The 574,771-nt window shown below is 45.4% G+C and overlaps 11 protein-coding genes, 4 long non-coding RNA genes, 1 other non-coding gene and 1 pseudogene across 24 annotated transcripts; 12 read left to right on the forward strand and 5 right to left on the reverse strand.

The window, feature by feature from the left end:
- Window positions 1-4,488: 4,488 nt before the first annotated feature.
- Window positions 4,489-6,627, reverse strand: LOC105870225 (uncharacterized). The gene is made up of 2 exons (XR_001153500.3): window positions 6,539-6,627; window positions 4,489-4,806 (listed from the first exon to the last, which is right to left on the reverse strand). It is a non-coding gene; the product is annotated as an uncharacterized LOC105870225 (long non-coding RNA).
- Window positions 6,628-12,075: 5,448 nt separating this feature from the next.
- Window positions 12,076-89,262, forward strand: SLC4A8 (solute carrier family 4 member 8). The gene is made up of 25 exons (XM_012762581.3): window positions 12,076-12,308; window positions 28,929-29,010; window positions 38,193-38,339; window positions 38,827-38,962; window positions 40,225-40,385; window positions 44,507-44,695; window positions 45,717-45,808; window positions 46,818-46,975; window positions 47,880-47,967; window positions 49,037-49,183; window positions 49,981-50,081; window positions 55,595-55,769; window positions 56,892-57,025; window positions 57,761-58,006; window positions 60,808-60,913; window positions 61,551-61,712; window positions 69,677-69,790; window positions 72,379-72,540; window positions 73,388-73,639; window positions 76,635-76,703; window positions 78,151-78,324; window positions 79,916-80,053; window positions 85,823-85,914; window positions 87,570-87,665; window positions 88,810-89,262. The coding sequence occupies exons 1-25, from the start codon at window positions 12,264-12,266 to the stop codon at window positions 88,820-88,822; spliced, it is 3,279 nt and encodes a 1,092-aa protein (XP_012618035.2). The 5' UTR covers window positions 12,076-12,263; the 3' UTR covers window positions 88,823-89,262.
- LOC109730866 (ubiquitin-conjugating enzyme E2 D2 pseudogene) lies at window positions 61,721-68,282 on the forward strand (annotated as a pseudogene).
- A 57,495-nt stretch (window positions 89,263-146,757) lies between the features above and the next one.
- SCN8A (sodium voltage-gated channel alpha subunit 8) lies at window positions 146,758-324,174 on the forward strand. 2 transcript variants are annotated; one of them, XM_076007281.1, is made up of 27 exons: window positions 146,758-146,889; window positions 204,464-204,791; window positions 226,376-226,493; window positions 228,529-228,619; window positions 229,414-229,542; window positions 231,123-231,214; window positions 241,721-241,942; window positions 243,656-243,719; window positions 245,663-245,804; window positions 247,449-247,655; window positions 248,446-248,739; window positions 256,378-256,737; window positions 269,849-269,981; window positions 275,978-276,216; window positions 285,846-286,019; window positions 288,681-289,037; window positions 292,504-292,974; window positions 293,505-293,622; window positions 294,134-294,288; window positions 296,534-296,707; window positions 301,972-302,094; window positions 308,282-308,566; window positions 310,723-310,776; window positions 311,328-311,465; window positions 312,444-312,548; window positions 313,878-314,148; window positions 317,627-324,174. In XM_076007281.1, the coding sequence occupies exons 2-27, from the start codon at window positions 204,516-204,518 to the stop codon at window positions 318,772-318,774; spliced, it is 5,940 nt and encodes a 1,979-aa protein (XP_075863396.1). In that variant the 5' UTR covers window positions 146,758-146,889; window positions 204,464-204,515; the 3' UTR covers window positions 318,775-324,174. The 2 variants fall into 2 exon arrangements, with proteins under 2 accessions (XP_075863396.1, XP_075863395.1); XM_076007280.1 differs by lacking the exon at window positions 231,123-231,214 and adding an exon at window positions 231,371-231,462.
- Window positions 218,756-218,859, forward strand: LOC142873638 (small nucleolar RNA U13). Its single transcript, XR_012921628.1, has one exon. It is a non-coding gene; the product is annotated as a small nucleolar RNA U13 (small nucleolar RNA).
- Window positions 319,811-415,841, forward strand: ACVRL1 (activin A receptor like type 1). The gene is made up of 11 exons (XM_012762800.3): window positions 319,811-319,814; window positions 400,074-400,266; window positions 405,440-405,508; window positions 406,067-406,321; window positions 406,519-406,730; window positions 406,942-407,041; window positions 407,380-407,526; window positions 407,730-408,005; window positions 408,630-408,827; window positions 411,592-411,722; window positions 412,940-415,841. The coding sequence occupies exons 3-11, from the start codon at window positions 405,445-405,447 to the stop codon at window positions 413,072-413,074; spliced, it is 1,518 nt and encodes a 505-aa protein (XP_012618254.1). The 5' UTR covers window positions 319,811-319,814; window positions 400,074-400,266; window positions 405,440-405,444; the 3' UTR covers window positions 413,075-415,841.
- Window positions 324,862-325,940, reverse strand: TMDD1 (transmembrane and death domain 1). The gene has a single exon (XM_076007282.1). The coding sequence runs from the start codon at window positions 325,919-325,921 to the stop codon at window positions 324,959-324,961; it is 963 nt and encodes a 320-aa protein (XP_075863397.1). The 5' UTR covers window positions 325,922-325,940; the 3' UTR covers window positions 324,862-324,958.
- FIGNL2 (fidgetin like 2) lies at window positions 328,239-334,734 on the reverse strand. The gene is made up of 4 exons (XM_076007279.1): window positions 330,721-334,734; window positions 329,842-330,001; window positions 328,801-328,899; window positions 328,239-328,472 (listed from the first exon to the last, which is right to left on the reverse strand). The coding sequence occupies exon 1, from the start codon at window positions 332,807-332,809 to the stop codon at window positions 330,827-330,829; it is 1,983 nt and encodes a 660-aa protein (XP_075863394.1). The 5' UTR covers window positions 332,810-334,734; the 3' UTR covers window positions 328,239-328,472; window positions 328,801-328,899; window positions 329,842-330,001; window positions 330,721-330,826.
- LOC142873281 (uncharacterized) lies at window positions 355,582-358,868 on the forward strand. The gene is made up of 4 exons (XR_012921331.1): window positions 355,582-355,617; window positions 356,662-356,814; window positions 357,354-357,405; window positions 357,736-358,868. It is a non-coding gene; the product is annotated as an uncharacterized LOC142873281 (long non-coding RNA).
- LOC105870279 (uncharacterized) lies at window positions 365,662-400,067 on the reverse strand. 2 transcript variants are annotated; one of them, XR_012921441.1, is made up of 5 exons: window positions 374,443-374,528; window positions 373,487-373,579; window positions 373,182-373,341; window positions 366,732-366,835; window positions 365,662-366,197 (listed from the first exon to the last, which is right to left on the reverse strand). It is a non-coding gene; the product is annotated as an uncharacterized LOC105870279 (long non-coding RNA). The 2 variants fall into 2 exon arrangements; XR_012921442.1 differs by lacking the exons at window positions 373,487-373,579; window positions 374,443-374,528 and adding an exon at window positions 399,262-400,067 and having other exon boundaries at window positions 373,182-373,252.
- ANKRD33 (ankyrin repeat domain 33) lies at window positions 374,606-389,332 on the forward strand. Its single transcript, XM_076006857.1, is given in 9 exon segments — window positions 374,606-374,665; window positions 375,054-375,194; window positions 385,759-385,832; window positions 386,231-386,379; window positions 386,649-386,664; window positions 386,666-386,897; window positions 387,141-387,270; window positions 387,439-387,555; window positions 388,632-389,332. Coding segments are annotated over 9 exon segments (1,620 nt in total).
- Window positions 415,842-439,586: 23,745 nt separating the features above from the next.
- ACVR1B (activin A receptor type 1B) lies at window positions 439,587-480,888 on the forward strand. Of its 2 annotated transcripts, XM_012762859.3 has the most exons (10): window positions 439,587-439,719; window positions 461,724-461,963; window positions 462,798-463,046; window positions 466,898-467,128; window positions 468,289-468,406; window positions 469,992-470,182; window positions 472,084-472,240; window positions 474,243-474,367; window positions 476,227-476,357; window positions 477,747-478,496. In XM_012762859.3, the coding sequence occupies exons 1-10, from the start codon at window positions 439,629-439,631 to the stop codon at window positions 477,870-477,872; spliced, it is 1,659 nt and encodes a 552-aa protein (XP_012618313.1). In that variant the 5' UTR covers window positions 439,587-439,628; the 3' UTR covers window positions 477,873-478,496. The 2 variants fall into 2 exon arrangements, with proteins under 2 accessions (XP_012618313.1, XP_012618295.1); XM_012762841.2 differs by lacking the exon at window positions 468,289-468,406 and having other exon boundaries at window positions 470,015-470,182; window positions 477,747-480,888.
- Window positions 480,889-480,988: 100 nt separating this feature from the next.
- LOC105870304 (uncharacterized) lies at window positions 480,989-488,230 on the reverse strand. Of its 2 annotated transcripts, none has more exons than XR_002223969.2 (4): window positions 487,870-488,230; window positions 486,963-487,098; window positions 482,593-482,726; window positions 480,989-481,265 (listed from the first exon to the last, which is right to left on the reverse strand). It is a non-coding gene; the product is annotated as an uncharacterized LOC105870304 (long non-coding RNA). The 2 variants fall into 2 exon arrangements; XR_012921443.1 differs by having other exon boundaries at window positions 480,989-481,638.
- An 844-nt stretch (window positions 488,231-489,074) lies between these two features.
- On the forward strand, window positions 489,075-497,262 carry TAMALIN (trafficking regulator and scaffold protein tamalin). Its single transcript, XM_076007283.1, has 8 exons — window positions 489,075-489,398; window positions 491,459-491,508; window positions 493,088-493,142; window positions 493,244-493,346; window positions 495,082-495,170; window positions 495,272-495,343; window positions 495,549-495,615; window positions 496,084-497,262. Exons 1-8 carry the CDS (start codon window positions 489,147-489,149, stop codon window positions 496,569-496,571), a joined length of 1,176 nt encoding a protein of 391 aa, XP_075863398.1. The 5' UTR covers window positions 489,075-489,146; the 3' UTR covers window positions 496,572-497,262.
- Window positions 497,263-520,021: 22,759 nt separating this feature from the next.
- On the forward strand, window positions 520,022-535,136 carry NR4A1 (nuclear receptor subfamily 4 group A member 1). Of its 2 annotated transcripts, none has more exons than XM_012762899.3 (7): window positions 520,022-520,217; window positions 530,216-531,093; window positions 531,878-532,007; window positions 532,316-532,467; window positions 532,830-533,032; window positions 533,127-533,305; window positions 534,317-535,136. In XM_012762899.3, exons 2-7 carry the CDS (start codon window positions 530,218-530,220, stop codon window positions 534,571-534,573), a joined length of 1,797 nt encoding a protein of 598 aa, XP_012618353.2. In that variant the 5' UTR covers window positions 520,022-520,217; window positions 530,216-530,217; the 3' UTR covers window positions 534,574-535,136. The 2 variants fall into 2 exon arrangements, with proteins under 2 accessions (XP_012618353.2, XP_012618348.2); XM_012762894.2 differs by lacking the exon at window positions 520,022-520,217 and adding an exon at window positions 527,302-527,448.
- An 8,575-nt stretch (window positions 535,137-543,711) lies between these two features.
- On the forward strand, window positions 543,712-550,766 carry ATG101 (autophagy related 101). Of its 4 annotated transcripts, none has more exons than XM_012762914.3 (4): window positions 543,712-543,971; window positions 544,372-544,522; window positions 547,268-547,591; window positions 550,064-550,766. In XM_012762914.3, the coding sequence occupies exons 3-4, from the start codon at window positions 547,340-547,342 to the stop codon at window positions 550,466-550,468; spliced, it is 657 nt and encodes a 218-aa protein (XP_012618368.1). In that variant the 5' UTR covers window positions 543,712-543,971; window positions 544,372-544,522; window positions 547,268-547,339; the 3' UTR covers window positions 550,469-550,766. The 4 variants fall into 4 exon arrangements, with proteins under 4 accessions (XP_012618368.1, XP_075863400.1, XP_075863401.1 ...); XM_076007285.1 differs by lacking the exon at window positions 543,712-543,971 and adding an exon at window positions 544,086-544,276 and having other exon boundaries at window positions 544,372-544,517; XM_076007286.1 differs by lacking the exon at window positions 543,712-543,971 and adding an exon at window positions 544,086-544,276 and having other exon boundaries at window positions 544,372-544,470.
- Window positions 550,767-552,576: 1,810 nt separating this feature from the next.
- On the forward strand, window positions 552,577-556,144 carry SMIM41 (small integral membrane protein 41). The gene is made up of 2 exons (XM_076007287.1): window positions 552,577-552,988; window positions 555,622-556,144. Exon 1 carries the CDS (start codon window positions 552,577-552,579, stop codon window positions 552,859-552,861), a length of 285 nt encoding a protein of 94 aa, XP_075863402.1. The 3' UTR covers window positions 552,862-552,988; window positions 555,622-556,144.
- The last annotated feature ends 18,627 nt before the right edge of the window (window positions 556,145-574,771 follow it).

Consider the following 574,771-nt stretch of genomic DNA (forward strand, 5'->3'; position numbering starts at 1 on the left):
AGGCTATGTCTGTTCCAGCCCCTGTGGCACCAAGGCCTAGAACAACTGCGAGTGTTATGGCCGTGATGGGCTCTCTCTTTTCTCGGGGCATTGTGGTGGCACGCTCCCAAAATTTAAGCAGTTCGTCAGCAGGATGTACAGTGAGTCTGGGGAAAAGCATGACTAACACACAATATTCTCTATGCTCAAGAAACGTTGCAGTGACTACATACGGGGTAAGGCCGGAAGAACAAGCAAAATAAGAGGTGTTAGATGCCTGAATATACTGAAAAGTGGAGTTGACAGTAATTGACTGATTACATATTTTCTCTAAGGGTGCAGGAGGGAGCATTCTTGGGCCAAGAAGGCAAAGGCCTAGGCCTGTGACCTGGCTGAGTGTCAGGCCACCATGGGTCTCAAGACCCCATCTGAGTCTGCTGGTGTAATTAGTAAATAATGGCTCACGCCTTCATAGAAGGGAGGCCGGGGGGAGTAGCATACCCAACACTCCTGATATTCTGAATTATTGGCCTCTCGGATGGTCCTGACAGAGGCGTTGACTAAGGTGAGAATTAGTTCTGCAGAGGAGGGGGACAGACCTGAATTTTTTCAGGGGACAAGCGGAGGCCTCGAGCCTGTAAGGCCGAGACAACCTGCATGGTAACTTGAAGCAAAGCTGCCTCGTCGGCTCCGGCAAAAAGAATGTCATCCATATAATGAATTATATATAGCTGAGGATGTTGAATTCTAAAAGAATCAATTGTCTGAGCCACATATTTTTGGCAAAGGGTAGGGCTGTTGGCCATGCTTTGAGGCAATACTCGCCATTGGAAACGTGGGGAGGGCCCTATACAGTTTACTACCCGGAGACTGAAGGCGAAGCGCTTACAGTCATCTGGGTGCAACGGTATGGAGAAAAAGCAGTCTTTCATGTCAATGACTATCTTATAGTAGCCTTTGGGGATGGCTACGGGCGAAGGCAAACCAGGCTGGAGTGCCCCCATGGGAACCATTGTTTGATTAACAGCCCGTAAGTCTTGTAGCAGCCGCCATTTGCCAGTTCTTTTTGAATAACAAAAATGAGGGTGTTCCATGGTGAAGTAGAGGGCTCTATGTGTCCGGCAGCTAATTGTTCCTGCACTAACATTGTAGCTGCGGCTAGCTTGTTAAATGGGAGGGGCCACTGATCGATCCAGACAGGTGAGTCACTTTTCCAAGTGATTTTATCTGCCTGAAGTGCAGGGGGATCAATGGCCCTTACAAAAAATGTTCTTTGAACCCTAGTCCTGATCTGTCTGACTTAAGGAGGGTGGTTAAGGGTGCTCTTAGTCCCTGACCCTCTTTGCCTAAACCCTGTCCTGGGAGGAATCCCTGTTTAAGCATTTGGCTGGTTATAACCTCATTGGGGCTGCACATAATGACATTCATTTGTGCAAGGATATCACGCCCCCATAAGTTAACAGGTAGGCTCGGGACTACGAAGGGTTGAGTGGTACCTCTGTTTCCCTCAGGGTCTTCCCATGTTAAAATGTTTGAGCTCTGGAGAGTATTTTTAGACTGTCCTATACCTTGCAAGTGCGTAAGGGAAGGCTGCAGTGGCCATGAATTGGGCCAGGCGTCCTGGGTAATAACCGTGGAATTGGCGCCAGAATCAAGAAGGCCCTCAAAAAGTTTACCATCTAATTTTAGTCGCAGGGTGGGCCGTTCTTTGGTGATAGCTTGGACCCAATAGAGATCAGAAGAGCCAGGGCAGGAAGCACCTCGGTTAGAAGCGATGGCTGGGAAGGATGTATTAAGGGGCAAGGGTAATGCCTGAGCTAAGCGCTGTCCCTTAGAGACATACACAGGGCCTGTAAGCGCACTGGCTAAGATGTTAATCTCCCCGGTAAAGTCACTATCTACTATGGAGGGGTGGACTATGAGCCCCTCAAGAGTAGAGGAGGCTCAGCCCAAAATAAAAAAGAACATATTAGCCGGGGGGGGGGTCCAAAGGAGCCAGTGGGCAAAATTTGAACACCATCCTCAGGTCTTAATATTGTGTCGGAGGAGGCACACAAGTCCACTCCTGTGCTCCCTGTGGTTGCTCGGAGGAGTCTAGGGGCTGGGGATCCTCTTGTCGGCTGTTCCCCGAGGCCGACTGAAATTGAATAGGAACGGGGGGGGGGGGGCCCGGGCTGGCCCCTCAGGCCGTTTCCCGAAAGGGGGGGCAAGGGATTTCCAAGGGCATCGGTCTTAGAATGGCACTCATTAGCCCAATGGTATCCCCTCTTGCAACGAGGACAGAGGGAGGGGGGCCGAGTTGGCCTGCCCGGTGGTCCACTGAGGTTAGGGGCAGCAGAGGAGGTGGCTAAGGGGCATTGCCTCGCAAAGTGCCCTGGCTGACCGCACTTAAAACAGCCTCTCTGTGCCGCAGTGCCTTGAATGGCAGCCCCGACCGCAAGCTGCACAGCCTGGGACACCTTATGGGTGAAGGGGTCAGCATCATTACACATCCTAATCATGTCATTAAGGTCTTTGTTTTTAAGTTTGCCCCTGAGGATGGCCCTGCAAGCGCTGTTGGCATTTTTATAGGCCAATTGTTTAATGAGTTTATTATCGCCATCCTCCTGTCCGAGGGTCCTCTCAGCAGATTCTAAAAGCCTACCTACAAATTCACTAAAGCCCTCTTGAGCTCCCTGGGTGATTTTTGTCAGGGGAGTGAGAACAGATCCCGTAGAGGGAAGTGTTCGCCAGGCACCGAAAGCGGCTGCAGCGGTCTGAGATAAGAGTCCAATCGGGAGTCCCCTTTGGCGCTGTTCAGTGGCAAACTTCCCTTGTCCGCTAAGTTTTTCAAGGGTCCAAGATGCAGAATTGGGGTTTTTTAAATTATTAGCAGCCGTAGTCTGACAGCGGTCGAGAAAGTCGGCTTTCCATGAGAGGAACTCTCCGCGAGAAAGGACCGCCTGTGCTAGCTTGATCTATTCTCTGGGGAGCAGGTAGCCGCCTCCCGAGGCTGCCTCTAGGAGGGAATAGGTGAAGGGTGCATTGGGCCCATACGTCCTAACGGCAGAGTTCAGTTCTTTTAAGGTTTTGAACTTTAGTCTGCGAAATTCAGTGGGCTCTGAATCTGTCTCTTCCGGGAGGTCATCGCTCTCGCTTTCTCTTTCCCTCCCTTCCTTATCCTCATTGTCAGATTCTTGGGGTGGGGACTGGCTCCAAGAAGGGGCGGTAAGGTTTTTCTGGCCACCAGACCGGGTAACTACTGGGAATGCTAAGGCCTTATGGGAGGATTTTAAGGATTTCTTATGTAAGGTGACGTGAGACTGGGCGGTCTCATGACGTGGGTGGCTAATGAAAACCGAATCTTTAAGCGTATCTTGGAGGGAGGACAAGTCTTTGGAAAGCTGGGCAAATTCTTTTTGAAGTTGTAAAACATCTCTTAATTGCGTAACCCTTTGACTTAAGTCTTTTTTGGTACGCAAAAGTAAGGGCATTGTAAGGGGAGGCATTAACGAAGGTGCGTAAATCTGGGGCGTGTAAGGAGGCGGCCATTTGGGATCGTGATATTGGGCCGCTTCCTCTCTGAGGGTTGCCTCTTCGGCGGGGTCGAGGGACTCTTGGAGGGGTTGTTTTTTGAATACCGGGTAATTGAATGCATGAGGGGCTGTACCCTCGGGCAAGGGAGGATAGAGGGTCTTGGTGTCTGGCCTACTAATCGGGGGCTCGTCCCTAGATGTCTGGAGCTCAGCCGAGGGGTCCTGAGGGGGCATATTAATACAAACTGAGGGGCAAGGGGAAGAACATGTTGGTCTCTTGAAATTATTAGGAGAAGCTGGCCCTTCAGCCGTCTTTAAAGACGTTCTCGAAGCGGACCGGGTCGGAGGCAGAATTCTGCTACTGAGAGCAGCTGCCTTTTATTGGGGTCTGAATCTGCCCCTTCAACAATATCTCTGATTAGTCCCCAGTATGAAAAAACAGATACAGGGACGGCATCTGGGCCCTGATTTAGAAGTAAATCGTTTAAATCTCTACCTACTTTTTGCCATTTGTGTGGGTGAATCTCAGGTCCACCAATAATAAACCAAGGACAAGCACGATCAATGAACACAAAAAACTTTACTAAGTCTTTTTTCTTAACTCTAATTCCTCTCTCTCTGAGTGAGGGCTTAAGATCCTTGATAAAAATGGCCTCTTTAGACAATGAATGGCCCATCTCGATGGGATGACATTCCGGGGATAATCTGTACTTTTGATATTTGATCTGCTTGGAGCTGGAGATGGCCTGAGTAGTGTCCACTGGCCTGGTAATTTGCCTGTTTGATGGTGGTCTTTTTTTGTTTGATAGTTTGTATTTTTGAAAATATCTCTATTTCACTGTCATTACCCACCACCTTTCTTGGCCCTTTATTTCCCAGCTTGTAATTATAAAAAATTTACTCCTGAAAAGTTTTAGTTATAAAAACAAAGAGAAGATAAAAAACAAAAAACAAGGACAACGAGCATCTGTAAAACCTCCACTAGGTTCCATAATTGTTAATATTTTGTCATATTTGCTTTTATTTCTTTTTATGTATCTCGGCATATCTCTCTATTTCCATATCTGTATTGCTATATCATTTAAAAGAAGTCGTAGACATCATGATACTCAATCTTAAACATGGCAGCATGCATTCCCTCAGACAAAGAATCATCTCCTTATAACCACAATACCATTATCACACATGAAAATTAACCATGGTGGAAGTCTTTTTAAACTGTGCATTCTGTCGCTGGATGGACTTCTAGTGGCCTGGAACTATAGGAGTGCAAGTGGCTTGCTGGAGACAGGAATCCCATATCGATCATGCTCTGTTTCGGGAAGACAAGAACAAGGGTGGTTGTCATAACTGGCTACAAGGATCTGAAGGGCTGTCATGTGGAAGAGGGAGCAGACTTTCCCTTTGGAGCTACAGAGGAGAGCATTTGAAACAATGAGTGGAAGTTTCAAGGAGGCAAATTGAACCTGGAATGCGGCTGCCAGCCTCATTCAATGGTGAGTTCTCTGTCACTGGAGATACCTAGGGATGCTGTGGAGGGGAATCATATTGGATAGAAACTGGTCTATAGGACTTTGAAGTCTCTTCCAATAATTCTTAGAGGATAAGGACAAGAAGTTCCAGAGAGACTCAAAAGGATATACTGGTTATAATCCAATTGTAATGGTTCTAGTCTATTTTGTCTACCTCAAACAAACTGATTATTCCATTAAGTGTTTTAAGGCTGGAATTTTTTTTCTCTGCTATTTACTGACTGACCATCTCATAGCCCTGGTTGTTTTTGGTAAATCCAGCAAATAATCTTTCTTCTATTTTCTGTTGGCTTGTAGAAAGGACCAGAAAACTCTGCCTTCTTTAAAAAGGAGGCTGGCATTTTCAATTTGGCAAAAGATTAGAGATAGAAAAAGATAAGTAAGTGAAATAAATTCACTTTCTATGTCTACTCCCTTTTGCCCCAGTCCAAGTGTCGGAACGGGTCTCTTTTCTTTTTTATTAGCTGCAAAATAAAAGGCCTCAAGGGATATATCACTGGAAGTAAGAGTAGCTTGGATTGAATTTATATCTGTGTCAGATAATGTGTTTCTAGAGATAAGAAGCATAATAGTTATTTTCAGAACTTCATGGGAGTTTGCTCAGTAAACTAATGAATGGGTATCACTGACAAGCATACCAAAGTGGAAATTATATGAAACTCTCATCTTATGAGAAACGGTAACAGAGGAGAAACTCTGGGCTTTTGCTTGGGGGCAGTTAATGTCAGTTCTAAAGGAGATTCATATTTTCACTGTTCCATTGAAGCCAATTCAATTTCATGCAGGAAGTTGCTGAGTGGAATTATATTTCTAGGAAGCCTCGGAATGAAGTGAAAAGCATTAGTAGTTCTTGACCCAGCTCCACTATTAACTGGCCTGGGCAAGTCCCTTTACCAAGTTTCATTTCAGCTTCCTACTCTATAAAATGTTCTTTGTGCATTTATAGACCATGAAGACAAACGAGATAACAGTGATAAGAAAATTGAGTATATAGAATAATACAAATGTGAGGTATTGAATTTGCTGCCACCTTAAAGCTATCCCAGGCCTATGGGGTAAAAGTGAAGTAAGAACTTCCCTTAGTAAAACATGCCCAGAAGGTCTTATCCCCAGGTAGATAAGATGTGGAGTGAAACCACTTTAAACAGACCTGATTTCTAAGCAGGGTTAGGTTTGATCAGAAACCGATAAGATAAATATAGTTAATACAAATGTGTTCAGATCTTGTATCAAGGTCTTGGCATGTGGTCCTTGGTTAACACCTGCTTCTCTCAAATTTCTGAATGGCTTTCCATCTGGATCTGGAAGTCCCACAGCTTCTTTCCTCCAAGGCCTATTCTTGGCTTGCATATGACAAGTTTTTACAGCCTGCTTTCCTGTTCTGTTCTGCCCTGCTACCTCTGGAGGTCCTTTCCCCTACCTCTGCCTTTGTCTAAAGATCTTAATGGTGATGCCAAAGAAGGCAGAAGCTAGGTTTTTGCCATTTGACTTGCATTCCGTGTCAGACCTCACTTTTTCACAGTCGGGAGCTCAGCTCTCGGTTTTTGTGGCACCTCAGTATTCTTCCCGGGGATGTGTGGTGTTCCAGGCTGGCAGCATGCTGTGAACAATGAAAATTAAATTCTGTAGTCTCTTTAGATATGCTGTGACTTGGCAAGGGCTGAAAGCAAATCATGCACCTGCATAACCTTTTCAGCTTGACAAAGACTTGTGTCTCTCCCCACTCCCTCTCTCGCCCCTCCCTTCCACAGGAAAGGCTCCCAGACGACAGTATGAACAAGCCCTAATTAAGTCTTTCCTCGGATCCCGATGTCTTTTCCTCCAACCTTTTCTTGGGTTTAGATATGTAATTAAGAGGAAAGCAGAGAAGCAAAATCAGGTATGTGATGCAGCTGGAAATTGGGAGCTATCTGATCCGATGGCAAGTAAAGATTAGGACCTCTGCCCTGGCAGCCCTTTTGACAGTTTAAACAGAGCAAGAGTCATGATAAACTGATGGAGGAATTAACATGCTTTAGAAGGAAAAATAGGTTGCAGTTATATAACAACATTTTCTCAGACTTTTTGAGTTTCTTGCATTTTTGTCTGTCTCTGAATTAAGAGAATTTCAATGTCTTTCAGGCAATATTTAAAGATAATATATATAAGATGCTTTCCTAGGAAGTCTATGAACACATGTTTACAATTATATGCAAAATTTGGGCTTTTGTGTACTTATCTAAAAAGAGAGTCCATAGATTTTATCATGTCTCCATGGGGTTCAAGACCTACCTCTTTTCCTAAAGTTTAACAACCACTGGTATTAGAGAAGGGTAGAGACAAAATCTGGAAGGATGGCCACATTTGGAAGCCATGAAGAAAGGGTGGAGCCTATAAAAGTTAGAGAAGGATGGAGTCCCCAGGGAGCCCCGTGGGACACAGTACTCTGGAAGCAGATACATGTGGGCTCAGACCCTAGTGTCTTCATTTATTAATTATGCTGGCTGTGTGACCTGGGGCAAATTACATCTCTAAGACTCAGTTTTTTCATTTATAAAATGGGATGATAGGCTGGGCGCGGTGGCTCACGCCTGTAATCCTAGCACTCTGGGAGGCCGAGGCGGGCGGATTGCTCAAGGTCAGGAGTTCAAAACCACCCTGAGCAAGAGTGAGACCCCATCTCTACTATAAATAGAAAGAAATTAATTGGCCAACTAATATATATAGAAAAAATTAGCCGGACATGGTGGCGCATGCCTGTAGTCCCAGCTACTCGGGAGGCTGAGGCAGGAAGATTGCTTGAGCCCAGGAGTTTGAGGTTGCTGTGAGCTAGGCTGACGCCATGGCACTCACTCTAGCCTGGGCAACAAAGCGAGACTCTGTCTCAAAAAAAAAAAAAAAAAAAAGATGGATGATAGAGCCTACTTCATAGAGCTGTTGCAATGATTGAGGCTATCCATATAGGATGCCTCCCTGCTTCGACGTTGATTTCTGTGTGTGTATTTCTATGGTCTCTATCTCTACACATGTATTTTGCATTTTCATATTCACTTTTTTTTTTTTTTTTGAGACAGAGTCTTGCTTTGTTGCCCAGGCTAGAGTGAGTGCCGTAGCATCAGCCTAGCTCACAGCAACCTCAAACTCCGGGCTCAAGCAATCCTACTGCCTCAGCCTCCTGAGTAGCTGGGACTATAGGCATGTACCACCATGCCTGGCTAATTTTTTCTCTCTATATTAGTTGGTCAATTAATTTCTTTCTATTTATAGTGGAGACAGGGTCTCGCTCTTGCTCAGGCTAGTTTCGAACTCCTGACCTTGAGCAATCAGGCGTGAGCCACCGCGCCTAGCCTTCATATTCACTTTATGCCTCTTTCTAGGCCAAGTGCAGGCCCAGAAGGCTCTGAGTTCTGCTCTATTTATTTATTTATTTATTTTTGGCTTTAGGAAAATAATCAGTGTGAGCTGGTGTCCTTGGCTGAATAGGCTTCTTCTGGCTCCTCCAGGGCCTGTTTGCCGGCCAGGCTGTCAGCCACATATTTGCACTTTTCCATCCAGGGTAGGGAGCAGTAGAGGCTAGGAGCCTGGTGCTTGGAGCCAAGCGAGCCAGCCTCCTTTGGGAAGGAGACACCAAGTGAGCCCTAAGAGGGACAGTCTGTCTTCCGCAGTGGCCCAGATAGCAGAAGTCTCGGCAGCTGCCTCCGTTGTGATCTACTTCCTTTTGTAATTTGCACAATAGGCCAGAAGATGGGGCTCTTGACCCTGGAGTCAAGGGCCAGAGGCTCTGACATTTTCCCACATTGGAACTGGAGGAAAATCAGATCCACCAGAGCTCCCAGGAATCACCTCTACTTCTTCATTGCTTTCCCTGCCCTGCTTACTTCACTTCTGCCAGGGGTGGGACCCATCTTCCAGGGGAAGGGGGAATGTGGGCACATTTTTCTTTTGGCCACTACCCTTGGCTCCTCCTGAATTATCACATTGCCAGAGTCAGTCTAACTGACTGCCCCTCGCCTAAGGTTTCCCTCTTTAATCTATCCTGCACTAATGGCAGATGATTTCAGAAATGGTACTTTTCTTTTTTTTTTTTTTTTTTTGAGACAGGGTCTCTCACTCTGTTGCCTGGGCTAGCTGCAGTGGGTCATCACAGCTCACTGCAGCTTCAAACTCCTGGGCTCAAGGGATCCTGCTGCCTCAGCCTCCTGAGTGGCTGGGACTACAGGCATGAACCACCATGGCTGGATAAGTTTTCAATTTTTTCTAGAGATGGGGTTTTGTTATATTGCCCAGGCTGGTCTCGACTCCTGGTCTCAAGTGGTCTTCCCACCTTGGCCTCCCAAAATGCTAGGATTACAGGTGTGAGCCACGACACCCAGCCCTGGTACCATTTTTATAAAACCGAACTTCTCACCTCTTCAGAGAAACTCCCCCCACCCCATGCCAGTTACTGTATCACATAACCCTTTATTACTTCATAGTAACTATTATAACTTGTAATTATCTTGTTTTATGACTTACTTACTCTCTCCCCATTCCATTGTAAGACTCATGAGGCCAAGGATTCTGTTTGTTTTATTGCTGATTTCCCAATACCCAACACAGGGTTAGATACATAGGTTCTCATAAACGTGTTTTGAATTAATAAATGAATAATTGAATCCCAGCTGAATGGCTGCCTGACCTTGAGGAAGTTGCTTAACTTCTGTGAGCCTCAGTTTTCTTACCAGTGAAATGGAGAAATAACAGAGATGTTATGACTGTTAAATGACACAATACATTTATACCACTAAACCCAGGGCCTGGTCCATGGAAGTGTTCCTAACACCTTCAGCAGTGTCCTACTTTCTGTCATATAAGAAAAACAAAGCCTGAACTAATTAGCCGGCTCTATAATTTGAACGCTGCCTTTCTTTATGACAACTTTTACTCCCTACTGCTTTTCTCAATAACTTTCTGCTCTGGCCTGAATTGTGGCTACCCTGCGTGGGCCATATCCATTACTACTCTTTTTTAAAAATAACTTTAATTTTAAATGATTTTAATTAATTAATATATTTTTAGAGACAGGGTCTCACTCTGTCACTCAGGCTGGAATGCAGTGGCATGATCATAACTCACCGTAGCTTTGAACTCCTGGGCTCAAGCGATCCTTCTGCCTCAGCCTCCTGAGTAGCTAGGACTAGAGGCACACACCATTATGCCCAGCTAAGTTAAAAAAAATTTTTTTTCAGAGATGGAGTCATGCTATGTTGCCCGAGTTGGTCTTTAACTCCTGACCTCAAGCAATCCTCCTGCCTTAGATTCACAAAGTGCTGAGATTATAGGTATGAACCACCACACCAAGCCTTGCATTACTACTCTTAAATCTTTGCCCAAAGCTTGAGATGTTTCCTCTCCTTACCTTGACTCAACTAAATCTTATGCATATTTTCAGACTTAGCTCAAACTCATATCCTCTGTGTCACCTTCCTGAAGTGCCTTTAAGTCATAAAGATCATTTTCTTTTCTGAATTTTTGTAATCTTTGTTATTTATATTATTCATATGGCTCTTATTCTATGTTGTATTGTTTTGTCATTGTATTAACATATATCCTGTTTCCCACATTAGACTGTTAAGCTCCTTGGAGATACATATTTTAGATTTCTCTGTATTTTCAGTGCTACTGAGACCTATATGTTAATAGGTATTCAACATATTTTTAATTAGATTGAATTAAAAAGCATGTGTATTTTCTAACTACTTTCTATGTGCCTAGCACTCTTTGAGACTCTGGAGTATACAGATGGGCATAAGAAAAATAATCATCACCTTCAAAGACCTTATAATGTTGTACTAAGCTAAAGTCAACATATAAAGTACTTAAATAACCACAGCATGGTAACTGCTGTAAGAAAGGTCTGAAGTGCTATGAGGATTCCGAGGAGGGAGAGATGACATCTGTTAGAGATGTCAGGAAGAGTGAAATAAAGAAGGGCTTCTTCGAAGAGGTGGCCTTTGAAGGACAGTCAAGATTTTGATGGGCAAAAATGGGGGTGAGGGTTGAATGCAAATTCCAGATTCTAGGGGGAGGATTACCAAAGAGATGGACAGAGAGTGTGGCAAAGAACACTAAAACTCAGAGACTGCACATGGGGCTTATGCAGAACATCAGAAATATGGTTCTGCTTCAGGGATTATGAAGCCCAACCTTGTTTCCAATTTCAGGGCTAATGCAAGAGATGGTATTCAGGGACCAAAATTTTAACATGTACCAGACTATGTTCCCCAAGTGCAGCTTCTTTGGAGGCTGAGAACTATTTGCAACAACTCTTTCCCCCTAATAATGTGGACTCGCCTACAGCCTGTTGTGATAGTACATACAAAACAAAATGCTCCTTTCCTCCTCTTAGGGATATAGAGTTGTTAACGATTTTAGCCAGCCTCTCTTTTCTTTCAAACCCAAATCAAATTGAATGCATTATTCACGATTTTCTAACCTTGCCTTACATCATTAGTTCTGCTGTTAAATAACAACTTGCCTTACATCATTTCTTGGAAAAGTTGGAAGTGTTTTTGTAGAATGACTTCAACAATTATCCTTAGCTCAACTCTCTGCTTTTTGCTGCCAACCCGAGACTCAGGGAGAACACCTAAGTCATAGTGAGTGTGCGAAGGGGCCTGATCACTGCCTGCTTGCTTCTCTTTAATGCTATTTGATCTGGCCACTAGCTCAGGGATTAACAATTAATTTTAGAAGGCCCTCTCCCCTCGTCCTCAATTACTTCCTCCTGCAATTCTGAGGGACGTTCTCCCAAAATTTAAAAATCACCTCCTAAGGAATAAAATCAGAATAGGCAAAACCGACCCTTTCCCAGTTTTCAAGGGTCAGGTGCAGCTGCAAACAGAAGCAAGAGATTTTCAATTTCCAGCAAGCAGTTGGAAGGACCTTCAAGCCCAGAGGCCCCTGAAGGGAGGGAGGCGGTTTCCACGGCAACCGGGCCCTGGAGCTGTTGGTTCCTCCGGCTCCCTCCTCCTCCTCCTGGTAGCCCCGGGTACCGCCGGACAGCGTCCTCCCGTGCTCCGCGCCCTGATTGGCTGCAAAGGCCGCTCGCTGATTGGCTGCGGCGGATGCCTCGCGGGCCGGTGGCTATGGAGGCGGCGGCGGTTGATGGTTGACCGTTGGCTCCAGGGTAGGGGTCGCCGCTCGGGCGATCGGCTCAGACTCGACCAGACTGACGCTCGGCCTGGCCCCCGTGGGGGAGAGCTAGTTCGGCTCCGCCATGCCGGCCGGGAGCAACGAGCCGGACGGCGTCCTCAGCTATCAGGTAGGGCTCCGCCTCCCGCCCCTCCCCGGGGCTCAGCCTCCTCGTCCTCTGCCCACCCTCCTTCCTTCTGCCCCCGAGCCCGCCCGGGCTTCCCAGGCCACTCCCCGAGGGCGCGGGGAGGCCAACCTGGGACACCAGAGGGCGCTCCGGGCGCTTGGGGCTCGGCCGGGGTTGCGAGAGGGTGACCTTGGCCCGAACCGGGGAGCCGGCCCCTCGCTGCCGCATCCCTTGCGCCGCCCAGGAGCCCCGACGGCCGGCGGGCGGTGACCTCTGTTCTCCTCGGGTCTTCCCTGTTGGAAGAGGCCGGCTCTGGCCTCGCGTCGTCCTGCTGGAACGTGGGCAGAAAGGGTGCCCGGGGACCTTGCCCTGGTGGGGCAGGTCTTCTCTTTGTGTTTTTATTTCTGGGGGTTTCAGGTTCCTCAGTGGCTTGAGGAAGGGCCAGAAAGACTGGAGCCAGGGACCAGTCCCAGTTAGTGTGGCCAGCTTTGTGAATCCCTCTGTCTCATTGCATAGACGCCTGCCTATGTAATTGAGGTTCTGGGTAGCGAAGCACAAATGGGCTGGGGAAGTGTCGAGGGGTCAGGAACAGGTGCTTGTTTAAGGGAATGAGAAAACCAGGTTTAAGTAACTGGTACTGTTGGGGTTGCTAATGTTAGGGAAAGCATTGAACTGGGTGTTAGAGTCTGAAGGTTCAAATGCTACATCTGCCTCACCCAGGCTTTTGTGACCTTGAGTAAGTCACTTGCCTCTTTGAACCTGTTTCCCCGTCTATTAAAATGGGAATGGTATATCTGCCTTGTCTACCTCACAGGGTCGTTTTGAGGGTCAAACAAGGTGCTATTTGTGAAAAGGCTTTGTGAAATAATGTTTATGGTGTGACAGCCAGTTAGTGAGTGGTAGCTCATTGAATTCTCACTTCCCCTTTCCTGTGCAATCAGATGGTGTGGTTACCGTCCTGGAAAGAGGTCTTGAAGGGGAGTCAAGTCTGAAGTGGAGGGCTGTGAAGAGGATGATGGACCATCTTAGGAGGGATGACAGGTCTCGGAAACAAGTGGCATGTTGACGTCAGGGATGGTTTTCAGCAGGGAAAACATTCTGAGTTAGTAGCAAAATGGGTACCAGATGGTGACTGTCTCCTCTCCTCTTCTTCCTGGTAATAGTTTGCTACTTGAAGAGCCATACTTCAAGAAAGTATGCTGCTTGCTTACTTGCTTCTTTGCTTGCCCAGTCAAAAGAGGAACAATATCTAAAATTTTGGAATATTTTCCATATTTAATCCTCTTAAAACCTATTAAGTGCATTTAATCTCTGTTTGGGATACAATGATGAGCAAAAATAGGCAATGTTTTTGCCTTCCTGAAGCTTACCATCTAGAGGGGAGAAGTGTAACCATTTCTAATCAAATAATCACACAAATAAATATTATAAACTATGATAAGTGCTTTGAAAGAAAGATAGTGCTATGAGTGTATATAACTGTGGTTCCAGCCTTGGTCTCAGATCAGAGGAGATTTACTAAGGAAGAAAATTTGAGCAAAGAGCTAAAGACTAAATAAATGTCAACTGAAGGAAGAGGGAGCTCAAAGGGCCTTGGAGGCCAAAGAGAACAACATACACAGAGGTCCTGTGGCAGAAAGGGCCACATCTGGTTAGAAGACCTGAAAGAAGGCCAGTGTGGTGGAGCCAGGGGGAGTAATGAGGGGAATGGTATGAGACGTATTCTGGGATCATAACGTACAGAGCCTTATAGTCTATACCAAGGAAGTTGATATTTATCTGAGGAACAAGGGGAAGCCACTGGAAGGGTTTAAGCAGGAAGGGGGAAAGGGAGGGAGAGAGAGAGAGAGAGAGAGAGAGAGAGAGAGAGAGAGAGAGAGAGAGAGAGAGAGAGAGGGAGAGGGAGAGGGAGGGAGGGAGGGAGGGAGGGAGGGAGAGACAGAGAGAGAGAGAGAGAGAGAGAGAGAGAGAGAGAGAGAGAGAGAGAGAGAGAGAGAGAGAGAAACAAGGCATGAGAGAGAACATGAGATTGTGATCAGATTTTCCTATTGAAAGGTTGCTTTGGCTACAGTGGGGAGAATAGGCTGGAACGCATGTGAGGAAACAGTGTCCTTAACATCCACAGTGTGTACTGGTTGTATTATTGAGGGAATAATTATGCTTAGGTTTCTGTTAGTGTTCTGTGAAATTGGTAATTCGTGAGTGCTTCTAGGGTGGGCTGGAAGACAATTATCTCCTTTACAGCTAGTTTGTGAAAATTTTGGGTGGTGGTATGAGAAGAGGAAAAGGAATAGAGTGGGAACAATAGGACCTCATGAAGGCTGGAGTCAGGTAATGGGCAAATAAGAACCTGAGAGAGAGGGAAGAAAAAAGAATGAAGGTAGACGGAGGACAGGAAATGGGGATGACTCAGAGGAGACACAGTCAATTGATTGGCAATTACCAATAAAGCCTCCTGTGTGCCAACTAGACTGTGTGCAGGGAAGATGGGTCTTGCAAAGTGAGTAGATTGTGGAATTTCATGTAGACATCACATTTAAATATCATAAGTCTATGCTGCTTTCTTTGGTGTGGACTACTGCCTTAGCCTTCTAAAAGTTCCCTCTGCTTTCTTTCTCATCCTTCTACAGTCCACTTTCCACATGTTAGCCACAGGGAGCTTCTAAAAACACAAATCAATCAGATCTTGTCATATCCTATCTCAAAAGCATTCAGTGGCTTCCTAGTGCATTTTAGAATAAAATCCAAACTCTTTATAATGGTCTACCAAGCTTTAACATGATCAGGGCCTTGCCCACCCTCCCAGGACTGCCTCCTCTACTCTCTCACCGTGCACTACTTCTCTGGCTTCCTTTCTATTTCTTTAATTTGTCAAGCTCCTTTATACCTCAGGAGCTTTGCTCTTGTCATTCCCTCAGCCTGGGACACAGTTCTACCCAGGCCTGTTCGTGACTCAACTTGAGTGGCGCCTCTTCCGAGTGGCTTTTCCTGATCTTTACCACTAATTTTCCTCTTTCATATGTTTGTTTTATGTTCTGATTTATGTTTCTTAATAGCATATATATTCCATCAGAGTAGAGGAGGGGGAAAAAAGGCACATGTAACTTATTGGAAGTGTTCTTGTTTTGTTTTCTTGTTTATTATTTTTTCAGAGGCTTCATGAGAGCAGGAGGCAGACAAAAAAATCTTATCATCTAGCACAGTGTCTGGTATAAAATTGGTACTCAATTGCATGAGTAAATGAACAACTCTGCACACCCAAAGCCAAGGTGCCTCTCTTTGAGGAACTCATGGTCTATATAGGATGAGCACAGAGCAATGGATGGCCATTACTTGATTACACAAAGGCTCTCCCTTCTATACCGCCATACCTTTGCTCAGGTGTTGAAGCTAGAAAATCTTTCCCCTTCTCTCAACCTAGAAAGTTTCATTTTAACCATCAAGTTTTGGCTCCATATCACTGTATCACAATTCATCACTCAGTTTTCCCTGCTCACGACACCTACCAAGTGCTATCACTTCTTCCACCCACTAACTTATGAATATACATATTCATCTCTGCTACTCACCTGAGGCTCCCTTTGTTGTTACTGCCAAGTTAACTTTTTACTGAGTACTTGTCATGTGCCAGGCCCTGTGCTAAGTGTTTTCTGTGCATTATCTCATTTAATACTCTCTATACCCCTGAGAATTACCGTGTTTCCCCGAAAATAAGACCTATCCATAAAATAAGCCCTGGCAGGATTTCTAAGCATTTGCGAAGTATAAGCCCTACCCCGAAAATAAGCCCTAGTGATGAGTGTGGCTACGCGGCATATCTGCACAACCCATGCATTTCGTCGTGGAGCGGTAGAAAAGACAAGTAGCCCTTCTCATCTGCCCCATGAGAGCTCTATTGCTCAACATGAGAGATTGGGGCCAATGGTTCTAAAGGAAATAGAGTCGCAAGAAATTCAGGATGGAATTTGGGGTTTGGAGAGTTATGATGATGTTCCAGAAGAAGACGACTTAACTATATTTGAATAAATGTAGATTGTTGTACTGTACTTAAAAAAAATAACACATCCCCTGAACATAAGCCCTAGGGTGTCTTCTTGAGGAAAAATAAATATAAGACCCTGTCTTATTTTTGAGGAAACACGGTATATACCTTTATTATCGCCATTTTTCAAATGAGGAACTGAGATATAGAGAGGGTAAGTAACTCCTAATAAGTGCCAGAGCTGCCTGTGGCTCTGCCTAATCCATTTGAGCCGAGTGGTGCTAGGACTGAAAGGAAGTCCAGGGAGGGTGGAAGTGGCAAAGGGGGAAGCAAGTGAATTCGGGCAAGGCTTTTATGTGGATCAGGCCTGCTCAGAATGGAAAATTTTGCAAAAACCTTCAGAATAACACGTCCTGGTAAATGGGTGATAATTGAGAAACATGGCCGATGGGAATAGAGTCACTGGGCCCCATGTCTTGTGGTAGACCTGAAAAAGCTCCAAGACAAGATTTCCTGGAGGAGGCCTGAATTCTAGTGCCCAGTGACTATGGCATATGTCAGAGCTCAGTAAATATTTGCTGAATGAATGCTCTGTAGAAAGCAGGACAACTTTTCTGAGGGTCAAAGTCAGTTTATGGTAAGCAGTCAGTAAATATTTGCTCAATGTTATTGAACAAAAGTATCAACCATAGATAGCAATTTCTCCTCTCAGCACATTGCAACATATGATCCATACCCCTCTATCCCCTCCTCACAACATGCTAGATGTGCTTTACATATGTGAGAACTGGGGAACCTGTAGGCATTCTCTACCTGGTCTTACCAGCTCTGCTTTAGTAGGAGAAATGTGGGCTGACTTGCTAAGCAGAGACTTGAACAGAGAATTAGGGGACAATTCAGGCTGCAAATTTACTTCCTTCAAAATCTGTAGATAATCTTAGCTCATAATATGCCTTGACAGGGTAGACAGGGCTTACAGGAGTGATCAGGACACAGAAAAGCAATCATGTTTATTCTAAATCTGCTGCTAGGTAACAGCAACATATCTTAGATAATGGAAAGGTTGGTTGTTACCCATAAGGTAGTAACAAGTTTACTGGTCTTGGTAATCAGAAGGTCATAATGTATATATTAGTTTTCTGTTGCTGCCATAACAAATTACCACAAATTTAGTGGCTTAAACAACACAAATTTATCATCTTACAGTTTTGTAGTTCAGAAGTCCAACACGGGTCTCACTGGGCTAAAATCAAAGCGTTGGCAGGGCTGTGTTTCTTTCTGGAGGTTCTAGGAGAGAATCTATTTCCTCCTCTTTTCCATCTTCTAGAAACTGCCTGCTTTCCTTGGCTCATAGTTCCCCTCCTCCATTCCCTCCTGTGTCTTTAAAGCCAGAAACATAGCATTTCTCAGATGCTTTTGTTATCACATCTTTCTCTGACTCTACTCTTCTGCCTCCCTCTTCTACTTTTAAGGATCCTTGTTATTACATTGAGATTACATCATGGTTTACATACTCCAGGATGATCTCCTTATTGTAAGGGCAGCTGATTAACAATCTTACTTCTATCTGCAACCTTAATCCCTCTTTGCCATGTGAGGTAACATATTTACAAATTCTAGGGATTAGGATGCACATCTCTTTAGGGGGCCATTATTCTTCCTATTACAATGTACTAACTAGTAATCTGTACTGAACAGGAGTGACTTCGAGTGGGATTTGATAAAAGAATCACTGAGAGACCAGAGCCATTTTAGAATTTTAGGCCCCTAGCATGCTGCTGAAGAGTCAGAATGGGAAGCTCATGGATATTCAGGAATTCATGGCCACTGAGAACAGAAGGTCTGGAACAGCTGCACAAGTCCTCATGGAACCAATTTTCTTGCTGTAGGTTGTCTGCATTGAATGAGGAAATAATTGAGTGTATTAGAGAGTTGGGGATCTGTGGGTCAGATTCAATGATGGGGTCTAACAAGGGGTCAGAATTCAGAGTCTCTGCTGGATGAAGAGGAAGATGGAAATGAACAAGAAGATGGAGAACTATTAGAGGTCTAGTCAGTAAAGAGAAAGTTTAGAATATAAGGTTCTGGAGCACTAGGATTTAAGAAGGTAATAATGTGGATCTGGAACTATTCACACTGTGGGCATTAAGCTGTGATTAGGTGATCTGAGCTCTCTATAATAACCAGATTCATTGCTTTTGGCAATATTAACATATAAGGTTACTAAGGAACACAGACAGACTCGACTTAGAGTTCTTCCTATATCACTTAGCTCTTGTGAGATCTTAGCTTTGATTTAGGATTGTTCTGAGGATTCAGTGAGGCAGTCTATATAAATCACAATGTTAGCCATATAATAAGTGCTCAATAAATATTTGTTCCTAATACTAGTTGTATCAACAGTTTGTTCATTAAAAACCCTGAAAGTTGGCCAGGTACAGTAGCTCATGCCTATAATCCTAGCACTTTGGATGGCTAAGGTGGGAGCATTGCTTGGGGGCAGGAGTTCTAGATCAGCCTTAGCAAGAGCAAGAGCAAGACTCCATCTCTATAAAAAATGGAAAAATTAGCCAGGTGTAGTGGCACATACCTATAGCCCCAGCTACTTGGGAGGCTGAATCAGGAGGATCACTTGAGCTCAGGAGTAAGAGGTTGCAGTTAGCAATGATTGTGTACTTTAGCTGGGGCAGCAGGGGGAGACCCTGTCTCAAAAAAAAAAAAGAAAAGAAAAAAGAAACCCTGAAAATCATCTCTATATTTGTTGATTTCAAAATGGTTGAATTTTTTTTTTTTTTTGTCTAGGTGGGGATGGAGGTTAGGAAGGTACTATATACAATTTATGAAAACACTGAATCCTTAGGGAAAAAATGAAAGGTTTTTTTTGAGGTAAAAAGTCTGAGACCTATTGCAGGAAAGGAGGTGTGGGGTTTAGTCGGGCGGGTTGACTACTACATAGGTGCAGAGTGGAGCAGCCGGGGAAGTGTATCAGAGAGAAAGCTCCTCACCTTCCCCCACCCCTGCAGCCTCTGTGGCTGCTTGCAGGAGCTGGGACCATTATGTAAGACTCAGCTCTGCCCTGCCTTTTAATTTGTCCATTAACTGTAAGTGAGAATCTGGTCTGCTACTCAGCTATAATTCATTCGTTTTTCAAGATTTATATAACAATGCTTTCTCTCTCAAGACGTGCCTTGCAATTTCAATGTTTTAATGTGTATTTAACCCCATTAGTTCTTTTTATCTTATCTATTCCTTCAGGTAAGCAGTCAAAATCAATTCACATTTATGTGGTGGGTCACTGTCAGTGAGCTGGGAGGAAGTACAGAAAAGGGGCTACTTAGAAATAGGGCTTTTTCTCTAGTTCACCCTTCTTTTCCTCCCTCTTTTTCTTTTTCTCGTAAGCATATATAATGTGTTTCTTAGGATTCTAATTTTTTCTGAGTCACAAGCCCCTGTAAGAATCTGGCGAAAGTTATGAACCCTCTCCTAAGAAAAATGCACGTTCACGCATATTCTCACAGATCCTCGGAAGCCCATTCACCCTAGAAATCCATGCACCCAAGGTTGAAAAGTCCTTTTTTCCATAAATAATGCTAGTATCAGAGGAAATAATAGCCAACTGGTGAGGAATCTGCAGTAAGCACAGACCATACAGACCTGATGTTCCTTTCTTTTAATTTTTAATGATTTCAAGCAAACTCTGTATAAATTTCAAGCACATACCAAAGTAGATTTGCATAATGAATCATCATGTACCGATGACTTGGCTTCAACAATGAACACACCATCTTGTTTCATCTATGTCTCCATCCAGTCTCCAAGTCTCAGACATTTCATCAGTAAAAATTTCAGTGTGTATCGCTAAAGATAAAGGACTGTTTTTTAAATGAAATAGCTGCCATATCACAAGATGATTATTATGCTTAATAAGTAACAGTAATTCCTTAATATAATCAAATATTCATTTAGCTTAAATTTCTGTGCCTTGTAATTCTTTTTTTTTTAATACTTGGTTTATTTGAACCAGGATCCAAACAAGGTCTACATATTCACATTCAAGCTTGACCTTTTGAATGCTTTGGCTAATGGTTATTGACAGTGGCTCTGTTTTCTTTGGCAAGACAAAGTGGAGGAACAATTAGTCAATGAATTTAGGCTGTGGTTAACCAATCTAAATTAAGGAAACTACAAACAACAAGTCAATTTCGTAACCTGAATTTTTCAGATGATTAACCTTTCTCTTCATATTTTGCTTTTATAGTCTTGGAGTCAAGAAATCAATCTTCTCTTCCTCTTGCTCTCCCTCTCTTCTTTTAGATTTCCACTGTGTTTTGTGCTGTGTCAGGTGTCTGTGGATAGTACTAAGTACTGTTATCCTCTGGATATTAAAAACTAGTGGGGATGGCCGGGCGCTGTGGCTCACGCCTGTAATCCTAGCTCTTGGGAGGCCGAGGCGGGCGGATTGCTCAAGGTCAGGAGTTCAAAACCAGCCTGAGCAAGAGCGAGACCCCGTCTCTACTATAAATAGAAAGAAATTAATTGGCCAACTGATATATATATAAAAAAATTAGCCGGGTATGGTGGCGCATGCCTGTAGTCCCAGCTACTCGGGAGGCTGAGGCAGAAGGATCACTCGAGCCCAGGAGTTTGAGGTTGCTGTGAGCTAGGCTGACGCCACGGCACTCACTCTAGCCTGGACAACAAAGTGAGACTCTGTCTCAAAAAAAAAAAAAAAAAAAAAAAAAAAAAAAAAAAAAAAAGAAAACTAGTGGGGAAGCCAACATGAATAATTATTCATATATATAATTTTCATACATACAGTTTTATGAGAAAATATATGATCAAATATCAAATAAAAAGTTCATAAAACTAAAAAATATTTATTGACATTTATTAGGTACTTACTATGTGCTATACATTGTACTGGGTACTAGATACATAGTGGTGAACATAAGACACAGTACCCATGCTCCTGGAACTTACAGGCGCACAAGTTATAGTGGTAAGCTACTGTAATGGGCACTGGGAAACAAGGATGAAAAATACGTGGTTCTTGCTGTCAGGGAATTCATGATCTAAAAGGTAAGGTAGGTAAGCAAATACCATGAATCTAAAATACAGCTCAGTTTTTTCCACGTAAAAATTATTCCTCAGAAAGGACTCTGTGCGACTCTTAACAACTTAGCTGGAAGTGAAAACTGATATTCCTTGGGGAATTGTGTTAACTTACTCAAAGAGTCCATGGTGATGAGGAAGACACTGATGTTAAAGGTGCATTTGAAGATTTTGAATACCATTATTTCATAAAATGTGAAAAAAGTAATATTTCTAAATTAATATTTTATATGTATGTAATTTTTCGGTTTCATCTCTAAATATTTTAGTATGTATTTCTAAAAGATAAGGATTCTTGAAAAAGAAGCATAGTATCACCTAAAGAGAAAATTTCTTTAATATTATAAAAGTTCTAGTCAGTATTCAAATTTCCAATTGTCTCATATGTCATATTTTTAATTTTTTAAATACTTGATTTTTTAGGAACAGTTTTATGTTCACAGTAAAATTGAGAGGAAGATGCAGAGATTTTCGATATACTTTCTGCCCTGACACATGCCTAGCTTCCCTCATTATCAACATCTCCCACCAATTTGCTGTAAGTGATGAACTACATTCATGCATCATTATCACCCCAAATCCATATTTTATATTAGGGTTCACTCTTGGCGGTGGACAGTTTTGTGGGTTTGAACAAATGTATCATGACTTGTATCCACCACTATAGTATCATACAAGTATTTTCACTGCCCTAAAATCCTCTCTGCTCTACCTATTCATCCTTCCCTACCCACTGACCCCTGACAACCACTGATCTTTTTATTGTCTCTGTAATTTTGCCTTTTCTAGAATGTCATATAGTTCGAATTACATAGTATGTAGCCTTTTCAGATTGGCTTTTTTCACTTAGTAATATATATTTAAGTTTCCTCTATGTCTTTTCATGGCTTGATAATTCATCTCTTTTTAGCACTAAATAATATTCTATTGTCTGCATGTACCGTAGTTTAGCCATCCACCTACTGAAGCACATCTTGATTGCTTCCAAGTTTTGCCAATTAGAAATAAGGCTTCTGTAAACATCTGTGTTCAGATTTTTGTATGGACATAAGTTTTCAATTATTTTAAGTAAACACCTGAGGAGCACAACTGCTGGATCATATGATAAGAATATGTTTAGTTTTGTAAGCAGCTGCCATTTGCATTCTCATAAGCAGTGAATGAGAGTTCCTGTTGGTCCACATCCCCTCCAGTATTTGGTGGTGTTGGTGTCCTGCATTTTGGCCATCCTAATACGTATGTAGGTAATTTTTTTTAAGATTTCAGTTTGTTTGAATCAGGATCCAAATAAAGTCTACACATTGAGATTGGTTCATTGTCTCTTCTAACCCAGCTCTAATTCCTTTTAGTAGAAAATGATATTTTAAAAGACCATAATCTAAGTGCCCATGACATTCATTGCTGCTGGTTCATCATTTTATCTAGGCCTTTTGAGAGGACAGAGTCTGGATTTTGCTGACTGTATTCCCATCGTGTTGTTTTTTCATGAAACTCTATTTTACTGTATTTTCAGCAACTTAGTATTTGCATTTAGAGGTTTGATCAGATTCAGGGACAGTTTATTTGGTAAGATTACCTTATAGGGTGGTATGGTCTCCCATTAGGAGGCCTATAATGTCTGGTTGTCTCTCTTTTGTGATGTAAGCTGCTGTTGAAAATCAGTGCAATGCATTAAAGATTACAAAATAGTGATGTTCTATTGCTCCTTTTTTTTTTTATCATTCCTTTTTCATTTATTCTCTTCCATAATGAGAAACTATTTTCATCTACTCTATGGTACTGCTCTATGGTACAATTTATATAGGAAAGCTCCAAATAAATTATTTACCAGTTTTCAAAATAATGAGTTGGTTTATTAGCATTATCCTTCAATGGTGACCAATTAGTTAATTTTTAAAGTGACATTGTGAGCTCATGGATCTTCATATATTTGATATATTCAGTTTGTGGTAGGTATTACCCTTTTTGATGCTCAAATTGCCCTAGTTTTGGCAAGGGACCACTTTAAGTTGGCTTCTGAGTCCTTTTTACACAACTCTAGTTGACTTTGAGTGCTTCCTTATTGTCTGATATGACATTTAGACTCATCTAGTACATTTCCTGCTGAGACCTATGACCAGGCATTTCTCTGAGGAGCTCCAATTCCTTTTATTAGAAAACAGTATTTTTTTTTTTTGCAAATTTTATTGCAGCTTTATTATTTTTTTTTTATTTTAGCATACTATGGGGGTACAAGTGTTAAGGTTACATTTTTTTGCCCATGCCCCTCCTCCCCCATTGAGTAAGAGCTTCAAGTGTGTCCATCCCCCAAACGTTGCACATTTTACTCGTTTGGTTGTATATACCCATCCCCTCCTCCCCCCTTCCACCTTCCCGACACCGGATAAATGTTACTGCTATATGTCCACTTAGGTGTTGATCTGTTAATACCAATTTGCTGGTGAGTACATGTGGTGCTTGTTTTTCCATTCTTGAGATACTTCACTTAGTAGAATGGGTTCCAGCTCTATCCAGGAAAATACAAGAGGTGCTATATCACCATTGTTTCTTAAAACTGAGTAGTACTCCATAATATACATATACCACATTTTATTAATCCACTCATGAATTGATGGGCACTTGGGTTGTTTCCACACCTTTGCAGTTGTGAATTGTGCTGCTATAAATATTGGAGTGCAGGTGTTTTTTCCATAAAATGACTTTTGATCTTTTGGATAGATACCTAGTAGTGGAATTGTTGGATCAAATGGTAGATCTACTTGTATGGCTTTGAGGTATCTCCATATTGCTTTCCACAGAGGTTGAACTAGTTTGCAGTCCCACCGGCAGTGTAGGAGTGTTCCTCTCTCTCCGCATCCATGCCAGAATTTACTGTTTGGGGACTTTTTGATAAAGACCATTCTCACTGGAGTTAAGTGATATCTCATTGTGGTTTTGATTTGCATTTCCCTGATGATTAGAGATGTTGAACATTTTTTCATATGTTTATTGGCCATTAGAAAACGGTATTTTTAAGAGACCATAATCTAGGTGCTAATGATACTCTTTGCTACTGAATAATCATTTTTATTTAGGCATTTTGAGTGGGCAGAGCTAGAAAATATAAAATTTATAAATTTAAAAACATTTAAAAATAAAAATACATCATATAGTCTTATTGGTACTTCCAATTCAAATTCAGGACTACATGGTTTTTACTTACCTTTTTTCTTATTAATACAACTATATCTCCTTTCTCCCCTATTGAGAATCTCAGTTCTCAATCACATTGGGAGTGACAGAATAAGTTCACATAGCTACTTGTTTGTTTTATCTCACAATACACAATGGCCTCAGAATACCAGTACCAACCCTACAATCAACAATATGATAACTAAATAGCAGTTTGAGATCTTTTAAAATTTTTAAATTCTTTTTTCCTTAAGAGTATGTGCCACTAAGGATGTTTGTTTTAATGTTACCTGGAATAATTTCTCTTGGAATAGTTATCCCATCAATTTGGCCTTTGCTTTCATTTTGTTTTTGATTTTTGGAAATTGCTTTTTTTCATACATACCGTGGAATATTAAGGGAACTGCTTTTTAAATTTTTAAATAAAATTTTGTGAATTATTTATAAAATAAGGTATATTTTAAAAAGTCTAACTTCTTTCCTTGTCTCTTCTATCCTATTCTCTCCCTCTTCTATAGGTAACTATCTTTTTTGTGGCTTATTCTTCTTCTATTTTATTTATTTTTTATTTTTTTTTGGAGACAGAGTCTTGCTCTGTTGCCCACGTTAGAGTGCTGTGGCATCAGCCTAGCTCACAGCAACCTCAAACTCCTGGGCACAAGGGATCCTCCTGCCTCAGCCTCCCGAGTAGCTGTGACTACAGGTACATACCATGACACCCCGCTAATTTTTAAAATATTTTTAGTGGAGACTGGGTCTTGCTCTTGCTCAGGCTAGTCTTGAACTCATAAACTTAAGCAACCCTCCCGCCTCAGCCTCCCAGAGTGCTGGGATTACAGGCATGAGCCACCACGCCTGGCCTCTTTATTTGTTTTTAAATAGAAGCAGAGGCCCGGGGCAGTGGCTCATGCCTGTAATCCTAGCACTCTGGGAGGCTGAGGCGGGCAGATTGCTCTAGGTCAGGAGTTCGAAACCAGCCTGAGCAAGAGCGAGACCCGTCTCTACTATAAATAGAAAGAAATTAATTGACCAACTAATATATATAGAAAAAATTAGCCGGGCATGGTGGTGTGTGCCTGTAGTCCCAGCTACTTGGGAGGCTGAGGCAGCAGGATTGCTTGAGCCCAGGAGTTTGAGGTTGCTGTGAGCTAGACTGACGCCACGGCACTCACTCTAGCCTGGGCAACAAAGCGAGACTCTGTCTCAAAAATAAATAAGTAAATAAATAAGTAAGGAAAATAAATAAATATAAGCAGATACCTATATTCCAATACCTTTTCTTAGATAGATAAAAGGTAGAAAACAATAATGTTTTTTCCTCCTTGCTTTTTAAACTTAATATCTTGGAGATTTTTCCATGATAGTAATAATATGTAATTTTAAATACATCTATAAAGCTAAATTAATAACTAAAATATTCTAAGGAGATATTCAACTATTTTATTTACTTCCCTAAAAGTTTGTTTATTCAAATTGGCCTCAAAAACTTTTTTTGAATCTTCTTATTGGGAATATGGATTGCCTTATGTTCAAGATTATCCTATTTGGGGGCAAAGATAGTTACTACAAAATAATAACATTAAAATAGTAAGCTGGAAATTTGAGCAGCATCTGGAAGGAAAGTGAGGATTTAGTTTGCTAGAGAGTTTGGGGAAAGGGCATGTTAGATGGCCAGATGACCAGACAGTATGAGCAAAGGCATGAAGGTTGAAATGTATGTAGTGCCCTTGGAATCAGTCAGGCTGGCTAGAGTTGCAGGTTTTAGAAGGGAAATAGATTGGCAAGGAAATGGGCTAAGAGTTTTTTGAGATAATTCAGGGTCTTGTTTTTAAAATTTACAAATAACAATTGTGCATATTAATGAGGCACCTAGTAATGGTTCTATACATAAAATGTATATTGATCAGATCGGGGGAATTAGTATATCTATCATTTCAAACATTTATTAGTTTGTGTTGGGAACATTCAATATCCTCCTTCTAGTTATTTGAAACTATATGATATTAATATATTATTGTTAACTATAGTCATCCTAGGCAGACTAGAACTGAATCATCTTTTCTAGCTGTAATTTTGTATCCTTTCACAAATCTCTCCCTATTCCTTCCTTCCCTTTCCCTTCTTAGCCTCTAGTATCCTCTGTTCTATTTTTTTACTTCTATGAGATAAGCTTTTTTTAGCTTCCACATATGAGTGAGAACATGTGGTGTTTGCGGCTTATTTCATTTAAGGTAATGTCCTCCAGGTCCATCCATGTTGCCATGAATGACAGGATAGCATTCTTTTTTATGGCTGAATAGTATTCCATTATGTATAAACATCACACTTTCTTTATTCATTCATCTATTGGACATCTAGGTTGATTCCATATCTTGGCTATTGTGAATAGTGCTGCAATAATCGTGGGGGTGAAGATGTCTCTTTAACATATTGATTTCCTTTCCTTTGGATAAATTCCCAGTAGTGGGATTGCAGGATCATATGGTAGTTCTATTTGTAGTTTTTTGAGGAACTTCCATACTGTTCTTCATAGTGGCTGTACTAGCTTACATTCCCACTGACAGCATATAAGAGTTCCCTTTTCTCTGTATCCTTGCCAGCATTTTGTGTGTGTGTGTGTGTGTGTGTGTGTCTTTTTGATAATAGCCATGCTAACTGAGGTGAGATGACACATTATGGTGGTTTTGATTTGCATTTCCCTGATGGTTAATGATGTTGAGCATTTTTTCACATATTGTTTGGCCATTTGTATGTCTTCTGTTGAGAAATATATATTCTTTCAACAAATATTTATTGAGCACCTACTAGGTGAAAAGTCTGTACTAGTATACAGTGGTGAGGAAGACATATATTATCCTTCCCTCAAGGAGCAGAAAGAGACATTAATAAGGAGAACAGCAGTGTGCTACAAAGGTATATAAATGGCAGGGGGTGGAGGTTTGCTTAGCTTAGTTTGGAAGTGAGGGGGTAGTTAGGGAAGGATTCCAAGGAAGTGTATTTAGGCTGAGATCTAAGAGATGATGAATAAGTATTAGCTGCTGGTAGTGAGGATGGAGTATCAGGGAGAGAATGTTTCCAGGAAGAGAGAGCAGCACTTAGTAAGGAAGGTGGATATGGTTCCAGAACTGAAAAAGTGCCCAGTATGATTTAAAGCTTCAGTCCCCAACCCCCCAGGCAGCAGACCGGTATCAGTCTGTGGCCTGTTAGGGACTGGGCATAGATCTCCGGGTCCCCACCCCAGCCCCTTCCGTTGGTGGAAAATTTGTCTTCCATGAAACTGAAGGGGGGGAGGGGTGGTGCGCACAGCAGGAGGTGAGCCGTGGAGGGCGAGGTAGCAAGGGAAGCTTCATCTGTGTTTACAGCTGCTCCCCATCGCTCGCTCGCATCGCTGCTTGAACTCCACACCCTGCCCCATCATGGAAAAATTGTTTTCCATGAAACCAGTCCCTAGTGCCAAAAAGGTTGGGGACAGGGTTGGAGAGTGTGGGGTAGAGTGGATGACAAATGAGATTAATTTTTAGAGAAATCGCAAAGGAGGATTTGATAAGAAAAGGGAACTAACTCCCTTAAGGCCCTCAATACACGTGGAATGAGTAAATAAGTAAGTTTGAAATTTCAGATGTGGGCTAAGAAATGATGGTGCTATGGTAGGAATAAATAAATAAGCACAGGGTGCTAATTTTGGAAGGAAGGTTAGTTTAGTTTTAGACACATGGATTGTGAGGTATGGCATTCCAGTGGCTTATCAAGTACTGAGCCACACGCTTTCAGGCTGCTGTTGAAAGTGTAAGACTCAAGCTAAGGAAACAAAAAGGTAGAGAGCTCTTCCTTGGGAATTATGGTCAGAGGAAGAAAAGGAGCCTTAGGGTGAGACAGAGAAGACCTGCTAAGAGAAGCAGGATGGAGACTTTCAAGACAGCCTGGCAAACAGGCTCAAATGCTGCAAAGAGGTTGAGGAGGCTAATTTACACCAAACGAAACAGCCTGTTTGACAACACTTGCAAACACCAACATGTTATACAGAGGTATGGGTGGAGTAGGTAGGTGGAAAAGGCATGGGATCTGCAGTCAGAAGACCTGGGCTCAGTCCAAGCTCTGCATGTTACCACACTTGTGACCTTGGGCCATAATTACTTAATGTTCTCCAAGTCTGAGGCTGCTCATTTATAAAGTGAGAAAGAAAATGGCTGTCATACTTGCATCTAAAAGGTATTGTGAGGTTCATATGTAAAATTATATGTGAACCATTGTGTTTTCCCCCAAGTATCTCAAAAGGGTTTGGCACACACAAGGTATTTAAATGAGTGTTTGAATGAATGTATATGTATTACTATCCCTACTTATTTGTGTTTAAACAGAGACCAGACGAAGAAGCTGTGGTGGATCAGGGTGGGACCAGTACAATTCTTAACATTCACTATGAGAAAGAAGAGTTGGAAGGTAAGAACTGCCATTCTGTGTGATCAGGGAAACTGGCGAGAGGCAGCCTGGTGTGGTGTCAAGAGACCTGAGTTTGAGTCGTAACTCTTTCTCGCTAGTTGTAAGACCTTTTTAGCCTCAATTTCCTCACCTGATATATTAACAAATAACTTGTTCCTTGAGAATGTGAAGTACTCTTAGTTCAGGGCATTGGTTCTTGAAAACTGCCTGGAAATATACACAAAATTTCAAAAGAAAATAAAATACAAATAGTTTTAAAAACTCAATTTGGCTGTAAAACCCCATTTTTACCCCATTTCCTATATTTGCTCTAACTATACCCATTTCTGCCTAGTATTCCCATCTAAACAAGAAAAGGGGAAACAGGAACATGCCTGTGACATACTCCTATGAGTTCACAACACAAAGTTATACAAAAACCCAACTGGTGTGGAAGGAAGGAAGAGGCATTTTTGTTGACCTGCTCTGTCTAGTTGACTTTATTAAGGCTCCTTTTCCTCTCTTTGCTCCCCACACGACATGTGTGGTGTCCTGCTTTCCTTTTCCCTGGGGCCTAGTTGGAGCATTAGCAGTTGGACGCATACCTGGCCATGGTTTCCTGATGACTGGTGATGCTCAGTTTTGTTAGAGGAAGGCTCAAGTCCAGTATAGCTTTAATGAGAAGCCACATTTGGCTTAAAAGCCTTTGTGAAATCTCTGCAGCATCCCTTGTGATGTGGCTGTGATACAGCAACTTTCTGATCGAGACAGCATGTGAAATGTTCTCTCTGTACTGCTTGTTCCCGTGACAGTTTTTTCGTCAAAGTTGTACAACCCTCAGAGAAAACTTGTCCTTTGGATGAGGAGAACGGAAGTAGTAGAGGCTGACTCAGCCTTTGGGTCTGTTACCATGAGAACTTATATGAGTGGCTCTGTGGAGGTCAGTGGTGTTTGAGGATATCAAGGTCAAGTTTTCCAAGTTATTTTGACCAGATGGAAGAAGAGCTAATGTGAGTTTCAGCAATTGGGAAAGAGTGGGAGAAGGAAAGGGTGTGGAGTGGGAGGCTAACACTTGTTGAATGCCCCTTGTGTTTTAGGCATTAGATTAGGTACTTTATACAAGTTGTCTTTTTCATATTTATAGCACACGAGGCAGGTAGGTATCATTATCCCTATTTTACATGTGGGGAAACAGCTGAGGGTCATATAACTTGATAGCTGGTGAGGCTGGGATAGAATCCTGCTTTTTTCCAACAGATCAGAATCCAAAAAAAAAAAAAAAAAAAAGAATCCTGCTTTTATCATTCTGCCATACTGCTTGCAAGGGAGGACAGTATCCAGCATTAACCACCCAACTTAATATCATGCTCCATCATATAAACATTTTTATATGTTGCTTCTGCTTCTTCTGTCTGGATAATCCTGTGGTCTCTCTGCCCTTTCATGGCACCTCAGGCTTGTTATCAGTTTAGTTATCAGTTAAGTTATTTTCATGGCACATCATGTTGTTATCAGTTTAGTTATCCTCCAGCAAGCATCCACTTGACCTTTGCCCTCAGCAAGGAGATAACCATTTATGAACACTCTTGTCTAATTGGGAGTAGAAAAATAAATCTGGGCAAGCTCTCTTGAATCCTGAGGTCTGGTTCCATCCACAAGGTCAGCTGAGTAATTGGCAGCAAGAGCACCTTCTCCAGATGACATCATCTGTTTCTAATGCTTGCTCTACTTTGTTGTAAAAGAAAGCTGCCTATGATGATGGCATTGCTAGGGCATAGTGTGTTGGGAAATGGTGCTTTATACACAGACTTTTCTGAAAACTAGAATCTTGTCTATGTTAGCACTTTTTAAAAACGCACTACAGGCAAATGAAGGACAAATGGTGCCTACTCCTCATGCCTGTTGTGGTTCTAGAGCAATTCCGGAGAAGAGAAGAGGGAATTGAGATTTGCTGTAGAGTTGGCTGTGCTGCGGGTTCCAGCCAGACTACTCTGAAGAGCAGCCATAGCACTCAGTGAGGATATACTCAGGGTGGTGTTGCCTCCTGAAGGTGTAGAATAAAATCAGTCCTATTTTGATGGAAAACAGAAGTAAACTGTTCTAATTCAATATACATGCTATGATACAGGGTTCTGTGGCTGCAGAAAAGTCTCCATGTCTTCCTTACTCTTTATTCCATACCTTCTGCCCACATGACCTTTTTAACCGATTTCCTTACCTCATTTTTAGAACTATTTCTGAGATTTAGTCTCTGGACATTGTTAGAAGCTTTGTAAATATGAGCCTTTTTGCATAATTTAATTCTATCAGCAAGAGAAGTGGCATTGAGCCATGATGTTGCTTTTTTTGTGTGTATGGGAAGAGTCAAAAACAAACACCAGAGCAGCTTTCCAAAGATAAACTCAAGAAGAACAAGAGTTCATGATGTATTTCAATGGGACTCTCCCAGTCCCAGAGGAACATGGGCAATTGCTTTAGTTAAAGGAATGGCTCTTTTCATTTTTTCTGACAGATCATTATTCCTGATTAACTACTAGATTTATAATTCTTGGAGTAAGTTTAATGCCTTCTAATAAGTTTTTAAGAGCTAAGAGCTATTTGATCATATTTGAAACTTAAAAAAAGGCTTGCATCTGCTTCACATGTTAGATTCCCTGCTGTGGTTATTGACTTTGAGTCAACCGGTAGGCCCAGAGGAGCAGAACACCCTATTGTATGTGCTAATGAGCTCTGTGTGAGTGCCTGGCAAACAGTGTGCATGTACTGTATTGTATGCTGGTATGCCCAGTCTCCATCTGCAGGGTGGGTCACACCTATGGTTTCTGTCCTGCTCCACACTATCCAGTGACAGTTCACTAATGACTGCTCTCTGTATGTGTATACATACATATTATAAATATATACACTAAAATTATATCTTTCCTATAAGTTTTACTAAATTAAAATACTTTATTTGTACACAGATAGCCCCAAAAGATTAGGTTGGATGGCTGACTGGAAGAAAGAATGGGGAATTAGATGGGAAGAAATGGGGTTTGGTTGGTTCAGTAGGTAGGTGAGGGGGGCAAAGACTGTAGGTAGGAGAGCAGTTGAATGGCCAGCAGAGTGACCATAGGATTAGTTTAGTAAAATCACTAGACTGCCAGAATCTAGTTAGATGGACTGGATTTTATTGGTGCTAAATTCATTTCCTAGTATTTATTCATTTATCATCTTTTCTGCTAATTTCACTCAGAAAATCCCAATCCCTGCTTCAGAATCCCCAGCCTAAAAACTGATACCTAATTTTCTGACAGCTACTTCATCCTTCTTAGCTCTGACTCCCTGCTGAGCTTGTTTTCATTTCCACCTGTTTTTCTGGTATTTTCAAAAGGCAGGCACTATGATTGGCTAATGTTTGTGAGATTTGATTGGTCCAGAAAGACTTCATAGAGAAGGAAGTCATCTTTCTCTAAGATTTAAGCTTTGCCCTCCTTCCTGCAGAATCATCAAAGGCATCTGAAGGATGTCTTCCTCATTATGCCTGAGAGCTGCCTAGTGGGAATTTAGATATCAAGCAAAACCCTATGTTATTCACTCAATACACATTTACTGAACCCTTTCTATTGTTTCTTTCTGTAGCAATAGGTAAAGATAGTGAGAAAAACCGAACCATCATATGTTTTCCAAAGAATGACCTAGTCTGAGCCTTTCCTAGGTCTTGAACGTTACAACCTGGGAAGTCATTTGGTCCAACCCTCTTGTTTTACTTTAATAGTAACAGTGAGTAAGTTAACCAATAAGATGAGATCTAATAACACAGGTTTTAATACCCAATCACTGCCTCTTTAATTTCTCTCTTACAATTAAATGATACTAGTAATATACCAGTGTGACCCCAGTGGAAGTATTTGAAATGTGCTCAAGGAGAAGTAGAAGGTCTAGCCTGGCCAGTAATCCTCTGGAGGGTTTTCAAGGAAGGGGAAACCCATGGTTGGGATGGTTCTATTGAAAGACTGAAAGTCATCCTTCACTAGGGCTGTTCTTAACCTAAGTCCAGCTATACCTACATGCTCCAGATTTTACAACACCCAGGTCACTATTTAGGGGCCAATTGAAGTGGTTGTCTAGGATCTAATTATACTTTTCATAGCCTATGAATTCTGCATGATCTAACCCTGCCTATCTTTCTGCCCTCTTCTATCTCCTTTCCTTCCCTTTTCCTCCTTGCTCTGGCCCTACTGACCATACTCTTGCCTTGGAACCAGCCCCTCATATTCCCACATTAGGGCCACTTGATCTTCCCTCTCCTTGTAATACTCTTCTCCTGGGTTTTCTCATGTCTTCTTCTCTTCACTCAGATATCCTTTCTAATCATCTGAGCTCAAGTCTCCCTTCTCTACCTTACCCTTACTCCAGACACTTGAGCACTTTACCTTATTTTGTTCATAGTAATTATCAGTATTTAAAATAATATATTTTTTTGTTTTCATGATGTCTGTCTCCCCAACCAGAATATGTGTCTTGAAGACTTTATGCCAGGTGTCCTCAAACTACGGCCCATGGGCCACATGTAGGTGTTTTTGCCCGTTTGTTTTTTACTTCGAAATAAGATATGTGCAGTGTGCATAGGAATTTGTTCATAGTTTCTTTTAAACTATAGTCCAGCCCTCCAATGGTCTGAGGGACAGTGAACTGGCCCCCTGTTTAAAAAGTTTGAGGACCCCTGCTTTATGCTGTTCACTACTATATCCCAGCCCTATGGCACAATTAGGTGATCCCAGATTGCTGCTAATGCCACTGCCATGTGGGTTGATTGTAGTAGTGTACTACAGGGACTTCATTAACATACCGTAGTGGAACACAATTGGTTAACAAATGGTCTTTTATTAAAATAGTATTCAATTTGGTCTTTTCACACTTTATAGTTTATCCTGATACTGTTTGGAATTCCACATCTTAGCAGATGACCTCCTCTGGCTCTATATTTCTGTTTCTATGAAGTTTCAAGATGACTACATTATGCTCAGACATCTGCCTATTAAAAATGTCCTGAGATGTGCATGAGGCAACACAGGACCATCCTGAGACAGGATGAGGGGAAGAGGTGTGATTCCTCCAGATACTAAAATATTTTATCCTCCTGCCTCTCAACATTCTAACAAATCTCTGGCCGTCCTCTCCTCTAATCCTCACTGGTTCTTTTTTATTTTGTTTCATCACCATGGAATTTGGAAAACAGGAGAGGGCAAATAACTGGAGGGAGAAATGGAGAAAGGGGTGTTAGAGCGGCACCTGATGCACTTTAACCCCACTTGGGAGTGGAGAGTACTATTCAGGAAGTTGATGCACAGTCTTAGGAAACCCCATTGCTAGGAAAAGAAGATGAGGACATGGCAACTCTTCCTGTAAAGTCTCCTTCTCCGGAAGTCTTTTCTAATTAAGCTTTCCATTGTCATATCGGTCAGGACCTTCTTCGTGCCCCCATACCCTGGTGAGTACTTATTCACCCTAAACACATTCACTTTCGCTACATGTTCCTTTTGTGGCCTCTTTCAGCTCAGAGTCAGAGGCCTTCTTAGGTCAGATTGTGTATTCCTGCGATGCCTAAGGGGTTATGGGGGATGCATTTAGGAGAGATTCCATTGCCGAACATTTGTGAAACAATGACTGGTATAAGACATTGCACTTGGTTATGTATGGATTCTGAGAGGAAGGTCTAATCTGGGATGTTGGGGAGCTCACAGATGAAGAGTAAGTGATAAGATAGATAGCTGCTTAACTTTAATGCAAGGCAGAAAATAAGTGCATAAGAAAAGTGTTAGCCAAGAGCTCTGGGAATTTACAGGAAAGAGGTGGCACATCTGATTGGGAAAATCAGAAATAATACCACGAAGGAAGGTATGTTTGCAGTGAACCTTAAATGAGTCAAGACAGTGTCGAGAGAGCATTGGCACATTTGTGGAATAGCAGTTTGGTTGAGGTAGAGAAAAAGAGTGTGAGATGCTGGTGGGTACAGCAGCCAAGACTATAAGGAGGGGATGGAGTAAAAACCAGGTGTTGGCTGGATGCAGTGGCACATGCCTGTAATCCTAGCACTCTGGGAGGCTGAGGCGGGTGGATCACTCAAGGTCAGGAGTTCAAAACCAGCCTGAGCAAGAGTGAGACCCTATCTCTACTAAAAATAGAAAGAAAGTAATTGGCCAACTAAAAATATATAAAAAAATTAGCTGGGCATGGTGGCGCATGCCTGTAGTTCCAGCTACTCGGGAGGCTGAGGCAGTAGGATCACTTGAGCCCAGGAGTTTGAGGTTGCTGTGAGCTAGGCTGATGCCATGGCACTCACTCTAGCCTGGGCAACAGAGCGAGAGACTGTCTCAAAAACAAAACAAAACAAAGAAAAACCAGGTGTCTGTTGCTGGAGTAGATGCAGAAGTTGTATGTCTCTAGATTTTTTTCCCTAGAATATTTATTCTATGTGAGCATGTAGAGTTTCTACCTGTATTTCACTTAAGCTGATCACTCAGTTATCTTAGAGGGTTTTTCTTTTTATTTTCCCATTGAATGTATAATTTGTACTAAAGGAAGGAAAGACTAGAAAGGAATCTAGAGACTGAGCATGAAGAGGGCTGAATTTATACAGGTGAGCCATGATCAGAGCTGTGACCAGAGGGTTAGTTTGTAGGCTTAAATAGTTAAATTAGTGTGGAAGGCAGGAAAGAGGTTCCTGGTTTGTTAAAATGGGAGGGAAGGCCGGGCGCGGTGGCTCACACCTGTAATCCTAGCACTCTGGGAGGCCGAGGCGGGCGGATTGCTCGAGGTCAGGAGTTCGAAACCAGCCTGAGCAAGACCCCGTCTCTACTAAAAAAAAATAGAAAGAAATTAATTGACCAACTAAAAGTATATATACAAAAATTTAGCCGGGCATGGTGGTACATGCCTGTAGTCCCAGCTACTCGGGAGGCTGAGGCAGGAGGATCGCTTGAGCCCAGGAGTTTGAGGTTGCTGTGAGCTAGGTTGACGCCACGGCACTCACTCTAGCCTAGGCAACAAAAGTGAGACTCTGTCTCAAAAAAAAAAAAAAAAAAAAAAAAGATAAAAAAAAAAAAATGGGAGGGAAGAAAGGCTCAATACCCCTAATCTATAGGATGTACGACGAAGGGCAAGGGAATAGAGCTGCAAATTTAAGGGAACTCTGAGGTTTCAAGAAAATTGAAATTCCTTGAAAATTGAGAGAATGGCAGTGCCACAAACAGAAACATGGAAGAAATGAGTATGAGCCTGATTTGAGATGGAGTGTGTAGATAAAGATTTGGAGGTCATTGTAGAAGTGGACTTTGAAGTCAGGAGTGTGGATAGCACTAAAAGCAGAGAAAAAAAGGGCCAGGGACAGAAACCTGGGGAGCCGTCCCTTTGCGGACTGTGGAGGGACAGAGAAGCACGGTCAGAGGAGTGTGAGTGAACCAGAAGAGGGCAGTGGTGCAGGAGCCAAGGGAGCCCAGAGCACCGGGGAGGAGGACTTGGCCGAGGATACTGCCTAACATGTGGGGAGTTCTCAAGAAAGTCTTTTGTGGCTGGTCTGAATGTACTGAGTTATCTCAATTTATTTTCACAGTCAATTACAGATTGAACTCCTTATTCTACTCTCTCCCTCCTCACCACTGTACTTGACTAGTCTTAAAAAAAGAAAGTCTTTTGAACAGAATGGAGAAAGATATAAGATGATAGAGATTCGGTGATTAAGTGGTGTCTGGTGTCCCTGATGAAGGCAGCTTCAGTCGAGAGTGGAGTCAGAAGGCAATGAGCCAGGTGGTGAGGAAAGGGAGTTAGGTTGGCTACTGTTCTTGAAAGTAGTTTGACAGAGAAGGAAAGAGGGCAGGGCAGGAACTTGGGAGAATAGCACTGCGGATGGAAGGTTTCTTTTTTTTTTTTGAGACAGAGTCTCACTTTGTTGCCCAGGCTAGAGTGAGTGCCGTGGCGTCAGCCTAGCTCACAGCAACCTCAATCTCCGGGGCTCAAGCGATCCTACTGCCTCAGCCTCCCGAGTAGCTGGGACTACAGGCATGCGCCACCATGCCCGGCTAACTTTTTGTATATATATTTTTAGTTGGTCAATTAATTTATTTCTATTTTTGGTAGAGACGGGGTCTCGCTCAGACTGGTTTCGAACTCCTGACCTTGAGCAATCCGCCCGCCTCGGCCTCCCAAAGTGCTAGGATTACAGGCGTGAGCCACCACGCCCGGCGGAAGGTTTCTTTTTAAGATATGTCAGGAGAAGCCTGTGGAAGGGATGGAAAGAAGAGACTGAGGTTAACTGAAGCAGTAGGACTCCAGAGGAGTGGGTGGTGATGAGATCAAGAGCCATGCCCATTAGCTTGGCAGAGGAGAAGCTGGGGAGTAGAGCGAGCCAGGTTGAGATGGGGATATGAAGGGCCGAAGTCTTCTCAGTAAAATCTGAAGTAAGGTCACCTGCTCAGAGGGAGAGAATGTGGATAAGGTTGTGGATCTGAAGACAGTGGCTAAAGATTAGAACAGCTCTTGTGGCAGAAGATGTGGGGAATGGGCCTGAGATCTAGAGTGCTGAGCAGTAGTGACCTGGCAGAAATGGAGGAAGACCCAGGTGCTGTGTGTTGGGTTTGTAAATCACATTCACACACGTTCTTTCTTTCTTTTTTTTTTTTTTTTGAGACAGAGTCTCGCTTTGTTGCTCAGGCTAGAGTGAGTGCCGTGGCGTCAGCCTAGCTCACAGCAACCTCAAACTCCTGGGCTCAAGCAGTCCTCCTGCCTCAGGCTCCCGAGTAGCTGGGACTACAGGCACGTGCCACCATGCCCGGCTAATTTTTATATATATATATTAGTTGGCCAATTAATTTCTTTCTATTTTTTATAGTAGAGACGAGGTCTCGCTCAGGCTGGTTTTGAACTCCTGACCTTGAGCAATCTGCCCACCTCGGCCTCCCAGAGTGCTAGGATTACAAGCGTGAGCCACTGCGCCTGGCCACGTTATTTCTTTTGATCTTCATGACACACTGTGAGGTTGCAGCCAAGTGTAGGACAAAGGAAGAGACCTTCAACTCCGAGATCTCTGTATCTTTAGTCCTGGAAGTCTTTGAAGTTTTGTCATTCTAAAGTTGTGACCAGGCCAAAGAATTGCAATCTTTTTTCTTAACTATGCCAGGCTTCTTTTACAAAGTTCTCTCCATAGACCTTCTGCTTCTTTCCAGGTCACAGAACTCTATATGTGGGAGTTCGGATGCCGCTGGGCCGGCAGAGCCATCGGCACCATCGCACCCATGGCCAGAAGCACCGGAGACGAGGGCGGGGCAAAGGAGCCAGCCAGGGGGAGGAAGGCCTGGAACCCCTGGCCCATGGTAACAGCTTTGAGAAAGAGGGCGGGTGTCCATGGCCTGAGGTATGGTGAGGCTGAGGGGACGTTTGAGGGACATAAGTAGGTGGTCTTGATTCTCTAGCTTTATGGTAGGGTTTTCAGAGCTTGCTTCCAAGAAGAATGCCTCCCAGCATCAAAATTATCTTCATGACAACTTCACAGTTCAGGCCCTCCAAAATCAATACCATAGTAGGTAAGATCCTTTGCTAGAGAATTAGCCATTCCTTTTGATCAAATCTGTCAGATTTCCAGTTTCTTGTGGGTTTTCCACAAGTGGGTTAGTTCATAAATTTTTCCTCCTATGAAACTATTTCCACAGAATAACTTTTCTCTGAGAATAAAGAAATCTTTTTGATCTACATTCAGGATTGTCTTCTATATATTCCTCAAGTTGTTAGGTAAGGCAGAATGCTATTTTTATTCTAAGTTTGAGGCTAGGAGCAGACCTTTCTTTTTGGTTGATTTTCTAGACACACCATCTCAGCGTGTTCAGTTCATTCTTGGCACCGAGGAGGATGAAGAGCATGTGCCTCATGAGCTGTTCACAGAGCTGGATGAGATCTGTGTGAAAGAGGGAGAAGATGCTGAGTGGAAGGAGACAGCTAGGTGAGGCCCTAAAATACCTGCATCAAGATCTGCTTGGGAGGCAAATGTGTACCTTTCAGCAAGTGACAGGTCTGCCTGCCTTTTATTTCTTCTTGAGAGAAGTGATGCCTGATGTTCCAGAGTCTCCTGTAGGAGTCTTGGTGTTGGCCTCTTTATAATGCCTCTGGTCACACCTATGCCAGGTAACCTGGAACATGGGATTGATGACATAAACATGGGATGTTCAGGGGGTCCTCTCTCATATGCCTGGGGCTCAGAGTAAGTTTATGGGCTATTTTGATATTGTAGGTCTGGTGCAGAAGATGTGGGCAGTGCCACCTTGGTCAGGATCTTGTCCAACAGATGAAGCATAGGTCCAGACTTTTTCTGCAGATGAATCATGGGGTCACTTGGGTTTTGTCTCACTGGCAGTCCCAGAATTTTTGAGATTTTAACTTCCTCTGGCACAATTCAACCTTACAAAGACCCTTGGGATCATAGCCAGCCCACACTAGGCTTCCTGGGTTAGCTGTAGAGTGATGATGCTTGTCTGAGATTTAAATCCCAGGATAACTAGAAATCCCAGGATAACTAGAAATCCCAGGATAACTAGAAAAGCACGGCTCCAGCTCTCATTGAAACAGCTCTTCCTGAATGCTTGCTATATCGTCAACATTTTCTACAGGTAGAAAGATCTAAATAGGCCAATCAATCTGGTAACAATTGAAAAGGCAATTAGTCTTTTGTCATTCTGTCTTTGCAAATTTCTAAAGGTCACAGAGGACACTGATAAAAAGAAAAATGCTACCATTTTATTAATGTGATTTGTCAATGTGTCCAAGTGATATAGATTAGATCTGTTTTTTAATTGTGCAGGTGATGCATGGTCATTATAGAAAGCTAGAAAATAATGATAAGCAAAAAGAATAAAGTGAAAATTATCTGTAATCCTACTACCCCAGGGATAATGAGGAATATGATATTTGGTATCATATTCATGTACGTGTTTCTATTTTTAAATTTTTCTTTAAATAAAAATGAAATTAAGCTATAGTCAAACTCGCACTGTTCTATAACCTGCTTTTTTCCACTTGCCAATTAATTAATTACCAATTAGATTTTATAATGTTCAATATGACTATTCAGATATCTTTATGGCTTACATTACAGATTCTTTTGAAAATTTCTCATTTTCTTGCCAGCATCTGTTACTCTTGAAAAAAAAAAGAAAGAAAATTCCTCATCTTCTATCTTTGGCATGCAGTTATGTGTAATGCTTTCAGGTGGCTGAAGTTTGAAGAAGATGTTGAAGACGGGGGAGAACGCTGGAGCAAGCCGTACGTGGCAACCCTTTCCTTGCACAGTCTCTTTGAGCTGAGGAGCTGCCTTATTAATGGAACAGTCCTTCTGGATATGCGTGCAAATAGCATAGAGGAAATTTCAGGTAAGAGTAGTAGATAAGGGAAAACAAAGGAACTTCTGTGTAAATTTAAGAAGTGTGGGGAAAAAAAGTGTGGTGTAGCAGAAAGAATAAAGTGGACGTGTGTCCTTGGACAAGTCACAACCTTCCTGGCCTCAGTGTCCTCAGCTGTGGGATGGGTTTCAAATTAATTAACTAACTACTCTACCTATTTCACAGGCTTATTATGGGATTCAAATATCATGGTGTTTAGTCTTCCATTTGCCTGTTCATTCAGCAAACGTTTATTTTGTATCTACTATATACTTGATAATGTGCTAGGAACAGGGGAATAAAGATAAAGAAAGTTCCTACCTTCAAGGAGCTTACCTTCTAGTGGGGGAAATAGCCATGGGAATAACAATTAAAATAAGTTCAATGACACAGATATACTTGGTAATAATTAGACAGAGGGGCAACTTGATAGTTGAGTAGAAAAAAAGAAGTTAAAGAGAATTTTAAAATTTTCAATATGGCATCTAGGGCAGACATGCAGGAAATTGAGCCAAGGTATGTGGAGGAGGGATGTCTGATGGAGTTTCCTCTGATTGAGTGTTAGGTTACTATGTTTGGGGAACAAGGTTGGAGAAACACCAGGTTGGAGAAACAAGGTTGGAGAAACTGGGGGCATGTGGGGACTTTTCCCTTGGATTGGGTTTGTTTGGCTGGGTAGGTTAAATAAAAATTTCTCCAAACCTTTCTCCATTTTAAGTATCTAAGTAATTCTGCCTTTCTGGGGTCACATGAGGACCCAGGGAAGGGTTGAACACTGATGGGATCCTGTGTCCCCCTCCTTTTTTAGGAGGTGCCCCCAAAGTGCCACTCACACTGCCTGGGAAAAATGGAGTTCCGGTGTTCACCACTGGGTTGCATCTATACTTTGCTAGCTTTTGGCTGTGTGTCTGAAATCCCATGAGAGTCCCGTAAAAGGTTTGTGTAAGGTAGAAGAATCCCTGACAGCGATTGAAGCTGATTATAACTCTGTGTAAACAGGGAGCCATTGGAGAGCTGTGAGCAGGGTAGTAACCAATCAAATTTTGCATGTTAGAAATACAATAATGATAGCAATATGGAGAGTGAGTTGAAGGGAGATATGGATTAGGTTGTTGCAGTAGTTCACACAAGATGTCACCTACTCTATGGGCAGTGGCAGTAGAGGATAGAAAGGAGAGGAGGTAGTTTCCAATGAGATTCAGGAGGTAGAATTGATGAGACTAGTTTGGAAGATTAGTTGGGAGTAATGAAGGGAAGAGAGTTAAGGATTCTGGATTAGGTGGCTGAGTGTCTGGAAAATAAGCAGGCCTGGTGGGAAAGATAATGGGTTTGATTTTTTACTTATTGAATTCTAGGTGTTTGTGGATGAAGATATCTAGTGAGTAATTGGAACTTTGATCTGGTGCTTAGGGGAGATATCTGAAGAACTGGGATATAATTTCAGGGGTCCTCAGTTCATAGGAAGTTTGTATTTATAGTCTCGGAAGGTGTTGAAGTTATTAAGGGAGGGAAGATCAGAGGACTGAAGACAGAAAGCAGGGGAACTCTTTTTGTTGTTTTTTGTTTGTTTGTTTGTTTTTTGGTTTAGAGACAAGGTCTCACTTTGTTGCCCAGGCTGCTGGAGTGGTATGATCATAGCTCACTGCAACCTTGAACTCCTGGGCTCAAGTGATCCTCCCATCTTGGCCCCCCAAAGTGCTGGGATTACCATGCTTGGTGGGAACTCCACCCACCATGCCTGGTGGGAACTCCAATTTAAGGGTGGCTGTCGAAGGGTTGTGGGTGGATTAGAGGAAGAGAGGTCAGTCAAGGAGACTAAGAAGGAGTGGTCAGAGAGGTAGGATGAGAATCAGGTAATGGCCATGAAATTGGTATTCATTTCTTAAGATTGCTGTACCAAATTTCCACAAATTTGGTGGCTTAAAAGAACAGAAATTTATTCTCTCACAGTTCTGGAGGCCAGAAGTCCAAAATCAAAGTATTATCAGCTCCATACCCTCTCCAAAGTTTCTAGGGGAAAATTATTCTAGGGGAGAAGCTTGCTTCCTCTGGCTTCTAGCTTCTAGGTCTCCCTTGGCTTATGGCTGTATAACTCCAGTCTCTGCTTCTGTTTTGATGTGAATTTCTCTTCTATGTCTCTCTTCTATGTGCCTCTTATAAGGACATTTGTCATTGGATTTAGGGCCCAACCCAATGATCCAGGATGACATTGTCTTGAGATTCTTAATTACATCTGCAAAGACCCTTTTTATAAATAAGGTCACATTCACAGGTTCAGTGTGGGAAGTCATTGTTAAACCAGCTACAGAAGCCAAGAAGGGAGAGAGTTTCGATTCATCAGTGTGAAATGCTGCAGAGAAGTCAGGTGAAGTAAGGACTAGAGACATCCATTAAAGTTAGCCACTGGAAGGTTATTGATGATTTTATCAAAAGCAGTTTCATTAGTGTAGCTAAATTACAGGAGGCTGAGGAATTTTTCTTCTGAGAATTTTCAGTAATAGTAGAAGAGAGAGAGAGAAGAGGCAGTAGATAGAAGGGGACATGGGGTGGATGGGATTTTTTTCCAAAATGAAGGATCTGAAATGTGATTATATAATAATATGGGAGGAAGGAACCAATCAATATAAAGGTAAAAGATATAGAATATGGATCTTCAGCTTGAATATTAAATAGATTTTCCTCATTTATTGCTTCTGGCGCTTGGATAATCATGGATAGAGTTAGAAATTGAGAATAGGTTGAGATTTTAGGAAGGCTTTGGTAAAGGTATGTAGGATTGAAGTAAAACGGCTATGATTCTTCACATCAGGTATCTGATGTATTCATAATGTTAGTGATATGGTTAGGTAAACTGCATCAACTAAAACAGCACTCTCTCTAGATCATTTCATTTAATTTACCATAACAACCTCTAAGGTGGGTGATAATAGTAGCTCCATATTACAGATGAAGAACTGAGGTACAGAGAGATTATAACTTGCCCAAGATCTTACAGCCAGAAAGTGGCAGAACTAGGCTAGAATGTTGGTCTTTAACTCTATAACCCATGCTGTTAACTGCTGTGCTGACTGCATTCATCACCAGGTATTGAGATTTTTTGTTTTCCCTCAACTCTTTTGGGTTAGATAGGTTTAAAAGTGATGCTTGGTGACAATTATCTGGGGTGAGTGGTTAGTTAACTTAATTTTTCTTATAGATTTCACTTTTAGATAGCCATGTGTGAAGTTCAACAGTTATAGTTCCTCTTGACAATCGCAGCAATGTTAAAGTCTTGGAGGAAGGGAATATAGGGGAAATTTGGCAGATGACAGAACAAAGTGGGCTTTTGAGTTAGATAGTCCTGAAGTTGAATCCCAGCTTTGTAACTTACTAGATGTGAGACCTTGGGCGATTTTGTAACATTTGGATCTCAGTTTCCTCATCTGTAAAAATTGTTATAATAATACCTATTCCCAGGGTTGTTATTTTTTATTATTTTTGAGACAGAGTCTCACTCTGTTGCCCAGGCTAGAGTGCTGTGGTGTCAGCCTAGCTCACAGCAACCTCAAACTCCTGGGCTCAAGCAATCCTCCTGCCTCAGCCTCCCGAGTAGCTGGGACTACAGGCATGCGCCACCATGCCTGGCTAATTTTTTCTATATATATTTTAATTGTCTAGCTAATTTCTTTCTATTTTTAGTAGAAATGGGGTCTCGCTCTTGCTCAGGCTGGTCTCGAACTCCTGAGCTCAAATGATCTGCCCTCCTATGCCTCCCAGAATGCTAGGATTACAAGCATGAGCCACTGCGCCTGGCCTCAGGGTTTTTATTAATAAAAGGATTAGTTAAGATAATGTACGTAAAGTTCACAGTATAGTTCCTGGCACATATTAAATGCTCAATAGTTTCTATTCCTAATAATAATGATTTGTTACATGAATAAAGTATAACTTTTCACAGCCACTATCATCAAATAGCTCTTTCAGACACTAAAGCTAAAGTTGTACCTCAATGACCCTAGTGGAGCTGCCTCCCCCTACCCCATGTCTTACACCCCCACCGCACCTGGTGTTGGCTTCCTCCTTGGGTTCACTGACCCTCAGTTTGTATGTTCATCTGAGTGCCTACTTTTCAGACCTGATCCTGGATCAGCAAGAACTGTTCAGTGACCTGAATGACAGTATGAGGGTTAAAGTACGAGAAGCCCTTCTCAAAAAGCATCATCATCAGAATGAAAAGAAGAGAAACAACCTCATTCCTATTGTTCGTTCCTTTGCTGAGGTTGGCAAGAAGCAGTCTGATCCACATTCGATGGATAAAAATGGTAAGATTATTAGGAGTGATCATTTTTTCTCTCTATTAATAAGACATTTGGGAATTAGTTGGAGATGCTGAGTTACTAGAGGGTAGAGGCTATCTTTGTCTCAAATGTTTCCATGCCCACTTAGACACTTAGTACTTTTTGGAGACTGGTAAGTTGGGTGGCTGGAACCGGTGCCCATCTCCCTCTCATGGCACGTGGGATGTGTTCTTTGGATAGTTCTCAGTAGACCCAAGGAGAGGGACTTGTGCCCTAGGGTGGCCTCAGAACTGATGTGGCCTTTGGGAGATATCCACATTGGGGATATTTGAGACCAGAGACTGTGAACTGAGTAAACAAATGTCTTAGATTAAGGAGGCAAAATACAGTAGTGTAGGCTCTTGAGTCAGGCTTCTAGGTTTGTGATTCTGGCTTTACCACTTACAAAGTGAATGACGTTGGGCAACCTACTAAGCCTCTTTAAGCCTCACTTTCTCACCTGTAAAATAAGAACCATAATAGGACCTCCTCCATAAGTTTATTGTGAGGCTTCAATGAGTTAATCCATGTAAAGCCATTAGCTGGGTACATGGAAGGTTGTAAACCCTCAGTGAATTTCAACTGCTGATTGGTTTCTTATCCTGTGGCCAGGAAGGGCCTCATGTATATTTATCTCCTGGTATCCACATTTATTGAATCACCACATGTAGGAGATATGCCTGGGAATGTATAGTTTTGAAAAGTTCTCCATAGGGGTCTCTCATATATACTTCTGGTTATGTATTACTGCCTTAATAGAAAAATACAAAAGGGTCATGAATATGTTCGGGAAGAAGGTGTAGAATTAGTAAGACCTGTGTCCTCTCCTTACCCTTGACTAGCAGGTAAAGAGATAGGTATGGGGAGTTCCTGGCTTAGTAGCCATCTTAACCTCTTCTCCATGTCGGCTTTTCAGGAGAAGGCACAGCCAACTGCTGATGAGTGGGGTATGTCAGAGTGGAAAAGGCAGGGACTCAGAGGATTCTGTTTGGTTTTCTCCATGTAGGTCAAACTGTATCTCCTCAGTCTGTTCTAACTACAAATCTTGAAGTAAAAAATGGAGTGAATTGTGAACACAGTCCTGTGGATTTAAGCAAGGTGAGCAGAGACATGGGAAGTTGGCCTCTAGGCCTAAGATTATTTCTAGTTGAACCCAGAGTCCATTTGTTGAATCTGGGTGAGCTTTGGTGGTTTTTTTTTGTGTTTTTTTTTTTTTTTTTTTTTTTTTAATTTTTTCTTTTTTGGCTTGAGCTTCACTCTGCAAGCTTTGGTGTTTTAAGACTCTTACTCCAAGACCGGAGCCCTTTCTACATAAAAGGAGGCCCACTTGCACTTGTCTGCTCCCTTTTACCCCAGCTTGGATGAGGCTGACTCAGTAGTTTGTTCCTCCAGATTCAATATGCTGAAAACTGAGTCTTCCCTAACACAGACATCCTGATTTTTTGGTACCTGCTCGCCAGCATTTCCTTCTCACCTCGAAGGGTTTGACAAAATAATATTTTTGCTACTGTCTTTTAAAACTACCTCTTGGTTGAAACTCTTCTTGAGGAGTGTGACTTTGGTATCTGAGGCCTTTTCCAGTAGCAGTGCCTTACTGCAGCCTAGTCCAAGCCTCGGTCTCTCTGCCTCCAGCCTCTCCTTGCTCTTTCTAAAACAGACAGTGTCATGTCACTTTCTCTGCTTATCAGCCTCCCCGTTTTATTTAGAAAACCTGAAATCTCTGACAAAGTGTTCAAGTATTTAAAAAGGGAAAGAGTATGACCCAGAGCTTCAAAAATATTCCTCTTTGAGGCAGCTTGGTAGAATGGGATTGAAATCCAGAATACCTGGATTAAAATTCTGACTCTGTATCTTAAAAGCTCTGTGGTCCTGAGCAAGTCAACTTCACTTTTCTAGGACTCAGATACTTCTTTTTTTATTTTTATTTTTTAAAAGTGATACTAATATGATCTGTCTTGCCCACCTTCTGGAATGTTTATAAGGATCAGATAAAATAGCGTGAGAAAATATTTATTAGCCATAAAATGACATATGAGTGTAGGAGGAAGATGATTGATGTTTAAGGTGATGGCTCCCAAATTGTCAGAGGGTTCTTTTGGACTTTCAGGTGGACCTTCATTTCATGAAAAAAATTCCCACTGGGGCAGAGGCCTCAAATGTCCTGGTTGGAGAGGTGGATACTTTGGACCGCCCCATCGTTGCCTTTGTGAGGCTGTCTCCAGCTGTTCTTCTCTCGGGCCTGACAGAAGTGCCAATCCCAACAAGGTAAAGGCAGAGATAAAACTCCATGCATTCTGTCTAAGGTGCAAATCTGTGTAGCACTGGCGAAAGAAACCAGCTAATGCCAAAATTTAGGATTAATTAATTTTAAGAATAGTGTTTAAAATTCAGTGGTAATCTTAGAAAATCAGGGTATATTTGATTAACCACCATGCAGAGAGGAATTCTAAGACTTTTAAGGCTATGACTACACAGTACTTACAGTCTTGGAAATGGAGAATTAATGAGCACTCAAAGGGTGTAGCAAGGGCCAATCACTTGTCATAATAGGAGACCTAAGTCATACTCTCCCAGTTCTATAGAGCTATATCCCAGGGAAATGTTTCTGAGCAGAGGAATTTCTGTCTCTTTCCACAATTCTAGCTGGGTTTATGTGGCTTGCCCACATTTGTTCAAAAGTCTATTCATATGCTCTGAAGGTGATACTGCCGGTGATTCAGAGCCCCTGATTACAGAGAGTATTCAGATGCCCAGAACACAATTAGATTTCTCTACAGGGCTTGATCATTTCAATTTCTTTATCCTGCTCCTCTCGCCCATCATTTTCTTATTAGAACAATGAAAGGATTCAGATAACCTTTAATTTGCACTACAATGCCATGTTTTGATAAAATGTCCTTTCTATAATTAGGAATTGTGTCTATAGAAACCCTAAGAAATATAACCACATAATTAAATGATATCACACAAATAGCTTCCAATAACCATAGTAGAGCTATTAGGTCAAGGCAACTTGAAGTGCTCCATTATTAGCATGTTTGCTTTTTTTGAAGGTATAGTGATGATTTCTGTTTGATAGAAGAGATAAATGTTATGCTCTTTAGAGAGGAGTAAGATGCCACTTCTTTATATTTACTTACATAATTTCCTCCTCTGTGTGTTTTGCCAGGTTTTTGTTTATCTTATTGGGTCCAGTAGGGAAAGGTCAGCAGTACCATGAAATTGGCAGATCCATGGCCACCATCATGACGGATGAAGTATGTACCACTTCTGCTTCATATATTCACCTCATAAATATTTATTGAGTGTTTACTCTGTACCAGGGACTGTGCTAATTGTTGGGGATAAAATAATTATAATTGCAATGTTTGCTAGGAAGCAGTTGAGGGTACCTCCCTCAGAGACTATTGTAGGAGGACAAAACCCTCTGGGGGATTTTTCTTCCTACGTTATCTCTCCTTTTTTAAGTAATCAAGGATGCAGAGAAAGCTTTGTTTTTGGAAAATTATTATTGCCAAGTAAGGTATAGAAAGAAATATATTAAGGTTGACTTAACTTTCCAGAGAAGATGGTTAAGTAAATATGTCTAAGCTATTTACATAAAGAAACCTCACTCCTTTTCCATGTAATGAGATCAGTTTGTATAAAGTCACAGGCATGATCTCAAGCAGTATAATGTCAATGTCCTGACTTGTCTGTATCAAAGCAACCAGACGTTGGCATTGTGTTGAATCCACAATGCATACCCTGGTGAGCACTGCGCTGCTCATGTAAGCTACAAAGCAGGGCTTTCAAGGCATGTGTCTTAGAGGCTGAGGACTATGTGGGCTGTGTTTCATCAGCTCTCTTTGATTGGGAGGCTTATTTCATGGATGACCTTTATTAGTAATTCTACCCAGTGTTTCCAATCATTATGATCAAGAAAATTTCCCATGCATCTTCCCTTTTCTTTCATTCTTTGTGGAGATACTATAGTTGTATGACTTTAACGTCATGTCTTATCTCTTCTTATACCAGCAGACATATATTTAATTCTTTTTGACCTGTCTCATCTCTAGGTTCACTTTTTTAATCCTTTTATCCTTGTACTTTTCTAAGTGCTAAAGTTTTCTGCATCTGAGATCCTCATTATAGAGATAAAAATCAAAAAATCATTTTTTAAAAATCCTTTTATCCTTGTACTTCTCTAAGTGCTAAAGTTTTCTGCACCTCAGATCCTCATTACAGAGATAAAAATCAAGACGTTGTATCCATTATTCACCATACCCATTGGTGATTGTTTTAAGTTACTTTCAACTTTCCTGAGGATTTTTCTCTTCTCTGTAGATTTTTCACGATGTGGCATATAAGGCAAAAGAGCGAGACGATCTCCTGGCAGGGATTGATGAGTTCCTAGACCAGGTGACGGTGCTCCCTCCAGGGGAATGGGACCCCTCCATTAGAATTGAACCACCCAAAAACGTCCCTTCCCAGGTAATGTATGGACATTAGCCAATGGTGGCTAGTATCACTTACTGAATGCCCACCATGGACAAAGCAAAGACCATATGGATATATGCTAAATAAATCGAGATGTAGCCCTATTTCAGGGCACCTAGAATGTTGGGACAGTAATGAAAAATAGATCTGCCATAACATAGATTGGCTCAGATGTGATGGGGTTAGTCAGAATTACCTGGGGATGAATTTTAAGCCAAATTTTGAAGGATGGATGTGGAATGGCAGAGAAGAAAAGGGAAAATATTTCTTGGGAGTATATTGTGTACAAAGTCATCAGATAAAAAGAACAAGTTGTATATAGAGAGCAGCAAATAGAGCTCTCTGTGTTTTTCTGACACATTAAGGATGGAAGGGACCTCCTACTGTGCACTAGATACCAGCCAGGTGCCTCATATATGTGAATTCAATCTTCCCTGCACAATCTCCCAAAAGGTATTGTTATCCCTAGTTTTACAAATAAGGAATAAAGCTATCTTCCAAGACAAGGTTTTAAGGTAAAATAAGATTATATGGAGGCAGATTTGAAACTGGAACTTAGGTCATAAATGATGCCAAATCCCCCATTTTTCTATTTCTGGGCAAAGCATTGTTAGGAGTCAGGTACTATTGGAGAGGAAGAGAAATTGTATATTTTTTTAGGAAATGCATTCGAAAGCTACAAATATCTGGGCATTTTTGGTTGTTTTTGGGCTATCCCATTGCCATCCCCCCAAAGGCAGAAAGGACAGAGAGATGCTGACTTTACTCATTTTGTGGTCTTCTGTTAAAAGGAGAAAAGGAAAATGCCTGGAGTTCCAAATGGAAACGTGTGCCACATTGAACCAGAATCGCATGGGGGTCATAGCGGGCCAGAACTTCAGCGTACTGGGCGGTAAGTTCTGGGACATTTCACAGCTGATGCTGCTTATTGGCCAGAAGTTGCATAAAGAAATGAGGTGTCCTGTTCCTTCAGCTGCTTTCTCTGTAGTGGGAATTTATTGGCTGGGGATGACCTTTCAAATGGAAGCACTGACTAGAAGTATTATGAATATATCAAATATTGTATTCATTCATTCAAGTTTATCCAACCACCTACCATGTTCTGTGTCACCTCTACTCCTTCCTACACATTGTTCCCTCTGATTTGAACACTCTCTCCTTCCTCATCTCCCAGCTAACTCCTACTTATCCTTGTCTCAGCTTAGGCACCACTTCATTTAGAAAATCTTCCAGGACTCTCTAGAAATGAGGTTAGGTGTTCCTGCTATAATAATATCACAGCATCGAGCTCTAACTTTCCCCCTTATAGCCCTTATCATACTTTATTATTATTGCTTGATTTCTTATCTTTCCTACTGGACCGTTTGCTCTAAAAGGAGAGAGACTCCACTAGATTCCTAGCACATTATCCTGCACAGAATAGGCACCCAGTATCTGATGAATGAATGAATACTTTTAGAATGATGTCTGTTCTGTAGCATGGAATTTACTGGCTATGGATAAATGTTGAGTGATCATTTTAGGTTAAGAAACTCCCTTAGGGCAGGAAGATAGGTAGGTCCTATTTTAGGTGTGTGTGCCTCAGAATAGACAATATAGTCTTCTAGGCCAAAAATTTAAAGACAGATGTCCAAGGAGGAGATCCTTTATGGTAGTGAGGAAAGTAGGTCCCCAGACTAGGAGCTTTTACTTCCTACCCACCTTTCCCAGGTAGGAAAGTGGTAAAAGAGGATGATGATATTTTGGGTTGGTGTGACATCCATAGGTACCCCCAGATCATGGGAGAAAGTTGAAACTATGGATCTGGCTCTGTAAGTTGTGTTATATCTAAAAAGATCTGCTGGGTGGAGATTCTCAGGGCAGGACTCACATCATAGAAAGAAACTTTTATATCTGTTACTCCCTTGCCTTCACCTACTTTTCTTCCCCCTTGCTTGAAGTTGCTGTCCCTACTCTTCTATTCTCAGTACTCTATGCAATGGAAACTCAGGGTTGTTTTGGAATTATAGAGAGGAATTTATTTTTCTACTCTTGAAAATTCAGGGAAAAGTAAGAAGAGGAGACAGAGAAACAGGATGGAATGGCAGGCACTTAACTGACAGTCTCCTGGTAAAGGAGTATGTTTTCTGGTTGGAGGAATGTATGTGAGGATGAGGGAAGATAGCTATCCTCTGGGAGAGAGCACTGGTGGAAAGGAGGGGCCCTTTGATTTGAAGGGGTCACTGAAAAGAAGGAGCGACCTTTAAGAGTGAGTTAAATATTTTCTTTAAAGTTGGGAGAAGTCTGAATTGGGTGGCGAGGCCTGGTATGGAGAGGCAGTTCAAGGGAAGCATCTTAGAATGTGTTCTAGGACTACAATTATTCAAGGAGAGTTGGAGTTTTTTTAAGGAAAGTGTCTTGAGTATGGATTTGATAACAATTTAGAATTGTAATTCATATTTTAGATATAAAGAGTTTTCATATCTTAGGACTTGGAGTTTGAAAGTAGTGGAATTACAGGCAACAGAGTTCCCCCAAACAGATATCTGTGCAGAGGTGAGATTTTGAGTTTCTTTTGGTGCCAAAGAAAATAGGATAAACTTGGAGTTGTAGGCTTTTTGAGAGAATCACTTATAATCAATTGCACATGGGGGTTTGGGAGACCATTAGATTGGATCTCAACTGTTATAAGATCTCAGAAATGGTGCCTGATCTCCCCAAAGAAAATCCCATGTTTCCAGGATAATTGTGTGCTTAATCACAAATTCCAAGTATCTTAACTCACAAATTCAAATGGAGTTGGAAGGAGTTCTCCCAAAATGTTGTATCAGGAACTTCTGGAACTGACAAAACTGAAAGGAAGCTCTGGGCTCAGAACTTAATTCTGCTTGGTATTGGAGATATTTCTTTTTTCTGAACTCCTGATGTTTTCCTCAGAGACCTTAGTAAAGGACTTCAAGACACATGACCTTCCTGCCATTGTAGCCTCTTAGGCTAGGTGACATAATGCCTGCATGAGGGATCACAGTTCCAGGCCGGTTCTGGCCCTTTTCCCAGTCTCAGATTATGTGGGAGGTAAATGTGAGCCTTTCCTACAGATGGACATCCTAGAAGTTTCTATACCTTCCTGGACTGTACAAACTAAAAATACATTAGCCTGGGTTTTATAATTCTTCAAACCAATTAATTGTGTTTCTTTGAGATGCAAATCCTGCTTTATGTATGTCATGTTGCACAACCTTGGGGCAAAACATGGAGACTTAGCGGATGTTATCCTTGTTGGATGGAGAGGTATTTGAAGGTGGGCTGGAGTAGACTCTAAGAAGGTGGAAAAGGAGACAAAGTTGAAATGGCAGTCTGAGTTCTGTATGATATAACCCTTCAAGCCAGGGCTAAAACAGTGTCTTGAACCTCCCTGGTGTTTCCTCAGGCAGGGATGCCATACATGACAAAGAAGAAAGTATGACTAGAGTGTTCCTAGGCCAGAAGCTCCATAGCAAGGAGAAGAAACTCTGGAAAGGGGTTTTCCAGGATAGATTTTTGTCCCTTATTGGGGTTGCCACTTTTGGGAAGGGCTAATGAAAAAAAGAATCAGGAGCTGCTATCTCGATGATCCCCCACACTTCAAACAGGTTTCTTCCAAAGCACACCAGACAAATGGATGGCTGGCGTGTCCCTAAAGCCCTCCAGGGAAGGGCTCCCTAAGTCAGTGCTCCAGATCCTAGTGATCCTCTGCACGGGTAAGTGCTTTCTTGCATCAAGCTTAAATTTATATCCCTGTGTGCCTTCTGCCCCCTCGCCCAAACTTAACACCAAGGACAGTCTTGAAAAGGAAAGGAAGTCTCAAATATAGACAGAAGCATCGATGCCTAATTAATATCTGTTGTAGATGTGCAATTATGGTCTGATTTTATGCATGAGTGAGGTATGAAGCTGACTTCATAAACACTATTCAGAAATTATTAATTTACAGTTATACCATTGATGTGAGCCTCAGATCTTTCCCTGCCTGTTAATCGCTGCTAGGTAGACAGATGTCTTCCCTTTCTATGGCTTCTCATAAATCCATTTCAATAAATCTTTTGTCTGTTGCTCACAGACATTCCTCTCTGAAGATGTCTCTTGTGTCCAGGGCCTGACCAATCATGGCAGCATCTCAAGCAGCCTCAGTGGGATGGGACTCACTATTATAGAAGGAGATTCTTTTCCTAGAATAATGCCCTTCCAAGGAGGGTTATTGATGATGAGGAGGTGATATTCCCATGATTAAAGACGCTATGTTAGCTAAGGACTTGGAAACCCTTAAATCTTGCCCCAGGCTAATCACTGCTGCCTATAAAGTCATTGAGGGGCTATTTACTCAGAGAAGAAAGAAAGAGAAAGTGATACTTTACTACTAACCAGAGCCTTGGTCCCAAACCCTGAGATGGAACTCTTGACCCTGTAGATAATACTTTCACCTAAGCTAGGTTTACCAGATAGGCTAAAACTAGGGAAGGTCACAAATTTGGCCCTGCCTCCTCCCCTAAGCCCAGACCCAGACTGTGATGTTATAAGTTGAGGAAAGATGAATCCCAACTACACCCACTAAAAGCAGAGGAAAAAAGCAAGTGAGTAAGGTAAAACAGTGTCTGCCCTATGTCCACTTGTATTAGCTAGGTGAAAGATAGCATTTGAGTGGAGAAAGAGCTGTCTGGGCCAGCATACAGGTCCCAGGCCACCTCATACTCCTCCAGAATCCTAGGTGACAGAAGGAAAATAAGAGTTGGTCAAGACTCCTTCCATGAGAGAGTAGCTTGTTTGTTTTAGTTTTTTATTATAGAAAATTTCAAACACATGAAAAAAGAAGACAGACTAGTATCATGAACCCTCATGTACCCAACCCATCAACTATTATTGACATTTTGGCAAGCTTGTTTCATCAATTTCTTCCCACTTAATTTTATTTTTATGCTTTCCAGATTATTTTAAACCAAATCACAGACATCATATCATTTACCTATAAATACCTCAGTATGTATCTCTGTTAGATAAGGACATTAACAAATTATCATGCCATTATCAAATCTAACAAAATCAAGTCATTCTTTATCTAATGCTCAGTCCATATTAAACTTTTTATGATTGTCTTAGCAACATCTTTTTAGAGTTCTTTTGTTTGATATAGGAGTCCATCAAGGCTTGCATTTGATTATTATGTTCCCATTCTATAATAGCCCCTCTTCCTTTTTTGCTATGTCATTGATTTGTGGAAGAAGCCAGGTGATTTGTGCTGGAGATGCTGAGTGGCTCTTTTTGTTACTCACTGACAGCTTTCACCCTGGTGCAGTGACTACACTTTTGGAGAAAGTGGCCAAATCTGAGAGCACTCTTCCTCCTTAGTGTGGGATACCTTATTATTGGTCTGTCTCATTTTTGGAAAGGGGTCCTGAATCCTGCCATCAAGTCCTATTGACTCTACCTCCTCATTAGTTTGACTCCATCCACTTTTCCTCATCCCAATCCATGTTCCATTCATTACACCACCACAAGAGTGATCCTTCCAGATACATGTTTGATTATGTTGCTCCCGTTTATAGTTTTTCAGTAATTTGACGTGCAATTAGGATAAAGTTTTAATTCCTTAAAGCCATTTACAAGGCCCTTTGTGACTCAGATTCTCAAGCCTCATCTATTGGAATTTGCCCTTCATGCTGTATTATCCAGTCTCAACTCTTTTAGCACTTTGAACCTGCAATGCACTCTCACTTCTGAGTGTCACCCATGCTAGGCCCTGTGCCTCGTCTGACTTGAGTCATCACTGAAATGCCCCCCTCCCTATTCAATGCTACCATAGCACCCGCACAACACTGCCTGTCTCCTGCACTAGACCGTTGGTCTTGGAGAGCAAGGGCTGTGCTTGTCTTGCTCACTGCTGCATCTCCAGTACCTGGCACAGTGCCTGTCGCCAAGTGTCTGCTACTACTTATCAATCGCATGAATGAATCATTATGCTAATTTCTCACAAGTAAGGTGGGTAGTTGTTCTAGTAACTGCATGTGATAGGGGCTTTTTATCTAGAAAAAATTTAATAAAACTAACAATCATAATATCTTGAGTTGGTTTTATACATTTCCTAATAATAGCTCAGAATTTAAAATTTAAAGCTAATACTTGCTTTCATATTAATTTTTTTGAACTTTTTATTGAATGGGTAATATACATACACAGAATAATTCTTTTTATTCTTAGGATAATCATTCAAATTTACTGCAAGTCATGCTCTTGGTTGCAAAGAGACTCTGTGCTGACCCCAGAGAGTTCTCCTCTACTTGGAGTCAAATCGAATCCAAACTATGACCTCAATACAGAACACATTAGAAATGCTTTCAAATGCTTTTGTGGAAGAGGGATTGTGTTAGAGGCCTGTCTGCCATGTTTCCACAGGCTATTTGGGGGCTTGGTGCTGGACATCAAGCGGAAGGCCCCCTGGTATTGGAGCGACTACCGGGATGCACTCAGCTTACAGTGTTTGGCCTCCTTCCTGTTCCTGTACTGTGCCTGCATGTCACCTGTCATCACCTTTGGGGGATTGCTTGGAGAAGCCACCGAGGGACGCATAGTAAGAACTTTTAACCACTTTTTTAAAAAATTAATTTATTTTTTTGAGTCAGAGTCTCACTCTCTTGCCTGGCTAGAGTGCTGTGGCATCAGCCTAGCTCATAGCAACCTCAAACTCCTGGGCTCAAGCAATCCTTCTGCCTCAGCCTCCTGAGTAGCTGGGACTACAGGCATGCGCCGCCATGCCTGGCTAATTTTTTTCTCTATATATTTTTAGTTGGCCAATTAATTTCTTTCTATTTTTAGTAGAGACAGGGTCTCGCGTTTGCTCAGGCTGGTCTTGAACTCCTGACCTTGAGCGATCTGCACGTTTCAGCCTCCCAGAGTGCTAGGATTACAGGTGTGAGCCACCACGCCCAGCCTTAACCACTTTTAATGGTCTCAAACAAGACTTAAAATACTGTGGCAGCAGCTTAGTCCACTGCAAGGTGGGGTGGGCAGAAATTATCTAGTCTAGGACTGAGGAGATTGGATTCTTTCTCCTGAATTACCATGAACTTCTGACTGTCCTTCCAAAGAGCAGCACAGTTCTCCCTTTAGAACAGACTCTTCTGCTACAATATCAGTTTGCCCAGTTGAATTGTCTATCAATTTAAAGATGGAAAATAGTTATATTGGTGCCATTTGAAAATAAGATTTCAAGTGACTCTGTGTGACTGTTATCATCATGCTTTCTATATACTTTCAAATACTGAATTGAGTCACTAAAGAATAGGACTTAGTTGTGGAATCATATGTGAATGGATTTGGGCACCTGGATTATTAAAGTGATATCTGTATAGAAGGGTATTAGCTGGGCTGAGAATGGTGGCATGTGCCTGTAGTTCCAGATACTTGGGAGGCTGAGGCAGGAGGATTGCTTGAGCTCAGGAGTTTGAGGTTGTAGTGAGCTATGATGTTGCCATTGGCACTCTAGCTGGGGCAACCGAGTGAGACTCTGTCTAAAAAAAATAAAATAAACAGAAGTATTAGTGTGTGTACATATCACTCTAGCTAAGATGAAATATAAGCAAATGACTGTCAAGGCACACATGAGGGCTAAGTGAGGAACGTACACAAACCAACATCGTTCTTTACTGATGGCCTATGGACTCAGTGATGATTTTTTTTTTTTCCCTCTCAGAGTGCCATTGAATCCTTGTTTGGAGCTTCCATGACTGGGATTGCTTATTCCTTATTTGCGGGACAGGCTCTCACCATCCTGGGAAGTACTGGGCCAGTGCTTGTGTTTGAAAAAATTTTGTTCAAATTCTGCAAGTAAGACATTTGTTTTTTTGAAAACTCTAATTCAATGTGGTTATTGTGCTGCCAGGTTGATTGCCAGGGCCCTATGTGAGTACAAGCTGGCGATATCATTCTAGATTGTAAGAAACTTGAAAGAAGAACGTTATTTGTTCTGTTGTCCTGTCCTCAGGTAGTACCACACCTAAAATAGCAGATCTCTTATTCTTAAAGTAATGTCTCTCAGTCATTATTGAAGTCTTCACTTATCTTTTAAAAAATCCCTTTTCCTAGCTAATTTAAACTCCTTCATTTGCATTGCAAGTCATTTTTTATTTTACCCTAATATCCCCCCTTCATATTCTGATTGCTAGTGATAGTGGGACTTGACAGTACTCCAGTTGCCCTACCTTTCCTATGAAATCTTTTTCTTTTTTTCATTTTGTATTAGAAATAGGAACACATAGGACTAGGGCCAGCCCCTTTTTCTTACTGCCAGAAGAAGATCTTAATCACATTGGGTAGTAGTGGCAGAAATGTTGTGAGACACCTTCCTTCTCCACTTTTCATATCCTTGCCCATATCCCATGAGACATATCTTTATTACTGCTGGGCCAGGGCATTATTTAAAAGTGAAATGTAGCCAGAATTAGGAATAAACTGGATTCCAAGCTTGTATGGATTATATGAGATTAATTAACTGTATTTCTGACCCTTTGTCTCTTAATGCCATCCATCCATGCTTTTTGATGAACTTTGCTCTTGTTTCAGAGACTATGCTCTTTCATACCTCTCCCTTCGAGCTTGTATTGGACTGTGGACCGCCTTCCTGTGTATTGTCCTCGTGGCAACTGATGCCAGTTCCCTTGTCTGCTACATAACCCGCTTCACTGAAGAAGCGTTTGCCTCCTTGATTTGCATTATCTTCATCTATGAAGCAATAGAAAAGCTGATTCACTTGGCAGAGACCTACCCCATCCACATGCACAGCCAACTGGACCACCTTAGCCTCTATTAGTAAGTGTGTTTTTTGCTTACATTTTTTAATTGAGCAAAGCACCTGAGTTTAATTGCTGATGTAGTGTGCCAGGCAGTGCTTACAGCTTTGGTAACGAAGTGTCTTGGCCCTCTGTGAAACAGAGCTCAAAGATGGATGAGGAGACTTGGAGGAATGTCAAAGGAGAACAATCAAAAGAGATGACAAAGATAGACTAAGAGGGAAACACAGAGGGGACTTGAGAAATGTTTTTCAGAACATATCTTTCAGTTCTATGCATTGAAACAAAAATACGCTGTAAATGTATCAGGGAGAATTTGAGGTAGTTATTGGGAAGAACTTCTTTTTGCAAGAATTATAAGCCCCTGGACCATGTTACTAAGTGAGAGAATGGACTCTCTGTCTCTGAAAGTATGTACAAGCAACTCTCAGGAATCATTAGGGAGATGTATTAATAATTCCTTTCAGATCCAGGGGTTTCTCTTACCATATCATAAAGATCTAGAAACTTATTTACTTCCTAGATTTCAACCCAAGAGACTATGATTTCTTCATGTGTTCAATATAGTTTGGATTATCTGGAAAAGAAACCCAGAATGTGGCTGTGTTTTCATCCATCCAGGAAAGTCTGGTCCTATAAATCATTTCTTCTCTAGAATAGCATTCTCTAAATTATGACTAAAGATCCTTTTCCTTTAGCTCTGGACATCAAGTTTCCTCCTTCTGGCTGTACAGTTCTGCTGTGGAGGATCTGGTTGTAAAGCAAGTATTTTCAACCTGAAACTGCCTGAGAAGAGAGAGCACACTACATGGAAGCATCTGGCAACAAGCCACAAATGCACTTTTATATATTCTAGTTATCCATTCATTAACCTTTCTGAAATCAGAATTAATAAAAAAATTATTAGAATTTTAATTATTTTATTACAAAGTAACAGTGAATATAATCTTCAAAGCCTAGTGATGAGCCTAGCTTGTTAGCATTGGAATTCTTATTTCTGTAAGTAAAGTTCATTCTTTGGCCTCTTTTCATCATTTGTTTATTCATTTAACAAAATATTTATTGAGCCCCTGTTATGTTCCAGACATTGTTTTAGGCCCGGGAAGCATAGTGGTAAACATGACAAAGGATCTATCTTTATGAGGCTTATATTCTAGTGGGAGAAGACAGACAAAAGTGACCAGCCCTGGATTGGATAGACTTTGGACCTGGAAACTGTAGTTTTTTGTTAATAAGGCTCAAGATGATATTTTTCCTATATTCCACTTTGGTTCATATGGTGCTGATGTGAAACTAGAACATCCCAACTCTTTATATGATTTATGTTAATATGTGTGGAATTGATTATTTAAAAATAGACTTTATTTCTTAGAACAGTTTTAGGCTCATAACAAAGTTGAGTAGAAAGTACAGAGAATTTCATATATCCTTTGCTCCAACACATACACAGTCTCATCCATTATTCACATCCCACAACAGAGGTATATATTTGTTACAATTAATGATACTACATTGACACATCATTATCACCCAAAGTCCACAGTTTCCATTAGGGTTGACACTTGGTGTTATACAGTCTATGAATTTTGACAAATGTTTAATGACATGTGTCCACCATTATAGTATCATGCAGAATAGTTTCACTGCCCTAAAAATCCGCAGTACTCTGCCTATCATCCCTCCTTCCCCCGCCAACTCCTAACAACCACTGATTTTTTTTACTGCTTCCATAGTTTTGAATATTGCAGAATGTCATATAGTTGGAATCATACAGTATGTAGCCTTTTCAGACTGGCTTCTTTCATTTAGTAATATGTACTTAAGGTCCTTCATATATTTTCATGGCTTGATAATTCATTTCTTTTTAGTACTGAATAATATTTCATTGTCTGAATGTACTATATTTATCCTTTCATCTACTGAAGGACACCTTGGTTGCCTCCAAATTTGGCATTTTTCAAACTTAAGTGTAGGGCTTTGGAGCTTTCCCTATTAATTTTAATTTTGTCGATTTTCTCCTATTATTCTAACCTGTTAAGATCTTTTTAAATTTTAATTCTGGTCATGCTATATCTTAGAAGGCATGCTTATTAAATTCATAGATAATACAAAGTTGATAGTAATGGCTGTGTCATTTGACCATTTTTTGGAGCCAGTTCAGGTATGAAACATGCTAGAACTGGGAGTCAATATTGTGGCCAGTGGGACAGGTGTGGTCTGGTCTGGTTTGGATAGAAGAGGAGGCCTGGGAAAGTTAATGGAGCTTCCAGATGTGGCTCTAGCATGAGTAGCCCTGAAATGGCCAAGGTAGTAGAATATTATCAAGGATAATGCAGTGTCAGGAAGCGCTTGCATCACAATTCTAGGAGACAATTTTTAAAAAATGAGTGTGACGAGGGTATATAGGAAATAAGATATTCAGGCTTGGAGGAAGTTGTTGGGAACTGATTGGGGTATCAGTAGGATCTCCTTGTGATATGGATTGAATTTCATAACAAGAGCCTAAGAGATAGAAACCAAACAAGAAAACGACCAGGACTCATTCTGGGCACATCATATGCCAAGTGTGGTTGTCAGCACAATTCAATCTAACACCCTCACACTGATGTGAGTCCATCTTTAGTGACGATCAAATGAAAAATTGGGGTGTGGTGGGGCCTACGGAGGGGCCTCAACGAATAGGACCCACCTCAGGGATCTGATGTATGCAAAGGAGAAACAAAGCAGGTTCTGAGAGATCCTTAACTCAGTCATGGCCAAAAACATTTAATCGAATATTTACCCACTTTCCTTAGGAATCTTTTTTATTTTTCCCCTCAGCTGCAAGTGTACTCTCCCAGAGAATCCAAATAATCACACCCTACAGTACTGGAAGGACCACAACATCGTGACAACAGAAGTCCACTGGGCTAACCTGACTGTCAGTGTAAGTCTGGGAGCTGCTAGGTGTCTTAGCCTTGTGACCACCAGGTTTTGGAGGGACATCTAGGTGGAACAGGGGTAGGCTGTTGGCAAACTCCGGCATTTACAGAAATAGAGCTTTTTTTTTTCTAAAAAAAACCCCAAAAAACAATAACCCTATTCTTACTTACTTTGTTTTTCCTTTGCCAAAGTTCTCTTGAACATAAAGGGAGAAGATTATCCCTCTCTTTTCTCCTACACACACCTGACCAGTAACCCTGCACTAAGGATAGGTAGGGATAAAACCATGCAGGGCAAGGGGTAGATCCAGGCTTTTTGGGGCTTGAGGAATATTCAAGTTTGGAAGTCCTCTAATAAAAACAGTACAAATTGCTAGGGTCTTCCTAGAGCCTCAGAAACAATGTTTAGAGCAGTTCTGGTTTCATTTTGAAATGTCTTAGGTAGGACCATAAGTAGTCATCCTGCTTGAAAGAGGCCCGTGCAGGGGAGAGCCCCATAACTACATGGAGGTCAAGTGGATGCTGCTGGCAGCCTGAGCTCCCCCGCAACTATGGGGTGACAGTGAGTGGTGGACTCAGAAGGAAACAGGTATTTATTCCCTGTATCTGCCTTTCATTACCCAGAAATGTTTGTTCCTTTAGGAATGCCAGAAGATGCACGGAGAGTTTATGGGATCTGCGTGTGGCCATCATGGACCCTACACTCCGGATGTGCTTTTTTGGTCCTGTATTCTCTTCTTCACCACCTTCATCCTCTCGAGCACCTTAAAGACATTTAAGACAAGCCGCTATTTCCCAACCAGAGTAGGTAGCATGTTCCTGCATTTCTTTTGTGTTAGAATCTAATATAACAGACCATGGCTCTGAAGAGAATCCACAAGGAATTGAGTGACCTGGCATGGGATCCCCCAGCACAGTGTTCAGCAGGTCCTGTTGGAGATGACATGCTCCACTGGCAAGCTACAATAATGGGGCCAAATGACAGTCCATATCAGGGTGGAGTGTTTTTCTTGACAATTCATTTCCCAACAGATTACCCCTTCAAACCATCTAAGGTTGCATTTACAACAAGAATTTATCACCCAAATATTAACAGTAATGGCAGCATTTGTCTTGATATTCTACAGTCACAGTGGTCTCCAGTACTAACTATTCCAAAAGTACTCTTGTCCATCTGTTCTCTGTTGTGTGATCCCAATCCAGATGATCCTTTAGTGCCTGAGATTGCTCGGATCTACAAAACAGATTGAGAAAAGTACAACAGAATAGCTTGGGAATGGACTCAGAAGTATGCCATGTAATTAAAGAAATTATTGGATAACCTCTACAAATAAAGATAGGGAAACTCTGAAAGAGAAAGTCCTTTTGATTTCCATTTGACTGCTTTCCATTTGACTGCTTTCTATGAGCCCACGCCTCATCTTCCCCTGTGCACATGTTTATCTGATACAGCAGTGCTGCGTGTTGTACATACTTGGAACAACAAACTAGAAATACTGTACTTCTGTACCAACATTGCCTCCTAGCAGAGAAGTGTGTGTGTAACAAGCCATTTCTCCAGGCATAACCTAGGTGTGAGACTAAAAGCTTTCCTTATTGACTTAAATTTGGATAATGGCAAGGTGTGAGGGGTGGTGGGTTTGGTGTGTGCTTGGATGGGGAAGAAAAGCTCCACTGACCTGTAGGAGATTGCTTTTAAGTGGAATCCATTTAAATTCAAAACAGTTATGTAAAGCAAGGTGAAGAACATGAAGCTGTTTTTGTATTCATTTTATTCCAAAGAACCTGCGTCTTGGGTGAAAGTTATGACCAACCAGATTAATTCTACCCACATCCTGTATTTTAAGGTCTAAGTTTAACTGGCCAATATTTAAATGGATTGGAGCTATTAGTACATAAAGTGTGATGGGCTTTGTTCCCAGCTCTTTTATGTCTCCCGTCCCCTCAACCTTCAGCCTTTCAGCCTCTCTTTCTCTCTTCCATATTCTTTGGTTTGTATGTGGTTTCTCAGTTAATTCATAGCTAATAGCTCTTATTTTCTTATATTTTTAACTGCTTAGGTCTATTTGGATGTAAGGGCGAAAATTCATTTGATGAAAATACTTGTCTTTATTTAAAGACCCAATTGCTCCTCTGGAGCGTGTACGTTCAAGAATAATTAATCTGTGTAATAAACTGATTACTATAGTCATTATATATATATAAAAAAGAATCTAATATAACAGAACCTGTTCTCAGCCTCTCTGTTGCTTGTGTAGTAGATTAGCAGGGTGGAGAGCTCCAGATGTCTTGATGAGCCAAACTGGCATTAATTCTAGTGTCTGGCAGCATTTTTCATAGATCTGTGGTGTGGAATGAGGGGTTAATACTTAAAACTTTTTTGATTTAAAAATGCCAGGTATGGGGAAAGGGAGTGACTACCAATAGGTACCAGGTTTCTTTTTGGGATGATGAAAATGTTTTAAAATTGATAGTAGTGATGGTTGCATAGCTCTGAGAATATTCTAAAAACCATTAAATGATATATTGTAAATGGAAAAAAAAAGTGCCAGGTAAGTTTAAGATGGTAGTAATGTTGTCTAAAAGCTATTAGAAATAACATTTCCAGAATTCTGTTAAGTTTCATTACCAGAATTCTGGGACACCTAGCATATAATATTAATAGCTAGAGCTGGCTCCTAAAGACAGTAAATTGCTATTATCATCTCGCATACTTTAGGGGACCCCAAAGTGTCTTCCCAGGGCTGGCTGTTATGATAGCATATGAAATCACCGGCTTCATTGACTGCAGCAGCCAGCATGCTCTTGACTTGGTTTGCATGACTATTTGAAGCTCCACAACCTTTCCCTGATGCAGATAGCAGTGTTTGTATCACGAGCAGGGCTTCTGCCAGTTTTGGCAGGGCAGAATTATTTAATAGAAGCCGAGTTTAGAGTAGCTACATGGGCTGTTTCTTTGTTAAGGGGACCTAAAGAAGAAAGAGGAGAGTGGCTCCTGGGCACTCATCACGTGAGGTTAACACTAAAAATAATACATGGATGAATTACTTGCATTCATCAGTCACATGGGAACATCTACAATGAGTGGCTATTACATTTGCCATATCAAAAAGAAGAAAGATGTGTTATCTACAATGTCCACAAAGTTTGTGCCTCAGAAAGGCCTCCCTAAAGACCTGGGCTATATGTACTTTTACCACAGTATAACAAACTAAACCTAAAACATACACATCAACAAGAAGAAGCTATATACTTTTTTTTTTTTTTAAGAGACAGGGTCTTGCTATGTTGCCCATGCTGGTATTGAACTCTTGGGCTCAAGTGATTCTTCTGCTTCAGCCTCCTGACTAACTAGGACTAAGGCACATGCCACCATCCCTGGCTAAGTTTTTGTTTTTTGTAGACAAGGGATCTTGCTATGTTGCCCAGGCTGGTTGCAAACCCTTGGCTGCAAATAATCCTCCTGCCTTGGCCTCCCAAAGCACAGGAATTATAGATATAAGCCACCATGCCCTGCCATATATCTTTTTAATTAGCCACCAAAAAGAAAAAAAAAAAAAAAGAAGAAGTTGGGACAGCCAGACATGAAAGAATACATTGGGTATTTATAGTTTGTTTATTCAAAGAGCATGGTAATTTGATACCTTCAGAAATAGAACTGGGAAGAAACTTGTATTAGTAATGATAACACTATTGTAGGTAGTGTACAGTTTTTATGAATGTTCAAGAAGAGGATGATAGAAAAAAGGTATTCATATTGCTGGTGGGAGGTCTGCCTTCAGCACATCAAAAATGGGGTTGTGCTCCCTCTATTTTGCTTCAGGGGTCTGTGGTAGTTGCCTCCAGAGAAACCTATTAATGTGGCCAATGGTGTGGCCTTACCCTCAATAAATGAAAAGCCCACTTTTGTTTCATATAGAAAATCATCAATTGGGTGGGACTTTATTTGTGACATAATTTTTTTCATTGCACACAATAATTTCTGATTTATGTATATATAATGGAACATTTGCAATGAAAGATATTTTTAATTTAAATCATATCGAAATTCATAATATAATTGTGTGAATATGTGTGAGATTGTGAGACTTTTATAGTCTACTAGAAAATCTGTGATGGGTTGGTTTTTAAAGGCTAACCAGTTGGTATTAAGCATATCTAGAAAAAGCAAGTAAACATTTTAATGAAACTATAACTCAGGAAAAGTTTAAAAAATGAGCTCCACCTTTAGATATTAAGGAGTAAAAAGGGCTGAGTTACCCCTTTAAGTGCTGTCAAGAATTCACCTGAGTTTGTGACATTTGGTGGTATAATGCCAGATGCCCACAGCAGCATAATATTGTACTTTGCCAAAGGTAGATAAATTCTGTTTCTCAGCAGCCTTTTCCCCAAAAGGTATAGTGTTTACTTTAGTTAAAATAGCTAATCTCTTTTTACCATACCACATGATAACTCCCTGGTATCATGTTAAGTGCCCCAAATTTATCTGTAATTTCCTCATCTCTGAGCTCATTGCCTGCTTCCATTTCCATGTTTTTCTAGGTCCAGCATCTTATCTCTGCCCTTGTTTTGGTTTATCACCCCTGACTTGCCTTCACTGTTTATCTGATGTGACCAACAGTGTGATCTTGGACGCTTTAAAGGGTTTCAGATGCAAAGAAACTTTATATGATATTATGGAAGACCATCCTTCCCATTTTGGTTATTTCAGCATTTTAGTTGCAACCTATGACTAAATTAGAGTTTCAAATGTGATAAAGAGTTTTATAATTTTCCTACTGCTCTGGACCAAATTCCAGAGTCTCTGGAATTTCTATTTCAGTTTATCCAGTCAAATGAAAAAGGTCTTATTACATGTCTGCTTAACATGTATTTGGATGAAAAGATCTTTCTAGAAACTGCAGGAAAATAAAGCAGAACCAACTGGGTGAAATGAAAAACAAACATTGGATTAGGATGTGGTGATTTGTGAACAATCAGGAGTCTGGTTATGATTGGGGCTGCTGTCTCACAAGAGATCACTTAATGCCATATAAGTGAGGGATGTGGTGTCCAAGGCCCATGGCCTGGAGACCTGGGTGCTGGCCTCATCTGGCTGTGGGTCGGTACATCCTTCATCCTCCCTGTGCCTCATTCTTCTCATCTGCACAATGATGTGAGGACACCCGCTCTCTCTTTCCAGTCAGAGGATATGGTGAGATTTGATCTGATGAACCTATGCCATGGTGGGTCCGAGTAGAGTATACTTCCTGACTTCTCTCATCTGATCTTTTCTTCAATTTGGGAACAAATAAGGTTGGCAGAAAGTGGGAGCTCATGATGTAGCAATTCTCTACTAAAGTGTGCTCACTGGAGTCCCTTCTAATGTTGACTTGGATATCCTAAACAGTCCCACTCAAGTCACTGACGCCCATGGAAACCCCTACGATAAGCAGCCTTACCAAATTCAGTGCCCTCAGGGCTGAGGATCATAGAATAATGACTCCAAACACACAACAAAAATAGATCGGTTCCAAAGATGTCTCAAAGAAAAAGCATTTTGGGGGGATTTGGGGTGATTGGGGTTTGGATTGAAATATAGACAAAGGTGGCATGCATATTTTGAATAAAATACATATTTTACAATAAAATTTTATAAATAAAACTTTGCAAAATCAATGACGTAAAATCAGTACTTAAGATTATAGGTTATAAATTGTTTAATTTCATTAAGTAGAAAAAGAAATTTAGTAAATTAGCCCTTTTGATGCCTAAATATCATGTAAGATGGTGTACTGCGGCTGCCTTTTTTTGTTTCTGGTGGGTTTTTTTTCTTTTTTTTTTTGAGACAGGGTCTTGTTCTGTCGCCCAGATAGAGTACAGTGGTATGATCATAGCTCATTGCAACCTCATACTCCTGGGCTCAAGGGTCCTCCCGCCTCAGCCTCCCAAATAGCTATGACTACAGGCACGCCCCACCATGCCTGGCTAATTTTTAAATTTTTTATAGAGATGAGGTCTTGCTATGTTGCTCAGGCTGGTCTTGAACTCTTGGCCTCAAGCAATCTTCTTGCCTCAGCCTCCAAAAGTGCTGGGATTACAGGCATGAGCCACTGAGCCCAGCCAATGGCTGCTTTTTTTTCTCCCGTGCTGTAAGCATAAAATATATACCAGAGCTCAAATGCTTGGTACCAAAAAAAGAATATAAAATATTTCATCAATATTTTATATTGATTACAGGCTGTAACAACAATATTTTTGATGTATTAATTTAATAAAATATTAATAATTTAATAAATATTAAAATTATTTCACCTATTTGTATCTTTTAAAAATGTGGCCACTAAAGAATTTAAAATTAGACATGTGGCTAATGTTGCACTGCTATTGGACAGTGCATGGTGTAGAGTATGGCAGTGAAATCCCTTAGGTGGGAAAGATAATTCTGTGAAGCATTCAAACAAACAGAAGCAACACAAATATTTTTTCTGGAGTCAGGCGCACTGTGAGGCACAGAACACTTTCCAGAAAGCAGAAGATTTTTCGGTCTAAAAACCAATATATATGTAAGACCCCAATTGAAAAACAAACACAAATGAGCCCCAAACTACCTACCTTCAGTTTTGCCTGGGAGCTGCTACCTTTGTTCTTATTTTTCTAGTATCTTCCAAGTGCCAAGGATATTAGCTCTATGAGGATATTGGGCATATTTGTTTCATTTTAGGCAAAATTCTCTTTTGGTTTCCCCTCCCCAGGTATCGTTTAATCTGTTCACAGCTGGGTGTGTTGAAATCCTGTGTAAATCTTGCTGCACTTGATAGGCTGCTTCTCTTGGCCTTGGCAGAGCCTGAGCCCATTGCCTGTGCCCACCTGCCCAGCAGGTTTCAATGCTGGCTCCTGAAAGAATTTGCATTTATTTTATTTTGCACTAGTCATAGTTATTTAAACTATATGAAATGTTTGGGAGACCATTTGCTTGTGTTAGAAAGAGAGATAGAAGATCTATTGCATCAATTGTTTTAAATTAAAAGCTATTTTTACACACATGAAGGAAGGAAGGAAGCAAGCTAGCTCAAATCTGGAAGAAATGGTGGTTTTTCTGTAAGTGAGGCTTTAATCAGGCACATTTATAATACAGAATATGTGAATGGGTGGAGGACTCAGTTGATGAGATATATACTGTACACATGTACATGACTAAACACATTCTTAGCTTCAGTGAGCCTATGCAATAGTTAAGGGAAGCACATATTAAATAAGTTCTGGGTCTTTCTTTCCTATCTGGACAGATAGTTAACAAGTGGTGATTGGACACTGACTACTTGGTCAGGCCGGGATTAAGTGCTATGGGGGTGTAACAGAAGTTTAAAAGGTAGTGTCTGTCATCACATAAGAAGGGGAAACACATGAAACAACCAGATGCCATATGCAACAACAGTAAATAGTTGGATGCCAACTTGGATGTAAGTGCCATAGGAATTCATGGGTGAGCTTCATGGTGGGTGGTGGTGGTGGGGTGGATAGTCAGAGAATTATATAACATTCAGAGAAGAACTGAAAAAAACCATGGAAGAGGAGCTGGAAATCTTAGGCTTCAAAATGTAGTGAAGTCAGTTTAAAGTGCCAGTGATATTACATGTGGCTAAGATATATTTTGTTCTGTTTCTGTTGGAAGTTCAGATTAAAGCAGGCACAGGTCATTTGATAGGCAGTATTTTATTAAAGCCCTACACTAAACTATAAAGTGGGACAGTCCTCTTAGGGCAGGTGCTAAATTGTATGGGAATCCCCAACAATAAGTTGGGGGAGATAAGTGCTGTGGAGAAAAATAAAGCAGGAAAGGAGTGCAGGAAGTACTAGGGTGGAGAGTGGCCACTTTTGAGTAGGATCATCAAAGAAGATCTCATGGAGAAGGTAATATTTGAGTGAAGGAGGTGAGGGAGTTGTCCAAGAGGTTACCTGGAAGAAAGGCATTTCAGGTAGAGGGATGAGCAAGAATAAGGACCCCAAGGTGGGAGTGAGCCTGGCATGTTTAAGAAACAGCAAGGAGGTCTGTGTGGATGGAACAGAGTTAGCGGGCAGGAGGGCAATAGGATCGGGGCTGGGAGAGGTGATGATGCCAGTTGTGTGGGCCTCAGGCCAAGAAGGCTTTTTGGGTTTTTAAGTCAGTAAAACCTGAAGCCATTTCAGGGTTTTGGTAGAGGAGTGACATGATACAACTTGTGTTTTACATTAGAAAGCTGAAGAGGTCAAAGGCAGAAGCAAGTTGGGAGTATGCTTCAGTCACCCAAACATGAGCTGATGGTGACTGTGATCTGGATGGGAGTGGTGGTGGTGAGAAGTGCTCAGATTCTGGATATGTTCTGAAGGCAGAGCCAACAGGATTTGCAGATAGATTGGGTGTTGGGTATGGGGGAGAAGTGGAGTTGATACTGCTGCTGAGATTTTGGCTAGTGCTAAGAACCCTGGCTGGTCCCAGAAAATATAATTCCAAGTGCTCAGAACTAGAGCTCGAACCTGGCCCTAAGTGCCCCAAACAGGACTTATCAGGGGTTGGGCTGAGTTACATTAGAGTTTGTCAGAGGGTTTATTCTCTTTTATCATATTTATACTTTATGGGTATTAATTTGGGTGTGTTAATATATTCCTGTTGCTTAAATATGCTTGCATTAATTCCACTGCAAAATGAAAAAAATTCTTCTGAGGATTTTAAAACTTTTTCCAATACTGAATTATTTTCTACTATATTTAACTTTCTAAAACATTTTTCTAATTCCTTTTCATGGTAGGTACGCTCCATGGTGAGTGACTTTGCAGTTTTCCTCACTATCTTCACAATGGTGATTATTGATTTTTTGATTGGAGTCCCATCGCCAAAGCTTCAAGTTCCCAGTGTGTTCAAGGTAAACAGATCTCAGGGTTTTTGGTGTATTCATGCAGTTACATAGAATCTGGTCCCCAGTTGATTTAAAACACCTTTCCATATCCAAATCATAAGATGAGTTGTATTATGCATTCCTCTAAATCCAAACCTGCTCTTCACACCTTGCCACTCAGAAAAGCAACTCTTCAGGCTTGGCTGAGTTCAAGCCAGAAGAGTCAGAGAACAGAGAAACTAAGCTTGCTGAATGGTTGAAAAGTCTTTTGTATTGTTAATACCACTTATTGTTTTTAATATGTTAAGATTTAAAACAATAGAATGTGTACATTTACATAAATATATACCAGATACTATGGAAACATGGGTCCCGAGAACAAGTCTTGTTAATAGCACTGAGTTACTTGTTAACTCACCGAGTATCCACTGTATGGGGACACTGGGAAGGTAAAGGACTCAGCCCTCCCCTGAAGGATGCTGCTGTGTAGGAGGGAAGTGGAACCAAGGGGGACCTCAGCAGGAGTCTAGGACCCTTGCTGGGAGTAATCATGACATCTCTTCAACCCTATTGTGTTGTCTGTTTTTATAACTCTCTATAATCTATAGTGTTTTTCAAAAAACCTGTACAAAAAGTAAAACAAATGATCAATACATGGGAACTTCAAATCTGTTCAGTCTGGGGACACTGAGTAAAAAAAGATAGAAGAGCTAAGCTCAGTTCTATAGATCCCTGTAAGGTAGAAAGGAGAGAAAACATGGGCGTACTCAGGGGCTTGCAAAGAATTATGAAATAAGATGGGAGAGGTGAGGAGAAGACAGACAGGAATAAAGGTAATCCCTGACTTGTAAATGCCCCCATACAGCTGGCCTTGGTCTTCCTTTTCTCTTTTCTCTCTGTGTCCCTAAAGTAGGCCTGGTTATCTTTTTCCACATGGTCTGAAATTTTTAATTTTGTTAAATTTATTGAAATGCCACTAGTTAGAAGGTTATGAATTAACAAACACCCTCCTACAAGTATTAATATAATATTTCTGAGAATATGACATTCTCACCTTGTGTGAATGAGCACAATCAGCTTTCTCTCTAACACCTAGCTGAGGCCAGCACTGAAGGAGGAATAGATTTTGTGTAAAATAGGTAATTTGAAAGCATTAAGCAGTCCTTGTAAAGTTTCCCTGATGGGTAGGTTTAAGATAGTCAGGAGGAACTGAATTTCTGGTACATCTGGGCAGAAGGCCTCTGGGAGGTAGGAGAGAGAGAAAAAACAGAAATGGGAGAATGTCAAAGAAAATATTGCTCTTGGCAGGCTCCACTTTCAGTAGACAGAGATGAAATCTTTTTCTTTTTTCCCTTCCCTATTATATCGTATGGTTCCCAGCTCCTAAGACCCAATCTGAAGGTTAGTACTATTAGTAGGGGTTATAATGTCATTAAGGGTTTAAGAAGTTTTTGTGTTAGTCTGAGAACTACCACTTAGAACATTGTTACTAAGGAAACATAGATTCTGTAAACTTTTAGAAGCTAACCCATTCATAATTTGGGATTTGGTAGTGTTATTGTAAAGCCTTTGAGTTCTAGAGTTATGACTAATATGGAAACCAATGCTTCAGATACGACAGTCTTTGTTCATTGACTTTGGTCAATTCTGGATCAGTTTGGCCTTTTATCTTCCAGTACCACTTGCCAAAAAAGGTAAACTTGTCTTCTCCAGAGTACATTGGGTGGGGTGGGGAAAGGGTAAGTTGAGGATCTAGGAGAGTTTAGGTATGTCGTGAACATCCCAATAAGATTTATAAACAGTTGTTTTACAGGGGCATTGAAGAGGGTCCTAGGTCAAACAATTGCCCAAGTTTAGCAGTTTGGGCTCCTTCTCAAGTCTCTGGTGCCTGGGCCTCTGACTTACTGCTATTGGGAGAGGGTCCCTGGAACAATCCAATCTAAGCCTAAGAGAGTCTATGCAGCTAGCTCCACTTTGCCTTTATTTGTGCTGTAGACACACATTCCATGGCTTCTGGAGAGGGCAGCATTAATGAATATTCCACAACAAGTTGATCATTGAGGATTGACTGTTTCAAAGGGGATTTGGGCTGGGCGTGGTGGCTCACACCTGTAATCCTAGCCCTCTGGGAGGCCTAGGTGGGCGGATTGCTCAAGGTCGGGAGTTCAAAACCAGCCTGACAAGAGCAAGACCCCGTCTCTACTATAAATAGAAAGAAGTTAATTGGCCAACTAATATATATATAGAAAAAATTAGCTGGGCATGGTGGCGCATGCCTGTAGTCCCAGCTACTTGGGAGGCAGAGGCAGCAGGATTGCTTGAGCCCAGGAGTTTGAGGTTGCTGTGAGCTAGGCTGATGCCATGGCTCTCACTCTAGCCTGGGCAACAAAGTGAGACTCTGTCTCAAAACAAACAAACAAACAACAACAACAAAAAAAGGAGATTTGGAAGAAGATCATAGATTTCCTAAGGAGTTGCTGTATTTCAGGCCTTTTTTTTTTAAAGGATTCTTATACAAGAATACAAAGAAATATGAATATTGTGATTCAGTTTGATCTGCTTCTGACTATAGTTAATTTAAAATACAAAAATAATGCCTTGTTTTTTCCCCCTAGCCAACAAGGGATGATCGAGGGTGGATTATTAGTCCCATTGGTCCCAATCCCTGGTGGACTGTGATAGCTGCAATTATTCCAGCTCTTCTCTGCACTATCTTGATATTCATGGACCAGCAGATCACAGCTGTCATCATTAACAGGAAGGAACATAAGCTCAAGGTAACAAAGAGTTTCTGCCCTAGAAGACTGTTACGGCAACCTGTTACATTTTTTTATTTTAGGGTAAACCCATCGAGACCAGGAACTTTAGAACCTGGATTAAAACAGTCATAGAAAGGGCTCAGAAGGGGTTTCCATTCTCTCCATTAATAACAAAGATTGGTTTGGAGATGAGACTAAAGTGGAGCATGGTAGTGTGATGTGAAAGAAGCTTAGACTCCATTACCATCCTCTCTACCTGTGGGCAGGTGGTTGGGCAGAGTTGCTAGTGATCCCTCTATAGCTACATGCTCTGAGTCAGGCAATTGTATAGCTTGTCTTTCTGAGGTTCAAATCAGGGCCTGAGCCACTATTTCCTAGAGGCAGGTATTGTCCCATTGGTGTGTGTCCCTTACCAGGGTTTTCAGACTGAACCTTGATCCCAAGGATCCTAGGGAGGTAGCAGAGTAGGCAACATCCAAATCTGGCAACGATCTGGGGTTGTTATAGGAACTCAATAAAGACACTTATTCCCAACTCCTATAGTATCTGCCGTCTAGAATGGTCATAATGTGGATTGGTCTCTGGTTTCTCTTCCAGGGAAGAATGGATCTTTGAATATATGAGACTCGGAGTAAACTAGGGGCACTTGGATAAAGAATAGATATTGGCATATATAGGACGAGATTTTCCTTTTTCTTGTTTCTTCCAAACCTGGAGGGACTATAAGACTTCTCTGGGATCTCTGGACTCCTTCCTTCTTACCCATAAACCCCTTTCTACTTTGGACGTGAGAACCTTAGCCCACTGTTCTATGCCCCACTGCAGCCAACCTACTGATGGTGACAGAGACTCTGTTTCCCCACAGAAAGGCTGTGGCTACCACCTGGACCTACTGATGGTGGCCATCATGCTGGGTGTCTGCTCCATCATGGGCCTGCCCTGGTTTGTGGCTGCAACTGTCCTATCCATTACACATGTGAACAGCCTCAAGCTGGAATCTGAATGCTCTGCTCCTGGAGAACAGCCCAAGTTCTTGGGCATCCGAGAACAGAGAGTGACAGGCCTTATGATTTTTGTGCTGATGGGGTGCTCAGTCTTCATGACAGCTATCTTAAAGGTAATTATTCCTTTCACTTGTTAGGAAAATACTGAATGCTTGATTCGTGCCAGGAATCCTGCTAGGTGCTGGGAATACAGTGGCGCCAAACTGATATACATACAAATCCCTGCCCTGAAAGAGCTTATTCTAGGAGGGTAAGACAGATAAGGGATTAAGAAAATTAGTTAAGAAAACAAACATGATAATTGCAGAATGTGATAAGGAAATATACAATGTTCTCTGGTGTCACAGAAAATTAAGAGGGTTCCATTTTGGTTAGGGTAGTTAGAGAAGGCCTTGTTGAGGAGATGGCATTTAAGATGAAGTGGAGCCAGCATGCAGGGGGGGAGGAAAGCCGTCTAGTCAGGCCCTGAGGAGGGAAAGAGTGATAATGTGTTTTAGGAAATATCAGGGCCTTGTGGCTCAAGGATGTTGAGTCAAGGCAAGAGCACAGTGAGATGAGATGGAAGAGTGGGGAGGGGCAGATCATGTAGGGCCTTGTTGACAGTGGTGAAAGTCACCTTTGAAGGGTTTTAACAGGAGAGGGACATGATCCAGTTAGTATTCCCAAAAGATCACTTTGGTTGATGTCTAGAGAATAAGTTTTTAGAACTGGGGAAAGATAGAAGCAGAGAGGCCATTGAGGATCACAGGTGAGAGATGATGGCAGCTTGAATAAGGAAGTTGGCAGCAGGGACAGATGAAAGGGCATGGCTTCCTGGGGGGCAGATCCCAAGGTCTTGCTGTTGACTAGATGTGGAATGGGGGTGAGGAAAATACAAAAATTAAAGAAGCCTTTCAGGTTTCTGACTCTATCTAGTGGAGAGTGTTGGCATTTATAAAGATGTAGAAGACTGTATGATTTTGTGAGGCATGGGGCTGTGATCAGATTTTGAGTGAGATGTCTGGGTGAGGAGGCTAGAGGAGGGTTCTGGACTAAAATATAAATTTGAGAGTAAGCAGCATAAAGGAGATATTGAAAGCCAAGGGAGTAGATGAGATGATTCAGGGAGAAGGGTAGATATTAAAGAGAAGAGGGACCAGAGAGAAAAGCAGGGTTTAGAGGCTAGTTTGTAAAGGAGGAAACAGCAACAGAGTCTCAGAAGGAGCTGCCAGAGAGGTAGGAGGGAAAGCAGGAGGGTGTGGTGTCAGGGAAGCCAAACAAAGGGAGTGTTTCAAGAAGGAGCAATTGGTTAGAAGCTGTCCAGAAAGATGAAGACTAAACCGAGACCATTGGATTTAGCAACATGGAGGCATAATGTGACTTGGCAAGAGCAGGTTCAGTGGATTGCATTAGCTTCTCCTGCATTTCTATGATTTAGAAGTAAAAGCAAAAGCAGAAGCTAACAATGATTAAAATCATTTTGTTCTAAAATGAAATGATAACACACTTAAGTTAAATCATAGGTCTCACATCTCGCCACTGTCTGGCTCTTCTTCCTCCCTGAGGATGGGCAGGCAGACAGATAGACACACTCCCCCACACCCACACCCACACTTTTACAGAAATGATGCCTTTTAAATCTTCTGTAATCACACAATCATCTCCTGAGGGATTTGGTAAATTTTTAACATGGACTAAAAAAATTTCCAAAGACTTGAGGGCAGGAGTGGGAAGGTATCTTATGGGAGAGGGAATTCAGTGGAACTAAAGGGCAGAAGTCCACTTACAGATGGCTGAAGCGTGAGGAGATGAGGCAATAAAGAGTACGTGTGCAGACAACTCTTTCCAGAGGTTTTTCAGTGAAGCAGAACAGAAAAATGGCAGTGGCTGGTGTGAGAAGTGGGGCTAAAAGAGGGTTTTTTGTAAAGATGGAAGATACATTGAACATGAGAAATTTTTTTTTTCTGTGGGTGTAAGGCCTGCATCCAGGAAAGTGGGGTGAAAAGGAAAGCTCTATGGCTGTATTGCCAGGCCTCAGCCATGCTGGAGCACTGCGTCATTTCTCCCTCTTTTAGCAAATCTTCAACCAGCCCAGGCTGCGCTGCGGATTCTCGTCACGGATGAGAATTAAGAGGGATGGTAAAGATTTCTGAACCATCATCCTGTCCCCTCATGTTCCACTCATGCTTGCCACTCACCTCTCCTCATGCTCCTTACCTCCTTCTATGCACTGTCCCCAGCCCAACTCCCTCTCCCCCCCCCCCCGGCCTAGGTGCCATCTGGAGGGTCCCAAGAATATAACGAAGCCAGCACCTGGCCTTCCTATAAGTGTCTCAGGAGGATTCTTTTAGGACACCAGTCAATAGTGTGCAAACAAGGTTATCTGAATTAGGATGTCTAGTCACCCTACAGCTGGAACAACATAAAATCCAATGGGGATTTTCTAATTCTGAGAGGAATTATGTTTGGGAATGTTCTCTAGGCCCAGAGTGAAAGTGAGTCAAATTTAGTCTTCAGCTATGAGTCTTTCCTTGCCTTGATTCTATAAACCCCATTTCCGTACCTCAGAGTTGCTCTGAAGATTGCCTGGGATGTGAAGGGACAGTCTTATTCAAGTGCTGTGTACATATTAAAGTGCACTATAATAATATTAGTATCTCCCCCCGATCATTCCCTCTCTGATAAGATATCTCCCCACTCCTGTCCTCAAGTCTCTGCTCAGTAAAAAAGAAAGGAAACTTTTTTTAGTCCATGTTAAAATACACCAAATCCCTGAGGAGATAATTGTGTGATTATAGATTTAAAGGCATCATTTCCATAAAAGAAGTGTTTGGGTGTGTCCATCTGTCTGTCTTCCCATCCCCATGGAGAAGGAATAGCCAGACAGGGGTGATATATGAGGCTTACAATTTAGTTTACATTTCATTCCACTTCAGAACAAAATGATTTTATTGTTGTCAGGTTCTGCTTTCGCTTCTACTTGTAAATCGTGTAAAGGCAGCAGAAATTAATACAATGTTTATAGTGGCTTTATTTCATTTTTAGAGATTTAAAAGTTTATATAGTCTAGTCTTTAGTGTGCTGTGATACCAAATTTAATTTCTGGCCCTTTTGCCCTTTGCTCTCCAGTTTATTCCAATGCCAGTTCTCTATGGAGTTTTCCTCTACATGGGAGTTTCTTCACTACAAGGAATTCAGGTATGGTATGTTTCAGCTAGGGCAATGTCGTATCACTGTGAATTCACCTGTCCTGTCCAGGGAGGGGCAGCTCCCCAAGGGAAGCACAGTTTCTGAGAAATTATTTCCTAGCCTCTCCAGTTAGGCTATTTTAGACATTTCTTTGGATATGGGGCAAAATACAGTCCTGTTGGCATGAGAGTTCAGAGACTTCAGGGTGGCCTGGCATGATGTCATGGTTCCAGTCATTCATTAATTATTCAAAAGACAATTATTTGGCACATATTAAACACTGGGTGCTTGGCCAGGTGCTGGTAAACTTGGATCAGAAAGGTTGGTCAAGAACCAAACTGCCTTTCACCCATGGACACCTCAGGGTTAATGCCAGGCTAAAGAATGAGAGAGGGGAGTTTGATTCTGGGAGTACGCTGGCAGAAGAGATTGGGGAGTAGTGGGAGTTCCTCCAGGTAAACACATGTCACTTCCTGTTATACTCTGCCTTTTCCCACCCAGCAACTCATTCCTCTGAGTCCTTCAAACAGAGAAAATCAGGAGCTTGTCAACAACTTGGGTACTCCAGATAATAAAATAACTTATCAAATATTAATAAATCACTTAGGCTTATTCTTTGTACTGAATATCCAGCAGTCATTCTTATAAACTGAGTTCTAATGTGACCTTGGGCAGGGTATTTAATCTCTCGGTCTCTGTTTTCCTTTTTATAATATAAGGATGATCATATTTTTCTATATCCAGAATATTATGAGGTTTCATTTCACTATAAATAATCAATGAATAGATCCTCAAAGAACAGGTAAGAGATTTGGTTTTGCAACTGGCTTATTTTGTTTTCTTTCTTTCTTTTTTTTTTTTTTTTTTTGAGACAGAGTCTCGGTCTGTTGCCCGGGCTAGACTGCTGTGGTGTCAGCCTAGCTCACAGTAACCTCAAACTCCTGGGCTCAAGCGATCCTTCTGCCTCAGCCTCCCAAGTAGCTGTGCCACCATGCCCGGCTTATTTTTTCTATATGTATTTTTAGTTGGCCAATTAATTTCTTTCTATTTTTAGTAGAGACAGGTTCTCGCTCTTGCTCAGGTTGGTCTCGAACTCCTGACCTCAAGTGATCCTCCCACCTCTGCCTTCCAGAGTGCTAGGATTACTTACAGGCGTGAGCCTACTTATTTTGTTTTCAACACTCCCTGAGAAGGAGCTCTCTTGGGAGCCACAGTGTCAAATAGGAGAAAGGTGTTTGAACCTATAATAAGAAAAGATGGATTTGAATCTTGACTCTGCCACTTACCAACCTTGGCCAAATTACCCGTTCCTTCTGAGACTCAGTTTCCATGTATGTCTAGTGGAAACAGTGTTACCTACCCTTCAGAGTAGGTGATACAAGAGACATGAATGGGTCTGACAAGATTTCTGGTCAGAGAAGTCACCTGAAAATAAATGCCAGCTGTTTCCTTTCAGTTCTTTGATCGCCTGAAGCTCTTTGGGATGCCTGCAAAGCACCAGCCGGATTTTATCTACCTGCGGCACGTGCCGCTGCGTAAAGTGCACCTCTTCACCCTCATCCAGCTGACCTGCCTCGTCCTGCTCTGGGTCATCAAGGCATCTCCAGCTGCCATTGTTTTCCCAATGATGGTAAGGTTTTGTTTTGTCTATATATATAAATTATTTTAATTTTGTGGTAAAATAGTGTAAAATTTACCATTTTAACCATTTTTAAGAGTACAGTTCAGGGGCATTAAATATTAATACATTCACATTGTTGTAGAACCATTTATACCATCCATCTCTATAACTTTTTATAATAACTTTTTTCATCTTGCAAAACTGAAACTCTGTACCTATTAAACACTATCTTCCAATTCTCCCCTTCCCTTCACCCCTGGCAACCATCACTCTACTTTCTGTCTCTATGAATTTGATTATTCTAGGTACCTCTTGTAATTCGAATCACATGGTATTTGTTCTTTTGTGACTGGCTTATTTCATTTAGCACATTGTCTTTAAGGATAATACATCTTGTAGAATGTGTCAGAATTTCCCTCCTTGTTAAGGCTGAATAATATTCCATGGTATGTATATACCACATTTTATTTACCCATCCATCTGTCTATGGGTACTTGGGTTGCATTCACCTTTTGGCTATTGTGAATAATGCTACTGTGATTATGGGTGTACAAATATCTGTCTGCATTCCTACTTTCAGTTCTTTTGGGTATATACCAAGAGTGGAATTGCTAGACTATATGGTAATTCTATTTTTAATTTTTTAATCTCCTAGATCCATACCCTCCTGGTGAGTTTTCTCAATTTTGTCAGAATACATATAAGGCTCTGCATTTATGTGTTACTTTCAGAGACTGAGTGTTTGGTTAAAGATGTAGAAAATTCCTAGGAACTCTCCTGGAAGGAATCCTATCAATTTTGGATGTATTAGGAAAGTAGTCACTAAAATTAGATAGAAATGTGGTTAAATTTAATAAGCCAGATTTGCCTCATTCCTTGTCTAGCTGGTGAACACCAGTCAACCGAAGCAGGTACTTCTTGGTTATTATGGGTTCCCCTTTGGCTAAAATGGCCCTCATAGAAAGAAAGTGGAGCAGCAGTTGAGACACGCTGGACCTGTCTCCATTGGGCAAATTAGCTGTCAGATTTTAGCAAGTCACTTCCTCTCTCTGGGTCTCAGTTTCTTCATCTATAAAGTGAGTGTCAGACCAGGCCAGAGGGCAGAGACAAAAACCACTAGAGATGCATGATGCAGGATAAAGCAAGAATTTGGGGAAGAGGGGAAGGTACAGGAAAAGCAGCAGGGAATAAAGACCGTCCTCCAAGGTCCCATCGTCCACTTGCTGGTGAAGCAGGCTTGGGCTGGGTTTGGGTAACCCCTGCCATGGCTGGGCCCCTGCAGAGGCTGTCCACCCACTGCTGCCCTGTAGCCCTTCCTGCTGTCTGTGAGCCATCTGCAGATGAGGGGTTTCTCTTTTCAATGAGGGAATTAAATTAGTTGTTCTCTAAGTTGTAGAGTTGTTATGTTAGTTAAAATACTGTGTCTAAAACACTTACCTGGGTATCTGGCACAAAGAGCATTCAATATATGACAACTATTATGATTGTTATGAGTTTGATTTTGCTTGCAATGTCCTAGTCCGTTGTAAAATTAAGATTTTGCTTTTAACTCCAGAAAGAAAATTAGTCCCTTTAACTAACTTTCTTTATTTTTTTTCAGGTTTTAGCCCTGGTCTTTGTCAGGAAAGTCATGGATCTCTGCTTCTCTAAGCGAGAGTTGAGCTGGTTAGATGATCTCATGCCAGAAAGCAAAAAGAAGAAGTTGGATGATGCCAAAAAGAAGGCCAAGGAGGAAGAGGTCATAGTCCTTGTACTAACTGTATACTTTGGGGTCTCAAATTACAGAACATAGGGCCACATGAAAATTCAGCATGTCTAGAATCCCAAGGGTTATATTTAGGAGCTGGGAAGATTACCCCAAAGATGTTCTCAGCTGAGAATGGATTAAGGATTCTTGCTCCTGTCTGTCCTTCATTTTTGGATGATAACCAGTGTTTTTTCCTTTGTTTTATCTACAGTTTACTCATCAGATTCACACCTAAAATGTGAATATAGAATCTGCTCTTATTATCAGATCCAATGGGTCATATTCTTCCAAAAGATCTAATTTAATAAGTATATAGAACCCATTATTTCCTAAGGTATTTGTTGTGTATCTAATTGCAGATGGTGCTGTAGTTGGCACTATGCAAAGATAACTTGAGCAGAACTTTCTGTCCTTCTTTATTTCCCTTAGCACTTGGCACCTTGTCGTCTACACAGTGGACCCTCAATCAGTGGTCTATACTTGCAAAGAAAGAATGTATAACAAAATGAAAATACCAGGTCAATATATGAATAAGCTGAGAGGAGTTTCCAAATACAGTTAGTGCCCAAATCCATGTCCTTCAAAATGCATTTTAAAAAATTTTCCCCTAATATCTTGAATTTTAAAAATGTTATATTACTAAAATAAGCTTTAACAATTACAAGTATAAAAGCAATGGAAGAAAACTTTAAAGGGAACATTGATGGAATTCACTATATAAAATGTGAAGCTTTCAGACATCCAAAAGTCTATAAACAAAATTTTAAAATAACAGACGGGTTGAGATATTTGTTAATACTCTTACTATTCCAATAATTCTTACAAGTTAATAAGAACAATAATGGAATAAAAATGTGCAATGGAAATGGATAATTTATAAAAGAAGAAATACGAATGGCTAATTACCTTATGACAAAAAATTCATTCTCACTAAAAATCAAAGAAATGGAAATTTAAACAAGGACAGTACATTTTTCACTTATCAAATTGGCAAAGATTTTTAAAAAGATAAAAAGAACCAGTGTTGACAAGACTGTAATTGGAATGGTCTTCTCATGTACAAAAGATGGGTAGTATAAGTTGCATAAATCTCTTTAGAGAACAGTTTAATTATAGAGTCTTAAAAGTATATATGCCCTTTGGCCCAGCAACTCTAATTTTTAAATCATTCCAAGGACATAATCAGCAATGTGGACAAAAGATTTGAATTATGGTGTTATGCAAAACAACTGCAAAAAAATAATATATAAAAATATAATAGAAGGCTGGGCGCGGTGGCTCACACCTGTAATCCTAGCTCTCTGGGAGGCTGAGGCGGGCGGATTGCTCGAGGTCGGGAGTTCGAAAGCAGCCTGAGCAAGAGCGAGACCCTGTCTCTACTATAAATAGAAAGAAACTAATTGGCCAACTAATATATATATATAGAAAAAATTAGCTGGGCATGGTGGCTCATGCCTGTAGTCCCAGCTACTTGGGAGGCTGAGACAGAAGGATCGCTTGAGCCCAGGAGTTTGAGGTTGCTGTGAGTTAGGCTGACGCCATGGCACTCACTCTAGCCTAGGCAACAAAGCGAGACTCTGTCTCAAAAAAAAAAAAAAAATAGAATATTGTACAATTTAAAAATTAAATTTTAAAGAATACTTAATGATATATGGACATGTTTATGACATTTTATGTGAAAAATATAGAGAATATAAACTAGAACATAAAATAAGAATCTCTATTTTCATTAAAGAGTTTATTAATACATATACACATATTACATATATGTACACATACATATACACACACATTAGAAAAAGATTAGAAGAAAATAGAACAAAATGTTTGTTGTGGTTCTCTGTCTCTCTGGGTGGTAAGATTATATGTTAATTAATTAATTAACTTCCTTCCTCAATATTTATTGAATGCTTACTCTGTTCTCACAGTTCCGGACACAGTGGTATAAAGGACAGAGTCCCTGACCTCATGGAGCTTACATTCTCATGGGGAGACACTATAAACAAGCAAACAAGTATAAATTTGTTTACTTGATTATAATGCTGTAACTTTACATATATATGTATAATTTTATATATATGTAAAATTTATTTTACATATATGTAAAATTGTAGGTAGTGATATCTTTTAAGAAGGTAACAGATGAAGGAGTTACTTTATTTAGGCAATTAGAAATGACTCCTCTGAGGAGACATGTGAGCAAAGTGAGACCTGAAAAAAGTGAGGGGAAAATCAGAGAATATCTAGGAGTAAGAACATTCCAAGCCAGACGTATAGAGAATGCAAAAGTCTTAAAAAAAAGAATGAGCTTGGTGTGCTTGAGGAACACCGAGAAAGCCAGGGAGGCTGGAAGGGTCAGAGTGGAAGCCGGGAGACTAGTCAGGAGGCTGTGGCAACAGTTGAGGCAAGAGGTGCTAGTGGTTGAGGCTAAGGTAGAGGTGCTGCAAGTGGCAGAGTTAGAGCAGCCAGGTTTTTGCTAAGGGATGGTGGGCATGAGTGAAAGAGAGGAGTTAAGGACTCATAGATTTTTGGACTGAACAATGGGATGAATGGTTGAGCTATTTATTAAGATGAGGAGGCAGGTTTTGGGGAAAGTCAAGAGATTTCTTTTGGATGTTAAATTCAAGGTGGCTGGTAGACAAGAGACTCCTCAAACTCATAAATGAATTTGGTAAAGTCTCAGGATACAAAATCAATACACAGAAATCAGAGGCATTCAAATACGCCAACAACAGTGAGAACCAAATTAAAGACTCAATTCCCTTCAAAATAGCAACAAAGAAAATAAAGTACCTAGGAATATACTTAAGTAAGGAGGTAAAAGACCTCTACAGAGAGAACTATGAAACACTGAAAAAAGAAATAGCAGAGGACGTAAACAGGTGGAAGAATATACCATACTCATGGGTCATTAGAATCAACATTGTTAAAATGTCTATACTACCCAAAGTGACCTACAGAGTCAATGCAATCCCTATTAAAATACCATCATCATTTTTCACAGATATAGAAAAAATAGTTTCACACTTCATATGGAACCAGAGAAGACCCCGTATAGCAAAATCAATCCTAGACAATAAAAACAAAATAGGAGGTATCAATTTACCAGACTTCAAACTACTACAAGGCTATAGTCATTAAAACAGCTTTTTACTGGCACAAGAACAGGGACATTGACCAGTAGAACAGAACAGAGAACCCAGATATAAAACCATCCTCATATAGCCAACTAATCTTCAACAAAGCAGATAAAAACGTACACTGGGGAAAAGAATCCTTATTCAATAAATGGTGCTGGGAAAACTGGATAGCCACATGCAGAACACTGAAACAGGACCCACATCTTTCACCTCTCATAAAAATCAACTCAGTCTGGGTAACAGACTTGAACATTAGGTGTGAAACTATTAGAATCCTAGAGGAAAACGTTGGAAATACTCATCTAGACATTGGCCTATACAAAGAATTTATAAAGAAGACCTCAAAGGCAATCACAGCATCAACAAAAATAAATAAATGGGACCTGATCAAATTAAAAAGCTTCTGCACAGCCAAAGAAACTGTCAAGAGAGCAAACTGACAACCCACAGAATGGGAGAAAATTTTCGCAAGCTACACATCCCATAAAGGGCTGATAACTAGAATTTATTTAGAACTCAGGAAAATCAGCAAGGAAAAATCAAACAACCCTATCAAAAAGTGGGCAAAGGACATGAACAGAAATTTTTCAAAAGAAGACAGAATAAAGGCCAACAAACATATGAAAAAATGCTCAACATCTCTAATCATCAGGGAAATGCAAATCAAAACTGCAATGAGATATCACTTAACTCCAGTAAGAATGGCCTATATCAAAAAGTCCCCAAACAATAAATGTTGGCATGGATGCAGAGAGATAGGAACACTCCTACACTGCTGGTGGGACTGCAAACTAGTTCAACCTCTGTGGAAAGCAATATGGAGATACCTTAAAGCAATACAAGTAGATCTACCATTTGATCCAGCAATTCCACTACTGGGCATCTACCCAAAAGATCAAATGACACTCTACAAATGGGACACCTTCACTTGAATGTTTATAGCAGCACAGTTCACAATCGCAAAGGTGTGGAAACAACCCAGGTGCCCATCAATACATTAGTGGATTAATACAATGTGGTATATGTATACCATACTATTATGTATATGTATACCATACTACCATACCATACTATACACACTGAGTACTATTCAGCTTTAAGAAACAATGGTGATATAGCACCTCTTGTATTTTCCTGGATAGAGCTGGAACCCATTCTACTAAGTGAAGTATCTCAAGAATGGAAAAACAAGCACCACATGTACTCACCAGCAAATTGGTATTAACAGATCAACACCTAAGTGGACATATAGGAGTAACATTTATTGGGTGTCGGGAGGATGGGAGGGGGGAGAAGGGGATGGGCATATACAAACATAATGAGTGAGATATGCAACGTCTGGGGGATGGTCACGCTTGAAGCTCTTACTTGAGGGGGACGGGGGGGGGGCATGGGCAATATATATAACCTTAACATTTGTACCCCCATAATATGCTGAAATTTTAAAAACTAGGGAAAAAAAGGTGGCTGGTAGACATTATACTCTTTATTTTCCAAAATTTCTAAAGTAAGCATGTATTTCTTAATACATGTGTTACTTTGTAAAATTATTTTAAAAGCTAAATGAAATTAAGAAAAAGATGAAGACTTAACACAAAAAAATTTTACCACCTCAACATCCAACATTCATGTTTGTTTATGTTCCTTTCAAATCCTTAACATAGTTTTCATATAACTGTAATAATTGTATATTTGTGTGTATATATATATATCTATATAGTATTGTATATATATTCTCATTTTTCCCTCAAATTGATTTCATAAGACAATTTCATGTTTCTAGGTATCTATATAATTATATTTATTGTATTAATGGATATATAATCTCTCGTATTATTTAATTTAAATATTTAATTTAGATATTCTTTTGTTAAGAATTTTAGTTGGTTTAGGTTTTATTATTACTTATACTACTTTAAACATCTTTGTATGTATTTTTTTCTCTCTAATTATTTTCTTTAAATTAGTGGGATTTTTTAAGAAAACATTTTATTACAGATTATTTCAAACATACAAAAGTAGAAAGAAAAGTTAATATTCATATTTCCTCAATTGTCACCTTATTATTTTTAATAATCAAGGGCCACATATTACAATTTGTTGAGATCTTTCTTAAATCTCTTTAGGGCTGTTGGAGAGTGTGGCACACATTCCACACATGAGCACTGTGGGCCCGGGATGAGTTGGCTGCAGGACAGGCAGCGGCCGCAAAAACACCCTGCAGGCCAGATAAATGTCCTGGGCGGGCCGCATGTGGCCTGCGGGCTGTAATTTGAGGACCCCTGCCCAGGGTTTTCCACCATTTGGATTTTGCTAAATGTGTCCCTTGGTGTCGTTTAACATGCTCTTCTATCCCCTGTATTTTCAGTAAACTGGTCATTAGCTCTAGGTTTATTCAGATTCAGGTTCTTTTTTCTTTTCCCAGTACTATTCCCCATGTACAAATATCTGGTTGTATCTCATTTTGTGATGAGTCAAATCTATGAAAGATCCTAATTATGTTATTTTATAATAAATGTGAGAGGAAATTAGATAGAAATCATGGTGGTAGAAGAATGGGCTGGTGGAGACTCATGATCTTACTTGGTCTAAGATATAATAATGTTTCCTTTTCTTATAGGAGGCTGAAAAGATGTTAGAAATGGGGGCAGACAAGTTCCCCTTAGAGAGCAGGAAGTTACTAAGTAGTCCTGGAAAGAACAACAGTTTCAGGTAAAACTCCCAAAACACCAAGGAATTTACTGTTTGGATTATTCTATAAACGTTCTGGCTTTGTGGTAGAGGTGCTGTCATAAAGGCAGCTGCTGGTAAAAAGAGCCTCCAAGTTTTTCCCTGTGAAGACACCTTTTGCATTTCATTGTTTATTGAGTGCCTTCTGTGTGCCAGGCACTATACCAGGTGCTGGGAATCACAAGGAGAGGAGAGGAGAGGGAGCCCAAGTGCTGAATGCCTCCTCTGGGCCAGGATTGTGCTGGAAGGTTTATTTATGTGCTCTCAGTTACTCTGTACAACAGTTCTCTGATATGAGTCTCACTATCCATATTTGTACAAATGAGGAAACTGAGGCCTACAGGGTTTTAGGTAATTTACCCAAGGTTACAATGCTGCTAAATAGAAAGATTAAGATACAAACCCTAGTCTGTCTAGTCCTCAAACCAGTGCTTCTTCTGCCTTTGTTTGACACCTTCCAACAATGAGTAGGATATGGTCTTTATTTTCAGAGAGTTCTCAGCCTTGAAAATTCCCATGCTTAGGCAAGCTTTTGGGGATAGAGACAGTTTATTTTAGCTTGACTTGTGGCATCTATAGTCCTGGGAGCCAAGGGGGAACTGAACTGGGATCACAAAAATTCCTTACTTTTGCCAGTGATTTTAGCCTCTTTCTCTATCAAACCTATTCCTCACCACCAATCACAGGAAGCTAAATTTGTCCATTTGTGGTTTTGCTCCTGGTGTCTCGTTTCTGCACTGGGAGAGGTACACACAGGCTGAAAGAGCATAGAGTTTAAGATGAGGCAGCAAAGGAAGAGAGCAGGGGATCTGGGTACTCTAGATCCTGAAGAATTTACTGCTGAACCATTGAGTTGGTTGTGGTTTATTCTGCAGGGGAAATTGGGAAAGTCTTTTTCTTTGGTCCTTAATAAATTCTACAAGTTATTATAGAAGGAGCCATAGGCTTTGGATTATCTGGTGCCAAAGTAGGAGCAGGATGCTGCCACCTCTCTTGGCATTTTAGGAGACCATCTCACTTGCAGAAAACTTCACAGTACTCTGGGACTCTAGGAGACCAAGGACTAGGTTCAAGGAGTTGACTTGGAATTTGCTATTCTTTGAACTTGGATGGTCACTAAGCCTTGTAAGCTTTGGGTTCTGCACCTTCACAATGAGGATGTTAATAATCTCTGTTGCTGTGATAGTTAAGATAATCTATTATGAAAGTCATTTGTGAACTACAAATGGAAGAGATTTGGCCATATAAGTGGGAAAAATGGATGAAGAGTGCCTGGCATACCGCAAGCACTCAGTAAGTGGTAGCTCCTGATGCTACACTGTTGGCAGCATAGCCATCACATCTCCAGTGTGGCCCTTTGGAGGAGTGCACAGTTGTGGAGTGGGACTGGCTGCCACCTGGCACACCAGCCCAGCCTTCAGCACCTCCTCATGGGCTACCTTGACTCTTCCCATTCCAACCTCAGTGGCTACAGAAGAATGACCAGACTCCACTTGGTTCCCAGAGCTCCTTAGAACTGTTGGCTTTGATCCCTCAGACCCAGTCTTTTCCCTCCTGGTGGGGTGGTGGTCATTATAGACCAAGATATGTATTTTACTTGGGTGTCTGATATTCACTGTCCTAAGCATTGATTTCAGATGTGACCCCTCTGAGATTAATATATCTGATGAAATGCCTAAAACCACGGTCTGGAAAGCTCTCAGTATGAATCCTGGAAATACAAAGGAAAAGAGGTAAAGAGAATTATAACTTCTTATTTTTTTTTTTATTTCTGGCTTTTGAAAATGGCAATAATGTTGAAGGTAAAATCTATTTTAGTTGTGAAATTTAATTTATCTAATAAGTAGCATCTCTAGGACTGCCACTAACCCTACAAGAATAGCTATAAAAGTAAGAAAAGTAAAAATGTTTTCTAAATATTTGAATAGGCTGTTTTGAGTGGCCCATTTATACAGGTCCAAAGTCAGGATAGAATTATTTTGGGATGTAAATTTGCTTTATCTATTTAGTCCTCTTAATCTTCTTTCTAATTCTCATTCAAAATCTAAAGGGCATCTCTCTGGCTACTGCAACCTGGAAACTGCAAACTGGAAAATTGCTGAAACATTCAGATAGTGTTGATAGTATTGAAACATTCTTTAACTTGTTCCATAATGAAAGTAAAGATTTTGAAATATTAAATTGTAACTGTTTTCTTATTTTGTAAACTAAATTCTGTATATCATTTGCTAATGGCATAGATCAATTTTAATCAGGTTAATGAAGAAAATGGAAGGACTTGAGGCATCTTTGCCTGCATTGAGGTAGGCTATGTGCCCAAATTACTTGAATAATTTAGTCCAAACACCATCTAAGTAGTCAAATAACTGAAGGAAAAAAAAAATGTGAGAGCTCATTAAAGTCAACTTTTCTCATTATTAAGAAAAGCTAGGAATCAGGAGACCTGTCCTGCTATTAATTCCACAGATAACTTAGCAGACCACAGTTTCTGGCTCTCAGTTTGCTCGGCAGTGAGGAGGAGATAATAACAACTAACTGCCTCACTCCTGAGTCTGCTCTGAGGAGAAACTGAAGTGCTTGGAAAAGTCACAGCCACCAGTGGGTGGGAGTGATACTTTATCGCTTCATCGAATGGGTTAAAATAAATCTGTGCTGAATGTAAGTGAAATATAGAATCTTGTTTCCTTCAGAGGAAAATCCAGGCAGCTGTCGAAATGTATAACACACATGGTTATTTTTAGTTAAGAACTAGTCTACTTGTAAATGAACTTAAAATATAGCCAGATCCAAATTGTGGTGACATCTTCAAAGTATTGTGTTAAAAGCAGGAATGAATCATGTGTTCCCTTTTTGTCTAATTGTAACACTTTTATTCAGTCTCTTCAACTAAGTCTTTGCTGGGATGGAAGATTTGGGCCATGAGGTGCCTCAGGGAAGTTCTGATTACAGAGAAAATGGCGAGTCTCTCAGAGAAGAAGCAAGACCAGCCTTGTCCTTGGTCATCTCAAAGCCATGCGGAAGCATTCAGTTATTCTTGATGTGCACTGGAGGGCATCCAGCTACCCGCCTACCAGCAGCTAGTCATCAGATATGAATGTGGAAGCAGAAGACCGCCTCCTACTGGCTCTTCTCCTCCTCTTCCTTCTTTTTCTCTTCAGAGCTGCCACCATTGAAGATCTAGCTTCCCATTTTCCAGACATTTTCTGTGAACTCTCTGTTGGCCTGCTGAGCCATACGGGTCCATTCTGCCACTGAGGATTCCTTCAGTGAGGTCCCTCTTCCTAAAGGGTGGGGTGGGGAAGCAGGAGAAGAACAGAGAGAAAAGGGAAGGCTCTCCAGTCCTGTTAGTGGCTGCAGGCCCCTAGGCAGCCCTGGGCTGTGGTTTGATTGCTTACCATGGGGGATGCTGGTCACACCCAGAGGTTGTCAGGGGTCTGCTACCAGGAGGGTCAGCATTCAGGCACTGGCAGTGCCAACCACCACAGCCAGGAAGACGCCTCTAACCTGGCTGCGTCTTCATCACTCCCTAGCAGTGGCCTGCATAACTCAGTGAGAACCTTGGTTGATACAAGGGCCAAGAGGGACACTGGAGTTGTTTAAGATAGGAAAAGGCTCAAGGGAAAATCAATAATGATATAAGTGAGGATGATCAGCTTCTCCAGGTTTTCATTGAGGATAGAGTAAGAGAATGAGCTTAGATTGCTACAGAAGGAATTAGTTTAGAGACCAGGAAGGAATTCATGGCCTGAAGATTTGTCATAGTGTCTGCTTTCTATAATAGATATCTGGGAGAGATTTGATAACAGTTGTTTGTGAGTAGAAAGGGGGATATGGTGTTTTTATTGGCCATTTTGTGGGACTATGTGACATCTTGCTGCTGTCTCTTGAAGATACATTCTGATTCCATCCTGGTGAGATCCAAGTGCTTATGTACTATCTCCTTAGCTGCCTTAGTGAACCATCATCAGTTCAATGGACCAAAACCACCTTCAGCCATGTGGTTTCCTCATTACCGTGGATTTCTTTTGGTTGGCAAATGTTCTGGCTCTCAGATGTAAAAAGCCACACTGGGAAATGAACTATAAGTGGTGAAATTAATTTTGGTGTTTCATTTAAAACTACATTTATAATTTTTCTCATCTCTTCTATGATGGAATGAATGTCAAGGGTTTGGGATCCAGTGTATGTAGACCTTTCCTTTCTTTGTGCACAGAATGTGACTAGCTAGCCCGTTGGCACCCAGGGAATATAATCATACTAGTTTTCCATCCTGGAAAGTCTTTGTACAGTGGGAAGTTCCCCTGGCATATCCTCCTTTCATAGGTGAAAGAGCTGGCTACATCACTTTATTGAATTCTGCATTCCTTAAACTCTTAAAATATATTAATGTATTCTAGCCTTACTCTACAGACCTTCAATGTTGAAGGAATCCTGTGTTTTTTTCATATTTCCTTATCTCTTAGGGCCACAATTATTTTAATACAGAGATGATTTTCAAAATATTTAACAACTGGTACAGGACAGACACCAACCACTCAGAACGGATGCCAGCTGTAAACAAGCAGTATGTGTGGTTGTACCAGTGCCTATTGGCTGAACGTTACACTGCTTTCAAATATTAAAATGACATCCCTCTGAAATGTGAGTGTCGTTCCTGGTTTGTCTGATTTCTACTCACAAGGCCGTCTTAGGGAATGCCTCGGCTTCCTTTCATGTGGTGCAGACAGCATTGGTTATGCTTCTTTGAATTATGTGGGCATTAAAATCTTTGTGAGCCAAAGCTTCAAATTTTATCACTTTAGGACAAATGTAATAACTTTACTCATTTACCTACCTAATTTGGAAAAATTAGAAGGCATCCCATAAATGGGAGAAGCTTTCTTGCTGACTTCTCCCTGCCCTCTCTAGCTGCTCCCTTGAGCTTGCCTCTTTTTCATCTTCTTTGTTCCCAGAGAACATCCTCCCTTTCTTGCTCCATCTTGCCCCTCCCATCTTCTCCTGCCATCCTCTGTATAGGGAAATTGGTGACTATTTTACCTCTTACCCTACCCTCAGCACAGCTGTAAGGAGTGTAACAAAACCAGGTGACAGTGTCACTCAGAAAAAAATGCCTCTCTTACTACACTGATGTTTTGTGTTGCCTGGTATACACCAGGCTGCCTGAGGGGAGGAGACCTGCCTTTGTTAACTGTGCAGTGCAGTTACAGGACCCTGTGTGCACCTTTGGGTCCTTCCCAAGCCAGACCCTACCAGGTCACTGCACCTTAGGAACATTAGCTACTTTGGAAGGTGTTGCCAACACTTTTAGGCCATTAGGTTTTTCTCAAACAATAGCCAGCCTCATTTCTGCTACATCTCAGTGGTAGCAACCATTCCCTACTCTTAATCTCTCCTCTTTCCCAAATCCCACCAAACATTCCATCCCAGTCCTGGCTGCTTCCTTGCTTAGGTCTGTGGCTGGTGGCTGTGGTGGCAGAGTGAAGATAGGTGGTGTTTGGGGTAGGGAACTGGGAGTGAAGGTGAAGCAGCAGCAGTGCATGTGTATGTGTGTTTGCATGTATGTGTATCAACAAATGAGAGAGTAGCCATACGATTTCATTGCTATATTAGCCTTTGTGCACCTAGTTGTGGGGATATCAAAAGATATGGTCATTCTCCCATCTAGGGGGTTCCCATCTTAGACATCTCTAATAGAATAGCTTGAGGACAAATACAGGCAGATTAATCTTTAGAAAAAAAGTGTTTAAGGTCAACATGAAGGAGAAATGGATTTAGAGGTGGAAAGCAAGGTAGTTGGGTGATTTCTGTGCCCACGTTTTCTTGGGCCAGAGAAGTGGTCTACCTTTTTTATGACAAGGGGAGCTTGCAGGAACAGTTTAAGTGTTTGCAGGTCCAATGCCCTGATAGGCTGGTAGTGTAGACATAGGAAGGAAGGAAGGTTGGGGATTTAAGAAAATGATGGTGAGTGGAATCTTAGTTCTAAGGGGAAAGAACTGGAGTTTCTAAGTGGGTAGGTTACTTCCTGGCCATGACTGTTATGGAAGGGTAGGTCCGGAGAGCAGATGAAGACCAGCAGAAATAGGCTGTGAAATTGCCAAATACATTTGGTTGCATAAAACCCAGACTGGCTCTTTGTGGCTAGATATTATTTCCAGCTTTTGAAGACAGGGTTATCAAGAGATATGGTCTTTACTACATATGATTCCTAGCCCCATCTCCTTACTTGTAGGAACTTGCCTTTCAAGTAAAGGGGGAGTGAACCACATATTTCCAAAAGTATGTGCATAGTCATTATTTTATCTGAGATATGGGGTTGGCTTTTAACTTAGTCAAAAATGTCAGATATTATAAAAAGCTGGTATGTCCTAAGTCCCAGGCTTGGTTGATATTTCAGGCTGTGATAGCTGTGACCTTCAAGAAGTCTCTGGTTTGGGCAACCTGTGGTTTCTGGTCACCCAAAAAAGACAGTTCCTAGTCCTACTTTATTTTCTACTCACTCTACTCTCCAGACTTCCCTCTTCGTAGAGGAATCAGTGATTCTCCCGGCATCTTCTCTGTTGATTTCAATGTCCATGTTCTGAGTTTCAGGTTTTCCTGAAGTATAGAAGCAGCCTCGACCCAGGGCCCTGGCTTTCTTTCCTACTAGCATGAGAAACACTATCAATATATTCTCTCTGCCACTTTACCAGCTTTTCTAAATTTCTTTTGCAAGAGAGTCAGCACCTCCTCTAGGACTTTTAAACAGTCATCTTTGCCAGTTGGTTACTGCACCCTGCTCAAACTTCTCAGGTTTCCAAGCCACATCCTAGCAGGGCATCCAGAAACCCTACAGTGAAGGGTTTCTTCTGGTTGTAGCTGTTGGGCCTCCCATTAGGTAGAAATCCTTCCAACAGGCCCTGGATGGCCAAATGAGACATCACCCAAGTTCCTCTTCCCTTCACCGTCTCAGCTTTTTCAAGCATCCTGTACTCCTCTCTTTTCTGCTTTTTCCTCAGTCTTTCAAGCTCTTGGAGGGAAGAAGTTCTTGTTCAGAGGTCCTAAAACCAATGGGGGTGATGAGAGCTGTGAGGTTGGACAGTTTGGGGGCTTCTCAGAAAGGGGACTTTATGTTATTTTCCTTATTTAGGGTGAGGGACTAAGAATTCTCAAGCCCTCAGGCTAATCCATATTTCAGTGTAAGCACAAAAGGACATTTCAAAGCCAAATAGAAGTGATTTTTCTACTAAATCTGTCCTTTATGATTCTCAGTGCCCTTGGTCTCTTAACATTAATTATAGAGAATGAGTGGTTGACTCAGTTAACATTTCTTTATCAGAAGGGAGGGTAATTTTCATAACCAAGAGAGATGTAAAGTAACTGTATTATTGCTTGAAGTGTGAAAAGAGGAAAGAAGTGTTATGTGAACCTTTCCAATAGGAAAATTCAGAAAGCAGAATGATTCATCCATAGGCATAATTCTTTTAGGAGATTCTATGCTCAAAGGGGATGGAGTTGTTTCTAATCCTTCTGGAGAGAAAAGGAATAGCATTTTTTCTTAAACCTAATCCACTTTCAGCATTACAGAATAGAGAACTTTTTTTTTTTTGTAGTTGATGCCATTAATATTTCCTGACAGAGAGAACCCACCCACGGCATTTTTCTAAACCAGCAGAAATTAGCAGAGCTTGGGCTTCTCTTAGCAGGTTTGCAATTGACTTCAACATGCAGGTTTTTCACATGTGCAATGTGAAAGGTTTTTCACATGTGTTTTCTGTTGGAAACAGAAGCACCAAATTGAATGTGCAATTACTCCTTTTGTAAAAGAGGCCAAAATCTTCCTCCTCCTTCCTTTCACCCATATTCACTCCTCCAGGATCATAAACCTCTCTCTTGTTTATTTGTGTCTGTCTGTCTGATTGGTTAGATTCGGCTTCCCTTCTAAGCTAATGGTGTCAGGTGGAGAGAAGAGCACCCTTCCCACGGAAGGGGACAACTCGAGGTGCTGGTACATTTCCCTTGTTTTCTATGTTCTTTCTAGTAGATCTCATGTAGAGATAGAGATATTTTTGTTTTAGAGATTCCAAAGTATATATTTTTAGTGTAAGAAATGTACCCTCTCCATACTCCATGGTGTAGATAGAACTGAGAACAAATGTGTCATTGTGATAATCCCGTAGCAATTTGTGGTAGGAACAAGACCCCTGTCCCTCACCACCAAGTCTCATGGTCTGTGTCCATGAACCAGGGCAGGTAGTTGTGACATTGCATCTCATGGACCCCCTGCCCAGACTTGTGTGTGCTCGCCTCACCAGGTAAAAAATAAAGTCTGTATAAACTATTTGTACCTGACGTTCTTTGAGCTGAAATCAAGGCACCAAGCCAAAGCTGACCACTTTCAGAACCTGTGAGTGAGAGTTCTGAAGATGGAGAAACAAAGGTGTGGTGGCTGCTGAGAGTGACTCAGGAGCGTGTGTGTACCTCCTTGGTGCACAGTCCCCTTTCCTAGGGGATGCTTAAGCTTCTGTTAAGGGAACAGGACCGCAGGAAAACAAAGCCTGTTTTGGAGATGCAACCAAGCTGATGAGAGCAATTGTTAATATTTAAGGACTCTCTGCTGCCCAGAAATCCATATTTTAAAATCTGCTGTCACCCCAGAGTTGGTTTATTTACGAGGAAGGTGCTCTGTTTCTCTTCCTCTTATATCCCATTTTTGGAGAGTTAGAGAAAAGGGGAAGAGGGAAGCAATGGATTAAGAGTAGAGAGACCATGGCTCATGCCTGTAATCCTAGCACTCTGGGAGGCCGAGGTGGGCGGATTGCTCAAGGTCAGGAGTTGGAAACCAGCCTGAGCAAGAGCGAGACCCCGTCTCTACTATAAATAGAAAGAAATTAATTGGCCAACTAATATATATAGAAAAAATTAGCTGGGCATGGTGGCGCATGCCTGTAGTCCGAGCTACTCGGGAGGCTGAGGCAGGAGGATTGCTTGAGCCCAGGAGTTTGAGGTTGCTGTGAGCTAGGCTGACGCCATGGCACTCACTCTAGCCTGGGCAACAAAGGGAGACTCTGTCTCAAAAAAAAAAAAAAGAGCAGAGACACCAGTAAGGGGTGAAAGGAAAGGGTAAGGGAGAGCCGTCAGCAGCTCTGTTGATGACATGAAAGGCACCGCTGAAAGCACCCTCAGCATACGGCACAGCGTGAGCATTTATTGAGTGAGAGCCGGCGCAGGTCTGTAGATACAGAACTCACTAGCTAGCTATGATGCCTTTGGCTGTCTTTTTTTTTTTAATCTTTTTTTTATTTCAGCATATTACGGGGGTACAAATGTGTAGGTTACATATATTGCCTTTTCCCCATCCGGAGTCAGAGCTTCAAGCGTGCCCATCCCCCAAACAGTGCGCACCGCACACATTAGGTGTGAATACACCCATCCCCCTTCCCCTGCCTGACACTCGATAAATGTCACTTCTATATGTGCACTTAAGTGTTGGTCACTTAAGTCAGTTAATACCAATTTGACGGTGAGTGCATGTGGTGCTTGTTTTTCCATTCTTGTGGTACTTCACTTAGTAGAATAATTCACTTATTTTCCAGCTCTATCCAGGATAATACAAGAGGTGTTAGATCACCATTGTTTTTTGTCGAGAGATAGGAACACTCATACACTGCTGGTGGGATTGCAAACTAGGACAACCTCTGTTGAAAGTAATATGGAGATACCTCAAAGGGATACAAGTAGATCTACCATTTGATCCAGCAATCCCGTTACTGGGCATCTACCCAAAAGAACAAAAGACATTCTGTAAAAAAAAAATCTACACTTGAATGTTTATAGCAGCACAATTCACAATTGCAAAGATGTGGAAACAACCCAAGGGCCCATCAGTACATGAGTGGATTAATAAAATGTGTATGTATACCATGGAGTTCCACTCAGCCTTTTGCTGTCTTTTTGCTATTTTTTACCCAAAGAGTATACACTTTATGTCCTTTGTCTCACAGAGAGACATGCTTGTGTTGAGTAGTGTAGGGGGTGGCTGTTCTTGCATGAAACAGCCAGTTCTGGTGCCTTAGGCTGCAGAGGTGGGGTGTGGGTACAGGGAGAAGGCATTTATCATTCTCATATTTAGGGTTGTTAAGCCTCAGGGTTTTTAAGGATTCCACTCACTGATACACGAAAAGTGCTTAGAACAGCACCTGGCTTACCGTAAGCACCTAGTAAATAATAAAAAATTTGGAGGTAAGTGGTTCCTGGGTTAGTTAATTCAGGAATAATATCAGGACTCTGGTTAGCTTCTCTGTAGTTGTTTTAGTTTTTCACCTCATATTCACAAGATGGCTCCTGAAGCTCCAGGCATCACATCAACAGCAAAACTTCCAAATCCACTTTCCCAGCTTCTCTCTCTCTCTCTCTCTCTCTCTCTCTCTCTCTCTCTCTCTCTCTCTCTCTCTCTCTCTCTCTCTCAAATCTTTCCCACAAGGTGCCCCCATGTCATTGGTCACAACTAGATCACATACACATCTCTAAGATGGGAAAAGGGGAATGGGATTATTATGTTTGGTTCGGGCCAATTAAACTTCTTCATCTGGGATTACGCCTATCTTCCTTGACCATATTGGAGCTCTAATACCTGGATAAAATAAGGCTCTGTTAGCAAAAAATAAGGCAGGAGTTGCAAGTAATTAAATATCCAGAAGTGTCTGCCAATGAACCCAGGAGAATCTGAACCATCTGGTCTCTAGCAGAGCTGGAGCCATACTATAGAGAGTTAGAACCTCAGCAGCAGGAACTTTGGGGCCGGGAAACTTCTCTGAAGGTCAGTGGTTCTCCAACCTGGCTATACCCTAGATTCAGTGGAGGAGATTTCTAACCTATTAATGCCAGGGTCCCACTCTACACCAGTTAAATAGAATCTCTAGGGGCAAGCAAGGCAGCCATAGGTGTTAAGAAGTACTCTCTGACAATTCTTTTTTTTTTTTTTTTGAGATAGAGTCTCACTCTGTTCAGCAATGGCTAGAGTGTTATGGCATCAGCCTTGCTCACAGCAACCTCAAACTCCTGGGCTCAAGCAATCTTTTTGCCTCAGCCTCCCAAGGAGCTGGGACTACAGGCATGTGCCACAGTGCCCAACTAATGTTTTCTCTATATATTTTTAGTTGGCCAATTAATTTCTTTCTATATTTAGTAGAGCAGGGGTCTCACTCTTGCTCTGGCTGGTTTCGAACTCCTGACCTTGAGCAATCCACCCACCTCAGCCTCCCAGAGTGCTAGGATTACAGGTGTGAGCCACCGCACCCAGCCTGACGATTCTTATATAATGCTTCACCCTTGCCTTGGCTCAGCTCTCCTCTGTCTGCTTCACTTACAGCCCTCCACACTATACGCTCTTCTACAGTACAGCTCTGCTGCAATGCCAGTTTCTTTCGCCTGGACTATCACAGCCGTTTAAACACCTCCAGATTCTTTCAGCTTCAACCCCCATCGCTCACAGCTTCATTGGCTCTATATTTCCAAAGTCAGATTCCCAAGGCTGACAATGTGATTGGTCACTGCTCATCATTTCTCAGCAGGCCACACTGTAGGTCCCTGACCAGCTTACTGATCAGCGGCCTTTGGGTCTGGAGCCACCTTTGGGCCAACTGGGGAAGAGCAAGGGTCAACTGGTAAAGAATATGGCAGTTGAGGGATATTCCTTCAGTAGGAGCTGTGACTTGTCAATCTCCCCTAGATGGAGACAAGGACCAGAGACACACAGTAATGATGTAGGAAAAAAGAGACCTTGCTTGGACCTCCTGGCCTAAGCCTTGTTCCTCCAGTTCAGCTTCTACCTAAACCTTTCCGTTAGGATTAGGAAATGCTGGCCTAGTTTTAAGATCATCAGTAACTTGTTCGTCCATTGACTGTCGGTGTGTATAGAGGGGAGAGGGCAGTAGGAGGTTCCCAAGCCCCTAAAGGGTGATGACCATTCTCTATTATTACCACAGTCCCCAAAGCCCCTCTACCCTCTCAGAAATTGCACAATGAATTATCACCTGATGTCCCTAACAACCACAGTGGATAGGGAGAAAATGCCCGGGTCTTGACTACCCAGGCAATATGAGGGTAAAACAGTTTTCTAGTAACTTTGAGCTGTGTGATCCTGGCACTAATTTTGAGTCATAAGGGCTTTATGTCTTGTTATGAACATTATCATTGCTATCGTCATCGTCATAGGCCTGTCTTGGGCATTTCAGAACCTACCAGCAGGGCTGCAGCACTTCACCAGGAGAATCACTGGCAGTAGAGGCCAGTTTCTGGTGTGTGCGTGTGTGTGTGAGAGAGAGGGGCACTTCACAAATACTTCTCGGATCTAATCCCCACCACGCATGCAATTGGGTACTATTTCTCCTACAGATGGGGAAAACTGAAGCTCAAAAAGATGAAATAAGTTACGGAAGCTCACGCAGCTGGTAAGTGGCAGAGCCAAGGGTGAAGCTGTGTCTGGAATCTGTGCTCTCAGCTTCTACTACCCACCGACTCACAAGGGGTCTGACTCCAGGGTCCTGACTATGGGGTTTGCATCTAAAACACACACCTGATGCATACAGAAAAGTAAAAGGCTTAGCTGGGACCTTGCTATTATAGTGGTATAATGATTTGAATAAAGTGTCTATAAACATGAGAAGAAGAAAAGTAAAAGGATATAATGAAAAATAAAACATTATACAGAAACGTGAAATTAGTTGCATAACAGTTGCATCACTTGTAAATAGCAGAGGAAGTCAAGAAAACAATTCAAATTCTTATTCTGGAATAATCTAATAAATTCACATTCTGGAGTTTGTTTCAGAAAGCTTTCCTAAGATATGGCAGGTATGCAACAATTTTTTTAAATGAATGGACAAGGGAAGTGGTCACTACTGAGCAATCCTGGAAGAGTGTTCTCCAGAAGAACATAGGACTCCTTGTTAAGATGTGAAGAGCTCAAGCACTGATCAAATAGTTTGGAAACCTGAGTAAATAATTGTTGGTGGCTAAAATGTCACATCATAATCCATTGCATCCCTCCCCCTACCTTGTACTCAGAGCAACTATGGTATCACTGTGGTATCTTTGTAGTCAGACCCCACAGAGAGTACTGTGGGCTGTTCAGAGGCTGCTGGAGAAGCCCAAAGCATGCCCTCGGAAGGAGATAGCGAAGAAAACGAGGAAGACACTCAGGGAGTCCTGGCAGCTGAGTCTATCCCATGATTGTCTCAAAATTCATGCCTTGAGTACCTACCTATGAAGCGTGCAGGGAGGCCTTCAAAGAGAAGGCAGGACTGGAGGAAGGAGAGAAGGAGGTATAGACTGGGTCCCAGGGGCAGGAGTGCTAATGAAATGTTATGATGACAGTGAATTTAGTTTGCTAGCAGTTAAGGGTTTTGTATAAGGAAGCAATTGTACATAGAACTGGGGACAGAGGACAGAAGTCCTGGTTAAGGAGTGAGGACTATCCTATAAGTTCCAAGGCACCATCAAAGAGGAGATGTATGCTCATTGATGTTTTGGAAAAATTCATCTCGCAGCAGTGAGAAAGGAGAATTGCAAGAGGAAAAAGCCTGACACAGCTGGGCCAGGGCCAGGGCAGTGGGGAAGGAGGGGAAGGGAAAGATGGAGACGAATAGAAAAACAACAGGCCTGGAGCCAGTGAGGACTGGACGAGGGGGAAACGCAGGTGCAGTGAAATAGCACTCCAGTGTCACGCATCCGAGAGAAAAGCTGTCATGGAAAATAAAGAGTAAACTCATTTGACAGCTCCAGAAGACGGAACCAGGAGGCAGATTCTTCTGGAGGCAGATTTGGGCTCGAGATGAGGAAGTTGCACAGCTACTGCTGTCCAAGATGGAGCTGGCTGCCTCGGGACCAGTGAACGCCCAGCACTGAGGATGCCAGGAAACCGCAGGTGTGGGAGGATGGCCTTGAGGGCCCGTGACTCTGAGACAGGAACAGGGAGGGCGCTGCAGACAGACAACATTGCCTGGGAGCAGGATGAGAGATGGGAGGTGGTGATGAAGGAGTGGGTGGGGAACAGATGTCTGAGTCGAGAGCAGGGAGCAAACGGGTGCGAGGAAGAAAGAGTGAGTGGGATGAGGTTGTCTGCAGGCGGGTGAGGGCCCCGGCACTTGGAGTCCCCACCGCCCTGGGGCTGGGACTTGGGTTACATGGGACCCAGGTTTCACGGGTCTAGGCCAAAAATTAGGGTTCCATAAGAACACAGGAAGCTATTTCCCTGGTTGTCCCACCCCCACCTCTACTGTAGGACCTCCAGACCCTCTTCAAGGCCCCCAGGGCCGAATCATGTCTGCTCCTGAGCATGGCGACCTCAGTGTGCGGACGGTGTGGCTCACACGGGCCCTCGGTGCAGCAATGCTTTCCCTGATCCAGGAGTGAGAAGCCTTTTCGCCCAGCGTTGAGAGTCCCTCCCCCCTTGCATTCCCAAAGCTAAGTTGCCTTGGTTTCTCCAGTGGGCCAAAGAAAAAGAGTTCATTACAAGGTGACAGTTGCCTGGAAGGCCCAGGTCCCACAAAGAGGAGGACTGAGCATGTTGATCCCTGCTACTAATTTCCCACCCTGGTCCCATCCGCTGTGGCCAGTGTCAGGCCGTGCAGGCAGCAGAGGCTGTGGGTGGGGGCTGCTCCTAGAAGGTGTGGGCAGGACCAGCAATAGGAAGCATCTCGAGTATAAAGAGTTGCCATGTTCTGAGTGCTCAGGATGTGCCAAATGCCAGGACAATAACTTAAAATGAATAATTCATGTAACTTTCGCAACAACTCTTTGAGGTAGGCATTGGGACTGCATTTTTACAGGTGTAGAAACTGAGGTGAAGAAAGTTAAGTAATTTGCATGATGCTCTACAGCCAGCAGAGGGCAGAGCTGGGATTCAGACCTTGGTCTTTCTAGAGTCTTTTGTGAGTCCAAAGCACATTTGTGCTCTAATATACACGCTGGGTCAGCTGGGCCAGTTTTCTAGGCCCAGAACCCACTTTGAGTGCTGGGTAATTTGGCTTGGCTGTACCTACACTGACTTGTTTGCTGAATTAGCAAATAGTGATGGGGCACTTACTCTGTACTAGGCACTGTCCTTGAGGCTTAGCACACAGAGGTGAAGGACTCGTGGAGCTTCAGTCTAGGAGGGAGCGACATACACGAGTACATTACACTGAGGAGGATACTGACCTCGCCAACAGGCAGGCAGTCCACATCACCTCTGTAAGGGACCCCTAGCCTCACAGTCACATGGTCCTGGCCAGGGGGAAGTCAAGAGATAAAATTCTGGTTCTGGTCCTGACTCTGCTTGTTACTAGTTTCAGTTTCCTGCTCTGAGCTCCAGTTTCCCTGTCAGTATAAATGAGGGGTCACATTTAGACGGTTTCAAAGCTTTCTTCCAACATTTCCTGAGTCTATAATGAAGGCAGGATCAACCCTGGGCCTTAGGTGTGGTGAGCCAGGAGCCACAGAAGGGTGACAAGGATGGAAGATTGGGCAGGTATTAGTTCAGGGAATCGTAGTTAGGGGACCAGAGATGTCTAAGAGGATCTGGCAAGCTTGAGTCTGGAATCCAGCAGATGAGAGCTTGAGGCAGCCACACCAGGGAGAAGAAGTCACTCACAGGACCTAAGCCCTCAGGGACCCTGTTAGGGGCAGTCTGGTGCCCACGTCCCTGACAGGTCTCCTGGCTCCGGCATATCTTGACTTTGATGAAAGTCCCAAGTAAAGGGTCTGTGGGCTTCAATCTCTTCCCTGAGAAGGGAACACAGCTGCATTCATGTTATCACTAGGTTACAGACTCAGCTCTGCATGTCCTTTATGAGTTACTGGGAAAATCTACCCAGAGGGAACCTGCAGTATGTTACTGCAGAGATAGCCACACCCCCAGACAGCACTGCGACCTTGCAGATGAAATCCCTGGAACCAGTCTTCCAACCAGGAAGGGTGGAAACGAACACCCAGAAAGGACGGCGGGCTGTGTCTAGGCCTCCCCATCTGCCCTTCATCATCTCCATGACGAATGTCTCACTCCTGACATCTCACTACAGTTATCTCAGCTGCTGCTCTGAGGAGGTGAGAGAAGGTCACCCACTTGCCCCGGGGGCCCACCCTTCCCACTGACGACTCCTCCAACACAACCCCTCCCCACATCTTCACCCACTGGTCCCTTCTCGTCCACCTCTCCGCTGGGACAGGACAAACATACCAAGACGCGCCATGTGTCAGGGGATTCTGTGGGCCGCCTCCTCCTCTTGGAGCCCCAGCTCCAGCTCTCCTGGTCCCTGCTCTCGCTGACCCCCGCGGCGCATGCGCAGCAAGGCCGCCAGCTGCCTTCCCTTCGGTCTGCTTCCCCCGGCTCCCGAGAGCACTGGGATTGGATAAGGAATATGGATGCTGTACGGCTAGACAGAGTTTCAAGTAAAACATACCTTTCGTGGAACACTGTGTAGTAGGTATAATTATTCCCATTTTATAGATGAAGTTGAGTCTCAGAGATGCGAAGTAACTTTCCCAAGACCATACAACTACTAAGTGGCAGATCTGTCTTCAAATCTCTTTCCTCTTTCCACTACATTGATTTATCTCCCAGGGGAGGCTCCTTTATGCTTTTTAAATTCCTGCCCCACCAGCCAAGGAGATTTTGTCTAGCTTCAATTTCTGTATCTTGCATTAGGAAAACAGGTAAATTTTTTATGATCCAAATACACAATTGTTTCGTAGTATTAAATATGCTCTTTCCCACCCCCATCCTGCTCCTCCGTCACCACCCCCTCCCAGAGTCTGCTGTGCGCATTCACAGGAAGAGCTTCTCGCCACCCCCACCGAAGCTCCTGAGGGCTGTGAGCTGCTTCAGAGTGGTGTGATTCTATTTGGGGAGGGACCAAAATTCCCCTGTACTCAGCCAGAGCAGCACATCCAGAAAGAAAGTGCTTTAGGATGGGAGGTGCACGCACCTCCAAGCTGAAATCACAGTCAAAGCACAGGAGAGCTGACCTTCCAGGGACCCTAGGGTGGGACCCAGGAGCCCAGCCTTCTCTCCTCTGCCCGGGCCATCCGGGTCGGGAGTTCCTCAGAAAGCAGCTCCTCTTCCGTTGGGCCCCAGCTGGAGAGAGTGACAGGCCTGGCTCCTTTCTTCACAGCAGCCTTTTGCATTCGGCGGCGTCTTATTGGACCCTTGAAACAGAGGGCCTTTCTTGTTATTTCCTTTTTAGACAGAAGACCTCTCAGGGCCAGAGGGCCAGTTAATACTGTCACTGCTGTACCTCAATGCCTCCTGCCTAGGTTTGCACATGTTCTCAGCATTTCCTTTCAAAGTGAACATTTACCTGCAGTTTGTTTAATGGGTCAGATCTTTAAAAATTATCATAAAAATAAATTACAGAACTGTCTCGTCCAATGTTCTACTAGCGACATGTGGCTAAACTAAATTAAAATTTGGAAGCTTCAGTTCTTGAGTCTCACTAGCTGCATTGCAAGAGCTCCAGAGCCACATGTAGCCAAAGGCTGTGTATAGGACCGCACAAGCTAAAACGTTTCTGCCACTGCAGGCTCTATTTGAGCTATTCAGAAGGTACAGAAAATTATAAAGTTACATGGAAATATAAATGTATTCATTTTCCATTGCTGCGGCAACCAATTACCATAACCTTAGTGACTTAAAAAAACACGTTTATTATCTTACAATTTCCAGGGCTCAGGAATCTGGCATGGCTCAGCTGGGTCCTCTGCTCAGGGGCTTGGCATGGGGCTGCAATCAAGGTGTTGACCAGGACTCTGGGCTTGCTTGAGGCTTGAGGTCCTCTCCCAAGATCCTTCAAGTGTTGGGAGAATCCAGATGCTTATGGCTGTAGGGGGAGGCTCTCCACTCCCAGAGGCCACTGGTCTCCACAACCATGCCATGGCCATCTGCCTCCGCAAGGCCGCCTCCTACCCCTAGATCTGCTCTTAAAGGACCCATCTCATTGGGTCAGGATCTCCCTTGTGATTAACTTAGAGTCAACTGATTAGGGGCTTTAATTACACGTGACAACAATGTCTTCACCTTTGCTGCATAAGATAACGTAATCACAAGTGACATCCCATTACCTTTGCTGCAGTCTATTGGTTAGAAGCACTTGCCTCTCTTCTTACTGGTTCTATCCACACTCAAGGGAGGGGATTATAGGAAGGATGGGAATCCCAGGGCCCACCTAAGAAGTCTGCCTAACGCAATGCAGTTTAACAGTATGAAAAGAAGACAAATCATATTAAAGGGAACTATTAACATTTAACATTTTTGTATATTTCCTTCTAGTCTTTTCCTGAGCATAGTTCTTTTTACATTATTGAAATCATGTGGTATGTGCCATTTGAATATGAACTTTTTTCAGCTTTATTGAGATATAATTGACAAAAATCCTTTATGAGGTGTACAACTTGATTTTTTTTTTTTTTTTTTTGAGACAGTCTTGTTCTGTTGCCTGGGCTAATGCGACAACTTAGCTCACTGCATCCTCAAACTCCTGGGCTCAAATAATCCTTCTGCCTTAGCCTTCCAAGTGGCTGGGACTGCAGGTGCTCACCACCACACCCAGCTAACTTTTTCTATTTTTAGTAGAGACAGGGTCCCGCTCTTGCTCAGGCTGGTCTCAAACTCCTGAGCTCAAACGATCCTCCTGCCTCAGCCTCCCAGAGTGCTAAGATTGTAGGCATGAGCTGTTTTAATATGTGTATACATTGTGGAATGATCACCACATCAAGCTAATTGACATATCCATCACCTTTAAAATTTTTTTTGTGTAGTAAGAGTCTGGATTTTTTATTTTAGTTTAGTTTTTTGAGACAGAGTCTCACTCTGTTGCCTGGGCTAGAGTGCCATGGAGTCAGCCTAACTCACAGCAACCTCAAACTCCTGGGATCAAGCAATCCTGCCTCAGCCTCCCGAGTAGCTGGGACTACAGGCATGCGCCACTATGCCTGGCTAATTTTTTTCTATATATTTTTAGTTGGCCAATTAATTTCTTTCTATTTTTAGTAAAGATTGGGTCTCGCTCTTGCTCAGGCTGGTTTCAAACTCCTGCCCTTGAGCAATCCTCCCGCCTCAGCCTCCCAGAGTGCTAGGATTATAGGTGTGAGCCACCACGCCAGGCCAGAATCTGGATATTTTTTTACCTCTACGTCATAAAAAAGTTATTACAATCATTATTAATGACTGGATAACATCTAGGGATATATTATGACTTATTTAACCAATTCTCTACTGTGAGACATCAATGCTGTTTCTAATTCTTTGCCTATTATTATCAATGTCGTGACAAACATCTTTATGCATAAAGGTTTTTCTATATGTCACTTTATTTTTTTAGATTATATTTTATAATGGCAATTATTGGTTTAAAGGATATGGCAATCTGTAAAGCTCTTGATACAATTGATTGGTTGCTCTCACCAGAAGTACCCGCCGATGCTGCCCAGCAGGGTATGAGCTGCCCCTGTTGCTGCAGGAGGTCACTATTGGACACCTGTTGGGTTTTGGCTGAGTAGAGACTATCAAGCATCCCTGAGCAGACTCTCCAGATCCCCAACAGGCTGAGCAACACCCCCCCCCAAAATAACAACTAGGAGTAGCACAGATTCTTCACTAACCACCAGAACTTGAACAGAACCTTCTCCAAGAAGCACAGCTCTTTCCCAGGCCAAAGAAAGCATCAGATGCCAGGCTGGGCCAGGTCCTCCTCAGACATCCCGACGCTGAGGAAAGAAAGAGGGTTCCTACTACCAGGGTTACCTGCTGCCTGAGCATAGTACACGTGCACTTCAAGGAACTTCAAGGAATATTTTGAAATTTAGAAAACCTGTGCCTGGATTCTGGGGGATTTCTACATTTTTCAAGAAAACCCTCCCACACACCCACCCCTCCAGTTTAGTTGGGGGAAACGTCTTCTTTCCCTGTTGAGATTCGCATCACAGAGAACAGAGGGGTTTTATGTCCCAGTAGCGAACATGCTCAGGATTTTTCTTCAGGTTTCAGCCACACAGGCAAGGGACAAAGGCAAGGCCTGGCCCTTCAGCCAGTGGTGAGCCTGCCCCCAGCTTCCTGGGCCCGACTCCACTCATCTGGCTGTTATTCCAGCCCCTCATCCCAGCTTTGCTACCCACTACTGTGACCCACCCAGAGTAAGACACTTCTCTACTTTGGGTACCAGTTTCCTTCTCTGTAAAAAGAAGGAAACAAAGGTCACTTCATTTTATCCCTATCATTTTATGATGCATTTGAAATTGCTACAATGCAACGCACGTATTATGTATTTAGTGTCTATTTTACAGTGCCTAAAAATATACAAATGGAATTCACAGAGAGAATGGGTCACTGTGTTTAATCCACAAGCATTTATTTATGAGTAGAGCTGATGCTGAGCTGAGAGATACAGAAATGATGTAGAGGAACAGAATCTGAGGTTCTAGCTCTGTCGAGGGACTTGGGAGTCTCAGGGTGCATGGGGTGAAGGTGAGGACAGGACAAGGAAATCTGCTTGCTTGGCAACCTTGTTTCCAAGGTCTTTCTTTCCAGGTAGAGCCCTTCCTGGGCAACTCAGACTGCCGCAAGGCTCTGAGAACCACTGCAGCCCAAGCTCCACAGCTGTGACCCACCATGCCCCTGCGCATGGGAATGCTTAGAGCAATTAAGTTTGCTAACCCCACTTTGGACTTGGTCTGCTGGCCTCACCTGGGCAGGAGAATGGAGGCAGGGCTGCTGCTTCTGCCATGGGGTTTCCAAGGGCTGATCTGTGCATTCATGTGCAGGTTGCACCCTGAAAAGATGATTGGCTAAAGGGGAGAATGGGGGCTGGAACCCAGCTCACACTCCACTCACTAAGCTCCATGCCCTGACATGGCTGTGTTTGGCTGGAGGAAGGAGCACCTTTTCTCAATGCGCAAAAGGCATCCTGTGGGCTAATGGTGATCCTGCCTCTCCCAAGTCCATCCACCGCCCTCTCGGCCCATCCTCCATTGCCATGTCTTAGAGCTCCTTATCTCTTCTTTCCTGCTGAAATGTGACTCTGGGACCTCTTGATCTGCCCTTGGGTGTTTCCTCTTGAACTCCTGTTTTTGTCCTTGCTACTTCTCTGGCCTGCTTCCTAGACTTCAGACTGATCTGTGCCAGCTCATTGATTACCTGTACTGGGTATCAGTATATCCTGGGGAAAGGCAGGCTTTGGCAAAAGCAAAGTGCCAGAGGTGTTAGCAGGAAAGCTTCAAGAACACAGAGGAGTATGCTCATTAAAGAAAGGGGTTCCTACGGATCTAAGGAAAGGAAGGGCATGAGTCTGGGATGGGATAGGCATGTGACAGTAAGTAAGCAATAGAGCTGGAAGGGGCTCTGGGGGCAGGGCAAGTGACATCTGCTGCTCCCCCTAGAACATGCAGTCCACAGAACATCAAGAATGTGCAGGCAGGGACTTGGGGCGGCAGTGAGTTAATATCTGCAAAATGCTTGGAACAGCATCTGGCATGTGGTAGGTGCCATGTAAGTATTTGATAAGTAAATATGGATAGAGCATTGATATTTCCTGGCTCCCATTTTTCTTTGAAGGCAGCCTTGCTCCAGGTAAATCTTCAGTGCCCTGGACAAGCCCCAGAATCTCTCAGGATCTGCTTGCTGCAGGTTCAAAGGGCTCAGCTGACTGTAGGGAATGGGCCTTCTCACCCACATCTTTATCATCTTCACTCCATGGTCATCTCTCTTGCTTGCCAAGGTCCAGGAACTGGCCTGTGACTAGAATAGACTATAAACTTCTTGAAGACAGGGACCATGTTGGTCATGTCCATTTTTGTACTCCCAGTAAAGCACCACATCTAGCACATGTTTGTGAACTCTTCATTAAATATACGTATGGCTGAACCCTGAGGCAGAATTAGCCTGCAAGTATACCCTACTTAGGTACAATGATCTCTGAGACGTCAGATCAACACCACATTCGTTAATTGAGGAACAGGCTCAGGTGGGTCTGTGTAGAGAGTCTGCTTATGGGTGTCTGTGCAGGAAAGGGTTGCTCGAACCTTGCACATTCCAAAGAAAGGCCCGTCTTCAGGACTAGCCCTTGACTGGGACCTGGGAGATGACCTTTGAGCCCTTGGAATGTCCTGGCTGATAAGGCTTTTTTTCTATGCCTGAGGGCTTACATAGGCACCAGATGTCAGGCCCGTCTTCCCCTATTCTTGGTTCCCCGTACTGAAGAATGGTTATTGGTATGGAGTCGATGGAGCAAATGAGCAGACCAAGCAGATGTAAGCAGGCAGAATGTCAAAGCTAACTAAAGCATAGTGCATTCCAGAGAAGGAATGGGTCAACCCCGCCAGTGGAGGAGACTCTGGGTTTAACAAGATTTTCCCTTTTATGTTGATTCCCTAATTTTATATTAAGTGGGGGTTGGAATATTCATTGTGGTTTTTTGGGGGGGGGAAGGGGTGGAGAATTCCCATAACTGGGAACCCTCCCCATTTTTAACCTTGTAAGGCAATTTCTGGGGGTTGCCATGGTATTTGCAAATAGTCGTGGTGCTGGTAAGTGTGATTTTTACCATGTTAATGAGGGTAGGTCACTTGAGTATGTACTGTCACCTTACTTGTAAGGCACTCCAAAGACCTTCTCTTGTGGCCTTTGTCATATCTCCACTTTGTGACTTTTCTACCTCTTTTTGGTTGGTCAGTACTTGGAGACCCCCTATCGTAGACCAAACATCTGTTCAGCCCTTAGATGCCCCTTGACATGTCATCTGCACTTTCTTGGAAGCCCTCTGTGGTCAATTTGTTTCTCCTGTTGTAGACAAAGCATCCCCTAGTGTCATCTGCTTCTTAATGGACACCTCCTGGACAAAGCATCTGTTCCCCTTCCTCCTTGTCCCAACCTAACACTTAGACCATAGTTTATGCTAACAAAAGACTTATGGTGACCCCTTATTTTTGTACACCTGAGGCCCTGGACAATGCTCTATCAGTTTGACCTCTCAAAGGGTTGGGGAGCTAGAGACTGCATAGCTAAGATCAGTCACACGGGCACTGGCCCCCAGTAAAAGCCCTGGAAAACAAAGCTTGGACGCACATTGGCAGTACTTTGCATGTGTTGTCACACATAATTTCTGGGGGAATTAAGTGCATTCCTGGGAGGGGATAGCTAGAAGGTTGAGCCTGATTTCTCCTGGACTTCACCTGTATTCCTTTTCCCTTTGCTGATTTTAATCGTATCCTTTCACTGTAATAAACCATAACCGTGAGTATATTGGCTTTTCTGAGTCCTGTGAGTCCTGCAAGTCAATCATTGAAACTGAGGGTGGTCTCAAGGCACAAACAACACAGTGCCTGTGATCAAAAAAGCTTAGAAGTAGATAATTTATATTAATCTTTGTCTTCAGTTGCATTTACACCTCTCCACATTAATTCATTCACGTACACATGCATGCATTCATGCAACACGTATTTCCCCAACACCTACAACATGCGGATGCTGCATTCGAGGCACTGGAGAACACTGGTCCATGAAACAGAAATCTCTGCCCCCAGGGAACTCACATTATAATGGGGGTAGGAGACAGGCTGTCAGCAATAAACAGAATAAATAAAGTGACATGTTATGGTGGAAAGAAGAAATAGAACAGACACAGGGATCAGGAGCACGGGGTGGGGATGGGGCTTGTTGAGAAGGTGAGATGTGGCTTGATAGAGGTGAGGGAGTTGGCCATGTGGGTTCCTGCTTCAAAAGTCTCAAGAGGACCCACCTTGTCCCTTGAATGTCTGGGCCGTGGTTCTCATTCTTTAACGAGCACCAGAATCATACAGGCAGCTTGTGGAAAAAGCAGGTTTCCAAGGGTGGGGGATTCATATCGTAGCACACACCTCCAGTGAGTCTGATGCTGGAGGTCTGGGTACACTCAAGAGACGCTCGACATTCGGCAGCGTGAAGGAAGACGAGTGAGAAACGAAGAGCTCACACTACTGATAATAGAGGGGAGATCTGGGTGAAACGTAAAGGCTTCCAGAGCATTTCTCTGCCATTAACACATCAGTGGGAAATAGCAACTTCTGAATTGACAATTAGCTGAGAGTAGAGAATTCCGAAGGGATACATTTGGAGGAGATAGGGTAGAAGGGGTTAGGGCGCAGAGGTGCGGACTCTTGAATAGAAATCTAGGTTCCCAGGAGCAACAGGGGAGCTGCTGAGGGACCAGAACAGGTAAGAGCCTCTGAATCCTCCGAGGTCTCTGCCGAGGTGGCTGTGCCTAGAGTCTTTGGTCCTGGAGAGACTGGATAACTAGAAGGGGCCTGGGAGGGAGTAGCAGGCGCTGTCGGAGCTGTGGCCACACGCCCTCAGATCCCCTTCACCCGCTCTGAGTGTTCGCTCCCAACGTCTAAGATGGACAGCTGCCTTCCGAGGACAAGGCATGGGCTCCCAGAGCCACGTCACCCAGATGCACCAGGAACTGGAAGGGCTGAGAGTTTACGCCCCCCAGGCTGAGGTGGGGCAAGCTCTGGGCTGCGAGGGGTACTCCAGTGCTCTCCCCAAATCAAACCCTTGCCTGGCTTTTACTCCATCCCTATTCTGCTTTTCCCAACACCCCCTTGTAGGATTTTCCTGGGGATATTTCCTTACTAAACCACTCACACATGAATGTTGGTCTCCTATGACCTAAGACGGGGAGATACCTCAAGCACCAAAGCAATTCAGGGTACCCTGGCTTACAGTTCTTCCAGGAGAAGGGGAAATGAGCCAAACCTGTTTCCATGGCAGCCAAGAGATGCATCCTTCTCCCCCTCCCCAGCCTGAACTGCTCAAACCTGCCTGCCCTGGCTTCTCCAGCATGGATATGTTAGTGTCCAAGGAGAGGGGGCACCAGGCTTCAGACTGCCCTGAAACCTGGGAAACTGTCAGAAAATGTAAATTCACTGCCAATTCTGGGCAAAAACAGAGGGGTAAATCTGGAGTACACACTGGGGGTAAACAACTTCAAAACTCACACAGAGAAGACTCGCCCTTCTTAGTAAGCCTAGAAAGCTGTCTAGACAGTTCTGGGTGTGCAGAGACCCGCGTGAGACTTGGCTAAAGAATTGGACTTTCCTTCCCGGCTTTGCTCAGCCTGCCCTCTGCTGGAGGAACTCGTGAACAGCAGCTTGCTAGGTGGGAAGGAGCCAGAAGCAGGTGGGCTCCAAAACCCCACTCAACTCCTGTTCATCCTTTAGTGTCCAACTTAAATGTCACCTCCTCCAGGAAACCTCCTTTGATTCTTGAAACTGGAAGCAAGTTCTTTACTGCAAGCTCTTGTCACCCTTCATTTACACTTTCCTAATGTGTTGTCTACCTCGTGTTCTGGTTATGTATTACATATGTTATCTCCCCAGCTAATCTGTGAGCTCCCAGGGGAGAAGGATTTTTTTTGTGTGTTATCATTGAAATTTATTCCTAAAGGATTTTGCACCTGCCTAGAAATGTCTCCCACACCTAAGTTCTAAATTCACATCGTTAAAGAAAGTCCTTGGAATTCAAACGTTGTATCTCCAAAAAGGCTCAATTAAAATGTAACTGAGAAAATGTAAACAAGTTGCCTGGACTGTGAGTCATTAACTATTTAGGGCATTAGCACATTAGCAGATCCCAGAGCTCAGAGAGCAGAAGTGTTATGAGAAATGTTTTGGGGTGGCAAAGAAAGATGAGAAAAGGATGAAGGGTAAAGAATGAAGGAGGATAGGGTTGAGCGGGAGGAACCTCTGAAGATAGTTGACTGGGCAAGGGTGGGGAGAGCCTGAGGGCTGGAGAGAGGCAGAAGGGTACTGAAGACTCATTTACCCTGGGGTAGGTATTCTGGAAGGACAGAATGGGGGAGGACATGCATCAATAAGGACATTTGATCTTGTAGGACCCAAAAAGAAATTATTGGGTCTAGATGCAAAAAACAAAGCCCAGTAAAACAAAATTGATAAATGCTTAATTAAATGTCAGAACAGCATAACATTAATTATGTCAACTTCATTCATTGCTAAATTCAGCATTTGTGAATATTTATTTCATTTGAAAAGAATTTGTGGGCTAGATTTTTCTCACTTCCTAAGAATTCTTGGTTAGAGACAGTGACTCCTGAGTAATTGTAGCTAATTGTAAATTAAATATTACTCATGGCCAAATAATTTCCAAAGCAATTTCATATCTATGGAGCAAATTACATTAAATATAGGACATGAGTGCATTTTAATATTAATATATTTTATATAATAAAGCTAGGAGTCCCTGGGGCTTACAAAGTTCTTAAAATGGCCCTGAGTATCAAAGATCATTCTCCCGCAGCTGCTGCACAGCTTCACCCTAGAGGATATCACACCATTCACCTTCCAGATACAGACGAGGCCCCAGAGACACGCTGCTTTCCTCTCCGGAGCACAGCTTGAATGCACTTTCTTGTCCACCTGCACAGGCAAATCCCTTACGGTTAATTGGTTGAGTAAATGCTTGGAATAGGTAACCACAAAATTTTCCTTCTCTCAAGGAACCCTCCAGAGGGAAACAATGTTATTCATTTTTTGTGTATATTTTCCATGGATTTTATGGATTTACAAGCAAAAACTGAATACATATTCTCCACCGTCCCTTTTATACAAACACAATATTCTGTTTACAGACTATTAACTCCTAACAGTTGCTCACACTGCTATATTCCTTGTCTTCCCTACTTAACAATTGAATCTCCCTTTTTAAACCCATAATTGTGAGGAAATAACTTGCCTCTCAAAATGTTCAAAAGGGGACTTTTCGAAAAGCACAGGCTTTAAGAGGTAGAATCCAGTGAGAAAACACCGAGCTACAGAATGCAGTCAAAGAGAACTCTGAAGTCATTTTATGCAATTTAGATATGGGGAGAGCGTGTCAAAGCCAGGGGACATGGAATGGGTGAGACCTGTAGAGACCTGACGGCCAAGAGTGACAATTTTTTTATTGAGACGGTGGTGGGGAAGGAAAGCCAATGTGTCATCTTTCTCCTCCTCCTCCTCTCTTCTTTCCTGTCTTATTCTTGCTGGAAATAAGAATGTTGCCGAGAAGTCTGGAGGAATAGCCACCGCCGAGAGAAGAGAGGCCAGTCCATAAAAGCGGGCACACACCGGTGCGGCGGGAGGTGGTGTGGGTGGCAGAGAACACGGCACTAATGCAAGAGACGGGGAAGCTGGGTTTGAGCCTGTCGTTGAGAGGGGAAAGGGAGGCTTAGTCTTGTTTTCTCCACTTGTATCTAGAAACTTAGAGAATTCAGCCAAGTGATATGATTTAGTGGCTGCTGTGCACCGGCAGCAGGACACAGCAGCAGGCAAAACAGGTAGAGGCCCTGGTTCGTACGGCTGACTTTCCAGGCAGGGAGAAAGACAATAAGCAAACACGCGGCGCATATATGTGACATAGTATCGGCTTGTGATAGGGCTACAAAGACAGAAAGAGGGTAAGGGGACAGAGTGATGGGGTCATGCATGCAGCAGGGTTCCCTTTAGACGGGGTAGCCACGGGAGGCCTTTCTGAAGGGGTGGCGTTTGGGCAGAGACCCGAATAAAGCAAAAGACTAAACGACTCCTGTCTCTGGGTAACAAGTGTTCCAGGCCGGAGCAACATAAGGATAGAAGCCCTGGTACCGGCAGTGTGCCCGGCGTGGTGGGAGATGAGGTTGGGGAGCTGGTCGAGGGGGGCGGAGTCCCAGGGGGAAGCTCACTAGGGGGTTTGAAAAAAGGAACTGGACTAGAATAGGCAAGGAGACGCATAAGGCATTGTGAGTGGTACGGTGAGTGTGGGTCCAGACATGACCGAGTGCATGTATTAGGTCACCAGGGAAGCAGTGTTTCTCATCCTGGGTGTCCCAATCAGAGCAGCTTCGTAGTTACTGATGTGAAGGTACTTAGTCTAGACCTGGGTCAGCTTCACACACACGCACACACACAAACAGAGCTATATACACAGCATACATATATAAAGTAATAATCCTTTTATTTTGGAATAATTTTACAGAACAGTTGTAAAGGTAATACAGACAGTACCACACTTCCCCTTGCCCGGTTTCCCCTAACGTCAGCGTCAGCGTCTCACGTTACCATGGTGCATTTGTTAAAACTAAGAAAACAATGCTGGCCCCTTCCTGCTAACAAAACTCTAGACTTTATTTGGATTTCAGTGGTTTTTACAGTTTTTAGTTCCAGGATCCAATCTAGGGTAGCACTTTGCAATTGGTCATCGCTTCTTGTCTCCTTAGCCATCTCTGGTCTGCATTAGTTTCTGTCTAGCCTTGTTTTTCATGATCTTGACAATCTTGAGGAGTATTGATATTTTCTAGAATATCTCTCAGTTTAGGTTTTTCTGCTGTTTTCTTCATGATTAGAGTGGGGTTATGGGTGTTTAGGAGGAATGCCACAGAGGTGACATGCTCTCCTCATCACACCACATTAGGAGGTACACGATTTACATGACTTACACTAGTGTCGTTAACCTTGGCCGTTTGGTTACGTTAGCATTGCCAAGTGTCTCCTTGGTAAAGTTACTACTTTTTCCCTGTCCATACTGTATTCTTTGGATGTGAGTCGCTAAGTCCAGTCCACACTCAAGGGGGCCAAGAATTAACTTCCACCTCCTAAAGGGAGGATTATCTACACATATTTGGAATCCTTGTGTAAGGAAGATTTGTCCCTTGTCTACCATAGACTTATTGAATCCTTAATTTGTATCAATATGAACTTATTTCTAGCCCATACTTTGTGTTGTAATTCAATGCCACACTATTTATTTTGTTGCTCAAATTATTCCACCTTTGGCCATTGGGAGCTCTCTCAAGTTGGTTCCTGTGTCTCTTTGACATCCTTTTATTTTTTGAGCACTTACTCACTCTCTGACACTACAAGTCACTGATCTTTCTATTTTTAATGTCCTGTCCTGCAGTGATCACTATGTTGGGCCTTTTCCTAGCAAACATTTACATACTTATGCTGTTACGTTAGACATGAGCTGGAAGGGATGCAGTGAGGGGCTGGAGACTCTTGCTGTGCCCCAGAACCTGGTCTCCCCTTCCTCCCAAACTACAGAGCTTCAGCTGGGGGTGAAGGAAACCTGTTTCCAGGCCTATTTGCAGCTAGATGTCTGTTGACTGAGCTCTGGCTGATGATTTGCAAGGGGAGGTGATGTAAGCCACTCCCAAGTTCTTGCCCTTAAAAAGACTGAGCGTGCATGAGCACCGCACCGGGTCTCTCTCCTCCCTGCTGGCTGACAGATGGCGAAATCCACAACAGCTATTTCCCATTAGCTGCAGCAGCATGAGACTACACCGCTTGCTGGATAGTGCTTCTCCGGCAGCTGGACTGAGGGAGTCTCCCAACCTCTTCTCTGCCCCTAGGAGACTTCACGGTACCATACCGGCAGGACAGACAGACAACACTATCAGAGAGCGACATCCCCATTGAAACGGAGCACAGTTGGGCAGCCTGCTAAAAACAGGGCTTGGGAAAGTGTCCATGGGGGAGATGAGATGCCCAGGCATGAGCAGGCAGTGAGCCCTCTGGCCCCAGCCCCGCCCAGCCGTCTCCCAAGGTGGCAGGGCAGAGACAGTGCGACTTAGACGCTCGGCTCACACAACCAGACGGAGGTCTGAGCCTCAGCTCCTCACGGTCAGTTGCAGAAAGGGGATATGGTTCTGATTTCACTTCTCTCCCCCCTTCCCTACTCCCTTTTAATTACGGTAAATGCTAAATGATCAGAAACCGTGAAATGTTTGAAGACTAGAAAGTGCTAAATGGTATTCTGAATCTCTGAGTGAGGATCAAGGGAAACTAACATTCATTGAGTTTCTGCTGTATGCCAAACAGTGTGCCATGCAGATTATGTTACTCCTTATAGCAATATTGAAAGATAAACATTTTATCTATACCTGTTAAAAGGGAGAAGGTGGTCAGAAAGGTTAAATGACTTTCCCAAGGTTGCACAACAGGAAATTGGCAGAACTGGGATTAGATTTCAAGGCTGCCTGTGCTCAGCTCTTTCTCTTACCCTGTCACCTCTGTGTCTCCCTCAGTGCTTGGGCGCCTGCTGCACATCTTATATTTTGCTACTTGGCTTTATTCTTTCTGGAGGGGTTATTTGTTGGAACCCAGCATAGGAGCCCTGTCATCTGGACGAGGTGGCCCCCTTCCTTCTGGGCAATCAGAATGGACTGTCCCCTGCTGTGACACTGGACCTCCATTGATGGTGTGTGTCCCATCCCACAGCCTGGGAGTCCAACTGGGTTCTCCCCACGTCATCAGGGAAGAGCTGTAGGCAAGGGCTCCTGAGCAGAAGCCACAGAGTCATGGCCTGGCCGTGTAGGACAAGTTCAGGCGGTTCTATGGGAACAAGTAGAATGCTTGTGGTTCGTATTTTGCCTGGTGGTGGCTGCTAACATCCTCTGAGTAGTCTGGTGTTCACGCACGAACTTCTGAGTCACACAGCCTGGGCTCGTCTCCACACCTTGCTACTATCCCAAGTCATTGGCCGCTCTGTAAAAACGATCTCAAAACGTAGTGGCACACATTATATGTCACATGATTTTGTGGGTCGGGAATTCAGACAGGGCTGGGTAGACGATTCCTTTGTCCATCTGGCATCAAGTGAGGTCACTTGGTGGCATTCAGCTGACAGCTGAGCTGGTCTGAAGGGCCGAGGTGGCTTCACTGGTGCATCTGGTGCATGAGTGGGTGAGCTACAAGGCCGGGCTCAGTGGCCCCGCTCTCAGTCCACGTGGCCTCGGGGCCTGTGTACATGGTCTCTCCAGCCTTCTTACACAGCCCACAGCGTTCCAAGAGACCAAGCTGCCACTCCTCTTAAAGGCCAGGTCTGGACTTCACACAGCACCTGCTCCCCTTCCCTGTGGTAGGTCAGGGCAGTCAGAGTCCGGCCCAGATTCAAAAGGAGGGAGAAGAGGCCTCAGGTCTCTGTGTCATGTCAAACAGCTTGTGGCCACTTTTCATCACTTGCTGTGACTCACAAGACTGGGTCCTTGAGCATGTCCTTAGCTTCTCTGAGCTTCAGCTTCTTCATCTGTAACAACAGAGATAATGCAAACCTCATGGAATTGTTGCAATGAGGATTAAATGGGAGAGTTTATGTAACACACTCACGACGTTGCCAGGCGTATATCACGCCCTCAGTCAATGGTAGCTGTCACAGCGTGATGGCTGAGTTCTCAGGCTCTGGAGTCAGTTGTGCCACTTGGTAGCTGTGTGATCCTGAGCAAGATACCTAACCTCTCTGTCTCCATTTTCTCTTCTGTACCGGCCTCATAGGATCGTGTCAGCAGGAGTAAGTGAGGTGACCGTGCAATGCTCTGGCCCATAGGAAACACCCCGAGCTGTTCATGTGGTGGGAGTGGGTTCCAAACCAGGGAAGCGCGTCTTCTACCCCAGCATGTCAGCAACGCGACGTGAGGTTAACGCCCCGGGCACTCCTCAGGAGAGGGAGAGAAAAGTGGGGGTGCTACATGGCAGTGAATGCTGCAGGGACTTTTCCAGTCCTAACTTTGAGTCAGGTACCAGGTGAAGTGAGACGAATGCTGCCTCGCAGGGGAGTCAACGACTCCACCATAAACCAGAGCAAACGAGTGGATGTTGGCTGTGGTCCCTGTGCCAAAAGCAACACACCCCACCTCGTGACAGGGTAAGGGAAGATCCTCCTGGAAAAACTTAGAAGAAAACCTCAGAGCAAAACCAGAGCAAAGGAGCAGAACTGTCAGAGGCTTTGGGGAAGGATGGGTACAGGCAGCACCCCTCAGCCAGCATTTTGGGGTTTGGCAGCCATCAAGGAGTGGCTGGTGGCGTGGAGGCTCTAGAAACTGCCCGCTGGCTTGGCAGTTGGGTAATCCCAGCATCACAGATGCCGAGGATACATAGAAAGAGATGGCATCATGAGGTCGCAGGGCCAAGAGGAATCCCAGAGGCCCTTCCAGATGCAGAATAGCTTCCACATTCTGGAAAAGCCGTTAGTGGCGTCTGCTTGCTCACCCCGGTGGAAGGTGGCTCATCTCTCACGGTAGTTCATTCCCTTTAGGTACATCCTTAATGTAAGGGCTCTCTTAGATTAAGGAACATCTGCTTTCCTGGAATGTCCACCCACTGGTCCTAGTTCCGGCAGCACATACTTGTTTAAATCAGTTCCCCGTCCCCTCTGAGCCTGCTCGTCCCTGTCGTGTCTCAGTGATTCCTTCTGCACTCCCTTCACCATCCTCATGATTCTGCTCTTGCCTTTCGCGTTCTAGAAAAAAGAAATAAAACAATGTAGATATCCCACAGCCAGAAAAAAAAAATAACTTTTAGTTCATATGTGTTCCCTTTTCACTCTTTTTTTTTTTTCCTTTCCACTCCTTATGGCTATGCTGACATGTTCTTATGCCGTTGGCATCCTACTGTTTTAGTACGCTACTTTTTTTTTTTACTATTTTTAAAAATTATTTCAGCATATTATGGGGGTACAAATGTTGAGGTTACGTGTGTTGCCTTTCCTCCTCTTCCCTTCCCCCACCACGGGATGCTACTTTTTTCATATAATGTGGTGGATTAAAAATGGTCGCAAATTCTTTGCCTCTTTTCCCATCAAGAGGTGGCACCTATTTCTCCACCCCTTGAACCTGGGCTGGCCTTTTGATTTGCTTTGGCCCATAGAATTCGGCAGAAGTGATGCTGTAAGACTTCCAAGCAAGGCTAGGGAGACCCTGCAGTTTCCACTTTGGTCCTGTTGGGATTCTGTCCTGAGACCAGCATGTAGAGACGTGCAGGATATGAGACCCGGTGGAGGGAGAGGCCAGGCCATCCCAGACATTCCGGCCACTCTAGCCAGGGCCCCAAACACACGAGTGAGGCTGTTCTATGCCATCCAGCCTGGAAGACAGCCTCAAGAGTAGAGCCAGGAGAGACCAGCAGAACTCCTGTCTCAACCTACAGAATGGTAAGAAATAATAATATTGTTAATGTTTTAAGCTACTGAACTTTGGGTAGTTTATTATGCAAAAATAGGTAGAGGATATGTTTACAGCAGAAGTTATTTTGTCAAGTACTTTTGCTCTACACTTACCCAGTGGGTTTTTTTGGTTTTTTTGTTTTTTTTCCCTCTTGCAATAGTAAAATATTTATCTACTGACCTTGTCTTCCTAGGTGTCTCCCACTCAGGGACCCCTGCCATGGGGGAGAGAGTCCAGCTATCTCATTTGGCCAATCAGCTATGCCACTGCTAGAATGCGTGTGCCCAGCTTGGGAATGAGCTGCCCAAGCTGCAAAACTAGACCCCTGTTTAAAATGACAGTTGTCATAGAAAAACAGGATGTCTGAAACACCAAAGAATAGTGTGTTCTTCAGTGGCTGCTATCTCGCTGCCTGATGCCAGGAGGGAGGAAGTTAGCAAGCCAGAGGGAAGCACGGCGGCAGATGGGAGAGGCCAAGCTGCAGCCTCTCTGGTGGAGTCAAGAAAGGAACAGAATAACTTCCGTTTCCAACAAGGATTTTTTTTTTTTTGCTTTTGCTTTTTTTAAAATATCTTTTTTGGGTCTTTGGATTTCCAGATAGTGAGACATTAGCTGAGTCATAGAAATCAATTCATTCCAGCAAACAATTCTGAGCACCTATTAAGGGCCAACCCTGTGCACAGCAATGCAGGGAGTTTAAACAACACCGTGTCTGCCCCCCGTGGATCAGTTCAGAGTTGTTCAAATCCAGATGCCTTGGTTGCAAGTAGCATGAGTGTAAATATTTCAATTTGTCTGCAGCAGCTGTGATGGGATATGACCATTTCTGAGGGTTTTATTGGTACAAAGTCACAAGTACTGCTAATTCAATTCTACTGGGGTTTGTTGCCTACATTCATAATTGAAGAACATGTTAATTTTTCAGTTAGTAATCAGAAAAAAAAAAAGATTTTTTTCCCATTCCCACTTTGGAATTCTCTGATGACAGCCCCCTAAACTGATCCCCAGATGCTAGATTCAAACCCCATGCGTCTAGTGCAACAACAGAAGGGAGAAAACAAAGCAGTTGTTTCTATATTATCACAGCCCAGGTGCTCACCTCGCCACACAAGATGCAGAAACCATTCAAAGTAGCTGGGAGAGGCCAAGGCCTCCTGAAATAGCTCTGGGAGCTGGACTGTCAGGTGCCCAAGTCACACCCTTTCTCTTGTCCCTCGATCAGTTCACACCAATCTTTTCTCCACTGACAGAGCCTTCCTCTGGCCCTCAATTCATTCCTGTATAACTGATTTGCAGCGGCTTTGGCTTGCCATGGTATTTTATTTCTTGAATTCTTAGAAAACTTTTTATTTGAAATCATTTCAAACTTACAGAAAAGTTGCAAAAATGGTACAGAGAATTCTGTGTATACTTATATTTACCAATTTTTAATATTTTTCTGTTTGTTTTATCACTCCCTATGCCCATATATATGATATATATACATATGTTATGTTTAATATATGCTGTACATATATAGATGTATAATATTTTTCTAAACAATATGAAAGCAGATTTCATATACCATGTTCCTTTACTCCTAAATTCTTCAATGTGCATCTCCTAAATGGGGATATACTCTTACATTTCCACAGTACAGTGATCACACTCAGGAAATTTAATATTAACATATTACTTTCAGTTAATCAGTTTCTTCAACTGACCCAGTGATATTTTTCATGGCCATTTCCCCCTATATAGGATCCGATCCAGGAAGAAGCACCACACTGGGTTCTCATGCCTTTTTGGTCATCTTTCTTCTGGAAGAGCCTCAGTCTGTCTTTGTCTTTCAAGTCATTAATATTTTTGAAGAATACAGACCAGTTATTTTATAGAATGGCCTTCACTTTGGAATTCTCTGATGTGGCCTCATAATTAGATGTGCATTGTGCATATTTGGCTGGAATAATACGTAAGTTATATATTCTTCCTCGGGAAATCACATCTCGAAGTTTGTGGTATTCATTTGTACCTTATGGGTAATAGTGTGTTGCTTAGTTTCTCCACTGAACATTTACTACCTTTCCTTCTGCAATTAATAACTCATTTGTGGGCGGATGTTTTGAAACTATGTAAATATTGTGTTGTCCATCAAACTACCCCCCATAACATTTGCCTTGATTTTGCACAGATTGATGGCACATGCCTGAATCAATTTTTACTATCATGGCTGCAAAATGATTACTTTTAAAACGTCATTCCTTCCATATTTATTAGTCAGTATTTATCTATTGTTTATCTTTTTTATTATTTATGGACTCATAGATTTTTATTTTATTCAGTGGGTTATAATGTCTGACTCTCCTTAATTATTTTTATATTTAAAATTTTTATGGCACAGATTTTGTCAGTGGAAGTCCTGTCCCTTGAATCTGGGCTGGACTTTTGATTTGCTTTGGCCAGTAGAACACGGCAGAAGAGATGTTGTAAGACTTTCAAGCAAGGCTCAAGAGACCCCGCAGTTTCCACTTTGGTCCTGTTGGGATTCTGTCCTGAGATCAGCATGTAGAGAAGTGCAGGATATGAGACCCGGTGGAGGGAGAGGCCAGGCCATCCTGGCCATCCCAGACATTCTGGCCACTCTAGCCAAGGCCCCTGTGTCTTTTTGACATACTCTCATCATATTTTTCAAGCACTTCCTCACTCTCTGGCATGCTGAGGCATTCCTGGCTCATCTTCTACCTTTCCTGCTTCAGCTCTGAAATCAGCAATTTCTCCAAGGAGCTTTGGTTCACAAAAGAAGATATACTCTTGGCCAATAAGCACATAAAAAGATGTCAACATTATTAATCATCAGGAAATTCATATTAAAACCACAATGATATACCACTATACACTCACAAGAATGGCTAAAATTAAAAGAGTGACAATAAAAAATATTGACAAAGATGCTGATGACTAAAGTGCCCACCCACTGCTGTTGGAACCACTTTGTAAAAAAATTATAAAGTTTTTTATAAAGATACGCTTATAAAGTTTTAAACTTATGTGATCTAGAAACTTTAATCCTATATATTAACCTAGAGAAATGAAAATATATGTCCACCAAAGACTTGCGCCTCAATGTTCATAGCCACTTACTATTCATAATAGTAAAAAATTAGAAACAATTCAAATATCCATTAACAGGTAATTGGATCAATAAATTGTGGTGTAGCCCTACCATGCATGTATTACTGCTTTGCAGTAGATAGAGATGAACTGCTGATATACACTACAACATGGATTAAGCTCAAACACATTATGCTGAGCCGAAGAAGCCAGACCCAAAAGAATGTATATTGTACTATTCCATTCATACAAAACCCGAAAGAAGATACGTCTAACTATGGTAATAGAAGCACTTAAGCGGTTGCCAGAGCTGGTGGTACCTGTAGGGCTTGACTGGGAAGGAGCATTGTGAGGGAATCTCTTGGGGTAATGGAATTGTTCTATGTTTTGATTTGGGTGTGGGAGGAGTGATTAGAGATGTTGAGCATTTTTTCATGTTTGTTGGCCATTGTTCTGTCTTCTTTTGAAAAATGTCTGTTCATGTCCTTTGCCCACTTTTTGATAGGGTTGTTTGATTTTTCCTTGCTGATTTTCCTGAGTTCTAAGTAGATTCTAGTTATCAGCCCTTTATCAGATGTGTAGCTTGTGAAAATTTTCTCCCATTCTGTGGGTTGTCAGTTTGCTCTCTTAACAGTTTCTTTGGCTGTGCAGGAGCTTTTTAATTTGATCAGGTCCATTTATTTATTCACTATTAGTTCTTTATGGGATCCAAAATGGTCATATTTTAATTTTATCATTCCTTCTTTATTTATTAGCTGGACTATTTCCACAAAGAGAAATTTCTCATTAGCTATTTGGTTATCTATATTTATAGTTCCCATAGGAAAGACAGGATAAATGCCTTTCCCTGTTTTTACCAGTTTTCAGCACAAGAATTGGTTTCCCAGCACAGATAAGAAAAATTGAGTCAGACACAGATCCTGTCCTCAAGGAGCTTCCCGTGGAGTCAGGTAATGAGACATGAGACAGAAGTGCTGAGAGACGCAAGGACTGTGAGCACGCTCAGAGGACCACGGAAGAAGAGGAGAGCACAATTAAAATAATCCTGAAGTCTGTTAAGGGTAGGGTCACGCAGGATTTGAGACAAGACTGACTCTCCCTTTTCCCTCCTGCAGTTTCCAGCGCAAGACTCAAGCTCAGTGTGTTTCTTCCATTAATGGCTGGAAGGCTGCAGGTATCATTCATGTGCCTTTAAATAATGAAGTGTTTTCTCAAATATTTTATGTATATTTTCCTAAATATCTCATAGAAGATTTAACATTCTTTTATTCACGTCTGGTTTTGAAATTCACCCAGAATTGATTTTTATATGTAGTATAAGAACAAAGTTTCAGTTGTTTTTAGAAAATTATTTTCCTATTGCTCTACAGCTATACCTTTGTCATAAATCAAAGGCATTTGGCAGTATCTACTAAAATTGAACCTATGGGTATCCTCCGATCCACTAATTCCACTCCTAGTATACCTAACAGAAATGCATTCATGCATACACAAAAAGATAGATCAAGAATGTTTATAGCAGCACTATTCAACATAGCCCTAAAATGGAAACAGCCCAAATGTCTATCAGCAGTAGAATTGTGGTATATTCCTGAAATAAAATACAGAAATGAAAACAAGGGAGCTAAAGCTACACAATAACTTCAATAAATTTCACAAACATATTGAGTTAAAGAAGCCCAAAGTCAAATAATACGTATTATTTTATTTATATAAAGTTTTAAAATGGGCAAAACTAATCTGTGATGTTAGAAGTCAGGACAGTGGTTATCTCTGAGGATCAGAGTGGAGTTAGTGACTGGAAGGGACCCACAGAGTTTCTGAAGTGCTGTTGATGTTCTGTTTCACAACACGGATGGTGTTTACTTTGTGACAATTCATTGAATTGTACAGTTATAATGTTTGCATTTTTGTAGGTACATTTCAATCAAAAAGTAATTTTAAAAAGAATTTGAGTCTTATATTCTTAAGGAAGTAAAACTGCAGAGAGGCATGATGTAGTTCGGACAGCTCATATATGGAGGGATTGTTTTGGTTTTCCTATAGCTGTTGCACTTCTTAAGTGAAGCACCAAAACATACAAGATATATTATATACATGCAAAACAATGTATGATATTTTATGTAAAATGGTGAATGTAACTAGCAGTCAGATTTAAGCAAATCTCAAATATCGCTGACCATAAAATGCACCCTTATTTTATAAACCAGCAAGGGAGGAAAAAATTGCTGCCAACCAAATATGAAGCAATGCCTTAACCACGGTCTTGGGTGATGCATGCATTGATCCTATCAGCTTCTTATTGCTTTGAGATTTATTTGATTTATTTCAAGGGATTTGGCAGTTTTTCCTACCTCAGTTGCCATGTTTGCTTGGCTTATGACAGACATTGTTTTTGCATATATTTCAGGAATGAATTGGAGTACAACTTCATCTAATTGTGGGTCTCTTCCTTTTGTAGGTCCTGTGGAGCTTTGTTGGATCTTATAAGAGAATTTGGAATTGTAGCCATTCCTCCAAAGTGAAATGTTTGCTTTATTGCTGTCAATTTCCTCCTGCTGCTCCATTTCCCTGCTTTTCTGTGGCTACAGTAACCTTTTGTTTCAATGAGCAATCTTTTAAAAGAAATCTTAAACAGCAATCAAACTCATCGACAATGATGCCAATATAACAGCCACAGCCAAGTAAGGCAGTGACACAGCTGCTGCCTGGCCAACAGTGGCTGGAAGAGGCTTCTCAATTTCAGAGATGTGAAAATGTGAAAAAATATGCATCCTAGAATCGATGAATCAGTGTGTTGAAGGAAAAGGCAAAGTCAGAAAATTACTATTTACAGAGTTAGAGGAAGTCTTACATACTTGCATAATTTGAGCTGAAAATAAGCAGTGAAGTATTTCAAGGACCTAGAAGAAAATCAGGGAATAGGTCAAATGAAAATAACATAGCCTGCCAAAAATAAATATACTATGCTTGATGGAGGTTGGTATTAATTAACTTAATATGGAGAAGTGTGGCTGCTCTCCTTCTCCACTTGGGAGGCCGGGTGATAGGATAACTTAGAATAGTGAGTGCTGTGAATGTTTACCAAATATGCAGATAGACATATTATTTCCAGACAGCCAGTTTATTATGTTTTATTATAAGGTTTCCCCTCCCAGGAGCAAATTTAACACATGCTACTTACAAATTTTACTGATATAAAGTATGTGTAAACACAATTGACAGATAATATTAAATACAGGCATGCCTCAAAGATATTTCCAGTTCAGTTCCAGATCACCAGAATCAAGTGAATATTGCAACAAAGCAAGTCACACAAATTTTTTGGTTTCCTAGTGCATAGAAATGTTATGTTACCATTATCTTGTAGTCTATTAAGTGTGCAATAGTATATGTCTAAAAATCCAATGTATGTACCTTAATTTTAAAATAATTAATTGCTAAAAAATCCTACCAATCATCTGAGCTTTCAAAGAGTCCTAATCTTCTTGCTGGTGGAGGGTCTTGCCTCAATGTTGATGGCTGCTGAGGGATCAGGGTGGTGGTTGTTGAAGGTTCAGGTGGCTGTGGCAATTTCTAAAAATATGACAACAATGAAGTTTGCCACACCAATCAACTTCCTTTCGCAAAAGATTTCTCTGTAGCATGTGCTGCTGTTTGACAGCATTTTACTCATAGTAGAATTTCTTTCAAAATTGGAGTCAACTCCTGCCGCTGCTTTATCAACTAAGTTTATGGAAAATTCTGAATCTTTTGTTGTCATTTCAACAATCTTCACAGCATTTTCACCGGGTTTCTTTCATTCCGTCTCAAGAAACCAGTTTCTTTGCTGATTCATAAAAAGAAACTCTTCATCTGTTCAAGTTCTTTCATGAAGTTTCAGTAATTCAGTCATGTCTTCAAGCCCCGCTTCTAACTCTACTTCTCCTACTATCTCCACCACAATTGCAGTTACTTCCTCCATTGAAGTCTCGAACCCCTTAAAGTCATCCATGAGGGTTGAAATCAACTTCTTCCAAACTCCTGTTGATGTTATTATTTTGACCTCCTCCCATAAATCATGAATGTTCCTAATGGCATCTAGGTTGATAAATCTTTTTCAGAATCTTTTTCAACTTATTTTGCCCAGATCCATCAGAGGAATCACTATTTATAACAGCTATAGCCTTACAAAATATATTTCTTGAATAATAAGACTTAAAAGTCAAAATTACTCCTTGAACCAGGAGGTACAGAATCGATGTTAGCTGGCATGAAAATATTAATCTCCTTACACATCTCCACCACAGCTATTGGGTGAGCAGGTGCATTGTCAATGAGCTGTAATATTTTGAAAGGAATCTTTATTTCTGAGCAGTAGATCTCAACAGTAGGCTGAAAATATTTAGTAAACTGAGCTTTAAACAGATGTGCTGTCATCCAGGCTTTGTTTTTCCATTGATAGAGCACAGGCAGAGTAGATTTAGCAGAACTCTTAAGGGCCCTAGGATTTTCAGAATGGTCAATGAGCATTGGCTTCAACTTAAAGTCACCAGTTGTATTAGCCCCTAACAAGAGAGTCACCCTGTCCTTTGAAGCTAGGCATTGACTTCTCCTCTCTAGCTATGAAAGTCCTAGGTATGAGACATAGTAGCAGAAGTAATAAACCATGTTTGCTCATTTCTGCTTGCCAGCGTCATTTCACAAAGCCCCAGGCCTCCTCTTTGTGATGACATGCAGCTTTCCAGAAAGATGCGTTGAAGACAAAACAGGGTAGAGTACAAACCCCCCAATGTCTCTTGCTTGAGTCAGTATATTCCTTACAAATAAATGACCCCAGTCCTTGACTTTTCTAACTCATAAGATAATGTCTGATGAGGTTAGTGATTATGCTTCTGTAATCTATAACCCAATGTAGTCTTACATCCAATCTTTGATGTAATTTTGCATGTACTTAATCTTCGCCACCTATATATAAACTGTGAACTGACATACTACATTGGAGGAGTCTGACAGAACCTCTCTGAAATACTTTTCCCTGGCTACAGGCCTTAATCTATAGTTCTCAGTAATAACTTCTGAATACAACTAATTCTTTAAAACCTTGACTTTTTTTTCCCTTTAGTCGACTGTCATCTTACTCTAATGGAAGGCTGTTTCATCTACATTGGAAATCCATCATTCAGTGCAGCCACCTTCATCAATTATCTTAGGTAGATCTTCTGGAGAACTTGCTGAGGCTTCTACATCAACACTTGCTGCTTCACCTTGCACTTGTATGTTATAAAAATGGCTTCTTCCCTTAAACCTCATGAACCAACCTCTGCTAGCTTCAGTCTTGTCTTCTGCAGCTTCCTCACCTCTCTCAGCCTGCATAGAATTAAAGAAAGTTAGGGCCTTGCTCTGGATTAGGCTTTGGCTTAAGGGAATGTTATAGCTGGTTTGATCTTCTATCCAGACCACTCAAAATTTCTCCCTATCAGTAATAAGGCGATTTTGCTTTCTTATCGTTCATGTGTTTACTGGAGTAGCACTCTTAATTTCCTTCAAGAATTTTTTGGCCAGGCGCGGTGGCTCACGCCTGTAATCCTAGCACTCTGGGAGGCCGAGGTGGGCAGATTGCTTGAGGTCAGGAGTTCAAAACCAGCCTGAGCAAGAGTGAGACCCCATCTCTACTATAAATAGAAAGAAATTAATTGGCCAACTAATATATATAGAAAAATTTAGCCGGGCATGGTGGCGCATGCCTGTAGTCCCAGCTACTTGGGAGGCTGAGGCAGAAGGATTGCTTGAGCCCAGGAGTTTGAGGTTGCTGTGAGCTAGGCTGATGCCACAGCACTCACTCTAGCCTGGGCAACAAAGCGAGACTCTGTCTCAAAACACACACACACACACACACACACACACACACACACACACACACACAAAGAATTTTTCCCTTGCATTCACAACTTGGCTAACTGTTTAGCACAAGAGATCTAGCTTTTGGCCTATGTTAGCTTTCAGCATGCTTTTCTCACTAATCTTAATAGTTTTTAGCTTTTGAATTAAAGTGAGAGACGTGTGACTCTTCCTCTCACCTGTACACTTAAAGGCCAGTGTAGAATTATTTATTTATTTATTTATTTATTTATTTATTGAGACAGAGTCTCACTCTGTTGCCTGGGCTGGAGTGCCATGGTGTCAGCCTAGCTCACAGCAACCTCAAACTCCTGGGCACAAGCAATTCTTCTGCCTCAGCCTCCTGAGTAGCTGGGACTACAGGCATGCACCACCATGCCCAGCTAATTTTTTCTATGTATTTTTAGTTGTCTAATTAATTTCTTTCTATTTTTTTTTTAGTAGAGACGGGATCTCGCTCTTGCTCAGGCTGGTTTTGAACTCCTGACCTTAATAGTGATCCGCCCGCCTTGGCCTCCCAGAGTGCTAGGATTACAGGTGTGAGCCACCCCACCCGACCTAGTGTAGAGTTATTAATTGGCCAAATTTATTTATTTATTTATTTATTTTTAGTAAAAATATTTGTATTTTACACCATCATTTTTTTTTTTTTTTTTTTTTTTTTTTTTTTTTTTTTTTTTTGAGACAGAGTCTCACTTTGTTGCCCAGGCTAGAGTGAGTGCCGTGGCGTCAGCCTAGCTCACAGCAACCTCAAACTCCTGGGCTGGAGCGATCCTTCTGCCTCAGCCTCCCGAGCAGCCAGGACTACAGGCACGTGCCACCATGCCCGGCTAATTTTTTTTATATATATATATCAGTTGGTAATTGGCCAAATTTAGACGTTATTGTGTCTCAGGGAGTAGGGAGGCCTGAGGAAAGAGAGAGAGATGGGGAACAGCTAGTTGGTGGAGCAATCAGAGCATATGCAACATTTATCAATTAGGTTGCTGTCTTATATGGGTGTGCTTCGTGGTGTCCCAAAACAATTACAATAGCAACATCAAAGATCACTGACCACAGATCACCGTAACAGATATAATAATAAAGAAACATTTGAAATATTGTTATTGTGGTAATTACCAAAATGTGACACAGAGACATGAAGTGAGCACATGGTTTTGGAGAAATGGCTCCAATATACTTGCTTGAGGCAGGGTTGCCACAAACCTTCAATTTATAAAAATGCTTATCTGTGAAGTACAACAAAGTGAAGCACAATCATAGGAAGCATGCCTGTGTATATTAATAATACTCTTTGTTGTAAATGACCATATGCCAATTGATTCTCACAGAACGCTTTTGTTGATTTTTCCTGAACTCTAAATTCATAACCAACCTATGGTTGCAATTGACAAATGAGTACAGTTCTGACATGAATGTTGGTTGAATTTTCTACATTAATAAATAAAATCAAAGTGGAATAGCAAAGACATATGTTGGAACTTCACTCATTTGCCAGTGACATAAGTGACTTTGCTGAATTGCAAAACAGTTTGCTCATATTGGAAGAATATTTCCTCAATGTTTTGTGTTATGCAAAATGTAACAGCTATAGACATGACACACTTTTAAGTTTAATTTATATTATTAATATTTTCCTACCACCTTCTTAATGCTAGATAATCAACAGAAGGATAAATCAAGCCCTGAGTTGTAGCATATGCCAATTGCTGTGTTATAAATACACCAGTCGTGGCCAGTTTCGAGCTAACATTGTGATCCTCCTGAATTTGGAGTTGGGAAGAGATGTTCAGCAGCACATTGTATCATATTCCCACCCTATAGATGCAAGAGATGTAAATAACCGTTAAGAGCATAGACAATAGTAAAAGGTAGCAACAATAACTAGAAAGTGATAAATTTTGAGTATTTGTTACCTTGTTTTAAATGTAAGTTATTTAAGTGTAAGTTTACATCATCTAATTTTTAATAATGGCGATGTTTAACAAATGCTCACAAAATTCCTGGAATTTTAACTATCAGCTCTTGCAAGCCTTCGCAAGTCAGCTCCAGCATACCTCCACTTTGGAGTCAGACAACTCTGGGTTTCTATTTAGTTTTACCAGTTCCTTGTTCGTCAACTATGGACAATTTACTTAGCCTCTTCAAATCTTGTTATTTCTACAGTAGGGCTAATAACACCTATATCATAGAGTTGAGTGAAGATGAAATAAGATAAAATTTGTAAAGTACCAAAATCAACACAAAGTAGGAACACAATATTAATTCTTTTCCTTCTCTCTGGGCTTTCTCTTGGCCAATCCATCCTGAACACTACCTGTTAAAATTATCTCCCCGAACAGAGATATTGATATCTCATCTCTCTGCCTTACACTGGTGTTAAGCACAAACTTCAATTTGCTCTCAAAGTCCACATCTGACCCATCTCATGTTTTCATTACTCCTCGGGAGTATGTCTGTGTCCCAGCTACAGATCTGTTGACACCTCCCATATTGTCCTGGTGGATCCCATCTCTACATCTTTGTTCATGGCATTCGTTCCCATTGAGATCTTTGTCCCATCAATGCCACTTTCCTCCTTCCTCATCAAAACACCCCCCCACAAGGCTCCCCATTTCATAATAATATCTGACACGTATTGAGTGCTGGGGATGTGCTAGGAACTGTGCTAAGTGCTTCGTTTACATTATCCCAATTAGTCATTCCCATTTCAAGACGACAGAGAGGCACAGTGGGAGTACATAAGTTGCCCAACGTCATATATCTAGTGGACGGTAGAGCTGGGATTCCAACTCAGGTGGTCTGACTCCAGAACTTGGGCTCCTAGACATCATATCATACTTATTGCCTAAATAATTACCTTTTAAATAAATTACCTCTGTTTAATGTTAATATATTGTGCTCTTGGCTTTTTTCATGTCTATTCCATATGCTTTACCATAGTACTATTGAGGGCAGAGGTATTTATCTATAAAATATTTATAAGATGTCTTCTCTATGTATCAGGTGCTATAGTAGGCATTTGGGATACAGGACCAGTCCTTGGTTAAATAAATTACAAAACACTTATATAGCAAAATACTTTGCAGCTGTAACAAAGAACAAAAAGGCTCTTTATATATGGACATGGAAGGATTTCCAAGATATATTGTTAAATGAATAAAAGTAAGAACCAGAAGACATTGTATACTATGCCACCTTTTGTGTAAAATATGAGGGAGGGTTAAGAATTCTGTGTGTGTGTTTTTACTTGTTAAAGAAAAAAGACCCAGTCCTTATCATTATAAAGTGTGTAGTATAGGCAATGTACAATACTAAGTGCTATAATTGATGTGTAATGGAAACTTGACTTTGAAAAAACACACATACTGAAATCTTTACAAATCCCTACAATAATGCATATATCACTGTGGCAGTGAAGGCCAGCTATTTAATGAAGACTTATGCTCCTCTTCCAAAATGTAGAATATGGGAAATGGCTTATAGATAAGGACTATGTTTCCCAGCCCTCTTGCATGTGGGGCAATGTGAGCGGTTCTAGCCTATGGAACATGGGCTGCAGTGGTGTGATCACTTTAGGCCTAACATGAAAACTTCCTGTGGGATCTGTAGGCTCTCTCTTCTCCCACCTGCTAGCTGGGTGTTGACAGCCAGGATGTTCCTGAATGATTGTGGAGCAAAGCCACCTTACTCCCCCTCCCACTGCCGTCCAGTGGGCTTTGCATGGGAAATAAAATTCTATCGTGTTTCGCCACTGACAGCACCGCCACAGCAGTGCTTATCAGTTATTGCAGTTTGTGTTGCTTCACTAAGACACCACTCTAGCATGTAATTTTCATCTTAAAGGAAAATTTTAAGTTATTCCATCAGACTCTTAATGACTTACCTCACCTGATGAGCATAGTTTTGTATACCGGCTGGAGAACTTGCTGAGACAGTTTCACAAATTGCTTTTTATTTTTATTTTTATTTTTTTTTTTTTTGAGACAGAGTCTCACTTTGTTGTCCAGGCTAGAGTGAGTGCCGTGGCGTCAGCCTAGCTCACAGCAACCTCAAACTCCTGGGCTCAAGCGATCCTCCTGCCTCAGCCTCCCGAGTAGCTGGGACTACAGGCATGTGCCACCATGCCCGGCTTATTTTTTTTATATATATATATCAGTTGGCCAATTAATTTCTTTCTATTTATAGTAGAGACGGGGTCTCGCTCTTGCTCAGGCTGGTTTTGAACTCCTGACCTTGAGCAATCCGCCCGCCTCGGCCTCCCAAGAGCTAGGATTACAGGCGTGAGCCACAGCGCCCGGCCTGCTTTTTATTTTTACCTAATGGCCTATGGCAGGATCATCCACATCACAAAGCTACGCCACAGGCATATGTGACATCGGCCTGTGGCAGTGAGCCAGTGTTTCCATTTTCATGTAAGAACTATATTTTCTTAGATCTTTAATTTCTGTCTGTACTGTTCACAGGTTCCAGCTCTTCTCTTTTTTTTTTTTTTTAAATTACGTTATTATGAGATGCATCATACACACAAGAGAGTGCATAAAACATAGAATAGAGTTTTCAAGAAGAAGCACAAAAAGAAGATGCGATAATCACCATTCAAGTCAAGAAACAGCAGTTGGCCAGCCCCCAAGGAGCGTTCTAGCTGTCCCTTCCCAATTACAATTTCCTTCCTTCCCCCAGTAGGTAGCCACTATGCTGACCTTCGTGATAATCACTTACTTGCTTTTGTAGTTTTACCACCTGTGTATGGTCCTTAAATGATCTAATGTAGTCTATTTGTTTTTGAGCTTTGTATTAAGGGAGTCATGAGCTCTACCTATTTTGTATCTTGTTTCTGTATTTCACTTTTTATTTGTGAAAATCATCCATGGCATTTGTGTAGAGCTGGTTACTTCATTTTCATTGTTGTAGAGTTGTCCTTTCTGTGACTATACTGCATTTCCCGTAATTTTTCTACTCTTGAAGGGCATTTGACTATTGTAAACGATGCTTTTGTGATTCTTCTTTTACACGTGTCCTGGTGCAAGAGAGCACACATTTCCCTAAGGTGTACACGCCTAGTGAACTTCCTGGGATGTGGACTCTGCCTATCTTGGTTTCCCTGGAGTATGCCATACTGTTTTGCAAATTGTTGTACCACGTCATGTGCCCACCAGTGGCATATGAATGTTCCCCTTTTTCTTCATCTATGTTAACATTTGGTGTTGTCAGCTTTAAACCTTTTTGTCAATCTAGTAGTCACTTAATTCTGGTTTTAATTTTGATTTTTTTACTATTAATAAGGTTGAATACCTCTTTAAAGATTTATTGACCATTTGGATTTCCTCTTATGTGAAGTACCTATTTAAGTCTTTTGCCCATTTGCTAATTGTTGTTTTACTCTTGATTGTAGAAGTCCTTAATCCTAGACTTGTGCCAGTTGTGTTTCAAATATTTTCCCTACCTTATGCCTTGTCTTTTCACTCTCTTTATGATGCCTTTTGGAAAATAGACACTCTTCATTTTATCAGGTCTGAATTTGTCTTTTCCTTTACAGATAGTGCTTTTTGTGTCTTGTTCAAGAAATCTTTTTCTTTGAGGTCATAAAGTCATTTTCCAGTATTATATTCAAATGCTTTGTAGTTCTGGTTTTCACATTTAGATCTTTATTTCACCTGGAACTAGGGGTCTAATTTCATTATTTTCCATGTGGTTACCCAATCATCCCAACACCATTTATGGAAAAGTCTGTCAGTTCCCCATTGAGTGGCAATGCCACATGTGGTCATGCATCAATGGTTCACATATGTGGGAATCCATTTCTGGGGTTTCTATTCTGCCCCATTGATCTATTTGTTTAACTCTGTGCCAATAACATGTATTTTTCCCCACTCCAGTTTTCTTTTCTGCATTCATTTGACACAGTTATTATGAGTGCTTAATAGACACCATTCCAGGTTCTGAGAATAAGGCAGTAAATAAAGAGGACAAAATTCCCTGCCCTCCCAGAATTTAGGTTCTAGTGAGAGTCAGACAATAAATGAATAAAATACACAATATGTTACATAACAATACATGCTAAGGAGAAAAATAAAGCAAAGATGGGGAATAGGAAGTGTTGGGGGTGGGGCTGAAATTGTGGATAGGATGGTCAGGGAAGGCCTCATTGAGAAAGAGATATTAGTGTTAATATCTAAGGGAAGTGGGAGGACACCCCACGGCTATCTGGAGGAAGAGAGATGGAGGAGAAGGATTCACAAGTGCAAAAGCCCTGAGAGGGGACTGTGCCTGGTGTGAGAAGTGAGCTTGGCCAGTGAGCATGTGTGGTGTGAGATGCCACAAGGACATGAAGTCAGACTGTTAACAGGGGCCCATCATGGGGGCTTTGCCACTCACAGTAAGGATTTTGAGTACAGACTTGATCTGACCTATATTTAAAAGCATCCCTCTGGACGTTGAGTTGAGAAGAGACCGAGGAGGGGTCAGGGTGGAAACAGGAAGATCAGCCAGGAGGCTGTTGGAACACTTCAAGTGAAAGATGATGGTGCCTTGGCCCAGGGAGGTAGCTGTGGAAAGAGGTTGCATTCTGGATTTGCTGACAGACCCAATATGAGGTTTGAGAGCAAGATAGAAATCAAGGATGACTCCAGGATTTCTTCTCGGGGACATTTTCCACAAACAAATGAAGTCTTTATTATTTGATGAGCATTTCTATACATAGAATGCTGGCAGAGAACAGGAGCTTCACTAGGATGCAGGTGCTGGTCCAGACTTGCCCACCACTACCTCCATCTCTGAAAGTCAAGAAAGACTCCTTGGAAGAGGCTGAATTCAGGCTAGTTTTTTTTGAAGGACAGATGAGAGTATGCCAGATGAATCCTGGACATTTTGAGCTTGGGAATGGCATGGGTTAAAGCCTGGGAGAGTAAAACATCATGGGGCAGACATTTCCAAACTTTCTCAGTTTACTAAACCCTTAATGTCTTGGTGACTTTCCATGGCATGCTTAGCCAGAAGTAATGCCTAACAGTTCCATTATTGACTGATTAGGTCCAAACAACGTAATAAATATTTAGGTCTTAACAACTAAGTAGCTGTTTGAAAAAATAATACAGATAAATTGAAATAAAATATTATTTTAATTTTATTCTTAAATAACTACAATGGAATACTAATGGGATGTGTGCACATGTTGGGCACTACTCAGTTTCTAGATGTTGGAATCTGATTGGACACCACCGTAATTTCTGTTCCACATTGCTTTTCACATAGTATTTGCTTTCTATTATAGCAACTCTTGAAAACCCAGCTTTGCAAAGAGATAATGTCACTAAAAGTAATGCTTGTCTTCTAATGTTGACATTGTGAACTACCTCAAGCTAAAGGTTGTGTGGTAATTGACAGATGTTGGATATCAATGCATTTTTCTTGAAAAGTTAAAATATCTTTCAAAGCTCCTGTGAGTTAAGTGTCCTGGGATGACTTCATGCACAATTTGGGACCTGCAGGCCTTGGGCATTTGGGGGAACTAAAAGCATTTCAATGTTAGGAGATAACATGCTTTTGCAGGCAAGAGTGAGAGAAAATGAAGCTAAACTATTAGGCATAGGGCAAGTTGTGCAATACATTGTCTGTCATGTTAAGTTTTCCACAGGCCAATGGAGCACCAAAAATGCACAGTCTTAGTCTCTGGAAATGCACATTATAGCTGGGAAGACAGATATATGCAAATATGTGTGCATACACACATATGTGCAATACATTGTGATTATCCCTCTATAAAAATACATATGCAACGATTGATTTTGACTTGGGAGACAGAGAAAGCTTTATGAAGCATAGAACATATAGGCTGGTCCTTGAAGAATGAAGAAAAATTGACCAGGGGAAGACATAGTCACTGCACAAGCAAATGAACAGATGTGATAGTGCACAACATATTTGTGGACTGTGCAGGGCTGGTATGGCCAATGAATTAAAACTGCTGGAAGTGAGAATGAAAAAGTCATCCAGGACCTAATTATGGATAGCTTTAAATGCAGTACTGTAGAGTTTAGACTTTATTCTGAGAACTGTAAGGAGCCATCAAAGAATTCTAAGAGGTGACTGATTTGATTAGTTTTGTGTTTTAGAAAGACAAATCTGGCAGCATGAAGATGCACTAGAACAGGAAGAGATGAGAGGTAGGAAGATTGTCTAGAAAGATGGGTGTATCAGTCAGCTACTGCTGCAAAGTGTTTCTCACTCCAAGCATTTCTCACTCATGGGTTTTTGGGTTGGCCAGGCTGCAGAGTGGGTCCGAATCTGTTGCATGCTTCTCTACATTAGCTCTGGACCAGAGGCTACTTGGGGGCATGCTTTTCTCACGGTAGATCTTAGCACAAGAGACTAAGCCAAATGGTGCAAAGGCACGTGTAAAGCCCTTGCTTGTAGCATATCTACTAACTTTCTATTGAACTAAGCAATTCATGTGGCTAAATCCAAGTTCACTGAGGCAGAGACATATGCTCTGCATACTTCAGAACACTGCAAGGAGAGGGAACAAAGAATTAACAATACTCCTGTCACTGTAGTAGTGGCAAGAGATAATTAGGGCAGTAACAGTGGAAAGGAGGGTACAGAATAAAAGGTATTAAGGAATAAGAGCTTCCAAGACTTAGGGTTCATTAGAAGTGAGGTCTCTATCTTGAGCATATGGATAATAAACTAATATTTACAAGGTACTTAGTAAGTTAGTAGGTGCTAGGCACCATTCTAAATGTATATGTACATTGACTAATGCAGTCCTGTTATAACAACCTGATGAGATAGGAGCTATCCTAATCTCCATTTTGCAAATAAGGAATCCAAAGCTCAGTAGTTATATAAATGCCCAAGATTCAACATGGTGAAGTGTGGATTTGAACCTGTGATGGCTAGCTCCACAGTCCACATGGCCGACCACAATGAGCACTGTCTCTCAACTGTGCTTATCAAGGAGTGTACTTACTATGATACAGAGCAGTGCCATCAACGTGATTCCAGATGCTGACCTTGAGACATGAGGTATGCTCTCGTAGATGCAGTTTGACCAAATTAATTGGTAAATTATTTGTAAAGCCACAATAATCCAAAAGTAGGATAAACAAAGGAAAGTCCACAAGAGGCATATTACCATAGGGGATTTCACTCTGGCTGCAGTGGAAAGGAGGGACAGAGTGAGTGATATCTTCTGCATCGCTGATATTTCTGCAGGGCCTGCCACCGTGGGAGGAGATTAGGCGTAATCTTAGAGATAAAATCTTCAGACTGGAGTCTGCTGGCATCACAGAAAGCTAAAGGATTAAAATCTGTCTCCACGGAAGGGAACAGTAAATTTAGAGGAAGCAATAATGTCTGGAACAAGGATAGAAGATTAAGTAAACTACTGTTGGGCAAAAAGGTAGAAAGAAGTGAGGCAGAACATCCAAGGAAGGAAAGTATTTTTTCTGCAGGATGTCCATCAGGAAGCCTGACATAACCTCTAAAGTTAGTGGCGAGGATGGGGATAGAACTCTCACAGGCTCTCAGAGGTGGAAGGTGAACAGTCCTCCCCAGGCTTTAAACATCTGTATGCACCAGGCATTGTTAACCTGGGGTTCAATGATGGGTTTAGCAATTGAATACAAAATTGTAGGTTAGTGTATGTGTGAGTGTGTGTGTATGTGTGTGTGTGTGTGTGCATGCACACACAAGTATATGTGCATGGATCTGAGCACTTTTCTGGGAAGATAAAATATCCATAATTTTAATCCAATTTGCAAAGGGGTTCTTGGTTCTGCAAATGTCTGGGACAACTATTGTAGAGTTTTTCCTTGAACAGACACTGCTGGCTCCTTTCCTCAGCGAGGGCCTGTTTTGTTGCTGGTGAGCTCTATTGGAACATCCTTCCTCACACGGAGCTGGTGTCTATCCTCTAGGAACTGCCACCCTCAGTCCTGCTTTGCCCTCTGGAGCAACACTGGGTAAGTCTAATCCCTCTTTCATCCTTCTAAATGGAAACTCCTTTCTCAGTGTATTGAATTTTTTTCCTCATGTGAGCTTAGTTATTCAAGGAAACCTTTGACATTTTTGATGCTTTTAAAGATCCTCAAGGAGTCAGCAAATATTCTCATGTTTTGAAAAGTTTATAAGTTTAGTTACACGGAATTTAAAGGTAACAGATTCTATTACTACTTGAACCTCATATAATACCATAGAGTGAAGTTTCCATGTTTGTTAAAATATTGGAGAACAGATACAGAATTCTGTCCTCTCTCACTGTTTGGCAAATAATGCTTAATACTAACTCCAAAAGATCTTAGTTTCAAGAAAAGAAGCTGTAATAAGGAAAACATACATTCTGATTGTAACAATCATAGAGCTTCAGGAAATGCAAAATAAAAACTATTTATAAAAACAAATCTATTACGAAGAAAGAATTTCTCTATGTCACAGGATTGAAGTTTTTAAAAAAAATCTGTGACATCAAACTTCTCTTTTAAGCTTATTTACACATTGGCTTTCTTATAAATTCTGCTGCTGAAAGACTTTTGTAGGTCTCTTGTAACCATATTTGTGGATTTCTCTTCTTTTCCTTCTGTTACAATCTCCTTGATTTAGTTACCACACTGGAGATCAATGCTGCATCTCCTTGTTTAGTATGGGGTCTGCTCCAATTGATAACTACTAGTTCAGTTATCCAGATCACCCTTCGCAGGTAATCAGTAAATTTTTGTTGATGTAAGATGAGAAGAAACAAATACTCATTCATTCAGCGAGTATATATAGAAAATCTACTGCATGCAAAGCACATGAAGTCCAGGAGTCAAAGAATTTACAGTTTGATTTAGTGCCCAAGTTAAGGCAAATATTTAAATTAATGTAGCGGTAACATAATACAACGAAGAGTCTAGCTAATAAGCCAAAATGTAAATAAAATGGAATCATAAAATATAGTCCCATTAATTAAAATAATGCAGAAAAAGAGAAGAGAGGAAAAAAGAACAGATGGGAACAAATAGCACAATATTAGATTTAAACCCAACTATATGAATAATCACATGAACTATAACTTCTCTAACTATCCCAATGAAACAAAAAAGATATTGTCAGGTTGGAAAATAAAATAAGACTCAACCATGTGTTGCCTTAAAAAATCATGCTATTTTGGGGAGGATTTTAAAATTGACAAATAAAAATTGTGTATTTATGGCATACAACATGATGTTTTAAAATATGTGTACATTGTGGAATGGCTAAATCAAGTTAATTAACATATGCATTACTTCACATACTTATTTTTTTGTGGTGAGAACATTCAAAATCTACTCTCTTAGACATTTTCAAGTACAGGCATACCATGTTTCCCTGAAAATAAGACCTACCCATAAAATAAACCCTAGCAGGATTTCTAAGCATTTGCCCAATATAAACCCTACCCCGAAAATAAGACCTAGTGATGGGTGTGGCTACGCAGCATATCTGCAAAACCCATGCATTTCATTGCAGAGCAGTAAAGAAGATGAGCAGACCTTCTCATCTGCCCCATGAGAGCTCTATTGCTTGACATGAGAGATTGGGGCTAAAGGTTCTAAAGGAAATAGAGTCGCAAGAAATTCAGGATGGAATTCGGGGTTTGGAGAGTTATGATGATGTTCCAGAAGGAGATGACTTAACTATATTTGAATAAATGTAGATTGTTGTACTGTACTTAAAAAAAAATAACAGATCCTCTGAAAATAAGCCCTAGGGTGTCTTCTTCAGGAAAAATAAATATAAGACCCTGTCTTATTTTGGGGAAACACGGTACCTCATTTTATTGCGCTTCAAAGATATTGGATTTTTACAAACTGAAATTTTATGGCAACCCTGCGTCATGCAAAACTATCAGCACCATTTTTCCAACTCCGTGTCTTGTGTCATATTTTGGTAATTCTCACAATATTTCAGATTTTTCATTATTATTTTATCTGTTACAGTGATCTGTGAGCAGTGATCTTTGATGTTACTATTGTAATTGTTTTGGGGCACCACAAACTGCACCCATATAAGATGGAGAAGTTATCGATAAATGTTGTGTATGTTCTGAATGCTCCACCAACTGTCCATTCTTCCATCTCTCTCCTTCTGCTCAGGCCTCCCTGTTCCCTAGGAAACAATAATATTGAAATTAGGCCAATTAATAATCTAACAATGGACTCTAAATGTTCAAGTGAAAGAAAAAGTCTCACATCTCTTACTTTAAATCAAAAGCTAGGGCCGGGCGCGTGGCTCACGCCTGTAATCCTAGCTCTCTGGGAGGCCGAGGCGGGCGGATTGCTCGAGGTCAGGAGTTCAAAACCATCCTGAGCAAGAGCGAGACTCCGTCTCTACTATAAATAGAAAGAAATTAATTGGCCAACTAATATATATACAAAAAATTAGCCGGGCATGGTGGCGCATGCCTGTAGTCCCAGCTACTTGGGAGGCTGAGGCAGGAGGATTGCTTGAGCCAGGAGTTTGAGGTTGCTGTGAGCTAGGCTGACGCCATGGCACTCACTCTAGCCTGGGCAACAAAGTGAGACTCTGTCTCAAAAAAAAAAAAAAAAAAAAAAAGCTAGAAATTATTATTCTCTGTGAGGAAGACATGTAAAAGCCAAGTTAGGCTGAGATCTAGGCTCTTTGTACCAAATAGTTAGCCAAGTTGTAAAAGCAATGGAAAAGTTCTTGAAGGAAATTAAGAGTGCTATTCCAGTGAATGTTAAGAAAGCAAAGCAGCCTTCTTGCAGATATGAAGAAAGTTTTGAGGCCGGGCGCTGTGGCTCACGCCTGTAATCCTAGCTCTTGGGAGGCCGAGGCGGGCGGATTGCTCAAGGTCAGGAGTTCGAAACCAGCCTGAGCAAGAGTGAGACCCCGTCTCTACTATAAATAGAAAGAAATTAATTGGCCAACTGATATATATATAAAAAATTAGCCGGGCATGGTGGCGCATGCCTGTAGTCCCAGCTACCCGGGAGGCTGAGGCAGAAGGATCACTGGAGCCCAGGAGTTTGAGGTTGCTGTGAGCTAGGCTGACGCCATGGCACTCACTCTAGCCTGGGCAACAAAGTGAGACTCTGTCTCAAAAAAAAAAAAAAAAAAAAAAAAAAAAAAGAAAGTTTTGAGAAACTTTGAGTGGTCTAGATAGAAGATCAAACCAGCCACAACATTCCCTTAAGTCAAAACTCAATCCAAAGCAAGACCCTAACTTCCTTCAATGCTATGAAGGCTGAGAGAGGTGAGGAAATTGCAAAAGAAAAGATTGAAGCTAGCAGAGGTTGTCTCATGAGGTTTAAGGAAAGAAGCCATCTTTAGAATATAAAAGTGCAAGGTGAAGCAGCAAGTGCTGATGTAGAAGCTTCAGCAAGTTATCCAGAAGACCTTCCAAAGATAATAGATAAAGGTGGCTACACTGAATAACAGATTTTCAAACAGACTTTTAGTGGAAGAAGATCTTATCTAGGACTTTCACGGCTAGAGAGAAGTCAATGCCTGGATTCAAAGCTTCAAAGGACAGGCTAACTCTCTTGTTAGGGGCTAATGCAACTTTTAGTTGAAGCCAAAGCTCATTGTTCATTCTGAGAATCCTAGGGCCTAAGGGCCTGAAAATCCTAATCCTAAGAATTATGCTAAGTCTACTCTGTCTGTGCTATATCAATGGAACAACAGAGCCTAGTTGAGAATACATCTGTTTACAGCTAGGTTTACTGGATATTTTCAGCCTAGTGTTGAGACCTACTGCTTAGAAATAAAGATTCCTTTCAAAATATTACACTGCTCATTGACAATGCACCTGCTCACCCAAGAGCTGTGATGGAGATATACAAGGGGATTAATATTTTCATGTCTGCTAACACAACATCCATTCTGCAGCTCATGGTTCAACGAGTAATTTTGACCTTTAAGTCTTAACTATTTAAGAAATAAATTTTATAAAGCTATAACTGTTATAAATAGTGATTCCTCTGATGGATCTGGGCAAAAGAAATTGAAAACCTTCTGAAAAAGATTTCTAGATGCCATTAGGAACATTCATGATTTATGGGAAGAGGTCCAAATATCAACATCAACAGGAGTTTGGAATACGTTGATTTCAACCCTCATGGATGACTTTGAGGGGTTTAAGACTTAAGTGGAGGAAGTAACTGTAGACATGATGGAAATAGCTGGAGAATTAGCTATTCAGGGTCATTAAACAAGTCTCAAAAAATTTAAAGGCTTTCCAGTCATATAAATCATGTTTGCTGACTACATGCACTAAATTAGAAATTGACAGCAGAAGGTAATCTAGAAAATTCCCAGGTATTTGAAAATTAGATAATGTGATTCTAAATAACCCATGAGTCAAAGCAGAAATCAAAAGGGAAGTTAGAAAGTATTTTTAACTGAATTAAAATGAAAATCCAATATATAAAAATTTGGGGGATTCAGCTAAAACAGTTCCTAAAGAGACATTCATAGTACTAAATGACTATTTTGGAAAAAAGAAAGGTCTCAAATCAATGACCTCAACTTTTACCTTAAAGAACCAGAGGGAAAAAAACAAATGTAACTCAAAGTAGATGGAAGGAAATAAAAAATCAGAGTAAAAATCGATAAAATAGAATGTAGAAAATCAGTGGAGAAAAATCAATGAAACCAAAAAATATTTTTTTGAGATCAATAAAACTGATAAAACTTTAGCCAGACTATCCAGGAAAGTGAGAGTAGAGAAGACACAAATTAACAATATCAAGAATAAGAGGTGACATCACTATAAATTCTATACATAGTAAAAAAAAACTATTTTGAACAACTTTATGCCCATAAACTTAACAACTTAGATGAAATAGATAAATTCCTTGAAAGATACAACTACCAAAGTTCACTCAATAAGAAATAAAAATCCTGAAAATTCCTAAATCTATTAAAGAAATTAAATTTGTAGTTAAAAACTTTTCCTCAAAGAAAACTCCAGGCCCAGATGATTTCACTGGCCTATTCTACCAAACATTTGAGGAAGGTATGACTAGGAGGGAATGCTTTCTAACCCGGTCTATGAAACCAGGATTACTGTCATGCCAAAACTGGACAAGGTATCACAGGAAAACTATACACTTCATGAATATAGATTCACTAATTCTAAACAAAAATGTTAGCAAATCAAAGTCAACAATATATGAAAAGGTTATGTCATAAACAATACATTACCCTAGGAATGTGAGTTTAGTATACCATTTGAAAATTAATCATTGTAATTCTACATATTAACAGACTAAAAAGAAAAAAAATATGCAAAAAAGCATTGACAAAATCCAACATCTATTCCTGATAAAAATCCTCAGCCAGGAATAGAAGAGCCCTTCCTCAACATGATAAAGAGTATCTAGGAGATACTTATGGCTAATATCATACTTAATGGTGAAAGATTAAGGGTTTTCCCCACTAAGTTGAGAATAAAACAAAAATGTCTGCTCTTAACATTTCTTTTCAACATTGTACTAAAGGTTATAGCCAGTGCAATAAGGCAAGAAAAAGAAATAAAATACATCCATATTGAGAAGGAGGAAGTAAAACTGTGTTTATCTGCAGTCAACATGTTTGTCAGTAGAACATCTGATAGAATCTACAAACAACTTTGCTAAAGCTAATAAATGAATTTAGCAAAGTTGCAAGAAATGTGATCAATATATAAAAATTAATCGTATTTATATATAATACCAATGAATAATCAGGCATTGAAATACAAAAATACTACTCATGGGAGGCCAAGGCTGGAAGATTGTTTGAGCTCAGGAGTTCGAGACCAGTCTGAGCAGCAGCGAGACCCTGTCTCTACTAAAAATAGAAAGAAATTATCTGGACAACTAAAAATATATAGAAAAAATTAGCCAGGCATGGTGGCACATGCCTATAGTCCCAGCTACTTGGGAGGCTGAGGCAGAGGCTTGCTTGAGCCCAGGAGTTTCAGGTTGCTGTGAGCTAGACTGATGCCATGGCACTCTAGCCCAGGAAACAGAGTGAGACTCTGTCTAAAACAAAAAAAATACTATTCAATAACATCAAAAATATGAAATATTTAGGAAAAAAACCTCAAAAAGGTAAGCAAGACTTGTATCCTGAAAACTACAAAACATTTAGAGAAATAAAAGGGGACTGAAATAAACAAAATGTTCATGGAATGGAAGATCCAATTTTGTTGTAAGTTCTTCCCAAGTTGACCTACAGACTTAGTACGATCTTGACCAAAATCTCATGGGCTTTTTTGCTAAAATTTGACCTGATTCTAAAATTCAAAGAAGGGCAAAATTGAGGGCTTAAATTACCTGATTTCAAGATTTATTATAAAGGGATAGTAATCAAGACAATGTGGTACTAGTGTTAACATAGACAAATATATCAATGAAACAGAATAGAGTTCAGAATTAGACCCTAACATACTTGATTAAATGATTTTTGATAAAGGTGCAAGGGTAATCAGTGGAGAAAGGAAAGTCTTTTCAATAAATAATGTGGGAACAACTAGATAGCTATGCCACAAAACAACAAAGAACGTCAAACTAACTATATTTTGTACATATACAGAAATTAATTAAAAATGGATTATAATCCTAAATGTAAAGCCTAAAACTATAAAATTTCTAGAAGGAAACATAGAAAATATTTGTGGCCTTGGGTTGAACAAAAATTTCTTAGCTACGACACCAAAATCATGATCCATAGAAGAAAAAATAATAAATTGGATTTATAAAAGTTAAGAAGTCCTTTTTTTTTTAACACAGGTAGGGTCTCTCTGTTTCCCAGGTTGCAATGGAGGTGCTATTCATATGAACAGTCATAGCACACTATAGCTTCAAACTCCTATGCTCAAGTGATCCTCCCGCCTCAGCCTCCTTAGTAGCTGGGACATTAGGCATGTGCCAGAGTATGTAAACTACTCTTAAAACTCAACAATAAGAAAACAAACAACTCCATTTTAAAAATAGGGAAAAGACTTCAACAGACACTTCACCCAATTTTACTGATGAAAAGTCCATGAAAAGATGTTCAACATCTTTAATCATTACTGAAATGGAAGTCAAAAGCACAATGAAACAACACTACAAATGTTAGAATGGCAAAAATTAAAAAGACTGATCATAGCAAATGCTGGTGAGGATGTGAAGCAACTGAAACTCATATGCCACCAGTAGGAATGTAAAATGATACAACCACTTTGGAAAGCAGTTTGGCCCTTTCTTAATATGTTAAATATACACGTACAATAGGACCCAGTCATTCTCTTCCTAGACAGTTATAGTCAAAAGAAATAAAAGTATATTCCATACAAAGACTTGCACACAAATGCTCATAACAGCTTTCTTTGTAATAGGCACAAACTGGAAATAATCTAAATGTCATCAACAAACTGAGGTTCAGAAAGATTAAAGTGACCTCTACACAGTTTCAGATGACGAGATAAACAAATTGTGGTATATCCTTAGAATGAGTACTACCAAGCAATAAAAAGGAATGAACTATTGATAGGCAACAACTGAATAATCTCAAAATAATTATGTTGAGTGGAAGAAGCCATACAAAAAAAAAAAAAAAGAGAGAGAAGAGTTTGTACTGTATGATTCCATTTATTTAAAATTCTGGAAAATGCAAACTTATGTACAGTAATAGAAAGAAGATCAGTGGTTGCCTGGAGAGGGTGTGTGGGGGCGAGCTATGCAGGGAGTGATTACAAAGAAGCAAGGGGAAATTTTCGGAGGTAATGGGTATGTTCATTACCTAGGTGGTGACGGTTTCATGAATGTATACGTAAGTCAAAATCGTACACTCTAAACATGCACAGTTTATTGTATGCCAAATATACCCCCAAAAAACCATTTTAAAATGCAGAGGGCACACTGTGTGACAGGTATACTGAGTGCCAGGTTGTGTTAGAAATGTGTGAAATACATTCTTGCCTTTAGTCCTCACAAGTCTATCAGTTTGGTAATGTGATTATTTCTTCCTTTTACAGACACTGAGGTTTAGAGGGGTTGTTACATGTCCAAGGCAGCCTGACGATGCTCTTTTCACTTAATTGTGGTTGGTGGTGGAAAGAAATATGTAGAGACAAGGCACAATAAAGCGCTAAGAGTTCTTGCACTCATTGTCCAGATCTTCACAAGAAAGTGTGGAGTAAGCAGTTCAAATGCTCATGCCTACTTCACAGATGGACAAACTGAGGTTCAGAAAGATTATGATGACCTCTACACACTTTCAGACCTGGGGGCTCTCCGGAAAGCAGAGTCTCCCCACTCCTCGTACCAGGCCCCTGTTGGCTGAAACACAAGCCCCCACCTGCTGTTGGTAGACTTCTGCGTTTGTTCAGTTGGCCAAAGAGCACGTAAATTGAGTTTCTTGTGTTTAAAGATGTCAGAAACTCCGACCACGGAGCATTGCACTATTGCTGGGTGTGCTCGGAAAAAAGAGAAGACCTAGCGTTGGCAAGGGCCACGGGGCACACCAATCAAAAAAGCACCCTTTGGGTCCCAACGCCCGGGCGGGCGGGCGGCCAGCCGGCGTCTCGCGGCCAGTCCCCGCCCCCTGCGCGGCCCGGCGAGGGCGTCGTGGGGGCGGGGCGGGGACGCTCGCTGGCGCTCGGGCACGGCGCCCCCTGCCGGCGCCCTGCTCCCTCGTCCGGGATCCGGTGCCGGCTGCGCGGGGACGCGAGCCTGAGAGCCGGCGGGCGGGCGGCGCGGCGCGCTGCGGGCGAGCGGGCGCGCCCTGCAGGGGTAGGTGGGGCGCGGGGGCGCGGGGCGGGGGCGGCCGGACGGGGGGCGCGCGCTGAGGGGTCGCGCGGGGGCGGGGCGGGCGGCGCGCGCGCGGCGGCGCGCGGCGGGCGCGAGTCATCAATTATGCAAGGACTCGGGCGGCGCGGGGGGCGGGCGCGGGGAGCGCTCCAAGATGGCGCCCACCGCAGTCCCGCCCGCAGCAGCCTCCGCGCCTCTGCAGTCCGGCCGCGCCTCCTGGGCCCCGCGCTAGGGCCGCCGCTGCCTCCTTCGCCGCCGCCGCTGCCGTAAGTCGCCCCAGAGCCCCCGCTCCGGCGCAGCTCCTTGGCCGCCGCGTTCCCTGCTCACCTCGGGACCCTTGAGCGGGGCTCGCCCGTGTCCAGTCAGGGGCTTTGCCGCAGAGTGCGCGGCGGGGCTGGAGGGGCCGAGGAGCCGGGTTCTGCCCTCTCTGATTTGGACAGGTGTTTGGAAGTCTTGCTTCCTTCTACTCTGTTTACTGGGGGTCTCTTAGGAGAATTGAGAACCACCGGCCCCCACCCCGGACACCCTCGCTCCCTTCGTCCCTTGGTTACATTGAGGGACACGGGCCTGCCCTCGGCGCCCCTTCATGGTGCAGTCCCCCACTTTCCCCCCAGAACCGGGGCAGACACGGGGCCCTTCGCCGGGCTGCACTGGGAAGGACAGCGCTGTGGGGATCTTCCTACAGCAGCCCCTCAGCTCTACCCCCTCCCCCATGTCTTACTGCATCCTTCTCCCTCATCGGGCTACAGATTGCTACCAACTGCAGAAGCCTGGGGCTCCTGGGTTCTTTGGGCAGCCAAGACTAACCCTGTCCTTTACTCAGAAGCGTCCGTCTCCCACCCAGCCGTGTGCTCTGGCACTGTGTTGGGGGCTCCCGGGACCTTTTTCGGCCGACTAAGATTCCTGCATTAGGGAGCACATCACTTTCAGAATATCCCCTTCCCCCACCCCCACCCCTACGCCACCCGATGCAGAGCTTGTTCCTCTCCTCCTCTCTCCCTTCCCTCCCCCACCTTACCACCAGCGGCAGCACCCTTGGCTTCTTGTTAGCGTTGGGGTACAGGACTGCTTGCCCAGCTCCACAGGCTTGGACCCTCCTCTAGTTCTCATGGTACCTTAGGGGACCGCAAAGCCTCTGCATTTCTCCTGAGAGCTCAGCTCCATCCCCTCCATTGCCAGCAGCAACCACCGGCTGAAAGACTTGGCAGCTAACTTTCCGGGGGCTTGCCAGGGCTGTGAGACCCCTTCAGGGCCCCAGCTTTGAGTTGGGATGGAATGAGAACCATTTTTCAGCCTGATAAATAGGATTCTTCAAACCATGCATTCCTTCCGACTACTCCACCCTGTGCCCTCTTCACACTTACACTGCAGTTTTTGAAGCATGGGGGAATACATTTTATATCTGGAGATTCCAAGATTCGCATCAGTGTTCATAATAAATGGATGTCATCTGCTTGGGGGGAGGGTAGACGAAACTTTGCATCTGGCTAAATTCAGGGGGAGGGAGAAATAATTAGCATGGAGCTGGCTCTGCCACACAAGGAAAACTGCTTTTAATGTACAGTGGGCACCAAAGAGTCAGGGATGGAAGCAGGAAGTGTGGGTGACGGCCTTGGGGGCAAAGGGAGAGAGTGCTTTTTTATAAATGTTTTCTCAAGTTTGAACCTGAAGAGCCTCTGGAGAGGTAGTGGTGTGTTAGATCTGGGGGATGTTTTAGCTTTCCAAGGGAGATTTCGGGTGTGGTAGATTTTTCACTGGCTCACAATCTTTCTCTAGTTCTCTTTTCTCCACGTGCATTAGAAGATACTGGGGGAGGGGAGTTCTTTCTTTCCTCAAAAAAAATTTTTTTTTTGATGTGTAATGCAAATGGCTGGATAACATTATCACCCAGTACCACCCTGGTAGGAATCTTGGGGGAATCAGACTTAAAATGCTGAAAGCTTTGTAGCACATTGCCTGTAACCTGGTTCTTGAAATACTGCAGCGTTTTTTCTTTGGAACTCATGACCTATAAGGCCTTCAGTTCTCCCTGAAAGAGGATTTGATTGCTTGGGAGGGGGGTGGTAGTGATGGTTTGGTGTTCAGCGAGCATTCTCTGTCCTAGAAATTGAGGCCCTCCCTGGAGAGGGCTGAAAGCATGTTCCATGTTCTCTGAACATCTGATTTAGGGTATATGTAAATGTGTCATGTTTCTTAGTAGAGCTGGTGTTGCAAAGCAATAATGGTGCAAAGCCAGTTTTTGGCTTCTTGGGTTTCATTTGAGTGGCTTTGGTTTTCATTTGTGGTTTTGTCAACTTTTATAAAAATATTTGGAGGATTTTATTTTCAATTAATGAAGGGTAATGAAGTGTAATACAACATACTTAAAAACAACCATGCAGTTGCTTGTTGCTTTTCTTGTAGGACCCTGAACAAATTTTTCTCATGGTTCAGCTTTGGGTTTCCTTGTGTTTAGGCTTGTACTAGGGTTTCTTGCTGTGGTGCTGAAAGGACAGTTCCCTGGCCAGTCCTGCCGTGAAGTGCACAAACGCGGGACATGATTGGGTTTTTCTTTGCTTTTTATCATCAGTAGGCTTTCGAGGTTGAAGGCCTTGTTATTTTATTACTCCCACATAACTCTTCATTTTGGCTATCCCTCATGGAGACAGTGTTTTACAGGCTGCAACAGATCCATATGTAAGTTATACAGTGACATTTTGATGACTGCATTATTTCATCTCGTTTCAATCATTTTAAATAGCAAGAAACTTTAATATTATGGAAATTCAGTCTCCACAAGAAGTAATTTGATAGCTCACTAAGTTAAGCTGGATCACAAGGGCATCTTCTCTGGGTTGAGAAGATGAGCTGGGAAAGGGACTCGACGCAGGAGAGACCAGTATATGATCTATTGTAATACTAAAGTAGATTTGTCCCCAAAACTATTTCAAAATAGAACAGGAAAGAGGCCATTAGCTCCAGCTAGTACAACTTCCCACCCAACACAGGCATCCCCTTTATAGGACATCTCTACTTTGAATACCGCCACTGGTAGGGAATTTACTACCATATAATGTAGCTCATTCTATTCATATTCCACAGTGATTGAAGTATTTTAATCTCAGTGAAAAGGTAACATACATAAAGTTGAAAGGTGTGTAAACTGAGGCTATATCAGGGGCAAATGTTATTCTTGTGCTTGTTACCAAAAAAAGAATGAGAATCGATATTCTATAGAGATTGTACAAAAATCCTATACTTACTTGAAAAGAATATGAAGATAGAGACATGTCTATCTAAAGAAAGAAAAACTTGTGAATGGAAAGAAACATAATTATCTTTAATGTGCTGATATTACATAACAGTTCTGGAAGGCATGTGTTTGAATTAATGAATACTTAATTTGTATGGATTATGTCTAAAGACAACAAACCTACATTATATACACAGTGTCAAAAATACAAAGTTTATCCAGAGTGAGATCAGTTACCATAATTATAAAAATACTTATTGCATAAAAATTTTAATATATGTAAAAACAGAAAGAAAAAGTCATCCTTAGTCTTACCATCTTAAGCAAAATAATTGTCCAAGTTTGATTGTGTTTTTTCAGTCTTTTTTTTCCATAGAGAAGTCAGGAAGCACTTATAAAAGTTATTCAGAATGATAATATTTTAAACCAAGCTGTTTAAGCTCTTAATTTCGTCAGCTTCTACTTGGTTGTTTAGAGACTTAAACACTAGATTGTTATATTATAATTTCCTTTTTTCCTTTTTTTTTTTTTTTCCTGAGACAGGGTCTTGCTCTCCTGTCTGGGCTAGAGTGCAGTGGTGTCATCACAGTTCACTGCAACCTCTAACTCCTGGGCTCAAGCAATCCTCCTGGCTCAGCCTCTTGAATAGCTGGGACTACAGGCTTGTGCCACCATGCCTGGCTAATTTTTGTATTTTTTGTAGAGACTGAGGCTTGCTATTGCCCAGGCTGATCTCTTGAACTCCTGGGCTCAAGTGATCCTCCCAAAGTGCTAAGATTATAGGCATGAGCCACTGCACCCAGTCCTAATTTACCTTTTTCTTAATCCTTTTAAATTTTCAACAAAATCATCTTTAATGTGAAAGAATTCACTCATAGAATTGGACTCCTGTAAAGTCTCTTGATTTAAATTTAGCATATTAATTAGAGGAATAAAGAAAGCTTTTCTCAATGAATCAATAGTCTCACTCTGTACCTACTATGTGTAAGGCATTGTAGTAGGCACTAACACTCTTATTAAATGGTAAGCACCAGCTTAGAAAATAATACCATGCTCAAAAACTATTGCTGTTAAAGTGTTAAAGAAAGGAAACAGAACTTTCACCCTTTGGGTTTATTAATTGCTGAAATGTTGTATGGTAGTCTCTTAGGTCTAGCCCAGTGATTTAACCTAAAAAACAAAAAAGTATGTGGAAGAATAGGAAGTCAATGCAGGAAAAGAAAAGACAATAAAATGTGGTTTCTGGAAAAATTTTCACTGTCTCTTTGTGAAGTTATAGAGACACATAGTTAAGTACTGTGTCAGGGATTAAGGTGAAATGAGACCCAAGAAGGTTGCTGTAGTTACACCATTGCAAAGAAAAAGTCAGAAACAGTATGGGCTTTGGAGTCAGACAAAACTAAGTTCAAATCCTGACTCTGCTACTTACTAGCTTTGTGACCTTGGGCAAATTATTTAATCTGAGCTTCCGTGGTCTCATCTATAAAAATAGGAATAATAATACCTACGCTGTAGGGTGTTTGTGGGGATTAAATGAAATCTCTGTTTCCTTATGGTTTCTGACACGTAGAGCTCAAAATATATCAGTTCCTTTCCTCTAGAGATTTAGCAGCTTAGTGTGTATTTATACGTGTATTTGATACAGTCTATATGTACTGTATTAAATAAATTTCAGTAGTCTTAAAAGCAGACAGTTGCTGTATCTTCAGTGTGGCGTAGAGGATAGGATCCGTAGATACCCTAACTTGGATGGACACTGCTGGTCTAAAAAGAGGAAAGTTTTACTGTGTAATTGATGTGCTTGCCTCCACCACCGCAGTGTAAATTCAGTCACCAAAGTAACTCTTTCCTTGTTCATTCCCAAACTATGCTAGAATGAGACTCTTTACCTAAAAGGAACACTTTGGCAGTTACCAGCTGACAGGCAACTGGGCTGTTCTTAGCTATATCCTGGGAGCTGAAGGTGGAATGGATGCAAAGACTGAGGCATCCCTTAATTCTGACTTGAGTGGGATTTTTAAATTGTAGATAGGGATTATATGAGTTTGGAGTTGCTTCTGTCTTCAGCACCATTTTAGGTTTCCCTATTATATAGTCCTTGAACTGCTTTATTTGAATGGATTTCATACATTTAGGTCTCACAGGTAACCATCCACCTTTGGTAATTATTACTCTATGTTTGTTTTAAAACAAACCTCTATCTGTCGATTGTTTGAGTTAGGTAAGGCAAATCTTACTCTGCCTACCCATTTTATAGTTGAAGAAACTGAGTATTGAAGAGCTTAAGGGAATTGTCGAGGGCTAAAGGCTGTTTATGTGGTATAGTGGAGACTGGTACCCACGTTGGTTGACTCACACTTAAAGATTTTCCCCATTAAATGGTGTTATATTCTGATGTTCATATAACCAAGTAATGTGAACAATTTTGGTTTTATTTTAAGAATTTATCATTATCCTAGGTAGCTAAACATATCTTAGTGAGTGGGCATAATGAAAGATTCTGGGATAGGCAAAGGGAGGGCAAAAGTATCTTTGAAGTAGAGCATTTTAGAAGTAGGAAGGATGAGGGGAAATGAACAGAAGATATATCAATAAATAGAATATGGATGAAATAGGAGGCATTGATCCTAGCTACTTTTAAAAAGGTCATCATGTCTTGATGTCTGCCTATCTTTATCCATGTCTTCTGCATGTAAATACATACACTTGGCTGCTCATAAATGCTCTCGTATTGCCAACCTAGATTGTAACCAGGACTGTAGGGAATTATGGCCACTATCACCTGGATGTCTTTGCTTATGCAAGGCTGAAATTGATGTAGGACTCAGAGAACAGAATATACTGGGGATTAGTGCAGGGGGTGGGGCAGTGAGTTAGAGCAGAAATTGTTCTGGGAAGACTTTGGGCTAGAAGTGCAAAGAGGATAATATTTAAGATTTTCCTTAGGCATATGGAGGAGAGTAGAATGAGATAAAAGCTGAAAGCCTGAGAATCTAAGAGGTACTTTTTATTAGTTTGGGACTGAAGCTCTATTGTTGTGGAAGGAGTTGATTGGGGTGGGATGACTAAAATGTTAGGTGGAGAGGTTTGGCGCACTTTGTAATCACTATTGGTGGTAGGCATCCTGTGTTCATTGGGCTTATCCCAGGATCTGGAAATGGAAAGCACTAAAATCCCTCAAAAGACATATTAACAGGCTCCTTTCATGTTCAGCTGATTAGTGCAGTTTTTATGCTGTAAAATCTTTTGAGTTCCTGGGGAATAAGAACATTAGAGAAGTATAGTGAATGCTTATTTATCTGGGGATAGATTATCAAGCTTGTGAATTATAGAGTCATTTATTTTCCTCCTTTTCACTACATTTTGGGTATTTAATTGATCATTAGTGTTTCCACCAGAGTGAACTTAGGAAGGGAGAAAAAGTCAGAATGAAAATGTTGCTTTTAATTTTTAGATAATGATTGATAATGGAAGAGATGGCAACTACTTTATCAGTGAAAAAGCACTTCATATTTTATCTATTCTTATTCTCTCCTTATTTTAATAGTACAGACAGTAGAAAGCTAGCCTCTAAAAGCTTGATGTTCACTGCAAGCCAGTGTAAAATAACATTTTTCCTTCATTTTACTGAGCAACAGCCCTGTAAATAAATAGGGCTTAATTTATTATATGGTTAGCTCCTTATTTCAGGAGGAATTCTTCAATTAAGGATAATGCAACAGGCTTTTGTGTTACATTTAGTACTGTCTTTTTGTCTTAGCAAGAAGCTGAATGAAAGGCTTTTCAATGAAAATGAATTGATGCATTATTATTAAATTGCAGAAAAAAATTAAGCAGGTTGCAAATGAAACTGGTAGAACTTTTTCAGAGGTCAGAATACCCAGAAATCTCATTCGCTACAGAATTCTCAATTGGATTTCCTACGACTTGGTGAATACTAAAAGAGGCATAATGTGTTGTTTCTAGGAAAGATGCTTTGCAGATAGCAAGGCATTTTTAAAGATAGGTATCATGATAGGGAGGGGAGAAAGTGTTGGAAGTGTGAGGAATCATCAGAGGGAAAGAGTGAGAAAAACTGAATAAGAAAAGTGAAAATGGACAAGGACATTTCAATGTGAACATGGGGAGCTGCTCATATTTTAAGAGGAGGTGTTCACTCCCCTCTGAAGACTACTTTGGGTATTCCTGAACTAGAGTGATCCTCATCATCTGGACAGGGCACAGAACCTTAGGAAGGTGGTTTTTGTTGCTGTTTTTTAGTTTTATTTAGCTCTGCTAGAACTTTGCTGTAGATTGCTTTATTTATCTGATCTCTGCATTGAGAAAAAGAGAATGTTATCTTGGCTTTATGGCAAAAAATGTAGTGACATTCTTAAATGTTTCTTTCGTTCTCTCTTTTTTTAAAAAAGAATTTTTAGTCATTAAACACAAAAATATTTTTTTCAAAAGACTCTGTCGGTTTTTCTCCCACTCTATGTCTTGAAATATATCTTTTATATGTATTTATTTGAATAGTTAACAGAGGCACAGAGTTCAAAAATTAGAAGGTTCAAAGTTGAGTCTTCTTTTACTGTCTCCCAGTCATCTAGTGCACACTCCATAATGGCTACTACTGTTCCTAATTTCTCTTGTAAACTTTCCTGCATACATTTATGCATATATACATACACATTATCTTCCCCTGCCCCCAACACAATTATTTCCATTGTCTTTTAAGAAAGACTATTAAAATAGCTGGGGGTTTGAACTTTTTCTAGATCATCTTAGATCAATTAATCCCCCCACTTTCCTAATGATATACATACTCCCTCTATGTTTTATTTTTCTTAGTGAAACTTATATTCTAATTTCTCAGCTTATTTAATGTAAAATGTTAGTTTGAACTGAAGCAGCCTTTTCTACTAACTACATTCCTTTTTAGGATTCCATTAGAGAATTATCTATTTAAAATAAAAGTATAGAGGAAGACATGGACCTGAGAACTATTGGTCCATTGCTTTCTAAAGCAAACTATAAATCACTTGTCCTGACCACACCAGTCAACAAATACTTACTGAGTTGCAACTACTGGTGAGGCATTGTGACAGGTATTGAGAGAGAGATACATATATATATAAAGACAGACTTTATGTTCTAGGAACTTATTTATTTGGCAAAATAAGTCATAAACACAAAGTGTTTAATAAGGAAAGGTTTTCATAATGATTCATGATTAAAAAAATTAAAAAGAGCTTAGTTGCCAAATAAGTGGTATAGTTAATATGTAAACTGATTTTTTAGAGAAAATAGTGAGCTTCAACAGATATGATTGGAGACAGGTTTATGGAAAAAGTATGATTTGAGCTAGGCTTTACAGAATGGCTGGGTAGATCAGTGTGAGCCAAAATGAGAAGGTGAGAATATACAAAGTGATTTGGGAGAATAGTGAACAAACCAGTTGGGCTGTGATAGAATCTCTCTGTAGCAGATTAGCTTGCAAAGATAGGGTAGAGTTAGCCAAACATTAAGGGCTTTTTGCAGTTTTGTTCACGGTGACAGAGAATGTTGTAGAAAATTTTTGAGGGAATATAGAATGACAGATGGTCAAAGCTTTGCTGAAATGTTTTAGGAATATTGGTCAGCAGTGTCTAATAGGGTGGAATAGAGTGAGGGATAGAAATCTAGTTAGTTGGCTAAATTTGTCCTAGCTGGGTAGTGATGAAGGTGTGGACTAATGTAATGGTGATAAGGATGGGAAGCAAGGAAAGTAAATATAATTTTGTATGTGTGTCACATGGATGTGTGTGTTTAACATTTTTCTAATCTAAGAAATAGTTTATAGGAAGATTCAATAGAACTTAGGGAAAAGGGAAAGGGAGTAGTTAAAGGATTATTTTGCTGTTTTAAAGTTTAGAGACAGAGAATCTCCTATTTTGAAAATCTGAGGAAGTAGGTTCTGTAATACATATTGGCAGTCTAGAGCACAAGCTCTCTTTATTTCTAATTTTCTTTTCTTTTCTTTTCTTTTCTTTTCTTTTCTTTTCTTTTCTTTTCTTTTCTTTTCTTTTCTTTTCTTTTCTTTCCTTTTCTTTTCTTTTCTTTTTTTCTTTTCTTTTCTTTTCAAGACAGGGTCTTACTCTGTCACCCAAGCTAGAGTGCATGGCATCATCGTAGCTCACTACAACCTCAAACTCCTGGGCTCAAGCGATCCTCCTGCCTCAACCTCCCAAATAGCTGGGACTACAGGCGTGTGCCACCAGGCCCAGCTAATTTTACTATTTTTTATGGAGATGAGGTCTCATTTTTGCTCAGACTGGTCTTGAATTCCTGGCCTCAATCGATGCTGCCACCTCGGCCTCCCAAAGTGCTAGAATTATAGGTGTGAGCCCTGTTTCTAGTTTTCTAATCATTTCTCTGCAGAGGGTTTTTTCGCCCTTGAGGTTTTAATGTTATTTCTTGCAGGAAAACCTATCTTCTGAACTTTATTCTCTACGCTGTCACTTATAAAGATTATTTAATCTTTGTTTGTGGATCTTTACCCTTATTTTGGAGTCTTTCAATCCATTTATAGATACGTAACTTGTCATTCTCCCTGACATTCTCAACTAACCTTCAGTTTGGAGGGTAAAGGGGCAAGAATTATGCACCTTTTCATTGACTTGGTAGATGACTATTTTGTCCTTACTAAAACTCAGTGGATTCCAATTTTTGATCATTTGCTTATATTCCATGTGCTTCATGATAGCCATAGTATTTGAAATTGCAGGCTATGTTAAAGGTAGCAACTGAAAGAATTCTAATAGATGAAAACGGGGAAAGAAGACAAGGCCTTATCAGCCACTGCTGTTGTTTTCTATTTTGGGTACTGAATCTTGGGCTGTGGATGAAAAATGTTAGACTTGACTTGCATGAACTTCTTGGTATAGCTAGGGTACAAGACAATGGCCAGTGGGCCCTAACATACAATTTCAGCATATAGTGGTAATTTAGAGCGAAGGCTGAACTGAGGGGGTTTGGGGTCTGTTCCTGCCTTTTCTAGTCAGTAAAGATCTTTGAATAAGAAAAAATAAGGGATGATTGGAATAGCAGAACATATACATCAAAATAATAGAATACACCTAAAGAAAAGCACATCAGAAATTTAATATGGGCTGGTTGTGGTGGCTCACGCCTTTAATCCTAGCACTCTGGGAGGCCAAGGCGGGTGGATCGCTCAAGGTCAGGAGTTCAAAACCAGCCTGAGCAAGAGCGAGACCCCCGTCTCTACTAAAAATAGAAAGAAATTAATTGACCAACTAAAAACATATAGAAAAAATTATCCGGGCATGGTGGCGCATGCCTGTGGTCTCAGCCACTCAGGAGGCTGAGGCAGTAGGATTGCTTGAGCCTAGGAGTTTGAGGTTGCTGTGAGCTAAGCTGACACCACGGCACTCTAGCCTGAGCAACAGAGTGAGACTCTGTCTCAAAAAAAAAAAAAAAAAAAAAAAAAAAAAAAAAAAAGACAGAAAGAAATTTAATATACCTAAAAAAATCTTATTTAATTTGTTAAAATTATTTTCCTTCTCACCACTAAAGTTACTGAGTTCTTACAAATTCCATTACATGTACCACAGTTTGATTTCAGTTGGCAAAAGTCCCCATGCTTTGCTGTAGAACCAGTAGAGCAAACAGAGTACATGTACAAGATGTTAATAAATTTAGCACTGTTTTTAGGGATGCAAAGCACACTTACAGTAATTCCATTCAGAAGTTCTCTGTGCAGTCATTGTGTAAGTTTGTACCTGTCTCCTAGTTTGAATGCTCAAAGTAACTGATTAAGAAAGTATTAAACAATAGTCTCTTGGGGAAGCATTCTTAAGGGATGAGGAAAGTTCATAAAGACTGCTTAGCTGAATATCAGCAATCTATTTTATTAATCTGGATATTCTAGTGCAAGTGATATTTTAGTAGATCTATAGATTTTTTTATTTTTTAACTTTCCATTTGTAATATTTCTTCTTCCTTGTCTCTAGAAATGAGGGAGTGGGTTGTCTAAAATCCAAGGAGGGTTTTAGTAAATGCACAGATTGAATGATTAAGTAGTGTAGTAGGGAAACAAAGTACAATGATGTTATGAGTATTTTGCTTACCTTACAAGGCCTTTTTTTTTCTGACTCACACAGGAAACTTTAGCCATAGGTGCCCAAGGGTGGAAGGTTTCTTTTATTTTAGGATCTTAATGTAGACTCCTGACATTTAGAAATTATGTAAAAGCCTTATAGGTCAAAGAAAATAAGTCCATCTTTGTGTGATGTGTAGATACCAAAGACTTGCTATTAATTAAATGAGTGTTTTCCATCTTTAATTTTAATTAGATTATATCCAGTGGAACCGGGGCTGATATGCTTTGTTCTTGGCATATGCACCTTCCTGGTCATTAGTAAGTCTTTGGTTTATGTTGTCCCTTGTAGATTGTAGTAGTTGCCAGTCTTCCACCTCCCATGCCTCCACAGGCTGCGTTGCTGGTTTCCAATGGGGAGGCATGGCAGTCATGCAGGGAGTGTGACGTATGTGCCCCACTTGGGCTCTACTCTGGAGCCATACCTTTAGCCCAGGCTGGTGCTCAGAGGAGGGTGTTTTCTCTGTTTACTAATTTTTAATATTTATTTATTTATTTTTAGAGCAGTGCATTTATCACTCAGTGCAATCTGTTGTAAAATCTTAAGGAAAAAAAAATCATCCCCAGAGAGCAAGGAGTGTTTGTGTCACATTTCCAGCCAGGATTCCAGAGCCATTAGCTTATAGGTACTGCTTCTGTTTGCATAGAGGTTGAGTTGTCAGGCCTTTCCAGTTGCTTTTTTCTTTTATGGTTTAACTGCAGAACCAGTTAAGAACTCTTATTTGTGAGAAGTGAATGCTGACTTTTGTGAGTATTGTAAAAATCTAGTATAAATCTGTAGAATTTAAAGTATGGATCAACATAAAGAAGTGGTAAATATTTGAGGTAATGGATATGCTGATTACCTTGATCTGATCACTATACATTGTATGTATGGAAACAGTACTATGTGCCCTATAAGTATGTACAATTATTATGTGTCAATTAAAAAAAAATAAAGATAAAAATCTCCCCCAAAATTTATAATACTAAAAGACAAATATTGTGTGACTCCACTTATGTGAGATACCTAGAATAGTCAAATTCATAGACAGAAAGTAGAGTGATGGTTATTAAGGGTTTGGAGGGTAGGTCTATAAGGTCTATAGTGATATCCCTTCTTTCATTCCTGATATAGATAATGAGTATATTCATTCTTTTTTTTCTTTGTTTGGCTAGAGGCTTATCAATGTTGTTTATCTTTAGAAAGAACCAGCTTTTGACTATATTGATTTTCCTCTATTGTTTTCCTGTTTCAATGTAGTTGATTTCTGTTCTTATCTTTATTTTCCTTCTGCTTGTTTTGAGTTACTCTTCTTTTTCTGTTTTTCTAAGGTGGCAACTTAGATTGTTGATTTGAGACTTTTCTTCTTTTCTAATTTTAATATAAGCTTTTAATGCTATAAATTTCCCTCTAAGTACTGCTATAGCTACATTTAAAAAATTTTGATTTGTTGAATTTTTATTTCTCTTAAGACTTTCTTTTGATCTAGGGATTATTTAGAAGTGTGTTGTTTGGAGTGTTGAGAGATCTTTTCAGTGCCTTTGTTTTATTGATTTCTAGTTTATTCCATTATGATTACAGAATATACTTTGTATGATTTCAATATTTTAAAATTTGTTAGGGTTTGTTTTATGACCCCAGGTATGATCTAGCTTGGTGAGTGTTCCATGTGTACTTGAAAAGAATATATGTTCTGTTGTTAGGTAGAATGTTCTATGAATATCAGTTATATCTAGTTGGTTGATGGTGATGTTTAGTTACTCTGTATCTTGATTATTTTCTGTCTACTTGTTATATGGATTACTGAGAAAGGCAAATTGAAGTCTCTAACCCTAATTATGGATTTGTTCATTTTGTCCCTTAGTCAGTTTTTGGTCGATATATTTTGAGGTTCTTTTTTTTAGGTACATATACATTCAGGATTGTTATATCTTTTAGTGAATTGACACTTTTTTTGAGATAGAGTCTCTCTCTGTCACCTGAGCTAGAGTACAGTGGCATCATCATAGCTCACTACAGCCTGAAACTCCTAGGCTCAAGCGATTCTCCTGCCTCCGCATGCTGAGTATCTGGGACTATAGGCGTGCAACACTCCACCTGTCTAATTTTTTGTTTTTTTGTAGAGATGGGATCTCACTCTTGCTCAGGCTGGTCTTCAACTCCTGGCCTCAAGCAGTCCTCCTACCTTGGCTTCCCAGAGTGCTAGGGAACTCCCTCTTTTGCCATTATTTAATGCCTGGTAATTTCCCTTGCTTTGAAGTCTACTTTATTTGATATTAATATAGCCATCCTAGCTTTTTGTTGATTCATGTTTTTATGACATTTGTTTTCTTCTCCTTTTACTTAAAAAAATTTTTATTTTGAAGTAATTTTAGTTTTATAGAAGTATCATAAAAATAGTAAAAAGAGTTTCTGGATGCTCTTCACCCAGCTGTGTCTAATGTTAACGTCTTATATAACGATGATACATTTATTAAAACTGAGACATTTACATTGGTATAATACTCCATTAAGTAAGCTACATACTTTTTCTTTTGGATTTCACTAAGTTTTCCACTAATGTCCTTTTTCTGTTTTAGGATCCTGTCCAGGCTACCATATTACATTTAATATCCTTTTATTTTTAACGTACAATTATCATATTCAATGTGAGTTTCTGATAGACAGCATAGAGTATGTCTTTTTTTTTTTTTTAAATCCATTCTGGCAATCTCTCTTCTTCTTCCTTTTTTTAGTTGTATTGTGGCAAGAACACTTTACATGACATCTACCCTCTTAACAAATTTTAACTATAGGTACAATGTCTTATAGCAGATCTCTAGAATTTATTCATCTTACATAACTGAAGGTTTATGCTCATTGATTAGTAACTCCCCATGACAGTCTCTATTCTAATTGGTGTTTAGATCATTTATATTTAATATAGTTATTGATATGCTTGGATTTAGGTCTACCATTTTATTATTTGTTTTCTATTTGTGTCCCCTTTTGGAATATTTGAATACTTTTTTTTTTTTTAATTTTTTTTTTCTCAAACAAGTCAGTTGTCTGATTGAATACTTTTTAGTATTCTATTTTATCTATTTTTTTTTACTGTTCCATTATACAGTTATTTTAGTGTTACACTAGTGATTACAATATACATACTTAAGTGTTCAGTCTGCTTAGAATTAATGTATTACCACTTCAAGTGGAATGTAGAAATGTTAGTACCTTTACTTTCTCCCTGTTATGTTGTAATTTTTATATATATTGCATCTACATACATTGAAAACTCCCATTGACAATGTTATAATTTGTGCCTTCAACCATAATTCATATCTTAAAGAACTTAGGAGGAGTAAAATAGGCTATTACATTTACCTAGATATTTACCATTTCTATTATTCTTCCTTCTTTCCTGAAGTTCTAAGTTTCCCTGTAGAATCATTTTCCTTCCATCTGAAGAATTTCCTTTTAACATTTTTTTTAGAGTAGTCTGCTGGTGATAAATTATCTTGGTCTTCATGTTGAATTTCTTTATTTCATCATCATTTTTAAAAGATGTTTTCACTGGATATAGAATTCTGGGTTGACAGTTGTTTCTTTTGTTTTTCCCCCTCAACCCCCAGAGCTTAATGTTGTTTCACTGCCTTTTGTTCTCCATGATTTCTGATCAGAGATCCACAGTCATTCAAATTATTGTTTACCTAAGTGTAAGGCACCCTTTTTCTCTGTTTTCAAGATTTTTTTGTTTTAGTATTCATTGATTATGATGTATTTGGGCAAGGATTTCTTTGAGTTTATTCTATTTAGTGTTCACCGAGTTTCTTAAATCTATAAGTTTATGCCTTTTACCAAATTTAGGAAGTTTTCAGCCATCGTTTCCTCAAATATTTTTTGTGCACCACCCTCTTTCTCCTTACCTTTTGGGTCTTTGGTGATACAAATGTTAACCCTTTTGATATTGTTCCATGGGTCCTTGAGACTTTGGTTTCTTTCTCTCTCTTTCTCTATTGTTCAGTTTGGTTAATTTCTGTTTGTCTGTTTTCAAGTTCCTTGACTTTTCTGTCATCTCTGTTATACTTTTAAACCCTCCAGTGAACTTTAAAATTTCTATTATTGTATTTTCTAGTTTAATTTGGTTCTTTTTTTTTTTTTTTAATGAGATGTTGAGGTTTTCAAGTTTCTTTGTATGTCATGTGGATTTGTATCCTGGACATTTTGAATATTGTTATGAGACTTTGAATCTTGTTTAAATCATATAGAGAATGTTTTGTGTGTGTTTGTTTTAGCAGGCAGTTAGGTTCAGGCTGCAAATTCTTTAGGTTCAATCCAGTTAGGTTCAGGTTGCAAATTCTTTCCTGCCTTCAGTGGGCTGAGGTCTAGTATTAGTTCAGTTTCAAAGTATTTGCCATGCTATTTCTTTTGGTCTCATGTATATACCAGCCAGTAGTAGCCAATCTCAGACCTGGGCAGTGGTACATCCCAGAGATGAGTTGTTAGAATCTTTGCTATGCTGTTCAGGGTCAGATATATGTATGTGCAGGTTGGGGTTTAGCCCCCTACAGCTTTATTGAGCTTCTTCTTTTTTCTGTTGTTTTCCAAACTCTCCAGCTCTAAAGTGTTCCCCTTCTTGCTCCTCTGCCTGGAAATCTGGGACTTTAGTTTCTATTCTCTGTCTTGTACTTCCTGTGACCACATCTCCCTTGAGAACCAAATAACAAGAAGATAAAGAGAGAAAACAAAGTAACGAACTCTCTCTGTGCTTTTGGTCTCCTAGTTCCCCTGGTCAGAGAAAAACTTTTCTCATCTGATTGCCACTACTGCCTAATTGCCCTGAGGTAGGGCAGGAGAGAATAGAAGAAATTTTTAAACCATTGGGATTTCTTCTACTCCCTTTGACCCTTTGATGTTTAGGGGCTCCCTTTCCTGTTTCTCGGACCAGAAGTAGAAGTCTTCTTTTGGCGCTTTTTCAGTCTGTTCCTGGTGCACAGTTCTGGGTTTGGGCTGCCTTTAAGTCCAGGCCAGGAGATACCATAAGAGAAAAAAAAACTCTGCTGGTTTCATGATACTTTGAGTTTGGGTTTCTTTGTAGTTTTCAGAGTTATCAGGTAATGAGTAGAGCAGTTTTGTCCAGAGATTTTAGTTGAATACAATGGGAAGTACAGGGTGGCGTGGACTTGCTCCATCTTAACTAGAACCAGAAACTTTGGTTATTTATTAAACACATACTCCCAGAGGAACTAGGCTGACAGTCATGAGAAAGATGGTGTCCTTGAGGCAGGTTATCAATCCTGAGGGATCAAGTGACTGGACTGACAGGCCTCAGGGTCCCTACAGGAGGACATACCCCAAGGAAGGACTCCAGCAGTTTTGATGCAGAGTGCTCTCTTCTCATCCTTTTTAATGTTTAAATTTAAAAGTTTTAAAAAATATAATATCTCCACTTAGTATCAAATTTGAAAGGTCTAAAGGGAACAAAGTGAGAGTGGTAAGTCTGCTTCACTTACCTATCCACCAGTTCCTTTCCATGGAAGCAACCACTTACCAATTTCTCATGTTTACTTACAGAGATACTCTACACATTACCAAACACAGACTATGGATAAGTTTGCATGTGGTAACAAAAATGGTAGTCTACTGTGCATACTGTTCTATGCCTTGCATTTTCACTTAATGTGTCCTAGAGACCTTTCCATATTGGTGTCTGTGGAAAGCCTCATTCTTTTAGGCAGCTGTACATGAAGCCAGTAAATGGATGTGCACTTTATTAATGAGCATTTTTTCCATCAATAAATGTATATTCAGTAAATAGAAAAATATTCCATCAATTTCAGTCCTTATTATAGGAAAATTGCATTGAATATCCTTGTATATGTATTTTGCAGATGTGGAGCTATATACTTGGGAGTGGAATTGCAAGGCTAAAGGTGTATGTCTGTTTAAAATTGTTAATAGTAGATTGATATGTTATTCATATAACTGCAAATAATCCATATACTTTTAAGTCTTAATAGGGTAAGAAATATTAGAATAGGTAATGGAAACCTTTGTATCACCTTAAATTTTTTTTCTAACTCAAGTTAACATCTATGTCTGGTTCTGCTAAGTCTTTTACTAAAATTATGTGAAAAAAATTAAAATGGATTAATTGACATTTTCCTTTTCTCCTTCCCTTTCTAATTCTGGTAAGGGATGTGTCAACAAGCTGTGAAGGAATATTGTAAAACAACTAAGTAGTGAACAGTGAAAGGGAAAGATATGACAGTGAAGAGGTGAAGAGTTGGATGACCAGTTGATTGGATAGTCAGTTCCTAATCCTCAGGTGTTGGTTCTGATTAAAGCTTTTCTTCTAAGGAATATTTTTTCTATCATATATTTTCACTTATGCAATCATGTCTATGTAAGTAGAGAGAGCAGGTGAAGGTTGTTCATTTACTGTACTGGTAGTGCAAGAGAAGCCCCAGAAAAGTAATGGTCATTTTTTTATGAAACCTAGCTTAGCACATTTACTATGAAAAAGTTTTGTGCAAAAAGCAGTCTTAAAGAAATATTTAATATTATGAAGACCGAAGAGTTGTTATTTAGGGTTGTTTTGATGGTTTATGGTGATTGTTTGAAATCAAAGCTTTCTTGGAAAATCTGAGATATAGATTTGTCAATACAATGGAGCATTTTCTTAATAACAATCATGTTGACATTATACTTGTGACCAAAAATATGATCAGTAGGTGCATAAAATTTTTCATATTTACTTGGTTATGATTGTATTGGTATCTGCTTCATTTAATTTTTTTTTTTTTTTTTTTTTTGAGACAGAGTCTCGCTTTGTTGCCCAGGCTAGAGTGAGTGCCGTGGCGTCAGACTAGCTCACAGCAACCTCAAACTCCTGGGCTCGAGTGATCCTTCTGCCTCAGCCTCCCGAGTAGCTGGGATGCTTCATTTAATTTTAATATTAATAAATCTTAAATTAGCTATAAAATTAATTTGAAAATAGAGACTGTTTAAAAGTGAATGATGTGTTCTTTATGTGAGAGGACACTACTTGGGTGGACTATTAAGTAATAAAACTGGTTTGGTGGCTGTTCAAATAATCATCTTGGTTTTTATTTTTTCTTTATATAACCCTATGCTGTTTATAAAATTGGGATGAGCATGTATTCATCTTATAAAGAAATACAATGCTGGAAAATACAAAAGAAAGAAAAACTGCTATCTTAGAAGGCTGTGCACTTAATACAATGAGGCAATCATTGCATAAAACATAATTGGAATTTCTTGTTTGAATTTGCCTACTGAACGTGCTCCACATCAGTCAAATAAAAAAGAAAAGCCTCAATAGGATCAGATACCACTATGGGGCAGACTGAGAAGGAAAAATATGACAGTTCTTATAATAGTCTGAGTGGTACAGGTTTACTGGAAGCTACTCAGGTATTTATCCTTGGTCATTCCTCAGTTAATGGCTTTATAAAGTGATGCAATAGAGGAAAGACTGTCAAGAAATTTATTACTTAGATGCTATATCTTTTACTTTTTAACTTCATAAAGTTTTGTGGCCTTCTCTGTTTAGTATGTAAAGCAAGGTGAGCAAGTGTGGCCCTTGCCATCTATAAACTTGTGTCGCTTGGGTCTAGAGATTTCCCTTGAGTGCTATTTCCTGAATTTGGATTTAGAGATCAGAGTTTATATGGTCAGTATACATCTTCCAGAGGATAGCCAATGAATTCTTAGAATTTTAAATCATTATCTAAAAAAATGTGCTAATTTGAATTTAGGAATGCAAAATGCATTGTATTGGTGACCTCTCTTAGAGAATAGGGGTGGGCATTAAAACTAATGTTACTCATTAGTTTTGATGTCTTATGCAGAGCCTGTGTAGTTATTTGGCTACAGACTAGGACATTGCTAGTACATTATCTATTCATGTACACAGTGATGATTCTAGGAATAATTTAATCTGGATGGGAGAGACTGGGGCAGTCCAGATTTCTTTAATTCTGAGTCAGAAACAGTAGTATGTAAGGGAGAAGGGGCAAAGTGTTAGCTGCAAGTAGAGATAGGCCTCTTATAGGCAGGCCAGGGTCCAGACCAGACAAGGTGAGGGTTCTGAGAGAGGCTAGAGTTATGCTACATAGGCAGAATGGCCAGATAAACCCAGTTTGTTTCATCTAGGGAGGAAGGAAGGAGTTCTCATCAAGAAAAGAATGTGGGCCAAGTGTGGTGGCTCACACCTGTACTTTGGGGAGGCCGAGGCAAGAGGATCACTTGAGCCCAGGAGACCAGCCTGAGCAACGTAGCAAGACCCCCATCTCTACAAAATATTAGAAAAATGAGCCAGGCATGATGGTGTGCATCTGTATTCCCAGCTACTCAAGAGGCTGAGGCAGAAGGATCGCTTGAACTCAGAAGTTTGAGGTTGTAGTGATGAAGCCACGGCCCTTTAGTCCAGGTAATAGAGCAAGACAGAAAAGAATGTATACTCTTGTGTTTTCAGGATTATTTCTACCTCTGGTAAAGAAGCATCTAACCATGAATGTGCCATGGAATTCATTTACTCCCTTAATAGAAATACCATTATAGTGGATTCAGTTCACAATGTAATCCTATGCTTCTATCACATAGAAATGTTCCAAGTTAATTTTTAATTAGTTATACAGAGTTAATTTTTCTCACTAACTTGACCCTAAACCAGCATTAGATTTTCTTTTTCAACAACCCAATCCAGGTAGGAAAGATTTTTTTATATCAACATTTTGTTTTGTAATAATGTTTTGTTTACAGAAAAGTTGCAAAGGTAAGACAGAGAGTTCCTGTATATGTCTCACCTAGTTTCCCATAATGTTAATGTATTACCATGGTATATTTGTCAAAACTAAGCAGCCAACATTGATATATTACTGTTAACTAAATTCCAGATTTTATCAATTTTCATACTGATGTCCTTTTTCTGTTCTACAATCCAATACAGGGTACCACATTGCATTTAGTCATCATGTCTCCTTAGTTTCCTGTGGTCTATGACTGCAAGTTTCTCAGATGTCCCATGTTTTTATGACCTTAATAGGTTTGAGTAGTACTGGTGAGGTATTTTGTGGAATGGCCCTCAGTTTAGGTTTGTCTCAGGTTTTCTCATGATTAGACTGGGGTTATGGGTGTTGGGAAGGACTGTCACAGAGGCGAAGTGCCTTTCTCCTCATATTGGGACAATATGACTTAACATGACTTATCACTGGTGATGTTAACCTTGATCATTTGGTTATGTTAGTGTTTGCTAGGTTTCTCCACTGTACCTAGTTACTATTTTTTCCCATTGCATACTGTATTCTTTGGAAATGAGTCACTAAGTTCAGCCTACATTTGGGGGAAGAAGGGTGAGGATTAAGCTCTATCTCCTGGAGGAGGTAGTATCTACTTATATTACTTGGAATTCTTCTGTAAAGGAAGATTTGCCCCTTCTACCCATATATTTATTTGTCAAATCATTAATTTGTATCATTATGGGCTCATGTATTTATCTTATACTTTGGGTTATAATACAATACCATGCTATTTATTTTGTTGCTCAAATTGTTCCAGCTTTGGCTCCTGGGGCCTCTTCCTGCGTGACTTTTATGTCACTTTGATGTGCCCTCATGCTTTTGCTGCTTGAGCACCTCCCTATTTTCTGGAACTAGAAGATGTTCCAGGCTCATCTTGTATTTTCCCTGCCCCAGCTCTTTCCTAAGGAGTCCTGGTTCTTTTTATAGGAGAAACCAAGATCTGAGCATTGGGTTGTACATTGCTACTAGGCCCTCTTAGTGGATGGAGCCAGGAAATATGCATATGTCTACTAACTCGTGTATACATATGTTTGTAATTGTTTTTGTATCTGTTGATCTGTATACATATCAAGCTAAACATGGTTCACACTGATAGCTCTGACTCTAACCCAGTGCCGCAGAGTTCATTCAAGCCTTTCCCCTTGTTCATCTGCATTTTCTTCTCTGACAGTGAGAAACTTGCCTCTCATCATCCACCGGTAGATGGTGGATTTACTTATCTGTTCAAATCCATATACATGTAAAGCAGGTTCAGAATTGTTAACTCATACCCCCTTGAACAACAAATTTATCATCTAGGGTACAGTGTTTATGTATAGATTCTTTTGTCTTTAGCCTGTAGTTGTGAGTCAAAACACTGTTTTCCAAGGGTACTTAAGTCAGCTCCTTTTTCCCCTACCTGCTTCAGGGAGTTCATATCATAATTTATAATATGTTAGATTCCTTTGTCACAGTCTGTATTCTATCCTGGGATTCCCTGACAGCCTGGTTGACTATTTAAAAATTTTCATACATTAAAATGTACTCTTTGTAAGATACAGTTCTATGGGTTTTAACATGCATAGAGTCATGTATATTCCACTCTAGTATCATATAGAAATGTTCTATTACCCTAAAAATTTCCCTGTGTATCCCCTTATAGCTAGTTGCCTTCCACTGCAAACCCGGTAGCCATTAATCTGTTTCCATCCCTATAGTTTTGCCTTTTCCAGAATGTCATATGCATGGAATCATATAAAAATAGTCTTTCACTTAGCAAAATGCATTTAAGATTCATCCATATTGCTGTGAGAAGCAATAACTTGTTCCTTTTTATATGTGAATAATATTCTATTTTATGGATATACCAGTTTGTTTATTCATTCACCTGTTGAAAGACATTTCAGTTACTTCCAGTTTGGGGCACTTACAGATAAAGCTGCTATAAACATTCACATACAGAGTTTTGTATGAACATCATTTTTAATTCACTTAGGTAAATAACTAGACATGTGATTGCTGGGTCATATTGTAAATTTATATTTAACTTTATAGGAAATTGCCAAACTGTGCAGCATTAGAGTTTAATCACTCATTTTTTGTTTTTTGTTTGTTTGTTTTGTTTTTGAGGATAGAAGGGATAATTAAACAATTGATATGATTCAAGCCAAAAAAAAAGCCAACTGATTATTTACTTGTGTATATAAAATTTAGCTTATCAAGTGACTGCTGTGTACATAGCATTAAATTTGGAGAGTAGTGTATACAAGAGAAGATCTGGTTAAGTCTTGAAAGGAGTTTGCCATCTAATAGGGAAGGTAAGAGTTTGTAAGCAGAGGTATAAGCCTGCATTTAGGATTAAGCTAGGTTGAGTTTTGGTTCTTTGTGTCTCATAGCAATGGTAATGTGATATCCAACTGATTTGTGCCCAGGGCATTAATTTCTAAAGGTGTCTGAGTGACAACAGAGAGTGGTCAATACCATTGAAAGAAAAGTTTATTATTTACATTTCCCAAGAGAAAGAGGTATGCCACAGAAGGAAGGACCAGGCTCAGGCAGGAGGCAGAAGGAGCTAGAGGAAAGAATGGCCCAGAGTTTTTATTATGTTTTTCTGGGGAAAAGCAAGGCAGGGCAGAGCAAACAGGTTAGGATTGGCGAGTTTGGATAATTCCAGCAGGCTTTGGGGCATAGGGACTGTCCTTAGTTGTCTGGTACCTGACCCTGGGTTGTTTTAGGGCAGATGCAATATTGGCTTGGTGGTTCAGAGTATGGGCTTTAGATCTCAGAGAAAGTTTAAACAACTTTGGCCATTAGTTTGGCTTTCTCATCGATGGATAACAAACAGACAAATACAGAATCTATGAAAACACAGACTGTCCAACACAGGCTTCCTGCATAGAGCTCTCCCTGTCTACCAGTAGAGGGGTGGGGAACCTGCAGCCTCAAGGCCACATGTGGCCCACCAGATCCCCAAGTGCGGCCCCTCAACTGAATCCAAACTTCACAAACAAATTCCTTTATTAAAAGTATTTGTTCTGTAAAATTTGGATTCAGTCAAAAGGCTGCACTCAAGGATCCAGAAGGCCACATGTGGCCCCAAGGTTACACATTCTGACAGTAATACATTCTCTAATTTTGCTCTGTTTCCCATCTCCCTCCACACCCTCCACCTGCTGTCCAGTATTTTCTGGATATACTTTTAGATTTAGAGGAGCTTAGATTATAGATTTGAGTTTGCACATTCATGAAAATACAAGCAAAAGTATACAATTGACAGATTTTCTTTTAAGGATCTGGGGCAGATATTTTTAAAAACTCAGAAAGTTTGATCTAGCTAGTTGTTTTCTACTGTTGCCTCTAACAAGCAGTAACAGGGGGAGTAGCATAGTCGTCGTGTGTGGCTGAAGGAGTGGGGTGATGAGAGAGCATGGGGGATACTGGGACTGTGAGGAGAGAGCTAGAGACCTGGGACGAGGAGTCAGGAAGTTTGTGCTGGGGTTGGTTTTGTTTTTAACATGTCCATTTGGGTTAGTTATCTTCCTCTTTCTGAAGCCTCAATTTCCTCATTTAGAGAACAGGTTCATGATTACAATTTGCTCTATCTTATATTGTTGTTAATGATGAAATGAGGTAATAAATATAAAACTTAAAGTATAATATAAATGTAAAGTATGTTACAATACCATACATAAAAGCCCAGAAAATATTGAGGGAATGAATAAATGGATCTCTTTTTTTCTTTTGCTTCTGACATTGACTCCAAGAAATGAGATCTAAGAGACCTTGATCTTCTTTTCTGAACTTCTCTAGTATTTATAATCTATAGCTGTAATTGAGTAATTATGTGCTTTCTTGTATTGAGTAATTGTTTCGAATGAGTTAGTCTAGGCACTTCAAGGGCAGTAACTAAGGAGTATACATATTTTCTACCTCCTACAGAACCTAGAGTGTAATGTGTATTATAGTTACTCATTTGTTGATTGATTGTATCCAAATAAAACCTTTAGGGACAATTCTAAAGCAGGATATATGCAAGTGAATGAGAAATTGGCATACATACTGGGAAAGATCATCATGGAACGGAGTTAATAAAAAAGACTTGATAGAAGGCTTGAGGGAAATCTTGATGCAGACCTTAAAGGAACTATAGGTTTAGTCTGGGAAACGGAAGAGTATGCCGGATGAAGGATTAGAGGCAGGAATGAGAATGGCATATTAGAAGATGAATGACTGGTGGAACAGTAGTAAAGGTCGAATTGGTGAGGTTTGAAGAATAATTTTTAAATTGTAGTTATTCATTGTGGCTATACATTTATCATAGTCAAACAAGTGACCTTCAAACTTTGTTTAGAAGTGAGTCATTATCCATTGTATAGACTAGCCAGCCCTTCAAGGCTGAGACTTAATGCTTACAAAGGCCCTTGCTTTTGCAGAAGAAATCTCTTAGGCTGCTGATGTCACTAATAATATGATCCACGTAGAGTGTCAGAGGTTTTTTATGCAGTTTTGTAGCCTGGCTAAGCAGATAGGGCAGGAATTAGCAACCTTTTATGGAGATGTGCTAAAGTTTGGGTTACTTTCCTTCTGAAGAGTGAAGAGGATTCCTACTGTACAGGGGTTCTAACAAGCTGGGAATGGTGGTGGAGAGGGGACATGTGGCTGCATGCTGGCCCCAGCTGTAAGTGGCTGGTAGAGACTGTTGCAAGTGGAAAGAAGAATCAAATATTGGTATCAATAGGCCTGTGTTTGTGTGGGCTAGTGATTTGGCACTTCTCCCCGGAAATAAGGGCATCTTTCTTAACCAAGAATTATAGCATGTTGGCAGGCATCTACCTCCTTTGTGTTCATCATCAATCTAGTTACATATTAGTAAGTACTAGTTATATATTATGAAATACTAGTCTGAATGATATTTTTACCGGTGAGATATGCAACACAATTTAGGCACGATACCTGCTCTTGAGAATTTCAGTCCAGGACTCTTAAATCTAGATGTAAGCATGTATAGATAATTGTCTGAATGTCCATCTAGTGTGTTTATAATATAAGATGTGGTTGTCTTCTGATTTTGAAGAACTGCCATGGGGTGGAACAGGGGTTTGACTACCATTTGACCTCAAAAACTAGTAGTAGGGCTGATGGGTGAAAGCTCATAGAGGCAAATTCTGATAGAACTTGAGAAATAGATTTATTTATTAGTACATGAAATAAACTGCCTCAGGAGGTCACCATTCTCAGTCTATCATAGCTATTGTAGCAGTGGCTGTCTTTTCTTGGTAATTTGTAAAGGAAGTATAAGTGTCAGGTGAGTGGTTAGGCTATTAGGATGTCTCAATTTTGGCACTATTGACATTTTGAACCAGATAATTCTTCATTGTGGTGGGCTATTCTGTGCATTGTAAGACATTTAACAGCATCCCTGGTCTCCACTGCTAGATGCCAGTAGTCACCCCAACCCCAAGTTGTGAAACTCAAAAATGTCCCCAGACATTGCCAGATGTTGCCGGAGGGACAAAATCACCCAAGTATAGAACCACTGGGCTAGGTGACATTAAGGTGCCTCAGAACTCTGGCAATTTATACTTCTTTGTTTTGCAAGTAAATTCTGCAGAATTTTTTCCCTTTTTATAGCAAGTAAGAATGGTTTAGATCTACAGTCCCCAACCCCCAGGCCATGGACTGGTACCTGTCCATGCAGCCTGTTAGGAACTGTGCTGCATAGCAGGAGGTGAGCGGCTGGTGGGGAGCGAGCCAGTGAGTAAAGCTTCACCTGTATTTCTGTATTTATAGCCGTTCTCCATTGCTCGCATCACCGTATAAGCTTAGCCTCCTGTCAGATCAGCAGCAGCATTAGATTCTCATAGGAGCACAGACCCTGCTGTAAACTGCATGTGTGAGGGATCTAGGGTGCCCACTCCTTATGAGAATCTAAGGCTAATGATCTGCGGTGGAGCTGAGGTGGTGATGCTAGAGCTGGGGAGCGGCTGCAAATACAGATTGTCATTAGCAGAGAGGTTTGACTGCACAATAAATACAATGCTCTTGAATCATCCTGAAACCATGCCCCACACTCTCCCCTCCCTGTCTGCAGAAAAATTGTCTTCTACGAAACTGTCCCTGGTGCCGAAAAGGTTGGGAACTGCTGGTTTAGAGGACCTACATAATTGGGGTGGTGGTGTTCTGTTACCTCCCAATTCAGGGAGGCTTTCTGGGGCTGGAGGCATCTCAGAGTCTTTTGAGTGATATTGGTAAGCTTGGAATTTTCAGGACAATCCATATGGCTTACTCTTAGGGGAGGGTTAAGAGATGAAAATGAGATTAGATAAGGTTTGAATTAGGACTCCTGGAATGACCTAGTATAAGGGAGAAGGAGAGAGGAGAGGGGAGAGATGTGAATTAGTCATTCTGGCCAGGTCGGGCTATGGTCATGCAGAGCCTGGTGGCTGTCTTTGTCCTTCTCCTTCTGTCCCTTAATCTCTCTCTGCTCTTAATCTTTTTTTTTTTTTTTGAGACAGAATCTTGCTCTGTCACCCTGGGTAGAGTGCAGTGACATCATCGGAGCTCACTGCAACCTCAAACTCCTGGGATTAAGCAATCCTCCTGCCTCAGCCTCCCAAGTAGGTGGGACTACAGACATACACTACCATGCCCACTAATTTTTTTCTATTTTTTGGTAGAGACGGAGTCTTGCTTTTGCTCAGGCTAGTCTCTCAAACTCCTGAGCTCAAGCAATCCTCCTGCTTCAGCCTCCCAGAGTGCTAGGATTACAGGCATAAGCCACTATGCCTGGCCTCCTCTCTTACTAGAATTTTGTCTCCTCCATTTCCTAGTTTTGACCTGGTCAAATTTCTTAAACTCACTATGCTTTTTTTTTTTTTAATTGTGGTAAAATATACATAACATAAAGTTTAACCATTTTAACCATTTTTAAGTGTACGGCTTAGTGGTATTAAGTATTTGATATTGTTTTATAACTAACCATCACAACCATTTATCTCTAGAATGTTTTAATCTTCCCTACCATAAAACTCTGTACCTATTAAACAGTAACTCCCCATTCCTGCCTCTCTCTAAGCCCCTGACAATCACCATTCTACTTTGTGTCCCTGTGGATTGCCTGACTACTCTAGGTACCTAAGTACCTCATATAAAAAGAATCATACATTGTCTTTTTTGTAACTGGCTTAATTTACTTAGCATAATGTCTTCAAGGTCCATCTATGTTATAGTATGTATCAAGCTCTCCTTCCTTTCAAAAGCTGAATAGAATTCCACTGTAAGCATATACCATATTTTGTTTATCCATTTATCTATTGATGGACACTTTGGGTTACTTCCACCTTTTGCCTATTGTGAATAATGCTGCTGTAGTCTTTTGTTTTGTTTTCATTTTTAAATGACAAAAAATAATGCCTCCTTTATAGAATTCTGGTGGCAGTCTAGAAAGGCTTCTTGCAGAGTGCTGGGCACTGGCTCATGATAAGTGACACTTCCTTTCCTCACCTTTTTTTGTGCCAGTTTCTTGCACTTTTGCTTCTTTTACATCTCTTCTTAGTATAAGTAATCAAACTCATGCAGGACTAATGGATTTTTTTCCCCCTGTCAATTCAAGTCCATTCCAGGACTGATATTTTATAATCAATGTTCTTTGAACCGTTTGTGTGTTATTTCAAGACTAGACAATCTCTTTGGAAGTTTAAGTTTATTCTAATGTTGCTTATGTGTTCAGGTTCTCTTTAATGGCTCACTAAATCTTATTGTCACACTTTCCCCTAAGATAATTTGTTCCAAAACCCTGCTAATGGCAGCTTGCTGTGCCTGGGGTCCTGTGGTCCCAGCATCAAGGGTTTTGGTTCCTCTGTCATTCAAAAGACTATTGATATCCTGAGGGCAAGTTTTAGATACACTTGGTGAATTTCGTTGCTTTGTTCCTTTGACTTCTGCCTTTAAACACCCGGGCTCCCTCCCTCTGTGGGAAGGCGTATTTTTGGCTGGCCCTTTTATGTCTATGCTGTGCCATCTGTCACAGGGGTCATTGCTTAGAGACTGGTTTCTTCCCTGCTGGGACCAGGTGGTCAAAACTGATGGCTATTGACAGGATCAGTTTGGGGCAGCTTACCAATATGCCCCCCAAGCTGTATGCATAGTTGTTACCTTCAGAGGAACAGGAAATAGCCTTACTTGGGGGACTTTTTCTGCATTAAAGAGAAGATGCTGATGTGATCCTAAATTGTTGATTTATTCTTGTGGTCCGGTCTAGCCACTTATCAACTGTCCTATCTGTGCCCTTGTCTCTCTGTACCTCAACTGGTTCTGGACGCTGAGTGAAGCAGCTTACAGTGTACCGAGAAAACAACATCTACGAAAATTATGAATGATATAATTACTCATGCTGGTTCATGTTTAAGACACTAGAGGTGATCCTTACTCTTTGTTCAAAATAAAATACCCCTGAAGTCTTTTGATGATCTCAGGTGGTTTGAGAGTCTTATTTAAAGAGCTTGTGCTTCCAACCACTTAGGATTCTGGGCCTGACTCACAGGAGAGCCAGCCCAGTGCTGAGTCACTTAGCCAACTTCATTCATTGATCATGTGCCTGTGCACAGCTTGGTGGCAAGGTGGGAGAGAATTACTATTTTCAAACGTTCCTTCCTGAGGTAGCATGGTCCAGAAGTAAGCCGAGAGACAGGATGCTAGAGTTCTATTCTTGGCCCAGCTATGCACCTTCAGCAAGATACGTCCCCACCCAACCCCCAGTTGATATGGAAGGATCAGGGAAATAAGTAAAACCAAGACAGATAAGAACAGAAGAGTTTTAAAAAATGCTTTTCCCATAGAGGTTATGAATAAATAAGGTTTCCAAACACATGTTCCCTTGGCTGATCAGGTTTTGTTGCCACCACTTATTTAAGTAATTTACTACAGCCTCCACTGATAAAATAAAGAGGAATTTCTCCTCCAGAGAGAAACCCTGGCATTCCTAATCTTTGTTCTTTTTCGAACCTATAATGCCTCTTTCCCACGGTACTCATTGCATTGTGCTTGGGTACATTAATCTATTTTAAAAAGCACAAATGATTTTGTGCTAAGTGGGGGAAATAGTTCAGAACAATTTACAGTATAAATTTTCTTAGATATGTGGTCTCACATTACTGAAATCAGCTTGTATCTGTGTAAGGTATTGCTGGTTTCTGTGGGACCTCCCTAGTTCCCTTCTCGGTCTAGTGTTTGTATAAATCTGCCCTCCCTTGCTGATGTACTCTTATATCTCACCTCAGTCCTTGATGTAATTGTACCTTTCACCTCTTCTGACCCCTTGAGAGGTAAAATCTTGTTTACCTAGGCCTCAGGTACTGTCTATTCCCTAGGTTCATATCATAGCAATTCTTTCTGCTGTCATCTGAACCTTAATGTGGTAGCATCTCTAAACTTTGCTCACAGAATTCTTTTATTTTTTAATATGTAATACTTCAAGCATACAGAAAAGTATAGAGAATAGCCTAATGTTTAATTGAGATTTTTTTTCAATAAAAGAAATCATTAAGGGTACATTTGAAGCCAGAGACACCATGTCCACACCCCTCCCCAGCTCTTTTGAACAAACCTTTTTTGTCCAAGGCACATTGCAACATAGCTTAGCTTCCCCGTGGGAGGTCTGCCTTCCATGACCTATATTCATGATTCTGTTTCCTCAGTGCTTTCACAGTCTCCCTCCCGCCCCTCACTGTGACTTCGGGCAAATTGCTTTACCTCTCTGAGCTTTATATTTCTCATCTGTAAAATGAGAAGAATAACAACACCTGCCTGCTTCAGGTTATTTTGAGAATCAAATGTGGTAATATATGTGGAAGTATTTTGTAAAGCTCTGTGTTAGACGTGGCATCGATCCTCTATGTATCATCTATGTAGAGAATCTATAGTAGTGTTTTCCAGGTTGTGGGAGAAGGTGCTGGGGGGAGAGGAGTTGCCAAGGGAAGTGGTAGATCAGAATCCCCCAGGCTTTTACAAACTGCTACGTATCTACCTGGCACTGGGGTGTGTGGGGGTGGGGTGCAGGATTGGAGCTGTACTCGTATACACACATATACATTTACACACATAACAGTTGTCAATACTTTGAAAGTAAGGGCCAAGAGAAATCATCTCTATCTAAATTCCCTTCTTTCATCAGTTTCAAAGTTCTGTGTTATTTTCTGACCTATTCTGTTTCCACATGGTTTTAGTGTGGAATGGCCATTTTATTTTATTTATTTATGTTTTTTTCGAGACAGAGTCTCAGTCTGTTGCCTGGGCTAGAGTGCTGTAACATCAGCCTAGCTCACAGCAACCTCAAACTCCTGGGCTAAGTGATCCTCCTGCCTCAGTCTCCCAAGTAGCTGGGACTACAGGCATGTGCCACCATGCCCAGCTAATTTTTTCTATTTTAGTAGAGATGGGGTCTCACTCTTGCTCAGGCTGGTCTTGAACTCCTGTCCTCAAGTGATCCTCCCATCTCAGTCTCCCAGAGTGCTAGGATTACAGGAATGAGCCACAGTGGTTAGCCTGGAATGGCCATTTAAAAAAATTAATTTCTCAGTTTCTGTTTGCTCAAAGTTCAGATTTTCTTATTCATCAGTTATTTGGCTAAAGGAGGTTTGCTTTCATCAATATGCTTTGCAAAATTCCTAGCACCAATTCTTTTAGTCTGGAAAGTGTCTTTCTCTTCTTTGTGTAATGACTCTCCTACTGCATGTGTTCTAAAGCATGTTCTCCTACTGTGTAAGGTTAGGGATTCCTCAGCACTTCCTCCATAGCACATTAAACTTGGAGATAGTTTGATCATTTCTGTGTCACTATGTGTAGGTTCTCTAAAGACATCCTGGTTGCTGGTTGTTGTCTCTTAGCATTCCATATTAATCATTTGCATGTTATTTAATTATGGTATCTGGCCCAGACAAAAAGAGGGATACTTTAGTGAAGATATCTCTGTATAATTGTATTTAAGAACTATTCAGTTTTGTTATTTAAAATGTTTAATATTCAAGAGGAAATCTTTTAAGGTCAAGTGTAGAAATCGAAGATGCTTATACTCTGGAACTTAAAAATTACACTCCTAGGTATCCACCCCAGAGAAACTTACTTATGTGGGCACATGGCAACCTGGACAAGAATGTTTTTGGTAGCATTATTGATAATAGCACACAGTTGCTGGAAACTGTGTTGAAAGTTCTTCAATGGGAGAATGGATACATTATGATAGAGTCAAACAGTGAACTACTCTTATTTGAAAATGCACGAATTAGAGAAAATGTGACCAAAAAATAAATGTTAAAAAATGTGGAACAGAAAAATGCAAGTTTGAAGATAGAATGAACATGCTGCATTTATGTAGAGTTTCAAAACATGCAGAACAATCCTTTATATTGTATATAATAGGTTATTCATGTGGTAATAATAAAAAAGACTTGCAAGAGAGTGACAACCACATCTATTTTAGGATAGTGGTTGCTTTTGAGAAGGGTGGAGAGGAACTGTATGGAAAGAATACACAAGTGACTGTTATTATTGTTTTTTTTTAATACCTGAAATAGTTCATAAAACAAACCAGCTGTATTAAAAAGGATTAAAAGTGTATAAGGAATATGATCCCCCGTTTTTTATAATTACAGGTAAAGGAAAGAACATGGATGGATTTAACAGTAGTTGTCTGGGTATTAGGCTCATAGATGGTTTTTATTTTTTATATTTTTCAAGTTTTCTGCAGTAAAGTATGTACTATTTTTATAACCAGGAAAAATGGCAATAGGCATTAAGAAAAAAAAAGGTCAAAATAATGCAATAAAGTAGTACTGGCAGCTACTCAAAGAGTTTTCTCTCCAGCCAAGACCTGAGAATATTTTATAATTTATAGCCTTAACTGGCTATAATTTTCAAATACTTGCATTTGATGAATGCTTGACTCTTTGCATTTACAAATTTTTTGTTTTTAAAAAATAGACATAGAGGGAAAACTGCTAGAATTTTTAAAGCCAAAGAATGATATTTAGTATTATAAAATCATGTTAAGACAAATAGTGATTTTCAAAGACTGACAGCATGGTCAATATATTAACTGCTTCCAAGTTAGAAGTTTTCATGGGCTTAGAGAGAGACTGATCAAACTACAGAGAAATAAACTTAATTTTGATTTGTTATTCTTTTCTATTTGTCTTATTCCTAGGACTTCACACACTTCAAATGTTCATAGAACAGACTTTGTTTCTTCTCAGCATAGGAATCAGTTTTATAGGAAACTATCCTCCCCCTTACCCACCCCACCTCCCCTTAATTCTGGATTATGTGAATCTTTAGTACCTTATCTTTAGTGCTCTTGTGTCACTGTATTGTAATTGGCTGGTAATCCACCTACTTCCACTGGAGTTTAAGCTCTACAAGGATGGGATGCAAGTATTTTGTTCATCATTGAATAAATCTCCAGTACCTAGTACAATGTTTGGCACATAGAAAACACTGATAAATAATGCTTGAATGAATGAATGAATGCATGAAAAGGTCTTTTTTTTTTTTTTTTTTTTTTGAGATAGAGTCTTGCTCTGTTGCCCAGGCTAGAGTGCCATGGCATCAGCCTAGCTCACAGCAACCTCAAACTCCTGGGCTCAAGCGATCCTCCTGCCTCAGCCTCCCAAGTAGCTGGGACTACAGGCATGCACCACCATGCCCAGCTAATTTTTTTCTATATATTTTTAGTTGGCCAATTAATTTCTTTCTATTTTTAGTAGAGATGGGGTCTCACTCTTGCTCAGGCTGGTTTCGAACTCCTGACCTTGAGTGATCCACCTGCATCAGCCTCCCAGAGTGCAAGGATTACAGGCGTGAGCCACCACATCCGACCAGAAAAGGTCATGACTGCAGGGGACACTCTGGAAACTGAGCCATTTGATGGGAAACATTAAACTAGGCCTTCCACTGTACAGCTCAGTAAATCTTCAGCAAACAGCACAACCCAGAAGCATCCTCTCTCCTTCACCTAAGTACTGTCTTTCTCCCCAGGTAAGCACTATATCCTGAGTATTTGTTGTTTAATAATACAGTTTTTATGGAATGCATCACCCTGTTTTATATCCTTATTCATATCAGGAGTAAGTCAGCCTGCTAGGCCAGACACCATCTTCCACCTAGTGATCTGAATGAAGGTGTGACATCTTTAGCCCAAAGGGATTGCTCCATTCTACTGAAAACAAATGTCACACTCCCAAATAATCATTTAATTTTTATCACAGAAATCTTAGTCTATGGGTGTGTGAGAAGGTGAAGAACGAAAATTTACTTACACAGTGTACTTGGCATGAGCCTTGGTTCTCTTGGATATTGAAGATCTCAAAACTACTGGTTATATTATTTAAGAGATATTAGAGCTTCCCAGTATGACCATTGTCTTACTTAAGACAGTAGCTGGATACCATTCTATTGTTTATGCCAAAAACAATTATCCAATAGCCTACTGTGTTTCTCTTTTTGGGCAAAGCACTGTGCAATGCAAGGTATTGTGGAGGACACATTGATTAATAAGCACACTTTTTGCACTTAAGGCACTTATAATCCACTAGGGAAAATGAAACACATAAACATAAAACTATACAGGCATATCTTATTTTATTGGGCTTCACAGATACTGCATTTTTTATAAATTGAAGGTTTATGACTATATGTCTAGCTAGTCTATCGAGGCCACTTTTCCAATAGCATGTGTTCACTTCATGTCTCTGTGTCACATTTTGGTAATTATCACAATGTTTTGGACTTTTTCATTATTTTTATATCTGTCGTGGTGATCTATGATCAGTGATTTTTGATGTCACTATTGAAATTGTTTTGGGTACTAAAAACTGCATCCATATAAGTAAGATAGCAAACTTAATCAATAAATGTTGTATGCTCCACCCCTTCGCCATTCCCCATCTATCCTTCTCTCCTTAGGCCTCCCTATTCCTTGAGACACACAATATTGAAATTAGGGCAATTAATAATCCTGCGACGGCCTCTGAATGTTCAAGTGAAGGGAAGAGTCGCACATTTCTCACATTATTTATATATTTATTAATTTTTGAGACAGTCTCACTTTGTTGCCCAGGCTAGAGTGAGTGCCATAGCGTCAGCCTAGCTCACAGCAACTCAAACTCCTGGGCTCAAGCAATCCTTCTGCCTCAGCCTCCCAAGTAGCTGGGACTACAGGCATGCACTACCATGCCTGGCTAATTTTTTCTATATATATTAGTTGGCCAATTAATTTCTTTCTATTTATAGTAGAGACGGGGTCTCGCTCTTGCTCAGGCTGGTTTCCAATTCCTGACCTCGAGCAATCCGCCTGCCTCAGCCTCCCAGAGTGCTAGGATTACAGGCGTGAGCCACCGTGCCTGGCCACATTTCTCACTTTAAATCAAAAGCTAGAAGTGACTAAGCTTAATAAGGAAGGCATGTTGAAAGCTGAGATAGGCCAAAAGCTAGGCCTCTTGTACCAAGCAGTTAGCCAACTTATAAATGCAAAGGAAATGTTCTTGAAGAAAATTAAAAGTGCTACTCCAGTGAACACACAAACGATAGGAGAGTGAAATAGCCTTGTTGCTGATGTGAAGAAAGTTTGAGTGGTCCAGATAGAAGATCAAACAAGCCACAACATTACATTAAGCCAAAGTCTGATCCAAAGCAAGATCTTAATTCTCTTCAATTCTGTGGAGGCTGAGAGAGGCAAGGAAACTGCAAAAGAAAAGTTGGAAGCTATCGTGTTTCCCCGAAAATAAGACAGGGTCTTATATTTATTTTTCCTCAAGAAGACACCCTAGGGCTTGTTTTCAGGGGATGTGTTATTTTTTTTAAGTACAGTACAACAATCTACATTTATTCAAATATAGTTAAGTCGTCTTCTTCTGGAACATCATCATAATTCTCCAAACCCTGAATTCCATCCTGAATTTCTTGTGACTCTATTTCCTTTAGAACCATTGGCCCCAATCTCTCATGTCAAGCAGTAGAGCTCTCATGGGGCAGATGAGAAGGGCTGATCATCTTATTTACTGCTCCACGACGAAATGCATGGGTTGTGGAGATATGCTGCGTAGCCATGCCCATCACTCATCACTGGGTCTTATTTTCGGGGTAGGGCTTATATTATGCAAATGCTTAGAAATCCTGCTAGGGCTTATTTTATGGGTAGGTCTTATTTTCGGGTAAACAAGGTAGCAGAGTTGGTTCATGAAGTTGAAGTAAAGAAGCCATCTCCAGAACATAAAAGTTCAAGGTGAAGCAGCAATTGCTGATGTAGAAGCTTCAGCAAGTTATCCAGAAGAGCTAGCTAAGATAACAGATGAAGGTGGCTATGCTGAACAACAGATTTTCAGTGTAGACAAAACGGCCTTCTAGTGGAAGAAGATGCCATCTGGGACTTTAATGGCTAGAGAAAAGAAGTCAGTGCCTGGCTTCAAAGTATCAAAGGACAGGCTGACTCTCTTATTAAAGGCTAATGCAGCTGGTGACTTTAAGCTGAAGCCAGTACTCATTTACCATTGTGAAAATCCAGAGCCCTTAAGAGTTCTGCTAAATCTACTCTGCCTGTGCTCCATCAATGGAACAACAAAGCCTGGATGACAGCACATCTGTTTATAGCATGGTTTACTAAATATTTTCAGCCCACTATTGAGACCTACTGCTCAGAAATAAAGATTCCTTTCAAAATATACTGCTCATTGACAATGCACCTGCTCACCCAAGACTGTGATGGAGATGTATAAGGAGATGAATGTTTTCATGACTGCTAACAACATTGATTCTGTAGCCCATTGTTCAATGACTAATTTTGACTTTCAAGTCTTAACTATTTAAGAAATACATTTTATAACAGCTAAATATATATATATATATATATATAAATATAAATATATTTCTCTATATATTTGTACCAGCTATAAATAGTGATTTCTCTGGTGGATCTGGGCAAGGGAAATTGAAAATCTTCTGAAAAATATTCACCATTCTAGAAGCCATTAGAAACTTTCATGATTCATGGGAGGAGGTCAAAATATCAACATCAACAGGAGTTTGGAAGAAGCTGATTTCAACTCTTTTCAATGACTTTGAGGGGTTCAAGACTTCAGTGGAAGAAGTAACTACAGATGTGGTGGATATAGCAAGAGAAGTAGAATTAGAAGTGGAGCCTTGCTGCAATCTCATGATAAAACTTGAACAGATGAAGAATTGCTTCTTATGGGTCAGCAAAGAAAATGGTTCTTGAGATGGAATTTACTCCTGGTGAAGATGCTGTGAACATTGTTCAAATGACAACAAAGGATTCAGAATATTCCATAAACTTGATTGATAAAGCAGTGGCTGGGTTTGAAGGGACTGTCTCCAACTTTGAAAGAAGTTCTACTGAGGGTAAAATGCTATCAAAAAGCATTGCTTGCTACTGAAAAATCTTTAATGAAAGAAAGAGTCTGTTGATCCAGCAAACTTCACCATTGGCTTATTTTAAGACATTGCCACAGCCACCCCACCCATCAGCAGCCACCACCCTGATCAGTCAGCAGCCATCAACATAGGGGCAAGACCCTCCACCAGCAAAAAAGATTATGACTCACTGAAGATTCAGAATCGTCAGCATTTTTTAACTGAAGTATGTACTTTTTTTAGACATAATGCTATTGCATACTTAACAGGTTATAGTATAGTATAAACATAACTTTTTCTTTCTTTTTTTTTTTTTTTGAGACAGAGTCTCACTTTGTTGCCCAGGCTAGAGTGAGTGCCGTGGCGTCAGCCTGGCTCACAGCAACCTCAATCTCCTGGGCTCAGCGATCCTACTGCCTCAGCCTCCCGAGTAGCTGGGACTACAGGCATGTGCCACCATGCCTGGCTAATTTTTTGTATATATATTTTTAGTTGGTCAATTAATTTCTTTCTATTTTTGGTAGAGACGGGGTCTCGCTCAGGCTGGTTTCGAACTCCTGACCTTGAGCGATCCGCCCGCCTCGGCCTCCCAAAGTGCTAGGATTACAGGCGTGAGCCACCGCGCCCGGCCCTAAACATAACTTTTATTTGCACTGGGAAACCAAAAAATCTGTGTGACTTGCTTTATTACAGTATTTGCTTTGTTGTGGTGATCTGCTTCTGAACCCACAATATCTCCGAAGTATGCCTACACTTTAAAGTAGTATTTTAGAAGTGATATAAAATACTGAGAGGGCGGGAGAGGTTGTTTTTGACTAGGGGAATGGGAACAGCTATCCCAAGCAAGGATAGGTAAAGTAGCATTCTAATTAAAAAGAATGGCACAGCCAAAGTGTAGGAGTGGAAAAGTACAGTAGGAGTGAGGAATGTTTTTGTGAAGCATTAGACACAAGCAAAGAATGTTTATTAATAGGCTGGAAAGAGCCTTGAGTTCTCATTGGGGGTTTGGGACTTTATTCAGCCAGCAGAGGAGAATCTGAAGGTTTTGAGGAGAAAGGAACCATTGCTGTCAAACCCAGATTTCATGCCAGTTTCCAGTTGTGTCCACCAGTTAAGCTTACCATACTGTCCCTGAGGTTGCATGGGTTCTGCCAGCTTTGAGGCTTACTCATTCATTTGCTATCAGTGAGGTAGTTAACAATAGTTAAGGCACTGTAGTAATCATGGACCATTTTGTGCTTTAATTTTTCCTAGAGGATCTTTTGCTCATTCATTCTTCTCTGAGTAGATAAGAGAGAGAACTTCAAACATCTGAGGGAAAAATAAAAGATTAAGAATAAGTTTTGTTAATACAGTATCAATGGGATTGGAAATACAGTTGGCCCCCCATATCTGTCACATCCACAGAATCAACCAACTCCAGATCAAAAACATTCGTGGAAGAAAACCCAAATAACAATTCAACAATAAAAATTTTAAAAATTACAACAACTATTTATATTGCATTTACATTGAATTAGATATTTTAAGTAATCTAGAGATGATTTAAAGTATATGGAAGGATGTGGGTAGGTTATATACAAGTATTGTACCATTTTGTATAAGGGACTTGAGCAGCCATGGATTTTAGTATCTGCAGGGGGAAGGGACTGGATTTCCTTGAACAAATCCCCTATGGATACAAGGGGATTTATACAAATATACAAATATACAATTGTATATTTCTCTTCTTACTACTCTTACCAAAACTTCAAGGGGTTCTGGGTTACATCCATTTGTATGATGCACAGAAAGCCAATTACTGAGATAATGAGGATTACCAAGGAAGGAACGAATTTTTTTTTTTTTTTTTTTTTTTGAGACAGAGTCTCGCTTTGTTGTCCAGGCTAGAGTGAGTGCCGTGGCGTCAGCCTAGCTCACAGCAACCTCAAACTCCTGGGCTCCAGTGATCCTTCTGCCTCAGCCTCCCGAGTAGCTGGGACTACAGGCATGCGCCACTATGCCCGGCTAATTTTTTATATATATATCAGTTGGCCAATTAATTTCTTTCTATTTATAGTAGAGACGGGGTCTCGCTCTTGCTCAGGCTGGTTTCGAACTCCTGACCTTGAGCAATCCGCCCGCCTCGGCCTCCCAAGAGCTAGGATTACAGGCGTGAGCCACAGCGCCCGGCCTAGGAACGAATTTTTAATATGAATGACACATGGTATGGGTGGCGGGTGCTGAAATTCATTTCCCCAACTAACAGGCAGTAAGTAGTTCCTGTCACCTATGAGCTTATAAGATCAAAAATAAGTTATGTGCATCTAAAATACAATGGTGGCACAGACATTGGGTAAACATTCCCATTCCAAAAGGAGAAATCACCCCCCCCTCAAAAAAAGGAACTCTATGTCCTGCATCCCTAGCACACTGGTGCAAGAGGTAGGCCAAAAAGTCCGAGCAGCCCTCCCCCACATGGCTGCTCTCACGGACTGGAGTCTGGGCCTGTGGCTTTTCCAGGCTGATAGTGTACGCTGCTAGTGGCTCACCATTCTAGGGTCTGGAGGGTGGTAGTCCTATTCCTACAGCTCCAGTAAACAGTGCCCTGGTGGAGACTCCATGTGGGGGCTCCAATTCCACATTTTCCCTGGCACTGCCCTAGTAGAATCTCTCTACAAAGACTCCGCCCCTGCAGTAGGCTTCTGCCTGGGCACCCAGGCTTTTGCTCCTACAAACTTAAGAGCATGTGGATGCCACCAAGGTTTATGGCTTGCATCCCCTGGAGCAAAAGCTGGAGCTATACAGGGGGCCCTTTGAGCCAAGACTGGAGCCAGAGCAGTGGAGATGTGAGGCACAACCTCTGAGGTGGCACAAGGTGGTGGTGCCCTGGGCCTAGGCCGGAAACCATTCAGTGCTCCTAGGCCTCTGGGCCTGCAATGGGAGGGTGGAGTCATGTTGGTCTCTTTAGCAAGTGGTTGCTCTGCAGCCCACTTGGATTCCTCCCCTGAAAATGCTCTTTCCTTCTCTATTACGTGGCCAAGCTGTTAATTTTCCAAATTTTTATGCTCTGCTTCCCTTTTTATTATAAATTACAATTTTAATGCATCCTTTGCTCCTGTGTCTGATTGTAAGCTATTAGAAGTAGCCATGCCACTTCTTGAATGCTTTGCTGCTGAGAAATTTCTTCCACCAGATACCCTAGGTCATCACTCTTAAGTTCAGCCTTCCACAAAGTTTAAAACACAGACACAACATAGCCAAGTTCTTTACTAAGGCATAACAGGGGTGACCTTTGCTTTAGTTCGCGATAAATTCCTCGACCTGGACTTTATTGTCCATATTTCTATCAGTATTTTGGTCATGCCCACTTAACAAATCTCCAAAAAGTTCTAAACTTTCCCCCATCTTCCTCTTTTCTTCTGAACCCTCCAAACTCTTCCAACCTCTGTCAGTTACCTGGTTCCAAAGCTGTTTCCACATTTTCAGCTATCTTTATAGCAACACCCTACTCCTCAACACCAGTTTTTTGTGTTGATCCATTTTGCATTGCTACAAAGGAATACCTGAGCTGGGTAATTCATAAAGAAAAGAGGTTTATTTGGCTCACAGTTCCGCAGACTGTATAAGAAGCATGGTGCCAGCAGTTGCCTCTGGTGAGGTCTTCCAAGGGCTTCCAATCAAAGCAGAAGGCAAAGGGGAAACAGGTATGTCACATAGCAAGAGAAGGTGTGAGAGAGGGAGGAGGAGGTGTCCGCCCCCTTTAAACAACCAGCTGTGGCATGAACTAACAGAGCAAGAACTCATGGGGAAGGCACTGAGCCATTCATGAGATATCTGCCCTCCTGACCCAAATGCCTCCCACCATGCCCCACCTCTAACACTGGGGATCAGATCTCATGCCCTTCTCACATTTCTTCCTAATATTCCCCCAAAAGTCTTTAATTCCTTTATCTCATAGAAATTCCTCTGTTTCTGGGAAACAACTCAAAAGGTCAAGTAGTTAGTTAAAAGTTACAAGATTCTGGTCATCAAGCCCTACTGGCCTGTGAATCCAAAGCTTAAGAAAGCTACAGGGAAAACACGTATGGGAGTTCATCCTGTGTTTGTTCATGGGGCTGGTTATACTACTACTGTGTTTGTCCCATTTTAACTTTCTTTTCTTGAATGAGGAACATCATACTGTACAGAAAATCATGTAAGAGAAGAGTCAAATCCTGAGTTTAAACTCCTACCTCTACTACTTACTATCTTTGTGACCCTGAGAAAGGCACTTAACCTCTATGAGGTAGTTAGGAGATTCCAGTTGGAAAATAGTTGTGAAAGCATTATTAACAGTATTGGCACGCACATTGCTTTGCTTTATATTTGGAGATGATGTTTCATACAGGCATTGCTGACATTGTTTATGGGTGCTTCTGAAAAGACCAGGGCATGTCCTACATCATGGTCACAGTGCACGGAGGCAGTGTGTTACAGAAAATCACTAGGGTAGAGACTACAAACACTGAATTCCTACTTACATCCTGCCATTTGCAGGTGTAACTCAGATGTAACTGAGTACTTTGTAAGTGACCCTGCATTTGCAAAAACAAAACAGAAGAGCAAGAAAAACAACAGAAAACACACACACGCACACAAACTCAAATTCAATTCCAAAAGATTTAATGAATAAAACAGAGCTTTACTAGGGGGGATTCTTGAAGAAAAGATACATTGAACATTATACTACTAGACTGCATAAAGAGTACTTTTTAACAACTCTGTATAATAGTTTTCTTTCTCCTTTCTGTCCCCAACCTCCCAGATATCTCCTGGGCCATGCTCTCCAGGATCAGCCACATTCCTAAATTTTTCCTTTCTGTCCTCTTTATCATTGCCATCATTATCATTATTATTATTTAGAGAGTTTCCCACCTTTTCTCCCTACCCATCGTTCTATTCAGCATAAGGAAGATAGCTAGTTTCAACAGGAAAGAAAGTCTCCCTTCTTGAAAAATGGACAGGGGCCACTAATATTTTGTGCCAGTGTCACTGGCGGTCTGATATAAAGCAAGTCAGTTAACCTTTGTAACCCCAAACACCTTTTTTGTGGAGTTAGATCTAGCAATATTTGCTCCTTTAAACTCACAAGTAAGGATGAGATGAGGTAAAGGATAAGAAAATGCTCTGTAAATGTTAAAGCACTATACAAATATGAGGTTGCATTAATTTGTAGCCTCAGCAACTGTTTGCAGAATTTGTCACTCTGTCAGCTCAATTTCCTAAGATCCTAGTAAGTCTAAAATCATGTTCAGGAATGATCTACCCTGTTTTTATCATGGCTGACCACACTGGATTGTTGCTGCAGTGATTTTGTAGCAATTCATAGCCAGGGGTCTTTTTGTATCTGTGTTTGCAGAGCTCCTGACACATTTTCTCTCATCTGATCCTCACTGCAACCCTGTGAGAAAGATGATTGCCCCCATGGTTGAAACTGTACCTCAGGCTCCACATTGTTTTTCTCTCTCCTGTTTGCAGTCACCTTATCTGAGTACCACAGCAGCTACTTGTGTGACCTATTTGCTCTTCCCCTGAACATCCTCATAGAGTGAGTGATACTTCTGAATTTGGTCAGTAGGATATCCTCTAGTAACCAGTTAGTGGGTCTGTCCTTCTATCCATTAAGCGATCGAGTCAGCAAGGGAAGAGCAAAAACCATACAAGCCTGACATGGCCTTTTATGGTGCCTGTTTCCAGACCTTTTAGCCACACTGACGGCTAGATGGCCAAACAGCTTTTGATTTGGAGCTTGATGCTGCTTTAATGCCCTATAATTTGACCCAGTTTTTGTGTCATCTGTTTTGACCAGTGAAACAACCTGAGTGTTGCCTGAGTAGCAAAACTTCATGTTAGAGGGGTTCTCTTATTGTCATTAAAAGTCTTCATCCTATTTAGTTTCTTTGGAGTAGACAAGTACTTGTTGTTAATCATTGTCAGAGACATCATGGTTTGGGGAAAATGTGGGCTTTGGAGAGAGGCTGCCTCCAATGTGACCTTGGGAATTCCTATTTTTTCTTCGAGTCCTACTTTTTTTCCTCACTTGTAAAATGAAGCTGTCAATACCTGCTTAATTAGGTTGTTGTAAAGGTTAAAGATAATGTTTACTCAGTGCCTGATATTATCATAAGGTTCATAGGTATTACATCAGTTTGCAGACAGGCCCATGACTACTTCCTGTATTTTTTTTTCATATTCGCGTAATTTTGCATGTGCATTTCAAAGGAACTTTATTAGTAATCAACCATAGATCTGTTGTTGAAAGAGTAGCCCATTGAATTCTGAAATTGAAAGCAACCCATTGATATTTTATGTAATAGTTTAGAGCCATCCTGACATGCTGCAGGAATGTCTTCAGGGCTTCCTGAGGGGCATGAGGTGGACTTCAGGCTTATCCCTGCTTCAGCCTGAGCAGAAATGCTTTTGTCTGTTTGATAAATTGACATTTCATGTAAGATTTTATTTGAAAAAGACTTCCACTGATTGAAAACAAAAAAAGCTTTAAAATTTTAATCCAAGTTTCTACCCATCCAGTGGAAAAATCTGCTTTATGATGTGACTGACAGATAATGATTTAGGAGTTATCCTAATATCAGTTTCTGAATTCTAAGCCTTCCAGTGCTTGGCACATATAGTAGACACTCAAGAAGTACTTATTGGATGAATGAATTCTTGGTCATGGTTGTGGTAAAAGTCAGCAGAATAGTACTGGACTTCTGTTTTAGCCTCCAAATGGAGGCATCACATAGGCAGCAGGATATGTGGTTCTGAAGCTCAAGGGAAAGATTTAATAACAAAAACCAAAAAAAGAGAAGAAGCTTGGTATAGAACTATAGCTAGGCTGTGAGGACTGCAAGCCAGCTCTTTGCATGTTGATATATAGCTCATTTAGAATTAGCCAGAGGAGCAGCTCTGCACTGGGAGGAAGGTGGGTGGCTCTTATCATAGGAGAAGAGAGAAATGCAGCCAGATGGATAGTTTACACTGTCCCCACTCCCTGGGCGCCTCCTTCCTCCAATGACAACTAGATGCTAGGCTGCCAATTTTCTACTTTGTCACTTACAGATTTCATTTTGGAAAATCTATAACAGTTCTAGAAATTGAAATAAAAACAATTTTGTCAAACCTTAATTTTAATCATTTTAAACATGAAAAACTGCAGTCTTAAGTCCCTCTTCAGAACATTAAGATCTGGCTCTCCCTCCTACCAGGTCTTATGCCCTTCTCACTGGTGACTGTCAGCATCCATGCTAACTGAGAGCCACCCTGTGCATCCATCTGTCTCACTGGCTTTCCACCTAGTGAGGCCACTTCTGAAGTTTGTCCTTCCAAAGCCTCACACCCACCAAATTTACCCAAAGCTGAGCTATTTGCCTCTGATTCTCAGTGATTGGTCTCTTCCTGATCCTTTTGTGATAGTCACTCTTGGCCTGTTAATAGAATACTTTGAAAGAGGCCTACTATGGAAATAAATGTAAGATTAACTACTATAAGTCTATCAGGAGATACTTGTGAACCACTTATACTTTGAGTTCTTGGACATTTTGATCTAAAAATGCTAAGAAACATTCTTAGGTAAGAATTTATTCTATTTAAATGAAGTCAAAACTAACAATTATAACTATTAGAAATGTATCCAGAGGTTTCTCTGAGTAGGTTCCATCAGCCCAAAATGAAGACAGTTTTCTACCTTGTCTATGTATCCACACAACTACCACATCTATTCTTCTATCTGCTTCCCAATGCACAGCCCAATCAAGAAGTCACTAGACTTCCATCTCCCTGGCCCTGCAGACACTCAAGTCAAAACTGTCCTCTATTTTACCACTCTCCCCTACATCACCAATTTTCTTTTCTTCAAATTTAACTTGCTTCCCATGTTTCTTTTATTTCTTTTACAAGGCACAGGAGCCTTTCCCCCTGTATATTCCACACACTAAACTCTTTGTAGACTCTAGTTGTTGCCTCCACATCTATTCTCATTTTTTCACCAGTCTCTTTGATTCAAGTTATGATGCAAATACTTTTTCATGCCCATTTTTCTGTAATTAAAAAGTTTCATTTTTTATTGTGGTAAAATATACATAACATAAAATTTACCATTTTAGCCACTTTTAAGTATACAATTCAATAGCATTAAGTATATTCACATTGTTGTACAATCATACATCCATCTCCAGAACTTTTTCATCATCCCATACTGAACACAGCTATAATCATTTGTTTACGTATTATCTATGGCTGCTCTTCTGCTACAGTGGCAGAGTTGAATAGTCGCAACACAGACTATATGGCCCACAAAGCCTGAAATATTTACCATCGACCCATTCCAGAAAATGTTTGCTTACCCATAGCCTAGTCTCTTGTCATTTCTTGTATAGTTATCATAGCAACCACCCAGTTTCATTCACTTTCAGTCTGTCTGCCCCAAGGGTTGTGCATTGCATCTTATTCTTCGTCTCAGTGGATTTCACTACCTTCCATCTATTTGCCCATGAGAAAAATTTGGGCATCTTCCTTGATTTTTCATCTACCTTACCTTTCACCTCCAGGTAGTCAACAAGATTATTCAGTACATCATCCCTACTGCTGCTGTTTCAGGCCGTCATTATCTCTCAACTGAATTGCCACAGCAACCTTCTACCTAGTGTTCCTCACTCTGATCTTATTCCACCCTCATCTCATCCCCCATTCATTCTGTAAACTATAGCTGAAATAATATAACTTTGATAAAGTCCTTTCCTATTTAAAAGAATCTCCTTATTGTCTTGTGAACAAAAGTTTTCTGAAAAGGAATTTGGAGGAAAGAGACTTTATTCCAGTGGCAAACCAGGGAGATGCAGCCTTCAGTGTAAAATGAAGGCATTTTAAAGGGAGCAAAGGGAAGATTTGGACTTTTTTTTTTTTTTTTTGAGACAGAGTCTTGCTTTCTTGCCTAGGCTAGAGTGAGTGCCATGGCGTCAGCCTAGCTCACAGAAACCTCAAACTCCTGGGCTCAAGCGATCCTCCTGCCTCAGCCTCCCGAGTAGCTGGGACTACAGGCACGAGCCACCATGCCCGGCTGATTTTTATATATATTAGTTGGCCAATTAATTTCTTTCTATTTTTATGGTAGAGACGGGGTCTCGCTCAGGCTGGTTTTGAACTCCTGACCTTGAGCAATCCGCCCGCCTCAGCCTCCCAGAGTGCTAGGATTACAGGCGTGAGCCACCGCGCCCGGCAGATTTGGACTTTTATAACAAAAGTTCCTGCCCAGGTTCCCAATCAGGTCTGTGTATGCAAATGAAGGATTGAAATTCACTTGGTACTGATTGGTTGGCCCAATTGAGTTCTGACTGGTTGATACATCTGTGCCCTGATTGGCTGAGTCAGGTGAGCTCAGCTGGTTGGTGCAGGTGGGCTCTGGAGTCCCAAAGTTGAACAGAGATGTGGGGCTTTCAGGGAACTAAGAGTACACGTGTGACCTCCAGTCAACAAATGGCTGCTTGATGCTATTCTAAATTTAAGCCCAGTTTGCCACTCAGGATCCATCTTGAAAGATTGGCTCTTTTAGGTTCACGTTTATTTAGACAGCATTCAGGATAAAATCAAAACTCTTTCCCATGACAGCAGGGCTTTGCCTTCCTGATGTGGCACCTACTTACCTGTTTTAGCTAATTTTCTGTAGTCCACTTACACTGAACTGTTTGCAGTATGTAAGTGGCTTGATCTTGTCTGTAGTCTCTTGAGTATGCTATTTCTTCTTCCTGCAAAGCTGTACCCATTTTCTTACCATCCTCCATCCTGTCAGCCTGTCCTTCAGGATTTAGCTCAGATTTTGCTTTCTCCGGGAGGCCTTCCCTGGTCTCTCCAAACTTGGCTAGATATCTTGCTTGTGTATTCTGTAAAAGCCTATTTTTCTTTATTGGAGGATTTATCATACTGTACTCTGTTTATTTGTCTACTACCCCAGAAGACTGTGAGGTGCCCGAAGGCAAGAGTGAGCTATCTTGTGCATCAGAGTATAGTTTCTGGCATATAGTAAGGGGCATAGTAAATTTTTTTCTCCATTTTTAAAAAAATTGTGATAAAATTTACCATTTTAACCATTTTTAAGTGTATAATTCAGTGCCACTGTTAAATTCACATTGTTGTTCAAGTATCACCACTGTCCATCTCTAGAGTTTTTTATCATCCCAAACTGAAACTGCGTACCAGTTAAACAGTAACTCCCTATTGCCCCTTCCCACCAGCCCTGTAACAACAATTCCACTTCTGTCTTTATGCATTTGTCTTTGGTCCCTCATGTAAGTGGAATCATACAATATTGGTCCTTTTGTGTCTGATTTATTTCACTTCGTGTAATGTTTTCAAGGTTCATCCATTTTATAGTATGTATCATGATTTCCTATTGTTTTAATGCTGCATAATATTTTATCATATGTACATACTACATTTTGTTTATCCATTTATCCATTTATTTATCTATTCGTGGACATTTGGGTTGTTTCTACCTTCTGGCAATTTTGAATAACGATGATGGGAACATGGGTGTACAAATAGCTGTTTGAGTTCCTGCTTTCAGTTCTTTTGGAATTGCTTGATCTTATGGTAATTCTTACATTGATCTTATGTTTAATTTTTTTTTGAGGAACTGCCATACTGTTTTTCATAGCAGCTGTATCATTTTACTTTCCTACCAGTAGTGCACTAGTGTTCCAGTTTCTCGACATCCTTACCAATACTTGTTATTTTCTGTTTGGGGTTTTTTTTTTTTTTTTTTTTTTTGAGACAGAGTCTCGCTTTGTTGTCCAGGCTAGAGTGAGTGCCGTGGCGTCAGCCTAGCTCACAGCAACCTCAATCTCCTGGGCTCAAGCGATCCTTCTGCCTCAGCCTCCCGAGTAGCTGGGACTACAGGCATGCGCCACCATGCCCGGCTAATTTTTTTTTATATATATATCAGTTGGCCAATTAATTTCTTTCTATTTATAGTAGAGACGGGGTCTCGCTCTTGCTCAGGCTGGTTTTGAACTCCTGACCTTGAGCAATCCGCCCGCCTCGGCCTCCCAAGAGCTAGGATTACAGGCGTGAGCCACCGCGCCCGGCCTGTTTTGGTTTTTTTTTAGGTAAGAAATCATATTTATTTTTAATATAATTGCCATCCTAATGGGTGTAAAGTGGTATCTGATTGTGATTTTGATTCACATCTACCTAATGATTAGTGATGTTGAACATCTGTTCATGTGCTTATTGGCCATTTGTATATCTTCTTTAGAGAAGAGTCTATTCTAATCCTTTGTCAATTTTTTAATTGGGTGTTTTGTTGAGTTGTAGTTCTTTATGTATTCTGGGTATTCATTCTTTATTAGATGATAGGTGATTTGCAATTATTATCTCATTCTGTTGCTTGTCTTTACACTCTCTTGATAGTATCTTTTGATGCACAAAAGTTTTTTACTTTGATGATATCCAGTTTATCTATTTTTTCTTTTCTTGCCTAAGCTTTTGGTATGATATCCAAGAAATCATTGCCAAATCCAATATCATTAAGCTTTTTTCTCTATGTTTTCTTCTAAGAGTTTTATAGTTTTAGCACTTATATTTAGGTTTTTGATCTATTTTGAATTAATTTTTGTATATAGTAAAAGGTAAGGATCCAACTTCATTCTTTTGCATATGGATATCCAGTTTTCCCAGCACCATTTTTTGAAAAGATTGTTTTTTTCCCCCATTAAATGGTCTTGGCACCCTTGTCAAAAGTCATTTGACCATATATGTGAGGGTTTATTTCTGAGCTTTCTAATCTATTCCATTGGTCTGTATGTCTGTCTTTATGCCAGTACCGTACTGTTTTGATTATTGTAGATTTATAGTAAGTTTTTATATCAGAAGTGTCAGTCCTCCAACTTTGTTCTTTTTCAGGTTGGAGGCAAGATTTTAATGCTACTTGCTACTTTTTATTTGCTCTTCCTCCCAGCATATTTTCTTGTGTACCCTTGCCTAGAGTATTTCCTTTAACACCTCTTCCTAAATGACTTCTCTTCCTTTCATTTCTGTTATAACCTCATTTCAATATCAGTTTTCTTTCCTTCTTCTACCCTATATCCTGTAATTTGGGTTCTTCTTTATTTGTGCGTGTCTAGGCCACAACCGACATTTTAAAGTCTTAATCCTCCTGCACAACCAAGAAAAGAGAACCCTAGCCATCCATTGCCCCCAACTTTGAGTCTAGTTCAGTCTCTTTTGGGTTAAAAGGATCAAAGTTCCTTTTCCTTTTCCTTTCTCATCTGGGCTGGCTGGGTCATCTTTAGCACAGTGGGAGGATGAATAGTGAGATAGTAGCAGTATGATGGACAAGGTGCATTGACTAAGAGACTGTGTAACTTAGTGAAAAAAGCATTATATTGGAGGCCAAGAAACCAGGGTCCTAGCTCTACAACTATCACTAATTGGCAGTTAGACAACTTAGCCTCTCTTACAGAAAAGGAAAGTTGAACTAGATGGTCTCAGTTCATTCTGAATCTAAAATGTTTATTTTTGTATTTTGCAAGGCAATTTCCTCAGAAGGAGAAGGCATTTAAGGTGGTTTTAAGGAATAAATAGAACTTAGGTAAGAAACAACAACTGTAGGAGGTTTAAAACAAGAAAATGAAAGTATATTTAGTAGTCAGTGAAAATAAGTGACCAGGCATTTTATTAAGTGATGGTGGGTCAATCCCATATCCATGGAGGGGGAAAAAAATGAATGTGGGCCTCTACTTCACATCATATACAAAAATCAATTTTCTATATGGTTTGCAAATCCAAATGAGGCAGGTAAAGCAATAGAGATTCTAGAAGAAAACAAAGGAGAATATTTGCATGACCTTGGGATAGGCAACGATTTCTTAAACAGAACAAAAAGTACTAACACAAAAGAAAAGATTGATAGATTTGATTTCAGTTAACTTAAGAACTATTGTTTATCAAAAGACACCATTAAGAAAGTAAAAAGGGAAGAAATATTGGAACTATATTTGGCAGACCACTTGAAAATATAAAAAGAACCCCTACAAACCAGTAAGAAAAATATAGATAACTCAATAGAAAAAAGTGGGCAAAGACTTAAATCAGCACTTCACAAAGGAGGATATCTAAACGGCCAATCAACCTATGAAAAGGTGCTCAATATCATTAAAGAGTGCAAATTAAAACTATACTGAACCAACAAACATATGAAAAAATGCATCAGTATCATTAGAGAAATGCAGATGAAAACCACAAAGAGGTACCACTTTTATACCCATTAGGATGGCTGTAATTGAAAAAGGAAAGAAAAGGGAAAATAACAAGTGTTTGCAAGGATGTGGAGAAATTGTAACTGTATTACTTCGTTGGTGGGAATGCAAAGTGGTTCAGCCACTGTGGAAAACAGTTGGGCAGTTCCTTAAAAAAGTTAATAATAGAATTACCATATGACTGCAATTCTACTCCTAGACTCAAAGGAATTGAAAACAAATACTGAAACAAGTACATGTGCATGCATCACTATTCATAATAGCCAAAAGGTAGAAAGAACCTAATGTCCATCAACAGATGAATGAATAAACAAACTATGGTATATATATTTTTTGGTTAATTTTTTATTTACATATTTTTTGCTTTTGTTGTTATTTTTTTTTATTTCAGCATATTATGGGGGTATAAATGGTTAAGGTTACATATATTGCCCATGCCTCCCCTCGCCCCTTGAGTCAGAGCTTCAAGCGTGTCCATTCCCCAAACGTTGTACATCTCACTCATTGTGTTTGTATATACCCATCCCCTCGAGCTCCCCTCCCACCTGCCTAACACCCAATAAATGTTTTTCCTATATGTCCACTTAGATGTTGATCCGTTAATACCAATTTGCTGGTGAGTACATGTGGTGCTTGTTTTTCCATTCTTGAGACACTTCACTTAGTAGAATGGGTTCCTGCTCTATCCAGGAATATATAAGAGGTGCTATATCACCATTGTTTCTTAAAGCTGAATAGTACTCCATGGTATACACATACCACATTTTATTAATCCACTCATGAATTGATGGGCACTTGGGTTGTTTCCACAGCTTTGCAATTGTGAATTGTGCTGCTATAAACATTCGAGTGCAGGTGTCTTTTTCATAAAGTGACTTTTGATCCTTTGGGTAGATGCCCAGTAGTGGAATTGCTGGATCAAATGGTAGATCTACTTGTATCGCTTTAAGGTATCTCCATATTGCTTTCCATAGAGGTTGGACTAGTTTGCGGGCCCACCAGCAGTAGGAGTGTTCCTCTCTCTCCGCATCCACGCCAGCATTTATTGCTTGGGGACTTTTTGATAAAGGCCATTCTCACTGGAGTTAAGTGATATCTCATTGCAGTTTTGATTTGCATTTCCCTGATGATTAGAGATGTTGAGCATTTTTTCATATGTTTGTTGGCCTTTATTCTGTCTTCATTTGAAAAGTTTCTGTTCATGTCCTTTGCCCATTTTTGATAGGGTTGTTTGATTTTTTCTTGCTGATTTTCCTGAGTTCTAAATAGATTCTATTATCAGCCCTTTATCAGATGTGTAGTTTGCAAAAATTTTCTCCCATTCTGTGGGTTGTCTGTTTGCTCTCTTGACAGTTTCTTTGGCTGTCCAGCAGCTTTTTAATTTGATCAGGTCTCATTTATTTATTTTTGTTGTTGCTCTGATTGCCTTTGGGGTCTTCTTCATAAATTCTTTGCCTAGGCCAATGTCTAGAAGAGTATTTTCAATGTTTTCCTCTAGAATTCTAATAGTTTCACACCTAATGTTCAAGTCTGTTACCCAGCATGAGTTGATTTTTGTGAGAGGTGAAAGGCGCGGGTCCTGTTTCAGTCTTCTACATGTGGCTATCCAATTTTCCCAGCATCATTTATTGAATAATTGACATATAATGTACATATTTATGGAATAAATATGGTATTTTGATGCACATATACAATGTATATGATCAAATCAGAGTAATATAGCATATCTATCATCTCAAACATTTATCATTTCTTTGTGTTGGGAACATTTAAAATCCATACTTCTTATAGACTATCCCCTGGAAAAAGAAGAAAAAGAGAAAAAAAGGTAAAATCCATACTTTAGCTATTTGAAAATATACAATTAAATTGCTGTTAATTATAGAACACTAGAACTTATTTCTCCTATCTAGTTGTACTTTTATATCTGTTAACCTACCTTTGGCTATCTGCCCCTCTCTACAACCTTTCCCCACCTATAGTAACCAACAATTCTACTTTCTACTTCTATGAGATCAACACTTTAAGCTTCCACATGAGTGAGAACATGTGGTATTTCTCTTTCTGTGCTTGGCTTATTTCATTTAACATAATGCCTTCCAAGCTCATTCCTGCAGCAAATGACAGAATTTCGTTCCTTTTTTATGGCTATTCCATTGTGTATACCTATCACATTTTCCTTATCCATTCATCTGTTGATGGACACTTAGGTTGATTCCATATCTTGGCTATTGTGAATAGTACTGCCGTAAACATGGGAATACAGATCTCTCTTCAACATACTGATTTCCTTTCCTTTGGAAATATACCCAGTAACAATATTGGGGAAATCATATGGTAATTCTATTATTAGTTTTTCAAGGAACTTCCATACTCTTTCCATAATGGCTATACTAGTTTACAGTCCCATAAACAGTGTTTAAGAATTCTTTTTTCTCTGCATTGTTGTCAACATTTGTTATTTTTTGCCTTTTTTGTAATAGCCATTTTAAGTGGGGTGAGATACGTCATTGTGGTTTTTGTTTTGCATTCCCCTGAGAAATGTTAGTGATGTTGAGCATTTTTGCATGTATACGTTGGCCATTTGTATGTCTTCTTTTGCAAGATGCCTATTCAGCCACTTTACCCATTTTTAAATCAAATTATTTGGGGTTTTGTTGTTTGTTTTTTTCTTTGGGGCTATTGTGTTCCTTCCTTATGTATTCTGGATATTAATCCCTGCCAGATGAACAGTTTGCAAATCTTCTTTTGCTTTCTCCAGGTTGTCTCTTTACTCTGTTGATTGTTTCCTTTGCTATGCAAAAGCTTTTTAGTTTGATATAATCTCATTTATCTATTTTTGCTTTTGTGACCTATGCTTTTGAGGTTTTTCTCCATAAAATCTTTGCCTAGACCAATGTCCTGAGTCATTTCCTCTGTTTTCTTCTAGTATCTCATAGTTTCAGGTCTTACATTTAAATGTCTTTAATCCATTTTAAGTTGATTTTTATATATGGTGAGAGATAGGTAGGGCTCTAGTTTCATTTTTCTGCATATGGGTATCCAGTTTTCCCAGCACCATTTATTGAAGAGATTGTCCCTTCTCCAATGAATGTTCTTGGTGCCTTTGTCAAAAGTAATTTGGCCATAAATATGTGGATTTATTTCTGGGTTATCTATTTTGTTACACTAGTCTATGTGTCTGTTTTTATGCCATGCTGTTCTCATTATTATACTCTGTAGTATATTTTGATGTTTAGTAGTATGATGCCTCCAGCTTTGTTCTTTTTGCTCACAATTGCTGTGGCTATTTGGGATCTTTTTAAGTTCTATATGAATTTTAGGGTTGTTTTTTCTATTTCTGTGAGGAATGTCATTGGTATTTTGATGGGAATTATTTTGAATATATAGGTCACTTTTGGTAGTATGGTTTTTTTCACAATATTAATTTTTCTAATCGTGAACATGGATGTCTTTCTGTTTTTTGGAGTCTTCTTTAATTTCTTGCATCAGTGTTTTATAGTTTTCCTTGTAGAAATCTTTCACCTCCTTGGTTAAATTTATTTCTAGGTATTTCTTTCTTTTTTTTTTTTTGTCTATTGTAAATGGAATTGCTTTCTTGATTTCTTTTTCTGCTAGTTCATTGTTGGTGTATTCAAAAGCTACTGATTTTTGTATGTTGATTTTGACCTGTGTGAATTATTAATCCATAGAAAGGAATGAGAAATATGCTATAGTGTGGATGAGCCTTGAAAACTTTATGCTAAGTGAAAAAAGCCAGATACAAAAGCTCACATATTATATGACTCCATTTATATGAAATATCCAGAATAGATAAATCAATGCAGAATGCAGACAGGTGGTTACCAGGAGTCAGGGGGCGGAGGAAGTTGGGAATGAAGAGAAACTGCTTATGTTTTGGAACTAGGTAGTGGTGGTGGTTGTGAATATGCTAATTGCCACTGAATTGTTCACTTTAAAATGTGAACAATTTTATGTTATGTAAATTTTATCTTAATAAATTATTTTTTTAAGAAAACTATGGGATACAACTATATATGTACACTCACCAGAATGGGTAAAATTAAGAAGACAGACTGTCATTTCCAAGTATTGATGAGGATGTGGAACACTGGAACCTAGTTCCTAGTGATTTATAATATCATTTAAGCTAAATATATGCCACCTTCTGACCTAGCATTCCACTCCTAGCTATATGCCAAAAAGAAGTAAATATATGGCCACCAAAAGACGTACAAAGGGTTCTTAGCCGCTTTTATTCATAATAGCTTAAAACTATAAACAACTTAAATCAAAGTAGAATGGATAAATTGTGCTACAGTCATACCCAGATTATTACAAAACAGCAATAAAAATAATGAACTATTACTACACACAAAGCAAGTTGAATTTCACAGAAATAGTGTTGCCTGAAAGAAGCCAGATTCCAAAGATTATGTTTATATTCTACTTATATGAAGTTTAAGAAGAAGCAAAACTAATCTATGGTGATAGAATAACCTTTGCTGGGGTGGTTATTGACAAGGAGCTCACGAGAGTCGTGAGTTGTCTGTGGTGCTGGAAATAAATCTTCTGCATCCTCATCTGAGTGGTAGTTACTCAGGTACATACATATGCACAAAACAAGCTGTGCACTTAAGGTTTGTGTGCTTTATTATATCATACCTTTAAAAAAAAGTAGAAAAAACAAAAAACAGTTACCAGAGCAGGTGTTCTTACAGAAAAGCAATAGCAGAGAGTGTTTGAGACATGTAAGGCTGTAGAAGGCCTTGAGTGACAGTGAAGTGGCAGAAATTTAGAATCTGTTGTGTAGCTCTGGTAGGTTTGAGGGAGAGAAATGATGTAAGGAAAGCAGACTTTCAGGGAAATGGATCTTTGGAAATGTGCCAGGTGGACTGAGGGCTGGTCTGCCACGGGGAGGCTATTGCAGTGGGATCTGAATTAGGGCAGTACTGTTGAAATGGGAGCTCTGAAGAAAAAGGAATTGGTAAGCCTGGTGGTGACTGGTTGAGGATGGACAGTAAAGGAGTACTGGGCAGAGATGACTGAGGTTACATGCTACATGGCTGGAAAAACAGTGGGATGGTCCCAATAACAGAAATAAAAGAATGCTAGAAGGAAAAATCAGTTTTGGAGTAAGATGAGTGGTTTTAAATGCTTTAATTTTGAAATGGTGGCGGGCCCCCTTGCTACACTGGTGGGACTCAGGAGAGCAGTCATGGCTGGTGATAGAAATCTGAAAAACACTATACAGACTGTAGAGTGTAACAGAGAAATTTCAGAAGGCCAGCCCTTAGAGTAGGGAGAGGCAGTGGTAGGGGAAGAGGAGACTGCAGCTGTGGTTAGGACCAGGGTAACATAGTGTTACTTAAGCCAAAGAAGAGAGAGTGCAGGATGAAGATGTAAAGGGAGAAGATAAAGGAAGGAAAAGGAACAATTGAAAATGGGATGGAGAGAAGGGATAATTAGGGGGACACAGTCTTGTAGAAGGCAGGAGGAAACAGGTCTGAAAGTGAAGGCAGGGGACTTAGCTGTGGACTGCTGTGAAGAACTCAGGTGCCTGCAATTAGATCACAAGAATTTGTCAGCATCTTCAGTGACTTACTCTTGCAGCATTTTTTGTCCTCTAAGTAGGAAAAGAGGGTGACCTAGGATTGAAAATGAATGTGGATGTGGGAACCAAGGAGTCCCATGTTTTTGGTCTTACAGGTTCCATGCATAATCCTATTCTCTTTGAAAGGGATACAGAAAGTTTAAGACTTCTGGGAATTTATTCTCTGTATGGTACAATTCAGTGATGATTAAGTGCCAAAACAAGTAGATAGAGAGTGTTTTGAATCTTTCTTTTGTCATTTTCTGGCTGTATAACTTTAGGCAAGCTACATTAATTCTCTGTGCTTCTGTTTCTTCATCTGGTAAATTGTGATAATAATGTCTACCTCATATGTTTTTCCGGAGATTAAATGAGTTAATATAAGAAAGGTGCTTAGAACAGTGTGTGAAACGTAGCATGTGATAAATATCAGCTAAGATCATGATGGATGCTATAGGAGTGCAGAAGGGGAAATAATTAGTAGAGGCTGGAGTTGGTAGGAAACCTGTGTGGAGGAGTAGGGATTTATTGGAGGACAGTGCAGGAATAGATAGGAGGAAAGGAATGAGGGAAAAGGAATTCTAAGTTGGAGAAAGCATTATAAATAAATTGTTGGATCAGTAAAGCCATAGCATTTCTATGTGATATAACTAATAGCCCAACTATGCCTGTGTTGGGGAGTAGTGGAAGATAGGAAAGGAGGATGGGTAATTGGTAACTGTTAATAATAGAAGAAGTGTGAGTTGGGGCACCAGAGCTCTTTGATTGGGATTTTTATCCCAGCCCTGTGACTTTGGGGAAGTTGTCCAGTCTATTAGGACCCCAAGTTTCCTTATCCATAAAATGAAATGGATTGGATTTGTAAAATCCCCCACAGCTCTGAAATCCTGTGCTTCTTACGTGGAAGTGATTTCTCTGACCCCACGGTGTTTTTCTTTGCTTCACATTGCGTGGGGCAGACTTGTGGTTCTGGCATCTTAGCCCATGTTGTGAGTAAGCTGACCAGCGGCGTGCAGACACACTCGTACACAGCCTCGCTGCACTTAGTAATCACCACCACTGAGAGATCTGGAGTCTCAGCAGGTAGATTTATGGAAGGGCCCCTGGGGCATTTCACTCCCAAATTACTTAGAGTTAATTCTACTGCTGTTCTCTTGAGTAACCTCAACTTTTATGGATACTTGTCTTGAAGTGGACCCTGAGGGCTAATCTTTAGCTTTTTAAAAAATGTTCCTTATTGTTCCTGTGGTGGTCACAAAACTAAAGGAAAAAAAGCAGCACCATGAGCACCCGATGATCTGCCAGCAAAGCCCTGAGACTTTCACAGCAGACCCACCAGCTCAGGTCCTTTTGTGAGTGTAACTGAACGCTGCTACTTTTGACCCCAGGATTTCTCCTTTTCAAGGTGTATGTTTAAATAACCCCAAACTGTATAAACACAAATGGAAATGGGCTTTTCAAATACCAAGCTTAGGAATCATTGGCTGTCATATGCCATTACTTCAGTTTTCTTTTTAGAAGGGGGTTTTGGTTTGTGACTCTGTTCTGTCCCGATCCTTCCTGGTTTGAGCCCCTCAGGAGTCGCACACAGGCCACTGTGCGGCTGTTCAGCCTGCAGCAGTGTGCTGCAGTGCTGTCGCATCGGAGGGAATTCTCTAAGTTTCCACTCCCGTTAGCTTGTTCTCTTTGCTAAGAGGGAGGTACTTAGAGCAGTGTCTGCCCTCTTCACAGAAAAAGTCCTTTGTGTTTGTCCCTGGCAGGAGCCTTCATCGTTGAAGATACTTCTGGACTTCTATCCTGGATAGATTTTATACAACTTGGTGAATTGAAAAGTAACTTGAAATGGAAGAACTAAAGCATATGGAAGCTATTTTATCTATGTTTTGTGCCTACAAAGTTTTGAAGGGTTTGTTTTGTTTTCAGAAACTGAAATTTGAGAAGAGTGACAGTTTATCCTTGTGTTGCCCTTGAAAGGAAGAGTATTCCTTTGGGGAGTGAGCTCTGGGAGAGGAAGGTGGCTTGAGCTTATAACGACTCCAGAGCTAACTGGGTAACATTAAGTATAACTTATTTGTTTAGAAGTTCCTTGAGGGGATGGAATATATCTTTTTTTGTTGTATGAGGTTCCTAACAGTGAATTGTATCTAAGTAAATATATAATAAATACTAGCCACTCAGGAGACTCCTATCTTTTCATCTGCCTCACAGATGAAATAGCTCATAGCTACTGAGGGGTAGCTATGAACATCACCTAGTCCATTCATGCCACAGGTTTTCTGAAAAGAAAACTAACCATGTCGTGGAAGAAGCTATGTGTTGCAAAGGTTCTGAATAAAGGTTGCAAGTGAGATGGTTTAGTCTGGCCTCTTTTTAGAGCAGTGATTGATTAATGCTGTCTGTGTTGCTGTTTCTTCCACAGCTGACCTGTCCTGGACGCAGCATAACTAACGAAGCTGCTGCAGGATGAGAAGATGGCAGCGCGGCTGCTCGCACCACCAGGCCCTGATAGTTTCAAGCCTTTCACCCCTGAGTCGCTGGCAAACATCGAGAGGCGCATTGCTGAAAGCAAGCTCAAGAAACCGCCAAAGGCTGATGGCAGTCATCGGGAGGACGATGAGGACAGCAAGCCCAAGCCAAACAGTGATCTGGAAGCAGGGAAGAGTTTGCCTTTCATCTACGGGGACATCCCCCAAGGCCTGGTTGCAGTTCCCCTGGAGGACTTTGACCCATACTATTTGACACAGAAAGTGAGTTGGAGGAGGAACAGCAGCTGCAGATACCCATTTCCTAAGAGGCTTGGGGGAGATGGGAGAGAAAGAACTCTTTGCCAAAGTTTGGATAAGTAGTTAGCCTTTTGTTTCAGTTCTGATTTATGGGGATTATTTTCATTTTAATTGCTACTGAGGGTCGTTTGTGGGTCTTGGCAGCTGTCAACTCTATTCATAAGACTTCTCTTTTTTGGCTCTAGGCCAGATCAGAAAAAGAGGACATAAAAGAAATAGGACTGTTTGATAGAGTCTAAAAAAGATGGGATAGCAAAAGGTGGTACAGCCTTGCAGAATCTCTCTCAAACACACGTTCAAAATTCCATCTTTAAATATGAAGATGATGTTACTATTGTGACATGAGCAGAGCCTTTTGATAACATGGTAGGGATGCTGGATATGTTCTTGTCTAGCCCCCTTTGTGACACTAGATCATAGCTATTGATGATAGGAATAGAATAGAGTACAAAACTGGGCCAATAAGAGAAACTCCGGGTCATTGGCCTTGTTACATAGTTGTCTGGATTGATTCTTACAACACTGATTCTTGCAATAGAGTCAGTTCTATTATTCTTGCAAGTAGGGAATACCAGTAAAAGAAATATTAATCTTCATTTGGCCAAGGGTTTCAAACTTCCTGAACAAATATTTGAGCAAATCTTGGTTTCTTTCTCATGATTATCTTCTGAAACAAGGCAACAAATGGAGAAAGAAAGCCTCCTGGAAGATCCACCAGCCACTAGTTAGCCATTGAATCCTGAGGATTGACATCAGGCACAGTTTTAGGGGACCCCTCATTGACAGATGCCATTTAAAGAATTAGATTGATAAGTTTTTCCAGATGAAGGGGAAAATGGCTTTGTGTAATTATATAATTACAAATAGAAAGCTTAACTAAACTGCTTTTGTTAACAAAACTGCCCTTAATTAAATTGCCTTCCATTCTTTCAATTTTGTAAGAAATTTCATCTTCTTTGGCTTAATAATGGAACAGAAGTAAGACCAGGCCAGTACATCTCTTAACTTAGCTATAGTTGTGGAGGCATTTTTAGTTCAGGATGACAAAAGCAATTAAGACATTCTATACACAAAACGGTCCTTTATCCATGTACTTTTTTTTTTTGAGACAGAGTCTCGCTTTGTTGCCCAGGCTAGAGTGAGTGCCGTGGCGTCAGCCTAGCTCACAGCAACCTCACACTCCTGGGCTCAAGTGATCCTACTGCCTCAGCCTCCTGAGTAGCTGGGACTACAGGCATGTGCCACCATGCCTGGCTGATTTTTTTTTTATATATATATTAGTTGGCCAATTAATTTCTTTCTATTTATAGTAAAGATGGGGTCTCGCTCTTGCTCAGGCTGATTTCGAACTCCTAACCTTGAGCGATCCTCCCACCTCGGCCTCCTAGAGTGCTAGGATTACAGGCATGAGCCACCGCGCCTGGCCTATTCATGTACTTCTGTTGCAGCTCAGGATAGCGACACAATAGGAAAAAGTAGAACCTATGATCTTTATCTTCCATTGTGGAATCTAGAACGTCTAAGGAACAAAATGTGATATGATATAAAGGACAGTAGAGGCCAGGCGCGGTGGCTCACACCTGTAATCCTAGCACTCTGGGAGGCCGAGGCAGGCGGATTGCTCAAGGTCAGGAGTTCAAAACCAGCCTGAGCAAGAGCAAGACCCTGTCTCTACTATAAATAGAAAGAAATTAATTGGCCAGCTAATATATGTAGAAAAAATTAGCCGGGCATGGTGGCACATGCCTGTAGTCCCAGCTACTCGGGAGGCTGAGGCAGTAGGATTACTTGAGCCCAGGAGTTTGAGGTTGCTGTGAGCTAGGCTGACGCCACGGCACTCACTCTAGCCTGCGCAGCAAAGCGAGACTCTGTCTCAAAAAAAAAAAAAAAGGACAGTAGATTGGAAGTAAGAAATCCTTACTCTATCAATACTCACCATGTTTATTATTTACATTTTTATTTTTTAGTAAATATATTGCCCAAGCTATTACAAATAATTTATAGGGAAATAAATAAAGGAAAAAAACCTCAAAACTAATTCATGACTTTTAGCATGAATTAGTCATGCTCTGAGCCTAAACTATTTTTTTTTACTCAAATGCAAGTTAAATTTCATTTTATTAAGCCTGACTTAAGATATGAAAAATATATAGAGGTATTAGTTGTCAGAGCCTACTTTTCCTTTATATACCTTTTCCCCTGGCTACTGCCCTATAGACAGCTTCTTTCCATTCCCAGTGCATCAGATTCCAGTGGGCTGGCTTGGGAGTGAGGACTCATCAAAGAGAGCGGGCTTCTGGCCCTGATGGGTGTCATTCCTTGGATAAGCCAAATTGTTGTTGATGGAACTCCATTAGGAGACTGGCTCTTCATGTTGGAAACTCTGACTTTAGCCTTTGGCCTCACCACAAGGGTAAATTGTTCCTTAAAATGGTAACCTTAATTGTATTTTGGTTTGTAATCTTTTTAAAAATTTTTAATATACCACCATGTAGAAAAGTTCATAAAACATTAATGATTACAGACTAACACCATGTCAAGAAATAACATTGCTAGCATTTCAGAAGTATTAATTATACTTTTAAATGAAGGATTCTTCAGTTGATTAAAAATAATATGCTTGCTCAAGTTTACTTGTAGCTCTTCACTGGCATTGCTAATATGGGTGGAAAAACTCCACCACCATCCTCTTAGTGTCCCAGCTGGGTCTGGGAATTTAATTGATACAGCATAGATTAACAAGAGAAAAACATAATACAAGTTTTACGTGGCATGGGAGCCCTTATAAAGAAATGAAGATCCAAAGAATAAGCAGTTATAGTCAGTGACTTATATACTGAATTGTACAAAAAATAGTAAGTTGTGAAGAAGCAACTAAATTACTTCAGGAGGCTTGAAATATCAGAGATATTCTAACAAGGTATTACAATACAGTATTCTCTCAGTCTCACCTTCTAGTCCTTGAAGATAAAGATGTTGCCTTTCCCTCTAATAGAGAGAGTCTCTTTCACATGGGAATTTCATCTTCTGCTCTTAAGGAACAACAAGAAGATCAGAATGATCTTTTTGCACCTGCTGTTTTGCAAATGTCTTAACCTATTTTAAATAGTCCATATGCCAGAATAGTATATTTTAACCCTTTTACTTCTTACTAACTAGGCCTTTTACTGGGCTAAATTAGCAAGGCCTCTCCTTCAAGAAAGCACACTGGGAATTAACCCACAAATCAAAAAATTATAAGGGTAGAAATGACTTTAAGAGGACATTCCTTTCTGTTTGTTTTTCAAGGGCTGCCTTAAATAATTCCTGGCAAAATAGAATCTCTTTTCTTTGTTAAGTGGTGCAAGTGGAATCCTTTATCTTTTCCTCATAGGTCTTATTTTCTAACTGATTAATCATCTTTGTTACGGTCATAGAAATTTGTTTATCATTTCCTTCCCTCTTTCTTTTTGGGGGTAAGAGAGAACTAGTTTTCCATTAGTAAAGTTCAGGTTTTATCCCATTGTGAATTTCACACTCCCAAGGGACACAGGGCCTTAAAAATTACGTATCACATTTTCAAGATACTGTTGTTTATTCCAGCCGATGCTAGTTTGGCTCTCATAAGCTTCTGAAGTCCTTGTTGGGTTTCACACTGATCTTTCCAGCTGGTCCCTGCAAACAACCTGCATTATCCTCTCTGAATTGCCTCGGACCTTTTAATGCTACAACTTTACGTTTTCTTTGCCTCTTGGTATTTTGTTTTAAGGTCTCCTTTCTTTGGTTTTCTTGTTTTTCAACTCTTACATATAACTGAATTTAAGGAACATTTAAAACTTTTATTTATTTAATTTATAAAATAAGCAATACAGGCGGCGTGGTGGCTCACGCCTGTAATCCTAGCACTCTAGGAGGCCGAGGCGGGCGGATTGCTCGAGGTCAGGAGTTCGAAACCAGCCAGAGTGAGACCCCATCTCTACCAAAAATAGAAAGAAATTAATTGACCAATGAAAAATATATATACAAAAAATTAGCCGGGCATGGTGGCACATGCCTGTAGTCCCAGCTACTCAGGAGACTGAGGCAAGAGGATCGCTTGAGCCCAGGAGATTGAGGTTGCTGTGAGCTAGGCTGACGCCACGGCACTCATTCTAGTCTGGGCAACAAAGTGAGACTCTGTCTCAAAAAAAAAAAAAGTAATACATTTTCATGGTTAAAAATTAACCATGTAAAAGTTTCCCTTTTACATCTGCCCACTTCCTGTCTCCTACACAGGTAACCACTGATAGTACTATCTTCCAGAGTTTATGTATATGCAGGCAAACAGAAATGTATTTTAAGGAAGTTGAACTCTCCTTAAAACCTTTATTCGTTTTCTTCCCACTGTTTTCTTAAGCCTATTGAAGTCTTAATTTTGTTATTTATTTTTCTTCTTTTATACTATGGAATCTTAAGTTTTATCAGTGTCAATTTTCAATTCATTTCTCCCCCTCCCCTACTTTTAAGTAATTTTTAGTGAAAAATTAAGGACTTTTTCTATATTGCTGAAAGTATTTCTTTATCTTCACTATAAAAATTACTCTCCAGTGCTTAATTTTAAATTAATTTTGTTGAATTTTAAATGAGCATATATATTCCTAATACAATTACTTAAGTAGGTAGCAAGCAAGTCTGTGGATTAAGATGAAAGAAGGCCTTCAGAGCTGACTTCTATCCCCTTTCCCATTTCTTAGAACTGATAAATGATATATGTGTCCCTTTTATTTAATGGGCATACCCTCTTATAAGAAAGTCCTGTAAACAGAAATCCAGATTACAGGATTGATTGATGTGTCTTGAAATAGGGTACATTAGTGTTACATTAAAAAATTATATATGGCTTCCCAAAGTTCAATTTACCTTCAACTTTTCATATGTACCTTTTCTTGCAAAGTGGAATCCACTTAGGATCATAGAAAATTATAATTTGGTAGCCTCAAACATCATCTAGTTCAGCCTCTTCATTTTATAAATTGTATGAGGTGTACATACTTTGTCAAAAGCCAACACCATTGGTGATTGAATGAAGACTAGAACTCATGTCTCCTAACTCTATATTCATTACAATGTATTTCTAGTTCCTCTTTTCTCAGTTTTCATTAATTAGTCTTCAGCCTCAGTTGGCTCAGTTCTTCTGAAACTGGGCAGGCAATATATAGAGAGAAAAATGAGCTCCTTTTTCATTCACATCCCTGCTAATCCCTGTGGTTTATAGGACAGGTCCTAAAAAGTACAGTGCTTCTGGGGGGAAGGATAGTATTCATGTTAGCCCCAGTATTGCACCTTCTCCAGTGAAGGAGCGCCAAGTCTTCAAGTAGCGTTAGACAAGCTACCCAGGTACTTGGGCTCATTGTCTGTGTGCTGCAGTTGTTCAACTGGACATGTGATCTTGAGGCAATTTACTTAACCTCTCCACCTATTGTTACTTTTGAAAAAAGATTACTTCCTACCTGCCACAATTCAACCCCAGCCAACAGCAGAATGGTATCCAGTCATGCATCACTTAACAACAGGATTCATTCTGAGAAATGTGTTGTCAGGCTATTTTGTTTCTGTATGAGAACATCATAGAGCGCACTTACACAAACCTAGATGATATAGCCTACTACACACCTAGGTTGTATGGTATAGCCTATTGCTCCTAGGCTAAAAACCTGTACAGCATGTTACTGTACTGAGTGCTGTAGGTCATTGTAATGCTAAGTATTTGGTATCTAAATATATCTAAGCATGGAAAAGGAAGTACATTTCATCATAGCTATGACATTATGATGGCTTACAAGGTCACTAAGTGATAGGAATTTTTCAGCCCCATTATAATCTTATGGGACTACTGTCAAATAAGCAGTCCATCTTTGACCAAAACATCATTATGCGGGGCATGACTGTAGTGGAAAAAGCACCTAACTGGGAATATAAAACCTTGATTTTAGTTCCAGCTTTGCCTCTTGTTGTCCCTTGGCCAAATTACTTCAATTTCCTTATCTATAATATTTGCAAAATAAAGTTGGACCTATTATATCTTTCTAGTTGTATGTCACACTTTTGCCTGTCACATATTGTGTTTTAGCTGTGGCAAACTGCTTTGTTTCCTTAGTGTCACACTCCTCCCCTTCTGATCTCCCCTCTTGACCTTTTGATATTCTACCCATTTGTCTAGGCCCAGCCCAGAGGCCACTTTTTCCTTCTAGCCTAACTTGATTCTCCTATACCAAAACTGATTCCTTCTCCTGAATTTTTATAATACAGTAAGATCTTCAGTCTCACCTGGGATAAGAAGTTGGTTTCAAGTTTTACTCAGGTTAGGTGTGAGAGGGCACCTCTGTTCCCAACAATGTTTATTTTCTCCTTACCTCACTAATATTAGTTCCATCAGCTTCCTCAAATGAAGAACTTTTGAGTGATACTCTCCCCCTACCCCCCATCTTCTCTCTTCCTGCCTGCCTGCCTCCCTGCCTCCCTCCCTCCCTCCCATGTATGAGCTACTGGTAGAAAATCCTTGCCAAGTCTATTTTGACACACTTTCAACAGGTATACAAGACAGAGATAGTCTGTTAAAGGAAGATTTGTGTTCATTAGGTGTGATTACTAATCAGTTGTTGCCTGCTCTTGAACAATAAGCCTAGATGCTGCTTTCTGTTTTAAATAAAAATGACATATTTTAATGCTTTGGTTTGTTAAAAATTTTTTTCCCCAACAATATAAGAAAACAAAATTGTGTTTTGGTTATTTTTTTTACCAAATCAAATTGAGGCAAATGCTTGTGAGCCATTGATGGAGGGGAGGGGATGGATTACTGGTGGGCAGCAAGTATGGATTCTTATCCGTGCTCCAGGTATGGTTACCTAGAGGGAAAGGGATTTAATTAAGCATTCCTAAATCAGATCTCTGTTTTATAGCCCTAGCAGTAGATCAAGAGTTGGGAAATCTTTTTTCTGATCCCATCCTCATCCCAGTCTAATTCCATGTGATCTCAGGCATACCACTTTACCATTCAGGGTTTCAATTTCCCCAATCTAGAAAGTTAAGATTATACTAACAGCTAATATCGCACCTATTTTACAGGGTTGTTATAAAGACCATTTCTTGGCTACTCTATGTAAAACAAAATAGCCTATTGCCCCAACCCTACTTCATTTTTCTCTGTAGCACTTAACAAGTGACATATAATATGTTTATTTATTATTATACATCTTCTTGTATCATCATCAGCTGAAGCAGTGCCTGCCCTGTAGTAAGCACTCAATCAGTATCTGTCGAATGATTAATTAATCTTATGAGATAATGCATATGAAAATATTGCTTTTCTAAGTGCTGTGGACATGAAAGGTGATGTTATGATTTTTTCCCCAGTGAAAAATTTTCCTGTCTGCCAAAATGAACTAAACTCTAGGGGAAAAAAGACTGATTACCAATATTTCTTCCTTTTCTAAAGAATTGTTTTCATTTAAGAGCTGAAGAGGTGGATCAGGAAATAAGTTTTCTGATATTTTCAGAGGGCTGGGTAACTGTCGTTAAGTGCCACCAGTCTTGTCACTCCTTTTGTGAAACCTTAGAAAGGACTTTATAAAAGGTCATTAGGTAACAGCCTCTTAGCTACGGCTTGAATCTCTTCCTCATTTATTGATCACAAGTGAGTATCATACAAAAGATGTTATTTCCTGAGTATTCTAAGTCCTTCAGTCATGTCTGCTGTTACTAAGTGTTTTGATTTTTCTCTGCTGTGTCAATTGTGTTGCCCTCCCCATATGAACTGACTTTAAGGGAAATGAGAAAAACTGGTGTAGAATGTGTACCAATTTGGGTCATCTCATATAAAATGTGATTACTTTATTCAACAAATATTTCTTGAGTACTTCCTATATGTGAGGCATACTGTTCTCTTGTAGGAAACAAAGATTAATAAAGTCCATTCTTTACCCCTAAGTAACTTATAACATGGTAGCATATAGTGTGATATCACTTTTGACAAGAGGGCCCCAGGATTAGTTCATAATAAGAGTAGTATTTGAATTAGGCCTTGGATTTTATTTTATTTTTTGAAATTTTTCATTATAGCAGCTAGACTTTAGAGCCTTGTATTTTAGAAAGGAGGGACAGACTCACATTCTAGGCAGAAAGTATGCATGAACAGAGGCTCAGAGAGAAGGGTGTAGGACATGAAAGAAAAAGCCAGCTCATCTAGTTGGATTGGAATGTGGGGAAGTAGCCAAGGAGCAGAGGGAGGTGTGGCTGGGAGTGGGGAGCTGGAGCCAAGGCAGGGGGGCGCTTAGACTGCTAGAAGTTTGGTCTTTACTTGATAAGCAACAGAGAACTACTGAAGATTTTTGGATGGGAATAAGGATATGGGATTAGAGCTGTGCCTGAGGGAGATGAATGTGGCAGCCATATGTAGGACAGACCAGAGGGAAAGAGAACTGGGACATAGAGACCAGCTGTGAAGCAATGATGGTCTGAATTGTAGTGGTGGGAGTGGAAATTAAGGGGAATGGATGAATTCAAGAGTGAACGATGAACTGATGAACTGATCGGATTTTGTGATTGATTATGGAGGGCTAAGGAAAGAATTGAGCTTACAATGATTCGTTTGCTCGTTACTAAGTTTTTTATTGATTTTATTGTGATCCAATATTATCAAAATTTTATTGTGATCAAATTTTATTGTGATCAATAAATATATGCCCAGGCTCTGTTCCATGCCCTTAGGAACAAAATAGAAAAGGCTTATACACTCTTGGAACTTAGGTTTTGTTGGGGAGACAGATAATAAACACATAAAATCATTACAGATACATGCATTAATGGAGATAATATCCAGCTATTAATAGTTTAGAGGTTTGTGATGTTCTAACTTGGTACAGAGACCAAACTTGGAGAAACTAGAAGAATCAAAGGTTACATGTTCTCTCAAATATTCAGTATCTTAAATATGTCTTTAGCAAGTACTAAATTATCATCTTTAAAAGGACCCATTATACAGATATTCTCAGTTGTTTAAAAGCCAATGTTGTCACTGTGTTGAGAGAGTTGGCCAGTGTTGGATTTTTACATAGGCAGGAGTCCAATATATTTTAGCATTAGCGTGAGCTATAGGGATCCAGATAAACCCAGCATTTTCTCCAGAAAGAGCCTCAGGTCTTCTTAAGTCCTTATACAAGTACTAAGTTGTGATTCCAAAGTTCTGAGCTACATAGTATATAAGAGACAGCTTTTACTGGAATTCTAGGATGTATGTTATTAGCTAATCACCTCAGCCATAAAATTCCACTGATTGGTAATTGCAGGAACTAATCTCTGTTGGTTTCCCCGGAGTATGAGTTGTGAAATTCTTCTTATCCTAATAAAAAGTGACCTGTTGATGGTCAGTGGTTAATAATGACCATTTAAATGTTAGAGAATGTCTCAAGATTACAATGATATTGATCATCTTCTGAGAATAATTAAACATATTTTAAGTCCTTTCTTAAGAAGAGTAAGACTATGTCGTCATAAACAGAGGGATATTTCTCTTACTATTTCAAAATTCACAAATGAGTTGTAAATACTTCTTTACATAGAACCCTGTTTGGCACAATTTAAGATTAGAATTGTCCCACTGTATAACAATTTCTGCCAACTCTGATTCTACCAGTAGAATTTTTGATATAAGCTCTGAAGTGCACTCCTATCCCAGACACTTTGTGGAGGCTACAAAGTTTGGCCTGTAGAACCAAGTTGGAATAAAAGATTTCTCCAATTTCAGAGGACCGGGTACCCTATCTACTGTTCGAGTTCAATCCCTCTCCCCTGTACCTTTCTAACACCTCTGGAACTTCATGCTTTTGGTTATCCTTTCTCTTTGCCTTCCCATATTCATTCCTTTCCCTCAGCCTATAAACATACTCAGAGCCTTGACTTCATATCCCCAACTATTCTAATCTCTTCTCATGCCACTGAAACTTGTAAAGAGGAGCATTTACTTACCACCTACATACCTCCCACCTGCTCCTTCAACCTTGTACCCTGACTACATCCTCTCCTCTCATGACATTCTCAAGATAAGACCTTCCCAATAAGGTCTCAAGTTGCCAAGTCTAAGAAATTTTTTAAGTTCTTATCTCACTAACCTTCTCTGCTGTGTTTGACACTGTGAATTTTGCCGATTTTTGCAGCTCTTTACTTCCTTGGTCTAATTTTCCTTATATCTCAGATTCTTCCTTCTCTTTCTCTTTCATTTCCTCTACCTTTTTCTTAAATGTTAATATTCCTCCATGCTCAATCCTTGGCCCATGTTCCTCTTATTTGGCATGCTGTCCCTGGATAATTTCATCTAGGCTCTCAGTACCAGGACTCCTGACTCTATAGCTCCAGCCTGGAATGTTCCTTAAATATTCAACACATTGCCAGTCTTTTCTCTCTGGATTTCCCACAGTAACTCAGTGTGTTCAAAATTGAACTCATTTTCTCCCCCTCAAACTTGCTTATCCTCTTTTCTCTGCTATCCTTCTTGATGGCATCACCAAAATTCTGGATATCATTATTGACTTCCCATTTTCTACAGTCCCTGAGGATCCAGTATTAGGGACATCTCAGGATAGCCAGGTTTCAGTTCCAGGGATGTTTGCAAACTTTCTCCCATGCCATGCTGTCTCTATAGACTTTATTCCAGAATGGTTTTTTTTGTTTTTGTTTTCTACTATTATTTTTAGAAAGTTTTCTATCATTTTGTGTTGCCTCAATACAGAATGAATACAGTCAGCTCTCTGTATCTGTGCATTCTGCATTCATGAAGTCAACCAACCTCAGCTTGAAAATATTCAGGAAAAAAACAAACATGTCTGTACTGAACATGTACAGATTTTTTTTTCTTGTCATTATTCCCAAAATAGTACAATTTACATAGCATTTACATGTTTACAAAAATACATTTGTATTAGGTAGTATAAGTAATCTGGAGATGATTTAAATTATATGGAAGGAGCCAGGCGTGGTGTCTCATGCCTGTAATCCTAGCACTCTGGGAGGCTGAGGTGGGAGGATCGCTTGAGCTCAGGAATTTGAGACCAGCCTGAGCAAAACGAGTGAGACCCCATCTCTACTAAAAATAGAAAAAATTATCTGGGTGTCATAGCTGTCCCAGCTACTCAGGAGGCTGAGGCAAGGAGTATCACTTGAGCCCAAGAGATGGAGGTTGTAGTGAACGACAATGACGTCACTGCATTCTACCCAAGGCAAAATAGCACGAGTCTGTCTCAAAAATAAGTAAGTATATGGAAGGATGTGCATAGGTAATATGCAAATATTAAACCATTTTATGTCAGGGATTGAGCATGTGTAGATTTTGGTATTTGTGCAAATCCTGGAACCAATCCCCCTGGATACTGAGAGACAACTATATATTGGGGTTATTTTAGTTCATTTGTTTCATATTATATCTTCAGCATGGTATCTGTGGCATAGAAAGAGTGAGAGGACTTTTCAAACTAAAATTAATGAATTTTTATGGGTAGATGAGCTAAGGGATAGAAAAGGTGACCATATAGTTTCAGTTGGGCACCTAACAGAAAGTTGAATGTGTTATATATATAATAGGTATAGGTTAGTTGGTTTTAGCTATATCTTTTCTTTATGTCTAAGAGATTCATTCATACATTCAGCAAACATATGAACTATCTACCTTGTGCCAGATAGGTATCGTATTATATAGTCTGCTTGCTAAGCTGAGAAAGACACAGTAGATGGAAGATAAACTCCTGCCTTTTACAGATCTCAGGGTCCAGTGAGAGAGACTGACATGTAAACAAAGATGACAATATTCTGTGTTAACTGTGCTAATAGAAGTGAGTACAAGTGCTGTGAGGACATATAGGAGGTTAGGCTAATTCTCTTTGAGAAAGTTGAATGGGGCTTTCTTCAGAGAGGAGATGCCATTCCCTTAAATGTTGAGCTGGACCTTAAAAAAAGTTTCACCTGTCAGAGAAGAGAAGAAAGAGTAGTTCAGGTGTGAGGAACAATGCATACAAAGGCTGAGAAACATGAAAAAGGCTGAATTGTTTAAAATAGTGACTAGTTGTGACCAGAGCATAGGGTGTGGTTTGCTAAGACAGGAGGTAAAGCTTGAGAGGCAGGTTGGAGCCCAGAGTGTCTGCATACTAAGGAGTTTTTGTTTTCTCCCACTTTTGGAGTTGCCAGATCCAAAATAACCTCTGGGACCCATTTTGAGCCAGTGCAGCCTGGCAGCTACTCTGGACTCTTGCTCTGGCTTGTGTACAAGTGTCCTTCTGGCTTGTGCCAAGTGTGTGAATACTAATTAACACGAATGTCAGCCCTTAGAGTCTTCTGATGGCCACCCCATGTTTAGAGCCAAAGAGCAGAGCAGCAGCAGTATGTGACAGCAGTGGCAGTACCATAACCACATTTATTCAGGGTTTATGCTGTGCCAACCCGTGTGAAGGACTTCTTGTGATCTGTCATTTAAGCCTCACAACAATCTGATAAAGTAGATATTGATAATTATCCGTATTTTATCAATAAGAAAACCGAACCTTTGTAACCTTAAGTAAGTTGTCTAAGATCATGATGGCTAATAAGCAGCAGAGCTGGGTCTAGAATCCAGGTCTCTGTGGCCTCAGAGGCTCTAAACCACTCTGCTCTGCTGCTTTCTTTTTTTTTCTTTTTTTTTTTTTTTTTTGAGACAGAGTCTCTCTTTGTTGCCCAGGCTAGAGTGAGTGCTGTGGTGTCAGCCTAGCTCACAGCAACCTCAAACTCCTGGGCTCAAGCAATCCTGCTGCCTCAAGCCTCCCTAGTAGCTGGGACTACAGGCATGCGCCACCATGCCCAGCTAATTTTTTCTATATATATTAGTTGGCCAATTAATTTCTTTCTATTTATAGTAGAGACAAGGTCTTGCTCTTGCTCAGGCTGGTTTTGAACTCCTGACCTCGAGCAATCCGCCCACCTTGGCCTCCCAGAGTGCTAGGATTACAGGTGTGAGCCACCGCACCTGGCCTGCTCTCCTGCTTTTTAAGAGAGAAGAGTGAGAATAGATTACAGAATATGAATTCAGTAAACAGAGGTGTTAATGTGCTTTATATAATAAGCCTGCATTTTGCTCTACCCTAAAGCAGCTGCAGTCTTTGCGCCCTAAGAGGGTAAAGAGGAGGAGAATCAAAGGCAAATTCATTTTGAAGGACAGTGAGGAAGAATAGCCACGGAGGAGGTTCAGACCTGCTCTGCCCTGGGGACCAGCATCGTGCTGGCTCAGCGGCAAAGCAGGTGCATGGTGCTGCTGTTTTGCCAGATGTGGCTTCCTGTGACCATGATGTGGGCAGGAAGGATGTCAGCTGCTCCAAATGTGGGTTAGAGGGCATGAGGTTACAAGGTCAAACCAAATGAGAAAGTGTATGCAGAAGCACCTGGAAAACTAAAGCCACAGACACACGTGGTGCTAGCTTTATCTTGATGAAGCTTAACTTGGGAAAAAGACCATTAACAGCTGCTGTGACCTTGGAGGCACATGCAGAGGGTTTTCTTTTTTGTGAGAGTTAAAGGGATTAAGTAGAAGAGGGTCTACTTCATTGATCTGAGGGTTGGACCAGATAACCTGGTGTGGTAAAAGAGTTCAGGCTGGAAGCCAGGATACCTAGACCTTAGTAACTCTCCCAGTCCTGCTCACTAGCTCTGTGACCTTAGTTTAGGCAGAGTACTCTGTGCTTGGTTTCTTACCTGTAAAATGAAGAGTTAGATTTGATTAATAGTTCTGAAGCTTTTAAAAATTGCAGTGTGGCACAATAATTAAGAGTATAGGCTTTGTAGTTAGACTGCCTTTGTTCAATGCTAAATTTTTCCATTTAACAGCTGTATAGTCTTGGGCAAGTTATTTTAACCTCTCTCCCTCAATTCTGTCATCCATAAAATAGTACCTACCTCTGATCCTTTTGTAGTTCATAAGCGTAATGATTGGGTTTTCACGCACGTGCGTGAGATGTACTTCCCTCAAACATTGTTACAACATCTGCACATTACCCGTCTGACATGAAAAAAAAATAGTACCTACCTCATAAAGTGGTTGCTATGAGATGGCTGTTTTATAAAGCATCTTAGTAGGGTGCCTGCCACATAGTAAATGCTTAGTAAATGTTGAATATTATTTCTTCAAATAGACTCATAAATAAAATTATCAGTGACTAAAAAGGAATTTTTTAAAATATGGGATGTAGAGGTCTCTTTTGCTCACTTCTCAGTACAGTAGCATAGAGTCTTGGAAGATGATGGTTCTAAGTATTCATACTGTTCTAACAGAAGTACAAGCCTAGGGAAAAAAAATTTTGCCTGTGTGCTCATGTCCTGCATTAGTTCAGTATTTCTAAGGGCAGCTGGGTAGTACAACTGCTCTAGAAATGCAGTCCAGTTGTGCCTTTGCTGAAGCCTTTCCTGGGGCTTATTAGGGATATGTAACTTGTCTTGTGATTTTTACTTGAGAAATCCTTTAGGCAGATTAGCATTAAAGACATCAGGACTCTTTAACACGGTAGAGTCATTTATCTCTGAACAACTTCCTAGCCTGATCTTTTTAGATTCTGCATTATATTTTCCTTTACTAAAACAGTGAAATTTTTAAAAGTCACTTGTTTGTTGCCTGGTATATTGGCTGTATACATAGTTATTCAGAAGTGAACGCCAAATTGCTCTTGATTAGTGGACAGCTGGCCATTTGCCTAGTTCAGAAGAGGTACATAGGTCTGGGAGAATAGGTATATATATTAGGTTTAGGCAGGCAAGAATTTAAGGCCAGAGAAGTCAGCTGAAAACAAGAAAGTCAGATGGTTCCAGAGAACAAAACAGTTAAGATTTAGGGTCCAGACTTGGGGACAGTCATGAATCGGTGCCAATAACAGTTATAACCAGATGGACTCAAAGGATATTGGTTCCCAACTACCTTCTTGTAGATTAGCTAAATCTCTGAGCCCCCTTCAGTGTTCATTATAGCCAGAAGGTCATCAGATGCCTGTAGGTTACCATTGTCCTAATTGAGATGGTGACCTCTCAGGAGCCCGAGGACCTGGTTGAATGTCCCATAGCAAACCAAGGGTTGGATAATGATAATAAACCAGAGTGCCCCACAGCAGAGCAGGGGCTGGTTAATAAACATTTCTCTAAGAAGCTTTCTGCTCTATGGTACACTCCATCCCTGCATTGAGTACTCTTCTATACAATGTCCTTTCATATTTACACATTCTTTATTTTAATTTATACTTTTTGCATGGCTAAAAAAATTATTCCAGTCTTGGGGTGGGGGTGATGATATGCTCATAAGTTGGTTGCACTGCAGTACTGTGATAACTGTGTGGTTTATTGTATTGCATTTGCAGTATGCTAGTATTTGTTTGGCATGTATATGAATGTGCTTATACTCAACCTTGTACGATATCCCTTCCCCTAATTGTGGGCCCCAAAGAGAAGACATCTTACCCTGAGTTAGTAATGGCACAACTCCTACATTGTGTGCTCCAAGCCCCACATGCTAATTAGAAATGAAAAGCCTGTGCTTTTCAGGAGGCTCATTTCATGCTGGCATGACACATTTATTAATACTCCATGCCATATCTCATTAAGAGCTGTTCCACCACTCTTAATGGGCCTTGTGCTCAAACACATTCAGAGGCTGTTGTAACTTAATATTTCCCCTTCCCTTTTAACTCATTTACTTCAGAAAGATCTAATTTAAGACAGATTAGATGAAATATTATTGGATTTCATGAGCACCAAGTGATTGTTACTTAAGAAGTAGTCTCATAAAAATCCAAAGCTTGCTGTCCTTCCTACTCCATCTGGGCTTTGAAGGATCTGGCACTGGAGCACAGTGTTGAACAAGAGACAATGAATGTCATTTTGTGGATTCCCACCAGCAGTCTAACTGGGATTACAGAGGTTTAATCAGCTGTGCAAAAAACTTATTTATATCTATATTTTTTAAAAAGCCACTTTATCACCAGTCATCTCTATTTATTCTCTCTCCCATATTCACTGTTCTCCTGAGAATGGGATAAAAGTAGGGGGAGACAGTGCAGGGGCAGGGGTGGAAAGCATTAAATGATGCAGTTGTGCATGGGACTGCTCCATGCTGCCCCCTTGCTGACATCAGTATGGTTGCCAGGATAGTTACTGTCAAGCACCATGGACATTGGACTTCACAGATTTTAACTTGAGGGAGCAAAATAACTAATTCAGGAGAATTCTACCAAGATATAATGTGAAAGAATAACTAATAATAGGCTTTCTCCTTAAAAGTATGGTTTGCTGCTTTGTTGTACTTAATCTTGGGTGCTCTGTGAATTTTCTAAGTCATAGAACTACAGGTATCAGAGCTGGAAAGATCTTGGCCATCCCCATCAGGCAGCCCTCTCTTATTATATAGATGATGAAAATGAGATCCAGAGAGATGCATTGGCTCATCAGGCCACAAGCTAGGTAGAGGCAGGTTAAGGAGAACCCAGTGCTTTAGGACATGACCTCAGAGATGATCTGGTGGCTCCCAAAGCCTGGTTAGCACAGATTCCTGGATTCTTCTGCAGACTTATTTAATCAGAACCTCTAGAAGTAGGACTTATGAATCTGCATTTTTTGAAAAAGCTACTCAGATTATTCTTATGTGGCTAATCTGGCCTTAGTCGGGAACTAGTATTAGTGTATCCTCTGGGCCAGATCAGCCCTGCCATCTGTCTTTGTATGGCCTGCAAGCTGAGAATGGCTTTTACATTCTTAATGGTTGGACATGTGGAAATTGTATGACATTTAAATTTCTGTGTCCATAAAGTTTTATCGGAACACGGCCACTCTTATTTACATGTTGTGTGTGGCTACTCTTGCACGACAGTGACAGAGTTGAGAGGTTTAACAGAGACTGTACAAAACCCACAAAGTCTACAAACCTCCCAACATTTACTACCTGTTTACTACCTGTTCCTCTGCAGATAAGGCTTGCTGGTGCTGGGCATACATTACTCTCTCTCCTATCAGCACTGCAGACACCAGTGTTAGAAGCAAAATCCCTAAGCTTTGAGTACTTGTGTTGGTCCAGACACCATCTTGCTTAATGCAAAAGATTTATGAAAATCTGCATGTCAACTATCTGTAAATCTATTTTAACAATAAAGTATGGCTTATGGTAACGCAACTTCCTACTAAAAGTATAGGGGATTCACCTTTATTTCAAGAGGTTTAGTGTGGACTAGATATTTATTTCTCTTTGAATAGAAAAAAATGATCCCGTTTTTATACTTGATGAAGATATAGAATGTAAATATTTAGAGAGAGGTGATGATAAATGATTTTTATTCTATGTGCAGCATTCAGTACCCAAATTATGATATTTGTACTTCACACATAAAATGTCCTTAATAGAGCCTTTCTACTTACAAAATTATAATTTTAAAACTCACTAAAGGTACTTAGTTTTCCTCAGGATCATCGGTCTCCCACTTGCCAGCTCACCACTGATACGAATTCAGAATCCTAGCTACCACTTAGTTTTTCTTCAGCCAAGATGTAACAGTTTCAATTTCCTAATGTCTTATTTTTCTTTTTCCTCTTCTCCTTTTCCCTCACTTCAGTCAATATGAACATTTGTTCATTAATCAAGCAACAGACATTTATTGAGCACCTGCCATATGCCTGGCACCGAGGGTGCTGATTCAGTGATAGGAAATACCCCCATGGTACCTCTCAACCTGTATTTCCATCATGACCAAACTAAGAGACAAGAGAAATGGAAGGTATGGAGTACATTACTTTTTAAAATCCCATTGTCTATCTCCTAAGGCAGGTAGGTGATTTTATAAAGACCTGGTCTGGTGGTTTTTAGGTCCTGAGGCATGGGCCAGTGCTTTATGTGGTGTACCCCCGGGGCTCAAATTTCTCATGCGCCAGAGAATCCATTCCCCACACCAGCTTCATTCTCTGCCATGTTGTCGCTAAACTGCATCTCAGTCTGGCATGGTAGAAGCTGTAGAAAGGCTCTAAGCTCAGCATAATATCCCCCTACTCTTTGCTATGACCTTCCATAGGTGGTGTCCTTCTCCTGAGCTTTTGTAAAATGCATAGAGGATAATCATCCCTCTTTCACCCACACTTCACGGGAATCTTAGGAGGTTGAATGAGGAGATTATTTAAATGGCCTGACATTTTCATAGAGGGAGTTGCTATAGAAACACAGAGGGGTACAAGTACTTCAGAGAGGGAGTTCTGGGCAATTCCTGGGCTGTTTCTTTGGGAAGTCAAGAAGGGCCAAAGGTTGGCCCTTGACCTGTTTCAGGCTAATCCCAGGTCTGCTACTTCCTCTTGCTTTTAGGATTAGGTATCCTCTGCAGCATACCAGAACCAGTACATCTAGTACAGGAAGAACATCATCACAGCACAATATGAAACACTAGGGATGGTGCAGTGGGTGTTTCCAGAATGTACAGGGCTCAATACCAGCATTGCTTTTCCACTGGGAAGAGAATAAACATGACTCTGGCAGATTAGGAAAGAAAGGTGTAGAAAATAAGAAGAAAAGAACTTTAAAATAAAAATCTGCCAACTATTTATTGGAAGCATAGGTGCTGAGGGAACTGTGAGAGGAAGTGTAAGGGTGGTTTCTTCCTTCAAATAACTTAAAGCCTAGTTGCAGAGGATAGAGGTTAAAAAAAAGTATGATGTTAGCTGTGGGGTTTTCATAGATGACCTTTGTCAGGTTAAGGAAGCTCTCTACTAATATTTATAGTGGTGTATTTTTATTTATTATGAAAGAATGTTGAATTTTTAAAAAATTATTTAAGACCTTTTATTAACAGGTGCTTAGAGTTTGTTGGCTTTTTTGAAAAAATCAAGTTGTAAACTTTTGTTACAAATTAAAAATGAAGTTCTTAAAAATCTCAACTTGACCAGATATGAAACAATTTAAAAACCTTTAAAGGTGTATTGAGAAAAACCCTGCTTTTTTAAAAAGCACGTTTGTTATTACCAAAAAAGAGGTCTTTAGGTAAAAATAAAAAAAAAATCCCATGCTGCATAGATAATGCAGATAGTTCTAAGTTATGTGGTCAAATGGCAAAAAGCAAGCGCTTAAGGTCTTCAACTCAAATCTTTCGTTCATTTCTTATTGCTGGAATTTCATGTTCATGTCTTCTTTTTGGATGACTAAACCAGATGTTGGATTTTGTCAAATGCTTTTCTGCACCTTTTAAGATGGTCATGTGGGTTTCCTCCCTTATTTTATTAATATGTTGTATTACATGGGTTGATTTTTATGCTAAGCCATCTTTGCATTTCTGGAGTAAATCCTACTTGGTCATGGTATAAAATCCTTTTTATATGCTGCTGGATTTGGTTTGCTGGCATTTTTGTTGAGGTTTTTTTTTGTGTCTATATTCATAAAGGATATTAGTCCAGAGTTTTCTTGTGACATCTTTGTCTGGTTATGTATCTCAGTAACGCCAGCCTAATAGAATGATTTGAGAAATGTTCTCTTCAATTTTGCGGGAGAGTTTGTTTAATTCATCTCTAAACATTTGGTAGAATTTATCAGTGAAACCATCTGGTCCTGGGTTTTTCTTTGTGGGGGCTCTTTTTTTTTTTAATACAAGGTACAGAAGAGTATTTATAGAACAATCCCATTTGAGAGAGAGACTTTTTAAGGATATATGTATACCTGTATTTACAAAGAAAATTTCTGGAAGGATACACAAAAAACTAGCGTCAAAGATTATCATTGGGTAATGGGGTGGAACTTAGTGTTCCTTTTTTAAAAAAAAATGTGTATTACCGTAAATTAAAAAAATTAAAAGCTACTTAAAATACCTATTTTAAAATGGCCATTTCCTCTCACACAGTGAGGTACTAGAACTGTGTATTCGCCACTGGCCTGTCTCCAAGGGACTCAGCCTAATAGGCCCCTGCGTCCCTCTCCAGCATCACAGTCTGCTCTCCCCCTTCCCTATGCTGTTCTCCAACACTGAATGACTTGTCAGTTCCATGAAAACAGCCCGCAGTTACATGCTCCGGTTCTTTTGTACATGCCGTGTTGTTCCCTTTCCCTGCCATCCCTTCCCCCTTTATCTGCACAGTTCCTCTTAATTCCTCTTTATCCTTTAAAATCCCTTCCAAATATTAGTTGCCTTCTTTTGTGAACACCTTCCAGGTCATTCTTCTTTTTATTCCCCACCCAAGGGGAAATAAAATCTCCCCCTCCTGCTACCTTTCATATTTTCGTTATTGAGCTTTGTGCTTACCCTGTGTCATAATCACTAGTTCACATATATGTCTTCCCTAAAAGTACAGTTTTATTTAATTTTGTGTCCCTTGGGAGCTTAGCACAATACTTGGCACAGAAGAGTTGCTCAAAAATATTTTGGTTCGGTTGAATTCAGGAGACAGGGCTTTCTGGGTAGAATGAGCAATGTGAAAAAGGCCAAAGTTATGAATTAATCTAACCTGTTCTGGGTGCATGAACGAGTTTGGCATGCTGGGAAATAGGATTAGATGATTTTGGCAAGATATTGGAGGCCCTTAAAAGCCAGATAGAGCAAACTTGGTAGGTAAATATCGATTGAATGAAGAACACTTCTCACTTCCTTCTGGCCTTTGCTCAAATCTCTCTTCAGTAGGCTTATCCTGACCACCTGCTTTACAACTGCCACCTCCATTTCTCCATTCACCCATCCCTTAACCCCAATATTTTTTTTAAGAGACAGGGTCTTATTCTGTCGTACAGGCTGGAGTGCAGCAGAGCGATCATAATGCACTGTAGCCTTAAACCCCTGGGCTCAAGTGATCCTCCTGGCTCAGCCTCCCGAGTGGCTGGGACTACACCACCACACCTGGCTAATTTTTCTGTTTTTCATAGAAATGAGGTCTCAGTATGTTGCTCACTCAGGCTGGCCTCAAACTCCTGGCCTCAGTGATCCTCCCACCTGGGCCTCCCTTTCAAAGTGCTAGAATTACAGGAGTGAGCCACTGTACCCAGCTTATTGTTGATCTTTATTTCCCTGGTCTTCCTCCTTTTTCCACAGTACTTTTAATCTTCTTTATATCACATGCTATATAATTTACTTATCCATTATGGTTTTTTTTTTATTTATTGTCTGTCTTTCCCATTAGTATATAGGCTCTCCAGGCCAGGACTGTCTTGTTCACTGATAATTCCCAAGCATGTGGAACATTGTCTGGCTCATAGTAGGTGCTCAATCAATATTTGAATTCTAAATTAATAAACTGGCATATATAGCTTAGGTATAATTCATATGGTTTATTTCTGAAAGAAAGAAGGTTATTCTATAAAATTGCTCAGATCATGCCAGCTGTTTGTAATATAATCTGGGGCAGGGTAGCAGGGAGACAGATGGGGGAAAGGGAGTTATATTATGTTAAGGTTTCTTGCCTGAAAAATCAAGTTGGGAAATAAAAATTATAAGGACCTTTGAGTTTGTTTATTTCTTGCCTAGAAAAATGTTGTTTCATGTGGTGATTCATACACATGCTTTAATGAATTATCTCTTTTTCTTTCTCCACAGACCTTTGTAGTATTAAACAGAGGGAAAACTCTCTTCAGATTTAGTGCCACGCCTGCCTTGTACATTTTAAGTCCTTTTAACCTGATAAGAAGAATAGCTATTAAAATTTTGATACATTCATATCCTTTTCTACAAACATGGAGTGAGTGCAGCAATTGCATGATGCTTGTATATGTTTCCAATATTTGACAACTGAATTGTATATTAAGTTTTTTACTAATATAGTATTTGACTCTCCCACTAGTCAGAGGTTTAAGAGTGAACACCTGCCAAATCCCAAGCTCAGCTTTGGCAAATTCTTTTTTCTTAGGATGATATCATGGGAGTCTGGAGTTTTGTTGGTATCACTATGAGGGAAAAATTAAGATGATAACCTTTTATTGAAGTCTTAACTTTTTTAAGTGCTCAGACTTTAGTGATCTCATCGCATGGTAGACCGTTCAGCTTGTTGATATACTAAGATCCAATAGTAGAATTTTTTGACAGCTACTTCTTGAGTTACAAATAGTTGAATGAATGCTTTATTTTTTTTTAAAGCCAGTCAAATTTAGCAGTGGGGGGTTGAATACCAACTTTAGTGATACTGATGTTAATAAGTTCTAATAACCCACTACCATCGGACCAGCCAAATGAATGCTTTGGATATCTGTCTTGAATTCTTTTTTATTTTTTGAGCAGTGAGTTTAGAAAGTATCTGAGATAGTGCTCAGATGAAAAAGACTCCCTGTTGAAGTGGTTTGGTGCAGATTATAGGATAGATTTGAATCTTTTACTCCCTTTAAATAGAAAAATGCCAATTTATTCATGTGGCCTGACTTTCACATCTTATTAACATAGGAGAGCATATGCCAAATGAAAAAATATGCGATGGGCTTACCAACGTTGCATAGTGACTTTAAACTTTCCTGGTTGGTATTTAATTTAACAGCACTCAGTCCCATGCTTCAAAGAGTATTGTATCCTCCAAGTAGGTTGAGGAAACCAGCAATAACTGATTTACTTGGTAAATCAGTTTAGTAAGCTTTTACTTTTTTTTTTTTTTTTATGAACTCTAAGAAGTTAGCAACCTGGTCCTGAAATTTGTAGTTTACAAACAACGTAGTTCTGAAATCTGAAGGTTCACAAGGAAATAAATAATTCATGATGGACTTCTTCCCTTTCTGTTGGATCAGAAGATGGAGTGTTTTTTCTCTTCCGGTTCCAAAAGAGCATGAAGAAAAATCCAGCTGTAGTGATATAAAAAAATCCAACTGTAAGAAATATTTTCTCTTTTTAAAACTCCACTAGTAGAGTAAAGATGGTGAATGCCATTGACAAGGGAGAATGAGTTAGCAACAAATAAGACATGGCTCCCATGCTTGTTAAAGTGACAGAGTTTGAGTAACTCATACTGACCTAAAACAGCTTAATTTTTCTCAGTAGACAAGAACAGAAAGGGCTGAGAAAGATCCTGGATGGAACTGAAATGGCAGTATGGTTTGCTATCCATAAGCATTCCTGGGCACTTTAGAATGATCAAATGGCATTGCCCCATTACGTAATTCTCAGGAGTACGGTGGTGCAGATGTCTTTGAAATCCTTACTTAACATGCCACAGCTGGTTTCCCATGTTGGACATATTCAGTGCACATTGGCTGCATTGGCTGGTGCCTTGCCCCCAAAGACAGTCCAACCCTTTAGAAGGACTGAGGAAAAAAGTGAATCATTACGTGTAGATTTTCAAATAACTAGTTATGCACGATAATTAACAAAAATGAGGACTAAATAATATAGATGTAATTGATCTTCTTACCTGACAATTTTTGTTACTACATGCAAAGGTATTCCATAGTTGAGATGCAAAGTGGTAACGGGGAAATGTTTTATCCCTAAGGAAAAGAGTAGCAGCCCTTTTGAAAGGAAGAGAATAGCCATCCTGTCCCATCCATCTACAGTTCTCTGGCCAGGTGTTGGATACGCACAGTGGCATTCTGTGTTGATGGTGATGACCACAGATTTTATTATCGCCTTGCCTTTACCTTTTTCCCCTCTTCTGTGTTTTGATTCCTTTCAAGTTATTGATTATAGATCTCCTGATACCCAATGTGAAATGTGTGTGTTTTCTGAGAAAAAAACAGGCCAGATTTTATATATTCCCCCTTGACTCTTCTCTACAGTATTTAGCATGATCATTATGTGCACTATTTTGACCAACTGTGTATTCATGACTTTTAGTAACCCTCCTGACTGGTCGAAGAATGTGGAGTAAGTAGCTCATTTATTTATTTCCTTTTTTGTTTTAAACATTTTTAGTCATTGAATCTTGTTTTGCCACAATTTATCCATCAAGGAAAAATATATTAATTACTACAACTAATTTATTTCACAGAGAGGACTGAAAAAGCATGTGAAATTTAAAGAATATCCCTAGAAGTTAACTCTAGAAACAGGAAGTATGCACTGGAAATTTTGACCTTTTACACCCTCTCCTCCCCCTGGGCTGGCTGGTACATATGCCTCGTAGCCCCATCTCCATCTCATATCCTCAGTTCCTAATGATATGGTCTTCTCCAACTTTAGGTTTCCCTTTCTTTTTGCCTCTCCTGAGGTTAAATAAAAATAGCTCAGGGGCCTCCTGCCTGCTTCACAACAATCATGTACCAGCTGGACATGGTGGCACATGCCTATAGGCCCAGCTACTTGGGAGGCTGAGGCAGGAGGGTTACTCGAGGCCAAAAATTTGAGACCAGCCTGGGTGACATAGCAAGACCCCATCTCTAAAAAAATAAAAATTTCCATGTACTAGATGATAGTACAGAGTTGTTTCCTTGGAATACCGTTCAGGACCCAAAACAACACTCCAGAGTTCTTGGTTTGTGCATTTCAGTAAGTTTCATATAAACATTCCTTTTTCATCCTTCCTTCCTGTTGCATTGGCCATGCCCTTTCTGTTTTGTCTTTGTTAGTTGAAGCCACACTTCAAGCAAATATTATCCTAAAAGGTGCATTTAAAATTTCTATCTGTCAGAAATACCTCAAGCTATCCATTTCTTTGACAGGTACACGTTCACAGGGATTTATACATTTGAATCACTGGTGAAAATCATTGCAAGAGGTTTCTGCATAGATGGCTTTACCTTTTTACGGGATCCATGGAACTGGTTAGATTTCAGTGTCATCATGATGGCGTAAGTTCTCTGCTTACTTTATTGGTATTCTGGGTATGATTTTGTGTGTGGAGTTGTACTCCTGGGTGTATCTGTATGACAGTTTTTGTGAGTGTGAGTTTGTGGGCACAGCTGTATAAGGAATTAATGGATAATCATGTAAGGCCCTTTGGGCTTATGTCTGTGATTCTCACTTATGAAGGCCTCTTGTGCCCAGGCAATGATAGCATGTCCTGTTTATGTAGGGGAAGGTAAACAGAGGCTTTATAGCTGGGGGAGAAAGCAGGGAGTAATTTCCTACTGAAGCTCTTTCATGTTTAATTCCCCCTTATAACATAGACCAAGGTTTACATACGCATCGCTAGAGGGCTTCTCTGAAGACTTGGAATTTTTTAGGTGTAAACCTTCAGCTAAAAATGAGTTTCATAGGTATGTTTTATCACATGTAATTTAATGAGGCTGGCCAGCTATTGCAGATTTTAGAGCATATTTTAGAGTCAAAACATAAGCCAAGGTATCTAAACTGGCACTTCCTGAAGAGTTACTAACCAGAATTTTGAACTATTGCTAGAGATCAACGTAACTCCATATTGGTGTGCTAGTTGCTCTCGGTAATTTGTGTTGTTTTAGCAATGATAATATATCTTTGAGAGACTTAGCTGATGATACAAAAGTTATAGCAGGCTTTATTATTTTATTTCCAAGTTGAGAAAGCACTTGGTCATTCTGGGGGCATAATGGGGGTGGTGATAGGTTTTGTGTGTGTTTGTGTGTGTGCATGAAGATGTGTTAGAGAGAGAGTGTATTTAAATATATATAGGTCTGAGCATCAGAAAGATTTATTTCAACTATAAAATGTGAATGAATGATATGCATCAAATATTTGAAACTGGAACTTTGACTTTCTGTTATATAAAGGCAATTTCTCGCTTTCTAGCATTAGGAATGCACATTGGTGTTCATTTAAAATTCAAGTGTCCTTGCCAAGCACAGAGCTGGTAATAAAACAAGCACTTAGCACAATATTTGCTCTGATCCCATGATCTGAATTTTCCTGAGTCCTGCTATTTTATGTTACAGGCCAGAACTTCATCTTTAGACATGACTGCAGTCATATGATTGCAAACCTTGGATAAGTCACACACATTAAGTCATTTTTGCCTAAAGTAACTAGGGAGTTACTTTAATGTGGATTTGTCTTTATGGGGCTCCTACTGCCAAAATTGGTCTTTCTTTCCTAAGAAATTGTCCACAAAACTTGGGGACATAAGCCTTTGCTATATCCTGGCCTTCCTTTTTACTAAAAACTGTAAATGGGCTGCCAGCAAAGCCATTCTGATTGAGATCAACACATTACTATGCTGATTAAGAGAGTAAATCCCAAGAACCTCCTGGTTGTATCAGCTCTTTCAAATATACTTTTGAATTCTCCTTTCCCAATTAAAAAAAAAAGTGTTCCTGAAATGTTTATATTTTGAAACTTCTTTTTCAAGGAAAAAAATGAAATTATAGCTTGTATATGTAAGACCCTTTCTTCCCCCCCGTTCTCAAACCCTCGCCCAGTGGTATCATTACAAGTTAACTTTGGTTTGATTCTGCAGGTATATAACAGAGTTTGTAAACCTAGGCAATGTTTCAGCTCTACGCACTTTCAGGGTACTGAGGGCTTTGAAAACTATTTCGGTAATTCCAGGTAAGATGGTCCGGGGTTGGTGTTAGGTGTTGGGTTAGGGCCCTGACGTGACGTATTGTACTTTTTGTTTTGTTGTGGTTTTGTTTTCTTCCTTTGGTGTTTGTGTTTGTGTCTGTGTTTGTCATTTGTGTCTGTGTGTGACCTCCCTTACTACAGATATGTGACAGAGTTTGTGGACCTGGGCAATGTCTCAGCGCTGAGAACATTCAGGGTTCTCCGAGCTTTGAAAACTATCTCTGTAATTCCAGGTGAGAAAATTTGTACATAAGAGTGACTTTGCCGCATCTTCTCTTTTCCCTTCATTCATTTTTCTCCACCACATTCAAAATCAACATCAGTACAGTTGATATGGCCTTGCATTCTGCATGTTTTTCCTGGGAGACATTCTCTAGAATGGCTCTTTGGTCCTTAGGCAGTTTGCTCTGACAGTGCTTGCCAGGCATGCGGCCCCTATTCCATCCATGCTATTGAAAAAGCACGTGCTTATGAATCACTTGGATCTTACACTATCTGAAAAAATTGTCACAAAGCTAGCTATCTCTTTGTACATAAATCATTTGCTTCCTGATCTCATGGAATTACAGTTAATTTTAACATTTCCCATCATTCCATTGCTTGTGATTTCTAGGCTTCCTATCGCATGGTTTGTTGATCAGACGTTATTCAAAGAATTATACTTTTACTGTATTAATGGAATTATTTAATCACAAAAGAGACCGACCCAGTTAATTAATCCGATATTATAGACCAGGTGTCCTCAAACTATGGCCCGCGGGCCACATGCGGGTGTTTTTGCCCATTTGTTTTTTTACTTCAAAATAAGATATGTGCAGTGTGCATAAGAATTTGCTCATAGTTTTTTTAAACTGTAGTCTGGCCCTCCAACAGTCTGAGGGACAGTGAACTGGCCCCCTGTTTAAAAAGTTTGAGGACCCCTGTTATAGACAAATTTAATTTAGCAAACTGAACTTTAATAATCATTATTATGTTCTACTGCTGTCTGTTTCACTAGAATAAGAACCAGTAGACATCTACTGTACATATATTCAGGGATCATTCTCAAACATAAATTCCAATGAAAACTTATACAGGTGCTGTTAAAAAAAAATCAAAGGTAAGATAAGCTACAACAAAAGGTATGGGCAAATAAAAAGTACAGAAACTTGAGGGGGAAAAAAAGGAATCAATGAGTGGGTTGAAACATAGTTGATTGACAATGTCTTTAAAATTTTTGCCTTTTTCTTTTTGATCCTGGTTGAGCTAGCCCAGTGGTTCTTAACCTTTTGAAGGTTTTGGATCCTTTGAGAATCAGATGAAAGTTCACAGATTCCCCCTGAAGCCCATCCATGGACCTCAGGTTAAGATTCCTTAATTTAATTTAAATCATTGCAACTGGGTAATACTTATTTTTCTAAAGACCAGTCTTGAAATCTAGAAGGGAAGATATTTTAGTTAGTCTTGTGAGCCTAAGATATACTGGCAGTAACGTGGCATAGGTCAAGACTACAGCTCTTTGGACTTTAGCTATGTTCACAGGTTTTCCTAAAGACCAGGTTTTCCACAGCAGTTCTGTAGGAAATAGGGACACACAGAACAGAGCTCTCCTATTCTTGGCATCACATAGTTCTTCCCTTTGTGACTGACTCAGAAATATTTCTTTTCCCCTTTTCAACATCATCTAAATATCAAATAGGGGTGTGGGGGAAGCACAAAGGTAGAATACTGGAGAGGGCAGACTTGGAATGTGGTTTACCAAGAATCTCAAGGAAGGTAAACCTGTTTCTCTATTTACACATTTGGGCCATGGAGTGTGCCAATAAATTAGTGCCCTGTTAAAAATGAATTCTTTTATTTTTAGCATTGGTAGCTAACTCCTTATCAACTAGAGGCTGAGTGTTAGTTGGAGTATATCCTTCTTGGCAAGTAAAAACTACAACCCTAACTTATCAAGGTTTAGTTCCTGGCCAATCTAAATCCATTTAACAGCAAGCCCAGCTCATTCTCCAGGCAACCACACACTGCTCATTGATCGTGGTCTAATACGTAGGCAGGCCTTGTCTTATTTTTTAAGGTATCTAGAGTGCTAAGTCTTTACTTTCATTTTTTTCCTTTGATCTGTGTCCTCCTCTGGCCCCTTTTAAATATGATCCGTGTTTTCTGCTCACTTCCCCCAGCGTACTCTGCAAGGCATCTGTCTCTTTATGTTCTTGTGACCTCAAAACTTCTCTTCCAGAATTAAATTCGAAAGCTGTATTCTGTTCACTAACTAGGGCAGCAGATGCTATCTCTAGTCTAGCTCATAGCTTCTGTCTCTGTCTCTTAACTTTTGACCACTGCATTTCTAGGTGATAACTCTTGGCTGATGTCCATTATTTATCCTTAATATTCCAGGAATACATATACAATCTCTCTCTGTCCACCACCCCCCTCTCTATATATATAGTGTCTAACAGTGCCTGGCCCATAGCAGTGCTCCATAAATGATTGTAGTAGGTAGTAGCAGTTATTATAAAGAAGAAATCTAAGCCCAAAGAAAGGGTTGTGTCAAGATTTAGACTTCAGCTTCACAGTTTGAAATACATTCCTAGATTCCTGTTTCCAGAGGCACCTCCAATTGAGCTGGCTTTGGGAGGCTAACTAGGATGGAAAATAACCTTAAGGGATAGTAAAGCCAATACTAGATCACTATCAGTAAGTGGCCTATTTGGATCTTGAATTGAAGTGTGATTTTCGATCCCAATCCTTTTGCTGCTCCCATTCTACCTTTTAGATTTAGTAAGAGAAATTCAGTAAAGGACATGACATCTCAGGGAGAATCTTCTTTCATCCCGTGTGAAATTCTGAACTTTTCTATCTTGCTTTCTCCCATGGAGGCCTATTGTCTATTCCTACCTGCCCACTACCCAGGTCTCCGAAGACAGGATCACCAGTGTATGAGTCAGTGGATTGGGGGCCAGCTCTTGCTTGGAAATCTAAGTCATTTTTACTCCAGTGATGTAGAGCTAGATCATAGTTAGGAAAACCATTGTTTTGTAAACCAGGTTTCTTCATGGATCACATCCGTGGAATTGTCGCTGTCTTTGCCTTATCCTGTTCCCAGTTTGGTTATAGGTTTTTGCCAAAGTTGCCAAAAACAGGTTGGAAGTGAGAGCAACCACGGAACTGACATGGAGCCTGCAAGATCTCACAGAGCTCTTCAAGTCTCAACTCCCTTTATGAGAGTTTTTCCTTTACTAGAGCACTCACCTCACTTCACCTGGGATGACACTGTCCTCCCTCTTCACATCTTTGATAGATATTCTGAATGTATCAAGGCCGCCTAGACTCTGGAATATTGGAGAGTAGAGTGCATTAGTTAGCTCCAGCCTTTTGTATAAGAAATACTTTACTTTAGAGCCTTCTTGTAGCTTAGAAAAGACCAAATCCACATCCTAACCCCTTTTTATTTGTTAACTCAAGACCTGGATATGTATTATTCATGGAGTGTCTTTTGCTTCAGAGGCACCGACTTGGAGAACAGCGTATGCAAGCTCTGTGCTAAAAGGGTCAGTTATAGAGGAGATCCTTTCTAAATTTTCTTTGGTCTGGAATTTGCCAGGTTCAACTTGACATTGAAATATTCTGTCTAAAAGTTTATATGTCTTAAAACTTTGTTGTCACTTTGTATTTATCTGGGTTCTGGGCACAGAAATGAACTTCTAAGTGACTCTGACAGAAGTTTCATCTTCTGCATACTCTGATCACATGCCACAGGGCTGACATGCCTGAAGAGAGGATAGGGATCTCAAAGGAGGGTTTTTAATTCTCAAAATTCTGGTTTTTCTTAGAGAGCAGCACTTATAGGATAGTAGAACTGGTTGCCAGAGCCCCACTTGTCAGTTCCTTTTCATTTCCATCATTTAAGTAAGTGGCTTCCCCAAAGCACTACTTTGCTGCTTGTTAGCACTTACTTAATATCATTCTGTTCTCTTTAGAGTCGTACTTTCTTGATTGTGTTTCTCTTGGATATTTTATTTATTTGCTTTCATTTTTGTTACTTTCACTCCTAACTGGTGAGATCAGATAGGAAGCAGGGAAAATGATGAGCCCCTCTCCTTCCCATTCCAGTGTTCAAAAAGAAAGCATTTTCTTTAATGCACATGTTGGGAATGTGGCAGTTTCTGCTGCATAGCGAAGGGAGATATAAAGTGCTTTAAGGCTATATTCAGATTTGTTTCTTTTAAAATATTCTAATTATTAATCTTGCTTTTGTATTTCTTTTTCCATATTGCTTCTTGAGAAAGATAACTAAAGTTTAACAGTGGTCCCAAGTGGAAAAACACAGGATCCCACTGACCCACCTTGAGAGCCAGTTTAGTTTAGAACATACTTTGTGATATGAATCTGGTCTCCAGTAAATAAATATACGGTCCCCAAATCTCTCTCAAATTACTTTTGACCTGAAGAACCTTCAAGAACTATCAATTTAAGGATTACATTTGCAGCAGAAAAACTGGCAGGGCATTACTTTTTCCCCTAGGACTTGTCTGGACCCAAGCCTAACTCTGGGAACTAGGGAGTTGTTCTTTTCTCTGGGTTGAGAACTGCCTGTTACTGCTACGGAGGCTTGTACCAATATTAATTTTGTAGGGGGATTAGCTCATGTTGCTTCAAACCACTTAAATTTCTCAACCTGAGCTACAAACCAGGGAATATCAATTAACTTTATTTATAATGTGGCCATCACAGCAGTAGAAGATTTTGATACCAATATGCATGACTGATTTCTCTGGACGTGACACAATTCGCAGGCTTTGTTCATTTGTACAGGGGATTGCTGGGTATTATGAAAGGTGACAGGGAGGTTCAGAGGTGCCTTTGAACATAGAGTGGAGTAGAATTCTATAGCAGTGGCTTCACCTGCTTCTCACAATTCCTTAAATATCAACTCCTCTCTGGTAGCTGACCTTTTTGTACATTGGATCCAGCTGTCTTTTCTTGGTCTATAGTAAATGTATTAACTGCTTCTGCTCAGACACATACCAATGCTAGTTGCTGTTAGTCTTTTCCAAGAGTTCTCACTGTCCAATTAGCCCCCACGTGGCTTCTGTTGCACACTCTGTTGTGTAGGAGTCGTTTGAAGGAGCATTCTGCTCTGTTTTGGATAATCGGTTTTCAGTCAGTGTCTTGCTTGTTCTGGCATGTGGTGTTGTGAGCCAATAGAAGCAGCAAGACAGCCTCTCTGCACAGCCAGAAGAGTGGCGTTCTCCATTCTTGCTTGTATCAAGTCAGGAATTCTACCAGCAACTTCTTGCCTTTATTGACCTGTGTCGATGATACCATAGAGCGTTTCACTGTATTTACTAGTATGTTGGGCAACTACTGCTGGCAAGGCTGTAGAACTTGAGCTTAGAAAGTGCATTGATGGCATCATCTCCATAAATTGGCATTGAAATCTGTAAATACGGTCATTCGCAATTATCAACCTAATGGAAGGAAGAAGACTTGGCTGACACTAATATGTAGTCCAGTGACTATTTACATTTAATATTGTTGTGTAATTGTGTGCCTTCCTTCACCTACAAACATTAAGTCACATCACCTTTCTTTTTCCTTTGCCTTCTAACTTTCCTCTAGTGAGCTGGATAAGAGTCTTGGAGAGTAAACTTTTTAGATGGCTGTAGTTAGTATTATTTAGTGGTTATTCTTGCTTAATTAAGATTTGTTTCTCTGAGCTTCTGTAAAGTATAAGCAGCTGAATACCATTTACGACTAAGTTTTTATTAATACTTTAAACTTCTTGAAAGGTATTAAAAAACAACTCTCACCAACAAGATGATCTAAGCCTCAGACTTAAAGTAAAATTCTTGAAGAAATTTTTTTTTTTTTTAGCTTTCTGGGCTCATGTTTGCAGATTTCTTCAGCAATGACATCTGGTTTATGGAAAAGAGAAGAGATGTTAAACCAACTGATTATGAGCGTTCAGGTTCATATCTAGGAAAGTGATGAGTCCCGTGCATAGTTGGTATATAGATTAGTTGAGTGTCTCTGGTTGCAAATAAAAAGACACAGGAGTAATTCAGGGAACCCAAGGACTGGAATGCACTTGGGCTTCTGGAAGCCAGTAAAAACCAGAATACAGAACCAGAAAGCCCCAGGTAGCAGGAAGTACTTTGTCTCCATCTCTTTTCTTTATCTGTATCTACTTCCTTTTTCTCTCTCTGAGCATACTAACTTCCTTTACTTCTTGGACACATCTTAATACAATGACAGAATATGGCTACTGCTTAGCTTCTAAGTTTATTTATTACCATTTCCACCATATGAGAAGATTACTCAACTGTCTCTTGTCCTGTTCCACATTCCTGTAGGAAGGGATCTGGATTTAGGTCAGATGTCCCCCCTGACATTTGTAGCTACTGAAAGAAGGTGACTTTGTACAAACATGGCTGCTGAGAGCCCACCTTTGTGGAACAGGGGATAGTCAGTGCGCACAGCCTGGAATTTCCAGGTATATGGGCTTGGAACTGTCTAAGGAGTTCCTAGCCCAGGAAAATCAGATTGTACTCATATAAAAATTGTATGCTTTTTAATTTGTTAATTAATAACACAGACCCATTGGTTTGACTATTTTGTAGTATTATATTCTTGTTACAAATACAAATAACAGCTTATGGCTCATTTCTCAATTTGGTTAAATTAGCAATAGAAAAGGCCTTGAATGACCGATCATCCCACGTTCAGACAGGCGATTGTGTTAACCATCAGGAGAGATGGCTATGTAAGCTCTCCATAAGGAAAACCAGGGAAAGAAACTTCACAACCATTCTTCAGTGGGCCTTTGAAGTATATTTTTTACTTTGAAAACAACAGGTCTGCATAATTTTAGAAGCCTAGAATTCAATTATTGACCCAATATAGACCCACCTCAACCAAGTCAAAATATGATAAGGACTTTTTGATTCCTCAGCAACTATGTGGGAATAGGTTCCATAGCACTAGAACAATTTTTACTTCTTCATGGCTGCCTTCTGTTTTATACAACCAATATCTCAACCTAGCTATGTGATTATGATATGATTTCTCAGGGCCTTAGGTATAAAGGATAGTTTGAAATTTCAACTGCTTAAACCTAAACAAATATCTCTGCCCTCTTTATAAAGACTTTTAGAGAAGATTCTTTAGCTTCTCCTCCATGGCTCACTGCCATGCAGCACTGTTTATCCACTGTAGATGAGAAAATGAGACTCTGTGGGGTGACCTTAAATTTGATCTGAAACACAGTAGGTCATCAGTATGCTTTCTGATTACCTGTCTTTTTTTTTTTTTTTTTTTTCCTTCATCATAACCACAATGAATGATTACCTGTCTTGATGTTCTTTTTGCACAGCCCAGTGAGGAGAAAAGGAATCAGATTAGAAATGCCTTATTTCCCTGAGCCTAGGCAAGCTCTTCTTAATCCCCTTGGTGGCCACAGTCTCCATGGAAGGCCCACTCTGTAAAAAAGTACAGACCTCTGCACACTTCTGCGTCACCACCATCTGAGTCTTGGCTCTTTGTTCTTTTATTCCCCTTATATCTCTTTCAGGATATCTGTGTAAGAGGAGAGAAATTTCTCATTCATTTACTCTTCTAATAACAATTTATTAAGTGCCCACTTTGTGCTAGGTCCTGTGCTAGGCACAGCATCTGTTGCTACTATTGGATTCAGATAAAAAAATTCTATCTGGGGTGGGGCAAAGGCAATATACATAACCTAAATATTTGTAGCTCCATAATATGCTGAAATAAAAAAAAATTTTTTTTAGTTCTATTTGGCTCAACCTTGAAAATTCTAAGTGTTTACTTGTAAAATACAGCAAAAGAGAAGAATCATGTTCATACCACCCATTATATCAATATCAGATGAGGTTAGCTCTGAGCAGTGTCATTACCTCGATTATGTCCCTTGGAGGAAAGCACTCTACGTGGTAACAAGTATTGAGTGCCAGCTATATGATAGCACCGTACTAGTTTTTTTATATTTATTATCTTATTTAAACCTCACAACAACCCAATGAGGTTGATTGTAGATCCCTTTTTATAGATGAGTAATAATTGTTCAGACAAAAATTGTTAATACTTGACTCATTTACTGTGTAGTAGGTGCTTTGTTAAGTGTTTTATATGAATCCTGCTTAATCAACAGCTCTATAATATTCAACTATAATTATTCCCATTTTAAAGATAAAATAACTGAGATTCCAAGAGGTTAAGGTATATTGCTTAGGTCACACAAGTAAGTGGCATAACTTGGTTAGAATAGTAACTGTCTATCCAACTGTACACTTTAAAGCCAGAATTAGGATTCCCTTGAATTTCATTCTAATAGTCCTCCCTTCTGAAGTGGATCAGGGATAAGTCCTGCCTGAGTCCTTGTGTCAAGGCTCAGTGCCTGCCTCTTGCTCATCCTAATGCATTGGCCACTGGAAGCACTCAGTGCTTTGTTTGCCGTGTCCTGTGGATAGCCTGATGTCTCGACATGCCATGGAGAGCCACATGTAAACTCATTTTGACCCAAACAGCGTGAACCTTTTTCCTGTGTTTCCTAGCACTGATCTCTTCCTATGGAATTAAGAAATCTACCTTCAGATCTAAATTTGAACCGGTGTCTTGCATTTAAATCTCAAATTAAAATGCATTATAAGTGGCCGGGCGCAGTGGCTCACGCCTGTAATCCTCGCACTCTGGGAGGCCGAGGCGGGCGGATTGCTCGAGGTCAGGAGTTCAAAACCAGCCTGAGCAAGAGTGAGACCCCATCTCTACTATAAATATAAGGAAATTAATTGGCCAACTAATATATATAGAAAAAATTAGCTGGGCATGGTGGTGCATGCCTGTAGTCCCAGCAACTCGGAGGCTGAGGCAGCAGGATTGCTTGAGCCCAGGAGTTTGAGGTTGCTGTGAGCTAGGCTGACACCATGGCACTCTAGGCTGGGCGACAAAGTGAAACTCTGTCTCGAAAAAAAAAATGCATTATAAGTGTTTTTGTTTTTAATCTAGGACAGAAAAAAGGTCATTGTAGAAATCAGGGCATATATGTAATACAGAGGTATATTTGTAAGTGGAAAGGCAAACTATAAATACTGGATAGATAATAATTGGCATTTTCAATTCATTGGCATTTCCAGCGCTCTTGGGAAAATATGATTGTGCCTTAATATTATTATTAATTGGCTTTTAAACTTCTCAGTGGTTTTCTTTCCAACGTAGAAGCTTCTTCACCAAATATTACTTAGTACCTACTGTAGGCTAGGCACTATAGATACAGCTGTGAACAAGACAGACATAAAAAATTGATTATAGCCATGATAAATGCGACAGAGGAAAGTATAAGGTGCTATTAAGATACTAGTAACAACGGGGAAGGAAGAAAAGTTGCAAAGTCAGGAAAGGCTTTCTGGACGAATTGATGTTTAAACTGAGAGTTGGAGGGTGAGTAGGAGTCAGGCACAGAGGACATGATAATAGAAGGGAGCATTCTTGCCATGTGTGAAGGCCCTGAGGCAAGTAAGAGGTTGGCTGGTTAGGAGAACTAAAAAGTAGTCAGAGACAGGAAAGTGTTCCCAGGAAGAAATGAGCTACATATTGGTAGCAGGAACTTTCTTTTGCTTTTTAAGAAATACTGACTTTAGGCCGGGTGCGGTGGCTCACGCCTGTAATCCTAGCTCTCTGGGAGGCCGAGGCGGGCGGATTGCTCGAGGTCAGGAGTTCGAAACCAGCCTGAGCAAGAGCGAAACCCCGTCTCTACTATAAAAATAGAAAGAAATTAATTGGCCAACTAATATATACAAAAAATTAGCCGGGCATGGTGGCGAATGCCTGTAGTCCCAGCTACTTGGGAGGCTGAGGCAGGAGGATTGCTTGAGCCAGGAGTTTGAGGTTGCTGTGAGCTAGGCTGACGCCACGGCACTCACTCTAGCCTGGGCAACAAAGCGGGACTCTGTCTCAAAAAAAAAAAAAAAAGAAATACTGACTTTAGGCTGGACACAGTGGCTCACACTTGTAATCCTACCACTCCGGGGGGCCGAGGTGGGTGGATCATTTGAGCTCAGGAGTCCGAGACCAGCCTGAGCAAGAGCGAGACCCCGTCTCTACTAAAAATAGAAAAAATTTATCTGGACAACTAAAAACATATATAGAAAAATTAGCCAGGCATGGTGGTGCACATCTGTAGTCCCAGCTGCTTGGGAGGCTGAGGCAGAAGGATCTCTTGAGCCCAGGAGTTTGAGGTTCCTGTGAGCTAGGCTGACACCATGGCACTCTAGCCCGGGCAACACAGGCTCTGTCTCAAAAAAAGAAATCTGACTTTAAAAAGGATAATTCTGGAAAATTGATGATTTTGCTGACTCATTTTTATTCTCTTGGTATAAAGTGCCCACATTTCAAGGGTGGTGCTGTGGGAAGTAGTAGAAGCCAGTGGCTAAGAGGGAGGGGAGGGGGGAGAGCTTTGAGGTGACTCTGATTTTGGGGGTTCTGTCTCCTCAGGCTTGAAGACAATTGTGGGTGCCCTGATTCAGTCTGTGAAGAAGCTGTCAGATGTGATGATCCTGACGGTGTTCTGCCTGAGTGTTTTTGCCCTGATCGGACTGCAGCTGTTCATGGGGAACCTTCGGAACAAGTGTGTCGTGTGGCCCATAAACTTCAATGAGAGCTATCTTGAAAATGGCACCAAAGGCTTTGATTGGGAAGAGTATATCAACAATAAAAGTAGGTGGCCCTTCTCTGCAAGAGGAAAAGGAAAAGTCTATCCCTAGTTGACATGGTCAGACGCCACCACTGGTATTAAAAAGTAGTTGGGGCCAGAAAGGAATGGCAATGCTCCTGGAAGTAGTTTTGTGAAGTTATTACCTTCCCTTGAGGTAGGATTGTATTCAGAATCTCTCAAACATCAGCCTTCTCTCTATTTTCTACCCCTTTAAAACCAAATGAAACTTTATAGTTTCTTTGCATGTACCCCTAGACTTTTGATTTGAAGTTCAGGCTTAGAAGCTTGACAAAAATTCTTTCTTCCCTAGCTGAGTTACTTGGGACATTTAAACAGTTAGTCCAGGTTATACCTATGGAACCTAAGCTTTCTTAATACCCCTAAGACCTCAGTCATCAATCTGGTCTAGGGGATCAGGTAATCTCTAAGGCACCATTCTATCCTGTTACAGTTAAGGAGTTTAAATAATTTTATTTGAGGAACCAAAGCACTTGGGTCTTACCTTAAGGAGAATTTGGTGTAGTGATCCTTTATAAACTAATGGAAAAAGTTAACAATATGACTATTACTTCTGAGGAAATAAGGTCAGTTAAGTAGCTATAAGGAAATGTTGCAAAGGAGATTTTAGGGACACATGCAGGAAAGAGAAACATGCCTTCTAATTTAAAAGAGGACATGGTAGCCAGGCCTGGTGACTCACACCTATAATCCTAGCATTTTGAGAGGCTGCGGTGGGAGGATTGCTTAAGGCCAAGAGTTTGAGACAAGCCTAAGCAAGAGTGAGACCCTGTCCCTACAAAAAATAGAAAAAATTAGCCAGGCATGGTGGTACACACGTATGGTCCCAGCTATTCAGGAGGCTGAGGCAGGGGGGTCGCTTGAGCTGGGAGTTTTAGGTTTGCAGTGAGCTATGATGACGCCATGGTACTCTACCCACCGCAACAGAGCGAGACTCTGTCTCAAAAAAAAAAAAAAAAAAAAAAAGAGGATATGGTGACTAGTGACCAATGAGGAGTTCTGGAATATCTTTGATAAAGAGAAGTTACAGGCCGGGCGCATTGGCTCACACCTGTAATCCTAGCACTCTGGGAGGCTGAGGTCAGGAGTTCGAAACCAGCCTGAGCAAGAGCAAGACCCTGTCTCTACTATAAATAGAAAGAAATTAATTGGCCAACTAGAAATATATAGAAAAAATTAGCCGGGCATAGTGGTGCATGCCTGTAGTCCCAGCTACTCGGGAGGCTGAGGCAGTAGGATTGCTTGAGCTCAAGAGATTGAGGTTGCTGTGAGCTAGGCTGACGCCATGGCACTCACTCTAGCCTGGGCAACAAAGCGAGACTCTGTCTCAAAAAAAAAAGAAGTTACAAGGATAGAAAAATAAAGTTGTATAATAGGGTGTAAGACTCAGAAAACTTACTTTTAGACCCCTTTGATTTAAATACCAGAACCTGCATATACATTTGAGGTATGAATGGAAGCCGGGTAACTGTGAGAACACTGCATCAGGGCTTCAGGGTAGCACTTTTAATTTGTAAATATATGGGAAAATCATTAATGGGAAAGAATTCTTATCAGTTTTCACTGCTGTCGGAAAAGATTTATATGAGCTAAGATCAGTAACCGTTTCTGCTGGAGCTAGTTAGGAACAGTGCAGCCTTATTCTCTCATTCACTTAAATCTGCCTATTCATTTCCTGCCTCTTCAAACTTTTCTAGCAAATTTTTACACGGTTGCTGGCATGCTAGAACCTTTACTCTGTGGGAACAGTTCTGATGCTGGGTAAGTAGCTCACCTAATTTTATTCTCCTTCCTTAAAATATGTACCTATTACTAATTGGATCAAAATGGGCAATATTTTTACTTTTCTTCATGCTCATGTAGTAGACCCTACAATCGAGTCTAACCTATTAATTGACATAGATTTTCTTTCTGTTTCATATTTGTCTATCTAAAGTTGACATTTCACCAGTAAGTGAATGTGCCTATAGTCTCAGGCCAAAATCAAAGAAAGATGTAAAAGGCTGTGGATAGAATCAGTAACACCAAATAGCTTACCTGCCTTATGTGGATTCCCTCATCCTATTTTAGCACAATTAATACAACGGAGAGTACAGACACTGTCTTGGTGATAGTTTAGCATCCAAGGATGACCCAAAATATGTTAGGCCTGACAGCATGGGGGAGGTAAAAAGCGTAGCAACATAATATTTGAGTCCTGATTCTGCTACTTCTAGCTCTAAGACCTTTGGGAAGGCATTTAACTTATCTGAGCCTCAGTTTCTTCATCCATAAATGGATTTAATAAGCCATGTTCTTTCTTCCTCACAGAGTTAGTGTAAGGACCCAGTTACATAACATACATGAAAGTGCTTTGTAAACAGGACTATATAAATATAGGGTGGTAGTATCATTATTCAGAGTATATGGGTCCCCTAGGAATTGGTGTTTTAATATCACGACAACTAGAGGTCTATTTAATTTCTGCATTGAAGTAGATACTAGCGATTACATTGAAAGAAGTATGAGGGGAGTCTAAAAGCAGAAGAAATAGTATAACTGAGGTCATTGAAATCCCCATTGTGACTTAGGTTGTCACAATAAGTGCTAAGAAAACAAAAACAATTAAGAGGAACCTCTAGCCTTGTGCCATTTGGATAGTAGCTAAGTTGAATTTGATTGAACTGTACATTGATATGAATCTAGGACAGTGGTTTTCATACTTTGGCATGAATAAGGATCACCTGACATACCTCTTAAAAATGCAGATTCAAAACCAGGCACAGTAGCTCACACCTTTAATCCCAGCTACTCAGGAGGCTGAGTTGGGAGGATTGCTTGAGACCAGGAGTTCGAGACAGCCTAATTACAACATAGCAAGACCCTGCATCTAAAAATTAAAACAAACAAAAACAATAGCTGAGGCCGGGTGCTGTGGCTCACGCCTGTAATCCTAGCTCTTGGGAGGCCGAGGCGGGCGGATCGCTCAAGGTCAGGAGTTCAAAACCAGCCTGAGCAAGAGCGAGACCCCATCTCTACTATAAATAGAAAGAAATTAATTGGCCAACTGATATATATATATAAAATTAGCTGGGCATGGTGGCGCATGCCTGTAGTCCCAGCTACCCAGGAGGCTGAGGCAGAAGGATCACTCGAGCCCAGGAGTTTGAGGTTGCTGTGAGCTAGGCTGACGCCACGGCACTCACTCTAGCCTGGGCAACAAAGCAAGACTCTGTCTCAAAAAAAAAAAAAAAAAAAACAATAGCTGAGTGTAGTGGCATACACCTGTAGGCCCAGCTACTTAGTAGACTAAGGTGGGAGGATCACTTGAGCCCAGGAGTTCAAGACTACAGTGAGCTGTGACTGTGCCACAGCACTCCAGCCTAGGTGACAGAGCACGACCCCATCTCTTAAAGAAAAAGCATATTCACAGATTGCATATCCAGAACTTTTAATTCCTAGGTTTCAGGTAGGACATAGAAATCTGCATTTTTAAGGGGCATGCCAGATCGATGCTATCCCCAACAACTGGCTAGCTACTTATTTACTTTCTCTTTTTCTTTCTTTTTTCCCTATTTCTGATTTGTTGGCCTGGCTTTATAGATGGTCTGTTATTATTATCTCTGAGGTCATGGAGTGGGTGGAATTATGTTATTTATTATCTCCAAGGTCATGACTGAGTGGAATTACGTTGAAAAGTCCTGAACTTCACTTTCTCTCTTCAGACAATGCCCAGAGGGATACCAGTGTATGAAAGCAGGAAGGAACCCCAACTATGGTTACACAAGCTTTGACACTTTTAGCTGGGCCTTCTTGGCATTATTCCGCCTTATGACCCAGGACTATTGGGAAAACTTGTATCAATTGGTGAGTAATGCTTCTTTTTCTTTGGTGATAGAGTTTGTATGAGGATATGTGGGGGCAGGGACTTTCTGTGTGAAAGACCTTTAGTGAAGACATTTTATAGGCTCTGAGGATGGTATTAATATTTCCCACAGTTTACCTGGCTTAAATATTAAGTGAATTCTCCCAGCTCTCCCTGCCTGGCTTTGCTTTGCTTTTCTCTTTTCTTTTCTTCTCTTTTCCCTTCCTCTTCTTCTTTCTCTTTCTTTTCTTTCCCTCTCTCTCTGAGTTTACTTGCTAGAGAATCATCCCTGTTTGTTGAGTGCTCAGTCATGTATAGTTATAGAAGCTTAAAACCTTTCCTGGCCTGGGAATCTACCATGTCTGCTACTTTCTATTGTGTCACTAATCTGCAGCATGTCTCCTTTTGGATTTGTGGGCTTAGGGTATCTGTTAAAAACATATTAGGTGCCTCCTTGTGCAAGGCATTATACTAGACATTGTAAAGATGGGATTTCTATCCACAAGGACCTTGGAATCTAAATATATAAACATTTTTGAGATTTATAACACATTTGGACTTGTTCAAGCAAGTTGTACAGAAATAAGGTCAGCACCATTCTGCTGGGCTACACTGGTGACTGAGGACGAGTCATAACTTTGCTGGTTGTGATGGAGAAGTTAGTGTAGGTGATGCTAAGGGTCTTCCAGCATAGAAATTTTATGAGAAGTCATTGTTTTCTCTTTGACTCTGGCATTGGGTGATGCCAGTAAATTTGAGATTAAGAAACGTGTCCTCTTCATGCACTAAAGAACCTCTTTAAGGGAAACTTCTAGTTCAAAGCCCTGAATTAATTCTTTTCTGTTAGCCTAGAGTTCCCTCAGGTTTGAATCTTTCTCAAAAAATATTTGTAATTGATGCTAAGCTGCATTAAATATTTGTGGTTGAAAGAATAAAAGTGGAAATTCAGTAATAGTGGCTGGTATATACATAACCTAAAACCTATTTGTTCTTTGATGTCCATTTGCTCACAATTTAGTGAAAAGAATAGGCCTAGAGTCCTCCTTCCTATTTTTTTCCTACCCACTATCCTTTATGTCATATTGTCATATCCGTCTTTTAAAACCCATTCTATCTACCTGGTACTCTTTTTTTAAAGAGGAAAAAATATAAGTAAAAGATTGAAATCTAAAATTTAAAAAAAAAATTTAATGAATTTTAAAAAAAAACATTTTATTGCAAAAGGATAAGGTAAGGTGTCACTCAAGATGAGGACTTCCTGTGACTTGGACTGGATTTCAAAGATGAAATTTTTCTGTTAATACTCTTTGAGGACCAGTAGATAAATGAACTAAAATCTTATGTTCTTTTCTTTATACTTGTTTTAGAGCCAACCAACAAAGTCAAGAGTCAAATATAATTCTTAGCTCAGAGCATTTTTTTCCTTTAAAAAAATAAAAAAGCAAGCATTTTTCTATGAAAGAAGTATATAGGGAATATTTGGAAATGGGAGGAGATTTTTTGTGTTCCAGTGGATGGGAGATACTACTGCCATTTTAGTGTTCAAAATGCAAACAGTGCCCCTGCAGAGAAACTAGGCCCACAAGTTGTTTTCAGCCTGGTTCATTTGATGCAGGTGACTCAGAAAATGCTCTTTGTCTTTGCAGACCTTACGAGCAGCTGGGAAAACATACATGATCTTCTTCGTTTTGGTCATTTTTGTGGGTTCTTTCTATCTGGTGAACTTGATCTTGGCTGTGGTGGCCATGGCTTATGAAGAGCAGAATCAGGCAACACTGGAAGAGGCAGAGCAAAAAGAGGCTGAGTTCAAAGCAATGTTGGAGCAACTTAAAAAGCAACAGGAAGAGGCACAGGTTGGTGATGAATTCTTTACACCCTGCCGGACCATGGTGACTAAAGCCCCATATGATTGCCACTACAATTGATCTTTTCTAGGCACATTTTCAAATAGCAGTCATTGATCTAATAACAGTACCCCAAGCAACAACTGCAGATGGTTGATCCAATTATTTCATTTGTCTTACTTAATGGCTACATTGCTTGTTAATGTGAACGGTTGAATTTCTCAGCTGTAAAGGGTTTAACTGCTAATGATAACTGGAAAGAAAAAAATGACCAAAGCAGTTTATATAGTGCTTCCCATAAGCATAGCATTTTGTTGAGAAAACGTTAGGATCCAGGCAAAATATTAAAGTAAAAGTTAAAAAACACTTGTGATCCCATCACCCTAACACTGAACTTTCTAATCCTTATCCAAATATACAAGTATTTTTACATCGCTAAGCCCATAATGTAGTTTCTTGACATTTATTTTCAGATTTGCTCAGAAGGGATCCTCTGGTACCAAGGAGGCAAGCAAGTTCTTGTTTGAGATAATCAGGAGAATAAATCTCAAAGTTCTCACCACTGGGTTCTGTTCTGATCACTTAGGGCTGTTTGCCAGAATACAAATTCAACTAGAATGTGGAAGCAGCCAGGCCCTGGGCACAGCTGGGCACCCTCCTCTGACGGGCTGGGTTTCCTTCCTCCTTTCTTCCATCCTTTCTCTATCTATGGGAAATAAATGCTCTGTACTAATTGGTTGGCTTTAGGTGGCTCTAGTTAAATGCTTCTGGTCTGGTCTGTTCCTGTCTCCTTTTCTAGGCTGCAGCGATGGCCACTTCAGCAGGAACTGTCTCAGAAGATGCCATAGAGGAAGAAGGTGAAGAAGGAGTGGGCTCTCCTCGGAGCTCATCTGAAATTTCTAAACTCAGTTCAAAGAGTGCCAAGGAAAGACGTAACAGGAGAAAGAAGAGGAAGCAAAAGGAACTCTCTGAAGGAGAGGAAAAGGGGGATCCTGAGAAGGTGTTTAAGTCAGAGTCAGAAGATGGTATGAGGAGGAAGGGCTTTCGGCTGCCAGACAACAGAATAGGGAGGAAGTTTTCCATCATGAATCAGGTAAACTCTTTACATTGGGCCAAATAAGCCTAAGGAACTCTGGTTTTGCTAATCCTTCTTGATTTTGATTTTATCCTTTGGCCCTACATTTTCCAGGCCCATGGCTACATCCTCAGTCCTACCTCTGTGTGCTCCTTATTGTTCTCCTCTAGGAGGAAGCATTACTGGCATATTTGGAACATCCTCTGCTCTAATCCTGCCCTCCTTTCTCTGATGTAAAAGCCAGCCCTAGGACTGTATGATCCCCTGTGGCAGGCTTAAAGTGTATGTCACACCAGCAAGCGTCATGTTATAAAACATCAGGAATAACTTTTCTTAATATCTGAACATCAGAATTTAGTTTAAACATCTTTGTTTAAAAATTGTATATAATTGTAGGTAATAATAATAATAATGGGAGTCAGGGAACTTTAAGATTTCTTATTTGAGCATGGTAAGTTCTACTAATTACTTATTTTGGATACACAGTGTCATGGTGATAAATAAGCCTATATAGTAGATAGAAAACCTCCAGTTTTTCCCAACTTTCATAAATGGGGAAACTAAGAGAGAGGGATGGGGACTTAGGGATAATTATTGAGCATTCTATTAATTTAAATATCACATGATAGGCATCTTTGGATTTCAAAGAACACCACCAAAATCCAATTCTTAGGTCATTTAATTAAAGAAATGCTGGCAAGTTTGTAGGTATAGAATAGATTATAGTTTATGGCAGGTATCTTTTTCTCTTTTATGCACATATTTATTTATGTTCATGTCTCCTCTCTTAGATAAGGTCCTAAAGTCAAGGTCTGCTTCTTTGCACAAGGCTAGCATTCAGATATTGTTGGGCAATAAATGTAAGACTTTTAGAAATATGATTTAGCCCTTCTGGGACTTCTGTACAGCCTGAGGCCATCTCTGTCTAGCTTTTACCTCGCCTTTTTCCTAGTTCAGCCTCTTTTGGGGAAAAGTGTGATTGCAGCTTTATTGTAATATTATCCCTGTCTTGAGAGCCATCACTAAGCTAGTTAATGAATACCTTAGTGCTGTTAATGCTTTGCTCTTGAATGGTCTCTGATTATTCTGTAGGCTTTAGTACAGAGTTACACTGATTGCTCTGTAGCTCAAAAAATGAAAGTGGGCTTCTGAGATGCCCTGCTTTGCATGAAAATGTTCACTTCCTCTAATTTCCCCACATAGAAAAAAATTGTAGATTCCTAGAGACTGTGGCTGACTGCCAAGACTTGCTTAGACATTCCACATAGTAGTAATGTTCTTTGTCCCAGGACTCTCCTCCAGTTTCTTTGGAAAAATAACTGAAGAAACTGACAACTAGAGAGATTAACTTATCCAAGGTTATATAGCTAGTAGGTATTTGAGCCAAGATTTGGACTCAGGTCCATATGACTCCAGAGCTTGTGCTCCTAGCCACCCTTCTCTACTTCTCTACACACATACATGGTCATCTCTTCTGTTGGCTTAGTAACAAATGTAGCTTCTGTTTTCCCACAACATAGTTCAGGTAATGTGTCAGTTTCTTTTACTTCTGCATCTTCTGGGATCACCTTGAGACATCTGCCTACCCATTTCTCTACATTTTTAAGGCTCAGGACAGTTTATTAAATTGAGTCCATTTTTGCAAAGTATTTTAATTGTTCTACTGCAGCAGTTCTCAAAAATTTCAGTCTTAGGATCCCTTTATATCCTGAAAAGTTATTGAGGACCTAAAGAGCTTTTTAAAAATGTGCTTTTAATTTATCATATTAAAATTATAATTAAGAAATTTTTAAAATATTTATTTACTAATTTCTTTAAAAATAATAATGATAAACCCATTCCAAGATTAACACAAATTATATATTTTTTATTAAAATGAACTGTTTTTTAAAACAAAATAATTAAGGGGAAAAGTGGTAGTGCTTACATTTCTGCTAATCTCCTTAATCTCTGGTTTAATAGGAAATAGCTGGAATATCATACCTGGTTATATATGCATTCAATGGGTTGCAATATGTTTTTTTGGTGAAAGTATTTGAAGAAAATCCAGTTTCATACAGATATGTAGTTGGAAAGGGAAAGACTATTTTAATAGCCTTTTCAGATAATTATGAATGTTCCTCTTTGATGCTATTCCAAAACTCAACAGTGACAATTTTTTTAATGGTTAGTTGTTGTGTGGAATCTGAAACTATTTATATATCAGTAACTTCATACTCTCTTATAATAAAATCTTTTGCTCTCTTTTGCTCCATAGATCTTTAACCTATGAATGATTTGTAGCATCATGTGTTGATCATTTGGGAAATTTTGAGTCACTAAGTTATACAGATCTTCTAAATACTGACACACAATATTAAACAATCACATTCATTATTACCACCAATCTCATCAGAAAAGTCTTTAAATATTATGACACTGTCAGGCTTACAGTATCCACTGCAAGCTTGTGAGAAAATGAGAACAATGAAGGCAGATCTCATCTTTATATTATTATAAAATAGTTTTGACTTTAAGCCTCCCTTAAAAGGGTCTCAGGGACCCCCCAGTGGTCTCTAGACCATACTGTAAGAACCACAGCTGTATTAGAAAGAAAAAGTAAAGAAAAAGTGAAATATGACATGGAAGTAGAATGCTTAAACCTAACCTTTCATCATATATGAAACATCCTAGTCATTGTAAGCCTCATCTTGACAGATAGCTGACATGAATGCCCTGAAATTCCCCACAGATAATTTTTCTGTGGAATGTAAGGTCCATTCCCTCAAATCCAGAACATCCCAGAGGCATTCTCCAGAGCAAACATCTAGACCTAAGGTAATATTTTTAGTTAATGTGATGTGACTACCTGAAAAGGTCCAGAAGTTCCTGGTTGATTGGCAGCCTTAAATTAGACTGTATCCCAGGAGTTAATGGAGCCATGGGTCCTGAGTCATCACTGAAACACTCCAGTACAGGGAAGTTGAGACTGGGGAGGGCTTGGTATTGCTACCTTTGGGAAGTAGCACCTCAGGGAATGGGCTAGATCAGGATTGGATACTGGGTAGAAGGAGAAATAGGGCAAGTCATCTTTTCCCCTTTCACATTCATTGCAGAATCAACTGTTTTCCCAAAAGTGAAACAAGGAATTAAAGAACAATAGGTAAATTGGTTCCTTGTTTTGTATATTGTTTCAGGATCCTGATTTTTAACTGTTCATATATCACTGAATTGATATCATTATCTTCTTTATCACCTTCCTATCATCCTTATCACTTTCACTAAGATAAAGAATAGTCTGATGTATTAGATCTTATGTAACATATAATATTTTCTGCTGTTCTACAGGTTCCAAGAGGGCAGGAACTGTGTTGTGCATCTTATTCACCATTTTATCACTTAGCATTCAATAGGTATTGCATTAAGTAAAATTAAATTTTATTGTCAGATAAATAAAACCTCAGTTCTAATGTGAGACCTAATGTACCAGGTAGTACATTAGGGCAAGTCATCTTCCCAACATTGGCCTAATGGAAAATCATGAATTCTGTCCAATTTAACTTTCTGTGAGAAACAAAGCTGTGACCCAATGCAGGGATGAGACAACACTAAAATGGATGACCAATTTGCAATACATAAGCTATTAGGTTATTAAATATAGAATGTCTGATTTTGAATCAAAAGTGTAGTTTATTATATCTCAAACAAGAAGCAGTACAAGTTAATCACAGTATGTACCTAAACTATCAACACAGTTTTGCCATCCTCACAGTAGCTTGTTTATGCCAGCAGTGAAGAAGCTTAGAGAGCAAGTGGCAATGAAATCGCAAAAGAAATTTCCACAGTTTGTTGAGAATTGAATATTTTTCCTTGCAAGAAGTGGTCCAAAGCCTGGAAGTAGTTGGTAGTCAGTTGGTGTAAGGTCTGGCAAATACGGTGGATGACAGAGAGTTCCCAAGTCCAGCCTCTGTAGTTTAAGCAGAATTGTTTGGGTGACATGTAGTCAGCGTTGTCTTACAAGAGGATTGGCCTGTGTCTGTTGACCAATCTTGGCTGCTTCGTCGCAAGCATCCTCATCATTTCATCCAGTTGGTCCCAGTAGACATCCACGGTAATCGATTGACCAGGTTTCATGAAACTGTAGTGGATAATACTAGCACTGGACCACAGACAGACACCATTAGCTTTTTTTGATGAATATTTAATTTTGGACTGTGTTTCGGCACTTCATCTTTATCCAACGATTGTGCCAGATGCTTGTGATTGTCAAAAATAATCCATTTTTCATCACGTTACAATATGGTATAGAAATGGTTCACCTTTATGTCATGACAGCAAAGAAAGGCAAGCTTTGAGACAATTTCTCTTCTGATGCTCATTTAATTCATGCTGTACCCATCTATCCAGCTTCTTTATCTTGCTCATTTGTTTCAAATGGTCCAATATTGTTGGAGTAGTAATGTCAAACCTTGCTACTAATTCACACGTAGGTTGAGATGGATTCACTTCCACTATAGTTTATCATTATCAACCTTGGTCTCAACCTTGGAATTCTGCTCAACAAAAATATAGGGCAGAAAGATTAAAGAGGAGACCCATGGCCCTTCTGGGGTTATGATCAAAAGTATTACCAGGCAAGGCACAGTGGGCTGCTCATGCCTGTAATCCCAACACTTTGGGAGGTCAAGGCAGGAGGATCACTTGAGGCCAGGAATTTAAGACCAGTCTGAACAACATAGTGAGACCCTAACGCTGCAAAAAATTTTTTAAAAAAATTAGCCAGGTGCAGTGGCACACATTTGAATTCCCAGCTATTCAGGAGGCTAAAGCAGGAGAATGGCTTGAGCCTAGGAGTTTGAGGCTGCAGTGAACTATGATCACACCACTCACTGCACTCCTTGGAGCAAGACACCATCCCTTTAAAAAAGAAAAAAAAAGCATTATCAGAAAAGGTTTCTTTAGTGCATATAATGTATGCATTGTATTGGCATTGTATAGTCCCAGCCAATGAAGAGCAAGTGCAATCATTTTATTAGAGGGTTAAGACTGGAACTCTAAGGCAAAAATATCACATAGTTAAAAATTATTTTGAAAGTTTAAAGTCATAACTAGGCAAACTAAATATCTCAGGGTAGCAAGGAAGATTGTTTAAGGTCAGTCATTTGTCAGTTTCTTTCTCTTAGAGCAATGGTCCTTAAATTGGGGTTGTATCTCCTTGGGGCTCTTGAAGACTTTCCCTGCACAGTTTTAAGGAACCCAGTTCCAGATCTTTAATTCACATTCACCTGTGCGTGAGATCAGCTCTGTGATCCAAAGTTGTACCACTTCTTCTTTCCTACTTTCCTTTTCAGTCACCCTCCTTCCACTTGACAAAAGGGAGGCATACCTCTTTCATCCCAAATCCTAAGTGGAGCATTGCCTTAAGGTATAAAAATCTTTGGGGTGCCAAACAAAAGGACAATTGAAAATTTTAGTGTCTACAAAGTTTTCTTTAATCCAGGAACCTTAAATCCATCGTAAGGCTTTCTGAATTTACCTCTTTTTTATTTCTGTTAAGAGTGAAACAGAGTTATAATTGGGTTGTCGAGATGTTTTTAAGTTCAAGAGTGGGATGGTTATCCCTGGAGTACATATTAATACATTTATTAAAAATGAAAAATTAGGTCATACTTTTTTAATATGAAAATAAGTCTGATTTGGTCAATTGCTTTGACATTGCTTTGACTTTGCTAATTAGATCATGTGGGAGACATTCTCATAAATGAGGTAAATCTGTTGCTTTAAGGTTTTGACAAATATACATTTAAAGTTTGTGATAAGATAAAATCATATTAAAAACCAAGTGACTGCAATGATGTAAAGAAGTTTACAATATTTCAATTATTCCAACCTTCTGTTGCATTAAACAGGTTCCTTTAAGTAAAAGCACTCATGTAAGAATATAAATATTAATAAATAATAAAACCTTTTGGTATCCTCAGAAATCAAGAAGGAGAATCCTTGTAATAATTAGGTAACAAATCCTTTGGCAAGTTGCTCTTTCAGTTCTTTGCTTTTAACAAAATTGAAAGAGGATCTAATTTGTCAGCCAGTAGATCATTAAAATAAATTTTGCTGATAGCTTACTATGTGATTTTTGGCATATAACTTGGAGAGAGTTCAAAGAATTGACTGACATTAGTATAACAAAGTTTTTCCATTCCAAGATAATATTTATATGAATAAGGTTTCTCAGCACTTAAAATCTATCAGTAGAAAGGAGGGGACTGATTTGGAGTCATGTCTCATTCTAATAAGTAATACTGTCAACAAATATTTAAGCACCAACTGATAAAATCTATCTCATTAAGAAATGCATTTTAGGCCGGGCGTGGTGGCTCACGCCTGTAATCCTAGCTCTCTGGGAGGCCGAGGCGGGCGGATTGCTCGAGGTCAGGAGTTCGAAACCAGCCTGAGCAAGAGCGAAACCCGTCTCTACTATAAATAGAAATTAATTGGCCAACTAATATATATACAAAAAATTAGCCGGGCATGGTGGCGAATGCCTGTAGTCCCAGCTACTTGGGAGGCTGAGGCAGGAGGATTGCTTGAGCCAGGAGTTTGAGGTTGCTGTGAGCTAGGCTAACGCCACGGCACTCACTCTAGCCTGGGCGACAAAGTGAGACTCTGTCTCAAAAAAAAAAGAAAGAAATGCATTTTAATATAATTGTCATTTTTAAGCTTATTTCTTATAAAATATGTTATAAATTTGTGTAGCTTGATCAACTGTATTCAAAAGAATTATAATAGAAACTCAATCTGGAAGAATTTTTAAAATTTCTTAGAGAATCATAGTCACAGGAAAATTTTAAAATATTAAATACAGTTTATTTATAATTTTTTATTGCAGAGCAGCATTCAAGGGTGATATCTACACTAAAACATAAAAAATACACATTTACATAAAATTTTCTAGGGAACATGAAATAGAAGTATTGCGTTCAAGGAGAAAAAGAAATCAGGAAAAATTTCCAAGTAGTAAAGAAAAGTTTTATTTAAAAATATCAGTGCTGATAATGATATAATTTATAGCCGTTTAAACTGGGAATTATATAGTTTACAACTATTTAAACTTTTGGTGAAAAAAGTTTTATGTTGACTTTAAAATGAGGTGGAATAGGCCATACATAATTTTCAGCTGAACTAAAAAGCTTAAAGAGCACTGTTGGAATAATATTCAGTCTCCAAGAAATATACTCATGGAGAGAATGGCAAATGATATGGGCACTTTTAAAATTCTCTTTTTGCCAAGTGTGGCATGGAGTCTTACTTCAGTAAGTTAAAGGGACAGATGTACACACACTGACATGCTTCCCTGCGGATGAGTTACACAGAACATAAGATAAAAGCATCTATGGGTGCATGAGTGAACAGCAAGTAGAATTTTTGAATCCTTAACTAAGCAAGCACAGGTATATATCTCAAGTGTACAGGGAAGGGGAAGCGTATAATAGTGTGTAATGAACGGTAATAGTCAACATCCAGGCGTACTTTCTGGAAACATTTGTGTTCTGGTACCTAGACTGCAAGGGTGGGGCCAGGTCGGTTAGCCTAGCCTAATTTTTGCCCAGCCCGTAGGGTCCACGCTGGTCTCATGCCACTCTCTGTCTCTCTCTGTCTCTCCCCCTGCCCCTGCAGTCACTGCTCAGCATCCCAGGCTCGCCCTTCCTCTCCCGCCACAACAGCAAAAGCAGCATCTTCAGTTTCCGCGGCCCCGGGCGCTTCCGAGACCCGGGCTCGGAGAACGAGTTCGCGGACGACGAGCACAGCACGGTGGAGGAGAGCGAGGGCCGCCGGGACTCCCTCTTCATCCCGATCCGGGCCCGCGAGCGCCGCAGCAGCTACAGCGGCTACAGCGGCTACAGCCAGGGCAGCCGCTCCTCGCGCATCTTCCCCAGCCTGCGGCGCAGCGTGAAGCGCAACAGCACGGTGGACTGCAACGGCGTGGTGTCCCTCATCGGCCCGGGCTCGCACATCGGCGGGCGGCTCCTGCCTGAGGTGAAAATAGATAAGGCAGCTACCGACGACAGTGTAAGGAAGTACACAAATAGATAGAGGCTAGGCATGGCAGTCTCTCCCGCTCCCTCCCCTCCTCGTCCCTGCTCTGCCCGTTCCACTTGGTCTCTCTGGCGCCTACTCTTGTTAACACCCCGGCCATTTCTGTTTTCTCTCTCCTGGTTTGTTTCTGTGTCTCTCTTCAGCCCTCCCCTATTACTCGCCCTGTTTTCTCCTTTCCTTTATTCCATTTTCCCCATCTTCCTTCCTTGTTTCTGCCTTTCCTTCTCCCTTCGTTAAACTCCTTCCTTTATTTTACCTTTCTCTTTCTCTCCATCTTTGCAAGTCTGTTGCCCATATTTCCCTCCCCCGACCTGCTTTGACTGAATGCCTCTGGCCAGGAGCCTGCCCGGATGGAATGAGAATGCCACGGTGCCACCACCAATGACCAAGTCTGAGCGGGTTTGAAACTACCATTGCTTCTCTTCCCCCACTTCCTCTCCCCTTCTAGGGAAACAGCTTGGAATTTAAAGATCTTATTCTTTCTATTTTAGAAAAGTAATAATAGTTTTGAATAATTTTCTATGTCTCCACCTCTGCAAAAACAAAGTATGATTTTTCCAAAGAGGAACGTTCATACATGTCAGGGTGGGTGGTTATGTATCAGGAGAGCCAGGCAAGGAGAGGTTACTGGACCCAGGCTTTCAAAGGGGATTGAAATGGAAATAAATCAAAGGAGGAAAAAGTGGGAGGTTGGGGCAAGAACACATGGTGTATGGGGGAGGAAGGAAAAGGGAACCAAAGATGAATTTTAAATGTAATCAAATGTCAGATTCTGGAGGAGTTGCATATAATAGCTTCATGAAATCACTTGTCTAGGGTTTGAATAATGGTGCCCCTCTTTGGGAAAAGCCATCTCTTAACATTTCTTTAAATTCTAAGCTGTTAATACCTTTTTTTAAGTTTTAAATTCTTATAACCTCAGTGATCCTAATCCTTCCTACCTCTAATGCCTTAACTTTCCTGAATCCCTCCTTAGCTGATACAAGCTCCTTGAGATAGCATGTCAGTCTATTTTGTTCTAACACTTCAGTTTCCTCTAACACAGCATGAAGACCTTTAATTAGCATGATGCATGTGTGGAGGAAAACTGGACAATCATGTGTGAAATTGTTCAGAACAGTCTGTTTTTAGCATTTTAGGGCAGTTACTGACTGTACATATAAATTTTTCAAAAGGCAGTTTGGGCCGTGCGTGGTGGCTCACACCTGTAATCCTAGCACTCTGGGAGGCCAAGGTGGGTGGATCCTTTGAGCTCAGGAGTTTGAGACCAGCCTGAGCAAGAGCGAGAACATAACTCTACTAAAAAAAAAAAAAAAATAGAAATTAGTTGGACAACTAAATTCCCAGCTACTTGGGAGGCTGAGGCAGTAGGATTACTTGAGCCCAGGAGTTTGAGGTTGCTGTGAGCTAGGCCGACACCACAGCACTCTAGCCCAGGCAACAGAGTGAGACCCTGTCTCAAAAAAAACAAAAAAAAGGCAGTTTGTATGTGGTTGAGATTATCTCATTTCTCCCTGCCCTTTTATTTAAAAGCAAAATACTTTCCTCCTTATGTTTGTATAGCTTTTTCTAAGCTACAGATTACTTTTACTTGAATTATTTAGTTTGTTCTAAGTAAAAATTATGTAAGGCTGACAAAGTGCAGATTACTATTCCTGCTTATGAGATGGGGAGCAGGCTCAGAGAATTTGTGTTCCTTTAGGTGGTACAGCTAGCGTATCAGTGGTAGAGCCAGAATATTAGACCCTTCAGAAACCCTATTCTTCTGTTTCCCAGTTAATTTTAATGTCTTCTATGCATAGTCAGTTGGCCATTGCTCTTCTGGAAATCTGTTTATTTAAGATCAACAGCTACAGGAACAATAATAATAATAATAAACAGGTCAGGCATGGTGACTCATCCCTGTAATCCTAGCACTCTAGAAGGCTAAGGCCAAAGGATTGCTTGAGCCCAGGAGCCGGAGGTGCAGTGAGCTAGATTGTGTCACTGCACTCTACCCAGGGCAACAGAGGGAGACTGTGTATAAAAAATAATAATAATAGCAGTAATAATAAAGAGTGGCTCCAAAGTTTCCCCAAGACCAGAATGACCAGAGTTGACCAAAATGAATGTTGTAGATAATTATCTTTACATGTGGTTTTTATTTGATTTCTCACTAATTCTGTGTCTAGGGGTAAATTTGGTGCTCCCCAATTAGATAATTATATTTTTTGAAAAAACAAGAGATAATGTCAGTAGAGAATGAGGATGATTCGGGTTGGCATGGTCAGTACAGATGGGCAACTCAAATGTTTGAAACCAAATCAAATTTTGACGTCCCGACAATTTTAAAAAATATTTAAGCCAAATAATACAGTTTGCTTTTTCTCTGAAGAGAAAGTGTTAGAGAAGGTAGGTGTCCAGGAAGAAGGCACTTGAACTTCAGCTAAGGCATATGATCAGGTTCTGGGGGGTTGTTTTTGCTTTTTTAGCAGCTTCTGTTGTATCATGTGAGAGAAAAATTTCAGAGTCAGTTGCACATATGGCTGTGGAGTGTAAGGCTTTCTGTAGCACCTTACACTGTGGTCTGCAGAGCTCCACCTTGAGTTTGGGGAGGGCCTGTATACCCAGTGCCCTGTAAGCACTGAAGGGGATTCTTTGCTATGGCCCCAATTAATGGTGGTGACAGATTTGAGGATGCCCAAAGCCAAGAGATCAGATCCCAAAGTGGCAGGAAGATAATGTAGACAAGACTGTATCATTCCCAAGGGCTTCATAACTAGGAAAAGCTATTTATTTTATCTTATTTATTTTATTAGAAGCCATAAAGAAGCTGTTATGTCTTATAACTGTTTATAATATGGGTAAATGCCTAAGTTACATTAATAGGCCAAAAAGAACAAAACAAGTAAAACAGGATGCATATAGTTACTGTGATGTGATATCAAATCTATGTAAGAACAATTACATGGAGAAAAAAGAGAGATGGCTAAAAGTTAATAGTAGTTGCCTTTAATTGCCTTTAAGATGAAATTATTGATGACTTTTTTTCTCTCTTATACTCTTCTGCCCTTTCCAGTTTTCTACAATAATTATAGCTACCATATATTGAGTCCTTATACTTTGCCAAGTACTTTATATACATGATCTCATTTAATTCTTATAACCATCCTATTCAGTAGGGGGTTTTATCCTGTTAACAGATGAGACTCAAGGAAATACTTAGTGACCTAGGGAAAGGGAACTTAAACCAAGGTCTTCTTGATGCTAAAAAGAATTTCCTGACAGCTTAAATATTAGCTCCTCAAAAAGTGGGGAAAACAATCATTTATCTTAACAGGACACAATATATTAATACTTATATATTAATTTAATATTATAAAATTTAAGACATATTAATTGCTCATCTGGCAGCTCAGGCCAGATGAAAATTAATAACTCTTTGAGCTAGGATATAGTGATTCTTACTGTCAAACATTTTGGATGCATCCACAGCCAAAGATTAACCTGAACCATTAGAATGCTTTCATAGAATGATATAGGAGCCACTATTCATTATTCATAGAATGATATAGGAGCCACTAATGGTCTATAAGCTGGTCTCACACAATATTCATGTGTAGACAATGCCATATCTGTATTTTTTTCATCAGGCTTAAATTAAGAAATATAATAGGCTGTAAGAAAAAAAGGCATCCGGACATCACCTCATTAGAGTCTCATCAAAAAATATTTCATATCTTTATTAGTTATTCAGTTGTAATTGAGTGGTAATGATTTTTTGATAGCTTGGGAATTTTCACTTTTGTTTTATGCTAAGCAGAGAATAAAGGGACTTTTTCCTGTGTCTCCATCGCTGAGCTGGGAAAGCCTGTGGGAATCATTGCTCTTCACTCATAAAGCAGGTACCCTGGCAATGAAGGAATCACATGTAACTCAGAAATCATGTTGAGGTAGCTTGCAAACATACAAGCATTATCTCACTTAATGCTCACAGCCCTCACCTTATGAGGTAGATACTGCTATTTCTCTGCATTTTAGTCAGGAGGAATCCAAGGCTTAGAGGAATAAAGTAACTTGTCCAAGATTACACAATAAACAGTAGAGTGAGGATTTGAATTCAAGCAATCTAACTCCACAGCTTTAACCATTAGCCATTATACTATACTAATTCAGAAGCCCAAGTTCTTTATTTACTGATGTGATCCTATGAAATTAACCTCTCTAACCCCATTTTCTTTCCTGTAAAAAAGATTAAATGATCTCTGTTATGGGGCTATTGTGAAGATTAAACATAATAACATACATAAAATGTGAACCATATCATGTGGCCTGCTCTTGGTGTTCAGAAAGCCAATTTCCATTCCTTTGCATATACTTTCTTGGCCTTTTTAGTCCTGAGGGATGGACAGTACTGAATTGCTTGATTTGGCTCTTTCTAAGATTCTAAAGATCTTTTGTTTGAGAAGGAGGAATTATTGTACAATTATTTTAAAGCAAAACACTACAAAAAGTTAAGAAAAGCATGAATAGGGGATTGATTAATGGCTAGGTTCCAAGGACACTTACAAAATGCTATAAATTTTAGTTCCAAGAAAGGTGACTGACTGATTAATTTCCACTTATGTATTTCTATGGAAAGCAATTTAGAATCAATAAGAACTTGAGCTTCCTTGGGCAAATCTATAGAAATGTGTGCAGAATCTGCCATCTGCAGGTATTGTAGGATATTCTCTGAGAGGATTGCTATAGTTTAGGAGATTGGAAGTCAGTGGCTAAATGCCCTAATAAACTTTGCATTTGGATTAAGAGAAATCGAACAAATTTATACTGAGTTTAAGTTTCAAAGAACTTACTTAAGGTTCTCAATTGCTTTCTCTGTTACTGACAGTTTTGTTTCAAGGCTCATTACAGGCTGAATTCAAAACAGGCAGAGGCTCCTGACTTTTAACAGTTAATTCTCCTCCCCACTCCCCAACAACATGAAACAAGACAAAAACCATACACTTCCATTTACAAACAAAACAAAACAACAAAAACAAGAAAACCTGAAGAGATAGGGAAAGGGAAGGAAAGGGCATGTGGTTTTTCCTCTGGGCCTTGGATCTCAGCATGGCTGAAGGAAGAAGCCCACACTCCCATGTGATGACAGTTGAGCAGTTGAGCCCATAGCAGAGATGCATCTTACCAAGCCCAAGAGGAATTAATTCTAGCTGGAAGCTGAGTATGTAGCTGCTTTACCTGGGAGAGAGTCTCTTCCAGGTTTTCTTCCCTTCAGTTTGTGCTCTGACACAAGAAACAATAGCCAACATTGCCGGTCGGAAAGTAACATAGTGCAGCCGCTTTGGAAAATTGTTTTGCAGTTTCTCAAAAATTAGTCATACAGTTAATATATGACCCAGCAATTCTACTCCAAGGTATATACCCAAGAGAATTGAAAACGTACAGTCAAACAAAAACTTGTACATGAATATTCATAAATCATTATTCACAATAGCCAAAAAGTAGAAACTACCTGAATGCCTATCAACTGAGGAATAAACAAAATGTGTTACATTCCTACAATGGAATATTATTCAACCATAAAAAGGAATGAAATATTGATAAATGCAAGGTTCAACATGGATGAACCTTGAAAACATGCTCAGTGAGAGAAGCCAGATTCCATTTATAGGAAATGTCTATAAGAGGCAAATCCAGGGACAGAAATCAGATTATTGATTGTAAGGAGCTAGGCAGAAAAGGAAATTGTGAGTGACTGCTAACAGGTACTGTGTTTCCCCTTGATGTGATGGAAATGTTCTAGAATTTGATAGTGGTGATGGTCGTGCAACATTGTGAATATACTTTTAAGCCACTGAATTCTACACTTTAAAATGGTTAAAATGAGTTTTATATTGTGTGCATTTTATCTCAGTTTTTTTTAACTGCAAAAGAAAACAGAATAGGAAAGAACCTGGCCTTTTAATTCTGGTTTTCAAAACCTCACCTAGGGAAGAGGGACTGCCTACCCATTTTGGTACTCTGTGTACCCTAATTTTAATTTCCTTAGTAGTAAAACTGTATTATTCTTTGGACACTATCTTAGCCTCTGCTCATTCCTAGCATTTTTAAGTGCTCTGCTTTATAGGCAGTTTTAGTTTATGTCATCTTAGTTAACTGGTGAATACATGTTTGCTCTCTGTCTTTCCATAAATCAGTCTGATTTGTTGAATATGAAGAGACTGCATCTACAAAGGGACAATGACTAGTTGAATGAAAATAGAACTTTGACCCACAACCTGCCCAAGATACCAACCCCCTTACCTGTAATAAACAATCCAGGAAGCCAGATTTCTATCTCTAGTGATAATCCAGAAAGCTAAATAATAACTTCTATAACAATTGTCCCAAAATGGCCAGGACTTGATTAATAACTGACTACTTCCCTAATTTTCATTCCCATTTCCAACTTAGGTCCAACCAGAAAAAGCCAAATATGCACCTGTAACTTATCACATGGGATGTCCTGCTTCTAGCAAGCCTCCGACAGCTTCCCCATGCCAACAGTCTGTGGTAGGGCACACCTAAAGCCTTCCCACTCCTCTGTCTGCCACAAGTGGCAGTGAACGTGGCTGACTTCCTTGACATAGCAAACTCTGAGTAAATAGCCTTTCCTGTTCTCATTTGGTCCATCTTTATTTATTTCCACAATACAGGTAACATTTTATACATAGTTATATACCCTGCATTCCATATTCCTCCTCAAAGAATTCCACTGCATAATCAAATTGCACTAGTACATTGAGTAGCCCTCATCCAAGAATTCACCAAAGTTATGCATAAATAGGGTGAAGAAGGAGCTCTCTGACCAGTTGAAGATTGTCCTCTAAACCCTTCATTACCACAAGACTCTCCCAAAAAGTACCCTCCTACCTCTTTCTAGTCAGTTCCCTCCACTCCAGGCAACCACTTCTAATTTGTATCCCTGTAGATTAGTTTTATTTCATATGTGTGAACTTATACATTATATATTTTTTATTTGGCTGCTTTTACTCAACAAGATATTTTTGTTTTTGAGATACATTCATGTTATTTTGTGTATCAGTAGTTCATTTCTTGTTATTGGTGAGTAGTATTTCATTGGGTAAATATACCCCAATTTGTTTATCCATTCTCTCCAGTTGATGAGTATTCAGGTTGCTTCCAATTTGCAGCTGGTGTGAATATGCTTACTATGGGCATATCTCTTTTGTAGATAAATATTTTCATTTATATTGGATAAATATATCAGAGTGAAATTCCTGGGTCATATGGTAAATGTATTTAACTTTATAAGAAATTGCCAAACAGTTCTCCAGAATAGTTACACAGTTTTTTGTTTTTGCATTTTTATCCCACCAACAATGTCTTAAGGGTTCTGTTGCTTGACATCCTAGCCAATGTTTGGTATTGTTAGTCTTTGGTTTTAGCATTTTAATGGGTATGAAATGTTATCTGATTGTGCCTTTAATTTGCATTTCCCTGATGACTAATGATGATGAGCAACTTTTCCTGTGCTCATTGGCTTCTTATATATCTTCTTTAGTGAATTGTTTATTCAAATCTTCTTTTTTTTCTTTTTTGAGACAGAGTCTTGCTTTGTTGCCCAGGCTAGAGTGAGTGTCGTGGCATCAGCCTAGCTCACAGCAACCTCAAACTCCTGGGCTCAGGCGATCCTCCTGCCTCAGCCTCCCAAGTAGCTGGGACTACAGGCATGCACCACCAGGCCCGGCTAATTTTTTCTTTATATATTAGTTGGCCAATTAATTTCTTTCTATTTATAGTAGAGACGGGGTCTCTCTCTTGCTCAGGCTGGTTTCGAACTCCTGACCTTGAGCAATCCACCTGTCTCGGCCTCCCAGAGAGCTAGGATTACAGGGGTGAGCCACCTCGCCTGGCCTTGTTTATTCAAATCTTTTGTTCATTTTTAACTGAGTTGTTTATCTTTTTTATTATTGATTTGTTAGAGTTTTTTATATGTTCTGGATACAAGTCCTTTATCAGATATTTAAATTTTTAATTTTGATGAAATCCAATGTAACAATTTTTTTCTTCTATGATATTTTTTTTAACATCCTGTTCAAGAACTCTTTGCTTACCCCCAAGGGCATGAAGATACTTTACCTCTATAGGCTTCCTGGTTCTGAGTTTTACATTTAGGTCTCATCATCTGAAATTAAGTTTGCATGTCAAATGAGATAGGGGTCAACCTGAATGAATATCCAGTCTTTTAGCACCATTTGTTAAAAAGACTTTTCTTTCTCTGTTGAATTAACTTAGAGCCTTGGTTGAAATCAATTGATGTATATGTGTGGGTCTATTTCTGAACTCCATTCTTTTCCCTTGATCTGTTTGTCTGTGCTTATGCCAATATACATTTGTCTCGATTATTGTAACTTAATATTCTTGAAATGAGATAGCATAAACACTCTCAACGAAAATTAGTATTTTTAAAGATTATTAAATAATGTTTCAAGAAATCATATTGTAGGCCAGGCACAGTGGCTCAGGCCTATAATCCTATTACTCTGGGAGGCCGAGGCGGGACAGTTGCTTGAACTCAGGAGTTTGAGACCACCCTGAGCAAGAATGAGACTCCATCTCTACTAAAAATAGAAAAATTAGTTGTGGCACAGGCCTATAGTCCAGCTACTCAGGAGACTGAGGCAGGAGGATTGTGTGAGCCCAGAAGCTTAAGGTTGCAGTAAGCTACCATGATGCCATTCTGCTATACCCAGGGCAACAGAATATGACTGTTTCTCAAAAAAAAAAAAAAATTATTCTAGAGCCTTTGCATGTCCTTATAAACTGTAGAATCATCTTGTCAGTTTCTTCCCCAAAGCCTGGAATTTTGTTGGAGATTGCACTGACTCTACAGATCAATTCGGGGAGGGTGAGCATCTTAATTATAATAAGTCTTACAGTCTATGACTATGGTATAGTTCTTCATTTATTTGGTCCTTTTAAGCTTCTCTCAACAAACTTACATAGTTTGGCGGGGGAGTGGGTCTTGCATATCTTTTATTAGATTTATTCCTAGGTATTTGCTATTTTGTTGATAGTATAGTAAAAGGTATAATTTTTTACTTTTTATTTTTCAAGTATTTGATGCCAGAATATAGAAACACAGTTGATCTTTTTATATTGACCTTGCATCCTATAACCTTGATAAATGAACATATTGGTTTCTATTAGATTTGGAGGTTTTTTGGGAAAATTCCATAGGGCTTTCTATATACACAATATTCTCTGTGAATAATAGCAACTGCAATTCTTATGCCTTTTATTTATTTATTTTGCTTTATTGGATTACCTAGGATTTTAAGATATAAAATTGAATAGAAGTAGATATTCTTCCTTGTTTCCCATATTAGAGGAAAATAATTTAATATTTCATCAAGAACTATGATGTTGGCTAGAGGTTTTCCATAGATGTCTTTTATCATATCAAAACTGCTACATTCCATTTCTGGTTTGCTGAGAGATTTTATTATCCAGAGGTGTTGAATTTTGTTAAATGTTTTTCTGCATCTATGAGATGATCATATGCTTTTTCCTTTTTATTCTGTTAATGTGATGAATAACATTGACTATATCCCTAATGTTAACTAACTTTGCTTTCCTGGGATAAACTCTGTTGTTGGTCATGGTATATTATCCTTTGTATATTTTGCTAGATTCTGTTTGCTTATATTTTGTTAAGGATTTTGTATCTCTGCTCTTTAGAGATACTGGTGTCTAATTTTCTTTCTTGTAATGTTTTTGTCAAGTTTGGTATGAGGGTTATGTTAGTTTTTATAAAGCAAGTTGAAAATTGTTCCCTTATCCTCTTGTTTCCTGAAAGAATTTGTATAAAACAGGGTTATTTCTTCCTTAAATATTTGATACAATTCATTTGTGAAGCTATCTAGGCCTGGAGTTTTCTTTGTGGTCAGATTTTTTTCATTATAATTTCTTTAATTAATATAAGCTGTTAAGATTTTATATTTTTTATTCTGTCAGTTTTTATAAGTTGTACTTTGATAAGTTTGTCCATTTCATCTAAGATGAAATGACTTAAAGCCATTCACAATATATCCTTAAATACACTTGTGTTTATATATGTAAAAAAGAAAAAAAAATATATCCTTATTATCTTACTAATGTCTATTGAATTTATAGTGATGTCCCCTTTTTCATTCCTGAAAATGATAATTTATATTTTCTGTTTTTCTTGATCAGTCTTGCTAGAGGAATTATAATTTTACTAATCTTTCTGAAGAACCAACATTTGATGTTTTTGATTGTCTGTATTGTTTGTCTATTTACCATTTCATTAATTTCCACTTTTATTTTTATTTTCTTTCATGTACTTATCTAGAGTTTAATATGATCTTTTTCGGTTTCTTACTGATTTTTATACATTTTTTATTTTCTAATATAAGCATTTAAAGCTATAAAAGTTCCTCTAACCATTGGTTTACCTTAATCCCTTAAATCTTGATATATTGAGTTTTCATTATCATTCACTTAAAATATTTTCTAATTTCCCTTGTGATTTTCTCTTTGACCGATGGATTTTTAGAAGTCTGTTGTTTAATTTACAAATATGTGGGGATTTTTCTGAGGATCTTATCATTACCACAAGACTTTTTGATAGAACCAGTTATCTGGATCTATGCTAAATGCTCTTGCCTACATAAAAAAAGAGAGATAAAGAGAGATTGCTCTTTTTACCCTCTAAAACTCCCTAAATATGGGTTTATTTCTTGATGTCTTATTTATTTCTTCTTTGAAAATTAAGATGTGTTCTATAATAAAGAAGTTGTAGAATAAATTTTACTGTTATAGAAGTTGCCCCTACATATCCCTGCCATAGTTTACTTTCATTTTATAAAGAAAGATATAAATAATAATTGTTCTGTCCTAATATTAAGTTTGGGGATGAATTTTTCTTTAATATATGTGGATTTTTTAAACCCAAGCTAAAAATTCTTTTAACTTTTAAATAGGGATTAGCAAATGACAATCTAATGATTTGACTAGGTCTTTTAGACTCTATTTTCATTAAGTTTGTTTCTTAAGGCTGATGTTATTAAAGTCTGAAGAATTTATATCTTGTTATATCCAGAAAACTCAGAAAACAGTAAGATACACTTAGTACCAAAGCCATCTAAAATGCAATTTCATATTTCTTGATGAGGCAGCTGATCTATCAGATTTGAAAGCACCTTGGGGTCAGCATTATGAAAATTATCAACCATGTACTCTAAATTTATAGAAGGGCAGCTCAGTAACAATCTAGGATCAATACAGTGACAGAAATAAATGTCTATTGTATGGGGCTTTTCCGTGTTTTTAGATGATTGTCATTTTTTAAATGTAATAGTTTAATCTGATTTATTAAACAGAATGTTAAGCTCGGAATTGTAGCAAAAAATGGCTCCTCAAAGAAATATATCTTATCTGAAATAATGGTTAACAGGTCATCCTTACAAATACAGATATTTATATAGTGATGCATCCAGGAATTCCCAAGAAAAGCAGTTATTTTTCCATTCCACTTCTTCTGTATCTCTGCAAACAAACAAAACAAAACAATCAAGGCCTTAAGGTGAACCAAATGTCTGAAACAGTGAAACAGTCTGATGAAATACTTTGATAAAATAAATCTGATAATGTGCTAGGAACTTTCTTTTGTTCAATCCTTAGAATCTAAACATGTATAAGGATAGAAAGGCTTTTTGATGTGGTTCTCTGGAGGTAATTATTTCCTTTTCAAAATATCGAGGATCATTCTGGTGCTGATCAGACATACACTTCTCTAGCCCCCGCACAAATGTGTCTCCTCCCTGTCCTCTCAGGAACTGAGAGGTGACTGTCTCTGCCCACTTTCTTACTTCACTGTGGGAGGAGCAGTCAAGTTTATGTGGATGACACGGCATAATGGGCAATATGGTTATGAGAGAGCTAGGTTTTAAATCACCCCGTTAAGCCTGATCTGGTGTAGAATATTCACAAAGATCATAAGCAAAGGACATTAACTGCCATGTGAGTTGTATTTAACTCATGCTAGTTTTGAGCCCCAGGGCCTCGTGAAGCACATGTAACTCATATGTCTCTTCACCTTGGGAGCTGTGAGAACTATTTTTCAAGTTGCATATAACTCACACAGAAAACAATAATAATGTTTTCACGAAATTAGAAAGGATCGTTTTGTTTTTGAAGTTTTTATTCTATTTTCCTAATAAACACGATGGTCCCAAGGAAAAAAAATGTTATTTCTAGTATGGCAATCAATGTGTTAAGAAACCTTTCATTGTAAGCTACCATACCAGTATGCCCAGGGCAGGGCATGTAACAATATTTTTTGTAAAAATATGATTGTTTTCTGCCATTTTTATTTGGTTGGGAATTTGATCTTTGCAGATTAACTCATAAAATAAAATAGCAAAATCTTACCATACTTCCTTATAGTTGCTTGGAGGAGATTTGGAGTAGAATCTCAATTTACTAATGTTCAGTTAGGCCCAGGTTTGGCATTTGGAAGGGGCAGTTTATTAGAGTAATAGTGCTTCTATGCAGGGAAGAAACAGCATCTATAATATTCAGTGTGATCAGGGACTTGGCCTTAATAAAATTTCAAATAGAATGTGAATTTGACATATTTTATCCTCTGGACCAATTCTAGCCAAAAGCTGTGGATATAAGATCAGGACAAGAAAACTCAGGATCTATTTCTCGTGACAGTACCCCTAGGGAATCTGGCTTTTCTACTCTATCTACTCTCTGCTTGGAATTAACCAGGTGTGGTGTTTGAGTCTCAGCCAGATTCTTGGGTTTATTGTAGATTTGCACAAACTTAAATGACTTGGTCTTATCACCTGCAGAACTGAGGATAATTCATGGCTAATCTGTTTCATTCTACATCATGAAGTGAATAGGACTATAGGATTAAAGTACAAAAATATAATGAAAACCACACTCTGGACTTTCTGTCCAGTAAGGCCCAATTTTGTGTTTTTAAGTCTTTACTCACCCTATTTGTTATTTTATTTTATTTTTTTTTTAGGCTACAACTGAGGTGGAAATTAAGAAGAAAGGCCCTGGATCTCTTTTAGTTTCCATGGACCAACTGGCCTCCTATGGACGGAAGGACAGAATCAACAGTATAATGAGTGTTGTTACAAATACACTAGTAGAAGGTATGTGCCCTATCATGTCACTCCATGCAAAAATCTGTAGTGTGCATATTAAATATAATCCCTGTCCCTTGGTCTGAGTTTTGCAAAAACTGCCTTTAAGCTTTAGGAATAGAGCCTACTGGTTTTAGAAACCAAGATCACAAATTCTCTTCCCAAGTCTGCATGCAGAGAATCAAATAAGGACTTCGTATCTGCTGCCAGCATTGTACACAGATAGGTACAAAGTGTGGAGGAGCTACATGTGTGAGCTAGGGGATCTCAAGAAGCCTCTGTAATCATCATCCCGGGCAACCAGTGAGATGTCACAAGACATAAAGGAACGTAGGTTGAAGAACTGCAGAGACATAAAATGTGGAATCCCTCTCATGGCCTCTACTCCAAAACATATCTTCCTCTTTTTCTTTTTAACTACTTATAGCCCTTTTGGTTTTCCCTTAAGGAAGAATGTACTGTGCATTTTGATTACACCTAATTCTGTCTCTCTTCGAACACCCCCACATATCCATAAATATATTTGATGTGTGACTAGGTAAGCTGAAACCCTTCTTACTTCAGGCGCTCTGTGCCACAGGGAAAGAGCAACCACTGTTGAATCATAGCACATCTACAGTAATGTTGCTGTCAGTGCCTGAAGTCTCTGCATTAGATCGTCCTCTTATACAGCCTGTCATGCTAAGGAATATTTCCCATTAGACCACAGTCCCCCTAGCAAGTGTTGGCTCTCTCTCCAATTGTGGTCTGCATTCCAGGCTCCTCTTGCTTTATTTGGACGTAAATACAATAACAGGTTTTCTCTCACAAGGTTCTGATTGATTCTGCATGTGTCATCTTCTTTTGATTCCTGTAGATTTAGCTGAGTTCTCCCATTATAAGTCCAGACTACCCTTGAGGCCTCAGATTGCCGTTCTTCAGAGTCCAGACACTCAGGCTTAACCTACCAGTAACCAGAGTCCCTGAGATAGGGAAACTCAAAATTATCCTGGTGTCCTGGGGACAAGTTATTTTTTGAGTCATTTACGCCCACTTCTGCCCTGCGTGTGTAAGTGTGTGTGTTGGGGAGGAGGTTACAGTGGAGAGAGAATCCCTGGAAAAGAACTCCCCGAGGGTGTTTACTTCCCCCACATATGTGCAAGGAGTTAGACCGTAACTAGACTAATCTTGAGAGTGTATCAAGTAAAAAGAATATTGAACTAACTGCTTTCAGCTGCCTGAACAACCACTATTCATTCCTGTTTTCTTTAATTATCATTGAGGTCATTGTCTGATAGAACATCTTTAAGCTTTGCAGCTTAGACTTTGAGATTGTAGGCAAATAACTACAGCTATAATAAGAATTCCAAGCGAAGAAACGCTAGCTTAAGAACTTTGGCTAATTTTATTATTCAGTTGGAGACCAAGACAGGATTTTTCTGAGTATCTATGGCAATTGGGAAAGAAAAACTAACAGCCTCCAACAGGCACATTTTATTATTAGCAGAGGCATCAGAACAGGAGAAGCATCCGTGCAGTGCAACAATTGTTTATTGATTGCTACAGTGGCTTAGCACAGATTCCGGCAAAAGTAGATGCACAAAGAAAAGTTTGTCAAACTGAGTTTTGCTGTGCTTGGAATGATGGGAGTGTTGGTGCTCCAGGGTTCCTTTTGGGCGCCTTAGAGCTTCCATCCCTTTACTGAGTTGAGGCATTTTTTATTCTCTTTCCTTCCTCTTCTCCTTGTCATCTGCTTTCTCTTTTTATCCTGCTATACTCATTCTCTACCCTCCACTGACCATCACACAGACATTTAAAAATAGCTGTTAAGAACCGGGTGCGGTGGCTCACGTCTGTAATCCTAGCACTCTGGGAGGCGGAGGTGAGAGGATTGCTCAAAGTCAGGAGTTCGAAACCAGCCTGAGCAAGAGCAAGACCCTGTCTCTACTAAAAATAGAAAGAAATTAATTGGCCAACTAAAAATACATAGAAAAAATTACCCAGGCATGGTGGTGCATGCCTGTAGTCCCAGCTACTTGGGAGGCTGAGGCAGTAGGATCACTTAAGCCCAGGAGTTTGAGGTTGCTGTGAGCTAGGCTGACGCCACAGCACTCTATCCTAGGCAACAGAGTGAGACTCTGTCTCAGAAAATAAATAAATAAATAACTGTAAGGGCAGCTCAGGGAACAGAGTTACAGCTGTAGTTGTGTTCCTGAGTAAAAACTATTCCAGGTCTTTGTCCCCTCTCCTAAGGCCTGATGTTCACATATCCTGTACCTGTCTTATATTTCTTGGTCAGATCTTCCTCCTGTCCCCTTGCCTTGTATTTGGCTCCTTTGTTAAAGCTGATGGGACAGAATTGCTACAAGCGAAGAGCGGTGAATGGCTGGACCCGAGTAATATGAGAGGGAATGAAAGATCCATGCGTATTTAACCATTGGTTCCTCTGTATTTAATGTTTGCTGCAATAAAAACCAGCATGAATGAATAATTGTTCCTGCTTCCCAGACTTTCAGTTAGGAAACTCTGACATTATTTTAATTTAAAAAAACCACAGTGAATTCCAGAATTCTGCCCACAATGAGACAGAATTGCCTGCACTGTCTCCTCTCTTGTTGCAAACATGCTCACGAGGACCCAGTAAACTCAGCAGAGTTCACCACTAGCAGAACCATAAGCTTTGGGGATATTCAGGGGACTGGTCATAGGATGCATGCAGAGAGTACTGTAGTCTCACCTCTCAAAGCAGCAGCACTGTGGGCGAAGGGGAGATAGTTGATGGCATAAGAATGAGGAAGTAGTGATGGTACTTGGCATTATTGATTCTCAGGTAAAATAGTTTCAAAAACTCCTTGGCCACAGCTGTTGCTGCCACTATTTATTTATTGTTTTTATTTTTTATTTTTTTCTAGACAGGGTCTCACTCTGTCACCCAGACTGGAGTACAGTGGACTGATTGTAACTCACTGTAACCTCAACCTCCAGGGCTGAAGTGCTCCTCCTGCCTCAGCCTGCCCAGTAGCTGGGATCACAGACATGCACCACTACTCCCCGGCCTATTTATTCTTTTATTCAACGGACAAGCATTGAGTGTCAGTACAATTACTTGTCTGGTATTAGCCTTTCCTGTGCAGCTATCAGCTTAGTAAGGTGGAGGGTCTTCTTCATCAGTGTATATCCTGTGCATGGCATATTGTAGGTGCTTGAAAGTTTTTGTATTGAACTGAGAGAAGCCCCTGCCTTCAGAAACCCATGGTCTACCAAAGCCACTATCTTGGTGGAATTATGAGGTCCTCTCTAAAAACAATTCCCAGTACCCCTGAGGTTAAGACTTATAGCAGCTTCTCTGAAAATGTCCAAAAGCAAAGGAAAACCCCACAAACCTTTGGACATCTCACCCATATGTTAACCCACTCCCGCAGACCAAATACTTAGCCATTTCAGGCATATGGGGCCAGTAACAATTTGTAGAGTTGCATACCACTTTAAAAACCTTATTCACTAATTTTTTTTTTTTTTTTTTTTTGAGGCAGAGTCTCACTCTGTTGCCTGGGCTAGAATGCCGTGGCATCAGCCTAGCTCACAGCAACCTCAAACTCCTGGGCTTAAGTGATCCTACTGCCTCAGCCTCCCAAGTAGCTGAGACTACAGGCATGTGCTACCATGCCTGTTAATTTTTTCTATATATTTTCAGTTGGCCAATTAATTTCTTTCTATTTTTAGTAGAGACAGGGTCTTGCTCTTGCTCAGGCTGGTTTCAAACTCCTGACCTTGAGTGATCCTCCATCTCGGCCTCTCAGAGTGCTAGGATTATAGGCATGAATCACCTTGCCCAGCCTAACCTTATTCACTAATAGTCTTATCTAGCTCCTACAGTTCCACATTGTGTTACTTTTTATGAGAGTAAAAAGGCTCTTCCTTTCTCAGTAAATTTGAATAGGAGATATCTGGTATCCCTGTGGGAATCTTTTTGGTGCCCTGTAGGGTAGGAAAACCCCTCTTTGCTGTCTGGCAAAACTAGAAACCTAGTTCATTGTAAAACATTACAATTGTGTCAACTGTCAGAAATGTGAACAGTCATGGCTTCAACCTCCACGTGCCAGCAAGCAGCAGACATTTGGAGAAGGGAGAGGATAAAAAAAGGAACGGAACCAAATTTCCAAATATGCACTATAAGAATTTATGGAAATAAGAGAACCTTTTCAATTACTTTTTTGGGGAAGAAAACTAAATTTACCTTAAGAAGGGAGGGAGTTCTGTGAGGAAGAAGCCAAAGCAAATTTTCTTCACAGACTTCCTTTCCCACGCAAACTCCCACGTGGCGCTTGCTGTGGCCCTTAAATCTGAAAAACCAAGGCAACCATTTTCTTAGCAACCAAGGAGCCAATCAGAAACCCAACAGAAACCACCCCATCTAAAATAAAGCCATCACCACAGGCACATCCGGTTGGTTGGAAAAGGGAAGGCAGACTAATTTAAGGGAGCCATCTTGGTTTTGGTGAAATGTTGGGGAACTTTTTTTATCCCCTAAATGTTTTGATATTGTCAGCAGCATTTGTCTTGGGGGAGGGGGTGTAGCTGTTAACAGCCAACCCTGTAGAATCAATACCTCGCTTCTAAGGATTATCATTCTGACAAGTTTTCAAAATTATACCTCTTAAAAAGCATCCTCTTAGATCAAGGTCCTTGGAATTTCATAATCCTTACTTGAGAGCTTTGTCGCCTAGGGCCTTATGCCTAGATTGTTATAGCTACCAGGTGAGTTGCTCTCTGCCTTTGATGTCTAATCATTCTTTTAAATCTTTGCTTTGTAATTGACCTTGGAGATCATCTTGTCTAGTAATTTTTCGGTCTGCACCAGAGTCCTAGGGTTCTGGGAAGTACCTCAGGGATGGGAGATGTCGATTGGACTGGGCTCCATGCTCCTGTTCCCACTATAATTAGAGCATTTTCTGGTTTGTTTTATGTCTTGAGGCTCACCTGAGGTCTTGTTTAGAAAAGACAGCTTCTGTTTCTAAAAGAGACAGCAAAGATAAGACAGAAGAAAGAGAGAAAGAAAAAGGAAAGACAACAACGACCTAGGGAGGGAAAGAGGAAGAAGCCACAGAAAGAAAGAGAGACGTAAAGGATGCGAGTAGGAAAGGACAAGAGAGAAGAAGGAAAGGACAAGAGAGAAGAAGAAAGGAAGGGAGAAGAGATAGAGGATGAGAGAGGAAGGGTCAAAGGGGGAAAGAATGTGGCTTGTGTTCCTAACTCAATTGCAAGTTGTGAACTCAAGGTGGGGACAGTGACTTGTACTTCTTTGAGAACATAATAGAGCTATTTCACTGGGTGACTTGGCTAACAACAGTGATTCTGCTAATAAAAATAATAATAGCAAATAGTTCCAAAGCACTTACTATATGCTAGGGTGTTCTGAGGCACTCGATCATATATTTTAGCTCATTTAATTCTCACAGCAAATTAAAGTAACTTGCCCAAAGTCCCACAGTTAGCAAGCGTCTGAGCTGGTATTTAACCTGATTTGTGTCGCCTGCTTGTGCCATGCACTGTGCTGACTGCTCTGTATGCATCTACATCTAATCTTTAATCAAACTCATAAGTTCATTAAATGAGGTTATAGGATTCAGTTAGTCCTATAACCTATAAAGTAGGTACCTTGGTTTACAGCTGAGTCATTTTAGGCAGGGAAGTCAGTTACTTTGCCTGAGGTCACACATTACCTTGTAAGTGCGGAAGCCAGCTGCAGTCAAGGAGCCAGATCTGAGAAACCGGGTTCCTGACCACTGTGCTCTACTCCCGTACTGAGTTTTCTTTATAACTAGATCATTAACGGGGAAGTGGCTTGTACTGATGATGCCGCCTCTCTGCCTTAAAGAGAAGGGAAATACTTAGGAATGTCAGCACTCAAGCAATCATTGTTCTGGTATCAATAACAGTGGTAATGACCCATGAGGATTAATAGTGTGTCCCCTTCGTTTTCTCTCTTTGCTTGAGGGGCCATCTTTGTTCTTTACTTACTACAGAACTGGAAGAGTCTCAGAGAAAGTGCCCGCCATGCTGGTATAAATTTGCCAACACTTTCCTCATCTGGGAGTGTCACCCCTACTGGATAAAACTGAAAGAGATCGTTAACTTGATAGTTATGGACCCTTTCGTGGACTTAGCCATCACCATCTGCATTGTCCTGAATACACTGTTTATGGCGATGGAGCACCATCCTATGACACCACACTTTGAAAATGTCTTGGCTGTAGGAAATCTGGTAAGATGGAGCACTGTCTCCTGGTATTGTGATTTGAATGTATTTTGCTTGTAGGACATCTTTTTCTGGTACTGAAAGCTGGAGTTTAGTTGAAAAGAAAGTAATAGTTAATTGGAAGACAAATGCTTCCACATATGTCGCGGCACCAGCCGCTTCTGCTCACTGTTGTGATCCCTTGGCTGTTTCCTCTTTCTGCAGAACTCTGAAGACGTCATTTAGGAGCTATTGGCAGAAAAGCAACCATGGTGACAGAATGGGAGGCATGGTACAGTGGGTTGGTTTCAGCAACCTGAGCCAAGGACTTCTGGATTTTTTTCTCATTTTGTTTCTCACATTGACTCTTGCATTGCTCCAGCAAATCACTTCACCTTTCACCTTAAGTAACAACCACCACAAAATAGGGGAGCTCTTTTAGTACATTAAGTGTAACTATAAATTTGCCTGCATTGTCAGGTCTTAATTATCCATATGGGAGCCATGTATGGGAAATTTTTAATTCTAGGCTAGTTTCCCCCTCCAGTCTACTTCTGGGCCATCATCCAGTTTCTGCCATTAGTTGATCTGTTCCAAATTTATTTTAATGTTAACTTTAAGTCATATGTTTAACTTATTATATTATTTAAAGTTAAATATGTAGTTTTAAAAAATAGATTACAAGTATAATCTGAAGTCATGCTGTAGTTATTATTTGATTATTATCTGTTTTACTTTACTACAAAAGTCAGGAGTTGGTTGAATTTTTGTTTTCTGTTTGTTTGTTTGTTTTCTTTTTTGAGGAAGGGGCAAGGAACTTCCACATCCTTCCTGGGTATACCACTCTCCAGGATCCTCCACATGTTCAGCTATCCAGAGCTCCTAAATTTTGATAGACAGTAAAGAAGTAGTTGGAAAGAACCTTGTAGGTCATCTAGGCCTCATGATTCCTTAGGAGTTACACCACAGGCATGTTCAAATCTAGCTATTACCATTTAATTTGAGTCATGATCTTTGCCCAGTGTTTCTTGCACACACACACACACGTGCACGCTCTCTCTCTCTCTCTCAACACATATATACTTTTAACCTTAAGTCCTACTGATATACTAATAAAGCATTATTATATCATTTTTAGTTCTTATTCTGAAAACACATGGCAAAGGGATGCTTTATCTGGTTAGGCCATGTCACCTATCATGTTCCCTGGTGCACATCCAAGGTGATTCTGTTGTCTCTCCATATCTGGGGTGAGTGACACACTGCAGGCTCACTGCTGTGATGTAGACTGTGTGCAGCCCAGTGTAATACCTGGCTGTGAAAGGTGTCTGTGAGTCACCTGTGACTAGCTGACACAGGACCTTGGCCATCAAGCAGAATTTTAAGCCAATCAACAATATTATATAGATATAAGCTTTATTTTAGTAGCCAAGAGTTAAGTAATGAGAAACACAGCTTGATAGTTTCTATTATTGATATTGGTGGTCATGTTTTCCCTGTAGAGTTTTTTCTCAAAGGCTTTATTTTTCCCTCCTTTTTACAGAATCAATCCTTGATTTCCAAGGGATTTTGAGAGGTCTTTTACCTACCATGAGCAGAACTCCTCTCCGACCAGGCTAGCAAATAATGTTATTTTTCCCATTCTTAAAAATCTACAAAGATTAAAAGAGACACCTAAATTAGAGTTGTGAGCATTCAGAAAACTTTGTTCAGAACCATCAGTAAAGAAAAAGGAGAGAAGAGAAGGTTGGCAGTTGGTATTCAGAGACTCCATAAGACAAGACAACCAAATTCTAAAATAATAAAGCACTGTGCTGGCAAGGGTTTTCAAGGGGAAAGTAAATGTATAATTGACAATGGAGATGGAGAATAGTGAATGGTCCAACATACTTTGGACTAGATGTGAGGGCAAAGGGAAAAATCAAGAATGGTACCTAGATTTGGGGTTTAGTAACTGAGGGGAAAATAGGAGTGCCTGCAGAAGGAGCATGTCTGAAGTTTAAAATCAAGAGTTCTGTTTTGGATATATTAAGTGTGTCTATTCACTGAGTGGAGATAGCAAGTAAGGCGGTTGGATATGTGCTAGACTTCAGGGAAATTCACATTATGAGTGTGTTCTGGACAATACCAGAAACTCAAAGATATACTTTGCTGCCAGTCAGCACAAGTGCTGACTTTGGCAGAAGGAACACAGAATTAGAAGTCAGAAGATTTTGGGTTTGGTTCCTATTAGATATAGCGTAACCTTAAATAAGCCATTGATTTTTGTCCAGAAATGAATTGAATCTGTAAAGTTAGGATAATACCATGTCATCAGTGTTTTAGAGGATAAAATGAGAACTTATACAGAAGTTTTTAGAATAGTTAAAAGTGCCTTATAAGTCTTAGGAACTGTATTGGTCTAATTTATTAGGAGAATTTTCAGAGGTCTGGAGATTTAAATAGAGCCTTTGACTGAACGTGAGGATAAGAGGATAGAAAAAAATGAGATTGATTACGTTGTGAAATAGAGTATAGCCTTGTCTTATGGTTGCAGTATGAGGCTTTTTCCACAGCCTAGACGGTGAATTAAGTTTTGTTTATCCATAGAAATGCAGATGTTTTTGAGGGAAGATGAGAACAGTCTTTTGCAAATTGAAGATTTCCACCCTTCCCAAAAGAGAAAATGATAATGAAGGGAACATAAGAGATAATTTGATCCAACCTCCCTATTTTGTAAAGGAAATTGAAGCCCAAGGAAGTTGTATGACTTATACAGCTTTTGTATTATGTTATAAAAGTAATGATTCTTTTTTTGCAACTAATTGGATCCAACAGTAAGTTTATGAGGTGGTTTTTTAAATAATCTGAATCTTACAGAGAAGTTTCAAAAACAGTATAAAAAAACTTTCTTTTTTAGAATAAGTTGCCGACATAGCCTTATGGCATTTGTTTTTTATAAACAAATACGTTCTCCTACATAACCAAAGTATAACTGTCAAAATCAGGAAACTAACACTGATATGTTACAGCCATCTAATTCTCAGGCCCTATCAAGTTTTGCCAGTGATTCCAGTGATGTCCTTTAGAGGAACAGGGTGCAGTTCCAGAATGACCCCCATTGCATTCAGTTGTATCTCTTTAATCTTCTTCAGCCTGAAGGAGTTCCTCAGTCTTTCTTTGACTTTCATGATCTTGACACTGAAGATTATAGGCCACATATTTTATACAATTCCTTCAATTTGGGTTTGTCTGATGCTTCTTCATGATTAGACACAGGTTGTGCATTTCGGTAGGAATATCAGACAACTGAGGCTGTTTTCTTCTCATTATATCCACCGATTGGCATGCAGTGCTTGTGAGGCATGCCATTACCTGTGATGTTCATTTCATCACTTGATTAAGGAGGGATCTGCCAGGCTTCTCACCTATGAAGTTACTCTATTTCCATTTACACTAAGTCCTCACTTAATGTTGCTAATAGATTCTTGGACTTTAAGCAAAATGAGGTACTGTATGCCAAAGCAACTTAACTCTTGTTTATATCAATTAGCCTATGGTAAAATTGGTTTTGTTATACAGTACTTCATTTTGCTTAAAGTTGGTTTCTAAGAACTTATCAATGATGTTAAGTGATAACTTACTATATAAATAAGTATTTATGAGGAAGATACTTTGAAACTATTTAAATTTCCTGTTCATTCAACTTTTGATTTATTCCTTTATTAATATCAGTATGGACTCATCATTTTCAATCTTATCCAGTGAGTTACAATCTATTACTGCCATTTACTTTGATGTTTAAACTATCCCTGATTTGGCCAGTGGGAATCCCTTCAAGCTGGCTTCTACATCCCTTTGACATGTCCCCATTACTTCCTTGCTTTCTGATACCATAAGATATTCCAGGCTAATGTACTTTTCCTGCACCAGGCCTGGAATCAGCCATTTCTCAAGAAGCCTTGAATTTTTTAGTGAAAAATGGCATTTAGGAGTCAAGATCTGGGATCTAGGTATGCATATTGCTATTGAAGCAATATGCAGCCCTCTAAGGACAGGACTAAAAGTTTATATCGAGCTAGCTATATATTGAAAACCAGGAGTTGATCTTGTCACTTCCAATTGTAATCTAGCACTGCAGGATTCTTTCTAGTTTTCTCCCTTTTCTATATTTGTAACTCCTTCTCCAGCAATGAGAAGCCTGGTTGCCACTATCTTTGATATCCTTATTTGATCAAAAAGCTACTCTTAGCTCTTACAACATGGATACTCTCCTCACCCTGTTCAGGCTCTGACTCCCCATGCTGAGAGCCCCCAATACACACACACGGATGCCTTCCACCCACACATCCATACCACGTCTTCCATGTGGACACCTCCTCTCACTTCTCAGGCTCTGACACCGAACGCCATACCACCCCATACATCCTTGTTTGCCCTGCTCCACTTGGACTCTGATGACACCTTTCAGTGGGCCTTGCTTGCATGGACACACTTCCCACCCCACACCAGGCCATCATTCTCCCGTGAAGTTCTTGCCCAGTGCAGTGGCTGTATCCCAAACTACACCACAACCTCCTCACCCTGGTAGGCTCTCATACCCCTCACTGCCCACCTCCCTGTTGGGACACCTTCACCCTACTTGGGCTGTAGGATGTGATATCCTGCATCAGGACTTCCCCTGCAGGGAGTCCTTCCTCAGCCCACTCGCTCTGACACCTCACACTGGACCTTCCCCTGCAGAGAGTTCCTCCTTAGCCCACTCACTCTGACACCTCACACTGGACCCTCCCCTGCAGAGAGTCCCTCCTCAGCTTACTCAGGGATCCTTCCCTAGGATACCACCTTTACATGACTTAACGTCCACCTCTCTCTGCTAGGTCCCCCAGCCCTTCCAGTGCTAGCACCTTCCCATCCCACTTGAACCTCAACGCCTGTGTGGGATGGCCATCCTACAAAAATACCCTTCTCATCCCACCTCCAACAGCCCAAACTGGATCGTTCGCCAAAGTGGACACCTCTCCTAGGCCTGTGTAGGCTCTCACAGCCCATGTCAGGCTGCTCCCTGCCTGGACCTCCTCACTCCCCTCTGTGTCTGCCTCCCCATGCTGGGCTACACTCTGCATAAATGCTATCCTGCTGGGGCTAACACCTGGCACCAGGCCTCCCTTCACATGGATACCCACCTAAGGCCTTTAGGACTGAATCATTCAGGGGGAGAGGGTGTAGAAAGAAGAGCTGGGACTTAGTCTGACATTTAAGTTTAATTTCTGGAATTTTAAGCAAAAGAAAAAGCCCAGAAAGTTATTTTCCTCCTTTACCAAACACATATGAATATTACCATGTCTCTACTATAGCTTAACTAGATTTTCAGCCAATGGGAATTCTTTTCCAATTTTAATTTTTCTTTCATCTGTGTCCCTATAGCCCCTTATGTATACCTCTTTTTAAATGTTTGTCACATGATTTATTTATTTTTTTACATGTCTCCTTCCAGTTGAGTAACCTATCACTCCAATTTGCAGGGGTCTGAAGAAGTTCGTAGGATGTGGAACTTTCAGTTTTAAAACTGGGGCAGTCCTTGGGAAACTGGTACAACTTGATTACTCTAAGACATAGGACTTTCAGTGTGAGAACCAGGAAAGTCTCAGACAAACAGGATAAGTTGGTCACTCTACCTCCTTTTGACTGAGTACCTCAGGAACTATCATTTTTCATGGTCAAATATTGTTTTTTTCATTGCAATACATGTAAGGCTTTTATCAAACTGAATTTGGTTAATTCTGAGGGAGGGTCTGTTATACTACAGAACAGGCACTGATTCACCCCTTCTGAGAATAAAGAGAGGCACATGCCAAGCCCTTGTCACTTTCAAATGAGCCTAAACTTTGTCTACAGAAGCAATTACAGCAGAAGGAGGTATGACTTCTCCCCCACCCTTCCCAAGCCCTAGCATGACCCACAAGTGAAATACACTAATCTTTGGACGTTGTAGGCTTTATGTGGCAACCAGGCATTACCAGTTCTCGGGCATTTGCCCAGTGGTTTATCCAAACTAGTAATAGAAAGATAAGCTGACTATGAATTCAGGATGAACTGTAATAATAGTTCTCAATCACTTTTTGGGTCAAGGGTCCCATTATATTCTTAAAAAGTACTAAAGAACTTTTTTGTGGGTTATTGCCATTGATATTTACCACATTTGAAATTAAAACAAAATTTTTAAATATTCATTTTTTTTAATTTAAAAATCACAATATTCCACAGACCCATTCAGTCTAAAAAAATAAAATAAAAAAAAATAAAAATCACAATAATATACCTATTACATGTTAAATAGGTAACATTTTATGGGAAATAACTATAAGAAAAAATAGAAGAATGGCATTGTTTGACATTTTTACAAATCTGTTTCATGTCTAGCTTAATAGAAGATGGCTAGATTCTCTGCATCTACATTCAATCTGTTGTGATATGTTATTTTGGTTCGAGTATGGGAAGAAAAGCTGACCTCACATAGACAGGCACAGTAGTCCTCTCTTATCTAAGAGGGATATATTCCAAGACCCCCAGTGGATGCCTGAAACCTCAGATAGTACTGAACCCTATATATATACAGTCAGTCACTATATGTATAATGATGTTTTGGTCAGTACTGGACCGCATGTATGATGTTGGTCTCCTGGATTATAATGGAGCATATACAGACACTTGATAAGTGCCACTTGATAATGACATTACAGATCAAGCAGGGGAAATGACTGATGTTCAGTAATGGTACTGGGACCTTTGGTTTTCCATATGAAAAAATTTATATAAATAAAAATGTATATACCATCTAGGTTTACATAAGTAGTCTATGATGTTTGCTCAATGACAAAATTACCTAACAAGGCATTTTTCAGAATGTTTCCCCATCATTAAGCAATGTATGACAGTACCGTGTTTTGTCAATCTGGTAACCAAGACGGGTACTAAGTTACTAACTGCTGGATAATGTGTACAGCATAAATACGGTGGACAAAGAGATGATTCATGTTCTGGACGGGACAGAGCAGGACAGCTTGAGATTGCATCGTAATACTCAGAAGAGCATGCAATTTAAAACTTATGAATTGTGTATTTCTTGAATTTTTCATTTAATATTTTCAGACCACAGTTGACTACAGGTAACTGAAACCACAGAAAACAAAACTGTGGATAAGGGGGGACTACTGATGTTGGCAAAGGGAGGACCTCATGCCTCCTTGTACGGTCTTAGGGATCCCAAGGATACTTGACTACACTTTAAGAACTGCTGCATAAGAACGTAAATACTTAGGTGAATATTTGATGACATCCACAAGGATGATACTGTCTTACAACAGTGCTAAAACAGAATGTCATAGACTGGGTAATTTATAATGGACAGAAGTTTATTTAGCTCACAGTTCTGGAGGATGGGAAATACAGCAGCACAGCACTGGTATGTTGTGAGGGCCTTCGTGCTATGTCATTGCACAGTTGAAGGCAGGAGGGCAAAAGAAGGTGAGATGGAGAAAGCAAGAAGGGGTTTAACTCGCTTTTATAACAGAATCGACTCTGGAGATCACTAACCCACTCCTGAGATAACATTAATCGCCTCTTACGAGGCTCCTCCTCCCAATACAGTTACATTGGGGATTAGGTTTCTAAGACATGAACTTTGGGGGCACATTCAAACCATAGCAGGCACTAATATACAATTGCTGATACACTGCTTGTAATTCTTCTCTTTTCTCCTGCTTGGCATATTACAGTGCAAATAAGAGTAGCATTCTTCTTAATTTTTTAAAAAGTAATTGCTTCACACAACTAACAGTTACAGCTATATTTTGACGCACACCCCAACTGCTGGCAGCACAGTTTGTGTTGAAGCAACCTGGTGGCTGACCTCTTTCACAGAGAATTCCTACCAGGTGTCTGAGGCCATTCATCCTGGTGACAGCACCACATAACTGTGTCATTGTTGACTTCCCTTAGGAACCATAGTTCCCATGGTGTGGATAGTCCATGGTCCATCAGCCAGTGCTTATCACTGAGTACTTCCTGTATGTTTACCAAGAACCAGTGGGATAACAAATTGAGTTTCTACTTAGTGTATGTTAAGCAGACTAACATTTTTATATGTGGACACCTGTAAAGGTTTTAGACTAAGGGTGAAATGCATGTCAGGATTTGATAAGCTGCCCCTACTTTCCCTGAACTCACTCAGGGGAGTGTTCCATAGCTTAGCTTGTACTATGAACTTTGATTTTGCTTAATTGGATCTCTTTAGGGAATTATTCTTTGTGATTTTAGAACACCATATCTTCAATTTAGAAAAATGGAGAACCACAGAAAAGCATGTGGACACCAAAAACATATAGCTTACTTAACCATTTTGCTGTATTTCCATCATCATTCTGTTTTGTTATTGCTATTCATTAATTCAGTATCTTTCCAAACAGCATCTATAATCTGAGCATTTTTACTATTTTTAATTCTGTCCTCAGATTATATCTTCAAAGTTTTCCTTAAACTCCTTCATATGTAAACTTGGTAAACAGGTAGTTACAAGTACTAATTTATTATGACAGTTTTAAATCTTTTATTTAAAAAAAGTCTTCCTTCTAAAAATATAATATTCAGTAAGAGTTTGGTGTTAAATCGTTAGCCTAGAATGAGGATATTTGTCTCGTCAAAACTGGCATTCATGGGATTTGACTTTTACACTGCCTGTTACCTTGCTAAAGCCAATAGGATACAGAAGTCATTGGGAAACATAGGTGCTCTATCAGGCAGAAAAATGGGAGACAGGAAAGAAGTCATTCTTGCACACAATAAGCCACAAATCTAAACCATTTATTACATCATTGATTATCATATTGAAAAAATCAAAAGGAAGGACCAAAGTTTCTAACAATAATAAAATTATTTGAGGATATATTCACCCAATAGAATTTTATACAGACAATAAAAGTGGAAATTAGGATAACTGTGTAGCAACATGGATAGAGTCATGATAAATGAAAAATAAGACCCAAGACATTTTATGTATTCTATGATTTTACAACTCTGTCAAGCTGTATGCATTTGAAAATAACCCAGAAAGAGAATACATAAAAATGATAGTTGTATACAATGTGGTAAAATTATAGATATTAATTCCTATATTTTGCACACTTTTGGCAATATTTTATTGCTTGTAAAATGCAGCAAAGGTCTAGGTTTGATGATACACATAATATTAAATTAGGAATAATACTATATTTTTCTAATCAAATCATAACACAATGAATGATCTTTTTTTTTAAGCAAACATCCCAAGCATTTACATTCAAATAACTACTGACCCTTTAAAAGGAGTCACCTTATGTGGTATTGCCATTGCTTAGAATATATTTTTTTAACTGACCTCTTGAACAGTGTGAATTGAGTGGGTCTGACAACAAAGATGGGAACATTAGGGCTGGGGACTTCATTCAAAAGGAAAATAAGAAGATTTTCCTGCATCATGTGGAGTGCCCATGGGACATCCAGGTATTGATGTCTTCAGATGCAGAATTTAACTAAGGTTGGTTGGCTCTTGAAGCTTCTTGGATATGTCGTATTCAAAGATAATAATGAGGTCATTCTCTTTCTATTATTTTTTTTTACCTCCTGCATCCCCTCTTTAGGTTTTCACTGGAATTTTCACAGCGGAAATGTTCCTGAAGCTCATAGCCATGGATCCCTACTATTATTTCCAAGAAGGTTGGAACATTTTTGACGGATTTATTGTCTCCCTCAGTTTAATGGAACTGGGTCTAGCTGACGTGGAGGGGCTTTCGGTGCTGCGATCTTTCCGATTGGTATTCCATATTTCTCCAATTTCTTTTAACATTTTCTGTCTTTAAGCTACTAGAAAAAGCTTTGTGTAATTTACTTTGATGTTTTTTTTAAAATCCTTAGTTGTATTTTACTCCCAATTTCAGTTGGCAGTTTATTTGGTTAGGCTAAAATATTGAAAACTTTCCTAAAATACCTAATGTAATACCTAATACTTAATATAGAAGTTAGTTTTTTGTTTTTTGTTTTTTGTTTTTTTTTTTGAGACAGAGTCTCGCTTTGTTGCTCAGGCTAGAGTGAGTGCCGTGGCGTCAGCCTAGCTCACAACAACCTCAAACTCCTGGGCTCAAGCAGTCCTACTGCCTCAGCCTCCCGAGTAGCTGGGACTACAGGCACATGCCACCATGCCCGGCTAATTTTTATATATATATATTAGTTGGCCAATTAATTTCTTTCTATTTTTTTATAGTAGAGACGGGGTCTTGCTCAGGCTGGTTTTGAACTCCTGACCTTGAGCAATCCGCCCGCCTCGGCCTCCCAGGGTGCTAGGATTACAAGCGTGAGCCACCACGCCCGGCCAGAAGTTAGTTTTTTTTAATCAAGAAACAAACAAATCAATTTTAGGAAGCTCCTCAGAAAATAATGCTTAATCTAAAAGATGAAGATAAAGGACTCCCATGGCCATTCTGAGGTCTAATTTGGGTTGACTAAACCTGTTTTTTTTATCTGAACATCTCCCTGAAATGACAAGAATTTGTCTTTGTTCAAAGATGGCTATCTTTATTTCTTCTATCATGGTGGCCTTTTCCAGAAAATGAAAATAAAATAATGCTTTTTAATACAGATGGTCCCCAACTACAATGGTTCAACTCATGATTTTTCAACTTTACGATGGTATGAAAGCCATCCGAATTCAATAGAAATCATACTTCAAGTACCCATACAACCATTCTGTTTTTCACTTTAAGTACAGTATTCAATAAATTACCTGAGATACTCACTTTATTAAAAAATAGGCTTTGGGTTGGATGATTTTGCGCAACTGTAGGCTAACAAAAGTGCTCTGAGCACATTTAAGGTAGGCTAGGCTAAGCTAGGTAGGTCATGTATATTAAATGCATTTTTGACTTAAAATATATTCAACTTAGGATGGATTTATTGGGAAATAACCCCATCGTAAGTTGAAGAGCATTTGTATCATCTTAAAATTAGTTGTCAAACATCAACTTTCTTTTCCATACCACTAGCTAGGAAGGAATTTTTATTAATGTATTTGAAGAAGTTAATGTTGAAATTACTAAAATAACTCAGAAAGAATAATGATATCCTCAAAACAGCTGCCCAGAAACATAGGCATCAGTGATGTCCTCATTGAGTTCCTTGAAACACTGAGTTGCCTTGGGGGCATCCCACTCAGACAAACGTAACTACTGCTACCCTGGCATGAGAACTGGCTTAGGTTTTTCTCTCCCCATTGGGAAAATACGTAAACACTTGCAACTGAAAAGATGTAAGGGGTTTCCATTGGGATATTCAGTAGTTCTAAGAAAGAGAATTGGAATAGAGTAAAACTATTTGTAAAACAGAAATTTCACTCAGTCCAAGTCATGAATAATATCTGCCAAGTTTCTAAAACCTCTGCTTACTTCTCTTTGGCTAGGATCCAGCTCACAGTAGATTTTTTGAGAATAGGTTCTTATTATGTAGATGACAAAAGGAAAGATTGGGCGTTAGAAGCCTTAGAACTAATGTTTTTAATAGATTAAAAGCTAGTCAGTAAAAAAAAATATGAGTGGCCCAGATATATATGCATAGGGAAACACCTGGTAAATCTTGAACTCTCAGATAAGACTGAAGTTTTCAATTGAAAAAAATGTTCAAATCAGTGCTGTTGCCATCTACCAAATTTTCTATTATATGTTAGTTGTTTGTTAGCTCACGACATCTGATGTTGATCTCATTGCTATAAGTCCATCGGCCAAGCTATCATGACCTTTATGCATAATAATTCGCAGGCTGTTAGCCAAGACCTTGTAATCATTTATTACTGAATATAGAAATTTCATGATAGGTACCAAAAGTTCTGTCCTCTGAATTAATAACGGTACAGACCCTTTTCAAAAGCTGTTTGATATATCTGCAACTGCCCCGATTTGGGAGTTGTGCTTTTCCTCCAGGTTATTCCAAGCATATCACAAAGTTTCATATTAGCCATTGGTTATTTACTGGCAGGCAAAAGAAATATTTAGAATTTTTAAATGTTTGCTTTTTTAAGGAGATAGATTTTTTTTTCCACTGTCCATACTGATCTTTTAGTTTCCTACAAGTCACATTTTCCTTGACTTGTCCTTTGAGAATTCAAGGGAAAAATCAGTAGAAAAGGGATGTGTTCATGTATGGTTTTTTAAAAAGCACATTGATTCAGAGTATAATACAAGAGACTGAGGCAGTATTCTTGGTTCCTAGTTCTAAATTTTTTACTTACTATAAAATTAATTAGTTTTCCCTTATCTGTGCCTCAGTTGCTCCCCTTTTAGTCTGAGACACTGTTAGAAAGTCAGGGAATTTCCCAAGGGTACTCAATAAATTTAGTCTGAACTTATTAATTTTACATGTTTTTATTTTAGTCATGTGGTGAGAAAATAGATTGAGTATCATTTTTTGTTTGTTTTATTTTTCCTTAGCTCCGAGTCTTCAAATTGGCCAAATCCTGGCCCACCCTGAACATGCTGATCAAGATTATTGGAAATTCAGTGGGTGCCCTGGGCAACCTGACCTTGGTGCTGGCCATTATTGTCTTCATCTTCGCCGTGGTGGGGATGCAACTCTTTGGGAAAAGCTACAAAGAGTGTGTCTGCAAGATCAACCAGGACTGTGTACTTCCTCGCTGGCACATGCATGACTTTTTCCATTCCTTCCTCATTGTCTTTCGAGTGTTGTGCGGGGAGTGGATTGAGACCATGTGGGACTGCATGGAGGTGGCAGGCCAGGCAATGTGCCTCATTGTCTTTATGATGGTCATGGTGATTGGCAACTTGGTGGTTAGTACTAATTTGTAGATATTTTTGTTCCTTGCCCTGAATATGCTGCCCTTAGCTCAGAAGCCCAATCTGCTTAGTCTTTCTACTACCTTCCATGTCTGTCGAGTTTTATTCTTTCTTGGCTCAGGAACCATAAGGTACAAATTATGGAGAAGAGACTGATATTTGCAGAGTGCCTACTTAGTCATGACCCACCACAACCTGTCAACCCCTTTTCATAGTTAAGAAAACAAACTCAGCGAAGTTAAGTGACTTTCCCAAGGTCACACAGCTGGTAAATATCAGGACTTGTATGTAAACCCGAACTTCAAAGTCTTTGCTCTTTCAACTACTAAAAGCTTCCTTTTTCTGAACCAGAATTTCTCCATCTTGTCACTGTTGACATCTTGGGTTAGATAGTTCTTTGTTGTGGACTGTCCTGTGCACTGTAGGATTCAAAGCATCCCTGGTCTCTACCCACTAGATGCCAATAGCATCCCCCAAGTTATGACAACCAAAAATATCCCCAGATGTTGCCAGATGTCCCCTGGCGGGCAAATTTGCCCTCTATTGAGAACATTGGTCTAAACCATCTTAGGGTTTATTTAATTTGTATAAATGCCAAGTCATTTTCTTGCTTTACTCTGATCTATCCATCTGCTCTCTTCTGCCTTTGTATACAGTAATGAATAGAAGAGCTTTTAACACCTTGTTTCTCAAAGTGTTCTCTGAGGATTAGCAGCACCAAGATCACTTGAGAGTGTATTACAAATGCAGAATCTTACACCCCAACCCACTCATTACAAAAAAACCAAGTCCCAAAGCCCTATACCACATCTATTGAATCAGAATCTCTTTAGGATAGGCCAAGGAAATATGTATTTTTAACAAACATGCGTACCCCTCTCCATCTCCCCACCCCGAGTGAGAATCTGCATTTTTAACAAGCTCCCCAGGTGCTTCATGTACACACTAAAGTTTGAGAAATAACAACTTCACAGATCATTCCTCCAAATCCCACTTGCAAGTATAGAGCAGGGAGGACTGGAAGAAGGCAAGCTTATGTGATCCCTTACAAGCTATCCACATTATTTCTCTTTCCTTTTCTGCCATAAACAAGCATGCCAGGAGAAGTTTCCTACTCACCAGCCTCTGAACCAGCTACAGCTACCCTGTTCTTTCATTTGATCTATAAAAATAGCTACTATAGTGTTTCTTTAACCCCTCCTGCTCTCCATATCCGACCGTCTCTGCCTCAGGCCTAATCCCTCTACTCCTCTTGCTCCTTCAGTGAATACAGCTACAGCCTCCTGGTATGTAGTATGGTCAACCTTTCGAAGTCCTGACCTCACCATCCTTTTCTTTTTTTTTTTTTGAGACAGAGTCTCGCTTTGTTGCCCAGGCTAGAGTGAGTGCCATGGCGTCAGCCTAGCTCACAGCAACCTCAAACTCCTGGGCTCAAGCAATCCTCCTGCCTCAGCCTCCCAAGTAGCTGGGACTACAGGCATGCACCACCATGCCCAGCTAATTTTTTATATATATATGTTAGTTGGCCAATTAATTTCTTTCTATTATTTTTTATAGTAGAGACGGGGTCTCACTCAGGCTGGTTTTGAACTCCTGACCTTGAGCAATCCGCCCGCCTTGGGCTCCCAGAGTGCTAGGATTACAGGCGTGAGCAACCGCGCCTGGCCCTCACCATCCTTTGTCCGCTGTCCTATTCTCAGTTGTCTCAAGGATATCCGCCTGCAGCTGACTCCAAATACCTGAATACATACTAGCTATTATCTCTGAAAATTCAGCTTCTACTTCTACCCCATGATGACACCTTTCCAGGTTCCCCTTTGGTCAGTCCATCTGTCCATCTAATTTCTAGGAACTCGTAACTTTGGAGTCTTTTCTGTCTATTTTCAATATTAAATACATCTTTCTTGACATGTATTTCTTTATAGTATCTAAGATCTGCCCCTTCCTTTGCATTTCTATAATTCATCCAGTATTTCTAATAATGTGGTCTCAAGACCACCTGCATCATGTTACCTGAATTTCACTCATTACAAAAGACCAAGTCACAAAGCCCTACAACCAGATCTATTGAATGAGAATCTCTTCAGGGTGTAGGCCAAGGAAATATGTATTTTGAACAAACATGCATTCCTTCTCCCACTGAGATTCTTATGCATGCTGAGTTTGGGATTTCTATAGCCTAATCCAGACCCTTATCAACTCATGCATGTGTTAATAACAGCCTCCCAACTCCTAGCCTGCCCTCTATATGTAGCTAGTAGGAATGATTTTCTCAAATCTCTATACTCATCTGTGACTCCTTTACTCAAGAACCAATAGTGGATCCAATTAAATAAGATTCAGATCCCTCAGCTTGGCCTTCAATGCCCTCTTCAGCTCACCCCCAATTTACCAACCATATAATCTGAATACTCACAGTCATTTATTGTGTCCACCCTCCCACTCTGCACATACTGTTATCTCCACCTAAAATGTATGCCTTACTCTTCTTCCAAAGTATGACAAAGTAAGGACCAAATGTAAATCAAGAAGTGAGCACCTCTCCCACTTCTCAAAAGTAAGTCTTAATAGAAAAAATTAATAAATCTTAGTGTTCAATGTAGTAACATAGGAAATTAAAACCAAAATAAAGCTTTTATCTGATGGCTTGACATTTGGCTATACAACAGAACATGAAAGTCACCATCACTGTCTTGCTAAAGCTACTTTATTATTTATTTATTTATTTATTTTTAGAGACAGGTTTTGGAGTATAGTGGCACTAATTTTTTATTATATTTTTTTGTAGAGGCAGTGTCTTGCTATGTTGCCCTGGCTGATCTCAAACTCTTGGCCTCAAGTGCTCCTCCTGCCTCAGCCTCCCAAAGTGTTGGGATTACAGGCGTGAGCCACTGTGCTTGGCCATAAAGCTATTTTATTTTTATAAATGTTAGGAAAACAGAGAAAATTCATTCTTCAACTAAGATGACATGAAATATATTTTAATTCTGTCTGCTTAATCTGTTGTATGCCTCTTCAAGCCTAATTTTTCCTAACATAGATACCCTGAGACATCTATTGCTCATGAACACATGGCTATGCACTCTGACCTTCCCCAATAGTGCATATCTACCTTTTTGTTTTTATTTTTGGGGAATTTTCTTCCAAAATGGATATAGCCTTTGCCTTTCCTGATTATAAGAAAAATAATATATATGGGGGTACATATACATGTATGTAAAACCATAAAAGAACCAAGAAAAGAGGTGCTAAACTTCTTGTTTTACAACCAAAGCCAAACAAAATTCTCACCTGGCGACATGAGCATTTAAAATACTATGTGGGCCAAACACACACCATAGAACCTCTTGAGTCTGTCACATAAAAACTGTTGGCTTCCAGTTTGAGCTCTACCTAGGTTAGTGGGTAACTTTTCCTAATACCATTCTACATTTACTCTTTTCCAATGCTACTGGCATAGGTGCTGAACCTGTTCCTGGCCTTGCTCCTGAGCTCCTTCAGTGCAGACAACCTGGCAGCCACAGACGACGATGGGGAAATGAACAACCTACAGATCTCAGTGATCCGCATCAAGAAGGGTGTGGCCTGGACTAAACTGAAAGTGCATGCCTTCATGCAGGCCCACTTTAAGCAGCGTGAGGCTGATGAGGTGAAGCCTCTGGATGAGTTGTACGAAAAGAAGGCCAATTGTATTGCCAACCACACTGGTGCAGACATCCACCGGAATGGGGACTTCCAGAAGAATGGCAATGGCACAACCAGTGGCATTGGCAGCAGCGTGGAGAAGTACATCATTGATGAGGACCATATGTCCTTCATCAACAATCCCAACTTGACTGTGCGGGTGCCCATTGCTGTAGGCGAATCTGATTTTGAGAACCTCAACACAGAAGATGTTAGCAGCGAGTCGGATCCTGAAGGCAGCAAAGATGTAAGGTCCCAACCTAGAAACCAACTTTGATCCTGTGTGAGAACAAACAGGGCTCTGACAGCCCTAGGGATTAGTTCAGCTGTGAGCTTAGTAGAGCGATCCTGGAGTAGCCAATTCACTTTGAGAACTAACCCCACGCTCCAGTATCATTCTAGGCCTTTCTTAGATTATGGAGATTCCTAAGGTATTCCTGGGCCTAGTGCTGTCACTTCTGGATCGTCCAAGTCAGAGGCTGGAATAAACCCTTGAGTACTTCCCTGCCATTAATCTGGACTATATCCCTGAAACCAACTTATAGCCCATTTGGTTTAGGGTGGGTCTCTGTCTTCTGTGAGTGGGTTTTGATTTGATACCCCATTCCAACAAAAGTTTTAGGGGCCTTATGGTTATGGTTTGCCCTCATAGTTGTAATAGGAACTGTAGGGCAGAATTATAGCTGGTGCATCATCCCTGCCAGAGGTGGAGTTACCACCATAGAGCAAATTTGTTGCTAAAGAGTTGCTCTATCTCCCTTTGCCTTGCATATCTAGAAACTGGATGATACCAGCTCTTCCGAGGGAAGCACCATCGATATCAAACCAGAAATAGAAGAAGTCCCTGTGGAACAGCCTGAGGAATACTTGGATCCAGATGCCTGCTTCACAGAAGGTGAACAGGGGCAAGGAAGGGATGAGCATGTGATGCTTTCAGTGCTTACAGACACTTTTCTGCTAGAGTTAGCGGTCAGTGAGGGGCAGCATGGTTCCCCAGCCCACCATTTTGAAGGAAATTTATATTGTTTCCCCTGTCTGAGTCTGACCTATAACAAGTTTCCATTCCCAAACTTTTTATTGTCCATTTTCTCTTGGCATCAGCCCAAAAGCTTCCATTAGCAAGGCCTATTCTGTCATGGCTGTGCCTGTCTCCTGACTACCCTTCTCTCCTCCCTCTCACTGCTTCTCTGTAGGGCATCTACCTGGCTCCAGAGGGCCTTGCCCTCTTAGTCTTGGCAGCATAGCCTCAGCCTTCTCCATTTCTGAATTAGACTGTCCAACTCAGCCACTGTACTCCCGGCTGCATGGTGGGGCAGCCCCTGGCGGGGCCTGGGAGATGGAGGAGAGGGCAGGTCTGGGCGGGGCATGTTTCCACAGTCTGACCTGCCTCTCCCCGCTGGTGCCAGGTTGTGTCCAGCGGTTCAAGTGCTGCCAGGTCAACATTGAGGAAGGGCTAGGCAAGTCTTGGTGGATCCTGCGGAAAACCTGCTTCCTCATCGTGGAGCACAATTGGTTTGAGACCTTCATCATCTTCATGATTCTGCTCAGCAGTGGCGCCCTGGTGAGATCCAGGGGAGAGTATCATGAGGGATTGGCTGGGGAAGGGTTTAGAGAAACCAAAGGGAAAAGACTGCATGGGCCCAAGCCCAGTTTCTCTGAAAACACAGTTTGGCTGTGGTCCCAAGGATAATAGTCTATTAAAGTGCTTTGGCTGGTGTTTAGAGCCTTTGGGATTAGAATCCACACTTGTGCACATCCTGATCTTCTTTAGACTTAGCACTATCCCTCTCGAGCCTGAGACCCTCTTTTCATCAGGATGAGCACACACATTACCATGTATCCTCACTGCCTGGCTTACTCCATCCTAAGCAATTTCCTAAAATGAACTTCCCTCTCTCACCAAATCTCCTGTTCTTTGCTATTCAGTTGCCCAAGATAGGAGGGAGGCAGTGTTCCTCCACTCATTTTCCCTTCACAGCATACTGGATTTGGAGAACCCATGGCACTAGCAAATGTTCAGAGTCAGATCTCTGGTACAAAGGTTATTTATGTTCACGTTGTCCTAAATGCTTCTTATTAATCAGTGAGACACACAGAGTGCTGAACACACAGGGTCCTCCACTGCCGGGATGAATTATCTTGACATTTGCTTTCATTTTTAGCTGGGTTATAACTGAGGACACCTGGACAGGGTCTGGTGCAAGGAAGTCTTTTGCTAGTTGAGTAGATTTGAGGATAGCAGGGACTAGAGACAGCACACATTTTCCTTCGTTTCATTAAGGGAAAAGTGAAGAATGTCAAATTTTAAAATGTTTTTAAAGAAGGGGGGTGCACATTCATGTAATTATGGAATCAAAGCCTAATCTGGAAGCAAAGAACATTTAGGAGAAACCCCAAATTCAGTGATAAAGATCCTGACAGTGCCTTGGGAAATTTCAGTGATTCATGAGGTAGGGCAGTAGGAGAAGCTGAGAGAAGCAGTGATGTGTATTGAAGAAAAGCCCAAAGACAAAGAGGACAGCTTTCACTAAGAGGATCGTGGGAAATAAGGGGAAGGTTATACAGGAAGGTGTCAGGATTCAAGCTGGTGAGATGGAGTTGGAGTTGGAGTTAAGGGGAAGATGGAATTAAGGGGAAGCCTGACATGGAAGCTGTGCCTTCTTCATTGAGCAAAGGGGATTTATTTATACCGAGACCCTGAGTACTGTGGAACCCATGCCTCGGTCCCCACTGCCCACTGATGAAACTGAAGCACCTGATATCTGTGCCTCCATTTTGGAAGATGAGGCTGCAGACAGCCCAGTTCTATCCTTCCCTCTGTACTGTTGAGAGCAGGCACTTCCCCTGGCATCATGGGGGCCTTTTTCCCACCTCACAGTCTTTTCTCATGCTTTAGGAATTCCCTTCTCTTAGCACCACACCTGTACAGTCCACTGCTCTGCAAATAGGAATGCTCATACCTTTGCATCAGGGAATTGCCTCATTCATGCATTCCAGAGAAAGAAAATAGTACTAAGATTTTCTTCACCTGAATGTCTCTCAGCCCTATGACCTTCCACCCTTACCTGTCGTGTCAAGGGGCTGGTAGAGAGGAAAGATTTTGTCACGTCTTTTATATATCATGTTGGTGAGGATATGGAGAAATTGGAACGCTCATATGCTGCTGGTGGGAATGGTGCAGCCACTTTGGAAAATAGTTTGGCAGTTCCTGAAAAAATTAAACACAGAGTTACCATAGGATCCAGTAATTTTATTCTTGGACATACACCCTAGAGAAGTGAAAACATTTGTCCACATAAAAACTTATACACAAATGTTCACAGCAGCATTGTTCACAATAGCCAAAAAATAGAAACAACACAAATGTCTAGCAGCTGATGATGGATAAATGTGGTATGTCCCTACACTGGAATATTATTCAGCCATAAAAAGGAAAACCTGCAGGGACAGAAAGTAGATTGGTGAGTGCTAGGACTATGAGGGATGAGGGACTAGAGGGTGACAGCTAAAGTGTGTGGGGTTCTTTTGGACGTAATGAAAATGTTCTAAAATTGGTTTTGATGATGGATGGATACATAATTCTCAATATACTAAAAGCTCTTTTAAATGGCTGAAGTGTATGGTATGTGAATTATATCTCAATAAAAGTATTAAAAATGTAAACCCTGTGTGGTAGGGAGTAAAGGGAAGGAGGGAGCCGGTGGATAGGCCACAGCAGTGGGGAGGAGCTGCCTGAGGTTGGCATTGCATCAGTGCTGCTTGCTTGCCTTTGGCACCATGATAGACAGCTGCTGCCTCTCTTTCAGGCCTTCGAGGACATCTACATTGAGCAGAGAAAGACCATTCGTACCATCCTGGAGTATGCCGACAAGGTCTTCACCTATATCTTCATCCTGGAGATGTTGCTCAAGTGGACAGCCTATGGTTTTGTCAAGTTCTTCACCAATGCCTGGTGCTGGCTGGACTTCCTCATCGTAGCTGTACGTGTCCTGCTTTCTATTTTCCAACCCCTGTAGCAGGAAACAGAAACTGGGATTTCTTTCAAATGGCTGTAGCTGCCTGGGGCCCAGGTTATAGATCAAGACGTGGGTGTAGGTTTGGGTAAAGTTCCTTTCATAGCACTCAGATCTGGGAAGGGGAACTCTGAAGTCCCTTCATTTGCTCCAGGGACTGATCGACCAACCCTTTACTCTGGTGGATTTGGCTTAATTTAGAGTCAGAGATTAGAAGCAAGAAGTGGGATCATTGGTCTCAAAGCCCCTTTTTGTTAGCCTCAGGACAGGAAGTTTCTTTCTCCAAACCAGCAGGATGTCCTCTTTCTGCAGCCAGAAGAAGGGGTGAGAAGATGAGGTGGGGGCTGCTGGGATGGAGGTGGCAATGGGATCTGCTGGCTGTTCCTATGAACACTTCTATCCAGCTCAAGTCTTGATAGAAGACTCACCTGAACAAGTCAGTTTATCAGGGATAGGGGTATTCACACCAAAATAAAGTCTCGTCTTCTCACGCATTGCCATTTCTACAGTGATCATCAAACTTGAGAAATCCTTTTCTCCTCCAGGTTCCAGGACCATTGCCAAGGCTTGATGGCCACTTACTCCCATGTTATTTTTCAGGTTGGAAGCTGCATCATCTAACTATTTCTCACCCCACCAGCACCTGTCCTTGTTGGTTTTACTAATGATGATAACTGTTCTCTTATTCCATATAATAACTAAAGTTTCTTTCTTTCAGCCATATCAGCCTTTTAAAGAAAGAGTGAATGGGAATTGCAGGATCAGGGCCTGTGGAAAATTCACTTCTGCTGAGGGCTGAGAAGTGCCAGGAAAGTGGAATGGTTAGAGGCTAGACTGGTACATTTAGAATATGTATTTCATTGCCTCTATGTTGAACTACCTATAGAGTGCCCCTGGGATGTAGGATTGAGCAGCATAGAACTCTCTTAAGTAACAGGAGCCCAGCACTCTGCACCAGTAATAATTTCTCCTCTATAAATGTGTTCCTTTCCCAATACACTGTCTGCAACTCTCATGGTTAGGGACCCTTCCCAGAGCTGTCACTGTACCCCCATTCGTGCCCCCCATTTCAGAAAGACAGCCTTTGCAATACACCTAAATGAAGTGATGAGACCTGTGCCCTTAAAGTGAACCAAATAGGTACAGCCCCAGAGGGTACCAGTGTGAAACCCTTGCAGCAAGAGATTTTAGCGCTCCTTTAAGCAACTGTTGATACCACCTGTGGTAGCAGCACCTCTAGCTTTCATAAAGGGAAGGCTGGAGCTCTCAGACTTAAGAAACAGGCTTGGGATAACCAGGCCCAGGGAACAGAAGTGAGACTGAGCCAGCTCTCTTTCTAGAGAAAGGGGAAGTGCCCTAAGTCTTCATTTCACAGTAACTCCTCAGGACCTCCTAGAGTCAGGCGGGACACCTGAACTCAGACAGACATGTCCATTACCACACTCCTAGCTGCCCTAGGGAAGCTGTGATTTGGAGCAAAGCTTCCCCACCATGACCTTTCCCTCCACTGTCTACCCTAACCTGAATTGTTCTTCCTCTTTTCTCTGGGGTGAGCTACCCCAGAATTTGAGGATGTGGATCAGGTATCCCATATGTCTCTGGTACTCAGATAAGCTGCTAAAAGCATCAGCAATCCTATACATCACCATTTATTTAGCAAACACTTTAATGACTTTTTATACTAGGTAGAAGGGGGTAAAACGCATAAGGCATATATAGCCAAGTGACAATAATCCACAAGTCCCTCTAACTTTTGGGGGTTGCTGGATTAGTACATTGCTATGGGGCCTAACACTGGTTCCTGTGAACATCTCTGTACCAGTTATTAGTAAACGATATAAGCTGGATCCCATTCTCTGTGTAGACTTGCCACAGAAGCTGTAAGGAATCGCAGGCAGATGGGCAGGCAAAGTCCTCTAGTCCCTGGGAGCTTACACTAGCTTCCAGGGCACTCTGGTCTGACTGCAGGCTTGTGCTAAGTGGGGACGTTCCCAGCCCATCACAGTGGCTCCACTGGTTGTCATTTTTGAGTCGTAGATGGAGAGTAGGGCTTGGGCCAGCACTTGAACAGCAGGAACTCTCAGAGGTTTTGCTGTCCATTTGAGTAGAATGTCTAGTTCTTTTGGCATTTTGAAACACCCAGCGTGTTTAGGTCCTAATTCAGTACCATCTCTGAGGGATTGTCTTCCTCCCATTTCATCCCATAGTGACTTGATGTCCAAATCTGTTATTCATCACCACGCATGTTTCCCTAATAGATTTTCATTTCCTTATTACACCTGAAATCTGCAGAGAGTACTTTTCAGAGTTATGGGGATAACTCAGATAACTTCCAAAATTGATTCTCTTTATTTATAAGCTATGTGAGTTCCCAAAGAGGAACATTTTATTTTGCTCAGGTCTTTGACTGCACTGGAGATTGTGTCATCTTTTCTTCAGGGAAATTTATCCCATGTATGCAGAGGTTAGCCAGCGTATCAGTTCCAGGGATGGGAAATTTCAGAGACCACTCACTTTGTCCTATATTCAGACTACTGAAAACATTCTCCACTTGAAAATGTTCACATCATTTTGAAAAGTTCCCTAATGTCTCTACCCATGTTTTTTCCCATGCCTACAGCCATAGATGCCCTGAATTTTGACATCTTCTCAATTCCTTTCTTTTATTTTAAGTTTGATTCTTTCCTTAAAGTATACTTTAAACAATGTTGGGATTATCTCCAGGGAGAGCTTAACATGGAGACTCAGGGGATTATAATAGAGCTCTCAACTGCTCAGGAATAACCCAGATAAGACCCTTATTGATCTTGTTTTGGGAGATGTTGGCCAGATTAATCATCTGAACAGCAGATTATTTCACAGCAACTGTTTAGAGCCTTTGAATTGGCCTTTGTAGCTCCTCCACCCTTCTCCCCACCATAGGCCTTTTGTTATCAGATAAGTCACCTGCCCTGAAGAGCTTGGGTCTTCCTGCCTTGTATTGGGTTTGTATCCACACAAAGCTTGGTTTCTTGCAGTCTTTACCTGGCAAAGTTTCACAAGGTGAAGCTGACACAAGGGACTTTTGAACTCAAGTACTTGGTTGAGATGGGATTGCTTACCTGCAGTACCTATTGAGGCCTCACTAAGAATCTGACGATTTTAGATTATTTGGGGTTAAGAATTGGCAAAAGACACTTCCATATAAAGTCTTACAGATCATGATGGATGGAGGGAAAGTGATTGGTTGGTGTTGCTATGTTCTAGATAAGGTTTTTGAGGCCCTTGTTTTGGGCAGATATTGAACTCTGGACCAGCTGCTCCTCAAAGAACATTAGGGTAACCTAATAGGGAATATTTACTTCCAGATTTGCTTTGGACACTGCCAGGCCACCACAGGAGATACTTAAGCTGATGGATTATGAGTACATGGGTAGATCAAGCTTCACACCCTTTTTAAAATTGATACATTTAAGTCTGCTCTGCCCTGACCCTTGCTAGGTTGTTGACCTTCTACTTCTACTGCCAGTCTCGCTGCTTAATTATAAATGTCTTCATTTTAAAATTTGTGTCTGTGCAGTTCAGAAATACAGAATCAAAGAATTAAAGCCCTAGGATAGAGATTAAAAAAACAGCAAATGAAATTAAATTGTAGATTGTTTCTTTTTTTCTCTCTCTAAATTTGCTTCAAAATATCATCCATGTAAGTTAAGCAGATCTTCAGCCGCCTCTTCCCAGCAGAGGGAATTTATTAATAAGAGCTATTGATGGAGATATCTTAACCTAGCTCAGAATTTGTGGTGAAATAAGAGAAAAGACTGCTCTAAGAAACCCAGAGCCCAAACATTCCAGGATTTGACCAACTAAAGGCATTTTCAGGTCTGGTCTCCCCTGAAGAGTTCTCTGTCTGTCTCGGGTGAGGCCCAGGCAGCCCTAGGTGTAGTGAGTATTGTGTTAAGGAATCATCATGGGAACTGCTCTGAGAGCTCTGGTAGGACAAGGTAAGTTTGCCTCTGGAAGACCAGGAAAGTGTTTGACTATGAGACTAGACCTGCAGGCTTCTCTCCACTATGGCAATCTGTTCAGCTCTGGATTGTTCAGACACTGATAATTCTGTTAGAATATTGTCACGTAGACTGCCTACTGATGATGTGTTCTGTCAGTGGAAGAGAGCACACTGGCCTAGGAGTCAGGCAGCTTGGGTCTTTAGTCCTGGCTTCAGAACTGCCAGCGTGATGCTAGGCAACTTGCTGTGTATGGGTCTCAATTTCCTCATCTATAAAATGAAAGAAAAAAAAATGTTTTCCAAGAATTCTTCCAGCTGTTATTATACTGATGAGAGTTATAGAAGATTGTTCTGGAAATGATAGACCTGAGGCCAGTTCATTTGGGGCTGTTCTGGAAGGAAGGAATGAGAATTATAAGAAACAGTATGGATTCAGTTGTCCAGACCCACCCAGGTTCTTATGGCCACAAAGGGGTTATGGTTATAGTTAAAAGATGGAAGAATTATTATAGTTAAAGGTGAGAGATAGAAGAATGACTTAAGTGAGTTCTCATGAAGCCAAATTCTGTCAGAGTTTTCCTCATTGGGTTCTTTTCTTGGGGACTGCAAGTCATCTGTGATACTTACTGAATATATTTCAATTGTTGTTGATGCAGTGACTCATCGAATTCTCAAACAAATGGTTTTTTGTCAACCAGGAGTAAGAGAGCTTGTCCCTGTTGGAAATCCAATGGTGAATGAGCTGAGGAGGGGGCAGCTTGTGTGGAGTATGTGTATTTATCTGTATTCTTTTCCATAGGTACCATTAAATTTGTCTGCCTTAATTTAATGGGAACTTCTGGGAGCTGCAGAGACTGTAAAGGGCGAGGGTAAGGCTCTTGTCATCTGTTCAGGCTCCTCTCCTGCCAGTGGAACTTCCTCATTCTCTCCCTCTCCCTCCAGCCTCTTCCCTTTTCCAACTTGTATGTATGTTCTTCCACCTTCTCTTCCCTTTGTGTTTTTTCTTCTGCCTCTCTCAACCACCTTTCCTTCCAGGTCGTTTGAGTCAAGTTGAAGTAGGCAGCTGATGTTACCCACTTCCTCTACCTGGGGGGGGCCCAACCTGTGTAATCAGTGCTAGGGGCTTTATTCTAACACTCTGGAACCTCTTTCTTTTTCTTTTTTCTCTTTTTTTTTTTTTTTTTTTTTGTGTGTGTGTGTGTGTTTCCTTTTTTTGTTTTTGTTTTTCTCTTCTGTTTCCGTGTAGGTCTCTTTAGTCAGCCTTATAGCTAATGCCCTGGGCTACTCGGAACTAGGTGCCATAAAGTCCCTTAGGACCCTAAGAGCTTTGAGACCCTTAAGAGCCTTATCACGATTTGAAGGGATGAGGGTAAGATACTAAGAGCAGCTGATCCTTCTGCATGCCAATGGAAACTGTTTAAGCATGCTAGAACTGATCACATGGTGGAAAGATCATTCAAACACAATTCTGTGATGCAGCTGCTGATTTGATCCTCCACTCTTTCTCCCCTGCACCTGCCCCATGCAAAGGGGAGCTGCATTAAGCTGCCTCATCACATTAATATTGGCCCCACCCCCCCACAACATGCCATCGCAGAACATGTTAACATTGGCTATTCTCATTTGGGCTGGCTTACCTGTAGCACTTGGGGCGGCTTTCTGGGCTGTTGATTTAATAGGGAGAATCACCAGGTGCAAAGAAGGGGAATTGTAACTCACCGGCCCACTGAAAAGCACAGGCTTCAGGCAGGGAGTGTGCTGTGCAGGGGTATCAGTCAGGTGGGGACTGTGGCCTTGGAGTCACTGAGAAAGCAGCTGAGAAAAGGCTTAAAGACATGACGGCAGGCCTGGAACTGGGGATGGAGCAGAATTTGGCATGACCCTGGGAGAAGAAATGCTTTTCTTTCTATTTTGATTCCTCTTATTGCACCTTGTTGTTCTCAGCCCAGTCCCACGAGGACTGGCAGCCTCTGTCTGATAGCAAAGCTTTCCTCCTCACCCCAACCCCTCTGCCCATGCTATATGGTCCCCTATCGTAACACTGTTAAAACAACAACCAGGTATGATGCTAGATGACTGAATATGAGCTAGTTCTCTTGAAATTTCTCGATACCTCCTATTCCTGCTTTGGTGATACTCCACCCAAATCCAACTAGCACAGGGTGTTGTTACCCTGCCAACTTAGAAACAAGGTACCTTTTTTTGGTGCCTTTTTCTTGTCTGTTTTGGTTTAAATAATTGTGTGTTTATGTACGTGCATGTGCACGCACACACACACACACACACACAAAGTCAATTTCCTAAAATCAAGTGGGCAACTGGCTTTGGTGGTAATAGTTGTCCTATGATAATCAGAGAGGTCTGTTATACTTAACGAGACCAAGAAAACTCATTTCAATTCAGATGTTGAATACATGCAGGAGAGCAAACCAGAGGATATTTTTTTAAATGTGCAAATATCAGAATGTAGGAATAAAAATTAAACTGTTGCAACAGTCCACATGAAGCAAAGACTGATTGGAGAAACAAGATACCAGGACAGTGCTGCTTCATTCATTCCTCATCTGTAATCCCTGGCCAGTATTCCATGAAGCCACCCACAGTTGTACAGGAAAATGGAAATTGCATTAGGACTTGAGAATTTTATTCTATTATTTTAGTTTGTTTATACAAATGGTTTCTTGCAACAAACTCATGTTTCTTCTGTAGCACAGTCACAGTTTGGTTTACTACATGTAAGCTTTCTGCATCCCTTCTAAAACTATCTGCAGGAAGGGCAGTTCCACAGTAGTATAAATTTAATTTTTTTTTAACTTGGTATTTTTAAGTCTTTCTCACACAGATAAGAGAAGTTTTTTTTGTTTGTTTGTTTTTTGAGACAGAGTCTCACTGTGTTGCCCAGGCTAGAGTGCCGTGATATCAACCTAGCTCACAGCAACCTCAAACTCCTGGGCTCAAGCAATCCTTCTGCCTCAGCCTCCCGAGTAGCTGAGACTACAGGCATGCACTACCATGCCCAGCTAATTTTTTCTATATATTTTTAGTTGGCCAATTAATTTCTTTCTATTTGTAGTAGAGATGGGATCTCGCTCTTGCTCTGGCTGGTTTTGAACTCCTGACCTTGAGCGATCCTCCTGCCCCAGCCTTCCAGAGTGCTAGGATTACAGGCGTGAGCCACCACACCTGGCCAAGAGAGGTTTTAGACTGTGCAGTAAGGTCATTGTTATGCTCAGGCTAAATGTAGGAAGAGAGAATATATAGCACAGGACTCAGTGGTGTAGATGGCCATGGTGTGATTGAAAATATGGTTAAAATGCTCTTCTCTATTTCCCCCACCTTTGCACAATTTTCAGAAGAGATTAGTTAAATTTTTTAATAAATCATGCTAGTTTTGTTATAGAGTTGATAATGCACTTTGGCAACTGAAAAACTGAGGACAAGATACAACTAAAAGTCTGCTGAAGTCAATACTTATAACATTGTACCTGAGCACACTAGTCTGTGACTCTCCACATGCCCTAGCAGTGATCCTGGATCTCCTAAAAGGAGATTGGTAAAGCATACATTTCCCCCACACACAAAAAAAAATGCCCAGCTGATACTTGTTACTTTTTCCACTTAGATGTCATTACTGTCGGTCCTGTCCCTGTAGCAGACAGTTCTCCTTGATCAGCTGAAGCCAATTTGCTCCTGAGGCAGTTATTTGAATAACCTGGATGTGGGAGTCCTTTCAGTAGCCACACCTTTTCCCTTTAGCTGCTGCTCCTTTCCCCACCTTCCCTGGACCCTCAGTTTCCATTCCCTCAAAAATGTTTACTTACCAACTTCCAAGCAGTCCAGAGGTCCAGAATGAATGATCAGAACAGTAGAAAGTTTTATTTGAAAAGCAGCTACATCAAAGTGTTTTTTCAAATAAGATAATATGGGCAAGAACAAGTTTGAACCCAAAGCTGGAATTTAAAACAATAAGCACTCAGTAAAGGAAAGTTTAGTACAGTAGTGCCACCTCATTTGGTTGACTCCAGTCAGCCAGCAGTACTGACCATGGCCAGTTGGGCAGGCGGAGAGAACTCAGGGATCCAGCCCTTCTGTGGAAGAGGAACTGCAGGAAAAAAAGAGTGAATCTGGCTAAGCTTATAGTTAAGTTCCCTAGTAATAAACAGAAATAGGTACATATGTTTTATTTAAATGTCATTTTTCTGTGGGGGCATGTTTTTTATTCTTTGGTTTGGATTCTTCTACATGCCACCATTTGAGAGATTACCCTTAGAAAAATTTAATCTGAACACCATCCACGCAGATGGGCTTAACTGTCACTGTGCTGCTCCAATCATGGGCTCAGACCTTCCACTTGAGAGGGAGCGTAGACCTGAGCCTGTCCTGGAACACTGACTTCAGTCTCCTCTCTTCTTCCTCAAACCAAAGACCAGAAAATTGAAGCACTCATGCTGTTGGCAAAGGAATACTTAATGTAGTTCTTTGCTTTTCTCTCCTCCATAGTAATCTTCATTTAAAGAATTTGCTGTGCTATTAAATTTTTAAGGGTATATAATAGTATTGCTATGAAACATGCATGCATTTTTGTTGATTGTCAATATATAGTTGTCCATTAAAGCCATGTTCCCTCTGCCAGATATTAAAAGCTAGTTGACATTTTATAGTATTGACATTTTATAGTATAATGAGCAACAGTAATGTCCTAGGCATCATAGAGAAGACAAAAATACTGTAAGAATTTGTATACATTGGAATTTTATCATCAGTTAAGTGGGATTTGTTTCAATTGCTAAGTATAAACTTGCATTGAAAAATAACTTCTTAACGATTACTAGAACCTAGCTTTGAGTAATATTTCCATATCTAGTTTTTAACAATAATGAATTTCATCATAATTAAAGGCAAAGTAGAATAACTAGAGAGTTAGTAGAGAGGAGATCTAATTTATTAAATGACTATCAATGGAAACTTGAATTATCACTTATATCTTTAGTGTGAGAGTTCAAAATGAGAAGTTTGGTTTCTTTCCTTTTGGTTGCTGTGAATAACAGCACAACGACAATTCTATATGGAGCCCAGTTAAATAATTTCTATTTAACATATTGCAGCTAATGTTCACAGCAAGGAAGAATTACTAGTAAATTTCATCAATTCTGTTTTCTGTTTTATTCATAAAACTAAGGTAAAAAGTTTTCCTTGGTTATGATTAGTAAAGAAAACATTTGTGTCTTAAAAATTCTGTAAAACCTGTAGTATTTTTATGTCATTTCAGAGAACAAGGCTCAGTAGATACTGTTGTATATTGATTTCTTTGATCAGATTTGAGTATAAAAGATCAAAGAGATCAGTTAGTCAATTAGGTAATTTTTCTTCCCTGCTGTAAATATTACCCCATATTTAACTATAATACATAGACACTATCTAGGACAGCTTCAACTGGGTTTGAGTAGAAGTTTAAGATTATTCTACGTATAATCAGAAGAGTTCCTAGAGGAAGTAGGTTCTGAATTGAGATTAAAAAGCCACATTTCTAGGTTTCAAGTCTTTGGGGACCTGCTTCCCTACTGCACATTTGTAATGGTTTTCCAGAAGGTTATGATCTCTCACCAAGCTCTGCTGTACAATGCTGTCACATAGACTTGAGTTTTTGAATCTTCACATAATCTACTCTCTATTCTTTGAGAAATGATTATTCCATTTGTGGATCATCCTCCGTTTACCTGTTCTTTTGCACATTCCATTGCTTTTTAGTGCTCCCGCCAAAGGGTGAATGAGGAGGTAAATTCCAATCTGAATGCCTAACAAATTTAGTCATAAATAAATAAATAAATATGAATATCATTCTCCAGAATAACACTGAAGATTTTCTAGATTTCAGATATTCTGGCTTTCCTTACTCAAAGTAATGAATGATTAATAAAGTAATAAATATTTTATACTAATGACAGCGATCAGATCTAGAAGAGATTTCTTGGTCTGAGAATTAAGAAATAACTACCTCTCAATCTAAAGGCCTTCATATATGAATTGGAGAAACACAAAATGAATATTTTAATCTAAAAAGAAGAGTGACTCCTTAGCAGAATATCATTGCCTTTTTTATATTAATATAAGACAGAAGAGGTAGCTCTTTACAACCAGGTGTTCCCATGGGTTCCCATGCAGTCTAAAGCAAAAACAGAAGATAAGGAAAATCCAAACCTAAAGCTGTCCCCTGGCATTTCTTGCACAGCATGACCCTTTCACCCTTTCTGTGCTGTGCTAGTTGGCAGCCACTCATGTCTCTTACCTGCACTGAAAAACTGATGCAGGGACATGGTGATACTTGTCACCTCCTTTGAAAAAAACATCAGGAGAAGGCAAACTTCCTTTATATCTGGTGTCTTTACTTTAGCTCCATTAATCCCCTTAGGATTAGAAAAAGGAAGAAACATTCCTCCCATATTAGGGTAACCTTTCTGGACCTAGTAGTCCTGCTTAAGACAACAGCAAGTGAGAGGACAGAAATGAAAACCAGCCTTGTTTTCTGTCCCACCACCTGAAATGTTTCTATAAGCACTTTGAACTAATCTAGTGAAAACTGCTACAACAGTGGAAGTGCTGTCCAGCTACTCTCACCAATAGTATAAAGCAAAGTTAAAAAGCAACCCAGAAACTTTAATTCCTAAGGAATTTTTCCTTTGATTTCTTTTTCATTCCTGAGCTTACTGTAGTCAGTGACTTTTAACAATATGCCAATTTTTGACTTTCAAGAGCAGTGATGGGCTAATCTAAACTCTCCCAAAGAACCTTACCTCATTCCTATTTCTAATATATGGTGAAGAGTGGAATCAAGCCCTGGATTGAGCAGAGACGTCAGTATTAGCCAAGCAGGGAGCATCTCTTAGATATAGAAGCCCATAAAGTTAGAAAAAAAAAGGCTGAAGAAGAATAATGAACGTTGAGTGAAAAGCACATTTGTTCAGATTTTATTTTATACTGTTTGGTAGAGGGAATATAGCTTTTTTTTTTCTTGAGCCTGCACAATATGCATGCTCGGCTATTGCCTGAAATAAGATAATTGGCCTTGCATAGTCTTAAGAGACGTCATGTACTTTTGACTGATTTTCTGCTAACCCCAAAGGGTAGTTCTCTGTGATTTTGAATAATCATACCTTGTTTTTCAGAGGGGGAATGTCTGTTGAAAGGCAACTAGTAAAGTTACTCAGATTTTCCCATGGGAGCATATTTTATGAATTGAGGAAGAGGGAGACTGGACTAAGAAATAATTTTTTCAGTCCCAGGTTGGTGCATAAGAGAGATCAAGGTCAGCTTGGGCAGAGGAATTTTTGTTAGTTGAAATGAAGATGTAACTTACTAAAATTCCTTAAAATACAGTTCCTAGACTTAGAAATTTGGGGTTCAACTTACGGATCTGACCAGTTACTCTAATTCCAAAGGGAACATAATGTTTCCATAGCAGAACAAGCCATACAATGCCATTCCCCCCCTGGAAAGCAAAAAAATGCACCTGCCCCCATTTCTTCACAACACTCAGCAACCTCCCCCTTCCAATGCAGGTGGTGGTGAATGCCTTGGTGGGCGCCATCCCCTCCATCATGAATGTGCTGCTGGTGTGTCTCATCTTCTGGCTGATTTTCAGCATCATGGGTGTTAACCTGTTTGCGGGAAAGTACCACTACTGCTTTAATGAGACTTCTGAAATCCGATTTGAAATCGAAGAGGTCAACAATAAAACTGAGTGTGAAAAGCTCATGGAGGGGAACAATACAGAGATCAGATGGAAGAATGTGAAAATCAACTTTGACAATGTTGGGGCAGGATATCTAGCCCTTCTTCAAGTGGTAAGTATTGTTGTTTTTTCAGTTCTGTGCAATTCAGGCAGCTAGCAAAAAGCTCACTTGGTTTCTTCTCAACCCTCCTTCCAGAAACAGGATCATTCTCAGTAAGTCCAAGAGACCAATGTTATTTCTCAATCCGGTTTCAGAGAGACACCTTTCCTGAGTATTCTCTGACTTCTATAAGATCCCATTCAAAGGGAATCTCTCGTTGTGCTTAGGAGCAGAGCGCCACTCAGCAACAAATAAAGAGTCCTGCAGTGTAATAAAGTGGTGGCAATATCGCGTTCTCTCCCCAGAGTGTGTAATTAAAGAGAAAAACAAAAAAAAAAAATCAAGAAGATAAGTGCATAGACAAAAATAAAAAGCAATGGCAATTTTGATGGACCAGAGTAATACTACATACTAGCTACATTAAAGTTAACTAAAGAAAAGAATACAGCAGTGTGTTGATGCCATACTTACATAAGCTCCACCCCAGAGAAAGGCCTCAAACTAATATGTCACAGTAGGAAGGGATTTATTTTAATTATGCAGATAATTCTCTTTTGCCTGATTTCATGCCTTCATGCCTCATTTTCTCTTCCTCTCGCCAAATGTTTGGAATATTTGACAAGACAGTACGATGCAATGAAAACTCATAGCTTTGGAATCAGACAGATGCAGATTTGAGCCACATTCTGATATTTATTGGATATGTAACTTTGGACAAATTATTCAGCCTCTCGGACTCTTTGTTTCTTCATCTATTAAACATAGATAATATCTTTTATGGTCATTAAGAGGATTCGTGATTTTTTTAAATTTCTTAGCACAATCCCCAGCACGTAGCAGTGCTCAATTAATGGAAATTTCTATTATGTATTTTTGTTACTATTATTACCATGCCTGTATCATACAATTCTTGGGAGTACCAAATGCAGTAATGCAGGTAAAGCTCTCAACCTAAATTTACACATAGTAACACTCACTATCAGCTTGTAATAGAAAGCAAAGTTCATGGAATGAGCAGTAGTTTATTTCACCCCAAAGCTTTTTTGCTATTCTATCTCAGTTCAAGAAATTAGACCCACAGATGGAATCTGAACTGGAGAAGCTCCATAAAACCAGTGCACATTAACAAACCAGTCAAATGTGGTAGTCACAGAGTCCCCCCATGTGCAAGGCACTGTGCTCAACAGTACAGCACTGGGGCCATCAGATGGAAAAAGAACTTCCCACACCCTGAAAAAGCTTAGATTCTAGTTGAGTAAATAAAATACTAAGAATAGTAAATTAGTTATCCATATTTGTTTCCAAAGTCAGGCTAGATAGGGTAGACCCAAGGAATAGAATTGGGAAGGAACTGTCAAGGATAAAGCCAATATTGCCACTACATAGGTTACATATGTGGGTGGGTATTCATAGGGGATAAGTTCTGACTTTGTGGTTTTTTTCTTAATGCAACTGTTAATTTTTTTAGACTTCCATTGCTTAATACCTATTTTAAAAATGACTGCTCAGTGGAGGGCTAAGTTCTAAGCACCTTCAGTAAATTCCTGCCATTCATTCATAAATATGAGTTTGCCCTTGCTTTAGGCAGCCGTCTCAGGCCCATTTTAAAGACCTTTCATAAAGCATTGATCCAATGACCAACATGTTTCTTTTTTTTTTTTTTTTTTTTTTTGAGACAAAGTCTTGCTGTGTCACCTCAGAATGCAGTGGTATCATCATAGCTCACTGCAACCTCAACCTCCTGGGCTCAAGTGATCCTCATGCCTCAGCCTCCCAAGCAGCTGGGACTACAGGAGTGTACCACAATGCTCTGCTAATCTATTTTTAGTAAAGACATGATCTCGCTCTTGCTCAGGCTGGTTTCAAACTCCATACCTCAAGTGATCCTCCCCCCTCAGCTTCTGAGAGTGTTAGGATTACAGGCGTGAGCCACTGTGCCCAGCTATCAGCATGTTTCTTTGCCAAACTTTGATATTATCTTCAGGTACTTACACAAAGCTCCCTTGGGACCTGTATTAATAAATAGAAAATTCTATGTCTAAGTGAGGCCATGCCCAGACTCCCTGTCGTGTGTTGTCACTGAATCTGATACTGGCCTTTCGGGCCGCTGCACAGACCCCCACCCACTCCCTAACAGGCACAGTCTAATCACTGGCTCTGTTTGCCAGGCGACCTTCAAAGGCTGGATGGACATCATGTATGCTGCTGTAGATTCCCGAAAGGTAAGGGTATACATGGTGGAAACACAAACCTTAGATGGTTAAAAAGCAGGCAGCATCCCACCGAGAAAGAAAAAGGGAGGGAGGGAGGAGTGGGAATGGAGGAGTTGTACTTTCTATTTGGAACATTTACTATTTGTCTTATTGATTATAGATCATTTTCCTCTTTATAGGAAGTCACCCCGTCTTACACTGGCTCTAGATGATTAGTCTGTTGATTTCTGCTTGGCTTCAGTAGAGCTGTCTATGCTTTAGCCCTGCTCTAGAGTAAAAATGTGGCTCCTAGCAAACAGCTCTCCCTCCCTCTTGCCTCATGATTTGCATGTTCTCCACATAAGTCAGGGCAGGAGTTGTGCCCTCTCAGGGCAGCCTGTGCCAGTGTGGAGAAGGAGGCAGGTAGAAAGAATCTAGGGCTCCACCCCAGTTTCTTTAGCAGCTCAAGTGCTCAGAGTTATGGCTGATGTCCTTGGCATGTCAGAATCACCCACCTGATCCCCAAACTGGGAGCTAACTCCATTCCTTTTTTCCTGTCCTTTTTTCCTGTCCTTTTACAGCCTGATGAGCAGCCTAAGTATGAGGACAACATTTACATGTACATCTACTTTGTGATCTTCATCATCTTCGGCTCCTTCTTCACCCTGAACCTGTTCATTGGTGTCATCATTGATAACTTCAATCAACAAAAGAAAAAGATAGGTCTCCTCCCCTCATTGCTGTAGTCAACCCAGAAGAGGCACTTCTGTCCTTATCTCTAGAGAGAAAATGCCCCACTTTCTTTCTCTAAAATCCGTATCATCACCTCACTTTGGCCCTGGCCCTACTGTACACTAGCCCTAACCAACTTGTTCTGTTTGGGGCTGGGTTTTGCATCATGTGGTTTACCACATTTACTAGTAAATTTTTATTCCTGAGGCCTATGACTGGTTTTGTTCTCTCACCAGAGGGAGGTAAGGTCAGAGAGTATCTCTAAGTAACAGAGGTGAAAAGAAAAGAAACAGACGAATAGCTGTAGCGAGAAGTAGAAATTGTCTAGACTTGTCCTTATCCATGTTAATCCCTGGGCACCACTAGCAATTTGGGGTTTGAGAGACCATCCTTAGAAAATTTACTGCCTTACTTGTCCCGGGAGGTTAACAATTTTTGCAAAGCAAGTTGAAAAGATTGCTCTTGTTATTCATTTTGTAAGTCAAGTCTGTCCCAGCAAACTCTAAGAAACCCTCCAAATTGCTTTCTTGCACCAGAACGTCTCAGTTTTGAATATTGTCTAAAGTAAATGGACCATTAGCCAGGACTTGAAGATTCTTTTATTTTAACACAGTTTTTCTAGACTTTATCAGGAAAATGGGCCAAAAAAATGTTATGAGACTGTGAGACATGACTGTCTTCAGAGTCACAGCTCCCTTCCATGAGGGTCTGTTACTGGACAATCCATTTCCTTTCCACCTGGTGACCGTCAGATCTTAGAAATCCTGAGCTAAAAACAAGGGCAGAGATCTCTTTGAGTTAGAATAATTGTCCCAGGCCTACCTCACTCTGGGACAGCCATTAGCTAAACTGACCTATGTAGAGGAAAGGGGATAGGTCTCCCTCAGTTCTCAGTGTTCAACCTTAGATCCAAACCCATAGCATGTGAGAGCCAGTTGTAATTGTTCTCTTTTTTCCTCCTTTACTTCGGAGGTCAGGACATCTTCATGACCGAGGAACAAAAGAAGTACTACAATGCCATGAAAAAGCTGGGCTCAAAGAAACCACAGAAACCCATTCCACGTCCCTTGGTAAGTAGGCTGAGGGCATAGTGAGAACCCAAATGGAGAAGGCACTGCTAGAGTTACTGCAAAGGAGAGGAAACATAAGTGATCTCTTACTGGTGCCCACCAATCCTCTTCTTGACACCAGTCCAAAAGATCTGAGTAAGACAGCAGAAAAATGGGGATTAAGGAATGGGATGGCTTTTATTAATATTTATGAGTCCTTGACCTGTCCTCTGAGCCTTCTTTGGGAAGCAGCCAAGAGTCAGCATGTTAACCACATTGGCCCTAGCCTGTTAGAAAGATGTTTTGAGAGACAATAAAAAATAAACAAAGGAAAATGACAATGAAAGCTGCTCTCTTCTACCATGGGATTTGTTCATATTTTTTCAACTTCTCTACTCCACAGGTAGGTCTTTGCAGGCTGTGTCTGGAAGCTAATTGCTTCTGGCTATTTGTGGGAGCAGAAAAGGGTAAAACTAGGAGAGTCTGGTGCCTGGATTTCCTCTCTTAAACTGAGCCTTTTGTAAAACAAATTTAGGGGCTGAGATTCTGCTTTACTGCCCTGTTGGTGGTGGTTCTTTGGTTTCAGAGGAGATCCTCTGCTCTGAAGCAACCTACCCAGCTGGGTGGGACATAACCCCCAAAAGCCATGCTCAAAATTCCTTCTGTAACTTTAATTTAGCAACTTTAAAAAACAAAAGCAAAAAACAACAGAACCTTTAATATAAAAGCTTACCAGACAGTCTGATTCATAGAAATAAAAGTAGAGCTACTTTCTTAGAATCAAGAGTTGGAGTTCCAGAGTGTTTTCCCCACCTACTCCCATACCCTACTCCAGGCACACCTACCTCACCAACTTCTAAGGGAAAAGACACCCTAGAGTTTTACAGAACAGTTTGAAAACCACCAAGTTAAAGTAATCCTGAAAATGAGCACCAGCCCAAGTGCCTAGGTACTTGGAAAAAAAATATCAGGGGAGGGGAGGGAGGCACAGTGGCTAACACCTATAATCCCAGCACCTTGGGAGGCCAAGGCCAGGAGATTACTTGAACCCAGGAATTAGAGGCTGCAGTGAGCTATGATCATGCCACTGCACTCTAGGCTGGGTGACAGAGACAGAGTGAGACCCTGTCTCTAAAAAAGAGAGAGAAGAAGTGTGGCAACTTTAGAAAACTCTTGGCAAGGTAAACTGATGTTGGTCTCAATCCATGCTGCTGGTAAAGCAGCATAGAGAGCTGGCCAGTGTCACAGAGCAGAAGGCAGAGAGAACTTCAATGAACCAAGTGGCAGCTTCAACAGGTCTGCTTGGAAAGGCTTTCATAAATCTTTTTGTATCTTTCCTTCCCTCCCCAGAACAAAATCCAAGGTATCGTCTTTGATCTTGTCACTCAACAAGCCTTTGACATTGTTATCATGATGCTCATCTGCCTTAACATGGTGACAATGATGGTAGAGACAGATACTCAGAGCAAGCAGATGGAGAACATCCTCTACTGGATTAACCTGGTCTTCGTAATCTTCTTCACCTGTGAGTGTGTGCTCAAAATGTTTGCCTTGAGGCACTACTACTTCACCATTGGCTGGAACATCTTCGACTTCGTCGTAGTCATCCTCTCCATTGTTGGTGAGTGGAGTGGGGACGATAGGGGAAGGAAAAAGGACCTCATTGGTTTTGAGGATGAGATTTCCTGGGAGAGCAGCGAGGCACACAGATCTGAGGTGCAAGAAGGTCATCCTCATAGCTTAATCCCCTGTGTGCCCCTGAGTTGTCTCACGGGCCTGCCTCGCAGTTAGAGAATCAATGAGTTTCTACTGAGTATTCATAGTAGTAGTCTTGGATTGTAAATTCTGTGGCTCAGGAAAAAAATAAAGATTAAATTTGGTTCTTGCTTTCAAAGAGTTCAAAGTCTAACAGGGAATGTAAAAGAAAGTTGTCATTAAAAAATATAGCTACAGGCTAGGCATGGTGGCTCATGCCTATAATCCCAGCACGTTGAGAGGCTGAGGCAGGAGGATCACTTGAGTTCAGGAGTTCAAGACCAACCTGAGGAACATAGCAAGACCCCATCTCTACAAAAAGTTTAAAAATTAGCTGGGTGCAGTGGCACGCATCTGTAGTCCCAGCTACTCAGGAGGCTGAGGTGGAAGGATTTTAGGAGTTCGAGGGTGCAGTGAACTGTGATTGAGCCACTACACTCCAGCCTAGGTGACAGAGTAAGACGCTATCTCTTAAAAAAAAATTTTTTTATAGATATACACATATATATACACACACACATGTATATATATATTACGGATATATATATGTATATATATTATGTATATATACATATATAAAAAACAAATATAAAATGGAAAAAGGGATGATTGTTAACTTGAATATTAATAAAATAATCTAGGAAAATTCTAGAGGTGATGGCTATGGTAGTGCTGCTGCTGACAGCAATGCTTATTTACTGAGCTTTTACCATGGGCCAGGTACAGTTTGGGAGTTTCTTCACCTATGTTATCTCCTTTTGACACCTGTGTTTGCTCCTTATGACAGCCAAGGAAGCAGGCTATTTTATTATCTTTACTATATAGATGTCTTAAGGTCAGTGAACTAAAGGAAGCAGAGACAGAACTCAAGTTGATCAGAAAGTCCATATTTTTAACAGTGACTGTGTTTTGCTTCATCCTAAAAACACAGAGGGGTGATGTCCTGGTAGGCAGGCAGGCAGAAGGAAATACCAGCCTATTGATTGCCCTCCCCAAATTTTTCCTTGCCTTCCTGAAAGGCATCTCAAATGGTGAAACTCAGTCTTGGTTCCAGGCAGGTTTGACTTATTTAGACAGCAGAGAGAGCGTGCTCAAGTCCCACGGGGCCGGCGCCAGAGCGGCAGAGGCCAGACTGGGCTAGTGAGGTGGTGGCTGTGGATACCAGAAGGCATCTGGCATCCCTTGGCCAATGCCACCCTCTAGTTCTGTCCTCTAGAGCAGCATGTCCAAAAGTGTGTTGATATGTAGAACACTAATACTATGTGTTTCTTTCCAAGAAAAGAATCCCATGATGAAAGTACTTCAGGTAACCCTGTACATAGATTTCTCTTTGGAGGATCCTAAAGTCTACTGGAGTAAAGTCTATTGCAGTAAAGTCCTACAGTCTATTGCAGTAAAGAATTCTGTTTAGTGTTAACATGCCATCCCACCATTATTAGACTACAACACCGTTTTTTCAAGTAATAATAATGATATCTCACATTTTAGTTGAATATATTATGTGCCAGTCACCGTTCTAGGGGCTTTACATGTGTTAATTCATATAATCCTCACAACAACCTTCTAAAATTCATGAGGAACTGAGGCACTGAGACGTGGCTGGTGGGCCTTACTTGCCCACCATATATGGGATGCAAGTATTACATATACTGTAATATATATTATGTCATCTGACTTCTTCAGTTACTGCTCATGACTTAATTGGGAAAGGGGACCTCTCCTTGTTACTCTGTAGTTTTTAAGGTAAGTGGGCTGGTTGAGGTGGACCTCTGGATGAATGTAAATAGAAAAGGTCCTCTGATTTGTACACTTTCACCTTTTACTTTGATATCCTACTAATTCCTTGGCATTTTTACTGGTTGATAATGGTTTCCAATTTATGGCTTTTAGCACAAAATCTAGAAGATTGGAGTTGAAAGTCACTTCTGAGAGTTATCTCCAGTTTTCTAGCTAGTTTGGTAGAGTAGGGAGGTGGGGCAATGAGAAAGTGAAGATTTTTTCAGAGCCAGGAAGAAGATACTTTGAAAATTGTTGGTATTAGCAGAATAAGACATCAAAATCAAAGGGTAGCAAGGTCATGGAGTGAGCTAGAAGCTCTCTCACTCATTGTTTGTGGATATAGAAATGCAGAACCATTGTGGAAAGCATCAATAACACCTCGGAAAGTTGAATGTGCACAAATCTGAAAAATAGCCAGGCCACGCTCAATGGCTCAATAGTGGTTCATGCCTGTAATACCAGCACTTTGGGAGGCCAAGGGGAGAGGATCACTTGAGGTCAGGAGTTTGAGACCAGCCTGAGCAAGAGTGAGACCCCATCTCTATTAAAAATAGGAAAACAGCCTGGTGTCATGGCACTCGCCTGTAGTCCCAGCTGTTTGGAAGGCTGAGACAGTAGAATTGCTTGAGCCCAGGAGTTTGAGGTTGTAGTAAACTGTGATGATGCCACTGTACTCTAGCCCAGGGTGACAGAACAAGACCCCATCTCAAAAAAAAAAAAATTTTTGATAAAAATGTATTATCCTTGAGTAGGAAAACACATAAATGAGGACCTATTCATAAAAAGGAATTCAATTGTTCAATTGAATTGAAACCATTCAATTGTTCAAATAAACCATTGAATTGTTAAATAAACCATTGTCAATTTGTCAAATAAACCATTCAATTGTTCAAATAAACCATTGAATTGAAACCATTCAATTGTTCAAATAAATAATCTAAAATTATTTTACCACAAGAGATTAATCTCACAAACATAATATTAATTCTCAAAAATAAGTTAGAGATCTAAGTAGATAAATCCAAAAAGTCAGATGCAGTATAATTTCCTAACCATAGTGGGATGCTGTATATTATTTATGGACTCATACATAGTAAAACTGAAAAGACACACCCTAGAATGATACATACCATCTTCAGGATTGTGGATGCTTCTGGGAATGGAAAGAGAAGAAGGAAATTTGATAAAATGCTAGCCTCTTTTAAATCTGTGTGTTAGTCAGCTACGGTGGCTCACTCCTGTAATCCCAAGGCAGGAGGATGGCTTGAGTCCAGGAGTTCAGGACCAGCATGGGCAACATAGTGAGACCCCATCTCAAAATGCAAACAGACAAAAAAACAACAACAAAAATCTGTGTGTCAGGCACACAGGTGTCTATTGTTTTCTTTACTTTTCTCTATGTTTGAAATGTGTAATTTCTTTTATTATGAGAGTTCAGATTGAATAGCAAGACGCTTATTTGACAAAGCCTTTGAACTTAAGGGCTCCATAGTGCCAAGTAAAAGAAGCAAAGAGAATGGTATCTCCAATCTCAGTAATGTAACTTCTTCTATTCCTCTTCTTAGGAATGTTCCTGGCTGATATAATTGAGAAATACTTTGTATCCCCAACCCTATTCCGAGTCATCCGATTGGCCCGCATTGGGCGCATCTTGCGTCTGATCAAAGGTGCCAAAGGGATTCGTACCCTGCTCTTTGCCTTAATGATGTCCTTGCCTGCCCTGTTCAACATTGGGCTTCTGCTCTTCCTGGTCATGTTCATCTTCTCCATCTTTGGGATGTCCAATTTTGCATATGTGAAGCACGAGGCTGGCATTGATGACATGTTCAACTTTGAGACGTTTGGCAACAGCATGATCTGCTTATTTCAGATCACAACCTCAGCTGGTTGGGATGGCCTGCTGCTGCCCATCCTAAACCGCCCTCCTGACTGCAGTCTAGATAAGGAACACCCAGGGAGTGGCTTCAAGGGAGACTGTGGGAACCCCTCAGTGGGCATCTTCTTCTTTGTAAGCTACATCATTATCTCCTTCCTAATTGTTGTGAACATGTACATTGCCATCATCTTGGAGAACTTCAGTGTAGCCACAGAGGAAAGTGCAGACCCTCTGAGTGAGGACGACTTTGAGACCTTCTATGAGATCTGGGAGAAGTTTGACCCGGATGCCACCCAATTCATTGAGTACTGTAAGCTGGCAGACTTTGCAGATGCCTTGGAGCATCCTCTCCGAGTGCCCAAGCCCAATACCATAGAGCTCATTGCCATGGATCTGCCGATGGTGAGTGGAGATCGCATCCACTGCTTGGACATCCTTTTTGCCTTCACCAAGCGGGTCCTAGGAGATAGTGGGGAGTTGGACATCCTGCGGCAGCAGATGGAAGAGCGGTTCGTGGCATCCAATCCTTCCAAAGTGTCTTACGAGCCAATCACGACCACTCTGCGGCGCAAGCAGGAGGAGGTATCTGCCGTGGTCCTGCAGCGTGCCTACCGGGGACATTTGGCAAGGCGGGGCTTCATCTGCAAAAAGACAACTTCCAATAAGCTGGAGAATGGAGGTACACACCGAGAGAAAAAGGAGAGCACCCCTTCTACAGCCTCCCTCCCATCTTATGACAGTGTAACTAAACCCGAAAAGGAGAAACAGCAGCGGGCAGAGGAAGGAAGAAGGGAAAGAGCCAAAAGACAAAAAGAGGTCAGAGAATCCAAGTGTTAGAGGAGAGCAAAAATTAAATATTATATAGATTTAAAACTTGCAAGTGAAAGATTGTTTACAAACTTCCTGAATATTATCAATGCAGAACAGCTGTGGAGACACTTTAACCTGAAGATCTATACCAAACGTAGTCTGCTTATTATGTAACAAACACAGTTGCATCTTGAGCAGTGACCTGCCAAGGGCAAAGGACCCTGCTCCCTGGACTCACAGATTTTCTAATGCTTGGGCAGGTGGTTACTGCATGTTCCACATCAGTCAATGCAACTTAGGACAAAACTAACAGGATACAAAAACAGAGGAGAGGCTGCCGGGACCAGCATATTTCCGTTGCAGCCAAATGGATTTTATTTTTTCATTTTGTTGATTCTCAGAAGCAGAAAGCATCACTTTAAAAGTTTGTTTGTTCATGCAAACTATATTTGCATTCTTACATTAGTTAAGCTAAGCAGCAAAAAGAAAACACACACACACTCACATTTAGCCCATGTCATTTAATTGTCAGTTTCTTTGACATAAACAGCATCTTCTCCACATGGGCTTCACGTGGTTTGGAGATGGGTGGGGGAAAACAATCAGGTTTCTTTCAGGCTGAGGAGGACTTGCTCAGGCCAATTCCAAACATTGTGCTCGTTCAATGCGTAGAAATGATTTGCATGATGGCATGCTGTGATCAGAAGTCATGCATGAGATCCATACACCACAGGACACTACTAATCCTGTCCCCTGCATTGGGTCAGACTTTGGACAGGACCCAGCCCTGCACCGTTCACTGTATTTGGAGAAAATGGTAAGAGTTCCATACTGGCTACAATTTTATGAGTTCTTTAAAGTCTTTCATATACCCTCTGGGTAGGGAAGCATAAACCTGCTTCCCTATGCAGGGTACTACCACCACCAACAACAAAAAACAAACCCCATCCAACAAGCAGATGGATCCGTTGCGTGTATATGTTTAACAGACATCTCTAACATACAGCCATTGTTGCACATTTTGCAAGATGAACTATATAATGCTGCTCTGTGTCCAGTACATGGGGGAGACTTTGATCCTGAATGGCTTGTACTATTAATGTCACTATAAAACCAAATCCTAGGGCTAAAAAAAAAAGTTCATTTGTATCTTGCAATATTTATGATAATTGTTTAGCCTTCATACTGGAGAACTGACTCTTATTTGGGGTAGAGATAGAAGTGCTATTCAAAGTAGCTTGTTATCTCTAGGGGGTAATTTGGGGAACTTAAAACGACCTTTCATTGGGAGTTATGGGGTGTCCACTTCATTTAGTATCATGTCCTCTGCATTGTGGCTTTCCTCAGGCTTGGGTCAACATGGTCAGTTAGATATTCCTAACTGACCTTTCTCTTCTGCAGAGGAGTTGTCGAAAGCTTATACACTGCATGATTCCTCCTGCCTCCATCACATTTGTTCACCAAGCAGGGCTTCCCTTACTCATGGAGGTGGGTAAGGGCAGCAGCACTGAAGTTATGACTATGATTTCTTTCATTTATTATTAGAGTAATAGTCACTGGTGGGACCTGAAGTAGAGAGGAAGCCGCCTCTGAACTAAGCCCACTTGGTTTCTTTACTGCACTGGTTTTCATGAGAAAACAATTTAATATTCTTTAGGACGTTCCAACTTCCCCCAGCGCATTCCCTTGCAGCCAGTTTTGCTATCTGCTTAGTGACCTGCCCGTTGTCATTGAAGGGTGGCTTCTAGGGGAGCGTCATATCTTCCATTTCATCCCCTGCTTTAGGGAAGACAGTTTTTAGTCCAGGGGTTTCTCATCTGATGACTAGATTTCAAAGCCAAGATGCTGCAGTTGAATGTGTCAGGAAGTCTGTACAAAGAACGAGGAGAGACTTTAGCATGCCAACCAAATAAAAATAAATTCTTCCTGAACCATACAACAGAGGGGGGGAAGAAACCAACCCGTAATCAGACACACCGATCTGCCTTGCAGTAGATGCACTTTGGAGGTAATTTCTCAGTCCACTTGACTAGTTTTGCATAGAACAAACCACAGCAAGTCAGTAAGCAGAGCTTTCTAGCTTGTTGGACCATTTAGAAACTGTCCAGCTCTCTTAAGCCTGCTTCTGCAGCAGCATCTGTAGAATTTTTGTACTACACCTGATGCCAGATTGGGAAGGCATTTCTTTCCGTGCCCCTGCTAACTGCTAGGATGAATGTATAGTAACATGTACAGGCTACATTGTAAACAGCACAAAACAGAAGCTGACATGTGTGGTTATTCTTTTTAAGAGAATTATAAATACTGTAATATATAATTTTATTTTATTGGCATGCATTTTTGTAAATATAAATTATTAACTTATTAAATAGGAAATGGCTTCTGGCTTATGCCATTGTCATGTTTATTTTTATTTTTTATACTTTTCTTTCTTCTTAGAACTTAGATGCTGTCAGCCAATGTACATCCCCAAACCAGACAGACAGACAAAAAATTTTTTATTGCTAATGGTCTTTTCCAAAACAACAAAAAATATATATTTTTGTTCCAATGTGCAATAAATTCTAACCACTTCTATGCAAGATTTGGCTAAACTTACTAATTGTTCTTAGGTCTTGAGATGGGCAACAGAGCTGTAAGATCCCTCTGGGTACACCCAGTGTTCATGCTAGCGATGTCGTAAAGCTGGGAGAGATACTGATGAGACTTTTCTGAGATCTGACTTGTTCCCTTCCCCAGTTCCCGATCCCAGCCCAGCAGGCTGTCTCCTGGGTAACACGTGGGCCTTGGTATCTGGCATCCATCAGCCAGCCTCATAGGAAAGAAGCCACCTCCGCTCTATTAGAAGTTTCACTTTTTAAAACAAAAACTTTCCCACCTTCTTATCCCTCACCCACTGTCCTCCACCTGCTCACTCATTCAGTCTCTCACTCACCCACCCTGCTCCACACTTCTTTGGTAGTAAATGACACCATCACCAGCAGTTTACACCCGCAGTTAACAGGCATTGAACTGAGAGAATCAGTGATGATGTTTTTGTACGTCTTCACTGGGGGTAAGTGGCAACGCTTTGCCAAATATTAATGAAGCCAATCAAAAAGCTGCAGCAGCCACAGTATCACTGCACATATATATATATAGATATATAAATATAATATAAATATTTATTTTTTGTAGCCAGGTCCTTGGTGCAGTATTTATAATCCACAATCCACCTTTAAAAAAAAGGACAAAAAGCAAAAAGACGTGTGATGCTGTTAATTTAAAATGCAGAGCCAAAGCCACTGAGCAGCAGCTGACACAGTTGCTGGTTTGTGTGTGAAAAACACTTTCCCTCTCTCCTTCCCTTAACCTCCTAGTTGCTTAAGATGAGGAGACTCCATAATTTAAAGCAGAGGGTGAGAGCAGGAAAAACTTTCCAAGTCAACATGACCTACTCTCACTCCTTTCTAAATGAGCCACTTTTGGCATCAGAAGTTGACTGGGAAGAGATAAACAGAAACTCCCAGTCACTACCCCTGGAGCGACAGTGCCCTGAATTATTTTACTTTTCGCTGCAACCAATGTAAACCTGTAAAAGACCAATAGTGAAGATTAGCGTATTATGAGTGCATGGAGGCCAGCGCTGCACTATGTGAGACATGATAAAAGTACATCACTACTCTAAGCCAAAAGGAAACAAAATAAAAATGACCCTTTTTACTGTACAAGGGAAGCCTGTCTTGGTGTTTGTTTGGTGCTTGACTATCCCAATTCTTGAATCCTAGGAGGAGTCTGGGAATTGGGACCTTAGCACATTTGAGGAAAGGAGGGGTATAGAAGGGAGAAAAATCAGAGGGTCTCACAAAGTTCTGGCTGAGAAGTAGAGACCTGAAAGTAAAGCAAGGTCCTGACTCCCCAGGTCCCCACTCACCCATTGCATGTGGCACCCCCTACCCCACCGCTGGCCGGTGCTCAGAGGCCTAAAACACTTCTTCATCTAATCCACCTGGCAGAGTCCCCAGAGATACCGTCAGCCAACTCAGCTGGACCGGCCTTACTTCTGCATTTTTCACTACTATGTTACGAAAAAAACTACCCTCATGCCCCAAAGCTAGGGCAAGCACGATGCCCAATGACCTCCACTCTGCTAGCTAGCGCTGGGCCCGCCTTCCATCGCCCCACAGACCTGCAGACCAGGGCTGGTCTCCTTCACATCTGCACAGGGAAAGGGCACCCTTCCCCTTCCTTCTCTCTCTGCCCCCTTTTGGGGACATCCCTCTCTAGGCCTAGGCCATGTCTCCTGGTTCAGGAACACTCTCTCAGGAGGATCTTGAAGTGCCCACTCTAGTCTGCTCCAGTAGCTCCACTCTGGAGAGAGATGGCTGGTAGGTCAGTCCCCATCCTCCCCTCGGCCCCCAGCCTCCAGGCCTGCTGTGGAGGTGAGATTGCCATGGGTTATGACTTTGTGACTTGAGTCCTGGGCATCTTCTGTAACGATGCCTCTTTCTTTTCTCAGATGTTGCCCAAAGTTTTGCAAAAAGCTTCGTTCATTTTCAGGTACCCCCCACCCCCTAAAGAATTGGCTGCAACTAGCCAGCCAGGGGGAAGTCAGGAGAGAAGAGGAAGTCTGGATTGGGAGGGGGCCAAGGTTTGCAACAGAGTCCATGTTGTTCAGCTCTGTGCTTCCTTGGATTCCCTTTCCAAGATTTCCTCCATTAAACCACTCCTGAGGCACCCCCTGCCCCTGCCCCCCACTGCTGTTTGCTGTACATAGAGGCTAAGTGGGGAGGGGTGGGCGGGCGTGCACGTGTGGTGTGTGTGTGTGAAGAATGTATATAGGTAAAGGGGAGCGTGGTCCAGTGGTTCCAGAAAAGGGGGAGAACTCCTGTGTTCTATCCCTAGCTTGACCACTGGCTCGCTGTGTGGCCTTGGGCAAGTCACTTAGCCTCTCTGTGCCTCAGTTTCCCCATCTGTAAAATGGGGATAATAATACTGACCTACCTCACAGGGGTGTTGTGAGGCTTTAACTAAATGTTTTGTAAAGCGTTTTGAGATACAGAGGCAAAGGCGCTAGGGAAGGGCAAAGTATTATTTGGACTTCAGGAAGCTGAAATGGTACCATAAATGCTGCTATTCTGAGAGCCATTTTAAACTGCACTGCTCCAACCACCCCCGCTTCTCATCACCAGGACAGCAGGTCGAGAAAATGTCTTTCCTTTCACTTGCTTCTGGGGTTTGTGATTCTTCTAGACAATTTTTTTCCCTTGCTGTATCTCCTTCCCTCACCCCCTCGACTTGTTCCTTGTTCTGTTTATGCGGAAATGGCAGAAATGCTTGAGAAATGAGAATGTATAAGTGGATTGGAAGTTTATAGTATGAAATTTCAATTTTACTTTGTACTGTACATCTTTTTACTTTAGAATTTGCAATAAAGGGTTACGTCAATCTTGTTTTCAACTCTCCTCTTGGATTGGCCTGTCATTCTGTCATTGCTGTCATCCCAATGCCCCTTGGCCCAGGGTGGATGGGTGTCAAGCACTCCCACCTCCCGGGTCCACACAGTTCTCATCAGCTGTCCCCTGTGGCAGAGACAGTGTGAGGGCTCACCAGGTTCAGCCCTGCGGGCAGTGCCCCAGCCACTCGTAGGTAGGTGGGAAGGGTCTGGGGCTCCACTTAGAACCTCATGAGGCCTTTCCTGAGTGGGGTGAGCACACTGGGGGCACTACCCTGCAAGTGGGCACTCTAGTTGCACACACTGCTGCAGGGCCCCAGAGTAAACCGGAAGGGGAGCTGCACATCTCGTTCTGTTCCCCATCGTGTTTCCCAGGCCCACTTACTGCACACAGACCATTCCTTCTGGAGCTCAAACTTTCAGGTCAGACGGCTCTGGGGTCAAAAACCTGACTGTGCCATTAATTAGTTGTGACCAGAGTTTCGGTATGTGTGATGGAGATAATAACCTTTCTCTGGGGGTTAGAAGAGTCTATCAGATAATGTATGTGACTGCTTAGCCTAGGGCCTGGCACACAGTGCCCAGTAAGTGGTAGCTCTTAGTGGCAGAACCATCACAAAATGAGAAGGAACTGCGCCCACAAGAACTGGACAGTCCACCTCCCAACCTGGGACCCGGGCATTGGAGCCCCTCCTCTTCCATGGGCAGCCCCGCTGGCAGTGCCGTTCATTTCCAACAAACCGACTAGTCCCTTCTTTCGGTATTTTGTAACGTTTATCATCCGTCCAAAGCAGCACTCCACCAGGACTGTGCTCCCATTTCACAGTGGAGGGCACGAGGCGGGGGACAATCTGGCCCACTTGCAGCCCAGGCCCTCGGGGACGTAAGCTGCTGTTTAGTCAAAAGTGGCTTTGTTTCCCACCCGCCCTGCGCCTCGGCGGGCCCGAGTCGGGTAGTGGTGGGCAGGTCGCCGTCGCCGCCCGTGATCCACAGCGTGGCCAGGATGAGCAGCGCCGCGGTGCCCAGCGCCCCCACGAAGCCGGTGAGGAGGCCGAGCGCCAGCGGCCCGGCCCAGCCCGCGGGGCTCCGCTCGTACGGGGGCTGGGGCAGGCGCTCCATGATCAGCTCCAGCTCGTCCCAGTTTGGCGCGGGGGCCGAGGCGCGCCGGGAGCGCCGGGCCGGGCCGGGGGCCGGGCCGGGGGCGGCGGCGCCGGGCGGCTGCAGGTAGCGCTGCCCGAACTTGCGCAGCTGCAGCGTCGCCTGCTGGTGAAGGTTCTTGCCCAGCTCCCGGGCCACGTCCGGGCGTCCGCTGCGCCGCAGGGCCCGGGCCACGCGGTCCCACGGCAGGGACGTGGCCTGGGCAGCCAGCCAGGCCGCCAACGTCTCTCGGCAGCCGTCGGAGACCTCCCTGGGCTCGGGCGGCCTGCCCACCGTGTCCTCCGCCGGGCCCCCGGCCGCCTCCCGCCGCCGCCGCCTCCACAGCCGGCCCGACGACGCCGACGTGGTCGGCAGCGGCTCGGGCCGCGCAAGCTGGTCCTCAGAAAGCCGGGCCAGCTCGGCCTCGACGTCCGGCGCGGGCGCCTCCAGGAGCGACCGGAAGTGGCTGCACTCCTCCGGGGTCAGCAGCTCCGCCAGACGGACGGCTGCGTGGGGGCCCATGGCGTCCACGGCCCCGGCCGGCCCCGGCGTCCAGCCCCACAGCACCAGGACCAAGGCGCCCGCCACAGCCCGCGCCGCCATGGCCGGCGGGAAGAACGCCCGCGGTGGGGGAGGGGCGCCCGACACCGCGGATTGTGGGCGGGCGCCGCGTGGAACATTCCAGGACTGGGACGGAAGCGCAGGAGGGTACTCCCAGCACACAGGGGTTCCCCATACCCAGGGACGGGGATGGGGGGCTCCGAATCATGGAACTTGTTGGAGGAGGGTCTCACAAGAGTCAGGAACTGGGGTGAGAGGATCTGCAATACCCAGGGGTGGGTGAACTTCTTAGCCCCCAGGGGGCTAGGATTCCCGGCCCTCAGGTTGACGAGCCTACCCTAGGCCTCCTGGCTATCCCGCTGATACCTCAAACTTAGCATGTCCCCACATCTCTCCTAATTCATTTCCTGCCCGCCTCCTCACCCTCTGCCAGAAGCCCTAAGATCCCTTGCTCTCCATTATCCCCAATATCCAACCATTTCCTAAATTCTCGCTACCCACCAAATGCTACACGTTTAGTATTTAGTAAATGACTCCATCTCTTCCCGTTCTCCCACCCCTGCACTGGTCCAAACCCTCAGCCTCCCGTGTGTGGATAAGGTCAGCACCTCCTCCAGTCCCCATCCCACCCCCACACACACTAAGGCCCTGCTGACCTAAACTTGCTTCCCTTCCCCCCAAGGAAGCTTGGCCCCGCCTCTCCTTTGGATCCTGGCCACGCCCCCTGCTGCCAGGTGCCTCTGGGAAGCCCTGCCTGACTCCAGCACACTGCCTAGCCGTGTCTCCATTAGGGACCCTCCTGTCTGCTCCCACAGCACCCTGCAGCTCTGCCTTCTTAGTGCCTCCCCCATTAGACTGTAAGGTCCACCCCGTCCCCATGGCAACTAGTACATAATAGGTGTTTAGTAAAGACTTGTTGAATGACCCTATGAACTCAACTTGCCAATCCACCAGTCCCTCACCCCTACAAAGGCTTCAGTGTGGAGCCCCATGGTAACAGGGCATGGAAGGTCTTCCGTGGTGAGGTCCCAGGTAACTCCTCCAGCCTCACTCTCCCCCTCCCCCGCCCACACTTTGTCGTATACCAAATCACTGCTGATGGCACAGCCCTGCATGTATTACAGGTTTCCAGCCTCTACTTTGCCCAGCTATCCCCCCCTCCTATCTAGGAAGTCTGACACCCCACCACTACACCACCAGGAGTCAGGATCTTTTCTTGAGAGAACCTGTGTATCCTCCATCAGGGCACTTATCTGGAAATTAATTAGAGGATTTATTCAACAAACATTTACCCAGTGTCTTCTATGTACCAGGTAATTGGGCCAGATGTGTGAATATAAAGATTTGATATGGTCCCCCCATATCAAAGCAACTTTATCCAGTTGTATTTTTAAAAGTTCTATTGTTGCACTTTTCCCACCTGGGTTGTGGGCTCTCCAGAAACTGTGCTTGATTGACCATTTCTGTATTCTCAGTGCCATGCACAATGTCTGCACACAGTAGGTAGGTGCATAATAAACTAGAGGAGTTGGGGGGGGGCTGGACATCCAGGGGCTGAGAGTTGGGATCACTGAGCCCTGGGACAGTGCCCTAGAGCCCCCAGGTCCAGGCATACCATATCTGTCCCTCTGGAAGGAGCAGCTGTTACTTGGTAGGGTCACCCTGGTGCTGCTTGGTCTCCTGCAAGCCCGTGGTAAGCCCTAAGCAGGGAGCCCGGATCCACCGCCTCCCTTGAGCTCTTGTGCATTTTGAATAATGTTGCTGAGAGCGTTCAAGGACCTAGGAGGTTGTGGGTCCAAACCTCTCCCAGGCATCTCAGCCTTTTCAGCAAGTGTTCCTTCCAGATTCTCTCAGTCTCCCAGATTATGACAAGATGTCAAAGGTAGAGTCTGGGGACTCATGGATGGTGGGCAAAGGATCTCATGTGACCTGAAACACTGGAACTTGGCTGTCTCCACACCCTGCCCTCTGCTCCCTGCGCTCCACCCAAGAGTGGAATACAAGTATTAGCCCTAGCTCTGCTCAACAAGGACTGCTGCAGGTTCTGAATGACCCCTCCTCCTCTTCACCCCCCCTTTCCTCCATGCATTCATCTGTCCATTCATTCAGTCATTCAACAAACATGTGAGCCCTTCCTTGTCCCTCAATACAATGAGTCAACTCCAGTTCTGAGCCTCTAGAGTTCAGAATTGCAGGAGGGCCTCCCTATCCAGAGGTTTTTCACTCTGCAGCCTCAGTGCCCAGTTCCTGGCAGGCACTCACTGTGCCAGAGCAAATGACAGGTGTCCCAGCATAACTCTCGACAGAAGGAATAGAAACACCCACAGGGCCCTATGCAGAGCACTAGCAGACCTGGGTGCCCAGGCATTTCTCAGAGGGCTCCCCACATCCCACTGCCCCCAAGAAATCCTCTGGAAACCATGTCATCGCTTTAATACTGTGTAATACTTTCTTTTAAAATACAGTCTCTTCTGAGGTAGACAGACCACAACTGCAGAGCATCGTCAGACAGGAGATAAATATGTCCATGTACAACACGCAGCAAAATGAGGTAGAAATGGTTACAGCTGGAGGAGAGGATCCCAACCCCAATCTGGGTAGAGGAAGGAGAGGACCAGCTTGCCAAGTCTGCCCTCCCCACACCCTGCCCCTGGATTCTTTGGTATGCCCCCCCAACACTGCCAGAGCTGGACCTGCCCTCCCCCTACCCTCCCCAGTGCCCATGAGGTAGGTGCCAGTAGCCTGGGGGCCGTCTCCTTGTGCAAAGTTCCCCAGGCCTGGGGAACAAAAGAGCCCAGTAGAGGAAGCGGTGGGGATTCTGGTCCCGGTCCAGGCAGAGCTGCCTGGCCCTTGAAGGGACGGCTGGGATCCCAACCCCATTTCCCGACACCCTCCACCCCCCGCCCCATACATACACACACCTGAGAGAGAACCCCCTCACTCCATGCTCCCTCCGAGGGTCTTTCACAGCCAAGACCCTGTGGCCTACTGCTTCTGAGGCACCAAAGCCCTGTGATCAGCTGGCTCCAAGGAGAGAAGGGTCAGAGAGAGAGCAAGTGGGCAAAGGGGAAAAACAGAGCAGCTTTCCTATAGCATGTCTAGGCCAGCACAGGCCCTCAGCACCTTGGCACCTGAAAGGTCCCGCAGGGACACCCTCCCAGCCAGGAGTGGGAGGTGGCACAGACTCTAGGAAATGGAGGAGCAGGCAGGGAAGGGGAAGGGAGGCCAAGGTGGGAGAGAGAAAAGGAGGTGAGGAGGGTGTGTCCCTCCCTTTGGACTGAAGATCAGGTCTGTGATATGGGCTGGGTCCGGGAAGCAAACTGCTAAACCCTCATCAAGGGAAAACTGGTGGCAAGGAAAGGGATGTGGTTCCCAGACAGAAGCGCTCTAGGCTGGTGGAAAGTGTGGGTAGAACTGAGATTCCCCATGTCAGGGAAATACCCTGCCCGTCTCCTTCACCCTCTCCCAGCTCCGGGGGCTCCAGGCCTAGGACTCTAGGGGAACCTTCTCCTGTGAGGGTGCCCAACCCTCCTCCGAGCCTCCCAACAGAGAAGGTGGCTGAGGCCTCATAGTCGATTTTATGCCCAACCGGACTTGTGGCCAGACTGTCTTCCCAGATGGGATTCCCATAGTGGAAGTCATTGGGGGATCTCTGCCAAGGCAGGGGCCAGGTGAGATGACCTCTCTGAGGACCTTCTGCTGAGGTCACCTTCCCAATTTTGCCCTCCCAGCCTACTGTCTGGTCTGGGTCTGGGGAAGGAAACGGGTAAGGCCATTCCAACTCTGGATAACCCTTCACAGACAACACTAAACTGAGGGGTGGGTCCCAGAGGGGAGAACAGTGGGAAGGAAGACCTACCCCCTCTCTCAAATCCTTACCCGCTCCCCCACACCCCTGCCTACAACCTCACACCTGGGGAGGAAGCCCTTAGAAATACATTCTGCTTCTGTCCCAGGAATACCTGGGGCTTGAATGTGGGCTCTGGGTCTTCCTCTCCCCTTCCCCACAGGTCTCATTTTCTGAGTCTTCTGGGAGAATTTGCTTCCTGGAGTGGGGTGGGGTGGGGGGAACACACAGGAGAGCAGCAAAAGCCTAACATTCTTTCTGAGGTCAGTTTCTTCCTGAGTTGTCAAAACAAAAAAATAACACCAGCAAATTCTACACAATCTTACAAAAATAAGAGGCCTAAAATATTAAACAAGCTACATTTCTGGGATTTTCCCTCAAAAACAAACCCCAAAAACCCCTTCTTTGGGTTTTTTCTTTTTGTTTGACCCCGATCCCCCCTACCCAAATTTCAGCTGGGTGAGGGACAACCAGGTGGAAGGGAAACCCTTCCTCCTCAACCCCTGGGCCTCCAGATCTTCTGCAAAAGGACATTGCAGTCTGAGTAAGGGGCACAGAAGGCAGGAAGAGGCATGAAAGCACAGGGACTCCGGAGAGCAAGGGATGGAGAGATGGGCAGAGAGGAAGGAGCAAAAAAGAAACAGGGCCAGCATGGGGGTAAGTGGCAGTGACAAAGCAACAGGGAGAGAAAACTAAGCGAATGCAAAGGGGTGGAGAGAGAGGGGAGGAGGAGGGTGCCATTCAGATAGTGGAGACAAAAGAATTGTGGCAAGAGAGCAGGAGTTCCTGAGGCTCCAGGTGCCAGCCTATGCCAGGACTGCCCCGTCTGCAGGGCAGAGATGGCGAGCTTCCCATCCACAATAAATAGGAAAAACCTGAGTACACGGTGCATATGGCATGTATCTGCCTGGCAGAAGCCTTTTCCCTCCCACAAAAAAAAAAAAAAATCCACCGGCAGAGCCCTCCCGTCCCCCACCCACATTCACCAATTTACCACTTGGGCAGGCACCCTCCCAGCCGGGTTAGGTCAATGACCGCCCTCCTAAGTGGAGGAGGCCGGGAGGGAGGAGCGGCGGCTCCCGCAGCCTCCCCGCGCGCCATCAGTGTCCAGAGCCGTACATCTTGTCCCACTCCACGAACGAGTCCAGCTCCTTGGGGGAGGCTCTAGGGCCCACTTTGGCTAGCGCCGCCTCTAAGTCCTTGTAAGAGGGGGGGCGCTGCAGCCCCGGGAGGCCCGCCCCGGCCGCTGCCTGCTGGCACAGCTGCCCTAGTTCGCCCCCGGAGAAGCCCTGGGTGCCCTGCACCAGGGCCGCGAGCTCCGGCTCGCTGAGCACGCAGCCCTGCTGGGCCAGCGCCCGCTGCAGGATCTGCCCACGGGCCGGGCTGTCGGGCAGCGCCACGTAGAAGCGGAGAGCGAAGCGCCGGCGGGTCGCCTCGTCCAGAGCCGAGGGCCGCGACGTGGTGCCTACGACCAGCACACCGTCGGCCCCCGCGCCGCAGCTGCCGTCCAGGCAGGCCAGGAGCTGCACCTGCAGCGCGCCCGCGGCAGCCGCGCCGTCGTCCCGGGCCGGGAGCAGCGCGTCCAGCTCGCTGATGAGGAGCACTGCGGGCGGGCGGCAGCGCGCAGCCGCGAAGGCGGCCTGCAGGAGGCGCGCGCCCTCGGCGGCGCCGGGAGCAGCCAGGGTCACACCGCGCAGGCGCAGCAGCGTGGCGCCCAGCTGCGTGGCGAGGCAGCGCCCCAGCAGCGCTTTGCCCGCGCCCCGGGGCCCGAAGAGCAGGACTGTCCTCGGCGAGCGCGGGTTGACGGGGTAGGCGGGCGGCCTCAGCAGGGGCCACACCAGCTCCTCTTCCAGCGCCGCCTTGAGCGCGCCCTGGCCTGCCACATCTGCCCACTGCACCGGAGGCCCGCAGTCCACCATCTTGCTGGTCACCAGCTCTAGGGTCCCCGGGTCCACACCTTTGGGTGGCTCCCCCGACGGCACCGCGAAGCCCCCGCGAGAAGCTGGCACCGGGGCCCTCTCCGGGAACTTTTCAAAGGGCTCGAGTTGCGGGCCGTATACTGGGGAGCTCAGGACCTTGAGGGGGACGCCGCCACCGTACTTGCCCGACGCCTCCTCTGCGGCTCCCAGAGGCTTTGCCCGGAACCCGTTGCCCCGACACTCGCTGCTGTCCGCGGCGGGATAGGAGGCGCCGTCGGCCGCGGCCTTTGCGGGCTCGTAAACGTACTTGCGGTAGCGGCCCTCTGCCCCGTCGTCGGCGGCTTTGCGCTTCAGCGACACTCCGGCCTCCGCGCCCGGAGCGGCCGTCTGGAAGCTGTAGGAGGTGGGCGCCGGCCGCGGCGGGGCGGGCGCGGGCAGGGGCAGGGGCGTAGGCGCGGGCAGGCCCGAGGTCAGGTAGGGGGCCGGGGGCGGCGCCGGGGGCGGCGGGAGAGCGCCGTAGCCGGGCTGCGCCGCGTAGCCCCCCGCAGGGTAGTTGTACAGAGGCCCCGAGGGGCCGTACCCGGGCGGGGGCGGCGGCTGCAGCAGCGCGGCCGGGGGCGGCGGGGGCAGCGCGGCGCCCGTCTGCGCGCAGTAGCCTTGGGCCAGGTATCCCCCGCCGTAGCCCGCCGCATACTCGGGCGCCGCCGACGGGCCCCCGCATGCATTGCCGGCGTAGAGGGGTTCCGGCAGGTTCCCGGCTAAAACAGGGGAGCCTCCGAGACCCCCGGAGCCGCCCCCACTGCCCGACTTGGTTCCTGGGAGGCCCTCGTGGAGTGAGGCCAAGGGATAGGGTGGCTCTGGCCCAGGCCAGGGCTCAGGGTCCCCTTTGGCTCCGTTGAGGAAGGTGGCGTCGCCGTAGCCGCCCACGGTGGGGCGCTCGTAGGGCGAGTCCAGGACCCCCGAGTACTTTTCTGCGTAGCGCTTGAGGAGGTTGGAGGCAGTGAGGGCAGAGATGTCATCGTGTGCCCAAGCGTAGTGGCAGCGCTGGCGACCCCCAGGGGGCAACTCCAACTTGTGGGCCGGCGACGGAGTGGTGGAGGAGACGTCCAAGTGCTGCTCTGGCCACTGGTTGAGGGGCTGGGCGTGTTCAGGTGTCCAGTGCATCTTCGACAGAGCTGCAGGCAAGAGGGAGGAGCAGCTGGTGAGGCCCTGCAGAGCTGCTGAGCTCCACAGGCCAGCCCACTTAGACTGTAGCCTGGGACAGGCTGGTCTTCCAGCATTCACCTACCGTTCCACCCTCCTGGGGCCCTTCCTCCAGGCACCAAATACCCTTTATGCCCCAGGATTACAGTTATCTGAAAATATTTTCCTCAGAGCCAAGAGGGATCTGGAAAGGACATGGTTGGCCCTAACTTCACCTTGTAGGCAATGGTTATCGTTTTGTCCTGGCCATACCAGCCATGCCCTCTGTAATCTACATAGTCCTTACTTGCAGACCTAATGAAGGATCAGGCAGTGGCTGGGACATCCCAGCTCTGGTCCTACTCAAACCCAGGGGAGGCTCATTCAGTGACATATTTGTAGCTCACCCACTATGTGCTGGCCACTACAGAGACACTGGGGTTATATAAAGATGACTGAGGGCTGCTTAGGGTCCCTGACCTTGTGGCCCAGCAGTTTGATATTCCTAAATTCTCTGTTCACCTCAGCCTTCCCTGAGATTCCAAGGCCCCCTTTGGGCATGAGATGAGAGATGTGGACGTGTGTTTCCAGCAGTGCCTTTTCCTGCCTGGGAAACCTCCTGGGCTTACCCAGAACCATTCACTTCCTTTCCACTTGGTTCTTTTAGCCCCTGCCTGATGAAGTACCTGGGTTCCAGACCCAACTGTAGGTAATGGCTGTGTTCCCAGGGCAAGTGCTGCCACCTGCCTCATTCCCAGTACGTCTCACCACAGTACTAAAATATGATGCAGAACAGATGACATTCTGGAGAAGACGGGGGAAAGTTAGTACACAACCATGCACATCATAGAAACTAAATCACAAATTTGTCTTTGAACTTCCCACTAACAAAATAAAGAAGGAGATGTGATCACACTTACTTTGCACCATTACTCAAAAGAAGCAAAAATGTTCCTGGGATTGAAATCATAGACCTCAGGAAGCATATCTGTGAGATGTAATAAACAATGTCCTCCTTGACATCTGTGTTGTGAACACGCAGAAAGTTTCCACAGCTATTTCTTACTCTGTCCCTTAGAACCTGTCAAGGCACAGGCCAAACACTGGTTTAAAAAAAGGAGGTTGGGGCCTTGGGAATAGCACTATCTAGGTACGTGGCTCCAAATGGGCTGGCCTGATCCTAGGATAAAATCTCAAAGACTAAATGGGCCCATGGCATACCTAGAGACAGTTTTTGCTGATGATTAGTTCTCAAACCTAAGCTTTTGATAAGACAAGTTACATCACAGGTTCATGTGTTCTCCTAAGTTCAATATTCTTTCTTCAGAATTTTTTTATTGAGCAAATCCTAAGCTTTCCTAGGCATGGGGACAGATGGAAAGGTGAATAGGATGGTCCAGCCAGGTGCAGGAGATAGGTAGACAACGTCCTCTGTGAAGTGAGAGCATGGAGGTGTGTGCCAGTGGCTCTGGGACTCAGGGAAACGTCTCCAACCTGGTTGAGAAGACCTCACCAAGGAGGTGGTGTCTTTACTGGACCTTGAAGGGTGAGGGACTGAGTCGACCAGACAGGCTATGGAGCAGGTCATCCCAGATCACAGGAACAACACCTTTAAAGGTGCAAAGCACAATGCATCCATCCTAGCTCAGATGCCCTAGTCCCTTCCTCAAGGCTCTCTACTGCCACCTTCTGGAAAACTATCATAAATCTACAAATCTACAGTGTCAGTCTAAAGTGTGATTTGTGCCCCCTTATAAGTAGGGCCCTGGTGCAGTGCACAACCTAAATAACCATACACTGAGTCCATAGAAAACACCAAAAAATACTGGGTCACTAGGGCCTTAAAAGGGATGTAAGTGGGGGAGTAATAAAATGACTGAAATTAATCAAATCTATTGTCAGTTCTCCACAGTTGGCCTTGTTTCAACAGCTTGTTGACAGCACCCCCACCTCTGTTGATTCTCACTACTTCCTATGGCAGTGACCTGACATCAGTGGGAGAAGACAGTCTGAAAATGAAGCTATTTACTCTCGTCCCTCCTGCCCTAGGGAAGGCATGAGCCTTAGGTACCAAAGCTTAACACATTGACTGCCACACTGGAAAAAAAATATTTTTCCATGGTGTTTTATTATGAAAATAGAATAAAAACTTTGAAAATAAAATGATCCTTTTTAATTTAATGAAAACTTTGTTATTTTTTGTTTTCTATATTTTTTTCAATAGAAAAGTAATATAAAAACTTGAAAATGAGTAATGTAAAAGGCAATGTGAAAACCTGGAAAATAGTCCATAATGGTAAAGTTTTCCTTGACTTATCAGGCTTAAGTGTAATTTAAAGGTAAACATAATAGAAAAACAAAATGTAGTGACTTCTATTCATTTAATCCACATTTTTTAATTGTCAATATTAATTATAACAATAAGAGCATCAATAAGTAAGATTTTCACGAACCAACTGCAGGGTTTTGTCCAGGTCTTGCTTCACGAGGCCCCGGGCTCAAAACTAGCCTGCGTTAAATACAACTCACCAGACAGTTAATGTGTTAAAAAGGAAGGTGCTTCCTCCAGGTTGTTCCACCCCTATGGGAAAGGCAATAGTGGCCACCAGTGGCAGGAGGGAAGAACAGAGACTCAGGGAGATAAGTGTGAGGTCTGTGGAGGGCAGATGTGCAGCTCTCCAGCTCTTGCTCAGAGGAATCTCCAAAGATCAGAGGCATTACCTGGTGCCAAAGCGGGCGATTTCCAGGAAAATCAAAAATCACAAGTTGTTCTGTTGCACGGTCTTAAGAGGTAACATCAAAGTTATACAAATGCAAGTATTGTGTTATTACATGGACCCCAAACCTATTTTTTCTATTTAGTGTTATCTGTGCTTTGGCTCCTTAATTAAGATGGAAAAAGAGATTTGACCTTGATGATAGCATTTAGCCTAAGCATATTAAACTGCAAGCTGGGCCAGGTGTGGTGGCTCACGCCTGTAATCCTAGCACTCTGGGAGGCTGAGGTGGGTGGATCATTTGAGCTCAGGAGTTGGAGACCAGTCTGAGCAAGAGTAAGACCCCTGGCTGGGCAAGGTGGCTCACGCCTGTAATCCTAGCACTCTGGGAGGCCAGGCGGGCAGATCTCTCAAGGTCAGGAGTTCGAAACCAGCTCTGAGCAAGAGTGAGACCCCATCTCTACTAAAAACAGAAAGAAATTAATTGGCCAACTATAAAAATATATAGAAAAATTATCTGGGCATGGTGGTGCATGCCTGTAGTCCCAGCTACTCGGGAGGCTGAGGCAGAAGGACCACTTGAGCCCAGTAGTTTGAAGTTGCTATGAGCTAGGCTGACGCCACGGCACTCTAGCCGAGGCAAAAGAGTGAGACTCTGTCTCAAAAAAATGAAAAGAGTGAGACCCTGTCTCTACCGAAAATAGAAAAAATTAGCCAGGCATGGTGGCACAGATAACACATGCCTGTAGTCCCAACTACTTGGGAGGCTGAGGCAGGAGGATCACTTGAGCCCAGGAGTTTGAGGTTGCTGTGAGCTAGGCTGATGCCACGGCACTGTAGCCTGGGCAACAGAGTGAGACTGTCTCAAAAAAATAAATAAACACTGCAAGCTGTGTCCCTTCTGAAGGACACAGACACACTAAAGAAGGCTCTGGATCTGCACTTGTCCACACGCATCTCCTTCACCCTCTGCCAGCCCTTTGGCCCCTTCTCATGTTATCAGTGGGGTCCTCCTTCCCCTCATTCCCCAAAGACTCTTGGGCCAGGCTCCCTCTCACCAGCTCCTGCCCTGGCCCCCAGCAATCTTCACTCAAATCCTCACCCTCACACCAAATACTCTGGCCCTGGTCATCGCCAGGAATAGACTCCAGGAAGCCACCTCCAGTCCTCCACCCTTGTCGTCCCAGCTTCATACCCACTGTATCTCTTCCACTCCAGGGCTAAGCCCTCTCTCTAACCCTTCCCCAAAAGGATCTTGTCCATGAGACTTCATCCAGACTACTTGATCTCTACACTCAATCTCAGATACTAGCCCTTCCATTCCAGGCAAATTTCTCCCATTTTAGCCAGGGAGAAGAAAATGAAGCCATTGGACAAATAAATGTCCCTGATCTCTGGCCCTCTGTTTTCACCTTTCTCTACATCTGTATCCATCTTGCAGCCAGAAGGCTGAGGGTCTATCCATCCCAGCCCTGGAGCCCATACTGGCCAAGACTGGGCCCTTGCACCATCAATTAACTATCCCTCCTCCCTTCTCTGTTCTGGCTGCTTCCCCACAGCAAGCTTAATTCCTTCCCATCTTCAAAATGACCTCCCTTGACCCTGGGCCCCCCCTTAGCTACCAGCCTTTCTCTTTTCTCCTTCATTCTTCTTCAAGGCATCATTGTCTATTTGCAGTGATATGGCATCTGCTACAGGTCCTTTAAGTGGTCTAACTGGGAAGCAGGGGACCAGGTCAGCAACTTCTGCTAAATTTAGTTCCATAGCACTACATGTTGCTCTAACTCCTTTCAAGGGAAAGAACAAAGTTCTGGTCAGAGTTTAGCTGCCCAAGGACCAAGCTCAACCCAAGGGCAGAGGAGGGCAGAAGTTTGAGAAAGAGGGCAGGGAGGCTGGCTTACCTGCACACAGGCTGGGAGTGCTGGCTCACACGAGCCGAGCGCACACCAGCATGTATGCACACACCACCAGGGGTGTGCACAGATGTGCACAACTGCAGGCTCATGTGCACATGGCTGCATATACCCACACACTTGAAGTGCAGTCTCAGTAGGGTACTTCCTGACAGCCCCAGGCCTACCAGGCCTGGCTTTCTGCCCCCACCCCTAGGCCAGTTATAGCCCTCTTGCTCTTACACAGAGACACCCACCATTCTCCCCTCAGTGCTCCACTGCTGCCACTTCGCCTCCGGCAGGTGTCTCCAGGAAAGATCTCCTCAGGAGAGGGATCCCCTGCCTCCCTTCCAGGTTCCCAGACCACACACTCCAGTCCCCTGCATCAGCTAGACTGGAGGTTAAGAAAGGCCCTGAGGACTTGGGGGAGAGGGTAGGCTTTGAATCAGGGAGACCTAGTTTGAATACAGGCCCAAGACACACACTGTGGCCCTGGGCAGGCTGCCTGACATTGCTGAACCTCAATTTCTCCATTTATTAAGGGGCATAACATATACCATGCACAGAGTGGCTGTGAGGGTTAAAAAAGGTTATGTAAAATACCCAATTCAGTGTGGGGCACAAGCAGTACAAATTAAGAACCCAAGCAGTGCCCGAACCTTGCTGAGTGACTCTGAACAAATCACTTCCTTTTGGGGTTGGGGGACCATGGTGACTGTTCGGTGAAAGGAAGTTCCTTCCAGCTCTGATATGACAGGCCAGTAGCCAGCACGCAGGCACTGGGGACATGCCAGCCGCTGTTCTATATTTTACATATCTTATGTAGCCCTCACGGCAGCCCTAAGATCAATACTGTTCCCATCAGCCCCATTCTACAGCTGAGGAGACCACAGTACAGAGAGATTAATACATCTGCAGGGTTGCACAGCTGTTATGCCGTGGAGGCGGGATTCAAAGCCCAAGCAGTGTGACTGCACAGCGCAGCCCCTGAGCCACGTGCCCACACTGCCTCTCTGGTTTTTGCAGCCGGCGACGCCTGAGGCCGTTGCATGACACACACCTGCACTCATTTCCTGGGCCTGTGCAAAGTTTCTGTATTTGCTCATGAACGTGGCTCTGCCCCAAGTGCTATGTATTTTTACCCTTCAAACCAAGCAGCAGCATTTGTGTTTTCTCCTGGTAAAACAGCCCAAGGAGAGCTGTCCCTTTCCCTGTGAAAGTGCCATCAGACGATGGCACCCAGCCCCTCGGCTGGGCACACAGTTCCTTATCTGGATTGTGTGGCCTACCCTGGTGGTCACTAGGACTCTGGAGAAAATGCCCTATCTGACACTGCTCAGTTCCAGGGGGAACTAAGTCTTGCTCCAGAAGCAACTTTCTCTGCAGACCCTTGACCATGAAGAACCATTGTACACAGAGGCAGCCCCCTGGAGCCCCACTTGATTCTTCTTCCCACAGAACACGCCCTTCAAACTCACGGGCAATCAATAGTTACAAAAAGAATTACTGGAAGGAAGAGTAAAATAATTCCTAAAACCCTACTCTCATTTTTAGGAAGTCCTCCAGGATTGATGAATGACATGATTCAGTCTTCACAACTGGCCAACACACTAACTGGCCAACACGCTAACTGGCTAACACGCTCAGGCACCGATTTCACCCCTGGTCCTGCTGCCCACGTGTCCTGTGCGTGCCTGCGGACCACAGGCTCTCCGTGCACAGGGCCCGACACAGGCCTTACATATTCCCCTCAACCCTGGCCTCCTAGGACAACAAACACCCTGAGCTGTCACTGTGTGACCGTGGGCAAGACACTGAACCTCTCTAAGATTCGCTGTCTTCATTTGTCAATGAGACAGTTGGTTTAGATGGGCAGACCTCAAACTTTTTTTTCTCATTTAGAAACACTTTAAATTTTATACAAGGTGGGGTAGGAGGGGCCCCCCAACCCTGCAGTGTGAACACCCCTCTCTCCAACTCCCTAGGAGACCCCTAAGACTCCTTCCAGATCTTACAGAAATTTTATGATTCCGGATTCTGTTACCCGTGGGGAGGGAGGGGACTGGACCAGGCAGGGTTTGGGGGCAGGGTAGGGAGGAAGGGGCAGCTGTGTGGCGGCTCCAAGCCTGTGTGGAGATGCCGCCCTTCTGGGCAAGCCTCCTCTGGGCTCCATTATCTCAGCCTGGGACAAAGGGGCTGGAGTGGAGAATCCCATTGTCAGGCCTCCGTATGGAAATCTCATTAATCTATTCACCAAGGCTCCCACAGGCCTTTTGTCCCAGGCTTTTTGTCTACTGCTTACAACTGGACCCCCAGGGGGTCTCTGGCTGCCTGGCAGAGCTTGAACAGAACTGTGCCCCCTCCTCTGGGCCCTGCCCCCTCATGCCAACCCTCAGTTACTACAAGAGAAGGGAGGGAGGGATGACAAGAGAACTCTGGAGGACCAGTCACCTGCTACAGCCCCTGCACCTCCCCCACAGGAACCTCTTTCCCCAGTCCTAAACCAGAGACAGCTGGACCCCCAAAACCCTGCCTGGGGGGCGCCCTGGGGTCCGGCATAGGGCCAAGCATGGGTAGGGCTTGGTGCATGTTTCAGAATGAGCCAAAGGATGCCAGAGAGGAGGCAGTAAAACGTCCCATTTCAGTGACTGCAGCCCAGTTTCTGCAAGGACACTGTCTTGTTGCCTTCCGGCAAACACCTGCACTGCGGGTACCTTCAGTGCCAGCCACGGTGGCAGTGGTGGCTCAGACTGTGAATCCCCGCTCACAGGCTTGATTAGCTAACAGGGAAGATGAGGCAAAGCAGTTCATAAGAAAGGAAGGAAGAAGGGAGGGAAAGAGAGAGAAGAAAAGAAGGAAGGAAAGAGAGAGAGAGGGATGGGGTGAGGTTGGTCAAAGGATACAAAATTTCACTTAGACCAGAGAAATAAGTTCAAGGGATCTATGGGACAACATGGTGACTATAGTTAATAACAATGTATCCTACACCTGAAAATGGCTGAGAGATGATTTTTAGTGTTCTCACCACAAGTAAATATGTGAAGTAATGCATATGTTAATTAGCTCAATTTAGCCATTCCTCAGTGTATATACATTTCAAAACATCATGTGGCATACCACAAATATATACAACCTTTGTTAACTTTTTTAAAAATAAAGTTTTAAAATAAAAAATTCTCCGGACGCGGTGGCTCACGCCTGTAATCCTAGCTCTCTGGGAGGCCGAGGCGGGTGGATTGCTCAAGGTCAGGAGTTCGAAACCAGCCTGAGCAAGAGTGAGACCCCCGCCTCTACTATAAATAGAAAGAAATTAATTGGCCAACTAATATATATAGAAAAAATTAGCTGGGCATGGTGGTGCATGCCTGTAGTCCCACCTATTCTGGAGGCTGAAGCAGTAGGATTGCCTGAGCCCAGGAATTTGAGGTTGCTGTGAGCTAGGCTGATGCCATGGCACTCCCTCTAGCCTGGGCAACAAAGCAAGACTCTGTCTCAAAAAAAATAAAAAATAAAAAATAAAAAATTCATGTGTTACCCTTAAAACATAGACAACTGCTGATTTTTCTGTGCAAATGAGGAATCACAGAAATAAATAGAGTTGATAGTTTTTTAAAACAAAAGGTCAGATACATAGCTAAAAAGAGAAAAAAAGAAACGAGAGAATTCGGAGGTTCAGAGACAGCTGAGGTGCTTTTTGGCTGGGGAATTGGGCAGCAGCTGAAATGGGTCTCAGAAGATGGAGAAGGAAGGAGCAGGCTGTGCAGGGGGTGCTGGCGCCCACAGATGACAAAACTGAGTGCCAGGGAGGGCACATGACTGGCCCAAGATCACAGCTCTCTGGAGGCTGAGCTGGGACCAGAAAGGGGACCTCCACCCTCGGAGCTAGCGTTTTTCCACCTCCACAGATTTCTGTAAAGCAAGGGCGTGAGCTAAGCAGCAGATCCCCAAGGAGAGCACGAGATCTGAACACCCTCGTTGTCCCTAAGCTCAGCCCTGGGCTGGAGAAGTGATGAGCTCTGAGCTGGAGACGGGGCACGTGAAGGTGAGGATAGGGCTACAGGCCAAGAGCTGGAGGTCGGGAACAGGGGTGGCCATTGTTGGAGTGAATCTCTGTGAGTCTCTGGGCAAGTTGCTTGTCCTGTGTTCACTGTCTGTGGCCATCACAGCCTCCCTGATCCCTTGGGGCTGTGGAGGGGAACCGGCCCAACAACACCATGCAAGCCAGCTTTCCTCCCCATAAGGGCCTAACTAGAAAAGTCCGCCCTGCCCCGTCAGGACTAGACACAGGCCCTTGCTCCTGCAGCTCCACTGTCTGTCAGGCCTCCCTGGACCAAGCCTTCAGGCCCACGGCAAGGCCCGCTCACGCCAGCGCCTTCCTGGCCACTCCAGAGCCCGCTGACTCCTAGCGTTCTTAGGGAAGCTGAAGGAAGTTCCAGCTGAGGGGTTAAAAAGCTGCCTATGTTACTATTTCTGATTCCTGTCCTTCCATTCCCTCTTGAACCCTTCCAACCAGGCGTGCATGCCCAACACTCCACCCACCCACACCTCATAACCGCACTGTACCTGCATCGTTGAATCTGCAGGTCACTGTCAGCCCCCATGTCAGTGGCTCGGCAGCATAGACTCAGCCTAGTGCTCCCCTTCTTAGGGCACCAGGACCCCGTCTCCTGGTCCCCACCTCCCTCACCCCCTCAGCCTCTCTGCCATTGTCCCCTCAAAACCTTGCAGGCCTGAGGCTCAGCCCTATGGCCTTCTCCTCCCTCTCCATGGGAATTCCTCGGGTGCTCCCATCCATTTTCCTGGCTTTGACGAGCACCCATGTACTGATGTTTCCTAACATGGTTCTCCAGCCTAGGTGTCTCCCCTGTACCCCACAGGAATACTCAACCTTCTTCCTGATACCGCCACTAGAATATCCACTTGGTGTAAGTAACATGTCCAAAAATGAAACTTCTGGCTTCTCCACCCCAGCGTACCCCTCCCTCAGTCTTCTCCATTGCAGGAAATGGCAGCTTCATCCTTTCCAGTTACTCCGGCCAGAAACCTTGGGCTCACCCTTAACTTTTCTCCTTCATGCTTTAGACCAGCAAGTCAGATTAGCCCCAGCTTCAGAATCTACCCCACATGCAACTGCGGCTCGCCACCTCCAGGGCCTCTCTCCCTTGCTGATGGCAGTAGCCTCCCATCTCAGCCCCCCATTTCTACATTGTCCCCCACTAGCTAGTCCCAGCACAGTAGGCAGGGTGACCCCTGAAAACATGCTTGATCCTGGCATTCTTGCACCCAAAAGCTTCTGGCAGCTCGCACCTCACTCGGAATAAAAGCTGAAGTCCTCCCACTGGCCTACCAGGTCCTGAGGAGCTGCTTCCCAGTTACCTGTCAGCCTCACCTGCTGCCACTCTCCCCTCCCCTGCCAGCCTCCTCACAACTTCTCAGGGCCCTTGTCCTTGCTGGGCTCCGTGCCTGGAACACCCGTGCCCGCGGCTCCCAACCTGATGCAACCTGAGGGGGACCGTTGTCCCCCTCAACCTGAAGTCCTCTGTAACACCCGTCCCAATCTGACCTGTCTGTTGCTTTATTGTCTGTGTACCCACTAGAAAGTTCCATGGGAGCAGGAACTCTGTGTTGTTCACCGTCATATCCCAAGCACCTAGGACAGTGCCTGGCACACGGTTAAATTCTTAGAGACTACAGGATGGATGGATAAGCAAGGAGGCTTGAAGTTGCCTGTGGGTTCAAATAAAGAAAATAATCAGAGTGACTAAATTGAGTCCACAGGTAACAGTGAGGGTGTTAAGAGGTGAAGCCGGGGATTTACCTGAGAAATGGACAGAGCAAGGGTGCCCAGGAGGAGACTGCCCAGCCCCGAAAGGCACCCACCTCAGCCCCCCAGAGACCCCACATGGCCTTGTTTTTAAATTTCCCTCCTATGGCCCACCCTCATCAGGCCTCTGTGGGAAGGACAAAAGGGGCGATGGAATTCCCATCAAAGGCCGCTGGACACATGGTAAAGAGATCAGGGCCCTTGGGAGCCTGCTTCCTGGAGGTAGTGCGGCCTCCCCGCCAGTCTGGCTCCTCTCTGAGCCCGGGGTGTGGTGGGGGTGTGCGCTGGCCCTGGCCTCCTCGGATGTCAAATGCCAAACAGCAGGAGGTCAGGCTGAGCAGAGCTGGCCAAGCAGCCCCCATCTGGACTCAGTGTGTGTGTGTGTGTGCGCGCACGCGCACGCACGCGCGTGCATAGGGAGAGGGGGGAAGGGCAGCACAGAAATCCCTGCCTTGTCTGCGGTCAGGGCCATAGCCAAGCTGTGACCATCTGTTGTCGTCTCAAGAGGCCAGGCCAGGGGCTCAGCACCCTTGAAGAATAAACCTTCCCTTTCGCCAGCCTGCTAGTGTCCGCAAAGAACTTTCATAGTTATCATTCGGTTTCACCCTCACAGTGTCCCTGCCAGATGGGCATTAGTCTTCCCATTTTATAGAAGAAGAAATGGAAGCTCAGATAGGGGAAATGATTCTCCCAAGGTCACACAGCTAGCAAGAGGGACATGGTGCTTTCAGCCCATTCTGTCAACCCCTCCCTACCCCAACCCTGGCCAAGGTCCCTGGGTGCCAAGCACAGGGCCCTCACATCAGGCTCAAAATCAGCAGGTTTCCAGGGCTAGGCTGTCTGGCATAGCCCTCCCACCCATCCCCTGGCCCTGCTGCAGCCCAACTCTGCCCCACACTCCCCCTCTTCCAGGAAAGCTTCTTGGGCTGACATCCCCAAGGAATTTCCTAAGATACCTCAAAGCCTAGAGCCTCCTACAGCCACTGCTTTCCCACTGTGGACTGTCAGGCTGTCCCTGAGTATTTACCTTCCCTGGGGCCCAGGACCTCTTAAGGGATGCTCAGCCACCCAAAGGAGCAGAGTGCCCTAGCTGCATGGGACCCACATGGCATTTCCCTCTGGGGCAGCCCAGCAGGCTGGGAAAGGAGCACAGTGTAGTGGGAGGAGTCCCACCAGGGCCACCCAGCCAGAAAGGAGCAGAGCTGGCATTCACACCCAAGGGTTTGGCTTAGACCCCTGACCACAACCTCTAATCCTGCACTGTCCAAATGGCAGCCACTAGCCACATGTAACTATTTAAATTTAAATTCTCTAAAGTGTAATAAAATTTAAAATGCACTTCCTCAATAGCACTAGCCACATTCTAAGTGCTCAACAGCCATGTGTGATACTGGCCACCCCACTGGACATTGCAGACACAGAACCCTTCCACCATTGCAGCAAGTTTTACTGGACAGCACTGCTCTAATCGCAGAGGGCTCAGCTCTGCGGCCAGCTGCTTCCTGACACCCACCTACTGCAATGGAGCTTGCTGCTTAGCGCCTTCAGCAGACTTCCTTAGGACTTAGACTTCTCTCACTAGGATTCCCAGGGAGTTTTACGCTGGACTCCAGTTTCCCCCAGAACTCCGGGAGGGAAGGTGGGCTAGCTGGACCAACCCCCTTGCCACCAGCCTGCCTGGGTGGCCTGCTTCAGGACAGAAGGGGCAGGCTGAAGAAGAGGGGAGGAAGGTGGGACAGGGCAGTTTGTCATATGGCCCTCGGGCTGTGCTTCCCTCCCCCATCAGCTACTCAACACCCCTCCTCAACCCTGTCTACCATCCTCATCCTCAACAAATCCCAAGGACAGATGGGGGCCAGCAGAGAAGGAGAAACGTGACCACAGTGAAAGCACTCTCAAGTGGTAACAGAGTCCGGGGGTCACAGCTGTGTCCCCCGAGGCCTGGCCAGTCTCTCCTGTCCAGCCTTGATGTCTGGCCAGGCCGGGGATAAAGCAAATCTCCGAAAGGGGAGGGGGATACTTAGGAATCTTAGGGGGAAATTGAGAAATCTGTAGGTGCTGGATTATCCCAGCAGACATAGCCCCAGTGAAAAATACAGTCACTCTTGTGGTCACTCATCCATCCATCCATTCAACACACATGGAATAAGCCCCCACCATATCACGATGTAACAGGAGTACATAAAGATGGACAGGTGGCTCCCTAACCAGCTTGACCAGGTAGGGACATGGCTTGTTGTGGCCTTAATCCTCCTTCCAGGCTAGATGAAGATCCTTTGTCTCTGCCCAGTGGTCTGAGCAGTGTGGACACCCCCCAGCCCCCTCCCCTCAAACAGGCCTGCTTGCGTGCGCACAGCACACACACTCCCAGCTGCTGCCAGGAGCCCCCTCCGTGGTCTCTCTGGCCAATCACAGCACCAGAGAGTAAGTCCCACTGTCCAGTGGCCCCCAGGGAGTGTATTAGCACATTTGAACTGCTCAACCTGCAACTGACAAAGCCTGGGGCCTTGGGAGGAGACACAGCAGGAGTGGTGGGGGCCTGCGGGGAGCTCTCCTCCCCTCCACCTCCCAGGGGAGGCTCAGGACTAGATTAAGCATTCTGGGGCACAGAGGAATTTGGGGGCCCCAGCTCCAGCAGTGAATAAGCGATCCATAAAATCCCAATTTACACACTCACTGATCAAACAGCCCATCTACTACCCCCAGGAGGCTGGGGGTGGCTCCTGGGCCGCCCTGCTCTTGCAGGAGGTCCTGAGGATCTGGACAGACTCTGCAGCCCCCAGTCCCAGTGAGGGACACCCATCCCCAGGGCTTGGGGCTGCCGTACCCCTGTGATCTGGTTGCTTTGAGGGGGATGCTCTTTGTCACCCTCTGTGAATTATGGCTCTTTTTTTCTCTTGTGCTGCCCCAGGGCCTCCAGGCCTGACTCTAGCCTCATCAGGGCTGCTAATCACTTTTCCAGCTCTGAGGCCCTACTCTCCTCCCCACCCCCTTCTTCCCGGCAGCCCCTTGTGTCTTCTCTCACCCTCCTCCTGGTGCGGCAGGGGGATGCTCTGAGCCCTCTCCTTCCACCAGCCCACCTCATCCCCAATGGGATGGCTCCAGACCAGTTTCACCATCCCAAACCCATCTCCCTGGAGGGACCGATTGCCCTTGTCCTTTTCTCCAAAGAAAACACAATATGTCTACATCGTGCCTAAATTTTGCTTACTTCCCTTGGTTAGGCCGAAATTTCAGCAAGAGAAAAGCATTCTGGTTAACAAGCATTCTCTTTTAAACCACATCATAGCTCCAAGGCTCAGGGCTATCAGCCACGGGCCCCTAGAGGAGGATTAGCGAGGCTGATCTTCCTTCCCTTGCATGCTGAACTGGCCAGGTAAAGTGAGTCTTTGGGGCTGGGAATCGCTTCAAGGGCAGCACAGGGTCCCCACACTCCCTTCTCACTGACATGAGCTACACTGGGGTAGGTCAGGGATGGCCTCAACTCCCAGGCCCTAGGGAAAGGGCAGAAAGGGAAGTGGGGGCCACCTTATCATGATGCTTCCCAGGGGCTCCAGAGGGCAAGGGGCTGCCTCCCTGAGGCCACTGGTACTGGGCTGGGGGCTGACCTCCCTGTCTCCTGAAGTCCCCACAACAGGCTGCAGGTGGTTGACTGTGAGCCTGGTCTACAGTGGGCCACGCGCCTTCCCTTCCTCTCACCTCTCCTCCCCTTCACTGCTACACGCATGTCTAAAACACAGAATCAGCCTCCCACAAACCAGAGTGGACACTGAACTGCTTAGGCTGGCACCAGAGGTGGTCCATTTGTCCTTCCTTCCGGCCTCAGCCCTGCCTCAGGCCCCCTGTATCCCCTCCAGACACATCAGCCCATTCTCCAGGCCACACGCTCACACTGCCAGGGCTTCGCCCCAGCCAGCCCCTCTGCCCAGATGACTCCTCCCAGTTCTGCAGCTGGGGTGCTCCCAGGCCTTTCTGTCATGTGGACTCTGAAGCCATTGATGGCTCTTTCTTTGGCCACCTCTGTCCTGTCACTCCAATGCCTCGTTTAGAGGTGGCATCGTGGTTAAACTGGGCTCCCATCCCCTGCCCAGCTCAGCCAGCCCTGCCTGTGCGCCTTTGCACTGCAGTTCTCTGGCCCTTTCTGTCCTTTTCCCTCCCAAAGTCCCCTCCCTCAGAAAACCTGCCTGGATATGATGGTGGAGGGAAGAGCAGAGGCCCTGGAGCAAGGCTGATCTGGACTTTTTAACGATAGTGATTATTTCTTTGGCAATTACTTTTGTAAAAGATTGCTTGCTTTTTCATGGAGGTACAGGGATTTGTAGTTGAATCCTGTGCCTTGCCCGCCTAGAGTCAGCTCCTTCCTAAGACCGTGTGGAGACAGAGATGAGCATTGCAGAGGGCTGTAGGACACTCCCTGGGTGGCTGCAGGGCACAGGCGCTTGAGAAGGGGGATGCGAGCTGCAGGCTGTCCACTGGGGGCGCCACTTTCATCTGGGGCTGGACAAGACCCTTCCAAAAGTGCCCATCTCCTCGTGGGTCTGCACCTGGGGCTGCTCTTCCCTGGGGACCTGGCCCCGCATATGCACGAGATGGAGGATGTGGTCAGGGCTCCTTACCACGTTTAAGCCACAGGCCCCTTTCACAGTCTGGAACACCTGTGGCCTGTTCTCAAAATTACTTTTTCAATGCATAAAATAATAGTACACAGGACTACAAAGGGCACTAATAATACCAGCATATATTAATACTTCTATCGGTGAACTCCTAGGGGTTGTGGACCACATGGCTCAGCCCAAGAGCCTCTAGTTTCCTCCAGGGCCCCACGTTGCCATCCCCCAAGCCAGATGCAGGATCTGAGGTTAACTTGAGTCAGTTTGGGTGGTATGTAGCCCTCAAAGGCTTAAGCTTTATTTGTTGTTGTGTTTTTTCTTTCTTTTTTTTTTTCTTTTTGCAACAGGGTGCAGTGGCATCATCATAGCTCACTGAAGCCTCGAACTCCTGGGCTCAAGGAATCTTTCTACCTCAGCTTCCTGAGTAGCTGGGACTACAAGCACATGTCACCATGCCTGAACAATTTTTTTTAATTTTTTGCAGAGGTGGGGTCTCACTATGTTGCCCAGGCTAGTCTCAAGCTCCTGGCCTCAAGCAATCTTCTTGCCTCAGCCTCCCCAAGTCCTGGGATTACAGACATGAGCCACCTCGCCTGGCCAAAAGGCTTATGCTTTCAAGTCTGGGTGCCCCTATGTCCTCTGGTCCCAACTATGGCCCCTCCCTGTGCTTGCAGGTGGGTATGAGACACGCCCCCAAGGGCCAGCCTGACCAAAGGTGAGGAAACAGGCCCAGGCAGCCCACCAGGTGTCCCCAGCGGCTGCCTCAGCCTCCTCCTACCCTCTGCCCAGCCCTGGGGGTGCTGAGCTGAGCAACTCCAGCTATGCAGCCTGGCCGGTCCACCTGGGCGTGAGTGGGCAGGGCTGTCCTCCAGGGGGTGGCCCACACCTGCAGGGCCATAGGAGCAGAGAGACAGAGAAACTGGGGGGAGGGTGCTAGGAAGAAACCAAAGAAGCACAATCCTCCTCTGTCTGCCCCGTGTGGAATTCTCAGCACAAGTGCTGAGCACACTCCCAGTGTGTTCCACACATGAGTTCAGTGCATCCTCAGGGTCCTGGAACCCTAGGAAGTGACTCCCATGTTGCAGATGAGGAAACTGAAGTATGGCTAACCTGTCTAAGTCACCAAGTCACAGAGTGCCAGCTGCCCAGGCAGTCTGGCTCCAGATGCTTTTCTTCCTCCCACATAAGAAGCAGATGTTGTTCCCATTTGACAGCCGAGAAAATGGAGGTATCAGTTGATTCCCACCCTCCTCATCAACCTCTCCTGCCCCTTAGCCCTCCTTCCTCGAACCCCCTCCCGTACTTAGCCACAAGCCCTGGAGCTTAGCACATTTCAAAGCTGTTCTCATTAGACCAAGTAAGTTCTTAACCAGGTCTGAGAAGCTCTGGCCTCAAGGCGAGGACCCCAGACCCTGGTTAGGGTCACTGCCACACTCTGAGGGACAGAGAAGTGAGCCTGGAGACCATGCCTAGAGGAATGGGGAGGAGAAAGGCTCTGAGGACCAGATGTCTGGATGACAGGCGGGTGGCAGACTGTGCAGCTCTGTGCAGCCTCTCTTCTCCCCTGCACTCCCTACCTTCTTTGACAGTAGCAAATCCTCCATGAAAGATTTTTTGCTTATCAGGAGTTCGCTCTGTCTGAGAACATGCAGGCCGTCTCTAGAAGCACTGAGCTCCCCAGGAGTGGAGGCATTCAACGTCAGAGGCTGTCCTCACAGGGAGGGGCGCTCCCAGGCAGGTGGAAGGGCTCCTCCCCTTCTCTCAACAGTTTTCCCAGGTCATCCCCACTTGCATGTCTAATGGACACTGCAAACTCAACAAGTCCCCACTCAACTGACCTCTGCCACCCTGGTCTCCCAGCTGCCTTCCCCATTCCATTTAGGAAGTTCCACCTTTCTCAATGAGGGGCTCAGGCCCCAAAATTTATGCCTGAAGAGGGCTACAGTATGGAAGACAGTGCTAAAAGAGTGGCCAGCTCACATAGGACACAGTCTGCCTGGAAAACAAGCCCTTTCTATAGGAGTGAGGGTCTCTCATCTGATCCCTGATGAGATGCCATCTCTTGGAGGAGCTGGGTGGAACGGCCAATTCCTCCTGGCATCCAGGGAATTCCCAGGGAGCCCCTGTGCCCCAGCAGAAGCCAACAGACAGGCTGGGTGGGGAGGGGACCACTGGCCATGGCGGTGGAGGCAGGGTCCTTTTTCAAGTATAACCTAACTCCCACCAGTTTTCTTTCCCCACTGGCCTGGAAAGAACAAACACCTCCAGGCTCTTGAGCATCCAAAGGTCAAACAGGGCAGTCAGCAGCAGGTGGACTCCCCCTGAGCAGTAGCCCTCGTCCCAGTTTTCTAATTCCCACTGACACAGCCTCCTCCAGGAAAATGCAGTCTCCTCAGGACTCCCCCAGTGCAAGGCCCAGGTCCTCCCCTCACAGCCTCCCCGCTCCAAGCCCTCCTGTTCACTCTCCACAGCTCCCGGCCTGCCACTGCCCAGCTCAACGCCCTCAGTGGCTTCCTTCTACTCCAAGAATGCAGGGACAGTGGTCCCCAAAGCATGGCCTGTCTCTTTGCCTCTTCACTGGTCCCCAACATCTTGCAAACTCCCTGACAGTGACACCACATCAGAAAACACTGGTTGCTGGATGAACAGCTACCAGGAGAAAATACTGAGGGCCTGGCAGCCATGATTCATGCTAGGTGCCTGTGGCAAAGCAATGCCAGGGTTGGGAACATCCTTTGGCTCTCCTTGGCCATGTGAGGAAGAAGCTTGTTTAGGAAGACCCCAGGTATGAAAGCCCCAGCTCAGGGCCTGGTCCATAGGTGCCCAGGAGTGTCTGGGGAGTCTCAGGGCTCCAGGAATGCTGCCCCTGGCTGGGCACCCTCAGGGGTCCAGCTGGGGTACACTCAGGACCTTGCATGGTGCTGGGACACAGTGTGTAGATGCTCTCAATACAGGTGTGCTAAAAGTAAAGTGTAGCCTCTTCATTACATCCTCCCATTCATCCCTGTTTAATCACAGCACTGGGCTGGGGACCAGGTGGCCTGAGTCTGCGCAGGCAGAGAGGGGATGGAGGGAGGTATCCTACCACCTCCCACATTCCTCCAGGCAGCCAGGCTGGCTCTCCTCCCACCCACCTCCTGATACCCCACCCCCTAATCTATTTTGGAGGGGGCTTCAAGGAGCGCAAGACCTGCCATGGGACAGAACTTTCACATGCATGTCTTTTTTTCCTCCTTACTCCTATGCTGGGATGTGGTTCTCTGGAGTCCCTGGGCCCTGAGTCACTGAGCAGGTCACTAGAGCGGGGCATGTGCTTTGGAGACAAAGGGGCAGACTATTTGAAACCAAGGTCCAAATCACCATGATGTGAGGTTCTTAAAATGAAGAAATTGAGGCCCAAACAGTTGAAGTCTCTTGTCCAGGGTTACACCTGATTAGCAGCAGGGTCACTGCAGCTCAGGGCTATGTCCCTAGAGTGGGGGCCGTGACTGGTCATCATAACATGGGATTGGGGCCATAGCCCTATGGAGGCAGGCCTGTGGCCACTGCCCAACTCTCCCATTCACCAAGAACTTCCCACTCCACCTCCAGCCCCCAAGAAGAATGCCAAAGTCTGACCCTGTCCACACCTCAGTGCTAAAGGAAATGACAGCAAGGCACCTGGTGGTTCCCACTGTGCTCTCCTTTCCTTGGCTGGACAAACCAGAGAAATGTCAGCATTGACAGCAATCACGGCCCTGACCACTTTCACCTGCTTTTCTGACCAGGCCCTCGCAAACCCACAGAGTCACTCAGGACCAGGATGCAGGATTCCCAGCTCCTGCCTCATTTAATCCTCACAATAATGCTTATGAGGTGGACGCCATTCTTAGTTCCATTTCCCAGAAGAGAGGTAGAGTTTAATAAGTGCTTATAAGTGTTAACTATGATTCACCAAGATTCTAAAGAAACTGCTCCCCTTTCTTGCCACTCATCCTTGTGCCTGGAGACAAGTGGACCCTAAAACAAAGTCCCTGGACAGCCTCTCTCCAGGCCATACAGTCAGAGATGAGATGACTAGCCCAGACCCCAACCCAGGCAGTGCGAACCCTTCCCACTCAAAGGCTGGCCCTGCACCTCGGTCCCCAACCCCTGGCCCCTTGGCTCATGTTGTCTCCCTGCCAGTAATAAGGCCAGGGCGCAAGCACTGAGTGAGGAGGTCAGGAAACCCAGGCTGCAGGCCTGACCCTTCCATCAGCACATTACAGGGGGCTGGACTGGGGTGAAGCTTTCCTGGTATAGCTCCCCAATGGGCTTGGGTGGGGGTTTGAGCACACCTTCTAAAGCAGAATGCAGAGCCTTGTGTCAATGAATGGAAATGGAGATTTCTAGGGATGACTTTCACCAGTTCCTCCAAGGGCTCTGTAAATCAAAAAATTATGGACCCCAAGACTGAGTAATCTTGAAGGCCCCTTCCATCCCTAGTATTCTTGGCCTATTCACATTTAAACATAAATTCCTCTCCCTGTCCTTCATTGCCAACTCCTGCCATCCAGGAAGCCCGAGCAGATTTCTTGCTTCTTAGACTGCATGGACAGGCTGGGGACCCAATGCCACAGAGCCTTGCAGGATCTTCTGTCCTGATCTCTTTCACTCCTCACTAGCCTGCCAGCTCCCAGAAGGAAGCCAGTCCAAGGCTAAGATCCCAGAAGATGCCAGGACACCCCACAGTCAGTCTAGTGTGGGTCCCCCAGCCCGCAGCCTCCATCCACTGGCCGGCAGGGGCTCTCAGTGTTGCAGACCACAGGTGCACCAGGATCTGAAGTCCACCTCTCCCTGCTGCAGCCCTGGAACCTCCCTGAACTGTGCTCCTGTGAGGAACCTGGTTTTCATTAAATCGGGTAAAGGAGTCATTAACTGCCAAGTCAAGAAGAAGCAAAGTTCTGCTAAAAGGCACAGGGAGGGTAAGGGAGTCCAGCCTGTCCCTTGCCCTTCCCGACTGACCGATGGTGGGGGGAGGAGAGGGGGACTCCTCAAGGTCCAGCAACTGCAGCAGTAGGAGCTAGGGGTGGAGAGTAGGGGGAGTCTTGCCCAGATAATAAGCAATTGTTAATGTGATCCATATGGATCCTGACTGGCCCCTCTGTTTAACAGGATGATAATGGCAGGGAAAGAATGCTGGTCTGAGGGGAAGGGAAGGGGCAAAGTCCTCCCCAGACTTGGGGGGTGGGGAGGGTCATCAGGGAGAAGGAGGAAGAGGAGGAGGGAGAGGAGACCCACCCAGGGGTCTCTACCACTCAAGAGCACAGAGCTATTTGCCTGAGTGGCCAAATTGTAAGCTTTGCAGATTGCCTGGCTAAAGGCCCTTACAAAACCCCTTTTATTCAACTAACCAAACTTACCACAAGGTGCCAACCCCTGTGCCAAGCCCAGTGGGGGCAGGGGACAGGGGGCAGGGAAGTATCTGCTCTACCTCTGTTCTCTGGGAGGCAAAGCCCTATGTAGAGCCAGCCACAAAGGCTGAAGGGAGGCACAGGTGCAGGGCAAGGCACCCATGGACGAAGAAGCAAGTGACAAGAGGGCTTGGGGAGGCTGCACGTAGGAAGTGTGGCATCCGAGTTGGGCCTTGAAGAATGAGGAGGTTGTGGAAAAACAGGGACAATGAGGAAGGCATTTGGCTGAGGGAACAGCAGGAGCAAAAGCAGAGAGGCGTGAAATTGCGTGGCGAGAGTCTGAGATCTCAGCAATAAAGCTGCAGCCCAGGCAGGGGTGGGAGGGGACTCTTGATCCATAAAAAGCTGTGGCCATGGATGACCAGGAGAAAGGCAGGAAAGGGCTCTGGAACACCACACTCGGGTCTGGGTCCCTCTCCTCAGCCTTCCTCCACGCCCTGCACTGGAATCGTCCATTCATGGGATCCCCAGCCCAGCCCACGGCCATGCCGCGGCCAGAGGATCTGGGAGAGCCTCGGAAGCCAAACCCATTCCTGTGTCTCTCAGCCCCCTCTTCTGGGGATCGGGGATCCCCAGGAACGCGGGGTACCCAGGCATCAGCAGGAGCAACTCCACTGCCCCACAACTAAATTCCCTTCGGCCAGCGGACAGCACAGCGAGGGCATAAGGGTCGCTCCTGTCTGCTGCGGACACCAATAGAATCAAGTGGAAATAAATGAAATGGTGCTAAATATGGGAAGGGGGATTTATGAGGCCAGTCACCCGGCCGGCCCGGCCCGCCCAGCAGGCCCCGCCCCTTTCCTCGCCCATCCCAGGAAGTCCCGCCCCGCCCCCTGCCCCGCTGCGCTCTCGGCCACCGGGGACCCGCGCCCGGCCACGGAGTCGCCGCGGCACCGCGCTGCGGGCGCGTCCGTCCGTGGGGAGCTAGCGCACAGCAGAGAAGGGCGTCTGCTACCGGACTGCGAGGCTCGGGGAGGGGGCCGTTGCCAGCGGGATGCTCTGGGGGTTCGGGCTGAGTTCTGGGACGGTCTGGGACTCCCTCTGCAGAGGTGCTGGGACCCGGCGTCTCCTGGCCCCCTCCAGAGACCTGGCGGCTACACCCGGAAGGCTCCAGGCCCCCACGCCCCAAGCCCAGAGTGGGGTTGGAACCCGGTCGGCCGGCCGCCGCAGCCCGTGCGGAGGACAACACAAACATTCTTCCGTCCTCTATTCTCCTCCAAATTAGGTATCCATGGAGACAGGGCCGGCAGCCTGACAGCCCTACGGCCTAATCCTGATTTAGTGACCGTCCCTTTAACAGCCCACCCACCCGTCCACCCACCCCTGCGCTCCGGGCCGCCGCCCGGCGCAGGCTCCAGGCCGCTCACACTCTCCCCCGCGCAGACCCCTTCCCTGGCCCCCTCTCCCAGGAGAGGCAAGGGGACCAGAGGGGCAAAGGGCCCAAACTTGCTGAGCACCTCCTGTGTGCGCGACACCGCGGAGGAACCTCCACAGAGAGGGTGCCTAGCATGGGAATCTGCAGACCAGGAGAGGGCTCTTGCAGCGGGAAGTTTAGTGGGCGCTCCCCAGTGAGCAGGGAGCCTAGGGGTCCCCCTTGCAGCCTGGAGGGCAAGGGTGAAGGTAAGTAAGTGCAGCTTCCAGCAACACCCCGACTCTGACATGGGGGTTCGGCTCTCCCAGCCAGAAGAGAAGAAGTGAAGGGGGTGGGCGTTAGGGACGCGAGGACCCGAAGTAGCTTCAGTCTCCTGTCACTGCCCCGTCTCGATGCTGGGGAATCTCCGGGCCAGTAACCCAGCCCCCACCCCCTCCCACACACAGGGGCCGCTGGACAAAGACCTGACGGAGTGGGAGGGGCCTGCGGGCCGGCCCTCGGGCTCCAGACGCAGGATCCTTTTGGGACCCGAACCCGCAAATCCTGGGTCCCCACCCCCCAATCCCACAGACTCCTCTCAGAGCCAGCTGCCGGATATTGCTGCAGCCTTCGCACCAGAAGGGGCGACGGAGCGGGTGCCCGTCGGCGGCCGAGTGACGATCCCCTACTCTGCCGACCCTTCCCCCCGGGAAGTGACCCTCGGCTCCCACGCACCCGCTCCGGTCTCTTGCCGGCCTTGCCCTCCGACCCCCGCCTAGTTGAAGCCCATGGCCTGCAGCCCCCGCCCTCTCTGGCCCTCGCACTGCCCCACACCCGCGGACAAAGCTCCGGACACCCGGACCGAACGGTCACCACCCCCTGACCCCGGCCCGCCCGCGAGCTCCCGTGCCTGCCCCCGCCCCGGCCCGCGGCCCTGTACCTCGGCATCCCGGCCGGGTCCTAGGTGAGTGTGCGCGGCCTGGGGGGGCGTCCGGCCCAGGGACCGGGGCGGGGGCGCAGGCCGGGGGCGACAGGCCGGGGCTGGGGGGCAGCGGCGCTGACCATCCTGGAGCCGCTGCTGCTGCGGCTGCTGCGGCCGCCGCGGCCGGGAGCGGGACTGGGCAGTGGGGGTGGCCGGACAAGGGGCGGCCCCGGCTCCCCCCGCAGGCAGGACCCCCACCCCCACCCCCGCCTCCCCTCGCCCGCCCCCAGAGCCCTCCCTCGCAGGCCCTCGCTCCCCTCCCCTTCCCTGCTCCTCCCCTCCCTTAGCACCCCTCCCTTCCCCCAACTCCCGCCCCTTCTCCGGCCCTCTCCACCCCTGGCTCCTTCCCCGCCCTCCCCCACCTCGCCCCCGCCCCGCCCCCACCTCCCCTGGGTTCTCCCAGCCCCTCCTCGCAACCCTCCCGGATGGCCCCGCCCCCCTCCCTCCCCTAGCTCTAAAATAAATTAGCCACAGAGAGGGGAAAAAGAGCAAATGACCCTTGGTGTGGAGAGTGTCCTTGCGCCACTCTCAGGCCGGCCCGCCCCGCCTCTACACGGCCGCAGGAGAGGGAAGTTGAGGGGGTGGGGCCCGGGCCGGCCGGTAGAGGTGGGGGGCGACCCGGGGACGGGGTGGGGGTGCGGGAAGAGGCCGGGATGGAGCAGCGCAGCTCGCCTAGCGTGTCCACTGGGTGTGAGCGGCTTCCTGGGTCGAAGGGCAAAGGGAAAGGCAGCGGGCCAGGCCGGGCCCGCCCCGTCCGCTAGCCGCCCAAGTCCCCCTCTCCCAGGGCTGCTTCGCCCAGGCCAAAGCCTTGTGGACTCTGGCTTACTTCCTCTGCTCCCAGGTGAGCTGAGCACCTACTGCGTGCAGGACTGCGACAGCCAGCTCTGGATGCAGAGGGGCAGGACCACAGCCCGACAAGTCTACTGCTCAGCACTGCTGCCTCTCCGAGTGCGGGTGGGGGCAAGGGAGAAGGACTAGCCCCGCAGGAAGGCAGCTGAACGACCATGAGATATGTAGTCTCAACAGCGGTCTTCACTGGAGGGCTTCCGTAAGAAGGTGGCATTCACACTGGGCCATGGAGGATGAATGGCTGGAGGCAAAGATGGAGATGCATCCCAGAGCTGTCTCCTAGAGGTGATGGAAGGCACTCGATTGCTGCGTTCATTCAACAGATACATAGTGAGCGTCTACCTTGTGCCAAACATTGGGCCAGGCATCAGAGATACCCAAGAGGGTCCAAAGGCACAGCCCTGCCCTCCCTGGAGCTCCCAGTGGAAGGGTAGACAGAACTCTGGCAGACAAAAACTCAAGGCTTCAGCCAGTATGACAGTCAGAAGCCACTCTACCTCGGGAGGCTGTAGCAGGAGGGGCTGTGCTTATGGTGGAGGGTCCAGAGAAGGTTCCCGGAGATGAGAGTCCAGGGGGTCCCAAAGTCATCAGTGTTTCCACCCAAGGGCAGTGCTTAAGGGTCCTCTCTTCTGAGATGTTTTTTTCCTTTTGGGTGGCTGCTCAGCCTGAGTGGTCGGTAAGGCAAGATTGGCCCTGTACCCCTCAACCCTCAGCCTGCAGAGCATTTTGCAGAACTCTCAACACTACTCCTCCCTTCTAACAAGGATTCTTCCGGAGGTTCTGGGGTCTGACAAACCTGCGGCACCCCTGTAGGTGCCACTCAGGAAAAGGCAAGGGGAGGGCCTCAATAGCTCCCATTTCTTTCCCAGCTCACATCTGGAAGCAAGACCAGCATCCAAGCAGGACCTGGAACTCATGAAGGTCAGGGTCTTTTCCACGCCCAGAATTCTCTCTTTTTCTCCACTCACACCCCAGGACCATACCCCCACACAAGGGACCGCTGTGCTGAGGCTCAGAGTGCTAAGGGCAGCCTTTGGCTTCAGAATCAAAAGGAGCTGCAGCCACCATCCTAGGATAAGCTAACCCCTTGCTAGAGGGACAATTCCAGGATAACAGAGCGGGAAGGGACTCCTTGAATATTTCTTTACTGATGGAGCATCTGAGGCTCAGAGAGGAGAAGTGACATGCCTGAGACCACACAGCAAAGCTGGATCTAGAATACAATGCATTCTTTCTACCCTTACCTTTCAGGCTCCCCAAGGACCGGAGACAGAAGTGCAGAGAGAGACCAATGTCCACATGAGCTGAGTGATCTCAGCCAGCAGAGTTAGTGCCAGGAGGCCAAGCCTGGCATTGTTGTTGAGTGTTCCTGGGGACCATACTCCACCAAGTGCCCGGGTAGGGGTGGGGGTGGATGACAGTAGTGGGGCTGGACTGAGGGGCCCAGCTTGAAGGAAGGAATTGATGTGCACTCTCCCCCCCCCCACCCCTGGGGGAATGGATCTCACTCTCCCTCATGCCCCAGGAGTAAAGGACCTTCCTGTGCTGGTAGGAAGGACAAAGTATAAGGAAGGCCTTGCTAGTAAGGTAGTAGGATGGGCCAGCACCCTGGGGAAGGCCTTTGCTGGACTCCATGAGGTAAGATCAGCATCTTGGCAGTACTGAATTGTTTCTGATGGGCAAACTGCCGTTGGTCACATTAAGGGGGGTGAGGTTGATCACTTCTCCCCTCCACCTCCCATCCTGCGCCAGTGCTCGGGCAATGAAGTGTGGCTCCCCGTCCCTGAGCTCATTAAAGCCCTGTTAATTCATCATCCAGCCTCCTGGGCTGACAAATACTCAATCCTGGCAAATGGCCCTTCATCATATCTCTACCTCCTGCCCTCCTGGGTGGGGCCCTGGAGATTTGATCTCTGAGGACTCTGGGCTGACCCCTCTCCTGGCTGTCCCCAGTCAAGAGATCTATGCCCTGAAGAGCCTCCTGCTGAGGTCTTTGTGATCATTCCCAGGCAGGTCAAGTGTCCAGCAATGGATTGGATAATAATAGTGGTAATGATGGCCGTAATGCCTGGCTTCCGCAAAGGGCTCTCCTGTCTCTCCCAGCCATTTCCTGTATCACATCCAAGGTGGAAAATCCCTCCCCCACCCAACCCCCAGGGGAGGCAGGTGCTGTCTTAGGTGTGCAGCTGGGCGCAGCACCTGCTGTGGGTGTACGAGGGTGTGGGGCACAAGCAGGTGTGAGTGGCTAGGGGTGTGTGAGTGTGTGCCCTTCCTGGTCCAGACACTTGCAACAAGGGCTTTCTGAAAACATTAAGAAAAGTAACTGCCCTGGCCTAGGGTGAATCAGCATTAAGGGTTTTGGAGGGAGAGAGCAGAGGAGGAAGTGGAAGCCAGAGAGGGAGGGAGGGAGGGAGGAGCAGGTGGGGTGAGGAGGAAGGAAAGAAAAGGGCCTGGGGAAGGATGGGGTGGGGGAGGAAGGGAGAAAGAAATGGAAGAGAGGAAGAGGAAAGGGCGGGGAGGCTTCTCTTTGTGGTCCTCTGATCAGCCACTCAGGAGTCATTACTAGCAGGAAAGGAAGGAAGTGTTTGCGGGCTGAGGGATTGGGGTTTGTGCCCAGAGAACACCAGACCTGGCTGGCTACTACGTGCCACATGCTTGGGCTGCTCTCCCCAGAAATGGAAGCCCTAGCCCTTCTCTTTCTGGTTGACTGGCCCCCAAGGTCCTGTCCCCAATGCCTCACCAACCCTGCTCAAAGCCCTACCAACTCTGACTGAGTTTATATCAGCTTTGTCTTTCTACTGTGCTGCAAGCTGTGTCAGGGTCCAATCCCCACTCAACAGCCTAGGGTCCCTTGAGAGCCTCCAAGAGAATTAGAAAAAGTGCTGCCTCCTCCATGCTGACCCAGCTCTGTGCCCAGCCACACAAGACGGGAGGATGAGCTGGGGCTGGCCATCATGCCCTGGAGCTCTGATACCCTGATACCCCACTTCCCAAATTCTCACCCCACACCTGGCCCTGCTGTTGGTCTATAAGTATAAACACATCCACCCTATCCCCATCCTGCAAAACAGCCTTCGGCCCAGCACCCCAAACTGATCCAACCATGTACCTTATAGTCCCACAGAACCTCTCGCTAAACACCCACACCATTTTAATACCTCAACGTTTCTCTACCTGTAATCTTATTTCCCCGTGTTGCCTGGTAAGCTCCTATTCATTCTTCAGAACCCAACTCAGGTGTGCCCTCCTCAGTAAAGCCTTCCCTATCTGTCCCTCACCCCAAACTGAGCTAGTAGCTCCACCCGAGAGCTCTTCAAATCCTTTTTTTCCTAGGTTCCTGGAGTGAGCCCAGAACTCTGCTTCCTAGAGCCCATTCCACCCTGTCCAAACTCAGAAGACTCTCCCTTATGCTACAGACCTACCCTTTAACATGCTAGCCCATATGGAACCCCCTTCCTAAAACTTACAGACCCAGGACAGAATGGGGAATTGGAAATCCAAGTTGCCCAGAGATCTCCCCACCCCCACTCTGCCCTCACTGGGGCTGGGACTGATGGAGATTCCCAGCACATCTGGTTGTACTTAAATCATCCAAGACCGGACTACCAGGGCAGGTTCCCCCACTCCTCTCCCCTTGGCCCTAGCCTCCTCCCCTTCCTGGACCAACCTTCCAGGTCTCCCCACCAGGGTGCTGTCCCACCACACTGGCCCAGCCTCTATATCCACAGCTCCCCCCTGAACCTCCACTTCTTTGGGTCTGGGGTCTGTGAGGCTGTGGAAGGGAGGGCGTATGCTCAGCAAGGCTCGGTGTGTGGAATCCCAGCCTTCCCAAGCATTGGTCCTAGATAGAAACCCTCCCTTCAGGTAGGGAAGGGAGCTGACCAAGGGCCTTCTGTCTGCTCCCTTGACCACAAGGGTGGCTGCCTCCAATTACTGGTATATGCAGTAGGCAAGGAACAAATTCTGGCCCCTTTGACATTTTGGTTCAGATCCAGTCAGAACTATTCCTGTGGCAACTCTTGCTATCAGCCATTTTCCAAAAAGCTTTGCAAAATATTAAAGAACAAAAGAGAAATAAATGCAGAAAAGATAGCAAGTATAAAAAATACGCAGGATACAGGCTGGGCGCTGTGGTTCACTCCTGTAATCCCAGTACTTCGGGAGACTCAGATGGGAGGATTGCTTGAAGCCAGGAGTTTCAGACCAGCCTGGGCAACATAGCTAGACCCTGTCTCTACAGAAAAATTAAAAAATTAGCTAGGTGTGGTAACACACACTCTTAATCCTGGTACTTGGGAGGTTGAGGTGGGAGGACTGCTTAAGCCCAGGATGACAGAGGGTATTAAAAAAAAAAAAAAAAGCCATCAGGCTACAAAGAACAAGTTTGTGGATCTGCCATGACCAGCTCTGCCAGGGCTCCAGGTTCAAATGTTCATTCCTTCTTTCATTCAATAGCGTGTCCTGATCCCTAAGTCTACTGGACTGGAATAAGACCCCAGTGCTTCCTAAAGAGACTCAGGGTCAGTGGGGGAGAGGGACAAGTGGATGAGCAAATGCTAGATGTTGTTTGTGACAGACATGAGAGGGAGAGGCAGCGGGGTGCACTGGTCCAAGGTCAGAGACCTTGAGCTGAATCCCAGCTCCATCACTTTTCTGCACTGTCCCTGGGGCGGGGGGAGGCACTCAACCTCCAGGAACTTGTCTCCTCGCCTGAAAACGGTGGTGGTGCGACCTCACAGATCCGTGGTAGGACTCAAATAAGATAATGTGTGTGCAGGCGCCTTGTAAAGTGAGTTGTTGCTATAATCTTTAAGCTCAGAGGCTGCCTGTGTGATGCTCATTTTCCGGATGCCTCAACAGCTGTCTCGGCCTAGCCGCCCGGGGCAGGAGCCATGTTTGGAGAAACTTCTGGCAGAGTGAAGAACGCCCAGCTCAGAGCAGTGTGCGGTTCGGGTCCACACACACACTTTTGTTACACAAGTGAAATACCTTTTTACAGAAGTTAGCAAATATAGATAAGCACAAAACAAAAAATTTAAAAATCAAACAACTTCAATCCCACCATCTAGAGATAACCACTGGCAACATTTGGGAGTCATTAGGTATTAGTCTACATATTATATATATGGGGGGAGGAGAACTTCACACTGTTTGTAATCTGCTTTGTTCAATAGATAAATATTTTGAACATCTTTTCCTATCTAGAATAGATTTACACCACAGAATTGTTAATGACAACTTAATATTCCACCATGTGGATGTGCAAGAATTATTTAACATGTTTCCAGAAACAAAAGCTTAATGAACAAACCTGCAAAATCCATCTTTGTGTATGCGCCTAATTATTGCCTTGGGATAAAGTGCTAGTAAGCAGAGGCTAGGAGTGCCCATTTTTAGCTTTGAGGAGCTGCTGGCCCAGGCCTCTGGGCGGTGCTCTCACACCTCCTCCAGGCAGTCCTCCCAGACTGACCTTCTGGGGTGGAGTACATCTCCCATGGCCCAAGCCTCTCCGAGTGGCTTCATCTCTTAGAGACTCGCTCTGGAAGGCCTAAGCTGGTAAGGCCAGGAGGGGCCCTGGGTGGAGAGCACAAAGCAGGCTTGTCTGGGCACAGGAAGAGGCCCCGCCCTCCGTGCTGCTGGCCGAACATTCCTCCAGGACAATGGCCGCCTCGGGAATCCCGAGAATGAAGGAGGCGAGTGGCTTCCCGAACCCACTCCCCTCTACCTCCCATCCCCCATCAAGTTGTGCCCTTTCCCAAAATGGAAAGTAGGGGCACTCTGCGCCGGGGCGGGGTGGGGAGGGCAGCTGCGGTCCAGGCCTGCAGCCCCACCCCACTTACCAAAGCTAATCCCCAGCGGCCGCCAGTCCCGCCCAGCCGCCCTGTCCCTGTGGACCTTGGGCAAGTCCTGCTCCCTCCGCAGTCCCTGCTTCCTCAACTGTAAAATCAGGGGCTGGGATTCGGTGGTTGCAAAATCCCCACAGATCTCAAATGCGGAAATATAGTGACTAAGACATGCACAGCCTTGTGAGCCAGATTGCCCAGTTTCAAATCTCCATCTGCCCTTTACCCTGTGAACTTAACCCCCTGGGCCCCAGCTTCCCCCTCTGTAAAGTGTGTTTGTTGATAGATAGGCACTCCCTCCCCATGGGAAGACGCCCAGGAGACCAGTGGCTGACACGTGGAAGTCTATGAATCCTGATCCATACTTAACTCCACTCAAAACACTAACTGGATCCCCAACCCCAGTCCCCTCTCGTGCCCAGGTCAGATTTGGGCTCCTGGACATTTGCCCAGCAATTGGCCACACCCTTGGGAGCTAAGAGTAGCACCTGATACCCCTGAGGAAGCATCCGTCCTCCTGCATGTTTCCATATCCCCTTTTTATTAGCCCTAATCTGAAAATGTACAGGCTTTTGGGGGCAAATAAAATTTAAAATATATATAACAAAAATTTAAAATATAGGAAAACCCTTGTGTTAGGTCACATGTCCTTATTTTTGTTTGGGAAATACCGGCATTTCCAATACAGCCAGCAATTGTTAGGCACCATGGGTGACATAAGATTCCAAGCTCTTAACCCATGGGAGGATCAGGTTGAATACACTTAAACAGTGAACAATTCCCAAATCTACTCCTACAAATATTTCGACAACCCCCTTGCTGACTCTTTCTCATGCACTTTTCTCTCTGTCTCCTCACTCACCTCCTTCTCCTCAACGCTATTCCTACATGCCCTGAATTAAGATCCTCTCCTGCAAGTGCCAGAGAACACCCCTCAAAATGGCTTGCACAATAAGGAAAATACATGATTATATTTGGTCCAATTTAGATGCTATTAATATTAAGAAGCACTGCTGCTTTATGTGTCATTAGAAAGAAATAAAACATTGCCAATTAAACTGACAATGATTTCTTATCACTTAGGATGTTCATTTTATACTTATTGAAAAAGCTCTTTTAGACTTATATGGCAATACTTTTTTGGGGGGTGGGGGACAGACAGGATCTGGCTCTTTCGCCCATGCTACAGTGCCGTGGCATCATCCTAGCTCACAGCAACCTCAAACTCCTGGGCTCAAGCATTCTCCCACCTCAGCCTCCGGAGTAGCTGAGACTACAGGCATGCGCCACCATGACTGGCTAATTTTCCTATTTTTTGTAGAAATGGGGTCTTGCTCTTGCTCAGGCCAGTCTCAAACTCCTGACCTCAAGCAATCCTCCCACCTTGGCCTCCCAAAGTGGCAATACATTTTTAACATAAGCTACTCTTGTACATGCATAACAAGGAAAACATGGGTGAAATAAATTGGTTAAGGTTTTCTTAAAACGTTATCCCAGTCAGTCTGATGCTTGGAATTACTTTTCAACTCCTAGCTGTCAGTGTCTGCTTTTCCGCACAGAATCATTACCATCTGGGCCATCACGAGTACTGGTGATACAGAACATTTCTTAAAAGAGTGCTCTCTTGCCGGGCGCTATGGCTCACGCCTGTAATCCTAGCTCTTGGGAGGCCGAGGCGGGCGGATTGCTCAAGGTCAGGAGTTCAAAACCAGCCTGAGCAAGAGCGAGACCCCATCTCTACTATAAATAGAAAGAAATTAATTGGCCAACTGATATATATAGAAAAAAATTAGCCGGGCATGGTGGCGCATGCCTGTAGTCCCAGCTACTTGGGAGGCTGAGGCAGGAGGATCGCTTGAGCCCAGGAGTTTGAGGTTGCTGTGAACTAGGCTGACGCCACGGCACTCACTCTAGCCTGGACAACAAAAGTGAGACTCTGTCTCAAAAAAAAAAAAAAAAAAAAAAAAAGAGTGCTCTCCTGAATTAATTATCTATTGCTGCATAAATAATTACCCCAAATCTAGGTAGTTTTCAGCAACTAACATTTATCTTATACTTTCCATGGGTCAGGAATCTGGGAGTGGCTTAACTGGGTGGCTCAGGCTCATGGGCTGGACAGACCACTTCCAAGTTCATTTTCATAGCTGTTGGCAGACCTCAGCTCCTAGCTGGCTCTTGGTTAGACACCTCAGGGCCTCACAATCTGGGCACCTCTGTAGACCTCCTCACTGTCTTCAAGATGGGGCAGCTGGCCTCCCCTATAGCAAATGATCCCAGAGAAAGCACAAATTAGCATTCCAGACACAAACCACAGTCTTTTAAAAACCCAATATCAGAAGTGACATACATGATATCTGCTGTATGGTACTGGTCACACAGACCAACCCCAGAACAATGTGGGAAGGGGCTGCACACGTGTGTGGATGGTGGGATGTTAGAGCCATTGGGCGCCATTTTGCAAGCTGCCTACTACATCCACTATAATCTCCAGGCTTTCTTCTCAACCTTGCCAGACAATCAAAAGCTTCTAGCTAGCAGCCAGGACTCAAAAAGTCTTTGCATGGTTTGTGGATCAAAACATTATGGGGTTAGAGTTGTCCTGCCATGACACCAGCAAAACCACCAAGTTCGTACATGCAGGACAGCTAAATCAAAGCTGCCATCTGGTTGAAAGACATTAAGATGCCATTGATTATAAGATGTATCCTGATTTCAGAAATGTTAAAATATGACCAAATATGCATTTTAGAATCGATGAAATACAGCATGTTACATAAGAAGTCTTGAGGAATGGTGGCTGGGGGTTGATTAATTCAGAGGCTCTATACTATCATCAAGGATCCAGGTTCCTTCCTATTTGTACTCTAACACCCTCAGCATATCTGCTGTGTCCTGGGATGGTTTCCTTCAAGGTCACAAAACAGCTGGTGCACTTTTTTTTTTTTTTTTTTGAGACAGAGTCTCACTTTGTTGCCCAGGTTAGAGTGAGTGCTGTGGCATCAGCCTAGCTCACAGCAACCTCAATCTCCTGGGCTCAAGCGATCCTACTGCCTCAGCCACCCGAGTAGCTGGGACTACAGGCATGCGCCACCATGCCCAGCTAATTTTTTCTATATATATTTTTAGTTGGTCAATTAATTTCTTTCTATTTTTAGTAGAGACGGGGTCTCACTCAGGCTGGTTTTGAACTCCTGACCTCGAGTAATCCGCCCCGCCTCGGCGTCACAGAGTGCTAGGATTACAGGCGTGAGCCACCACGCCCGGCCCAGCTGGTGCACTTGTAAGCATCCCATGTGGGCTCAATAATTCCTCTCAAGAGGCATTTATTATTTATTTATTTGTTTATTGATAGATAGATAGACAGATAGATAGATAGACAGGCTCTCATTGTGCTGCCCAAGCTGGAGTGAAGTGGCGAGATCAGAGCTCACTGCAGCCTCGAACTCCCGGTGTCAAGTGAACCTCTTGTCTCAGCCTCTGGAGTAACTGGGACTACAGATGTGTGCCACCACACCTGGCTAATTTTTCTTATTTTTTTAGAGACAGGGTCTCACTGTGTTGCCCAGGCTGGTCTTGAACTCCTGGCCTCAAGCAATCCTCTGGCTTCAGCCTCCCAAGTTGCTGGGATAACAGGTGTGAGTCAGCATACCTGGCTCATGTGATTTCATTCTCAGATTCACCTCACATTCCAAAATGGCTGCTGGAGTTCCAGCCGTCAGATCCATGATATAGATCAAAAGGAGCAAACGCAGAAGGGCAAACAGTTGTTCCTCAGCAGAGTAGCTTCCTTAAACAGCCGTCTCAGACGTCCCACAGAACGTTTCTGTTTACATCTTATTGGGCATAACTTGGTTACATGGCCATACCTAGCTGCAAGAAACCATAGAAACATTTTTTTTAGTTTAGTTAGGCACAGTGTAACCCTAAATAAAATTTGATTCTTTCACTAAGGAAGAAGAGAGGAGAATTAATATTAGGCGGCCACAAGCCGTGTCTTCCACTGTCTTCACACTTAATCCAATCCCTAGTTAGAGGGACAGATTACTAGGATTGATCTAGATGCATCACAATTTACTGCTGGGTTGGACACAGGTTATATTCCTCAAGGGATGGATTCTTATACCAAATCTGAATCCTATTAATGAGGAAGAAGCAGTTGGAACAGTCACTGTTGGTTATTTACCAACAACCACTGGCCTTCTTTCCTGCTAACACAACCTTGATTTAGCTCGAGAACCAGTCTGCCAAGTTCTTCAGGGGAGGCTGAGCCCCCTCCTCAGCTCCAGGGGTTGAATCTTAATTAGTCTGAGGCATCCCTGGGAATTCCAGCCCCTTTGCTAGTGTTTAAGAATGGACATGTGACGTAATTTTGGCCTATGAGACATAAGGGGAATTTTTTTTTACCGGAGACTTCTGGAAAGATTTCACATGGGCTGAAGGAGAAACATCTTTTCCTGGCCTCTGTTGTGGTCTGCATGTGATATCTGAAGCTTCAGCCTACCTTGTGACTTTGAGAGGTCAGGGTATAAGGATAAAAACCAACATCATGAAGATGGCAGAGAAAAGAGAAAGAAACATGGTAGGATATTTATAGAATGCAATTGTATTTAGCAATAAAAATGAACTATTGATATATACAACAAAATGGGTGAATCTCAAAAACATTATCTAAAGCAAAAAAGCAGACGCAGAAGAGTACATAAAATATGCACGCATTCCTAAGAAGATCTAGAACGTCCAAAACTGGTCTATAGAGATAGAAATCATATCAGTGTTTACCTGTAGCGGGGGGTGAGGGAAGGGCTGACTGCCTATGGACATGAACTTGCCGACATGATGTCAGTGTTCTATATCTTGATGGGAATGGTGGCTACCAGGTATATGATACATTCTATAATACATTAATATTAATACATTCATATTGTATAATACAATATTAATACATTCTATTGCATATAAATTATACTCCTTTTTTTTTTTCCAAGACAGGGTCTTGTTCTATGGCCAGAGCTAGAGTACAGTGGCATCATTATAGCTCACTGTAGCTCCAAACTCCTGGGCTCTAGCAACCCTCCTGTCTCAGCCTCCCGAGTAGCTGGGACTACAGGCGTGCAACATCATGCCTGGCTAATTTTTCTATTTCTTGCAGAGATGAGACCTCGCTATGTTGCTCAGGCTTATAAATTATATTTCAATAAAACTGATGAAAGAAAAAGAGAGAAAGAAAATTGGCAAGAAACAAGGAAGGAAAGAACCTAGGTCTTTGGTAACATTGTTGGGCTAATTAACCAACAGCTTCACCTCAGGAATTCTTGTTTTGTGACATAATGAACACTGTATAAACCATTTTTAAGGTGGGTCTTTCATAACTCAAAGCCCAAACACCCAGAGAAATACAATCCTTTATGTCAAAAAGGAGAAGAGGCACCCAGGGATGGGGGCACAGACCCAGCCTAGGAAACTGGGTTTCGAGAAACAGCTGAGAAGGGCTAGAGATGCAGAGGTTCTGCTTGATCTGTTGTGGTTTTCTGCCTGCTCCACCATCATGCCAGTTCAGCTGTGGCTTTCTGACCTTTACCCACTCCACCTGTGAAATGGAGACACTAGTAATCAAAGGACCTACTCTTAGGCTTCTGGTGAGGGTTAGCGAAGGGCAAACGCAGGGAAGCTCCTAGCACAGTGCCTGGCACATAGTGAGGGCTCAGTAAGGCACCATTTTACCTCACCTGGCCCTGGTGAGGATGACCTGGGCATAAACCAAGCAGAGGCAGAGGGAGAGGAGGGAACAGAATTTAGGAACCTTTAGGAAGCAGATGTGGGATTGTAAATGATTGATGACACCAAGGACTCAGGCATGAATGACAATGTAGATGGGATCACTTCTCAGGCTTTTGGCAAAGATTATGTGCAGTATCTGTTTTTATCACCAGGTAGATACTAGTAGAAGGAGATAAGAGACAGAGGAAGAACAGGTTTTGGGGGTAAAAAGAGGAGTGCAAGCTGAGTTTGAGTTACCTGTGAACAGCACGGAGTAGTGGACAAAAGCAAGTGCTCTGCCACCACTGGCTACGTGATCTCAGTCAAGCTACCACCTCTCTTGGAGCTGCAGTATCCTCATCTGTAAGATGGGAATTCTAAGAATACTTAATTCAGTAGATGAAATAATATATTTAAAGTGCTTAGCATAGTGCCTGGCACATAGTAGGTGCTCATTAAATCGTGATAATAATTTTCATCATCCCTTCACACCCTGCCGCATCTGCCTCGGCAGGCAGCGTCATGCTCAGCTACTGTGCTAGAGTACTAGCCACAGCTGGCTGGCAAGCATGGAGCTCTGTGAGCTTTCACTTTACCCTCTCTTGCCTCAAACAGGATGTTCCCCTGCAGAGGATTTCCTCTCCTTTTATTTTTCTTTGACACACCCGCCCCCTCCCTTCCTTCCAGTATCTGCCTTGCCTCTTCCAGGAAGCCTTCCTTGACTAATGTCTCCCCATCCCCCCCAACCTCTCCATTGCTGCCCTGTAGAAACTGGCCTCCCAGCCCAGAGCTCTATCCACCCCGCTCCATTGCTCATGCCCCCAGTAAGGACCACGGGCTCTCTCCATGCCAGCTCAGATGAGGCCTGGACCCTTGGGGAAGCTGGCCTGGTGAGGGACAGATGCCACCTGCCACCACGTCCGCAGTGCATAATGGCTTGGAAAGGGGTGGAGCTGGTGAGGAGGAGGCCACCTGCCAGAGTGGCAGCAGACAGGCCGGCTAAATCCTTGACCTATGATTTAAGGGGTCGGCATAGTTCAATAGAGCACTCCAGGCTGAGTCCCAGCTCGTGCACACAGGTCAGGGGGATGAGGGGCAGGCAGGGGAGGGGAGGAGGCCATCTCGCCAAGAGCCCCGTGACTTCATTACCCCTCTGGGGCATAATCCAGCACCCGGAAAACCCAACCCCCTGCGCGTGAGTGCAGAACCTCCCCCTGAGGGGCGAGGGGGTGAGGGATGGGGAGGGAGGAGCGGGAGGAGGAGGAGAAGTGAGCAGGAAGGTGGGAGGCCTACTAAGTGCAGTGCCGGGCACACAGTAAGGGCCCAATAAGCCTCCTGTCCATTAACTGCAGAGCCCTTGTTAGGTCCTGAGTCGCAGCAGCTGTGCCCAGTTTCCACGTTGGCCCTAGTGTCTGCTCCCTCCTTTTTCCTCTGGAATTTTCCCTCAGAAATGAACTAGGGTATGGGGGGAGGCTCCTCGAACAGGGGGATTGTCTAATAGAATTACACGTGCAAAACGGAGAGAAGTTTTCCTGGCGTAGCCATAAATCCTGGCCAGGCCCCTGGAGGCGCTCCCGGCCATTCCCCCAACCTGCCCCGGGGCCCCCTCACAGGCCACCGCCCAGGTTTGCCCACTGGGAGTGCCATGCAAATGAGATGCAAAGCAGGCCGAGACAGCCGGACGGATTGGTTCATGCGGGAGATCCTGTCCGCCCAATCGCGGGCCGCCCGACAGCCAGGGCTGCCCTGGCAGCCGGACTGGGCCCGCCCATAAATCAGCGCCGTCAGCGTTAATGGCTCCTGACTAATTGCCTGGACTTGGGCTCCGGACTCGGGTCGCCTGCATTAAAATTCAATCAGGCCTAGCGCTGAGCTATTAAATATTCATTGGGAGAGCTTCCCGAAACCGGGCTGGGGGATGGGGATGGGTGGGGTTAGAGAGACGACCCGAATCCCCAGTCCCGAGGAGGCACCCTCTTCCCCAGCACTCTCCTACAACTGCTGCCTGTTTCCGTCCTGCTGGCCTGATTCTCTCTGGAAGTCCCTGAGCCCTCTCTAGAGACTTGGGAGATTGTGCTGCCCTGCAGAAGGAATGTTGTGTTAAGTCATGCCAAGGGGGTGCCCTAGTCCCCTCCCCTGTGTCTCCTCCCAGTCTGGTCACTTCACCTCACAGACACGCACTGCCCACTGTGAGCTCCTATCAATGCAAGAACCTTAGGTCTCAGCAGGAGTGGAATAGCTCCAGGATATAGAAGGCTTAATCCTCCGCAGAGGCCAGGAGGGGCCCTTATTGCCCTGGCCCTGCTGCCTTTGCCAGGGGGCTCCGTTGGAGCTACACTGGCCATCTTCAGCATGACTAGAGAGCGTCAGCCTGGGCCGCAGGGGGTCTGTGCTGGAAGGGAGGGGGCTCCTTACAGTCCTCCTCTCCTCTTCCCTTCCCCCAGGAATGCAGCCTGTCCCAGCTCCTGGGCCCCTGGCCTGATGCTGAGCAGGCTGCCTGGAAGTTCTCAAGGAAGGTACCAAGGGGGAGGGGGCTGGGCACCAGGGCATGGAGGGGTGTCTTTGGGAGTGTCAGGGACTTAAGCAGAAAGTGCACCCCTTCTCCTCCAAATACACACCACAGTCAGGGGGCTATGAAGAGGGTTTAGCAGATGTGATGACAGCCATGGCCCTAAGACTGAGTGAGCCACTCAAACAAGGGCTGAGGGTTATTCTAGGTCCTGGCCTACAGTACATTGAAACATCTTTCCACACTGCTCCAGTTCTTAGGCCAGAAGGTGTTTGGGTTAGGGGGAGGAAAAAGTATCAGGAAGTATGCTAGAAGAGACTCACTTCCCTCCTTGTTTGGGATCCTTGGGAGCAAATCACCTGCTGGAAGGGCTCTTCCCCTGCCCATTGGACTGTCCCTGCTCTTGATGCCTGAGGATGGTGCAAGAAATTAACCCTGTGGGGCATGGGGACAGGCTAAGACTGACAGAGCCACAGAGTGCCCTACAGATGCTGCAGGCAAGGGATGGAGGCTGAGGGCACCAGTCTCTACAAGGCCAGAAGCAGCTCAGGGCTCCAGCAGGGGTGTAAGTTCAGGGCACACTGTTTTGGGGGACATTGGAAGGAACTTCTTGGTCTGCTATCTCTGATGGCATCAACCCTTGACCCAGCAGGAAGCCTTGAATTCTCTGAACACCCTACACCCCCAGGGCTTACATGCTCTCCTAGCAGCAGAAAATGGGGCTCAAAAAGCAACCCCTTTCCAGGATCTGGGCAGGCCTCAGGGCTGGGTGCAGGGCAGAATGCGTCTGGCAGCGATTAGGAAGGGAGCTAGGACTGGGAGGCCTCAGACTTAGGCGGGTCAGAAGTGACCCCAGCCTAGTGTCCAATTCCAAATCCACGTCATAGGCAATCTGGGATTCCAAGCTCACCCCATGTGTGGTTCCCATTAGAGCTGGCTGGGGTCTTCCTGAAGGCCAGGCCAGATTCCTGAGCCCCTCCCCCAGCAGGGCCCCTCCCTCTACAGGCTTTTTGGAATGTCTTACCCAGCCCCATAGGGTGGTCTGCCAGCACCCAGCCTTGGGGATTTTCAGTGCCATTCCATTTTAATTAGGCCTCTTCACCCATGACTTGATTTTTTTTTCTTTTGCAAACCCTTAAAGGGGATAAAAGGATAGGAGACTTAAAACCTTAAATCCCTAGGGTAGGCTAATCCCTGAAGACCCCTACACTGTAGGGGAAGTCTTCCCTCCTCTCCAGGTCAGCTGCTTTTGTTCAGGCCTCAGCCCTTCTGGCATGGACGATTGCAACTGCCCCCACTGACCTTCTGCTACCAGGCCATTCCTCCACATTGCCCCTGAGCAGGCATCCTGAAACTCAGGCTTGTTAGATCATCTCCCTCCTTGCAAAACTTCCAGTGGCTTTCCAGCAACTCTGCAGCCAATGGGCCAAATCTGGTCCCCAGTTATGTTTGTGTTGTGTATTTTGGGCACTCATAGAATTTAAAAATTTTTAAAAATAGTTGTCAACATTTAAAAGCCAGGAGACAACACAAAAATCTACATTTCTAATTTTTCTTGAAAATATCTGACAACATGAGGCTTTTATTCCTGCATTGAGACAACCTGTGCACCATGGTCCCCACCAGGCCCTATTGTCTCCCAGGTCTGAGACTCAGGTGAGTGAATAGCCTTTTTATCACCACACTGGCACTGGCTTTTTAATTTTATTTCCTGTCAGCTCCACCCCTTTGGCCATTAATGTTCCTGTTTGCCCCTTCCTGTGCAGACCCTTCAATTTGCTACAACAAACTCAAGTCAAAGTTCCAGGCCAAGTCAAAATTCCTTGGTCTGGTACATGTGTCACTTCAGACTCCCTTCACATACCTGTCCCCATCTTATCCCAGTGTCTCCTTCCCTCCAACACTCTTGCTCCAGGCACATCAAACTTGTTACTCTTCCAGAGTTGCGGTTAAGGCCAGGTGCGGTGGCTCACGCCTGTAATCCTAGCTCTTTGGGAGGCCGAGGCTGGCGGCTTGCTTGAGGAGTTCAAAACCAGCCTGAGCAAGAGCGAGACCCTGTCTCTACTATAAAAATAGAAAGAAATTAATTGGCCAACTAATATATATAGAAAAAACTAATATATATAGAAAAAACAGGCATGGTGGCGCATGCCTGTAGTCCCAGCTACTCAGGAGGCTGAGGCAGGAGGATTGCTTGAGCCCAGGAGTTTGAGGTTGCTGTGAGCTAGGCTGATGCCACGGCACTCACTCTAACCCAGGCAACAAAGCGAGATTCTGTCTCAAAAAAAAAAAAAAAAAAAAAAAAAGAGGTGCAATTAGACTTTCACAGTTCCAAGTCTTTGCACAGACTGTTCCTTCTGCTGGAGCACCACCTCTCCTCTTCCGCCCCTGGCAAATTTCTATTCCTCCTTCTAACCTCAGCCCAGAAGCCACTGAGTCAGGGGCATCCACCTGACCCCTGCAGAAGGCAATTGCCCTCTGGTTGTCCAGTGGTCCCTAGGATTCCAAAATGTCTCACACTGTACCCCACCCTCAGTGACAGCCCCTCCAGGGTTGCGAGGAGGCCTGCTTGGCACCCCAAGGCTCACCTGTGCTGAAGGATCAGGCCAGCAGGCTGATGGCAGTGATGGCTGTGGGAGGGATGTAGCTTAGAGCTAACCTCTGTGACAAACAGGTTTGTTGGAGTCAGCAAGGCTGCAGGAGGTGGAGGCAGCAGGCATTCTGTGCCACAAGGTGAGGTTCTAGGTCCTAGACAGGACAAACATCTGTGTCACCAGGGGATCTGGGTGAGTGGCTTCCTGTAGCAGGGCAGTGGGGTGCTCTGCTCTGCCCTGTATTACAGTGAACAGAATTTCAGAAGAAAAAAAAGGAGCAAGGCAGGGGTGGTGCACACCTGTAGCTCCAGCTACTTGGGAGGCTGAGGTAGGAGGATTGTTTGACTCCACGAGTTTGAGACCAGCCTGGGCAACATATTAAGACATCATCTCTAAGAAAAGAAAAGAAATAATAAAAAGAGCAAAACATCAGGACTCAGGGTGCTGGGCAAAAGTGTTCTTATGAGAAAAATGAGGCAGATTGTTTGAAACCCCGATGGCTCTGGGGGGTGATCCACAAACATTCCTTGAGCACCCCAGATCATCAGAGATCTTCACCTCTACAGTCACACAGTGCTGCAAGACACAGAGTCACCAGGGTTGCAGAGACCTCCAGGAGATGGTCTTGGCACCAGCCTCCTGTTCGTAGCCCCTACTCCCTCTTCCACGGCAGAGTCTTCACCTCCTATGGGTCCCCAGCTCTGTCACAGCACCTTCCAGAGTGCCAGCTCAACCCTGTCACCAATGTCCCAGCCCCAGGGACTTCCCAAGCCTAAGGTGGGCCTGACGCCCCAGATCGCCCTACAAATTGCCCCCCCACCCCACCCCCCACAGGTGTTGGCTTCTCAGACTCTGTGGAATCCAATCCTCAGGCACACACCCAAGAAGCAGGCACCGGGTCCTCATTTTACAGATGAGGACTAGGGCTCTGAGCAGTGCCCAAGGTCCCCTAGCCGGCGGGGATTCCAGCCCTATCTGAAGAGCCAAGTTCTGCTCCTCCCCACCAGCCCTGGCTGGGCTTTGGCGTCGCGCCCCCCCCCCCCCCAAGCGTCCACATGCCGCCGCAAGCGCCAACCAGGGGCAGGCGCGTACGTCAGCGCTGCGAGTGCCGAGGGACAGCCCGGATCCTGCCCCAGTCCTGCCTCCACTAGGAGCGGAATCCCAGCGCCGGGGCTCTGTGTCTTGTAGCGCCCTGTGACTCGCAGTGGGGCCCGCCCCCCACCAAGGAGAGGCTGGCGAGGTGCTCTCGGGTCACCTGCGCTGCCCGCGGACGCTTCGCGGGCCACCCTGGAGCTCCCGCCCCCTCGGTGGCTCGGGGTGCGCGTAAGAGGGGGCGCTCGGCGAGGTGGGGCTGCGGCCAGCGCGAGCCTCGGACCCTCCCCCAGGCTGCGGGAGGAAGAGGGCGGGAGGAGGAGCAGATGGCAGCAATTACGGCTCGGACCCTCCCCCGCCGTAGCCCGGGGCCGGAAGATCGGCTCGTTAGCCCGCTCGGGAGGGAGGGGCGGCGGCCTCCTCGGCCCAAAGGCCGGCGGGGGCAGCGGTCCGGGAGTGGTGGCTCTGGCCGCCTGTGCGCGGGCGTCCTAGCTTCTCGGGGAAGGGGTGTGTGTGCCAGGTGGACGCACTTCCTTACCCCGGGACAGGCGCCCCTTTGGAAAGGCCAATCCCCTGCTTCTGTCCCCTGCCCCCAAAGTTGTTTTAAGGCCAGAGCCCCAACAAGTCCCGGGCCTGCAGGTTCTCAAAGCTTCAAAGATTTTCAGGTTGAGAGGGTGACCCAGACTGGGGAGAGGGGAGCTGTGCGGTTGTACAGATTGTGACCTAAACAAGGAGGTGGGGCGTGGCTGTGGGTTAATGGGGTTCCATTGGCAGGTGCTGACTCGTTCTGAAGAAGGGCAGGGGGCACATTTTCTCACCAAGAGCCTGAATGAGCCAGCCTGGACTGCCCTTGATTGGGGGCTGCTGATAGTAGAGAGGCAGCAGAGAGCAAATGGCGAGGGCTGGCCCTTGCAGGTCAGAGGCAGGACCAAAGAGGGCAGGGGGACTCTTCTGGCACAGGGTGGAAACAACCAATTTGGCTCCTTGGTCCTTTCCCCTTCCTGAAATCCTTTCCCCCTTCCTCAATTCCTTTCCCACCCTCACCCTGAATCTTGTCCTTCTGTCTCTAAGATAGATCTTAAATTAGCCCCTGGCCCCAGTTGTCCAAGCCCCTATGACTGCCTTGCACAATAGCAAAGCTCCTGTCTGCTCTCCCAGGCTCCCCAACAATCAAGTCACACAGCAGCCAGGCAGACATTTAAAAATACAAATCAGAAAAAAACCTGGCATGTCACTCCCTGCTTAACCAACACCCATGGCTTCCCTGGAAAGAAAGCCCCAGATTTTTACCCTGGCCCCTGCCTCCACTGGCCTCTCTTCCTGTCATTCTGCCCTCCACTCACACTGGCTGCCTTTCTCTTCCTTGAACTTGACAAGCTTTCCCTCACCTCTGGCCATGGCCTTGCTGGTCCCTTTGCTGTCCTGTTCCTTCACAGGAATGTCACCTTCCCATCATCCCTGACCACAATGCTAAAGCGGCCCCAAATGCCTGATCCAGTATGTCACTTAATCTTACATATTTCTTCCACAGGCCTCACCACATTCTGTAATTATCTTTCTTATTCTGTTGGTTTGTGGTCTGTTTCACTTACCACAGTGTCAGCTTCATGAGTGCCGGGACCTTGTCTTTGGTTCAAACCCAGGAAGTGCTCTGTACATATCCCACACATCTGAGGGAAGATGGAGTTCCTGGAGAACTGGATGCTAGTCTATCTGGTCACCTCTCGGGGTGGGGCCAACTGCAAACACCTGTGTTCACCTGGGGAAACACCCAGATGCCTTGCACACACGTGCAGACTGGTGGTTTACTATAATGATAATCTTGGCATTCAGCACTTTTTGAGCACTTACTATGTGTCAGGCATCATTCTAAGTTCTTTACATGGTTTAACTTAATTCATGCAACTCCCCTATGAAGTAGACACTAATATCCTTAGTTTACAAGTAGACATACCCTGTATACACAGATTCACACCAGGACACACAGCAAAACACACACATGCATTGTGAGCATTGAATCCATTAATTATTAATATTATTACCATACAACAGATATATGGGTAAATATAAGGGTGAGTGTGGGCCACTTAGTAACTACTGCAGGAAGGTGACTACACCAGGGAAGATCAGTACAGAGGCGGGCACAGTGCTAGCTTGGGCAAGGGGTAGAAGAGGAAGGTTAGCCACAGGCCAGGCCCATGCATACTCTGGGTCCCCACAGCACTCAAGGTGGTGCAGAGGAAAGGGCCTGGTCTGGTTCAGCTCTGCAACCCACCAGAGGGTGATCTGGGACAACCATTTACCCTCTTGAGGCTGCATTAGCAAAATGGTGGGTGAGGCATGTGTAATACTTGACTCCCAGGGCCATCCTCAGGCTTAAACTCAAAAGTGCTTCATCAGCTGCAGAGGGCTTGCTGATGACAGGGACCAGGGAGAGGATGCAGGTTACCAGCTGGGAAAGCTGAGGCTGGAAGTTGTGCTTTTGCTCCCCTAGAATAACGGGCCACTGTCGTGTGGTCCCCCAGGGCAGGAGGCCTGGGCCTCACCAGTTATTGCCTCCTCTGTACTTGGCCGGGCACAGAACTAGAGCTCCATCAGTGTTTGTTGAGTGACTGCCTGAGTGAGGGAATGACTGGGGGACAAGTAAGAGGAGGAGGATAGATATATGAGTGAAAGGTAGAGGGAACGAAAGAGAGACTAGAGACATCCTCTGCCTCTGTGCCTCAGTTTCTTCATCTGTCCAGACAGTGTTTCGGCTCTGCCCACCCTTCTCCTGGGGCTCCAGGGTGGATGGGATGGAGCAGGCCCTGGGAAGCCACTCCTTGATATCTATGCAGGGCCCCAGGGTGGATGGGGGAGCTGAAGTGGCTGGTGTTCCCTTCCCCCACATCCCTGTCCCCCGGAATTTATAGATTCCTCATTGTCCTGCACAAAGGCCTTCTGGGGAGCGGGCGGGGTGGGCCAGGAGCCTGGGAAATTAAAAAGTCAGAGGCTGAGTAACAGCCAGCCACACCCGAGGCCCCATAAATCTGCCTGGGCCCCTGTAAGGTGGACTTACTGTGCCCTCACTCGGCCGCATGCAGGGCTCCTGCGCTGGAATCAGCTGCCCTCCTCTCAGCTCTGGAGCCTCACCAAGGTGCAGCCCAGGTGGTGGGTGGCCGGTAGCAGATAGCATGAAGACCCTGAGAGGGGAGGGGTGACTCAAGTGTTATCCTGCTGACCTGAGAAAATCCTTGGTCCCAGCTTGCTCCCAGGTTGTCCCCTGTAATTCTAGCCCACTGCTATTGGTTCTGAGCAGCAAAATGAGCTTTCTGTGGGTGTTCTGAGTCCATTGGTGGGAGGGGCCCTGGAGGTCCAGACTCCAGGCAAATGGCCTCCTCCCCCACTCTGGCCTCTTGGGTAGGAGTGTGAGGCTGAGGGTGGAATTGACAGATGGCGCAGTGTTAACAGATGACATGGAAAACAGAATTACTCAGCTACTATGTCCCTCCATCTTCCCTACGGAAGGAGATGGCCTTCAAACTCAAAAAAGACAATGAACTGGATTGGAGGGCAATGGAGGAGAGGGAAATGGAGAAGCTACAGGGCATAGGGGACCCTGGACAGGTATATAGAAGACCTGACTGGATAGCCCATCCTTGCCACTCACCAGCTGGATGATCTCAAGCAGGTCCATTAACCTCTGAGTCTCTGTTTTCTCATCTGTAAAATGGGTCAATGAAAAGCCCTGCCTTACCTTTCTCATTGGCTTTTATGAAAATAATTGGATTTTTGTATTTGTGAAATGGGCTTTAAAATTTGCAAAGGCATAAAAAAATAAGAGATTACTTATTATAAACTATAAATTCCAGCCCAGTAGTTGTCCATAAAATCATTTTAACAACTTTTTTTTTTCTTCCAACAAAATAGAATAGAGTAGAAACATCACAGTGCATCACAGAGTTTGGTAAAACTTTGCTTTTAGTTATTTATATGTTCATGTGTCTTGGATCCAGATGTAAATGTATTTACTGTGGATGATGGTCAAAAAAGTTTGAAATGCCCAAAGTAGAGGATATTCTTCAGTGATCTCTCCAGAAGGAAATGATGGATGCATGGAAAGTAGCAACATGAAATGTACCAGGCTACACATAAATGGAAAGGTGGAGGGGGGGGGGTACTGTGGAACCCAGGCTGGGAGACTGGCTCTGAGCAGCTCACTGTAACAAAATTTGGTGGTGATGGGTGGAGGGGCTTACATAGCATTTAACTGACTGTCCTCTCCGTGGGCACTGAGGCCCTCTTTGCTTTGTAAGATGCCTTGAGCCTCAACCCTGAGGAGCCTGTCCCCAAACACCCACTAGACAATGAACACTGCTCCCACAGGATGGCCCTGAGCTGAGATGGAGAGAACGGGTTAGTCACTGAGAGTCTTTAACTCATGTATCTGGACCGCCCCTCCAATCTGCTAGGAGCACAGAAGGATCTGCAACAGGTATGATGATGTAGTGGTGGTCAAGACCCCACTACCTGAACTTCACCCATGACCCTCATCCCCACCCCCACCCCAGGGGCCATAGTCCAGGGAGGGTGAGCTGATCAGAGAGGGCCCTAAATCAATCCCAGACCTTCCTAGCCAGCACTGAGTTACAAACTGTGTGCTTTGTGATGTAGATCATGGCTAGGGGGTAAAGGGCATGACCTATGGCAGGTCACACTGGACCCCCAGAAGGGGCAGGAGCTGGGGTCAGAGGCTACCTCCTCCATTCTCTGCCTCACCCTGCTAAGTGGCATGTTGGGCCATTTCCCCACTGACTGCCGGCCCAGCTATACCTGTCATCACATCTGGAGGCTGGTAGAGGGGCTTCTGCTGGAAAAAGATCCCAGAAGAGAGGGAAAGCAGGAGATGGCGGTACATTCGGTTCCCTAAAGGTGATGGGTCCATGCTACAAACCAGACTCAAAAGTTTCCTGAGCTCCTTCTCTGTAGATTTGCCACTGTGCTCCCCCAAACCTCCCCCTTCTCTTCTGATTGAATTCTGCAAGTTGAGACTCTGGGCCAGAGCCCAGCCCGAAGGATTAGATGGCTGAAGATACAGCATGACAGGCTCCAGACAGTGCGTGTTATCAGGGCTTAAGAGACAGCATCAGAGAGATACAGGGCTAGAGAGATTGAAAGAGCCAGACAGTGAGATGAGAAAGATCAGAAGTTGAAGAAAGGGGAAGACAGACAGAAAGAGGAGTATCAGCAGCAGACACTGAAGGGGGAGAAGTTGAGGAGAGGTCGGAGCCGTAGACAAAGGAGCACGCTGGAGAATCCCGTCCAACCCAGCCGCTAAAAATCACCTGTAAATTTCCTCTACTTTTAATCCTTAATGCTACCACACGGAGACCTCAGAAGTCCTGACTGAAATGTACCTGTATCACCCAGGTGTGATCCAGTATTTTACACCTTAGCCAGCAACCTCCACTCCTCCACGACCACAGGCATCTCTATTAGCAACGCCACAGGGAGGGGCGAGACCCAGCCTGGGGAACTGGGCACAGGGTGGGAAGAGACCCACACGGAGCCCTCCTGAGCAGGGAGGCCTGAACAGGGCACCTCAGCACAGGGCACTGATGCAGGTGGAAGGTAAAAGAAACCTCACGCACCTTCTGGGTACCTCGCCAGGTTGGCTAAAGCCGATATACATAAATAACTGCAGAAATAACTCCCATTCCTTTAGGCCAAAATTGGAACCCCACCACCCTCCTCCTGTGCATCTGCCAAGACCCTGTCCCTGCATCTGACCCCATAACCTTCCGCTATAGCCTCGTCTGCGGGGGTGGGCGCGCTCTTTCAATTCCTGCCCATGGTTGCCACCTGCTGGCTGTGAGTGGCCTTGCAGAAACAGGACCCAGGTGGAGGCTGTGTGTGGTCTGGGATGGACCTGGAGTAGGTTCTCTAGGCTTGGGGGAAAGAGAATTTGAAAAGCAAAATGTGAAATCCCCTTTCACCTAGCTAGGTGTCCTTGGGGCCTTTCTGCACAGGTTCAAGTCCCCCTATCCCTTGACAGTCACTCCCGTAGTTCTGGAGGGCTCTTCAGGCCAGAGGAGAGTCCGGCAAGGGGCGCACATTTACTGAGTGGCAGACACAACGCTGGATGCAGGAGACACAGAGGTGACCAAGGCGAGGAAAACAGCCACGAACAAGATTAATGATAACTAGTGTGAAAAGCGCAAGAGCTGAAATGTGTGCCTGAAACAATAGTTTTCCATTCATAGTTACTGAATGAATGAATTAGAGATAGCACCATGGAATGATAATTGTGAGGGAGAGATTGGGGAGGAAGAGGAGGAAACAGAGAAATCCTTCTGATTCTTTTCCTTTTTTTCCAATTGTTACCAAGTAGTAATTATCTTGGTGGAAGAGTCAAACATTTACAAAATATGAGGCCGGGCGTGGTAGCTCACCCCAGTAATCTTAGCACTCTGGGAGGCCGAGGCAGGCGGATTGCTCGAGGTCAGGAGTTCAAAACCAGCCTGAGCAAGAGCGAGACCCTGTCTCTACTAAAAATAGAAAGAAATATTGGCCAACTAAAAATATGTAGAAAAAATTAGACAGGCATGGTGGCGCATGCCTGTAGTCCCAGCTACTCGGGAGGCTGAGGCAGAAGGATTGCTTGAGCCCAGGAGTTGGAGGTTGCTGTGAGCTAGGCTGATGCCATGGCACTCTAGCCTGGGCAACAGAGTGAGACTCTGTCTAAAAAAAAAAACCCAAAAACCAAAAAAACAAAACAAAACAAAACAAAAATATGGAGGTCTCCTTCCAGCCTTCTATTCTCCCTCTTTAAGTTAACCATGATTTAATGAGCATCGTTCTGTCCAATGGTTCTCAACGTTGGCTGTATGTGAGAACCACAGGAGAAGACTTAAAAAATCCTCCTGCCTGGGTTATGTCCCAGGCCAACGACTTCAGAATCTCTGGAGTGGGTTCCAGGTATCACTATTTCTAAAAAGTTCTTAAGTGATTACATTGCACAACCAATGTTGAGAACTGTTCCAGCCTTTTCTGTGCATTTACAAAGAAGCGTAAGTAGTTAATCTCACACTTGCTCACATGTACACACACATAATGTATATGTATGTATATGTACACAGTATATTTGTACCTGTGTGTATGTGTATATTACATTTGGCTTTGTTTTTCAAGCTATTAACAACGTGGTTCAGGGATATTTTCAGGGCAGTCCGTGTGAATCTATCTTATTCCCTTTTAATGCAAGCATAATCTTCATATGTCACACTTTCTCTAGCCCTTTCCCTATTGATGAACGTTTGTTTCTAATTTTTTAATTATTATTACAAACAATGCTTGCATATATCCAGAATTTCTTTGCTTCCATATCCAAGTACTGTTTTGGAAAAGATTTCTAAAAGCAGATTATCTGGGTCAATGTGTATGTACATTTGGTATTTTGACAGATACTGTCAAAATGCTTTCCAAAAATATTTCTCTAATTTACATTCCCCCACAATGTAAGCACTTAATATTATTAATGTTTAATTTTTGCTAAGCTGGTGGGCCAAAAGTAATATTTCATTATTCTTTTAATTTGCCTTTTCCTGCCTACTTGTGATGTTAAGCATCTTTTCATATATTTATTGGCCATTTTTATTTCTTTTGTGAATCAATTGCCCATTTTCCTATTGGGCTTTTTAAAAAATTAATTAGGATTAAAGAAAGTTCTATTTCCAATAATATGACTGGCTGGATTCTAGACTGGTCTTCCTGAGTAAAACAAGTAAAAATGCTCATTAAGATATAAATGGAAATTATTTTAATCCTCCTACCTTGGCCTCACAGAGTGCTAGGATTACAGGAGTGAGCCACCGCGCCCAGCCCATAGACTTTATCTTTGATGGAATCAAAGTAAGGAGTCTTATAGGAGATTTCTCTAAAAAGCTGTGACTCCAAAGGGTACACAGTTAATGGGAGGTTGAACCTGAAATAAATCTTTCCCACTCTCACCGCTAGGGGACTTGAAAGAAGCTGCCTCAGTGCCAAACTCATGGGGAGGCCCTGCCCTGAGCTGTAACCCTTCCCTAACTGATCCTTGAGCTAATCTACAGCCCAAGTTCACATTACCTTGGGTGGTCCAAAACTATCCTAGTCAGGTATTTAGTTAAAATGGCTCAGGACTGGTAGTACCTCTAAGTGCCTGGCAGGAAAAAAAAAAACCCAAACCCCATATTCTCTGAAAGAAGAATATGGGGTTTCTTCATCCTCAACCTCGAGAAATTTCCACCATCATTTTCCAGGTAAATAGCTCACAGTAAAATAAATAAATAAGTAAAAATAAATCACTAAACACTAAAGCGGAAAAAGAGCACTATGAGCAAGATCTAGCAGAAATCATAAACAGCAGAAACTGACGTGCAAAGTCTTCAGTCATAGGAATGATCGCATTCAGAATATAAAATAACCATGTTTCATATGTTTAAAGAAATAAGAATCAAGCAGGAAAATGTCTGCAGGTCATCAGAAAGTATAAAAAATGACCAAGAAGTTTTGACAAAGAACAAAAAAATGTAAAGACAAAATAATTGAAATTTAGTAATTTACCATTTACTATTAATTTACTAACCACCAAAACGAAATACTAAAAATGAAAATCAAAATAATTGAACTCTCTTCCTACTTTATTTTCATATGATATTTGCAGATAAAATAACAATATATATCAGAGATTCTTCTTTAAATTCAAAATTGAAAAACATAATTTGAAAAATAAATATATCTAATTATTAAAATTTTCATAATTGGTTAGTCATCTAATTTGGAATAAAGAAACCAATTATTTTTATTATACACCCAGAGACACACCAGTGTCAGGTCTTAACATTTTGTGCAGTAACATGCAGTACAGAATTCATACTTTAATCCTTTAACTGGGAACAATATTTGGTTTTATTCATTTTCATAACAGAAAACAGGTATTTACAAACTTGGGTACTTCTGAACATCAATAGAATCTTTGCATGGTAAGTTTTGTTTTGTTGTTGTTGTTTGTTGTTTTTTTGTGAGACAGAGTCTCATTCTGTTACCTGGGCTAGAGTGCCGTGGCATCAGCCTAGCTCACTGCAACTTCAAACTGCTAGGCTCAGGTGATCCTCCAGCCTTAGCCTCCAAGTAGCCGGGACTACAGGCACACAGCACCACGCTCGGCTAATGTTTCTATTTTTTAAATAGAAAATGAGACGGAGTCTCATTCTTGCTCAGGCTGATCTTGAACTCCTGGCCTCAAGTGTTCCTCCAGCCTTAGCCTCCCAAAGCGCTGGGATTACAGGTGCAAGCCACCATGCCTAGCCCTTTTTCAATATTATAAAAGTGAATTACAGATAAACTAATGACCAAATGGTAAAAATAAAGCTGCAAGATTAATTTAAAAAATAAAGATCTTTGTGATCTTGGAATAGGAAATTCTTCTTAAACAAGACCTCAAAGCACAAAGTATAAGGAGAAATTTTAATGAATTTAACCATATCAAAATTCAGAATTTTTTCCAATTAAGGTAACCATGGATAGAGCTAACAGAAAGGTTTATAGTACAGTTGCCATATCTAAAACTCATATGATAACAGGTTTATTATCTAGAATATTAAAAGGCATTCCTGAAAAATCAATAAGAAAAAGACAGGAAAATCCAATGGAACATTGGGCAAGGGTGATGAACAGGCGATTCACGGGAGAGGAAAGAGGGCATGTGGAGATATGCACACCTTGTTGACAATCAGAACAATTCAATGTGAAATAGCAATATCACAATATCTTTCTGGACTATCTGATTGACAAAACTTAGATAGCTGAGTAATGACAAGTGTTGGCAAGGATGTAGGAAACTCTCATGCACTGCTGGTGGGCACACTGCAAAACAGGGAGCAAGCTCACAGTATCCCATCAATAAGCATGCATGTGCCCCATGACCCAGAAATCTCAGAGACTTGTGCACAGGTCAACAACAAGATACGTACAAGGACATTCACTACAGCATTATTTGTAGTGATAGGAAGTTGGAGGCAACGCAGGCATCTATTACTGGAAGAATGGATAGTAAAACATAGCAGGTGCATACTATGGAATCCTATGCAGTGGGAAGAAGGGGAAAGAAAGAAAATAGTGCACCCCACATTTTTTACTAAAAGAGCAAAGTTTTTCTCTGGAGCCCTGCCCATCAGACTTCTGTATGCATTTCATTGGCCAAAATTGTGTTACATGATCACACCTAACTAAAAGGTGACTAGAGAGAAGGGGGGTTATGCATAAGGCTTGTGTCAGCTAATGAGAGATATCTGACATATAATCTGGTAGATTTCTTCTAAATGGTGCACAGAATTCCATAGTGTGCATCTACTGCATTTTACTTTGATGGCTAGAGAGAGATGTAGCAGTCATCTTGAGGAAAAGTTAAGAGAATCCCAGAGAAGGCCCTGACATCATCAAATTCCTTAACCAACACCAATAGCTTCCTATCCCTGAACTTTTTATCATGTGTGAAAAAATAAACTCCTGTTGAAGCCATGTGTGTCAGAGTTCAATTGCAGCCAACAGAAATAAATCTGGTTAGTTTAAATAGAAAGGGATGGAGAAGCAGGCTCTAGGTCCAGGGACAACTCCCAGCTTTGAGAGTCATATGACCTCCGCCCGTGAGTGGGAAAACAACAGTCTCTACTAAGGGAAGATGATGAATCAGGAAGCTGCGCACTAGAGGCCTACTGCTGCTGTTGTGACCTGTGACAGCAAAACGGATGTCCCATGTTATGTAGCTCTGTTCCAAATTGTTATCTTGCGCAAGAGCAGAACCTAAGCCACAGATTCCTAGTTCAAAGGAATCTGGAAAGTGTTGTTTTAGCTTTCCAGTTTCTGCAGTTCAGAAGAAATACTAAAAGGAGTTCAGGACTGATATGGAGCAGCCCATCTATCGCCAGTGCGTATCACCTAGCCGATACACTTGCATAAAGCAACAAGGTGGATCTTAAAAACACAGTGTTGAGTGAAAAAAGACAAACAATGAGCTCTGTAGCACACTTCATAACATGTTAGTTAAACACACACACAAATCAATGCTACCTTTTCAATGAAATGCACATTTTCAAGGATATTAATATATAAGGGCCAACTAGTAAAGGGAAGAGGAGAACGGGGTGTGGGGATTAAGGGTGAAAGAGAGGAACTAAATAAAGTAAAATAAAATGAGAGGTCTTGTATAGTCTGATGGTGAGCGTGATACAAACGAAGGAATATAATTGGCTCAGTTTTCCACATGTGAGGGCCAAAACCAAGCCACTGAATTTAATATTTAATATTAACTTAAATATTAATTTAATAATTATTAAATCAATACAATTTAATGTAAATATTTCATATTTAATTTACCATACCAAAACTAATCTATTAAGTTTAATATATCATAATTTCTGTACTCCTAATTTGACAATTCTTCATGTTTTGATTTCCCCAGAACCGTTTTGATCGTCCAGGTGACTCCTGGAGGCCTCCACCCCCAAGTCGTTCTGAGAGTCCCAACCCTGTTTAGTGAGATGTCTGCACTGTTTGCACTCACTCATACCCTCTTCTACCATCACCTCCTCCCCAAGTTCCACTCCATCAAAGCAGGGGGGCGTGAGGGGATGGGGGGAGCTTCAGGTTCTCGGAGCTGGGTTCTGAGACCCCATAAACCTTCCATCTTGGAAGCCTCCATTTGGGAGCACAGCTGGTATCCTCAACAGGTTTAAGGTGCCTGCGTTCGTCCTGGGCGGGGAGTCTTTCAGAGCCCGCCCCAGGTGGGAGGGGCTTCCCGGAGCAGGCCCCGCCCACTCTCCAGGATCTTGGGGCGGGTCTTGGTCCGCTCTGAGACAAGAGCACCCGCCCCTCCAGGCCCCCAATCCCTTCCTAACCCGGTTTGATCCAGCTCAGCCCTGAGGTGTTTGCAGCAGCTTTTTCTCAAAGTCCAACCATCTGTCACCTGCGTTGCTTCCTGGGAAGGAAGCCTCTCAGGTTGCCTCGGAGAAGTCTGGGAGATGCTGTTGGCCCAAGGCTGTGCCCCAGGATGACTGCCTCACAGAGACCCTCCAAACCCCAGGTAAGATCCGGTGGGCAAGAAAAACGACCACCCCCCACCTCCGTGAATCTCACTGGGGTCCTGACCTAGAGTAGAGTTACCCTGCCCACTTAGATCTACTGGCCACTGCTTGTCCTCTCTCCCCAAGGATGGGGCCAGACACCTGCTGGGATAAAGGCTTTCCCTGGGGCAAGGGTTGGGCCATGCAGCTGCTGGGAACCACCACCTCCACCCCCCCCCCTCCACCCAGGACTCAGGGAGACACTGCTCCTCTCCATTCTGTGTTATAGACGCCAACTGCCTGAGGAGGGCCTTGTCTTCTTGCCCCCAGACTGGAAGAGGAAGAGCGGCCATTGCACAGGGGAAGGCTGGACATGTCTGAGGCGCTGTCCTGTCCCAGCAATGAGACCCCTGCCCCAGGCTGCGGGCTGGGGGCCCTGTACTGGGCCTGTGTCCATAATGACTCCACCCAGCTCCAGGCCATACTGGATGGTGGGGTCTCCCCAGAGGAGGCCACCCAGGCAGACCGCAATGGGAGGGTGAGATGCCCCAGGTGCTACCCAGGACAGCGAGGGGCAGCTCGGTCTCCTCACCACACCATCCTGATCTGACTCCCTGCTAGAGTTTCCTGACCTACTGCCAGTCCTTAGGAGGAAGGGAATGGGGAGGGTGGGTCTTCAGGGGGGTTTGGAAGGCCTCTGGGACAGATGTGGGTTTAGAGAGCACAGGGGGCCTGGGGAGCCCCTGGAGGAAATCAGGGGACTGAGCTGCCCTGCCTTCAGACAGGCCTCATGGTCGCATGCTACCACGGCTTCGGGAATGTTGTGGCCCTGCTCAGCCGCTGTTCTTTCCTGGATGTGAACCAGCAGGACAAAGATGGGAACACAGCACTCATGCTGGCTGCCCAAGCAGGTGCGAGGCTGCTGAGCTCCACCCTCCACCAGCCCCCCACCCTGCACAGCCCCACACTCGTTGGACAACATTCTCTTGTGCAGGCTTTGTCAAGTTGGGTGGAGGGTGGGTTTGGAGCCTCCTCACCCCTTTTCTAGGGGGCCAAGCTCTGCTCTCGGTGCCCTGCAGGCCACGTGCCTCTGGTGAGTCTCCTGGTCAACTACTATGCGGGCCTGGACCTGGAGCGCCGGGACCAGCGGGGGCTCACAGCGTTGATGAAGGCTGCCATGCGGGACCGCTCTGAATGCGTGGCTGCCCTCCTCATGGCAGGTGAGGCCTGGAGCAGCTGTGTGGCCTCCAGACCCTCCCCCAAGCCTCCCCACCTGACAGTAAGTCAGCTATCATCTAGTTGCAGAGAGGAGAGAGGTGGAGCTACAGGATCAACCTAGTTCAACTTCCTGGAGGAGGAGAGCGTGCCTGGCTCTCCACAATCAACAAAACCCAGCGATGGCTAGCTCTCTTTCCATTGTGGGTGGGGGGCCCAGAAAGGAGAGCTCGGGAGGGTGACCTAGCCCAGGTGGAAAACTAGCTCTCTTTCCATTGTGGGTGGGGGGCCCAGAAAGGAGAGCTCGGGAGGGTGACCTAGCCCAGGTGGAAAACCTAAAACAAAAAAGGCTGGTGTCTGGAACCAGATTCTTGGGTTCTAGTCCCGGCCCTGCCACTAGCAGAGTGGCACTGGGCAGATGTCTTCGCTCAAGCCAGGCTTCCAGGGGACACAGTGAAGTGTTGTTGAGGTGTGTGGCTGTGTGGAGTATTCAAGGGTGAAGTTCACATTGTCCATGGAGTTGTGAGCCCCAGGATTCCCCAAGGTGGGACTGCCCTCTGCTGGCCACTCTGGGGGACCCCAGCCTCCAGCTTTTCCCTGCCCCACCCCACCAGACTGGGTTTTTGGGGAGAAAGGGGGGAGCTCCACACCCCTTCCTTTGTCTCAGAGTGACTGTCCCCCCCCATTAGAGGGGTGTGGTGACGAAGAGGAGAACCAGGAGAGGGAAGCAGCAGAACACCCCAGAGGGTGCAGCTCAGGACACCACCTGTCCTGGGCCACCTGCACACCGCTTCTCTGCTCTGCTCCTTGCATTCCCTATTCTGCTCCAGGTTGGAGACCCATAGTAGGTCTCCTCTAGAGGGAAAAGAGTCTCCTCACGTCTCTTAAACAGGAGGTTGCAATACTGGCCTCCAAGATTGCAGCTTCTATAGGATGGGACTCTACGGTTTTGAATCTAACCCAAGTCGATCTTGCTGCTAAAGAACCTGCCCTTCCACAAATCACCAATCTGTATCCCATCCCACATCACCCCTATCCCCCCGCGCCCCCCACCCAGGTGCTGACCTGACAGCAGTGGATCCTGTTAGGGGCAAGACAGCCCTGGAGTGGGCAGTACTGACCGACAGCTTCGACACAGTGTGGAGGATCCGGCAGCTGCTGCGGCGGCCACAAGCGGAGCAGCTCAGCCAGCACTATCAGCCCGAGTGGCCGGCCTTGGCGGGGCTCGTGGCCCAGGCCCAGGCCCAGGCCCAGGCTGCTCCATCCCTCCTAGAGCGGCTACAGGGCACCTTGAGCTTCCCCTTTGCCCAGTCCCCTCAGGAGGGGGGTGTCCTGGACCACCTTGTGACTCTCACGACCAGCCTGGCCAGTCCCTTCCTCACCACTGCCTGCCACACTCTGTGCCCTGACCACCCGCCTACACTGGGCACCCGAAGCAAGTCTGTGCCAGAGCTGCTAGGTACTGCCCCGCCCCCTCCCCCAGCTCCCTCCCCTCCCCCGGTAGTCCCTGGACCCCAAGCCTTTGTCCCCTACCAGAGCCCGCAGGGCATATTGAGTGTGTGTCCTCAGTGGCTACAGCCCAGGGACAGTACCAGCCCGAGGCCCCAAGTCCCCAAGATCCTCCTCTCTAAGGCATCTTCATCCTCCAGCCAGTGCAACCGGAACCCCAGTCAGGCAGGGCATCGATGTCTGGCCCTTCCTCTCTGGCCATACCAGCAGCTCAGGATGGAGAGGAGGAGGCAGGAGGAGGAGGGCTAGGCCAGGCTGGGATCAGGTAATCAGGCCTCTCCCTAGGCTCCTCTTCCCTTTAGAGCCTCTTCTGCCTTCCCATCCACCTCTGCCTAAGTGCATCTGCTCTCAACCTATATACAAGGTCATTCATTACAACGTCGATTCCAACAGTAAAAGGGTGGAAACAACCTAAGGGTCCATCAACAGGCTCAGTGGCTCATGCTTGTAATCCCAGCATTTTGGGAGGCCGAGGCAGGAGGATCACTTGAGCCCAGGAGTTTGAGACTGGCCTGGGCAACATAGTGAGACGCTGTCCCTACAAAAAAATTTTTTTAAATAGGCATGGTGGCACATGCCTGTAATCCTAGCTACCAGGAAGACTGAGGTAGGAAGATCAATTTGCTAGAGCCAGGAATTTGAGGCTGCAGTGAGCCATGATCTTGCTACAGCACTCCAGCCTGGGTGACCCTGACTCTAAAAGAAAAAAGGGGAGGGACTGCTAAGTTGATTAGGTATATAATTACTGTACACCCATATAGTATATTCTATACAGTGTATTATAAAACAAGAATAAGGAACCTATATTCTGATATGAAACTATCTTCAAGATGTATTAAGTGAAAATAACTGAGGGGTGGAACAGTGTGTTCCTATTTGTCAAAGTAAAACTTTCACAAAGATAAACATGACTAATGCAAATACACACTGGGTACCAAGTTTTTTTTAACTACCTAATGAGTGAACTAGCAGGATAGATCAAAGAAAAAAAAAATGACAGTCAGTGGAGAAAAGAATACTGGAATCATATTGCAAAGTTAGATACAAACAAGTTAATTGCTACCTGGCAGTAAGACCATAACTGTTTTTATTTTTTTCTAGCAGACAAAAATAATTTGCTATTTATCAATCTTTAACAGGTTAACCTCATGTTTTAGGGAGTCTGGGCCCTAATCAATAGCAAATAGTATGTCAAACAAAGTGAACTTCCCCTAGATGACCTATAGGTAAGGTTATTAGCTAAGGATCTAAAATATCTTTGAAAGGGCACTTGGTAACTTTTTTGGCCTTATTTACAAGTTTTGGATATTTTTTCTGAACACATTTGTTATATAACTATATTTGCTTTTGTATTCATAATAATTATAGCAACCACTTATAAGGAACTTACTGTATACATTATTAACACATTTAAGCCTTCCAATAGTCTTGAGGATTTTTATCTTTGAGGACACAAGGTGCAGAGAAGCTGAGGAGTTGCCCAGGTCTCACAGGTAGAAACAGCTAGAAACTGGCAGAGATCAAGCTCGAGAACCAGCCATCCAGCTGTGGCCTCCAGGCTGTTAATACTAAACGATACTGCCTCCCTGGAACATCCCTGGGGAGAAACACAGTGTATTTCTCTGGAAGAGGACCGAACAGCTGCAGGAGTGGGAAGGAAACTTTCCGCTAAATATCTTTTTGAACTGTTTGATTAAAAAAATGTATTTCTTAGAATAGTTTTAGATTTACAGAAAAGTTGTGAAGACCATACACAGAATTCCCACATATCCAACACCCAGTTTCCCCTATTATTAATGTGAGTATAGTACATTTGTTACAATTAATGAACCAATATTAATACATTATTAACTAATATCCATATTTTATTTATATTTCCTTGGTTTTTACCCAGTGTCCCTTTTCTATTGCAGAATCCCATCCAGGGCACCACATCACATTTAGTTGTTACATCTCCTTAGCCTCCTCTTCACTGTGACGGTTTCTCGGACTTCCCTTGTTTCTCACACTCTTGACAGCGTTGAGTAGTGCTGGTCAGGTATTTTGCAAATGTCCCTCAGTCAGGATTTGTCTGATGTTTTTCTTAGGATTAGTCTGGGGTTAGGGGTTTTCGGGAGGAAGAGCATAGACAGAGGTAAAGTTTTCACTTTCATAGGCACGTGGGGGTACACTGTTGCTGTTGGCCTTGATCGCGCGGCTGAGGTAGTGTCAGGTTTCCCCACTGTGAAGTCCTCTTTTCCCCCTTCTGTACTGCACTCTTGGGAAGGAAGTCACCATGTGAAGCCCATACTAAAGGAGTGGGGAATTATACTCCAGCCCCTTGAGGATAGAGTATTCAAATTATTTGGAATTCTACAAAGAGCATGGTGACTTTTAAATTATGTATTACCATATTGTGAAAATTTAAAAATAAATGTGCTCTTTGAATAGGGGACCCCCGCTCAACACATACATATACATATACTCTGAGGTGAAAATGACTAATAGGGTTAATGTGCGATTTCTCCCAGAGGGCCCTGAAGGCAACAATGGTGGACTGGAATGAGCTCAAGGCTAACTTCGCTGATTCCCACCTGTTTGATCTTGAATAAGGCACTTAGGTTTCTCTTGCCTCAGCTTTCACATCTGTTAAATGGAGCAAACAGGGCTATCGGAGTGATTCCTCAGATAATGTGGGTGAGAGGGTTCTGCAGACCCTATAATGCTGTCAAGAGGTAGGGTATTGGCTGGGCACGGTGGCTCACGCCTGTAGTCCTAGCACTCTGGGAGGCCAAAGCAGGAGGATTGCTTGAGGAGAATTGCTTCAGGAATTCGAGACCAGCCTGAGCAAGGGCGAGAGCCCATCTCTACTAAAAAAGTAGAAAAAAAAAAATGAGCCAGGCGGGCATGGTGGCAAGCACCTATAGTCCCAGCTACTTGTGAAGCTGAGGCAGAGGATTGCTTGAGTCCAGGAGTTTGAGGTTGCTGTGAGCTAGCCTTACGCAACAGCACTCTAGCCCAGGCGACAGAGTAAGACTCAGTCTCAAAAAAAAAAAAAAAAAAAAAAAAGAGGTGAGGTTTTAAGGAAGGGTCTGGGGAAGTCTGAGCTGTTTCTGGGCCTCCAGGTGAGTGGGAGTTCTTTCCTCCCCACCCACTGCTGAAATTGCGGCACGGAAGGCCAGCCTTGGCATTGGGCATTACAGACGGGGAAAGAAACTCCATCTGTGGTCTCAGAAAAGCATGGTGGCCGGATGCTTCAGCCTGGAAGTTGGCCTGTGACCCCGGGCAGGCTATCAACCTGTCTGAGCCTCACTGCCCCCACGTGTAGAATGGAGGCAGGCAAAACACGCTCACGCGGCTGCTGTGAGAACACCGTACCTGGTCTTGTTAATATCACTTTCTTATTTAATCTTCACAACTTTCCTTTTTTACAGTTGAGGAAATGGGTTGCAAAGCTTATGTGACTTGCCCAATGTCAACAGCTGATAAGTGGCAAAGTCTGTGAGACTCCAAAGCCTGTGCTCATTCCATGGCAGCTCCTCTGATTCTTTGAGCTTCTCCCTCCCACCTCTAACCTGCTCTGGGGAAACTGCTGCACCTTCCAGGCCAGGGAGCTTGCCCTCTGTCATTCTCTCTGCCTCTCTGTCCTGGCTGGCCTGGAGATGGGGTGGAAGGGACCGCGATGCCTGGGCCCCTGGTCAGACAACATTGTCCAGCAGAGGGAGCCTTTCCACCTTGCAGAAGACCCACCCCTGTGGTCCCTGGCCACCTCCAGGGCAGCTAGCAACCCAGGACTTCACTCCTGCAATTCTCTCTCCCTTCAATCCTCTACTAGCTCCTGGCGGCAGCCTTCCCTCCTCCCCCTAAACCCTTTCAGGCTGAGCAGAGGGAGGGAAGCCTTGAGGCCTGGAGCTGCTCTGCCTGTGCCTCCTCTAACACCCGGCTCTCCCACCCTCATCCCAGCCCCTGAGGCTTCCAAACTGGAAACCCAGACAAGGCCCCTGGCTGTGCAGAACACAGGCTGCCCTGCAGTGGCATTTGGAACCCCACAGAGCCAGGCCTCTCCCAGGCCCCTCACTTCATTAGTAACATCCAATGATAACATACAATAGCTACTTCCCAGGTTGTTGTGTGGCCTAAGCTGGGTAGGGTAGCAGGGTATTTGAGGCATCAAGCAGCACTCACATATAGTGGGTCAGCAGCAGCTGTTACTGTGCCAGGGGAGGTAGCCAAGGGTGCCATGGAGGAGGCTAGTAGATGTGTCCGTGGGGCCCTAGGGCCTCCCGTGTACTTCTAGGGTGCTACTCTGGTGGCCTCTAAAATGAAAACACACACTTACCCTAGACAGCCTTCTCAGACAAGCTCCTACGTGTCTCTGTGTCCCCCAGCCCAGGCCCATCCCCAGCCTGATGCCCCTCACTGGTGGCTGGTGGCTGGCCAGTGCTCTCTGCGTGTGCACGTGCACATGTGTGCATATCCCACTATGGCAGACAGGGCTCCTACACCTGGGCTGCAGGGTTGACTGTCCTGACACACTGGGGTATCAGCCAGTCTCATGAGGACTCCTGGGGAACCCTACTCCCTCCTGTGCGGAAGGGACCATGTCTGTATCCCTGGCCCCTGGATCAGCCCCTGGCCCATGCAAGCCTCAATACATGTGCATAGAGAAGAAAGGAGTTTAGGCTCCACTAAGGTCAGGGATGCTGGGGGGGGGGCTTTATCATCTCCCTCCTCTTCTCAGGGGCTGCCCTTTATCCTAGAGTGGCCGTGTCCTCGGTTATCCCAGGGCATATCCAGGAAAGCCCTGTCAGGTCGGGAGAAAGCATACAAATTAATATGTGGGGAGGACATTCCTCACCCTGGCCTGTCCAGACCTTTTGCCTATCAGATCTCAGCTGGCTACGCGGAGAAGCCATCTGCCCTGGGCTCACACAGAAATTTGGACCTCTCTCCTTTCCCTCAAGGGTCCGTGTTTTCATCGTTGAGGAAAATACCCAGGTCTGAAGCAGAGGCTGGAGGACAAGGCTTGGGCCTTCCTCAACAGCCCTGCCCCTGCCAACTCCTACTGCAGAGGGCTAGACACACTCTGAAACTTCAACCACAGGCACACAAGCAATGTCACGTGCAGACACACCGTCAGCCTGTGGGACCCGCGGGCTCGTAGGCACAGAGGTACACACAGGCCCACTGGCCCACAAACTCCCTATCGCACACAGAGGGGCAGCACACTTGGTCACACAGGTGCACAAACATAGTCTTACCGACCAAGAAAAAATAAAGACAGGGCCACCCCTCCTCCCTAGGGTTCCTGGCCCCTGCCTTCCTCTGTCCCCTCTGCCCCGAAACATTTGCGCCCAGTGCCCCAGCCTTCCAGCCGCGTACCTTGCCTGTGTGGCTGTGGGTGGAGTTGCAGAGTCCGTCTGACCACCAGCAGCAGGAGCTGGGCTGCTGGGGAGACCCAAGCCCTGCCCTTCAGACCCCTTCCAGCCTGGGTGTCTGCCTTCACTGTGAACAGCCACGTCCCTCTGAAGGAAGGGGAGCGTTGAGCAGATCTAAACCTAAATCCTTCTTGGCCTATTTACTCTAGACCTGCCTTAGATACTCGCTGACACCTGTTTCCTACGTGCCCTGCCTTGGGGACACAAAGGGCAGAGGCCGGAGGGGCTGGGGGTGCTGGAGACAAGTGCTGGCCTGAGGGCCCTCAGTCACAGGCCCTCTGGTCCTGGGAGGGGCGGCAGTGCCTGGGCACAGATGCTGGAGGAGCAGGGAAGGGGCAGGATCTATGGCATTTCCCCTCCAGCTGGAAACAAAGGCAGATTCCTGTGTCCAGCGTGAGCAATCCGGTCCCACCCACCCAAGCGGCTGGAGTCGAAGGAAATCCCGCTGGCTCTGGCCTCGTCCAGCTGAGCAGCCCCCTCTTCCAAACACTCTTTCCTACCCGGGGTGATTACTGACTCTCAGAGTCTGGGGACCCCTCCAATCCCAAGCCCTTCCCACTGGAGATGCTCATCGTACCCCTCGCACTCTCTCCCCAGGCAGCAAGGGTTCCCTCAGCACCACCCAAGAGCCTGCCAGCCCTCCCCTCCCTCGCCAGCCAAGCAAACTCAGCCTTGCTTTCCATCAGAGTGGGCAAAAGGCTCGCTGCCTCCAGGAACCAGCATGTGCTCAGCTAGGCCCTCAAGCCACCTCCACCTTCAGGAGTTTCAGCTGAACATCCCCTAACAGCAAGATTGCCCACCGCAGCTAAGTACCATCTTCCCTCACTGCAGCCCCGCAGAACTGTGGGGTGCACTAATTAGTGAGGGGTCAAGAGATACTGTCTAATACTAACAGAACAGAAACTAAAGGTTTGGGTATATTATTTAAATTCACAAAGTAATAATGTTTAATATAATGATCAATAATCAGAGGGAGAGAATCCAAATGGCCTAATCACAAAGCTTTCAAATCAAGAGAGAATATACACATATTATTGAGAGTTATTGAAGCAAATGTCAGAGAAACTAATATCTGGAACTTTGAAGGAGGGTTGGCCCCCACAAGAGGGTCTGGAGATGGGCACATATTATGCTTTTCATAATAAATTCTGCAAAATTTTATTTATTTTACCCCGTGTTTAGTTGGGATTTTTTTTTTTTTTTTGAGACAGAGTCTCACTCTGTTGCCCGGGCTAGAGTGAGTGCCGTGGCATCAGCCTAGCTCACAGCAACCTCAAACTCCTGGGCTCAAGCAATCCTCCTGCCTCAGCCTCCTGAGTAGCTGGGACTACAGGCATGCGCCACCATGCCTGGCCAATTTTTTCTATATATTTTTAGTTGGCCAATTATTTATTTCTATTTTTAGTAGAGACGGGGTCTTGCTCTTGCTCAGGCTACTCTTGAACTCCTCCTGACCTTGAGCGATCAGCCTGCCTCGGCTTCCCAGAGTGCTAAGATTACAGGGGTGAGCCACTGCACCTGGCCTATTTGGGATTTCTTGAGTTTTTCAAAACGGCTGCCTCCCTCTTTGCTATGTATTCACCTGTGTAATACCCTCACACGACTATTAGTGGAAGAGGCACCATTCAATACTTGTCACTGCAGGGAAGGAGACAGAGGCTCCTCCACCGCTGCGCAGCCACTCCTGAGGCCCCCCGACTCCCGGTTCAGTGCTCTTTCTTCTCCCCGACAGCTCTGCGCCCTCCCTCCAAACAAAGCAAACGTCTGTGTGGGTTTCACACCCGTAGAGCACTTTCACAGATATCTTGCTTTTAGTCTGAGAATGTGGTGCGGAAGGAATTACCAACCCCTTCCTACAGGTATGGAAACTGGGGCTCATACACAGGTATTCTGACTCTAAGCTTGCGCCCTTGCCTCGACCTCTCCTCTTCCTCTGTGCAGGCCGGTGTAGGGGGCGAGAACGCCCCTGGGAAGCTGGGAGGGGCAATGCAGAGCCCACTAGACTGCGGGGGATGAGGTGATGCCGAAACAGCTTCTCAACGGAGACCAGGCTTCACGCCCACCCACCCCATGCCGTCGTGTGGGCACCGTCTGACCCCAAGCCTCTCCTGCCCAGGCATGCCATCCCTTCCTCAAGAGGCTCCATCCGAGCTGAGCCATCCTGAGGGCTCAGGGCTGGGCAAGGAGTGGACAAACCCATCTAGAGGAAATCTGGAAGTGCTGGAGAGGAAGAGGAAGATGACTTGGCGGCGCAAAGTCTGGGAGTCGGGCCCGTGTCTGCCAGCCTCTTCCTGAGGTGCGGGGCAGAGCTCTGGCCACCCCCTCCCTCCCCAAACATAGACACCAGCCAAGCTGCTCTTTCACCTGAGTTACAATGACAAGGCCTGGGACCAGGTAGTTTCCTGAGTCTTACAGCTAAAGAAAATTGCGTAAGGCTGGGAAGCACCTTCAGGATTATCTGGTGTAAAGCCCTCAGTGTACAGAGGAAGAAACTGAGGCCCAGAAAAGTGATCCAGGTGTGGAACCCAGGCCCCATGATCTACAGTCTACTCTCTTTTCAGACACCATGGTGCTGTCTGCCTTGAGCTGAAGACCTAGGGGGGTCATTTCTTCTCCTTCTTCCTCCAGACTCCAATTCACTCATAGGACTGGGCATCTTCCATATGTGCTGAATGGATGGATGAATGGAATTTACAGGTATCTGCCCCCTGTCGCCCCTAAAGGAGACCCACGGTTCTTTCTCCTGGGGTACTCCGCTCTACTGTTTTCATGTCTCTTGTGTTTGAAAAATCCCTAAATTATCTAATCTAATTCTCCCCCCTCTGCAATTTAAGTGGAGCAAAGCCCAGCTCACCACCTGCTGCTTTTCCTCCCTACTCACCCTGGTGCAGAACTGGCTACATAATTTGTGGAGCCCAGCACAAAATGAAAATGCTGGGTCTATTGTTCAAATATCATTATGAAAATTATTAAGAATTTCAAGATGGCAACAGCAGAGCATTAAACTAACATGGGGCTCTGTGCCTCTGCACAGATCACATACCCTGAAGCTAGCTCTGTCCTGGTGTCAAGAGTGATGCTTGAACTTAACACTCATAGCTGATCCTGAAAGGTCAAGGTGTCCATTTCCCTGCCTTCATGCCAGACTCCATGTGCCTGCCTTCCATAGGTGAGCATCTCCATGAAGTGTCACCCTGCACACCCTTCCCAGGATCTCCAGGCCTCTGCTTAATGCACTGCTTGGGAAATCCTCTGAGTATCTAAATTTGAATCTCTGGGCCTGTTTCCTCTTGTTCTGTCCTCACTGAATATGGGGAACAGCTGGTCCCTCTGAGTAATTAATTCTTGTAGACTTGGACACAGTCTGTAATTCCTTTTCCCTTTCCTCATTGAGCTGAGTCTCCAGTGCTTTCTCCAATTCTGTGTCCCTCCTCTAACACCTCCCCCAGGTTTTCTGTGTGCTTTGGAAGGCATGGGGTTGACAAGAGACCCAGTCAGGGTCCAGAGGGCTCAGTGTCTGGGGAGGTGGAGGAGACCCCAGCATTGGTGAAAAGCCCTCATCTCCCCGGGGTTCCTCTCTTCCAACTCCCAAGCTATACTCTATTTTTATCTGCTTCACAAACCCTGCCCAGATAAAGTCTTCCATCCCCACCAACTGTCATAAGTGACTATCAGCTCTTGTCCATCTTGATGTTCCTGTTCTCAGCGTGGATCTCAGACTGAGCATTTCCCTTGGGAGTGCCCCACCCCCACCTCCTAGGACAGAGACCCTTGGGCTGGGGCAGGAAAGGCTGACCAGAAGCCATAGCAGGGCAGCGGGGTGAGTGGGTGTGAAGGACAGACATGCGACCAAGCTCCCAGTTCTCCAGCTAATAGAGTGCCGAAGTGGCTGCTATAATCTGAAAGAGCAGATACTGTAATCCCATAGTACTTCCTATTGGCTGCAGGACACAGTTCTGTCCTGACACTGAAATTTGGGTGTGCCGGGGTTCTGGGAATTCACAATGCTGGCAACAAGTTGTGAAGCAACTGTGTGTAGGGTAGGGGATGGGGAGGGTTTCAGTAGAGGAAGTGAGGTCAGTCAACCATTGATGCCTGTCTGAGCCTTTAGCCACCGTCTCCCCCAGCCTCTATTCCTGTCAAAGGCTAGGGGTCCCTGGCCCATCTTGCAGAATCCCCATATTAGAGAAAGACATCTTAGAGATGGACTCCTGCTTCTAATGCCCACATCTCTCCACACGGCTCTGAGGCCACCCCTCCCCAGTCTTTTCATTTATTCATTTAATTAACAAACTCTTTCATTGAGGGCCTACTCTGAGTCAGGCTCAGCCAGCCTGCAAGTTTGCTATGAACTGAGATGAGCATCATTTCCTCCTATTCTCACAGCCACCCTATGAGGCTGGCACCGTTCACTATGCCTGTTCGGCAGATGGGGACTGAAGCATGGAGAGGTGTCACTAGCCTATGGTAATGCAACTAGCCTGGATTCCTAGTAGGTAGTCTGACTCCAGAGTCTTTGTGGGTATCCAGGAGGCTAGGAATAAAACCAGAGTCCTGCCTTCAGGTGCTCACAAGGCGATGAGGTCAAGGCTCCCAGCCTGCAGGGGCATCAGGAGGAAGTTTATATCCCCTGGGAGCTGAAGCCCCTGGGAGTGGACGCCCCCCTTACCTGCGTTGTCTCAGCAGCATGCCCAGCCGAGGGCGCCTCTGTCCCCACCTCTATCTGAAGCTCCATTTGGTGGGCTGGGGTGGGGTGCCTACCTGGGAGGGGAAAATCCAAGGCAGCTCCTGGGTCTCCGTCCACTCTGGCTGCCCCCAGGAGAGGATGTTGCTCTTGTCACTCTACTGTGCTGCCGAAGGGCTCACCGCTAACTCAGAGCCATCCATCTAGGCCAGTGTGCCCCTGTGCTGGGAGCTGACACGGAGAGGCTTCGGAGGAGCAAAGGGGACCAGGGTGTGTGTACGAAGAGGTCCCAGGGAGGAGGCTGAAAGCTTTGGGAGTCGGGAGGCCCCAGGGGCACAGCCAAAATACATCTGGACCTTACCAGCCCCGCGCTCTGCCCTCGCCTCCTAGACCGAGGACTCCGCGTGGAGATAGGGATAAGGCCAGGTACCGTCCCTCGCCCTCCCGCCCCTGCGTGTCCTTCCGTCGGTGCCGCGGGTTCCAGACGCCCAGGTTCCAGGCGGCCCCTCAGCTGCTGCGAGCGGCCCCCACCTCGGCAGCCAGACAGCGCCTGGGCTCTCGCCTCTGGCCCCGCGGCTCTGGGCCAGGACTCCACGGGACCCCCACGGCCCGAGTCCAAGGCCCGCCCCCGCGGGGAGGCGGATGTGGGAGGCTCGGGCGGGGACGCGGGCCAGCGATCCAGGGGCGGGGGGCGGCTGGGAGTGGCGGTCGCCCTGGGGGTCTGGGAGCGGCGCGGAGGAGGGGCCGGGTCCTGCAGCCCCAGCAAGGGGCGAGCGGGCGCGAGCGGCGAGCTGGGCAATAGGAAACCGTTTATTAGGAGGGAGTGGTGGAGCAGGGCCAGGCAGGAAGACGCTGGAATAAGAAACATTTTTGCTCCAGCCCCCTTCCCAGTCCCGAGAGGCCGCCGCGCCGGCCGCGCACAGCGAGCCCCTCCCGGGCCCCAGCCCCGTCCGGGGCCGCGCCGGGACCCCGGCCCGCTGTCCGGTGCTTGTCGTGCGACCGCGGTCGGCGTCGCCAGGGAGTGGAGGCGGCCCCCGCCAGCTGCACGCTCGCGCCCCGCTGCCCACAGGGCCGGCCGAGAGGTGAGTCGAGGTAGGCGGGCGGGACGGGGTTGGGGGTCGCACTGACCTGGGTCCCAGTAGGCCCTTCTTTCTGGTGGGTCTCAGGGACCCCTCCGAGAGGTGGGGTAGGGTCAGTCCCAGCTTATCAGGAATGCAAGCTGTCCCCTCCGTCAGTGCACATCTGCACATTACCCCACCTGAGACTGGGAGGGGGCTGGAAGGAACCCGGACTGGAAATCAGAAAACTTTGCTCCAGCCGGGTGTCCGGCGTGAGTCACTTAACTTCTCTCTTCTCCTATCTTCGTCCATAAAATGAGCAGAAGAAAATGGGCAAAGATTGTCTTGCTTCACTCACGGAGACGGGATCCCATGTCCCTCCAGGCTACTGGGTTGAGCTGTGAGTGTCCACTTTCAACTCATTTGAGCCTTCCCTTGGAGCCCACCTTTCCTAGACCAGCCCTTGCAGCTCTTGCTTAAGGAATCTGACACTATAACCCTGTATGGTCAGATAATCCCTGTGAAGGTGGCCTTGCTTCAGGATCCAGGCCAAAGGGGATCCCAGTCTCCTTCCAGGCTGGGACCCCAGGTTTTCAGTCTGCCCTGGAGGCCAGTGCTGTTGAGCCCATCTCTGGGCTGGCGGCACACCCTCTCTTTTCTTCTCCAAAGACTGGGGCATAATGGACAATAGCTCTCACCCTCTATTTATGGGCAGCTCTGGCTGAGTCAGCATCTGCCCTCTCTGATCCCTCATTGCCCCCTTTGTCTTAGTGAGTGTCCTCTCATCTCATTGGGTTGTTAAAAATAGCTGCCATTTATTGAGTATTACTATGCAGACACTTGGATGTATTTCTCTTATGTAATCTTGGCCACTACCTAGCAGAAGAGGAGTTTTGATGCCCATCCTACAGAAGAGAAAACAAAGTCAGACTTGAATAACTTGTTCAAAGCTCCTTGGATGGCACAAATGGTAGGGTTGAGGGTTTGGTAACATTTATTAAGTGCTTACTGGGCCGGGCACGGTGGCTCACACCTGTAATCCTAGCACTCTGGGAGGTGAGGCGGGCGGATTGCTCGAGGTCAGGAGTTCGAAACCAGCCTAAGCAAGAGGGAGACCCCCCCCCCCCGTCTCTACTATAAATAGAAAGAAATGAATTGGCCAACTAATATATATATAAAAAATTAGCCAGGCATGGTGGTGCATGCCTGTAGTCCCAGCTACTCGGGAGGCTGAGGCAGGAGGATCGGTTGAGCCCAGGAGTTTGAGGTTGCTGTGAGCTAGGCTGACGCCACGGCACTCACTCTGGCCTGGACAACAAAGTGAGACTCTGTCTCAAAAAAAAAAAGTTCTTACTGCGTACCACTTAGTACCCTGCTGAATAATTTTACATTATACCTATGAAATAAGCGCTATTATTTTCATTTTTACATATGAGAGAAAGCCTAAGCCTCAGAAAGTCTAACTAACTTGCCTCAAATCTCATAGCTCTAAGTGGCAAAGGCAGGATTTGAATCCACACCTCCAGGGTCTCTATGATCCAGAACTCACACCTCCAGGTCTCTATGATCCAGAACCCACACCTCCAGGGTCTGCCTGAGACCCTAAAATCCAGGCGTGTTCTGCTACATCACACCGCCCGCTGTGAGGGGCTAATGAAGTGCTGTGGAAGAATCGTAAGGGGAACCCAATCTGAACAGCTCAGTGTGGTCCTCTGCTGTTTGGGTAAGACCTGCTGAAGTGCAGAGAGTGAGGAGGATGCGCTTCCGCAGCCCTGTGACAATCACTGCTATGCTGAGCCACTGCTGCTGGTGGGAGTGGGTTCAATCTGCATGCTGGGGATTGACAGCTGCCTTCCAGGCACACTCCCACTCCAGCTCTCCCTGCCTGAGGCTCAGACTTTGACTAAGTCTATGGCAAACAGATGATTTCTGGGCAGCAACACTGCTCTTTGCATTACAACAAACCTGAGTAGGGCACCCATCAATGCCAACAGCAGTGAGCAATTTGTTCATATCCACTAAGATCCATATCTTTTTCCTCCTTTGAGGGACTCATCTAACAATTGGAGGAATAACAATGACCAAGGAAGGATTTATTATCAGCAACTGAAGTTTAGCAAGACACACTGGGTGACTAAGGGCAAGAAATTTAACATCCCCAAGCCTCAGTTTCTCCATCAGATTGTTGTGAGATGAAATGGGATGAACCACGAAAGCTCAGTACTTAGCGCACAATTAGTACTCAGAGAAGGTTAACTGTTATTATTATTTCATGGTAGTAAGCTAATGTTTGAAATTAGTTTAACATTTGTGATTTCTGGCTGATAGCAGTGATGCTTCTATCAGCTGGAGATCTTACACAAAGGTTTGCTTACAAGTGAAAGGATTCTGCTAGGCCCTGGGAATCTGTTTGTGTTACAGTCAGATTTCAGGGCAGATCGTGCAGGGTGAGCTCTGAGTTTGGACTGGTCAGGACTTGGCACCTTCCTGTACTTAACCTTACCCTGGGCCCAGTTAAAAATTGGACAGTCTCAATTTTACTCCATCACATTCCCAAGATTACACCAGTGGTGGGTTCTGCAAATGTTGCCAGGCCTTGCTGTGTGGTGTTGCCAAGTCCCTGGCCTTGGTGTTTGACCTTGGCTGTCCCTTCTACCCCCGGAGATGGGGAGGTCACTGAGTGGGAGTGAGAGTTCTCTTCCTCTCCCACTCACCCAGCAGGGACCTGCAGAGAGAAATGAAAGCACAGGAACCAGTCTTAGTGTTGTGTAGAACACATTTCTTAAACTGTGGCGCTCACACAAACTGATCAGAATTCCCTGGAGAACTTTTAAAACAATGTATGTTTCTTGGCCAGGCGCGGTGGCTCATGCCTGTAATACTAGCACTCTGGGAGGCCAAGGCGGGAGGATTGCTCGAGGTCAGGAGTTCGAAACCAGCCTGAGCAAGAGCGAGACCCTGTCTCTACTATAAAAATAGAAAGAAATTAATTGGCCAACTAATATATAGAGAAAAAATTAGCCGGGCATGGTGGCGCATGCCTGTAGTCCCAGCTACTCGGGAGGCTGAGGCAGAAGGTTTGCTTGAGCCCAGGAGTTGAGGTTGCTGTGAGCTAGGCTGACACCATGGCACTCACTGTAGCCTGGGCAGCAAAGCGAGACTCTGTCTCAAAAAAAAAAAAAAAAAAAAAATGTATGTTTCTTGCTAGTCCCAGATAGACTGAATCAGAATCTGGAGTGAAGGCGAGAGCAGAGAACGTATGTTTCTAACCAAGCACTTCAGGTGATTCCAATGCATAACAAAGTAGGTGAGAGGGTGAGCAGGGGCATGATTAGAGAGTTGGAAGCATGGGGAGAGGGTCCTAGAACGGTGCCAGATTTTATCCTTATTGTTAGCCTCTTTTTTCTTCCCACCTCATACTCTCCTTAACTGCTTTCTGGGCAAGTAAAGGCCTTCAAGGATGGTTTCCTCCCAGTATCCCAGGGGGCAGATCTGGCTCCTCTGGGGCTCTCTCTCCATCCTATCACCGGTCCCTCTGCACAGTGCTTGCCGGAGTACTCACTAGCTGCTGGGAGGGGCAAGAGGCAGGAGGTCAGGCAGAGGCTGGGGACACAGCTGCAGCAGCCCAGGGCTCTGTTTCCTCCCCCAGCCTGGGCCTCTGGGGCAGAGGAAGCCCAGGAAGGAAGGCCAGAGCTGCCATCAGCCAGAGAGGCCCACGAAGCCCCCCACCCCACCCCCAGCCATCCTGCCCTCAGAGGTTCAGCATCTTGGGTCTTCATTTGGCACCATTCTTAGACTATGGGCCTTCTGCAGCCTAGCTGGCTACACGCCCAGCCCTATTAGCCTCACCATGTCATGCCAAAGGACACTCTCCCTCCCTCCCTGTCAGCTGCCCTGCCTGGGGGTCCAGTCCCCAGACACACACCTGCACACATTCCACCACTCAGAAAGTCCCTGTTGCTGTCTGGCCACTGTCCTTCTTGCTGCAGCCTCAGCCCAAATCTTCTGATTCTAAATCCTTAAGAAATGAAGAGTGGGTAGCTTCTAAAGCACTAGTTGGTTTGGGATTTGGGTTGGGACTAGCATAGACTAGAATTACTCCCTTTAACACTCTCCAACAAACTTCTGGAAAAGTTCAGCTCTAGCCAGCATCTAAGTATCAATATGTTTCACTTCCCCTCCTACATAGCCAGCCATCATCCCCTGAGCCTTTCCCAGGACAGCAAGGAGAGAGAAGGGGGCCAAGGGCTGGCTCAGAGAGAGCATTTTGTACTCTGCCGAGATTACAGAGAGGTTCCTTTACACCTGACATGGTGTGACACTGCCCAAGCTTTGCATGGTTGTTACGAACCTGAGGGCTCAGGTGCGGACTGCCACCACTGGATGGAGAGACAGAGTGGAAAGCGTACTGACTGAAGTCTGGAAACCTGAGTCGTACTCCTGGTGCTGCCTCTGAGTCCTGTGGGACCCTGGACAAGTCTCTTCCCCTCTGAGCTTTAATCTCTCCTCTTTTCTAAAATAAGGGGCAGGGCTTTGTGATTCACAAGGTGTCCTCCCAGGAGCCTATCATGTGAGTGTCCCAGCCCCAGGTGGCTCTTCCGGACCCTGTAGCAACTCCGGCCTGCCCTGAGAATATGCCCTTACTTCCCTGCTGTGCGTGACTCCTGCTTGTTCTATCCAGACCCCAATCTAAACAATCTTGATTCCTGTTCCTGGCCTGGCGGGGCCCTGAATGGCAGGAAGTGAAGACAGGAGCCTGTTTATGTTTGAGGCAGCCAGGGCTGGGGGGGCACTGGGAAATGGGTGGGCAGAGGTGGAGGCTGGGAGGGGTGGGCAAAAGGCAGAGGACAGGAGGGGGCTGATGAAGAGATGTACCTTCTACCCCAGCCTGGCACCCTCTGCGTCACCCCACCCCCCAACCTGCTTTTAGCCTGAGCTCAGCAGCAGGGGTGAAGAGCTGGGTTCCCCACGCTTTCACTTAAATATGACTCTCCACCCTTCACCCCTAACAGGATGGTTTCCATGGGGAAGTGAACCAGGACTTCCCCTGCAGGCCCCGCCCCAAAGCCAGACGCAGGGAGTGGGGAGGTGGCCTCCCTGTCTCCCCCCAAAAAACTCTCAGTGATTTCCTCTGGGTGGGAGGGAGCCACGGTCAGCGGCTGTCACATTTTGCCGATCTTACTGATCTTCTCTCCAGGGACCATGACCTTGGGCACCCCCAGGAGGGGCCTTCTGATGTTACTGATGGCCTTGGGCCTGACCCAGGGTGAGTATTGGGGGAACATTTAGGGAAGGGGGCCATAGATGGGAAAAGGGCTATCTGGGCCCAGCTTAGCTCTGGCTGGGTTGAATTTGAGGAGCTGGGAGAAGGAAGACTTGGGAGCTTGGCTGGAGGGTGAGAACAGTAAGGCTCAGTTAGACTAAGCTCCCAGCTACCCCAGTCCTCCCTTGCTGTCCTCTTGATCCAGGCCTGAAGGCTGGTGCTCTGCCAGACTCCAGGGTGGGAACCTAGAGCTAGGGTGGAGGGAGAGGGGGTGCTGGCTGGGAGAGCCCTCTGGGCTGGGGCTGGGGGCCAGGGCCCGCCCTAGAACTGGGAGAGGAGGTCCTAGGATCCAGGAGGGGACAGAAGCCTGCTTCTCACAGTGTTAGCTGCACCTGGCTGGGGGAAAGACTCTGAGGGAAGGTTGATCTGAGGATGGACGGTAGGGACCAAGGCCTCGAGGGGTTTGATGGGTCAGAAGGCAGTAGGTTGTGAGACAGAGATGGGAGCTGGGCTCAGCCTGGGGGAGTTGGACCCAGATTAGCTGAGCTTCCTGTCTCCCAGGCAATCCTGTGAAGCCCTCTCAGGGCCCACTGGTGACCTGCACGTGTAAGAACTCACATTGCAGGGGGCCTACCTGTCAGGGGACCTGGTGCACAGTGGTGTTGGTGCGGGAGGCGGGCAGCCAGCCCCAGGAACATCGGGGCTGCGGGAACATGCACCACGACGAGTTCTGCAAGGGGTACCCCACTGAGTTCGTCCACTACCACTGCTGCTACAGCCCCCTCTGCAACCACAACGTGTCCCTGGAGCTGAAGGGTATGTCCAGTTGCCCCAGCACCTCCTCCCCATCTTCTCAGACCCTGCCCTGCTTTCCTTTCATGCTCTGCTCAGTTGGGGATGGGGAGCGTGGTGGGAGGAGCACTCTGGGCTCTGACTGGCAGAATGGTCTGGCGCAAGGTAGGGGGAGCTGGCCTGGTAGAAGGAAGCTGGGCCTCAGTGTCCCCCTCCCACAGCCACCCAAACTCCTTCGGAGCAGCCGACAGTAGATGGCCAGCTGCCTCTGATCCTGGGCCCCATGCTGGCCTTGCTGGCCCTGGTGGCCCTGGGTGTCCTGGGCCTGTGGCATGTCCGTCGGAGGCAGGAGAAGCAGCGGGGCCTGCGCAGCGAGCTGGGTGATTCCAGCCTCATCCTGAAGGCGTCGGAGCAGGGGGACAGCATGTTGGGGGTATGGGCCTGGGGACCTGGGACACAGGGTGGAGGGGAAGGGGGGCAGATAGGTGCCACAGAATCAGAGGGGCCACCCAGAAATTAGAACAGACAAGGAGCTGGGTGATTGAAGAGGGTGCAGGGACACAGCAGCAGGCCCCAGGTTGGGGACGTTGAAAGGGGCTGCAGCTGGTGGGGGCAGCCCCTTAATGGCCTCTTGGTACCCCCAGGACATCCTGGACAGTGACTGCACCACAGGCAGTGGTTCGGGGCTCCCCTTCCTGGTGCAGAGGACAGTGGCACGGCAGGTCGCCTTGGTGGAGTGTGTGGGTGAGCAGTGGGTGAGCCTGGGGGATGGGGACCCAGGGCTCCCATGAGCCTGGAAGGGTGAGGAAGTTCTTGGCTTCTGGAGTCACAGGCGGGGCCAAACCCAAGTCAGGATGGGAATTCTGCAGGGCAGGGAGTGGGTTGGAGAGGGGCCAGGGCTAGATCCTTCTGCAGGAGCCAGGGTGGAACGAGAGGCAGCTGGGGATTGGGTCTTGATCAAATTAAATATAAGCATCAGAGGTTCTGCATATGAGGTCAGCGCAGCGTCTAGTTGGGGGCTCTTCCGGGTTTCTGCGTGCCCAGCGTGTGACCCTCACCCTCCGCTCTGGCCATCGGATCAGGCAAGGGCCGCTACGGAGAGGTGTGGCGTGGCTTGTGGCATGGTGAGAGTGTGGCCGTCAAGATCTTCTCCTCGAGGGACGAACAGTCCTGGTTCCGGGAGACCGAGATCTACAACACAGTGCTGCTCAGACACGACAACATTCTAGGCAAGGCCGCACTCAGGGCTCGAGTCCACAGACCTCCACACATGGACGCCACCCTCCCAGCCCACCTTCAGCCCTTTTGCCCTGACCCAGCGCGCTCCCTCTCCCCAGCCCTACCATGACCCTGACCCTGACCCTGACCCTGACCAGTCCAGCCTCCCTCAGCCCCAGCCCCTTGGCGGAATCACCCGACCCTTCTGCGACAGGCTTCATCGCCTCGGACATGACCTCCCGCAACTCCAGCACGCAGCTGTGGCTCATCACGCACTACCACGAGCACGGCTCGCTCTACGACTTTCTGCAGAGGCAGCCGCTGGAGCCCCAGCTGGCCCTGAGGCTCGCCGTGTCGGCGGCCTGCGGCCTGGCGCACCTGCACGTGGAGATCTTCGGCACGCAGGGCAAACCGGCCATCGCCCACCGCGACCTCAAGAGCCGCAACGTGCTGGTCAAGAGCAACCTGCAGTGCTGCATCGCTGACCTGGGTGAGCCGGGAGGGCAGGGTGGGCTCTTCGTGTGGGGGCGGGCCCTTCGTGGGGGCGGGCCTTTCATAGGGGCGGGGCGGTCTTCGCGGGGGGCGGGTCCCGAGGGGGCGGGCCCATCGTGGGGGCGGGTCCTGCGCGGAGGCAGGCTCCACGACCTCTCCCTCTCCTTCACCTGTGGGCGGCGACCAAGATCCGCGCGTAGGTGTGTGTTTCATTTCACCTCTCCAAGACCCCACAAGTTGTCTTAACACCGTTGTCAAGGCCAACTCTTTCCACCACACCTGGGTTCTCATCCCGGCTTCACTAAGCACATCCCTCCTCACTGGCCTCCCCCGTTCTGCTGTGAAAAATGGGCGTGTAACGCCTGCCTCACCTATTCACACCTTGCTGGGTTCTTCGGAAGCCAGAGAGCACTACAGGAAGGAGCAAAGGGTACCTGGGACCGTCTTGCTCCCTGTGGCTCCCTACCAGCCTGTCTCGGGGCTGGTCTCCATTTGGCTGCCCCTCTATGTCCCACTGTCTCTCTCCATCCCCACCCTGCCTGCACCCTGGACCCCAGCTTCTGGGGCTGCCCTGACCGTGGGCTCAGGTAAAGGGCAGGAGTGACAGGCCTCCTACCCACAGGCCTGGCCGTGATGCACTCCCAGGGTAGTGATTACCTGGACATTGGCAACAACCCAAGAGTGGGCACCAAGCGGTACATGGCACCCGAGGTGCTAGATGAGCAGATCCGCACAGACTGCTTTGAGTCCTACAAGTGGACCGACATCTGGGCCTTTGGCCTGGTGCTGTGGGAGATCGCCCGCCGGACCATTGTCAATGGTGAGGTCCCACCTTGCACAGGGTGGAGGAAGGGGAATGGGGCAGGTAGAGACAGAGGCTTCTTGCCAAGGCTGGTGCCCGTGTCCAGAGGGGTTTGTGGCCTGACCTCCTGGTATCCCTTCTCTGCCACCCACCAACTGGTTCAGCTGAGTTTGTGAGTCTGGCTGTGAAATCTTGGGCAAGTAATAATAATGACAGAAATATTAATAGAAGTTAACATTTATTGAGCTTAAATATGTGCCAGATGCCATGCTATATACTTTACATGTATTATCTTATTTCATTCTCCTGTCTTCGCAGGGTGGTGGTATTGCTTAGTGGTTAAGAACATAGGCTTGGGCGGGGGGTGGTAGCTCACGCCTGTAATCCTAGCAGTCTGAGAGGCCGAGGTAGGCGGATTGGTCAAGGTCAGGAGTTCGAGACCAGCCTGAGCAAGAGTGAGACCCCATGTCTCCTATAAATAGAAAGAAATTAATTGGCTAACTAATATATAGAAAAAATTAGCCAGGCATGGTGGCACATGCCTGTAGTCCCAGCTACTCGGGAGGCTGAGGCAGGAGGATTGCTTGAGCCCAGGAGTTTGAGGTTGCTGTGAGCTAGGCTGACGCCACGGCACTCACTCTAGCCTGGACAACAAAGTGAGACTCTGCCCCCCCCCCCCAAAAAAAGAAAAAGAACATAGGCTTGGAACCAGATTGCCTAGTTTTTGCCATTACTGTGGGTAGGTTACTTAACCTCTCTGTGCATCAGTTTCCTCATTTGTAAAATGAAAATAAAAATACCTCTAGTTGTTGAGATAATCTAAGTAAAGTGTTTAGAATATTTAGAGCTAAATATTAGTGGCCGTTATTGTTGTAATACAATAAATGACTGAGATAGTATTATCCCCATCTTACAGATGAGGAGACTGAGGCACAGATTGTAGCTGGCTAGAGGCAGCATCAGGGTCTGAAACCAAGCAGTCTGACTCTGGAGCCAGTGCTCTTTACCATGGTGCTGACTTAACCCTCTCCAGTCTTCAATTTCCTCATCCCCAAGTGCAGTATGGACTAGTGCCTGCACTGCCTGCTTGTTGCTTCCCCATTATTGTGGCAGGTTGCCACAGGGGACTCTGGTTTGGAGGGGCCGGGGCAGGCAGAGGGACCTGCCTGGGCAGTCCTGTCTGTGGTGGGTGCCTTCTCAGCCCTGTGGTGGATGGAGGATGAGTGGTCATTGGGACTGGTGGGAGGATTGTCAGACTTTGTGGAGGTTGCCTATGGTGAGGGGCTGCCAGGAGTCCTGACAGCTTGGGGACAATCCTTGGGATATAACTGGAGCCCTGTTCTGGGGACTTATTTACTGGACATCTACCAGGAGCAGCCCCATGGCAGACTTCATTTGCCCTCAGTGGTCATCAGCTGACAATGGAGGCCGAGGTGTCACTGATCCCTCGAGGAGGCTCCAGAGGGGCTCAGATTCCTTGAGACTCAGCATGAAGTGCCAGAGTGGGGTCTAGGAGGCTGGGGTCGGGGAAGGGGGCCCCTGGAAGAAGCTAAGGTCCTTCGGGCCAGGCTGCAGGCTAGAGAGGAAGGGCTGGGAAGGAGGCTGCCTGCAGGCTCCGGGCGGAGGGGGAAGCTCCCGCAGCCCCGCACACATTCTCGGCTCATTATAAACACTGTAATCTGGTGTCAGCCCCAGCACTGATTAAAGGCCCATTAGACACACTCAGGCCTCTGTGCAGCACTGATTAGGACGCCACCGACACAGGGGCCAGCCTGGAAGCCCGCCATGTGGAAAACAGCTGGCGAAGGCTCTACTGAGGTTGCGGCCTGTGTGGCCACGGCCCCCTGTGACACTGGATAGCACACGGGGCTATCTGTAGCTCCACAAGCATTGTCTTCAGAAAGCTCCTACTAGGGACTGTGCACTTGGAATGACATGGGCAGGGGACGCTGCTGGCTACAGGGGTAGTGGAGGGCTGTAGGCAGACTTGGATAAAAATCCCTTTCTCTTAGGAGAGCTGTTTTCTGCCCCTTCTTGTCTTTGTTGCATCCTCATCCAGCAGTCAACTAGCTACCCTCCCAGAAGTGCAGCTTGGAGGTCAAGAGCACAGGCTTTGGCGTTAGACTTTCTGGGCTTAAATCCTAGCTGTTACTTACGATCTGCTGATCTTACACAAGTTTCTTAAATGCTCTGGCCTTGATTTCTTGGCTTATAAAGCAGAGCTAATAGTACTCCTTACCTTGTAGGGCTGTAAGGATTTAATGCAGAGCACATCGTAAGTGCTCAGTAAACATTCTGTGTTATCGTCATTGGGCATCTGCGTTAGTTGGGGCCTGGGAGCAGTAGCCAGGCCCTGGGTGGAAGGCAGCTGAGGAAAGACTGGAGCAAGAGTGGCTCAGGAATCTGAGATGGGTTTGAGTCTTGAGTCTGCCTTTACTAGCTGTGTAATCTTGGGCTCAACTTCCCTGAGCATCAGTTTCCTCATCTGTAAATGGAGGTGTTAACAGTAGCCACCTCACGGGGCTGTTGTGAGGACTGACAGAGCAATGCATGTAAAGTGTTTACAGCACAAGGCCTGGCACATGGGAAGTACAAAACAAATGGCATCGATTTATATTAGTTATAAAGATATTTATTATATTACAGTGTCCCTCTCAGGGGTGGCATGGACAGGCAACTGGTTTTCTGGCCCTTGGGACAGAAGGTGGGCAAGGCTCTTTCCTGGCGGTGTTGGGCCTCCCTTGGGTCCCCAGTGACTGTCCCATGTGTCCCCCATCACCAGGCATTGTGGAGGACTACAGGCCACCCTTCTATGATGTGGTGCCCAACGACCCCAGCTTTGAGGACATGCGGAAGGTGGTGTGTGTTGATCAGCAGACCCCCACCATCCCTAACCGGCTGGCTGCAGACCCGGTGAGGCCTCCGCGGGGGCTGGGGCAGTGCGGGGTGGTGGCTCACAGCTGGGGTTCCTGTCTGAGGCCTCTGCTTCACCTTGGATAGATTCTGGGTGTCCTGGTGGAAGGCACCTCCCTGGCGTCTCCCTCTCACATCCCTGGCCCCTCCCCCCACCCGCAGGACCCCCTGCTCATTCTGGGATTTTCAGAACACTTTACCATGCCTGTGAAAAGTCAGAGGCTCTCTGCTGTGTTTCTTGCTGTGGCATCTTTGTTGTTTGTTTGTCTTTGTTTTTTCTCAAAACATTTCACATGCTTATACAAAGACACACATACCTGTATATAAACACATACAAGCATGCATATGCTTCTAAACATATACTCACAGATACATACCTAGTGCATGTATGCCAGACTGCTGGCCCCATGAGGACAAAGGGCATCTCTTTTGCTCACCCTCATATTCCTGTTACCTATTATAGTACTTGGCATACAGTAGGCATTCAATAAATATTTACTGGAATGATGAGCAAATGTGTACACATACATATATCTATGCATACATAGACACATGTATGTTTCTGCCCAGAGTACAGATCCACAAAGAGCCACATATATGCACACACATATACTCTCTTTCAGGAGTCAAAGGAGGCTCATTCTAGGACCACTGAGCTTCCTGGGATGGGTTCCTCCCTGGACACATGCATTTTTAGGGCCATTCCCACCATCCTTACTTCCATGGTCCCCTGGGCCCAGACTAGTGGAGGGGCTGGGAGACACTGCTCTCCACATGGGGATCTCAAGCTGCAGGTGGGGATGTGGGGACCCCAAATCTTGCAGATCTGCCCTTTCCCATGGATCATGGCAGAGGTTGGGTGGGGGTGAGGTGTTCTGTAGACATTCCTTGCTGGGGAGCAGGTGCAGGGGGCAGGGGTCTGAGTGCTCCTGGAGATCTGAGTTTTCGCTCTCTGTCTTGCCTGCCGTCTCCATCCGCTGTCGTACTCCACTCTGTTCCTCTCCTGTTTTTTATCTTTTTCTTCTCATCTTTGCCTGCTTCCCTCCACTCCCCCTCTCACCTCTCCGTCTTTCCTCACAGCATCCTTTCCAATACTCTCATCTTCATCTTCTCATCCTTTCTCTCCTGCCTGTGTTTCTCCATCACTGGGCCACTTCCACACCTCCTTTCTTCCATCTTCTCTGACCCATGTTCCTGCCTCTCTCCCTGACCCCCAGGTCCTCTCAGGCCTGGCTCAGATGATGCGGGAGTGCTGGTACCACAACCCCTCTGCCCGACTCACTGCGCTGCGGATCAAGAAGACACTACAGAAAATCAGCAACAGTCCAGAGAAGCCCAAAGTGATCCACTAGCCCAGGGGCGTCTGACTCCCCTCTGCCTGCAGTTGGGGCAGGAGTGGGGGATGGATGGTGGCCTGTCTGGGTAGAGGTAGTGTGAGTGTGTGTGCTGGGGAGGGGGTGCCCCTCTCTGGGACAGCTGTGCCTGCCCAGCTCGGCCCCCAGCCCATCCAGCCAAAAATACAGCTGGGCTGAAATCTGACTCCCCGCCGTCTGGCCTGCTCAAAGCAGCAGGCTCCCTGACGCCTGGCTCTCTCTCCACCCCCACCGCCAGCAGGGCGCACCCCCTACCAATGCTAGGACAGGATGCAAAAGAGGTTCCAGGGCCAGGGTGGCCAAGCCAGGGAATCCCAGTCTTGGGCTCTGAGCCTGGGCCTGTACCTTACCCCTACCCTTGGGCAACCCCGCTGCCCGTCAGAGCTGGCAGGGTGGCGCAGGGCCCTGTCCAGCCCTCAGGAGACACTCTGCCCTGCCAGGCTTCCACCTCTGGCACAAGCCCCAGAGAGCCAGGGCCCATCAGTTTCTTTCCATGCGTTTATATCTCAGCTCCATAACGCCTTGAGCTTTCTGTCTCCCCGACAAGACCCTGGCTAGCTGAATGCCAGCTGCTGGGAGAGCTGGGGCCTGGCCTGGTCCCCCCTCCCACCACCTTCCTTGCTGACTTATTAGGGCATTAAAACCCAAGAGGTCTTTTTGAGGGTGTGGCAAGATCATAAGCCAGTGGAGATGTGGCAGGTCGTATGGGTAAGGCCAGGACTTTAAGAATAACTGATGAGATATTGAGGCCTGGCATGGCAGGGAGAGGCTCAGGCAAGGCTCAAGAGACTCAGGTCTGATCCTGGGTGCTCGCTTGTGCCATATGACAAGAGTGGGGCCTGCACTGTCTTGGGACCTTTGTTTCTTCATCTATGTATTGGAGGATTTGGTCCTTTGAGGCTGCTGCTTATTTTTTTTTTTTTTTTTGGAGACAGAGTCTCTCTCTATAGCTTGGGCTAGAGTGCCGTGGCATCAGCCTAGCTCACAGCAACCTCAAACTCCTGGGCTCAAGCAATCCTCCTGCCTCAGCCTCCCTAATAGCTGGGACCACAGGCATGTGCCACTGCACCTGGCTAATTTTTCTTTTTTTTTTTTCTCAGTATTTTATGGGGGTACAAATGTTAAGGTTACATATATTGCCCATGCTCCTCCTCCCCCCTCAAGTCAGAGCTTCGTAATTTTTCTATTTTTTTATAGAGATGGGGTCTCGCTCTTGCTCAGGCTGCTCTCAATCTTCTGAGCTCAAGTGATCCTCTTGCCTCAGCCTCCCAGAGTGCTAAGATTACAGGCGAGAGCCATTGTGCCTGGCCAGCCAAGGCTTCTTAGTTCTCTTTGAAAGTTCAGCCTACGTCAGGGCATCAGTGTCATCTACTTCTTATGTCTCAGCCCCTGGCAATTTGCCTTAAGATGAGGGTTTGAAAATAACTTTATGTGAGTCCAGGAATATCTGAAGTGCCTCCTAGTGTAATTCTGCAAGCTCCATTTTTTGCCTTGAACCATGCCAGTGGCCATCCTGGGCTCAGACAGCCCTGGGCCTTCTGGCCAACAAGCTAGCCCATCACCCTCTCTGTGACTTAGCCTCCTCTGCCCTAGGACTGAGGAGTGGCTTCATCTAGGGTAGGGGTCCTCAAACTTTCTAAACAGGGAGCTAGTTCACTGTCCCTCAGACTGTTGGAGAGTGTGCACTGTGGGTTGGGGACGTGTCGGCTGCTAAGCAGGACAAGCAGCAGCGGCAAAAACACCTGGAGGGCCGGATAAATGTGCTAGGCTGCCCGCATGTGGCCCTCGGGCTGTAGTTTGAGGACGTCTGCTCTAGGGCCTTCAAGGCTCAAAGGAAATTTGGCTCCATCCAAGAAGCCTCTAGCACCCAGGTTCTTGTTCCCTACTGGCCCCTGGCCCAGGCCCACACTCTTGGCCAGGCCCCAGAAAGTGTGTGTCCCAGGAGAACTCAGTGGCTCTAGGGAGACACATAAAGTCTGGCATTTGGAAATGTCAAGGTTGTATGTTCACGTTTGAGTGGGTTAACCTAGACCCTGGATGGGTGCATAGGTTGGAAGGAGGTGGATTGGAGATAGAGCTTGAGGGGTGTAAAGGGCAGGGGCTCAGGCTAGGGACAAGGAGGAACCATCCTAGCAGCCCTTAGCCCTGGGGCAGGGCGGTGAAGAGAGCTTGCCTACTCCCTTCTGTTGTTAATGACCCTGCACAGGCAGGCTTGTTGTGTGTGTATCCTCTACCATCTCCACGGGGACACTTTCCCAGGCCTGTCTCCCACCATTGTGCAAGGCCCAGAGGAGAACCAGGAAGTGAAACTGGGTAAAAACAGAAAGCTGAATGGACAGGCTGGGTTCCCACATCATCGGGGCAGAGATTGCATATCCTCTGGTCACTGGAACCTACCCAGCCCATAAATCAGTCTCCCTCCTGAAGGCTTTTATCTCTATAAGATTTTGAGGCAAATTCCTCCTGAGACTCCACAGCCCGAAACTGAAGGCAGCAGCTCCCTAAAGGCTGGAAAATCCCTAAGAGAAGGTCTGAGGCAAGAGGTGGAATGTCAGAAGGGGTCCTGTGGCCAGGGAGTGAAGGAGGTGGCATTGCTAAGAGCAGTCTGCAAATGCTTCTGTCTGAGTGCAGGAAGCTGTTCCAGGGTCAAAATTACACTTCCCTTGTGTGGAGCTATAGTTTGTGGGAGCACAGCACACGTGCCTAGCACACAGTAGGCCCTCAATAAACCACGGTTGAATCCTAAGTCCTGCCGAGTCTTCAGACGCCCCTGGAGTGGCCGGTCGCAGATGTCCAGAGGGAACCGGAGAGGGGCCGGGAAGGACCAGGTCGCGGGGGGTGCACGCCCCGCTTTGCCCTCAGGTCACAGTCCCCGCAGGCCCCTGTTTAGAACCCCGCGGAGGCCCAAATCTCAGTTCCGACTCTGCACGGGAGCAGCCAGATCGCCGCGCCCGCCACGTCGCCCTCTGCCGGCCGCCCGGCGGCCCAGCGGCCGCCCCCTCCCCGCCCCACCCCCTCGGCTCCGGGGCCCGCGGGCCGTTCCCGGCAGGGCGCGCCCGCCTGCCCCGCCCCGCGCCGGCGTGCGTGCGTGCGCTCCGCCGACCTCCGCACCGCAGCACTGCCCGGAAAGCCACACCTAGCGGGGCGCTGCGCGAGTCCTCACGCACGGGCGGCTTGGACCCGCCCTTCTCAGCTCCCGGTCGCTATCCCTCCTCACATGGGGTCCCCATACCCAGAACTTGAACGTCCCCATCCCTGGGAAACCCCGGTGGCGTCCTGGGCTCAGAAAGCATCTCGGCCCCCGCCCTCCCTGCCCCGGCCCGGAAATTGGGGGCGGTGCACGCCGTGGGGAGGCAGGTACTGAGGGCAGCTGGGAGGGGCCTTTCCGTGGGACTGCCCAGCCCAGAAAATCCCTTGCCTTTGTATTAGTCGCCCTCTTAGGGACACGCAGGGAGCGTACGCCAATTCCTCTCACCACAGACAGCCCCCAGGTCGGCTTCGCGCCTGCAGCCCCCTTGGTGGATCCCGCCAGGACTGACAGCGCCTTCCAGACGGTCGGGCGCCCGGCCTCTTAGACCAGCTCTGAGGAAATCGGAGCGTTCCTAGTGTCCGGCAGAGGCGGCCTTTCCCTTCCCCTCCGCGCCTGCAAGACCCTGGTCCTTACGTCCCCACCCTGGTGTCCGCACCATGGTTGGAGGGGCGGGAGAAGGGCAGTGGCAAAATTGCAGGGACAGAGCTCCATGAACGCTGAGCGGAATCTGGGGAGAAGAACTGGCTCGTTGCTCTCCAGAGTTAGAAGAGTCCTTGGGAAGTCCCAGTGTCCAAGCCCCAGCCTCCACGTAGAGCCTCGGGAACCTGCCTGCCTTGGAAGGAAGAAAACCCACCGCCCTCTTGGCAGCTTTGCCCTGATTTCCTGGCGGATTCTAGGCCCCCGTTTCTTTGCCTGTATAAAGAGGGAGAGGGTCTCCAGGGTGGTAAGGGCCCTCCTTGAGAGGTGATAGGTGCTATAACATGTCAGAGTGAAGGTGGCTTCTGGAGCATGACTCTTGATACTGAGGACTACCCCTTTCCCTGCCAAGGCCTCATGGTACCCAGCCAGGCCCTCAAGGACACTTCTCTCTGCCTTCCTAGCCACCGTCCTCCCTCAGTCCTGCCTGGCACCAGCCTTCAAGGAGGGGGCTCTGCTTCCTCCGCATCCTCACTGACATTAAGATCAACAGCACAAGAGACAGCAACGTCCTCATGCCCCGAAGGCCTATCCCTGGGTGCGGAGTGAGGGGTGGGCGTCCTGAGTCCAGTCTCCCACTGCTGGAACTGATGCTAGCTGTACAGTCGTCACTCTGGGTGGGCGACTCTTGGAAGAGCTGCTTCCACCAAGGCCACGTTCAGTTTGCTAGAAATAGAGACAGAGGGCTTCTTGACTTTGCATATGATTTGCATAATGTCATAGACACACAGTCTATTTTCAGGCAGTTTTCAGGTTAAAGTGTTGTCACTGCTGCCCTGCGGGGTGTCATGTCTGGATGAGTCTTCTCTGTTCTTTCTCATCCACCCACTCTTACTGACCTACATCCCCACCTGCAGGAGCAAATGGGGGGGGAGCATGGGGTAGTCCAGGGAGACACGGGGGCAGGAAAGGGAATTTCCTTCATTACCACCATCACCAAGAGCAGTCTGGTAGCTCAGGGGCAATTGATTAGAGGGTGAACAGCAGGAGGCCAGGTATCCCATTTTCTGTTCTTTCCTGCCTCTCCCACCAGAACAGCCAGTTCTGTGGTCTCTAGTCAGCCTTCTGCCAGTTTGAAGAAAGATGTCTGGATGGATAAACCTGTCCCTAACAGCCACTCATCAAGCCTTGCTTGGCCTAGATATCCCTCATGGGCATTTATTTTCAGTACTAAGATTTGATCTTCACCTCCTGGGAAGTCTGAGCATCAGTCTGTCCCTCCTGGCATTCCCCTCTGAGAGATCAGGACCCTAGTCTGATGATCAATATCTTTAAAATACCTGGCACAGAGTAGGACTTCAATCCATGCTAGAGTCCCTTTCCTCTCCTTCATCTGTAGGTCTGTGCCAAGCACCTAATTTCTCCAGGCTTGGATGCTCGACCGGGTGACCAGTCTCTTGAGGGCTAGAGGCAAATACACTAGAAGGGCCAGTTGGGATGACTGTCACTAAGTATCTGTGACCTTGAGTGGACACTTGGCCTCTCCTCACCTGGAAAGGAGGGGGATTGGTGGAGATTAGGGGCAAAGAGAATTCTCATTTATAGCTTGAGCTGTTTGGTGACCCGTCCTTGGTCACAGAGGGTCAGGGCTAGAGTCCCACCCAGGATTCCCTCCTGTAGACCCTTTGGCCTCGGGCCTGTCTGGTGTGCTGTCATCCTGTGTAGATCAGGATTACCAGGTGCCAAGGCAAGGAGCCTGGGAGCCTTACTGGGTCCTGGGAGTCATGAGGCAGCTCAGTGTGGCTGCCTAGCAGCAAGCAGTGCACTACCCAGAATTCCCGGGCCTAGCGTCCAGTCCCCCTGGACCTGCCTCATCCCCTCAGGCAGGCGTTTCCTGTTGATAAGCAGCTCAGTCCCAAGCACTGATAAAGAGATGAAAAAAGGAAATCGACAGGCTTGGGTATAATGGGCATTTTGTCTGCCTTTTCTACCCCTCTTCCTTCTTCCAGCACACCCTGCAGACTGCTTCCCAGAACTGAGGGAAAACATGCTCCCACCTCCTCTACGCGCCCCATTTTATGGTTTCCAGGAATTTAGCCTGAAGACTTACATAGCCCTAGCTCGGCCTGGGTCAGGATGGGAGCCCAGAGGCAGGAAGCACTGGGTGCTGTGAGGCCCCATCCTAGGGGGAAAGGCAGTAGCTGTGGCAGCAGGAAGGAAGGACTGTCCAGCGCAGGTTTCATCTGTGACTGTCCCTTTTCTCTCCCCCTCCCTTCTCCCAGAGGCCCAGATCCAAGTGGTGGTTAGGTGGCTGGATAGTCTATAATTAGTGGATTTTCCATAATTTTAGTCTCAGGCTCATTACTGGAAAATCTCATTAATTTTGACTCTACTAATTTGGAATCTACGATCCTTCAGTACAAGAGGCTGGACTGATGTTTAAGAAAATAAACAAAGCAAACAAGTTTTCAAAGCATGCTCTACTGCCCTTCTAGGGCTTGAATTTGTAAGCTCAGCACAACAAAGGCAGTTTTCCTAAAGCACTTGGGCTGCAGTTGAGATAACTTGCCACCAGGTGGGTGATGAGGCTTTGCCTGCCACTTGTGCTTCAAGTAGCCATCACTCTGGGACAGAAAGTGTTTTAAAGATTTTATATGCAATGATTCTTTCCCCCTCTGCTCCAGAGATGTAATTCCTTAATAAAACAGGCAAACATAAAGAAGTGGAATAGATGGTTCTAAATGGCCAGTGTTTAAAAGAAAACCAACAGCCATGTACAGCTTGGAGACTTTCCCCTTTATTCTTAACTGTTCCTAGGGCTGGTTCCAGGCCTTATCCTGGCTTCAGGCCCTCACATCTCTCACTGCATTTTTGACACTTGTCAGAAGGAACAGAATAGCAATGAGCACAGGGTTTTATCCTGGCCAAAATTCTGTTTTGTTTTTGTTTTTAGTAATTCAACCAATTTTTTCTAAATTTATATGGAAGAAATACAATTTCATGAAGAACTAAGTCAATGTTTTCCTTATTGATTTATTATTTTTCCTTATTTTAGGTTATTTTCTGAATAAGTTATGCATTCGCATGATTCAAAAACAAATGTGTCAGAAGGTAGACAGTGAAATGTCTCCCTCCCATCTGCTCAGGTTCCCTGATCCCCAGAGAAGCCACTAGTCTTGGTTTCTTATGCTTCTGTCCCTCCAGAGGATCTTTATATGTATTCAAGTAAATTTGAACTTGTATCGGTGTTCCCCCTACCCCTTATACAAAAGTAGCATATTATGGACACTATTCTTCACCTTACTATTTTTTGCTTAATAATATATCTTGGAGATCATTGCATGTCAGTACATAGACAGCTTTCACTTTTTTACTACAGTATAGTATTCTACTGTTTGAATGCACTATCATTAAATCAGTCCTCTATTTTTGGAAGTTTTGATTATTACCAGTTTGGGACAATTACAAGCAATACTGCAATGAATAAACTTGCATTACATCACTTTGCTTTATTCAAGTATATCTGTAAGGCACATTCTAAAAAGTGGAATTCCTGGGTCAAAGGTATCTGAATTTGGCCAAGTCAATTTTGAAGAAGTGCAAAGGGCAGGGGAGACATTCTCTCACAGATAGCATGACAGGTCACAGCAAAATAGAATAATACCAGCCAAGTGGACAAATAGACAGACAAGTGGAAAATAATAAAGAGCTCAGAAATAGGTCCACAGACACCTGGGAACTGGTATGTGATAAAGGTTACATAAAAAACTTAGTGAAGATGGTGGCTGCAGTGTATGAGTTTTTGTGAAGGGGTGATGAAAATGTTCTAAAACTGATTGTGATAATGGTTGTACACTTCTGTGGATATACTAAAAGCCACTCAGTATACACTTTAAATGGATGAATTGTATGGTATATGAATTATATCTCAATGAAGCAGTTAAAATGATAGTGAAGGAAGGCTAGATTGTTTAGATAATGTTGGAAACACTGGATCACTGTTTCCAGTGTTTGCTAAACACTGGAAAATGCAGTTGGGTCTTTACATCATAGACAAAGGTGGACTCCACATGGATTAAGCACTAACATGTGAAAGGCAAAACTATAAGGCCAATGAAAGAAAATGTAATAGAACATACAACCTAGAGTTGGGGAAAGACTTAAAGATGACCCCTAAAGCACAAACTGCAAAATGTAAAAAATATGGATATGACTATATCACTTCATTCTTCAACTATATGCCATAGATAAATTTAATATTTAAAAATTAATAAAGAGATAGATGGTAGACTGGAAAGATATTTACAACCCCTGAAACTGTAAAGGCATCAATATCTATAGTACATAAGAAACTCCTGCAAATCAACAAGACCCTATAGAGAGATGGGGAAAAGACATGATGAAGAGTTAATTTACAAAAGAGGAAGCCCAATGACTAATAAGTATAGACAGGAATGCTCAAATTCCTTAGAGAGAATTCCTCATCAGAGAAACGTACATTTAAATAACACCCCGTAATATCCATCAAAATGGCAAAATCAGAAAAGGGAGTAATGCCAAGTGTTGACAAGGATGTGGGGAAATAGGAACTCTTAGCAGTTCTTGTAGAATTATAAACTGATGGAGTCTTTTTAGCATTACTTAGTGCAACTGGGTATGCCTATGACATTTGACCTCATGATACCATGCCTGGATATGTAGTTGGTCCTTGAACAACATAGGTTTGAACTGCTCAGGTCTACTTATAAGCAGATTTTCTTTCACCTCTGTCACCCCTGAAACAGCAAGACCAATCCCTCCTCTTCCTCCTCCTCAGCTTACTCAACATGAATACTACAAGCAGAAGATCTTTTAGATGATCCACTTCCAATTAATAAATAGTAAATATATTTTCTCTCCCTTATGAGTTTCTTAATAACATTTTCTTTTCTCTAGCTAACTTTATCATAAGAATATAGTATATAATACATGTAACATACAAAGTATGCGTTAATTGACTGTGTTATTGGTAAGGCTTCCGGTCAACAATAGACTACCAGTAGTTAAGCTTGGGGGGAGTCAAAAGTTATATGTGGATTTGTGACCGTTGGGGGGGGTCAGTGCCCCAACCCCCACCTTGTTCAAGGGTCAACTGTATATCTCAGGGAAATTCTCATACAAGTCCACAAGGGACAAGTAGGCCTAAGTTCAACACACTGTTGCTTGTGGTAGTGGGAATTGGAGCCAACCTTGGTATCCATCCCCTGGGGAATAGGTAAGTAAAATGTGGGTAAATATTTCAGAATACAATGTCATACACTAGAAGCAATGAACCAGATATACATATAGCAACATGGATAGCTCTTAAAAATATAAAATTGATTAGCAAAAAGAGAATGAAGATTATAGCACAATGCCTTTTATGTAAGTTTGAGATGTGTACATACTCAAAACAACATTACATCCTTAACAAGGGTATACATATATTTCAGGACATGGAGTAAGCTCACCAGAGTGCCTGCGGGGTGAGGGGACCAAGATAAACGGAGATTGAAAGGGGGACTAGAGGAAGAGCTAGAAAATAGAACCTAAGAGAGGCCTTCCTGCTTTGCATGGAATAAGGATGATAACATGCTACCACATGATTAACCTGGGTCCCGTAGAGGGAAAAGGAAAAAAAAAGAACCAATGCCTATAGAGTTGAGTCCTGATTCAGTCACTCATGAGCTTGTGCTCGTGGGCACAGAACAGAACAGAACCTCCAGGGACTCAGTTTCCCCATCTTCAAAATGGGGAGGATACCTAACGTGGTTGTGAGGAATCGTGATCATCTTGGGCAAAGGGCCTCGAGAAAATTGTTGCTGAATAATAATAATAAATAATAATAGGGCTGGGCAAGGTGGCTCACGCCTGTAATCCTAGCACTCTGGGAGGCTGAGGCAGGCTGATCACTCAAGGTCAGGAGTTCAAAACCAGCCTGAGCAAGAGCAAGATCCCGTCTCTACTAAAAATATAAAGAAATTAATTGGCCATCTAAAATATATAGAAAAAATTAGCCGGGCATGGTGGCACATGCCTGTAGTCCCAGCTACTTGGGAGGCTGAGGCAGAAGGATTGCTTGAGCCCAGAAGTTTGAGGTTGCTGTGAGCTAGGCTGCTGCCACGGCACTCTAGCCCAGGCAACAGAGTGAGACTCTGTCTCAAACAGTAATAATAATAATAATACCAATGATAGTGCGCTGTCCTTGCCAACAGTGTTCCTAGCTTCAGTTCTGCAGAGCTGCAGGCCGGCATAATGTCAACACCTCAAGCTTTGCTCCCCAGCCCTTACTCTCTTATCTCCCTGGCCTCTTCATCTGGGCTGCAGCTAAATAGGAGAGATCCGCAAGGCAAGGTGAAAGCCTATGATGCAATATACACACATATGTGTTTCTATACTGCTATTTATTTCAATTAGGAAAAGGCTCCTCATCCTGTACTCACTGGCTGCTCCCTTTGGATCAATACTTTAGTTAGGTCTTTTGAGAAATGAAATTTATATTCATGCCCCACTGTTCCCTTAGTAACAATCTCCGGCGATCAGATCTGCTCTCGGGTGGAAATGGCCTTTGGAAAGCGCTTTGTGTGGTGCACAGTTGCACACGCTTACCTTTGCCAGAAACTGTTTTCTGATGTAGCCGGTATCTTTTCCAGAAAAAAAAAATTAACTACATTTAAGCAGACTTAACAAGGTCTTAAAATAGATATAAAGTGGTTTCACCCCACAAGGGGAATTCTTAAAATACTAAAGTACTGTTTTTGAGCATAGTCAAGTACTTCAGAAACGCTCATTTACATTGCAAACAATTTCTATGCTAATTACAAATGATTCTTTCCCAACCACTAGGTAATATTTCGTGTTACTGTATGTACCTGAAAGGAAGAATATTACTTCCCTTTCTTCTTTTTCTTTCTTTTTTTTTTTTTTATCAACATTCACTCATTCAAACTGGCTTCTCCACAAGTCTTCCAGATTTGCATTTTTATTTTATATCAGGTGTGAATTTAAGAATTTGATCACTAACTGTATTGAGATAGAAGCACAAAAACAGATTTATTACAGTTCTTTAAATAAGAGGGTTGTAATTCTCAGATCTTCCAATAGGTCTTTTTCAAATATTCTATACTTCTCCAACAACTGAAGCCCACCACACTGATTTTGCTTTTTTTTTTTTTGAGACAGATTCTGGCTCTGTCGCCCAGGCTGGAGTGCAGTGGTGCGATCATAGCTCACTGCAGCCAAGAGATCCTCCCACTTTGGCCTCCCAAAGTGCTGGCATTACAGGCATGAGCCACCGCGCCCAGCCTTCTATTAATAACTTCATAGAGAAAAGGGAAGCCCTAAGATGCCCTCAGTGGCGGGCACCAAGCATATAAACTCACCTGTGTCTTCATCACTCCCGTCTCCTACCTTTCAGGTCCCCCTTTCAGGTTCCTTGCTCTTAAAGACCCTTCACTCTTCTGAATGAATCCTCAACTTACCTTTCCCACCACATGGAAACTGGCGGCCAACAGAAACCCTCAAGCCCACACCCCTCCTGCCACCCGGTCTCCCCACCTCTTCATGCTCCACTCACTCCTCAGCCCACGCCTTCTTGGCTCTGCTGTGCTGTGGAAACTGATCTCTTGGTTACCGTTGGCCTCCTTGTTGCTAAACCTCATGGATCCTCTTGGTCCTTCCTTATTTCGCTCTCTACTCCTGCCTCTTGGTTTTCCTGCCACTGCAGCTGGCCTCCCTCCCGCCTCTCCCCTGGCTCCTTGTCAGACTTCTTTGTAGGCTTCTCTTCTTTGGCTTTCCCCTAAATGCTGGTGTTCCTGCCATTCTGGCCTCGGTCCTCTTCTCCCTGTACACGAACCTCCTGGGTGAGCCCATCACACCTTGCTCACAGCCGACTTTCAGATCTGTGTCTCCAGCCCATGCCTTCCTCCAGAGCCTCCTTCTGGATGGCTCCTAGAAGGGCTCCCAGGCATTTCAAACCTGTCATGTCTGAAACAGAACTCCCCAAGCCTGCTCCATCGATGTTTGGAGGATGCTACTACCAGCCACATAAGCACATGAGATTCACCCCGACTCCCTTCTCCCTATCCCCGGAGGTCCCACCCCAATCAATCAATGAACACAAAGTCTCATCCATCCTACCTCCTGCTAGGTCCCAACTCCACCCTCATTGCCATCCCTACACTGGCCCCAGTGTTCCAACCTAGGGTAGTGGCATCTCTTCCTGGTCTTCTGCATCTATTCTGACCCCACCATTCCCCATCGTTCACACTGCAGCTGGAGAAGTCCCTCTAAAATACACATCCTTATTCTATAATGCTCTGCTTTCTGCTGAGTGTCACTGCCCTCAGGTTAAAGCCCCAAACCCTAATTAACAGGCCCTTATTGCTTGATCTGACCTGGCCCACAGCCCTGGCCACATCTCTCTTCGTGCTCCAGCCCCACTGGACTTCTTCCTTTCGGCCCCTTGGACCCACAGTTCCTTTTTGCCTCCAGGCCTTCGCACACAGTGTCCCTCTGTCTGGGATACTGTAGGCCTGGCTGACTTGCATTTATCAGTAAATATGTGGGTGGTGTGATGGAGTGGACTTTGGAGAGAGACAGGCGTGGGTCTGAATTCCAGCTCTGTCTTTTTCAAGCTGTAGAACCTTAAGCCTGTCAACCAGTCTCTCTGAGCCTCATCTGAAGAGCCAGTATAATACCTGCCATGTCTAACATGTATTGAATATTCTTTCCAGACACCTGACCCAGCTCCAGCCATGCACTCCAACTTGATTTTCTGGGAACTGATCCTTCTTCCCTATCCATATAGGGACTGTGGGGGCTCCTGGCAGCCTTGTTAGTCCAACGTGACACAGCCCACTCCCCACAGGGATGGCACCATCAGTCCTACCTTCCCAGTTAGGAACTGGAACCCAGAGAGAGTCACACTGGACTCTTCCTGCCCCACTAGACTGACTGTAGACCCAGTGGCTGTCAGTAGCCCTATGTCCCTGTGTGGCTGGGAAGCAGAGAAAGCTGGCCGGTGTGAACACAGATGGATGCCAATACACAGGTGAAGCCAAGGCCCAGAGTGGAAGAGAGGGTGGAAACAGAGAGAGGGTCTTGTACATTTAGCATCCTGGTTCCGGTGACTGACTAAGACCAGCTGTCTGAGAGAAAGCCCGCATCTTTCAACTAAAAAGAGAAAAAAAAATCCTTTCCCCTAAATAGCTAGACTGGATTTCCATTGCTTGAAACCAATGAAGTCCTAAGTAATTTACCTATCTTGGGAAACAGTTATTGTGAACAGTAGAAATATACACAGATTGTAGATATTCAACAAATAGTAATATTGTTGATATGTTCTCAGCAGATGAAGGAGGCCAGGACTCAGGAGGGGATGATGGAACTCTCTGCATACCATTTCTCTACACTAGTTTCAGAAATAGGGCCCAGTGCTTAACAGTATATCTTCCCTGAGTATTTTTTATTTTAATTAAAGAGGCAAAGTATTATATTTTGGTAATTTTGAAAAAGAGGGAAAAATTACACATAACCTCACTCCAGCAAATGGAAGCAAATATTTTCATTGCATACATGCTTTACATACTTCCAGTGGTGGTACACATTCCATTTTGCGTCTGGTATTTTTCACTTAACATATAATAAGCATTTTTAATGTTCCTACACAGACTTTGTAATCATTTTAATGATTGTATAATATTTAATATAGGGTATTATGTAATTCATTAAGCCCCTATATGGAGGTGATTTCTGTTTTTCTCTATCATAAATCATGCTGCAATGTATATCTTTGTGGTTAAGTCTATTATAGATTAGCTTTTGTTGATTGTTTTAATTACAAAAATAATATATAATCATCTTTGAAAATGATGATATAGATAATCAAGAGAAAAACATTTGTAATTTTACCACTTAGAGAGAACTCTTATAAACATTTTGTTATGTATCCTTCCAGCTCTTTCTTATGCATAATTATCAAACATTATAGCATACATATTTTATAACTTGCTTTTTCCCACCTTAACTGTATATCATAAACACCTTTTTGTATCATTAAATACTTTTCTACAATCTTTTGTTATGTATGTAACTTACATGAACGACTCTATTTTTGGAAATTTATTTGTTTCTGGTATTTTACTATTTCAGATGAAACTGTGATGACATTCCTAAGTCAAATCTTTATACATATGTCTGCTATGTATAAAGCAGAACTACTGCTATGTAGTTCCTTAGGATGAATTCCTGCAACTGGAATTGCTGGGTCAAGAAGCATATGGACATCCTTGGAATGATTTCTAGGAGTGGAATTACAAGGTTCACGGTAATGAAATTCTTTAAGGTTCTTGCTATGTTGCTGTTTTGCTCTTTAAAAAAATAAAAAGTCTGCCTTAATTTTAGGAGTGGAATGTTAGTGGGGGAGGAGAGGAGAGTGGCTTTTTGTCCTCTCAGAATCCCTTACCAAAGGAGGCCAGAGGGAAAGCACCAGGTTCTGAGACCAGCCTCGGTCCCTCCCCCTCCCTCCCCCACACCATTCCTGGGAAAGCTCCCCTGTGATCCCAGGCATTGTGGGGTAATGACAAAGATCAAAAGACTTGTGTTCCAGGTGTTCCTTCCACAGTTTACTGGATAAATGACTCAGAAAGTCACCTGGCTGCTCTGAGGCCTCAGTTTCCCCATCTGTTAAGTGAAGCTACTTTTATCTATCATGTAGACACTCCATTTGTCTTGGGGAAGAGGAGCAGTAAATCAATTATAAAGCCCTAAGCCTTGCATTTGTTCAGCCCCATGAGGAAACAATGATGTTCAGTACATGGCTCCATTTTTAAAACGATGCTAGAGAAACAGTGCAGAGTGTGCTGAATCACAGGGTTTCACCCACCCGGCCGGCAGCTTTACTCAGGGGCTTGCTGTGCACTCAACAGCAGGTAGGGCCTGGGTGGGAGAGAGCCTCTGCGAGCCCCTTCTGGCCCCCTGCTGTCTGGCTCTATTCTGGGGGGCTAAAATAGTGGCTAGCCCACTACTGTGGTGGCTGCGATAGCAGTGGTGGGATTCTTTGGCTTTAATCCACAACCCCTTTCTCCCCAAACCCAGGCGGCCTCTGTAGGTTCCCATGACAACAGCATGCCTGGGAAGGACCAGCTTGAGGAAAAAACAGATTTTACAGTAAGAAAAAACTGGCTGGAAGCCACAGGCAGGGCAAGCTGGGACAGGGGCTCTGCAGTGGAGCTGGGTCCTGGGACAAGGACCACAGAAGTGTGAGCACCAGCTCTCTGCTAGGTGCTGACACGTTTTGAGCACTTACTATGGCCTGGGACCATTAAACGTGCTATACGTATAGTGACCCATTTGGCCCTCACAACAAAACTATGAGGTAGGTGCCATTGTTATCCCTGGGCTACAAACAAGGAAACAGAGATACGGAGAGGCTGATTTCAGTTCCTGCATTGTTGACCTCTTGGAAGTCATGACTCTCATCTCTACAGCCTTTAGAAATCAATAAAACACAGTTTCATTCTATCCTCACAAAATTTTTCTAAGATTAAAGTGATTATTTCCATATTACACATGAAAAACCCAACAGTCAGAGAGGTTAAGTGATGCTCCCCAAATCACACAGCTAGTAAGTAATAGAACTAGGATTTCAACTCAGATCTGTCTGAACCCTGGAAATAGATGTGGGCTTTCATAGCTTCCTGTCAGTACATTTGCCCATAAGCCTGGGAGGAGGGTCATGGCTGCTTAGGACAGCTTTAGAGTTGAATGGGGCATGTTTCTGTGTCTTTAGTGCTGTGCCAGCCCTAATGCATACACACACATGTGCCAGCCCTTTCCTAACATACACTCACTCGTGTTCCAACCCTTTCCTAACACATACATACTCGGACATGTGCACGGATGCATGGGTGTGAACACAAGCCCTGGCAGGCGGATGCTCCCCTCCTCCCAGCCAGGAGTGGGCCCGCTTGCTCACAATAGGCTTCCTGGGCAGGTGAGCCTGCCCACACCTGCTTGCCTCACCTGGGAGAGGCTGCTAGAAGGCATATCTCCCCACCCTAGCTCATTTTGCATAACCAGGCTGGTGCTTCCCAAGGGAGGGAGAAACTTAGGGAGGTCTGTGAGGCACTTGAGATTTTTGGGCTTTTTAAATTTCTAAACTAAGCTGGAAGCCTCAACTTTAGAGCCTGGAGCCTAGGCTGCTTAGGGTAGGGAAGATTCTGTCATCCCCAAAGTATCCTTTCGCTATTGTTCTTCCAGTGTTCATTTTTTACTTAATATATTTTATTACCTGTCCCCTGATTTGCTTGCTTTCCAGATGGTGGCCTTCGATTTTAAAGTCTCCCATTCCCTGTGGCAAGTGCATGGCCCTCTGTCTATGTCTTTCAATTTCATCTCTAATTATTCCATATTTTCAATTTAGAGCTTACCTCTAAGGTCTTGAAATAAAATCATGATATTTGCATAAAATCATTCATTCCACAGATAGTGATCCTATGGCTTCCTCCTCAAAGGCAGGGTGTACATGGGAAACCAAAGATACATTTAGACCCACCCTTCCCACCTCCACAAAGTTGAGGGAGGCAACAGAAGCCTAAAGTCCTGCCAAGTTCCCGTGGAGATGGTGGGCTAGATAAGAGCAAAGGCCTGAAGGCCTGTCTTGCAGCAGAAAGCCTCTACAGGTTTGGTGCCTGGAAGCAGAGTTAAGATCCTCTCCCTAACTCTATCAGTCTGACTGTCTGCCTCCATCTAGCTCCCCTTGACACACCCACCGAACATCCTTGGGAAGAACATGGAAAACATCCTAAGAGGCCTGGACATCCCAACTTTGTCCAGCTTCCACAGACCCTGCTCCTAGACATAAACTCATTTCTGTTCCATGCCAACTGCAAAGGACTGGAGTAAGCACATTGAGCACACTGCAGCTGGCTCCCAAGTTCTCACCGGTGTAGAAACAAGCCTGAAGCCCTTCTTTGGAGGACCTACACATCCATCCACAGGACAGCATGTTCTCCAAAGTGGAGGTGGGCAAGGAGGAGAGAGGCTGCAGACTTGGGGAGAAGGAGAGCAAGAAAGTGAGGAGGTAGGGGAGAGAGAGTGGGGAGGTCAGAGTGGGGGACCATGGCCAAAATATGTCGATTACCATGTCTGTCTTTTCTTTTCGTGGGGGGAGGTGTACAGGAGAGAGGGAAGGCATCCCACTGCCTTGAGTATTGAGCACCTGTCACGGCCCCCCACCCCCTCCAGCCTGGCCCAGGCACGCAGTGGGCATTTAGTAAGTGCACACTAGAGCTGGTGGTTCTGTTGATGAGATGACGGCACAGCACTCAGTCTGCAAAGTCCAGACTTCTGTCTCTCCCACCCCCTGGGAATTTCATAAATAAATCCCTGGACCTGTTCCAAGAAGAATTTCAAGGCTTCTCTGCATGTGTGTGTGTTTCCAGAAACACAACAATTTTACATGATGCCTGGTGTGCAAACTCCTAAGCAACTCGTGGAGAGGAATGAGGACTAGGCATGGCAAAGAGGTGGACGGACCGGTTCGGGTTGGGCTGGAGCGGGCCAGGAAACCAGCAGTTAACGGCGTCAGTCTAAGCCCAGGCTCTGCAGCTGGCGGCTGCTAACCTGGCTCCCCAGACGCCCGGTCTGCCCAGGCTCAGATTGCCCAGCCTCCCCTCCCCCACCCTTGGGCTTTGGCAGGATTCTCCACCAGGTTTTTGTAAAGTGCTGGGGTCTTAAAATAGCATAAAGGCACACACACACACACACACACACACACACACACACACACACACGCATTTAGACTATAGTGTCAATTCCCGTATCACAGAATGAGGATCAAAAAGGAGAGGGAGTGGTGGGTAGAGTGAGGACTCCAGGGCACCTTCCAGAGCTGAGTGCATTGAGAGGCCAGGCAGGAAACAGGGTGGGCACTGGGGTGAGGAAGGAGAGCAGGGAGGGGAAAACAAGAGTGAGCCTGCGTGACAGGGCTAATAGTCATGTCTGGAGTGTGTATGTTTGTGTGTGGCTGGGACCATGAAACCAAAGTCTGCATTCGTGTGACCAGTTTGGCAAGGGGGAATCTGTATCTCCCTCCTGCACTGTGAACTCCTAGAGGGAGAGAACTAAGAACTTCGCCATGGTTCCCAGGGCCTAGCCCAAGTGGTCTGGCACATGGACACTCAATACATATTCTAAGAATAAATAAATGATGGATTGATATGTGGATTTGCTAGCACACAAAATGGCAGCAATAAGGAAAGAATAACTTCAAGTGGCAAAATTGGAAATAGGCATCCCCCAAGTTAGAAGATTCAATCAACAAGTACTTGCGGAACATGGGGAGGGAAAGGGAAGTGACTGCTTGCCCTGGTAGGGTTTATGATCTGTCTGGGAAGATGAGACGAAAACACACAGGAGGGGGAAGGTTTCAGAGGAGGCAGGCCCTGAGCTGGTAGAATTACTTGAGCTGTTTTCTAGCCAAGGCTCACAGACTACAAGGACAAACACGCTCAAGCCAGCGGAATTGAAAAGAGGATTTCCTGGGAAGATAGACAGGAATCTTAGAGAACCCAGTATTGGAAAGTATAGCCAGATCTCATGGGATCTGAGAAGACTCTGGGCTGGGCATATGTTGGCTGCTCTCTGGCTGTTAGAGTGGGTGAGGCTGGAGGGCGTGTGTGCATGGACATCCTGACGTGCACACCTGGGGTAAACTCTGGTGCCCACCTCCCAAACCCCTGTGGTCTCTGGTCCGTCTTTTCCCCCGGGGCCTTTGCTCCACTCTCCTCTCCTGCTCACCCTGGCCCAGGTGTCTTCCAGGCACTAGTGTCCAGTGCCCTCCACCATCTAAGCAACTGGGTTTCTGCACCCTCTTAGGAGTTCAGATGCTCACGAGAGAGGACTCATGTGGCTCAGCCAGTCTATTTATATTGCTTGCCCTTGGCTCAGACACCCAACCCTGATGCCATCATCTGCGGTCAGAGGGCAGACCATGCAATCTCCCCCAGGAGAGGTGGGTATGACAGGTGAGAGCTCTAGACTCTCCTGATCCAAGCAGGAGGAACACTATCAGTGACGGGCTTGGGGCGAGTGTATGTGGGGGACAAGCCAAGACAGTAAGGGAGCCGTCAGGACGGGGGTTAGGTGGGTGACCTTGGGGAAGTTACTTAATCCCTCTATGCTTCGTTCCTCATCTCTACAATGGGGTGAATAATACTATCTCTCTCATGAGGTTTCTGGGAAGATTAAATAAATAATCTGTGTAAAGGTCTTAGGAGAGTCAATGTTCAGTCTCTGAGTGCTGTTTTTAGGTACAGTAGAAGTTAAGCTGGATGGAGAGTAAGTTTTTGTCATGTAGAGGTCTTGACTGCCCATTTTGGCTCTGTCCCAGCCTAGTCACTTATCTTTTCTGGGCCTCAGTTTCTCCATCTGTAACACAAAGGGGTCAGACAAAATAATTAAATAATTTCTGAAATCCTCTCTAGGTTTGGAACACCATGCTTTTGGCTTGGCATTCTCAGCAATAGGGAGTCCTCAAGTTCTGGAGAAGGGAGATGACAAAATGAAGGGGGCTTTCTTGGAATGTGGCATGCCACGGTGTACCTGGGGGACTGGAGGGAGGGTGGCCAGGAGGTAGGGATCTATGGCACTAGCAGTAGCAGGGATGCGTGGTGTGAAGTTAGGACTGTGATGTGCTATCACCAAGGGCACGGAGAAGAGGAGGCCAACCAGATAGGCAAGAGTTGTGAAGTCCACAATAAAACAATGACCAGGGCCGGGCGCGGTGGCTCACGCCTGTAATCCTAGCTCTTGGGAGGCCGAGGCGGGCGGATTGCTCAAGGTCAGGAGTTCAAAACCAGCCTGAGCAAGAGCGAGACCCCGTCTCTACTATAAATAGAAAGAAATTAATTGGCCAACTGATATATATATATAAAAAAATTAGCCGGGCATGGTGGCGCATGCCTGTAGTCCCAGCTACTCGGGAGGCTGAGGCAGAAGGATCACTCGAGCCCAGGAGTTTGAGGTTGCTGTGAGCTAGGCTGACGCCACGGCACTCACTCTAGCCTGGACAACAAAGTGAGACTCTGTCTCAAAAAAAAAAAAACAAAAAACAAAACAATGACCAGGAGAGCAAACCTGTTTGGCTCCTGGGCATGCCTGGAGAGAAACTGCGGTATAAATCATCAAGGCTGAGGGCAGAGGCCTATTTACCAAGGAGGCACTAGGGCAGAATGAGGTCAGCATGAGGGTTAAAAGAAGGAAAGGGCTGGGTGTGGTGGCTCACACCAGTAATCCTAGCACTGTGAGAGGCCAAGGCAGGAGGATTGCTTGAGGTCAGGAGTTCAAGACCAGCCTGAGCAAGTATGAGACCCCGTCTCTACTAAAAATAGTAAAAGTTAGCCAGGCAACTAAAAATAGAAACAAAAAAATTTAGCTGGCAGTGTGGTGCATGCCTGTAGTCCCAGCTACTTGGGAGGCTGAGGCAGGAGGATTGCTTATGCCTAGGAGTTTGAGGTTGCTGTGAGCTAGGCTGACGCCACAGCAATCTAGTCTGGGCAACAGAGCAAGACTCTCTCTCAGACAGAAAAAAGAAAGAAAGAAAGAAAGAAGGCTTGCCTCTTAAACAATGCAATATTTGGAATAAAAAGTAAGTGAGAAAAGCCTGGGAGGGATTTCTTTTCTTTTTTTTTTCCCTTTTTTTTTTTTTTTTTTTTTTGGAGACAGGATCACATTCTATTGGTGGGCTAGAGTGCAGTGGTGTAATCATAGCTGACTATAGTCTCAAAGTCCTGGACTCAAGTGATCCTCCTGCCTCAGTCTCCTGAGTAGCTGGGATTACAGGCACGGGCCACCACACCCAGCTAATTTTTTCTATTTTTAGTAGAGAAGGTGTCTTGCTCTTGCTTAGGCTCATCTCGATCTCCTGACATCAAGCGATCCTCCTGCCTTGGCCTCCCACAGTGCCAGGATTACAAGCGGGAGCCACCACACCCAGCCAGGGATTTCTTAAACACAGGTCAGCACCATCCCATGGGACTACTGAGCACAGACTGCAGGCTGCTGACCACACTGACATAGGCCTTTGTGGTCCTCAGACCCATGACAATCCCTCTAACCAGTCCCCCATCCTCAGCCACCAGGCGCATCACATTTAAGTTCCTTCAATTGCCTAACCAGTCCTCCGTCTTCTTTCCCAAACACCCTGGTTCATATGCCCCTCCACCAGCCCCTAAGCCCCATGCTCCACATCTTCAACTTCCAAATGGCCCCTCTTCTGCTTCCACCGTAGGCTGCTGAGCCTTTCCAGAGGAAACTGTCCCATAAAAGAGGCTTGTTATTACCTCAACCTTATGTTCTGCAATCCTGGCTAGGCCCCGGTGGCACTCTGGCAATACATTTCTGCTTTCTTATGTCCCTGGATACCACTCCCATTATCCACAGTGGCTTTTACAAATTCTCACAACTCTCCTCAAGCACATCCACATCATATGCCACCCTGCCCCCTGAGCATATTGTACCAAAACAGAAGCCCAAGACTGCAACTTGACTGAGAACATCAAGGTGACCCTTCATGCCTATAAACTTTCTCTTTGTTCACCTGATTTCTCCAGCCACTGAGAAGGCCAAGGCTGATACCTGTACATCTGGATCTTGATTCTGTGTTCCTCATCTATCCTGGGTTCTGGCTTTGTCACAACTTTTTCTTCCTGTATCTTTGAACTCCTCTTGGCTCTTTTATTGCAGTCTATGCTGCAGTCACTCTCTTCTTATTAAAGCAGCAAAACAAAGTAAATGCTTCCTTGACTTTGTGTATTCTTCTGCAATCCCCTTTTCTCTTTCTCTTATCCAGTCTGGAAATCTTTATTTTAAAATTGGATTATTTAGTATATTTACATTTATTGTAGTCATGGATATATTTGGATTTATTTTCACCATCTTATTTTGCTCTTTCTATTTATCCCACTTTACCACAGGATGAGTATCCCTTATCTGAAATGCTTGGGATCAGAAATGTTTTGGATCATGGATATTTTTGGATTTCGGTAAGTACGATGCAAATATTTTGGAAAGTTTGTATTGTACTTACCTGTAGAGCATCTCTAATCTGAAAATTTGAAATCCAAAATGCCCTAATGAGCATTTCCTTTGATCATCATGTTGGTGCTCAGAAAGTTTCACATTTTAGATTTTCAGATTAGGAATACTCAACATGTAGTGTCATTTTCCTTTCCTTTCCTGTCTTCTTTTGAATTATTTTTTCTCATCCTATTTCCTTCATTCTCTTAACCCAGAATTTATTCACTCTTTTTCTCTGTTCATAAATGCCTAACAATTAGTAAAGTATGCATGAATTCATATATAACTTACACATTTTTTATTTCACCCTCATTTTTTTTTAGAGACAAGGTTGTACTCTGTAACCCAGGCTAGAGTATAGTGGCATCATCATAGCTCACTGCAACCTCAAATTCTTGGGCCCAAGCAATCCTCCCACCTCAGTCTCCTGAGTAGGTAAGCATGCACCACTACACTCAGCTAAGTTTTGTAATTTTGGTAGAGACTGGGTCCTGCTATGTTGCCCAGGCTGGTCTCAAACAACTGGCCTCAGTGATCCTCCTGCCTTGGCCTCCCAAAGTGCTGGGACTACAGGCATGAGCCACTATGCCCAGCCTGTTCTCTAGTTTTTGACTTCAGTATTCTCTACTTTCTTGCTAGTTTACTGAGCATTCTGAGTTGAAGGTTTGCTCAGGGAACCTGGTCTACCATTCTGAAGGAAATCCAAATCTCCCTTTCCCATCATGGCCAAGTTCTTTTAAAGAAGAGATGACACATAGTCTTCCTAAGCTTTCTCCTCCTATTCACTTGTAGCCCCATGAATTCAGGCCTCCACCCCACCCTCCACTGAACCTGTTCAGGTAAACATCATCAGTGGGCTTCATGTTATGAAACCCAGGAGCCTCTTGTTCCTCACCTTGACCTATTCTCAACTTAGACTCTATGGCCCTCTTGAAAGCCTCTCCTGCCTTGGTTTTCATGATTCTGTGCTCTCCAGGTTTTCTTTCGACTTCTGTAACTGTTCCTTCTCTGTCTCCTCTTTCCTGCCAGTGTTGCTGTACTTCCAGAATTCTCATGGTCCCTTGAGTTGCTTGGACAGCTATGACTTCCAAATCCACATCTCTGTAGCTGCAGGTACCTACAAGTGGTCTTTCAAATCCAGTCTATCTGACAGGGGATTCATTTTCTTTTTCCCAAACCTGCCTTTCTTATTCTGCTGCATGGAGCCACTGGACAGCCAGTCACTTTCGTCAGGTTATCCTGGAATCATACAGGGCTATCCCCTTTCTTCATCTCCCATGTCCAATCAATCTTGTCATTTCTACTTGTCTCAAATATTGGATCTATTTCTCTTTCCCATCTCTATTGCTGCTGCCTGGGGTCAGGTCCTTCTCCCGTCTTGTCTGGGCTATGGGAATTGCCTTGGTTTGCTTACCACCAGTCCTGCCTTCCTCCAACCATCCTCTGTACAAAGGTCAAGTTCATTTGGGTCAGCAAAGTGACCTTCCTAAAACACAAATAGGATCACATTACTCCCCTGGTTAGAACCCTTCCAAGTACACTGGAGAAAAATGCACTTCCAAGTGTACTTTCACATCTGCCTATCTCTCCAACATTACCTTTCAGTTCACCACCAGCCCCCTCCAACCCGCACCCTCTGGGTGTGCTGCTATGCTGCCCACAGTTCCCTAAATACTAGACAAACGTCTCTTGTCATCCTCTGCTTTGCCCTTGTGCTCATTTCTCTAGGCCTCAGTGGCCTCATCCATAAATTGGGCACACTGACGTGCTTCAACTACTTCATAAGAGTGTAGCAAAGGCCAAATCATAATAATAAATAATCTTTTTATATTGCTTCCTATATGTCAGAGATGATGTTAAGTGCTTTACATATGATATCTTATCAATCCTCACAACATCTCTATGAGATAGAACTATTATTAGCCCCATTTTATAGATGAGTGAATTGAGCTTTAGGGATGTAAAAGATCTTGCCCAAAGACAAATGCTATCAAGTGAGCTAATGGAGGTGGCATTTGGTCTGTGAACCCAGCATTCTGGTTGTCTGGTCTGTATATTTAGGCATGTGGCTGACATTACTCTCTAGGAGTAAAGCAACCACAGGTCCCTTCTGGGACCTCTGGTCTTGCAGCCACAGTGGCAGCACTTAGCAAACATAAGGAAGGACAGCTCCTTCCTCCTTGGCCTCAGAGATGTGCTCCTGAGAGGTTAGCTTTCCCTTCCCAACTGCAGGGGTTGGTGACCGTACTGGGTTGAATAATGTCTCCCCCTACCCCCGCCCCCCAAATTCATGTCCACCCAGAATCTGTGAATATGACCTTACTTGGAAATATAATCTTTGCAGATATAATCAAGTCAAGATTATTGGAACTCATACTGAATTAGGGTGGGCCCTAATCCAATAACTGGTGTCCTCATGAGAAAAGAGAAATTAGGACACAGAGGTAGAGACAGAGAGAAGACAACCATGTGGAGATAGAGGCACAAGCCAAAGAACACCAAAGATTCTGGGAACCACCAGAAGCTACAGTGTTTCCCTGAAAATAAGACCTACCCATAAAATAAGCCCTAGCAGGATTTCTAAGCATTTGCAAAATATAAGGCCTACCCTGAAAATAAGACCTAGTGATGGGCGTGGCTACGCAGCATATCTGCACAACCCATGTATTTCGTAATGGAGCGGTAAAGAAGATGAGCAGCCTTTCTCATCTGCCCCATGAGAGCTCTATTGCTCGACATGAGAGATTGGGGCCAATGGTTCTAAAGGAAATAGAGTCGCAAGAAATTCAGGATGGAATTCAGGATTTGGAGAGTTATGATGATGTTCCAGAAGAAGACAACTTAACTCTATTCGAATAAATGTAGATTGTTGTACCGTACTTAAAAAAAATAACAGATCCCCTGAAAATAAGCCCTAGGGTGTCTTCTTGAGGAAAAATAAATATAAGACCCTGTCTTATTTTCGGGGAAACACAGTAGAAGAGGCAAGGGAGGATTCTTCCCTAGAGACTTCGGAGAGAGCATGGCCCTGCCAACACCATGGTTTCAGATTTCTGGCCTCCAGAGCTGGGGGAGAATAAATTTTTGTTATTTTAAGCTACCAGTTTGTGGTACTTTGCGGTACTTTCCTACAGCAACCCTAGGAAACTGAACCTACCACTGTGTCCACCACAGCTGGGTGGAGGGAGCACAGTTTGGGAGACCAGTCAGATGGCCTGGGAGGGGGCGTTGTGCCTATCTGGGGGAGATGAGGAGGGCAGAATAAAAGGTGTTTGCTCCTCTAGCTACACTAATCAACTTGTAGACAGTGCTTCTACATGACTTCGCAGTGGTGTGTTTGTGTGTGTTGTTTCTGGTGAATGTGTCTGCAGTTTTATTTTTTTCTGTATATGAGGATGGGAGTTCTTCAGGTTGTTGACAACTTATAAGGTGAGCATTCCATTTGAAAATTTTTTCCCCTAGTGGCCATCCCAAACTGTGCTTAGAGAGGTTCAAACCTTACCCACATTTTCACAGCCAATTAGTAATAAGTGGAATTCAGATCCAGAACTCTGAAAACTCCCAGAGACCCTGCCCTTTCATGATCTCAAGCTGTTTCTCAAGCTAAAGAAAGTAAACTCTTTCCAAAAAGATATGGGGTGATTTGGTTTACCTTTTATAAGAATTTTTTTCTAAGTTTGAAAGTAATACTTATTTGGAAAATATTTAGAAATTACTGAAATGTTTAAAGAAAAAGTAAAAAATTATTCCCAGCATAACTACTGATAATATTGGCTAATATCGTTCCAGTTTTTTTCTGTACAAATATATATGATCCGTAAAACTTGACTAATACTGTAAACTGTTTTATATTTTGCTCTTCATTTAACATTATCTCATGTTATTGTTTTTTGTAAGCATGATTTTTAATTACTAAATAATGTTTCATCATATGGATGGGCCATAATTTATTTAAGTCTTCTATTATTGTTTTCTTAGTTTCCAGCTTTTTACAATGATAAATATGCAATTTACCATTTTGCGTAAATATTTGTTCTCTTATTATTTCTTGAAAACAGGGGATAATACCGGGTAAATCTGTATGAATATTTTAAGGCATTTGCTACAACATGACAAATTGTTTACCAAAAGGGTTCTACCAGCAGAACGAGAGTGCCTCTCACGGCACCCTCACCAGGATTTGAGTATCATCATTAAAAAGCCTGGGTATGTTTTGAAAAGGAGCATGCCATGGTTCCATCACACTGATTACAGTGTCCAGAGGATTGCAGGGGCAAGGCCAGCCAGCGAAACCGGTTAGGAGACCGCTGCGATGATCCCGGTGGGACGTGATGGGGGCTTGAGGCTAGGCAGCAGGGATGGAGGAACGAGAACACGCGCGGGGCTCGTAGAATATTCGACGCGGGGCGGGGGATCGGTGCTGATCCTGCGCTGCGCCGGGTGCAGGGGAGGGCGGAGGCTGCACGTCCGGCTCTGGCCTCCTCCGCGCCTCGCTCAGCACCGACCTGTGAGGTTGGCCGAGGCGCGAACCCCGCCCACCCCTTTAACAGGGACACTCCCCTTTAAGGCGGGCGCCTGCGCGCACCCCGGCCCCGCCCTTCGGGGGCGCGCGCGGCGGCCGCGGCGCCGGCTCCGCCGGGAGCGCACGTGCCGGCGCCGGGCGGAGGAGAGGGAGGCGGGAGCGGGGCCGCGGGAGGAGGGGAGGCGCCGGGGGCGCGCGCGCGCGCTGGGCGCTGCTGGGCTGCGGCGGCGGCGGCGGCGGTTACTATGGCGGAGTCGGCCAGAGCCTCCTCCTTCTTCCCCCTTGTCGTCCTCCTGCTCGCTGGCAGCGGCGGGTCCGGGCCCCGGGGGATCCAGGGTGAGTCCTGGGGCGGGGGGCGGGGGCCGGGATGGAGAGGGCCGGGCGAGGGCGAGGCCTCGAGCCACGGTCCCTGGGCTACAGCGCGCCCCCTCCCCACGCGCACAATATGGCCGGGCGGGGGGCGCGGAGGAGTCGGGGTGACCCGCGGTCAGCTTCCCCCGACCTCCGAGGCGCTGCAGCTCAGCGGCGACCGAGCACACGCCGGGCCCCTGGGGACCTGAGCCCTCTTCCAGGCAGAACTGGATTCGGGGAGCTCTCGGGGGTCGCGCTCCCAGCACCCTCCTGTTCCATAGAGGGGAGTCTGGGCTTCCCTCCCCAAGATTTGGAGATCTATGGTTTCTACCCTTCAACGTGTCCAGGGCAGAGGGGCTTTATTGCCTCCCTCCAGATGCTCCTGGGGGGCGTCTTTTCTCCCGCCAAGACTGTGGGGATCGGGCATGGGGTCTTTGCTCCTCCAAGGTATCCTGATGTTGAGAGCCCTTGCTCACCTCAGGCTACAGGGGAAGGGGTCTCTAACCTTTCCTTCAGGTCCTGCACTTGGGGTGTTTCTTCCCCTCCCTCCCTAATGTTTTGGGAAAGGGAGTCACATTTTCCCTTCACTCAGTCCCCTGAGTTCAGTGGGGCAAAACCCCTCATCTCCAGCACACATGTCCTGTGGAAGCTATTTGGAGGAAGTGGGACGAACAGGCCCCTAAACGTTTTTGGAGCTTGGCTTTGGAGTCTCTAACCCTATGAAACCTAGTTTCCCAAGGGTTAGTCTGAGTCTAGGTGTATTTGCTTTCCTCCTCGCTTTCCTCACCCCACCCCAGGGGGCCCATTCAGTTAATCACTTTGTGGATGCCTTTCAGGTGAAATTCTAGAACCTGCCTCCAATCCCCAAGATTATTTAAGAATCCCACCTCTGGAGTGTCTCTCCAGACCTTGGTCAGTACTTATTTACCTTCCCACACGCTCCCTCTTCCCAGCCCAGCCCAACCCTGGTTCCCTCACCCTCACACACCCCTCGCCTTCCAACCCCCACAGCCTGCTGCTGCCTGACACCACCCCCACCCTTCCCACTACAGAGGTGGGTTCCATTCTGTGGGACACTCTACTGGGTGTGTTGTTTATGAGGCTTTGGGGGCTGACAGAGTGGATGAAACCCTAAAATATTTCATTTAAGAGAGTCATCTCAAATGTGTTTTGGCATTGGGGTAGCAGATGAAGGTTATATTTGGCAGTTATATTGAAGTGATTATTGACCCACAGATGGATCTGGGAGAGATGATCAGGACTGTATTCTCTCCCGGTGTACAAAGCCTGCTGCTCTGACTTTTCAGCAGCCCCTAACCTTCCAGCAATAGGAGATCCAGTGTGTGTTCTGTGGCTCTCCTCGCCACTAAAAAGAATGATTCTCAGGTGGGTTCAGGCTTCTTTAACAAACCAGACAAGCAGGAAGAGACACTATGCCACTTTGGAGTCTCAAAAACAAATTCATTATCTCTGGCTTTGATATTTGTTCCCAGTGGTGTAGCCTGTGCAGTGGGGTCTTTGTTCACTGGTTAATGCTTCTGTTAAGCACCTCGTGTGTGTTCTTCGGTCTCGCTGCTCTGTGGCATGGGTATCGGCTGTGGGGTCGGATAAACATGGTGAAGGTATATGAACACAGCCTAACATTTGTGATGAGATAATGATTTTCATGAATAAGGATGTTTGCCGGGCCTTATTATGGGCCATATTTTTGGAATGTGTAACAATGTTCTTAAGTGGTGTAGTAAAAGAAAAAGGAGGCTCAACCTTCAGGTTTGTCTTTTTATGTGTGTAGGAATAAATCTTTAAATTTCTTGCATAGGAATTTTTTATCATGCCCCTAATATATCCAAGATTTTTAACAATCATTTCCCAACTGATTTGGTGTGGTGTTTGTGGGTTTTTTCTTGTTGTGAGGCTAGTTAAGAATGTTTAATTGATAATCCAACTGGTTCCGAATGGGGCAGAGTTCATTTTTTGTAACCTTCCTAAAATGGTTGGTTGTTGGGGTGAAGGTGGGTGGGCATAATGGGGAGTTAGTTTCTTTTTTTGGTAAATTGGAAATTAGGTTGTGTGTCCAGCAAACATTCTCAAGGGCCTTTTAACTTTTTGGCCAGACACTACAGTTTTTTCCGGGACACATCTAGTTGCCAATAGTGCATGTTATGGAGACCACTGTTGCAAAAGGCTCAGAGTGAAACGTCAGTTCTGGGAAAATAGAGGCTGTAGGATAACAAGAAGTTGATTTTTTCCCCCTCCCCTGTGTTTCCTATATAGTACTCCCCTGTGTGGGCCGGAGGAGTGGCAGAGCCAGGCAGCTCTGATGCCTGGAAGTTGGACATGATATGAGGGCAGTAAGGGATAGGTGTTTCTGTTAATTAATAAATTAAGTAGGACTTAGTAAGAGGCTAGCGATAAGGAGAGTGAGTTTAAATTAGAAACAGCATCCGTTTGGTATGTGTACATTGTTTTAAGGCCTAGCTTTGGAATTTTCAGATTAGTATTTTAAAATGTAAAATTGAGTTAGTAGCAGGAGAACATGACATTCATTTCTTAAGACAAAAGCAACAAGAGAGACATTTGACATTCTCATAGGAACATTTTGAATTTCTGTGAACAGACTAAAAATCTAATTTCAAGCCAAGTCTTGTAATTTTGTTGAGTGGACATGGATTTGAAATACAGTGGAAGTGAACTCTTGTAAAAGAAAAGAGAATCTCTGATTAGTTTTGTTTAAACAGCTCCTGGAAACAGATGTGATAAAACATATTAAAATGGCTACTCTGGTTAAAGGTTAGAGCCAGATGGAGGGAGGAGGCTGGTTTTCAGCCCTAGAACTTCGCTCCCTTGCAGATTGTCCTTGAACAAGTAACTTAACCTTTCTGTGACTGCCTCAGTTTTCCCTTGGTAAAGTAGGGAAATATTCTGTGTCACTCTTATTGGGACATTTGTGAGACTGACTTACTGATAGCCAGTTGGCAGGGAGGTATTTTTAGACACAGTTTCTGACTTCAGTGAATAAGCAATGTTGGGTTACTTTTTATCTTATGGGGCAGATAACATACTCTGTGATTGATAGATGCACCACATGTCACAGTGCAGTTAATTTCTTATTTCTGCTTTTTTGTAGACCTGTTTCAGATTACCTCAAGTTAATTTCTGTCTCTGGCAGGCTCTTACATCGGAGACGGGGCAGCATACCTGTGCTAATCAAAGGCAGTCTGGAGGGAGTGACCTGCTTTAGGCTTTATTGGTTTGGCAACGTTTTAATTCTTACGCAACTCTGGGTATGTTTATGGCACTATGTAAATGTTACATAAGAACATGGAGGCTGAGAGGTGGCCAGAATGGTGACTCTGAACACAGGAAGGTTAGACTGAGGACTTCATCTGAAAGGACCTTGGGAATCTGCAGTCAGTCCAGGAGGAAGCTGCACTTTATTTTCCTCTAAAAACCTTTCTAGATGATTGTGTCTTTCAGGTGGACTGCTGTGTTATAAATAGGTTTATTCTCCACCGGTGAGCTAATTGTAACCTTGCTACCAAAATATGAATCAGTAAATGTTGAGACGTGCTGCTTCTTTCAGCATGTCCTGTTGAAGCTGCTTGTTGCATTTTGGAACATGAGTTGAATTGCGTTGCAGTCTGTTCTCATAATAACTCAGGAGTACAGGGTGTTGAGGTGGAATGGAATTCTCAGTTCATGGCGCTTTAGGTCATCTTTATTTTTGAAGGTTAAATTAGAATACTGAAGTGGCTCTTTTGTTTTAATTTTGAAACCTTTATTGTTTACTGTTCAGTTTTTGCTCAGAGCAGCAGTGAACATTAATTCTGGAATCTCGCATCTTTGTCTTGAGTTCTTGTGTTATTTGTCTGTTGTAGCAGGAGTTGATATAAGAGGGTCTCATCTCATTTTCATTTCTGTATTTATAAAAAGAAAATCCTATAGTCTTTCTCATCAATCCCTCTGATACGGGACGTGCTGCAGGCGTCCATAGCCCATCAGTTCCACCTGGACTGGGAATGTGGAAACCTTTTAAGTAATCAACTGCTCAGATCCAATGTTTCCTTGCAGTCTAACTTGAATTTCTTTTACTCTGCAGGCACTACCTCATGGCCACGTTCAAATACCTGCTCTAGGTTTTTGCTCTTCTCAGTTTTTCTATCGCATGCGTGGTTTAACCCGATCTTGGGTTTCAGAGGCACCATCTCTGCTCTTGTCTATTTGTTCTCTCTGCTTGCTGGCTTCTCCATTATGGATAAATGGAACACCAACCAAAATACTGTTTCTTTCCTTTACTCTGTAGAGTTACCAGAGTTTGGTTGAGCTGTGAAGTTTCCATCCTAGGCAATCTTATCTGCTCTCTAGGTTTCGGAGACAATGCCACTTCAGGCAACTCTGGTCTTTTTGGTTTTCTTTTTTCTCTACCCAGTCTGAAGCCTGCATTTGTCTTACTAAATATTTTAAATTTAACATAATGAAAGTAACTGCCTTTCCCTTTAAAGTATCACGTCACCCCTAATATTTACACAGTTACATATAGGAGATTTCTTTATTCATTCTGTTGGGTATGTGCCTGGAATAGTTTTTGGCATGGGAAAATAACAGAGAATAAGATGAACAAAAGTCCCTAAATCTGTAGTGTTATGGAATTTACAATTGCAGTGGATTATACTAAAAATAAATATGTAAATACAATTAACGGTCATGAGTGCTGTGAAGAAAATAAAACAAGATGATGTGCTATAGTGTGACTGGAGCTACTGTTTCACACCTCTCTCAGTTTCATTGTTTTATCTGTAAAATGGGGCTAGTATAGTCAAGTCTCATTATTTGTAGTAGTTATGTTCTGTAAAGTTGCTGCTAACACTGAATTAGCAGATCCTGAACCATTGCTCCTAAGGGAAATACAGGGTTAGGTTCCTGTGGACCTCTGGTCACATTTTTATCAACCTTTCAGTATATAACCTTGTCTTACGTGTTTCTGTTTCTGTTTCATATATTAAATAAGACATCTTATTTAATATATGCTATTGATATATTAACATTGAACTTAATTGACAACAGCATTAACTCATGCCTGAACCAAGCTTATCTAACATGCTTTCTCTATGTAAGGCACATTGCTATCTTCTTGTGCTTAGGAACACTAGACAACATTTCAGCACTACGTGTGGGGGCCATTTTAAACAGCAAAATCATCAGTGAAAAGTGGCAGTAAATATACTGCAAAAAGGACACTTGTTTACAATATGGGGGCTGAAACAAGAAGGCAGAGTGTTGCTTTGTTTGACTCAATTGGGAACATGAGTGGCACATATTTTTCACTCTTCTGTGCATGTCCGTGAATGACCAGGAAAGTACCATGAGCATTGATTTTGGGGTTACAAATAAATTTTAGCAAGCAGTTAAATTAAAAAATATGGAATCTGTGAATAATGAGGATCAACTATATTTTGTTAGAACTGTATAAAAGTGTAGAGATAAAGTTGTATTGTGGAATTTCAAGGACTCCTAAATGGTTTTACTGAACCAGAATTTTAATACATACAGTTAGAAGTCTTGTTTCCAGACTGTAAGCTAAACATGTATATGCATGTTGAGTAACTACTGAAAATGGTACTGGTATTTTATTTTATTTTGTTTGTTTGTTTTTCTTTGCGCATATCCTTGGTAGGTACTGGTATTTTAATACATATTTATTGAGCACCTACCACATGCCAGGCACTGTTGTAGGTGCTAGATAGAGTGGTAAACCAAAGGAGACAAAACTGCCTTCCCTCTTGAAGCTTACCTTCAGGAGGTGACATAGATAGTAAACAAAGTCCCTTACTCTGTAAGGGATAAAATATAAGGTGATTGTTCCTACCACAGCCCACCCTCTGCTCACCATTTCCCCAAGATCCCTTGCTTTTGGTGCACACACCTCCTCTAGTTATTCAGTCAAACACTAGTCTTTGCACATGTTATTAAGGTCCCAGTCAGCTGACCTTCAGATAGGGAGGCTGTCATGGTCATCCTGAACTAATCGAACTACCCTTTTAAAAGTAGAGAAATTTCTCATCTGATTGCAGAAGAGGAAATCAGAGATGCTCCAGCTGGCTTGAAAGCAGGCATACATCCATGTTGGGAACTGCCCATCACAACAGGCATGTGGCAGAGAACTTCAGGAGAACTCCAGAAGCTGAGAGCTCTAGAAGCTGAGAATAGTCCCCAGCTGACAGCTAGGAGGACAGTGGGGACTTAAGTCCTTCATCTGCAAGGCAGTGGATCTTGCTAACAAGCAGTAAGCTTGGAAGAGGACCCAATCCTAGATGAGAAAGCAGCTCTAGGGGTGACACTAGTCATGTTGTGCCTGGACTTCTGACCTGCAGAAACTGTGAACTAGTAAATAGGTGTTCTTTGAAAAGATGTGTGGGTGGAGTGGGGATGAGTCAGATGGTGATGGTGAAGAGAAGGCAGGAGAGGGGATATTCCAAGCCATTCTTTATTATGGGAAATATCCCAAGATAGGCTTGAGGGTACTTGAGGCCTGGTGCTCAGCCATCTCATCACTTGTGTATGGAAAGAAGTCCTAGGACCACATGTGGCTTTCATCTGCCTGTAACCTTTTTCTAGATATTTGTGAGTGTTTGGTGGGTAGAGCGGATTGTAGGTGCTTTGAGGATAAACTTTTTGGTGCTTAGGGTGTTTGAGTTGAGTCTGGGAATTAAAGCTTTTTCTTTTTCTTTTTTTTTGTAGTCAGAGAACCCACTTAACCCCAAATCCTCATGTATTGTCTTGATGTATGTTTATGTATTACCTTTTATGCTTGTAGTAGATAATATTGAATCAAATTCAATCAGTGTTCATTTCTGACATCCAGACCCCCTCCCCCACCAAATGCTTCTGTCCTCTCTACTTTTCCCCAAAAAAGTTGATGTGAAGAACTGGCTTATTCTTCTTACGGCTTTGGGCTTTCACAGAGCCTTGTATACTTTAAGTACTTAATAAATTTGTTTAATTAAATTCATTCATTTCTTTTCCATCCTCTCAGCAAAATCATAGGAAAATAATTCAAATTCTGTCCTGTTGTAATTTTATCATCTCTATGTGTGTGTGTGTGTGTATCCCAGTCACTTAAAAATGTTGTGAACATGTATTTGTAAGTTATGGGAACATAATAATCTGTCTTCCTACCTCACCTCTTTCATCTGTTTATTCTACCACCTACCCATTTTATTCCAGCCAAATGAACTTGATCTCTCAACCTCATTAGTTTTATTCTCAATTTGGCTATTTTTTTTTTCTCCTTCATTGTCCCAGTTGCCTGAAACAGTCATTCCTATCCCTCTTCTCACTCAAAACTGTGACATACACTGTCTCCTCTCTACTCATCCATAGTGTAGTAAATAGGTCAGGAAGAAAATACCAGTGATAAATATTCTTCCCTGTCTTAATGAGCCAGAAGTACATCTATTTAGATGCAACAAAGAAAGAAAACAGAATGGTTTTACGTGTTCAATATAAACTGAAAGCTAAGGGGAAATACAAGTTTCTGGTAGGTAGTCTGACAGCTGAGTCTGTACACTCTGGTCCCAGGAACACTGGACGCAATCCCTCATAACAATGCCACTCATTCCAATTTTACCTTGACATTCTCCTAGGCAGCAGGTGGGCCCTTGCTAGATGTTCAGGTATTTACAGTCAGCCATAAATTAAGTTGCAATGACAGGTCTCCTTAGCATAAACATCAAAAGTCTCTTTTGAGTGAGAACAAAGCTTTCATTCTCTAGACCTGAGGCTTAAGGTTGAACTTGTTTAAACAGCTCTCTAGGGTTGGGTTTGTCTCCAAGTAGAATGTCAGAAAGGCGGTTTGTAGAATGGATGTAGTGTGGAGCTGGCTTTTCAAACACCTTTCTCTTATGCAAACCCCATTCCAAGACCTTTTCCCAGATTGGAATTAAATACCAAGCTTTTCAAGTGTCTTATTGTTAAATCTGTGTTTTTTTATACCCCCCCCATACAAATAGCTTCCTTTATTAAGTTGGTTATAGTTTTTTCCATAAGTGCTTTTTACCAGTACTATTTTTTTGTTTTTTTCTAGATACCACCAATGGCACATGTAAAATTTGACTTTATTCTAGCTCTTGAGTACTGGAAAGCTTTTTGTTTGTTTTAATGTATTTTTTATATCTAATTTTGATAATTATGAAAGGTGAAAATGTAACTTGGGTCTTTTTTTTTTTAAAACCAACAGCATGTGATTGGTTACTGCTGCCAGATTTTTTAACTTAGGCTAGTTACAACTTTGGCTGCTGGTATAGTATCATCATTTCCCAGTTATTGCCTTCCCAACCTTTTCCCCCACAAGAGAACCAAATATGACCTCTGTTTTGTGACAGTACCAGGCACCTCTATTTTTTAACCTGATTCAGAGTTTCATAAACATTTTGGTGATTGTCTAGATGTGTAGCTGTTGAACAGTTTTTTTTTCTTTGTAAAAGTGGGACCCTTTTAAAAGTGATCATGTAGAAACATATGAATGAAACAAAATGAATAAAAGCTGAGCAACTCTGGCAGGGTCCCACTCTGTCCCTTAAATTATTGGGCTGAGATTTATTGAACACAGTGCTATTTGCCAGGCACTGTGCTAGATACAGTGAGACAATGGCAGAAAGGACACTGGTTCCCTCTTTGTGGAGTTCAGAGGTTCCTGGGACATTGTGGGGAGCATAAGGATTCAGGAGGAAAATAGTTTGAAAAACGTGGTACCTCCAAGTTTTTTTCCTGTGCGTGTATTAGAGTTTTTTGTTTTTGTAACTGAGATTATATTGTACATACTGTTTTGGAAATAGGGATTTATGGTGGTAGTTTTAAATTGTGGTAAAATATGTATAACAGAAAATTTACCATTAATCATTTTAAAGTGTGTAATTCATTGGTATTAAGTTCCTTCATAATGTTGTACAAGGCATTGGCACTATATAGTTCAGAACTTTTTCATTATGCCTGAAGAAAACCCTGTATTCATTAAGCAGTCACTACCTATCCCTAACCATGCCCCACCCCCACTAGTCTGCTTTCTGGATATTTCTCATAAATGGAATCATAATATGTGGCTTCTTTTACTTAACATAGTATCTTCAAGGTTTATCCATATTGTAGCATGTATCAGTAGTTTATTTCTTTTTATGGCTGAGTAATAGTCCATCATACAAATATACCACATTTTGTTTGTCCATTCATCATTTGAGGGACATTTAAGTTGTTTTTGCCTTTTGGCTATTGTGAATAGTATTGTTATGAATATTCACGCACAAGTTTTTGTTTGAGCACAGTTCTTTTGTGTCTGTACCTAGGAGTGGAATTGCTTGGTTATATGGTAATTCTATGTTTAACTTTTTGAGGAACCATCAAACTTTTTTCCACAGCAACATACCCTTTATATCCTCATTAATAATATGCAGAGTTCCAGTTTCTCTCAGTCTTCACCAACACTTGTAAATTTTCTTTTTCTTTTTCTTATGGCTTTCCTAGTGGATGTAAAGTGGTATCTCATTGTGGTTTGATATGCATTTGAATTTGAAATGCATTTGAGACCTGGCACTGTGGCTCATGCCTGTAATCACAGCACTTTGGGAGGCTAAGAGGGGAGGATTGCTTGAGGCCAGGAGTTCAAGACCAGCCTGAGCAAATAAGGAGATTCCACCCCCGACCCCTTCATCTCTACAAAAAATAAAATTAGCCAGGCATGGTGGCATACACCTGTAGTCCCGGCTACTTGGGAGGCTGCTGTGGGAGGATCACTTGAGCCAGGAGTTCGAGGTTACAGTGAGCTATGATTATGCTACTGCATTCTATCCTGGGCAAAAGAGTGAGACCTTATCTTAAAAAAATGAAAAAAATATATATATATTTTTTTGAGACAGAGTCTCGCTTTGTTGCCCAGTCTAGAGTGTCGTGGCATCAGCCTAGCTTACAGCAACCTCAAACTTCTGGGCTCGAGCAATCCTGCTGCCTCAGCCTCCCAAGTAGCTGGGACTACAGGCATGTGCCACCATGCCCGGCTAATTTTTTCTATATATATTAGTTGGCCAATTAATTTCTTTCTATTTATAGTAGAGATGGGGTCTCACTCTTGCTCAGGCTGGTTTTGAACTCCTGACCTCGAGCAATCTGCCTGCCTCGGCCTCCCAGAGTGCTAGGATTACAGGCGTGAGCCACCACGCCCGGCCTAAAATTAAAAATATTTAAAAGTCCATAGTCGAAATGTATTTGAGATGATGTTGAACATTTTTTCATGTGCTTCTTGGCCATTTGTGTATCATCTTTGAAGAAATGTCTGTTCAGGTCTTTTGCCCAGCTTTTTATTGGGTTGTTTTTTGTTGAGTTTTAAGAGTTCTTTATATATTCAAGATACTAGTTTATCATCATATATATGATTTGCAAATCATTTCTCCCGTTCTTTGGGTTGTCTTGTCACTCTCTTGATATTGTCCTTTGATGCACAAAAGTTTTTTATTTTGATGAAGTCCAGTTTATTTTTCTTTTGTTGCTTATGGTGTCATATCTAAGGAACCATTGCCTAATCCAAGATCATGAAGATTTATCCCTCTTTTCTTAAGAGTTTTAGACTGTAAGTTTTAGCTCATATATTTAGATCTTTGATGTATTTTGATTTAATTTTTATACATGGTGTAAGGTAAGGGTCTGACTTCAATCTTTTCCATGTGGATATCCAGTTGTCTAGCACCATTTTTTGGAGAGACTTTCTTTCCCCTTGAATGTTCTAGGCACTCTTGTTGAAAATCAGTTAATCATAGATGTATGGGCTTATTTCTGGAGTTTCAGTCTGTTCCATTGATTTATTGTCTATACTTATGCCAGTATCTCTCTGTTTGATTAATTGTAGCTTTGTAGTAAGTTTGAGGACATGTGGGTCCTCCAGCTTCATTATTTTTTCCTTAAGATTGTTTTGATTATTCAGGATCATTTGCAATTCCATGTCAATTTTAGGATCAGCTTTTCCATTTCTGCAAAAAAAAAAAAATGCCATTGGGATTTTGAGGAGGATTTTATTGATGCTTGTCTTATATATAATTTATATATATTATATAATCACATATTTAACTGTTAATAGTATACATTAGTATGTATAATTTAATCTATGTTGGAGGGCAAATTGGGTTGTCAATTTTTCATTATCACTCAATTTGCAAGAAAATTCCTCTTAAAAATATATTAGTGCATCAAAGAAACCCTAGAAGAATATACATCAAACATGTAGTAGTAAATATCTCTGGGGCAGGAATTAAAAGGGTTCTGTGGTGTTTGAAATTTGTTTAAAGCAAAGAAATATGGATTACTTTAGTAAGCAGAAAAAAACAAACTGGTAAAGATAAAGTGTTAAAAAAAACCAAACCTGGTATACAAATTCATAATTCCATAACTAAGTTACAATGACTGGACCTCCCTAGCAAGTAGAATTCTCCACAATGAAACACAGAATTGGAAAGCAATTCTAGTACTAGCAAATGAGGGCATTGATGTATTTGATTCAGTCTCAGTGGTTGGGTGGGAGGACGGCCAGGAGGTTGGAGATGTTAGACTACAGGCCTTTGGGGAGGATGGGCCTGTGGTAGAGCACAACATGAGTGGAAGCTTTACTGGATAAACACAGTACCCTGTGAGGTCTTTTCCTAAGATGATGGGGTTGGGCTAGGAGAAATACACTACAGAACACCTGACCGGGATGATGAGATTGGAGAAGCCGCTGAGTTAGGCTAGACATTAGTGATTGCAGACTTTAAAAAAGAGTGAGAACTAACATCACAAAAAGAGACAGCTGGAAATTATGTGCCTTGTGAGTATTCTAACCAAAAATTTGAACCTGAATCAGATCAAACTTCTCAATCTAATTACTAGTGTATAGAAAATACAGAGGAGAGAGGAACATGTTAAATGACACCTCAGGGAGTCAGTCTTACAAAATCCAGAATGTGGGAAACTACACAACAAATGGTCTAGGTTCTTCAACAAGTAATTTGCAAGGGAAAAGAACAGAGCAAAGGGGGTAACCTACAGATTAGGAGAGGTTTAAGAGACCTCTCAGTCAAGTGTAGGCAAAGGACCTTATTTGGATCTGGATTTGAACAAGCCAACAATTTAAAAAAATTTTGAGACAATAAGGACTTCTTAACACTGGACATTTGATGATATTAAGGCTATTGTCAATTATTTTATGTGTGATAATATTGTGGGAAGCTGGACAGTTTAAAATATAACTTGCAGAAGATTCCCATGTCACTAACAAAAAAAAGGCATTTAACAACATTCAAGGTGGCAGAAATCTGGAGAGTCAGTCACTGTTGTAGTGGGAATATCTAAAGTTGAATTGCATACTTTATTGGCACTTTGCTATGAGCTTTATGTACCAATTATCTTACTCCTCCACGCCACTCTATGAAGTAGATTCTCTTGTTATTCCCATTTTATAGTTGGGCGGCTGAGGCCAGTGAGCTTAAGAAACTTGCCCAGTATTGCTCAGCTAACAAGTGATGGAGCCAGCAGTCAAAGTTAAGCTGTCTGACCTCAGAGCCCAGGCTGTTAACCACTAATGCTGTCTCCCTAAAGGTGTTCTCAGAGATAGAGGAGATAGTAGAGAAACCAAAATAATTATTTCCTCCATTTTTATGGAGAAGCATACCATGGAAATACACATCCCCAAATTCTTTTTTTTTTTTTTTGAGACAGAGTATCACTTTTGTTGCTTGGGCTAGAGTGCCATGGCGTCAGCTTAGCTCACAGCAACCTCAAACTCCTGGGCTCAAGCGATCCTCCTGCCTCAGCCTCCTGAGTAGCTGGGACTACAGGCATGCACCACCATGCCTGGCTAATTTTTTTTATATATATATGTTGGCCAATTAATTTCTTCCTATTTATAGTAGAGACAGGGTCTCGCTCTTGCTCAGGCTGGTTTTGAACTCCTGACTTTGAGCAATCCACCCTCCTCAGCCTCCCAGAATACTAGGATTACTGGCGTGAGCCACCGCGCCCGGCCTCCCCAAATTCTTTTGACATAGACAAGTCATAGAGGTTGGATACCTCTGGAGGTGGTTAAAGATTTAAAACCAATCTTGTCTTCATAGTTCTTTTGCAATAAATGTTACTTTATTCTGAATTTAAGTAGTTATAAACATATAGACTGTTTTGGAACTAATTAAAGAAGTATGTCTTTGTGGCAAATTTTACCTCCTAAGTGTTTGCAACTACATCTTCTATCCCACATGTTCTTCTTACAGTGCAACTTTGATACTCCCACCAATAGGTGGGGTCTGTCCTATTCTCCCTTGAATTTGGGTGGAGGCTTGACTGCTTCAACCTACAGTATGTGGCAGATGTGATGCTCTGTGACTTCTAAGGCTAGGCCATTAAAAGATATAGTTTTTGCCTCGTTCATTGCTTTTGGGGCCTTGCTCTGGGAAAGCCAGCTGTCATTCTTCAAGGAGCTCAAGCTAGGCCACACAAAGGGACTACCGGTTGAGCATCCCTAATCTGAAATTTCAAATGCTCCAAAATCCGAAACTTTTTTTGAGTGCTAACACACTCAAAGGTCATACTCAAAAGAAACGCTCATTGGAGCAGTATGTATATGCAATTATTAAAAAATCAGAAATCTGAAACATTTCTGGTCCCAAGCATTTCAGACAAGGGACACTCAACTTATACTTGGAGAGGACCACGTAAAGAAGAACGAATGCTCTCAGCCATAGCCAGCGTCAGCTGCCAGGCATGAGTGAGTGTGCCTTCACGTGATCCCAGCTCCCACCCTGAAAGAAGTCTTCATGTGAAACTCCAGACATTGTGGAGTACACATAAGCTGTCCCTGCTGCCCTGCCCGACTCCTGTCCCACAGAATCCTTGCAAGAATAAACAGTTATTTTATGCCACAGGTTTTGGGGTAATTTGCTATACAGCCATAGTAACTGGAACGGTATTCTTTTTCCTCCCATCTTGAAGGACTTTAATGTTGTCATCATAAATGGCCATTTTTTATTTTGAAACACAGTCTTGCTCTGTTTCCCGGGCTAGAGTGCAGTGGTGTCATCATAGCTCGCTATAACCTCAAACTCCTGGGTTCAAACAGTTCTCCTGCTTCAGCCTCCCAAGTAGCTGGGACTATGAGATTACAGGTGTGTGCCACCACACCCAGCTAATTTTTCTATATTTTGTAGAGATAGGGCCTTGCACTTGCTTAGGCTGGTTTTGAACTCCTGGCCTCAAGCAATCCTCCCACCTTAGCCTCCCAAAATACTAGGGTTATAGGCGTGAGCCATCTCGCCCAGCCAAATGACCATGTTTTGAGCAAATATTTAGTGTGGGCCTACTAGAATTCAGCCCTGGAGATACAGAGGTGAATGAAACACAGTCTGTTTCTTTAAATGGCATTTTAGCCAGAAGACTGTTAGATTGACCTGTTATTCCTGTCCCTAAAGAGATTTCCAGGGAGACCCCAGTTGCTGGTTGGGATCTATAATAAAAGTTAGGGCCACTGAACCCAAGAAAACATTACCCACTTAAGAGAAGGTTGCAGTGTGATTTCTGTAAGGTCCAGGCGGTCTAATAATTTGGAACTTTTTTAGGAGGCAAATATGTATGTGAATAAAGGGAAAGACTTGATCTGGATTTTCAAAGACTTTCATAAGGTCTGTAGAAGGTAGTTATTTTAAAGGCACAAAAGGATTAAAGGAATTTACACTGTATGTACAGAACTGTCTTAACTGGGTTCAGTGGCACGTGTCTGTAGTCTCAGCTGCTCATGAGGCTAAGGTGGGAATATGTGTAAGGCCAGGAGTTTGAGGCTAGGCAATGATCGTACTTGTCAATAGCCTGTGCATTCCAGCCTGGGCAACATAACATAGCGAGACCTCATCTCTCTCTTTTTTTGGCGAGGGTATACAGAGTCTTGCTCTGTGGCCCTAGCTAGAGTGCAGTGGTGTCATCATAGCTCACTACACCTCAAACTCCTGGGCTCATACAGTCTATTTTTAGTAGAGACAGGGTCTTGCTCTTACAGAGGTTGGTCTTGAACTCCTGAGCTCAAGTGATCCTCCTGCCTCAGCCTTGCAGAGTGCTGGGATCACAGGTGTGAGCCACCACACCTGGCCAGAGACCTCATCTCTAAAAAATTTTTTTAAAAGAACTGTCTTAAAAAATAAAGTAGGGATAAAGTGCCACTTCCATAATACTGGTAAAGTCGCCAATATGAAGTAAGGAATGCATGATGAAACTTTGAGGTTTTCAGCAGCACTGTTCTCTCGGGCTGTGACACACTAAATCCTTAGAGATAAACTGCAGGAAGACATGGTGAGGCCCTTTGGTCAGAAAACCAGCAGAGTAAATTTGATGCAATGAGGCTAAGAATGCAGTGAGGGTGATGTAATTAATACTTGCAGGATGAAGAGTCTGATCGTCCTGAAGATGTTCCTAGTGGCTATAGCCCTGAGGGCCAGGAGTGCTGGACGTTGTCAGAAGGGATGTCGTAGAATGCTGCATGGTGCGGTGGAAAACGCACTGGGCTTAGCGTCTGGGACCTGAGTTGGAGATGTGGCTCCTTCATTTGCAGCTTTGCCATTGGTGAGCCTCTTAGCTTCTCCGAGGCTGTGGGGCAGCTCCCCCAGCCTCAGTTCCCTGCGTTCCTGTGGGGATCACAGAGAATGAATGTGACACCTCTTGATAAACTAACACACTGACCATGCACAGTGTTTTCTTATGGGAAACAAAACTGAAAACATCCTACCCTAATATAAAACTGGTGTCTCTGATTCTAAAACCAGAGTTGTATAGAGTTATGGTCTTTGTTCTGTCCCGAAGAAACTGTAGGGATTTGAGTGTGATCCAGGGAAGCATAAAATAATTGCGGTCGTAGGCGGCTGTCCTTAGCAAGGTGGCCTGTCTGATGGGTGCTCTCATTGGGAAGGATGAGGCCTGAGAGTCAGCTTATGATCAAGTTACTAAATCACGAAGAGGAAGGGCAACACAGGCTGATTTGGTCACCAAATCTTGGATACTCTAGAAGGTTGTCTGATGGAATTTGAAAGACACAAGTTTATCGTACAGGACAGCATTCTACAACTAGTAACTAAATTTATGAAATTTCTTATCCCAAGGAGTAATTAACATATAGTAAAATTCATAATTACCATAGCTTCAAAAAGTTTTAGACATTCCTGGACCTTCATCAATTAGGACAGTCTTGGATGTTTTGGCGTGTGGCTCTTGCCTTTTAAGGGTGGTGCCATCACACTGTGCTCTCCCACACCTGTTCCTGGTGTTGGTCTGGGATGGGATGTTGGGCTGAGTGGCTGTGAGTCTAACCCTGGGAATTCTTGGGAATTCCTGGGTGAGCCACGGTGTCACTGGGTGCCCTGTCTTTTCTGAGGCCCGGCTGTGTTAGATGCCTTCATAATATATAGCTAGACAGAGTCTGCCCAGGTTGGGACTTATCAGCCCTTCTGAAAATACAGCCTTTCTCATGAATCAAATTTGCATTTACATCCTGCCACAAACCACTTTCTAATCATACTTTGGAACCATGTTCAAATCCTGCCAATGTGGTTTTGTCTTTAGGTGGTTTTTATTTTTGTTTTTCTGTGTGTGTATGTATGTGAGACAGAGTGGGCTGGAGTGCAGTGATGTCATCATAGCTCACAGCAACCTCAAACTTCTGGGCTGAAGCGATCCCCCTGCCTCAGCCTGTCAAGTAGCTGGAACTACAGACGCACATCACCATTCTTGGCAAATTTTTTTATTTAAAAAAAATTGGGGACTGGGCGCAGTGGCTCATACCTGTAATCCTAGCACTCTCGGAGGCCGAGGCAGGCAGATCGTTTGAGCTCAGGAGTTCAAGATTAGCCTGAGCAAGAACGAGACCCCGTCTCTACCAAAAATAGAAAAAATTAGCTGGGCATGGTGGTGCATGCCTGTAGTCCCAGCTACTCAGGAGGCTGAGGCAGGAGGATCGCTTGAGCCCAGGAGTTTGAGGTTGCTGTGAGCTAGGCTGACGCCACGGCACTCTAGCCGGAGCAACACAGAGAGACACTGTCTCAAAAAACAATTTGTTGCTCAGGCTGGTCTTGAACTCCTGGGCTCAAGTGATCCTCCCAAAGTGCTGGGATTACAAGCACAAGCCACCATGCCCAGCTTTAGTTTAGGTTTGTCTAGTTAATAACAAAAGTCTGTGCTAATAAGGCTTTTGTTCTGACCGCTTTCTAACTTGTTTATGTGTAGAATGATTTTACTTGTGTGATGTGGTTTTCCAAATTTTGTCATTTCTACTATGTAACTCTTAGACCATGGAATAAGGAGAGTTTTAGGTATGTATTGTTTATATACACATGTGTGGACTTATTTAAACTGATGAGTCACTATGAAACATTATAAGGAGCTGTTGTCATTAGTCCAGATTTAGCTTTTCAGAGAGAATTGAATTTAATGTTTGTGGTTTAGTATATTAAAATTTATAGTAAATTCAGATGTTTTTATAATTTTATTATAATTTAAAAAATGTATTTATAATTTTATTATTTTGTTTCAATAAAAATGAATATTAACAGAAGAGTAGCCAAAATGTCTATCTTTAAAAGACATTTAGGGACTGGTAGAGGTGGCTCATGCCACCTCTTTGGGAGGCTAAGACTTTGGGAGGCTAAGACAGGAGGATCATTTGAGGCCAGAAGTTTGAAACCAGCCTGGGCAACATAATGAGACCTTGTCTCTACAAAAAAATAAGAAAAATTAGTTGGTCGTGGTGGTGTCTGCTTGTAGTCCAAGCTACTCAGGAAGCTGAGGTGGGATGATCGCTTGAGCCCAGGATTTCGAGGTTACAGTGAGCTATGATTTCACCACTGTACTCCAGCCTGGGTGATAGAGTGAGACCCTGTTTCTTTAAAAAAAAAAAAAAATGTTTAGGAAAAGGTCTATAAAACAAAGCAGAATTATCTGGTGAATTTAAAAACAAAACTAAATTCAGACTTACAGCTGGAAAGGATTTTAGAGGTCATCTAGTTCAGTCCCTTCTTCTGGTTAATCATGAGGAAAATGAGGTCGAGAGAGGTTAAGTAACTTGCCCAAAGCCATGAGACTAGTTACTGGTAGAGCTGAGACTTGAATAGTACTTTCCTGCTGAAACTTGCCACTACCTAATTAGTGGTTAAAGAGACACATATTCCTTGGGTGGTATTTTTTGTTTGTTTGTTTTCTTTTGCTTTTAGGTTTCACATTGAGAGGAGGAATGAATATTTATTGAACACTTATTTGTTAAGTATTTTTTTAAATATATTATTTCTGGCCGGGCTGTAATCCTAGCACTCTGGGAGGCAGAGGCGGGCGGATTGCGCGAGGTCAGGAGTTTGAGACCAGCCTGAGCAAGACCAGCCGTCTCTACTGTAAATAGAAAGAAATTAATTCGCCAACTAATATATATATAGAAAAAAAATTAGCCGGGCATGGTGGTGCATGCCTGTAGTCCCAGCTGCTCGGGAGGCTGAGGCAGCAGGATTGCTTGAGCCCAGGAGTTTGAGGTTGCTGTGAGCTAGGCTGACGCCATGGCACTCACTCTAGCCTGGGCAACAAAGCGAGACTCTGTCTCAAAAAAAATAAAATAGCCGGGCGCGGTGGCTCACGCCTGTAATCCTAGCTCTCTGGGAGGCCGAGGCGGGCGGATTGCTTGAGGTCAGGAGTTCGAAACCAGCCTGAGCAAGAGCGAGACCCCGTCTCTACTATAAATAGAAAGAAATTAATTGGCCAACTAATATATATATACAAAAAATTAGCCGGGTATGGTGGCGAATGCCTGTAGTCCCAGCTACTTGGGAGGCTGAGGCAGGAGGATTGCTTGAGCCCAGGAGTTTGAGGTTGCTGTGAGCTAGACTGACGCCACGGCACTCACTCTAGCCTGGGCAATAAAGTGAGACTCTGTCTCAAAAAAAATAAATAAATAAAAATAAAATAAAATATATTATTTCATGTAATTCTTACATGGTCCTTTGAACTGCAGTCATGCGCCACATAACGTTTGGTCAACAGTGGACCACGTATATGATGGTGGTCCCATAAGATAATGATACTGTATTTTTACTGTACCTTTTCTATATTTAAATATATAAATACTTACCATTGTGTTACTGTTGCCTACAGTATTCAGTACAGTAACATGCTGCACAGGTCTGTAGCTTAGAGCAACAGGCTATACCATATAGCCTGGGCATGAGATAGGTTATCCCGTCTAGGTCTGTGTAAGGACACTCTCTGAGGGTCACACAACAACAAATCACCTAACGTTGTGTTTCTCAGAATGTGTCCCCATCACTAGGTAATGCATGACTGTAGTTATTAACAGTCCCACTTTATAGATTAGGAAATGGGTACAAAAAGGTTAAAACTTGCTCCAGGTCATGTGATTAATATTAGAGCTGGTATTTGAGCCTTTCTGCCCTGTTCCTACCAGGATACTCACTGTGGCTCCTAGTGATGGTAATTCAAACTTTTTCAGCAGTGATGATTATCTTAGAAATATGTCTTTCTCAGACTTCTCACGCATTCTGTAAAATACGTAGATATACGCGAATATGTGTAGGGAAAGCCTTTCTCAGAGGACCCACAGCACTCATCGGATGTTTGACTAATCTTCATACCATTTCTGTAAGATGAGTGGTGTTTTCTGGCCAGGCAGCTGAGGCCCAGATAGGCTCCAGGACTCACCCAGTTCCTTATCACAAACCCACATGGCCCAGCCCCCAGTTCCGTTAGTCCTGTCTAGCATAGATTTCACCACTTTTGTTCTTTCCTGTTTTACACCAAGATTGTTTAAGTACTTCCCAAAAATAATGAGCCACGTGTGGGTGTGTTCATTCTCCAGAATGAATCACTGTGAAAGAGGCCGTGAACCAAGGGAAGAAGCATAAATATCTGGAATCGGAGGCTCCTGCCTATTCTGCCCCACTAATGGGTGGACTGTGAAGTGAGCTCTTTTCTGAAAGGCGACTGTGGGTTTGGCCCTGTGCATCTCACTGCGCTCAGAATAGTCCTCTCTTTAAATTGTTAATTTTCCCTTTCTTGCTTCCCCAAATAGACCCAATGCTGTTCTCTTTACTTGGCATCACAACATGTGTATTGAGAGGTACTCTGTCCACAGGGACCCCTTTCGTGCCTGAACGTCCTCACTGGCACAAAGAGGAATGGGAGTTAGCTGTCTTGGATCAACAGGCTTCCAGCATGAGTAAAAGATGTTTGGATTAAGTATTCCGAGAATTGCAGAAGTAGATTTAAAAGCAAGAAGAATAAAAGAGGGAGCAAATGTTTTGGGAGGAAAAATTGGGAATTCTTTAATCTGTCTTGTGTACAAGGGTTGGAATCGAACTTTAGGAGAAATTTACTTTTAAAACTGCCTTGTATGATTTGGATCTAATGGATGCCTACTTTAACTTTCTGCTTTTAAGAAATAACACTACCTAAACTCTTCAGCAGGTTGCTGCATGTTTTGGAATTTCTCCTAGAAGAAGGGAATCTGACCAAGCATGAAAAAATACAGCAGGCCATACAGTGAAGATCTATACTGTCTGTCTACCTGTCAGTGCTGCCTCTCCTTTTTTCTTGGGTGGAAATAGCAAGGGGTTGTCTCATTTTTAGAAAGCCTGAGGAGGGAGGGGTTGGCCGTGGAGTTATTTAGAATCTGTCCTTGGGTTTGAAAGCCAAGAGATGCCTTCCAGAGTATTGGAGGAAGAGACGAAGATAGACTATTTACAGCCTGAATGGGTGAGTTATGACAGGGTAGCTTTTCATGGGGTTGGTCATAAATGTCTGTCTCTAGGGGCCTTAGTGTGAGTGTATTCCCATTTGGCATCCAGATAGTATTCACTTAGTGTGCGGCCTGGGACTCGGGGTCCCCACCACCTCCATCCCCTGGTGGGTGCTTCATTCAGCACTGCAAGTCTCAGCCTCAGTATTCTGGTGGCCAGAGCTACGCTTCTGCCCATCCCAGGAGGTCAGGGCTAGGTTAGTCTCGTGGGAGACAGTGTTGGGGAGAACCAACTGCTGCTGTCTGTGCTATTCTTGTTAGTCGGATAAATAAAGGATTTCAGATTCCAGGGCTGCTGAACAGGCTTTCAGAGGCGCCAAATTCATTTACAGTAATTTCCTGTCAAATAGGACACATTATGTATGATGCATACCCACCAAAACTCCTTAGTCCCAGAGGTGATTGTGTAAACTGTCTATTTGGAAAAAATACTGTTTGTGTATGTGTGCTATCCAGGGTCCTCTCAGGATGGGTTAAACTTATTGAGCGCTGTTTTTGCATTATCTCTTAGTCCTCACAATATGTCTATGAAGTAGGTACCCAAATTCTTCTCTTTGGAGGATATCCTTTTTGTCCCTCATGAGAGGGACCTGATGTGGCCTAAAGGCAGGAGGATGGTAATGGAGTAGTGAGGGAAAGCCTTTCAAAGGAAGTGACATTTGAGTTGAATTTTGAAGGATTTTTAGAATTAGGCAGAAGAAAAGCATTGCAGCAAAAGCATTTGTGAGAGCATGCATACTGCATTTAGAAAGCTGCAGGCTGCCTGGTGCCTGCCAGAGGAGGTGGGGTTGATGATGGCTCTGAGGCATGCTAGGTGGCTTTGCATGGAGTGTGTGGGTGTGGGTCCTGTATTCTCCAAAGGGAAGACGCCTCCCTCCTATCAGGCATCTCAATCTGAAGGAAAAGGTAGTTCCTCTGTCTCTCACAGGCATAAAATAGAGCACTTAGAGGAAAATGATGGGGCCCTGTTTGTAAGCTGAATAAACAGGTGAAAAGATCTGCCCTAGTTGAAGATATCTTTCTGGCCCCATCTCTATAAAAGCTCCCTATTTTGGAACATCAAGTGTGCTAAGGGATTATATTCTAAGTTTGGAAAAGGACCTGGAAAAGATATCACCGTCGATGTCAATGTCTGCTCCCAAATTTCCTGCAGCTCTGCAGTGTGCGTGCACCAGCTGCCTACAGGCCAACTACACGTGTGAAACAGATGGGGCCTGCATGGTTTCCATTTTCAACCTGGATGGGATGGAGCACCATGTGCGCACCTGCATCCCCAAAGTGGAACTGGTCCCCGCCGGGAAGCCTTTCTACTGCCTGAGCTCAGAGGATCTGCGCAACACCCACTGCTGCTATACTGACTTCTGCAACAAGATCGACCTGAGGGTGCCCAGTGGTGAGTGGATGCCCTTGTTGGACTATTGGCTCATCTTGGAGGTAGGGCACCCCCGTCGTCTCGTCCTTCTCTGCTCTTCCCCAATCCCTTGGTTTGATGATAGGTGAAGGTGGCTTTGGATGTTCCCTAGGTGACAAGGGATGGGGTTCCTCCCAAGTCAGTTTTGTAGGTTAGAGGGTGAAGGAGGCAGATTATCAAGTCGGTTCTAGAGGTGCCAGCTTGTTCTGGGTAGTGGCTAAGCAGCCATCGGCAGTGGTGAAGAGTGGAAGAACTAGGCAGGGGTTCCTGCAGGAGGACGTGGGACTGATCTACAAGGAGATGGCCCTAGAGCCATGTGGAGGGAACTGCTATGGGAAGGGTGTTGGTCAGTTGTGAGGAGGCTAGAATAGGAAAAGGATGGTGATCAAGGCTGTGGAATACTATGTATCATCTCTTTGCCAGTCTGCCATTTAGAAGGTATTACTGTGGAGCTCAAAGGAGAAGGGCAAAAACTAGAGCAGAGCTTAGAGGAGCTATGGTAAGTTAAGAGCAGAAACTGGCGTCTGCCAGGGATGGGGGACTGAGGTGGGAATAGTACCATGAAATGCTGTGAAGTTGCAAAAGGGGTTGTGGATTTGACTGTTGAAAGAGGCGCATTAACTAAAGAAGTTTGGCATTCGAGAGCATTTAGGCAGTCAACTAGCCCAGTAAGACCAGAGAGATCGAAGGAACCTGAATGCCTTGAGAGGGAAAGGAGTCTCTTTCACTGTGGGGTGGGTGTTGGGGATAAATAAGGCCATGGATTTCCCTTGTTTTTACTCTTGTTCTTTCCCTCCCTTCTCTCACCTGACCCAGGTCACCTCAAGGAGCCTGAGCACTCTTCCATGTGGGGCCCCGTGGAGCTGGTAGGCATTATTGCAGGCCCGGTGTTCCTCCTGTTTCTCATCATCATCATTGTTTTCCTTGTCATTAACTATCATCAGCGTGTCTATCACAACCGCCAGAGACTGGACATGGAAGATCCCTCATGTGAGATGTGTCTCTCCAAAGACAAGACGCTGCAGGATCTTGTCTACGATCTCTCCACCTCGGGGTCTGGCTCAGGTACTGAGTTCTCCAGGGTGTCGTGTCTGTTATTGGCTTTCATTGCTGTTTCTCAGCAAGATAGAGTGTTTATGAGGAAGGCCTGGGGCCCTGCATTTGTTTCTACCAGCACTGAGTCATTTGGATTCATAATTCCCCTTCATTTGGAGTCTGACATATAAGGAGATAAGATAATGGGTTTACAGAAAATCTTTCATTCCCTGGGATTCCCAAGGTCTAGTGCAAAACTCTCCACTGCGGAAACCCTGCCTCTCTTCACGTCTTGTAACTGTATGTACATCTATTAAAATTCAGCTGGTTCCACCTGAGCAGTGGGGTGCTCAGTTTAAGGGCCCCTTTTGAGAAACAGGAGTATGCTGGATTCCTGTGAGGTGGTGACAGCTAATCATTGATCTCTGAGCAACCACAAGGGGAGTTTAAGGACATTGAGTAAAGTTTAGAGTTGGGATTTGGTGAATCATTGACTTGTACCAGTTGCCCAAGGTTTTCTGGTAGAGGTTAAAAAAAAAGGCAGCTTGGGCTTCCAGCATAGTATCAGCGCCATTTCCTGTACTGCCTGTCGTTGACCAAGTCTCTCTCAGATGAGGGAGCTGACCCAAACACTGGACCTCGGCATGAGACCAGAATTTAGGATAAAGGAGATTGGGTCTTTCAGGTCTCAAGGTGCAGTTCAGCTAGCTATTAGATGTGAACATGACTGCAAAAGATTTTTTAATGAAGATAAACCATTATTTTAGTGACAGTGGTATTTCATTCTTATATAAAAGAAAAAATCATACACAAAGATCGCTGTTATCATTCTAGCTAAAACACACAGGATTTTATTTGTGAGCATTTGGTTTGTTTTTATGTATGTTTCCTTGCTATGGGACAAGACTGTTGTTCTTTAGGGAAATTATGCCATCAGTCATGGTCAGACATTCTTTCTTGACACAAGGAGTACTTTGAGCTGTGACATCTCCTAAATTTCAGTGGTTTTGCTTTTATTAAGCTTTGCAGAGAGAGAGCGAGCACTAAAATGATGGATATATTTAAAAGCTGCATATTTTTAGAAACAGAAAAAAAACCAGGGCTCGTTCTTTGCTGAAAGAGGTAGGGCAGTGGTTAGAACTGCCTGGCTGACTGTGGGACTTGATTTGCTGCTAGAGGTGAATAGATAGGGTTTTCTGGAATCTTTTTAAGATCAAAACCATCTGAAGCTAGGAAAGGACCATGTTGGTTATTTAGTCATCTGTAGTAAAATAGTTAATAATTATTTCTCTCTGATGGTTTAGTCTGTTCTTCAGAATATACAGAGCTTCCAAGGTGGTTTTTAAAGTAATAACTCCATACTGCTCATATGAGTTTCAGTTCATTTTATTAAATATATGCTGAATATCCTCTGGGTGAAAAAGATACAACAAAAATTAAAAGGAGGCTGACCCAGGATTGAATAGAAAAGACAGGGATTATTGGGAAGAGTCTCAAAAGGAGGACACATTTGAAGTGGTCTTGAAAAATGAGTATTTTTAAAAGAGGTGAGAGCAGAGAACATTCCAGGCCAATGAAAATGCCTTGAGTAAAAAGGCATGAAGACTCGCTGTGTATTTAAGGAACTTATGATAAGGAGACCAGCATGGTGTGCTTATGCTGGGAGGCAGGAAAGACAGGCTGGCCCAGGTGTACAGAACCTCGGGGGCCATACTTTATCTTGTATGTAAGAGGCATCTACTGAAAAGTTTTCATGTGGGAAGATGAATGTTCATTTTTTCCTTTGGAGGGAATTCTGGCAGTGGTGTGGAAGATGAATTCATCCATTTACCAACCTCCTGTTTGGAAGGGTGGGGTGAGGCAGGACTGTGTGTGGGTTTGCAGGGCAAGACAGGGTGAGACAGGAGGCAGAAAGACCTATTGGAAGTCTTTAAGGACCAGAGGTGAAGGACAGGTGCACAGGGAATAGAGAGAAGGGATCTAATTTGATAGCATTTTGGTGGTTCTATACTGTTGCTGTTAAAAGCATAGACTATGGAGTCAGTCCTAGATTTTAATCCCTGCCTTGCCACTTACTGCCTGTATGAATTTGAATGAGTTCCATAACCTTCCTCTTTGGGTCTTAGTTTTCTCCTCTGTAAAACGGGGATAATAACAACATCTTCCTTATAGGCGGTTGTGAGGAAATGAGATAATTTATGTAAAGCCCGTGGCATAGAGCCAAGTGCATAATAAGCATGGTAGTTCACATCTGCCAGACCTGGGGATTAATAACAAAGTTATTTATTTGGTCCAGGGTTGTTAGTAAGAGAGTTAGACTCAGTCATGACGGTAAAGGCGATTGGGATACACTGAATGAGTCAAAGGAAGCAATAATATTTCTTATAAAGACAGTGAAATTAATCTTGGAATAAGTATAGTATTGTACGTCTTCAGCTCCACCTGTTAGCAGAGCTTTGCTCTGGTGAAGAGCTGGCAACCCATGGGCCGGGCAGCACCGCCCTCTAGTGGCTAATGGGCAGAGCGCCCCGAAAGCAGCTGCCAGCACACAGTTCCCCCTTCGTGTTCCCTGCCCCCTTTCCTTCCTCCATCAGATTAAAGCAAATGTGGGCGGATTGGCCCACAGGTGTCTGGCTGCAGAGTTGGCAAATCTGCCCAAACATTTACATCCAAGGGGGGATGGTGGGAGGGGAATGAGGGAAGAAAAATTACCTTTTGGGTATAATATACACAATTTGTGACAGGTATACTAAAAGCCCAGACATCACCATTCTACAATTCATCCATGTAACCAGAAACCACTTGGACCCATAAATTAAAAAATGTAATTGTTAGGCTGGGCGCGGTAGCTCACGCCTGTAATCCTAGCACTCTGGGAGGCTGAGGCAGGCAGATTGCTCGAGGTCCGAAGTTCGAAACCAGCCTGAGCAAGAGCGAGACCCCTGTCTCTACTATAAATAGAAAGAAATTAATTGGCCAACTAATATATATAGAAAAAATTAGCCGGGCATGGTGGCGCATGCCCGTAGTCCCAGCTACTGGGGAGGCTGAGGCAGCAGGATTGCTTGAGCCCAGGAGTTTGAGGTTGCTGTGAGCTAGGCTGATGCCACGGCACTCCCTCTAGCCTGGGCAACAAAGTGAGACTCTGTCTCAAAAAAAAAAAAATAATAATTGTTGAGATACATTTGATCACTTATGACTTCATCTGTATCTATACATTTTATTTATAAAAGTTCAGTCACTCTGTGTATGATAGGAGTCTTATTTTTCATGTAACATTATTTATAAAATTTCCTTTGACTTATTCTTTGTATGTATAATCTAAGTTCATATTTAACATTTTAAAGGATGCCCATAGTATTTGATCCAGTTGATATAACTACTTATTATTTTCTCAAAGATCTATTCCTTATTATTGGACTCTCTGAACAACAACAACAACAACAAAAACCCAACATTCATACTATCACTTATGGAAAAGTTTATTTCATTGTGGATCCAATGAAATACTTTATTTGAACATACTGTGAGCTCGCTATTAGGCAACAAAACATAAAAATGTTGATAGTGCCAATTCTAAAAAAAAATTTACATTTGAATCTGTCATCCATATTAACTGAGGAGCAATTGCTTAGTTAGGGAGCAGCTAATCATATGTGTTGCCCTCCCTGTGTTCACTCACTCCCGGTTGCCGCCTGGCTCAGCCCTCTGGTAGATTATCCAGACGTGGCGCAGGGGCAGCAGCAGCTCTGCGTGGTTGATGGACCATTATGGAACAAACACACTGTTTTAAGGGCCTTTCTACTGTACCATTGAACGTGGGAGTTGCAAAGTTTGGCAGATTTGCAATGTCAGGTTTCTTTCCATTCTTTGGTCCACAGGGTTACCTCTTTTTGTCCAGCGCACTGTGGCCCGAACCATCGTTTTACAGGAGATTATCGGCAAGGGTCGGTTTGGGGAAGTGTGGCGTGGCCGCTGGAGGGGTGGTGATGTGGCTGTGAAAATTTTCTCCTCTCGAGAAGAGCGGTCTTGGTTCCGGGAAGCGGAGATATACCAGACAGTCATGCTGCGCCACGAGAACATCCTTGGATTCATCGCCGCGGACAACAAAGGTAAAGGCTGGGCTTGGGTGCTAGGCTTGGATACAGTGTCCCCAAAGTGGCACCGTTCCCAAATGGAGGATGACTGGGGAAGGTGTGCAGCTGTGGGGCACACAGCTCTGTTTGCCTTCTTCGTTGTTACCCATAGAAACAGGACCTAGATATGGTCATGGTTTCCATGTTTTTCTTAAGGTGTGAAGCCTTCTAGTTCCTGAAAAGCTTATACAGAAACCCAGATTATCAAGCAGCTAAACAAGCAGTGCTAGTAAACAGATAAAGAACACTCTCAACCCCTCCCCTGCCTGCTCAGTGTCTCTTTTTTATCATTCTCCTAGACCCGTTTCCAGTGTAGTCCCTACAAAAGCTCTGGTAAGTTTCTTTTGAAAATCACTAGGATGAGAAATTGCAGCCTCAACCTTGCCAGGAAAGGATACCCACAGAAAAGCATGTTGTCCACAAAGTGTCACTTGGTGGCCTTCAGATTCAGTTTTTGGTCAGGCTTGTACCTCAGGCCCCTTGTTTTCTCCTTCCTCTCCCTTCTTTTCCTGCTTTAATTTTTGAGTCTGTCTGGTGTGCCTAGACACAGTCCTATTTTTGAGAATCTCATTGATTAGCAAAGAGGTGAGCACAAATTGGAGGCAAATCATACCTGAGCTTGATTGAGAGGACAGTAGCAAGGGTTGGTCAGGAAGGAAAACCAGTGGGACGGGCACTGTAGACACACGCAGAGGTGAGGAGTAACTTGGGCTGGCAATACCACAGCAAAGGACATGGGTGGAAAGGTAGGCAGAGGCCAGATTATGAAGGGCCTTTCTGAGAGGATTGTATTTTATTCTGAGGATAGTGGGTAGTAATTGAAATTTCATTCATTAATCCAGTAACATTTATTGACTGCTGTGGGCTAGGACCACTGCCAGCCGCTTGGATCATGACACGTAAGAGCAAGACATAGTCACAGGCCTTGCCCTTACAGACCTGGGGTGGGGGTGGGGAGCAGACGTGCACCTGGAGTACAGAGAGGATGGCCAGGACGTGACCAGGGTCACATTTCAGAAGAGTCTGGCAGTTGTGATGCAGCTTGCTCCTGTGGTGCAGCAAGTTTTAGACGTTAGTGTCTACAAAGCCTATGGAAGATGCTAACTATTTGGGTTTTGTTCCTAAAACAATAACAGACTGCTCATTCCTCACATTGCTGTGGGGGGTTGTAATGGCCTCAGCTGCCCCCAAGCTGAAGAGTCTTGGGCTGGTACACAGGGCAAGAAGGGGAAGAGAGCCATTTACTCCCTCTGAGTAAGCTATTCCTTTTTTTTTTTTTTTTTTTTTTTTTTTTTTTGAGACAGAGTCTCGCTTTGTTGCCCAGGCTAGAGTGAGTGCCGTGGCGTCAGCCTAGCTCACAGCAACCTCAAACTCCTGGGCTCGAGTGATCCTTCTGCCTCAGCCTCCCAGGTAGCTGGGACTACAGGCATGCGCCACCATGCCCGGCTAATTTTTTATATATATATCAGTTGGCCAATTAATTTCTTTCTATTTATAGTAGAGACGGGGTCTCGCTCTTGCTCAGGCTGGTTTTGAACTCCTGACCTTGAGCAATCCGCCCGCCTCGGCCTCCCAAGAGCTAGGATTACAGGCGTGAGCCACAGCGCCCGGCCAAGCTATTCCTTTTTAAAACAGCATTGCCTTTTGATAAAATTGAAATCTTCCATATATCTTAAAGGATCAAAACATGTTATTGACTGTTTTGATAAACACGATAAGTAAGTTAAAATGGAAGCTGTTTAACTAATCTACAGGGTCCTCAGGACTTTGGGGCTGATGGAGTGTGAGAAGCAGTGTGCTGGGCGGGTCCCTTGTCTGTGATAAGAGAAGCTAAGATCTGTGTGTTTCCAGGGCTGCTCCCTTTATTGGCTCTGGCAGCGCGTGTGAGGAGGGATCTGGCTGTCAAACCCACGTTAGGGCCAGGGAAGGAGAAAAACCGGACTCCTTCGTTCTTGCCTTTTAAACATGATAAATGTAGTATTGACCCTGGAACTAGCACCAGCCTGGAATTTTGGAGATTTCAATCCAATTTCCTGTCTTCCTATCATCAGCAGCATGGCTTAATTAGAGGCCTGCTTTTGGTGTTTTTTTCTCCCTCCCTCTGTTATCCTCCTCATTGCCCCATGTATGAAAGAGAGAAAATCAAAAGTGCACGGTCCACCTTCCATGGCTCTTTTGAAGGATAAGGTGACCCCTCTGGGAATACTTGGAAGTAGGTTATTCATGCGTTGAAAAGCATTTTTTGGCCAGGAATACAATAATGTATAAAGGAGATCTTTCCTACTCTGTCTCAGAGAGCTCATGGCCTGGTAAGAGCGACAGACTGAAAAGAAACATTGCAAATGAGACAGGTGCTGGGTGTGGGCTATGTTCAAAGGGTCCTGGGACACAGAGGAGGACCTCCAAGGCCTTTCTCCTTGATGGTAGTGAATGCAGCCCATCTGGTTCTCACCTGTAGGTGACTGAGTCTTGTCAGGACCCAAGCAGCACTGAACACAACTCTGACAATACCTGTCACTTTCCCTAAGCATATGCTTTCCTTTCCTGGACACCTCACATTTCAAATTTGGTAAAAAGGAAGCGCTGTTCAGAATCATACTGCCCACCTAAAAAAAATGGGAGCAGGTCTGAAAAAGAAGTGGTGTTCTTCTGTCCTTACTGGAGCCTAAAACTGGTAGACCACTGTGAATGAAGTGGGCATGGGCTTGAAGGGGGCGTGGGGCCCTCAAGAGGTATGAAAGGGAGAAATGTGAATTCAGCAGTCTAACTGGATTTTGTGTTGTACATGTTCATCCTTTCCAACTTTAACCTTTTTTGCTGGTAGTTGTACCTGTTGCAGAACTCATTTGTGGTTCTCTGCAGATAATGGCACCTGGACACAACTGTGGCTTGTCTCTGACTATCACGAGCACGGCTCCCTGTTTGATTATCTGAACCGGTACACAGTGACAATCGAGGGCATGATCAAGCTGGCCTTGTCTGCTGCCAGTGGGCTGGCGCACCTGCACATGGAGATCGTGGGCACGCAAGGTGAGCTCACCAGCTGCAGGACCATGAGGTGGTGTTGGCTTCAAAAGTCTGCACCATCCTGATTTTGTTCCTGGAATTTCATTTTACTGAGAAAGTTGGGACTGGACTTTAGGAACTGTAGTCTAATCTAAAGGAAAGAGATTTGAGCTTTGAGTGAGAACAAGAGGCATCTACAGGGTATTCTCTTCACCTCTGTCTTTAGAACTCCCTCAGGAGCTCTATAGTGTCAGTATTCAGTTATTTGTCAATTGATGTCCCAAGGCCAGGCGCGGTGGCTCACTCCTGTAATCCTAGCACTCTGGGAGGCTGAGGTGGGCGGATTGCTCGAGGTCAGGAGTTCGAAACCAGCCTGAGCAAGAGCGAGACCCTGTCTCTACTAAAAATAGAAAGAAATTAATTGGCCAACTAATATATAGAGAAAAAATTAGCTGGGCGTGGTGGCACTTGCCTGTAGTCCCAGTTACTTGGGAGGCCGAGGCAGTAGGATTGATTGAGCCCAGGAGTTTGAGGTTGCTATGAACTAGGCTGATGCTAACCTGGGCAACAAAGCAAGACTCTGTCTCAAAAAAAAAAAAAATTGATGTCCTGACACAGTTGTTTGGTATTAAGGAGTAGTCATCTCAGAAGCCCACAGTATGCATGTAAAACAACTCTACAAAGCTAGGCATGGTGGCACACCCCTATAGTCCCAGCTACTCAGGAGGCTGAGGCAGGAGGAACGCTTGAGACCAGGAATTCAATGCCACAGTGCACTATGGTAGACATTACACTTCTGTGAATAGATGCTGCACTCCAGCCTGGGCAACATAGACTCTGCCTTTAAAAAATAAATAAAAATAAAAAAAGAATGGAAGTAAAAAGGTAAACCAGTGCAACAGAAGCATCAGTTTAGTAATTTCAGACATTCCTTGTTGGGGACAGCTGGTTTCTTGGTGGATTAGACACTGGGCCCTTTTTTTTTTGAGACAGAGTCTCACTTTGTTGCCCAGGCTAGAGTGAGTACCATGGCATCAGCCTAGCTCACAGCAACCTCAAACTCCTGGGCTCAAGTGATCCTACTGCCTCAGCCTTCCGAGTAGCTGGGACTACAGGCATGCGCCACCATGCCCGGCTAATTTTTTGTATATATATATTTTAGTTGGTCAATTAATTTCTTTCTATTTTTAGTAGAGACGAGGTCTCGCTCAGGCTGGTTTTGAACTTCTGACCTGAAGCAATCCAACCACCTCGGCCTCCCAGAGTGCTAGGATTATAGGCGTGAGCCACCACGCCCGGCTAGACACTGGGCTTTACTACTAATCTAGTAAGGTTAAGGAAAAAGGAAAAAGACCTCAAGCTTTACTGCCTATTGACTGTAATGTTGGCTTGTTGGGAGATCCTGGATCTTGGCACAATGGCAGGTGTGATCCCTGATGTCTGGTTGATCAGGGCAATAGCTAGCTCTTGCTGACCATGAAAGAAAACCAACCCTGAAAGTTGGATCCTGTTAGTAGTTTATGCAGTGCTATTGGTAGTCCTTATCTTTGGGCCTCTTTAGTTTTGAGACTAGCCAGCACAGCAGCTTCTCTTGGAATTCCTCAGCAGTTCTTTACCTAAGCATATTTGCTCAGGGAAAGTGAGTAGTAGTAGTAGTATTAATAGTAATATTAGCTAATATGCATGTACTTCTTTACTTACCTACATCAGTGCACTTAATCCTCACAACAGTCCCATGAAGTAAGTACTATCATTCTGATTTTATAGATGAGAAGACCAAGGCACAAATGGGTTAAGTCGTTTTCTTGGGGTCACTGGGTTAGTGGGAGGCAGAGCCAGGACTCAAACCCACACAATCTGGCCATAGAGTCCATGCTTTTAACATACTGTCTCTCTTTAAAGATCCCTTGTTTTTTTCTTGCTAGGGAAGCCTGGAATTGCTCATCGAGACTTAAAATCAAAGAACATCCTGGTGAAGAAGAATGGCATGTGTGCCATCGCAGACCTGGGCCTGGCCGTCCGTCATGATGCAGTCACCGACACCATCGACATTGCCCCAAATCAGAGGGTGGGGACCAAACGGTAGGAAGCCTGGGCCTCTGCCCTTGTTCAACAGCTTGTACTGAGTGTCCCATGTATACCCTTTCCCATATGTGCAGGAGAAGGAGGTATAGAAAAAGGAGGTGAGGACCTTATACTCACCCTGCTGAGGGCTCAGTTGAACAACCACTCTCCACACCAGAAAGCTGCGTGGTCACATCTAACAGATAGAATTGCCTAGAGCACAACTCCATAAAATTGTATAGGTATTGGTGGTATTTCATGGGTGGAGGGAAGAAGGAGACTCTGGAGCAGGATTTAGAAGGCTGGTAGACACCAGGCTTGGCAGGCTCCACAGGGGTGGCGTGAGCAGAGAGCACTGAAGGAGGCAGAGAGCATGTTCTGCCTGGGGCTTGGAGCAGTTTTGCAAAGCTGTAGGGTGGAGAACCTAGGGTGGAGATTGGGGCACCTTTAAGCACTTCAGTATGGCTCTCACCAGCTGCAAAACCTTGCCCACAGCCGGCACTCATAGTCCGCACAATAATTTGTGCTGTGCATTGACAACGAATCCGTTTTGCTCTTGTGTGATGAGGAAAGCTTTAAAGCACTGAAAGCTTTATTTTACTTTACAGGCAGCTTTACTTGTAATGTAAATCAGAATAGGTAATATATACATATATGTTTTTATTATGTTATTTTTAAATCTTCACAATTTTATTTTGATAAATTAAAAATTAGAAAAGTCAAGTTTTGTTATTAACACTAAAGTCGACGCTCAGCTGTGCGCCTGCATATCACGGCTGTCAGCTAAAGTCGACGCTCGGCTGTGCACATTCATCTGTGGCTATAGTCAACACTCGTACCGAAGTGGTTAAGGATTATGGGCCTGCTTCTCACGTCATACAGAAGTGAAGTAAGAAGTGAGGGCTCGTGATTGCAGGTTGACTATGTGAGTTAGAAATGAGACTGCCTTTTAACTGGATGGAAAAGGGTGGGCGGATCTGTTTGCTGAACCTCAATGAATTTCATTAAATTGTGCTGCTAGTATTTTTCTTTCTTTTGACCTAAATGATTGCAGCTACCCATACCCCAAAGTGTGGGGCCTGAGATGATCCCTGATTTATTGTGGGGTTGGGTAATTACTACTCAGAGTCACTAAGGGTGACACTGAGTTCATTCTAAAATCAATTTTCACACATCCAGGCGCTGTTAGTGCTGACCTTTCTTTTTCTTTTCCTTCTCTTCCTCTTTATTTAAAGAACCCCACCACCACACACACAAGCACACACACACATATCTGGCCAGGCATGGTGGCTCATGCTTATAATCCCAGCACTTTGGGAGGCCAAGGCAGGAGGATCACTTGAGGGCCAGGAGTTTGAGACCAGCCTAGGGAAGATATTGAGACCCCATATCTACAAAAAATTTTAAAAATTAGCCAGGCATGGTAGTGCACACCTATAGTCCTAGCTGCTTAGGAGGCTGAGGTAGGAGGATCGCTTGAGCCTAGGACTTTGAGTTTGCAGCGAGCTGTGATGACACCACTGCACTTCAACCTGGGTGGCAGAGTGAGACCCTGTCTCTTAAAAAAAAAACTGTTTTTTTCCCCCCACATATCTTCCAAGTCAGGTAAGATAACAAAAGAAATTCAGAATGAAATTTAAGCTCAATCTGTCACTGTGGCTTACACTCAGTAAAGTGAAAGACCCCACTACAACCAGATAATATGTACTGTTACTGCCCATGTGACCCACAGTACAAGTACCTCTGCCCAATATGCTTCAAATAAACAAATCTTGATGGTTGAAAATAGAGATACACATTAACAGAGTAGCCTAGTATTGCCAAATCTATGCTGAAATGTTTAGATTCAAATCTAAAACATGGGAGTTTGCAATGAAGAGATGTGCTTACTTCCTGCTTCCCAAATGACTTTATTGGGGTGATGCTCTGTCACATTCAGAGGGCCCCTGAATCAGTACTTTGATTGAAAGAGAGCACTCATCATATTCTGTGCATGACTGTGTTTGTTTTGCTGTTGCAGATACATGGCCCCTGAAGTACTTGATGAAACCATTAACATGAAACACTTTGACTCCTTTAAATGTGCTGATATCTATGCCCTTGGGCTGGTATATTGGGAGATTGCTCGAAGATGCAATTCTGGAGGTACCTTTGTTTTTTGCCTTCTCTTGCTCCTGCCACCCAGTTCTAGAGTCCTGGATCACCTGGGGGGCTTGTATTTACTGCCTCCTTTCTTTTTACAACCTGTTGGATGTGTGCTACCAGAGCCTGAATCCCACACTTAGGGTTCTCATCAAAGGTGTGGGACCTTGAAGGCAGCTGTGCTAAGGGCGTGTGTACTCTTCGGACCAGCTTGTGAAATGGTGTTTTCGTCGTGGTGACCATTCTGAAGTCTCATTTGGCTTTTTTAAAAAAAACGCGTTGTCTGTATTGTTCCATGGAGGTGGGAAGTGCCCTGGGTGCAGATAGCAGAGGATTCTCGCACCACTGTCCTTTCCATCAGGGGCAATATATTCTAGCACACAGTCTCTCAAGCCACTTTCCTGGGGAACCCTAGTGTTTCATCGCTAAAATCATAGTGGTAATTTCTAAGTTTGCAAATGTGCATAGAATATTCTCAAAATGAGTTTTTTCTCTCCCATAATTAAAAAGAAAAATCTTTTTTTTTAAAAAAAGTGGCATTTGCAACTTCTTATTCATGTCAGAATCCAGTAAAAGATAGTATCACATTTAGCAGAAAATACATTTTATTGTCAACTTAGTGTATCAATATTTTATGATAATCTCCAAGTATTCTGCCATGTGATCAAGTTCAAGAACCTCTAGAGTCCTGCCCTCAGCTATTTCTCTCTAATGATAAAAGAGTCCAAGGCAGTGGAAGTGGTTGAATTAAAAAGAACTGGTAAGTCTTCCAGCAGAACACTTTGTGTATTACTACCTTTTTCCATCTATGACATGTTTGGTAAAATCCAAATTATGAAGAAGGTGCCCAGGTATTACTCATGGAATCAGACCTCTTAAATTTTGATTAGTATATGCAGATAAAACATCAAGAAAAATCTGGTCACATAGATGAATAAGTTCCTTTCTTCTTTCTCATGACATCCAGAAATTGGGGCTAAGTATGTAACAATGTTAACATTTATTCATCACCCTGATTATACCAATTTCATATATTAGCCAGATTTCTTCTTTAAAGTGAAACTTCCCCTAATTACCTATTGGGTTTCCAAGATGCACAGTTTGTATAGGAAGGCAGGAAAAATACTTGATTCTTTCCATTTAGTTACCATTTTTCAAAATGATAAAGTCTTCCATAGCATCCTACAAAGGTGACTGAAGTTTTTTTTAGAATTATTATGAACTGGTGGATTTAAAAATACTTGTTCCCATTGAAGTTATTAGTCTTATGGTTACTTAGGTATCCTTATCTTTTGGCCAGTTAGGTTTTTAAGTTGGTGCTTTTTTTTTTCCCTTAGAGAGAGGGTCTTCCTCTTTTGCCCAGGCTAGAGTGGTGCAGTGGCACAGTCAGGTCAGTGCAGCCTTGAACTCCTGGGCTCAAGTGATCCTCCTTCCTCAGCCTCCTAAGTAGCTAAGACTATAGGCACAGACCCCCATACCTGGCTAATTCTTTAAAAAATTTTTTTATAGAAACAGGATCTCACTAAGTTGCCGAAGCTGGTCTCAAACTCCTGGCCTCAAGGGATTCTCCTGCATTGGCCTCCCCAAATGCTGGGATTACAGGTGTGAGCCACCACACCCAGCCAAGTTTGGTATCTTTTGACATAATCCCAGTAGTCTTTGATAGTTTCCTTGCTTTTTTGGTATGATAAAGATGTTCCTGGCTGTGTATTTCATATCCCATACCTAAAGTCAACCAACTTCTCCAAGTTGCCCTAGTTTATCTTAGTGGTGTTTACAGGTCACAATGTGAATGTTGTCATTAGCTTTTGAATAATCTTCCTTCTGTTGATAACTCAGGTAGATGTTTTCTTTTCTCCTAGGAGTCCATGAAGAATATCAGCTGCCATATTATGACTTAGTGCCCTCTGACCCTTCCATTGAAGAAATGCGAAAGGTCGTATGTGACCAGAAGCTACGTCCCAACATCCCCAATTGGTGGCAGAGTTATGAGGTAGGAAGCTTCCTTGCCTCCTCTGGCTCTTCCATCTGCCTGATTTCTCTAGCTTAGAAAAGGGTTTCTTGATAATGGGGTCAGCCCCCAGGGATACCCCCTGCGAGTGTCACTTATTACATACTGTCATATGCTACTGTATACTGAGCCCTTGTAGAACAAGGGCTACAGTCCCTTGTTCTGGATACCATAAGTTGCTCTTTGGAGCTGACAGCCTAATAGAAGAAAAAGACTTCATCCCCACGACACAGATAAAGGAGGTGGACAACAAGAGACAGAAACAAAAACTGAACTTGGAGCTGTTATACATATCGAACTAGAAAATGGCTCTGGAGCCCCGGGGCTGAGCTGAGCCATATAGGAGAGTTAGGAAGAGGCTCTTAGACTCAGTGGAGGGGAATGAAAGACACACTTAGCAAGAGGACGTGCCTGTGAGGGAAGCGGCCTTTCCAAAGACTCAGAAGAAGGGAGCAGGGTGACATGTGTGACAAGGTTGGGATTAGGATGGGGAGTTTGAATTTAGTAGAGATGGCAGATGAAATGGGAGGGAGCGGATGACATTTGGTAGAAGAAATTGAAATGAGGACAAATTTATGGCATAGATTCCTGCTAATCATAGAATTCTGGAGTCTCTGAGTCTTCGAGGGAGCAGTGTTTGCCTAGCTAAGTGCACATGGGCCTCCTTTTCACTCGTGACTCTGTTTTTTTCTTATTTTTTTTCTAGCTTTATTGAGGTATAATTGATAAGTTATAGTTGTACAAATGCTGCTTTGATATATATAGCGAAATGTTTACCACATTGAAGTTAGTTTACACGTCTGTCACCTTTACCCAGTAGCCTTTGTGTGAGTGGTGAGAGCAGTTAGGATCTGCTCTCTCTGCAGATTTTAGGTATACAGCATGGTGGTGTTGACTCCAATCGCCTTGCTGTCTATTAGAGCCCCAGAACCTATTCATCTGGTAGTGAAACAGGGAAAGGTTGGCTCTGCTTTTAAAGAGTATAACCACTAGAGGGCATTTTGCATTTAAGAACAAAATTGCTTAGAACACATTTTGGATGATGCCTTCTCATTGCATAATTGGGCAGCATTTTTCAAAGTGTTTTTCAGAGCCCTCAGGGTAGGGTTTACTTCAGAGGATGAGAGTGAGGCTGAAAGAGCTGATCTTTAGCTGCAGCTTTTGCCTTGTCCCTGCACAGCCTGTCCTCTACGGAAGGAAGAGCTAAGGGGAAAGGGAGGCGTACCAAGCATTTCCTTGAGGTTGGCTGGTGGGGATGGATTCTGCTGGACTCTACGCGGAGGGGGAAGCAGTAGAAAAGTGAGTGAGGGCCTAGGGACCATAAAGACTTCTCCAAGGCGTTGTTGATGGCCTGTGGGTCTCTCTGTGCAGGCGTTACGGGTGATGGGGAAGATGATGCGAGAGTGTTGGTATGCCAATGGGGCAGCCCGCCTGACCGCTCTGCGCATCAAGAAGACCCTCTCACAGCTCAGCGTGCAAGAAGATGTGAAGATCTAACTCTGCTCCCTCCCTCATGTACACCTCTGGGCAGCGAGAACTACATACAGCTGCCACAGTGAGCGTCCGATGGAGGCCTACCTCTCGTTTCTGCCCAGCCCTCCGTGGCCAGGAGCCCTGGCCCGCAAGAGGGATAGAGCCCGGGAGACTCGCTCACTCCCATGTTGGGTTTGAGACACAGACATCTTTTCTATTTACCTCCTAAAGGCATGGAGACTCTGAGAGCGAATTGTGTGGAGAACTCAATGCCACAACTCAAACTGGTTGTAGTGGGAAGTCCTGCGAAACCCGGTGCATCTGGCGTATACAGCCAGGAGTGGTGAAAGGGGTGGCCTGGGAGGGGCCAGAGGAGCCGAGTCGTTGCCAGTACTAAGCCGCGCTGAGGGTTTTCCTCCACGGACCCACCCACAGCACACCGCGGTGGCCCAGAGGAACTGGAGCGCAGCCCCTCTCACAGGCAGCTCCGAGCCACGCGCTCCCCCTCCCTCGTGTGGACATGTGGAGGGACTGCCAGTGGGGACAGAATCTGCCGCCTGTCTGTCCAGTGTGTGCATGTGCCGAGGTGCGTCCCCCGTTGTGCCTGGTCCGTGCCACGCCCTTACACGTGTGTGTGTATGTGTGTGTCTGTAGGTGCGCACTTACCTGCTTGAGCTTTCCGTGCATGTGCAGGTCGGGGGTGTGGTCGTCATGCTGTCTGTGCGTGCTGGTGCCTCTGTTCAATAGTGAGAGCATCTAGTGTCCCTGGTGCCCTTCCCAGGAGGTCTCTCCCTCCCTCTCCTCCCGTCCCCCTGGAGCCCCTCATGCCTCAGTGGTACTCTGTGTCCAGCAGGTTGCTCTGCTCACCCCAGTGTCGACACAGCTCTCCTCCTCCATTTCAGACTGTGGAACCAAAGCTGGCCTAGCTGTCCATGGCAGAAGAGGCTTTTGGGTCAAAATATGAGGGTGGGGTTGGGGTGGGCAGGGAGGAATCTTGACAGAAGTCTTGGCTGTGGTCAGTGTGAGCCACGGGAATGAGCCAGCCCAAGGGTGTCATGCTCAGCACCATGGAGGAAGGGCCAGGAATGTGAAGCCAGGTCTTGGGACTCAGATTGGAATGTCACATCTGTCTTTCACATCCCAGATTCTGGAAACAGCAGTGTATATTTTTGGTGGTGGGTTTGGGGTGGGGCAGGGAAGGGGGTGGGAGGCGTGGGGAGGGGTCTGGGAGGGAGGGGGCATCTGCATGGGTCTTTTACTGGATTACCTGACAGGTGGAGGGAAGAGGAGAGATCCCTATCTACTTCAGGGGCCCTACTAAAGGGAGCAGCCTTCTCAGAACGTGTCATTTAACTGAGTGTCATATTTAATGAAGTCTAGAAGCATGGCTGTGGGTGGTGATTTGGTCAGCATATCTTAGGAATATAATAACTTTGAAGCCATAACTTTTAACTGGAGTGGTTTGATTTCTTTTTTTAATTTTATTGGGAGGGTTTGGATTTTAACTTTTTTTTAGTATTAAGTTTTTGTAAAAGGAAAACCATCTCTATGTGATGATTACCTCTCAATCTATTTGTTTTTAAAGAAATCCCTAAAAAAAAAAAAAAAAAAAACCAAAAAAATCCTCTAATCAAGCGCACATAGCTCAGTCACACTGGAAATGTTTGTCCTTGCTCCTGAGCCCTCCCTACTCAGCAGTGAGGTTTCCTTTTTGTCCTGGGAGCTCTGTCTCTTGGGCATTCTGCCTCCACCCCCATTCCCTGAGTGGCTCTTGCTCCAGGGCCCTAGCCTTTTGTGCATTGTCCAGCTGGTTGCAGCCTTTCCAGGCATTTATTCAACAACTGTGTGTTGAGTGCCTGCTGGGTGCCAGGCACTGCGCCAGGCGCTGGGAATACCGCCTGGAACAGGATGGGCTTGGATCCTCCTCCCAGAGCACTGAAGAGGGAACTGATTCAAGTAAGTGGGTGCCTGTTTTGAGACCAGAAAGTTTCATAATTGGTACTAAGACCCTTTTGAGCCTGGATTTACTGTTCTTATATAAGATCACTGAAGAAAGAGGAACCCTTGCCACCTACCGCAAAGAAACCAGTGGTGGGCAATGAGGCCTGGGGTATAGAACTCCAGGTGAGACCCAAAATCACTGCATTCATTCTGAGCCCCCTTCCTGCCCCCAGGGAGGTGCATCATGTGTGCAGCCTTAGAGCGTCTCTGCCTCCAGCCCAGCGGTTCTCTGCCAAAGCCCATGGAGGAGGGAGAGCCCCTCTCCTGCCTCAGTCTCCCCAGTGCTCCTGCCTCTTCTATTTATTTGCCTGATGTATTGCTTCTTTCCTTGCATTAAAGGAGATCTTCCTCTAACACTTTGGGCCAATTTACTGGCCACCGACTAACTTTCCTTCAATACCAATTGTGTCATTAGGGGGCCCTTCTCCCCCCCCCCCCCCACCTCCTTGCTGACCTCCCACCTGTCCGCCCTGCAGCAGAGCCTTGGTGGGTTACAGGTGATGACGGAACTTAGACTCCTCCGCCTGGAGTCAAAACTAGCCTCTGGGATCTGCCAACACACGTCCACCCAGCCACTCCCAAGCCACTAGCCTGCTCCCCAGGTGGCCCTTCTGCCCTCACCACACAGGTAGTCCAGCTCTCCACCTCTGGGGAAGATGGAGCAGGTTTGGGGGAAGCTCCTACACCCACCCTTGCCACTCTTGACGCCAAGCAAGAGTTGGGGAGAAACTCAAGCCGTGGTTTTGGCCCTTGAGGCTAACCCTGATCCATAGGGCTACCTGCACCTCTGGATTCTGGATTCACAGACCAAGTCCAAGCCCGTTCTTATGTCGCCACTAAGGCCCCCGAACGGCGTTCTCGGTACTTCTGTTTGTTTTTGTACATTTTATTAGAAAGAACTGTAAAATAGCCACTTAGACACTTTACCTCTTCAGTATGCAAATGTAAATAAATTGTAATATAGGAAATCTTTTGTTTTAATATAAGAATGAGCCTGTCCAATTTCTGCTGTACATTATTAAAAGTTTTATTCACAGAGCTTTCCTGGTGCGATCTGTCTTGTGTATGTAAAAGGACCACCCAGCTTTTATCGGAGGATGGGCAGTTGGGGCTGGGTACGTGGTTCTAAGGTGGTGTTTCCACGCTTCTGCTGGCCAGGGGCAGATGTCACGGCTGTGGCAGGTCACGTTCAGCACAGGTACTGGTGTGAACATCCTGGGTCTTCTTGAGACTTGCTGTGTGTTTCACAGAGCGAGGGCCTGGTGTGGGGGGGAGCAGGAGACACCCAAGCACCCTTGGGCTCTGTCTGAATCTGTCTTCAGTGTTTTTCTCTATTTACAGAAGAGGGTCTTGCTCCTGCTTCATCACACACTCTCATGTCTCTGCGGCATGAGCCGCCTCAGTTTTGCTTCCCTCCTAAAATGAAGCATAATTGTGAATTCTGGGGTGCTTAGATGACTAAGGGCGTCTTCAGTGGTTACTCTCGTGTTTTCAGTGCACAGGTGGGTGTGAATGTCCTGTAACCTGAGGGGATCTCAAATAGCGAGTCCTAGAATCATAGTGTCCAGTTTAGATGGGAGCTGAAAGGTCCCCTTAGTTCACCACCGTCAGGCACTTGACTGCCCTGCAGCTTCCCTGCCAAGTGGCCGTGGCCTCTTGCTCTGGCACTCAGGACTACAGCAGGCCATGCTGCTCAGTAGAGAGCTCTTCCTTCGGTAGAACTGGGCAACTTCCATGTGACTTCCACAGGGTTTGCAGAACAGTTATTCTCTCTTCCCGTATAAGGTCCCTTAAAATATTTGAAGGCAGCTGTCATGTTATCGTGAATCTTCTGACAAAGCTTTGAATTTCTTCAGTTATATTAGCAAATACTTACTGAGAACTTACTGTGCGCTAAGCCATGTGCCAACATTTGCTTTACATATATTGGCTGCTTTCATCCTCAAAACAACCATATGCAGTGGCCATTATTATCTTCTCTGTATGGATTAGGAAATGGGGAATTAGAGAAGTCAGATAGATTGCTCAAAATCACCTAGCTTGTGGGTGGAAAAGACTTTGGGTCAAGGATATTGACTGCAGACCACAGCCCTTTCCCACCACGCTGCCCTGCCTCATGGTTCCACATTCACCCAGGCTGGCTGCTCTCTTGTGAGCCTAGCTAGAACCTGGGGTCAGAAAGGATGCATAACCCTCCCTCTGGGCATTAGCTGACCACACAGACTAGAATGGCAATCCTACAGACTGTTCAGTACCTGCAGATCACATCCCAGGACTACACCTCATCTCTTGGGTTGAGTAAAATCCAGCTACCTTCTTCTCCATCCGATACATGGGAAGTTGGTATTTTGAACCCAAGTGCAGGACCTTATATTTCTACCCTATTCCTACCCAATATCCTTGACCCAAGGTCTTTTCCACCCACAAGCTAGGTGATTTTGAGCAATCTATCTGACTTCTCTAATTCTCCATTTCCTAATCCATACAGAGAAGATAATAATGGCCACTTCATATGGTTTGAGGATGAAAGCAGCCAATATATGTAAAGCAAATGTTGGCACATGGCTTAGCGCACAGTAAGTTCTCAGTAAGTATTTGCTAATATAACTGAAGAAATTTCACTACAGAACCTGCCTATTGCTGCAGCCTGTCATGATTTTTAAATCCTGGTTATTACCCTGAGTTTTCCATCATTCTCAACTGTCTGAGACTCTGTTGGGCTGGAGAAAATCAAGTAACTTACCTCTAGAAGTTTGCTTGAAGTTTTGCATCTATCCCAGTTGTCCTTGTGTTCTGGCCATAATTATTCTATCGACAAAGGTAACAGAAGCCCAAGTCCCTAGATGACTTGCCATTGTGGCTGTTGCAGCTATCTCCCTGTTCATCGGAAGGAAAGGCAAAGCGGTTAGCAGTGAATCTCAACCTGGTTCAAATGAAGGCTCCTTAAAGGCCATCCTGTTAATAATCAGTCATCTTGCCAGGCATGGATCTAAAATTCACTAGGCTATGGATCACGGGCTCGCCTTTACCATTTTGAAATCAGAATGGCAACCCTTCTGTGTGCCCTTGAAGGTTACCAATGGTGTTTCACCTTTATACGGCTTGTGACACAGAACTGAGTCATTTGAATGCTGCATCACTTGGGTTTTTGTTTCATACATCCTAAATTTCTGTTCCTCAGGCCATGTCTTCTGACCTTTATGGTCCTGAGAACATGCTTGCTAACCACAACCAAAACAAAATCAGAAGTAGCAGAGTTCAAGAGTCTGGCTCAGGAACATAAGTGGGATGCCCAAGAAAGGTTGGGGTGGGGAGAGAACGCTTTGGATCAAGCCAGGAATGGTGTTATTAGGGTTCTCCAGAGAAACAGAACCAATAGAATGTACATAGATTCGTTTTCAGGAATTGGCTCATGATTGTGGGGTCTGGCAGGTCAAGAATCTGCAAGGCAAGCCAGCAGGCTGGAAACCCTGGGAAGAATTGATGTTGCAGTGCCGAGTCTGATGGCAGGATTATTTCTCAGGACACCCTGGTCTTGTAAGGCCTTCAATTGATGGGATGAAATCCACCCACATTATGGAGGGTTATAGGCTTTACTCAAAGCCTTCTGATTTAAATGTTAGTCACATCAAAAACACCTGCACAGCAACAGCTAGACTAGTGTTTGAAAAGACAGCCGGACACTAAAGCCTGCAAGTTGCTGGGTATCCCATGGTCAGGAAGGGTGCAATGGAAGGATATGGGAAGGTATCCCTGGGTCCTTTGAGAATTCTCCTTGGAAGCCAAAGTAGGGGCTAAGGGAGTAGGAAGGTTTAAGGAACAATTGGATAGACTGGGCTCTATTTATTAAGTATTTGTTGAGCAACATCAGTGCATAAAGCAGTAGGCAAAATACAAAGATAAACAATCCCTTCAAGGAGTTTATAATTTGGACAGAGAGATTCGGATTTGCACAGAGGTAACAGGTGGATTTCGGCAAGTCCCAGTACAGAGCAATATGCAGGGTGTCGTGAAACCACAGATGAGATGTCTAGGGAAAGAAGGCATGTGTCCCTGCCCTCCAGGGGCTCCCTGTCTGGTGGAATGGGCTAATACACAGATAATACAATGGAAGGAGGTAGGTACTGTAACAGCGATGGAGAGAGTGCTGTGGGAACACAGGAGAGACAGGAGGTTGGGGCCAAGTGAGGTGACATCTGTTTTGGAGTAGGCATTGGCCTGCTTAGGAGAGGAGGGGGTTTTAGTCAGAAATGAGTGTTGTCATTCAAGAACCACAGATGTTCAACATGGCTAGAGAATATGAGCCAGGGGTGTAATGGGGGAGTCTGTTAGAGCCGTTCACATGCTGAGAAGTCAACACTGTCCCTTCATCCTGGGGGACAGAAATGGCAAATATGTAGCACCAATGCCATCACTTCCCTGTGACAGCTACCTCAGACTGTGCTAATCTATCTGGAATTTTTCCTCTTGGTCCCTCAATTTTTTCATGATCTAAATGCCCCTTCTCACTACAATCGCACTGAGTATTAAGTTCCAACATAGCATTTGGCAGAGGACAACAACACTCAGACCATAGCAGAGGGTTTTAAGCAGGGGGCAATGTGATCCTGTCTGTCTTTTGGGAAGATCACAGTGCTGACACCAGGAGGCAATTGTAGTGGCAATACAGCAAGAAAAGCTGGGAGGAAAGAGTGGGTAGAACACACAGATTTGGGGCATAATCTGTTGTGAACGATGAGGGGAAAGAGGGAGCTGACTTCAGTTTGGAGTACATGGGTGGACCTCAGCCTGGTGGACTTGCATGTGTTTGGGGGTTGGGGAGGTAGGGGCATGACGCTGTCCCCTGGGAGAGGGAACCAGGGATGAAGCAACCGGCAAACGTGTCTGCCAAGAGGGAAGAATCTGGAGAGTCTGGGGCCCTAAGAGCTGTCATTGTCCATCTTCACTATCTGTACCTGTTCTGAAATTAGCAGGGTAACATAACACATACCCTATGTCTCATGAGTGTTGTGCAGATGCCGTAAGGAAAACTGGAGAGTTAACCTTCCTTCTGCCACACCAACCTGTTCAAGCCAGAAGACACCCTGCCTTCCCCACCCAAGAGGCAAGATGGTCCCTGGCCTCCGGGCAGGACTAGACCCAGAGATCACCCTTAACCACCACAAATGAACTGCTCCATCTACCTTGCCCCTACTCTCAGACTCCCTAGCATCGGGTCTTTTGGCTGGATCAACCCTGCTGCTGCTCTCCCTCCCCCAGGCCCCAGTACATGCACAGACACCATCCCGTGGAAATTGTTAGGTAACAGGAGCCATTAAGAGCAACCACTCCTTGCGCAGTCAGCTGCCCACCGGCTGTCCATGCCTTCTGCAAAAGGTGATGTCATGCAACTGGGGGCCCAGCCCCTCATTCCTCACAGCCCAGAGAGCCAGCTGAGCTCCAGGCCTTCCCCTCCCACCTCCCTACTTAGGAGCAGTGGCAGTACCCAGGGAGGAGCCCCCAGCCCTGCCAGTTCTGGGCCCTGAAATAACTACACTGGAGCTCTGGGACTTGGGTCAGGCTAGAGGAGCCTGCGCTGCTCCACTCTAGACTCAAGCACCCTGACTTCCTGATGGTACACTAGAGCCCAGGCAGGCCAGTGGGGCAAGATTCAGCTCTCCTCACTTCCTCCACCAGAGGCTGCTCCTACATATCTGGCAAGGGCTTGCCCAAGGGGTGTCGCCTATGTCTTATCTGTCAGTTGGGCCCCTGCTGTCTAAGCCCCCAGCCCAGGCCAAGCCCATCCTGAGTGCCAGGAATCAGGGCAGCTGCAGCAAAAGGAAGCAAACCGGGAGCTCATTCTCAGAGACAGAGACTTGCTTGGGAACAAGGTACAGATTGAGTGCAGATGTCTGAGGAGCCAGAAGGATGGGTTGTGCAAGGAGGTTTCCCGGAGGGGGAGGTGCCCTGGAATGAAGTCGCAGGCGGCATACAGATTGGCTCCCCCACCCCTGAGCTTTATTTTTTTTTTTTTTTTTTTTTTTTTTTTTTTGAGACAGAGTCTCACTTTGTTGCCTAGGCTAGAGTGAGTGCCATAGCGTCAGCCTAGCTCACAGCAACCTCAGACTCCTGGGCTCAAGCGATCCTTCTGTCTCAGCCTCCCAAGTAGCTGGGACTACAGGCATGCGCCACCATGCCCCACCCCTGAGCTTTAAAGGGTTGCAGGAGATAGGATGAGAAAAACAGCTCAAGAGACTCAGGCTTGAGGGAAGTTGCAGAGAGTTGGTGAAGGTAAAGCTCTGGGGGCCTCGTGTACACTGCCTGGCCTGTGAAGGTTACTGAACCTAGAAGACCCTCCAGCTGGCTGCTTCTCCCCTGCTGAATTTCACCTGCAGCGGCAGCATCTTCAATCTGAAAAACAACTTCCCAACTGTGACAGGTATGAGATTCCAGAACTTGGTGACCAAGGTGGAGCCTGGAGTCTCAGTTGAGCACAGATCCTCACAGGAGGGAGCAGAACCCTGGGGGATCCGGAAACAGGGCTGGGACTACAGGTGGAGTCTGGTAAGCCAGCCTACTGTCTGGTTCAGAGATTTTCCACTGAGAGACTCATGGCCACCAGAGGGCATCCCCACTCCATAGTGTGGCATCCTGGGGCTCCCTGTCCCCTTCTTGGAGAAATTGGGGAGATTGGGAGGAGGAAGCAGACAGGAATCTCTGAGCTCTCAGGGAGCTTCCAGCAACTGAATTAAACAGTGTCTGGAATCCGGAGACCTGGGTTCTAGTGGGTCCTAGTGCCTGTTCTGCCACCATCTTTCCTTCCCTTCAGTTGCCTCTGTTAAATGAGGGCTTGGACCACACAGTATCCTTTCAAGACCATAAGGCCCTTTTTAACTCTGAAACCCCAGGATTTGAGGAAATCATGCAAAGGGCTCGACAGATAGTGCATTTCCTGGGCCCAACCATACTCTAGGGTCCTTGAGGGCTCCAGTCCTCTGGCAGTGTCCTCTCCCGTGGCGTGGCGGCAGGAAGGCAGACTGGCCTGCAAAACTGAGGGGCAGTCTCCGCCTCCACGTCAGCCTGAAAGAGGAAGGGCACAACAGGGCTGAGAGACACAGGTGCTCTGCCCCACACCTGTGGAGTCCACGTATCCAGGCTTCAGGCAAGGAGGTGTCCATTAGGTAACCCTCTGGGACAGGCAAGGTGGTTACGTTGTCACACAGGAGGCTGCGCAAAACACCCTTTTGATGGGTCCTTTCTGGGATAAGCGCTGGAACGAATAGAATAGAAACCATTGCCTCTCCTGCCTTTGCACCCCCCTCCCCACCCCCACCACAGATGCCGTCTGTCAGGAGCAGGCAACAGACGGTCCAGGGGTCCATCTGTGCTAATGCTTCACAATAGAGTCCCATGTTTCCCCACTGACACCCCCTCGCCCCTCAGCTGATGGCCACTTGGTGGTGCCGGATTTCGGGGGGTGGGGAGGAGGGAGAGGAAGGCACTGAGGAAGCCGGCTCTGAGCTCCCGGCAGTCCCCAGACCCCCTGCCCCCATCCAGCACGCAGGCTGCCATCTGGATTTGTGCGATCACTGAGGGGTGGAAAAGCACCCTTTCCCACCCACACCTCCTGTAGGGGCTGGGGGCCCAGAAGGCTGGGAGCAGGGAAGAGACAGAGTCAGGGAGACAAGATGAGGAGGCGAGTGGATGGAGACGGACCTGTGAACTGAGATGGGCGGGAGACAGAAAGCCGTCCCTGGCCTCCTCAGGTGGACGCAGCCACTTCCCCTCAGTGCTCCTCAGGCCACGTGTCTGACACAGCACATGTACAAAGTACTGCTCCCTACCAGACCAAGAGCTCTGTGACGCCAGAGCTGCGCCTGTACCCGGCACGCAGCGGGGCTTAAGTGTTGGATGAATGAAGAACTGAAGGCCACCTGGGTTTGGATCTCAGCTCTGCCACTGAGTGACTTGGTGCTGTGTGACTTAGTACCCTCTCTGGACCTCTGTTGTCCTATCTGTAAGGGACCATGATGGTACTTACCTCACAGGGTTGTTAGGAAGACCAAGTGAGTTAATACACGTATGTAAAAGCACACCAAGAGCAAACAGTGTGCACAGCACACGGTAAATGCTCAATAAATGCTAACTATAAAGGTGTAACACAGATTTGGGAAGACTGGAGGAGGGGACAGAAAGAGACAGTGCAGCCCTGGCCTCTGTCAGGACACGGAGTCCCCAGCTTGTGGTGCTGATGTCCTGTGGTGGCTAGCTGCTCTTTAGACACCAGACGCCGCCTTCCACTTCCTCCTCTCACTTCTTATTCGGGCACCACTGACGACAGAGACTCAGCTGGGCCATCCCCGCCCGCCTCTCCCACAGGCTGGCAGTCATGGTAACAAACATAATGGGGGGATGGTCCCTAAGACAGGGTCAGACAATGGCTGAGGATCGCCCCCCAACGCTGAGCACCCACTCAGCTTGGGCTCATCCCCAACCCCAGGAGTCAACTCCATAGTAAGGCGCTGCCTGAGGGAAGGGGGCTCTGAGCCCAACATCAGGAGCGGAGGAAAGGGGTGTAGCAGGGACCATTCCAGACCCTCGGAGGGGACAGGCCAGAATTAAGCCTACTGCTTTTAGGGTTTCCACCTCTTCTCTTTCCCCCCTAGACGTGGGAAGGGAAGGCAGCCTCTTTCGGGTCTTCCGGGCAGCTGTGTAAAGGGGAAGTCCTGGGCCCTCTTACTCCCTGGGGGCTTCTGCGCAGTCAGTTCAGGGGCATCTCCTCCCTCCTCCTTCAGAGAACTCACCCCTCCCGCCCTACAGGCCCGCAGCCTCTCTCCCCTGGCCTAGAGTCTCCTGCAGCCCCCTGGATCTTCTCAAATCTTCCCCGGGAAGCCCCAAGCTTCCTAACAATGACCCCTTACAGTGTCCCCCTCCCCCATGAATCAACACGCGCAACGCCCCTTCGCAGAGCCCCTCCAGGCAATGCCCCTTCACAGACCCCCTCCAGGTATCGCGCAGACCCCTGGCCCGCCCCGGGATGTCCTCTCCCTCCTCCCCTCCGCGCCTAGGTTTCCCCCATTGAGCGTCCCCTGCCTGGCCTGCCGTCGAGCGCTGTGGGCGGGACTCCGGGGCTGCTGCCCCCGAGGGGCGGGGCCTGCCGCGCCTGGGGGCGGGGCCACCGGAGGCCGCGCCCGGCCGGGTTCCTGGAGCCTATAAAGCGAGGCGACCCGCTGCCCGCCCGGCTGGCATCCCCAAGCCGCCGCCAGCCCCGCCGAGCGGAGCCAGCGCCGCCACCGAGGGGCGCCCGGCGCCGGAGCCATGACCCTTCGCCGACTCAGGAAGCTGCAGCAGAAAGAAGAGGCGGCGGCCGCCCCGGACCCCGCCACTCGGGCTCCCGACTCGGAAGTCGCTCCCGCCGCTCCCACCCCGACTCCGGCCTCGGGCCCCCCTGCTGCAGCCGCCACCCCTGGGCCCCCGGGGGACGAGCTGTATGCTGCGCTGGAGGACTACCACCCTGCAGAGCTGTATCGCGCGCTCGCCGTGTCCGGGGGCACCCTGCCCCGCCGAAAGGTGCGTCCCCCAACCCCACCCTCAGCTCCCGTGACCCCCAGCGTCCCTTCCTCGGGACCTGCTCCACCCCACCACATTCCCCCATCAGTTGCTGCTCACCCACAGTATTCTCTCCTCGGGGTCCACTGAGTCCCCTACCTTCTTCCCCAGCCCACCCGCAGGCCCCCGTAGACTCCCCTCGGCCCCCTTGTCAGTAGGCGCGAGGCCCCCGCCCGCGCCCCCGCTGCTCTGAAGGCTGTGGGCCTCCCCTCCGGGCCGCCTCCAATCCGGTAGCTCTCAACTCCACTCCCCACGCTCCGCCGCCCCGTCTGGCTCCCTCTCGCCTTCCTGGACTCTTCCCCAGCACCCCCTTCCCCTGGTCGCTCCATCTGGCTTTCTGCTCCATGCCCCGCCTCCCGTGTCCAGGTGTGTCTAAGTCCCCAGGACTCCCTCGCCCAGACCTCTCCGGTTGGAGCCGGGAGGGGTAAGGAGGCGGTGCTGCCGCTCGCCCCAGACGAGTTGAGGGTCCCAGAGCCCTGGGTGGGAGAGGGGGGCCGGTGGCCGCGCCGCGTGCGTTCTCACGCCGAGGGGTGCGTGGGGCGCCGCGGACTCCGGAGAGCACACCCTTCGAGGGGACACCTGGATTCCGAGGCTGAGGCTCGGGGCCGGCCGCCTTGCCCCACGTCTGACGTGCGGGGTGCGAGGGCCAGAGCTCCCTGGACCTCAGCCGGAACCGGACGGCGGGAGGGGTCGCAGGGCGCCCGCAGGGCAGGAAGGATGCGGCCCCGCCCGCCCCGAGTCTCCCCCTCCGCCAGGCTCTTCCTCTGGCCCGAGGGGACCTGAGCGCTCAGAAGCGACTTGAGAAGCAGGTTAAGGAGAGGGGCCTGGTGGCCTTTCCCCACTCAGACCCCCTCCTCCTACTCTGGCCCCCGGATCCCCCCCACACAATGAACAGCTTGTTGAGAATTTGCATTTTATGAAAATCGTGTTGAAAGACAAAGGGGTCTCTCTGTGCTGCCCAGTCCTTCCTTCTTGGCCCATTTGGGAACTGTCCCCTCCCCTGAGGCTAATCTTTGATTTGGGAGAAAGAGGGCTCCCTTCTTCTCCTTGCCTTGAGGCAGCTTGGGGGACAGTTAACAGGGGCACAGACCTGGAAGGCCCTGGGCTGTTTGGCTGCTCTGGGACTGGGCTTCCTCCAAGGACCAAAAATTTAGAAAGGGAAAGACATTAGTTTATCAAAGGCCCTGAAGAGACAAGAACCTTCAGCTCTGTCACTTCTCCCCACAAAAAGAACTCCCAATTTCTCTCCTTAAGTATAGTGAGACTTACTGTCAAGTTTGACATCTAAGATTTTCTTTGTCCCAGAAAACAAACAAACAAAAATATGGTAATGTTGAGAGACCGAGGTATAGCTGGGCACAGCTGGTCATAGCTAGTCACCTCCAGCTGGGATCCATAGTTGGTCCCTGAACAGCCTGTACTTTAGGAAACATGGCACCTCCTTCTCTTACACATTCTGGCTGGGATTGCCAGCCCCTGACCCCAGCTCTCCCAAGCCACACTATCTTTGGCTGAGAAATTAGGCGGAGAGACCTGACTGTCAGGGGGTCCCTGGAATACCTTGATAGGTGAGCGCAGGGTTTGAATACCTGACCTTCTTTGAATCCCATTGGGAAGAGCCCCTGCCTCAGCATTCAAAGTCTGGAAGGCATGAGCCCCCACAGACATGGCCTAGGGGATGGAGACCATTCTAGGGTAATGACTCCCAACTCTACCCCTGCCAGTGTGGAAACCAGCAGGAGGCTTAGAGGTCCATGCAGCTGGAACCCAAGAGGATGGTTGTGACCCTGTAGTTCCAGGTATGGGAGTATAGCCTGAGGAGAAAGCTAAGGAGTGACGCCAATAGTAGCAATCAGCACCAAAGCAGGTGTGGCATTGGGAAGGGACAGACAGGCAACAGGAAATGCAGTGTTGTGTCCAGAGCTGGAGCCCAGGTGAGGGACCTCTTAGAGTAGGGCTCTCAGCATCTGCTCAAGGACAGCCCCCCTCACCTGCTCTTTCCTGACTGTCTTCCTGCCCAGGGCTCAGGATTTCGCTGGAAGAATCTCAACCAGAGTCCTGAGCAGCAGCGGTGAGTCACCTCCACCCAGCTCCTGCCACGGTCCAAAAGGGTGCGGTGCTGGGGGGGGGGGCACACAACATCTCAGCCCTACTGGCTGTGGTGAGAGTCATTCTCCCACCCTTTAAGCACAGCTCCTCCACTGGGAGAAGGGGGCAGGTGGGGGTGTGGGCTGTGTGAAGGGGTGGCAGAAAAAGGAGGTGGGGACTTTTGAGTCATTAGGTACTCCTCAGCTCACCCCCAGCTTCTGCCCCTCCCTGGGGAGATCTAGATCATGAGAGCTTGGAGGTGGGAAAGCAGGCAAAGTTTGTGGGGATGTCCTAACCAGGCCTCCTGGGCTCCCCTGAGCCCTCCCAGCCCCAGCAAACCCCAGGGGCCCAGTCCCTCGCCAGGCTACATCCAGCTGCTTGGATCTGGCTACCCTGCCTCCAGAGTCTCGGTGCTACTATGGCCCCACTCTGTGGCAGCCCTCTGTGGAGGTATTTAAGGTGTGGGCAGAAGTAGGTGCCCACCCCAGGACCTGGGACCCCACAATTCCCCTTCTCTGCTCATATCTGTCCCTGATTTAGGCTTGACTTCCTCTCAAAGGGATCAGCAAACTATGCCAGCTGGCCATATTGGCCTGTTTGGCCCTTGAGCTAATAATCGTTTTTATATTTTTTAAACAGTTGCAAAAAATAAAAGCAAAGAGCAGTATGTGACAGCGGCTGTATAGGGCCCACAAAGAAAGCCTAAAATGTTTACCATCTGGCCCTTTGCTGACCCTTCCAGAAAACCAGAGAACACTGGGGTAGACATGGAACTCCCAGTCACCCTGCCCCCTGCCCCGATATGTGCAGATAGGGAAAGGCCTGCGGTTCAAAGTGAGAGGAGCTCAGGTTGGAGCTGGGAGGTGCTGCTCAGCATTTGGGGGGAATATCTGGGTCAGGCTGGGAGCCGAGGGGCCTGGGCTCCAGGGCCTGTCTTAGGCTGTGAAACTTGAAGGGGCCTTTGGAGGCTGCTTTCACTCTGCCTCTGGCTAGGCGGGAAGGAAGGGGGTGGGGGTGGGCAGAGGAAACTCTGGGCTCCCCAGCAGGCGAGCATCTGGAGCAGCTCCAGACCATTGTGTCCAGTGGGCAGGCCTGCAGTGCGGGAAGGGGCGGCCTGGAGCCTCCCCTCCCCCAGCCCCACATCTGGTGGGCTGGCCCCACCGCAGCTGGGAGGAGCAGCTGTGGTCTGGCTGAGCCTCGTGACTGGCCTCTGGGGGAGGGGCCAGTCCTCTCCCCAGTGCTGTAAAGCAGAGGAGGCTCCTGCCTGGGGCTGAATTTGGGGCCTCAGCTAGTCAGTAAGTGGCACTGGGGTGGCCAACCATTCCCAGTGCCACCCTCCCCACAGCAAGAGGCTGGACTGATTCTGTGCAGCTCCACAAGGCTGATTTCAGTTCGGTGTGGGAAGGACATTCCCATAATCTGTGACGAGAGTGAGTTGTCACTGGAAACCGCGAGTCCTGCTGGAATGTTCTAGACCAGACCCCAGCCTCCGGGGAGGCCCAAGACATGAGACCGACATTATCCTTTCAGTCCCGATAGTCTTGACCCTGTGTCTCCCACAGGAAAGTGCTGACTTTGGAGAAGGAGGATAACCAGACCTTCGGCTTTGAGATCCAGGTGGGAGAAGCTGCGTGAGAGGGATGAAGGGTTGGAAGGCGGGTCTGTGGGATGGATAGACCCACGCTGCCCCCAGCTGAGGGTGCTCTTGTCTGTTACAGACGTATGGCCTTCACCACCGGGAGGAGCAGCGAGTGGAGATGGTGACCTTTGTCTGCCGAGTTCATGAGTCCAGCCCTGCCCAGCTGGCAGGGCTTACACCAGGTGGGGCCTGGGCCTAGGACACAGGACTTTGGGAAGGGGCTGTGACCTTGCTCCCAAGCAGAAGGGGTGAGAAATCTCCCCTGAAATTAATCCCCTTCCTCCTCTTACTTTGAGAAAGCCAGAAAGAAGAATGGATAGAAGCCAGGCTTTGGAGCCAGTGAATTTGCCATTTACCATGTGATCCTACACTGTCCCATCTGCAAAATGGGGGTAATAATATGTTCCCCCATCCCTCCCTCCCTCACAGTGAGAGGATTCCCCGGGCACAGTGCCAGAGCCTGGTAAACAGTGGATGTTGCTGCTGCTGCTGCTGTTTTGCTCCCTCCTGGCAATCTGGTGACCCAGTCAGTGCTGGAGCTGCCCAAGAAGCCACATTCCATGTGATCTGCTTGATATTGGGGGTCAGGTCCTATTCAGCCCCAACCTAGCGCAACTCTGGGAAACCTATGTTACTTCCTCGAACAAGGAAATAATGCCTCAGTAGGAGACCCGCTGGGATCAAGCAAATCTAGAGTCTCCAGGTTCCAGGAAGGGGCAGGCTGAGACTGCATGAATTGCTGCCCTCCCCCCAATTCTATCACCATTTTTGCCCCTAAGCCCTTACCTCCTTGCCCACTTACCACAAGCCTTTGGTAGCTGTTCATTTTCTGTTGCTATGACAGAATACCTGAGACTGGGTAATTTATACAGGAAAGAAGTTTATTTAGTTCATGGCTCTGGAGGCTGGGAAGTTCCAGTTGGGCAGCTGTGTCTGGCCAGGGCCTTATACTATGTCTTAACATGGTGGATGACATCTCGTGGTGGAAGTACATACAAGAATGGCAAGCAGGCATATGCAAAAAAGATAAAACACAAGCAGCAGGCTCACTTTATATTAATAACAGTCTGCTGTTAAGGTAACTAATCACTCTGCCAGAGCAAGAACTCATCCTAGCAAACAGCATTAATCATGAGGGCAGATCCCTCATGACCCAAATGCCTCTCAAAAGTCCTACCACCTCTCCGCACGGTTACACAGGGAATGAAGCCTCAGCCTGAGTTTTGGTGGGGACAAACCATATTCAAACCATAGCAGTAGCCAAGTGGTACATTGCAACTTTGCAAAGTAGTTTCACACACTCCCCGCTGTCAGCTGTCATCCCTGAGGTAGCCACAGCAGAGATCCATACCCCCTTTCACAGATTGGAAAGAGTCCTCCGAGACAGTGGCATGCCCTGCCTGAAGCCTGGAGGCTTTATGTTGGCACAGGGTATCAGAAGCTGAGGCCTCATGCCTGGGGCCAGGGTTCCCAGCTGGGTGCTACTCCCCCTGCCCCCTTCCTGTCTCCACTGGGTCTCATGACAGGCGTGGGCTGGACATAAATAACCAACTCTGGGGGCAGCACAGGGGCTGGGAGTGCTCAGCCTTTGAGGACAGCTTCCTGAGGGTACGGTTAAGTGTGGGTGTATGAGGGCCCAGCCCCTCTGAGGTCTCCAGCCCCTCTGCTAGGGTGCTGGGCCAGGACAAGCTGGTAGTCACTAGAGGCAGGGAAGAGTAGCTGTGGTTCTGAGTGTGTGAGTTGAATGGGGTGAAAGAGATGTCAGAGGAGGGCTCCCAAAACTGTGAGGAGTCAGGGAAGGGAGTTCAGGAGTATTCGTGGGGCTTGCTACCATTTCCCTTTCCGGCCAAGGTAGGGGGCTGGAATTCTTCCATCATGCCCCATGGAGCAGATGCTGAATCCCTCTCTGCCTGGCAGGGGACACCATTGCTAGCGTCAATGGCCTGAATGTGGAAGGCATCCGACATCGAGAGATTGTTGACATCATTAAGGCGTCTGGCAATGTTCTCAGGTATGTCTGTCTAGCTGCGGTGGTGCCTGAGGGTTCCTGGGCTCAGCCTCTCGGTTTCCTCAGCCTGGGAGCTCACTCAACCTTTGATCCCCCAACCTCAGACTGGAAACTCTGTATGGGACATCAATCCGGAAGGCGGAACTGGAGGCGCGCCTGCAGTACCTGAAGGTAAGGGAGCCCGGCGATGTCCAGCCTCCTTGCCTCTTCCCAAGCCCCTGCCCTCCAGCTGCTGCTCTTTTTTAGGGGATCATTTATGTCTGAACCTCCTTTAACATTAAGTTTCTTCTGGCTATTCCCTGATCCCTCACTCTGTACCCACATTCTGCTCATTTCCTGGTAGCTCCTGACAGTGGGGTGGGGCCATCTCTTGCAGCAAACCCTGTATGAGAAGTGGGGAGAATACAGGTCCTTAATGGTGCAGGAGCAGCGCCTGGTGCACGGTGAGTAGGCTGGGGCGTGGAGGGCCACCCCCTCCCCTACCGACGCCCCCACCTGTGCTTCCCCCTCAAAACTAGTGCATTACTCCCCTCTCCAAAGTGAAGAAAGGATTGTTGAGCTCCTACTTTGGGTACAGTACTGTCCCGGGCTGCTACCCACTCGTTTATTTTCACAATAGCCCCCTGAACGCAAGTACTAGACAGTATCGTCTCCATTTTACACACTGGAACACCGAGGCTCAAGGAGCTAACTGCAATCCTTCCCAAGGCCCTGTGTCACAAGTGGTCCTCCTGAGGCTCTGAGTTGTAATCCCTGCTTTACAGACCAGGGGAGTAGGGGCTCAGGTTTGTGATTTGCCAGGGCCACACAGATGGTCGATAGGAAGGAACTGAGATCTCGAGCTCGTGCCCTCTGAGGCTTTGCCAAGGACACATCCGACTCCAGGCCTGACGGCCCTTCTGCCTCCGCAGGCCTCGTGGTGAAGGACCCGAGCATCTACGACACGTTGGAGTCGGTGCGCTCCTGCCTCTACGGTGCGGGCCTGCTCCCCGGCTCGCTGCCCTTCGGGCCTCTGCTCGCCGTGCCTGGGGGCCCCCGCGGGGGCGCACGGCGGACCGGGGGCGACACTGACGACGCTGTCTACCACACGTGCTTCTTTGGGGACTCGGAGCCACCCGCGCTGCCACCCCCGCCGCCGCCCGCCCGCGCCCTGGGGTGCCCCGCCGAGGTCCCGAACCCCGGGTCGTGCCCGGGGCCTCGGGCTGCGCTGAGCCGCAGCGCCAGTGTGCGCTGCGCGGGCCCCGGGGGCGGCGGGGGCGCGCTCTGGACTGAGGCCCGCGAGCAGGCCCTGTGCGGCGCCGGCCTGCGCAAAACCAAGTACCGCAGCTTCCGCCGGCGGCTGCTCAAGTTCATCCCCGGACTCAACCGCTCCCTAGAGGAGGAGGAGAGCCAGCTGTAGGGGCGAGGGCGGGCAGGGGAGGTATTTATTTATTTATTCATTCGTATCCGCCAGTGCAAAGTGGGGGTGCCGGGCCAGGAGGACCCCAGGAGCCCAAAGCAGTGGGAGAGGGTCCTTGTGAGCCCCGGCCGGCTGGCTGAGGGAGTGGGGGGCCCAGACCCCTTCTCTCCTCCTCCCCTAAACCACAGTGGGAGCTGGAGCAGGGGGAGAACCAGGCAGTCGGGGTTGGGAGAGGTTTGGGGGCCAAAGATGGGTCATGCTATCGTACAGTCTGGGTCAGTAGTGCCTTGTGGGATGTCTAGGAACACTCCCCCACCGGGGAGTGGAGGACCCTGTCCCACGAAGCCCTCTCCTCAGCTTTACCTGCTCCCCCGGCCCTTAGCCCTGGGGAAAAATGGCCCATGGTGAGCCGTCCCCCACCCTCCACACACACACACACACACAGTTCCAGTGGGCCCCAGGGCGCCTAAGGTGCTGGTTCCCTCCCTCCTAGCCTTGACCCCTAAGGGCTTGGCCCCTTCCGGGGGCCTGTAACTACGTGGGGTCCTGGGACAGGGGTCCTGGGTTCTGTGCGCCTTGGGGACAGGAGCCAGCATATTCAGGTGGGGTGGGGGCAGCACAGACTGCTCCACCGTTTTGCATATTGTTGCTTCTGAACCACAAAGTATATAAAATTGACGGTTTTTTTGCATCTGTGTCAGCGTGGTGACTGCCTGAGGGGGAGGACTGGGCTCTGGCAAGCTCTGACTCCACCTCGAAGCCCCCTCCAAACACACACACACACACACACACACACACACACACGCACGCACACTGTGTTTTACATCTTATTTTCCTGCAGCCTGAAGCCAAGGAAATAGTCTGGGAGATGTTAATTTACATGCATGGGCCTGAACTAGAGGCGCCACACCCTCATCAGACCTTGGGCCTCTTGTTTAAATACATCTTGAGCCTCCCTCCCCAAATACCCACAACAGGTGGTGGCCAAGGCTTATCTAAAGTCCTTAACTATCCCTGTGGAAATAAGTGTGCTTGACAACCCTCTCTTCCCAGTCTGAGGTCTCCCTTGAAGGGGCAGAAGCCAGATCTACAGGGCACCATAGCCATCATCCCCCCAGCCTGTGACAGGCCCCCATCACTGCTCACTCCACTGTTCTAGAACTCAACAGTTTCCAGTACTCTTAGAATGAGATCCAACTCTCAGGCTGTAGTGTCTGACCCCTGTCGGCCTCCCCTCACTCCCTACTCTTGCTGCAGTGGCAGCCGTACCTGGTGCACTTCAGACCCCCTTCCACTGGGTCTCTGCAGTGCTCTTCCCTCCCAGGGTTCCTTCAGTCTTCAGCTCTGCCCTGCAAAGGCCTTCCCAGCCAGTTGAAAAGACAATCATACCCTCCTCTGTGATTCCATCATAGTACATACACTTCACCATCCAAAATTGTCTTGATTTTTATGGGTTTTGAGTTTTGCCTGTGCTGCCCACCCGTCGGGATGCATGCTCCTTGCCTCAGGACTCAGGGACCCTTTCTGTCTGAGTCACTGCTTGCTTCTTGCCTGCTACTAGCACGTAGTAGACCCTCTATATGGTGTGTGCTAAAGCATCTCCAGGAGGTATTCACCACCTTCTTTGAGGTGACCTAGGGCAAGTGACCTGTCTAGGGTCATATAGCAAGCTAGTGGCACAGGTGGCCTTGGGATTTGAGACTCCTGCTCCAGTGCTCTTCCCTGGCAGTAACCAGCATACACCGGGTGGCTTTAAGAGAGGTCTTCATGGACCTTCCCACCCTCTTCCCTCCTCCACCTCTGTACTTGCCTCCCGAGTGGGTTCCCTGTTTCCTCTTGACCCTGGCCCATCCCTTTTCCACACAGCAGTCAGGGCAGAGTTTTCAAAAAGGAAGATGGATCACAACCCTCCTCTGCTTAAAACTCATTATGGCTTCCCCTGGAATAAAAGAATAAAGTCCAAACCTTTACTGTGGCCTGTCCATAACACATTGTCCCTCTGGGCAGACAAATTACAAAAGGGCATCCTTTTCTCTGGGTTAACAGCAGCCACAGAGGCCCAACAATTTGGCCCCTGGGAGCCTTTGTGCAGCACCCTACTTTTGCAACTATATTGGAATGCCCTGCATGAGACCCTCCAGGATCTGGTTCCTGTCTCTGTCTTCAATCTCAAGTTGTTTCTCCTTCCATGTCACTTATATATCTAAGCCATACAACTCTTTCTGTTCCTAATATGGCAAACCCTTTTCTGCCTCTGGCCTTTGCTAATGCTGTTCTCTCCACCTGGAATACTGTCTTTGCAAGACTGATTCCCCCATCCTCAGGTCTCAGCTTAAACATCACCTTTGCAGAGAGGTTCCCCTGATCTGATCTGGAGTAGTTCCCTGTCCCCATTATGCTTTACCTGGAGTCCCTACTTTTTTTCTTTATGGCACTTTCTCCCAGGTGGTAATTATACTGACAACTTTTGTATCTGTCTCTTGCCTTTGTGAGCGCAGAAACCCCAGCCTTGTTTAAAGTGGCGCCTCAGGGCCTAACATGGAGCCTAGCACGCAGGAGGGGTTCAAGAAACACTGCAGAATGAGTGATGCCCCTCTGGGGCCACCCTGCATAGAATTAACCACCTCCCACTTTGGCCCCTTCTCTGTTCCATCTGTAGCTGGCAGCTGTGGGCCTTTCTCCCCAAATCCCCTTGGGGCTGGGTGGTTGCTCCAGCCAGAGCACCTGCACCTGGCTGCCCTGCCCTCCCCAATCCTGGGAAGAGTCCCTGTTTGAACAGCTGCTATGCAGCGATGACAAACATCAGCTCCCAGGGGCTCAGGTCTAGGGAAGGGGCCCTCTCACACCTTTGTTCCCAGAGCCCAGGGCTGCCAGGAGACCAACTGTCTGGGCACTTAGTGGGCGCAGGTGGGGGTGGGAGCTGCAGGGAGATTTTTCCTCCCAGAGTAGATTTCCAACCCCACTCCCACCGGTCTGTCCCCACTCCCTGCCATGCAGCTAGTCTTGGGAGTGATGTCAATGTTCCCTCACCCCGGCTGATGGGGCTCCTGGCCAGTGGCCGTATGCACCCAGGGGAGGGTGAGGGGTGCCCAGGGCGGGGCTGGATCCCACCTCTCAGCTGATGAGATGACGGCACCAGCACAGCAGCCTCCTGCCGTGTAGGTGGGTGACAGGGAGTGACTAATGTGCGAGCTGCGATGCTAAAAATTAACCCAGGGATCGTGTTTGGCGGAGGGGGTGGGGGTGGATGGGAAAAGGAGCAGGGACTCAGAATATTGTGTGGTCGGTATTCCCCCTGCCCTGCCTCCCCTCCTTCGCCTCCCACCAGCCTTCTGCTCCTCTCAAAGCCTCAGGGGACTCTGAGGGAGCCCTTCCTCCACCCCAAGACAGAAGGGGCCCCCAACAATTCCAGGGGAGGAGAGTAGACCCCACTCCAGGTCTCATGCATGGTGGGGTAAGGACACCGCCCTGCAAATGGGGTTCTGGTCTGAAGTCCCCACAGACCAGAGGAAGAAGGAAGGGGTGTGAGAACAGGGTCAAGGAGATGGAGAGGAATCAGTGGGGCCTGCAAGGCTGTGGGGCTCACTATGGGAGAAGAGGCAGGGGCCCAGCGGATATAGGAAGGCAGGATCTGTAAGGGCAGCGTCTGAGATGCGCCAGAGAGCAAAGGGAGGAGGGCATGGTCCAGAGGGAGCAGTCCCATGCGTGTGGGTGCTGTCCTGGAGTAGGGTGCGAACATCCATCAGAGTAGGGGAGAGGGGCGGGCTCTTGGGACTTGGTTCGGGCCATAGAAGGGGCGTGGGCTTAGAGAAGAGCTTCACTGGCACATGCGAGAAAACCTGTTAGACCATGAGCACTTCCATTTCCCCTGGAGACCACAGCAGAGAGCTGGAGCTGAAGGCAGCAGGAGAGGGTGAGGCAGCAGGAGGCACTGTCTGCCCACCAGCCAGACGCTCGCACCGCTGGGGAAGTGAGGGAGGCTGTGGGATTCCCCGGGTCAGCAGAGACGTCAGGTCGCTTGGTTGGGATGTTTTCTGGTCCTGCATTGACGGGTGGGTGAAGTGACCTTAAGGAGGGGGTGACGGGCTTAGAGAAGTACGAGAGAAAAGGACCCGGGGTTGTAGAGAGGGAAGAGGGACCACGGAAGGCTTGTCCGTAAACAGCCCAGCGACGAGCACTGCGGAGTAGAGCAGCGCGCTGACCCCTGCTGGTGACCGCGAGCACTGCACCTCTCTGGGCCTTGACCACACCACGTGGAGAGAGGGCAGGAGTAGGGTTCTCCCACCAGCCAGTGCTGTGAACATCCTCCCCTCTCTCTTCCTCAGCCCTGCTCCGCACTCTTACAAGGTGTAGCCTCCTCTGATCGCCACAGCCCCTTATCTGAAGTGCTCTGACACCCTCCCATCCCATCTGCTCCCCATTGCCTCTGCTCAGCCCCCACTGTGGGCTCCCAAGGGTGCCAGCACTACCCCATTCGCCTCTGTGGCCTGAACTGTGCCTGGCACTGAGCGGACATTCAGGCAGCACTGACTGACGGCCGGTGTGTGCGAAGGAATGAATGACCAGAGTTCAGAACAGTGAACTTAATTGATTTCAACCAACGGAACTTCTCTGTGCAGAACTCTGCGTTGTGGACTGGGGTGGGGAGGAGAAGGAAGCACACTTGCTAAACTGTGAGACACAGGAATGAATTTATCTATCTATCTATCTATCATCTATCTATCTATCTATCTATCTATCTATCTATCTATCTATCTATCTATCTTGTCTATCTACCTATCTATTTATTTAGAGATGGGATCTGGCATGGTGTCAATATGGTGACCTCCCAGGAGGTGGGACCACCAGGTTGCCTAACACACAAGAAGTTTTGCTGTAAGGGAGACCTCCTAAACCTCAGGGAATCTTCCCTTCCTGAAGTTTGGCCTTTTGGTGAGAACATACAAGTTTATGCAAAAAGTAAAAATCATGCAACTACTGCCTCTGGGTCTCTTTTCTCACTGCTCCCCTACAGAGTCACTTAACCGCCTTCCTCACATCTGGTGTGGTCCACTCAGCAACCCCCCAGAGTGACAGTCCATCCAGGCCCCCGGACACGTAGCACCTTCTTTCCAGATCTCTCTCGACTGTCCGGTTCTAGCCACCCTCTCTGAGGAACGAGCGTGGTATCTGGTAGAACGCAAGCAAGAGCTGCGTTACCAACTACAGCAGCGAATCGCCTGGGGGACATGTAACAGTGGATGGGACCCACCCCTACCTACCCTTATGACTCTGATCCAGGAGTTCTGGGGTGGGCTGGGGCGTTGATATTATTAAAAGCACGGCAGTTGCTCCGTAACGATTCATTGAAAGGATGCTGAATGAAGATGATTCTAGATGAATCTACACAAAACCTTGGAACTCAAAATACTGACAGAATTCGGCCCCCCTGGGGTGGTTTCTCCTGGGGGAGCTGAGGACCTGTGCCTCCCGCTGGTCCAGAACCACCTTCTGCGTCGTGGTATAGGCTTTAGTATGAACAGTGGCCATCTCCCCGACAGACCAGGAGCTCTTGAAGGACAGGGATCCCATCAGACGGACGCATCTGTGTCCCCACCGCGGCTGGAGTGGGGGGCGGGACCCAACGCAGTGTCCAGGACCCGGCTGGCCTGGTGTATGCAGCCCTGGGCCTGAGGGGAGGGTAGAGGAGGCGGGGTGTCTAGGGGTTCGCGTCTAGACTAGGAGTTGGGGGTCGGCATGGAGAGATCAGACTGGTGGTGGTGCTGGGGGTTGGAGCCCCATGCGCTGCCCAAGAGGCTGCAGGCTTGACCTTCGAGTTCTGGGCTTGGTGGAAGTGGGGTGCGGGTGGGGGCGCCACTCCAGTGGAGTCAGCTGCGCACCCTCTTCCCACCCTGGCCCACCCTGGGGCTGAGGGGCTGAGGGCTGAACTGCAGAGGCAGGCTCCGGCCTAGGGGCGCAGCCGCCAGGAGCCGGGGTGGGCGCGGAGACCGGGTTGTGTTCTGCTGGAGGCTGGGAGGGAAGCAGGTGGCAGTGCCAGAGTGAGTAACCGCCTCCCCGAGCGGCAAATCCCGCCGCCTCAGGAAGTCCCGGAGACGTCGTGCACCGCGCCCCCCGCCCACGCCGGCCCTTCTCCGCGCACAGGCCCACCCGCGCTCGGCTCCTCCAGCTCGCGCCCGCCGCAGACGCGCGGCGCCCCCGCACGCTTGACCCCGTTCCGGACGCCGACGCAGCGCCCCCGGCAGCCTCCCTGCAGCTCCCCGCTTCCTCCCTGGCTCCGGCTCTTCCGCCACCCCTCTATCCCCGCGCGCCTCAAACCCCAGCCCGCCGCGCCGCTCCCCACCCCCCGGGTCCCCACCCCCCGGGTCCCCACTCCCCCGGTGGGCGTGGCCGGGCAGGGCTGCGGACTTGCGGGCCGGCGTCGCCCTCTGCCGGGCAGACTCGCGAACTGCTACACCTCGCCACCCCGGCCCTTCGCCGCCTGGTCGCACACCTTCCTCTAGGCTCTGCCGTCCCGCTCCTTTCCTTGACCTGAGGACTCGGAATGTGTAGATGTCGGTCCGGTCCCAGCTATGCCGCAGGCTGTCTGCGGGAGAGTCGTGGCCCTACCCGAGGATCGGGTTCCTTCCCTGTGAAATGCTGCGCTGAGACCAGAGGCACAATAGTGAAGAAATGAGATGAGGTTGCTATTAATGCCAGGGGCGTTCTTTCCTGCCTTGCGGGGGGCGGCTGGAGGGGGGGGGCTCATCTTTCTCCCTGCCCAGGGCCCACTGTGGGAGGAGAGGCATAATTCATCCTCTAGAGATCATCACATGGGGTGTATGGCCTTCAGGCTTTTTTCTACGTACACACGTATTTTAATACGATTGTGGACATTCTCTACATGATGCTTTGTGTCTTGCCTTTTTTTTTTTTAAATCCTGGACTCTAGAGTCAGACAAAACTGGATTCAAGTCTTTGCTCTGTAACTTTATATTTCTGTTCTTGAGCAAATCACATAACCTCTACCTTCCTCTGCCTCAGTTTCCTCATCTGCAATATGGCGATATTGCCAGGAGTGGCCGCTTCACAGGCTGTGGGAAAGCCTGCACGTGGCTCAGTGCAGGCCGGCCAGCGCTACTGCTTTGAGCAGGACTATTCTGCGGCTGTGGGAGTCCCGGGCCTGCCGGTGCTCTGCCTTCTCCATGAGCCACAGCGGTGAGGAAGGAGTCCGAGGCCACTGCCTCTTTGGCTTTGCTCTCTGCCCAGCGCCGCCGTGACCACGCAGGCCTCATTATGTCTCCAGTGCACCCCGAATTGCCCCATCTCAGCGCCTTGCCACTCTCCCTGCGTCTGGATGGACTTTCCTCCACTTAGGGTCGTTCCCTCACTTCCCTTGTGCCCCTGCTACATTGCCGCCGCCTCCAAGAAGCCTCCCCTGACTGTTCTTTATCACTAGCACCCTCACACATTCTCTAGCCACCTGCACTGCTGTTTTTCTTTATAGCTCTTCTCATTATGCGACATTATCTTATATATGTTTGATCCGTATTCCTCCTCTAGAATGTACCTCATGAAAGGTAGGGACTTTTTGAGGTTTTCTCCCCACCTCTGTGGTTTCTAGATGAGTGTCTGGCACATAGTAGGCCCTGGGTAGATTTTTGGGTGTATATGTATGGTTTCCCCGCTTCTCGTTTATAAGAGGCAGCAGTGCCACTTATGTCCAGTAGAGGGCACCACCACACAGCACTTTGGGAGCGTTGGGGCTGATGCTAGAATGGAAGGTATTTATAAAGTCCACAGGACTCTCCCCTCCCATTCTGTGGGCGCTCCAACGGCTGGGACCGGAAGCAGGAGGGCCCCCTGCGCTAATCTACCCTGGCAGCGGGGAGCTGGCATGCACTCGCCGCTTGATCCGGTGTGCTCTGGTGCCCGAGGCTGGAATACCCTAACTGGTGGCTTGGACACACCCCTTAGCAGCTGATGCTTCTGGACAGATCACACCCTGTCTCGGGCTCTCAAAATGAGGGCAATGACATAAGCTGCACTGCTTGCCCATGGGTTTGCTGTGAGGTCCAGACAGGAGTGCATGGGAAATGTTCTGTGAATGTAAACATGGGACAAATATAATTTATAATGGCAGCAGATTTGCAACAAAAGAGGTGAGATTAGAGAGTACTTAAACAGAATTGCAAAGCTAAATGAAGGTGGGTTAATGAAGGAGATTAAAATAGTGAAGGACAAGGAAGAAGTTAAAAATAACAACTACCTTTCACCAAGAGCTCATTAGAAGCCAAGGCTAAGGAAAGTGATCTCCAAACATTGTCTAATTATAGCCAACATTTACATGGCACTGACCTTGTGCCAGGAACTGTTTAAGTGCTTTATGCATGAAACCTCACTGGGTCCTTATAACAACCCAGGGAGGAAGGTGGTATTACTGTCCCCATTCTGCACATGAGGAAACTGAGGCACATAGAGCTTAAGTAACTGGCCAAGGCCACATAGATAGACAAGACTGGGATTCAGACCTGAGCCATCTGCCTTCTGGAATGTGTTCTTAAGTCCTCATGGTCACAATCACACTGCAAAGGAGATATTCTCATTCTATTTCCCAGATAGGAAACTGAGGCTTAGCAAATGTACAAAGCCTGCTTAAAGCCACACTGTGAATAAGTGTACTGAGCCCAGCCTAACTACGCACCCAGCTATTCTTCCCAGTGCGGCAGGAGTTGGGGGGCACTGCACGGATGGGCATGGGGTTCTCTCAGAGGGGCAGCAGCAGACACACCGCCTCTTCCTCCGTGGGCAGAAGGGAGGGTGAGAGCACAGAGGCTGGGCAGGGCCGAGGAGGAGAGGGAGAGGCTGCTAGGAGGCCTCCCTTTCATGGAAGGAAGGGGGCTGGGCCATCTCCTGGGTCAGGAAGTGAAAAGTATGCAGATAGGCACCAGTGGTTGTCCACGGTGATCCCACCCAGCATTGTGGGCTCTCCACAGGTGGCCCACAGGCTCTGAGGGGCTGGCCTGACCGTGGGAGACAGGAGTCCCACCCCTGACACAAGTACCCCTTAACCCCGCCCCTGGCCTCCAGCCTGTTACATAAGCTGCTCCATCCCAGGACTGGAAATAGCCGTGGCTGTGTCTGGCTGGGCTGGGAGGCATGATGAATGGTCCCCAGGAGCATCAGCTGACCGCCCTGTGCTCCTGAAGTGACTTGAGGGCCTGCCAGCAGCTCAGGTTACCCAGCTCTCCCTAGGAGGTGGCCCTGCCTGGCCCGTAGAGGACGGTTCCAAAGTGATTCTGTGTCTGGACATTTATGGTGCGAGCGCCTGAGGGCTGGTCCCTAAGCACTAAGGCAGCTCACAGCCACACCGTGCCCACTGGCAGTCTCTGGAGGCTGGGAGCCAGGTCCTTGCCCAGAGCAGGCACTTAGATCCCTGCAGCCAGCCAGCACTGGGAGAGCTGGGATCCACGCCTCTGGGTCCTCTGCTAAGGGCTCCCAAGGGAAGAGGAAGAGGAGCCTGAGAATTTGGGGATGGGGGTGGGGGCTGCAAGGCGCCATTATTCCAGAGCTGCACCCCCCTTACATCCCCATGCCTCCCATTCACAGCCCACTCTGTCACTGCGCTTGTAGTCCTGGGACACAGGGAGGCACCCACACCCTGTTGCCCACTGGAAAGAGCAGAGCCACATGCCCCCTCCAGGGGCCAGGCACACATACCTCTATTCCTGAGAGCACCTCGGCTAGACTTTTGCAGAGGGGGTGTGGGAGGGGGTTCTCCCAGTGTACAGCAATCATGTGCTAAGACTTATGCTTATGGCCACTCCAATCCCATGCCTTTAAGATACCTACTCTTCAAAAAACAAACAAAAATCCTCTCTCTAAAAAAATTAATTAGGCCAGACACGGTGGCTCACGCCTGTAATCCTAGCACTCTGGGAGGCTGAGGCGGGCAGATTGCTCAAGGTCAGGAGTTCGAAACCAGCCTGAGCAAGAACGAGACCCCATCTCTACTGTAAATAGAAAGAAATTAATTGGCCAACTAATATATATATACAAAAACTTAGCCGAGCATGATGGTGCATGCCTGTGGTCCCAGCTACTCGGGAGGCTGAGGCAGGAGGATTGCTTGAGCCCAGGAGTTTGAGGTTGCTGTGAGCTAGGCTGATGCCATGGCACTCACTCTAGCCTGGGCAACAACGTGAGACTCTGTCTCAAAAAAAAATTAATGTTTTAAATTAAATAACCTAATTATTCTTCCCCAAATCCTTTAGTGGAATTGGCACTCCTGAGGATCTGGGATGTGTTTACTCTGTGATTCCAGGACCCTCTGACAGATGGGAAGCCCCCAGCTGAAGAGGTGTGGGACATTTTCTAAACGAGCAATGGAAAGGTTAGCCTTTCTTCCTGACCACAGATTCCCTGCCTGCACAATGATGGCATGGACACACACACACACACACACACACACACAACACATTTCACCACTCTCCTTGGTGCTCAGATGTGTGGGTAGGCCTCTCTTCCAAACTCATGTGGCAGCACACCCCGGAAGGCCTTGCCTGTGCCCAGGTCCTGCCCATCCCTCTGCACCCTCCTTGTGTGCCTGTGGGACCCGGAGTTCTGAGCCCATGGCCAAGGCACAGGGGAGACGGGCAGTGAGCTAAGGAATACCCACCCCCCTGGTAGGCAAACCTGTCTGGGAAGGGCTTGGCCTCCTCCACTGCCCTCCTGCCTGCCTTGTGTCTCTCCTGGCACTCTCCCCCAGGGGTTGTCACTGGTAACCAGAGCTGGCTCCGCTGGTGAGAGCAGGAGACACGTTGCTTGGCAACAGGGACGGCACACAAGATCCAGCTAATCCGGGCTGTCCCGGTGGGCCAGGCCTCCCACAGCCTGCTGGGCAGCTGCCTGCTGCCTGCAGCATACCCCCAGAGACAGAGATGGAGGCTTAACAACTTCCACTTCTTTCCACCCCAGCAAACCCTAGGTTCTAGCCTGGGCAAGGAGGACCCTTTTGTTTCCCACCCTCCCTGTCCCTCTCCCCTTTCTTGAGCCCTGTCTCCCTTTACAGCATAGTGACATACACAGAGCAAATGAAATGCAGGGCAAATCACTTTACCTCTCTGAACCTCTTATTTCTCTCTGGGAGACAATAACAGCGGCTCAGTATATAGACTTTTTGGCCACGCTGGTCTCTGCTACGTCTCAGCCATGTGACACTGGGCATGTTAATTAACCTTTTGGAGCCTCAACATTAAAATAGTACCCACCTTAGAGGGCTGTTGAAAGAAGAAAGAAGAGGCAAAGTGAGGAAAGTCGTCAGCACAAGGCCATGCACGACTGGGCTGGGCATTCTCCCTTTCATCGCTGGGCTCCAGGCACCTGCCTTATTCTGCTGCTCTAATAAGCCGGGCTGTCCTCTACTTCTGACCTACCCACATACTGTTTCCTCTTCCTGGAACTTACCCCTCCCCCCCCCACCTCCACCTGGCGAATTCCTCTTAGTTTAAAAACTACTTCCTTGAAGAAGCATTCTCTTGTCCACCTCCCACCTAAATCACAGCTACCCATTAAATATCTCATTGACATTCCACATTTCATTTTCTTTTTATGGTTGTGATGGCTAATTTTATGTGTCAACTAGACTGGGTTAAGGGATGCCCAGATAGTTGGTAAAGTGTTATCATTTCTATGTGTGTCTGTGAGGGCGTTTCTGGAAGGGATGAGCATTGGAATCAGTAGATTGAAAGATTGCCCTCATCAATGTGAGCAGGCATCCTCTCATCTGTTAAGGGATCGAATAGAACACAAAGGCAGAAGGGTGAATTCACTCTCTCTCTTCTTGAGCTGGGATATTCATCTTTTCCTGTCTTCAAAATCGGTGCTCCTGGTTCTTGCACATGCAGACTCAGACTGGAACCGCTCCGCCTGCTTTCTGGGCCTCCAGCTTTTCAGGTAGTGGGACTTCGGCTCCATAGCCGTATGAGCCAATCCCCGACATAGAGCGATCTATCTCTATATAGACCGATCTATCTCTCTCTATCTCCCATTGGTTCTGTCTCCCTGGAAAACTCTGACTAATACAATGGCACTTATTACTTATTTGCAAGATTGTGTGACGTTAATTTCTCCTGCTGGGCTGTAAGTGTGGGTACTGGCTACATCTGTTTTGTTCTCTGCTGTGTCCCCAGCAAAAGGGTTGGCCTCCGTGTTCTCTGAAGCATGTTCGAGTTTTCTGTACCTCTTTATTTCTTCCTTCCCCTGATCTTCAAGTTGACCTAAATAGTTTTTGCACCATTTCTTTAGGGTCACAGAGTCTCCAAGCAAGGGGGTGTAACTGAAAGGGAACTCAAGAATTAAGGACGCTCACCCCTAATTACTCTCCATTCTCAGCACCGGCTGGAATTGATTTGAGGGGGTAAGTCCCCAGACTGGCCCCCTGCAGACTTCGGACCCCTCCTACCTCCCCCATCCCCGGGCGCCCCCCTGCCCGCAATGACGTCTATTTGCAAACACCACCGAGGGAAGCCTTGGCTCCGTGGCTTATTTGCATACTCTCGTGCTACTGGTTGCAGGGGCGGCACGCTAGCCAATGGCTGCAGCGGTGTTTACGAAGCCGCGGCTCCGCCGAGCGCAGCCGGGTGATGTAATGGAATCCTGGCGGGCCGGCCGGCTCCCTGCGGACAGCCCCCTGACGTAGCGGCTTCCCCGGCCCCACCCGGCCCAGCCGGCCCGGCGCGGCGCGGCCGCCCCCGGGAGCGCGGCCTGGGGCTCGGCCTCGCCTCGCAGCGAAGTGGCCCGGCCCTGTTCCTTCCGGCCCGGCGTTGCGGTCGCAGGCCCCTCGGGGAGGGCCGGTCGGGCCAGATCGGATCTCTGGCGAAGCGGAGAGAAATCTGGAAGCCGACGCCAGAGGATTACCAAACTCCTGCTCCTCTGGGAGTGGGATTGCGGGCTTCTCACTTCGTAAATCAGGCGGTTCTGTAACGTTTGCATTTGTTTACAACGGGCATGTTTGATTTTGTAACATAAAAAAGTTAGAGGATTTTTATTTGTTTTTAATAAAGAGCCCCTGGCGTGGATTTAGGGTTAGGAATCAATGGAATGAAATCTTGCATTGATTCCAGTTTTACCATTGCCAGTCTGGTGACCTTGGCCCCTTTCTGTTGCTGGCCCTGACGGCCTCCCATGGCAACCAGAGAGCAAATGTGAAGGCACCGAGTGGGGCCTCCGCAACCTTATGTAATTTGAAGCGTGAAACCCCATCTGGGTGGTTGGTGTCCCCAGACGGCCCCTGATCCCTGGAAGAGCCCCAGGAAAGCCCTGTCTTTGTGTCCCCATTTTTTTTTGCCCTTGAATTGCTCTTAAACCTGGGAGGAGGAGGGACACCCCAGCCAGGTAGGGAAGGGAATCCCCTCCACAGCCCCCCTCCTTACTCAGTGCCAGGGCCTCAACAGGGGAGCCCCTGCTGGGCCCCAGTGAGCTAGGGAACCCCCTTGACATGCTTTGCCCTGCTCTCAGTGTGCCAGGAAGGAGGTGGAGTGCAATGGAGGGGCTCTACTACTGCAGGGTGGAGGGGCTCATGGGGAAGACCCCCAAGAGTGTGGCTGGTGGGCCTGGCTCCCGTGGCTCCCCTTGGCTTCCTGCTTTCTCCCCCCAACACCTGGGCCCTGTCCCTGCCCCATACCTATGAGCTCTCCTCCTTGGGATGCCCTCGCCCCTCTATACCCTGCCTGGTCCTGTCTCTCTGTGCCCCACATTCTCTTCCTCCAGGGAGACCTCTGAGAGTAACCCCCTAGATTCCACCCCAAGCCAGCTTGGTGCCTCTTGGAGGCCACTTCGTGGATCTTCTGGCCATGTTTCATAGCTCTTCTTGTGTTCTGCCTCCCCACCGGACTAGGAAGCAGCTTTCTATTGCAGGACCATGTCCTCTTTGCTTCCCCTCTACTCCTAGCCCCTGAACCACAAAAGAAGCTCACTTTTCTCCCGCCTCAGCCTTCCTATTTGCAATAGGGGCTGTAAAGTAGTTACTTGAATTTTCGTAGAAAGAGGAGGGGCTAGATATGAAGGAACAAGATTGTGGGTAGAAAGAGCACTGATCTGAGAGTCAGAAGACCGGAGCTGTGGTTTTGGTTTGGACACTGACTAGCTGAGTGACCTAGTCAAGGAGACAACAATGGGGCTGAGATTTACTGGACATTTGTAATGACACTAAGAGGTGACATTGCCCCTATATGTGCAGCCCCCTCAACCCCCCAAATAAACATACCAGCTGGACAAAGCTAGGGTAAACACCTTGGATGTACAGCTTGAAGACAAAGTCCCAGCCTTGGCTCTCCCCCAAGTCCTCCTATAGGGAAATGGCAGATCTGTCACTGTATGCCACACTCCTTGTTTCATGCTTTATTTCTACTATCAAAGATACACTCTTAATGACAACCCTGTGAGATAGGTATGTTATCATCTTCATGTTTCTGATGAGGAAATTGAAGCCCAGAGAGGGCAAGTAACTTCCCTGCATTCACACAGCTGGTCAGAGTTGGAAGCCCTTGTGGACTGGGGAAGTCAGATTCCTAGAGGACAGCAAAGAGGGGAACAAACTCTGAGTGCCTGCTATGGATAAGGCACCTCCACAGCTGTGCGCCCTCCCTATAACCAGCGGCAAGCCCCGGCCTCTTGAGCCTGTGCTTCTCCACCATGTCACGCTGCCTGCACAAGCCACCCAAAGTGTGTGTGTTTTAGAATTACACAGTTTAATATACATTTTATTTGATTATAAATAGGAGAGTATATAATAAAGACAAGTTGTGCTAAAAGAATTTATGGAAAGGAGAGACCTCTGTGGGCTGGAAGCCTTCATGGAAAAACTGGTAACTGAGCCATTTTTTTCCCTTCCTGTCTAAATAAATGTATTTCTCCTACACAGGCAAATATTTTAAAATGTATTTAAAAAGTTAGACTTATGGAACAAGAAAGAAAAAGAGGAGGTGGGGTAGCTGTTTCCTTAGGAAGCCCATTTGAAAGGAGCTGCTGGGTTAGGAAGGGGAGAGAGTGGGGCAAGTGAGGAGAAGCCAGTCCCATGCCCTCCACCCCACACCTTGCCATTTCTGAAGCCTCAGTTTCCTTATCTGTAAATTGACCTACTGCTTGAATCCAGGAGAGAGATGTACATGTTCTGAGAAAGTGATTTTGAGACAAACCAGAGATTCTTGGGATCATTATGAATGAGAGAAAGGGAATTCCTAGCTGTACCAGGAGTTTAGGATAGGTCCAGAAAAGGATTTCTGGAGGTGGGCAGGGGGGTGGGAAGAGGAATTTAGCCCCTGGAATGAGGGCTGAGTGGGGGTGTGGGGCCTCTTTTGGAGAATTTTGAATGCAGGAGATTCTTTGCTGCGTGGGGCCTGGCCTGGGTGCTGGGGATTGTATAGCATGCTCATAATTTAAGGTGGCTCTAAAAATGAGCAGGGGGCTAGTGGCTGGTGCAGCAGGGCACAGGACTGGATCCTCCCTAATGGATGTGTTTCCCTGGCCTCGCCTGTCTGGCAGTACAGGAACAGACATGATAGCCCCCAACCCCACCCAGCCAGCCCCCAGCCCCATTGCTCCGACCGTGGCCAGGCCTTCCTGAATAGTGGCTTCCTGACCAGTTACTCCTGAGTTGACAAGTGTTGGGGGAGCAGGATTTGCCCAGGACAAGGTGGTTCTCTCATTTCCAGAGAGGGCGCCAGTCACATGGGAAAGAGAAACATCCCAAGTACCCCTACTCCCAGGAGTACTGGGAGGCCTGTGCTTGGAGAGTCTGGTCAGTGGAGGGTGGGCCTCCCAGGGCTTCCTGGCCTCTGTGGTGGGTCTCTGAGCACTCCTGTGGATTGGGGAAGCCAGAACCCCAAGGGAAAGCAAGGAAGAGAACTAACTCTCAGTGCCTACTGTGTACAAGGCATCTCCGCAGCTGTTCCTCGTTGTCCTGATAGCCAGAAAAGGTGGATTATATTGCATCCTCATGTCATAGGTGAGGAAACTGAGGCTCAGAGAGGTTAAGTGACTTGTCTTAGGTCACACAGTAATATGGGAGCAGACACAATTAGTAAATCCATCACTTGGGCTTTGCCCCTGCCTGCACCCCTGCCCCTGGGAGTGCTTCTCTTCAGGACAAACTTCACCCTTCGCGGAAGTCCTCTTTCCCTGTAAGCTGCCTTCTTGCCTGGGTTTTTCTTTTTTTTTTTTTGAGACAGAGTCTCGCTTTGTTGCCCAGTCTAGAGTGAGTGCCATGGCGTCAGCCTAGCTCACAGCAACCTCAAATTCCTGGGCTCAAGCAATCCTTCTGTCTCAGCCTCGTGAGTAGCTGGGACTACAGGCATGCGCCACCATGCCCAGCTAATTTTTTCTATATATATATTAGTTGGCCAATTAATTTCTTTCTATTTATAGTAGAGACGGTCGTTCTTGCTCAGGCTGGTTTTGAACTCCTGACCTCGAGCAATCCGCCCGCCTCAGCCTCCCAGAGTGCTAGGATTACAGGCGTGAGCCACCGCGCACGGCCTTTGCCTGGGTTCTTGCCGGCTGCCCTGCTTCCTGGGTTCCTTGCCTTGGGGTGGCATGCAGGCCAAGCAATGCCCGTGGGAGCGGCCACAGGTTCAGAGGCCCGGAACCCTGTCCTCTCAAGCAGCCTAATTGCTGTGTAATTTTGGGGCCTGCGCTGAGCCTCTCTGGGCCTCACTCTTTCCACTTCTTTCTTGGGGGAAGCCCCAGGTAAATTTATAACCGAGCGCCGGTCTGCTGCCTCCGGGAGGTGTCAGCGACCTCGGAACGCTCACCTGAAAAACAGCCCCCCCAGCGGCCGCAGCGGGGCGGGTTATGTAACAGGGTGCGGCGGTGCGCTGGGGGGGCCGCGGGGCGGGGCGCTCGCGGCTATTCCGGGCGCCGCTATTTTTAGCCCCATTGATGAGGCTGCGTCTGCCGCCGCCGCCGGGATTCCGGAGACGTCAATGGGCGCGCGTCACGGTCCCCGCCCGCCAGCCGGGGGAGGCGCGCCGGGACTGGGACTGCGCGCGGGCGGCCGCGGGGGCGGGGGTGGGGGGCGCGGCCGCGGCCGGAACTGCGGGGCGGGGGGCTCCCCGGGGCTGGGGGCGCCGAGCTGCGGCCGCGCGGTTGCAGGAGCAGGAGGCGGCGGCGGCGGAACTGGCGGGGGCCCCGCGCGGCGCCTGTGACCCCGGGCCTCCCGGCATGGGCGCCCCTGCGGTGCAGAGCGGCGCGGGGCCGGCGGGTGCACGGCCCCGGAAAGCGGGGGTGGAGAGGCGAGCGGAGCCCGCCGGGCCAGGTGAGGGGGCCACCGGGGAGGGTGTGAGGTGGTCCCCGGAGAGGCGGGAGAGTCGAGGGGCCGCTGCAGATGCCTTGGGGCGGGCTCGGGGCCACGCCGGGAGTCCTGCTTGGAACCTGGGCAGTGGGGGAGGGACTGGATTCCCAGCGGAACCTGCTGGCTCCGAGTCAGCCCCCAAGTGCGACGGCCAAGGCTTTCTCTCCCCAGCCCGCCAAGGGTGGGGTTTGGCCCGCGAGGGGCGCTGGAGGTGGCCAGGCCAGAGAAATTCCTTCCATTTCCCCGCCGGCTGCGGAGAACGGGTTCCAGGAGCTCAGGAGCCGGGCTGCCAGGAGACCCGGCCGGGAGGGACCGGCATAGCGCGACGCAAGCGCTTCGTGGGACTGAGTCGAGACACCGAACCTGGAGAGGGTCTCATGGAGTCAGGCGCGGAGCTGGGATTCGGACTTGAGTCCTGTGTCTCCCAGGCGTGTTTTCTGCCGCAGCATCTTCTCTCCTGATAATGGCCTTGCACCTGGGGAGAGCGGTATTTCCCGATCCCACTCCCCTTGGTATGCGGGGAGCAGGGGCACTGGGCGTCGTTTGGGACATTCCCTTTGTACGTCTCCATTTTTGATAGGAGACCTGGTGGACGAGAGACATGCAGCAGCGGTGGGTTGGAGTGAATGATTAATTTGGGTTTGGGGCTAGTATTTGGGGCACGCTGGGAAGACGCAGGCTGCGCAGAGGTAGGTACGTTCACAGCAGTTGTACCCAAGGGTGCTGATGGATTAGGGGCTGCTGTCGCCTGGCCTCGGGCCCTGTGGTGGCTACAAGGCTCGATCCTAGATGTTACTCCAAGTGAACATTCAGATCAGTGACTTGGATGAAGACTTGAAAAAGGAAGCCAACTGACTTTGTTGTGACCCAGAGCTGAGAGGAATGACAAGTGTACAGCATGATAAAATCAAAGATTCTAAATGAAGGCGACAGGACAGAAGGATGGGCCAAGACTATCAGGATGAATGAAACTGATGATAAATATTAAGGCCTTTACTGGAGTTAAGATTAGCTCAGGAGTTAGGCCCTGTGCCTAGCTCAAAGGCCCAGTAACCCAGGACACCAGCTTCCCACCTGCTCCCTGGGTGGGGGCAAGCCACACTCCTCTGTGCAGTCTGAGGCCTCTACCCACTCTACAGGTCCAGGGGGGCTGTGGGAGGATGCCTGACTCTGGCTTCTCTGGTTGGGCTCGCTGGGTTCTAATCCCAGTGTTGCCAATTCCTAGCTGTGTGACCTTGGGTAAATTGCTTAACATTTCCAGGCCTTAGGTTCACATTGGTAAAATGTGCATAATAATAATTCCTTCCTCATGGCATTGTGAGGCTGAAAAGAAAAAAATCATGTAAAGTGCTTAGTAATGTATCTGGCACATGTTCAACAAAATATTAGCTGCTGTTGGTATTGCTAATAAGAGTAATATGCCCATTTCTGGGTGGGGACATTGGCTAATGCAGAGCTTGTGACTAGAAGGCCACCAGGCTTGCAGAGAATCTGTCATCCATGTCCTGTTGCAAGGAGGAGATTAATTAAAAAGAGACTCAAATACTTGATAGGACTAGAAGGGTTCTGGTAGGCCCATGAGGTTTCTGGGGTTTTTTGGAGTCCTAGTTGTGACTCACCATAAGGAAGAACCCTCTGATTGTTAAATGCCCCCAGAGGGATGGGACAGCCCCTCAGCTGGAAGGCTCTCCCCACCTAGCTGACCTCTCAGCCCAGGCCCCATGCAGGCGCGTGTGGGTCCCCCACATCCCACGCACACTTAGCGAGCACCTGCTAGTGCTGAGCAGGATTAGAGACTGACGACTGCAGGGGTGGAGACAGACGACGTCCTTATGTTCTAGTTGGGTAGACAGGTGATAAACAAGTGAACAGATGAACATTAGGCCTGTGGAGAGAACTAAAGTGGGCTGATGTGGTGGGGTGGGGGTGCAGGTTGTTGGAGGAGGTGACATGGGAATGGAAACTTGATTGCCGAGGAGGACCCAGCCATACAGACAAAGGGCAGTGACTTTCTGGGCAGAGGGAACGGCCAGTGCAAAGGCCTTGCGTGGGGAAAGAAGGCCATGAGGCTGGGCCTTGTGCAGTAAGTGGGGGAGATGAGGTGAGGGGAGCAGGAGCGGGGGACTGCAGTCTGTGGGGCCTGATGCTCCACCCATTTTGGGGGCATCACTTTCTCATCCTCCAAGCCCGCTCCGCCCTTGGGCTGCCGTCTGCACAGTGCTGATTGTGGTTCACTGGGGTTCGTCCCCCACCATGAGCTCCTGGGGCCCAGCCATCTTGGCGGGCTCATTCTTGGCTCTCCCATTGTTAGGGGCACGCTGCCCAGCCCCACAGGTCTTCAGTAAATGCCTGTGGAGTGACTGTTGAGGGGGGGGTTGATCAGATACCTGTTTGAAGATGTTATGGATCACTTTCTGGGCACCACCTGGGAGCCAGAGTCTGGCCCCTGTTCTCAGACTCAATAGGGAGGGCCTGGGTGCTCAGGCCTGACTGCGGTATGTGGAATTTGGCCCTTCCTCCCCTTTCTCCTCAGCTGCGGGCTGGTAGGGAGAAGAGAGAGGGCTGGGGGCACCTGTGGACCCATTTCCGGGGTATGGGAGGACAGCACTGTCATTCTGGGAAGCAGGTGTAGTCTGTGGGCTGGGGCAGGTTGAAGCCTCGTTTTGCTTTCCCTTTGGAGTTGGAAGTGCTCCAGATGCTCCTCCCTTCCCTCCTTCTCTCCTGTGGCCTTCACTTCCTGTTCTCCATAATAGCCGCAGAAACGTGAGAGGCTCTGGTAGCTCTGAAAGGGGAGAGGCTGGGTACCATGGGCCAGAGGAGTTCCCCTTGGCCTGTGGACCCTGGTGCAGAGGTCGAGAGGGTGACAGGGTGAGGACACCCATCACCCACCTCCGGGGCCCTGCTTCTTGCCTTCTCTGTCTCCCAACATGGAAACATCTACTTCTTTCCCAGGCTCTTCTCGGCATGCGGCAGCCCAGTAGCCAGTGAGGGCCGGGCCATGGCTGGTCCTGTCCTCACTCTGGGTGCAGTTGAGAGAGAGCACTGAATGCAGGTGGGAAAAGAGAAGGGGAGATGTGGGTTGGGGTGCCCTGGCTGAAGGTGGCTTTGGCCCCAGCAGGGCAGGAGAGAGCTGAAGAGTCAGGGGTGAGGTGGGGCACACGATGGCTTTTAGCCAGGAGAGGCCAGGTGCCCAGCAGTGGCTTAGATGAGGAACGAGGGTCTCAGGTTAGGGTTTTATGGGTCCTGGTATAATTTCTCCTAATAATGATATGTAGCAGCTCTGTGTGTCCAGCACTACTCTAAGTCTTTTACACATTAACTCATTTTAAGCCTGATGATACCCTATAATTTTTTGAGACAGGGTCTTGCTTTGTTGCCCAGGCTAGAGTGCAGGGGCATCATCATAATTTACTGGAGTCTCGAACTCCTGGGCTCAAGTGATCCTCCTGCCTCAGCCTACTGAGTAGCTGGGACTACAGGCATGTGCCACTGTGCCTGGCCTCCTATAATAGTTAATTTTAGAGATGCCATCATTTTTACAGATGAGGAACTTGAGGCACAAAGAGGTTATGTTATTTGCTCAATGCGATAAGTGGTGGAGTCGGCATCCAGCATCTGTGCCCCTGACCGCTCTGCTCTAAGTTGGGCCTCCCCATTTGGGGACCGAAGTCCTGCCACAGAGGGTTTCCGAGAGTCCCCTTTGTTCTGGTTCGAAGGCTGGACTCCTGAGACAGGGGCATGGAGCCACTGCCCTTTCAGAGCCTCTGATACTTCAGGGACCAGGGTGGAGCCCTTAAGGAGAGAGGAGTATTCTGCTCTGTCTTCGCAGTAGCTCCCTTCTCTCTGCCTGCACATGCCCTTTTGTGCATGTCAAGGGCTGGGAGCCGGGAGGCCGAGTGCTGGTATGTGTCTCAGTGGCTCTGGGATGCCCCAGATGCTGCCTGCAGCTCCTGGCCACACCCCACACCCCAGAGCTGGTTGCCTGGGGTGTGGGCCCCCAGGCTCTGCCACCCAGCCCAGGGAGGTCCCTGAGCTGGCTTGTCCCCCTCTTGTGGCCTGGGTCTTGCTCCTGCTTGTTTCCTGGCTGTGCTGTCTCCAGGATATGTCTGTGCTGGCCAGTTTCTCTTGCCGACAGTGACTCTCCCTCTGTAGGCCTCCACCATGGACAGAGGCCGGCTCCGGCCCCGCCTTGGTATCCTGGCTCCTTCTGCCTGACCCTGAAGGCTGAGGGGTAGTGTGAGTGTTGGCCAAGGCCTGTTGGTCCATCCAGAAAGGTAAGTGCTCTGCTGTTGCCCTTTGAACACCCCTCAGGCCTCCAAGCAGATGGGGTTGGGGGCAGAGGTGGGTGTTGAGCTGCCTAAAACGGATGTGGTTTGGGGGCTGGAGGGGGAAGCCCTACAGAGGTGGCAGGCGTAGTGCTGCTCAGCATGGGGAGATCTGATTTCTTCAGAGGTGGGGGTAGTGTAGGGACAGGATGGGGGAAGCCTTATTTTCTCAGCAGCATGGGCTACAGGGCCCTGAGCCCAGGTGACAAGGGCTGATACGGGGAGGGAGGATGACAGCTGCTCCCAAGGAACTGTGAAGCTGGTGGGGTGGGGTAGGGCAGCTTAGGGCTGGGCTGGGAGTATGGTGGGGCAGACGTGGCAGGGGGAGCTGGCCCATGTCCAGAAGTAGACACTGCACAGGGGAGTGCACAAAGGAAAGGCCTGGACCTCCCCTTGCTCCCTGAAAGGGTGGTGACCACCCTCCATGACCACCCCTGCACCATGGCAAGCCTGTAGGTTCTGTGGAGTCTGGGGTATGGGCAGGTGGCTTCTGTGAATGGGAAGGCAGGGACAGACCTTCCACTGTCCATCCAACATTCTTGAGAGGGAAAATCCCGACTGGGACTGTGGCCAGGGGATCCTTGGTCATCTGGTATATCCCTCCTCTTACAGATGAGGAATTGGAGCTACAGAGGGGAGAAATGACTTTTGACGGTCCTGTAGTGAGGACGTGTAGAGCCAAGCCTGGGATCCAGGTCTCCTGGGTTCCGGCCAGCCCAGAGGCCTGGTCTCGTGGTGCAGGACACACCTTCCTTGTCTGGGGGTGCTTCCACAGAAGGCTGAAGTTGGTCTGCGGCGAGGGGTAGAGGGCAGGAATGGGCTTTCCACCAGGCCTTCCTCAGGGGACTGGAGATACTGAGATGGGCTACGGGCACCGTAGTCCTGGTTACTGTGCCTGGGGAGCTGGCGCTCAACCTGGCATCTGGACAGGGGCTGTGTGATTTCCTTCCTCCTGTCCCAAGACAGTGGCTGTCTCTGAGCAGCAAACCCCTCAGGCCTGAGAGAGCCCGGACGAAGCAGGAGCTGGCTCAGCATCTCCTCGGCAGCCCACACACTGTGGACTGACACGGGGTGGACTGACACGGGGTTAGCATTCAGGGTGCAAAGAGTCCCAGAGAACTGGGATGGGAAGGATGGGTTGTCCCTTCTAAGCCTGCATGGAAGGGGGAAGCCCTGGGAAGCAGGGTCTCGTGTCCCGGGGCTGGGCTGGGTGTGCACCTGGCCTCTTGCTGGCAGCAGGCTCTGTGTCACCAGCCTTGGGCCGGGGACAGTGAGAGGAATTACTGTAAGTGGGAGAAACAGGTGTTCTCTGGTCAGCCGGAGATCTGGACTTGGGAAGCACGTGAGTGACAGCAGTGGCCAGGTGTCCTTCCCTTCACTCGGCCCCCACCTCTGCCCCTGGCCCAGACTTGGCTTCTCTCAAGCCCTGCCTTCCGTCTGGGTACACAGCAGCCCTGGTGGGCAGAATTCCTTGTGTTTACCCTGTTGTCTGGGTGATGGTGGTGATTGGGTGGAACTCCCATGCCAGATACACTGCCAAGGCCACCCTCAGGGGCTGCCAGCCGGGGCCCCATGCGTGCTAGGGCTGCTGGTCTTGTGACGTGGGCACCTGTCTGCCAGGCCTGGGCATGGGCCCAGGGTCACGCTCACGCCGGGGCTCCCATCAGCTGACTATTTTGGGCTCTTGCTGACCTGGGCCAAAGTCAGGCCCAGCCAAGAGGGTGCAAGGCAGCTCCCCCCATCCCCAGAGGCCGGCTCTGGTTTCTGCTATATAAACAGAGGAGAACACGCCGCCTTGGAGGCAGCTCCACATCCAGAGCCCACTCAGCCGGGACACAGCCTCAGCCGTGACGACGAGGCTGACGGGGCCATCACGTCTCATCCCGCAGGGCTCCCTGAGGCCACTAGGAAGAGCCCCCAACCAGCCCTAGGGTTCGCCCTTCATGTGGTCGTCGGGGATCGCTGAGGGTCAAAGCAGATCGTGAGGAGGAGCTGGTGAGTCTTGGGGTGAGGACACTGAGGCAGGGGCTGGGCTGTTTGGATTTTTTCTCACTGTGACTATCATGCCAAATCTTTGGCCTCGAGGAGGAGGATGAGGAGGAGAAGGAAGCAAGTGTGGCTGACCATCCTGAGGAATGGGGGTAGCCTGACCACAGCTGGGTGATGGGAATTGGACTTGGGGACACTGTGACTGAGAACTGAAGAGGCGGAATTAGACCGGCGATGCTGCCTGTCTCCTCCTCAGAGGTTGCCTACAGGGTCTCAATCCTCCTCTCCTGTCGCCCCAGCCTGGACAAGGTGCTGGTCTGCTCAGGCAGGAGAGGGACGCTGAAGTGACTTTGGAGTCCACCAGGGTCCCGGAAGATTGGTCTCTGAGCGGGGGTCCCTGAGCCCCCCACTGGTCGGGACTAGGTGGCTGGCCAGGCCCTTGGCGTCCTGCGAAGCCCTCAGCCCTTTGCCTGCCCTCCGTGCCGAAGGAGCAGGGCTGGAGCGAGGTCTGGCAAGTCCACCAGCCAGCTTGCCACAAACACGCTCCCAGGACCCGTGCCAGGGACTTTGGCCCGGCATGGAATAAGTGGCAGCTCCTTACGTGGGAGGCTCTTGTGCTCTCCTTCCCAGTTCTCAAAAAAAATTTTTTTCCCTTTCTGAACGTGAGTCTCTAAATGAATCCAGAGCCTGTGTCTAAAAATACTTTAACAATAGGAAAGTGCATCAGTCTTTCCGGCTGGGGCTTGTTATCAGAGGGTTTTTATTTTGGAATTTGAAATTTGGCCTGTGGAGGCTGGGTGGAGACCTTGGGCAGGGGCAGGGGGGCATTTGGCAGGTGTCAGTGTTCTGCAAGGTGGGGGGAGACTCTCCAAGGTGGGGGGAGAGAGGAGCTGGCCAGGAGCTCAACAGAACCAAGGGGTCCTGGAGAGAAATTTGAGGTGTGGGCCGAACTTTCTCAGAGGAACTCCGCGATTTTGTCTGTGTTTTCTAGCCCTGTCTGGCTGTTCTCTCTGAAGTCTGATCCTTTTTTTTTTTAAGACAGAATCTTTCTCACTCTTTTGCCCAGTTCAGTGGCACCATCATAGCTTACAGCAACTTCAAACCCCTGGGTTCAAGCGATCCTCCTGCCTCAGCCTCTCAAGTAGCTGTGACTACAGGCATGCACCACCATGCCTGGCTCATTTTCTATTTTTTGTAGAGATGGGGTCTTGCTATGTTGCTCAGTTTGGTCTCCAACTCCTGGCCTTGAATGATCCTCCTGCCTCAGCCTCCCAAAGTGCTGGGGTTACAGGCATAAGCCACTGTGTCCGGCCTAAAGTCTGATCTTACTCCTTAATGCTGTCATTTCTTCTGGCCTGAGAGGGTGATGGGTGTAGAGAAATCACTATAATGAAGATGGTTTCTATGGCCATAGTTGACCTCCTTAATTAACCAGCTTTCTCCAGAGTATTAATTGAACACTTGCTGCATACAGAGTCTGGAATTTTCCTAGTGTTGGGTAGAACCACATCTCTGGGCACACTCTTATTTCCTCTCACTCAGCCCTGGAGCAGGGGGAAGTGGAGATGGGGTTATTGTTTATCTCTAGTTCTTGGAGAAGGAGGGCTGCTGGCTCCACAGTCCAGCCAAGGGCCCTGGTGTCTGCTGTCCCTGCCTGCTGCTGTCACCCTCCCCCCCAACTCTGCCAGCCCCGGGATTCTGCTGCAGGCCCCTGGAGTCCAGGCAGCAGTGCTTAATTTTGATGTTGAGCCTCTCCTTTCCATTAGTGAGTTGAATTCTCCCAGCACCAGGGCTTCTGACTTTGTCTGCATCGGGCAGATGAGGAAACAGTCTTGGAGTGGGCAACGGACTGGCCCCAGGCCACACACCAGGCTTGCTGGCTCCTGGTCAAAGATGCCCTGGTAGCTCTTCCATCTTTTGCTCCAGCTGAGGACTGGGGGAAGAGGGAGGGGAACTGGCTGATCTGTCTGCATCTTTGGGAGCCTGTTTTGGGGGCGGTGATGATACGTGTGGTCATATGACAGGGCCAGGGCAGGGGCCAGATCAGAGCTGGAGGCCCGGGCCTGACCCTTAACCCCTGGGAACCAGAGCTGCCCATGGGAAGCCCCCGGGGCAGTGGGCAATGCTTCCCTGCCCACAGCACAAATCCCCCTGCCCACTGCCAGGGCAGGAAGAGGAAGTGGCCCAGGTTAGGGCTGGCAATGGGCCTTGGGGTTGAGGAGGGGAAGCTCCCTGGACCACTTCCCAGCTGGAAGGCAAAGCTCACGCCTTCTGCCCACCCCAGGGGAAGGGCGTGGGGCCTGGGGGTGGAGATGGTCTCAGTGAAAGTAGGGCAGTTCCTGCCCTCTGCTCAGCAGGGCCTGGGCCCAGCCCAAGGTTGGGGGGGCAGCGTGGGAAAGGGGCTGTGTAATTCCACTTCCTCTGTTTCCTATTACCCAATTCCACACCCACTGTCTTGACTAGGGGATGATAGTGGACATTGGCTGCCCATTTGGGGCCTGCCCTGGGCTACTTACTATGTAAGTATGAGGATGTACCATGGGTCCTCCTGCCAGGGTGTAGGAGACAGTGCCCTTGCCCTCATGGTGTTCACATACTGGTGGGGAGGGATGGGTCTGAGCCTGTGATAAGTCCTAAGGCCTCATAAGGTTTGATGAGGAGGCTAAGGGCCTGGTGAACAGTTCAGACAATATACTGTGTTGTTAGCATGAGGACCAGATATTGCAGCCTCTCCTAACTGTACTTGTACTCTGTTGATAGAACAAATACGTAATAAGAAACAGCCACTATGATTTCAGGAACACAGACTTGAATGAATTTGCTCAGTAAATTACAGCTGCATCTGCATCCACTGGAATAAATATGTCTCCCATTTAGGCATGGCTATTTTTTATATAAACTTTTTTTTGGGCAAAGCATAACATACATACAGAAAAGTGCACAAAGCATAGGTGTATAATCATAAGAGTACAGTCTGATGACTTTTCCATCGTGAACCCCCGTGTGTGACCATCGTGCAGATCGAGAGCTAGAATGCTCCCAGCCCCACCGAAGACTCCCTCACATGTAGCCCCATTTCCTATTTCCAGACAACGTGTGTATGTGCCTGGTTTCATGGTGCACTCATAAGAAACAAGGCCGATAGGCAGAAGCCACAGCCCCAGGAGTTCAGAGTCAAGGGCAGTCAGTCCAGCTAGACTAAACTGGGAGTTAGGGGACCTTAGTTTGAGTCCTGCCCCCGAGCCTCTGTTTCTTCACTTATAAAATGCAGATTGTAATTCCAAACCTGGAAGGGTTGAGGAGAGTGTTAATGGGAGAATCCATGTGAAGTGTGTGAGCCAAGGTCTGACCCACCCCTGTTGAGAGGGTGCTTGGTAGAGTTGGGTGGGTCCAGGAGGGTGGCCAGTGAGCTCAAGTCTTAGAGATGAACAGGAATAGAGTAGAAGGGAGGATGGGAAACAATGTGCCCAGTGGGTCAAACGGTATGTGCAAAAGTGGGTGTTGCAAAAGTGGGTGTTGGGAAGGTTTAGCTCCATCTCCTTATGTGGGGGTACTGGGGAGCTGGCTATGGGGGCCTGACTAGGTAGGGTGTCTCATCTCTAGCAGGACGTCTCCCTGCCCTTCCTGTGTTATACGGCCTGGCCTTACCTTCAGGTCCTTGTCTCTAGTTTTAGATACCTCTCCCATCATGACCTGTTCCTTCTCATTTTAATCTACCCCGCAGTGAGCTGTTGACTCTGACTTTTTTCGTGAAGGCTGGACTTGGGGGTCCACTGGGGGGGGGTCTCTGTCCAGTCTGGAACCAGCTTTTTCTCTAGGCCTCCCAAAGCCTGCATCAGTTATGCCTTTCCCCAGAGTTCTGCCTTAGGTGGGCTCCGCTCCTGCAGAGCCCCAGGCCACCCTCCCTGGAGGGCCCTTGAGGCCTGGGATCTCCAGGCCCCTTTCACCTCTCTCTCCTCTGTCCTGGGCTAGGTGTTTCACATGGGTACCCGCATGAGTGGCCCCTCCTGTGTTCCCACAGAGGGACTTTGCCTTTTTCTCCTATTTACTTATTTTCAGAGTGTGGTATTTTCAGGCCTTCTCAAGCATGGCCAAGTGGCAGCTGTAGTTCCTCACCCTCCTTATGGTTTGGGGGCAGCAGGACTGCAGACTCCATAACCTGCAACAGCCCAGGGAGGCGGGGCCTGGGCTGCAGGCCCAGCTCAGGAAGCTAGATGCTGAGATGCTGGATTCAGACCAGGGACCGTGTGCTCCCGAGACTGTGCAGGGACCGTGCAGCTCCTCTTGGATCCTAATCTGCAAAATGGGAGGGCTTGAATTCTGTTAGTGTTTTCAAACCGTTTTTTAGCTGTAGAACAATTTGCTACAAAAAGATTCCCCCAAATCCAAGCAAAATCTTATGCAAAAGCCCAAGAGAAAGAAAAACAAAAGTTTGGTGGAAGTGGGGTGGGGATCCTGGTTTCTGGGGATCGTGGTCCAATTGGCACCATCCTGCACATGCTTCTCCTTCACCCAGCTGGCCCTGAAGGTCTTTGGAAGTTGGTTTGGGACAACCCAGATCTCTCTGCAGGCTCATTCACATTGAGATTGTATGCTGGGATGGGGAGCTCTAGATGAGATTGGTATTAGAGTTGTCACTCAGTATTTTCAGGCCATTGGTTCCAGGAGCCCTGCATATACCAAAATCTCCACATACTCAAGTCCTGCAGTTGGCCCTATGGAACCTGCGTACATAGGAAAGTCTATGGAAAGTCTACATAGATGCAGACTTTGCATCCTGCCAATGCATCTGGTTGAAAAAGAATCCACTTTTTTTTTTTTTTTTTTTGAGACAGAGTCTCGCTCTCTTGCCTGGGCTAGAGTGTCGTGGTGTCAGCCTAGTTCACAGCAGCCTCACACTCCTGGGCTCAAGTGATCCTTCTGCCTCAACCTTTTGGGTAGCTAGGACTACAGGCACACACCACCATGCCCAGCTAATTTTTTCCTATTTTTAGTTGTTTGGCGAATTTCTTTCTATTTTTGGTAGAGATGGGGTCTCACTCTTGCTCAGGCTGGTCTCAAACTCCTGAGGTCAAGCAATCCTCCTGCCTCAGCCTCCCAGAGTGCTAGGATTACAGGCGTGAGCCACCCCACCTGGCCAAGAATCCACTTATAAGTGAACCCTTGCAGTTCAAACTGGTTTGTTCAAGGAACAACTGTATATGAACACTGCTCCATCCATGGTGGACCGTGAGGATTTAGAAAGAGGAGACAGGCTGGTTAAGGGGTAGTTTTCTAAATGGGGGTGAGCGAGGAGGAGAGGTAAAGGGGCATATCAGGTTGGTCTGCTAGACCAGTGAGGTGGGGGCTGTGGCTAGCAGTAGGAAGGGGGGGGGTGTCCAAGAGATGTTGCAAAAAAGAATTTCAGGAAAAAATGAAAAGTTGCAATTGGGGCATCAGGAGCAGAGATGAGGTGGCAGGCAGAGGGTGCAGAGATGACAAGCTCTGCCTGGAACAGATGATGTTTGAGGTGTTTGTGGGACCTTTGAGTGTGCAGCAGCGGGGGCTGGGGACGAGGGTGTGGAAATCCTGTGATGGAGGTGAGGGTGGAAGTGAGGAGCAGGCAGTGGCTCAGGGCAGAGGGAAGTGCTATAGGGTGAGCAGAAGAAGCAAGAGCAGGGGTTGAGAGCAGGGTTGGTGGGTGTAGGCTCAGTGGAGGCAGAACTCTTATGGATGTTGACTTGAATGGGAGAAGGGGAATGGGGTGGGGGGCACGGGGCTCTCTTCTCCTCAGTGTTAGCTCTTCTTCCTTCCTCTCTTACCTTGCTCTGGGAAGGAGCAGGTGGACTCCCCCAGGCTCTGGGGAGATGGAGGTGGAAAGGTGACAGCCAGACCAGGCTCCAGGTGGACGCAGCCTGGCCTGTGCTGATCCAGGCCTGGCAGGCTGTTCCCCCGCTCCACAGGACAGGTGATAACGGGTCAGAGCACCCCACAGGGTGCTGGAGGTGGGGTGGGAGGGCAGGTGCTCCCTCGTGGTGGGCAGGGGGAAGAGATTGGTAGAAGGGCATGAAAAGACCCCCTAGAGATGCAGTCCGTGGTCCAGGGTTCTGCCCCAGTGTGCTACCACCTCGCTGTGTGACCTCGAGCAAGTGCCATTATTTCTCTGAGCGTTTATTTATAAAATGGGGAAGAGTTCACACAAGTTTGAAAATATTTCTCAGGCTCCACCCGGTTCTGAAATTCGGTGATTTCCCAGCTAGGGTGCCCTCACCCTGTAAGGGGCTGGGGAGAGAACTGGTGAGAAACCAAGTTCAGCGTGTGGAGCAGAGCCCATTGGCTGAGCGTGGGCCTGGCAAACCCCTACCCTTGGGAAGGTAGTTTGCAGGGGAGATTGCAGGAGACTAAGCGGAGGCTCTAAGTGACTGTCTCTGGGGCAACCTTTCAGCCTGAGAGCCTGCTAGGGAAGAGGAGTCAAGTGCACAAGCTGCGCCTTGGGCAGATGTGTAGCGCAGGCTCGGCAGGGTGTGTCCCCGAGCTGCCCGCCCCAGCCCTCGGCCTGCTCCGGCCGCCCCGCAGCGGCAGGGGCAAACCCCAGGCCTCCAGTAAGGACCTGGGAGGGCGCAAAGGCGGGGCCGGGCACGGAGGGAGCTGTAGAGACCGGGCACGGTTGGCTCCCAGGAGCAGCCGGAGGATGAGGAGAGCTTGTCCGGGGAAGCCCCGGGGCCGCGGCTCTATAGCGCCCTCTTCTCGGGCTCCGGCCCTCCAGCCCGTTATTTCGGACCTGGGGGCCCCGGCCCGGGACCTGGGTCCGGTGTGGGGAGCCTAACGGGCCGGGAGCTGCTATTTTTAGTCTGCGCGGCGGGCGCGAGGAGACTATTTATAGATCAAACAATCCGCGCTCCCTGCGTCAATGGAACCCCGCGTGCGTCACGCGCGCAGACATTCCAGGCCCCCCTCCTCGCCCCGCCCCCTCGGGCTCCCCGTCCCCGCGCCTCCCCCTGGCCGCCTCCCGCCGGAACCGCGCCGCCCCCCGCGCCCTTGTATGGCCAAAGCTCGCCGGGCCGCGTGCGTCAGTGGCGCCCCCGCCCCTCCCCGTGCGTCACGGAGCGCTTAAGAGGAGGGTCCGGCTCGCCGGGGAGCCCCAGTGGCGGAGGCTGCGAAAGTTGGGGGAGTGCACAGGAGAACTGCGGGAGCACACGCGGGACCAGGCTGCGATTCGGGGCGCTGGTCCCAGGCAGGGGGAGCAGGAGCCGGCCGGGTAGGTGCCTCTCGGGGAGCGTGCATCTGTTTTAGGGGCGGTGCATGAAGGAGGTGTCTGTACGCGCGGGCAGAGAGGATGTTGCAGGGTCGCATGCAGCGGGACGGGGTAGAGTGCAGCTCTGGCCCTGAGGGGTAGAGGTTGGTGTGGGATGAGGACTCAGATCAGACTGGAATCTACTGGGGGTGAGGGGTGCAGTGTCTGCAAGGTGGAACAGCAGGGGGTTGGGGTTGGCGCCAGGAGTTGGGGACTTGTCCAGCAGGCAGCTGGCTTTAGTTGTCTCCCAGAGTGCCCAAGTGGGCACTAGCTGCTCTGTATTCTGGGGTCGTTGGGGGTCTCAGCACAGTGGAGGAAAAAATAACAGAACTTTGGCGCTGCTGGGACCCATCCACTCCAACCAGGATTGGATTTCCAAAAGGGTCTCCTTTCTCCCAGCCTGTCAGCTTCCCTCCTTTTACCCCAGTTGTTTTCTTAACACTTTAGGGACTGCAGCTTAGTTTGCAGGGATTCCCCACCCCAAGCTTTCTGCCTGAACTGAATTAGGAGACCTCTGGATCACTGAAGGAAATGGCTCAGTTGGTGGCTGATCTGTGTAGGGCTGCTTGCTGTGTGTTGGAATAAAGGAGACTGCATAGGGTCAGGGCAGGGAGGATTGATTTAGCTGGAACTTGGATCCTGTGTGTGTGTGTGTGTGTGTGTGTGTGTGTGTGTGTGTGAGAGAGAGAGAGAGAGAGAGAGAGAGAGAGAGTGAGAGAGAGAGAGAGAGAACAGAGATGGAAACCCTTGTCCTTGGGGATCCCGGATATAAGTTGCTAATGTTTGAGTCTTGGGGGTGGTGCTACCTGGAGGATACTACCACCCACCGTGGCAGCTCCACATGCTGATTGCCTCTGTGCCCCCTCCCCCATAGGCCCTGTTGGATCTTACAGGTAGGGTGCAGCCTGAGGCCTGTTCAGCAGAACAGGTGCAAACCACATTGTTGCCAGGACCTGCCTGAAGCCGGATTCTCCCCACTCCCTCCTTCAGCCCCGCCTCTTCCTTCTCCTTGTGGGACTGCCGCCCCTCCAGTGAGGCTAGATATAGGTCCATATCTTGGGTTGTTAAGTACCTGCATTAAGGGGGGGCAGATTGATGGGGGTTGATCCGGATGTGGGATGTCCAAGTGGAGAAACAGGATTTGAATAAGGCTGGAATGAACGCCCAGTTCTGTGTCTTTCCTCCTCCACCCCCAGCCCATCCCTGCACAGGCTGTCCTAGTGCAGGCAGATGTGGCCACCCTCCCCTCTCACAGGTGCTGTATGCCTGTGGATGGGTGCCCCTGGGTGGGTGGGGCCTGGGCACTGTTGTGTAGGTCGGTTGTGTGTCAGGCCAGGGGTGGAGGTGCCCTCTTCAGGGGCCACGGAGTTGGGACAGAGACTAGGACCAGAGGACTTGCTGGGCTCTTGCCCAGGAGGTGGAGACAGCCTTTGCTGCCACTGCTGTACCCCCTATGTGGTACTCTCTGTTCCAGCTTGATTTCTTACTCAGATTTCTTCCCTGACTGGTGAAGCCAGTTATGCAGACCCCAGGCATGGAGGGGGGAGGGGAGGCTGTGTCCTAGAGCCTCCTCTGCAGTATTTTTTGACTGGTCTGTGAATTTGGGGATCTCCCCTGAATGATGCTGCCTCTGCTCCTTCAGGCTCCTGAGGATTAGGGGTGCATAACCCCCTTTGCCTGAGCCTCTGGGTTCTTCAGGGCACAGACATAGCTTTAGTGGAGGAGCTCAGGCAGGGGCAGGATGTCCTCACCATCCACCAGCTGGCTCCTCCTTCCCACATAGCTACTCTGAGTCTGCTGCTGGACTCCAAGAGTTCCCTTATAAAAATAACTGGGGTAGCAGAGACATCCCTCTTAGGGACTGTCCATTGTCCCAGAAGTCCAGACAACTGTGCCCCCTTCCCTCCACCCCACCCTTCCCTCCAGCAAATGATCTTTAAAGGTCTGGAGCCAGATTACCCATGAGCAGGCCTAGGCTCCTTTCCTCTTTGCTTCTGGGAGCCTCCCAGACGGTGCAGAGTGGTTTTCCAGCCCCAGATGGCAGGACTGGGGTGTGTGTGGGATCTGCTACCTTTACTCAGTATACAGGGTGGGGGTGAGGAAGGGGGACAGGCTGAGGGCAGCTGCATTGCTACTTAGGCTACCTCTTAGACAGCTGGGCCTTCATTCCAGGCTCCTCTTCCATGTCCAGGATGTCCTTCCCAGGCACTGTGGGGGGAGCAGAAGGCTTTGCAGAGGCTGGGGTATGCTGGGAGTATTCCCAGGAAGTGCCTGGTTGGAGAAACATGTCTGCTCCTGGGATCTGGGCTGAGCTTTGCTGGGCTGCCTCTCCCACCCACCCTTCTCCCAGCCCCCACCCACGCCTTCCCCAGTGGGGGAGCGGCAGGGGGCTGGAGGAACACAGCTTCCCCCTGTTCCAGCAGAGAAATGCTGGCTGGATGCCTTCCCTAGGGTTCCCAGGCCGACTGGGGTGTGGCTGGCCTTCTGACTGAGCCCACTCTTGCTGGGCCACTGCCCGGGGGCTTTGTGGCACGTAGGTCGGGATGGTATTCCGGCCAGGGGTCAGGATTCTTGGGTTCTGTGGTGGGCATGGCCCTGATGCCTCAGTGTCCCATCTTTGGGCTGGGCTTCCTGCCACCTGGCTGCTCTGGGGGCTATATGCTTTGAGACCAGGCTTCAAGCTCTTCTCACTGACCCTTCCCCCCCTCCCTGGGGTTTCCTCCCTCTTCAGAGATGCCCTGTATCCAAGCCCAATATGGGACGCCAGCACCAAGCCCAGGACCACGTGACCATCTGGCAAGTGATCCCCTGACCCCAGAATTCAGCAAGCCCACTATGGACCTGGCCAGCCCCGAGGCGGCCCCCACTGCCCCTACTGCCCTGCCCAGCTTCAGCACCTTCATGGACGGCTACACAGGAGAGTTTGACACCTTCTTCTACCAGCTGCCAGGAACAGCCCAGCCATGCTCCTCGGCCTCCTCCTCAGCCTCTTCCACATCCTCATCCTCCGCCACCTCCCCTGCCTCTGCCTCCTTCAAGTTCGAGGACTTCCAGGTGTACGGCTGCTACCCTGGCCCCCTGAGTGGCCCACTAGATGAGACCCTGTCCTCCAGCGGCTCTGACTACTATGGCAGCCCCTGCTCGGCCCCATCACCATCCACGCCCAGCTTCCAGCCTCCCCAGCTCTCTCCCTGGGACGGCTCATTTGGCCATTTCTCGCCCAGCCAGACTTATGAAGGCCTGCGAGCATGGACAGAGCAGCTGCCCAAGGTGTCTGGGCCCCCACAGCCTCCGGCCTTCTTCTCCTTCAGTCCCCCCACCGGCCCCAGCACCAGCCTGGCCCAGAGCTCCCTGAAGTTGTTCCCCTCACAGGCTGCCCACCAGCTGGGGGAGGGAGAGAGCTATTCCATGCCCACAGCTTTCCCAGGCCTGGCGCCCACCTCCCCACACCTTGATGGCTCAGGGATACTGGATGCGCCCGTGACCTCAGCCAAGGCCCGGAGCGGGGCCCCCGGTGGAAGTGAGGGCCGCTGTGCTGTGTGTGGGGACAGCGCTTCGTGCCAGCATTACGGGGTCCGCACCTGTGAGGGCTGCAAGGGCTTCTTCAAGGTATTGTGCTGCCCTGGGTGGGCTGTTCGTTGGAAGTGGGGCTGGTCTGTCACTCACTGGGTCTGTGGCAGCCTCCCTTGGGTTGTCCTTTTGGCTGGTGGTGACCCACAGGAAGGGGGAAGGCCTGTCAGGTGGGCCACATTCCTAGGGACCCTTAGGTGCAGGCGCTGGAACTTCTCATTCGCCAGGGACTGCAGAGAGCTTGAGGGAGGGGTGAGACATGGGCTGCGAGGGTCCCCAGGAGGGAAGTTCTAGCGGCCAGCCTCTGGTTTTCCCTGCCCCTCCTCCCCCAACTCAAGGTCCTGGTGAGAAGGGGTGCCCCAGGCTCTCATGTTCCTGGCATGAGATGAAAGGATCTGGGCAGAGGGTTTGGTTCTTGAGGGCTGGGGGTGGACTCAGGAACAGGCTGTGTGTTTGTCCCAGCGCTGGGTGCCTGCTTAGCTTCCTGTTCCCACCCCCAGCCCCTCAGCCCTCTCCTGTCTGCCCCAGAGAAGGGGCAGCAGACATAGGCACTTTAGAAAGTGCAGGTGTCTGCACTGCTGGGGAGCACCTGGCCCCTAACCTGTGTCCTGGGTCCTCCCGAGGCAGAAACCACCTCCAGTGTCTCTGAGACTTTTCTTTCCCCACACCCCCTTCCATCTCTCCCTCCCCTGCCACCCAAATGTTAGAAAAATAGCTGTGAACAGAGAGCGCTTTTGTCTGCAATGGCAGCAGGATCTGGAAGGTCCCCTCCCCTGGGCTCCCCCCTCTGACAGCCTGTTCCGTGTTGCCCCCCCCTACTCAGCGCACAGTGCAGAAAAACGCCAAGTACATCTGCCTGGCTAACAAGGACTGCCCTGTGGACAAGAGGCGGCGAAACCGCTGCCAGTTCTGCCGCTTCCAGAAGTGCCTGGCTGTGGGCATGGTGAAGGAAGGTGTGTGCCTGGGATGGGGCCCAGAGGGGCAGAGGTGGGCCTGAGCAGGGTGGGCAGGCAGAGTCCCCAGGCTTCTGCCCTGGAGGACCACAGGGGAGGGCATGCCTGGACTTCCTTCCACCCCCACCTCCAGACCCCTGAGTGGGAGGCAGTGTCCACCTGCCTGGATTGTGAGGGTGGTGGGGGCAGGTCCCTATAGTGGGTCATGGGTCCTTGGGACTTGGGGTGGGGGGGTTCATCTCAGCAGTGGTGTGCACAGCTTGGGCCGAGGGCTCCTTCCTTCCTCACCCCTGCCCGTTCCTCTGCAGTTGTCCGCACAGACAGCCTGAAGGGACGGCGGGGCCGATTACCTTCAAAACCCAAGCAGCCCCCGGATGCCTCCCCTGCCAATCTCCTCACCTCCCTGGTCCGAGCGCACCTGGACTCCGGGCCCAGCACTGCCAAACTGGACTACTCCAAGGTGAGACCTCACCTGTCCCGCTCTGCTGCTGCTCCTGGGAAGGCTGTGCGTGCACATGCGGTGCTTTGGGCATGTTAGAAAAGGCCCCCCTCCAGTTTGACAAATCGGAAATAGAGGAGCCCCCTCTGGGCTGACCAGATGGGAAAATGCCCCTGCTCAGGCAGGTGGCCAGTTAGAAAAACATGTTCCTTCTGGCAGCTGCGGTGCTGGGTTAATGCGTGAGTCTTGGCAAGTACGAGCGTAGGCTGAGTCTCAGGTGCACTCTCGCTCCCGGATCTGGCCTCACGTATCGGACACAGCTGGACATGGGGGTGCTGCAGGACCCTGCCTGGGGCGCTGACACCAGTGGACCGCCCTCTCAGTTCCAGGAGTTGGTGCTGCCCCGCTTTGGGAAGGAAGATGCCGGGGATGTGCAGCAGTTCTACGACCTGCTCTCCAGTTCCCTGGAGGTCATCCGCAAGTGGGCTGAGAAGATCCCTGGCTTTGCTGAGCTGTCACCAGGTGACCAAGACCTGCTATTGGAGTCAGCCTTCCTGGAGCTCTTCATCCTCCGCCTTGCCTACCGGTGGGTGAGCTGTCTGCTATCTGCTTGGCCCCTCGCCCTTCTGTCCTTACCCTTGAGCCACCCTGACCACTTTCCATGCCCCCCTGCCCACCAGGTCCAAGCCTGGCGAGGGGAAGCTCATCTTTTGCTCGGGCCTGGTGCTGCACCGGCTGCAGTGTGCCCGAGGCTTCGGTGACTGGATTGACAGCATCCTGGCCTTCTCGAGGTCCCTGCACAGCTTGGTTGTCGACGTCCCTGCCTTCTCCTGCCTCTCTGCTCTCGTCCTCATCACCGGTAAGTGGCCAGTGCCAAGCTGGGTCCAAGGGGGTGGGTGTCAGGGAGTTGACTGGTCTTCAGGAGGGCATTGGGTGGGCTGGCACTTCCTGGGCTCCTGCACTGCCCTGTGCTCATGCCCGCCTGTGAAGCAGAGGTGACAGGAGTTGGAGAGGGGCTCTGCTACATCTGACTCTGTGGCCCAAGCTAGCCTCGGAGTGATCCCAGACTATAGGTGTCATGTATGTGGCCTAGGGTTTTGGTTTGTTTTTAAAACTTCCTGTCAATTACACTGCATACAGAGTACACAAATGATAGATTTTCATAAACCACTTACATAACCAGCATGTTGGTCGAGAAAGAGGATGTGACTTGCCCCCAGTGCCCTTCCTTGTGCCCCCTTCCAGCCACTGTCACCTCACAGGTAACCACTGCTCTGACTGCTGATAGCACAGATTAGCAGTGCCTGTTTGAGCCTTCATGTAACATAGTTATGTAGGATGGACTTTGGTGTTAAACGTATAGGGTTTCAGATCTCATTTTTTTGTTTGTTTTTCAAAGCACCAATCTGCCCCCACCTCATTTTTCACTTAAATTTCCCAGAGGAAGCAGCTATCTAGAACACAATCAGAGGTCTGGGCTGCAGAGGGAGTGGCGAGTTCTGAAGCCGGCTCTCCTTGGAGGCAGCCCCTAAAACACTGCTGCTCCACTCCAGGGCTTCTCAGAACCATCTAGATGAAAAACCACAGGCCTAGCCAAAAGTCCTGGGTTAGGGTTTTATTTTTTGTTTGTGACCTTGGGCAAGTCCTTTAATCTGGCTGGGCCTGGGTTTCTCACTTGGAAAACAAGGCTAACGAGCGTTACTGCCCTCTCAGACGTGTGCTGAGGCTCACACGTGGGCTCGTGCTTTAGTGCCGGGCCAGTGGAGCATGGGGGGTGGCCAGTGGCAGCAGTTTACAGGTCCAGGGGGGAGGCCAGGTCTTCGGGGGTCTAGTCCCCAGATATGTGGGTAATCCTGTGCCCTCCTCGCAGAGCGGCACGGGCTGCAGGAGCCGAGGCGGGTGGAGGAGCTGCAGAACCGCATTGCCAGCTGCCTGAAGGAGCATGTGTCCGCCATGGCCAGTGAGCCCCAGCCGGCCGGCTGCCTGTCGCGCCTGCTGGGCAAACTGCCCGAGCTGCGGACCCTGTGCACCCAGGGCCTACAGCGCATCTTCTACCTCAAGCTGGAGGACCTGGTGCCCCCTCCACCCATCATCGACAAGATCTTTATGGACACGCTGCCCTTCTGACCCCAGCCCGGGAACACGCGTGCACACGTGTGCACTCTCATTTGCCACCCCATGTGCCTTTAGCCCACGGACCCCCAGAACATCCCCAAGCCTAGGCCTGAGCCACAGACTGGCCCACCTTCTCACCTACTCCAGGAGGTTGGCAGCGAGCTCAAGCCCCGGGGGAGGGGGTGCATTCCTGGGAGTGACCCCACTATTTGTCTTACCCCCCAGCCCAGCCCTGGCCTTCATGTTTTTTGTAAGTAAACTGTTTTTAACACACACTGCCGTGCTGTACATAAGCTGGATGACGCTGTAAATACAGGAAGGAAGAGGTTGAGGAGGGAGTGGGGGTTGGAAGGAAGGGACAGGGCCCCCACCAGCCTGGGCAGGCCTCTCCAGCCTCCTCCTGCTGGTGCTCTCTTCCCACCCTCCTTCCACGTGTACATAAACTGTCACTCTAGGAAGAAGACAAATGACAGATTCTGACATTTATATTTGTGTATTTTCCTGGATTTATAGTATGTGACTTTTCTGATTAATATATTTAATATATTGAATAAAAAATAGACATGTAGCTGAAACTGGGATCTAGTCTCTCTCTGGCACCCTTCACCCCACTCCCCATAATGACATAGGAGACAGGGGTGGCTCCGGATCGATCCTGGATGTTACCAGCCTGAGCCCATGGGCCCGAGTGTACTCACTTGTAAAGGTGGATAATAATGACACCCGTTTCACGGGCTTGTTGTGCACAGCACTTAGACTGGTTTCGAGCACGGGGAGCCTCCACTAAACTCGCCTGGTCTGTGCTAGGGCCTTCAGTGGTAGCAACTAGCCCAGGGATTACAGCACTTGTTCTAGTGATAGACCTGGCTGTGGGTCTCAGGGCTGTCACTTGCAGTTCCTAACCTGGGCAAGTTGTTCTGTTCTTGGTTTCCACATCTGAAAACAGGAGGAGGAGTAGGCCCAGCCTCATAGAGCTTTCAGGACTAGAGGAGTGTGTTTGTGTAGTGCAGGGGTCCTCAAACTTTTTAAACGGGGCCAGTTCACTGTCCCTGAGACCGTTGGAGGGCCGGACTATAGTTTTAAAAAACTCTGAACGAATTCCTATGCACACTGCACACATCTTATTTTGAAGTAAAAAAACAAATGGGCAAAATCACCTGCATGTGGCCCGCGGGCCGTAGTTTGAGGATGCCTGATATAGTGCTTCGCATTGGCTGGGTATGATAAGCCCCAAATGGCAGTAGCTGCCGGTATCTAGTTAAAGTTTTTCTCATCCTTGTCCTTAGCATTCCTCCCCACGCCACTGCCAGCAGCATCCGGGCACCTGGTGGTTTTTGCCTTCGTGGCAAGGTTGTCCTGAGGTCCCTACCTGTGCCCCCTAGGCTTATCGGTAGTTTAGTTGGCTGGCTTAAAATGTAGATTCCTCTTAGACTGGAAGGGGCTTAATGAGAAAAATAAAAGGAAGTAGATTTCTAGGCTCTACCCCCAGAGACTCAGACTTGGTGAGGGGTAGGACCTTGTATCTGTACTTGTAGCAAGTGCCTGGGTGCTTGTGATGCAGGTGGTCTGGAGGCCACCCTTTTGAGATACATGAATCTAGATGGACCCAACATGAGGCCCAAGGTAGCTGGCCACCAGGTAGGGCTTGGCACCCTTTACTGTGCCCGCCCAGGCTTACTGTTTCCTTCTCTGGGACCTGGTAGGAGCCCTGAAGGCTGTGCCCTTCCACCTGTTCCTTACAGCTCTTGGCCCAGGACCCCTGAGTCTCCACCTCCATGGCCCCTGGGAACTGGCTAGATGAGGAGCAGCTGGGTGTGGGTAAGACAGAACAGGGCCCTGCCCTGGGTAGGGGAGACGTAAGGACCTTCGTGGTGCTGCAGCCACGGCCTACAGGCTCCCCGAGGGCCCCCAGCCGATGCTGTCACTTGGGTTTTGGGAACACAGTCCAGCCTCAGGCCTTCTGAAGCGTCCATGTGGGGCTGGGGTGGGGTGACCACCGCCCCCAGCAGTGCTGTAGACTTCCTAGCACATATCCCTGGCACCCCATCCCCAGATCCCCCGAGTGGGCCTCTGTCAGCAGCAACTGCACCAGACAGCGCGGGGCAGTCAAGAGATGGGCTTTTGTCCCCAGTCCTGCCTCCAGCTCCATGCTGCCCTCCCAGAAGCCCCCCTTCCTCACTGAGCCTCAGTGTCCCTGTGCATTCAGCGAGGAGCTGAGTCTGGTGGCAGTGCTCTGGTTAGGAGCAGACGGAGCTCGCTGGGAAATATCCTGCCGGCTGTGGCTGGACTGAGACCTCTTCTGGGTCACCCTCCTCCAGAGTCCTGTCTTTAGCACAGACAGATGTGGGGCAGGGCAGCCACTGGGGAAGGCAGAAGGACTCCTTAGATGCTTGGGAACAGGGCGGGCAGAGGGAGGAGGGTCTTGGTCCTTGTAGATCTCTAAGCCCCTTCGTGATGATAGTAGCTCCTGGGAGTTATGGTCACCACTGGCTAGATTCTTGCCATGTGATACTTGTTATTTCTATCCTCCCTACCGTCCAATGAGGAGAGCACGATCCCGCCTTCTCATGGGTGGGCACCGCTGTGGAGTTGTAAAGAGCAAGGACACTGGAGCCGACACTGGGTTTAATTCTTGGCTCCAGCTCTTAGAGCTGTGTTATTTTGGGCAAGTTACTTAACCTTTCTGTGCCTCTGTTTTCATCTATAAATGAGGAAAACAATTGTACCTATTTTATAAAGTTGCTGTAGGAATTACAGGAGAGAATACATATAAAGAGTTACCAAGAGTGTCTGGCACATAGCAAGTGTCCAATACATATTAGCTATTGTTTTTACAAAAGAGACTACATTTCAGAGAAAGGAAATGACTTTCCCAAGGTCACTTGGCTTGTAAGTAGCCCAGGGTGTGTCTGGCTACTTAAACACTAGGTCTCCCTGCCCAGGCCCTCGAAAATAAAAGAGCCTTCATTGATGGCGGTTCTTTTCCAGGACCCGGGCAACTAGGGTACTGAGTGAGGGGCTGAGGCCTCCAGTCACGCCCTGCCCCGCCCTGCCCCGCCCAAGGCTGGAGCCTGGAGGCAGACCCTTTCTTCCCACTAATCAACTTGAAGAACTGGCCTCCAAGTCTTGCTAGGGGCTGGGAGGGTAAACAAGGGGGCATTGAGCCTGGTGGGACCTCACAATGGCTGCTCTGTCCCTGCTGGCCGGGGGCTGGGCCCATTTCCGACAGGGACAATAGTCAAAAGGCAGTGACGCCGGCAGGGCCTGGAACCCCGGGCGGGATTTTCCAAGGCCTCAAAGCCTGCTGTTTGTCCTCACACGGAGACCCAGGAAGGCTGCCTCCCTGTCTCCCCCACCCCACCTACGCTGGGCCCCATGCCTGGCCCCCTCCCCAGCCCTGAGGTGCCACTGTGACTCAAGGGACCAAGGGCGGCTCTGCACCCTAGGAGTCTGTGCCTGGTAGCCCTTCCCTGGGGCCTGGGGTGGAGGAAGCTGCCCCACACCTGGGCTCTGGCCACCAGGAGGGAAGTGGGGAGCTCCTGAAGGTCACGAGGGACCGCACAGTAGTGGTCCTCTGCTGACCCCCGGCCACACTCTGAGCACCCGCATGCTCAGCCGTGGGGCAGCCCAGTCCTGGCTGCACAGGGAAGCCTGAGAGGGTGGGCTGGAGCCAGTCGGGAGTGCGTGGCTGCTGCGTGGTAACTGGACAGTCAGCGGACATCCTTTTGCAGCCACGAGTCAGTTTGCCAGGCATGTCAGAGTCGCGCCTTGGCGAGGGCAGGAGGGCAGTGCCGGGCACCCTGTGTGAGAGCTAAGCCTCGGGTCCTCAGGGAGTGTGACCTCAGATATCAGGATGAGCCCACAAGCTCTGGATTGAGCAGAGGCCCCAAGGCCACTGGGCCTTCCCAGAGGATGAGGCTCAAGGGGTGAGCCTTGTCCCCCTACATCCAGCCCTGTGTGGGCCTGGCTTTGCAGCCCCTCAGCTCAGCTGGCAGCTGCTCTGTCCTCCTAGGGCAGCCAGCGCTCAGCCCCAGGTCTTGGTCTCCACCCAAACCTCTGCCTTCATCCCTGCTCCGGTCTCAGGCTCGCAGGCTTCTGCCCAGGCCCTTCCTTGGCCCCAGGCTGGGGGTTGCGTGCTTAAGGCCCAGGTGGCCCTCTGTGGTGGGCACAGAAAGGAGTCAGTCCCCTCACTCCCCTGCATTTCCTTCCCACACGAGCTGGAGACTTCTGAGGGTAGGCAGCACATTCCAGGGTCGCCAGCTGGACTCAGCTGGCCTGAGGCCCATGGGGCCCCTGGAGGCTCTGGCCTTGGTTTCTGCCTCCTGCTGTCCCTCAGGGGCCCTCACTCTATTCATCCTCCCCACCCGCCTGGCTCCCGCTAGCCTCCTGCTGGGTCCTGACCCTCCCAGGCCAGGGGTGCCACTTGAGGTCTCCTCAAGGTCTGACCCAGGCGCTGGCACACTCCAGCCCCAACTCAGGATCATAAATCAGGCCTGGCATGGTGGCAGGGGCTGGGGGTGGTAGCTGGGACAGGGAAGGGAGTGCTGGCGGCGCCTGTCCTGGTACATGCTGTGTTAGCAGGGAGCCGTGCCCAGCTGCAAGCCAGGCAGGCGGGGTGCTGACTGTTGCTGCGCTCCTAGCCTGGGGAGCGGCAGTGGGAACAGGCCCCCACCTAGGGACCCCAGCCTCAGGTAGCTAAGCGGAAACCTGGACTTCATCCCAGGGGCCCAGGTAGCTGGGATGCCATGAGGATAGATACAGAGATGCCCCCTGCCCAACAAGAAACCAGGGACTGAAAGACAGCCCCCAGAGGTAGATACTGAGACTCCCCTACCAGGGGTAGATGAACAGCCCTCCCCTTTTGCAAGCACAATCACACAGAATCCTCTTCCCCAAAGAATGACAGACACACTGATCTTCCAGGAAGGAAAGATAGTCCCTCACCCTTGATGGATAGATGCACAGAAATAAAGCCCCACCCCCACCCCCACTGGGCCAGGCACACAGTCCTTCCCCAGCACGGAAGGACGGATCACCAGAGTGGCAGAACAGACAGCAGATGTGCCACTCTGGCTGGGTCCAGGTCTCCAGGCTGCCTGATGAGGTTGGCAGGTCGGGGCTGGGAGGTGCCTCTTTCTCACGCTCTCCACCACTCTCTCGTCCGCCCAGCCATTTCCTCTGCCACGGAGGGTGGGGGCTGGGAGTGACATCCCAGAAGGGTGGGCGGTGGAGGAGCCCCTGCCCAGGATCCCAGAGGGCAGATGTCAGAAGGGGACAGCTGGTCCTCCTCGCCCCCGCAGCCTGGCCTGCAGGAGGGTCAGCAGGCAGGGTGCTGCTATCCAGCCAGGCTGGCCACCGTCAGGAGCCCCCAGCCTGACGTCAGTCCCACTCATTGTTGTTGCTGGGGCTTGAGTCACTCCCTGTGACGCCACTAGGGTCAGCTCTGGAGCGGCTGGGGTGGCCTACAGGGTCAGTGTTGGGGCTCAGCTCTCCCCTGGGCACATGTAAAGATGAAGTGGGGCCATCTGAGGTCACTCTCATCAGCAAAGCCAGCTGCCTACTCCCAAGGTCTCGGGTTGGCCTTCAAGGTTCCTCCACAGGCCTTTGCTGCAGGCATGGTGCAGAGCGCCTCAGCCAGTCTGGCTGAGAGGTCAGACCTCTCTATCCTCACCTCTCTTGCCCCAGAACCCTCAGTTTCCACCTTCACCCCTCACCAAGACCTCCTCCCCTAGCTTTTTTCTGCCCCTGTGTCCAGGAAGCCTTCCCAGAATATTTCCCTGCAGCCTGCTTCCTGGAACCACCCCCTCTCCTCAGGTTGCTGTCCTGACTTCTCTGCAGCCATCCTGGTTTCTCCCAGTCACTTCCCAGCTTGCTGAGATCAGGGCTTGGGACTCCTCTTCACTCGGAATATGTCACTTTCTATTCCAGGCCACCAGCATCTCTCTGGGACGACAGCAGCAGCCTCCATCCTGGCCCCCTCTGGCCTCCACAAACCCTGCTGCCATTCCTTTCATTCCACTTGCTCAGGTGTATGCCTTGGTCCAGCTCCTCTGTAAGACTCTGACCTCCCAGAGGGCTAGAACTGTGATTTGTCCCTCTTGGTATTACAAGGTATTACCATGTTTCCCCCAAAATAAGACAGGGTCTTATATTTATTTTTCCTCAAGAAGACACCCTAGGGCTTATTTTCAGGGGATGTGTTATTTTCCCCTCAAAGCCTCAGCTTGCAGCACACACAGGATGGCCAGGACCTGACAGGGGGAGCCGACCTTGTTGGTGGGGCTGCCAGCACCTTTTCTGTCACCTCTGGGATAGTAGCTGTCACGATGGGGCAGATGAGAAGGGCTGCTCATCTTCTTTACTGCTCCAAGATGAAATGCATGGGTTGTGAAGATACGCTGCGTACCCTTGCCCATCAATAGGTCTTATTTTCGGGATAGGGCTTATATTGTGCAAATGCTTAGAAATCCTGCTAGGGCTTATTTTATGGGTAGGTCTTATTTTTGGGATAACAAGGTACATGGGCCTGGCATGTGGACAGTTAATATGTTGCATGAAAGAATGAATGAACAATTACATCTTGATCATTGGGGCAGGGGCACAGGATGGGAGAACTTAGTCCACACAGTCCCACTTTTTAGCCAAGACACTGCCTCACTCCCCACCTTCCCATGGGACTACTCAGATGGGGGAGGGACCCAGGGTCTGAGCTGAAATGAGAACTGCCCTGTAAGAATTCAAGGAGGTCTGGAAAGGCAAGGGTTGGCCAGCATGTGAGATGAGAGGTGAGAGGACTCAGCCTCACCCTCAGGCAGGAAAGGCCCCATGGAGAGGATGAGCTGGGGTAGGGCCTAGAGCAGGTAGAAAGACTGGTGGGAGGAGGGAAGGGGGCTGTGTGGCCTTGGCAAGTGTGATACTCAGGGTTCTCCAGAGAAACAGAACAGTACACACACGCATACACACACATCTGTGGACAGAGAGATTTATTATAAGGAATTGGCTCACATTATGCTGACAAGTCCCCAGATCTGAAGTTATCAAGCCAGAGCCCTAGGTGAGCTTACGGTGTAGTTTCAGTGTAAATGCTGCCAGCAGGCATGAGACCCAGGAAAAGCAGGTATCTGAAGACAGTTTGAATCTGAAGTCAGTAAAAAAACTAATGTTCCAGCTCTAAGGCTACCAGGCAGGAGGAGTTCCAACCTTCTTGTTCTATCAGGCCTTCAACTGACTGGATGAAGCCCACTCACATTGCGAAGAGCAATCTGCTTCGCTTAGTCTACCAACTCAGATTTAATCTCATCAGAAAACACCTTCACCATAATGTTTGACCAAATGTTTGGGCACCTTGTGTCCCACTCTAGTTGACACATAATATTAACTGTCACAGCAAGCCACTATGTATCACTCAGCCTCAGCTACAGTATCTGTAAATTGAAGGGTGGTGGTGTTATATCTACCTTGAAAGGTAGTTGGAAAAATCAGCATAACAGTGCCTATGATGTACTGGCATGGTACCTGGAAAGGCTCAATGACTGGTAGTAGCGATGGTGATGATGATGATCTCAGGATAGTGGCAGCAAAGGGCCCTGAGATGGAGTATGTTGGGGGTGGAGAGAGGTCAGGACACTCTCCTTGCTCACTGACAGGCTCTGGGGGTTAGGCTCTGGTTCCTCCCTCATGCCAGGGCTGGTTCTAACCTCCCTGTACACTCCTCCTTTCACTCCTCAATGAGACTCTTTCTCTCAATATTTTCTCCTGATCACCTCAGAAGAGATTGCTGGTCTGTTGGGCAGGCAGCTTCCTCTTTCCCCAGGCCTTGGGGATATTCCCAGGCTGTCCAGGGAAAGGCATCCACAAATGGGACAGAGGCAAGGGATGAACAAGGTTAGAACTGTGGGGAGGAAGGAAAGGGGATAGGGAACAGATGAAGAGGAAGAAGGCTAGCCAGAGGACTCTCTCTTTTGGAGGTGATGGTGGTATGCTGTAGCCAGCTGGTACTGGCACTCAAGAGCTGATTGTACTCCTGACCATTAAGATGTAATCATTCATTCATTACAGACTCTGCATTCAGTGAAGTCCTACAGTCGTGGTAGAAAATTGGCAAATCAAGGCCTTTCCCTCTATAGAGCAGGTGTTAGCAGGTTTTACCAGCACTGGGCTGGTGTGTGGAGCTATTGGAGAGCGGTAGTGCATGGAAAGGGTGGGCTGAAGAAACCAGAAAGAGAACTTCTGTAGTGGTCAACAGCCCCAGATTTGAACCTCAGTCTCTGCCATTTCCCGAGTGACTTTGGCAGGTTATTTAACATCTCCTAGTGTCAATTTCTTATCTATCCTTTAGAATTGATTGGAATCAGGTTTAAATTTTTACATATATATGACATTTAGAATCATGCCCTTTCCATTTCACTCAACAAATGTTATCTATTATTGATATGGGAGATAAAGTGTGTGTTAGGAAAATGAGCATCTTAATTCCCAAGTAACGACTCAGGAGTGCCTCCTGTTGGAGGTGGTTGCACTCCAGGCTCTGCAGGCATTAACAGAGCAACTGACAAACCCCCGTCTGCCTTGGGCTTGCAATCTACATGGAGAACCAAACACGATCCCGGGAAGTTATACAGACTAAAAATGCACTCATATTCACACCACACTTTACAGGTCGCGAAAGGTTTCACATGAGTTGTCTCTGGTGATCCTCGCAACAGCTCCCTGTTTACAGAAGAGAAAATCGGAAAGGATGAGTGAAGTCAAGGGTCACAGAGAGAAACTATGGCAGAATTACAAGGCTTACAAGAACAGTGGTAGTGCTGCTGTATGAAGAGATCACTCAGAGATTCTGATTAAGCCCCTTTCTCCAGCATCTTTGTGTGGGTCGAGGCCAGGAATCCTGTCTACTATGCACACTGGACAAGCTCACGTTTTGCCATCCACTCGGCGTCCTGCAGCACACTGGCGTGGGCTCCTCTCCAGAAACTGGCCCCAAATGGTATGCCCTTCCTCTTGTGGAGACCGGTGCCCCTTCCAGGCCTCTCAGCTCGGAGCCCGGACTACGTCTCCGTCCCTGGAGCGGGCTCGCCGCCGATGACTCCTCTCCGCCTGGGGAGGCGGCGCAGAGCCCGCCGGCCGCTCCTTCCCTCGCGACTCTATGGCGGAAGTGCGTTGTCCCGGCCGGAGCACAACAGCGTTCTCGGTGGTGGGAGCGAGTGGACTCGTCCAAATCCGGGGGATACTTCTCACCACCAACTCTTAAAGTCCGAAAGAGAATCAAGAAAAAAGCATAACCCAAATCACATGTCAACATATCACTACACTTGGGTGCTGAGATGAGTGTACACACGCCCTGGGCAGCTGCATTTGTGTCGGGCTCGGCCGCTCTGGGCACGGCCCCCCGCCAGAGGCCGCCGGAAAAGGTAGACCCTCCCGGGCCGCGGGCGGGGGAACGCACTTCCGGGCCCGGCGCCGCCTCCTGCCGTGGTGGTCTGGCGTCCGTGGTGAGAGCGGCGGCGTGGTGGGTGGGTCGCCGGTGGGGGCTACGGGGAGGTAGAGCGCTGTTGTAGCCGTCTGTCCTCTGCCCTGTGCAAGCGCGGGCACTCCCCGGGCTGCGGGAGTGAGGGCGCGCCTGGAACTCCCCAGTCCGGCTAAGCTTGGCGCGGGGCGCCGCCCCCGTGACATCCGAGGAGACATCAGCTCCTCCCCTGTTCCTGGGACCCTGGAGGTTCGCCGGTGGTGGCGGTGGGAGAAAAGGGACCTGGGCGGGAAGTCCTTCCTGCGTCCCGCTCCAGGCTCTTGATGCTTTGTTTTTGCTTTTAGTCTCTCTGGCTCAGCGCCCGTGCGGAGATTGGAGCGTATTTGCAGAGGTCGTATCTGCGGAGGTCGTACCTGGGCGTGAGGAGGAGGAGAAGGAAAAAGGTCATGATCCGAGCCTGAGTAACCCGTGCTCCATCCAGCCTTTGCGCGTAAGGTGGGAATAGTGGTGCCCTAGGCTCCAGCCTGGCTCCAAGAAGGCTTGTCTGTTAACCTCTGCTGCTTGGGGGGACCAGAGGGACGAGACTTTCCAGGACCTATTCTGGGGAGTTCCCCTGCTCACCATAGGTGTTGGGTGGTGGTGGTGGGGACAACAAGCTCATCACAGACCAGACGTGGCTGTTATGGGAAGGGGAGAGTGGGGTTGGTCAGGACTGACTGCCTGGAGGAGGGATCCTAGAATAGCACTGGAGAAAGGGAGAAAAAGCCTGGACTTGGGGCAAAAGCGAGAACATGTGTGGCAAGTATGAAAGACTCTAGGAAGACACGAGAGGGAAAAGTCAGGAAGAAAGCTGGACCAGAGCTGGGAGTCTTTAGGGTAGGAAAGTGCTGGAGGGAGTTAAACTAGAAGGCAGAAATGAGCAAGAGAACCCTTCTCATCTGAAACTAATCCAGCAACCCTTGGAAGTACCTGGAATTCCTTCCAAGGGTTAGGATGAACTGAGCAGTTAGTTTGTACTAGGAATTGAGTTTAGAGTGATAAGCCGAATGTAGTCCCTTTCCTCAAGGAACCTTCTGTTTGGCAAGAGAGACAAGAATAAACCTGATAGGACAGGTAGACTTGAGCTGGTTGCCAGGCAAGAGGCAGAGGCAGCCTGATTTCTCAGCAGTCCACAGATTGCTGCTCTGTGTCTTGTGCTGAGCACTAGAGTTATAAGAGGGGTAGAGGCAAACTGAGATATACTTAGGGGAGGACCCCGAGGAGATAAGATGTGATATGGAGCAGGGATATATATGGGGACTGGAAACCTTTACCGTGTAGAAGGAGTGAGGGATGACAGAAGAGCTGCCTCTAAATAAAAGTTCTCTTGTGGAAAAGGGGTGAAACCTGTTCTATGTGGCTTGATCTCAAAACTAAAACCAGGGGTTTGAAGTGTTGAGAGACAGATTCCTTCAGTAGTAGGAATAACTGAATAGAACTCTCCCAAGATGAAATGGTCTGCTGTGAGAGGTAGTGAGTTCCCTGTTAGGGGAGGTTTGCCAGGTGAACACTCATCTAAGAAACTTGACTCTTCCCTCTCCCTCTGGGCTAATATTTGGTTACTTACTAAGTTCTATTTCTCAAGTCTGTTCCCTCCTTTCCACTCCCTCCGCCAATGTGGTGTAGCATTGCATCATCTCTCGACAATAGCAATGTAATAATGAATTATGACAGCTCATACTTAGTGAATGTTTACTATTTGTCAGATACTGCTTTAAGTGTTTTATAGATGTTAACTCATTCATTCCTTGAGACAGTCTTTCAAAGGTAGCTGTTATTTTTTTTATATATGGGGAAACTGAGGCACATAGGTGTTAAGCAGCTTGCCCAAGATCACCCACGGAGCAAGTGGCAGAAGTGGGGCTCCAATTCAGGCTGTCTGGCCTTCAAGTCATTGTTCTTTTTTTTTTTTTTTTTACTTGAGACAGAGTCTCGCTTTGTTGCCCAGGCTAGAGTGAGTGCCGTGGCGTCAGCCTAGCTCACAGCAACCTCAAACTCCTGGGCTTGAGTGATCCTTCTGCCTCAGCCTCCCGGGTAGCTGGGACTACAGGCATGCGCCACCATGCCCGGCTAATTTTTTATATATATATCAGTTGGCCAATTAATTTCTTTCTATTTATAGTAGAGACGGGGTCTCGCTCTTGCTCAGGCTGGTTTTGAACTCCTGACCTTGAGCAATCCGCCCGCCTCGGCCTCCCAAGAGCTAGGATTACAGGCGTGAGCCACAGCGCCCGGCCTAAGTCATTGTTCTTAACCACTATTCTACTGTGTTTTACTTGTGTTACCTTAATCTCACTACCATCCCAATTTACAGATAAGAAAACTGAGGTTCAGAGAGGTTGTGTGATTTGCTTAAGATCACAGAGCAAGCTGTAGGAGAGCTGGGATTCAAACCTGGGACTGTTAGATGTGAGAACTCCCACACTTTGCACTTCATTCTTCCATACCTAATTATACTGCTTCTGTAACTGCCACTACTATAGTGGCCTCTAACTTGTTTCCCTGCCCAGCCTTTGGGCCTTAAATCCACAAGTTTTTACCATGGAGTCTGTGGATGGCTCTGGAAGTATGTGAGATTTGATGTGTATATGCATGTGTCAGTCAGGTTTTAAAGCCCAGCCTTCATAGCTTCATTGACTTTTCAGATCAATTTGTGTGACCCCAAAATAGTTTAGAGCCATTTTTTGCTCTTTAGCCGGAGGTGGCTTTCTGATACATGGGTTTGATCTTGGCATAGTCATGCATTGACTTCACTGCCCTCAGGACAGAGTCCAAATGCCTTAACCTGGTCATTCAGGGTCCCAGGAAATCAGATTTTCTTCTTACCCCTACCTCCTACTGTCACCATTGTGAAAATGTTTACTTGCCTGTTTCTCTTTTATCCTATCAGTTTCTCAAGGGCAAGGGCTGTCCTTGCCTTTGAATGGCCAGTGCCTGATAGGTGTTGCATAATGAGCACTTGCTGTACACTGCACTGAATGCCGTAAATGGACTCCTGGCCTTGGTTGTTTGGGCTGATAACTTTGAAGCTCTTGCCCTTTCTGATGCTGAGAGTTTGTTATTCTCTGATAGTATGTGCTGCCAAAATGTAGAGAAGGGCCAGTGGAGGCAGAAGCCAAGCTGAGCCTAGAAGGAAGCGAACAGGTAACATTGCACATCATTCAGAAGGTGTCATCATCTTGACCTGGGCTCTTCTTGCAGGGTGAGCCCTGGGTGGGGTGAAGCTCCCTTGTATCCTTGTTCCCCACCCTCGTGTGGACCACTGGCTGCAGGATGAACTGTCGCTCAGAGGTGCTGGAGGTGTCAGTGGAGGGGCGGCAGGTGGAGGAGGCCATGCTGGCCGTGCTGCACACGGTGCTCCTGCACCGGAGCACAGGCAAGTTCCACTACAAGAAGGAGGGCACGTATTCCATCGGCACCGTGGGCACCCAGGATGTTGACTGCGACTTCATCGACTTCACCTATGTGCGTGTCTCTTCTGAGGAACTGGACCGTGCCCTGCGCAAAGTTGTCGGGGAATTCAAGGTAGGGGTGCGGCACAGCAGATGGCAGGTGGGCCTTGAGTGTCCCTCCAGATCCACCCTAGCTTGCTGTTGGAGCAGCTTACTCCTCCCGAGTGTGTGGGTCAGGTTCTTTTGAGTTCTAAGGAACAGGCATGTTGAGAGCTCCTCTGGGGGAGGTGGGCTTGTGTGCCTGTGTGGAGGTTGGTGGGGGGGGTCACTCATGAAAATATCTGAGGAAGAAGGGAGAGCCCAAGACCTCTCGGCACTGGTGCTCAGGTCTTCTTGGGAGATCAGTTGCTGCTGTGGTCTTGACCACAGCTCTGGCTCCACGGTGCTCTCTCTTGCCACCTTCTCTCTGCTTCTGCTTCCCCCTTTTTTTTCACCAGTTGGCCTTTCCCACAGGAAACTCCCCCAGAGGGAGGATTGCTTGGCTCAAGATGGAATGTCCCTTTAGGCAGTGTGGCATGTGTTTGTGTATGTGTGGGCATGGAGAAACATGGAAGGGACACACCAGACTGCTGATGTTGTCACTTCAGGTGGTGGGAATGGCATTGTGGTTTTAATATTGTCTTCGTTCAGAGTCACAGTGTTTCACCATTTCAATGAGTGGATTTTTTTTTTTGTAATTTTATTTTATTTTTTGAGAAAGAGTCTCATTCTGTTTCCCAGGCTAGAGTGAGTGCCGTGGTGTCAGCCTAGCTCACAGCAACCTCAAACTTCTGGGCTCAAGCAATCCTTCTGCCTCTTCTGCCTCAGCCTCTCCAGTAGCTGGGACTACAGGCATGTGCCACCATGCCCAGCTAATTTTTTTATATATGTTTTTTTAGTTGGCCAATTAATTTCTTTCTATTTTTAGTAGGGACAGGGTCTTGCTCTTGCTCAGGCTGGTTTTGAACTCCTGAGCTCAAATGATCCTCCAGCCTCGGCCTCCCAGAGTGCTAGGATTATAGGTGTGAGCCACCGCGCCTGGCCAATGAGTGGATATTTAAAAATTTTAAAGTAACAAAGGGAATTTTTCTTTTTTTTAAGGCACTTGTTTAGGTCAGAGCTAGAGGGTTATGTGACTTTCATTCCACAAATGTGTGCAGAGCCCCTCCTGTGTACCAGGTGCTGTATGCTCATTGCAGGGGGCTGCCTAGTGTCAGGTGGAGCCCTCTCCCAGGCCACAGCACTCAGAAAGCCACTCCATCATCCCTTCACTCCCAGAGGGGGCAAGTTCATAAGAGCCTTCCAGAGAGACAGTGGCATTCAGCTCTCTGTCCTCCGATGTCTGTGAGAGGTAGGGAGAGTAGAGTGGTTAAGAGTGTGGACTCTGGAGCCATGCTCTACCAGCTAGCAAGTGTGTGACCCTGGGCAAGTGACTCCACTCGTCTGGGCCTCAGTTTCTCTGTATGTAATATTGGAATGATAATTGTACCTTGCTCATGTGGTGTATGTATTGCAAGGACTAAATGAGTCAAGTGTGTCCAGTATGTGGAACAGGGCCTGGCACACAGTAAGCATTACAGTAGTGTTGGCTGTTCAAGGTCACATGACCTGGTTTGTCCACAAAGGAGAGACTATTTCCTGATGGGCAGTTCAGGATTTGAGGGAGGCATCCTTACCCCAGGGTTGGCACTGTCTCAGAGGGAGACGTGCTTCAGGGTCCCAGCTGCCCTCAGAGGAGTATGGGACCACCCATGCCCATGGGGTGGGAAGGGCAGAATCACTGGACTAGATGGTCCCATTTGCTTCTCAGAGAAGAACAGGGAGAAGCAGCCAGGTCTGGTCTGTTCTTTGACTTCCCTTCCCCATTCTGTTCCTTGGTTTCCCTCTTTCTGTCTCCTTTTTTTTTCTTCTTCTTTTTGCTAACCCCTTTGGAGGTCTGAAAGTTTTCCCTCTTTCTAAGCAAGGATCACTAGACTTTACAGTCTCCTCTTCTTGCTCTTTTAAAACAGACTCTGAATTTGGGTTGTCATAAAGTGAATGAAGTAGGACTGTGTTTAATTGGCAGTGGAGAAGGCGAATAGGGTTTACCTGGAAGGAGATGTGGGCAAGGGGGTGATTTCGAAGAACATTTGGAAAGATAGGGGCCAGGGGGTGGGTTGTGGAAGGAGAAGGTCCTTCATGTAAAGTTGAAATCAGTCTGGATTCGAACCCTGGGGCAGTGTTCACAGGCACGGGGCTGTTGAGAGGAGCCGGTGGGTTGTGTGTAAGGTTCCTGGCACAGAATAAGTGCCCACAGATAGGTAGTTATTCTTATGGCATCAATAATTAACAAAGCTGGAAGAGTCAGGCTTGGAGACAGATTTTGTTGGTTTGCTCGAACTGTTTGATTTTAGGCTGGCAGTTTGCTCTGTTACTTCACACAAGTAATTACTCTCTGGGTTTCATTGCCTGCCATCCCTAAAGGGTTAATGGTGCTGAGAATAATTCTTGGGCATAGGAAGCAGACCTTCATGGGGTGTGAACTCTTCCCCTCGGCTTGCTCACCTCCTACCCCCTTGTTCCCCAGGATGCACTACGCAACTCCGGTGGTGATGGTTTGGGCCAGATGTCCTTGGAGTTCTACCAGAAGAAGAAATCTCGCTGGCCTTTTTCAGACGAGTGCATCCCATGGGAAGTGTGGACAGTCAAGGTGCACGTGGTAGCCCTGGCCACAGAGCAGGAGCGGCAGATCTGCCGGGAGAAGGTGGGCGAGAAACTCTGTGAGAAGATCATCAACATCGTGGAGGTGATGAACCGGCATGAATACCTGCCTAAGATGCCCACGCAGTCAGAGGTGGATAATGTGTTTGACACAGGCTTGCGGGACGTGCAGCCCTACCTCTACAAGATCTCCTTCCAAATCACTGATGCCCTGGGCACCTCGGTCACCACCACCATGCGCAGGCTGATCAAAGATACCCTAGCCCTCTAGGCCTTGCTGGAGCCCAGGGAGCTCTTTGATGGCTCCCAGACCTTGGCTTCTGTGGATTGTACTGTTAGGCCCTTGGGGTTCTGGAGCTGGTTCTTGATGAGACTTGGAAGAGACAGCCCCTGGCTTCTTTGATTTGCGGTTGCCAGCTTTTGGTCATCCCCTTAACCTTTACTGACGGTCAAATCCTGCCTACACTGTCTCTCCACACCCCTGGTGGGGGTCCCGCTTCCTTCTCCTCTGTACAGAAGAGCCACCACTGGGATGGTGAATAAAGTTGAGAATGTGAGTTTGGGTTGAACCATCTCTCCCTTGGCTTGTGTTCTGCTCTGAAACGTTAACATGTTCTGGCATCCCCATGAAGACACACGTGTGTGGTTAGGGTATTGTTCCAAGGGGAATGGGTGGATGAGATTTAAGGTAGATTAAAACTGACAGATTTTGCATTGTGTTGGACATTCACATAAGCAGGTATTACCCACTCAGATATGACCATGGCCAGTCCATGAATGAGGGCACGGGGTGAGGGTCTGTTGCTTTTGGATGTGACTGAGTTATTTCTCCTCCCTTTCTAAGGAAGCTATGACATCCCTGGCCTTTATATTATCAGGCCTTGTTTCATGTTAGCCCCAAAGAGTACCTTCTCTGTCTTCATAGAACACACACAGGTCCCCATGTGCACCAGAAAGGTCATTTGATGTGGGGTGTCTGGAGAGAGATTGGCCAGCTCAAAACTGGCATCTGGTGACACTTATTCCAGGTTAGGCTGGTCCTCACCTGTCCAATTGTTAGGGCATTGCTTTGGTAACTCATATTCCTTTTCACACAAGCATACTCAAATGTTTGTTGTGTGCTATGTTTTCATTGCCTTTTTCCATATTTTATAATGTGTTTTGGTTATGTTCAGGGCAGTTCTAACCAAACTACATGGTGTGTAGGAAGGGGTGCTGAGGTAGAAGTGGGGGTGGGGGGTCTTGCCCAGAGTCGTGGAGCAGGGTAGGTAGCCAGGATGGCCAGGAAGCGTTTTCATGTTTTTTCCATTCCAAGCTACCCTTGGCCATGTGATATTCCATGACAGGTTTTGTGATGTCCCACTCGATCTCTTGGGCATCAGAGTTGAGAACTCAGGAGGGGGGCTGTAGATGGGGAAGGCCCATTCCCAGCAAACCCTTGATAGCATGTGACCCTCACATGGCCTGCTGCAGTTTGGGGAGTCTTCCTATTTTCTTCCCAGTTGGCCATCAGCTAATCTCATCACTTATGAGGGGCTGACTGGTATAGGGGTTGGTTGGCAGAGACTTTATTTTTAAAAAGAGGACTCAAGGTTTGCTAAAGAATTTTTCAGGATACCTGGGCAGGAGGGTCTTGCTTCCATGTCAGCTTTCCCAGACTTCTGTCTACTTTTCTGCAGACTCAGCCCTACTCTCCTACCTTGGCTTGGACATGAGACACACAGTTGGTAGCCAGCTGGCCTTGGTGGACAGGACAGTAACATCCCCATCCCTTTTGGCATTGTGATTTCTCTCCCTGCTGTGGGGTCTGAAGGAGGCACTGGCCTTCTTGTCCAGCTCCAGGAGGCTCCCAAAGGGGGCGATGGAAGATGAAGGGTATGAATCACTCAGATCCCTCAGGCTGTCATTTGCCTGGTCCCAGCAGCCAGCCAGGCTACCTAGCAGTATAGACCTTTGCTCTAGGGACAAAAAAGCCCAAGAATTGGGCTCACCTTTGTCCTGTGTCCTGCTCAGAGCCAGCACCTAGGATGGAGTCTGAGGTCTTTTCAGGGTTCTGACCAGGTGCTAGCCTTCTTGGCCAAGTGAGAGGGAGAGTCTTGGGGACAGGGCTCCTAGGTTTGCCTGGCTGGATTCGCATGGGTGGGTGTGTGGGCCTTGGGGGCAAGAAGAAATAACCAGGGGAAAGGGCCATAGTCCACACCGGAGGAGCTCTATGTCTTGGAAGGGCCCAAACACTCGCTTGGCGCAAGGGGTGGGGGCCTAGGGCGCCTGGGATCCGCCCCTTGCTTCCCTCCCCGCGTAACCGCTGCCTGCCGCCCGCCAGCCCGGCTCCCGCACATCTGGCGGTCCCACGCACATCTGGGAAGCCGGAGCTGGAGCATGAACGACTCTCAGGGGGGCGCCGCGGCTTGGGCCGCCTGGCTGAGCTCCTGCTGCAACCAGTCCGAGGCGCCGCTGGAGCCCCCCGAGGGGCCGCGCGCCGTGCAGGCGGCGGTGCTGGGCGTTCTGTCGTTGCTGGTGCTCTGCGGGGTCCTGTTTCTGGGCGGCGGCCTCCTCCTCCGTGCCCAGGGCCTAACAGCCCTGCTGGCCCGTGAGCAGCGCGCGTCCAGCGAGGCAGAGCCTGGCGGCGCCAGCGGAGGCAACGGCGACGACGACGACAACTAGACGCCTGGCTGCGCTTGGGGTTGCAGCCTCCAGGCAGCCCTGGGCTCTGCTCGGTGTCCTCCGGAGCACGCCCGACAGCTACTGCGGAGCCTGTATCTTCCCGATGCCTTGCCGGCGCCGGGCACAGGTGAGAGCCTGGGAGCCTGGCGGGAGTGGGGGCGCGCGCATGGGGGGGGTGTTGACGACGGTAACAACCTTGCTGAGGGGCTTCTCTGGGCACAGCGAGGGCAACTGCCTTAGCAGAATCAGCTCTCCAGCGACTCTGGTTCCCAGCTCTAAATCCACAGGGATGAGGCTGCAGCTATCCCAGGTGTGCGGGATCAGAGGGAGGAGGCTGCCCCTCCCAGCTTCCCGGATGTCTTTCCTGCATTGGCCCCACTCCCTGTGCTTTTTCTAGGAACAGAGAGTCACTGTGTGATTAGGGGAGAGGGGGAGGCAGACAGATCAAAGAGGAGGGAGCATGGGGGCCACAGTGTGCTTTGGAGCCCTTCAGCCTGGCACCTGCTCTCGGCCTGCGCTGGGCACCTGCTCCAGCCCCACCAGCGCTGAGGCACAGCTCAGCGGTGCCCCAGCACTGCCCATTCCACCGAGGCTGAGACGCACGGCCACAAGCCTTTGGCTTCAGCTTCCTCTCCTTCCTGAAGCTTTTTCCCTGGAAGGGGGCTCTAGTGAGATCCACGCTGTTGCCTCCCTCTTGAGGCAGGTTTGGGAGTGTGGTGGCGTTTGGGGCAGAGCCAGGGGCCTGGATGGCACTGGGGAATGGGAAGGTGTGCCCTGCTCAGGCTGGAGCACAGATGGGCCCAGAGCAAGGAGCTGTGTGGGGGGGTATGTTGGGGGTGTGATGGCAACCTTCCCAACAGCTGGGGCCTTAGGAGCACATTGCTTCAGGAGTGGAGCTGAGGATTCCCAGCTGTGGGGCCAGTTTAACAATGTCTGGGTCTCCTGCCTCTGTCTCTCCAATGACAGGAACCATCTGGAGGGAAGGGCCTGGGTGGCCACAAGGACAAGGCAACTCCAGGCCAAGGCCTCCAGGGCAGAGCCATGGAGGGGGCTGGGTCAGGGAGGCAGGGGGAAATCTCCACTGTCCCTCGCCTCTGTTCAGCTTTGTACCTAGGAGCTCCTGGGGGTTGTTGGGGGTGAGTGTTGTTGAGGGTGACTCTGATCACTCTTGACTGTGCCACTCAGGAGCGAGCCTCTCCCCTGCTTGCCCAGGGCACAGGCAGAGTAACCATTTCCTTCTGAGAGGGAGCCAGCAGGGTGTGCATGAGGATGGACTGGTGAGGGGCAGGGGAGGGTGTGGGCAGGTGCAGAGAAGCAGCTGTGAAGCTGACTACAACTTGTGATCCCTGCTGAGCGGCCCGGGATTTGGCGCTAATCCGAGGCGGCTGTGCCACACAGGCCTTGCTGAGCTTCGGGCTTCTCACCTCGGGGATGCCGCCCCCGCCCCCTTGGAGAGAGAGTTGGCCAGGGCAGCGAGGGGTGTGTGTGGTTACCGCTCCTGGCACAGGGCGGTGGGCTGGGCCCAGGGGCATTCCCCCCTACTTTGCTGTGTCCCAAGGGTGGGGGGACTCCTTCCCCTTATTGCATCCAGGGTCTCCAGCCCTCTCCCTGATACCCTTTGCACCCTGTGCTCGCCTCCCCTTCCCCAGCTGGGAGGGAGGGTCTTCAGATCACTGTGAACCCCTTCATTTCACAAATGCAAAGCTCAGAGAAAAGTAAGCGACGTGCTCAAGTGAGTGACAGAGCTTGGATGGGCCCTGGGGCTTCTGATTCCGAGTCCAGGCTCATTCCTACCACACTTGCGTCTCCCATCTTGCTCCGTCCACCTTCCTTTTCCTCTGCCTTCCCATCACTCTTGAGATGCTGATGCATTTGGTGTGCAGTTCACAGTTCAAGGCAGGGAGTTGAACCCCAAGCCCCATGCCACTGTCCCCTTCCTGTCCCTATATCCCCAGCGGCCTTATTAGATACCTTCTTGCTGCTGGGAATTGTCTTCCAGATGCTGGGCAGCAGCTCTCTGGCCAGCTGGGCTCAGCGTTCCTGGCCTGACCCTGAGCGGGGAGCGGTGCAGAGGGTCAGTCAGAATAAACATCTGTGGGAAAAAAGCCAAGCCCAGAGCAGAGGGATCAGAGATGAAGGGTGACAACCTTTGGTTTGGCCTTTGGGCTCAAGTTTTGGTGGAGTTAGGGGTGTAGAGTGGTTTGGTGGAGGGAAGGGCTGTGCCCCCAGCATTGTTGAGTCTGCTCACACCCCAGACAGGGCTGGGTAGGGTAGAGGGGTTGGCAAAGGCTTTCTTCATCCAACTTCCTGCCTTTGCTGTCCCTTCAGCCCTGTGCTTAGAGAGCCATGTGTGGGGTGTGCGGAGGACCTCAGTGTTCTTTGGGGAAGATACTGAGATGTTTGCTATGGAACTCTGACCCTGGTCAAGGCTGTCAGACTGAGTGGGGAGGAAAGAATTTGGGAAATTGGGAAGTAGTGATTCTGTCACTCCACCTCTCAGGCCCCAGCCCGAGGTGGGGGATGGGGGCAGGTCTGAGCACTGGGAGAGAAGCCAGCCAGGCAGCAGGACTCCCAGCTCCGTTAGCCTGCACTATCCCTGGGGGTGCTGGGCTGCTGAGGGGTTAAGGTCTTAACTTTTCCTGCAGCCCTTGAATTTTGCCCTATGCTGGAAAAGGCTGTCAGGGGTTTATCCAACATGTTCCTCGGCGTCCACATAGTACAACTCCCTTTCCAGCAAAGACGGGGTGCTATCTCTTACAGATTCCTGGGCCTTGCATCATCTGCCTACCAGGGAGCTCTCTCTCCTGCTGCCGCACTGGGGAACCCCTGCCACCTTCAGCCCATTCTTGGTGCAGATGACAGACTGGGAGACACCTGGATTGTGTGAGACCTCAACCTGGAATCCTTGCACCCAGCTCTTGCCTCTGACCTGCTCCATGCCACCCTGGAGTGCTCCTGTTGTGGGGGCAGGGCGCTCTTGGGAGGTCCACACTGCCAGAGGGAATGAGCCCACTTGGGACTGCTGCGTGTCCTGGGCACTGAAGTGGCCACACAACCCTGCATGCTTGGGGCGGGAGGGGTGCAGGGAGAGAGAAGCTGGCTGTGACCACTGCCTGCTGGGCCTCTCTCCCATCTGGTGTGGGGCAGCAAGGATCTGACAGGCCAGTAACCTGTCCCTGCTGAGGGCTGTGGGTCAGTGTCACCCATGTGGAGGCCCGGGGTGCTCCAGCAATCCAGCAATGTCCCATGACTTTCTGTGGCTTGTTATTAAATATGCTCGTGATATAGGCTTCCAGTGTCCAGTCTGTTTCCAGCCCTTGACTGTTGGAATCAGTGGTTTGTGCCCCCACTGCCCTCCAGTTTGACCTGCTTCTAGCAGACACTGAAGCAGCTGCCCTAGCATGGCCCCTCTCCCTGGTCTCTCCTCTGTGGTGGCCGTTCCTCTTCCACCCACAGGTGCAGATCTTTCTGAGCAGGTGTGAGGTGGGGCAGAAAGCGACTCATGCTGGCACTCGGCTGCCCCTCTGTGGCCAGTGTGGGCAAGAGCAGCACTTCATTCGGCCAGGCACCATGGGGTCTTGTTGAGTCCATCAATCCTGGCCTTGAGAGGAAGGTGGATTTTGTGAGCGTGTGTACTGATCCTAGATTGCAAACCTTCCTAAGCCTTGGTCTCTTCATCCATAGGATGGAGTGTCAGTGTTGGTTTGTCATTGATCAGATAGGTGATGTGCTTGTCCATTGATAAAAGGGTTTCTGCACTATAATGATCATGTGACGTTATTATTTTCCCTGAATCTCACCATCCTCAGAGAAGAGGTGAGGAGAGGAGAGAGGGGGAGGTGGGGGGAGAGACATAGAACTACCCACCCTGTTCCTGGGAACCCTATTTATTTGTCTTTTCCATGCGTATTAAGAGACTGCTCTGTGCCAGGCGCACCCTGGGAAGTGGGGACAAGGAGATAAACGGGACAGAGCCCCTGCCGTGGAAGAGCTCACAGTCCAGGAAAGAGTGAAACTGAAGTTAAACTAGACAATGACAGGTGCCCAGGTCGTAAGAGCCAAGAGCAGAGTGAGAAGTCCGCTGGGGAGTTGGCAAAGCACCTCCACAGAGGAGGTGGTGTGACAGCGGGCATCGGCCTGGTGGAAGGGAGCAAGGGCACTCTGGCAGCGACCCGGAGTGGCCGGGGCAGGGAGCTTTGGAAGCAGATGGCAGGCAGGGCCAGCCTGGGCTGGAGCCGGAGTTTGCCCTGGGAGTAGCAAGGTGTCTGCAGGGTTTCAAGCAGGGAGTGACATGGTAAGATTTGTATTTTAGAGAACCTGGGGGTAAATCTGTGGGTGGGAGCAGGCTGGAAGAGGCAGCAAGGAGGTTGTTGTCAAAGCCCAGCCAAAATGATGGTCACCTGAACTCGGGGCAAAGAGAGGGGCCAGGCTGGAAATACAGGCTTTGGTCACTAGAGGGAGGTGAGGGAGAAGGGAGAGGGAGGGGGAGGATGATGTCCTGCTTTCTGGCCTGAATATCTGGCGGTAATGCCACCCACTGAGAGGATGTGTTATCAGTTAGGACTTTTTTTGGTCTGACTTTACAGAAAAACCCAAACTATATTTGGTTTAGGCAGAAGGGAATTTATTGTCCCACGGAACTAAGAAGCCCAGGGATGGTTCTGGCCACAGGCCTGGCAGCTGCCTCAGTTTCTCCCCCTTACTTGGCTTCCTTCTGCTTGCCACTGTGTCAACTTCTGGCCAAGGGCAAGGGTTCTGGGATCACACTGCCTGGATTTGAACTCTGCCACTGTAGCTGTGTGACCCGAGCAAGGTCTTTAATCTCTCTGTGCCCAAGTCCCTCCACTTTAGGGTGGGGAAAAATAGCACCCGGCTTGTGAGAATGAAGTGAGAGTCACACGTGTGGGGTGCCCAGCGTAGCACCTGGCACAGAGCAAGTACACAGTGTTGACACTGTCAGTTCTCAGCCTCCACGTGAGGCAGGACGTTGGCTTTATGGCTTCTCAGGTCCAAATCTATTAGGAAGGAGGGGGTCACCCACCAGGTCATGCAGGCCAAACCTTGAGTGGGCCTGTTTGACTCTCTGTTAGCCCTGCAACAGTGTTATCCTGACAGTATGGAATGTTCTGGGTCTCAGGCTCATGCTCTATTTGTGTGGAGGGTGGAGGTGGGGGTCTACCCCAAACCACAGGGCCCAAAGCAGGGGCTCTTCAGTCCTGGGGTGGCCATAGACCAACCCGTGGCTGCTGCAGATAGGGCCCCGGGCAGAGGGGCAGCCGGTGAGCCCAGCTGTGGTGCACCAGGCGTGAGGGGAGCTGTCAGGTGGACAGTCAGTCTGTAGGGCTGGGGCTCTGCAGAGAGTGCTCTGAGCCGTGATGTTGCATGAGATGGAAAAATGAAACTGTGGGATGGATGAGAATGAGGTGAGAAGGCTGGAGCTGAGGATGCAGCCCTGGTAGCCACCACCACCTCAAGCAGGGCAGGAGAGGGGCATGCCAGAGCCTGGAGGGAGGCCGGGGGTGGGGGATCTCCTGGAGTCAGGGAGGAGAGATTTCAGAAACTGAGGGGTTAGCCGGGAGAATCCTGTCCCTGGCAGTTCTGGGGTGCCGAGAAGGGGCCTGCAGCCTGGGACCGTGGAGGGAGACAGTAGGGGAGGCTTAGCCCACCTGAGCTACCCCCACTCCCCCTCAGCCTCAGAAAGAAGGAGCCAACGCAGAAGAAAGTGGTGACACAGCTCCCTCTAGGCCTGCAGACCTGTTTGTAGGGAGAGGGACAGGTTTGTTTTTCTGGTACCCCCCTTTGTACGGTGGGAGTGCTTTCCCATGCTCATGTCTCGCCTGGGCATAAGACAATAAAAAGTAAAACAGGGGGAGGGGGGAAAGGGCATTTATTGAAACCTTAAAATCTGTACCCCCATAATATGCCGAAATAAAAAAAAAAAAAAGTAAAACAAACATGTAAAAGGAAGCGCACCCTGTTCCACGCCTGCTGGGCTTCCCTTCCAAGCCAAGCTGACTTGTGCCAGGCTTCTGAGTGCTTCAGGCCTTCAGCCACATGCTCCCTGCCATGGGCCTCTGTCTACCTGTGCCCGCTCAACACTGCTGCCCCTGAGAGCCCCGCGTGTGGCGCTGTGCTCCACGCCTTCTTTGCTTCCAGCTTGCTCACTCAGACACTTCCACTCCGGTCCCTTGCCCTCCTCTTCCTCACTGCCAGATGCTTCCCACCTCCTTTCGTCCCCTTCCATTCAGATGGTGGGTCCCATGGCCTCAGCTGCTTTCTTGCCCTTATTCTAACTTCGCTCCTCCCACTGAGCCGTCCTGGTAAACCTCAGCCCTGGGAACTGCAGCTCTCTGTTCTCTGAACTTGCACCTGGGCTGCTGAGTGCCCCCAAAGAACGTCAACCCCTCGGGCAGACCGATGGCACCAGGATTAGTCACCAGGCCCCACTGGACCCTCGCCACTGCCTGGCCAGTGCTCCATCCGGCTGTCTCTGTCCCTGCTGCTGCGCTACTGCAAGCCTCCTCCACTCTCTCGCACCCTGACGCTCTGCCTCCCACCTCTGCTCAGGTGCCCGGCCTCCTCCTCACAGCAGAGAGGTAGGGGAAGAGGAGTGCCCCTACCTCGCAGGCCCTGCCACTGCTGCCTGTGTTCAGCTGCTCAGCTCTGCTGGGCTCTGCTGACTTCCACGTTGAAATACACTCAGGTTTCTGCCGCCTTAAAATAGCCCCCTTTTGCACCCGCAGCCTCCTCCGGTTACTATCCTATGTCTCACTTGTCTTTCCTGCCAAGCTTTTCAGAAGAGTTCCCCACGCCTGCCAGCCCCACTTCCTTGCCTCCTATTTATGCCTCAGTCCTCTCCAGTCTGGTCTCCACCTGCTCCAACCCCTGGGCCAGGGGCTCCAAAGCTGCTCTCCTGCTGGCCACTTCTGTCACCAACCCCTCTTCCCCCTGCTTTCCCCCACCCCATTTCTGAACAGCTCCCGAACATGCTTGGTGACGTGGATGGGAGAGGCTGAGACTGTAGGCACCAGAACAATGCTGTCTGGGCCCAGCCCCAGGTCTGCCACCGACCGTATACTCCAAATTCTCTTGCTCATTAGGAAAATGGGGCAATGATAACACCCACATGGTGACACCCAGACAGATGATGAGCACTTCAGGGTCTGTGCCCTCAGGCAACCTTGGTTTGCTAATTGCCTGTCCCCCTTCTCTCCTTGAGAGTCCTGTGCCAGCATCTCTTTCCTCTCTCAAAACTCGGGTCCCGAGTTCCTCAGGGTTCTGTCCTAGGCCTTCCCCTGTCATTCTCTCCTTCTCCTGGAGCGGAAATTGCCATCTCCATGGCCCTAAATCAGCAGCCCCAGCCTAACCTGGCTCAGAAGGCCACATGAATTCATTCATCCACTCTACAAAGATGTACTGAGCAGCGACCCTGGGCAGTCACCGTTCCAGGCACTGGGGAGCACGCTGTATGCGAGGCAGAGAGGTCCCTGCCCCAAGAGCGTACGGACATTTTGGTGGGAAGGGACGTGCAATGGACCTGGGAACAGACACCTGTGGTGGTTGCAGACGGTGACTGTGCCACGAAGAAAATAATGCAGAATAATGGGATGAAGACTTGTGGGTGACTTTCATGAAGGCGGCCAGGAAAAGCCTCTCCAAGGAGGTGACATTTGAGTCGAGACCTGACCTGTGAGGAGGATCTAGCCAGAAGAGCTGGGGCACGGTGTTCCAGCCAAGGGACAGGAAGGTCCTGCGGTGGCCATGAGCCTGGTGCGTGTGAGGGGCCACCAAGAGGCTAGCGTGGCGGGGGCCCACGGAGTGGGAGGGAGAGCCCACGCTGCGGCCTGGCGGAAGGTGCCAGGGCACGCACACGGCCCGCGCGGCTGTGGTTCGGCACGTCTTCCCCTGCGTGCTCTCCCTGCCAGTGGGTGGCTCCACCTCTCCCCAGCCTCTTCCTCGATTCCCTCCGTGCCAACCCATCACCAAATGTGGTCCATTCTGTCCTTAGAAAGCTTTGTTCCACCTCCCCGGCCGCCACCCTCACCTGTCACCTGGTCCCCATGTCTGTTGGTGTTTCTCAGCCCACCCATTCTCCACACTGTCACCAGAGTCGCCTTGATGGAAGGAATATCCTGTCGAGCCACTTCCCTGTCTGACAGTCCCCTGACATGGCTTCCCATTGCTCACAGATTGAGCCCAAAGTTGTCATGTGGTCTGCAAGCTATTATTGCCCTCTTAGGTCCTGCTCTTCTGCAGCTCTCACCACTGTCCCTGTGTGCTCCACCATCTCAAGTCCTCTGGGCCATTGAGGATGTCATTCCCACCCCCTCTGCCCATTGCCTGGCCACCCTCTCTCCTCCTCCTGGTCCGAGAGGCCCCTTCCTCAGGGAAGCATTTTCTGACACCTTCCAGACTAATGGGCCCTGTGGGGCATTCCTGTGTCACCTGGGGCTGCACCTATGCATGTCCCTGCCGTTGTTAGGTACACGGCGTTGTTAGGTGCACGCCGGTGTCTGTTCTCTGAGCTACATAGCTCCCTGTGCTCGTTGGTGGCGCCGAGCACATTGCAGGTGCTCAGTAAATATGTGTTGAACGAGCAAAGGGTCAAGTTCTGAGAGGCCCTGGGAGGGGAGGATGGAGAGGTATCTCCCTGGCCTGCCCCTGCCCCTGGAAGCTGGCTCGCCCACCACGCTCATCAGCTCTTGCCCAATAAGATGAGACCAGCCTTGGATTTCTTCACAGCCTCGACTCCCCTTTAGCTCTGAGTCCCATCCTGTTCCTGTTCTCCAGCGGCTGTCTGCCCTTCCGACTTGGGGGAGAATCTGCTGCTCCCTGGCACAGGCCTCGGGTTCTTTCTTTGACCACTGTTTGCTCTCCAGCATCTCTGGGAGACATCTGCACCCAAGATAGCCAGGTCCTAGGTCCAGCCCCAAGACTGGCCCATGTGAACCGGTTCCAAGTGATGCCAAAGTTCAAGGGGGTAAGGTTGAGCAGAGTGGAAGGTGGCTGGAGTCTCACTGAAGCACGGTGTGTTGTTGGGGCTCATCCATTCTTCCTCGGAGGGACCTAGGAGTGGGAGAGAGCGGGAGGCTGTCAGCCAGGTATCAGTCTTCGGTGGCTGTGGAGGTGTGCTGGGCTTCATTCATTCACTGCCTCATTTATTCAGTCCGCCACTATTTAGAAAGCACTCACCATGGGCAAGCACTGCTCACTGAGAATGCAGCAGAGAACAGACAGATCCCTGCCCCTGTGCTGCTTGCTTGCTTGTGAAATGAGACAGATGAGAAACTGCATATGCAATTTAAAAATAGAGTATATCAGATGGTGTATTAGGGCTGCCGTAACAAATACCATGAATTGGGTGGCTTAAAACAACAGAAATATGCACTCTCACAGTTCTGGACGCCACACGTCGGAAGTGCAGGTGTCGGCAGGGCCATGCACCCTCTAAAGCTTGTGGGGGATCCTTCCTTGCCTCCTAGCTTCTGGTGGGGGCTGCCGTATTTGGTGCTCCTTGGCTTGCAGCTGCACACCTCCAGTCTGTCTCCTCATCACGTGGCGTTCTCCTTGTGCCTCTGCGTCTCCAGGTTTCTTTCTTATAAAGACACAAGTCAACCATCACCCTCTTAGCGCAGCCAGCAGCACGCACGTCAGTCTCATAAAGACACAAGTCATTTTGGATTTAGGGGCCAACTCCACTTTGGTCCAGCGTGACCTCATCTTACTTTAGCTAATTCCAGCCATCGTGACTCTACTTCCAAATAAGGTCATATTCTGAAGTGCTGGGGTTAGAACTTCAACGTATCTGGTTTTGGGGGGAGACAAAATCAATCTATGCAGAAAAGCGGAACGGGGAGGGGGCATGGAGAAAGTGGGGGGAAGGTGGGGATTTTTAAGTGAGGTCATCAGGGAAGCTGTCATCAAGAAGGTGGCATTTGAGGGAGCGTTAGAGACAGTTGGGGGAGGCATTCCAGGGTGCAGCATGCCTGGTGTGGTAGGGTGCTGCAGCGAGCCCGGGTGCTGGAGCCGAGTGAGCACACGGGCAGGACACTGGAGGACATGGAGACCACGTAGACCCCTGTAGTTGGAGCCAGTCTTCCATGGAGAGTTAGAAAATTGACCTTTCTCATAGGTTTTCTTAGGAAGCCACTCCAGTGTGCTCTACCCAAACCAGAGGGTAAACTGGTGGCTCGGGTGTCTCTTCATGCTCCGGGAGAGAGGAAAGGCCGGGCAGCTGGTCTCATGAGCTCTCGGGCCGGAGTGTCTTTTGGCTAGGGACCCTCACACCCAGGAATCCACAGATGGCCTATGGGGGGTGGGGGCAGCTCCTTCTTGAATGCTGTCCCAATCCCTGGCTGCTATCCTCACCTGGCCCAATACACGCTGAACTTCACTAGACAGCCAGAACGTGTTTTAGTGAAGGATTGAGTAAGAGTTCCAGAGAGGGAGGGGCTGCTTGGCTCAGCCAGCCCATTAATTTCACCATATGAGGCTCCCAACACTTTTGCTTCACTGTCCCCTCTATGGTCCCCTCAAAGCCACTTTGCTTCATGCAAATCTGCTCCCCCAGACTTCAGGCGCCCATCCAGGGGGACATCCTTGGGCTGGGCCTCTGCTGTTTCCACTCCAGCTTCCAGAGTCTCTCTCCTCATGGGCAACCTCAGCCCCCTCACCCGCATGACAGCTCCTCTTCATTTGAAGATGACAGTCTATGGGGACTCTCCTATTTTCTTGACTTTGAACCCATTCCTTGCAAAACCACTTGGCTCAAGATGGATTTGCCGACTTCTTGGACTGGTTTTCAAGAGAGCTACTATATTAGCTGGAAACGTCTCTTCCTGAGCCATCTGCTCAAATGTCAGCTCCATTAGGATGGGGATTTTTGCTGTTTTGCACGACACTTAGAGAGGGCCATTAGGAAATATGTTCTTGAACAAATGGTGTTGTCCTTTAAATTTCTTCTTCCATCATAGAGCAAGGAGGAGGGAGGCCTGTAAGTGCACCATAGGCCCTCAGCTTTCTCAAACAAGAAATGTGTTAATGCCCAGAAATGTGCTAGAATCTAACGGAGGCTCAGTGGAGTTGATCGTATGATCCGCTGCTGGCACGAAAGGAAGATTCAGAGAGATGTCACAGCAAAGTTCAACAACAGTTGGTAGGGCTGGGTGTGGTGGCTCATGTCTGTAATCTTAGCACTCTGAGAGGCTGAGGTGGGCGGATAGTTTGAGCTCAGGAGTGCGAGACCAGCCTGGGCAAGAGCGAGACCCCGTCTCTACTAAAAATAGAAAGAAATTATTTGGCCAACTAAAAAAAATTATATATATTAGCTGGGCATGGTGGTACATGCCTGTAGTCCCAACTACTCTGGAGGCTGAGGCAGGAGGATTGCTTGAGCCCATGAGTTTGAGGTTGCTGTGAGCTAGGCTGATGCCACAGCACTCTAGCCCGGGCAAGAGAGTGAGACTCTGTCTCAAAAAATAAATAAATAAATAAATAAATAAATAAATAAATAAATAAATAAATAAGAACAGTTGGTAGACTTAGAGATATTGTGATGCTCCTATTTTGGAATTAGCAATGATGAAGATTTATGAAGAAATAACTCCAAAATGTTTCAATACTGTCAATTCTTTAGACACCACTCATGGATTTGCAGCAAATTTCTTCCAGTGTGCAAGTGGAGGAGGGAGAGGGACGCAGCTGTGTAATTTGTTGAAAATTTGAACAGCGTGCCCTTGTACCTGGGAGAGGGTTCCAAAAGTTACAGAAATGCTGGGAGCAGAATCAACCACTTCAAATGCACAGGTGGCTGGTGAATGGAACAGTTTTCTGCCTGTTGGTTTTCAATTTTGAATGTAGTAATATCTTTTTGCTTAAAATGTCTTTATCGTATGCCTAATGTTACAAGAATCATAAGGGAAATGAATTAACAGTAGAAACAATGTTTCATTCTTTGTCATTTGAGAGAATGAGGACTATTTCAAAACCATTTGGCAGAAAGCATTAGATTATGTTCCATTCATCCTTCCCCAGAGGCTAAGGCAGCGTTTCTTTAGGTGGGTTCCAAGGTCATCTAGCCCTAAGGGACTTTAATGGGTGTTACTTGAAAAAAGGGTTTCGGGACCTAATGTAATAAATTTGGGGATTATTGTATTAAGCAAAGAAAAAAGGTTTCTTTATTGAAGCTTTTAAGAGGCATTACTATGCCAATATTATGAATCTAAACGAGAGGAACAGAGGATTTCTAAGCAGATTTAACCAAAGGATTTTTTTCTTCTCCTCCTCCCCCACCCTCTCTCCTTTTGTAAGAAGGTGCATTTCATGGTACCACCATTCCAACAGACATGCTTTTGGAAACGTTCTAAAACCTTCCTTTTGGAAGCAAAGAAGAATTTGAGAAAAAAATTAAACCAAGCCACTTGAGATAGTGCATTTTCTTAACTTTGTCAGAACAACAGTATAAAATTAATTTTATTCCAAGGATTGTAATGCCATATTACTAAATTTAAATGCACATTTTTTTTTCTCCCAAAGAGTGATTTAAAAAACACATTTCATAACTGCAACTTACTTGAAACAAACGTCTACATGGAGCAATGGCCAAATATGTTCAAGAATTTTACACAGGATGGAAGGGGAAGGGGGGGCATGGGCAATATAGGTAACCTTAACACTTGTACCCCCATAACACGCTAAAAAAAAAAAAAAGAATTTTACACAGGATGCAAATGTAGTCCTGGAATTTAATTTCTGCCATAACTCTTTTGCCCAAAGCTCATTGTACTTGTGGTTCTGGCAGCGCATAGATCTTGGCTGGTTTTCCTTTAGCACGGTTATCACAGAGAAAGCCTGTTCCTCGAAGGGCCGTTTTGTTTGCTTTGGTTTGGTTGATCTCTGTGGTGGCCGGCAACCTTGTTGTCTGAAACGAACTGACCTGGGTGAGTGGCCTAGGCTGTCGGCTGAAGGAGTGGGGACTTGGGCCAAGCCCGGGGAGCCCAGAAGCCTGCCTTGCCGGCTCTGCTGGGAAGTTGGCTGCATTGGCTTGGAGACTGGTAATGTTTTACTAGATTAATCGAGCTTAACGTCGGTATGTTTTATCATGTTATACATTCTGTACTTTAATTTCTCAGTTGCAATTCTGGCCTCTGTAGTTACGGCTGGGGGTTGTCATGTTGGCTCTATTGCTGGACTCCCATCATGTAAATGAACAGATTTTCTTGATGAAACCGTGTATCAAACAAAAGTAACCCTTTTGGGAAAATCTAACTTGAAAATTTCCTTCAAAGCTTTTTTTCTTGTTGAGTTAAGGTTCACTCAAAGAGGGACCTCTCCCTAGCATGTCCAGGTAACCCGTGCCTTTGCCATCCCCTGGAATGTTAGCCATATGGCTTGACCTCCAAAGGTGCTTGGCACTGGCATTGAACACCACCCACCTTTTTTCTTTTCTTTTTTTTATAGAGTCTGGCTCTGTTGCCCGGGCTAAAGTGCCGTGGGGTCAGCCTAGCTCACAGCAATCTCAAACTCCTGGGCTCAAGCAATCCTCCTGCCTCAGCCTCCTGGGTAGCTCGGACTACAGGCATGCACCACCATGCCCGGCTAATTCTCTCTCTCTCTCTCTCTCTCTCTCTCTCTTTTTAGTTGTCCAGATAATTTCTTTCTATTTTTAGTAGAGATGGGGTCTCACTCTTGCTCAGGCTAGTCTCTAACTCCTGATCTTGAGCAATCTACCCGCCTCGGCCTCCCAGAGTGCTAGGATTACAGGCGTGAGCCACCATGACCGCCCCCCGGCCACTGCCCACTCTTTGAATGGACCGCCCTCACTGGCTCTGTACTCCACCTCTGGGCCCCTGGTGCCCTCTTTGCTGCCCTTGCCTCCTTTGCTGTCAATCAGTGTGGGTGTTCTCTGGGTTTAGAGTGTGGTCCCGTTTCCAGAGCTGGGACCTGGGTGAAGTGAAGAAAGCACTTGTCTTGAACAAAAAATACTCATTAATCAAGATAAAGAATATTTTAATGCAATCTTTAAAAAAATAAAAATTAATGCAAAAAACCCCACGATGAACACATTCATATCAGTGGTGGATAAAGACAGAATCTGGCCCTGCACTTGCATGACCCTGCCTCTCCTGCCTCCGCCTAGCCAGGTCACTAGCTGTCCTCACCCTCTGTCTGTTCCCTGGATGGTCCTGCCCAGCCCATGTTTTTAACTATGGTTCCGGTTTTCTATTGCTGCATAACAAACCACCCCCAGACCCGGTGGCTTGAAACAACCACCGCCATTGATTTGCTTGTGACTCTGCAGTCAGGGGCTGCCAGGGCTCCGCAGGGGCGCTGGGGCTCCCCTGGGACTGCAGAAGCCAAGATGCCTTTGCTCCCACGTTGGTGCTGCAGCTGGGAAGGCTGGGGCTGCTTTCTCTGCTCTCGGTCTCTCATTTCATAGTCTAGCTTGAGTGTCTGCACTTGGTACTGCGTCCCAAGAAGTTACTCGGTGTCACTTCCAATGCAATATATAGGTCAAAGCAGGTTATGAGGCCAGCCCAGATTCAAGGCAGGGACACTGACTGCACCTTTTGATGAGTGGCGAAGTCACACTGTACAGGGGCCCAAGAGTGTGTGTGTGGGTGCTGTGAGTCTCTTTTGAAAGAATCTACAGCAACTCCCAAATATAGGAAGGGGGTGGTCAAACACAATGCCCACAAGACGCATCTGCCTAGGTAGGGGCCGCTAAGCAACTCTAGGCGACTGTCGCATGAGCAAATTCAGGCCCATCGTTGTTAGATCTTCTGATGATTTTTTTCTTTTTTTTTTGTTGGTATGGAGAACTGAAGATTAATGATCTAATTTTTCTTTTTGTGTTTTTGGTATGGAGAACTGAAGATTAAAGATCTTCTGATTTTTCAAGAGAAGATGGGAATCCAGATTTTTACATAAATTGTGCTAATATTAAATTGTAGGCTCTGTACGAAGGGGAAAAAAATGTGTGAGCCCATCTAAACTTCCATCTGCGACCTGAAGCTGGCCCAATGGTCGGTCACCTCTGACAGTGACGGATCTCTCTCTCCAGCTTGGTTCCCTCCTACGTATCAGAGCCACATGCAGATGTCTCCACTGGATAGACGTCCCAAAGCCTCTCAGTTTCCACATGTCCAAAATTGCACTTGTCACCTCATCCAAGCTGGCCGGTCCTGGGTTCCTGTTTTTAGTGATGACACAAAAAACAGGCTAGACACCTGGGAGTCCTCCTAGAGCCCCCCTTCCCTCCCCACTTTCAGTGGGTCTCCATGACTACCTGGCTCTAGTTATTGGCAGTCGGCCATTCCCGTCCTCCTCTCCGCGTCCTCCCCTCTGCATCCTCCCCATGGACAGGTCCTCATCCTCCCTCACCTGGACCATTTCTGTGGCCTCCTGACTGGTGGCCCTGCCTCCAGCCTTCTCCTTTCCTGTCTTTGCTCTAGAGCTGCCCTGGCCAAAGAGAAGCCACTAGCCACCATGGCTATTTAAATTAGAATGAATTAACGTCAAATGAAATTTCAAAATCAGTTCCTTAGTCTTTATAGCCTTAATAGGCACATGTGGCTAGTGGCTTCCATATTGGACAGCACAGACACGGAACATTTCCCTTACTGCAGAAAATTCTGTTGGACCGTGTTGCTGTCATCATGTTTAATTCCCCAGAGCCTTTAAGGGTGGTCATTTCCCTGTGGATAAAGGGCTCTCCGCGGGCTAGCTTATACCCAGCCCAGCTCACCCCCCCAGCTGCTGCTCCCATCCTGTCCCTGCACCCTTGCTCCAGCCATGCCAGCTCCCTGACGTGCTGGCTCGCCCTACCTTCATGCGTGGGCACCCTTGGTCCTTAAGCTTGGAGCTCCTCGTGACACCTTTTCACCTGCGTCACTCCAGCCTCAGTTCAAACACTGCTCTTATTTGCTCTTATGTGGCGTGTGGGTGTGGAGGGGATCAGCATAACATGCCAGTGTAGACGCTCAAGGCACTCTGAAAGTGTGGTAAGGGAGTTGGAGAAGCTCTGAGTCCTGGAGACAATCCAGGGCAGAGCCTTCTCTCATTCTGATGCCCTTGGGACCAGGAAGAAATACAGGATTCCAGACAGAATAATGGGGCCCTCTGGAGCAGGTCAGGCGCCTTGCAAATGTGGAAATGCTCTTTCCTCAATCTCATTAGCCGGAATGGCTTGGTCCCTGGTTGATGCTCTGGTGTTCTGGAGGCTAGTGCCACCTGAGGAGGAACCTGCGGGCTCTCACGCCCTCTAGTGGGCGTCTGGAAAAGGAACGTTCACTCTGGCCGCGGGACTGCACCCGCCTCCTCCAAGCCCTGGAGCTCCTGAGAGTTCGCGGCAGGGAGTTGCCTCTTCTCCCCCACCCAGCGCCCGGCTGGGGATGCCAGTTCGGGCTGCAGGACTTGGACCCGAGGTACACCATGAAGGGCGGTGGAGGGGAGGGGTGCTGCAGCCCGCATCCTAAGGGCGGCAGAGGGAAGGAGTTGCTGGGGTTGCTGGGCCCCCTGGGGCAAGTGCGCAGGGGGAGCGGGAATGCCATGGTGGGGGGTCCCTTCCTTGGAAAGGCCCGGACCTTTAGGTACGTTCTTTTGTGAAACTCAAGGGAAAGTCCAAGTGAGTTGGGACTTTAACATTTTCCTCTCAGAAGAGGCAATTTCCCATTTGAAATTTCATAAACCCTTCAGTAAAGAAATTTGCATAGATGGTAAAAGTGCCCTAGGGGAGATTTAAGGGATATGGGGACAAAGAAACCTGTCACGTCTCCTACTTTCCAGCAGAGAGGGCATCAGCCTGCTCATGGCCAAGATGTTTCCGGGGTGATGGTGGCTCTAGAGGAGCAAATGGACAGAGAACTCTGGCTCCCACCCTGGGATGGGGGAAGAGGGGTTCAGCGAACACCTGCCTGCTCTTCTGTGCTGAGCGTGGTGTCGGCTCTCCGTGTCTGTCTCCTTCTTTGCGCCCTTCTGTGCTGCTGAGACCAGAAAGCCAAACACCGAACGCCCTGCAGCTGGGGGACTGTGCTCTTCTAACAAACGTGCTTGTGCAGGATTTGGAAGGCGGAGGTGTGGGGGTGGGGGCTGTCTTCCTGCTGCTGGTTCTGCTGACCAGCGAGGCGGGAGCACGTGGCTGTGGCTGGGCCTCTGTGCTCCCCTGTCTGGTCACGGGCGTCCTGGGCATCGGGTGGCAGCTGTGATGGTGTGTCGATGTGTCCTTGAGCTTGACAGCCCCATTGAAAGCCACCTACCATCCCCAGTGCCACCTACTGCCGCCACCCATGATTTTATAAGCACCTGATTTCCTGTGTTGAATCTTTTTTATTTTTTTAAACCTAGAATGGTTTGTTTCCTCATGGCTGGTGCAGTGGGCACACGGTGCACCCCGGCATGGATGGGCGAAACAGAATGTGGAATCTACTTCTAAACCAGATCTCTGGGGACCTTGGCTCTAACAGGGGCCACACTAGATTGGGGGGTGGCAGGTGGGGAAGACCCCTCAGAGGCACAGGGCTGGGTGGAGTCCTGTTTACAGAAGCCAGTGTGATGGGGCAGGGAGCGTAGGTCGGGGTTGAAGCAGAAGGTCCTGGGAAGGACCAGCCTCTGGCTAAATGGTGACATTGGCCAAGTTGACTTTCAGGATCTTACACACCCCTTTTCTCCCCTGCCTTTCCAGGCATCTGGTGAGGATGGCCCAGGCACTCCCTCCTCCCCACTTAGCCACAGCTGCTCCCTGGACACATCTGGTGCTGTGGACACCACAGGCAGTCCCGGGGTGTGGTGGGGGAGGGGTTGGGGGAGCTGTTTTAGAATGAAAGTCCCCCCTCAAAGTCAGTGATCTCTCACTGGGAATTCCAAGCATGAATGGTGGGAAGGGGAGTCCTTTTCTGATACTAGAACACCCTGACATCATATAAGTAAGCTGGCAGAGGAGAGACCTCAGGGGGTGTCACTTATGGTGTTATGGGGTGTGGCAGTTTGAAACAGGTCCCAAATTCTTTGACACTTCTCCCATGGAAGTGGGATCTATGTGCTTTCCCCTTGCAACTGGGCAGACCTGTGACTGCTGCCACCAATAGAGTACAGCGGAAGCAAGGCCATGTGAGTTCTTAGGTCGTGAAAGGCCAGGCAGCTCTGGCCTGGGTCTCTTGGAGTGCTGTTCTTCAGGTGTCGCTCTCTGGACACACCCTCTGGAGCCGGCTGGTAAGCTGTGAGGAGCCCACGGCCCGTGGAGAGACGTCCGCAGATGCTCCGGCTGACAGTCGCGGCTGAGCCATCGTCCTGCACAGACCTGTGAGTGAAGAAGCTGAAGGGATGAGGCCAGCCCCAGACACCCTGGTCACTGCCAGCCGTTCAAGTGCTCCCAGCTGAGGCTCCGGGCTCCAGCCCTGTCACACCCTGTCCCAAACCCCAGACCCCCACAGTGTCTGAACACAACGAAGCAGTGGCTGTTGCATGCCACCAAGTTGGAAGGTGGTCCAAACACAGTAGTAGCTCAGTGGGTCCCTGTCCCTGCAAGAGCCCTGCTGTAGGATCCTTGCCAAGTCCAGCACTCAGTGGGCGGTGGTGGGGCCAAGCCCTCATCAGAGTCACAAAGCCCATAGTGCACTTTGTGAGACCTGCCAATTCCCTGCGACTTCCCCTGTGCTGCCCTCACATGGCACAGCTGGGTGTCCTGAGCCGAAGCCCTCCCCATCACAGGGCCCAGTGTCTTCTCCTGGCTCCACAGGGAGTCCCGTGACTGCCAGTGTTTTGCGATTTTTGGGACAACTCTACTGAGATGTAGTGGGGTGGGCAGCACCTTGCCACTGTCCTCACTGGTCTTCCCAGTTTCCCCCTGTCCTTGTCCCTCCCTCCCTTCCAGCCTCTTTCCCTCTCCATACCTGGTATACCCCCTCTATAATGCTGAGGAGCTTTCCTTTGATAGCTGTCACAGCCTGTCATGCAGACCTTGTGGGCCTGAGCTTCAACTCTAGGCAGGTGTATCAAAGCATTCCCATAAGCGCGGGTCTCTCCCACTAGGAGAACAAGCAGTCTGTGTCTGGATGAGTAGGTGAACAGCAGCATCATTTCCCCAGGGAAATCCCGTGGAGCAGGCAGACCTGGATCCGAGACTGGCTCCACTGGTTACTGCCTCCCAGCCCCTGGGCAGGTTTGGTCACATCTCCAAGCCTCAGTTTCCCCATCTGTAAAATGGGGATAGTGTTAAGTCCCTTGCAGGGGTGCTGTCCTCCCTTGGGAACTGTTGGCACTGAAATGGCCTCAGGGGAGGACTGTGTAGTTGGATACGATGCCCACGTGCTGGCCAGGTGGCTTCTGGGAGGGAAGGCAATGGCATTTTGTTGGTAGTTCTTGGGATATTAGTTTGTCTATACACTTGCCTATTGCATTAGCGACTCAACATAACATTGGCTTAAGCAAGACGGAGCCTTGGTTTTCTCCTCATAGCAGCCCTGGCAGGGGCCTTCCAGGACTGGAACAGCAACTCCATGGCGTCAGCATCTCAGGCTTTTCCCATCTTGTTGCTCTGAAGGCTGCTGGGCAAGTTGGATCCAAGACGGCCAGCCACCGCCACCTCCATGTCCCAGCTCTCTGGAAAGAGGGGACAAAGTGAGGAGAGGGTGTGCCACCTCATCACTTCCACTCACGTCCTGTTGCCCAGGGCTCACTCGTGTGACCCAGCTGAGGGGGACACCACGGGTGGCCACGTTCCCAGCTACAGACGAGGGCTCCATGACTTCCGCAGCAGGAGAGAGCAGCAGATGCTAGGGGACAAAAGAAGTGTCTGCCAAAGTCGGCGAGGGGGAGGCCTCGGCCTCCGTCCACCCTCCCTTTCCAGTCACCTCGGCTGTTGGGGGCAGGGGAGGGGCTGAGTCGCAGAGGTGGAAAGACTTGGCCCTGCCCTCAAGGAACAGCCCATTCCTGGGCAAATAAAAGCTGGTGCAGGGTGTTTAGGGCACGGCTTTGAAGGCCTGAGCTGTCCAGCCAGTTGCCGGGTACGCCAAGTTCTGGCCCTGACCAGACCATACGGCCCCGGGAGAGCCTGTCCTTGGACCACGTTGGTGTCTCTTCTGGAGGACTCAGTGTTGTTGGTGTGGAGTCCTCAGCATTGGTCAGCAGTCGCATGAAATAGACTTTCCTTTTGCTGCAAAAGTGTTTTCTTAACGACATAGCCCATCAGCCTCATCATCCAGTGTTCCTTATAGCAAGGCCCAAGCGAGCAGGTTTTATTAGAATGTATTGTAAGGGAAAACTTTGTCCCCGCAGAACAAACACTCTGCTTCCTGCAGATAGTAACGGATCAGATGTCTTCTTCCGCCCTGGCTGCCCTGAGGCTTAATCATAGCATCTGTTGCCGAGCAGGTCAGCCTTTTACAATCTCTGTTTTCTGTGGCCTAGCATTTTACGTCTTTGAAGCACGTTGCCTCCCACATTGTCTCTGGAAAGAAGCAGGCTATCATTACAGATAAAATAGAACACGGGGCCCCCTAATTAGGAGGAAGACAAAACTGGTGGCCATGAGGGGTGGTACCATTGCTGCACTTGGGTATCAGCGTAGTCCCTAGTTTCTCAGCAGCTGGGGCAGAAAGGGAGGGGTTGCAAGGCTGTCTCAGAAGGAGCAATATTGTGAGAGAAGCAAAGCAGCCAGCCCTGAGTTTGCAGAAGCCCCTGTAGGAGTTCAGGGTGCAGACAGACAGGGAACCTGGGCACTGATCGCTACCACTCAGGAGCTATGTGGTCCCAGGAGAGTCTCTTAACCTCTCCCTGCATTGGGATAGTAACAGTGACTGCCACATGGGCTGTTGGGAGGGTTGGATGTTTACTTTAATACATGCAAAGGGTAAGAACAGAGCCTGCACTTAGTGCTCAGGAAATGTGAGCTTGCATTGTGTACAGTACGGATGGAGGGAGGATGGGGAGAAGGAGGAGTGAGTATCATGGAGGCCTCTAGCTTGGAGTGGATCCAACAAAACCACGAAGGTGGAGTGCGGTGCAGTAAGTCCTGATGTACAGCTGCCAGCTGTTCTGTCTCTCCGAGGGTGGAGACTGGGCTTCACTGGAATGGAGGGATTTGGGGTGGGTGCTTGGCCGCTCTGCACAGACATGTCTAAGGTTATCCTGTCTGTGAGCAGAGGTGTGTCCTTGGGGACCTTCTGGATTCCTTGGGAGGCAGAGTTGGGTATGTGCTGGCTCTCTGGCTTTGAGGGCCTAGGGCTGAGCCTGATTGAGGTGGGTCCAAAAGAAGGTAGCCTGTGCTTTTGATGTGAGCACAGGCTGGGATGGGAGAGTTTCTCCAGGAACTCCCAGAGGGTTTTAGGGTGGGCGCTGGCAAGAGCTGGATGTTCTGTTCACCACGTGTAACTGTTGGACCATTATTATTTGGGCATGAGACACAAGCAGGAGCTCTAAAGATCAGAGATGTTGGGACTTTTGAGATAAGAGTGGGACAGTGGGAGAGAGGGTTGGAGTGGATCAAGAGAAGCTGAGAAGAAAGGACACAAGAGAACTTTTGGAGGTGATGGATTTTTTTATTTTGATTGTGGTGATGATATCACAGCTGTATGCATATGTCCAAACTCATCAAATTGTATATGTCAATTATATGCAGTTTTCTTGTATATCAATTATGCCTCAGAAAAGCTGTTATAAAAAGAGAACTCCTAGGCTGAGCGCGGAGGCTCACGCCTGTAATCCTAGCACTCTGGGAGGCCGAGGCGGGAGGATCGTTTGAGCTCAGGAGTTCGAGACCATCCTGAGCAAGGGTGAGACCCCATCTCTACTATAAATAGAAAGAAATTAGTCAAACAACTAAAAATAGAAAAAATTAGCCAGGCACAGTGGCATGTGCCTGTAGTCCCAGCTACCTGGGAGGCTGAGGCAGAAGGATTGCTTGAGCCCAGGAGTG

This window comes from Microcebus murinus, chromosome 10, assembly GCF_040939455.1.
Source record: "Microcebus murinus isolate Inina chromosome 10, M.murinus_Inina_mat1.0, whole genome shotgun sequence".
Taxonomy (NCBI): Eukaryota; Metazoa; Chordata; class Mammalia; order Primates; family Cheirogaleidae; genus Microcebus; species Microcebus murinus.

Coding starts and splice junctions, on each gene's coding strand:
- SLC4A8 (XM_012762581.3), top strand. CDS start 12,264: ATGCCGGCCGGGAGCAACGAGCCGGACGGCGTCCTCAGCTATCAG. Junction 55,770..56,891: donor AAGCCACCGAGGGACGCATA/GTAAGAACTTTT, acceptor TTTCCCTCTCAG/AGTGCCATTGAATCCTTGTT. Junction 78,325..79,915: donor CCATTGTTTTCCCAATGATG/GTAAGGTTTTGT, acceptor ATTTTTTTTCAG/GTTTTAGCCCTGGTCTTTGT.
- SCN8A (XM_076007281.1), top strand. CDS start 204,516: ATGGCAGCGCGGCTGCTCGCACCACCAGGCCCTGATAGTTTCAAGCCT. Junction 243,720..245,662: donor GGGAACAGTTCTGATGCTGG/GTAAGTAGCTCA, acceptor TTCTCTCTTCAG/ACAATGCCCAGAGGGATACC. Junction 245,805..247,448: donor GGGAAAACTTGTATCAATTG/GTGAGTAATGCT, acceptor TTGTCTTTGCAG/ACCTTACGAGCAGCTGGGAA.
- TMDD1 (XM_076007282.1), bottom strand. CDS start 325,921: ATGGCGGCGCGGGCTGTGGCGGGCGCCTTGGTCCTGGTGCTGTGGGGC.
- FIGNL2 (XM_076007279.1), bottom strand. CDS start 332,809: ATGCACTGGACACCTGAACACGCCCAGCCCCTCAACCAGTGGCCAGAG.
- ACVRL1 (XM_012762800.3), top strand. CDS start 405,445: ATGACCTTGGGCACCCCCAGGAGGGGCCTTCTGATGTTACTGATGGCC. Junction 407,042..407,379: donor CGCCTTGGTGGAGTGTGTGG/GTGAGCAGTGGG, acceptor CCATCGGATCAG/GCAAGGGCCGCTACGGAGAG. Junction 411,723..412,939: donor ACCGGCTGGCTGCAGACCCG/GTGAGGCCTCCG, acceptor CCTGACCCCCAG/GTCCTCTCAGGCCTGGCTCA.
- ACVR1B (XM_012762859.3), top strand. CDS start 439,629: ATGGCGGAGTCGGCCAGAGCCTCCTCCTTCTTCCCCCTTGTCGTCCTC. Junction 461,964..462,797: donor CGACCTGAGGGTGCCCAGTG/GTGAGTGGATGC, acceptor CACCTGACCCAG/GTCACCTCAAGGAGCCTGAG. Junction 470,183..472,083: donor GGAGATCGTGGGCACGCAAG/GTGAGCTCACCA, acceptor TTTTCTTGCTAG/GGAAGCCTGGAATTGCTCAT.
- TAMALIN (XM_076007283.1), top strand. CDS start 489,147: ATGACCCTTCGCCGACTCAGGAAGCTGCAGCAGAAAGAAGAGGCGGCG. Junction 489,399..491,458: donor GCACCCTGCCCCGCCGAAAG/GTGCGTCCCCCA, acceptor CTTCCTGCCCAG/GGCTCAGGATTTCGCTGGAA. Junction 495,616..496,083: donor GGAGCAGCGCCTGGTGCACG/GTGAGTAGGCTG, acceptor CTGCCTCCGCAG/GCCTCGTGGTGAAGGACCCG.
- NR4A1 (XM_012762899.3), top strand. CDS start 530,218: ATGCCCTGTATCCAAGCCCAATATGGGACGCCAGCACCAAGCCCAGGA. Junction 533,033..533,126: donor ATCCTCCGCCTTGCCTACCG/GTGGGTGAGCTG, acceptor CCTGCCCACCAG/GTCCAAGCCTGGCGAGGGGA. Junction 533,306..534,316: donor TGCTCTCGTCCTCATCACCG/GTAAGTGGCCAG, acceptor CCCTCCTCGCAG/AGCGGCACGGGCTGCAGGAG.
- ATG101 (XM_012762914.3), top strand. CDS start 547,340: ATGAACTGTCGCTCAGAGGTGCTGGAGGTGTCAGTGGAGGGGCGGCAG. Junction 547,592..550,063: donor AAGTTGTCGGGGAATTCAAG/GTAGGGGTGCGG, acceptor CTTGTTCCCCAG/GATGCACTACGCAACTCCGG.
- SMIM41 (XM_076007287.1), top strand. CDS start 552,577: ATGAACGACTCTCAGGGGGGCGCCGCGGCTTGGGCCGCCTGGCTGAGC.